Here is a 513951-nt window from a genome sequence, read left to right on the forward strand (position 1 = left end):
TTTTCACCATCAGGATAGCATTGTACAGGAATCTACACTGAGGAGAGAAGCCCTGCCCTTGTAGCAATCCCTGGAAGCCCAAGAGGAGGGTGCCATAGTCCCATTCTATAGGGCTGTGAAGAACAGCATCAAGAAGGCCCAAAAGCCACGTCCAAATGGTGAGCTCAGTGCACTCAAGAAATGAGTGAAGATAGGTACCAGGCTTGCATTTACACTTAATACAAAGATCGCTGTTCCACAACCCAATCTGTGCCCCTCTATACCTGGTGATTTAGGCTCTATGTAGTATTTTACACTGCATTTCCTGATAGCCTACTTGGACAAGAGATAAAGGGTCCGGAAGCAGTATAGAAACTGGGGATTGGCGATGCTCTGGCCCAAATCCCCCTCCCAACTCTCCCGCAATTTGCACATCCCAGGAACTCAGGAAGAGAGCCGCAGAACACCATACCAGTGGGACAGCCGATTGAGCACAAGATCTGGTCCAGGGGCCCAGTGTCCCAACCCCCTCCACATGCCTGCCGGGTAGATGTTCAGTAATGTCGAAGCTGAAGGAAGGAAAATAGATACTTATGAGAAATGGCCCACTTCGCTTGGACCTGCTGAAACAATGGGAAAGAATCCCCCGATAAGGCCATCAATTGTGCCATATATTGGTAGCCTCGATGTGCCCACTCCCAAAATACCAACTGCCCCCAACCGGGCAGAAACCCCGAGTTACCCTCAAACAATATAAAGGGAGAAACCACTGTAGAAGGCCCTGTCGGCAGCGCCACCACCACTGCCAAGCCTTCCGAAAGAGTATCAGAAACCACAAGCGGCTCCCCCGAGCAGACAACATATTCCGGTTGGGAGTGGAGTAAATTAAAGAACTGAAAAGGTTGACTCCAGCTCTTAGCCCACCTCTGGGGGAAGTAGCGCACATATCCCATATAACCCTCGTGGATCCATCGCAGGAGGGTGGCAACATTATACAAGAGTATGTCTGGTACATTCAACCCGCCAGCCCCCTTAGCCAAAGTCAGCTTAGCCATAGCTACTTAAGGGGCCTTAGACTGCCAAATAAACTAGGAGATTAGTGATTTAAAGCGATGTTCATCCTGGCGTCAAAGCCAGAGCGGTACCGTTTGAAGGGGATAGAGTAATGTAGGAAGCAGGACCATTTTTACCAAAGCCACTCGTCCCATTAGGCCCAAAGGAAGGTCCTGCCACACTTGGCACAACTTCCCAACGGCATCAAGATGGCAAAGGACATTCATGGAGTAAAACGTGGCAGAGTTGGTGCTCAAATATATACCCAGATAGCAGACTGGAGCAGCCAAGGGCAGAATAGGAAGCAAGGCATGCCACAGTTCCATAGGGCCTCCAGCCAATAGCAAGAGCTCATACTTGCTACAATTAAACTGCAGACCCAAAAGTGCCCCGAAGTCCCCAACAAGCGCCAGCGCTGCCGACAAATGGATAGGAGCCTGATCCAAACAAAGTAAAATATCATCCGCAAACAAACTGATTTTGCATTCCTGCTCCCCCCCCCAAAAAAAAAATTTCCCGAACACTAAGAGCCTAGCCAGAAGAAACAGATGCCGCAGAGGGAACTTTTCCAATGGGTGCAACTGGGCGGCTGTCGGGAACCTCTGATCAGGAACAGAGCAAGGTAACTGTATCATAGGGATAAGGAGGAGGGGGGGGGGAGAAAAAGGAAGGGACGCCTACTGCTGGACAGGGGGAGAAGGAAATAGGTGCTGATGGACAGGGGGTGGGTGAAGAAAAAGGAATGGAGGCCTAATGTTGGACAGGGGGAGAAGGAAATAGGTGCTGATGGACAGGGGGTGGGTGAACTTGGTGACAACAGGGATGGCTGTGTGACTGCTGAGTTCCTCCCTTGGGCACACTTACTGCTTATTATTTGATATTTGTCTCACAGCAGTGTGACAGTTTTTGCTGAGAAAATATGAGAGCTGACTGCTGGTTAATCCTCCCTGCCATTGAAAAGTAGGTCAGAAGTGCGATTTGACTGATTGCAAGTTATTGGCAGTTGAGTTTTGAATCGCTGACAGTGGCTGGTGAATTGGCTGTCAGCTGATGTTTGTTTTTGCCTGCCTAATACAGTTTTCTTGCACTCTGTAAACTTTATCTGACTGTTAATTGAAAATCAACACAAATACTAACCAGCAGAGGATTGAAGCAGTATCGATTGATGTTTGGTTTTTTCCAGCCTGGTACAGTTCTCTCCCACTCTAAAAACTTTATCTGACTGCTAGTTGAAAATCAGCACAGATACTGACGAGCAGAATAGTGAAGCTGAAGCCTGAACTAGATAGACGTCGGAACCGCACCAAAACCAAAGGCAGGCAGCAGAATCAGCGGCTGGGACTTGGAAGCACTGCTCTGCCCCTCCCCCGATCCAGCAGGGGATAGCGATGAGCACAAGGAGACGCCGGGACCGCACCGAAACCAGCGGCAGACAGCAGAAGCAGTGGCGGAATACTTGAGAGAACAGTTCCACCCCTCCCCCGATCCAGCAGGGGATAACGGTTTCTCTGCAAATTCTGAGCTTCCGCATGGAAGGCAAGAGAAGGAGTTGGCCGTTGTGGGAGACCAACTCCGCCCCCAACAGCCCTTGCTGAGCCGTTCTTCAAATCTGAAAAACTGCCATCTTTCCTGCTCAACCCTTCTTCGGCTCCAGCCACCGCAAGGGAAGGAGTTGGCCGGCGTGGGAGACCAACTCCGCCCCCAACAGCCCTTGCTGAGCCTTTCTTCAAATCTGAAAAACTGCCATCTTTCCTGCTCAGCCCTTCGGCTCCAGCCACCGCAAGGGAAGGAGTTGGCCGGCGTGGGAGACCAACTCTGCCCCCAACAGCCCTTGCTGAGCCGCTCTTCAAACCTGAAAAACTGCCATCTTTCCTGCTCAGCCCTTCTTCGGCTCCAGCCACCGCAAGGGAAAGAATTGGCCGACGTAGGAGACCAACTCCGCCCCCTACAGCTCCTGCTGAACAGTCCGCTGCCTCCACTCTGCCTGCCTGGCTTAAGTCTCCCATGTTCAAATTCCATCATGATCTGTACAGTTTACTTGATTGCATTATAAAGGCTCTTACCCAATTAGCCATCGCTAAGCCCCTCCGCTGGAATTTGTCCAGTTACTAGTCTCTGCCCATTGCTAAGGCCCTTTTCTGACCAAAAAAAAAAACCCAACATGAAGCCACCCCTTTGGGTCCTTATACTCCTGCTCTGCTCATCTCTCAGCACCTCCCTCTGCCTGAACCCTCCCTCTCCCAACCTGCTCGACTCCTCAAATAGTCACAATTCTGGCCCTGGCACCAGAATCCCCACCCTGACGCGCCCCAGGAATCACCTCACCAGAAAACCCCCCCGCAAAGTCAATCCCACCTCTCTAAAGCCTGTCCCCCATGCTAACCTCCCCTGCCATGCCTCTAACTCTCTCACCCCTGTCCCGACCCTTTACTGCAACGCCAGATCCGCATGCAATAAAATTCAAATTCTGAAGGACCTCCTTGAGGACCTTGATCCTGGATTCCTGTGCATCACAGAATCATGGATCTCAAAAGACGACCTCTTCACACAAAACGAACTCTGCACCCATGGCTACCATGGCCTCTTTTCACCCAGAATCAACCGCAAAGGAGGTGGCCTGACACTCCTCTACAAATCCTTCTTTGATGTCCAGCTCCTCGAGAGAGGCACCCACGCTTCATTAGAATATATGCTAGCCTCAATCAATGATGAGCTCCGTCCTCACCCACTGGGCATCCTGTTACTATACCGTCCACCTATCCCTTGGTCCAATTCCTCTAACCTTGTCTTCGAGACCATAACTAATGCCTTTCTCAAATTCCAAAGATTACTAATCATCGGAGACGTTAATCTCCACCTTGACGACTCCACCAGCAAGGACACGATAGAATTCAATGACTTCTTCATCTCCCTAGGTTTCTCCCCCACCACATCCGCTCCTACCCATGAAAAAGGGCACACCCTAGACTTCATCCAGTGCCTCGACCTCACCGCTTATAAAACGTCTGCCGAAGACACCCGTTGGGAACACATCCCGTGGTCAGACCATCTCCTAGGGGCCTTCTGCCTCCCCATCTTCATGTCTCATCTCGGATCCCCACCCCGATCCCCCAATTCTATTACCTTCCGGAAAAAAATTTCGAGCGATCTGTTCTGGACCAAATTCCTCAACCTCCTCCCCTCCATTCCCAAGCTTGCAGACTCTGAAAACAATTGGCACAACTGGATCGCCCTTTCCAAGTCCACCTACCACTCCCTCGCCCCCCAAACCACTAAATCCATCACCTATCCCCATAAAGCCCCTTGGTACCTTCCACTCCATAGAGACCTGAAACAAAAATGTCGAGCCTTAGAGCGAAAATGGAAAAAATCCAAATCCTCATCTGACAGACAGGCCTGGAGAGTCAATATCAAACTCTACAACTCAATATTAAAAAAAGCAAGGAAGAACTTCTATGGAGACAAGATCTCCAAATCCAAAAACCAGAATGGCACATTGTTCAACATTTGGCGCTCCCTAACCACTAAAAATTACTCCACCCTTCTTCCCTCATCTCTTTCAGCCGAGGTCCTAGCACAATTCTTCAATGATAAGATCTCTACTTTAAGGCGCTCCTTCCCGCCCGCAATCTCCTACAATTCTCTGGTGCCCCCCGAACCCAACCCCACCCTAGCTGCTCTCAACCCCATCCCTGCCGACAGATCCTGGACTGTCTTCGAGCTCATATCTGATTCTCTTAAACTCTGCCTCAAGTTAAAATCATGCAACTGCATCCTGGACCCATTTCCCTCCTACCTATTTGAGAAAATCCCTGCACAGGCCATCACATCTCTTACCAAACTCATAAATTCTGCCCTATTACCAGGCCTATTCTCCACTGAAATGGGACACATCGCATTGACCCCTTTACTGAAAAAAGCTGACCTAGACCCCTCCATACCATCCAACTACCGTCCAATAGCAAATATCCCTCTCCTCACCAAACTGCTCGAGTCTATCATATCTACCCAGCTCTCTTCCTACTTAGAAAGATTCTCCATCCTCTTACCTTACCAATATGGCTTCAGACCCAACTTCTGCACTGAATCCCTATTGGCCTCTCTAATCTCTAAGGTTCAGCAACTGCATTCTCGTAACAAGTTTGCTGTCCTTCTACATTTCGACCTCTCCGCAGCTTTTGACGTTGTCCACCACGACATTCTAATTTTCCAACTCTTCGAGATAGGCATTAGCTCCATAGTTCTTGATTGGTTCTCCAAATTCTTGCGCTCCCACTCTTACATGGTTAAAATGAGCGGCACCTCATCCTCCCCCTGGACCCCGACTTGTGGTATCCCACAAGGCTCACCCCTCTCCCCAATCCTCTTTAACATTTACATGTCCTCCCTGAAACTACTCCAACTATCCCCCCTTGAAACTCTTTACACTTACGCTGATGACATCCTCGTCCTCCTTGAGACCGACTCGAACCTCACTAACCTCTCCACGAACATATCCTCATGCATAAAGAACCTCCAATCCTGGGCATTCACAATGCATATGAAACTAAACGAGTCCAAAACAAAACTCCTTTGGCTCGGCCCAAAATTAGACTATCTACCTTCCTCCATCCCATTGTCCTCCGGCCCCCCATTACAGCTCGAGTTCTCAAGCAAAGTTCTGGGTGTCACCTTAGACTCTTCTCTATCCTTCAACGAACATCTCCAATCCCTGGTGAAGAAATGCTTCTTCAGCCTTCACATGCTAAGGAAAGTCAGACCCTATTTTCACCAAAAACACTTCGCAGTCCTAGTACAATCCATCATCCTCTCCAGATTGGATTATTGCAATTCTATCTACCTCAGCCTAACCAAGAAAAGCCTCCACAGACTTCAGCGGATTCAAAACGCCGCAGCTAAGCTTGTTTTCGCGAAAAGCAAATTTGATCACGTCTCACCACTCCTGTCTAAGCTCCATTGGCTCCCAGTAATCCCCAGGATCCACTTCAAATGTGCGTGTCTGGCCTACAAGATCCTACATGGCATCCTTCCTGCCGTTATCCCTCTATCCTGGAACTCCCCAACCCCTACTTCCTCCAGATCCTCCCAAATTTTTAAACTATCCTTCCCTTCCATAAAAGGTATAGAAACATAGAAACATAGAAGATGACGGCAGAAAAAGGCTACAGCCCATCAAGTCTGCCCACTCTGCTTACCCACCTCCTGTCTATGCTCTAATGACCCAATTTCCTTATCTTGACCCTCGTAGGGATCCCACATGGGTATCCCATTTATTCTTAAAGTCTAGCACGCTGTCTGCCTCGATCACCTGCACTGGAAGCTTGTTCCAATGATCAACCACTCTCTCTGTGAAGAAATACTTTCTGGTGTCGCCATGAAACTTTCCGCCCCTGAGTTTGAGCGGGTGCCCTCTTGTGGCCGAGGGTCCCTTAAGAAAAAAAATATCATCCTCCACTTCGACACGTCCCGTGAGGTACTTAAATGTCTCGATCATGTCCCCCCTCTCCCCACGTTCCTCGAGAGTGTAGAGCTGCAATTTGTTCAGTCTCTCCTCATACGAGAGACCCTTGAGCCCCGAGATCATCCTGGTTGCCATCCGCTGAACCGATTCAACTCTGCGCACATCTTTACTGCATTAACCAGTAATCTAAGGAAAGGAATTTGGCACAAATTATGTATTGCAGGTTGTACAAAATTCTCCTTTCATCTACAGTACTTGAAGATTGGGGGTGGCCAAAATAATGTTGATATTCATTCCTTTAAAAGGGGTGCCGGGGTGATTCAAGAAAGGATATGATGAAGACGGGCAAGCCTGACAGTGTAGGCAAAAAATGGTGAAAACTAACAAAGTCACTGTGGATTTGGCCAAGGGAAGTCTTGTCTCGCCAATTTGCATTACAGTACTGTGTTTTTGAAGATGTGGATAAAGATAAGCCACTTGATGGGTATATAGATTTTCAGAAACCTTATGAGTGACTCCTGAGAAAATAAAAAAAAACATGAAATAGGAGGCAATGTTCTGTTGAGGATTGGGAACTGGTTAAAAGATACCCCCCCCCCCCAAAAAAAAAAAAAAAAATCTAAACACCAAAACAGAGTAGGTTTAAATGACTTATTCTCTCAGCAAAGGAAGATGAATAATGTACTATAAGGATCTATAACTGGGATTGGGGCATCCACCTAAGGATAATCAAGGAACTGAAAGTGGTTATAGCTGAACTGCTTCAACTAATAAACCAATCTGTCGATCAAATCAGGAAAGATTCCAGAAGACTGGAAAGTGGCAAATGTTACGCCGATCTTCAAGAAGGAATTTTATTTGACACCTGGCAAGCTTTACAATATATCAACAATTTGACATCTATTCCAAAACATAAATCCACGTGTCAGTCCCTCTGGCTGAACTCCAAGATTCAAATTGGCGGGTTTAAGGTCATTTGGAAGCATTGGATGAAAGCAGGTATATGCACTTTGGATGATGTAATATCAGATGGTAAGCTGCTTGACTTTTAACGATTGCAACATATATTTGGTCTGGCTAAATTGCAAAATTACAGATGGTATTTCCCATGCAGGTATTTAATAAACTTGGAAACTTGGAACTTGGGTCATCCCTCCCCTTTAGAATCACTGAGATCTGGAATAACCTCCAAAACTGAACACAATATTCCAAGTGGGGCCTCACCAATGACCTGTACAGGGGCATCAACACCTTCTTCCTTCTACTGACTACGCCTCTCTTTATACAGCCCAGAATCCTTCTGGCAGCAGCCACTGCCTTGTCACACTGTTTTTTCGCCTTTAGATCTTCGGACACTATCACCCCAAGGTCCCTCTCCCCGTCCGTGCATATCAGGAGAGAAGCTGATATGCATGGACGGGGAGAGGGACCTTGGGGTGATAGTGTCCGAAGATCTAAAGGCGAAAAAACAGTGTGACAAGGCAGTGGCTGCTGCCAGAAGGATTCTGGGCTGTATAAAGAGAGGCGTAGTCAGTAGAAGGAAGAAGGTGTTGATGCCCCTGTACAGGTCATTGGTGAGGCCCCACTTGGAGTATTGTGTTCAGTTTTGGAGACCGTATCTGGCGAAAGACGTAAGAAGACTTGAGGCGGTCCAGAGGAGGGTGACGAAAATGATAGGAGGCTTGCGCCAGAAGACGTATGAGGAGAGACTGGAAGCCCTGAATATGTATACCCTAGAGGAAAGGAGAGACAGGGGAGATATGATTCAGACGTTCAAATACTTAAAGGGTATTAACGTAGAACAAAATCTTTTCCAGAGAAAGGAAAATGGTAAAACCAGAGGACATAATTTGAGGTTGAGGAGTGGTAGATTCAGGGGCAATGTTAGGAAATTCTACTTTACGGAGAGGGTGGTGGATGCCTGGAATGCGCTCCCAAGAGAAGTGGTGGAGAGTAAAACTGTGACTGAGTTCAAAGAAGCGTGGGATGAACACAGAAGATTTAGAATCAGAAAATAATATTAAAGATTGAACTAGGCCAGTTACTGGGCAGACTTGTACGGTCTGCGTCTGTGTATGGCCGTTTGGAGGAGGATGGGCAGGGGAGGGCTTCAATGGCTGGGAGGTTGTAGATGGGCTGGAGTAAGTCTTAACAGAGATTTCGGCAGTTGGAACCCAAGCACAGTACCGGGTAAAGCTTTGGATTCTCGCCCAGAAATAGCTAAAAAGAAAAAAAAAAAAAAAAAAAAATTTAAATTGAATCAGGTTGGGCAGACTGGATGGACCATTCGGGTCTTTATCTGCTGTCATCTACTATGTTACTATGTTACTCACCTCCCCACTCCGAACCTCAAGCTCCCTCCAACTCTTCCGCAAACACCTAAAAACCTGGCTATTCTCAAAACTGTAACACTTCCCCCCTCTTAGGCCTCTCACCTTCCCCCTTTACACCTAACTCTTTAATCTCTCCACTGTAGTTCCTCTCTCATCCTTCTTCCTGTAAACCGTGCTGAGCTCCGCATTCGTGGAGATGGTGCGGTATATAAACCCAAGGTTTAGTTTAGTTTAGTGAAGAAAAAGGAACGGAGGCCTAATGTTGGACAGGGGGAGAAGGAAGGTGTTGCTGGACAGGGGGGAGCTAAAACAAAGGGAGAAGGGCTGCTGCTGCATAAGGAGAGCTGTGAAGGGGTGGTGGTGGACACAGGGGAGGTAAAAGGAAGGGAGAATGGACAGGGGGAGCAGGCATGGGGTGGTGATGGACAGCCAAGGAAAAAGAAAGACAGAAAGAAATAAAGCGGCTAAGGAGAGAGAGAGAGAAAAAGAAATAAAGAGAGAGACACACACATATATTCTAGCACCCGTTAATGTAACGGGCTATAAGACTAGTCTGATAATATTCTGGACCCAAGCCGTATGGTCCCGATGCCTTGGCCAAAGTAAGGGAACCTATTGTGATGGACTTCTCGTCCGCTGTTATAGATGCATTCAAAGCTGCCGCCTGTGCCTCAGTCAAATGGGACATCCCAAAATTTGCAAAGAAGTTGGTCATGGCTTCCTTCACCAGATGTCAGCACCCATACAAAGACTGATAGTACTGGACAAATTGTGAAGCTATGTTACACTCCCCCTCATGACGGACACCCCCTGGAGTCCTTACTGCAGGTAATAATCTGTAATTTTTTGTGCGGGCGTATCAGGTTTGCCAGCAACTTCCCCGTTTTGCTACTCCAGCAATAAAGCTGATACCTCCGATAGTATAGGGAGTGTTCCGTGCATTTGGCAAGGAGCTCCTCAAGCTGACACCGAACCTCCTGCAGCTCCACATGATCCGCATAGGACAATGTATTAATATGGGACCGCTGAAGTTTGTGAAGCCTCCCAGACAGGTGCAAAAGCCCCCCCCTCCCTTTTCTTCCATTGGACAGCGATATGCCTACAAAGTACTGCTTTAGAGGCATACCAAAAAGGGACAGGACCCACATCAGGCATGTCATTCGTAAGGTGGTAGTCTACCCAGCACACTCTCAGGAAAGTACGGGATTCTGGGTCCTGATAAAATGAAGAGGCAATTTCCAAGAGAAGGTCCGACCCGTAGGGGCTATGCTTAACCAAAGTCCCACCAGACCAACCAGAGTCCCACCAGTGCATGATAAGAGATTGTGCTCTCGTAAATCTCAGAATGAGTGGCCATGGAGAAAAGTCACTTATTCAGGAGACTTAGTTTACTGTGATATTAAGGTCCCGCCCAAGACCAAATGATAGTCAGGGTGCTGAGAGATGTGGGCCAGAACAGAGGAAAAAAATTTATGACAGTAAACATTGGGAGCGTACAAGTTACTCAGCATCAGCTTAAGGCCCCAGAGCGCTCTCAGGACCATTACAAATCGGCCCACTTTATCTTGAATTCGTCGGAGATGAAAAGGGAGACTCTTGCGTAGAATGGCCACCCCCTTCTGTTGGCCCACAAAGGCCAAGGAGAACACACCTCCCCCACCCAGCTGCATTTAAGTTCGGCATGTTCCAACTGCGAGAGATGTGTTTCTTGTAGGTAGGCGATGTCAGTACCTACTTTGTGAAGACTGGACAGAACTCTAGATCTCTTAACTGGTGACTTAATACCATCCACATTAAATGTGGTCACCTTGAGTTCAGCCATAGTCACCCCTGAAAAGGAAGAAAAGATGGAAAAATACCAACACTAGCCACGCTGGGGCCTCCCAGCTGAACCCCGTGGCTTGTCATGAGAGGTGGACCAACTCTACGTACAGCTGAACCCCCCCCCATAACTGCACTCCAAGCAGCATTCCCACCACCAGCATACCTCCACATATACCCCCCTGGAACCCCACCTCCCCCAAGCCTTCCATGTGTCCCCCAAGCCCAGAGAACTCCCCCACCCCTCCCTCTCACCTCCCCGACAGCAAGACAATAAAGAAAACCAGCAAACAGCCCAACCACTAAACCCCTCAAGAGTGCAATAAAGCTGTAAACAGGCAAAAAACCCCAACCCAGTGAAACAGGACAAAGGCACAGAGAGAACTCCCCAGTTAGAAAGCATCCACTGGTGTAAGCAATCCCAAGAAGAGCCATGTTGTGGAAGTAGATAGTCCGTGAGGCAATCAGGGGGCAGAGTCAGGCAACCAGCCCCAAAGCCCACACAGAGGATCTTCAATGAACAGTGCAGGGCTCTGAGTCCCAGGGCCTTATGCCCAACTGGAGTAGAAGAGGCAAGGTCAGTCCTCTCAGCTGGATCAGCGATGATCCCAAGTTGACTGGAAAACCCACCAAAGCTGGGCAAAGCGGCGCAGAGCCATAGATTCTGTCCTGATGAAGCCAGCATACCAGAGGTTCCTCTTGGGAAATACCCAAATGTAGTGTAGATGTCAACATCCCGGGGCGACAAATCCGGGCACCTCGCAAAACTCGGAGCGCAGCCCCGGAGAAAATCGAGAGGATAATTAAAGGCTCCCCTAGGCTGGGCTGTAGAAAGAGCAGAAGCTGAAACAGTGCCCAAAGGCAACCCAGGGCAGGGACCACAAAGAGATATTCAAGCAGGCAATTTCTCCATAAAAGCCCATGCTTCCTCCACAGTGGTAAGGAGCATGGATTTCCCATTCTGCCATACCCGCAGCTTGGCTGGGAATGCCAAAGCAAATTGGATGCCTCTATTGTGGCGCTCAGTGCAGAATGGGGACATCAGCTTTCTCTGGGCTGCCACCCGCACCAAGAAATCATTAAACAGGAGCACCCTTGATCCCTCGTATTCCAGCGCTCGACTGTTGGAAAGCCTTAAGGATGGTCTCTTTATCCCGCCAGCTATTAAAGTGGGCAATCACGGTGCAGGGTCGGGTTCCAGCCTGCTCCTTGCTGCCAAGTCGGTAGGCCCACTTGCATTTGAATTGTGGTCCAGTACCAGCCAGGCCAAGCTTTTCAAGCAGCCAGGAGCTGAAAATAGAATACAGCTCCGAGTCCTTGACCACTTCGGGCAGACTATTTCTGCAGATTATTTCTCCGGCTTCTGTTTTCAAATTCTTTGAGGCGGTCCTGCATCTCTGCACTCTGTTTCTTCAGATCCCGCACCTGGATCTCCAAAGCAGCGCACATGTCTTCTTGGTTGGCAACGCATTGCTTGACCTCCGTGATCCTGTGGCTGTGGGAATCAAATTTTTCATTTACCTCCTCCACTGCCAATTGCAGTTTGTTGAGGCGATCAGCCAATGCAGCTGAGGAGTGGGTTATCTCCTGTATCCAGTCCCCCGCTGGGATAGTAAAAGAAGCAGGTTCCGCCGCCATCTTGGAGGAGGGGGACTGGAATTTCTCTCGGGCCGGTTTTGCAGCCTTAATGGGCATACCCACCACCGCTCAGTTGCCCGTTCGCCTCCAGGAAGAAGCAAAAAGCTTGCCGCTGCTCGGGAGGTAAGGAGGGAGGTCAAAAAAGTAAACCGTTCAAGAGAAAAAGCCTGTTAGGCAAGCTGCATCACGTGACCCCCCCTGGATCCTGCTTCTGACTGATAACCAGTATAAATCCTTGTATTTATTTTATACTTTGATTTATGACCTTTTTTGTGGTTAATAATTTATTTGATTCTTTATAAATTCTTCTTTTCCTGTAGCAAACACATACAGACGACATCTGTTATAAAGCACAAGGCATGGCAGACCACCTGCATTTTGCGGAAATGAAAGGACTTTTTGTTGTAATAGAGGGCTCTATGAATACAGGCAATAAACCCAAGCACAGAGGGGAAGGGTGTCAGCTCATAGAATTCTGTTAGTTTAATATGGCTGCTGCTTTTTTTTCAGGGAAGAAAATATATTGATTTTCTTTACAGAGAGGCCTGTAGAAATTAGCAGTGTAGGGCGAGATGACTAAAGTCCTCACGGGGTATCTGGAAGGATCCAGTGTCAAAAAAATGCTAGTGCTATGGTGACATCCAGGGCTTAGCCCTACCATGCACACGGTATTTGGATTTTAGCAAAGCCTTTGACACGGTTCTGCACTGATAGCAAACTTGAGTGCCCTTGTATGACTGACTAGGTTAGAAACTTAAGTGTAAAGCAACAGAAGATAATGATAAAGAGCTTGCACTAAGAAAAGGGATTTTACCAGTAGTGTAGCGCAAGGTTTGATTCATGGGCCAGTGCTTTTTAACATTTTTATAAGTGATATTGCTGAAGGACTGGCTGGTAAGGTTTGCCTTGTTCCAGACGATACCAATATCTGCAATCGGATAGGTACTTCTGATGATGTAGACAATATGAGGGACAGAGTGAAGCTTGGAGAATGATCCTGAATTTGACAGCTAAGATTGATGGCAGGGCCATTGGGCTGCAAAAAAATAAACAAACCCAAAAGAGCAGTAAAGTTTAGGAGGTATAAAAAAACACTCATCTATAAAAGAGAAGTAGGATTTAGGTGGCCAAACCGGTAGAAAAAGTGTGGCAATAGTTAAAAGGATTCTTGGGTGCATGAGAGGAATGATGCATAGGAAAAAGGAAGTGATGCCTCCATATTAGACTCCAGTGAGTCTTAGAATACTATGTATAATTCTGGAGACAACACCTTCAATAAGAGATACATGGAATGAAGTTGGTCCAGAAAGAAGCTAACTCAACTGGTCAGTGGTCTGTTATAAGGCATATGGGGACAGACTTAAAGATCTCAATATGTATACTTGAGAAGACAGGTGTGAGGGGAGATATGATAGATGATACCAACTTGAGCACTGCACTCATAACAGAGGAAAAAGATCTCAATGTCAAAACCCCAATGTCTGAAAATTGAACAAGACACAAACACTGGATTGGAGTTTGCAATCATTGGCCAAAAAACCTCTGTAATGACTTTAAATTATCCAGTATTCTTTGATAATACTTTTCATTAAAATGTAATTCTATCCCCCTTACTCTTCTCTTCTATATATAAGTTCATGTAAACCTTTTATTTCCCTTCCTATATTTTAAGTTCTTGTAAACCGTGCCGAGCTCCACATCCGTGGAGATGATACGGTATATAAACTTAAGGTTTGGTTTATATCTGGATATTTAATTTTCTTCTCAATAAATTTCTTACTTTGATTTATTATTTTCATTTTTCTCTCCAAACAACTTTGCTTATAAATTCAGGACCAACTAACATTTGGTGTGACTGAGTAGTACAGACTGAGCAGTCTTTTAATGTCAAACTTCAATTAGAAAACCCAAAATATTTTGAACTTAGCACTTATCTTTGCTCCCGCCAGAGGCCAGCCCATTTCACTGATCACTGGCTTCTTCAGGGGCAGTGCTACTGGATTCAACACTCATATAACTAAATTTTTGCCACCAAATCTATATGTAGTTAGAAGCAACATAAAACAGCAGAGTATAATTTCAACTGAGAATGCAAGCACTGTTAACAAAACACAATATCATCATTACTTTTGCTGCTAATTCAGCTCAGCTTTCCATTCAAAATATTTTCAAAATGGCTGGTGCTTTTAAATAAGATGTTGTGAACCACACAACCATTCCCTGAGAATATGCGTTCTTTCTATCTCAGTCCACTCAGACTCGACCCTAGCATCACCTGTCACTACTTAAGACTTGTTCATATCATTACCTTAATACAAGCGAGCTGGAACATGACATCAGTCTCAGCAAAAAAGTTTGTGTCAGTATGTTAGAGCGCTATCAATTGTGTCATTCATTTGAATGCCATTACTGACTGAGGGCTTATAGATGATCGGGTCCCTATGCAAAAGATGTTTAAAAAAACACATTCCATTCTATCTGGCTATTCAAACCAGTAGGTTCCATTATATGTATGTGGATCCAGCATTGTTCTCCGAGTCAAGAGTTTTACAGTCTGCCCCACGTCTATTTCTATGGACAACATCACTGATTAGACATTTCAACTGATCAAAACTGTAATGGAAATCTTTGCAGTGGATTACTAAGGGTGCCTCTAACTTCTCTTTTAATGTTGTATCTATACTCATTTCATCTTCTGAAACATCATGTGGTTTTTCCAATATATACTTTGTTGCAAGGGCAAATTATAGCATATACAGCAAATTTGGTGTTACAATTGCTAAAAATATGACACTGTTGGATTAACAAATGTATCTGTCTGAAGTGTGATGTTACAATTCTTACATTTGCCACATTTAAAATGTCCTTTCAAGCCTGGCAATGGCAACTCTTTTTTGGTTTTCAACATAGATGGACTTAACTCTTTCAAATTCTTTCCATGGGAAAATGCAGCTCTTAAATGTGTGTTCTGGAATACTTGTGTCTGTACTATATTCCAATGTTTCTTCATAAGGTTTTACATTTGTATATTTTGAACAAAAGTACATGCATTGTCATCCCCTGGGACTGAACTGCCTGTGGATCTCCAGCGCTGGAGGACTCAGACTGCCAAGGCTCCTGCCCTTTCCCCACATGCCCTGTGGCATTCAGATGTTCTTCAGCTGACCATCCAACACAAACAGGGATAGAAAAGCCTGAGGGGTCCATCCTATCTATTTTAAGCAAAATCTAGAGGTTTTCAGACAGATAGATGCTTTAGAACCCCCCCCAAAAAAAAAAAACAAAAACCCCCCATTTAAAATCCAAGATAGCTGTCGCCAGCGAATTTGGGCCCAGAGGGGTTCCCCTGGGAATTCAAAAATTACAAGGAAAGGAGTTGTGGAGGCAGGAGACCCTAGCTCTGGCCTCAGAAACCTTCACAAATCACTTTGAGATCCCCCTAATTTTCCCTATAGGCTACAATAGCTTTACTGTGGCATGTAGTGCCTGCCTGCCTCAGCTCAGAAGTGCCGCTGAAATAAAGAAACTGCCTCACAGGTTTGCTCTACGAGCTTGGTCTTTGGGCTGCCAATCAATCTGATGTTGGACTGAGCCTCAACCCCCAGAAGCTCTTGCTGCAATAGGGATGGTAGCCTGCACTTGTGCAGCTACTCAGGGGACGGCCCCTGAGCTCCAAAAATATTACTGCAGCTGGGCTAGACAGGTGTCCTTGACGGGTTGATCTACTAATAGCAGACTTCTGCTGCGGTAGTGTCTTCTCCCAGGCAGAGGGCCTAACAAGAGGAAACTTCTGCATACCAAGCCTCAAAACTTAAGACAGGAAAAAAACCCCAAATTAATAAAACTGCAGACCAGATCAGAAACACATTTAGGCCATGTACTTGCAGAAGAAAAACTAAGGGGGCATGCCTACTGGGAAGGAGGTGGAGTTGAGCGATATTCTGCAAGCAACTTTTGGGTTCAGATGTACAAGGGTGCAGGACTACTAGCCCCATTGCACTAGAATAAGTTATAGTAGGTATTTCTTCATCTCCAGAGAGCTTAATATTTAAGTTTGTACCTGAGGTGATAAGAGGGAGAAACAACATGTCCTAAGTCACAAGCTTTCTTCTCCAACCACTAGGCTACTACTCCAAGAAAAGAAAAATTTGAAAAAGAGGGAATAATGAAGAAAACACTGAGCTGGAAAAAGATATAAGAAGGCATAAAAGGACCCCCCCCCCCAACAACAAAAAAAGCCAGCTAGGTGGATAAGATAGATCTGAAGAGCATTCATATTTTTATAATAATTGTATATTGTTTTGTTAAATTAAACAAGCACAGTTTATATTTTGATCTTCTATTGGCATGCCTAATCAAGTTTCTGGCTGGCTCAGGGAAAGGAGTTCTTATGAATTAAAATGAATGGCAATGTTGATTACAAAACTGAGTACATTACATTATTATGACTAATTTTAGCCTGAGGCCATAAACACACCTACACTCGGAAAGGAAACCACCCCACATTACACCAAAGTCATAATTACAAAAGAAAGATTTTTAATCAAGCAGATATAATTTAATGGGGGGGGGGTCAATCATTGAATACACAAATATCCTCTGAAACTAGCTATTTTGTAAGATTTTATATAAGTGTTTTCATTTAAGTCAATCCCTAATGAGGACATCCAACGGTTTGCCGATTTATATACTTCAGGGCTTCATGACATCACATGCTCCAAAACTCCTTGTCTGATCAATTGTTCACATTTCCATCTGGGTAAGAAATGCTGAAAAACAAGGAAGAAGTGTTATAAATTTGTAAAATAAAAGAATATAGCATAAAGTAATATTATTGTAGTATATATATAAACAAATCAAGTTGATAAATTTTCTTGAAGATGGTGGCTTTTATTTTTATTTTTTTTACAAGTTTGGATTCTTATATTTAATCTTTAACTCCCAGGGCTAGAAGCTTAGTCCTTAATTCATTTTGATCTTGGATTCTGGAGATGGGCCGTAGCAGGAGGTCTCCAGGGCTGGACTGTAGGTATGATTGGTTGGGGATTTTTTTTTTTCTTTTCCTGTTGCCTTTGAGTGTTCATGTCTTAGACATACAGATATAGGAGGGTATAAGAAACCAAGTAAGTTTGCTATGTCTGTGAACTTGATTTGGGGGAGGGGAGGGACTATTGACCTTGGATGGTTGGTTGGTTGGTTTTTTTTGGAGGGGTGAGTGGAGAGTTCTTGGGGGTTGTTTTTTTTTGGAGAGGTTGTTTTTTTTTTAATTTATAAGATTATTCATTTATTACAACAAATAAAAACAATAAGCAATTACAAATCAATTCCAGGAAACAATAATATCATACACAAACTTATATTTCTAGTCCACATTATTAGGACTACTGTGGAGAGTTCTTGTTCAGGGGAACACATAGTACACTTAACAACCAAATGAACTATGGCTTGGTTTCTAGTTTCCTTTTTTTTTTTTAAATTGAAACAAAGAATATTTCACATAGAAGAAAGAAGCAAGGGCAATACAGTACAAGATGGAAAAGAGAAAGAAGTGATTAAGGGAAAGTGTTGAGAAAGATGAGGTTGTTTTTCAAATAACTTGAAAATGCATTTTTGTATGTTTTTGGTTTGAAAATGAATAAAGATAATAAAAAAAGAGAGAAAGAAGAGATGGAAAAGTGTGTGGTATGGATAGGGTAGGAAGGCAAGAGAGACTTTTAAGAACTTGGTGGGTCAGGCTGGACAGGGAGCAACATAGAAAGTGCAGTATAGATGGGGCGGGGGTGTTCTTGAAAGGAGGTTGGAGAAAGTTTAGCTCACAAGAAAATGGTACCCACAATCTAGCCGAAGAAAAAAAAAATTGATACCAGTCACGAGATTCCTGCACTGACACAGCGCCTACATCTGATTTTTTCTTGGTATGTACCATGATTCCAGGCCAGTCTTAACCTCTCTAAGATGGCCAAAATTGGCCAATCCTAGTGGAGACTTCCCAGTTGAATAAGGCAATTAATGGGGAAGTGCTAAGTACAGTACCATTAGCCCCCACACCCCAAGGATACTGTCACTAGTAGCACAGCATTACTCCAATAAGCCCACAAGTAGAGTCCAGTTATTCACATATCCTACTGTCAAATTGTGTCGTTTGAAGAGATTTCGAGAGAACTCTTTCCAGGCAGCCAAAATGAACACCTGCTTGGCAAAATCATGCCAGGAGTCTCATCTTATTGTTTTTTTAGAAACTATTAAAGACACAACTATTTGACAAATTTGTAACCCAAGCTTCCTAATGCTTTTAAAATACAACATGTATTGTGCACATTCTAGAAATTGATGTATCTTTTTGAACTGTATATTCACTGGATGTTCTGCCTTAACTGCTGTGAATTACCTAGAACCATTCATGGTCTGGCAATATATAATAATAAATTAATATTATTCTCTGGTGGAACTTATTACCAAAACCAAATTGGCCATAGACTTGCTACATTATTATGAATTTCTAGGTCAAGGGCCAGCTCAACCACTAGGCAAGCCTAGGTAGTTGCCTAGGGCAGCAGTTTCTGGCATTGCAGCAAAAAAAACAAACCAACAAAAAACCCAAAACAAAACAAAAAAACAAACCCAAAACAATAGATCCCAATAGTCATACAAATTCAAAGAATCAAATAATTTTACCTGCAGCAAGACATGACAATTTTAATAATCATTTACCTGGTTAAATGACTTTTGGAAATGTCCCTCATTTGTGCATATGCTATATGTAAGCATGATATTCTTGGGGGTGGGGAAGGGCACAGATTAGGGGTTTGAAAGTTAATTGGAGGTATAAGATTGAAGCTTCACCTGGGCACCCAATATGCTTCCATCAGCTGAGTAGGTCTACTTTAATTTTACATAAAGTAACTTGTACAAACCATCACAATTATATTTAAGGTTTATTCATATTAAAATACAGGCAATCCCCAAGTTACAGATATCTGACTTAAGTAAGACTCCTACTTAAGAACACGGTTGCGGCTTCATTTGATTTCACTGAGCAGTATTCCCAGTGGCTTAGACTCCTACACTTCTCCTGCAGCAGATTCAGGAATGATGCATGGGGACATTAAGAACAGTGTGTGGTTGTGCATGCTGTACCTTAGAGAGAACAATGGTAGGGACAGTTGGTCCATTTGTCAGCTGGGAGCAGAGGTAAGCAACAAGAATCTTAAAATCTACAAGTTCTGAGTTACATACAAATCAAACTTAAAAAAAGCTTTAAAAACGTAACTCGTTCTTAACCCAGGGTCTGCCTATAATAAAATATAGTATTGCCTGACATGATACTATGAAGAATGAAGTTGGGAATTACAAATATCAGTGGAAAGAGTAACTATTTCTTATGTGTTCCTTGCAAAACAACAACAAACAAACAAACAAAAAACCCCCAACAAAAAACAACGTTTCCTATATCAGCTGTAGTTACCTGACTGTTCTTCTTCAGGAGGACTGTAGTGCCATCATCAATCTCAAATTCACCATAGTCTTGTAAACACCGCACCTAAAATGGAGGGAGGGGGGAAACATCTGCAATTGAGCGTGTTTATAGGCAAGATACTGTTTGTTTTCTTCTACAAAGTACAATAATTGCAGCAGAACCAAGGTAAAGTGCAGCAGCTAATCTGTAATGGGAACTGTCCGTAGACAGAAAGATAAATCAAAAACACTAATGGTGATATTGCCTGAAAGCATAGACACAGACTAGCTCTTTTGCAGCCTAGAAAAAAAACAGAAAACTGGACCACAACCCACTGCCTCAAACTAAATAAGAACAAAACCAAATTCCTTTGGCTAGGACCCTTAACTGGCCCACACTACACTCCAAGGATTACAGTAGACGAGACAAGACTTTTCATTAGAAATGCAATCCTGAGGAAGGACCTCCGGTGAATTAGCGGAAACGAATGGTCGGGTAGCGTGTGACCTGGGATCAGCTCCATGCTGGATGATGTGTAATTAGCCTTCTACCCCATTGAATTTCAACCAAATTCGTTGAGAAGATTGCTGAGGAGAGAGAAGTGTCCTGCCGGAAAAGCCTTGCCTCTGCTCTGAGCTGTTAAATTTGGATTTTGCAACTATCCTCACCTGCCGATGCCACCGCCAACAACACGGAGGTGAATGGCAGAGCTTACCTGGTGGATGGGTCTTGCCCTTTGTTGAAAGGGTTGATTGTAACAGAGGAACATCCTATTTGAAAAAAAAAAAAAAAAACCCAAAACATTTTTTCTGCCCCAAGTGCTTAATTTTGGACTTAACGACTCTACTGGGACATAGATTACAGTGGCAGGCAGGGCTATTACTGGCAGTATGGTGGTGAAGAATGGAGTCTACATGTTGGTTAAGATTTTCCCATAGTTGAGAGGGTTACTAGTAAGAGTAGTACCTTGCTTGAAAAAATATTTTTTCCTGCCCTGAGTGGTTAAATTTGAATTATACAACTTGTCTCATTTTGGGAATTGATGGAGGCATGGCAAATAAAAAAGTAAAACCAGGTCTTAAAGAATTTGCTTTTTGTGCCGGAGATTTGGTAGAATCAATGACTTCAAAGACAACAATACTACAAGGAGACATTGATCAGAACAACCTTGGAAAAGAATTGATAGAATCCTTTAGAGGTATTCCCTGCAGAAATTTTATTAGCTAGTAAAAAAGATCTGCAGCAGTGGATGGGTGATAGCAAATTAGCCCTAATAGTCTTTACATTGGATATTAAAATTAATGTAAGATAAAATTTGTTTATAATATGTCTAAACTAACTGCTATGTGAAGAAACCAGATATCTACATTTCTTTTTTTTTTTTTTCAAGTAATAATAAACTTTTATTGATTATGACAGGAGTTGCTATACAACATATCACCAGTAATTGGAAAAATTACAATAGTCTTTTTTTTTTTAAACTTTTTATTTATAGAATTTTCATTCTTTCAATACATGAATCACATATTATAAAATGTATAATAAAATATATATGTATGTACAAATTCATATCATAGATATTCATCCCTTTCCCCTATTAATTGTTTTTCCATTTTTCTTTCATATTAATATCTATATTTCCCACCCTAACCCTATATTACTATTATCAATGTGTTAAGATATCTGATCTCTAGAATAATTAGTCAATGGATCCCATATTTTCTTAAAATTTTTAATATTTCCTTGTTGTAAAGCCAAAATTTTCTCCATTTTGTAAATGTGACATACCGAGTTCCACCAGAATGTATAATTTAGTTTGGTAAAATCTTTCCAATTTTGTGTGATTTGCTGCATGGCAACTCCTGTCAATATTAAAAGTAATTTATTATTATTTGCTGATATTGGACTCTGTGTTCTCATTGCAGTACCGAATAATATGGTATCATATGAGAGTCCTACGTGATTTTCTAGTAATATATTTATTTGGGGCCAAATTAAATTCCATAAAGCTTTTATACAGGGACAAAAAAAAATTAAATGATCCAATGTCCCTACTTCTATTTTACAATGCCAACATCTATTAGATCTAGTATTATCTATCTTTTGCAAGCGCGTCGGGGTCCATAACACTCTATGTAATAAAAATAACCATGTTTGACTCATAGATGCTGACTTTGTTAATCTTAATCTCCAGGACCAGAATTTTGGCCATTGAGATGCAGAAATTGTCTGTCCAATCTCAATGCTCCAAATATCCCTAAGTCCAGTTTTCTTTTTTTTATTTAGAAATCCATTTATTAATTTATACCATTTTGCGGCTTGGTGACCCAAGAAATCCGTCTGGAAACATAAAACTTGCAAACTATATTGAGTATTGAGAATTTTCCATTCAGGGAACCCTACCTGAATGGCTTGCTTCAATTGCATCCATTTAAAAAATTGTGTTTTATTTAGTCTAAATTTATTTTACAATTGTGAAAAACTAAGCAAGGAACCTTCTGATATGACATCATTTAATGTTCTTATTCCTGCAGTTATCCATTGTTTCCAGACGATTTTAAATCCGCCAATTCTGATCCTGGAGTTTACCCATATTGATTGATTTAGGGATTTAGCAATTGGTTCTGGTGTCAGATTATTTATGTATCTTAATGTTTTCCAAGTATCTAATAAGATTCTGTGTTCTTTGTATCTTATAGGCATTGATATAGAAATTAAGTGTTCTGGATTTAAAGGGAACAGGAGCCGCCATTCTAAATACAGCCAATCTGGTACATTTTCTAAGAGATCTGGGAGGATCCAATACATACCCTGTCTTAAAATATAGGCTTGATGATACCTATAAAAATTTGGAAAATTTACCCCCCCTTCCATAATTGGTCTTTGTAATGATACTAAAGCGATTCTTGGTCTTTTCCCCAAACCAAACAAATTTTGTAAGAATATTGTTAAGTTTTTTATAAAATGACCCCTGAAAAAATATTGGAATCGTACTCATTTGGTAACAAACCACAGGCAATATCATCATTTTAATTGTTTGAATTCTTCCCCACCAAGAAAGATGTAATGGATTCCATTGCTCACACATTTCTGTTATTTTTTTCAATAAAAGTTTTTCATTCTCTTTGACTGTGTCTTCAATTGTATTTTTGATCATAATTCCTAAGTATTTTATTCCATCCTCTTTCCAAATAAATGAATATGGATCAAATAATCCTTTGGTACAATGAACATTAATTGGGAGGATTTCAGATTTATTCCAATTAATTTTATATCCAGAAAATGTACCGTATTTTTCTATTAAATTAAGCATACATGGAATAGTAATTTCCGGTTCTCTTAAATATAATAATATATCATCTGCATATGCAGATAATTTAAATTCAAAACTGGTAAATGAGATTCCCTTTATTTCCCTAGTTTTTTTTATTGCAATTAATAAAGGTTCTAGGACAACATCAAAAAGTAATGGAGACAAAGGGCATCCTTGTCTAACTCCCCTATGCAAGTTGAATTTAGTTGATAAATTATTGTTAATATATAATCTTGCTCCAGGAGAGCTATACAATGTCTGAATCATTTTAATAAAACCGGATCCTATACCAAACCAATGTAAAGCTTGATATATAAAATTCCATTCCACTCTATCAAAAGCTTTTTCTGCATCTAAAGAAATTAAAAAAACTGGATCATTTATATTTTTTGCTAAATTTAATGAGTGGAATGCAAGTCTAGTATTGTCTGATGAATGTCTTTTAGCAATAAATCCTGTTTGATGTACATCAATAATGAAAGGAAGAGCTTTTGCCAATCTTAATGCTAATACTTTAGCCATTAATTTATTATCCACATTTAATAATGAAATAGGCCTGTAATTTGAAACCAGAGTAGGATCTTTGTTTGGTTTTGGTAAGACTATAATTATCGATTCTGCCATAGTACCAGATATATTTTCATTCTTTATTTGATATTGAAACAAATTTAACAGATATGGTAATATGATATTTTGGAATGATTTATAAAATTCAACAGTATAACCATCTCCACCTGGAGCGGATCCAACTCTAAGAGACTTCAATGCTGTTTCTATTTCTTTTAAAGATATAGGTTCTTCTAAACTTCCTTTTATATGATCCGGAATATTCGGTCCAATAAAAGAATTTAAGAAAGTTAATCCGTCTTGTTCTTTATTTTTATAAGAATTAGAAGTGTATAATTCCTTGTAAAAATCAAGAAATTGTGTTATAATATCTTTTGTGTTGGTATGTGTGTTACCTTGTATATCTTTAATTGCAATAATCTTAGATTTTCTTTTCTTTGCTTTAAGAAAATTTGCTAATAATTTTCCTGCTTTATTTGAATTGCCATAATATTGTACTTGTTTATTGAAAATATCTTTCCTCACAATTTGAGAAGAAATCTCATTATATTTAACTTTTACTTTTAACAACTCTTGTAATGTATTGTTTTCCCATTTTGTAATTAATTTATTTTCTAAAATTTTTATTTGTTTTTCCATATCTTCATATTGTTTTTTAAGTTGTTTTTTAATAAAAGCTGAATATGAAATTATATTTCCTCTCATTGTTGCTTTAAAAGCATCCCATAAAATTTCTATATTAATGTCATCAGAAGTATTAAATTGAAAGAATTCTTGCATTTTTGCTTTAAGATCTTCTAAGAATTTCGAGTCTGCTAATAAATCATTATTAAATCTCCATATTGTATTAAATTGATCATTATTGTAATTCTGAAGGTTAATCCACACACCAGCATGGTCTGAAATTATAATGGGATCAATTACTGCTTTTGATACATGCTGCGCTATGTTATTATTTACAAATATATAATCAATTCTTGAAAAAGATTTATGGACTTGAGAACAAAAAGAATATTCCCGATCATTAAAATGAAGGATACGCCATATATCTATTAAATTACAAGATTGTATTAAATTATCTAGTCCTAAAGATTTTATGATTTTACTTGGTTTTTTGTCTATAATTGGATCCATTACAGCATTGAAATCTCCAGCTACTACTAAGTTAGAAGTAGCCAGTGGTAGTAATATCTGTTGAATTTGATTGAAAAACTCCTTTTGATTTGAATTAGGAGCATAAAGATTAAATAAATCAAGGGTTGTACTTCCCAAATCCATTTTAATATGTACCCATCTTCCTGAAGGATCAAAATTTATTAATTTAAAGTTTGCAGTGCATTTCTTATTTATCAGGATCGCTACCCCAGCCTTTTTTCCTAAAGCAGGTGAATAGAAACATTTTGATATCCAACCCCCTGTTAACTTCCTAGATTCATTATCTGAGAGATGAGTCTCTTGTATAAAGTATATATCGGCGTTTTGCTTATGGAGAAATCCTAATAATTTGTTTCTTTTGATAGGATGATTTAAACCATTGACATTAATTGTATATATTTTAATATCCATTTAAAATTTTAGAACTATTTTGATTTAAATGTAATATAAGTTTTACAATCAGATATCCATACATTGTAACAATATAATTTCCCATTCCCATTTCCCCTCTCCTCCCATCCCACCCTCCCTCCCCCCTAATTAATAGCAGTGCACACTTGGCAACACACATATTAGATCGGTATCAAAAAACACTCCCTGAAAGTCCAAATCTGTTAAGATTCACAAATAAGTCATATATATTATAGTAGTTTTAAAGATAATTAATATTTTCCTTGACATTTCATATTTCTATAAATCCGGTTGAGATTTTATGTTAATATAGACTTTAAATTAATTTATTATTCTATTATTCAATACACTCTTATTTTAATCTAAATCTAATAAATCATATAATATAGATTATATTTTAAGTTCCCTTCTATGGTTCCTGTATATCAAATTATATGTTCCATTACTATTTTTGACCTTAATTTAAATCTTATGTAAATATATTTAATTTTATAAATTTAAAAATATCACATTGTATAATCATATTATACTTATATATATTAAAATGAAATAATCTTTCATTATATCAAACCCAATCATATACTGTTTTCTATAATATTAATCTTTAAAAACATGAAAAGATTAAAAGATATATAAGGTATCTACATTTCAAAAAATATGAACTTGGGAAGAATCTACTATGTTAGAAGAGAGTATAATTGTTTGAATTTATAATAGCTTAGTCACCTCCTGGCCTCTGGAGGGGGGGGGGGAGGGATAGGATTTAAAGATTAAGTTAGATTATTGTAAGGAAAGAATGTGATTTTGATTATCTGCCCCTTCTTATATTTAATTGTGATGTATGTTGGAATTATGATTGGAATGAAGGAAAGTATTATTAATAGTACTAGCTTTATAGCCCGTTACATTAACGGGTGCTAGAATATATGTGTGTTTGTCTTTATTTCTTTCTCTCTCTGTCTCCTTAGCCGCTTTTTCCTGTCCATTCTCCCTTATTTTTACCTCCCCTGTGTCCACCACCACCCCTTCACTGCTCCCCTTATCCAGCAGCAGCCCTTCTCCCTTTGTTTTACCTCCCCCCTGTCCATCAGCACCTCTTCCTGCTCCCCCTGTCCAGCAGTAAGCCTCCCTTCATTTTTCCCCCGTGTCCATCATCACCTCTTCCTGCTCCCCCTGTCCAACAATAGATCTCCATTCCTTCCCCCCCCGTCCATCATCACCTCTTCCTGCTCCCTTTGTCCAGCAATAGGCCTCCCTTCATTTCCCCCACCCCTGTCCATCAGCACCCCTTCCTGCTCCCCCTGTCCACGGGAGTTAGTACAGGGCCGGTGTCTGCCATTCTCCCCAGAGTCCTTGCGCCCCCCCTTCCCTTCCCACAGACCTGACTACCTATCCGGCGATTCAAGCAGCGTGTGCAACAGTCTTCACACGCTGCTTCGGGCCCTTCTACTGCCCTGATTTACTCTGGCACGTCCTTGATGACATCATCAGAGACGCGGCAGAGCAAATCAGGGAAGTAGAAGGGCCCGAAGCAGCATGTGAAAACTGGTGCACACGCTGCTTGAATCGCCAAGGTAGTCGGGTCCGCGGGAAGGGGGGGTGAGTGGAAAAGGACACGGACTCCTGTGGTCTGTTGCGGAGGGTGGCCAGGCTCCATTTCAGCCGCAGGGAAGGCTCACTGCCCCAGCTCCTTACCCGTCCGCAGCCTGGGCTAGGCCTCCCGCGCTTTCTCAGTGGCCCGGCTCACTCGGTTGGTTTTTTTTTTTACTCCGCTTCCTGCATTCGCTGCTCTCAGTGACGTAATAAGCGCGCATGCGCACTTGTCTTGCCACATCCCGACAGAAAAGGGATCAGGGAACACGCGAGGCAAGTGTGCATGCGCGGCTAGCATTTTATTATTTAAGATAACAGTGGATATGGTTGATAACTAGGATTTTAAAGCCTTTGTATTTTGAAAAACTTTAATAAAGAATATAAAAAAAAGAAAAGAAATGCAATCCTGAATCTTAGAAGCAGAAATTGATAACCAACTATCCATGAAGAGCCATGTACAATCAATAATAAAACAATCTTTCCTTGTGGCGAGAAAACTAAGCTCCATCAGAAAATACATCTAAACAGAGGTTTTCAGAGTTTTAATGCAATCCCTAATCCTATCTCTATTAGATTACTGTAACGTAACACTAGTTATTTGCTTTAAATCACTGCTACTGTGTCTACAACTAGTTCAAAATGCAGCAGCAAGACTCCTTTACGGACTATGGAAATCGGAACATCTACAGCCCTACTCTATGAAGCTACAATGACTGCCCATAACCACAAGAATCAAATTTAAATTAAGTATTACTGCCTTTAAGATACCAACAGGGAATGACCCCTCCCCTGCCAACTTACTTAACAGAGTTGGCCATCTTACTCCAGTATGCAACCAACAGATATCACCAGAAAATTTTTCCACTTAAAATTCCCAGCATACAACAAAGTCTACCAGGCAAATTATTTATCCATCCTATATCAATTAGCAAAATGTTGGAACCAACTACCTGTGACCACTATCTCAGGTTCAAAAAAAACCTTTAAAAGCATTTCTGTACTAAGACAGGGAGCCAGCCCAGAAGTAACTGAAATGGTAATTGTAAAAGCCTATTTCTAGACTAACCAGTGCAACTCCTGGGACATAACAATGAGGCAAAGATGTAATCATGTATTTGTAGCTATAACCTAAGTGTATTAATAACTGCACTGATCTACCTGTACTAACAACTCTATTAAATGTCCGTGTCAAACTAAACCGTCCATTGTAATTTCCTGGGTAACTGACCCAACCTTTTGTAATGTAATTTGACTTTGAACTGACTAGGTAGAGGCAGAATAGAAAACTTGATTAACATCTGCATTTATTATATTTTTAAGAAATGTAAGGTTCCCAAGTTTTGTAGAATAATTTTGTAAAATCACACTTACTTCAATATACAAGCTTTTGGGGGGTTTCATATCCTGCGTTATGTCCAGTCCCTCATCTCCTCCAAGCGATCTCATATAGGTAGCAAGAGACTTTTTATATTGATTGAACCACTCCATCTTTTGACATGTAAATGGAAAAACAGTGTTAAAAATGAAAGAAGGGAAGAATAGGTACTTACTTCAATCCTCTTTCTGGAAGAAGGATATACGAGTCTGACAATATGTAATCTCTACTTGCGAGTTGATTGCAGAGGGATGATGTTTACATTCTTCAGCGTTGCCTCCTTCAGTTTGTACCAAAACAATCTAATAACACTAAAACAGAGAAATAAGAAGGAAAGGGAACAGGGAGACTCCCCTCAATTATTTCTTACATCTTTTTAGATACTTGGAAAACATTGAGATACATAAGTAACCTATCACCAGAACCAATAGCTAAATCTCTAAATCAATCAATATGGGTAAACTCCAGGATCAGAATTGGCGGATTTAAAATCGTCTGGAAACAATGGATAAATGCAGGAATAAGAACATTGAATGATGTCATATCAGAAGGTTCCTTGCTTAGTTTTTCACAATTGCAAAATAAATTTGGACTAAATAAAACACAATATTTTAAATGGATGCAATTGAAGCAAGCCATTCAGGTAGGGTTCCCTGAATGGAAAGATCTTAATACCCAATATAGTTTGCAAGTTTTATGTTTCCAGGCGGATTTCTTGGGACACCAAGCCGCAAAATGGTATAAATTAATATATGGATTTCTAAATAAAAAAAAGAAAACTGGACTTAGGGATATTTGGAGCATTGAGATTGGACAGACAATTTCTGCATCTCAATGGCCAAGATTCTGGTCCTGGAGATTAAGATTAACAAAGTCAGCATCTATGAGTCAAACATGGATATTTTTATTACATAGAGTGTTATGGACCCCGACGCGCTTGCAAAAAATAGATAATACTAGATCTAATAGATGCTGGCATTGTAAAATAGAAGTAGGGACATTAGATCATTTAATTTTTTTTTGTCCTTGCATAAAAGCCTATTGGAATTTAATTTGGCCCCAAATTAACATATTACTAGAAAATCATATTGGTCTCTCATATGATACCATATTATTTGGTACTGCAATGAGAACACAAAGTCCAATATCAGCAAACAATAACAAATTGCTTTTAATATTGACAGGAGTTGCCATGCAGCAAATCACACAAAATTGGAAGGATTATACCAAGCTAAATTATACATTCTGGTGGAACTCGGTGTGTCACATATACAAAATGGAGAAAATATTAGCATTACAACAAGGAAATATAAAAAATTTTAAGAAAATATGGGATCCATTGACAAAATATTCTAAAGATCAGATATCTTAACACATTGATAATAATAATATAGGGTTAGGGAGGGAAATATAGAAATTAATATGAGGAAAAATGAAAAAACAAATAACAGGGGAAAGGGATTCAATATATATGATATGATATTGTACATACAAATATAATTATTATAAACTAAATATTATGCTATTTATTTATTGTAAGAATGAAAATTTTATAAATAAAAATTTAAAAAAAAAAATTATTTCTTACAGAGCAGAACAGAAATGTTTTACTATTACTACTACTTAATCATTTATATAGCGCTTAAAGGAATACACAGTGCTGTACATTTTGACCTATAAAAATGGTCCCTGCTTGGAAGAGCTTACAATCTAACCTGGACAGATAAGGTTGGGGATGCAGAACCCAAGGTGAGAGAAGTTAGGAGTCGAAAGCACTCTCAAAGAAGTGGGCTTTTAACTGGGCCTTGAACACCGCCAGAGATGGAGCCCACCATAGGGATTCAGGCAGCTTGTTCTAAACATATGGCGCAGCAAGGCAGAAGAGACGAAGTCTGGAGTTGGCAGTTGAAGAGAAGGGCAGCGATAGAAGGGACTTACCAGCTGAGCAGAGCTCATGAGAGGGGGGGGGGGGGGAAGGGAGGGAATCATAGGGGGAGATAAGTGAAGAGAGAAAGTGCATTTCTAGACCAGTAAGAGGAGCTTGAATTGTATTCAGAGATGGATGGGAAGCCAATGAAGTGACTTTAGGAGAGGGGTAACGTGAGTAAAGTGGCTTTTCCGGAACACGAGTCGTGCAGCCAAATTCTGGACAGATTGTAGGGGAGTGAGAGGCTAAGTGTAAGGTCTGAGAGTAGCAGGTTGCAGTATTGCAGTAGTCTAAGCGTGAGGTGATGAGGATAAAGTGTTTTGGTAGTGTGCTCAGGAGAGGAAGAATAGGATTTTGGTAATTATAGGAGAAAGAAGCGGCAGGTTTTAGTGATATGTTGTATCTGGATGGTGAAGGAGAGAACAGGAAGAATGAGAGTTGCCCACAGATGGAGAACAAGGGAAGCGGAGAGGTGGGTTTAGGAGGGTCTATTTTAGCCATATTCAATTTAAGATGGTGGCGAGACATCCAGCTGACAATGTTGGATAGGCAAGCCGAGACTGATCTAGGTCCATAGCTGTCCTCCAGAGTGGATGGGTTTTGGGGCGTGGACCTTTGCTTGGTAGAGTGCCATGTGTAAACTGTTTTGCTACTATGTGATGTGGTTTGAACTTCTATGAAGCCAATGAGACATAGGAGTAGGATTTCAGCAAGTGATGGTTTCATTGTGGCTGTTTGGTTTACGAGTTATTTGGGTTTGTGAGGCGAAGCAAAAGTATGTGGCAAAGTAGAGTAGGTTTTGAGTAGTTATCTCTTTGTGGTCATAATGCATCAGCGAGGCCTTCTTTACCTGCTATGGAAGGTCAGGGGTTTTTTTTTGGTAGAGTTCTTTGCTGGTTAACAAGGTTCAACAATGTAAACACAGGTGCAACAAACAGCAACCATCCATCAAAATGCAGCACTAACATAAGAATAGCCTTACTGGGTCAGACCAACAGATCATCAAGCCCAGTAGCCCATCCTCATGGTTGCCAATCCAAGTCACCAGTACCTGGCAAAAACCCAAAGAGTAGCGACATTCTATGCTACCGATCCAGGGCAAGCAGTGGCTTCCCCCATGTCTTTCTCAATAACAGACTAAGGATCTTTCCTCCAGGCAATTGTCCAAACCTTTCTTAAAACCAGCTACGTTACTTGCTCTTACCACAACCTCTGGCATTGCGTTCCAGAGCTTAACTATTCTCTTGAGTAAAAAAATATTTCCTCCTATTGGTTTTAAAAAATATTTCCCTGTAACTTCATTCAGTGTCCCCTGATCCTTGTCAAATTTTGATGGAGTGAAAAAAATCAATCCACTTGTACCTGTTCTACTCCACTCAGGATTTTGTAGACTTTAATCGTATGTCCCCTCAGCAGTCTTTTCCAAGCTGAAGAGCCCTAACCTTTCTAGTCTTTCCTCATATGAGAGGTCCTAGGTCTTGCAATAACTGGACCACTTGAGTCACTGCACTCTCTCCTTCCATTTTTGGACGGGGCTCTGATCAGCTAAGTAGAGATGCACTTGAATTCCCTACTTTTTGAGATGGGCACTGCCACCATTACCTTGGTGAAGGCACGCAATGCCATTGCCAGTTTGAATGGAAGGGCGGAGAACTGGAAATGTCTCTCCAGCACATGGAATCTCAAAATTCTCCCGAATTGGATAAATCAGAATATGGAGGTAGGTTTCCATTAAATCAAAGAATGCCAGAAATTCCCTTGGTGCAACTGCTGTAATGACTGACTGAACACTTTCAATGCAGAAGTGTCACACCTTAAAGGCCGCATTGACTAACTTCAGATCCAGGATCGATCTCTATTCTTCTCTTTTTTGGGGATGGGGGGGCGGGTGCGTGCGACACTATGTTGTAGTGCTGCCCAATTTCCGAATTGAATCGATTCACCGATTCAAACTGGGTGAATCAATTCGATTTGTATTTAGGGGGGGAGAAAAAAAAAAAAATCGGACTCGCCTATTCGGGACCCAACCCTCCTCCCTATGCTTTCAGTCTCCTACAGGAGCGGGAGCGCTGCCTCTTGCTGGCTGTCCACTGCTGCTGCCGCTCCTTCATTAGGGGGTGAGGGTCAGTCGAGAAATGCTGGTATTCTCCAGCTTCCTCCCTGGCCTCCCGCTCTTACCTTCACTGAATTACAGCACCGGAGCAGCCTGCACAGAGGATCGCCGGTGCTTTAGCAATCCTTGCTGTCGCCTTTAGGAGCACGTTCACTCTGCCACAATCCTGCCCATGACCTCAGAGGAGGGAAGGGACTGTGGCAGAGTGAACGTGCTCCTAAAGATGACGGCAGCCTGCAAGGATTGCTAAAGCACCAGCAATCCTCTGTGCAGGCTGCTCTGGTACTGTAATTCAGTGAAGGTAAGAGCAGGAGGCTGGGGGGGGGGAAATGTAGAAGTACACAGAGGGAAGGGGGTTCAATGAGACGTGCATATGCCGGACTGGGGTAAGAAATAATGGGTCTAAAAACAAAGGAAAGGGGGAGAGAGATGGTGGACAATGGGATTTAGGGAGGGAAGGAACAGAAAGGGAGAGAAGGGATGGTTTAGAGGTCGGGAGAGACAGTGAACTCAAGGTTGGTGGAGAAGGTGGGAGAGATGCTGGATGAAAGGGTAGTTAAGAAAATGAGAGATGGTGGATCTGGGGATGGTGGGGGGGTCCATTGCTGCAGCTGCGGGGATAGACAAAAAAAAAAAAGGAATTATGCCAGACCTCCAGGGGAGGGAAGGGAAACGGAAGGGGAGGACAGAGATGGAAGATGGATGGTTAACACCAAGAAAAAAGAAAAATGACAAATGGACAGGAAACCCTGGCAAGCAAGTTATCAGAAGACAACCAGAGCGTGAGACCAATATTATTTGAATAATGACCAGAGAACAAAAGGTAGAAAAAAATTAAAAAAAAAAAAAATTCTGTTTTGTGATTACAATATGTCAGATTTGAAATGTGTAGCCTGCCAGAGCTGGTGTTAGACTACAACCATGAGCTAGGATTTAACAGAGAGAGGAAAAGTATTTTATTTGTTTCCACCACAGTGCCAGTGTGGGTAGGAGAAGGCAGAGATGTTTGAAAACAAACAAACAAAAAAATGCCCCATTACTGCATTAAATTTTGTGTAAAGCTTGGCGATTCCCAAGTGGAAATGATCTGCAAAATTCAATAGGCCTTTGGGGACAAAGCAATGGGCACCACACAGATAAAGGAGCGCTACAACCACTTCAGAGATGGCCGCACATCAGTGGAGAGTGAAGCACGTTCTGGTAGGCCCTCAACATCCAGAATTGAGATCGTCATTGACCAAGTGGGGATGCTGGTGATGCAGGATCGTTGAATCACCAAGGGGTACTACCAAGAGGTGCTGCATTGCCTTTGCAATTCTGCGAGATGCAAACGGCCGGACCTGTGGGCAGGAGGAATTGGCAACTCCATCACAATAACGCATCTGACAATTCTTCACATTTGATACGGAGTTTCCTGGCCAAACACAACACACCTGCGATTCCTCAGGTTCCCTACTCTCCCGACATGGCTCCATGTAACTTCTGGCTTTTTCCTCCCCAAGTTGAAAATGCTTCTGAAAGGGACCAGATTTCAGTCAAGAGAAGACGTCATGCAGAATGCGGAACAGTTGTGAGCAATCTCAAAAAAGACGTTCCAGCGTTGCTTCTGACAATGGCAGAACCGTTGGAAAAGTGTGTGGCAGCCTAAGGGAACTACTTTGAAGGATATTAGTATAAGATTGTTATATTTGAATACTTTTTGAACAGTCCTCGTATTTTGATTTCTTTTCTGTCAACATTTCCATACAAAATTGCTTGCTCTGTGTGTTTTTAAAAGTGATATAAATGTGTAGCCCTGGTCCCGCTCCCAGGTCTTACAAAAATAATTTATTTAGATCAGTCTTAAAGTCTATGAGTTGGGCATAGGCCAGGGCTGGGCTCAGTGGCATACCAAGGGGGGGAGGGGGGGAGGTCTGTCCCAGGTGCATGCTCTAAGGTGGTACACAACCAGCATATACTGGATCCGGAACCTCCCCACCCTACTCTGCCACTGTTGCTTTCCTGCAACAGTAAACTTTAAATTCTGTCATTGCGGGACCTTCCTGCATTTCCCAATTGCTGCCGGTCCACCCCCTCTGACATCACTTCCTTGTTCGGGAGCAGAGCCGGCAGCTGTGGGGAGATGCAAGGTCCCGCAATGACTGCTTTTAAGTTTACAGCCACTGCTGCTGGTTCGAGAAGCATCCAGCAGCGGTGGGGAGATGAGGGGGCAAAATACTGGATGGCATTGAGGTGGAGGGAGAGAGAAGGGAGCAGGATACTGGTATGGAAGGGTGGTGGAGGGAGAGAAAGGGCAGACATTGGATGTTAATGGGGAGGGGAGAGGTGGAGCTTATGCTGGATGGAAGTGGGAATGGGAGGGAGGGAGAAGAGCGTAGAGGGGCTGGGGAGGGGCATATGGGGCCTCTTTCTTTGGGGATGCTCTGAGCCTGGGGAAGCTGAGAATTGGAGGGGGGGGGGGAGGGATGTTAATCCATGCTTCTAATTAATTTTAAAAGCTATATATTTTTTTTTTGTGAACACAGTACAAAATAAGCACTCAGCAGCACCAGAGAAACAAAGTAAAGAGCAGCAAGCCATACAAACAAGAGAAACATAAAGAAGTGCAATACAAACACCATTCTAGGTATAACCAGTTGCTCACAAAATGTTTTTCCCACATGAGCCCTCCATAGCCTCCCAAACCACCCCCCATCCCCGAGTGGATAGCGCTGAGAAAAAAAAAAAAAAGAGAGAAACAAGCTTACACCAAAAGACACAGGGTACGCAAGTGAGTGAGTGTACTACCCAAACCACAAGAGAGGAGACAAGAAAAGGAAAAAGAAAAAGAAAGAGACAGCCACATAGCAAGGATGGCGCAGCCAATCCAGAGATTCTACAAATACTGTGCCCTGAAAGCGAGCTTGAGATGGCAAATCCAAGCCATCATCAGCCAGGGGAAAACACTGAAAAAAGAGAAACCAGAAGTGAGAAAGAAGCCACGCTGCTACCCCCTCTGACTCCCATTCCCTGTGCCCGCCGAAGAAGCTAGGAAGCTTAGAATTTCATGAGGTCTAGTTCCAGGAGATCTCACTTACATAAAAAGAGCTGGAATGCCTGAGCCAAAATTCTCAATATCCATGATGTAGAAGATTTCACTATTACTAACATTTACACTTTCTAGAGCAGGGGTGCCCAACGCGTCGATCGCAATCGACAGGTCGTTCGCTCAGGCGACCCCAGTCGATCGCACAGCAGGTTCCCTTCTTCCCTTCTCTTTTTTTCCCCTCCTGACTGGCCCGCCTCTTAAAGAACGCTGGCCAATCAGAGTGCTGGAAGGGTGGTGTGAAGGTCGGTGGGGGACGGAGCTCAGCGCATCACAAGAAATAGAAGCGCCTGTAATGATTGAGGTAAGAGCGAGGCCTAATGCTGCCCGATATACAATTTAAAAACCCCCAAAAATCGGCCTCCCAATCAGTGGCGTACCGAGGTGGGGTGGTCCGCCCCCGCCCCGGGTGCACGGTTTGGAGGGATGCACAGCCGTCCGGGTCCTCCTGCCCTTCCTTTCCACCGGTCTGCGCACGGGGCTCGCACCCGCCGCCCAAATGGTGCTGTTGGTTATCGCGAGACTCGCAGGAGTTGACGGCACCATTCGAGCGTCGGTGCGGGACCAGGCAGGCGCAAGCCCCGAGCGCGGACCGGGGGAAAAGAAAGGCAGGATGACCCGGACCTGGCCGGCTGTGCACCCCTCCAAGCCGTGCACCCGGGCGGATCGTCCCCTTCTAAATCCATTGTACTTGTCTTTTATTCAGTTCCACTAATGAGCATTGTGACAGGCAGTTCTTATGGGGCAGTTCTTGGAAGTATTTCTTTGTTTTTCTGTGCCTAAGTATTCTATTACTTTAACTTCCTTATTCCTGTGGGGATCTCCAAAGGGGACGAATGGGAGACGGCCGGTGGCAGGTGGTACTTTAGCAATTCTTACAGGTTGCCATAGGCCTCAGGAGCTGTCTTCCCTCTGCCGTGGTCCTGCCCCTCCTCTAAGTCAGAGACAGGCTTGGGGCAGAGGGAAGACAGCATTTTTATTGTTGGTAGATCATTTTGACTTGGTCATTTTAAAAGTAGCTCGCAAGCCCAAAAAGTGTGGGCACCCCTGTTCTAGAGTGTACACAGCGCTGTACATTGTAACATACAATAAATGGGCCATGCTTATATTTTACGGAGAGAAAGTCTATCCAAACTCTTTTCCTGACTCATAAAATGATATGCCAACAGAAGAGGAAGATGAGGGTCCACCCACTGAAGTAGAACCACAACTTTAACCGCCAACTGAGTACATCTGCCTAGGCTGTAGAGAAATACCTCCATCATAATATTGACTGAAAAGATCTTCAGCATCATTATGGAAGAATGGTCTGAAGCTCCAGAAAGGTAGCCTGACCATGCTCCAGAGTAGAAGAATGAACAAGTACCGAGTCGCCTCTTAAGACCAGACTCCTGGAGCTGGAAGGCACCGAGCCCCCCAACCCAACAGCCCGAGACGTTTGGTGACCATGAGCTAGTCCAGCAAAGACTGAGGCATGCCTTTGAAAAGAAAAATCTTGCTGAGCCACCAAATCATAGAGAGCGATGCTTGAGGAGCCTACCAAATAATTGAAGCCCTGAGATACCAGGAACCACCGGAACAAAAGTGACTGCTGTAGCGTTATAATGGGAAAGAAAGCCGAAGTTCCCAGTGGAGTCAGCAACATGGATCCTAGAACCAGTACAGAATCCCATACTCTTGGTCATGTTGACTGAAGAAGAATGCAAACCTGAGACTGTGACCCATCGCCCTAGTCTCTGGGAAGAAACACATTTCTCTCCTATATGAATAAAAACATCTCCCCGAAATATCTATAAATAGTACAGGAGAAAAGAGCGCTGTGCAAATTCGATGATTCATGTCCAAAGAACTGAGGAAAAGAAACCACCCTTTTCGTGTCAGTCAAATGGCCCAACTGGAAGATGTCCGAATCAGTCAGTCAAGAAGAAAGTAGGTGAATCACCTGGTAGTGCCACAACGGTACCACTGCCCACATTTTCCAAAATGTTCGTAAAGCCTTGGGTAGGCGCAAGGGAATGTGCCAAAACCGAAAGCGCTGCTCCAAGGGAGGTAAGCAAACCTAGTGCCGATTCGGAGTCTATAGTGAAAATGTAAATATTCTCCCAGTTTTTCTGTAGAAATGTGTAACCCTGAGAAACTAATTCAGCAGAATGGGATCCAGCCTGCCCAATGCCCCCGTCTTGGACACCATGGAGTAAGTGGAACAACATCCCTTAGTTCCTGAAGAACTACAAGAACTGCCCTGAGGACCAGTAACACTAAAAAGGGAGACACAAAATAGACTCCAAGAACGAACCGGAAACCTGAGGAGGATGCAAAGTTGCAAGCATAAAAATGTTCACAGCCCCCTGACCTAATATTATAGCGTCTTCCCCCTCATGAGAAAGCCTGAAGAGTCATTGGAAGAAGTCAAAATAGTATCATATGTCAAGGCTACCAGATTTTCTAACATCCTATTTATTTGAGGCCAAATTGATTTCCAGAATGATAAGATAAATGGACAATAGATACTATTTTATTTATTGAGAGCAAGAAGTCAAATTTCGTCAAGTAACAACAAACTTCTGTTTATTTTAACTGGAATAGCAATACAACAAATAACATAATTGGAAAAAACATGACAGGTTAAATTACAATTTCTGGTGGAATTCTGTATGTCATATATACAAAATGGAACTCACCATTGCAACACAAATTTCAAAAAGTCTGGAGATCGTTAACTGATTTCTGTAATGAATGATTAACTTTTCCCATGATAAGATTTTTGATTAGAGGGGTATGGGGTGGGATTTTATCTCTGATTATTATCTACTATATCAATATTTGAATGTCTTTACAATAAAGTTGATTTTAAGTATTATTGAATTGGGAGGGAGGGAGGGGTGGGGGATTATTATATTCAATAAGAATGATATAAATTTAGATTTCTTGCATAATATTATAACTTTATATAATATTAATTTTCTAAAGAAATGTTAAATTTGATGTTAATATGTGAGTTAATCAAGTGTGTATATTCAAGTTTCTAATGAGTTTGATACACTTGTAACATAAGAAAATGAATAAAGATTTATAAAACTAGAAGTCAAGATCCCCTCAGAATGAAGTGAAGAAGGTCAGGGAACGGCAGGATGAGAACTGTAGGATCTGTAAGAAGAAAGAAATTCTCCTAGGAAAAATCAAGTTTCGCAATGTAAAGAGTATACTGGAACCATGATAACAGTACCAACTCCATGCAACATGAGCGAAATACATATGTCCTTTAAAGTGAATACGTACTAGACGCAATCAAGATGCTGCATCTACCGCCCTGTGGAAAACAGCATCCTAACAGGTATCAAAGCTCACATCACTAATGAGAGTCTCTGTTTTAAAGAGCTTACAATCTAGTTATTACAGACAAATAGAACGCAGAGGTAGGAAATTAAAGGGAGAGATGAGGAGAAAGGGTAGAGGAATATAGAGGGAATGATAGAGAATGGGTGCTTTACAAGTGGGCTGGGGTTAGGACTTAAAACGTAGCTTCAAAGAAGTGGGCTTTCAGCATAGATTTGAATACCACCAGAGATGAAGCCTGATGCACCAAGATAGCCTGGGCAGTTTGTTCCAGGCATACAGCACAGAAAAGTAGAAGGGACAGAGTTGGCAGTAGAGGAAAAGGGTACAGATAAGAGACTTATCCAATGAACGGGGTTCCCAGGGAAGAAGGAGTATAGGAAAACACAAGAGGAGAGATACTGAGAAGATGCAGAGAATATACTTGTAGGTCTATAAGAAGAGTTTGAACTGTAAGTGGAAACAGACAGGGAGTCAATGAGGGGTAACGCGAGTATAACGACACTAGTAAAATATGAAGCATGCTGCAGCATTCTGAACAGACTGAAGGGGGGATGAGATGGCTTAGCAAAAGACCTGTGAGAAGCAAATTGCAGTAATCCAGGCAAGAGATGACGTGTGTACGAAGGTCTTAGTGCTCAGAAGGGAAAGGCCGGATTTTAGAGATGCTGTTGTAGAGGAAGAAATGGCATGTTTTGGCAATCTATTGGAAATGCAAAGAGAGAAAGAGATCAAAGATGACTCTGAGGCTGCGAGCCAATGAGACAGAGGATGAGTGTGTTATTCACAGATATGGAGAATAGAGGCAGAGGAGAGGCAGGTTTAGGAGGAAATCTAAAGCGTTCAGTCTTGGCCATGTTTTAGATGGCAGCAAGATATCCAGGTAGCAATGTCAGATAGACAGGATGAGATTTGGGCCTGGATTTCTATAGAAATTTCATCATAGAGGTAGACCTATGAGTTATCAGCATAGAGGTGATACTGGAAGCCATGGGAGGAGAGTAGACTACCAAGGGAAGAGGTCCCAGGACAGAGACCCGAGGTACACCTTCTGATAGCGGAATGATAGTGGAGGATCCTCCAGCGTTTACGCTAAAAGTGTGATGGGAAAGATAAGAAGAAAACCATGAGATAACGAGAGCCCTGAAACCTAAGCAGTATATCAATGAGTAAGTGGTGATCTACAGTGTCAAGACCACAGATGATTAAGGAGGATGAGGATAGAGGAGAGGCCTTTGTATATTTACTTTATTGCCCCTTGAATATATGAATTACACAGTTCAATTATAAAATAAGACATCAAAAACCTCTTCTGCTGACATATGGAATCTGAGAGCATTTGGAAGCACACTGCCATATTCCCATCGTAGTGCTCGGATCCGAAGCAAACGATCATAGCTGTTAAACAAAGCAACAGACTGTTAACCATAGTTTAATTCTGAGAGATTCACAATTTCATTCCACCCATAGCTAATAGCAAATCCTGCATATACTGTATTTATCTACTCCATTTTGTGAATCAGGTTTCTCTAGCCACTTTACCACAAAAATATCTATTGTAAAGATATAAAAATTTCCCAGAAGTTTGGAAAAGGGAATAAATAGGGAAAACTATAAAGCCTATATTTTATGATCTTCCTATTTAATTGTATTTAGTGATTGGTCAAGCAAAATTGTTTAATGCACTCATGATAAAAATCTGATGCATATATCAATGTCAAAAGCAATTCTACAAAAATGAGGACCAGTATATTTTATGTAGGAGTCAGATTAAAACAATATTTTGGTCTGTTAATATAATGTTTGAAATAAACCATAGTTAAACTCTGCAAGGTACACACACATTTGTGCCTTAAGAAATTAAGATTACCGTATTTTCACTCATATACCGCGCACACGGGTATAGCGCGCGGGAAATTGTAATTTATGTAAATAAATTTTTATATACCGCGCACACCCGTATACCGTGCATGCCGCCCCGATTCTCCCGTCGCCGCCCGACTCCTTTCGCCCGCCCCGACTCTCCTCTCCTCTTTGAAGTCCTGTCCCCACCCTGAAAGCCTGATGCCCCCCCGACGTCCGATTCACCCCCCCGCAGGACCGCTTGCACTCCCACCCCGAAGGACCGCTAGCACCCCCACAGCCTCCCCTCCCCCATCATGGAGAAGCTGCCTACCGTTGTCCTGCTGCTTCCTCTTCCGGCGGTCCCGCCCTTTCTCGGGGGGGAGGGGGGGAGAACTATGTAAAAAAAAAAAGTGTACAACGCGCTCACGAATATAACGCGCATGGTTATACTCGGTTTGTAAAATCGTGTATAACGCACGCGTTATATGCGTGAAAATACGGTAACCGTTAACAAAATTTCAAAATGTCACCAAGCAAAGACAAAAAACCCAAAATGGTCATTATTTGTTTATTATGGAGCAATTACGAAGTTGCGGTAAAAAGTGGCTTTAGCATGCTCTTAGGCGTGCATCTTTCCCAAGCGCTAAGGCCATTTTTATCATAGTAGTAAGAACAGATGTGCGTAAACTAATTAATCAACTGGGTGCTAATAACTAATTATTGGTATTAACTGGAGTTAATTGGCACAAATTTGGATTTACATGCACATCTGTCTATGTGCTATAATTCTGTGCGCCCAAAGTGGTCTCATGCAAAACCCAAAAAGGAGACATGGCTATAGGAGGGGCATGGGCAGGTCAGGGGTATTCCAAATATTTAGGCACAATGCTATAGAACAGTGTTTTTCAACCTTTTTACACCTATGGACCGGCAGAAATAAGAATTATTCTGTGTACTGGCATCGGTCCGTGGACTGGCGGTTGAAGAACACTGGGCTAAGTTGTGGACCAGACCCTGCCCATCTCTATCCAATCTCCACCCCAGACCCCGCCCCCATAATAGTACTAATTGCACCTTGCACTTCCCATGCCTCATCTGGAAGCCTTCCCTCTGACATTGCAATGTCAGAGAGAAGGCTTCCGGTTCAGGCACAGGATGCCCGTAGGAGCCACTGCCCGTGGCTTTGTGCACTGAATCAGTTAGGAAGAGGGAGCTGGCTCGAAGATAACGCCGCATCGATCGCACCGTGGACCGGCGGTTGAAGAACACTGTTTTGGGCCTGATGCACGTGCTGGCTCTGTGGACCGGCAGGAAATTTCTGTGGACCGGCACTGGTCCATGGACCGGTGGTTAAAGAACAATGCTATAGAATACCAGGGCTATACATCCATATTGCGCACCAGGATTTATTTTATCTAAAAAAATTATATCCCACCTATTCTTAGGTGGGTTACAAAATAACCATACATAAAATTATTAACACATGGACATAAACCATCTCTCAAACATTCATATCTCCATTCTCCTTTTCCACGTAAAACACAATAGTCTAAAATATACAAACATTCCCATACAACCGAACTATTTAAAAATTTGTTCTATAACAAGTTTCATCAGGCATCAAGTCGTCACACCTAAAGTTGGGCATGAGAATCTGCTCTAAGCATTACACTATAAAGGATGTTCAACCCAGATTGACCTTTATAAAATAGCGCTTAATGTCTATTTTTTGCAGCACCTATATTCAAGCACCATTTACTGAATCTGGCCCTTTTTGTAGTAATGTCATACAATAAAGTTGCCACTATACAGAGGAAGGCTACTAAAATGGTGCATTGTCATCATAAGGCGTATGGGGACAACCTTAAAGATCTCAATCTGTATACTTTGGAGGATAAGCTCAGGAGGAATCATCTAAGGAAATTTTTCTGTAAAAAGAAGTGTGTAGTAGATGCGTGGAACAGTCACTCAGAGGAAGTGGTGGAGACAAGACTGTCTGAATTCAAGAAATAGGATAGGCATGTGGGATCTCTTAAAGAGGAAGAGATAATGGTTACTGCAGATGGGCAGACTGGATGGGCCATTTGGCCTTTATCTGCCATCATATTTCACTAGCGAGCACCATTTAAAAAAAAGTGTTACCATGTGAGCACTTACTGCTACACATTTTGTAGGCAGTAACGGTTCATGTTGTAAGTGTAGACTAACCAGTTGATATGCAGCGAGGTACCTGTGTCGATTAGCACAGGAATGCCCACACTTTACCTCTTGACACTCCTCAAAAAATTAAAATATATTTTCAGCTTGGTTAATATGACATTTGCCAGTTACAGTAGGACACCTGAGCAGGTGCCATGATACGCCATTTTAAGTAAACAAACTAAGTGGAACTGGTGATCTGGATGAAACCAATTTATTCAAAAAAAATAGTCACAAAAATGAATAGGACATTAGCGCATGACATTACTACAAAAAGGGCCATAAATGGCGCTTGAATATAGGTGACCAAGACCCTATGACAGGATCCAGTTCAAAGTGACCCAAGGCAATGTCATGCTTTCCTTGAGGGTCCTTCACTGTAGTACCAATATAGGATATTCATATGGAAAAGCTAATCCATGTGTTAACTGCCTTAATACGTTTTAGTAAAAGGACCCCTAAAAGAGGTAGAGACTATACAGGAAGACCACGAAAGCTAAGAGAAACCTAGATTTTTAGGAGGTCATAGAACTGGAACCATGTTGGCACCATCAGATCATATCACCCACTTGTATGGCTTCTTTATCCTGCTTGTGAATGGAGAATATTTTAACGTGCACAAGCATCAAAATTCTCATTTTGCTTACTCCCTCCCAAAACTGAGATTTTCTTCATTCCACTAAGTAATGGACTGTAGTAATAATGCAAGTTAAAGCAGCAACTTACAGATATGCAACAACACAACGTCGATTTCTCAACAGGCAACAGTGTCGAAACTTAATTGTTGGGATTAGATCATTTCGTCCTTCTGATTTGGCCTCATTGCTATATACAAAAATTAGAAAAATAAAAGCATCTTAATATAGTGTCAAATAGAAGGATAAATTTGGTCTTACCTGATAAATTCCTTTCCTGAAGGCCTACTACACTAGATGTATGGGTTATACCCCCTGACGGCAGCAACTGGTAGAGACAAAGAACACAGTACAAGCCTAGCATTTGCCATTAAAAAATAAATGAAAATGCAGAACAAGTTTAAGCGGGGGAGGGGGAGGTGAAACCCTTAGGTGCTCAATTCTTGTTCAATCTTTCTTCATCTGTCTCTTTGTAAGGGGAGTAAAATGTCTGCAAACTATGGACAAAAAGAGCTTCAGCACTGGTGAGACTACCTTTTAAGGGAGCGAAGCTGTCCCTTGGAGGGAAATGGGCTGTCTAGCACAAATCAAAGAAAGGAGTACATCAGGTATTATCCATGCCAGACCAATCCATACAAGCATGAGAGGCTGCCACTTGGACCCAGAGTGACACCACTGTGAAACCTTTGTTGAAACCTGCTTGAAGGAAAGCCAGCACCACTGAGATCGGAGCAATAAACAGCTCCATCTTTTCATTCACGCACCAGTGCTGAAGTATTTTCCATGTTTTGGCATAAATAGATTGTTGTAGACTTTTTGGTTCCGAGGAGTAAGAATAACTTCCTCTTGAGTATCTTTTGCTCTCTAATGCCGCGCACTCAAGAGCCATGCTATAAGACCAAAGTAATCCGGATCTATGACCACTGGATCCCGAGAGAGAAGATCAGGATGTACCTGTAGTCTGAGATCTTTGTACCTCTGCAGACATAACCAAGTCTGCATACCATGGAATGTGTTGCCAATCTAGTGTCAAAAGCACCACACTACCCAGGGTGGCTTGATATTCTGTGGAGTATTTGCCCCATCATGGGCCATGGAGGAAATATGTACAAGAGCTCGTTCTTTGGTTATGGCTGGACCAGGGTGTACAGCCCTGCACTTCCAGGCTTGATCTTGGACTGAAGAAACAGCCTGCTTTCTTGTTGTTCAACATAACCATCAGGTCCAAATTTGGGTGGCCAGAGCTCCGAACAATGGCTTGGAATGCTTTTGTAGATAAGGTCTACTGTCCTGGGTCTAATGTCTGCCTGCTGAGGAAATTGGCCTGGACATTGTCCACTTCTGCTACATGAGCTGTGAAAATTATTTTAAGATGGAGTTCTGTCTATCAGAACAAGTGGGGTTTTCAGACCCAGCTGAGCACTTTTGGTGATTGATAAAACATCACTGCTGTAGCATTGTCCGAGAAGACTTAGACAGCCTTGTCCCTCCAGACTTCTCCAGCAATGCCAATCGAATGGCCTAAGCTCCAGCCTTTCTCTGGGAGGCCAACCACTATCCCTGCACCAGGCACCAATTACAATGACTTCCCCAGCTGAACAGGCTGGCATCCGTTGTCAGAATAATCCACAGGACTATCTGGAGGGGCATGCTTTTCAATAATAACTGTGGATGGAGCCACCAAGACATGCTGCTGCAGGATTCCAGGGTCCACGGAAGCGTCATCTGAAGAAAGACAATAGAGACAACAGCATGCTCTGCAGGGGATGCAGGTGAGCCTTTGTCAAACGAACTACATCTATAGTGGCTGCCTTGGAGCATAGCACCTGGAAGTAGTGCCAAGCTGATGGGGCTGGCCTGGCCGTCAAATCTTCTGTCTGAGTGCCTGTGAAAGACAAATGCGGATTTCAGCTGTGCTGAAAAGAACTCCCAGGTATTCCAGGAATTGGGACAAAACCAGTTGGCTCTTGTGAAATTTACTATCCAGCCCAGGTTCTGCAAGACCTGGATCACTTGATTCACTGCTCATTCTCCTTCCGAGAACAGGGCTCTGAACAGCAAGTCATCCAGGTACAGATGCACTTGTAATCCTGCCCTAGAGATGCGCAGCAACCACCACCTTAGTGAACTTGTGGGGTGCTGTCGCAAGACCAAAGGGGAGTGCCGAGAACTGGAAATGTTTCTACAGGACATGGAATCTTAGGAACTTCCTGTTAATCGGAATTATGGGAATACACAAGGCTTCTGTCAAGTCTAGGGAAGCCAGAAATTCCCACAGTGCTACTGCTGCAATGACCAACTGCACTATTTCCATGTGAAAGCGTGTAACTTTCAGAGCCACACTGGTGTATGCGAGATCCAGTATGGGTTTTCATCTTTTGAGCCTTTCTTGGGCACTATAAAGTACTGTATATGGAGCCCGATCAGATTTTGGTATCATCCACAAAGAGGCAAATTTTACGCGACAGCCCTTCAGCAATATCATTTATAAAAATGTTAAAAAACAGGCCCAAGAACAGAACCTTGAGGCACACCACTGGTAACATCTCATTCCCCAGAGTGATCTCCATTGATCACTACCGTCTATTACCTTCCACTCAACCAGTTCTTGACCCAGCCCATCACATTGGGACCCATCCAGAGGGCACTCAAGTTTATTAGACATCTGTGTGGAACACTGTCAAAGGCTTTGCTAAAATCTAAATACACCACGTCTAGCACACTCCCTCTAACCAATTCTCAGGTCACCCAAAGAAATTGATCAGATTTGTCTGACAAGACCTACCTCTAGTGAATCCATGCTGTAAGATGCACTCTTAATCTGCTCAGGATAGAACACCAAGCATATGATGCCTGCTGAAGTCTAATTGCAACTATTGCAAAGAGTCAGTAATGAGTTCTCACAGCCCCAAAGACTTGAACAGCTGGTATACTGTGAGGTTTTCCCCTTGGTCAAGGGCCACCGTTGTTTCTTGTGTACTCACCCCAATTTGTGATCCTGCTATCTCCAAGCAGAGAAGACTCGTTCTGTGATAGCAAGGGCATAGTCTGACCCCTCATCTTCATCTTGGGATTGTGGCCAGACTCATGCATCCTGGGAGCTCATATCCCCCTGCGTGGCCCCTGGCTCACTGCCAGACCTCATATGAGGATCTTGACTCTCCAAATAAGCTCTACACATCAAATTCACAAATTCTGGAGAAAAGGCTTTACTAGGCAGTGCTGTCCCCTTTAGGTAACGCCACCTTATGTCTATCGGGCTCCACAGCTTCCACGCTCCTACACTTTGATAAGTCACTGTTCTGGGGCTCCAGAAGAAATTTTCTTCTGGCAAACAGGCTCACCAGTGTCTCCTCAGACTGAAGGGAAGCTAAGTACAAAGAAGCTTTCAACCCCTTTACACGCTGCGCAGCACCTGGCGCAAGGGCACTCTTCAGGCATCCATCCAGAGCAAATTTGGCATGAATTAGGGGTAAAAAGGAACTGTGCACAGGAAGGGGGAGGCAAAATTGTAGCTGGCATCCTGAAGAGCTTGCTGAGCCTTCTTTGGGCACCTGATAGAAGCTTAACTCGCCTTCTGAAATGCAGGGGCTTGAGCGCTGGCTAAGGGTACTGACCTCGAGCTCCAAAACATTTTCTGCAGGCTGCCCAAACAGGTCCCCAAGGGATTAAACTGCTGGCTGCAGACCAGAGTATGCTTCTTCCCCAGGCAGGCAGAACTTACCCCTGCACAGAGGAGCTCTGGTGTACCAAAACCTGCAAAAAATGCAATAAAGTACCGAAAATAAAGAAATATACAGAGGCGATCAGAAAGACACCTTCCAATTCGCATGCAAAAGGAAAAACTGAAGGGGACAGTAGAGCCCTCTGGAGGAGGAGTTGAAACATTGGAGTGGATTCCTTCTGCACTGCTCGCCAGTGTGGGGAGAATACCCTACTGTCCAGAATGATACATATTGTACTAGAAAATCTATTATAATTAATTTTCTTTATTAAATTCATCTACATGGTTTTACTGTTTAGCTCTTCTGCAAGCCTCCCAAATTTACCACTTCCCATTAGATTCCAGAAGATTCATTCACTTTCTATCTCTCTCTTCACAAAATTTAAGACAGGTGGTTGAAAAAACAGGGCACAGCTCTTTCTAACTGTGCCAGCTATTAAATTCCTGCATCACAGCAGTCCTTGGCACAACCTTCACTTGCTCAAAAGCAAAGAAGGCATTTTGCATAAGGCGTGCAAGTACCGTCACCTCTCACATAGCTTAAAAGGCAGACTCCTGGAATGGGAATCAAGCCAAGTTCTTTAGTTTGGCAGCATATACTACTAATCCATTTGAATTTGCTTATCCCAATAAAAAATGAGCTATTAGAAAAACATATTGGTCATGTCCATAAAAGCAAATGAAAACCTGCCTCCAATACCAGAAAACAAAATGATTTAAGCCCATCATGCTAAGTCATGAATGCATGTCATGTGGAAAAACATTTGATTATGAATCTCCATTTATCAGTTATTTATATAAAAGGATTGTTTTATCTGATGTGACAGTTACAATCAGTATATGGGGGAAGGAGGGTTGCAGGTTTCATATTTGGTGGCACTTCTATTTACACTACAGGTCTTAAAAACGACAAGACTTACACATCTGCCTGGTTCTGTTCATAAAGAGCTTTCATTTCCTCCAGAACTTGTCTGATTCCATCTTCCTACATGGATAGAAACAAATTAGGGCAAACATTCATTTTATTTCCTCCAAAATTAAAAATTTAGTATGTAAAATGTGCAGTTATTTACCTGTAACTGTGCGCTTTTACTCTGTTCAAATGACAACAGGTAGATTCTCACATGTGGGCAATGTCATCCACAGAGCGTGGACAGTATTAAAGTATACTGTCATTTTAAAAAATTTCAAAAGTCTCAAGACTGCCCATACCGCGCATGTGCTGGTGCCTTCCCACCCGACGTCGGTTCGCAGGACCATCACTTCAGTATAAAAGCTAAGAAGCCAACTAGGGAAGGTGGGAGGATTGTAAGAATATCTGCCTGCTGTTCTCAGATAACTTACCTGCAACAGGTGTTAACTGTGCTTTACCCCAGAACAAGTGGGCAGCATATTCTCACATGTGGGACTCCCTAGCTGCCAGGGTCATAGAGCATAGTTAAATAAAAAAAGGGTTGGAAGGAAGTTGGCATCTATGTGGAAAATAAATTTTGAAGAGTTACTTGGCTGAACTGACTTTCTGATCTGAAATGATTCGCCAAAACAGTAGTAGGATGTGAAGATATGAATTGGATGACCAAGTAGCTGCTTTACAAATGTCTTGAATGGGAGTGGCATGTAGATGGGCTACTGAAGTTGCCATTGCTCTTATTTTATATACAAGCCCAAAACGAAGCAGTTGGTGTTCGAGGCATCGACACTCTTTATGTTGATGTCAATGGTGATCGGTGAGCATCATTCATTGAATCAGCAGGCATGGTCAATGTTCCTGGTGTCCTGAAAAACTTTTCTTTTTGGGCTTTTCTGACTTTCAACGACTTTTCTGAAGTGTAGAGCAGAGGGTGCAGGAAATATTGCAGTGTTCTGGACCTAGGCACTGTACACACTTTTTGTGTGTGTCAGTTGACAAATAGTCCGATTACATCTGGGTAAACTGCTTAAAGCAGCTTGTAGCCTAGGACATGGAGAGGAACACTGCTGACATGAGGTTAAAAAAACACCACACCTCAATTGTCAGGGAGGTTCAAGTAAATGCTAAGTTGAAAAGGGATTAATGTTCCTGGCCCAAAAACAGGCTGAGTCCGAAAGCCCCAAACAAAAATAGTTGAAAACAAGAAATTTTAAAAATCAAAAATAAAGGAAGAAAAAACAGAATAGAAAAAAGGCAAAACAAGTAAAAACATTTGACTTGCTTGGAGAGACTCCAAGAAACACAGCTTCTTAAAGACTGATGGTCCCACAAACCGACACTGGGAGGGAAGGCACCTGCACGATATGGGCAGTCTCAAAGACCTAAAAAAAAATTTTCAAAGTGACAGTACATTTTAACACTGTCTGTACCAGGCTCTTTGGATGAAGTCACCCACATATGAGAATATGCATGCTTCAGGAATATGAGAGAGCTAATTTAGGTACATCAGAATATGGCTCAAGAATCATAAGAAAGAAGCTTATTAATATGCAAGATCTGTAACGGGGTGGGTAAGGGAGCTCTGCTTAGTCTCTACCCTAGATGCAAAGAGCAATTGAATTCAGCAATTACATGCTAATGCTAACCAGAATCTATAAAAGAAAGAAGAATTAATCAGTCAAACATTTTACTGAAAACACAATATTTTATATTTTGGTGTAGAAGCATATTTTCATGCTTTCTGAAAACAGCAGTTCACCATTAAACAAGTGTATCACATGCCTAACCATGGTGAAATGAATAAGAATCCAAAGGGGCAAAGTGAGCCTGGTCTTCAAGAAGAACCATACTTTAATAGCAACAAAAATAATACATAAAAACAGTCATTCAAACAAACATGGGACTCTACACGAATCATGTTTCAAGGTAGAGAATGACACGGTGGCGGTTTACCCACGGCCACCGCATTTTAGCCGCGGGTCACCCGCCGAAAACGGGGAAGAAAACTAGCAGTCGCTGCGGCGACGGGGACAAGGCCATTCACCGCCCGCGGGGCGGTGAATGGTCTTGTCCCCGCAGTGAGGCATGAAGGATCGCGCGGTCCCCGCAGCTCACACCCGCCTGCCCAATCGATTCTAGTGTTTAGCCAGCTCTCTCCCTTCTCCTCACCTTAGTTTGTAGATTTTCTTTTTCGGCGACCCGCACGCGCGGCTGCTCAGTGTTCAATCTTCTGCTCTGACGCAACTGGAAACAGGAAGTTGCAGCAGAGCAGAAGATTGAACACTGAGCAGCCGCGAGTGCGCGGCTCTCTGATAGCGTGCGGGTCGCCGAAAAAGAAAATCTACAAACTAAGGTGAGGAGAAGGGAGAGAGCTGGCTAAACACTAGAATCGATTGGGCAGGCGGGTGTGAGCTGCGGGGACCGTGCGATCGCTAGTGTTCCCGGCTCAAATTGGAAGGAGGGAGTGAAAGGGAAAGGGGATGAAGTTGGAAAGAAAAACCCACAGCAGGAAAGAAAGGGAAGGACTGGCAGGTGAGCCAGATGCTAGAAGCAGGGGGGGGGAAAGAAAGAGGGAAAAAAGCTAGATGGGGTTGAAAAGAAGAGACACACTGGTATGGAAGAGGAAGATAGGGAAAATCTGGACACAGGAAGGTAACAGAAAGAGGGGAAATTATGTGCATGGGGCATAGGGACAGAGACATAAAGGGGACATGCCATGGGGATGGTATATGGACACAGGGGGGGGGCAATGGCAGATACATATGGGAGATATTAGAAATGGGGAAAATAGGAGCACAGAAGCGAGATGGTTTGTGGGGATGGGACAGGGACCGAGCTCGCAGGCTCCAGTGGCTTGCACAAATTACATTGTAACGTGCCATGAAAATAAGAGGGAGGAAGGTAGATAGATAGGCCACGCGAGAGAAGCTGAAGGGTGGTAGAAAGGAACAGATGGTAAAGGAGGGAGGGAAGGGTGGTGGTGGAAAGGAATAGGACAGACATTGAAGGAGGGTGGAGAGGAACAGACCCCGAAGGGAAATGTGGAAGACAGAATGGGAAGACAGATGCCAGACTATGGGGGAACGGAGGGAAGAAGATGGGTGCTAGACCAATTGGGGGGGGGGGTTAAGGGAGAGGCACAGTAACAGCAAATGGAAGACGCAGAGAGAAGACACACAGTGGATGGAAGGAATTCAATGAGAAGATGTGGAAAGCAGAAACCAGACAACAAAGGTAGAAAAAAAAATTATATTTATTTATTTATTTTTTGCTTTAGGATAAAATAGTATATTAGTTGTGTTGATAAAAATTTATAAACAAAGCCCTGCCAGCTGAACATCTCTTTCTCTAGTTCAGCAGCAGGAACTTTGATTTATAAGAAAGGAATAAGCTAAATATTACAGTACTAAGGCTTATATGGATGCAGCGGGGACGGTGACGGGGCGGTGAATGGGATGGCAGTGGCGGTGACGGGGCGGTGAAAGGGATGGCGGTGACGGGGTGGTGAAGGGAACGGCGGTGACGGGGCGGTGCAGAGGATGGTGGGCCGGTGACGGGGACAGATTTTTTCCCCGTGTCATTCTCTATTTCAAGGCTCCAATTGCACAGTCCTCTCCATTCCCCTTCCTGTGTACTGCAATAGGAAGTCAAACAGTTAGTTATTTAATGTAGCTTGTGAAGACTGTAGGATACTGCAGTCCTCAGTTTGAGCACATAGTGGTAAGCCTACTAAGAGTCAGACCACACCAAGAATAAATATAAACACACTAGTCAATCAGGGTATAACACAGACGAATGTAGCTATATCAAAGTCATGAGGCTGACCTACTAGATGATATTTGCTTCACATATTGGCTGTAAAATACCCCTTGCCTCCATGAAAAATTTGGAAACGGGGTTGATAGATCAAAGGAAACAGCAAGTGTTGATATTAAGAGTACAAACATCTGTGAATTCCTTGTGGAACAGAGGACTTTAGTATTCTCAACAAACAATGGACCATGCTTATGAATGGAACACAGTTTCCATCTCATGTGTACTGTATAGTTCAGAAGTTTTGAAAAACCACCACTTGCAGGCTAGTAGCTTCTGGTTTCCGGGTGGCTAAGTGATGGTGTGTGTGCTCAATATAAAGTGGGCCTGCTACTAATAATTGAAGCTTGTGTTGTAACCAGGTCTCAAGAAATCCCAGTAGCTCAGTGTCAGCTATTAATGCTGCTAGACCTACTAAGTGCAGGTTACTGCACTGGGATCCATTTTTTAACTCCTCTATCTTATTTTCCAAATGTGGTCTGCATCACAGCTTGAGCATCAACCATATGACGGATGCAATCATCTAGAACAGAGATCTGCTGCTGAAAAGCCCCCAAGGCCAAATGGAAATCTTCTATGTATCCATCTAAGGCAGGGGTGCCCAACAGGTCGATCACGATCGAACGGTAGATCGCCAAGGCAAAGTGAGTCGATCGCGGAGCCCATCCCAGGCTCCGTGGTAGACTCACTTTGCCTTGGCGATCTACTGGGCCGATCAGAGCGACCTGAACAAACTGAGTGAGTGGGCAAAAAGATGGCAGATGAGCTTCAATGTGGAGAAATGTAAGGTCTTGCACATAGGGAAGGGGAACTCCATGTACAGCTATACGATGGGAGGGAGGGTACCGGGGGAAGGCAACCAAGAAAAAGATCTGGGGGTATTGGTGGATAACACAATGAAACCGACGGCGCAATGTGCAGCGGCCTCAAAGAAGGCAAACAGAATGTTGGGCATTATCAAAAAAGGTATCACTACCAGAACGAAGGAAGTTATCCTGCCACTGTATCAGGTAATTGTGCGCCCACATCTGGAATACTGCGTCCAATATGGTTTCCATACCTCAAGAAGGACATGGCAATACTCGGGAGGGACCAGAGAAGAGCAACGAGGATGATAAAGGGCATGGAGAACCTTTCATATGCCGAACGGTTGGACAAGCTAGGGCTCTTTACCCTGGAAAAGCAGAAACTGAGAGGGGACATGAGAGGCATAGAGAAGATGGAGTGGACAGATTCTTTAGACTAGCGGGGACAACAAAAACAAGAGGTCATTCAGAAAAACTAAGAGGAGACAGATTCATAACGAATGCAAGGAAGTTCTTCTTCACTCAACGGGTGGTAGACCTGGTCTGACCCAGCAGAGGCAATGCTTACGTTCTCTCCCCGATGTCAATTCTGCCGGGGAGGAAGTTCGGGCCAGCCAATTGCTGCCTAGCTGTGCCGGAACTTCCTTTCCGACGGCAGAATTGACGTCGGGGAGAGGAATGCTGGTCGGCCCGACACAGGGAAGCAGGGAGAGCTTGGGGCGGCGGTGGCTTTGGGGCCTGTTCCCCGATGGTGGTAGCAGTGGCTTGGTGGAAGGCAGGGAGAAAGAAAGAAAAGGGGCAGGCAGGGAGACAGAAGGAAAGAAGGGAAACAGAAAAAAAGAAAGGGGGCATGAAGAGAGAAAAAAAAGAAAGGGAGGCAGAGAGAAACAGAGGAAGAAAAAGTTGGGGGAGGGAATGAGGTCTGGAGGAGAGGAAGCATACAGGCTGAAAGAAGGGAAGAAAGATTGGATGCACAGTCAGGAGAAGAAAGTGCAACCAGAGACTCATGAAATCACCAGACAACAAAGGTAGGAAAAATGATTTTATTTTCAATTTAGTGATCAAAATGTGTCTGAATTTATATCTGCTGTCTATATTTTGCACTAGGGGCCCCCTTTCACTAAACCACAATAGCGTTTTTTAGCACAGAGAGCCTATGAGTGTCGAGAGCAGCCCTGGGCATTCAGCACAGCTCCCTGCGCTAAAAACTGCTATTCTGTTTTAGTAAAAAGGGAGGGGGGTATATTTGTCTATTTTTGTATGGTTGTTACTGAGGTGACAGTGCATAGAGTCATCTGCCTTGACCTCTTTGAAAAAACCTCGGAATAGGAATGATAATTAACATTTTCTCAGCATACAGTGTGCTTTGTGTTTTTTTTTAATTTTATTGTTGGTAGATCATTTTGACTTGGTCATTTTAAAAGTAGCTTGCAAGCCCAAAAAGTGTGAGCACCCCTGATCTAAGGTGTCAATCTTGTCCGATATGTTCAACTGGAGGAGTGTGGCATAGTGGTTAGAGAAACAAAAAGAAATCCAACCAAATCTGCAGAAAAACCAACAAAACAGGTGGTAAAAAGATTTTATATTACTGCATTTTAACCTTGATACAATAAACTTTTGCCTGCATCTTGTACATTATCTGCAGTTTTTGTTTGGTTTTCCTGTTATAGTGGTTAAAGCTACAGCCTCAGCACACTGAGGTTGCGAGTTCAAACCCCACGCTACTCCTTGTGATTCTGGGCAAGTTACTTAATCCTCCACTGCCCCAGGTACATTATTGAGCCCACCGGGACAGAAAGGGAAAATGCTTGAAATACCTGTAAATAAACCGCTTTGAGTGTTGTAATATGGCAGAATACAAGTCCCAATGCCCCCCCCCCCTGCTTTTCATTGTTGACTATTAGTAAAGTTAAGGTGGCAATATCTCAGTAATCCAGAAAGTACGCCTCCCAGATCAGCATCTACCATCTTGATCTCTGCCCTACAGCTTTTCTCTTTTTGCAGCAGCTTGACAAAATGTTGCGAGGAAAAACACTATGGAGGCAATGCAGCAGCATTAGTGGAGCTTCCCCAAAAGCGGGTCAACAAATCAGAGTGTTAAGCGAACCTGGGAGAGAAAAGGCAGACCGGGAGCCCTTTCTACCGACGCCAGCTACCTAGCTCGGCATCACATGACCTGCCAACCCTCAAACTATGCTTTTGAAAAGTGATCCAAGCCCATCATATCACCGATAAATTCAGGCAGGAGTGCGAGAATATATAGATGGGATTCCACAACACAGCTCTGCTAATCTCTTCAATGCTGCATGACTGATGCCGTCATTAGCCCTTTCATATGAGCTTTTGACATGAGAACAGAATGAGATACAGACTGCTATCCAATTAGAAATGGCACATCATGACACTCCCAGGTTTAGTGGGTTGAAATGAAATATGAAACGGTAAACAGATGCATAGGTGCCTATGGCAGCCTGTCACTAAGCTGCAGCAAAAAGTGACCTTGGCATGACCATGCACAGGTTTTTCTGTGCACTAAACTATTTTGCCACAGCTGTAAAAAAAAAATGGCCTTTTTCTATGGTGTCCATGCATTGTTGCCAAAGCACAATCATTTAAAATCAGTGCAAGTAAGTGCATGTACCACCATCCATTTTGTAGGTGGTAAAGGCTATTCCTACACTAACCAATTAGCACATCATGATGTAGTTGCAGTGACTGGTTAGCACAGAAAACACCCACTCTCTGCCCCTGGACACCACCCCCTTCCCCCATTAAAAAAAAAAAAAAAAAATTAAAATTTATTGCACACATTATTAGCAAGTGCACATTTGACACTTACTGAAGAAACCTGAGCTTGTCTGGCAGGATTCCAGTTTAAGCTGTATTAGACATGTGCTATATCTAATGCAGCTTAGTAAAAGGGTTCCTATGTGCGCGTCTTTATAAAACACTAGCACAAACCTTTTATGTCTTTCATTGGTTTTATTTGTTCTTGGGCTCCCCCTTAATTTAATTGTACATCACTTAGATTTTATTTATTTTTTTTTATATATGCATACATATATACATACACATAGGTGGTTTATCAAATGAAAATTGACCTTGACTTACAGAAAAAATAGCAACTAGATTGTAGCTGTAGATATTTACACCTGCTTGGCAGCAGACAAATGTTAGCACATAACTTGAGACTTATTTTATAAAATTAAGTGTGTATATTATGACTCCCTTATGTCGAACCTTCTACTCTAAAGTGATGTAAAAGTCCACACCTAATTACATTATACACAGTTTAACATGTGAGCAATGGCATAGCAAGGTGAAAGGTGACCCCCGCTCCTTCCTGCCGCAGCCCCCCACTGTTTCTCTGATCCCGCCTGATGTACGCGCACACACACCCTCGCCCCTCTAGTTGAAGTTGTTGCTTGTGGTGGTCAACGTGCTCCTCGCGACCCCGTCGACTCTCCCTCTGACACCACTTCCTATGCTTGGCACCCAGAAGTGACATCAGCGGGAGAGCCGATGGGGTTGCAAAGAGCATGTTGTTGACTGCAACTTCAGATAAGGCTCGAGGGAACATAAAATAATGAATAGCATCAAGACAGAAGTGCTGCAAGGTAGTTTGGATAAGCATAAAAAGCTGATAATCATTATTTATTTTGTTTCTGGCCCAGAAATATCTAAGAAAAAGGACCATTTAAATTAAATTATGAAGCATGTATGGTTGGGTAGAATGGATGGACCGTTCAGGTCTTTATCTGCTGTCATTTACTATGTTACATAGTCTCATAGGAGGTCCTACATCGGAGTATATTTAACATTTATGTTCTCTAGTTTTACCATCGACTTAGAAATCTAAACAAGCCAGACTTAGAGAAGTCTTTGTTAAAATGGCTTTACCAGTTGTCAGCCTATGCTTGCAGTTCCTAGGACTGTTTTTATTTTGTATAGACTTGTAAACCATTTTGAAAAAACACACACAAAAAAAAAACTGTATAGAAATTTTAAAAATAAATAATCTCTATGACTTTAGCTGAGGGCTAAATTAGATTGAGGGGAAAAAATAAAGATGAAGACACTCACTGAAGTAATTCCACAAAATAATAGTGCCAAACCATATCATAAACAAACAACAAAACACATCAGCAAAAAATACATATCAATAAAAATTATGTAATATAATGAATATGCTCAGTACCCCCACACACACACCGGTCAAAGGCTGAAAACCAATGGAACAGAGAACCATCATTGCATTATTCAGTTCTCCCTCTACCACATGTAACTAGTAAGTGTGTACTGTAGATGATCCCAGTGCAGTGCACTGGGATCATCTACACAGCTGAGCAGCTTTAGATAAGTAACCTTTTGCTATTCTTTTTGTGGTTACTTTGTTACCTCATTGCATTTTGATGGTTCTCTGTTCCATTGGTCTTCAGCCTTTATGACCGGTGTGTATGGGGGTACTAAGCACATTCATTATATTTCTCAATAATTTTTTATTGATATATATTTTTTTGCTGATGTATTTTGTTATTTATGTTTATGGTATTGTTTGGCACTATTATTTTGTGAATTTAGCTGAGGGCTCACATCACACAGCAAAACTATAGTTTTTGGTTTCAGCTTTGGCTAAAACCAGGTGACAAATTTCAGCTGTTTTGGTTTCTTCTAAAGTAGTTTTGGTTTCAACTGAAACAAAAACCAGTTTAAGTCAGCCTCTAAACTTATTTAAAAGTTGATTTATATGAAAATATAAACAAGAATGATTTAAGTACGAATGCCAACTGAAGTTCAAATTTACTTCACAGCATTTGTTGTGTTCTATAGCACAGTTCTTCAACCGCCGGTCCGCGGACCGGTGTCGGTCCGCAGAAAATTTCTGCCGGTCCGCGCAGGGCCGGCGAGATCAAATTGGCAGTTAAATTTCCTGCCGACTGCGGTTCCTCCTGACTGCGGTTCCTGCTGATTAATGTTCCTCCCAGCCTCAGGCGATCAAGATAGGCTGCCAACGTCGGGGCCTTCCCTCTATGAGTCTCGCCTGTTCGGAAACAGGAAGTTGAAACAAAATAGGCGGGACTCAGAGAGTGAAGGTCCCGACGTCGGCAGCGTGTCTTGATCACCACCCCTGCCGAGTTGCTGAAGAGGGCCGCGGGGAAGTTGCGATTAGACCGGAGAGAGCTGCAGATTGAGGTGCAGGTGGAGGGAGATGGTCAGCGTGTGCGAACAAGATCCTGGGGAGCCTTCACAGTGGCTGTCTCCCCTCCCACCAGCTCTCCTATTTGCCAGGGCAGTGATTTTCCGGCAACTTCCTGCAGGCAAGTACCGAGAGCTGCTGGAAGGGGAGGAAGCCACTGTAGGAGGCTGGGAAGGTGCTGGAAAAGGGAGAGCTGTTACTGGACTTGAAGGGAGTTAGAAGGAGAGATGCTGCTGGGAGGGGAGGAGGGAAAGGGATGGGAAGAGAGTTACTGTTGGATAGAGGGAGGAGGGAAGGGAGAAGAAGGAGATATGCTGCTGGGAGGGGAGGAGTGAAAGGGATGGGAATAGAGTTAATGTTGGATAGAGGGAGGAGGGAAGGGAGAAGAAGGAGAAATGCTGCTGGGAGGGGAGGAGGGAAAGGGATGGGAATAGAGTTAATGTTGGATAGAGGGAGGAGGGAAGGGAGAAGAAGGAGAAATGCTGCTGGGAGGGAGGAGGGAAAGGGATGGGAAGAGAGTTAATGTTGGATAAAGGGAGGAAGGAAGGGAGAAGGAAGAAAAGGAAGGAGGGTAGGGAGAAAGAAAAAAGGAAGGAAACAGCTGGCAGGGAGATTACAGGAGGGGGAAGGGGGTCAGGGTGGAATGGAGAGATCAGATGAGAGAAAGGGAAGAGAGAGGAATGAGAAAGTAGAGAGACATTGATGCTGGAAAGGGGGTCAGCAGAGAAATGAGAGAGGGATAAAGATGCTAGATCTGGTGTAGGAGAGATAAAATGAAGAAGGCAGTGAAGCTGGAATGAATGATGTAAAAAGGAGAGAGGAGGATGGACAAGGAAGAGGGGCATAGAAAGAAGTCAGATACATATGGAAGGGGGAGAGGGCAGACATTGGATGGAACGGGTAGATGGTGGAAGGAAAAGAGTGAAAAGAAGATGAAAGCAGGAACCAGAGACAACAAAAGGTAGAAAAAAATAATTTTATTTCTATTTTGTCATTAGAATATATCAGATTTGAATTATATATCCTGCTAGAGACATAACTGGGGACTGCAGTATTCTGTTAGCATGATATTTCTATGTAGCATTCTATAATAACTTGGCTTGTTCAGTTTTCTTGATAGTAGAGGGGATATATGTGAAGGGGAGGGGAGACAGGGGTTTTGTTGGTCCGTGCTCTGTATATTTGTATTTATAAAATCACAATTGCTCAGAATATTGTTTCTTTTTATACTTTAATAAAATACGTTCAATATAAAATCATAATTGCGGCTTGTGCAGATGGGATCAGATGGTTTGCGGGGACCGAGCTCGCGGAGATGGGGCGTAAACGGGGTTTTTACATTTTAGTCCTAGTAGTTTGCCGGACCACAAAATAATTATTTTATTTCTGCTGGTCCATGGGTGCAAAAAGGTTGAAGAATACTGTTCTATAGTGTTTCAACTGATGGTTTCTCCTATTTTTGTATATCAAGTGTTATAATGAAAACATTTTCTGTATTGCAATGATTACATTGCAATCTATTTGTGCAGTAAACAAACTCGCTAGATAATGATCCATAGTAAATGATAAAAAGAAATCCAACCAGATCTGCAGAATAAACAGCGAAGCAGGAGAACAAACAAAAACTGCAGACAATGTACACGATGCAGGCAAAAATTTATTATCCCAAAATAAATTACAGTAATATAAAAACCTTATTACCAACCAAGGGACCCAACATGGTCCGTGTTTCGGACAAACACCTTCATCAGGGGTCCATGGCAGCACTTTCGGCAGATTTAATATATAGGCAATTGTTGTTATCTTCATTTTTTGCGGTATACTTTATACCTTATTTACCATGGACCCCTGATGAAGGTGTTTGTCCGAAACACGGACCATGTTGGGTCCCTTGGTTGGTAATAAGGTTTTTATATTACTGTAATTTATTTTGGGATAATAAATTTTTGCCTGCATCGTGTACATTGTCTGCAGTTTTTGTTTGTTCTCCATAGTAAATGATAACAGATAAAGACTTGAACGGTCTACCCAGTCTGCCCATTTGTTATATCCATTAAAAATACAAGATTAACTTGTCTCTTCTTTGATATTTCTGGGTCATAGACTAAAGTCCACCTGGTATTGTCCTAGGTTCCAAATGCTGAAGTTGCCGCCCAAGCTCACTTCAGCCTATCCAACTATTCTGTTTGTGGGATATCTACCATAAAGTCTGACCAGTATCATCCTCATGTTCCAAGTTAGTGGAGTTCCCATCGATTCCCTCCCCAGCCCATCCTACATCAAATCACCACCTATGGTGACACAGACCATGCAAGCCTGTCCAGTATTGGCCTTAGCTCTTTCATTCATATTGTTTGTTTTCTAATTAGATATCCTCTATGTTTATTCCACGCTTTTTAAAATTCCATCATCATTTTCCTCTCCACCACTTCCCTCAGGAGGACATTCACCACCCTCTCCTTTAAAAAAGAATTTCTTAATACTACTCCCGAGTCTTCCTCCCTACAACCTCAAATTACGCCCTCTAGTTTTACCATGTTCTCTTCTCTGGAAAAGATTTGATTCTATATTAATACCTTTCAAGTATTTAAACATCTGTATCATATCTCCCCTTTCCCTCCTGTCCTCCTGTCTTCCAGTCTTCTCATACTTCTTTTTGTTCAAACCCTTTACTATTTTTGTCACCTTCCTCAGGACCACTTCAAGTCTTTTTATATCCTTCACTAGATACGGCCTTAAACCGAAAACAATACTTCTGGTGTGGCCTCACCTATGACCTATACAGGGGCATCAACACTTCCCTTCTTCTGCTGGTTATTCCTCTTTCTATACAGCCTAGCATCCTTCTGGCTACAGCCACCACCTTATCACACTGTTTAGATATCTTTAGATCCTCAGACACTATCACTCCAAGGTTCCTCTCTCCATCAGTGCTTATCAGACTCTCACCTCCCAGCACATACAGTTCCCTTGGATTTCTACCCCCCAAATGCATCACTCTGACCTTCTTCATATTGAATTTTAGTTGCCAAACATTAGACCATTCTTCTAACTTTTGCAGCTTCTTTTTCATGTTTTCCACTCCATCCAGGGTGTCCACTCTGTTACAAATCTTGGTATCATCCGCAAAAAGGCTAACTTTACCTTCTAACCCTTCAATAATGTTGCTCACAAACATATTAAACAGAATCGGTCTCAGCACTGATCCCTGAGGCACTCCACTAGTCACCTTTCCCTCCTCCAAGCAAATTCCATTAACCACCATCCTCTGGCGTATGTCCATCAACCAGCTTCTAATCCAGTTCATGACTTTGGGCCCCAACTTCCTCCAATGGAGTTTAAGAACCTCCTATGAGGAACCATGTCAAAAGCTTTGCTGAAATCTAAGTAAATTAAATCTAGTGCACTTCCTTGATCCATTTCTCTGGTCACTCAGTCAATGAATTCAATCAGAGTCGTTTGGCACAATTTGCCTTTAGTAAATCCATGTTGCCTCAGATCTTGTAATCCATTAGATTCTAAGAATTTCACTATCCTTTCCTTCAGCAACATTGCCATTATTTTTCCAATAACTGAAGTGAGGCATACCAGCCTGTAATGTCCTGTTTCATCTCTGCAACCACTTTTGTTAAGAGGGACCAGATTCACTCTTTTCCAGTCCTGAGGAACCTCTCCCATCTCTAAAGATTTATCAAACAAATCTTTAAGACTTTAAGAGGACCCGCTAGAACCTCTTAGAGCTCACTCAATATCCTGGAATGGATCCCGTCTGGTCCCATAGCTTTGTCTACCTACAGTTGGACAAAGCTTTGTTCATAAACACTTTCTTCCATGAATGGTGCAATATCCACACCATTCTCAGGTGTAACTTTGCTATCCAACTGCGGTCCTTCTCCATGTTTTTCTTCTGTGAATATTGAAAAGAAAGATTTGTTTAGCTTATTTGCTTTGTTCTCATCACTCTCCACATAGTGGTTCTTACCTTCTTTCAGTCTGGTAATTCCACTTTTTGTCTTTCTCCTCTCACTAATATACCTAAAAAAATTTGGTCTCCCTTTATTATATTTATAGTCATTGGGGGGGGGGGGGGTAAAAAGCTGACTGACCCAGGGAAGATCTTATAGGAGATTAAAGCCCAAAACCAATAAGGTTCTGAACCATCGCATCAGAAATGAGGTCTATGAGCTATATCCAAAATCCTAGATTACAGTACTGGGGTTATGAAATGGGCTACGGTGATGGATTTTTATGTTACGATACGTAGGTTTTTAGGATAACTCACTTTGATTGTATCATAGCTACAACAGAGGAGGATATTCGTCTTACTCAGGCTGCCACGAAGGACTGTGAGCGCTGTCCTATGGAGTTAAGAATAATGGAGCCTATCTTCTATCAATCACAGATTACAGACTATGATTCGTCAGATAAATGCTTCTAGGCCTATCTTTCAGACTCTGGCGACTGCTGCACAATTAGGCTGAGAGTGGAACAGATTCGAGATCTCATCTGAGCGTCCATATCGTTTATTAAAGCAGACTAAAAAAATCCAAACCAACCAACACAGCGTTATTACTGACACTCACATTAAAAGCCGGTAGTTGTCCGTCAGCCGCCCGATGCAACTCTCTTACCAGCTCCAGCGCCCTCTCACAAAACATCCCGACCCCACTGTTATAACAGCAGCAACAGCTACTCACGACCAACGACTGCCTCCAACATTTCGCGCCAAACCATTCTCGCCAATAGGAGCTCACACAGGTGCTAGCCCCACCTCCCAACCGCGCCTCGTACGGGAACTCGGAGAACTCATACTTAGCTCCTCGACTGCTTTGCCTTCTGAGTCCTGCTGTTGCTCCTGTATCTCTGGAATTAGGGCGCTTTAGTCAACTGTCTTCGCCGGGAAACAGCGTGAGTACCTACTGTTACTTCTCTTGGGGCAAAAGGGGGAACGAAATCGAAGAGCCTGGTGTTGACATTCGAGAGTTGTTCTTATAACGTGCTATCGTGGCTGGCTGACCCTCGCGACCTCACGTTCCCCCCCCACCCCACAGATGGGGTTTACATCCCGGAACCTAGGGGAGAAGTGTAGGGGTAGAGGAAGACTTTTGTTTGGGGGGAGGGGGTAGTATAGACAAACCAACGTCCAACTCTTCCTCTCGTGGTCTTTGTTTATTGCTACTGTGGGGTGAAATATCCGTGGGGCTATACCACCTGTGGTCCTCCACCCCATTGCACAACCTGTAGGGAAATGGGTGCAAAACGGGTGCCAGGTTTTGCACCGTCTTCGTCATGTCGTGCATAAGTAGAAATCTGTCTTTCGACTCGTGTGGTGATATGCTTCAGACGATGGATGCTTGGTAGCGAGACTAGCATACTTGTTCCTTATTTGGTTGGGATAAAGGGTTTTGCCATTTAAAAAAATGGGGAAATCTGGATTTTGGAAAATACTATTTAACCATTTATTCCTAGTACATTTTTTATGACATGGGCTTCCATGATTTGACGGCTGCGTGATTGAAAGCTGGGCATCAGGCACTCTCATATAACATGGGATGTAGGAAAGCTGCTGGTTTCCATGGTATGATTCAAAGCGCATCTAAATATGGCTTATTAGCTAACCTGAAAGTACAATATACTGTATAATAATTAACAGTGTAGTATAGTAGTGCATTTTCCCACTAAACTAAGGGAGCTCGGTAACAGCCCTGTTTGTAAAGGTTAAGTAGAATCTATGAGGGGCTAGGATGTGCTTTTTGACAAATGGCTCCCAGTAAAACTGGGCCAGAGAGCAATGGGGCAGCTGTTGTGGTGTGAGCAAGAACATCAAATCAGCCTGGTGAGACAGAGGAAACAGGCTCAAACCAGTAATAGCACATATCCTGAACTGGAGAAGGAATCGCATATCAAGGCAGTAAGTTCTTCATGTTTCAAGATTATTCTGCACAGTTCAGGTGTAGAGAAGGGCCATTGTGCCTGTGTTCAGAACTTTATAACAGATATGTGTAGTTTCTGCTGCTATTTTCAGCAAAGTTGTACTTCTAATTAAGGGAAAAATGTATTACAGAGAACATTTGATTTTCTACTAATTTCTTTATTAATCCACCGGTACATATTTGCCATACTGCCTCAGTGTAGGAATGAACAGTGCTCCTTGCAACATTTATGATGCTCGTTGAAGAAACCAGTTGGAGTAGAATTGATATGGCAGTTTGAAGTAGTCTTTGTAACATAGTAAATGATGGCAGATAAAGACCAATGTGGTCTATCCAGTCTGCCCAACAGTTTATTTTTATTTCTTTGATATTTCTGCTGTAGAAGTCTGCCTGGCACTGTCATTAGGTTCCCAACTACTGGAGTTGCTGCCAAGTTCATTCCAGCCTTTCTAAACCATCTCAAAGTATTGTAGTTCCCGTAGAAGCTCTTCCCAGCCCATACAACCATATAGTCTTATAAAGTACACTGATCATGCAACTCTGCTCAGTTCCAGCCCTAGTTCTTCAATTTATACCCTTCACTTTATGATTAGAGATTCTCTGCATTTGTCCCACACTTTTTTGAATTCTATCACCATTTTGCTCTTCACCACCTCCCTCCAGAGAGCATTCCAGGCATCCACCACCCTCTCCGTGAAAAAGAATTTCCTAACATTACTCTTAAGTCTACCACCCATTAGCCTCAATTTATGCTCTCTAGTTTTACCATATTCCTTTCTCTGGAAAAGATTTGGTTCTGTATTAATATTTTTAAAGTATTTAAATGTCAGTATCGTATCTCCCTTGACCCTCCTCTCCTCTAAAGTATACATATTCAGATCTTCAAGTCTCTCCTTATGTCTTTTGGCTTAAACCCCTTACCGTTTTTGTTGCCTTTCTCTGGACCGCTTCAAGTCTTCTTATATCCTTCACCATATATGGTCTCCAGAATTGAACACATGTGTGGCCTCACCAAAGACCTGTATAGGGGCATCAACACTACCTTTCTTCTGTTGGTTATGCCTTTCTCTGTACAGCCTAGCATCCTTCTGGCTACAGCCACTGCCTTGTTGCATTGTTTCTTTGCTTTCAGATCCTTGGATACTATCACCCCTAAGTCCTTCTCCCTATCTGTACATATTAGCCTCTCACCTCCCAGTACATAAGGCTTCCTCGGATTTCTACTTACCAAATGCATCACTCTGCATTTCTTTGCATTGAAGTTTAGTTGCCAGACATTAGACCATTCTTCTAACCTCTGCAGATCCTTTCATGTTATCCACTCCCTCTAGAGTGGCCATTCTGTTACAAATCTTAGTATCATCCACAAAGAGGCAAACCTTACCTTCTAAACCTTCAGCGATGTCACTCACAACCATATTGAACAGAATCGGCTCTACCACTTTGAGGCATTTGAGATGCTCTCCCCATTTGTTAGCACCAGATTCATTATTGCTTTTTCACTCGTGGGTTCCGTCACCATTTGTTTGAGCACAGCCCCTTGAAAGGCATTCACAATCTCGACTTCTTTCCAAATCTGCAGACTGAATTTCCAGTCCACATCTGGCAAGTTGAAATCACCAAACATTCACACCTCCCCTTTCTTTCCCAACTTTTGGATATCTGCAACCAGATCTTTATCAATTAGCTGCGATTGAGTCAGAGGTCTGTAGACAACATCCACATAGATAAAAGTTTGTTTATGTTTATTAAGAACTTTATATACCACATAAAAGTCTAAAAAGATCTAAGCGGTTTACAATACACAATTCATATTCATTAAGAAAAGAACTCCATTAAAAATAGAAAAGGAAAGATTAAGGGCTCCTTTTACAAAGCCGCGCTAAAATGCCGCGTGCACTAGTCGCTACTGCCTCTTTTTGAGCAGGCGGTAGATTTCTGGCTAGCGCGCGCTAATCCAGTGCGTGCAATAAAACCGCTAGTGCGGCTTTGTAAAAGGAGCCCTAAGTTTGTTTTTTGGGGTTTTTTTCCATAAAATATCATAGCAAATATCTCAACAGTAACAATTCTAATAGTAAAACAATAAAACACAGATCACAGTCCCAAACTCTGTTCTAAGTTGAGAAAGCCAATTGGAAAAAAATGTGCTTTTAAATGTCTTTTAAAATTTTTATATGATTCTTCTTTTTTCAAGTCTATGGGCAGATAACCGTGGAACTAAATAAAAAAATGCATAATCTCTAGTTGATGCAAGATGTGCCTTCGAAATATGAGAAACAACTACCCTATTCAGAGATCGTAATAAACGCCTTGGAGCATAGAATAGCACCAAATTAGAAAGATATGAAGGCTGTAACTGGAATAATGCTCTATGTGCTAACCAATGGAATTTTAAATACAAAGGTGTCACTTGATCGCGAATAAACACCCAACCTAGTAATCTAATTGCAGTATTCTGCACTTTTTGCAAACGCTTCAACTGTCCCAACCCAATGCCTGCATATACTAAATTACCATAATCTAACTTTGACAATACAAAGGCATGAATTAATGTATGCAATGATTTCTCATCCCAAAAATCTCGAATGGCTCTAAGCTGACTTAGTGCCCCAAAACCAAATATCTAAAACTATCTACTAGTTTTATACTGCAATTATTTAATGCAAAATCTAGTTGAGGTGTTGCTTTATCTCCAGAGATACAACCTGCTATGGTCTTAGACATACTTAAAACCAATTTATGATCACTCAACCATTCTTCTATTCTATTTAAGCTAGCCAAAAGAGGATCTAGATCTAACGTACCAGGTGATAAGTCTATAGACTAGTAGGATGTCATCTGCATAACTATATGTACTAATTCCTGGATTCATCTTGCCACAGGGCTCAGGAAAATATTAAATAAAAACTGGCGATAGGGCTGATTTTTTTTATTTTTATTTTTCTTTTCATAGCGATCCATATCGCTTCTTCCTTTCCCCAGGCCCTCTGCATTTCTATTGCTTGGATATTTGTTTTTACTCCTCCTCCTTTTTGACCATCTCTGTCCTTCCTAAAAAAGATTATAGCTTGGTATGTTTGCATTCCATCCATGGGAATCAGTGAACCATACTTCTGTGATAGTAACAATATCCAAGTCTGCCTCTAGCATCAGGGCTTGCAGATCATGAACTATATTGCTTAGACTACGCACATTTGTGGTCATTGCTTTCCAGTTATCTTTCTGTGGCAATGTCATTTTTTGGTTTAGTTTTTCTTCTGTTGCATTGATTGTTTTTTACATTGCTATTTGCTTTCTATGTTTACTATCGTCACTTCTTGTCTTTCGCTTAGGGTGGGCACCATAACGGTCCTGCTTGCATATGCCACCCCCACCTTCTAGTTTAAACTCCTAGAAACATATTGGATTAATTTCTCAGCAAGGATTCTTTCCTGCTATAGTAAGATGTAGACCATCATTACAATATAGTTTCTTGTCTTTCTATGTATTACCCCATCCTCCTCGAACCTAAAGCCTTCTTGACACCATACTTTGAGCCACCTATTGAATGTCTGTGTTTCGTATTTTTTCCTCTCCCTTTCCATAAGCAGGCAGAACTTCTGAAAAAGCAGCAGCCTTAACAAAGGGTTTTAAGCCCTCCCCCAGCTCCTGAAAAACTTTCTGTGCGGTAAGTGAGGAGTTGTTGGCCAGGTAATTTGTTCCTAGATAGATACCAACATCAATGTTAGAATTCTTAGTTAATTCCCTAGTTAGTATTTGCCTCTTCTGGTAGCTGAGGATCCTGGAAGGCATTGTACTATTTGGGGCTCCTTGGCCTTTGTTGTAAGGTCTGTACTGTATTCAATAAATATTAAATTTTTAAATGTTTGTGAGTGTCTTATCTTCTCATTTCTGCTGGAACGATTTGTGAGGATTTTCCTTATTGGAGAGACTTTTAACTGGGGTGTTTTTTTTAGATACAGATGTTTTTAAGAAAGATTGTTGACATGTTTTTCTAAAAATACCACTTTTTTGGGAAATTAAGCTTTTTGGGTTGGTGGTTTTCTATTTTTCAATTAACAGATTTTTTTTTTTTGTATACTTGGAGTAAGGGAAAATGCTCAATATTGCAATGGTGAGAGACAAGTGTTTGCACAATAGCTAGGATCTATAAGAGCAAGAGAAAACATGATAGCCAGTGAGGATGTACTGTATTTATAAAATGGCCTAGCAGAAGAATGGTATGATATGACAATCCCAATGTCTTACAACTGACCATGGGCAAGGACATTGATTGTGATAGGAGGTTATATGCCAAAAGAAAGTTTGCTCAGGTGGAGGACTTGATAGGGAATAACCCTGTAAAAACTAGCTTGTTTTTCCCCCTTGGTTGTTACCTTCAGTAGACTATAAGGATGAGAATTCCACTGCAAAGTAATGTGAACTGATCATATTGTTGAATCTGTTAGCAGATGGTGAAGGAGGGGAGAGATCCATCCATAGTGAATGGATGTCTAAAAGGTAAAGAGAAATGGACCTCAGTCCTTCTTTGAACCTATGCATCTCCTAAGAAGGTTAATGTTCTGAAGGTGATGAAAGGAAGGAGATGGTGGAGGAGGTTATAGTGAACGAGGTAGTCACCTTGGCAGAAGGTGGTAGGGGGTGGTGGTGAGGAGGACAGGATGAAAGGGAAGAGGGATTGGATGTAGAGCAAGCAAGTCAGAGGGAATGGAAAATTATTCAGTAATCTAGCTGGGTATCTCCTACCTGAGGATAAGATACATGGCTGGGAGATAGTCTCTCAGAGCAGAGGGTAGGAGGATAAAGAAAGGAGTAGGAGTGGATGTATGTAGGATTGGGAGTTAAAATGGGGAAGAATACTTAGAAATACAAAAAAGGAACCAAATAGGTATAAACAAACACTTAAATGAACATCATACTTTAAACAGGGCATAGAGTGGCTTTGTTGGGTAGACTGGATGAACCATACTGATCTTTATTTGCCATCATTTACTGTGTTAAATTTGTAATAAAAATTATTTTTAAACTAAGACACGACTTCCGGTGCTGTCTCGCAGATGAGCGGGAGAGGAGTTCCTTAGCTCCCAGGCCTGGATCACTGATTACCCTCTTCAAAATCCTCTACAACCTGAACTTTTAGTGAATCATTGTGGGAAAAGCATTAAGAACCATTTGGGAACGTGTGGTAATCTTGTAATTCATTTTTATATAGCATCCAAGCTTCCTTGACCTGACTGTGACAGGCCCCACATGGCGGACACAAAGATGGCAGAAGCGGCTTGCTCCCTGGAAACCTCCGTGAGTTCAGTATGGGCTAGGGAAGTGTCAATTGAGGTTGCAGTGCATCAACAACCAGACATATATACTAAAATTGTTTGTAGAGTGACCCAAAGCCTGACATTTTCAAGGTTTAGTTTGTTATACTGCTTATAAGTACAGTGGTGCCTCACACAACGAACTTAATCCGTTCCAGGAGCAAGTTTGTTATGTGAAACGTTCGTTGTGTGAAACGCGTTTTCCCATAAGAATACATTTAAAACACAATAATTCGTTCTGCAGCCCTGTTTTCCCATAAGAATACATTTAAAACACAATAATTCGTTCTGCAGCCCTACATTTCCCTCCCTCCACCTCACCTTGTATGCGGAGTCTGCCGGCCCTCTCCCTCACCCAGCCGCACGCTTCCAGAAAGCTGTGCACGCGCAGCTGCTGGAGTTGGTCAATGTTCTACTCTCCTGCAACTTCCGGTTTCCGGTTGCGTCAGAGGAGAAGATTGAGCAACAGAGCATGCGCTGTGTGCGCTGCTCCCTGAAAGCGTGCGGCCTGGCCGAGAAAGAGGGCCGGAGAACCTTGGCATTCCAGGGTAAGGTGGAGGGAGATGATGGAACAGTATTTCATGGTACAGTATTTACTATTTGTTAAAAAGGAAATAATCTTTTGATGTTTTCTGGATTTTTTTTCGTTAGCTTAAACATGGCTTAACTTGCTGTAAATGGGTCAGGTCTCGTAAGATAGGACCAGAGAATCGGGTCTGGGTAAAACCAGGATTTGCAGGATCTCCTGGATCCTCATGGACTTGTATTGAGATCCTGGTAATATTGCAGGATTTCACGAATTTTCCAGGACCCTGGTCCACCTTAACAGCAGACCTCCTCTTTTTTTGATTGCCACAGCTGCTGCTCTGCATTTACTGGAGTCCCCTACACGCCGTCTTCTCCTTCTCTGCATGGGTGCTGCTGTTCCCGGCTTCGGCGAGAGTAGTTCCGCCCCCCCCCCGGGCCCCTCGGGCGACTTCGTTGTGTGAAACGAAGTTCGTTGTGGGGAGCACGACAAAAAGTTCGTTGTGCGCAGCGTTCGCTGTGCGAGGCGTCCGTTATGCGAGGCACCACTGTATAAGCAGTTTACAATATCATGATAAAATTGGGTGACAATACAAAACCCATTGTATTACCAGTTTGTTTACTTTTTATGAGAATAGAACAGGAGTTAACCTTTTTTTGGTTCCTGCACCCCTTTAACTGACTGATAGCTATGTTTTCTAGTGCAGTAGGTGTATCATTCTGGGCAAGCGAGTAATCTCCCTACAGCCGTGAGCCTTTGCAAAAGGAATCCACTCTGGATTTTTTCTGTAACCTTCCTACTTCATAGAGAAGAGAGCTCTACTGCCACCTACAGTTTTTCCCTTCTGCACCATGAGCCAGAAGGAGTGTTTCTGTTCTGCACTGTCTTTTTCTTCTTTATTTTTAGTCGGTTCTTCATTTTTCCTTCGGGTTTCAGTGTTCAGAGCTTCCCATTTACAGGGTTAGGCTCTGCCTGCATGGAGAAGAAGCAAACTGTGGTTTGCAGCTGACAGGCAAATCCCTTGTGGTACCTGTTAGCCAGCCTGCAGAAGTTTTTTTGGAGCTCAAGGCCATCCCTGGTTAGCATTGCTCACCCACTGCTTTGCAGGGCTTAGGGCACAGGCTGCTAGGCATCCTTAAGAGGCTCGGCGGTGTCTTGCAGGGTACCAGCTGCATTTTTGCCTCCCCCAGTTCTGGTTTTACTTATCCGTTGGTCCGTGGGGGTTCAGTCAGACACCGTATCTTGCTGGCAGCTCGAAGATCAGCATTGGAGGAAACGTTCTTCATGAGGCAGTGATTTCCTTCTCCCTTCCAACTACTGTTGAGGCAGGATGCAGCACATTGCCAGCACAGTGAGTAAGGCTGTTGTAGCCTACGAGGTGACTTAGGGGGTTGGAATGTCTGAAAATCAAAGATTTATTAGCTTATGCTTGTTCCCCCCTCCCCCAAAATCCTATATTTGCCAGTTTTTACCTTTTTATTTTGCTGATTTTTAGTGTTTTTTTGGCGCCAAAATTCTGCCGGAGGCCATCTTGGATTTTAACTTTAATTTTTGCAGAAGTCTCCTGCAGCTTCAAATCTCTTTTTGCCTCAAAACTGGTGGGAATTGAGTCTTACCACTAATTTATTGCAAGGACTTCACAAATTATGTTGCTTTGGATCCTGTGATAGTCTTGGATCCTGGGGATGATCCTACGGTTCTGCGCTTATTCAAGCCCTTGGCTCTGCTGGATCTCATTTCTGAGTCCCTCCATAAATTTGGACTTCCAGCTGATCCCCTCTACTTCCTCCTTCCTTATGAGTGGTGTGAGGGTTCAGTCTTCTATGTTACCCTGGCATCCTAACATTAATATATTAGTCACGGAGCAGTGGGATTACTCAAGAGGGTCTCTCAAAGGTAGCAAGAGCCATGTCTCAGCTGTATCCTATAGAACAGGAGTGCCAGCAGCTGTTTACTCAGCCAAAGGTAGATTCCTTGGTTGCACAGGTTACTAAGTGCACCTCTTTTCTGAGTGAGGGCGATGTGGTGCTAAAAGATATGCAGAATCACTGAGTGTATGTAGTTCTCAAGATACTTTTTTAGGCATTGATTTTGGCAGTCAAAGCGGCCTCGGCACTATCCTTTGTTGCACATCCCTGTTTTTCCAGGCTACAAACTCTGGAGCGTGAGGGCGAAGAGCTTGTGCCTCAGCTCCTCTTGTCTGGAGTAGAATATGTGATGGATGTTTTCTGTGACATTATTCATGTTATGAGTAGGGTTTCAGCTTATTCATTTTCTGCCCACAGAATTCTCTGGATCAGACAATGGGCTGCGGATTCCACTTCCAAAGCTACTCTCAGCAGACTCCCTTTTAAGGGACCATTGTTGTTTAGAAAGGGTCTGGCTAATTTTACTGTTTTACTTTGGCAGATATTTACAGTACTTTGGCGACTTTCGGCGTGTCATCTAACGTTATTCTTCCAGCTTTCTTTTGTGACATTTTTTCTTTTTTCCTTTATCACCATGGACCCCTGATGAAGGTTGTCCGAAACACGGACCGTGTTGGGTCCCTCGCTTGGTTGAAAGGTTTTTTTAGATACGATTTATTTGTCACAATAAATTTGCCTGCATCGTGTACAAGCCTGCAGTTTTGGTTTGTTTGCTCTGGTCTGTTTTCTCAGTGCAGATGAAGTTGGACCCCTTGTTTTCTCTGGTTTTCTGGCTAATTTTATGACATATGTGGATGCTCTTATTTTTGTGGCTTCAGGCAGTCTTGCCAGCTCTACTTCCCAGAGGTTTTCTGGATCCAGAAGCAACTTGGACTGTTCCCTCTGCCAAGAAGTCGCAAGGATAGGGGGCAACTCTTAAACTTTTTACAGGCCTGGGTTCAGATTTTGTCTGACTGCTAGGTCTGGAAAACATTTGCCCAGCCTCTAACAGATTGTTTTGTGGACTCTCCCGTATGTGTGTGTGTTGGGGGGGGAGGGGGGGTTGTCTGGAGAAAGCGATCAGAGTGCAAGCCACTGTGAGAATGTCGCTAGACATTCAGGCCATAGAGCCTGTGCTGCCCGAAGACTTGGGCTCAGGCAGATACTCCATATACTTCATTGTGCCAAAAAAAGTTTCCAATGTTTGGAGACTCATTCTGGACCTTACTCATGTAAATGTAGTGTTCAGAGTCCCGTGTTTTAGCATGGAGACGGTTCGATCTGTCGTAGCGGCAGTGACTCCAGGAGAGTTCCTAACCTCTCTAGATCTGACTGAGACCTACTTACATATTCCCATTTTCCCAGACTACAGACAGTTCCTATGGTTTCATGTCCTGGAACAGCATTATCAGTCCTTGGCCCTGCCCTTTGGCCTAGCAATGGTTCCCCACATATTCACCAAAGTGTTGGTGGTGGTGGCAGCCCATCTGAGAAAGATGGGACTGCAGGTGCATCCCTACCTGGACAATTGACTGATTGAGGGTCGGCACACAGTGGGTCAGGTGATTCAAGTCCTGGAGGGTCTGGGGTGGATTGTGAATTACCAAAAGAGCCATTTGTTGCTGACACAATCCCTGGATTACATGGGTGTATTGTTTGACATGGCTGCCGGCCATGTCTATCTTCCAGAGGCATGTAGATAACGTGCTTCCTGACCAAGCCAGGTCCGTCAGCTTGGAACTATCTTCAAGTCCTAGGTTCTATGGTGGCCACGATAGACGTGGTTCCTTGGGCGAGGGCCCACATGCATCCTTTCCAGCACGTTAATTGTGCGTTGGTTTCCGCAGGCAGAATCTTTACAGAAGTCTCTGCCTTGGACACTGGAAGCTAGGGCCAGGATGGACTGGTGACTCTGCTTTCAGTCCCTATCCGTGGGCATGCCCCTCCACATAGCATCTAGGGTGGCCGTCATGATGGACATTGGTCTCCTTGGCTGGGGAGCTCATTGCAACCATTGGCTGATTCAATGAAGTTGGTCGCCCATCCAGAGGAAGTGGTCAATCAACCAGCTGGAACTTTGAGCCATTTGGCTGGTTTTGCTAAAGCTGCAGAAGACTCTGGAAGGCTAGGCGGTCCAGGTCTTCTTGGACAATGCTACAGCAGTGGCATATGTCGATCACCAGGGGGGCACCAAGAGTGCTCATCTGTGTCTGGAAGCCCATTCGCTTTTCAATTGGGTGAAACATCATCTGAAGGCACTCTCAGTGGCACACGTAGCAGGTGTGGACAATGTCCAAGCTGACTTCCTCAACAGACAGACCTTGGATCTGGGCGAGTGAATGCTGTCAGCAACTGCATTCCAAACCATTGTTTGTTGCTGGGGTTGGCCACAATTCGACCTCAAGGCTACAACGAACAATAAAAGGGCAAAGATAGGAGACTGGAAGCCCTGGTCTGGATGATCTGGTCCAGCCGTGGCTGCAGAGTGTACTATTATACGTTTTTCCTCTATGGCCAATGATAGGCCAATCCTTCAGTGGATCGCAAGTCATCAGGGGTGAGGTTATTCTGGTAGCTCCAGACGGACCATGCAGACTGTGGTATATGGATCTGGTGTGTCTTCAGATGGGTCCCGGTCTCAGGCTACAGGTGCATCTGGACCTTCTTTCCCAGGGTCCAATACTCATAGAGGATCCGGATTGCTTTGCTCTTAATGGCTTGACAAAGCGTTAGTACGTAAGGGGTACTCAGAAGTGGTCTTTACCACTCTGCAAGTCTAAGAAGCAGACAACAGTCTCAGCCCATACTAAGGTGTGCAGACTTTCCAGCAGTGGTGTGCTTAGGAAAAGGTGGAGCCATTTTCAGCTCCGGTTTCTGTGGTGTTGGTTTTCCTCCAAGCCGGCCTTGACAAGGGACTTAAGGTGGCTTCCCTTCAGGTCCAAGTTGCCAAGCTCTCTTGTTTCAGGGCCTGAGACTGAAGATCTATGCTGGCATCTCATCCAGACATAACCAGATTTTTAAAGGATGCACTACACAACAGACCTCCGCTTAAAGCCCTGTTCCCTTCATGGGATCTTAACATGGTTCTGTGGGGCCTCAGCTAAGCTCCTTTTGAGCCACTGAAGGAAGCGTTGCTGCTGGATTTGATGCTCAAGACAGTTTTTCTGCTGGCTGTGACCTCGGCAAGATGGGTCTCGGAACACCAGGCTCATTCTTATAGGGAGACTTTTTATGCATCGTTCCTTCCTTCTTGCCAAAAGTGGTTTCGCTGTTTCTTGTCAATCAGGAAGTTTGAATTCCAGCATTCCAAGAAAGAGGACCATATTTTAAAGAAGGTCACCAACAAGTTTAAGCTCTCAATTTCTAGGTGGATTTGAAAGGCCATTTCATCTGCATACATTGTTTGTGGGAAAGAATCCCCTGTTTCCTTGAAGGTGCATTTGATTAGAACTGTAGCTTCATCGTGGGCAGAAGCTAAGGCAGTCTCTCCAGTGGAGATTTGTATGGGGTGACTTTGTCCACTCTACATACATTTGCTAAGTTTTACAGAGTGGATGTAGAGGCAAGGGAGGACTCTGCCTTTGGGTCCTCAGTGCTACATGCTGGTGCAGTCATCCCACCCTAGATTTCTGGAACTGCTTTTGTATGTCCCGCTTGTTCAGAATGACACCTATTGTACTGGAAAAACAGATTAGGTTCTTATCTTACTAATATCTTTTCTAGTAGATAGGTGTATCATTCTGGATCCCTGTCCTGTCATTTCATGCCTGCACCTGCCTATTGTCTCATTAAGAATGTTCTTCTGTTCTTGGAGCCCTTTGGGCTATTACTTGTGCACTTTGGGGTACTATTTGAACTCCTTTGATGCTTCTGCTGACTTGTTTGTTGGTCTGTTTGGTTGTTCATAGTTCTTAGGTTACTTTGAGCAGAACAGACTCATTAGTTGGGGAAGTTTTCCCATATCCCTACTTTACCTAATTTTGGAAGAACTCTTGCTTGCTTGGGGACTAACTGTAGGTGGCAGTGGAGCTTGCTATGAAGTAGAAAGGTTACAGAAAAAATCCGGATTCCTTCTGCAAAGGCTTGCAGTCAGGGGGAGATTACCTGCTTGTTCAGAATGACACATTTATCTACTGGAAAAGATACCGTATTAGCAAGGTAAGAACCTAAGGGAAGATTCTCAAATGTTTACGGTAAAATCCGATAGGCTGCTGTCGCAACCGTTACTGTAATGATTTCAAAAAGGTGAGTCATTCTTTAAAAAACACACTTGCATATGATGTTTGTGTGGGATCACTAAATTTGCATGTGCCGATCGCTGGTGATAGTGATCGGCATATGCACAGAATAAACCTACAAAATAAAAATTAAAAAATACCCCAAATCGAAGATCAGCAGGAGGGATGCCAATCCCCCGTGCCTCTGATGCACCCTGCCTCCCCTTACCTTGTTTACGAAGGCTGGAGGGATGCCTACTCCCTCTGGCCAATAGGCCCACCTCTTCAAAATGGCAGGCCTTCCCCTCCCTGGTGCACTCTGGGATGCGAAGGGGTGGGGCCTAAGACTCCGATTGTCCTAGGTTGCTTAAGGCCCCACCTATGAGCATCCTTCTGGTCGGTCTTCGTAAACAAGGTACGGGGGGGTTGTCAGAGGTACGGGGGGGTTGTCAGAGGCACGGGGGGGTTGTCAGAGGCACAATGGCGGCGGCAACGGGAGGGAATGGGCTGCTGCGGGGGGGTTGCTTTACAGCAGCGGCGAGAGGAAGTGGGCATCCCTCCCGCTGCCAGGGGGGGGGGTTGGGGGGTTTCTTAATGGCAATGGTGGGAGGGAGTGGACATCCTTCCTGCTGCTGGGGCGGGAGGTTGCTTGACAGCAGCAAAATTTTCGGGCAGGACTTTGCTGTCAAGTCTTACTGTCCTGTCAATGCCTGAACTAATCAGCGCTCAGGCACTGAACAGAAAGTAAGGCTTGGACAGTTCAGACCTGCCGGAAAAGTTTGCTTGCAAATATAGGACAGCGAGGTTAGGGAATCACCTGGCGATAATAGAGAATTGCCCGGAGTGCTCATTTAAATATTAATGATCTCATTGTAATACATTTGCATGGCAGAGTTGGAGACTGCTAGGAAGCTCAGAAAAGACCACGATAAGCTGTTTTGATAATCCGCCGTTTAGGATTCACAAATTCGGTTATTTGCGAGGCTCTATACCACCCCGCCTCCCAGATCGCTCCACACCTTACTTTTAAAGCCTGGTGGTCTAGCAGTGAAGCAGGGCTGGAGCGAGACTGCAGTGGGAACTCAAGGCTGCCATTTTTGATTGCAGCTCTGCAAGGGGCAGGAGCATAGAAGATTGCTCCTGCCCCACTTCACCACTAGACCACCAGGCTTTAAAAGTTAAGGTGTGGAGAGATCTGGGAGGAGGGAGGGAAGTGGGGGTGGTTCAGAGTCTGCCCTAAAGTTATTTGCAAGGGGGCCGTGCCCCTAACCCCTGTGAGTATCGAGAGGGAGTGTATAGCATTTCTTTCTGTTTTGGGTTTGTTTGTTTTTTTTAAACTTTCAGCTGGTTTCTTAAAACAAACTATAACTCGTAAAAGAAAAAAAAAATCTCTAATATATGTAACCTGAACACAATTCTATCCAGCCAAAGATGTTGGTCCTTAAAGGTCTCTACCAATTGTGATACCTTAGAATTATAAAAAAACAACAACTACCCATCATTTAAACAACCCTGAAATAAACTAATCAATCACATTTAAAACAAAAAAGGTCATAACAGCCTTTGAGAGCACAAGATAACAGATTCAATGAGTAAAATTAACATGGTTATCAACACAAAAAATCTGTAACTGCCTATGTGTTCCTATGGCTATAAAGGAACCAGAATGAAAATGAAGGGCCATATACCACGTAATATAACGTCACTTAAATCCTCCGTGCCATGCGCCCACCTGGTCCTGGACCCCTGCGCCACCGACCCCACCCCCCCCCAATCATCCCCTACCCTCTCCCGTTCCTCTAGGGAAAAAAAAAGGCAGGAGGGATGCCCACTCCCTCCTGCCATTGGATGCTCCCCTTAACCCCACCCCCCATACCTTTGCTAGACGTTAGGAGCTGGAGGGAAGCAAGGTCCCTCCAGCTCCAAGGCCCACCCATGGAAAATGACAGGCCTTCCCCTCCCTGGTGTACCATGTGATGCATGGGGAGGAGCCCCCACATCACATTCTCTTCCAGTCCTCTCAGTGCTCACTTACTTTAATCCTCCAGCCCCTCCTGTCTCCCCCTCACAAATATCCCCTCCACTATTGTGACAACTGAACAAGCCATATTACTACAAAATACTGCATAGAAAATAGAATATCTCAGTCACACACACAGAACACAAATGCCAAATCCATAGTAGCTGACCAAAAATTTTAAACATAATTTAAACCAAAATCCCAAGAAACCACACCTTGTTTGTAGTACAACACCTATATAGCTTATATATTAATAAAGGAGTTGGAGTTGAAGTGGAGATACCATAAATAAAGGAGACATAGTTGAAGGTTTTATGTACCGACTCCACAGCCCTGGTTGTGGGAAGTAGTTTTGGGAATAGTAGGACAGCTTCAGGGTAATGAGGGAAGTGAATCATCAAGAACATCAGTGGAGAAGTTCCTTACCTGCTATGCTGAAGTCTCTGTACATAGAAATTTACATTCAGGGAAACTGCTTCTTTCATATATATACTGAAGCGCCTCCACCGACATGCCATGTTTCAAACTTTTCATCAGAGTCCAGGCTCCCAGCAACTCTCATGTCACGCTCCATTGAATTCCATTCAGAGTACTCTGGAGCCATATGGTTAGGGTTACCAGATGTTTGGATTTCCTCGGATATGTCCTCTTTTTAAGGATTCTATCAGGAGTCAGGGTGGCTTTTCAATTTAACAAATTTTGTCCAGGAAAACCGGACATCTAGTAACCATACAGCAATTCAAACTATCCAAAGTTCTCCTCCTCCTCCCCACGTGTACCCGTAGTATATTTTAAAATAAGTTCTTTATTTTTATATATATATAAACAATTTTTTGGAGAACAAATATTGATCATCACTGGAAGCAAGTAACTAGCGTCGTGCCTCAGGGCTCGGTTCTTGGGCCTCTCTTAATCAATATCTTCATAAGTGACCTGGATGAAGAAACAACCAGTCTCATCATCAAGTTTGCAGATGACACAAAGCTTTGCCAGGCAATCAGATCACAAAAAGACAACGAGGAACTCCAGAGAGATTTGAACCAACTTGAGAGATGGGCAGAAAATTGGCAGATGAGTTTTAATGTAGAAAAATGCAAAGTGATGCACCTGGGCAGGAAAAACAAGGAGCATGAGTATAAACTGCTAGGTATAACATTGGGGAAGAGCGAACAGGAAAAGGACCTGGGGGTACTGATAGACAGGAATCTGAAGCCATCGGCTCAGTGTGCGGCGGTGGCAAAGAAAGCTAACAGGATGTTGGGCATGATAAAGAAGGGAATCACGAGTAGATTGAAAGAGGTCATAATGCCGCTTTATAGAGGAATGGTCAGACCACACTTGGAATACTGTGTCCAACACTGGTCTCCGTACCTGAAGAAGGATATAACACTGCTGGAGAGGGTGCAGCAACAGTACTTCTTTTCCCCTCCTCCTTCCCCAATTGGGTGCTGCAGCAGCAGCACTTCTCTTCCCCTCCCCAATTGGGTACAGCAGTAGCTTTTCTCTTCCCCACCCCCAATTGGGTGTAGCAGCTTTTCTCTTCCCCCTCCCCCCAAAAAAATTGGGTGCAGCAGCAGCAACATTTCTCTTCCGTTCCTCCTCCTCCTCCCCCCCAAAAATGGGTGCAGCAGGAGAACATTTCTGTTCCCCCATCCCCTCCCCCATTCGATGCAGCAGCAGAATTTCTCTTCCCATCCCTCCCATCTCACACACCCATCAGCAGAGTCACTAGGCAAGTTGTAAGCTTCCCTCCATCGCTGACCTATCTTCCATAGGTCAGCAACGGAGGGAAGCTTACAACTTGCTGCTCTTCCTTGCTTCGGGCCTTCCTCGTTGCTGGGTCCTGCCTTCTCGGAAACAAAGTAGGCAGGACCTGGAAGCCAGAAAGGCCCGAAGCAAGGAAAAGCAGCAAGGCAAGTTTTAACTTCCCTCCGTCACTGATCTATCTCTCACATGCTCTGGGGCTCTAATGGTACCACTGTCCTTGCCGGCTTCCCTTCTGTACACCCCCCCCCCCCGGGACATAACTTCTGGTTGAGGAGGGAAGAGAAGGGAAGCTGGCATGGACAGTGGTACCATTAGAGCCCCAGAGCATGGGTTCAAGTCGCTTGCTGCCATTTGGTTTTTTTTTTTTTTTAAGTCAGGCGGGAACTTTTGGTGGCTGAATTTTCGGCGGCTCTTCAATGTTGAGCAGCGGCGACAGCAGGATTCGCAGCAGATGACAGCCGGGGGCTCGCATAAATTAGCTGGGCGCAGCGCCTGGCTAAAAGGCGCTAGGGAGAACAGTGGGAAATAATCCTACTGTCACCTATTGCACTGGAAATGTTGTTTATAGATAGATGGAAATAGGGGAGAAGAATGGATAGATGGGAAGTGAAGATATGGAAAAGTTTATAGATTTGAGGAGAAAGCAGAAAAATGGAAGAAAGTTGAATGTTAAAGTTAATGCCAAAGATGAATATTGGGCAGAGAATGAAGGAGAGAAAATCAGCAATTGGATAAGAAGGCCATGGAAACACAGTTAAGAGCACAGACAGAAGAAAGTGCAATTAGAAACTAGGAAAAGATGAATAGAAAAATAAAATCACCAGACAACAAAGGTAGGAAAAGTGATTTTATTTTCAATTTAGTGATTCAAATGTGTCATTTTTCAAAATGTACATCTGTCATCTATATTTTGCAGTTCGGGAAGAAATTTCTTTCTTTCTTTTTCTCTGGTGTTGTACTGCATGCAGAATCTGGCATCTTAGGGTTTTGTTTGTGTATATTAGGATTTTTAGTTTGTGGTCCTGTATTTGCATAGGGTTTATCTGTGTTCTACACCTGTGATCAAGGCCAGGTGTTCTGGTAGGAATGAATGTCATGAAGCGCTATTGGTGTCATGGCCCCAAGTAGGAAGATATTTGTTGGCAGTTTGTCCAGGTTTTGGAAGGCCCCGAGCTCAGAGCTGCTTTTAGGGGACTTCTGCACCACAGCATGATCAACTTTAAGCTCGACATTGGAAAGGGAAAGCGAACCAGGACCTAAACCACAACCTTTAACTTTAAGAAAGGAAGGTACGATAACATGAGAGCCATGGTGAAAAAACGGATCAAGAAAAAGATAGACAAAATCGAAATGGTGGAGCAAGCATGGGCCCTACTAAAAAATACCATCACTGAAGCACAGAATCTATACATTCCGCAGATAGCCTAAGGAAGGAAAAATAAAGACAAAAGGGAACCAGCTTGGCTAACCAAAGAGGTGAAGGATGCAGTGAGGGAAAAGAATGACTCATTTAAAAAATGGAAACGCGAGAAAACAACCGAGGCTTGGGACAGCCTCAAAGCCAACCAGAAGAAGTGCCACAGGGCAGTGAGAGAAGCCAAAAGGGTCTATGAGGAAAAGTTAGCACAAGAGACCAAAAACTTCAAACCCTTTTTTAGATACGTTAAGGGGATGAAACCGGCTAAGGAGACAGTGGGCCCTCTCGACGACAATGGAAGAAAAGGATACATCAAAGATAACAAACAGATTGCAGACAGATTAAATTCCTTCTTTGCAGCTATCCTTACCAAAGAAGACAACACATTGAAAGTATTCAAGGGAGAAATAGAGGAGAGCCTCACCACAGTGGAGGTGGATCTGGACCAGATATACTATCAGATTGACAAACTAAAAAGTGACAAATCCCCTGGCCCAGATGGAATTCATCTGAGAGTATTAAAGGAGCTAAAGGTAGAAATCGGAGAACTAATGCAATCCCTTGCTAACATGTCAATTAGGACCGGATGGATACCAGAAGACTGGAAGATAGCGAACGTCATCCCAGTCTTCAAAAAAGGATCAAGAGGAGAACCGGGAAACTATAGACCTGTGAGTCTCACATCGGTCCCTGGGAAAATGGTCAAGACTTTGATTAAAGATAGCATAGTCCAGCATCTGGATACCCATGACCTGTTGAGAGGTAGCCAGCACGGATTCAGGAAAGGGAAGTCATGCTTGATGAACCTACTTCAATTTTTTGAAACGGTGAACAAACATGTCGTTAGCGGAGAACCGGTGGACATAATATACTTGGACTTCCAGAAAGCGTTCGACAAAGTACCACACGAGAGACTTCTCAGAAAACTACAAAGGCATGGAATAGAAGAGGATATACTAAGATGGATAGGAAATTGGCTGGAATACAGAAAACAAAGAGTAGGCATAAATGGGGAGTACTCGGACTGGAAGCAAGTAACTAGCGGCGTGCCTCAGGGCTCGGTTCTTGGGCCTATCTTATTCAATATCTTCGTAAATGACCTGGATGAAGAAACGACCAGTCTCATCATCAAGTTTGCAGATGACACAAAGCTTTGCCGGGCAATCAGATCACAAAAAGACAACGAGGAACTCCAGAGAGATTTGAACCAACTTGAGAGATGGGCAGAAAATTGGCAGATGAGTTTTAATGTAGAAAAATGCAAAGTGATGCATCTGGGCAGGAAAAACAAGGAGCATGAGTATAAACTGCTAGGTATAACATTGGGGAAGAGCGAACAGGAAAAGGACCTGGGGGTACTGATAGACAGGAATCTGAAGCCGTCGGCTCAGTGTGCGGCAGCGGCAAAGAAAGCTAACAGGATGTTGGACATGATAAAGAAGGGAATCACGAGTAGATTGAAAGAGGTCATAATGCCGCTTTATAGAGCAATAGTCAGACCACACTTGGAATACTGTGTCCAACACTGGTCTCCGTACCTGAAGAAGGATATAACACTGCTGGAGAGGGTGCAGAGGTGAGCGACGAAGCTAGTATGGAGAACTTGAGCTACAAAGAACATCTCAGAAATCTGGGATTATTCATCCTTGAGAAGAGAAGACTGAGAGGGGATCTAATAGAGACTTTTAAAATATTAAAAGGAATCGACAAAATGGAACAAGGTCACTCACCGACAAGGGGAGATGGAGAGCAAGAAACTGCGTTATTCACTTTGTCAAATGTGACTCAGACAAGAGGTCATGGACTGAAGCTGAGAGGGGTCACGGCCATGACCAATGTCAGAAAGTTCTGCTTCGCACAGCGGGTGGTGAACGCCCGGAACGCTCTCCTAGAGGATGTGGTGGAGGAAACCACCATTTTAGGATTTAAGGTAAAATTGGACACACATCTTCTTGCGGGACACATTGAGGGATGCAAATGATTAAGGTATTCGCCCAGGTACGCCTGGCTGAGCCTCCGCGTGTGCGGACCACCGAACTGGATGGACCCCAGGTCTGATCCGGTGCAGGCATTTCTTATGTTCTTATGTGTGTGGATGTTGACATCACATACATGCATACATGAGCGTGATGTTATCACATCGATATCCATGCATGTGCAGAGGCCCTCAAGACATGGCCCAGAGCTCAGGGAAGGAAACATGAGGTTTATGTAGGGGTGGGTCGGGTGTCCTCTTTTTTTTTTTTTTTTTTTTTTTTTAAGAGGAAATATAGAAACCCTACATATGGTAACCCTGAAAAAGAGCTCAGAGAAAAAGGGAGTCTCCAGGCTGCTGGCAGGAGTGGGGCAGGGATATGATATGCATACATCTTGGGACCAGGAGCAAAGGGAGTGGGAGGGATGTTGGATGTGGGGTGGAGGAGAAAGTAAAAAACAAAACCTGTTTTTATATATCTGTGGGTAGGAGTGGGGGAGGGGGCAAGAGAGGTGCGAGTGGAAGGGCCCACCCAGGTTAACTCTTGACACATCCAAAATAGGTCTGCCTACCCACTGCCTCAGGTCAGAAACTGACCACGTCATTGCCTTCGATAGCTAGTTAAAAATGTACTAAATTAGTCCAATGCCTTTTTAAAAAATGGCCACTACCACGCTATTTTATCCTAAGAAGCCAATAATGAGCTGCATGTTCGCGGTTGTATTTCCTAGCGTTCTTAGGTTTGGTATATCAGTGTTTCCGTAGAGATCAACTCCTTTGCCACTAACAAAAATGGCTCTGTAACTGTGCGTCTCCTTTTCTCTTTATTGGTGGGTCTTGGTGAGGGTTCAAAGGGCAGAAGGCGGGCTCGTAAGCTGCTCTGCAGCTTCAGCCCTGCAAACAATTCGACTGGTTAACATCATCTGTGAAAAGGGAAATCAGCAGCAATCTTCGATTTCTGGGGTTTGATTAGCTTTTTAGGTTTCTTGGCGAAGTAAGCGCATAAAAAACGCATAGAAAGGATAAAGATACGTAGCGGAGACTGCTATTTCCTTGTTTATGTTCTTTTCATTTTAAAACAGTAATGAGAAAAAGAAACGATTCTTTCGCCGGGGAGAATGACAGCTTTGCAAGTCCGCTGGTCAAGGACTGCCGCCTGAAAGAGAACCTCAGACTGGGGGGAAAGGCGACAAAAGACCATTATCCTGAAGATTCGGATAAAGGGATGAAAAGACTTAGCAGGTAAGGAAGGAACCACTGGTACAGATAATAATGCTGTCGTATCTGATTCGAAAGATTATGGTTTTAACCTTGTCCTGATATTGCTGGGCAAAAAGCTTTTAACAATTTGTGGTTGATACTGGTAGCGGCAAATTAGATCAATTAAAGGAGGATTCATCCACAGTTAAAATATGAAATGCCTGAAGGACTACTCGTTTTAGTCGGAAACTGAAGATTCTTTTGTTAGGCTTAATACATATGTCTATTTTACACGGGTGTGTTTATGTAGAAAATGTATGGAACTAGTCTGTGCTGGAATAGTTACGTTTGAATACGTAGGATTCTGAGCTAGTTTCTGGGCAAGAAATAAGTCGAGTCTGGCCTATTAGAAATCATGTGACTGTCAAAATGTTGTGTATCAAAAGCTAAAAAAAATATATTAGTGTTGGAAACGAAGTAATTGGAATAAATGTTTACAGTATTTAATAAATTACTTATTGTTCACTAATATTGCAAAATAAATATGTGGGCAATTAATAACATTCTTTCCAGCAGTAATGAGAACTATTCTATTCTGAAACAAAAGTGCCCCTTAAAAAACAAGAAACAGCTTGAAGGGCTGATTTATCATTGTAAGATAGTACTGAAACTAGCAGGTGTATTTTACATGTTTGTAATTCATACAGTAGTTCTGTTACCTTGCTTACAAGCTCTGTTGTGGATGCAACTGTAAGTTTTATAAGGTCATGTAAATACAAAAAGAATATTTTGTGCATGGGATGCAAATTCAGTTGGATAAAGACACTTGAAATGATAAACTTAGGGTTTGAGTTTGCTGCACAGTCTAAAATTATCTGTAAATAGTATACTGATTGTAAGCAAAATAATCAAAACTCCTTATTTGAATTGGTATTGCTGACAGTTTGGGTCAGCTCAGAATATATTTTATGAATATTTTTCATTTGTACTTGAGGGGTCTGTTAATTTCAGAGGCATGAAGTTACAGTACTTGGGTTGTTAAAAGATATGCTCAGAGAACGGGCTAAAGCTATACTTTTTGGAAAATGCTGAGTAAAGCAAATATATATACAAGATAAGTATAGAACTACCTCGGCACTAAATGAAGTACATTAGTAATTTTTTTTTCTTTAGGGAAAAGTTACTTTCTCTGTATTAGCCACTGTGATCTCCATGCTGAAATTGTATTGTGTGCCAAGTAGGTTTAAAAGCTCTCGGTCCTGCTTTGAATTTTTTAAAGCTAAAGATGCCTTATGTTGGTAACTGTGTTGGTTATTAAACACATGTGCATGCTTGTGTGACTTGCTAATAGTTTACCTTCCATTCATGTGGTCTTTTACTAAGGTACACTAACCGATTTAGTGTGCGCTAAATGCCATTATATTCCCATAGCATTTAGCGTGTGCTATATTGGTTAGCGCACCTTAATAAAAGGACCCCTTTGTTCCATATGGATTTTTCTTTTTCTTGGGGATATATCCATGTTTTCAGCTGTTGGCTACCTTTTAGTAGTGGTGGCTCTTTTTTTTTTTTTTCTTGATAACGCTTTTCAGTGCTATTTTTTTAGCATATGCTAGTAGTAGGGCTGTATCTGTCTCAGATGTCAGTAATAGCTAGCTGAGCAGGCGGTAGTTTTTTGGCCAGCACAGGGTTAGCGTGTGCTGAAAAGTCACGCACGCTAAAGCCGCTAATGCGGCTTCGTAAAAGGAGCCCTTAGATCAGGGGTGTCCAACCTTTTGGCTTACCTAGGTCGCTTTGACCGAAAAAATTTTTTTCAGGGGCCGAGCAAATGCTGCAACAAGACAGAGGAGGAAGCCAGCAAGACGGTAAACACCCGGGGACAGAAGAGGAAAACACTGCATTGCCTTCGACCGGGGCCGCATAAAATACTTCACAAGGCCACATGTGGCCCTTGGGCCACAGGTTGGACACCCTGGCTTAGATGAAGCTCTCAGTTTTTCAGGCTTTTTCTTTTACAATATATCTATTTCATCTACTTCGTGAATCTCTCCAAGAGCTTAAAGGTGTTTCGTTTTGGTTTTTTAACAGGTGTAACTTGCAGCAAAAACAGGATATCCTACTGCTGCAGTTGTCCAGAAATAATATTTATTTAAAAAAAAAAAAGAGAGAAAGAAAACAGCAAAAAGAGAGCTGATCATTTTACTAGGCTAACATATTTTAAGACTTTTCCAATAAATTGTTCTCAACAATTTCTGTCTTTAAATATTTCATAGATTTAATGTAGCTGGTTAAAATGATTTCTGTTTATTTAGTTATTTATTTGGATTTATTAACCACCTTTATGAAGCGATTCATCCAGTGTGGTGATCCTCGACACATTTTCTGCTGTGACATATTCTGACAGACAATGTTGATACACTGTGATACACTGAATACCAACATTCAGTAAAGCAAAAAAACTCCTATGAGGGTAAATTAAAAAGTAAAGGCAAAATACATTTAACAGCTTTAACAGAAGTAACTGTAAGCAATTGAACCTATCCCTTTCCACATGCAAAACAACACATTTGTTGTATTGTTTAACTAGCTTCTGCATTCCTGCAGAGTAGTTTTTTGGCTGCTCCTGAAGCCAGGTAAGCATCACTTCCTTTTAGTTCATCATGGTTTTGTCTTTTGCTCGCCAGGTTACAGTGATGCACTCATGTCTCATCTCTCCAGAATCTTCTTCATACCATCTCAGGAACTAGGTCACAACCTCCACACGCTGTTGCTTGTACAGATCAGTAAGCTGTTTGGGAACCCATCTTGTGCAGACTTTCTTATATCCCAAGTTATCATGTGTTATGGCAAATGCAGATCCATAGCCGATATCCAAATTTGCTCGTTCTTCTCTAATGAAGGCATCCGCCCTGTCAATGTGCTCTTGTGTGCGCAATGTTGATGAGTGACCAGAATGACCCTTGTCGATTACGCCTGTTCGTCTCGCTTTAAACCTTTTTAACCACTCATAAACCTTTCGTTGATTCATGGTGCTATATCCAAACTGAGTCAAAATCCGATGGTGAATTTCTACAGGTTTCACTCCCTATGCCCAAAGAAAGCGCGCTACTGCATGTTGTTCTTCGATGGTACAGTCTTGTTTTGGACCTCGTGGCTGTCGTACGACTGAAGGCCAAGCACTGCTGTGTGCGTGGATAAGCTATCCAACAGGCAATATATGAGTCCATATGTTGCATTTCGCTAACTCTATTCCAGTTATCGTATAATTTTATAATTGCCTTTAATTTTTGATTTGCCCTTGTATTTCATTGTTGACAGTTTAATTTTGCCTGCAATTCCATCCCATATTTTTTAAAAATCAAAAAAATACCCGTGGAATATATCGGTTTCAGATTTCTCTCTTGTTATGCAAAACAAATAGGTATTTAAATTCTAGTGTCACCGCAATAACATCAAAACAAAATCTGTCCATTGTCAGATGCTGTGAAGCGAAGCAGAACAATACCCTGCAAGTATGCTACTCAGAAACTAACTAGCAAATGGAACTGATGGACAGTAGACTACAGCATTTTCAGTTGAGGCTGGTGGCAGCAATTATTATCATTGGGGGTAGTAGGAAAGCAGAAATAAGTATCAGTTATGAGGATTTTAAGAACCTGACTCAGGAACTCTTGTTCCCCAGCTTGCAGGTATAGATGGTTATTAAGGAAAGCAAAGACTATAAAATTTTTGTGACAAACCTCCCTCCCACCTCTTGGGAGCACACAGTATGTCCTGACACATTGGCTGAGAAATACACATCTAGGAGATTTCAGTTAATGAATTTTATATCCCCATTAAAGATTTGTTCTCTGTAGAATGTTTAGCTTTGAGAAGGGAAGGGAGATGGAGGTTCCTAGTGAAATTAAACTCTTTTCTGTTATGTAGCGAGATGGAGAGGAAGATTGGGCCTGAGGTGGCGGCTATGAACTTAGCTTGTTGGCCAAAGGGAGTGTGCCACGGGATAGTTGGTTTGATATTGACAGCCTTAAATGCATCCTAAACTACCTAGGTCAATGTTGATTTGGTACATCACCTGCAACTACTCCTTATGTACCTCTAATGTCATGACAATTCAGATGTAATCCTTAGCAACTTAAGAAAATGTACAAACGACTCCTTATACACTTCTAATGTCCTGACAATTCATTTGTAATCCACCTTGAACCGCAAGGTAATGGCGGAATGGAAATCACTAATGTAATGTACTTTCCTGCAAGAGCATGGGACCTAAGTGATTAGATGTTTGAGCAACAGCCTTGCTGGTGCTGGTAGCCATTTAGATAATTACATGTCTTGGTAAGAAGTAGAGGAGCTGCTCATTGCTTAGATTCTGTAAATGAGAAAGTGGTATGCATATATGTCCAGGATGATGGATAACCAAGAAGAAGAAAAGGAAAAAAAAAAGATTTTAGATAAGGAGTGATCAAGTTTCTACAGTTGGCAGCTGATCTCATCTGATTTTAGCAATGGAAGCTGGAATAACTGGGCAGACTAGATGTGATAATTGTTGTCACAGTTATTAAATACTTATTGCTTAGTTTTAAACTCCTTTTAATATATGTTTTGCCAAATGCAATTTTTTCCATGGGAACATGTCTTAAATGTAAGCTAAAAAAAACAAAAACACGGTTATTAGCAGTGGTTATTAGCAATGGTATGCAGTGACATTTATGGCTGGGGATTCAATACATAAGCTAAATCGGAGGTGAACAACAAAAGCTCACACCAAGTCAGATTTTCAGGATTTCCACAATGAATATGCATGAGATCTAAGTGCATATAATGGAGGCAGTGCACGTAAATAATCTCGTGCATATTTATTGGAGAAATCCTGAAAATCGGACATGCTTGAAGAAGGCATTTCTAGTACATGATGAAAATGCATTTGAAAATGCTTCTTCAGCATACACACAATAAAAGGTCTGAAGACAGGCTGGTGGAGCAGATGTCATTGGCGCATATTAGTGTCACAGCCTCGCATAGGAAGGTAGTTGGCAGCTCTCCTTCAACTGAGTTGAATCCAAATAGACTCCAGCTTAAAAATTAATGCAGTTTGATTGGTTGAGCAGGTAGCTTGTTCAACCAATAAAACTGCATCAAGCAAAAAATAAAATAAAAGCATAGTTGCTGGGCTGGTATTCACTGAAGGCCCTGACTGCACACCACTGATGCTTAGAACTGTGCAGTAGCATAGTTACCAATCTACCCCGTGATAGTCATTTTGGGCTCCTTTTACGAAGGTGCGCTAGCGGTTTTAGCGCACGCTAGATGCTAACGCCTCCATAGAGCTGGCATTAGTATTTTCTGTGTAGCGCAGGGTTAGTGCGCACGGCATTTTAGCGCATGTTAAAAAAGCTAGTGCACCTTCATAAAAGGAGCCCTTTGTGCTTTTTAGTTTTAAATTTTGACACCCCCACATATGACTGTGACATTGCATGCTCAGTATTGAAAATAATACTTTTATTGTCAGATTTCCAACCCTCCTAAAAGGAATGCTCTTTTACACAGCTGCTGGCATCACTGGGCAAATGTTTGCCATCTAATGTGCTGTCTGATGTGGCTTTTTTTTAATACACAGTATAAAGAGATTTTTTCTGTGTGTGTATTTCTTATTAGAATTGGTAATGACATATATAGTCTGAAAACATCAGCTCCTGCTCATGATTTAACTTCACCACCTCCCTCCTTTATTAAGTAGGTGAGGAAATTGTTACCCTGCAATGCTTCAAGAAGCACATTATAAAGGAACAGAGGTAATTGCTGAATATTTCCCCAGGTTGGTTGTACACACTGATTTCTCCTAAGAAAGTATATTTGTAAGATTTGGCTCTAACTAAGGAACTATTCTATACATTGCCGTACAGAGGACCCAGATTAGATTCCCAGTTCAGTTTTTCCATACTGTAGATGGGCTGGGAATACAACAGTGGCAGTCTTTGCTGACCCTGGGGCATAGCAGGGCAAAGAAAGGGAAGCTTTAAGGATCCAGAATTTCTGGGTTCCAGAAGGATCTCTATCGTATGGCCTTGTGACCAAAATCTGTCACTGCAACCAGGGCTGTGGTGTTGGCGCACCAAACCTTTGACCGACTCCTTTTTTTACCTGTCCATCTCTTGCTATGGCTCCAATTCCTGTTGATATTAGACTTTAAAAAAAATTTTGTACAGAACAAATTTAGATATATGGTAAATTTTATCATTTTATATTTCAAAATATAAAAACTTGCATTATAACAGGGGTCTCAAAGTCCCTCCTTGAGGGCCGCAACCCAGTCGGGTTTTCAGGATTTCCCCAATGAATATGCATGAGATCTATGTGTATGCACTGCTTTCAAAGCATATTCATTGGGGAAATCCTGAAAACCCGACTGGATTGCGGCCCTCAAGGAGGGACTTTGAGATCCCTGCATTATAATATACAGAAGCTGGAATTGGTACATTTCTTACTGACTCCAACGCTTAAGCCGTGGCTAAACCCACACTACGCGGCTAGAACTAATGCCAGCTCAATGCTGGCGTTAGTGTCTAGCGCGCGCAGTAATTTAGTGCGCACTATTCCACGCATTAATGCCCTAAACGTAGCTTAGTAAAAGGAGCCCTTAGTCCTGCTTATGATTGAACTGAAAACCCACAGATGGAGGAAATGAGGTCCAGAAGCATCATCTGTCTGTCCTCTGCATAATATATTTTAAAAATATATTTGTTTATTGTTTTACACATTATAGTTAAGCATTAAACTTGATTAAGCAACATGGTGTATAATAGCTAAGGAAAATCAAACATAAAGCTTTTTAAAACAGAAAATCAGGAAATAATCTGTTGTATCTTCCTTAGACCACAATATAGGAGAGAGATTTAATTTTAGGAGAACATTAAAAAACATTCAAATTCCGAAGAAAGGCTGTAAACTAAAAAATTCAACCTAATCAGTCTTATCAATCCTTAGATGGTTCATTAACTCTAGAGATCTTCTTCATATCCAAAAAGCTCTTCAGATGTTTTAGTTCAAGAAAAAAATATATTTCACCCCCAGAATTTTTACAATGTTAGTGCCTCCTTCCTTAAAGCTAGAAACATTTTCTTTTTAATTTGTGTAATTTTTATCACGTCAGGGTAGGTCCATCTCTTTTGACCACAGAACAATAAGTATGAATTACGAAAAAACTGTTTAAGGACCAAATTTCGGTCATTCTCAGAAACAAAAGAAGCTCTCCATAATTTTGATCTCATCTCTAACTATGCACTTTACTGCTCTGTACCCTCAGGATGATATAGTGCAGTGGTCCCCAACCTTTTTTGCACCAGGGACTGGTTTTATGCAAGGCAATTTTTCCATGGTCTGGGGGTGTGGGTGGGTGGGATTCAAGCGCTTAATCAATAAAGTGCATAATATATAATCTAATTATTAAAGAAATAGTCCTCAAAATAAAGTACTGTAGTTAGAAAGAGGTTTACATTTACTTTCATTCTTCACTGTACTGTACACACAGTATAATCTTACTAATACATTATGGTAACCACAAAATTAAACTACACAAAGCTTACTTTTTCCCCTTCCAGGGTGCATCTCTCCACACCTATACTGCTACATCTAACATTTCTCCCTCTCTCACCATCTGGACAATGCGAAGCATCTTTCAGCCCTGCCCACCAGCCTTATAGCCAACATTTCTCTTTGCATCACCTCTCTCCAACACCAAACACATCTCTCGCTCCATTGCCTCTTCCACTATATTCAACATTCCTCCCTCCCTCCTACGATTCTGCCTGCGGCTAACCTGGAAGCCTTCCCTCTAAACAGCTTTTTCTTTTTCTCCTCCCAAAGTCTGATCCTAGTATTCTTCCCACCTTCTTTACCTCCTTGAGGCCCCTTTTGCATCCCTTTCCATTCATCCCACTGTTTCCTCTCCACTACCACATCCAACATTTCTCCCTCTCATCTCTCTCTTCTCCATGCATCTATACCTCACTCTTCTCCCACCACCATGTCCAACAATTCTCCTCTTTCTTCATTTCCCCATGTGTACCATCTCTCCTTCCCTCTCACTCAGACACCCATGTCCAACCATTCTTCCTTTCTAGTCCCTCTCCCACTTCAGCATCTCTTTCCCTCACTCACTCCATTCTTCTATCCTATGCCCCAAGTTCATGGCCCCTCCTTTCTTCCTTCCATCCTTTGTCCGCTTTGTGTTTTCCCCCTTCCTTCTGTGTCCCGATGCATCTCCTCTCTCTCATGTTGCAACGCGCCCCTCTTCATCCTTCCCTCCCGCGGGTGTTTACCTGTTCTGGCCAGCTCCCTCCTCCCAGCCGCACTTGTCTTCATAAAGCCTCGGCCACGGTTCCTACACACGGCCAGCGGTTTACCCAGAAGTCTAGAGTGAAGACAGCTGCGGGCAGCATGTAAGAGTCGCTGCTTGTGGCTTTGTGAAGAGTATGGCTAGGAGGAGGAAACTGGCCAGAACCCAGGGACTACTGTGGCCTCTTTCGGCATAGCCCATGGCCCGGTACTGTTCCATGGCCTGGTAGTTGGGGACCCTTGATATAGTGGAATTAGAAAAGGTTCAAAGAAGAGCGATCAAAATTATAAAGGGAATGGAACTCCTCTCATATTAGGAAAGGCTAAAGAGGTTAGGGCTCTTCAGCTTGGAAGAGAGATGGCCGAAGGGGGATATAATTGAGGGCTACAAAATTTTGAGTGGTGTAGAAAACATACCATATATTTTGCTCAATAAGTGGGTAGAAATAAGGGTGCATCTTATGGAGCGAATAACACCCCCCCCCCCCGGTACCTTTTTTTAAAGTCCGTTGGAGCTTTCCGTGCTCCTGCCTGTCTCCCTCGCTGGAAGGCTGTTCTTCTGTTTAGGCAGAGTGGCGCAGAAGGCAGGCGCAAGCTGTTTGCGTTCCTGCATGATCCAACGCCGCTCCCTGAATGGCTGCTGTCAGTTCTTGCAGACCTGACGGCAGCCAATCGGGTAGCGGCGCCAGACCAGGCAGGAGCGCAAACAGCTCGCGCCTGCCTTCTGCGGTGCTCTGCCCAAACAGAAGAACAGCCATCCAGCGAGGGAGACAGGCAGGAGCACGGAAAGCTCCAACGGACTTAAAAAAAAAGGTAACAAGGGGGAGTGCCTGTGCTGCCTAGGGGGGGGGGTGCCTACACTGCCTATGAGTTTTTTGCTCTATAAGAACCTGTCCCGGCCTACCACTAGACCATCAGAGGGGGTACAGATCAGGGAGGTGGGAATTTTTTTTTTTCTTGGGTTTTCCTCTTTTACAGGTGGGTACATCTTATGGTTGAGTGCGTCTTATAAATAAAAAAAAATATGGTAAGTGAATTCTTTTTTTTTTTTTTTAACTTTCTCAAAAATTACAAAGACTAGAGAACACTCAAAGTTATATGGAAATACCTTTAAAACAAATAGGAGGAAATATTTTTTACACTCGGAAAATAGTTAAGCTCTGAAACTCGTTGTCAAAGGATGTGGGTGACAGAGATTAACATATCTTGGTTTAACAAAGGTTTGGACATGTTCCTGGAGTGAATAATAATAATAATATTTCTTTTATACCGCCAAAGCCATGGTAGTTCGAGGCGGTTTACAATAAGAGGAGCTGGACAGTCAGCGATATAGTTACAATATAGAATCAATGAATACAAGTACATTGAATGCAAGTACAAATAAGAAAAGCTGGACAGTCAGCGACATAGCAATAAATTCAGTATACAGAATATGAGAGATAATGAACAACAAATAGTTCAGTGTGCTTGTAGCAGAGTTTAGTATGGGTTTTCCTGGACCCTGTGCCCCACTCACACAAAAGCCTGGTAACTCTTGCAGATATAATAGGTTTTGGTTGGTTTTTTAAAAATTAAATATAGACCTGAGCCTGTTATCTCACAGGCTCTGGTAAGGCAAAACCCTTTCTCAGCTCAAGGATAAACACTTTTTCTTAAACAAGGTTCAAGGGCCAGTCCCAGCCAGATGTCTACAATTCTCAGTATAGCAAGTCCAGCCATGTGCCCAAAGTCTTGCACTGTCAGCTCTTTTAACAGTCCTTACCAGATTTCTTGACTTCCCAGGACGTTTCCTCAGCCCACGGCTAGGGAAGACTTCTCTTTCAGTCTCGTAAGAATTCATCTTCTTCCCAGGGTTCTCTAGTAGAAGTCTCTTCCTCAGGACCTCCTCTCTCAGGTATCTCTCCTGAATGATTCTACAGGTAGTCGTCAACTTACGACCTATCCAAGTTACAACTGTTCGACCTTACGACACGACTTTCGCTCTCTGAAGAAAGAAAATGTTAACAGATTGCTTTAAGATGATTAAAATATCATTACCCAGTCTAATATTATTGCCTTAATTTAGCATAGGCCGACTTACGTCCTGATCCACTTACAACCCAGCAGTCGGAATCAATTGCGGTCGTAAGTCGACAACTACCTGTATTCTGGGGCAGAAGTACTCCTCCCTGCCTGAGTCCAGCAGGGCTGTGTGTCCTTTCCCTAATGGATCTCAGCACCAAGCTGCAAAGCTCAGGTCATTCTGGGACAGGTAGTTTTCCCCAATTTGTTTGCTGTCCAATGGAATAACTGCTGTCTTGGTAAGGGAAAACCCCTTAATCCAGGGGTGCCCAATACGTCGAATGTGATCGACCAGTAGATCGCAAAGGCAAAGTGAGTCGATCGCGGAGCCCATCCCGGGCTCCGTGATAGACTCGCGTTGCCTTCACAATCTACTGGGCCAATCAGCCTTCCTCTCCCTGATGTCAATTCTTTCGTCGGAGAGGAAGTTCCAGGCCAGCCAATCACTGCCTGGCTGGCCCAGAACTTCCTCTCCGACGGTAGAATTGACGTCGGGGAGAGGAATACTGGTCGGCCTGATGCAGGGAATCAGGGAGAACTTGGGGTGGCGGTGGCTTTGGGGCCTGTTCCCCAATGGCGGCGGCAGTGGCTTGGGGGAGGGCAGGGAGAAAGAAAGATAGGGGCAGGCAGGGAGACAGAAGAAAAGAAGAGAAACAGAAAGAAAGAAAGGGGGCATGAAGAGAGAAAAAGAAAGGGAGGCAGGGAGAAAGAAAGGGCAGGGAGAGAGGAAGAAAAAGTTGGGGGAGGTAATGAGGTCTGGAGGAGAGGAAGCATACAGGCTGAAAGAAGGGAAGAAAGATTGGATGCACAGTCAGAAGAAGAAAGTGCAACCAGAGACTCATGAAATCACCAGACAAAAAAGGTAGGAAAAATGATTTTATTTTCAATTTAGTGATCAAAATGTGTCCGTTTTGAGAATTTATATTTGCTGTCTATATTTTGACTATGGCCCCCTTTTTACTAAACTGCAATAGTGTTTTTTTGTGCAGGGAGCCTATGAGCGTTGAAAGCAGCATGGGGCATTCAGCGCAGCTCCCTGCGCTAAAAACTGCTATCGCAGTTTAGTAAAAAGGGAGGGGGTATATTTGTCTATTTTTGTATGGTTGTTACTGAGGTGACATTGCATAGAGTTATCTGCCTTGACCTCTTTGAAAAAAATCCAGAATATGAATGATAATTAATATTTTCTCTGCGTACAGTGTGCTTTGTGTTTTTAAAAAATTTTATTGTTGGTAGATCATTTTGACTTGGTCATTTTAAAAGTAGCTCGCAAGCCCAAAAAGTGTGGGCACCCCTGCCGTAATCCCACTTTGTGCTAGTGAGATAGACATGGGGGAAGCAACTATTTGACCTGAGTATGGAATGTTGCTACTATTTATGTCTATGTTTATTAAAATTTGGTATACTACCAAATCTTACAATATTTTTTAGCAGTTTACATTGATAAAATGTCAAATTATTATAAAACTTGTGACTTGAGATTGGCCACTGCTAGGATACTGGGCTAGATAGACTATTGGTTTTCAGGATTTCCCCAATGTATATGCATGAGATCTATTAGCATATAATGAAAGCAATGCGTGCAAATAGATTGCATGCATATTCATTGGGGAAATCTTGAAAACCCGACTGGATTGCGGCCCTTGAGGACTGACATTTGACACCCCTGTTATAAAACCTTCCTACTCAGATGTTTGATTTGCTTAAGTTAAAATATCCTTATGTTTTAAAACCATGTTATAGAACATTTGTCCTTTTGTTTAATTGTTCATAGTTGTGTTCAGTGTTCCCTCTAAGCGGGCGGGTGTTGTGAGCAAACTTTTTTCACTGTGAGCTAAAAATATCGGGCGCCAGCAAGTTATGAGCCAAATAAATATGTTGCTTTCTACCACAGAACTTCCTTACGTTTGTATGGAATCTATCCCCTTTCAACTTTAGAGAGTGCCCTCTCGTTCTCCCTGCCTTAGCTACTAAGTCTATTCCCTTCAGTACCTTGAATGTTTCTATCATGTCCCCTCTCAATCTCCTCTGCTCAAGGGAGAAGAGGCCCAGTTTCTCTAATCTTTCGCTGTACGGCAACTCCTCCAGCCCCTTAACCATTTTAGTTGCTCTTCTCTGGATCCTTTCGAGTAGTACCGTGTCCTTCTTAAAGTACCAGTGCTGGACGCAGTACTCCAGGTGAGGGCGTACCATGGCCCGGTACAGCAGCATGATAACCTTCTCTGTCTCTTCAGTCCAGCATCTGCCCCTTCCATTCCCTGTCTGTCTTTCCCTGCCATCTCTCCTCCTGCCCCCCCCACCCCCCAATTTGGTCTAGCATCCATCATCTTCCTTCTGTTCCCCTCATGGTCTGGCATCTCTATCCTTCCCTCCCCCCTGTGGTTTTTAGCATATCTCTCTTCTCATTTCCTCCACTCAGATCTGATCATTCTCTGCTCTCTCTTCCCTTTTCTTCTCTGGTCTTCCTTCTCTATTTTCTGCCTCCATCTAAATTAAATTCTTTCTTACTATTTAGTCCCATTTCCCTCTTTTCACTGTGTCTACACACAGCTTGTCACCCCTTTCCCTCACCCCTCCATTATCTTACTATTTTCTTCCCCCTTTATTTATCTCCTCCTTCCATCCAGTATGTGTTCTTTCCCCACTTCCATTCAGCATCTGCTCTCCCTTCTCAACTGACATCCATCTGCCTTCTGCTCTCTCTCCCTTCTTCTCACTTCCATCATCTGTCCCCTTCTCTCTCTCTCTCATCTCCTCCATTCCATCATCTGCCCCTTCTCTCTCTCTCTCATCTCCTCCATTCCATCATCTGCCCCTTCTCTCTCTCTCTCTCTCTCCCCCCCCCCAACTTCCATCATCTGCCCCCCTTCCCCTCACCTTTGTGGGTCACTTTCTTTCCCCTGAGGGTGGCTCATGTCACAGGGGAAGCTTTGGCCGAGCAGAACCGCTTGATTGACAGTGGAACTTACTTGATTGATGTCGATGCTGGGGCCCGTTGCCGTTTGAAGGAAAAAAAAAAAGGTGGAAAAAAGGAACCTGTAAAGGCGAGAGGAAGGGAAACCTCCAGGACAGCTGCTTTTTGCCCTCCTTCAGCGGCCCAAGAGTTCAGACCAGCAGCGGCAGCTCTGTATGCTTTTAACTTCGGCACAGAGCTGCCCCTAATCAATAGTTTAGCGCGGTTTCATGAGGCAGCCTCGGGGCCTTTGATAGCCGGCCCGCTTCGATGATGCGATGTGGGCCGGCCTAGCAAAGGCCCCGAGGCTGCCTTATGAAACCGCGCTAAACTATTGATTAGGGGCAGCTCTGTGCCGAAGTTAAAAGCATACACAGCTGCCGCTACTGGTCTGGAGGTGCGGAGACAAGGCAGGAGGCAAACGCGGTGGAAGGCAGGAGTCCCGGCACAGCGACTGCAACAGGAAGTTGCAAGTCAGCTGACGCCGGTCTTTCGTTGCGGCGGGGACCGAATCCTTCGCGGACCGGCAAGATTTTGTTTGCGGACCGGCGGTTGAAGAACTGTGCTCTACACTGTGTGCGCTGTGACGAGAAACTTGTGCGCTGCGAGGTAATATTTTGTGCGTCAGCGCACCCCAGCGCAGCTTAGCGGGAACACTGGTTGTGTTACTGAATTTCATGTTTAGTTCTCCTTCAAACTTAACTAATTTATCCATAGCATAGCACTACAATCTTAATATGTCCTAAGTGTTTTTATAGCTTCCATTTGATTCTCTTAAGTGACACATGAGCAAGACTCTGTTGTATCAGCAACTTCTCTAGCTACAAATTAATTCTGTGGTCTTTCAAAAAAAAACAAACAAAAAAACTGTGTGGCAGGATTCACTATAAAATACAGTGAGATCAGACTTCTTACACTGTGGGTCTGGGACATTAACAAGCCCTGGCAGACTTAACTGATGGATCACCTTTTGCTACTCAAAGTGTAATAGCTAACTCTGGGAGAACAAGACAACAGCAGTTAAGAACGAGGCACCTGTTATGTTAGAATGGTATTTGAAGTTTCATCAATTGTGTACTATGGAACTTTCCATTGCTAAACGACATGGGCACTATTTTTCATCTATCCAAACTTGGACTGTTATTATGGATAAGATTGATACTTTGGTTTAAGTTTACTGGGGCTGGGGGGTTTGGGGGGATTGTTGATGTGGGGACAACTGCCTGAAGGAACAACAGGGAGGTGTCCACTTTGAATATTTCAGTTTCCTTGGGAGGGGTGGGGGGATTTGTGATTCATTGCAGGAATCTGTTTGGCAATGATGTTTTCTTCTTGCTGTATTGTGACTTCTGAGTCTGTTGTCTTCTGTTAACTACTATGGAGTGCTTGAGCCTTGATATCCATATTTTGCTTGTATAATACAAAACTTTTAATAAAGATTTTCAAGTCAAAAAAAAAAAAAAAAGAATTGCCATACTGGCACAGACCGAAGGTTCATCAAGCCCAGTATCCTGTTTCCAACAGTGGCCAACCCAGGTCCCAAGTACCTAGCTAGATCCCAAGCAGCAAAACAGATTCTGTGCTGCTTATCCTAGGAATAAGCAGTGGATTTTCCCAAGCCATCTCAATAATAGCCTATGGTCTTCTCTTTTAGGAAAGCAGCCAATCCTTTTAAAACTTTTTTAAGCTTAGACTTCCACATTTTAAAGTAATTTCACCATACAGTAGTTATAATTTTGATGAGACACAAAAGCAGACAGCAGAAATAGTTTGGGATACAGTATAAAGTTAATAGTGGTAAATAACAACAGATGTGCGCAGGAAAATGGCAGTGATAAGCATGCTAAAAATTTCCTGGCACATCAAGATGAAATAGATAGCAGTGTAAAAGATAGCTCATTTTCCCAAAAATGTATTATACATGAGAGAAGAATTTGAGAAGATAAAAGAATGGCTTATGTGACTTGATTCAGACTGGACTCTGATAGGTCACTTCATTTAGGTGCCCTTTTGCTCTTGTATGTGCCAACCGAATTAGCGCGCGCTAAATGCTGCACATCGTCTTTTGTACCTATGGGCCATCCAGCATTCAGTACATACTACACTTTTCCCTCCGCATCCACGGGGGTTAGGTGCAGAGCTGGACCGTGAATAACTTCTCAGCTGGCACTGACCCACCCCCGCCTCCCTCCCAGCATCCCGGACCTTACCTGGTGGTCTAGCGGGCTTTTGGGGCAGGAGCAATCTTCCTACGCTCCTTCCCTGTGCAGATCACTCATAGGAAATGGCTGCCATGAGCTCCCATAGTCTCTCGAGACTATGATGGGAACTCCCTGCAGCTATTTCCTATGAGTGATCTGCAAGGGGCAGGAGCGTAGGAAGATCGCTCCTGCCCCAAAAACCCTCTAGACCACCAGGTAAGGCTTAAAAATAGGCGAAAAAAATTAAAATTGCCCCCCCCCCCCAAAAAAAATCGTGAATAACCAAATCCGCGGATGTTGAAACCGCGGAGAGGAAGAAGTGTAATGTCTGTTAACATGCACTAACCCCCCTCTTCTACGAAACTGCGCTAGCGGTTATTAGCGCAGAGAGCCATGCTGAATGGCCTGTGCTGCTCCCGATGCTCATTGAGTTCCTATGAGCGTTGGGAGCAGGGAGGGCCATTCAGCGTGGCTCCCTTCACTAGAAAGGGGTAAGCTTTTTAGTAAAAGGGCCCCTTGGTGACTTCTAACCCTGAACAAAATTTACAGCAAATTTTCTAGATCTAATGATGATAGTTTCCTGATTTGCAGTTGGCGATTTTTCTTTTTAATTGTGCAAAAATATAATCATTGAGATCAATGTTTGTATTAGGACACTGGTGCTATGTAAATAATTAATAGTAGTGTGAAATCACTAGAAAAGGAAGTGCTACTTGGAATGGTCAGTGGTAAAAGGAAGCAGGGGAGACCAAAGGCCCATTGGCTGGATACCATCAAGAATTACACAGGGAATAAACATCAAGCAATTGAAAGAAGCCATAGAAAACAGGGAAGCATGGCAAGGACTGTCCTAGAGAGTATCCAAGGGCTGGACATGAATGAATGGATAGTAGTTGTAGTAAAGGAACAAAGACTGAAAAACACAAATGTGAATGATATGTCATCGAGAGGAAAGGTTAGTTCTCTGATGCTCCAGACTGCAGTTCGACACTGCAGAGACAGTTTGCTAGCCTTCCTTCCTCCTAGTGCAGGGGTAGGCAATTCCAGTCAAGAGCCAGGTCAGGTTTTCAGGATATCCACAATGAATATGCATGAGATATAGACTTGCATCTCAAGGAGGCAATGCATGCAAATCCATCTCATACATATTCATTGTGGATATCCTGTAAACCTGACCTGGCTGCGGCTCTCGAGGACTGGAATTGCCTACCCCTGTCCTAGTGCATTGATGATTATTATCGGCTTTGTTAGTCTTGTCGGTTGTCCTTGCTATATCAGAAATGGTTGCTGGCCATAAAAATATAAGGCCTTTAGTGACATATCAAATTTTAGTTTTTAACCTACTGTCTGTCAAAAGTACTGAGCACCTGTCCTTGACAGCTAGAAATGAATATTCAGTGTGAATTTCCTGAAAATCTTGTCCATTTGCTTTATATGTTTATATTTATCTTGTGAACCCATAGGCAGCAGAATAGGGTAGGCTAGGCAAAATGATCCCACCAATTTTTGCTCTACCCAGCAGCAATAACCAGGGAGATATGGGGGGGGAGTGAAGAACAGGGCAGAACTTGGTTTGTTTGACCCTTTCAATGAAAAAAATTCCATTGCCCTATGCAAAATACCAAAGCTTTTGCCAAAATCCTGATTTGTTAATGCAATTTATTTTTTTGTTAATTGTGTAGCTACAGGAAATAGAACAAGCAAATGCAGAAGTGGCATGTCTTTGGTGATTCTTCCATAGCTTGTAAGTCAGCACTCATGTACTCATTTCTAATGGGATGCACATAGCATTTTGAGTGTTTGGTGTGTTTGTAACCAGTCTTATGGTTTACCAGTCTTATAGTTTATATAGTAACTAGTGTTTAAGCCCGTTACATTAACGGGTGCTAGAATATATGTCTCTTTCTTTCTTTCTTTCTGCCCCTGTCTCTTTCTTCCTTTCTTCTGTCTTTCTCCCTCCCGCTGTCTTTCATTCTGATGCGCTGCCTGCCTGTCTTTCTGTCTCTCTCTGTGGCCCCCTGCCTGCTTTTCTTTGTCTTTCTCCGTGGTCCCATTATGTCTCCCCCCCAAAGCAAACCAAGATTGCCCCCTGCCCCTGCACACCCCTCCCCTCAAAGCAAAGCAAGTTTGTACCCTGGCCCTCTTTCCCTCTCCCCCACCCTAACTTCCCTGTGCAGCAGCAGCATTTCCCTCCTCCCCCCACTTTCCTGTGCAGCAACAGCAGCATTCCTATATTCCCTCCCCCTCCATTTCCTTGTGTAGCAGCAGCAGCATTTCCCTCCCCCCACCCCACTTCCCTGTGTTGCAGCAGCATTCCCTCCCCCTCCATTTCCCTGTGCAGCAGCAGCATTTCCCTCCCACCCTTCCCTGTGCAGCAGCAGCATTTCCCTCCTCCCCCCACTTCCCTATGCAGCAGCATTCCTACATTCCCTCCCCTTCAATTTCCCTGTGCAGCAGCAGCATTTCACTCCCCCCACCCCACTTGTCTGTGCAGCAGCAGCATTTCCCTCCCACCCTTCCCTGTGCAGCAGCAGCAGCATTTCCCTCCTCTCCCACTTCCCTATGCAGCAGCAGCAGCAGCATTCCTACATTCCCTCCCCCCCTCCATTTCCCTGTGCAGCAGCAGCAGCATTTCCTTCCCCTCCCCCCACCCCACTTGTCTGTGCAGCAGCATGTTTGTTTCTTGCCGGCTCCCTTACCCTTTCCAATCCCCGCCTGCATCGCACGACACCCTCCTTCGCCACCACCATTGACATGTCTGCATGCGCCAGAAGCCTGAAGACGTCGGAAGCCGGAGCGCGTGTGGCAAGTTTCACCCTGGCCAGTTTCACCCTGAGCGCAGCGGCAGCCACCACGGTCAGCAATCGGGGTGGCGAGGATGCGATTCAGGAGACTGGGAAGGTGTTGGCGGACGGCGGCCTTCTCCTGCAGGCGCTCGTGTCTCAGGGGTCCCAGCTCATCCCGGCAGGGAGAGAGCTTGCCTGCGCTTCCTCGTGCAGCAGCAGTTGGTGAGTGAGGGCGGGAGGATGGGAGTGGCCAGAGTGTTCCCTGCTGCCGGGTTCTAAAATAGAATCCGGCCACGGATCAGAAAACACGGTGGCAGGGAACACGAAACCCTAAGTGCGCATGCGCGCTTAGGGTTTTATTATATAGGACGGTATTGATTTTTGGGCTATTTATTCTACATCTTATTGTGTATCATGCTAAATAAATTCTACCCCTAACATACTTTTTTACTTTCTTGAAGAAAATGCTTTCCTGTTCATATGATTACTTATGACTTCCTTTATTTTATAATTCTCTTCCAAATCCACAGTACCATAAATAGTTTTAAACAGATCTTCAGAAGTGCCTCTCATGAGCCATTCTTTTATGCTTCATGAGAATCAGCACACTAAAATCGTCATGCAATCTGTTGTTCTTTTTTTGTTAATAATTACTTATAATTTCTATCTAATTCCAAGATCCTTACTTAACTTAATCCATATTTATTAGTTTGTCAATTTTTTCTTAGCTGCCAAATTTGAGATAATTCTTCAAGCTTTGCTAGGTCCTTCCTCATGTTATTCATTCTATCAGGGGTGTCTACTCTATTAGAGATTCTGGTATCATCTGCAAAAGGCAAATCCTTATCAGACAGCCCTAAAGCAATATTGCTTACAAAAATGTTAAAAAGAACAGGCCCAAGAGCTGAACCTTTTCTTCAGAGCGATCTCCATTGACCACTATTCTCTGTTGCCTTCCACTCAACAAGTTCCTGACCTGGTCTGTCGCTTTGGAACCCAACACAAGGGCACTCAGTTTATTTATTAGACTTCTTTGTGGAACACTGTCAAAGGCTTTGTTAAAATCTAAATACAGCACATCTAGCACATTCCCTCTATCCATGTTATAATTCTTAAGTCACCCAGTCAAAGAAATTGATCAGATTTGTGTGACAAGACCTGCCTCTAGTGAATCCATGGTGCTTCTGGTCCTTTAATCCACTGGATTCCAGAAACATTACTATTCTCTGTTTTAAAAGCATTTCCATTAATTTACTTTCCACAGAAGTCAGACTTACCGGCCTGTAGTTTCCGACTTCTTCCTTACTTCCACTTTTGTGGAGAGGGACCATATCTACCCTTCTCTAGTCCTCTGGTATCACTCCCAATTCTAGAGAAGCATTGAAAAGGTCAGTCAGCAGAGCTGCCAGAACTTCCCTAAGTTCCTTCGGTACCCTCAGATGTACACCATCCAGCCCCATTGCTTTTTTTCACCTTAGTTTAGCTAGCTCCTCACAAACACAATCATCTGAAAATCAACCATTGTCTACTACACCTCCATCCCTATTTGTGTTTGTCTTCTGTGGTCCCATTCCCAGTGCTTTAGCTATAAACGCAGAACAGAAATATTTGTTAAGCAATTCAGCCTTATCTTTAACAGCTTCTGCATATTTCTCTCCTTTGAGTCTCACAATGCCACTTTTGTATTTCTTCCTATCACTAATATATCTAAAAAGGACTCTTGTCCCCCCTGTTTTACTGTGTCGGCTATTTTTCTTCCATTTGCATCTTTGTTTTCCTTACTACTCGACCAGCCTCTCTTAACTTTTCCAGATATTTTTGTATTGTCTTCCTCTTTCTGCAATCTTTTGTAGTTTATGAAAGTTGACCTATTTTTCCTTATCTTTTCAGCCACTACTTTGAGAACCAAAGTGGCTTTCATTTCCTCTTACTTTTACTTACTTTTCTTACAAAATGGTTTTTTGCCCTTACAAAAGCTCCTTTCAGTTTTACCCACTGCTTTCCTGCTTCCTCCAAATGTTTCCATCCAGACAACAATTCCTTGATGTAATCCCCCATCTGAACAAAGTTAGTTTTTTAAAATTCTAGAACTTTTACTTTTGAATGAGCCCCCTCTACACCTGTCTTAATATTAAACCATACTATGCAGTGATCACGGGATGCCAGATGATTACCCACTGTAACATCAGAAACACTTTCCCCATTTATAAGTACTAACTGCAGCATGGCCCCATCCCACATGGGCTCCATTACCAACTGCTGGAACAGTTCTCCTTGTAGAGAATCCAGGATCTCCCTACTTCTAGAAGACCCTTCAATAGGGATACCCCAATCAACATCCGGCATGTTAAAATCACCTAATTAATGCCTCCCCCTTTTACAGCTATATTCTGAATGTTTACTATTAAATTTCTGTCCACTTCTTCTATCTGTGAAAGAGGCCTCATCACACCAATGTAAATAAATTTTCCATTCCCTCTTTCCAGATTGACCCACAGTGCCTCTTCTTTACCTTATAGATCCTGCAATTATGTGGCTTTAATGTGATCTTTTAATATACAGTATAATTCCATTTCCCCTCCTTTTCTTCCTACCCTGTCTTTCTTGAACAGATTATAGCCCAGTATAACTATATCCCAGTTGTATGATCCACACATCTGTGATTATCACTAAATCCAGCTCAGCCTTTTCCATCAATGCCTCTAGATCCAGAACCTTGTTTCCCATACTTCGAGCATTAGTGTATACTGCTTCCCAGACGTTGTCCCCTTTTCCTATTTGTGTAGAGATATTTAGTGATTCAGTTACCCGAGGGCTTATATTCACCTGGGGAATTTGATCACCCTGCCCCAACTAATCTAGTTTAAAGCCCTCTTCAGTAGGTTAGCCAGTCTGTTGCTGAATACACTTCTGCCCTTCTTTGATGGATGCACACCATCCCTGCTTAGAAGTCCTTGGAAAATCATCCCATGGTCTAGGAAGCTGAAATTCTTTTGACAACACCATCATTGCAGCCATGCATTTACCCTAGACAATGAGGATTGACAAGAATACCACCTGCACACCTGACTGCTTCACCTTCTCTTCCAGAGCCACAAAGCCACTTTTAATACATTTGGAGTGGTACCTAGCAGTATCATTAGTGCCAACATGCATGAACAGCATCAGATAATAGTCATTAGGCTTGACGCGTCTCAGCAAACTCTCTGTAACCTCTTGGATTTTGGCACAGGACACACAGCATACCTCCCAGGACATCATGTCTGGTCTGTATCCCTCAGAAGGGAATTGCCAACCACCACTACCTTATGCCTCCTAGTGTTCATGGTTCAAGCAACTTTGGGGATTTTGAGCTTTGGTCATTCCTCTCCCTTGGATGCACTCATCTCCTCCACTTCCAGGGCTGCATTCCGGTTCTTCAGTTTAAGGGCAGATAGAGTAACAGTATCAGTCTTGCAGAGTTCTATAATCTGAGTCCAGCTGCCCTCCCTCAGCATGACCTCTTCTTCCCCATTGCTGGAAATCTTTGATGCCTCATGAAGCCTTTTATTGATGTACCTCTCATTCTCATGAATGCTTCTCGGTCTAGTCACCTCTTCTCTCAGTTCCTTTTCTTCCTTCATGAGGGATTCAAGCTGAAGGCAACTTGCACATAGAACCACTCCCTCTACTTGGGTAACATTTTCTGTCTGCACAGAAACTGAAGCTGTAACCTGGGCAACAGCTTTTGTGACATGTTTCCTTGCCATACTATGGTTGCAGAAGTATTCACACTTGATTTAAAAAAAGAAGAAGAAGAAAAAGCAGAAAAAATCCCTCCAAAGTAATGCCTTGTTCCTTATTGGCTGAAGAGCCTATAAATAAAAAAAATCAACCGTGCGGTGAGTGGGAGTTGGAGAGGGTGTGAAGGAATTAAACACTATATAGATTTTCCTTAACCTGTGCCTTAATCTGATTTTATCTTATGCTTTGAAGTACAACCTAAACTACTAATCATAGCGCAGGTTTTAGCACTGGCAGTGGTGGTAACTGCTCCGACACTCATAGGAATGCTATGTTGCTGTTGCTAAAATCCGTGCTATGCGTTTGTAAAAGAGGGTGTGAGACTTTAAAGGTTACATTATCTCAAAAAAGATGTAGTGGAATTAGAAAAGATACAGAGAAGGGTAATGAAAATGATAAAATGGATGGGACGACTTCCCTTTGAGGAAAGGCTAAAGTGGCTAGGGCTTTTCAGCTTGGAGAAGAGATGGCTCAAGGGTGATATGATAGAGGTCTATAAAATACTGAGTGGAATGGAAAGGGTAGATGTGAATCGCTTGTTTACTCTTTCCAAAAATAGTAGAACTAGGGGACATGCAATGTAGCTACTAATTAGTACATTTAAAAACAGACCAGAGAAAATATTTCTTCACACAAAGTATAATTAAACTCTGGAATTTGTTGCCGGAGAATATGATGAAGTCTATTAGCTTAGCAGGGTTAACTTCTTATTGTAATGAGTAGATACCATTTTCTATTGGAATATACACCGTCTAATGTTAGGAAGGGGGAGGCTTTATATATTAGTATTCATATTGGGAAAATAATAGAGGGAATGATGAAGAAGAAAGATTGTCAAGTGATATGTTTAATTTTATTGTTTTGATGTTTGTACACTTGATGTAAGAGTGAAAATGAATAAAGATTTTAAAACAGCTTAGCAGGGTTTAAAAAAGGTTTGGATAATTTCCTAAAAGAGAAGTCCATATGTCATTATTGAGATGGCCTGGGAAATCCACTACTTATTCCTAGGATAAGCAGCATAAAATCTGTTTTACTACTTGGGATCTAGCTAAGTACTTGTTTCCTGGGTTGGCCACTGTCGGAAACAGGATGCTGGGCTTGATGGACCTTCGGTCTGTCTCAATATGGCAATTCTTATGTTCTTTCTATTGCCTAAACTGACTTTGCTGAAAAAGCAGGGTACTGAACTAAAAAAGTAAAAGAGAAGGACAATAAAATAACCTGTTGAAGCCCAAGTTTGTCTTTTCCCAAGTTTGAACACCAGCAGGTAAAATATTCCAATTGAGTTTTCTTCCCCTTAGCAGATCCTTAGAACTGCTGACTGAGTTACTTGGTATGTATTCACTAGTCTAGTGCAAATCTTTCTTATAAATATTCATTGTGGATATCCTGAAAATCTGATTGGCCAGGTTGCCTCCAGGCCCAGGTTTTGGAACGACTGCATTAGTCACTTGGCTCACAGGGGAACATGAGTCTCTAGTCTCAGTAGCTCAGGTGCTTGAGGTTATAGAGTGAACTTTTGAAAGTGGATGGGGGTTCTGAATTCAAATTCCCCCAGCTGAAAAAATATGGTTAGTTATGATTATGATTCATCTGCCCGCATCTAAATGTCAAGTGAGGCAGGTAATGTTGACATGGAAGCCATGTGGCCAGATAATTTACTGTCTTGTCAGCCTGTCCTTCTCACGTTCTCTTAATATGGTCTCCTCTCTTCCCCCTCCTTACTTTTTTACACCTTTATGAAATTCTTCCCTTCCTGCACAGGCATAGTTTGATTTTTTTTTATATTTGAGAGCAGGATTTAATAGCTCTCTGCTTTTTAGATCGCCTTAGCCTGTTTTGCTCCTCAGAACACTTGACTCAGCTTTCTGTTTCCCTCCACTCCCTTGCAGATTCCAGTGCACCACTCCCTTGCCAGGCTGCTTCTCTGCAGGTTTGGCTCACACATTCCTTCACTGTTCTCCCTTCTCATTCTCCCTTGCAGATGAGACTTTCATTGGCAAGCTTTACCTTTTTCTCTGTTTTAATTCTCGGGTCCTGTTGATGTTGTAGATTGTCTCTCTTCTGCTCTCCCTGACCTCATATGTAGCAGATCTCTCATATATTCTGAGGCTGAGGGTGATCTAGTGAAAGAAATTGATTAGATTTGTTTGACAGAATGTTGCAGCCTTGGTACTGTAGTACACTGGATTCTAGAATCACACTGTCCTCTGTTTAATCTGAAATTCCATTATTTTATTGACCACTGAGATCAGACTAACCAGTCTCTTCCTTACTACTATATGTTTGAAAAGGAATCACATGTGCCCACATCTAGTTGTCTGGAACAACTTCTGACACTAAAGAATCATCAGAAATGTTAAGACAGTAGAGCTGCCAGTACATTAATAAGTTCTTTTAATAACCATGGATGAATCCTCCTAGTTCCATTGCTTTTTCTAGGATAGTGGTATATGCAATATCACTAAAAACACTTCTGGTAAAGACTATAATTTCATTTGCAGGGCTGTGGTGTCGGTACACAAAACATTTGACGGATTCCTATTGATAATAAGCTTTTTAATTTTTTGTTCTGGATTTAAAGAATTGGTAAATATAATATTGAAAGCTTTTTATTTTGAAGCTGGAGTTGGTAAATTTGACCTAAAATTGCTTCTGATCCTCTAATTCAGACTCTACAGTTCATTTGGGTACTTTTGCAGCCAGTAATTCAAATTTAAACTTCTGCATTGAAATCTTTATTCTCAAAATTATTTCCTAGCTTAACTCTATCTTTGATCTCCTTGTACTGTGTCCTTCCCAAAAATAGGATTACCTTTTATAGTGGAAGTGTACACGGTTGTCCTTCCTGCCAGAGCATTTCATTTGGGGGGTATGTGCACGCCAGCTGTCAGTGAGCTCGCACTTTAGGGCTCTTTTACAAAACCGCAGTAGCGTTGCTGCCAGGGTAAATGCACCAAAGTTAAGTTTGGGCATCATTATTTTGAGCGCTGCACTGACACGCTCAGAAAAGTTAAAATATTTTAGTGAGAGCATTTTGGCTGGTATTTATCCAATATTTATGAAAGATCATCAGTTTTTGTGAACAATGATTTTCTCTGATCACCTGAGGAAGCTTATGGTGAAATGGGTCTCGTTGGGATCAGTTCCTTTCAAATTAAGTCAAATAAATGTTTTCAGTCAGTATGCATGTTACAAGATGTATTGATATATTGATTTCAATATTTTTGATATTGTTACCATTCCATTTTTGTTGTTCATTTATCAAGTAGGGGGTGTGGAGATTTTTTGTCAACATTTATAAAGCCGTGCATTCATTTCTAACGTGTAACCTTCTGGGTCTTAGCCTTTATTCTTTGCTGGGAGGTTTGCGGGTTCTATTGGTTTATTTATTTGGTTTTATATCCCATCCTCCCCAGAGAGCTCAGAACGGGTTTCAGTTTACAATCATAGTATTACAATATAAGTTGCATTCGTGGCGTTACAACCTCATCTTACAAAGTTATTTCCTACACATTGCATAGATTTAGAGGCATCTTGGAAAGGGTCACAAAGAGTCGGGAGCAGTAAGGGTAAGGTGGAAGAAGGGGATACAAGATGCCACCTAATAGCATAATTTCAGCAAATAGAAATGGCATCAAGCTTTTGTGGGTCATAAGATTTGAGCATTGTATTGATCAGTGCATGGGAATAGGTGATATACAAAAGATCAGTCACTTCGTAAGACTAATTATTTAGCCGCAGTCTATGCAAAATTATACTGAGGTAGGGGTGATAGAGTGGAACGGGAAAGGTTAGGCAAAGAGAGAGGTTTTTATAGCTTTTCTAAAGTTTAGGAGACCGGCCTTAAAGCTGTTCCAGAGATTTAGTAGGAAGTTGGAGTAGGATTGTTTCTGCGCTGTCAGGAGCTGGAGGTTGTGTCCTGAAGGTGAATGAAGGCATAATTCATCCTGGGAATGTAGCACTCTTTTTGGAATGTAGAGAAGAAGTTTGTCTGAAAAGTATCCAGGTACCATGTTGTGGAGGGATTTGTAAGCTAGCAGTAGGCCTTGGAAGAGGCAGCGTTTGGTTATGGGCAATCAGTGGGTCAGTGCCAGTGCTGGAGAGACTGGGTCATGGGCTTGTAGGTTTTTCAGAAGTCTGATAGCAGTGTTTTCAACTTGCTGTAATCGTTGAGTATTTTTTGCTGTTAGCCCATTAAATAATGTGTTGCAGTAGTCCAGGCGTATAAGGATGAAAGCATAGAGTAGTTGGCTGAAGTCTTGTTCTGTGAAGTAGTTTCTTATCTTCCGGAGTTGACGGAGGTAGTAGAAGGACGAGGCAACTACCTGTGAGATGTGTTTGAAGAGTGATAGGTTCGAGTCAAGTGCAATTCCTAAGCTCTGTACTTCGTCTTTTGCTGTTAAAATAGTTGATTCCCAGTTTAGGGAAGAGTATTTTTCTTTCCTGATTCATAGTAGTTCTGTCTTGGAGGCATTCAATTGAAGTTTGTTCGTGGTCATCCATTTCCGTAGGGTTTTAGTCTGGGCATCGCGATTCACTCTCAATGGTAGATTCTCTTCAGAAATAGCAGTGATAGCTTTGAGACTGTTTTCCAATCAGACTGCTATTGATACCTATTGAAAGAAATGAGACCTACTGAACGTCCCTACCTTTTTTCCCCAGCCCTCCTACAAGTAAAATCAGATGGCCTCTCTTCTGTGAAATCTAACACCTATGCACTCTGGTTCCCTGTTTTGCTTGCTCAAGTGTTATCATGAAGGCACATCTTATGAAATGTATTTATGTATCTGAGATATTTAGTTTAGTGTGATTCTCTTTATAGAATCTTGTTTGCCTAGGGTACAAAGTCAGGCCAACTAGACTTTATCTCAGAGATGTTTGAATTCTACCAAATACTCCACCTGACACTTCCTTCGGTGTTGTGTTATCACACATGACTATAATTGTTCTGATTTTTTACTTAGACATCCTTTCAGATCTCTTTCCTCTCTGTGAAGTTTAGTGCTGCCTGATTCAAGGAAAAAATTTTCAGTTTGATTTGGCCTATTAAATTGATCTTTAGATTTGATTCGCTTTAAATGATGCAGCTTTTTAAAGTTGAATCAATTTTTATTGTAAAATTAAACAAGCCAGATTAATACAGATCGATCCTGCACAGTCTGTGCTAACAGAAAATCATTTCCTTTTCATATACACAGAATACAGATATACCCTTGCCCAGTATGGAACAAGTAATCACAAACTAAAGATAGATATATGTAGACAAAAGTTAAACTAAACAGCTAAATGCATGCAACACCACAGAAACAGTAATGTGCGTCCCCCTAATACTGTCCCTCTAATACTGTGCAAAATATAAAGATAGCAGATGTAAATTTGAAAAAAAAAAGACAAATAACAATCACCACTTTACAAATTAAGAAATAGAAATAAAACAAAAATTTTTATTAAACTAATCCATTTTTAAATTAGCTTTCATAAGAACATAAGAATTGCCGCTGCTGGGTCAGACCAATGGTCCATCATGCCCATCAGTCTGCTCCTGCGGCGGCCCATAGGTCAAAGACCAGTGCCCTAATTGGGTCTAGCCTTACCTGTGTACGTTGTGGTTCAGCAGGAACTGGTCTAACTTTGTCTTGAATCCCTGGAGGGTGTTTTCCCCTATAACAGCCTCTGGAAGAGCGTTCCAGTTTTCCACCACTCTGTGGGTGAAGAAGAACTTCTTTACGTTTGTACAGACTCTATCCCCTTTTAACTTTAGAGAGTGCTCTTTCATTCTCTCTACCTTGACCTGGTAGTATTAAAATTAGTCTAATAAAAAGATTACATTATTTCCATTTTCTATTTAAAAACATTTATCAATACAGCTACAGCAACAAAATATATATAAATTTTTTTCCTACCTTTGTGTCGTTTCTACTTTAATCATCCTCTTCACTCTCTTTTTTCCATCCAGTGTCCTATCTCTCCTTCCATGCATCTGTCTGCTCTCTGCCTCTTCCAACCACTGTGTCCCCATCCCTCCCCCTGTGGTCCTGCCTCTATTTCTGTCCAGCTTTTTCCCCTCTGTTCCCTTTCTCCTTCTACACCCCTCATCCTAGGGCAAGCATCTCTCTCTCCATTTGTGGATTTAGCATCTTTTCCACGATTTTCAGTTTTTTTTCTCTCTCTCTCTCTCTCTATCTCTCTCATCTCTCTCTTTTCCTTCCTCCTTGACTTCAGCCTCTCCCACTCTTTCCCACTGCCTTATCCAATCTCTCTTGTCTCCAAGCCATCTCCTTCCTTGCCTGCCCTGTAGTAAGGCATCCCCCTCTGAGGTTTAATAACTTCCTCTATTCCCTTCTCCCCCCTCCCTTACTTACTTTCTCTCTTTTTTGCCACCCCTTCCCAACACACACACTGTCGTCAGCGCAGCCTTCACAACACGCTTCTTTTGCTGGTGTTGGGCTTTCCTCTCTGCCAGGTCCTGCCTGCTTCCGCAAAGGAAGGCCCAATGCTGGCAAGAGCAGTGTGTCGTGAAGGCTGCCGCTGTGGAGAAGTTCCGGACCATGATGATGCTGGGCACTGAATCAGTGAGGCAGATTTATTTCCTAGATTGAATCAATTCGAATTGATTTCAACCAAAGGGAATCATTGAATCATGCAGCTCTAGTGAAGTCAGCTCAGCACAAAACCTGTCACCTCCCTACTAACTCCCAACCACTCCCCCTGGAGCCCTGATTCTCATTTAAAAAGATTCTCCAAGATCTTCCCCTGGCTCTATGAAGTCTGCTCAAAACAAAATCTGTCATCTGCCCTCATTTAAAAAGGTACTTAAAAGTAGCTCACTTCCTTTCCTGTTTTTCTTTGCAAATTATTTTTTTACCCTTTTTAAATCCTGCTTTCTTACCCTCTATGCTCATATAACTATGCCTCTTTGTGCAAGGACTCTCCCTGGTAGAGAATGACATGGGGACAAATTTGTCTCCATCCCCGCAGGAACTCAATTTTCCCGTCCCCGTGAGTTTTGTCACTGTCCCTGTCCTTGTCCCATTTCTGTAAGCTCTGTCTTAACCACACAAGCCTTGAACACTTATGATTTTAAAGTGTTCGAGGCTTGTGCAGGTGACAGAGCTTGCAGGAATGGGGGGAAAGAAAATTAACAGGTAAGAACATAATTTTTCCTTCAGATATACCAGACAACTATTTTGGTCCCCAGAGCCACTTTTAGTTGTAGTTTTATTCGGCTATAACGGACATGCAGGCTCCGCCTACAAGGCATGTGGCATGCCGGTGATATAGTATCAAAATGCAACCCAGAAAAAAAATGACGAGATTATTTTTCTTTCCGGTACAGTGTTCTGGTTTGCAATCATTTTGTGTCATACCAATATTTTGCTGAGTTTTGTTCTTGATGTTGCTGATATGCTTGTGCAGTGACTGTTGTTCATCGATTTACATTGTTTCAAATTGCCGTAAATAAAGTTCTATAAAAATGCAACTCTGGATATAATGGACTCTGGATATAACGGACTGTTTTTCCAGGTCCCTTGAAGTCTGTTTTAACGGGATTATACTGTATGAGCAAGTGGTAGACGCCTACCCACTCAAGTATGGAATACAGTTTATGCTACAAACTGTTAGTAGGTGCGCTTTTGTTTTGAGTTATCTCCTAGCCATTGTGAAATCACCATAAGGGGGGTAAATTTTATAAAGCATCTCTCACATGTAAAGTCTGTCAGCAGGATATTAACACATGTGTAAAATACCTGCAGCATGTGTAAGCATTCTTGTGTGTATAGTTTGGACTGACCAGAAGTGGAGATGTAATCTACGTGCATCTGTAGAATAAGGATAAATTTGCATGCTGTTGGGCCTAGTTCTGTGCGCGTTTTACCACACAACCACCAATATTGCTTTTATGAAATAGGTGTTTCTGGACAAAAGCAACCCCTTCCCCAGGGAGCACTGTCATATCCTCCCAGTGACTGCAAGATGCCCGATTTACTATCGGAGATTAGCATTCCAACCTAGTTGGCTAAGGAGCAGTGGAAATAGTTTTTAGGGTAAAAGGTTAATGTGTGGTAAATACAAAAGAAGAGGGAAATATCCATTTATAAATTTTCTCCCATACCACAAGAATTCGCAAAAAAAATCCTATGCAAAATTTGAAGTGTAGTGTAGCACGTAACTAATTTGTTTATGCTTCCTTGTCTTGAGAATCAAGTTTGTTCACTTTCAAGTGCATGTGCCAGTCTAGTTTAGTTAAAAAAAATGTTTTAGTCTTTTCCACTTATGATGGAGTACAAAGCTTCAGTGGCGTACCTAGCATAAGTAACACCCAGGGCCCATCATTTTTTGGCACCCCTCCCCCCATCTGTATGAAAAACATGATTTTTAGTAACAAGCCACACGTTACACATGAGTACCTAGGAAAACTATCCAAAACACAGCACTAAGACTCATCTACTCATTAAAGAAACATGATCACATTACAGAAGCATATATCCAATCACACTGGCTTCCGATTAGAGAGTTGCGCGGGGACAGAAATCCCACCCGTCCCCACCAGTGTTCCCTCTAAGCGGGCGGGTGTTGTGAGCAAACTTTTTTCACCGTGAGCCAAAAATATCGGGCGCCAGCAAGTTATGAGCCAACTCGCCCGATTCTCCTCTCGCCGCCCTGCCATCTGCCGTACGCCTCTTCCGATTGTGCGCTGTGACGAGAAACGTGTGCGCTGCGATGTAATATTTTGTTATACGCATTGAAAATATTTGATATTGCGTTTAAATCAAAATCTCAATAAACTTGAAACGAGTGCCCGTGAGATTGTGGGAGGGTTAAATACTCAAAACTTAGAAGTTTTTGCTACGCCAGCTTTCTGGTATCTTTACATACAGTGGCGTACCTAGCATATGTAACATCCGGGGCCCATCATTTTTTGGCACCCCCCCCCATCTGTAAGAAAAACATGATTTTTAGTAACAAACCACACGTCACACATGAGTACCTAGGAAAAGGCAGCATCTTACATATTGCAGTGAGCAGTACATCAATACACCCATTGTAAAACTAAACAAGCCAGACCAGCACAGATCAATCCTACACCGTCAATCCTAACAGAAAACACACAGACCACAGAAAACACCTTCGCCTAGTAAGGAATATGTAATCACAAACTAACCCCTCCCTCTTTTACAAAACTGTAGTGTGGATTTTAGCTACGGAGGTAATAGCTCTGATGCTCATAAAATTCTGAGCATCAGAGCTGCTACCACCAAGGCTGGTGCTAAAAACGCTTCACAGTTTTGTAAAAGGGGGGATAAAATAAAAATACATAGACAAAGGTTAAATTGAACCAGCAAGAAGCTGGACTCTGCATACAATGCTTCACAGAAACAGTGACACATGTCTCCTAAAGCAATAAATAAATAGAAATTTTTTTCTACCTTTGTCTTCTGTGGTTTCTCCTTTCCTCATCTTCTTGTAACTCTCTTCCTTCCATCCACTGTCTGCCGTCTCTCTTCCCCTATATGGCATCTTCTCTCCTTATATGCCCCTTCCAGAAACTGTATGCCTCCCCCTTCCATCTCTCCTTTCACCCCATTGGTCTGGCATCTCTCTCCTCGCCTTCCCTCTCCCACACCTCTCCTCATAGTCTGGTATCTCCCCTTCCCTGATTCTCTGGCATCTCTCTCCTTTCCTTTTCTTCCATCTTTCGCTCCCCCTCCATGCTCTCACATCTCCCCCTTCCTTTTCCCTTAGACTGGCATACCTTCCTCCTACGCTCCAAGCCCTGGCATCTCCTTTAATTCCCTCCCTCATCTTCCTTCTCCCTCCAGCTGGGTACCGCAACACTCTTCCCTGCAGCTCTGCACTTCCCCACAATTGCCATGCTTCGGTTCCTCTTCTTCCTTCCTTCCTCCCCCCCCCCCCCCCGCGGGACCCTGCGGCACCATCAACTCTTACTCCCTCTAATGTCGGCCCTGCAGCTCCAGACTTCCTCGCACCTTCTCCCCTCCCCCTTTGGATCGCTATTATTTTAAATGTTATAGCCGCGGAGCTGTATCCATCAGTGGAGATGTCTAACCTCGGCCTGCCCCGGAACTCTTACTGCAACAGTGACTTCCTGTTCCTGCCTAGACGGGCGGCTGCTGCAGTAAGAGTTCCGGGGCAGGCCGAGGTTAGACATCTCCACTGATGGATACAGCTCCGCGGCTATAACATTTAAAATAATAGCGATCCAAAGGGGGAGGGGAGAAGGTGCGAGGAAGTCTGGAGCTGCAGGGCCGACATTAGAGGGAATAAGAGTTGATGGTGCCGCAGGGTCCCGCGGGGGGGGGGGGAGGAAGGAAGGAAGAAGAGGAACCGAAGCATGGCAATTGTGGGGAAGTGCAGAGCTGCAGGAGCTGTTATAGCCGCGGAGCTGTATCCATCAGTGGAGATGTCTAACCTCGGCCTGCCCCGGAACTCTTACTGCAGCAGCCGCCCGTCTAGGCAGGAACAGGAAGTCACTGTTGCAGTAAGAGTTCCGGGGCAGGCCGAGGTTAGACATCTCCACTGATGGATACAGCTCCGCGGCTATAACATTTAAAATAATAGCGATCCAAAGGGGGAGGGGAGAAGGTGCGAGGAAGTCTGGAGCTGCAGGGCCGACATTAGAGGGAGTAAGAGTTGATGGTGCCGCAGGGTCCCGCGGGGGGGGAGGAAGGAAGGAAGAAGAGGAACCGAAGCATGGCAATTGTGGGGAAGTGCAATCCCCCCAATGCGTCCCCTTACCTTACCTCCCCTTACCTTTGCGACGCGTGTGTGCGCTGTGAAGAGAAACTTGTGCGCTGCGATGTAATATTTTGTGCGCGAGCGCAGGCCAGCGCAGCTTAGCGGGAACACTGGTCCCCACCCGTCCCCGCCAAAGTCCCACCCGTCCCCGTGAGGACTCCCACCCATCCCCACCCGTCCCCGCGAGGAATCCCCTCCGTCCCCGCGAGGAATCCCCTCCGTCCCCACCCGTCCCCGTGAGGAATCCCCTCCGTCCCCACCCGTCCCCGCGAGGAATCCCCTACGTCCCCGCCTGTCCCTATAAACTACAGAAATAGTTATTTCATTTAATTATGCTACTGAATTAAAGGCTCTGGTAGAAACCCATTTAAAAATAAGCAAAAAGACTTTATTAATTTGGAAATATTAATTGGGAAGAATACATACTTTGTAAACGGGTTTCTACCAGAGCCTCTAATGTTTATAAATTTTTATCAACACAACTAATATACTACTTTATCCTTAAGCAAAAAAAAAAAAATAATAATAATTTTTTTCCTACCTTTATTGCCTGGTTTCTGCTTTCTTCATGTTCTCATTCAATTCCTTCCATCCACTGCCTCTCTTCTCTCTGTGTCTTCCATTTGCTCTGTTACTGTGCCTCTCCCTTTCTCCCCCCTCCCAAATTGGTCTGGCACCCATCTTTTTCCCTCCGCTCCCCCCATAGTCTGGCACCTCTGTCTTCTTCCCTGCCAGCGTCTTCTTCCCATTCCCTCTTCCCCATTTCCTTTCAGTGTCCTTCTCCCCATCATCTTTCCCATGTCCTGTCAGGCAGCATCCTTCTCCCCCCTCTGTCTTCCCCATGTCCTTTCAGTGGCATTCTCCACCCCTTTGTCTTCCCCAGTGCTTTCAGGGTCCTTCCCCCCCTTTCTCCCATTTACCCCATGTCCTTTCAGCGTTCTTTTCCACCCCTTTGTCTTCCCCAGTACTTTCAGCGGCCTTCTCCCCCCTTAAGCGTCTTTTCTTCTCCACTCCACCTTTCCTCCCTCCCTGCCTCCACCTTTGTGGCGCTTTTGCACCCGACCGACAACAGAACAGGCCCGGCCGACAAATCTCCCTGTCCTGTAGCCGCGAATCTAAATTACCTTCTTACAGCAGCTGGAGTAGTGAAGCTGCTGTAAGAGGTAATTTAGATTCGCGGCTACAGGGCAGGGAGATTTGTCGGCCGGGCCTGTTGTCGGTCGATCGGGGGATCTGACCGGCTGTGCACATTCTCCGGGGCGGTCCGCCCCCTCCCCCTTCTTTCGTACGCCATTGCCTTCTTCCTACCTGCCCTGCCGCACACAGCCGACCGGAAGTCTTCCTGATGTCAGCGCTGACGTCGGAGGAAGGGAGGGCTTTGCTTAAGCCCTCCCTCCGACGTCAGTGCTGACATCGGGAAGATTTCCGTTCGGATGTGTGCTGCGACAGGGCAGGTAAGGAGAAGGAGACTACCCTCGCGGCTCGACCAACCCCGTTGCGATCCAACCCCGCAGGAACCCCGCGACCCTCGGAGGCGTCCCCACGGGATCCCCGCGACCCTAGGGGGCGTCCCCACGGGATCCCCATGACCCAAAGGGGGAACCCGCGGGATCCCCGCGGGTCCCGCGGGATTCCCGTCATCCCCGTTCCCGTGCAGCTCTCTACTTCCGATCCCAGCAAGAATACAATTTAAATTCTATTGCCTACTATTTAAGATTTTATACGGAGACAGTCCAAACTACCTGAATAACCGCCTCATCCACAACACCGCAACCAGACATAGGAAAACTCACACCCCATTCTCATACCCCCCAATTAAGGAGGTCAAACGGAAAAAACTATATAATGGCCTCCTGGCCACTCAAAGCAGCCAAACTAGACAACCAAATCGCCAATCTACTGACGGCATCCCTCGACTACAAGACCTATAGAAAAGAAATAAAGACCATACTCTTCAAGAAAACTCTGAAAAAAGAAATAATACTGCAAGTCTCAAACTCCACCTCTTACTAAAGCCAACTACTCCAAACAAATAACCTTACCCATTTCTTACTCTTTTTGAAAATGACCAATTTTTTTTTTTTTTTTTTTTTTGTAAGTTCTTGTTGTAATACATCTTGGATAATTCTTTTGTAATCCACCTTGAACTGCAAGGTAATGGCGGAATAGAAATCCGTAATGTAATGTAATCTTACATATTGCATCAATACACCCATTGTAAAACTAAACAAGCCAGACCAGCACAGATCAATCCTAACAGAAAACCATGTCTTTCGAACACACAGAACACAGAAAACACCTTCGCCTAGTATGGAATATGTCATCACAAACTAACCCCTCCCCCTTTTACAAAACTATAGTGTGGATTTTAGTCACGGTGGTAGCAGCTCTGACGCTCATAGAATTCTGAGCATCAGAGCTGCTACCACCATGGCTGGCGCTAAAAAACACTCCACAGTTTTGTAAAAGGGGGGATAAAATAGAAATACACAGACAAAGGTTAAATTGAACCAGCAAGAAGCTGGACTCTGCATAAAATGCAACACCACAGAAACAGTGACATATGTCTCCTAAAGCAATAAATAAATAGAAACTTTTTGTTCTACCTTTCTTCTCTGTTTTCTGCTTTCCTCATCTTCTTGTTACTGTCTTCCTTCCATCCACTGTCTGCCATCTCTCTGCCCCTCCCTATATGGCATCTTCTCTCCTTCTATGCCCCTTCCAAAAACTGTATGCCTCCCCCTTCCACCTCTCCTCTAGACCCCCCCCCCTTTGGTCTGGCATCCATCATCTTCCCTCTGTTCCCTCATGGTCTGGCATCTTTCTCCTTTCATCTCTCTTTCCCTCCCCCCTGTGGTTTTTAGCATCTCTCTCTTCTCATTTCCTCCGCTCAGATCTGATATCTCTGTCTCCTTCCCCATTCTCTGGCATCTCTCTCTCCTCTCTCTCTTCCCTTTCCTTCTCTGGTCTTCCTTCTTTATTTTCTGCCTCCGTTTAAATTAAATTATTTCTTACTATGCAGTCCTCAGTTTACCTCTTTTCACTATGTCTACCCACAGCATGCCATCCCTTTCCTTCACCCCTCCACTATCTCACTCTCTATCTTCTTCCCCCATCCAGCATATGTCCTTTTTCTTTATCCCTCCTTCCATCCAGTATGTGTTCTCTTTCTCCACTTCCATTTAGCATTTACTCTCCCTTCTCCATCATCTGACCTCTTCTCTCTCCCCTTTCTACCCACTTCCATCATCTGCCCCCTTCTCTCAATCTCTCCATCCACCACAGGCCCATCTTTCTCCCTTCCTCACCTTTCTGATTTTGGCAACAAGATCTATAACCTCCCCCCCCCCTGGACAACAGGCCCGGTCCGACAAACCTCCCTGCCCTGTGCCCAGCGATGTCTAAACTGCCTTCTTACAGCAGCCAGAGCGTTGTAGTTGCATATGGCTGCCGTAAAGGTCATCTCTGATGCAACTTCCGGTTGTGTCAGAGATGACCTTCACGGCAGCCACATGCAGCTTCAACGCTCTAGCTCAGGGGTGCCCAAACTTTTTGGGCTTGCGAGCTACTTTAAAATGACCAAGTCAAAATGATCTACCAACAATAAAATTAAAAAACACAAAGCACACTATACGCATAGAAAATGTTAATTATCATTCCTATTCTGGGGTTTTTTCAGAGGTCAAGGCAGATGAATCTATGCATTGTCGCCTCAGTAACAACCATACAAAAATAGACAAATATACCCACCTTCCTTTTTATTAAACCGCAATAGCAGTTTTTAGCGCAGGGAATTGCGCTAAATGCCCAGCGCTGCTCACTCATAGGCTCCCTGCGCTAAAAACCACTATTGCGGTTTAGTAAAAGGGGGCCATAGTGCAAAATATAGACAGCAGATATAAATTCAGACACATTTTGATCACTAAATTTAAAATAAAATCATTTTTCCTACCCTGTCTGGTGATTTCATGAGTCTCTGGTTGCACTTTCATCTTCTGACTGTGCATCCAATCTTTCTTCCCTTCTTTCAGCCTGTATGCTTCCTCTTCTCCAGACCTCATTCCCTCCCCTAACTTTTTCTTCCTCTCTCCCTGCCCTTTCTTTCTTTTTTCTCTCTTGATGCCCCCTTTCTTTCTTTCTCCCTACCCTCCACAAAGCCACTGCTGCCACCATCGGGAGAAACAGGTCCCAAAGCCACCGCCCCGGCTGCCCCAAGTTCTCTCTGCTTCCCACTGTCGGGCCGACCAGCATTCCTCCCCCCCGACGTCAATTCTGCCGTCGGAGAGGAAGTTCTGCCCAGCCAGACAGCGATTGGCTGGCCCGAACTTCCTCTCCGACTGCAGCCTTAGAGGGGGTGCACAGCCGGCCAGGTCCGGAAAATGGTCGATCACCAAGGCAAAGTGAGTCTATCACAGAGCCTGGGATGGGCTCCTCGATCGACTCGCTTTGCCTTGGCGATCGATCATTTTCCGGACCTGGCCGGCTGTGCACCCCCCCCTAAGGCTGCACCCGGGGCCGATTTCCCCCCCCCCCTTGGTACGCCACTGCAAAGCTTTTAAGTATATTAAGATGAAACTTTGGAATAACAAAATATGAAATATTAATTAATAATCTATTTAATGGTACATATATCCCACTTGGTCAGATTTACTGGTGTTACAGGAAGGAATTTGAGGTTTTGTGTAGCTCACTTTACAGTCATAGATGAACCATTATTTTTACAACTGAGTTGAAACAATTGATTGACAATAAATACCATCTAGGGCAGTGTTCTTCAGTGCAGGGCCTGGGGCCAATGCTAGAGACTTCTGGGGCAACCCCTATTGTCTTTCTGTTTTTTTCTTATTTTGTTTGTTTTTTTGCTACCCTGCTTCTCTACCCAGGTTTGGAACAGAAAGGGGAAAGTAAATGGGGGAAGAGCCTTATGCTTGAAGGACAAGGCATTTCTCAACAGGCAAAAAAGAATGCATTTGGAAATTTTGAGGCGGGTAATCCCCAATGAAGTTTTTGAATGTGAGCTGGTGAGGCTGGGTGTCATTGACACATACTGGTCAGCAGTGTCATGGCACAGCATGGGAAGATATTTTGCAGCTCTCCTTCAGCTCATTAGAATCCAAAGTGGCCCCAGCTTAAAAATTAATGAAGATTGCTGACCTAGGAGGTAATAAAGTAATGTGTGACCTAGGGGGTAATAAAGTAGTGTGTGAAAAAATATATATGCATAAAATTAAGTTGGGTTTGAAAAGTATGCGTGTTGGTATAAATGTGTTGCTGGGGGCAAAATGGTGTGGTGTTGCAAAATGGGTATGTTGATAATGCTAATCTGTGTATATAATTTTATATCTATGTGCTAACACATTCAAGCAGGTTTGATGTAGATGGCTGTTTCTGCTGGATTTGAACTAATTTATAAAATTACATAGGCATCCCACCATAACATGCTTGCTGATGAAGCTGGTTACTAACTCTTTCTGAAGGTTTATTGCCTAAGATTTTTTTTCCATCTTGGAAGCATAATAAAAACCGGACCAATTACATTACATTACATTGATGTCTTCTATCCCGCCAATACCTTTCAGTTCTAGGCGGTTTACAACAAGAAATTAGCCTGGGCATTCCCAGGGAGATTACAAGGTTGATAGCTATAGTATGGTCGGGATCTGGGAATGGTTGATACGGTTTGGTTAGATCATTTGACAAATTTCTTGAATAGTATGGTTTTCTTTCCTGATTGTTTTGTAGTTGGGCGTCGTGGTCAGCAGATTGGGCGTCGTGGTGGTCTATTTTTGCTGCTCTGGTGTCTAGTAGACTGTCATTTTTTTGCTTTACATGCCTTTGATTGGGGGGTGGGTAAAGTGTGCTTGAGTTCTCTTTTGTCTGGATGTGTTGTTCCAGATTAGGCGGATGTTCAGATAGCTTGGTCCATTTCTATTTAGGGCTTTGAATAGGGTGCAGTAGAATTCGTGTTGTATGTGTGCTTGTACTGGGAGCCAGTGTGAGTCTTGGAAAGCTGAAGTAATTTGGTCGTATTTTTTCAGCGAGTGTATTAGTCTTAGGGCTGTATTTTGGACTGTTTGTAATTGTTTTAGCATGTTGGGGCATGACAGGTAAAGTATGTTACAGTAGGTCAAGAGTCCTAGAATTAGCTCTTGTACTATGAGTTTGAATTGTTCATCGTTGAAGTATTTTCGGACTTGTCTTAAGTTGCGCATGGTTGCGAATGCCTTCTGAACCGTTTTGCTGATTTGCAGGTCCATATGAGCCAACCTCTGGAGTCACTCCAGTGAGAAGAGATAAACTTGAAAGTTTCTATCGCAGTTCTTCATAGCAAAAAGAGGTAAACCAACTGCAAACAAATCCCACTAGTGCAAGAACATAGGAGTAGCCATTCTGGGATAGACCAAAGGTCAGTAAAGCCCAGTATTCTGTTTCTAACAGTGGCCAATCCAGGTCACAAGTACCTGGTAGCCGGGAATAAAACAGGTTTTACTTTTCATAAAAACAGACTCCACATAGGCAGTGTAATGAGGAAGGCCATAGGTGCTAAGGCCTCGTCAATATTTTACCCAAGAACATCAGAAATTACAGGGCTCGGAAACGAGGCAGGAGATTAACTGCACCAATTAAAAGGATGTTCCACTACCCCGAAACTTTAGTCTAAAATCCCTGCACATCTATGTTTTGTGTGGCAAGTATAGAACCGCAATGCAGGTAAACCAGAAGGACATTTTGAAGTGGATCTATTGCAGTAAGAGCTGCAGAGGGCCTGAACGTTTGCTCCCAGATTCATGTCTAGTGCAGGAAGGGGCTGTAGAAATCTATTTTAGCAGTGGTGCAAAAAGTAAGCGAGACTGCTGTGCAAGCATCTCAGCCAAGGTAATTTTCCCCTGCTCCTCCTCACCTTGAGTCGGATGGAACTTCATACTCTAATATGTGGGAGATTTCACACAATAATAAACTTCAGGCAATAGTTTGCAAAGGTTAATGATTGTTGTACATTTGACATAAGAGCGATAGGGTGATAGAATGCTCTACCCAAATAATGACAGGTTTTGTTTTCCTAACTATAATAAGGCCCTTTGAATAAAGTAGACACTGCTGATGTTTTGCATATCTCACTTTTCCATTTATGCAATATTGATTGATTAGTAACATGATGCGATGCATGAAAATGTGCCTTTGGACTGAGAGTAGCCACTGGTACTCCTTCAGAGTATGCCTTCTGACCTGCTTTTTATTTTCTGTTCACGTGCTAGGATATAACCTGCATGATTAAATAAAGGAAAACAGAATACTGATCCATGAGCATGCAATCTGGGTTCCTTGGCAAAATGCTCTGATATGCAGAAATAGCTGAGCTGAAGGATGCTATAAATAGATTTTCTAATTTGCCTGAAACTATCAAACTTGTGGTGTTTGCATTAAGTCGTGATGCTGTGCTTTAATAGGCTTAGCTGTCTGGAATCGGCACTGGTGTGCAGCCTCTGCACAGCACAGAGGAGGGTTCCCTGCTCTGTTTTCTTTAGGGAGTGCAGTGCCTCTCAGCTGCTTCATGCTTCTCAAATGGAAATGCCTTTATTAGCATGCTCCTGTGAAACCAAGCTGCAGAGGATGCTAACTAGTCAATGCAGATCTGTGCAGCCATTTTTTCTTTTTACAAAATAGGTTGAATAGGACTAGCCTGGATGAACTAGGCACCCCATGAGATGCCTTTGTGTACATTGTGCCCTCCAAGTACCTACAAATCCAAAATGTGGCCTTGCAAAGGGTTTGAGTTTGAGACCGCTGCTCTAGAGGGTCATGCCATGACTGTGTCAGTAGCCTACTTAAGATCAACCTCCATTGAGATTTGCAGAGCTGCAATGTGGTCTTTCTTCCACACATCCACATCTCACTACTGCCTTAAGTAAGATTCACGATGCAATTTGCTCAGTCTAGCGTCCAACTCCACCCTTCTAAGTCTGTTCTGTTCCAAGTTTTTCAAATTTCAAGTTTAATGGTTATTTGATATATCGCCTATCGTAATACTAAGTGATTACCGGTATACGAAATACTGTGAAACCTTGGATTGCAAGTAACTTGGTTTGCAAGTGTTTTGCAAGACAAGGAAAACATTTTGTTACATTTTCACTTGATATTCAAGCAATATCTTGCAATACAAGTACATACACTGCAAGAGTGTAGTGATTGTTCTGAACAAGCAAAGTCTTGATATACTAGTCTCGGGCTGGCACCTTAACCTGTTGCTGTACTGTGTAGGGGGAGGGGGCAGTAGTTGGGGGAGTTTGGGGCAGTGTTGCAGCTGCCAATGTTAAACATTCACTTTGCTTATTCTTCAAATAACTAATTAACAGTTTCCTATCACAACCTGTACTGCATGGGAAAAAAGTTAACTTCCATGGCAACAGTTTACAACCCTGAGGATTAATTTGGTGATCTCTAGCCGTAGCATAGTCCTTATATCTCACTCGCACAGATGTGAATAATTATGTAATAGGCTTGTGAGCCTATTTTTTAAATATTGGAGTCTTCCCCCCCCTCCTTTTTTTTTTTTTGGTACCTGATAGAAAAAAAAATTTGAAAGTAATGCTTGTTGCAGGTTTCCTGGTCTCGCTGCGTCTTGTCAGGTAGAAACCAATGTTTCAGCCATCATGCTGTGGCTTTCTTCAGGGTATGCTGTGAGGGTTGCAATTTGTCTTGTCTGACCTGATTGGTCATGAATTTGAATTTTGGTGAGAAAGTTCTTTGGTTCCCCAGTAATGTTGAAAGGTCACTTTGGGCAGCCAAAAAACCTAGAGACTTGAAGAAAGCACAGATGGTTTATTAGCATACGTATGCAACTCCCGAGCTCCAAGCTGGCTTCAGAAGTGCCGAAACCAGGACGTTACAGAGATATTTATACATTCTTCTGGCTATACAACTAAATTAAAAAAAAACTTTTCACGTGTTACTTTTCTTAACAATTATTGGTCCTCAGCTCACACTAGCAGGTCACTTATCTAGGCCCTGCAGTCTTTCTGTTACATGTCATTTATGCTGAGATAGCCATAAGAAGCTAGAAAGTCCAAGCTAACACCCAAGGCAGGCAGGCTAGAACATGAGAAAAGTTAGGTCTGCAGCTAAACATAATTCAGCGTTTTATTAAAGAGAAAACTTAGTTCAACACTTAGGAAAACCAGTCCCAGACTCCTTCAATGTCTGTAGCCAGCATTAGTGGTGATAGCCATGATGCACACTGAACACTAATGTTATCACTGTTGACAAGCAGTATGAATCTGCTACATAAGTGGGTGATATTTGGGATTTGGATTTAGAACTGGATGTAGTTCTTCTCTCTCAAGGTTTTTGACTCAGCTGCTGATGAAGACCTTTTTTTTTTTTTAAATACTCCTATGTTTTTTTAAAATCTGAGTTCCCTTTAGCTCCTAATCATTAAAAAGGGGGAGAGGGGGGAGAGGTCAAAAATTCTTAGAATTTGCTGGGACAGGAGGCAGGAGGGATCCCACCTGTCTTGGCCACTACTGGAACAACAAACGGAAGAAGAAATTCCTCGCCATGAAAAACAGACAGTACAAAGAAAGAGGTAAGGGAGGTGTCCTATCAGCCAAAAGAGAAGTCTTTATTCAAACAAATGGACCACCAGGTCTCACAGCAGGCCTGGCAGAGGCCTGAAATAGGTTGGGGGGGAGGGCAGGTCAGCGCTAACCCCTATTTGGGCCATCTCAGTTTTTATTTGATTATATATGGTATCTAGCTTAATAGGTTATTTAATGAAGGGTTGTGTTTTGCTATTTGGGAGGGACGACTTTGGATGGGGAAGCTTTGTTTATAGATTGATGATGCTCCTTACTGTATTTGTAGATATCTTTTCTTGATATTTATTTGTTGTCATCATCCATGCTGACTGTTTGGTGAGTATATAAGGGTAGGGCAAGAGAGGTACTATGGGAAACTGGTTGGCCGTCTTGTCTTACTGCATTCATCTTGTTGTACAGCTATCATGTTATCACTAAACAGTGTTGAACATCAGGGTGGGGGTGTAGGGAAGGGAAGGGTAGGAAGTTAGGTATTTATACTGTTGAAAATATTTGATGACTTGACCTTTCTTGTTTGTTGTCCTGATGATGCCTTTTTTGGCTGTCCTTCAACTTGTAAGTCGGAATTGCTGTTATGTGCTATTTGAGAAAATAATCATTACCGTAACAATTTAAATTTATTTAACCAAAACAATAACACTATAGCATATGTATTCTTGTATTTGATTAAACATGTATGTTAACTAATGTGGTTTAAACAAAATATCTTACTGTCAGCCAGGTCACACATGAAAATCTTAAAATATTGTCTTCTGTATCTCACTCATTATCTTCATCTACTTTGTTCATAATCTGGAAAAGAAAAACAAGCTTTCCTGCTTTATTGGGTCCTAAATGATTTCTCATTTTGGAATGAATGAGTCCAAAGGAAAATAATATTCTTTCTGTGTCAGCAGAAGAAGCTACTGCAGTTAAAAGTGAAATCATTACTTCTAGTGCTATAGGTGTGTCATTCTGGACAAACGGGTTATATCCCAGTGCTTGCGAGCCTTGCAGAAGGCATCCACTCCGGATTTTTTTCTAGGATGTACTGGGAAGAGGCCTAGGGCCGTGACTTGGCCCAGGCACCTAAAGGCCCCTCCCCATAGGAGGGGCCTTGGCACCTGGACCAACCGGAGTCTTAGGCCTCCTTCCCAGTTCATTTTAGGATACATTGGGAGTGGCCTAAGACTGATTGGCCAGATACCATGGGTGTAGCCTTTGGTATCTGGCCAGTTGGAGCCTTAGGACACTCCCAGTGCCTTAGGCCCTTCCCCGGTACATGGAAGGGGAAGGCCTGCCATTGTGAAAGAGGGCAGGCCTGGCAGCCGGAGGGAGAAGGTATCCCTCCAGCCCGCCATACTATTTATTTTATTTAAAAAAATTTGGATCCCATCTAATTTCTGAGTGTTTTCCAAGCAATAAACATTTCATAAAAATTAAATAACTTTCAAACCATCTAATCCACATACACCATGCATGATCTTTTGCATCCTATATACAAGCAATAACAAACAGTTTGCGTAATAAAGTTTTCTAGAACTGAAACCCATAACCCTTAATGCAACCTCTACATATAGGCATTGATGAACAACTAAGTTTTTAATAGTTTCTTAAACTTAGAGCAGTCTGTGCATAGCCTTAATTGTCCAACCAGAGCGTTCCGTAAATTTACTCCAGTTACCAAAAACATTTTAGATTTTGTGGCCACATAGCGTACTCCTCTTTCCATGGTAGTTTCATGGCTCTCATTGATCTCAAAGCTCTTCCAGGTTTGTAAACCTCCCACAGTGATAGAAAGCAGACAGGGTCAATCCCATATAACATCTGGTGCACTAATGATAACACCGTGTATTGCACTCATTTTTTTATGGGTAGCCAATATAGTTGTTAGAATTGGAGTAATGTGAGCCATTCTTGGGATGCCACTGAATTCATCAGCAGTTGGGATGACTTAATCTTCGAGATTGTCATGCCCAAATTGAGGGAATTATAGTAATCTAATTTGGACAAAATAAGACCCTGTAAAACCGCTTTACTACAAAAGGTATGGTGGGGGGGGGTGGAAGGTTCGTGTCTGGGGGGTGCCAGGGAGGGGAGGGTTTGAGACTGGGGGGGGTCATGGGATCAGAGGGGGTGGGCCTGCTGGCATGATGGGAGTGGGCATCCCTCCTGCCTGTCAAGGGTGGGGGGAGTTGTTTTGGGGTCCTAGCAGGAGGAATTGGGCATCCCTCATGCCAAGGACTCTCAGGTGTGTGTGTGTGTGGGGGTGTTTGCTGCCGCTGCCACTCAATTCATCGTGACAAGAAGATTCCCTTGCTGCAATCAGCTCAGCAGTAACGCGATTCTCTAACTGGTGCCTGTGCCAGTTAGAAAATCGGTGTGGTTAGGCGGGGTTAGGTGTCTATCCCTTAGGGCAGACACTATTCTGAATAGGACGCTGGTGTGCAATTCTCAGCTGCTTCTTAGGCGGCTGAAGAAACCGGCGTCCTATACAGAATTTCCGCCTATCTGTTCAAGAAATTCTATGAAGTCGTAGAATGATAACTTGTGGGATTTTATTATACAGTATATATTTGCAATGGTTATCCACTTTGAACCTATTATGATGGGCATTAGGTGGGCTAGAAGCACTGTAATATAGTATTATGAGAGAATAGCCGAGCCAACAGATAAAATTTGAAAGTGAGTGTGGAGTCAGCATTGCTGCTGCTACTGCTACTACTAATCATTTCTATAGCACTACTAGGCATAAGCAGCGCTACACACCTTATATGCAGGTATGATCTCTCTGTCCCTAGTGGTCTCGCAATCTATTTTTTTGTACCTGGGGCAATGGCGTGCCAATCGACTTGCCCAGGGCCACAAGGAGGTTGCAGTGGGTGCTTTAAGTTGAAGAGGTTATACGTTAAAAGCAAGCTTGAAAAGGTGGGGTTTTAGTCTGGATAGGGCTTGACGTACCGACTCGGGAAGTTTTGTTCCAGGTATATGGCGCAGAAAGAGAGAGAAAGGATGTAGTCTAGAGTAGAGAATGACATGGTGACAAAATTCATCACTGTTCCCGTCCCCGCGGATAACTGCGGGAAACCATCTTCATGTCATTCTTTAAGGAGAGAGGGAAGAATCGGTGTATAATTGGGCACAACCACTGACCCGCAAGCTTTGCTTTTAAGAATGCTGGTGTAGAAGGACTCGGAGGTATGAGATAGATACTAGAAAATGACATGGATATTATTTCCTACGGTTATCCGCGGGGACGGGAACGGATGATGAATTTTGTCCACCTGTGTCATTCTCTAGTATAGGAGTTAGCAGTGGAGGAGAAGAGCACATGAGAAAGACTTGCCCGATGAACAGAGTTCATTGTCAAAAGATGTGAATGCTTACTAGATTGTTTACCTCTATTTTTATATATATAGTACTATCAAAAGCAGAAAACAGCTCTATTTGACCACCATGTGCTAAGACAAAGCTATATATAGTCAACAATATAGAATGCCCTTAAAATACCTTTTCAGTCTTATGACCATTGTTTTATTTTGCTTTTTTTTTTTTTTTTTTTTTAAATTCCAGGAGGTATGGAGTCTCATTCCGATTACGAACGATGCTGATATGGATTTTGGGATTGTATATAGCCATTCCGTTCTTAGTAAAGTTGTGCCCTACCATTCAGGCCAAGCTGGTCTTTTTAAATTTTGGTAAGTACATAATTTAAAATTTTATTTTTTTCTAATGTAAAAAAAAGATTATTCCAGTGCAATAGGTGTGTCATTCTGGACAAGCGGATTATTTCCACATGCCTGCAAGCCTTATGCAGAAGGATTCCACTCCGGATTTTTTCTGTGATCCTCCTACTTCACTGGGAGCTCTGCTGCCACCTGCAGTTTTTCCCTTCTGCACATGAGCCGGAAGGAGTGTTTCTTTTCTACTCTCCCTTTTTCTTATTTTATTTGGTGTTTTTGACTTTTATTCGGTATTTTTAAGTGCTGGAGCTTTCACCTTAGTTTCAGCTCTGCCTGTGTAGAGAAGGAACAGACTGCAGTCTGCAGCTGACGGCCCAGTCCCTGGTGGTACCTGTTAGCCAGCCTGCACAAGTAGTTTTGGAGCTTGCTGTTATCCCCACTTTTAATATCTCACCTACTGCTAAGCAGGTGTTCGAGTATAGGCTGTTTGGCATTCTTAGGAGGCTCAGCAGTGTCTCGCAAGGTGCCGGCTGCATTTTTCGCCTCCCCCCTTCTATTAGCATGTCTGTTGGTCCATGAGGGTGGTGGTACGGTTAGACACTGTGTCTGACTGGCAGCATGAAGATCAGCATTGAAGAAGCATTTCCAGCATCAGTCAGTTATTTTTCTCCTTTCCAGCTACTGTAAAGATCTGAGGCAGGCTGCAGCACATTACCAGCACAGGTCACCGTGAATAAGGCTGTTAGAATATGTGAGGTGAATCGGGGGGTGAGGGGGTCTGTAAAACAGTTTTTTGAAGGTTTCTACATATTTCCCTGTGTTCTCTCCCACCTAAAAATCCTAAATTCACCATTTTTAATCTTTAGTAAACTTGTTTTTTTAGCAATTTTAGGTGCAAAAAGCTTGATGGCGGCCATCTTGCATTTTTAGCAATCTCTTGTTCAAAAGTTCTCTGCACTTCCAAAACTTCATTTTTTGCCTCAAAACTCATTGGATGGAGTCCTTAGCTCTTCTACCCCAAATTCATGCCAGGATTGCACAATATTGCGCCTTAGGAGCATCTTTGCACCATGTGCCGCGCAGCATGTACCGGAGAGACTTGAGTGACCAGCTTAACCTCTCCTTGCGTACCCAGGTGACAAAAGGGTGGCTAGCCCATTGAGGTGGCCTTTTTTGTTTTTGGGGTCTGGAAATAATGATCATTCCACGCATAAGGAGGTGGATGCCCCATCGCCCAAGAAATGCAAAGTAGAGTCATCACATGGTGACTCAGCATTCACTGGTCCAGATGCCTTCTCAGACTTTTTGAAATTTTTGTGGAAAGCTTTTTTCGAGAGCTGTGCTTCTCTTGCGCATTCCCGCTGCACATTGAACCCATCTCCTAACTGCAAAGCCTCTCATGGCACATCTTCTTCACAGTCTGCCACTGTTCAGGACTTGGAAGACCTCTCTCCAGGGGATATGGATGATAATGATCATTTTAATAATCCTTTGTTTTCTGTGAATGCTCCTACTATGGCAGGAGACCTGGGAATGTACACTGGCTCTTTGGATTCCACTTTGGCTTTAGAATCCAGGGATGATCTCTTTGTTCTGCATTTTAAGTGTGCTGCCTTGCTGGATCTTATTTCAGAGTCTCTGCAGAAGTTGAATTTAGTTATTCAGCCAGCTCCTTCTACTTATGTGTAGTCACTCAGCCAGTCCTCCCTTATGTGTGGAGTGAGAGCTCAATCCTTAGCATTTCCCTGGCATCCAGATATTAACATCTTGGTCTCAGAGCAGTGGGATTCTCCGGAGGGGGCTCTCAAAGTGGCGAGAGCCATGTCCTGGCTGTATCTAATGACACAGGAGTGTTAGCATCTTTTTAGTCAACCTAAAGTGAACTTGGTTGCCTAGGTCACTAAGTGCACCTCCCTTCTGAGTGAAGGCAGCGTGGTGCTCATAGACATGCAGGACTGCCGAGTGGATGTAGTTCTCAGGAGATTTTTCTAGGCAGTGGCTTTGGGAGTCAAAGCTGCCTTGGCAGAATCCTTTGTCACACATGCTTGTTTGTCCAGACTAGAGAATGACATGGAAAACAAAATGTCCCTGACCCCGCCAGCTCAGTCCTTGTCCCCGCCTCTGCGAGCTCGGTCCCCATCCCTGCAAGCCATCTGATCCCATCCACACAAGCCTCGAATAGTTATGATTTTATACTGAACTTATTTTATTAAAATATAAAAAGAAACAATATTCTGTACCATTGTCATTTTATAAACACAAATAATACAGAGCAAGGATCAACAATACCTCTGTCTCCCCTCCGCTTCACAAATATTCCCTTCACTATTGAGAAATTGAATAAGCCAAATTATTAGAGAATGCTACACAGAAAAATCATGCTAATAGAATACCGCAATCACACATGACAAGAATAGCGATAGGGGAGTGTAACTAGAGCAACTGCCCCCTGGTCATAGAGAGCCCTAAGGTATCTGGAAGCTAAAGAAGCACAGCCTGAACTTTCAGTCCCCAGTTATGTCTAATACCAGCTCTAGCAGGATACATATTTCAAATCTAATATATTCTAATCACAAAATAGAAAATAAAATTATTTCTTTTTCTACCTTTTGTTGTCTCATCATTTTTTATTCTTCAAATCATTTTGGTCTCGGGTGCTGATCTGTTTTCTTTTGTCTTTTCTTAACCCACTTGCCATGGTCTCCTGACCATTTGACATTTCTTCTTTCTCCATGCTCACCATCCATCTTCTATCTCTGTGTATGTATTGTTCCCCATGTTCAGCATCTTCCTTCTCTATGTCTGCTATATGTTCCTTTCTAGTATTTCCCCTGTGCCCATCATCTCACCATTCTATGATCCCCCTCATCCTGTGTACAGTATCACTCCTCTCTATCCCTATGCTCCACCTGTCTAGCATCTTCCTTCTGCGTTCTTATTCTCCCCCATATCTAGCCATCCTCTGTGTCCATATACCCTCCCATGTCTAGCATTATTTCTCTGTGTCCATATACCACCCCCATGCAGATGCAGCATTCCCCTTTTTGTCCCTCTTCCTATGCTTCCATCCATATCTACCATCTTCCCTCTTTTTGAATATCTCCCTGTGTCCAGCTTCTCTCCTCTGTTATTCCCTTACACCAATATGTTTCTTGCAAGCTCTCTCTTTTCTCCCTCCACTATGTTCAATATTTTACTCACTCTTCTTTCATCCCCTTGGTTCAGCTTTTCTCTTTCCCTTTCCTTCTCTCTCTTCCTCCCTGTAGGTCCTGCACCTCTCCCCCTTCCCTCCAGCCCCTTCCCATGGGTCCACCACATCTATCCCCTTCCTTCCAGCTCCACTCCATTTATTACATGGGCCCAGCACCTGTTTCCCTTCCTCCAGCTCCACTCCACCTACTACATGGGCCCAGCACCTGTTTCCCTTCCCTCCAGCTCCAGCCGGTCCACGTCCAGCAGCCCAAGCAATTCCCTCCCCCCTTCATGGGTGCAGCAGCACCCCCCTCGCAAGTCCAGCAGCCCCCTCCCTCCCTATCACTGGTCCAACAGCCCCCAACCCTCGCACCCTCGCTCCCAATGGTTGATGGGAAAAACCCCCAAAACCTGCAAGCCGGAAGTTGTGTTAGGAAGGAGGGATTTGGTAGCAAGAAGGTTTCTTGTCCGAGCAGCCATGTGTCATACGTATAGGAAGCTTCCATTCCAACAGGCTGGTATGCCTGCACTGGGAGGTGAGAAGGGGCCAAACCCAGGAGTCGCTTTTGCAGGTTTGGCTTTTTTTTTTCCTGTCCACCATCAGGAGGGATGGTGCAAGGGTTGGGGCTGTTGGACCGGTGATAGGGAGGGAGGGGGGCTGATGCTGGACGTACAATCGCGCTGAGGAGGGCATAGAGCCAACTCGCAGCAGATACTTCACTATCGGGAGAAGGCCATTTACCGCTCCCTGTACCCGTGGCAACCAGTCTTCTCCCTCCCCACGTTTCTGCGGGTTACCCATGGCTAGCTGTGGGTAACGGTCACTGTGTCATTTTCCACTTGGGGCAATAGAGAGTTAAGTGACTTATCCACTGTCACAAGGAACTGCAATAGGAATCAAACCCAGTTCCCTTGGTTCTTAGGCCACTGTACTATTAGGCGGCTACTCCACTCTATGAATATTTGTTTTTAAATACAGTGTGATTGTGCTTTCATCAGTGTACTATAGATGCAGCAGAACTTTCTGCCAACCATTGTGTGTCTAGGTTTTGCTTTGGTAGGTTCTTCATTCTGATCATAAACTATTTTTATATGTATGACTTTAGTAACACATGTACACATTGTCTTACTGGTAAAGTTTTCTAATTCCTAAACCAGGGCTGAGTTCAGTCTTGGTTATTTTTGCTTGTGTCAGGACAACATTGACCTGTCCCAGTTGCTCAACATCTCTTGGCTTTAAACCATCGGGATGCTTTTCAACTACATCTTGCTCTTTTCAGGGTTTTCCACAAAATTATTTTACATATGTTAATTTGTTATCGTTAACTTCATTCGAAATAGGTTTGCTTCTTGAGGATTATACCAAAATATGTAATAGGATAGACACCCCTGATGGTGCGGATAATGTCAGGAAGGACCTGGTGAAGCTCGAAGAATGGTCTGGAATTTGGCAGATAAAATTTAATGCTAAGAAATACAGGGTAATGTATTTGGGCTACTAAAACCACAGGGAACAGTTTATTTTACGGGGGTGAAGAACTTTGGTGCATAAAAGAGGAATGGGACTTGGGTGTGATTGTAAGTGATGATCTTTAAGGTGGCCACCCTGTTCATCCCAGCCCCACACATACCTCATCTCTTCTACTTCTCTGAGTCTGGGCCATGTCTCAAAGATGCTTTGATGCCCTGGTGCAGCCGTGGCCAATGGCAGAACTCCTATATGTGTTCCCTCCATGGCCCATGATAGGCAGTGTCCTAAGGAAAGTAATGTTGCACCCAAGACTGGTAATTCTAGTTACACCAGATTGGCCGAGACTCCATGGTATGCAGGTCTTGTCTGTCTTCAGAAGGACCAAGGCTTCAGACTTCTGAGTCTCTCAAGGTTGTTCACACATGGCCTGATCACCCTGGAGGATCTGGATCGCTTTGGTCTTATGGCATGGTTCTTGAGCACGCAGCCTTAACATGCAAATGCTATTCAGACGTTGTGATTGCCACCATTTTAAAATCCAAAAAACAGTTCACCATGGCCACCTATGCAAAGACCTGGAAGTGTTTCCAGGTCTGGTGCACACAGAGGAGTTCGGATCTGGTCACAGTCTCAATCTCCCTAGTGCTAGCATTCCTGCAAGAAGGGTTAGAAAAAGGCCTGGCATTTGGCTCCCTGAAAGTTCAGGTAGTGGGTATTTCTTGTTTCTGACCCAAGGTTAACAAAAAGGCCCTGGCTGCACATCCAGGCAAGATTCCTGAAAGGGGTGTTATACCTGCATCCACCAGTAAGACAGCCTTTTCCTATGTGGAGTCTTAATCTGGTCCTGTGGGAGCTCACCAGAGCTTTGTATGAGCCTCTAGAGCAGGCCTCATTGATGGATCTCGCAGTCAAAATGGTATTTTTAGTGGCGATCACTTTGGCTTGATGTGTGCCTGAACTGCAGGCATTATCATGCAGAGAACCCTTTCTCAGAATTTTGAAGTCAGGAATAGTACTGCGTACAGTACCTTCTTTCTTGCTTAAGCTAGTATCGTCCTTTCACATCAACCAGGAAGTCCAGTTGTCTGCCTTCACATCCTCTGGGTCCAAGAAGAATGACAAAGTCTTGAATGCTGAATGTTTGCAGCGTATTACTACGTTATCTGGAGATGACAAATGAATTTTGCCTGTCCAATCACCTCTTTGTGCTAGCAGATGTGGCCCTTAGGGGCCACCCAGCTTCAAAGGTGACCATTTCCAGATGGATCTGTATGGCCATTTCTTCAGCCTATATTAGAAACAGAAGCGTTCACCAATATCCTTGAAGACGTTTTCCACTAAGGGTATGACTTCCTCATGGGCAGAGTCTAGAGTGATATGTCCTGAAGAAATTTGTAGAGTGGTTACGTGGCCTTCCCCGCATATTTTCACAAAGTTTTACGGGGTAGATGGTAGCGGCCAGATTGGATTCTACATTCAGATCATCCGTATTTTCAGCAGGCTCATATGTCCCACCTAGATTCAGGGGACTGCTATGATATGTCCCAAAGGTTCAGGAGTAATGTGCCTGTTGCACTAGAAGGGAAGATTAGGTACTTACTAGTGCTGCTTGATTCAGAGAAAAAATTTTCGATTCGATTCAGCCTATTGAATCAATTTTTCAATTTGATTTGCTTTTCCTGCCCAATTGGGCATTTTTTTCAGATGTCCTAGCAGGTTTATTTTGTAGTCTTTCCACCCACCCTACCCCCCATTGTCCTCTTCAACCCCATACCAGCGCAATGGTAAAAACAAAAAATACTTTTCCTCTCTCTGTTAGATCCTAGCACATGCTCACTATATAACCCCAGCTCTGGCAGGGTACACATTTCTAATCTGACACATTATAATCACAAAATAGAAAATAAAATTATATTTTCTACCTTCCACTGCCATATTCAACATTTGTTTCTTTCCTACTATTTACCATATCTCTCTCTCCCTGCCTTGTGCACTGGGTCAAACCTCTCTATTCCCCTCCATGCAGCATCTCTCCTTTCCTCCCCTCCATTATGACGTGCATCAATTCTTTCTCTCTCCCTGCCCTCCACCCTATGCCCAACATTTCTCCTATGCCCTCCACCCTTTGCCCAACTGTTCTCCATGCATGTCTCCCTTCCCTCCACCATATAAAGGATTTCTCCCTTTCACCCCTTTCAACCTCTTCTCTCCCTTCTTCTCCTCCACCCCAATAATTTTCCTCTCTCCCCCCATGTGCAGCATCTTTCTTCTTCTCCCATCCCCCTGAACAGCATCTTTCCTCCCCTCCCTCCTATCAGCAGCACCCCACTGATCCCTCTTACTGTGAGACTTAACCTACCTCCGAGGCCTCCTAAAGCAGCAGCATTGCTTTCTTAAGGGCTGCTTCACAGCCTGCCCCACAAGGGCTTCACTCTGCTGCATCACTGATGATGTAATCAGTGACGCACTGCCACTGCTGCTGTTTTAGGTGGCCTCTGAGTTATGTCAGGTCTTACCAGAGTGGGAGTCACTGAATCGGTGAGTCCTTTTTTCTCGGACAATAAATCTATTTTGAATCTATTTACCGAAATTAATTGGTGAATTAGGCAGCACTAGTACTTACCTCGATAATCTGACAAGCCCATCATTCCTGATGCAACTAAAATGGTAAAGGGGCTGGAGGAGTTGCCGTACAGTGAGAGATTATAGAAACTGGGCCTCTTCTCCCTTGAAATGAGGAGACTGAGAGGGGACATGATAGAAACATTCAAGATACTGAAGGGAATAGACTTAGTAGATAAAGACAGGTTGTTCACCTTCTCCAAGGTAGGGAGAACGAGAGGGCACTCTCTAAAGTTAAAGGGGACAGATTCTGAACAAACGTAAGGAAGTTCTTCTTCACCCAGAGAGTGATGGAAAACTGGAATGCTCTTCCGGAGGCTGTTATAGGAGAAAACACCCTTCAGGGATTAATGACAAAGACAAATTCCTGCTGAACTGGAACGTATGCAGGTAGGGCTGGTCTCAGGGCACTGGTCTTTGATCTGGGGGCTGCCATGGGAGCAAACTGCTGGGCACGATGGACCACTGGTCTGACCCAGCAGCGGCAACTTCTTATGTTCTTATGAAACGTACTCTGTCAGATGTTCATTAGCCTGATTTCTGCCTCAGACAAGCCGGGATGACCAGATATCTTGTTTCTCCCCTTTATCCAGTAAGGACATGGATGGGTAATGACACTGCTATTGCAATGAATCCAAGGAGTGCTCCTTTTACTCCAAAACAGTTAGTGCAGGTTGCATTTAGGTAAGTGACTCGTCTGTTTTCACCTGGTTATATTTTATAATGGGACCATGTTTTTTCAGCTTCAATTATTATATATTTTGTGATATGAGCAGAACACACATATCTCTGGGGGAGTATCCCCATATCCTTCCCTCTTATGTTTCATCTCTACGTCTGACCATCTGCTTTGATGCGAACTGAGGAACTGGAGCACAGCCCAGAGAGATGGGAGGCAGATCAAAAAATTCTAATGAGGCTCTTTACACAAATTCTTGCAGGATTAGATTGACTATCTGAAGATTCAGGAATGACGTGTCTGTCTACTAGAAAAAAGATTGAGATAAGTACCTAATCTTCCCATATATACTGTACCTGAATATTCTTTCCACTAGAGTATTCCTAGAAACACCTAACCTAGCACCCTTAGTTTGTAATGTAGTGTGAAGGACTGCAAAATCTGATCCTTTCCAAGAAATTCTTTCTGCGCAGAATTGCTGCTGGAGACTGGTGTATTAGGTGTAAGTGGGATTCCCCCCCTCCCATCTATGCTTATCCTGGCTTTCTGATACTCAGAACATCTTAAATAATAAAATGCTAGCCGCGCATGTGCACTTGCCTCGCGTATTCCCTGATCCCTTTTCTGTCGGGATGTGGCAAGACAAGTGCGCATGCGCGCTTATTACGTCACTGACAGCAGCGAATGCAGGAAGCGGAGTAAAAAAAACAAACAACCGAGCGAGCCAGGCTGCTGAGAAAGCGCGGGAGGCCTGGCCCGGGCTGCGGACGGGTAAGGAGCTGGGGCAGTGAGCCTTCCCTGCTGCTGAAATGGAGCCTGGCCACCCTCCGCGACAGACCACAGGAGTCCGTGTCCTTTTCCGCTCACCCCCTTCCCGCGGACCCGACTACCTTGGCGATTCAAGCAGCGTGTGCACCAGTCTTCACACGCTGCTTCGGGCCCTTCTACTTCCCTGATTTGCTCTGCCGCGTCTCTGATGATGTCATCAGGGACGTGCCAGAGTAAATCAGGGCAGTAGAAGGACCCGAAGCAGCGTGTGAAGACTGCTGCACACGCTGCTTGAATCGCCGGGTAGGTAGTCAGGTCCGTGGGAAGGGAAGGGGGGGGTCCGCAAGGACTCTGGGGAGAATGGCAGACACCGGCCCTGTACTAACTCCCGTGGACAGGGGGAGCAGGAAGGGGTGCTGATGGACAGGGGGGGGAAATGAAGGAAGGCCTATTGCTGGACAGGGGGAACAGGAAGAGGTGCTGATGGACAGGGGGGGAAAAATGAAGGGAGGCCTACTGCTGGACAGGGGGAGCAGGAAGAGATGCTGATGGACAGGGAGGGAAATGAAGGGAGGCCTACTGCTGGACAGGGGGAGCAGGAAGAGGTGCTGATGGATGGGGGGGGGAAAGGAATGGAGGCCTCTTGTTGGACGGGGGAGCAGGAAGAGGTGCTGATGGACACGGGGGGGGGGAAATGAAGGGAGGCCTACTGCTGGACATGGGAAGCAGGAAGAGGTGCTGATGGACAGGGGGGGAAATGAAGGGAGGCCTACTGCTGGACAGAGGGAGCAGGAAGAGGTGATGATGGACGGGGGGAAGGAATGGAGGCCTATTGTTGGACAGGGGGAGCAGGAAGAGGTGCTGATGGACACGGGGGGGGGGAAATGAAGGAAGGCCTACTACTGGACATGGGGAGCAGGAAGAGGTGCTGATGGACATGGGGGAAATGAAGGGAGGCCTACTGCTGGACAGAGGGAGCAGGAAGAGGTGATGATGGACGGGGGGAAGGAATGGAGGCCTATTGTTGGACAGGGGGAGCAGGAAGAGGTGCTGATGGACACGGGGGGGGGAAATGAAGGAAGGCCTACTACTGGACATGGGGAGCAGGAAGAGGTGCTGATGGACATGGGGGAAATGAAGGGAGGCCTACTGCTGGACAGAGGGAGCAGGAAGAGGTGATGATGGACACAGGGGAAAAATGAAGGTAGGCTTACTGCTGGACAGGGGGAGCAGGAAGAGGTGCTGATGGACAGGAGGGAGGTAAAACAAAGGGAGAAGGGCTGCTGCTGGATAAGGGGAGCAGTGAAGGGGTGGTGGTGGACACAGGGGAGGTAAAAATAAGGGAGAATGGACAGGAAAAAGCGGCTAAGGAGACAGAGAAAGAAATAAAGACAGACACACATATATTCTAGCACCCGTTAATGTAACGGGCTATAAAGCTAGTACTGTATAATACCAGTGTTTGTGTTAGGTCACATTCTCTTTATGTGTATTTCAGAGCCAGTGTGTCAAGCACAGCACGACACTCCACTCCAAACTCCACAGAAGAAGAAGCAGTCCAAGGTGCCACATTACTATTTTCCTGAGTTTAAGGAAGCATGAGTCAGACAGTGTATGGGGGAGGAATGGGTTCAGTGTGGTTTCACAGTAAATGATGGCAGATAGACTAATATATCCCATTCAGTTTGTTCAGAAAGGTGACCAGGGCTGAACCTGCTGCTACTGCTATTTCTAAACGTTTCTATAGTGCTACTTGACATTCAAAGCACTATATACAAATAGACAAGACAGAACTTACAATTTATTCAAGACAAACAAACAGGACAAATAAGGGATTAAGGACTTATATTTCATATGGGAATGATTAAAACATGCAGATTACCTCCCCCTTTATTGCTAGGACTGTACTACCACTCCATATAGCTTACCAGGGCGAGGACAGATTGGGGGCAAGAGAGGGGAGCAGGGAGTCAGTGTGTAAGAGAATGGCACTTCATCATGTGAGCTGGCGAAGGGGGCCAAATGTGTGTGTCACATACCTAATACATATGACTCGGCATGTCTGCAATGCAAAATCTACTCTGCTCACTTAGAAACGGCAGTTTAGGGAATTGTTTTGTTTTTTGTTTCTTTAGCATTTAAAGTCTGTGTTAGAGTTCTATAGGCTAACATTTAAAGGGACTATTTTAAAGTTGCCATAGTATCAGTATAAAGCACAGTTAATAATCACAGGGACCCTCAGCCTAATTCCCTCCCTTCCATCCACCTACCATTGGCCTGATCTCAGATTAATAGACCCTTTGATTAGGGATTTCTATCAGCTAGTAATTAGTTCTTAAAATACAGTCTACTTAGGTCTATAGAGGAGAACCTACTAAATAACAATGTAATAATAATAACAACTAAATATTAGCATAGCCTATCATATAACTAGCAACTTTAGGAAACTTTAACTTAATTAAGAAATCCACAATGGTAAGATGAAGGCAGCAGTGAGGTGGGAGCTATCCAGTCTTTTGCACTGAGCCTCACACATATTTAACAAAACCAATAATATGGTACTTGCTGGAGTGGAAGATAGTAGGCCTAGTCCAAAGATGGCAGTCTTGGAAGCCAGTTGATGAGAAATGAGTGTGTGTGTACTCGGAGCAAAGATACTCAAAAGGGTTCAGAGGAGAACAACGCATCTGATAAAAGGTATGGAAAACCTTTTATACACTGAGAGATTGGAGAAACTGGGGCTTTTTTCCCTGGAGAAGAGGAGACTTAGAGAGGATATGATACAGACTTACAAGATCATGAAGGGCATAGAGAAAGTGGAGAGGGACAGATTCTTCAAACTTTCAACAAATAAAAGAACAAGAGGGCATTCGGAAAAGTTGAAAGGTGACAGATTCAAAACAAATGCTAGGAACACCTGGAATGCGCTTCCAGAGGGCGTGATAGGACAGAGTATGGTATTGGGGTTCAAGAAAGGATTGGACAATTTTCTGTTGGAAAAGGGGATAGAGGGGTATAGGTAGACGATTACTGCACAGGTCCTGGATCTGTTGGGCCGCCGCGTGAGGGGACTGCTGGGCACGGAGGCACTTCTTATGTTCTAGCAGTGTGGTGATGAGGTTTGGTCTCTGATGGTTAGAATAGCAGACTTGGAGGAGCTGAGGCAGTCAGAGATGTTTTGGAAGCATCTATATCACTACTAATGACCAGGGAGTCAATTCAGAGCAGTTTGCTTGAGCGTCAGTAATGGTTTCGGTACATGAGTTTCGGTAAAGCTGTTACATTATATGAGTTAAATATATGTATATCTTACCTATTTATACCGTCTATGTACATATACTATTATTATAGTTTTGTTTATCATATAAGGTAAAACCTTGGATTGCAAGTAACTTGGAATGCAAGTGTTGCAAGACAAGCAAATATTTTATTAAATTTTAACTTGATAAACAAGTGAGGTCTTGCAATACGAATACATACAGTGTACACGTGTCACATCTTCACAACTGAGCCGATGGTTCTTCTCTCTCTGGCGCTGCGGGAATGTAGTGACTGGTCTAAACAAATGAGGTCTTGCAATACGAGTACATGCAGTATTTTGTATTAAAGTTTTTGGGCTGTGGAACGATTCGTCTAAGTTTTCATTATTTCTTATGGGAAAATTTGCTTTGATGTACGAGTGTTTTGGATTACAAGCATGTTTTCAGAACGAATTATGCTTTTAAACCAAAGTTTTACTGTATTCATCTTTCTTTGTATTATTATTTGTGAGTTCACCCTTTCATGTTCCAAGTGGGTAGCCTTTTGTTTCTTCCATGTTGCTATTCCCCCTAATTGTTTCTTTATTTGCTAAAGTGTTCTGTGAAGAGTATCATCTTTATTCCTTTCTTGAACTTTTTGATGTCCTTTTCTAGTTTTAATTCCCTCAGAAGGGAGTTTTACCACATTGGTGTCATCAGCGAGAACATTCTTTTCCTGATGCTTTTGTATTCGATGTCTCTGAAGGAGGGGTATTTCCAATAGGTATTCTAAGCTTGAGCGTAGGGCGTGAGTCTATTCTGTTTTCTAGGTATTACAGTTCTGAAAGATGACTGATTTTATGTGTCAGCAACATGATCTTGAATTTCACTCTGCTTTTAATCAGGAGCCAGTATAACTCTTTCAGTAGCGGCATGGCAGAGTGAATTCTGTTTTGTGATTTTGATTTCATGAACTTGAACTGACTTGGTGTGAAGTGATAACACCCTTTGTTCATTTTGCTCATATATGCCTGGAATTGGGAATGAATAAAGAAGCTTTATTTTTGAACCCAAGTTTTGGTTTCATTTTTGAATTGTGCAATTATCATTTTGACCACTCCAGAGAACTGCTTGGCTTACTGTGAACCTCAACTCCCCACCACAATGGGCATTGATTGAGACAAACACAATATGGATTTAGTCAAGGGAAATCTTGTCTCACCATTCCTTTGAAGGGGCAAATAAACATGAGGATAAAGGTGTGTATCTGGATTTTCAAGGCATTTGACAAAGTACTTCATGAACAACTCCTGAAGAGATTGGAAAGTCATTGGGTAGGAGGTAGTGCTGCTCGATTGAATCGAGACTTGTGCAGATGAGGTCAGAGCTTGCAGGAATGAGGCAGGAACAAGAAAAGAACTCGCGGGGATATATATATATATCTTGTTATATATATATTTTTAAATAAGTTTTTAATAAATTTTATAACTTAGCTTGTATGCGGTTGTTCCCCTTGCCTTACACATTACTTTTTCAAGGACGGGGGAGACTGCAAAACAAACCAAAAATAGAAAATCAGTTCACATATTTACTTATTTTCTATATTTAAAAAGAAAAGAACCTCCACACAGGGCAGCCTTACCTTAAATAATGTTTTGCTATTTAACTTGCACTGCTGCTGGCATTCTAAAATGGTTGCAGCGTTTAACCTAACGCTCTGAAGAAGGAAGTCCCACTGACGTCAGCCCAACTAAGGGCAGTTCACCAATGAGTAACAAGAGAAATCCCAATCGTTATGACAGGAAAGAAGTCCATAAACTTTTTAATTTTGAAACGATTTTAAAATTTGATTTAGAATTAATTAAAATCTACCTGAGCCATCCAATCTGATGTTTCATTCAGCCCATGGAATTTAAATCAAACATCCATCTTAATTCTCTAGAAATTGTATTAGTGGCAGCTTGATCCCTTTATTCAACCTTCTGACAATCTTCTGTTTATATCTATTTCTGGACCAGTTTTCTGGTTTAATTGCATTTCCATTAAGATTCGTAGCATCTGGTTCATTGATTTTTGTTAGCTTCCTGAAACCCTCCCTATTTATGTAGGATCTCCTGCAGCTTGGGATTGATTTCAGTTTTTTAAAAGTTGTTCTTCTGTTTTGTTAGATACCCAATAAAAACACAAAACATCTCCTGAGCGCAGACTATTCTCTTTACAGAGCACTTGGTGGCCATCCCAGGAATTTACCCTGGGGAAAAGAATTTCAGGCAAGGCATCTCATATTCAGAAAAAAAAAAAAAAGTAATGTCTAGTCCTCCCAAGTATATATTGCAATTCCCTTTGAGAAAAGACAGCTAGATATTCTTCAGTGTCCTCTGATTCCAGGGTTCTTCTCTCTTTGTCCAGAGTTTCTTTAGTTCATTTATTGAGTTCTCATTTCTAGCCTAATTTATTTAAACACTCCCACTATTTCAACAGCAGTTTTTCATTTTGTCCCTTAAGAGTATTTCCATGCTATTTAATTATATACACCATTGCACTGTTGAGTGTAAATATCTAAGTATATGGAAGCTGTTATTTGCTTCAGATAGGCTTGTAGTATGCTGAAGAATGCTTTTTTAGGTACAATATATTAAAAGCAAGAAGCCAGGAAGAGATTCGGTTGGACCGCTAGATGTTCGAGGGATAAAAGAGGCTCTCAGGGAAGACAAGGACATAGCAGAGAGATTAAATGAATTCTTTGCCTCGGTATTCACTGAGGAAGATGTGGGGGAAATACTGGTGCCAGAAATTATATTCAATTCTGATGAATCGGAGAAACTTGTACAACTCTCTAAAAACACTGGATGAAGTAATGGGTTAATACGACAAATTGAACAGTAGCAGATCACCTGAACCGGATGGTATACATTCCAGAGTACTGACAGAATTGAAAAATGAACTTGCAGCGCTATTAGTAATCTGTAATTTTTCTTTAAAAATCAGCTTAGTACCAGAAGACTGGAGGGTGGCCAATGTGAAGCCGATTTTTAAAAATTGTTCCTGAGGTGATCTGGGAAATTATAGACCGGTGAGTCTGGCATCGGTGTCGGGCAAAATAGTAGAGACTGTTATAAAGAACAAAATGACAGAACATATATATAAGCATGGATTAATGAGAGAAAGCCAACATGGTATTAGTCAAGGAAATCTTGCCGCACCAATCTACTGCATTTTTCTTTGAAGGGGTGAATGAACATGTGGATAAAAGTGAACTGGTTTATGTTGTGTATTTGGATTTTCAAAAAGTATTTGACAGAGTACCTCATGAAATACTTCTGAGGAAATTAGAAAGTCATGGTATAGGAGGTAATGTCCTTTTAAGGATTGAGAACTGGATGAAAGACAGAAAAGAGAGTGGATTTAAACGTTCATAGTCTCCATGGAGAAGGGTAAATAGTGGGGTTCCTCAGTGATCTAGAGATGGGAATAACTAGTGAGATAATTAAATTTGCTGATGACACAAAGTTGTTTAAAGTTGTTAAAATCGCAAGAGGATTGTGAAAAATTGCAAGAGAACCTTTTGAGACTGGAAGACTGGGCGTCAAAATGGCAGATGACGTTTAATGTGAGCAAGTTCAATGTGATGCAGTGGGAAAGAGGAACCTGAACTATAGCTATTTGATGCTGGGTTCTGTGTTAGGAGTCACTGCTCAGGAAAAGGATCTAGGTGTCATTGTTGAGGATACTTTGAAACCCTCAGCTCAATGTGCGGCGGATGCTAAGAAAGCAAATAGAATGTTAGGAATTATCAAGAAAGGAATGGAAAATAAAGATGAAAATGTTATAATGCCCTTGTATCACTCTATTGTACAGCTGCACCTCAAATACTGTGTGCAGTTCTGGTCGCAAAAAAGATACAGAAGAATTAGAAAAGGTACAGAGAAGGGCGACAAAAATGATAAAAGGGATGGGACAACTTACCTATGAGAAGAGGTTAAAGTAGCTAGGGCTCTTCCGCTTGGAGAAGAGATGGCTCAGGGGTGATAAGATAAGAGGTCTATAATATAATGAGTAGAGTAGAAAGAGTAGATGTGAATTGCTTGTTCACTCATTCCAAAAAAATACTAGGACTGGGAGATATGCGATGAAGCTACTAAGTATGAGTAGATCTAAAACAAACTGGAGAAAATATTTCATAGCATAACATGTAATTACCGTATTTTTCACTCCATAAGATGCACCTGATCATAAGACACACCCTAGATTTAGAGGAGGAAAACAAGAAAAAAAATTCTGAACCAAATTCTCCCTGCCAGGCTCTGCACCCAACTCCACATTCCTTGCCAGGCACTGCACCCTGTCCCCCCTCTGGTGGTCTAGTGGTAGGCCGGGACAGAGCACAGAGCAGGCAAGCCTAGTGACAGGCAAGCAGGCCCTATACCCCCACGTACCCCCCCCCCCACAGTACCTTAAATCATCCCCCCACGTACTCCAGTACCTTTTTTAATCAACCCCATACCTTTAATCATACCCTCCTTGTACCTTTTTAACCATCCTCCCCTTGTACCCTTTTTTTTTTTTTTTTAAACCCCGTACCTTTTTTAATCCTTCCCTCCTTCGATGACTCCTTACTAATTCTGGGCAGCAGGTGCACGAGTCAGGAGTGCAGACGTCAGGTCCAAGCTTTACAAGCTCCCGCTTGGGCCTGCACCACTTTCCAAATAGCTGCGGGCAGTTTTCGCGAGTCCCATGAGAACTGCTGCCAGCCATTCGGATTGCGGTGCGGGCCCAAGCGGGAGCATGTAAAGCTTGGCCCTGACCGCCGCGCTCCTGACTCGTGCGCCTGCTGCCAGGAAATAATACAGAGCCGTATGCTGGACCACCAGGCTTGGAAAAAGTATGGCGATGACAACAGCAGCGGCAGGGGGGGTTGTTTTTAAAAAAGGTAGTACGGTGCGGGGGGTGTTTTGTAATTGTATGGGGGGGTGGCGAGCGGTGCTGAAAGGTGGGCGGGCCGGTGGGCAGTGTTTAACAAGGTGGTGTGGCTAGTGCACGGGGGGGGGGGGTTGCAGCTGTGTGGGGGATTCAAATTTTGCACCTTCGCTTCATAAGATGCACTGAGATTTCCACCCACTTTTGGGTGGAAAAAAAGTGTGTCTTATGGGGCAAAAATACGGTAAACTCTGGAATTTGTTGCCAGAGAATGTAGTGAAACCAGTTAGCTTAGTGGGGTTTTAAAAAGTTTGGATAATTTCCTAAAAGAGAAGTCCGTAGGCCATTATTGAGATGGTTTTGGGAAATCCTTTGCTTATTCCTAGGATAAGCAGCTTAGAATCTGTTTTGCTACTTGGGATCTTGCTAGATACTTAGGACCTGGGTTGGCCACTGTTGGAAACGGGATACTTCGCTTGACGGACCTTCGGTCTGTACCAGTATTGCAATTCTTATGATCTTATGTTCTAATTCAAATTGAATACTCTGTGATGGAATGATAGTTAATTTGCAAGTCTCTAGTCTATGGATGCCTAGCTAGGTTTTCAGTAGACTTTCCCAAGAATCTTAAAGACAGTCTCTTTACTAACCTGCATTAAAAACAGCAATGCAATATAAGTTATCTGCCAGTTAATATAATATGTGACATGACAGAGCAGTGACTACATTTGAGCAACATGAGTTTCCCTGTTCTAATTGGTCCTTCTTAGTGTTTGGAAACCTACATCCAGACACCCAGACAGGAAGTGGTAACACATAGTATTCCATCTATTTTGCTGTAGGCATGTGCAACTTGCTTTCAATGGCACCATTTTTTATCTGTTTTTATTGCCAAAATGGGGGAAACAGGCTTCCTTCTACTGGCAAATATTTGGTATGCATGTTCAAGAGTAAGGAGAACTCTAGGAATGGGAAAGGAATGGGTGCATCTTAAGCAGTTGGAGGATGGAGGCCCCAGAGATACATTTTGTATTCAAGAGTTAATTTGAGGGCAGGGGTGCATTTAGGAATGTATGGAGTTCCATTTTTCTGCTTGGGGGGGGGGGCAAGCCTGATTTTTGTTGGTGAATAAGCAAGGTGTGGTGAGGGTTGGACTTGAACAGCCTGCAGCTGTGAATAAGGAAGAGGACATGGAGGCCTGTCATCTTCATGGAGAATGAGATTTTCACTTTGGGAAGATTAGTACGAGCCTCAATGACATAATGTTTCACTATGGGGCTACTTGTGGTACTGAGCCCTAGGCAATAGTTTTGCTTGACACCTGCCCTTAAAGCTGCCCTGTCTATTACATTTTTATGTGCTCCGTATATTTCTGATATGTAGAACATGTTCAGTACAACTGAGTTTAAAAAAAAAAAAAACTACATGAGAACTTTCTTCTAAAAGGAGAAATACCGGTATTTTAAATATCGTTCTGAGAGTTCTCCGCCTCTGTTGAAAATGAAAACATGGAGTTGTTCCTTTCAGTTTTCTTTGTTCTGTTTGCATATTTTGAAAAATGATTTTAGCATAATTTGAGAATAGTTGAGTATGCTACATATCTGTTTGAAATTATCGTCTTTCTTAAAACTATTTCTCTACCGTGGTTTTCTTGAAAGATTGATTTATCTATTTCAATAAACTTGATGTGTAGTGATGCCTCTTTCTAAGTAGAGATGAATGGGTGCTTTTCCGAAAATGCCTGCAGATGCATCGATTTTCAAAGGGAAAAACTGTTCTAGAAAAAAATACCTACATATTTGGACTGCTGCCTCCTGTGAGTGTTCTTTCAATACAAAATACCTGAATATTAAAAAATTTTATATCTATCCGTCATTAGTCATGCTGCAAGTGACAACTCCTAGATAAAGGCCAAACATTTTTCAATTATCCTATTTATCCATGTACTGCTTCTGTGGTACAACCAAAGTGGTTTACATTTTATGTACAGGTACTTTCTCTGTCCCTGTTGGGCTTGTAATTCAAGTTTTTGTATCTGGAAAATGGAAAAAATGCCTTCTAGGAAATTACCCTCACATTTTATTCAAACTGAGGGCTGTCTTTAGTAAAGTGCATTGCTATGTTAGTGCACATTAATGGCATTAACTAATTTTATTGATGAGCAGGTCACGTTGCATAAAATGGGACCTGAGGTAAATAGCATGCATTAATGTGTGTGAGCACATGCTAGTGCCTTTTTAAAGTTGATCTACTACTGAGTGATATTGATTTAAGAATTTAACAAACACTGAATCTGTGAACAGTGCTATCACTATTCACAGTTACAGCACCGTAGAAACATAGAAACATGATGGCAAATAAAGGCCAAATGGCCCATCAAGTCTGCACCAAGTTATTTGGCTACATTCTTGCACTGCAGTAGTTCTGGTAGTACTGCTTGTTCAAGCAGATTATAATATCAAACCTGAAGGACGTGTTTTCAGTGTTCATTCTTTGTAATGGGAATTATGTTCTTCAAGGGTAAGTAGGATATTTATTATAATGCCCCCACACATGGGGACATCATCAAATGGATTCCCAGGTCGAAAACATTTTGACATATTTTGCTGAGCATGAGCCTTAGGCACTGCACTAGTCCTGTCTAACCAACGTAATGTTAGAGACAATACCATCATGCAACTAAACACCAAAACTTGAGTTGGCAGTTGTATGTAACTATTGTATGCAAAGCTCATGTTCTCAAAATAAAAGAAGCCCATATCAAAACTGCTTGTGCTCAAAAGGACATACAGAAAATAACTTACTTATACAACCAGCTTAAGAAACATACTCTGGTACTTAGATTAGTCGGTATTCACATCTTAGGCTACTCTGACTATTCACCAGAAATTTAAAACAAATAGGACCATAACTAGGACAAATTATTGGAACCTGTCCTGGGAAAATTGCTATGTTCCTCTGAGACATGTTAATGTTAGTAGTGTTGTCCTACACAAAAAAATACTGTGGAGCCTGATGAAACTGATGCAGACTTTATTATTTCTAGAAGATAATCCATGACTTTGAAACCGTGAAAATCATCCACAACTATGAAAAGAATGAAGAGGACCTTTTGCACAGGCTCTGCTTAGCACGGGCCATTTCTTTTACTTGTTTTATGCTATTTGCTTTTGTTCCCTGTGATTGCAACCCTACCTGGCATGGATGGGCCAGTTTCATTTATTATAATTGAATGTTGCACATCGCCTTGCTGCATTGATTTAAAGGCAGTCAATCCAAATGAATTAAACATTAAAGATAGAAATTTCATGAGGAAAAGTATAGCAGTATATTGCCATCCAGCTGGCCTAGATGAAGAAATAATGAAATGCTAACCAAAATTGTACTGCATTTCTAATTTTGGTAGCTTTTCTGATGAGAGATTTCAATACCACAGCATGAATTAGCCTGAGGACATACTAGAGTGGGGATTTTTCTAGATTCATAAATGACCTGATTAATGGATGTGAGATGGATAACCTGGACATATAGATGGATCAACTGGACATACTGGCCTCACTTGTGTAAGCTGGACACTACAGACATTTTTACTATATATTTTCCCATAGCCTGGCCCAGCCTGTACCTTGCTGTCTGTGAACACATGTATCCTTTGAAATGCTAACCCAGCTGGCCTTTGTGCTGCAAAGTTCCTGTCTCCATTCCCTGCTGGGAGGATACTTCTCCAAGGTTCTGCTGAACTGTTATCAGTGCTGTATGACTTCACATATGCCAAGCACCCTGGAAAGCCATAAAACATTTATAACGAGCAAGGATCCCTGAAGGACGATGTGGGCTTAGAGAGATGAGAGAACTTGATACCAAAACATTTGCTGCCTGTCTCTGAACTGAGCTCTGGGAACCAAGCACAACTGGGTTGTTGAAAGGTCACCCTTGCCAACTTTCAGCATACAAGGGCGCCATCCTGAAGATGTACAGCGGTGTAAAAACCACAAATTAGCATCTGCAAGGTGATAAGGATCTCAGAGCTGGAGGAAGAAAGTTCATGAAGAATTCTCTGTTTCTGCTCGGGCCCCCCTCCTGGGTGGGGGGGGGGAAGTGAGAGGCGTGGACTGGGGGGGAGGAATAGTTAGGTATACATTTTTGTACCAATAGGGAAGTACATGACCAAAGTTCGGGGATGTGCTTTTTGGAACAAAGGAAGAATTTCTCTGTATAAAAAAACACGTGCATCACAGGTAGAGCCAGAGAGATTCACTTACTTATGCTACGGGGAACTGCTAGCCCCCTGCTAAGCATATGGGTGCAAGTTCTTCTCTCCATTGCATATTCTGAACTGACAATATATTTTTCTGCTATGCCTTTGCTGCTGTAATTTTGTAAGTTATTATATTAACAATAAACAAATATTGTCTGTTTTTGGAACATACAATGCTGTCTCGTAGTCATTCCAATGAGGTAAACAAAGCAGCCTTTACTTCAGAGGGGCGGGCTAGTCCTATAATTGATGAATGGAATTACTTTAGATTATTCCACATGTAAGCGCAGGATGTGGTTCAAAGGGCAACAGGGATGCTTGACAGTAGTGACCATAACACAATCAAATTTGACTTAATCACTAAGGGACATTAAGTAAAATCATTATAGTTGTGCATTAGCATTTATGACTATGATAAAATGAGGAAGATGGGATGGGGAGGGGGAAATTTAAAAAGGAATGGTTGCAAAAGTTAATATTTTAGCATAAGATTGTGCACTACTTAAAAATATCATCTTGGAAGCCTAATGTATTTCAGGCATTAAAAAAGTTTGAAGGAAGACTAAGTGACCTGCCAACATGGTTAAATGGTGAAGTGTCCAAAGAAGAAAAACAGGAGTGAAACCTCTGCAGTATTAACAGAAGAAATACCAATAGCAAAAGTGGTCCAAAAAAGGAGGAACAACCAGTAATGCACAAAAACTTTATTGCAGAAGGACCCAACTTGACCAAGTTTGACAATTGGCTGCATCAGGGGCCATCAGATTCTTCAATTTAAAATTAAAGAATCACATCAGCAGATAGAAATTCTTCAGCCAGATGCAGAGTCAGTCCTAGAATTTGCAAGGCCCTATGCAGACTAGTTTGGTGGAGGCCCCCTTCCCCACCTAGCCCTACCCTCTGCTGACAAGATTTTAAATTAAAAAAAAAAAACCCAACATTTATGAAATTTCAAATAAAGACTAATCAAACAAAAGTTTTACCGAAAAACTGGTTCAAATAAGTACAATGCTATTGTAGGAAATCTAGTATTGAACTGAATAATTTTTGGTTATTTTAATTGCTTAAGTCCACTACAATTAGAAGTTCCAATTCTTATAGAGGAAAATAATGGAAAAATATTAATTAACTAAAAACCGATTCAGTTATGTAGGCAAGTATTTTCAACTTTCCCTATTACTGCAACCCACCAATCTAGAGAGGCAATATCATAGATATCCTCATAGGCTAAAAAGATGTCAAACGCATATTTTCCCAAATAAAATCAGGCGTGTGGGGGGGTCTAAGTATGTGAATAGGTACATGAGTGAGGATAAGTATGTTGGGAGAGTGTGTATATCTGGGAAGAGGTTTGGTGTAGAGGGGAGATGGATACGAAGGGGCTGTGCAATGGTGGGATTTAGGCTTCTTTCATGTGTCCTACACTCTTTCTGTTCCACCTATGCCACTCTCCCTACTTTATTTATTTAATTAATTAGTTTTCTATCCCGGCCTCCCCAAAGAGCCCAAGACGGGTTACAGGTCAATATACACAATATACAGTTAACAGGATACAATTTGCCATAGTTATAGTACGTTTTTTTTCAGATACAAGTTTTTATCCTAACTCAGTACATACTAGGAATCTAATACCAATAGTCATAATATACTGTTACAGGTTAAATTAGTCATAGTTACAGTGCAAGATTTTTCAATACAAGTTTTTATCCTAATACAACACAGATCAAAGATCTTGTATCAATATTCATTTCTTTGCAATCTATTGATATTAGGCGGGGGAGTTAGGTGAACAGATATGTTTTTATTGCTTTCCTAAAGGTGAGGAGAGCTTCAAGGGATCTAATCTGTGGGGGCAGTTGCTTCCAGTGGCTCAGTATGAAGTGGGAATAGGAACATCGTTTGACAGTTTGCAGTTGAAGGGCCTAGCCTGGAGGCGTTTTGAGGCATCTTTCACCCTGGGACCAAAGGGACCTGTTCGGCATGTATGGAGGAAGCTTGGTCATCATGTAGCTCGGTGCCATGTCTTGCAAGGATTTAAATGCTAGCATCAGGGCCTTGAAGACACAACGTTTGGCTATGGGCAGCCAGTGAGCTGATGACAGAGCCTAGGAGATAGGGTCACGGGGATGGAGGTTTCTTAGAAGTCTGCTGCATTTTGTACATGCTGGAGACGTATGTTCTTCACCATGAGAGCGTTGAATTGCACATTGCAGTAGTCCATATGGGAGAGGACTAAGGCATAGAGTAGATGGGTGAAATCGGATTCAGAAAAGTAGTTCCTTATTTTCCAGAGTTACATTACATTACATTAGGGATTTCTATTCCGCCATTACCTTGCGGTTCAAGGCGGTTTACAAAAGATTTATAAACGGGGGTTACAATGGGAGAACTATTGATTTGCTAGAGTGGAAAAGAGTAGGTCTTTTGATATTTCTCTGGTAGTTAAGAATAAGGCGGCTTACAAAGATTTATAAACTGGGGTTTCAATGGTAGCACATTTGTCCTTGCTATGATAGTAAAGAGTAGATCCTTTGTCAATTTTAGCGTTGTTAAGAGTACGTGAAGTTAGGGCTGTTTCAAGAATTTCTTGAAAAGTATAGTTTTTATTTCTTTTTTGAATGTCTTGTAGTCTGGGGTGGTCATCAGAAGGTTGGAGATCTGGTTGTCCAGTCTTGCTGCTTGAGTGGCCAGGAGGCCGTCGTGTAGTTTTGATCGTTTTACTTCTTTGATCGGGGGAGGGGGGGTATGAATGGGGAATGTGTTTTTCTGTGTCTGGTTGTGGATGCTGGGATGAGGCGGTTGTTCACGTAGGACGGGCTGTCTCTGTTTAGGGTTTTAAATAACATACAGTAGAATTTAAATTGTATTCTTTCTTGGATTGGTAGCCAATGTGAGTTGATGTAGGCTTCTGTGATATGGTCATGTTTTCTCAATGAGTAGATGAGTCTTAAAGCTGTATTTTGGATTGTTTGTAGTTGTTTGGTCATAGAAGCTAGGCATGGAAGGAAGAGGATGTTGCAGTAGTCCAGCAGTCCTAGGATTAGGGATTGTACTATAAGCTGGAATTGTGTTCTTTCAAAGAATTTCCGGATTAGTCTCAGATTTCTCATGATAGCGAAGGATTTCTGTATTGTTTTGTTTATTTGCGGTTGCATGGTACAACATCTATCTATAGTCATTCCTAGTAGTTTTATGGTGGTTTGGATGAGGTAATTGATTGAGTTGAGTTCTAGGTTGGCAATAGTTTGGACTTTGTCATTTTCGAAGAGAATGAATTTGGTTTTGTCCGGGTTAAGTTTAAGTTTGTGATCTTTCATCCAGGTCATAACCGTTTCTAGTGTTTGATGTAGTATATTTGTCATGGTGGACTTTGGCTGATCATAAGGTATGAGAATGGTAATGTCATCTGCGTAACTATAGGTGGTTATGCCTAGATTGTCTAGATGTGTTCCAAGAGAGGCAGTGTATAGGTTGAAGAAGGTAGGGGATAGTGGGGATCCCTGGTACTCCGCAGGGGTTTGACCAAGGTTCTGATTTTTCTTTGTTTGATTTTACACTGTAGTTTCTGGATTTTAGGAAACCTTCAAACCAGGAGTATACTTTATCTGAGATACCTATTGCGTCCAATATTTGCAGAAGGATATTATGGTTTACTAGATCGAATGCTGCAGTCAGGTCCAGTTGTATGAGAAGCATTTTTTTTCCTGTGCTGAGATGTTGTCTGATTGTGTCCATAAGGGAGCCTAGTAGTGTCCCTGTGCTGAAGTTGGTTCTGAAGCCAGATTGCATGGGGTGGAGTAGGTTATGGTCATCCAGATAGTTGGTGAGGAGTTTGGCTACTAGGCCTTCTGTAAGTTTGACGTATAGTGGTATTGAGGCAATAGGTCTGAAGTTGGATGGTTGGTCTGGTGGGTCTTTTTGTATTGGGGTGATGATGATTTCACTGATGACAGTGGGGAAAATGCCGTCTGTGAGCGTGGTTTGAATCAATTGTAGAAGTAGAGTACGGAATTTTACACTGGAGGTAGTAAGGAGATATGAAGGGCAGTGGTTGAGGTCACAGGAGGCGTGGCTGTATTTTTTGTAGAGTTTATTGAGTTCGGACCATTGTATATTGGGGAAATGAGACCATGTTCTGTCTGCTGCAATTGAATCTTTGTCTGTGGGGTGAGTTGTGATTACGTTTAGGTGGGATGGGGTAAAATTGAGGGTGGCTCTGGCGTTAGTGATTTTGTTCTTGAAGTGGTCTGCTATGAGGGTAGCTGAGGGGGGTGGGGTATTGTTAGTGATTGTGTATGGTTTGGTGTCTGTTAGATCTTTTAAGATTTGGAATAGTTTTTTGGAGTCTTGGGTTTCTGTGCCTATAAGATTTGTGTAATGAGCTTTCCTTTTGGTCTTTAGTAGAAGTTTGTTTTGTTTGTTAATTTTTTTCCAAGCGATTTTTGTTTGATCTAGGTTTGTTTTTCTCCATTTTCTTTCTAGTCTTCTACACTGTCTTTTGAGTTGGAGCAATTCATTGTCAAACCATTGGTCTGATCTCCTGCTGGTTCTGGTTTTGGTTTGTAGTGGGGCTAGTTCATCAAGGTGATGTAGGTAGTAAAATGAGGAAGATACCATCTGAGAGATGTGGTTGGAAAGTGATAGGTTGGAGTGTAGGAGTATTCCTAGGCTGCGTGCTTGGTCTTTTGCAGTTATGGTAGTCGAGTCCCAGCTTAGAGAAGGACAGATGTAGTTGCAGTGTTCTTTGTGGATCCAAAAGAGTTCCATTTTGGAAGCGTTTAGTTGTAATTTGTTGATAGACATCCAGTTTTTGATTTTCGAGAGGCAGTATAGGAGTTTCGTGTTCTGGGCATCAAGGGTTTCTCCTAGTGGTAGATATAGTTAGATGTCATTCGTGAAGGAGTGAATCTGTATTTGGTATCTGTGGGCAATGTCTAGGACGGGTCTAATATAGAAATTGAATAATAGAGGGATAGTAGAGCCCCACATGGAACACCGTATTTGATCAGTTTCAATAGTGCATTCTTGAACAGTATGCTTTGGGATTCAGGAAGGAGGTGAATCATCATAACGCGGCATCTCAGATACCAATTTCAGAGAGCCACGCAAGGAGGAGAGGATGGTCAATAGAGTCAAACACCACGCTGAGATTCAGCAGCACCAGAAGGATATTGTTACCCTTATCCATGAGTTTCCAGCAGTCATCGATGATGTCGAGGACAATGGTTTCAGCACTATAGAATTTTCTGAATCCTGATAAAAGAATGTAATTGGTTTAACACTGTTTTTTCAAGAATCTTGGAGATGAATGGTAGGTTGGAGACAGGTCTAAAGTTGCCGGGCACATTAGGGTTGAGCGTATGTTTTTTCAAGATCAGTCTGATAACCACTGACTTCCAGTTTGCGAGCACGTTGCCTGTTTGTAGAGAGGTGTTGATGAGAGGAAGGATGGAGTCTACAAAGGCATCCTTTATAGCCACTAGGAGGCATGGTGGACAGGGTCTAGGTTTGAGCCAGATGGGTGAATAGTGTCTAGTGTCTTGGTGATTTCATCATGGGAGATAGTTTTCTGCCACCTACCTCTCTTCCTGTCTCTTTCCTCCACTCTCCTTTCATTTTTAGTACTCTTTCCTGCAACTGAGGTAGGTATAATATGTTGCCATTGGGTATGTGACTGTGGGCATCCAAGTTTCTCCCAACCTTCACTCCTTGTCCCTTTCCATTCCCTTTGCTATTCCCCCTCCTGCCTGCTACTCACCCATTAATTTTCCTTCTCATTCCTCTTTTTCTGCCATCCAACCTTGCATTCTTTCCCTGCTACTCCTTCACATTCTTGTTCCTTCCCTATCCCTAAGCACTCTCCATTTACTCTTTTCTCTTTCCCTGAACTTCTCTTCCCTATGAATAATACATAAAATATGTAAGTAATTCATTTTATTTATTGATACAATAAACTAAAAATACTATCAGTTTAATCAACCTAACAAACCAGACATGGTGATGTGTTTATCCCATCCCTGTGAGCTCTGTTTCTGTGTTTGCCCCATCCCCATGAGCAATGTCCCTGTCGCCACTTCATCCTGGATCCCATCCTCATCTGCACAAACCTTGAACGGTTATGTAGTACAATACCAGAGATGTAGAAAAAAAAAAACCCTGCCCAAGAAATGTATATTGGTACCAGAACCAGTATGTGTCACGTAAGAAAAACTTGTATTGTAAAACTATGGCAAATCTAACCTGTAAATTGTGTGTCGAATTAGGCTAAAACTTGTACTGAAAACCTTGCATTGTAAGGATAACTATGGCAAATAGTAACCAGTAAACTGTATCTATAATAATAAAACGCTAAGCGCACATGCGCACTCTCGCTGCGTGTTCCCTGAGATCTGATCTGTCGGGATTTGGCCGTCAAGAGTGCACATGCGCGCTTACTATGTGACGCGCGGAGTGGCGGCTGCCGGGAGGAGGGCTGTCGGCGGAGGGCAGACGCCGAAAAGGGCTAATAAGAAGCAAGAGCGACGAAAGTGTACACGGCATCGGGCCCCCCTACTCTCCAACTCGCACCGCTCTCCCTCATAATCTGGCACTGGTAATGCCTCGATACAGACAAAGTTTATTTTTTAGTTCAAAGCCGCTGCTGCGGCTCCTCTCTCGATCCCCGACTGCATCGGAAGCCTTTTCCGATGCAGGTGCGGCTTGAGAGAGGAGCTGCACCGGCGGCTTTGAACTAAAAAATAAACTTTGTCCTTCAGCAAAAAACTTCCATGAGAGGTGCAAGCGCAGAGCGCACTTCACCCCGACATACGACCTCACCGGCTGTGAACTGTGCCTTTGCTGCTGTGCTTTCTAGTACACCTCCAAGCCGTGGCTCCTCCCCCCTGTTCCCGCCCCTCTCCTTCATGGCTGCGGAAGAGAATGGAGTGTGGGGCTTGGTGGAAGTGTTTGTGTCTGGGTTGCAGGATGGTAAAGCTGCGGAGCTGGCAACAGGTACATTTCTTTCCTCTCCCGGCCAAAACCCTGTTGATTAATGGTGGGCCTGATTATAGGGGGTCAGGGATGGACAGGGAAGAGGTGCTGATGGACAGGGGGGCAGAAAAAGGAAGGGAGGCATACTGCTGGACAGGGGGAGCAGGGATGGACAGGGGAAGCGGTGCTGATGGACAGGGGAGGCAATAAAAGGAAGGGAGGCGTACTGCTGGTTAGGGGGAGCAGGAAAGAGGTGATGATGGACAGGGGGAGGTAAAACAAAGGGAGAAGGGCTGCTGCTGGATAAGGGGAGCAGTGAACGGGGGGGGGGGGGGTGGACACAGGGGAGGTAAAAGGAAGGGAGAATGGACAGGGGGAGCAGGCAAGGGGTGGTGGTGGACAGCCAAGGAAAAAAAAAGACAGAAATACAGAAAGCGGCTAAGGAGAGAGAGAGAGAGAAAGAAAGAAAAAGAAATAAAGACAGACACACACACATATATTCTAGCACCCGTTAATGTAACGGGCTATAAGACTAGTATTATGTATATTAATATTAGACCCTAGTATGTATCAAGTTAGGATAAAAACTTGTATTGTAAACTTGTACTGAAATTATGTATGTTTAACCTGTAACCCGTTCTGAGTTCTTTGTGGACAATGGGATAGATAACGAACTTAATTAAACAAATAAATAAAATTACTCCTGTACTGTGCAAAATATAAAAATGGCACAAGCTGGGGATGGTATTAGGGAGTGTGACTAGGGCAGTTGTCTTTGGCCCCTTACCAGAGAGAGCCCCAAGCCTGCTGGAAACTGAAGAAAGTGCAGCTTGGTAGTGGGTTTTGGGGTCCCCTCCTAAATTTCTGCCCTGGGCTTCATCCCGTCCTAACACTAGCTCTGGCAGGATGTACATTTTAAATCTGGCATACTCTTCTGTTTTTTTGTTGTTATTTATTTTGTTTACACCATAGCGCCAATATGGGGTTAAGAGGGCATAAGGGGTGAGGGTGGATGAAGAGGCTACAAAATAAACCTGCCAGGAAATTTGAATCGATTCAATAGGCCAATCGAATCAAAAATTTTTCCCTGCATTGGGCAGCACTAGTTCAGAGCCAGGTGTACAGTATGTCTTTCACCATGTGTTGGAGACAGAACTCTGGTGAGCTAGGCTACATGGTACCCTTTATAAGGGCAGAGCATAGAAGATGTTCTGTTTCTGTCTACTGGTTGACAGACAACCCAGTGTTCTGGTTTGCTTTGGTGGACAACTGGGTCTCAGTTTATGGACATCCACAAACCCTATTTTCCTTAGTCCATAAATTGTTAGCCTTGTAGACTTTAGCAAGCCACTGCTTATCCCCTGAGGGTGAGAAACAATGAATAAAGCTACTCTTTAGGCTCCAGCTGGGTACTTATGTCATGGACAGGATGCTGAGCTCAATTAACCTTTTGATCTAAGTATGGCATACCTTATGTTCTTATGATCATGAACATAAACCATGATTTATAGAAAATTTTGAATTGTGATGGGTTGATTTTTCTTAGCACTGATCATAATGAGGCTTGCCTTTAATTTTTGCGTCATTCTCCTTCCATTGAATACAGTATGTATTTGATTTTATATCAAAGGATCTGTGTTGCCTCTTATCCTTAAATATTTCTAAAATGTTTCTATTGAGCAGGAGTTCCTCTACAACAGTAGTCTCAAACTCGTGGTCCAAGGGCCACATGCGGCCCACCAGGTACTATTTTGAGGCCCTCGGTGTGTTTTATCATAATTACAAAAGTAAAATAAGAGTTTCTTGATCATCATATGTCTCTTTAGCTATAAATTACAATATTATTTTAAGACTTAGCTGAAAGGAAAGATTTATAAACTATAAAGAGTTTTACCTAATGCAAAATTGTCATTTTTTTAATAAGACATTAACTATTTTTTCTGAGGCCCTCCAAGTACTGACAAATCCAAAATGTGGCCCTGCAAAGGGTTTGAGTTTGAGACCACTGCTCTACAACATATAATGGCATAAAGAGTTATCAAACAGCTGCAGGAGTTTTAGTTTTCAAGTTCACCTGAAGTTCTGTATATGTGTTTCTCCTTACAGTGAGGGTACCATATTTCATTGACTTGAAGAGACCAGAGGACCAAGGTTTAAATCACACCTGTAACTTTTACTTACAGCCAGAAGAAGATGTAACTATAGGAGTATGGTAAGTACATTTTATGCCAACATTACCATATAATTTATGACTCAAAGGGCTTGTGTCACATGCAAGGTTTATGCCTTACTCTTCCCAAGAAATCATGTTATGCGTTCCGCTTGTACCTATATCAGATTATTACAAATGCTACTTAGATATTGATCCCTAGTCCAGTATCAGCAACATGCGTCCAGACAAAGTTAAAGAACTAAGAGGTAAAATATCAAATACAAACATAAGTTCTTTTTCCATATACAGTGGAAACTTGGTTTACGAGCTTAATTCGTTCCAGAAGCATGCTGGTAAACCAAAGTGCTCATATATCAAAGCGAGCTTCCCCATAGGAAGTAAGGGAAACTTGCTTGATTCGTTTCCCCCCCCCCCCCCCCCCCCCCCCCGAGGCCCCCGGCGCTGCTCCACCTCAACCCCCCCCCCCCCCCCCCGAGGCCACCGGCGCTGCTCCACCTCAACCCTCCCCACCCCGAGGCCACCGGCGCTGCTTCACCTCACCCCCCGAGAACCGTCATCAATGCCCCCCTGCGAACTGGCGTGTCCCCCCCCCCCCAGCTCATGAGCGCCCTTCCCCCCGCGAACCGGCATCCCCCGCCCACCCAAACACAAACCCTTACCCCGATCTGGCACCGGCACGCAGCACCAACCCACAGGACGTGCCGGTGCCCAAAGATCCTGCCTGGGCTGGGCCTTGAGTATGCGCAGATGCTCAAGGCCCAGCCCAGGCAAGAGTCAGGATCAATAGAAGCTGTAAACAGGGTGGTGGTGTTAGGCCACCCCTGGAAATTCCAAGATTATGAGGAGTAGTAATAATAATAATTTTATTTTTATATACTGCCAAAGCCATAGTAGTTCAAGGCAGTTTACAACAAGAAGAGCTGGACAGTCAGCGAAAAGAAAATAACAATGAAGTCTTTGGTTACATAAAGTAACAATGTAGGGATATCGAGTACATGTGATAAGAGTACAAGGGAAGGTTTAAGAATTCTTGGTTACAAATCGGTTAAACATGTTGATTTTAACTAGTTTTCTGAAGTTAAGATAGGATGAGGAGTGCTTGATGATGTTGCCTAGCCAGCTGTTCAGTTGACTTGCATGGAAGGCTAGAGTTCTGTCAAGGAATCTTTTGTATTGGCAGGTTTTTATTGTAGGGTGGCTGAACATATGTATTCTGCATGTAGGCCTGGTGGAACAATCCAATTTAAAATGGGAGACCAGGTATAGGGGGGGCCATACCAAGAATAGATTTGAAACAAAGGCAGGCAAATTTGAACAGCACTCTTGCTTCTAGGGGCAGTCAATGGAGTTTTTGATAGTAGGGGGTTATGTGATCCCATATTTTTATGCCGAAAATCAGTCGCACTGCTGAATTTTGTATGATTCGGAGTCTTTGAATTGGTTACCATATAGCTTCAGAAAAAGGAAGATGGATTGGGACATCCAGGTTTTACTTCCATTGTTTTCAGCAAAGCCATATGGTAATCCTAGTGGTAGTAGGATGTGAACCTGGCTTCCTTGGTTCTTAGCCTGCTGCTCTAATCATTAGGACACTCCTGTATTCCTTATATCAACATGTGCTGTAAAAGGTAGGTTATACATGCCATTTTAAATTATATTAAAAATATAATCCTGACCACAGTTTGGGTGAAAAGTGGGTAGTAAAGAGAAAAAGCAACCATTCTGACTTTGTTGCATGTTAATCTGCTTGGAATTATTTTGAGACTAGAGACTGCACCAAAGCACATGGGCGTTCTACATTCTATATCCCTATTATTAGGGAGCCCATCTATTTTCAGCTGAGTACAAAAGCATCCATTTAGCCCAGATCTCATGCTTCTGTTTATTACTGTAATGCTGTTCACATGAACAAGTTGTTCAGCCTGTGAGAGAATAAAGCAAATTGTATGTGGCTAGAGATGTCTAAAACCAAATGTAGTATTTTAAAATTGCTTTATGTTATTGGGGGTTAAATTGTTAGGGTTATATAAAATAAATTACTCTGTATGAAAATGAATTAAAATACAATAGAACAGTGGAAATCTAGAATTTTTTCTGTAGTGGCAAGGCTTTTTTTTGTTCATTCTTTGAAAAATAAGTTTTGAATGTGAAACTTTGGAGGTTGATTTATTAGGTTGTATGCTACCAGTGATAAGACTCGGGGAGTACAATTTTTAGAAGATTTTACCTGGGTATTTAAAGTTACCCAAGTTGCCCACAGTTGTTTCCAGGACCATGAAGAGATTGGCTTTGAAAATAAGCTTGCATTTCCATTGGTAATCTGCCATGCTTTCCTGTATCAGGTGTTTGTCTCTTCTGTCAGTATATAAGTGTGGATTGGCTCTCACAGGAAAGGAAACGCAAAAAGAGACCATAAAAATGTCCTTGGTGGCCTAGTAAGCCCCTGACCCAACTTCCACTGAGATTATCTGGGCCAGGATATCTGGCACAGGGTTGGGAGGGGGCTATGACAAGGTGGAGGCAGTCTGCTAAACAAGTAAATTCTTTCTTTGTTTGGTAGACTGGCCCTCTAGTGATGTGCCTCAAGAAGTTAGGCATCGCCATCTTAGAAAATGATGGCATAAGGAGCAAAGGATAAAGCTGGATGCCTCCCTTGACCAGCTAATTATTCCTGGCCCATGAGGGAGTAGGATGCTACAGCACCAGAGGCCTCTCATTGAGAACCTCCACATAGAAATTTAACCATTTCTATCTTAACTCTCCTGCCTTTCCTCCAAAGATCTTTAAGTCTGTCCCCAAATGCCTTATGACGAAGACCACTGACCATTTTAGTTGCCTTCTTCTGGACAAACTCTATACTGTTTATATCTTTTTGAAGGTGCGGCCTCCAAAATTGTACACAATATTTTAAATGAGTTCTCATCAGTCTAATATAGGGGCATCAATATCTCCTTTTACCTACTGGCAATACCTCTCTTTATGCACCCTAGCATCCTTCTAGCTTTCACCGTTGCCTTTTCAACCTGTTTGGTCACCTTTAGATCATCACATACTATCACACCCAAGTTTTGCTCCTCTTTCGTGCACAAAAGTTCTTCACCCCTAAACTCTACTGTTCCCTTGGGTTTTTGCAGCCCAAATGCATGACCTTGCATTTCTTAGCTTTAAATCTTAGCTGCCAAATTTCAGACCATGTTAAGCTTGTTTCCACACTAAGGCTGGATTCATTAAACTGCATCCCGATTGTAGGCAGCTGAAGGCGTCCTACAGCTGTCTAACCAGCCAATCGGGATGCACATTAAAAAAAAATAAATAAATAAAATGCTTCCCAGGCAGGCCGCCTATATTGAAGATGCCTCCGGGAATCTAGGAAGGCCCACACACCGCCTAAGGCTAGGCGTAGCCTTAGGTGAAGCTAGACGGCCGTACGTGTCTCCCAAGGCCAGTGGGAGATGCGTACAATGTAATCTAATGTAATCCTTAGGTTTGTATACCGCATCATCTCCATGTTCGTAGAGCTCGACGCGGTTTACAGTAGGAGAAATAGGAAGGAACTACAACAGAGGGTTAGAGGTAGAAGTGTGAAGAAAATTTAGAGGACTTGGGATGCCAAGATATAAGAGTTTCCTTGATTCCTAAGTTGGAGGGAGACTTACATTTTTTGAGAAAAGCCAGGTTTTCAGATGTTTGCGGAAAACTCGGAGAGAGCTCAAGTTCCGAAGAGGGGAGGTAAGGTTGTTCCAGAGCTCAGTGATTCTGAAGTGAAGGAAGGTCCCTAGCTTTCCTGTGTGGGAAATGCCTTTTAGCGAGGGGAAAGATAGTTTTAATTTGTGGGAGGATCTGGTGGTATTAGGGTTTGAGGAATTCCAAGAAAGAGGGATAAAGGGAGGGAGGATACCATATAGGATTTTGAAAGTTAAACAGGCGCATTTATAGTGGACCCTGGCGATTATCGGAAGCCAGTGGAGCTTGGTCAGAAGCGGGGAGACATGGTCAAATTTACTTTTAGCGAAGATGAGCTTGGCCGCGGCATTCTGAATCTGTTGGAGTCTGTGGAGGTTTTTCTTAGTTAGGCTTAAGTAGATAGAGTTGCAATAGTCCAATCTGGAGAGGATGATGGATTGAACAAGGAGGGTAAAATGTTTTTGATGGAAGCAGGATCTAACTTTCCTCAGCATGTGAAGGCTGAAAAAGCATTTTTTTTTACCAAGGATTGGAGGTGGTCATTGAAGGACAATGTGGAATCAATGATGATGCCCAAGACCTTGCTCGAGAACTCAAGCTGCAGAGAGGAGCCAGAGGGTAGTGGGATGGAGGTGGGTAGTTGATCTAGTTTTGGACCGAGCCAAAGAAGTCTTGTTTTGGACTCATTAAATTTAATTTGCACAGTGTGGGCACAGGATTGTAGGTTCATTATACAAGAGGATATGTTCTTAGACAGGTCGGTGAGGTTCGAATCGGTCTCGAGGAGGACGAGGATGTCATCTGCATAAGTGTAAATTGTTTCAAGGGGGGATAGGTGGAGGAGTTTTAGGGAGGACATATAGATGTTGAAAAGGATAGGGGATAGTGGAGAGCCTTGCGGGACTCCACAATTCGGTTTCCAGGGGGAGGATGAGGTGCCATTCATGTTAACAATGTAAGAACGAGAGCGGAGGAATTTAGAGAACCAACCTAGGACTGTGGAGTTGATACCTATCTCAGAGAGTTGGTAAACAAGAATATCATGGTGAACAACGTCGAAAGCAGAGGAAAGGTCAAATTGTAGGAGGACGGTGAACTTGTTTCAAGAGTGAAGTTGTTGAACCCTTGAAATCAGGGAAGACAGTAGGGATTTGGTGCTGAAATTAGGACGAAAGCCAGTATGACCCTCTCTTACTCTATCCACTAACAAATTGTACCTAAACGCTTATAACTTTCCTTAAACTAAACTACTGTATTTCCCCCTTCTCTCTTTCTGCATACTCTCCCTGTATTTAATTCTCTCCAAAAACTATAAATCCAATCCCTAAACCTGTTGTACTACTTATATGTCTAGTTACTCCCCACTGTGTATGTTCATTTGTAAACCGTTCTGAGCTATTGGGAGGACGGGATAAAAATCTAAATAAATAAATAAATAAAAATATTGATAGGGTAAAAGAATAGAGAATCTCTCTAAGTATGATGAGAGTTGGGAAGAAATGATGGACTCTAGCATCTTGGTTAGGAGAGGGATATTTGCAATTGGGCGATAGCTGGATGGTATGGAAGGGTCAAGGTCAGATTTTTTCAGTAGTGGAGTCAAGGCGATATGACCCATTTCTGGGGAGAAATGGCCCGACTGAAGGGCGGAGTTTATGAGAATGGTGATAGAAGAAATAGCCTGAGCGGGAATGCTGGCCTACATTGTAGGTAGACATGGCTGCTACACTTATCGCGGCAAAGGATCTCCCTGCATTAGTGATCGCGGCAGGAGGGAGTCCAACCCCTCCTGCCCAAAGCCTGCCATTCCTGAACAATTGCGGCAGGAGGGAGCGTAACCCCTCCTGTCCGAAGACTGCACCCCCTCTAACGATCGCCGTAGGAGGGTGCACAATCCCTCCTGCCAGACCCCCAAACGACCCCCCCCCCTCCCTGGACCTTCCCCAATGAAGCCCACCCTCCCCAGAAACCCCCCCAGGCTCACCTTAAAAGGTGCTGGACGGACAGGTCTTCATGCCGTACAGCCCACTTCTGTCCAAATGAGACAAGCCTGCTCCTCTCCGGCCCATCCCACACGAGCCTAAGGCCTGATTGGCCCAGGCCACGATTGTTCGGGAGGTGGGGAGATACTGGCAGCCGCGGCCACTATGCATATCGTGGCAGAGAGATCCCTTGCCATGATAAGTATAGCGGGCGCGTCTACAGTAACCCGGTTCCGTAACTGGGGTCTGTAACATGGACGTCGGTTACAGAATCAGGTTTATTTTGGGTGAGTATTCTGTATAGGACGCCTATACAGAATCCGGGCCTAAATCTCCTATTATATCGACAGTGAAATTATCATAGCTCATTACATTGGCCCCTGAGGGTCAAACATTAATTCTAACTAGAATAATGATCAAATATAATATAAAATAGGTATACATGAGGGGTAATTTTATAAAAATACATCTATTTTCTGCCTTTTTAATAGACAACATAGGTGCCTATTTACCTTTTTATTAATATATATCTTTAATGCTCAATTTATACCTGCCTTATCACTCTTGCTGCCTACAACAACATCTATTACAGGTGAGCCACATCTGTCACTGTGCAGGATTGTCAGGCACAAATGAATTACCAACTTCTGAGCTTAGGGCTACTCCAGCATTGATTTGCCTTAGTCCTTGAAGTAGCCCATAAAATGAAAAGCAAGAGTGATTAGTTGACGATGACAGATTGGTCAAAGGGCGTTGGCCAATCGGATATTGCCTATGCTGAATCTTGCTCCAAACAGTAATGTGCAATGAAAGTATGACAAGAGGACCATGGGGTGGTGTCGAATGATATCATCCACTTTTGTGTCTAATTTGGTGGGAAAAAAGCATATTTTATACGAGATGTAATGCTTTATAAAAGTACCCTCTTCCAAGAAGTCCAAACATAGGAATGTAGAAAGCATATTATATTGCTCTTTTAATTTTTGTTGGTTGGTTGTCTAATGCCCCATTCTTTGTAACAAAGTATTCTGAAATCAAACACTTTTAACTATTAATATTATCCCTGACTTTAATTTTAGGTATACGCTCCCTGCTGTTTTATGGAAAGATGCTCGGGGAAAGGACCAAATATGGTATGAGGATGCACTGTCCTCAAACCACCCCATAATTCTCTATTTACATGGAAATGCAGGAACCAGGTAAGGATGGCATTCTTTTGCAAACAGTCTGTCCCAGGATGGATCCCAGAGATACTTCACTGCTCATTTTTCTTCTGAATGAATTCCATTTACCATTGCTGTCTGTTGCCTGTCGGTCAACTAATTTACCACCCTGTATCCCATCCTTAAGCTGCTTAATTTATTCATGAGCCTTCTATGAAGAACCGTTATCGAAGGATTTGATTAAATTTAAGAACACATTCAGTTCATGCCTTTGATCTAGTTCGTCACCCAGTCACAGAAATCAATCAGATTCATTTGGCATAATCTGCCTTTGGTAAAACCACATTGCCTTGAATATTGCAACCATTGCACTGTAGAAAGTTCATACTGCTTTCCTTCAGCAGCTTCTCCATTGCCTTACAGAGGTAAGGCTTATCTGCCTGTAGTTTTCCACCTCTTCTCTTTTACCATTTTTGTAAAAAGGGATATCGGCCTTGTTACAGTACTGTGGAATCTCCCCCATCTCTTAAGATCTATTAAATACACCCTTTGGAAAATCCACTAGACCTTCTCGTTCCTTCAGAATCCTGGAATGTTATCTTACCCAGTCCCTTAACTTTGCCCACTTTGTTTTCCAAGTTATTCATAAACAATCTCATCCATAAATGGTGTGACATGTATGCTATTCACATATGTATCTTTCACTTTATACACATTGGTCCTCAGCACCTTTGAGTCTTGTAATTCTACCTCTGGCTTTTCTCCTGTCCCACCTTGCATGATGTCTTTAACCAATTTTTCTTCTGCCCATGCTTTTCCTATTCTGATTTTCTTTCTTTGTTTTTGCAGCCATTTTTTGTTTAGGAGAACTATATTTGTTTCCTTTTCCTCTTACTTTTATTTACTTCCCTTACATAAAGGTCTGTTGCCCTCTTTGTAGTCCCTTTCAGTAGTACCTGAGCCATATAGCTTCCTTAATGTTTGCTATCTTTGGTGAGAACTAGTCACTCAACTATGTAGTTTGCTACTGGTTGTTAATGTTAGGGAAGCATGGCAGTACCTGCTGCCATGGGACAGTAGTATCCTATGGTTAAAATGAAAAATCCATCCTGTAAAGTGTGAATGAAAACTGAATGGTTAGATATATTATCACACTTATTAAAGCTCAAAACTGAAGCTATTAAGGTGGTTTGAGCAATTAAGTTAAGTGCCTAACTTTAAGTACCTCTTATAAAATCTGGCCTTTTGTGTTCAGTTTTGTCATTTGTTGGTTTCATATATTGACTTGTAAAATGCCAAGAATTCTAGTGGTATGAGGCCTATTGTTAAAATAAATAAGTAGAAAAAGCTGGAAATAATTTCCTTTCCTGCTCCATAGGACTGAGTAAGTATAGAAGTGTCTTCAGAAGCTTACAATATGCACTGGGGAGCAAGGCATCATTACACATATTCCATTCTTCTAATAATCAAACTAGTACAAAAGATAAAACAGCCACTATAGTTCCCATAGCCCCTCTTGGCCATGGCTATAATATCTACCAATTCACACTCTGTTTCATCTGTTGGAATCCTGTTTATTAATAACTCGATTGGGGTAAGATTCTCCATATGAATGTACACCTCGTAGTACTAATAAGGTGGCCAAACAGATTGAAAAGATGACGGCAAAAGCTGGAAGAATGCTAGGATGCATAGAGAGAGGTATGGCCAATAGGAAAAAGGAGGTATTGATGCCCCTGTATATTAGAGCTGCCTGATTTGAATCAATTCACCAGTTGACTTTGGTTGAATTAATTTGAATTGATTCAATCTGGGAAAAAATCGGCCTCATCAATTCAGTGCAAGGCCCAGTGTCATCATGGAACTTCTTCACAGTGGCAGCCTTCAGAACACGCTGCTCTTGCTGGCATTTGACCTTCCTCTCTGCTGGGTCCTGCTTTTGCAGAAACAGGTAGTAGGTGGGACCCTGCAGAGAAGAAGGCCAGAGAGCAGCTTGTTGTGAAGGCTGTGCTGCCAATGGCTTGTGAGTGGGTGTGTGACAAAGAGAGCAAGTGAGGGAAGGGAATAGAGGTAGATATATGTTTTTGAAGTTTATTAAGTAATTGCTATTTTAATGTATTTGTTATAAATTATGTATGTTTGTTGGAATCCACCTAGAAATATTGATAGTAGAATATAAATTTTTTAAATAAATAAACCTCGGGGGTGGGGGGTGGCATGGATGGAGGGTGCCAAATCTCGGGAAGAGGGGGAGGAAAAAAAGATGCCTTACTACAGGGCATTTCTTTTGTAATTTGTAATTGTGTCATAATGTCAAACAAACCTATATAGCTTAGTTCAGAAGACAGTCAATAATATCACATATCATCCCACTATAATACAGAGTCAAAAAAATAGCTTTTACTCCTATGGAATCTTCAGACCACCACCGAGTAATATAACTTCAAGTGGTATCAATCAGGCTATTAGTAAGCCACACTTTTTCTTCTTTTGTTTATATATTTGTACTTTTTAATTTAATTTAACTTATAAGTAATCTAATATAATAAAACGGTAAGCCGCGCATGCGCACTCCCACTGCATGCGTCCGTTTTCCGTGAGATGTAGGGCACCTCAGATAGGAGTGCGCATGTGCGCGAATCTCTCTGGCTGGTCGTTGGTGTCTTCTTCGCTCTTCTCCCCGGCACACCCGAACCCCCGTTCAGCCTCCCATCCACCCTCCCTTCGGCTCCCTTAGTCCCTTGCTGCCGCTCCTCTTCCCGCCCCGCGGTCTCGACAAACGTCCTTACTCCAGCAGGGGCCACAGCACTCTAAACACGCTGCTTCGCGGCCTGCTACTGCCCTGATTTGCTCTGCCCGACACGGCAGAGCAAATCAGGCCAGTAGAAGGCCGCGAAGCAGCGTGTTTAGAGTGCTGCGGCCCCTGCTGGAGTAAAGACATTTGTCGGGATCGCGGGAAGGGGGCGGCAAGGGACTAAGGGAGCGGCAAGGGACTAAGGGAGCAGAGGGTTGAAATATATTTCTTTCAGGTACCATTTGACGACAGGTAGTTCTGTAGAAAATGAACTGCCACTTACTGGAACAAGCCACTGATTTTCTTTAAATGGTGAGAACAGGACCCGATATGGGGGCAGCTTTGGGGGAGGGGTGTGCTGTGAGACAGACAGCTTTGCTTGGGGGGGAAGAAAGAAGGGGGGCCACAGACACAGTCAGGGACGAACTGGATAGGGAGAGGGAAAGGGGGCTGCTTTGGGGGAGGGGTGTCCTGGGAGGCAGACAGCTTTGCTTGGGGGGGGGAAGACAAAAGGGGGGCCACAGAGACACAGTCAGGGAGGAACTGGAGGGGGAGAGGGAAAGGGGGCTGTTTTGGGGAGGGGTGTGCTGGGAGACAGACAGCTTTGCTTGGGAGAGGGAAGACATAAGGGGGGCCACGGAGAGACAGTCAGGGAGGAAATGGAGGGGGAGAGGGAAAGGGGGCTGCTTTGGGGGAGGGGTGTTCTGGGAGACAGACCGCTTTGCTTGGGGAGGGAAGACAGAAGAGGGGCCATGGAGAAACAGTCAGGGAGGAACTGGAGGGGGAGAGGGAAAGAGGGCTGCTTTGGGGGAGGGGTGTGCTGGGAGGCAGACAGCTTTGCTTGGGGGGGGCAGGAAGACATAAGGGGAGCCAAGGAGAGACAGTCAGGGAGGAACTGGAGGGGGAGAGGGAAAGGGGGCTGCTTTGGGGGAGGGGTGTTCTGGGAGACAGACCGCTTTACTTGGGGGAAGACATAAGGGGGGCCACGGAGAGACAGTCAGGGAGGAACTGGAGGGGGAGAGGGAAAGGGGCCGCTTTGGAGGAGGGGTGTACTGGGAGGCAGACAGCTTTGCTTGGGGGGGAAGACAGAAGGGGGGTCACAGAGACACAGTCAGGGACGAACTGGAGAGGGAGATGGAAAGGGGACTGCTTTGGGGGAGGGGTATGCTGGGAGGTAGACAGCTTTGCTTGGGGGGGAAGACAGAAGGGGGGCCACGGAGAGACAGTCAGGGAGGAACTGGAAGGGGAGAGAGGGAAAGGGGGCTGCTTTCTAGCACCCGTTAATGTAACGGGCTTTAACACTAGTTAATAAATAAATTCATATCTCTTCATGGTTGCATTGTTACAACTTCCATTATCAAATGGTACTTAGCTTTTTAGAATGCTCATCCCCTTATCACCGACACTTTTCGCAAGCCTTTCTCAAGGTGGGGGAATGCTGCAAATATAAAGATCTAAAGTTAAAACACAACCACTGCATGTCTATTTTCCTCTTCATTGTTAAAAAAGGAAACTCTTACCATAACAGGTTGAAACTAAATGTACACTACTGCCGGTACAGAGCTAAGATAGCCACGGCGTTTTTTTACTGCATTTAAATAGAGGGAACCCCCATGGCGTCACTGTCCCCTTAGTAACAGAAAGATACACCCCCTGGCCGGCAACAGCCAGCCCAACAGAGCAGAAGGAAAAGCCCTGGTATTCAGCTAATGTCATCCAATCAGAAGTCAAATTCAGCCCTTCGGGTTGCATAGAATTTAACTCATACATCCATCGCAGTTCCTTGATGTTGAGGAGCTTTTCAGTATTGTCACCTTCCCACCCAATATTAATAGATTCAAGTATTCTCCATCTTAGATCACTTAAAGTATGATTTAATAACTTCCAGTGACGAACAAGAGGAGCACTCTCATTTTGAGTGTTCACTCAAGACTTGTGCTCCATCAACCTGGTTTTAATAGGTCGAGTAGTGCACCCTACATACAACTTTGGATATGGGCACTGAATCAGGTAAATTACATAAGCAGAATTACAATCAGTGTGACTTCTCAAATAATATAACTTGGCAGTACTTGGATGAGTCCAGGATTCTCCCACTACAGTAGATGAGCATCACTGGCATTGGCCACACTCCAAGTGATGTCCCCGAGTAATAGGGGTTATTTCTTTCATGATGCTATGATTAATATTTCCCCCTATGTTTTTTTTCCTTGTTTGAACGAAAAAATGGATTTATCCACCATGTTAAAAAGTAAAAATATATAAACAAAAAGAAAAAACGAAGAAAAAGTGTGGCTTACTAAAGCCTGAGTGATACCACTTGAAGTTATATTACTTGGTGGTAGTTTGAAGATTCCATAGGAGTAAAAGCCAATTTTTCACTGTATTTTAGTGGGATGATATGTGATATTATTTACTATAGGGCAGGCAGGGAAAGAGATGGCCTAGAGCAGGGGTAGGCAATTCTGGTCCTTGAGAGCCGGAGCCAGGTCAGGTTTTCAGGATGTCCACAATTAATATATATGAGATGGATTTGCATGCACTGCCTCCTTGAGGTGCAAATGTATCTCATGCATATTTAATGTGGATATCCTGAAAACCTGACCTGGCTCCGGCTCTCGAGGACCGGAATTGCCTACCCCTAGCCTAGAGAGAAGAGAGAGATAAGGCAGTGGGGAAGAGTGGGAGAGGCTGAAGTCAGGGAGGGAGGAAAAGAGAGAGAGATGCTAGGACAAGGGAGCTGGAAGAGCAGAGGAATGAGAAGAGCGGGAGGGATGCTAAATCCACAAATGGAGAGAAAAAAAAAGAGAGAGATGCTTGCCCTGGGATGAGGAGGTATAGGAGGAGAAAGGGAACAGAGGGGGAAAAGCTGGACAGGAGAGGCATGGCCACTGGGGGAGGTATGGAGACACAGTGCATGGAAGGGGCAGAGAGAGGGCAGATGCATGGAAGAGAGAGACAGACGCTGGATAGAAAGAATAGAGTGAAGAGGATGATTAAAGCAGAAATGACAAAAGGTAAAAAAAAAATTGTTGCTTTATTGTAGCTGTATTGATAAATGTTTTTAAATAGAAAATGGAAATAAAGAACTGTAATGTTTTTATTAGACTAATTTTAATAAATTTTTTAATAACCAAGTCAGGACAGGATACTGTAACAGCAGTGTACTGTACTGACTTAAAGAATGAGTTTTTGACCTCTGAAAGCTAATTTACAATTGGATTAGTCAAAAAAAAAAGGTATTTTCTTATTTTCCATTTTTGTTTTATTTCTGTTTGTTAATTTGTAAAGAGGTGGTTTGTTGTTTGTCAGTTTCTTCAAATTTACATCTGCTGTCTTTAATTTTGAACATTATTAGGGGACATATGTTTACTGTTTCTGTGGTGTTGCATTGTATGCAGCCTGGCTTCTTGGCTGTTTAGTTTAACTTTTGTCTATATATTTTTATGTTTTAGTTTGTGATTACTTATTCCATACTGGGCAAGGGTATATCTATGTTCTCTGTGTGTGAAAAGGGCATGGCTTTCTGTTAGCTTTGATTGTGCAAGATCGATCTGTATTAATCTGGCTTATTTAATTATACAATAAAAATTGATTCAACTTAAACTTTAAAAGCTGTGTCATTGAAATCAAATCGAAATATCGATTCAATAGGCCAAATCAAATTGAAATTTTTTTTTCTGAATCAGGCAGCTCTACTTTATATGATTCTGGTGAGACTTCATTAAGAATAATGTATACAGGGGTGTGGCTTGGTCATGCATGAAGTGGGTCGGATAGCGAGTGGGCTCCTTACGGATAGACCCTGAAAGAGATTAAAAGTCATATTAAAGATTTTTTGATTGCTCTAAAAGTAAGAGTAGAAGAAACAGGAAGGGCAATGGCGTCGGGAAAGCAAAATAAAAGCGATTCGGCATTTGCGGCATCGACTAGTGTAAAGAGAGCAAAGCCGGAACCAGAGACACCGTTAAAATCAACTGCTAAAGATGGCGACTTTGACATAAGGAAAGAGCTACAGGCTATTAAAGATATTGTCTTGGATACCGCCAAAAAAGTTACTACTCTTACGAAAGAAATGTCTTCTCTTACCAAAAGAATAGAACAAGTGGAAATCAAATCAAATACAATGGAAGTAAAGCTTGAGGCAGTTTAAGTGGTGGCAATCAGGAAAAATGGGGAAACAGAAACAAATTTAATTTCTCACCCGAGAGCTGGAAGACCTTTCTAACCGTGAGAGGAAGTGCAACTTGGGTCTTCCGGAGGGGGTGGAGAAAGGGAGCCCTATTTCCTTAGAAAATTTTCTGAGTAAAATACTGCCTGTAAAATCAAAGTTCCCGATTGAAATAGAGAGGGCACACCAAATTCCTGTCAAGAGGGATGACAATCAAAGGGGGTCCTCGTCCTTTAATTTTTAAGCTCCTGAGATATCAACATGTTTTAGAAATTTCTCAGCTGGCAAAACAAAATAGGAACTTGAAGTGCCAGGATGCACAGATACATATTGTTCCAGATTTTGCCAGGAGCACTGCAATCAGAAGGAAAGCTTTTTTGGAGCTAAGACCACAACTGAGAGCTATGGGGGCTAAGTATGGCTTATTTTACCCAGCGATAATGAAAGTTTCTTTTGAAAATAAAACTACAGCCTTTGATGATCCAGAAAAGCTGAATGATTACATTAATAAGCAGGAGCAGCCCATGACATCGTAAAATGACAAGTTGAATGAAGGAGAGGATTATAAAAGGAATGATATATAACTTTTGCCCTTGTGTTTTATTTTATGAGTTATGTTTATAATTGTATTTGCCGAATGGTAATCTCCTTAGAATTATCTTTAAACATTCTCTTTAGAGATATGGAAAGTCGTTAGAACATTTATGATTCAAACTCAAGGAGGCAAGTTAACGGGAAGAAAAGAAGTAATCAGTAATGGAATTCATTCATGTCGCTAAGTTAGATACTAGTTCTTAATTGGAATAATTCTAACTTTAAGAAACCAAGATATAAAAGTCTGTATTTATTTCTTCACGAAAGGAAAAAGGTTGTGTCCTGGATATGTTTGATGGAGGAAAGAACCTTTGGGGTTAAGTGTGATTTGGTCTCCTGCCTTTGTAGGCAGAACGTATATTGCTCATTGTTACTGAAGTATATTCCTGAGCACTATAATTTGGCAATTACTGTACGAGATGAATGAAAAGTTGCTAAATGGGTAACCTGATATTCGGATGACGTTTAACGGATTTATGACTTTTTAAGGGAAATTGCTAAATTTTAAAGAAACTGGAATACTGTGTACATTTCTGGAGGCCACATTACCGTAAAGATGTGCTCAGAGTCGAATTGGTTCAGCGGATGGCCACCAGGATGATCTCGGGGCTCAAGGGTTTCTCGTACGAAGAGAGACTAAACAAATTACAGCTCTACACTCTAGAGGAACGTAGGGAGAGGGGAGACATGATTGAGACATTTAAATACATCACAGGACGTATCGAGGTGAAAGATGATATCTTCTTTCTCAAAGGACTCTCGGCCACAAGAGGGCATCCGCTCAAACTCAGGGGCGGGAAATTTCATGGCGACATCAGGAAGTATTTCTTCACAGAAAGAGTGGTTGACCGTTGGAATAAGCTTCCGGTGCAGGTGATCGAGGCCAGCAGCGTGTTGGACTTTAAGAATAAATGGGATGCCTATGTGGGATCCCTACGAGGGTCGATCTGAAGAATTGGTCACTAGGTATAGACTTAAGAGGATGGGTCAGTAGAGTGGGCAGACTTGATGGGCTTTAGCCCTTTTCTGCCATCATCTTTCTATGTTTCTATGTTTATGTTAATTTCTGATAACAAGTCATGAGTGGAATGGAGAATTTATTAATAAGTCATTCTCCTTGTGGATGCCTGCTATATTTGGCTTGAAGTTGGAATGACAGGATTTTATCGTAGGAGGAGAATCTTCAGTATTAATGTTAAGAGCAAAGACGCCAGTGTGTGTGGTGCTAAATATTAACATTTCCAAATAGATATAGGATACATGTGATTCAATTTTACATGCACACTTAACTAATGGAAATTGGAGCATTTGCACTGAAATAATACAGAAACTTTTGACAGTGACAATATACAAAGGAACTGGAGAAAGAGGAAGACAGGATGAATGTAGCTGCGTCATGATGTGATGCGGAGATGGGAGTTGCTTCAATTAGCGCCAGAGTCTACAGAAATATCGGCGAGCAGCAAGAAAGAAGAAGAGTAGATTTGTGGACATTTCTTGTTCTTCATTTATAAAATGGTCCAGAGATAAGTTGAGAGTATGAAATGTTTGGGAATTCTATGGGTGTGTTAAAGGATATGCATAATTATAGGTTTTTAGCCATTGATATTTATAAATAAAAGTGCTTAAAGAAAATTTTTATGAAGTTTTGAGTATAGAAAATTTAGAAATTGAAATAAAATATTAATTCATTATTAATTTAATTTTTAAAGATAGAAAGGAATGATATTAATATTATAGAAATAAACTTAAAGGGGAAAGTAATATATAGATTAGGTTGTGGTTAGCAATTTTTAATCCCGTATAAGAAATAGTACCAGAAGATTTTACTTAAAAATAAAATAAATTTTAATCAATTAAGTTAATTGGATTTATTTTGGGGCAAAGTTATACTGTATCTCTAATTCTGTGATAGATGAATAAATCAAATTCAGTTTGTTTTATAGGTATATTTTCATAGATAATTAATTGATGAGTATTTTATGATGATTTGATTCCATTTTTAAAGATATGACTTTATTTTAAATGTTGATTTTAAGATGGTCTTCATGGGGTCTATTACTATCTGAGCTAAATGTGTGTCACCAAGTTTACACTGTTATTAAATATTTGGGGTGGGAGGGTTTGGGGGAGGGGAGGGGAGGGTTATGGGTAGGGGGGATTGATGGTTTTAGGAGTAATGAATTTTTTTTAATAGCTGAGGGGTTATACTTAATAGGTGTGGTGATGTTTGATCATTTCATTAATATTAAATTTACAGATTGGTTTTTAATTGAAATTTTAGATGGATTTTAAAGTTTTTTCTTTAAACGTCAATGGCCTAAATCATCCAGTCAAAAAAAAGAAAATGTTAGGTTTTTTGCAAAAGCAAAATGCGGATGTATATTTTCTTCAAGAGACACATCTGTCATTAGTAGAATCTAAGAAGCTGATAGGAGGCTGGGTCTCTAAGTGTTTGTTTGCCCCAGCAGTGGGGAAAAAGGCTGGGGTTGCTATTCTAGTAAGTAGGAAATGTTCGGCTGATTTTCAATTAGTTGCTTTGGACCCTTTAGGAAGGTGGGTACATGCTAAAATGATTATGGGAAATACTACCCTGGACTTATTCAATGTGTATGCTCTGAATTCGAATCAAATGGAGTTTTAAAAAAATATTCAGCAATTGTTACTACCACTGGCTGCTTCTAATTTAGTAGTGGCTGGAGATTTCAATGCTGTAATGGATCCAATTATTGATAAAAGACCAAGTAAAATTATAAAATCATTAGGACTAGATAACTTAGTACAATCTTGTGATTTAGTTGATATATGGCGTATTCTTCATTTTAATGATCGGGAATTTTCATTTTGCTCACAGGTCCATAAGTCTTTTACAAGAATTGATGCTATTTTTGTTTCTAATAGCATAGTTCAGCGTGTGAAGAAAGCAATTATAGATCCTATAGTTTTATCTGATCATGGTGGTGTGTGTATTGGGATGCAAACTGATGAACAAGTTTGTCCTAAACCAGTGTAGAGATTTGATAATGCTTTGCTTGCTGATTTAAACTTTCTTGAGGATTTTAAGTTGAAAATGAGGGAATTTTTCCAGATTAATACTTCTGATGATATAAGTATTGAAACATTATGGGATGCATTTAAAGTAACTATGAGAGGAAATATTATTTCTTATTCGGCACATATTAAATAACAACTTAAAAAACAATTCTTAGATTTAGAAAAAGAAATTCAAATGTTGGAAAATAAATTAATTAATAGATGGGAACAATATACTTTACAAAAATTATTAAAAGCAAAAGCCAAATATAATGAGAGGTTAAACAAGTTCTTCTCGTCAGTCTTCATGAGAGAGGACACATCCAACATCCCAGAACCCGAGGAGCACATAAACGGAAACCCTGATGAGAAGCTAGTCCAACTAGAGGTAAACAAAGAGGATGTTCTCAGAAAGATAGACAGACTGCAGAGCGACAAATCACCAGGTCCGGACGGCATCCACCCAAGGGTATTAAAAGAACTGAGAAACGAAATAGCAGATACACTAAGCCAAATTTGTAACCTATCCTTAAAAACTGGGGAGATCCCAGAAGACTGGAAAATAGCCAATGTCACGCCCATCTTTAAGAAGGGATCAAGGGGTGACCCGGGAAACTACAGGCCGGTGAGCTTGACCTCGGTTCCGGGAAAGATGATGGAAGCACTAATCAAGGACGCAATCTGCGAATACATAGAAGGCAATGGACAACTGAAGGCGAGCCAGCACGGCTTCTGCAAGGGAAGATCATGCCTCACGAACTTACTGTATTTCTTTGAGGGAATAAACAACCAGGTGGATAAAGGGGAATCCATAGACATCATTTACCTTGACTTCCAAAAAGCCTTCGATAAGGTACCTCATGAAAGACTACTTAAGAAGCTGTGGAGCCACGGGGTGCAGGGGGATATCCACCGATGGATCAAACACTGGCTGGCAGGCAGGAAGCAGAGGGTTGGAGTAAAGGGCCATTACTCAGACTGACAATGGGTCACGAGTGGAGTTCCACAGGGGTCGGTGCTGGGACCAATCCTGTTCAATATATTCATCAACGACCTGGAGACGGGGACGACATGTGAGGTTATCAAATTTGCTGATGACACCAAGCTTTACAGCAGGATTAGAAACGCGGAAGACTGTGAGGTCCTGCAAAGAGACCTAACAAGACTGGAAGAGTGGGCAAAAAAATGGCAAATGAGTTTTAATATAGAGAAATGTAAGGTCATGCATGTAGGGAAGAAGAACCCGATGTTCAGCTATAAAATGGGGGGATCACTGCTAGGGGTAAGCAACCTTGAAAGAGACCTGGGGGTGATGGTGGACACAACATCGAAAGCATCAACTCAGTGCGCAACGGCCTCAAAGAAAGCGAACAGAATGTTGGGTATCATTAAAAAGGGTATCTCGACCAGGACGAAGGAAGTCCTCATGCCGCTGTATCGTGCAATGGTGCACCCACATCTGGAGTACTGTGTCCAATACTGGTCGCCGTACCTCAAGAAGGACATGGCAGTACTCGAGGGGGTCCAGAGGAGAGCAACTAAATTGATAAAAGGTATGGAAAACTATTCGTATGCTGACAGGTTGAAGATGCTGGGGCTCTTCTCCCTGGAAAAGCGGAGACTTAGAGGAGACATGATAGAAACCTTCAAAATCCTGAGGGGCATAGAGAAAGTGGACAGGGACAGATTTTTCAGACTGTGGGGAACCACTAACACAAGGGGTCACTCGGAAAAATTGAGAGGGGACAGGTTTAGAACAAATGCTAGGAGGTTCTTTTTTACCCAGAGGGTGGTGGACACATGGAACGCGCTTCCGGAGGTTGTGATAGCCCAGAGCACATTGCAGGGTTTCAAGGAAGGTTTAGACAAGTTCCTAAAAGAAAAGGGGATTGAGGGTTACAGATAAAAAAGAAGAGGTAGGTTACAGAAACGGACAGGAACCACATTACAGGTCATAGACATGAGAGCGGACCGCTGGGCGCGATGGACCAATGGTCTGACCCAGTGGTGGCAACTTCTTATGTTCTTATGTTCTTACTTGTTTTCTCAGCAAGCTCATTATTATGGTAATTCAAATAAGGCAGGAAGATTATTAGCAAATTTTCTTAAAGCAAAAAAGAGGAAAATAAGATTATTGCAATTAAAGATATACAAGGAGGTACACGCACCACAATTGAACATATCTTGAAGCAATTTCTTACTTTTTATAAGGATTTGTATTCTTCCGAATCTTATGAAAATAAAGAACAAGATGGATTAGAATTTTTAAATTTACTTGTTGGGCCGAAAGTTCCTGATCATATAAAAAGGAGTTTAGAAGATCCTATATCTTTAAAAGAATTAGAAATAGCACTGAGGTCTCTTAGAGTTGGATCCGCTCCAGGTGGTGATGGATATACTGTTGAGTTTTATAAATCATTTCAAAGTACTCTTTTGCCATATCTGTTAAATTTATATCAATATCAACTGAATAAAGGTTGTATTAAAGGTACTATGGCTGATTCTTTAATTATTGTTTTGCCAAAACCAGAGATTCTACTTTGGTTTCAAACTACAGGCCTATCTTGTTAATAAATATAGATGTAAAACTTATTGCTAAAATACTGGCTTTATGTTTGGCTAAAGCTCTTCCTTTTGATACTCACCAAACAGGATTTGTTGCTAAAAGACATTCTTCAAATAATACTAGATTAGCTTTTCACTCTCTAAATTTAACAAAAAATATGAATGATCCGGCTTTTTTGGTATCTTTGGATGCAGAAAAAGCCTTTGATAGAGTGGAGTGGACTTTTATTTACCAGGCTTTAGAATGGTTTGGTATAGGTTCTGGTTTTATTCAAATGATTCAGAAGTTGTATAGCTCTCCTGGTGCAAAATTATATATTAATAATACTATGTCAGATAGATTTAACTTGCTAAGGGGGGTTAGACAAGGTTGTCCTTTATCTCCTTTGCTCTTTGATGTTGTTCTTGAACCCTTGTTAATAGCCGTCAATCAGGCAAAGGGGATACGAGGCATTCCTTATTCAAATTGGGAATTTAAACTCTCTGCTTTTGCGGATGATATTCTGCTTTATTTGAGAGAACCAGAAATTACCATTCCATGTTTATTTGAATGAATAGAGAAGTTTAGAAAATTATATAAGATCAATATAAGATATAAGATCAATATAAGATATAAGATCAATTGGAGTAAGTCTGAAGTTCTCCCGCTTAATGTTCATTGTACCAAAGGATTATTTGATTCATTCTCGTTTATATGGAAAGAAGATGGACTAAAATACTTAGGTATTATTATTAAAAACACATTTGAAGACACAGTGAAGGAGAATGAAAAACTTTTATTAAAGAAAATAACAGAGATGTGTGAGCAAAGGAATCCTTTACATCTTTCTTGGTGGGGAAGAGTTCAAACAATCAAAATGATGATATTGCCTGTGGTTTGTTATCAAATGAGTATGATACCAATTTTTTTCCAGGGGTCATTTTATAAAAAGTTAAATGGTATTCTTACTAAATTTGTTTGGTTGGGTAAAAGACCTAGAATTGCTTTAGTATCTTTACAAAAGACAATTGTGGAGGGAGGGGTAAATTTTCCAAATTTTTATAGGTATCATCAAGCCTATATTCTAATACAGGGTATGTATTGGATCCTCCCAGACCTTATGGAAAATGTTCCAGATTGGTTATATTTAGAATGGCGGCTCCTGTTTCCTTTACATTTGTCTCATCTTATTGGTATAAATTTGCCCAGGAAATATAAAGATAATAGAATTTTATTTGACACATGGAAGACCTTACGTTATGTTAGTAATTTATCACCAGATCCAATTTCTAAATCATTAAATCAATCCATTTGGGTAAACTCCAAGATCAAAATTGGCGGATTTAAAATCGTTTGGAAGCATTGGATTATTGCAGGTATACGGACTTTAAATGATGTTATTCTAAATGGGTCACTGCTTAGTTTTTCACAATTGCAACATAAATATGGTCTAAATAAATCACAAAATTTTAAGTGGTTGTAATTGAAGCAGGCTATTCAGGAGGGGTTCCCTGAATGGAAAGTTCTTAATTCTCAGTATAGTTTGGAATTCCTTTGCTTTCAGGTGGATTTCTTGGGTCACCAAGCCGCACAGTGGTATAAATTGTTATATGGGTATTTGAATAAAAAACAAAAAACTGTTCTTAGGGATATTTGGAGCATTGAGATTGGGCACTAAATTTCTGCCTCTCAATGGCCACGTTTTTGGTCTTGGAGAATAAAAACTACAAGGTCAGCATCTATGAGACAGACCTGGTTCTTTTTGTTGCATAGAGCTTTATGAACCCCAGTTCGATTACAGAAGTTGGATAGCTCTAGGTCCAATAGATGCTGGCATTGTGGTTTAGAAGCTGGGACATTAGAACATTTAATTTTTTTCTGTCCCTATATAAATGCCTTTTGGAAGTTAATTTGGTCCCAAATTAATTCATTGTTAGAAAATCATTTTGCCCTTTCATATGATACTATATTATTTGGTACATCTATGAGATTCAAAAGCCCAATTTCTGCACATAATAATAAACTTTTATTAATATTGACAGGGGTTGCCATTCAGCAGATTACTGGAAACTGGAAAGATTATACTAAACTTAATTACACCTTTTGGTGAAATTCAGTATGTCATATTTACAAAATGGAGAGGGTGCTTGCTATGCAACAAGGAAATTATCATAAGTTTAAAAAGATTTGGGGGCCATTGATTACTTATTCTAATGATCAGACATCTTAAACACCTTGGTATTAGATAAGGTATAGGGGGGGGATTGGGAAAGATAATAATTGTCAATTGTTCTAGTATTAATAAATGGGTGGGTGGAAAGGGTTTCTTTTATATTTATATATTTTAAGGATTATAAGTAAGATTGTCAAGTGATTTGTTTAAAAATTTTTCTGACTGAATATTATACACTTGTTGTAAGACTTGAAAATGAATAAAGATTAAAAAAAAAAAAAAAAAGAATAATGTATACAGTTCTGGAGACCGCACCTTCAAGAAGATATAAACAGGATGGAGCCAGTCCAGAGGAAGGTTACTAAAATAATCAGTGGTCTTCTTCATCATAAAGTGTATGGGGACAGACTTAAAATCTCAATATATATATACTTTGGAGGAAAGGTGGGAGAGGGGAGTTATTGGTAGAGACGTTTAAATACCTACATGGCATAAATGTGCATGAGGCGAGTCTTTTTCATTTGAAAGGAAGCTACAGAATGAGAGGGCATAGGATGAAGTTAAGAAATAATAGGCTCAAGAGTAATTTAAGGAAATACTTTTTTATGGAAAGGGTGGTAGATGCATAGAATAGTCTCCTAGTAGAAGTGGTGGAGACAGACTGTGTCTGAATTCAAGAAAGCATGGGACAGGCATGTGGGATCTCATAGGGAGAGGAGAAGATGATGGATGCTGCAAATAGGCATACTGGATGGGCCATTTTGCCTTTATCTGCCATCATGTTTCTATGTTACTAACTACTTCAACTCCTCAAACTCTGTAAAGTAACGGAAGACATCTTTTAGTATCAAGAAAACAGTCCAGTAAAAAAAAAAAAAATCATACAACTTCAGATGAAAAATTTTCACTGAGATATTTTTAGAAGTGTCTGCTCTCCTTTAATATTTTTACCAGATTTCATTTTCATCTTTGGGGTTAAGTAACTTTCTGGGACAGATAGGGAAAATGCTTGAAGTACCTTTATGTAAACCACTTTGAGTAGTATAGAGGTGGTTTTAGCCATTATTTACAGAAGCAAAATTACTCTGATTGACTCTACCACCCACTCCGACCTTGAATATGTAACTTACAAACTCAAAGACAAGCCTAATACCACCAAGATTGATATATCATCCTCCTGGCCCCCAATCAAGCAATAATACAAATTTGCAAGAAATTCTCATCTAGCCTGCCAGTATACCAGACTGCTTATTTTTGGAGACCTAAATCTTCCCCTTGTAGCCTCTGATAATAATGTCATTTGCTTCTTCAAAATGCTTCTAAACTAAACTAAACCAAACCAAACCTTAAGTTTATATACCGCATCATCTCCACAGATGTTGTGGAGCTCGGCACGGTTTACAAGAACTTAAAATATAGGAAGAGAAGGAAAAAAAAGGTTTACATGAACTTATATATAGAAGAGAAGAATAAGGGGGATAGAATTACATTTTAGTGAAAAGCCAGCTTTTCAGTTGCTTGCGGAATAATTGGAGGGAGCCCAAGTTCCGCAGCGGGGTAGTAAGGTCGTTCCAAAGACCTGTAATTCTGAAGAGAAGGGATTTTCCCAGTTTGCCTGCAGAGCGAATACCATGTACAGAGGAGAAGGATAATTTATACCTTTGGATGGGTCTGGTGAGAGTCAGGACTCGAGGAGTTATAAGATAGTGGGATTAAGGGAGGAAGGATGCCGTGAATGATTTTAAAAGCCAGGCAGGAGCATTTGAAATGGATTCTGGAAATCACTGGGAGCCAATGAAGTTTGGCTAGGAGTGGGGAGATATGGTCAGATTGCGTTTTGCAAAGATCAACTTGGCTGCAGTATTCTGGATTAGCTGGAGTGTTTGAAGACTTTTTTTTGATAGGCTTAAGTAGATGGCATTGCAGTAGTCTAATTTGGAGAGGATGATGGATTGGACAAGGACGGCGAAATGTTGTTGGCGAAAATAGGGTCTTACTTTCCTCAGCATGTGGAGGCTGAAAAAGCATGATTTAGCCAAGGAGTTGAGGTGGTCATTGAGGGAGAGAGAGAATCGATAATGATGCCAAGGACTTTGCTTGAGAACTCAAGCTGCAGTGCAGCGCCTGAGGGTAGTGTGAAGACTTCTTGAAGACTGCCAAATAGATCTCAAAATATCTGGCCAACACATGAAAAAGGCCATACCCTCAACCTCATTGTCACACACCCCTGTCTCATCACCAATACTAACTGGTCCCCTGGTCAGACCATTATCTCCTTTCATTCATTCTACATTTCCACTTGACAAACACAACCAGCAATTCCCCTTACTCTAATAAACTGGTAAGAGGCAAATTAAGCCCTACCCAATTCTGGAACAAAGTCGCTGTCTCACTAACTGTTACAACCGACTCGGCCAATGCAGTATTGTCAGATTGGAACAAATCACTCACAAAACCCTAGACTTTCTTGCCCCCGTACACCACTGCAGCGTAAAGGGCACTAAACCTTCCTGATGGTTCACAGAAACACTGAGAAAAGAAAAACAAACCTGAAGACTGGAAAGACAATGGCAGAAAAGTAAGATGTCTGATCACAAAATAATATGGAAGGCAGTGATGATAAATACAACTTTAATATTGCCGAGGCTAAGAAAAATTATTTTGACCAAAAAATAGAAAATAAAACACTTGACAAAAATAAATGATTTTTCTTTGTATGCAACCTTACAGCACCACTGGAAAAGGGCATTCATGAACATAATTCCCAACCAACAGCTCAAGACCTTGAAGACTTGTTCCTCAATAAGATCAGAACAGTACAAACAGATGTCGAAAAAACATACCTCACCACGGAACCTACACATGCCATTCTCAAAAACTCTGATGACCCTTGCACAGTGAACCAGATATGGAACACCTTCACTCTACTAACAACATGTGAAACAGCGAGTCTTCTAAAGAAACTATCCACCTGCAGCACCTCGCTCGACAACTGCCCCTTATATCTATTAGCTACCACACCTGAAGTAATCATCACCTGGATCATCAAATTCCTAAACAGTCTTCTAAATCAAAGCCAACTCCCAGCTGAAATTGGCAAAATAGCTCTCACACCCATACCAAAATTGCAAAATGCTGACCCTTCTGTCTCCTCATACTACAGACCCATAGCAGGTATCACCATACTTAATAAGCTCCTAGAAACTCATGTATGTAAACAACTCACATCCTACATGGAACAGTACTCCAGCCTACATCCCTCTCAGTTTGGATTCTAACCGCAGCACAGCACAGCACTGAACTCCTGTTACTAACCCTTGCCACAAAAATCAAACAGATACTAAGCACAGGTCAACAAACAGCTCTCCTTCAATTTGACATCTCCGCAGCCTTCAAGTAAACCACCACCTTCTCCTAATGAAACTTATTGAAATTGGAATCACAGGCACCACATTTAGTTGGTTTAACGACTTCCTAGTAAAGAGAGAATATCTTGTCCGGAAAGATTGAGCCTTCTTCAACAGCTGGAAAGCATTCTGTGGAGTACTCCAGGGTTTTTCCCTCTCCAATACTGTTCAACCTATTCATGAGCTTTCTCGGTATCATTATATTCATCAACAAAGAATGCCTGTTAACTTACACGGATGACATTCTCCTCATTTCTATTACAATCAACTAGATGCATTAAAAAAAAAAAATCACTGATAACATCGACAAAATACAATCAGAGGCCAAAATCAATAAACTCAAAACTGAGCGCAACCAAAATCCTCTGGTTCCACATACCCCTACAGACAGCTCCAAATAGCACTGTCCCGTCATCTGGAGCTAAAATAGACATAGAAGAATCCTTCAAAGTACTGGGGGTTATACTGGACTCCACACTATCCCTTGAACCATAAATCTCAAATTTCTGGAGGAAAGCCTTCTTTTCCAAGAGATAGTGGAGACTCATACTTCCACGAATGACACTTCGCCATACTTATACAAATACTAATTTTGTCGCAGCTTGATTATTACAACTCCCTCTATGCAGACGTGAGCAGAATACTAACGACTAACCCATAAACTACGTATAACTAATCTAAAACACAGCAATTAGACTTCTTTTCAAGCTATAAGGAATGACCCATTCTCCATCTATCTCACACAATTGCATTTGGCTACCCTTCACTACTCAAATAAACTTCAAAATTTTCTGTATATTCTTCCACATCCTACATGGAAACTCCACCATGCTACTCATAAATTTATTCAATTCCTTAAGGGTCCACTTCAACCAGAAGTCTTACTAAGCTTCTGATGAACTACCTCTCAACAAAAGGTCTCGGATACAAACGTATTTTCAACACTGTTCCATATATAGGCACAAAGATATATAACAAACAACCTCAATAAACAAAGAGATAGAAATAGAACCCTCCAAAAACAGCTACAACTACAACAAAATTTGGTTCTTCATACAGCAACTAGTAATTATGGGAGGAAAAGGATCTCAGAAACCAGCTCAGAACCCGACATAAAAGTAAACTTAGTCTGAGGTTCTGGATTTCTATCATTGATCCTTGAAAAACCACCCAACAATTTTAAATCATTTTTCAATTTTGTGAAACAGGCTGAACATGCAAGAAACTCCTCAAACATCGCACAGCTGAAAGAATTCTGCATTGAGGAGTGGGCCAAACTTTCCTCAGACCGATATCAGAGACTGGTAGATAGCTACAAGAAGCGTCTCACTACAGTTATTTCAGCCAAAGGGGGTAACACTAGCTATTTGGGTGTAGGGTGTCCTAATTTATTACTCAGTTAGATTATACATTTTTGTGGATATCTTTTGTTTCATGAGTAAATCAAGGAACATTTTTGTTGTTTACCTGCAGTTGCATCACTTTCTTTTCCAGAGATTAAAAAAAAAAAAAAAAAGATTTGACATCGATATGTGAACATTTCTTATGAAAGAACCGAATGTTCTAATTTTTGCTCATGACTGTATATGATGATTTGGTTTAGCATGAGCTAGGGAGGGCTCCAGTGACAAGATTGTTTGGATAGGCTGGAGTGAACTTCAATGGCAACTCAACTCCAGCAGTGGGAATCTAAAGACTGTACCGGGTGGACTCCTATGGTGTATTGCCCAAAAATATTAAAGAAAAGACAATTTAACCATGAATGTATGAGTGTGACTATTGGACAGACTGGATGGACCAACCGCTCAGATCTATTATCTGCTGTCATTTACTATGTAAAAACAATGCTGCAGGCCTGCATCAAAGGTAACCATCTCCAGATGGATTCGTATGACTATCTTATTGGCGTACATTGGCTGTGGAAAACAGCCACCATTTGCCTTGAGAGCATACTTTACTAGAAGTGTGGCATCTTAGTGGGCAGAGACCAGGGCAATTCCTCCTGAAGAAATTTGTAGAACAGCTACATGGTCTACTCTATACATTTACAAAGTTTTATAGGGTTAATGTGGCAGCGAGAGAGGATACCACTTTTGGGTCCTCAGTGTTAAAGGCAGGTTCATCTGTCCTGCCCTAGACTTAGGAGACTGCTTTGGTATGTCACCTATTGTTAAGACTCGTATGTCCTTTGCACCAGAAGGGAAGATTAGGTACTTATCTCATAAGAACATAAGAAGCGCCATCTCCGGAACAGACCCTAGGTCCATCAAGTCCGGCGATCCGCACACGCGGAGGCCCCGCCAGGTGTACCCTGGCATAGTTTTGGTCCCCATATTGCTCCAAGCTTCTTGTAAAGAGAAGTGCATCTAGCCTACCCCTACCCATGTCACTTCATGCCACTCATAAGGAGATGTACATCTAACTTACCCTTAAATCCTAGAATGGTGGATTCCGCAATTACCTCTTCTGGGAGAGCATTCCAGGTGTCCACCACTCGTTGCGTGAAGCAGAACTTCCTGATATTTGTCTTGAACTTGTCCCCCCTTAGCTTCAGCCCATGTCCTCTTGTCCGTGCCACATTGGACATTGTAAATAACGTTTTTTCCTGCTCTATTTTGTCGATTCCTTTCAGTATTTTGAATGTCTCGATCATATCCCCTCGTAGTCTCCTCTTCTCAAGGGAGAACAACCCCAGTCTCTTAAGTCTTTCCTCGTAATCCAGGTTCTCCATACCTTTCACCAGCTTTGTTGCTCGTCTCTGCACCCTCTCTAGCAGTATGATATCCTTCTTTAGGTATGGAGACCAATGCTGGACGCAGAATTCCAAGTGTGGTCTGACCATCGCTCTATAAAGCGGCATTATGACTTTCTCCGAACTACTCGTGATTCCCTTCTTTATCATGCATAGCATTCTATTCGCGTTCTTCGTTGCCGCCGCACATTGCACCGACGGCTTCAGTGTCCTATCGATTAATACTCCCAGGTTCTTTTCCTGTTCAGATTTTCTCAGAGTTAAACCTGACATACTATACTTGTGTTCCTTATTTTTTCTGCTTAAGTGCATCACTTTGCATTTTTCCACATTAAACTTCATCTGCCATTTATCTGCCCAATTCTCCAATCGGCTCAAGTCACTCTGGAGTTCTTCACTGTCCTTCTGCGATTGATGGCCCAGCATAGCTTTGTGTCATCTGCAAACTTGATGATCTCACTGGATGTTCCATCCTCTAGGTCATTGATGAAGATATTAAATAAGATGGGCCCAAGTACCGAGCCCTGGGGCACACCGCTAGTCACATTTTCCCAGTCTGAGAACTTCCCATTTATGCCCACTCTCTGCCTTCTGTTCTCCAGCCATTTGCCTATCCATCTTAGTATATCTCCTTCTATTCCATGGCCCTGTAAAAAGGACATACGAGTCCTGACACACTGACCTGTCAATTTTTAGTTCGTCTGCCTGCTGTTCAGACAAACACATGTATCCAGAGTTGAAGATATTCTCTTGTCAATCAAATTTTAAAAATGTAAGGTGGTAAGAGTGGCTTTACAAGTTCCATAAATTTAATACTGGGTGCATTTTGTTAGGTGGTTGCTGTTCGTTCCATTTAAGTTTGTTTAACTGTGTTGTTTAACCTTGTTCTTACAGAGCAGATCAGAAATGTTTTAGTTGGGAGATCCCTGTTCCCCCTCTTTCTTATTTCTCTGTTGTAGTGTTGTTTGATTGCTTTGGTACAAACTGAAAGTAGCTGTACAACACTGGAGAAGGAGGCAGAGCTGAAGAATATAAATTTCATCCTTCTGCAATCAACTTGTGAGTTTGGGAATATCTCCTATTGTCATGATTCATATGTCCTTTTTCCAGAAAGAAGATTATCTAGATAAGTACCTAATCTTCCCTTCTCCATCAGCAATAGGATAAATCAAACACAGAGATCCACACACCTTCTTGGCAAGCTGACACTTAAGTTCTGTAATAGATTGAGGAAACTTTTGAAATAGGAGCTGTGTAGGAAAAACCACTTATGTTTAGAAAAAAAAACCTTAATTCTGAGCTCTAAGAGAACTATCCTGTGTTTGTGCTGTAATTATAAGGTCACCCTCTTGCATATGCAATTCATTCTGCTATCTACAAAGAACCCATGTTATTACTGAGTAGCTTCACTTGAAAGAGGATAGATTCCGTACAAACAGAGAGTGGTAGAGAACTGGAACGCTCTTCCGGAGTCTGTCATAGGGGAAAACACACTCCAGGGATTCAAGACAAAGTTAGACAAGTTCCTGCTGAACCAGAACATACACAGGTAGGGCTACTCTCAGTTAGGGTGCTGGTCTTTGACCAGAGAGCCGCCGCGTGAGCGGACTGCTGGGCACGATGGACTACTGGTCTGACCCAGGAGCAGCAATTCTTATGTTCTTATGTTAGTTAAACATTAGCCTGTTAGGATATGCTGTAGTTTCTGAATTTCTCTTCCTGAGCCACTCAGCCTTTACAACCAAACTACTTGTGAAATTCACAAGTAATTTTCTCGTTATTATTTTCACAGAGCTTTGAACAAGTTTCAATTGGGAAGCAAATGTAGCTCTTGAAGATTTTTTCATGAACTGTCATCAGCAAGTGACACGAAAGCCTTGTCTAATGTTTCTTAAAAGAACTAGCTTTCTTTTTCTGTGCAGTTACTGAATTTATAAAATAGTGAGATAAGCAGAACCCCCTTCCCCCCTTAATGTAATATTTCATCAGAAGATCGTTGTTTAGACTCTGTTCACCAAAGTGAAGAATGTATTTTAGTTAATTATCCTAACAATTGTTTTCTATTCCTCATTTTTTTATTCCATAGGGGAGGTGATCATCGTGTACAGCTTTACAAGGTAACAGAATTCTGTCATCTTTTTATGTAAATAAATTGTTCATTATTTTTTGACATTTATCTCTCTTTTGTCATCTTCCTCCATTGTAGTCTAGTATTCTGTATAGAGATCCCTTTAGGTCACATCTAGCATACTTCCTGTCCTGTGTCTAACTACAAAGCCCTGCAACAATCTCATCAACACCAGTATGGCCAGTGCTGGAATGTCTAACTTCCTAGGTCATGTGGTCATTTCATATGACCCCCCTACCCCAGAGATGTATCTTGAGAGTTGTAGTTTTATTTATATAACCAGGTTTTTAACAATTGTCAGTAACAGTCATGTCACAGAGCTATCAGTGGGAGAAACCTTGGCTTCCAGTGATCACAACATGATGTGGTTCCACCTCAAGAAAGGAACCACTAGGTCAAATACATCGACTAAGGTCCTAAATTTTCAGGGCATGGGGGACTATGTTTACAAAGCGCTGCAAAACCAAAGCACGACGGACAGTGTATAGAGGTACTATGGTCTGCTCTGAAATCTACCCTGCAAGAAGCAACCAACATATACATAAAAATCATGAGCAAACTATGCAGGAAAAATAGACCACAGTGGTTCTCCACGGAGATCTCAGAACTAGTAAAGCAAAAGAAAAAGCTTTTGTAACCTACAAACAATCACAACGACTGGAAGCTAAAGAAGCCTATCTGATGAAATCTAGAAAAGTTAAAACGACAGTCAGAGAGACCAAACTCCGGATGGAAGAAAACATAGCTAGGCAGGTTAAGAAAGGGGAGAAATCCTTTTTTAAATACGTTAGCGACATAAAGAAGAACACAAGTGGTATTGGGCGCCTAAAGAAACCTGACGGTGACTTTACAGACTCGGATGCAGACAAAGCAGAACTGCTCAATAACTACTTCTGCTCAGTCTTCACTTGCGAAGCGCCAGGATCTGGACCTCAGCTGCAGACAAAGGGGAGCTCGGAGGACCCATTCCGGGATAAGGAATTTACCACGAGCAACGTCTACCACGAGCTATCAAAACTAAAAGTAAACAAAGCTATGGGCCCGGATAATCTACACCCTAGAGTACTTCGAGAATTGAGAGATGTCCTGCCAGAATCGTTAGCCGAGCTCTTCAATCTTTCCCTAAGCAAGGGAAAAGTTCCTTTGGACTGGAAAACTGCCAATGTTATCCCACTCCACAAAAAGGGATGCAGGTCAGAGGCTGAAAATTATAGACCAGTGAGTCTCACATCAATAGTGAGTAAACTCATGGAAACGTTGATTAAAAAGAGATTGGACACGATCCTGGATAATGAAAGAATAAGGTATCCCCACCAGCATGGCTTTACGAAGGGAAGGTCTTGTCAATCCAATCTGATAAGCTTCTTTGACTGGGTAACAACAAAACTTGATGGGGGAGAGTCCCTGGACATCGTGTATTTAGACTTCAGTAAGGCTTTTGATAGTGTCCCACACCGTAGGTTATTGAACAAGATGAACACGTTAGGACTAGGAGAAACACTGACTGCATGGGTAGAAGACTGGTTTAGCGGCAGACTTCAAAGGGTGATGGTAAACGGTATTCCCTCAAAAATGTTGAAAGTGACCAGTGGAGTGCTGCAGGGCTCGGTCATGGGCCCGATGCTATTTAATATCTTTGTAAGGGATCTGACTCAGGGACTTCGAGGCAAGATTACATTATTTGCCGATGACGCTAAACTATGCAACGTTGTGGGCAGGGCAACAGAACCTGACAGCACAACCAGGCCCAACACTATGGAGCAGGACCTACTTCTACTGGAACAATGGTCCAGTACTTGGCAGCTAAACTTTAATGCCAAAAATGTAAGGTAATGCATCTTGGAAGTGGAAATCCATGCAGAACATACACCTTGAATGGTGAAAACTTAACAAGAACTGTTGCAGAAAGGGACTTGGGAGTAATCATCCGGGATGATATGAAAGCTGCCAATCAGGTGGAGAAAGCTTCAGCAAAGGCTAGACAAATTCTGGGTTGCATCAGAAGGAGCTTTATCAGCCGAAAGCCTGAAGTCATACTGTCATTATACAAATCCACAGTGAGACCTCAACTGGAGTACTGTGTCCAGTTTTGGAGGCCACATTATCAAAAGGATGTGAAGAGAATGGAGTCGATTCAGAGAATGGCCACTATGATGGTCTCAGGACTTAAAGATCTCCCATATGAAAAACATCTGAGCAGACTGAGTGCAGAGAAAGGGGGGACATGATAGAAACATTCAAATACATCACGGGCTGCATTGAAGTGGAGGATGAAATCTTTTTTATAAAGGGTCCCAAGAGGACATCCGCTAAAACTTAAGGGGGTAATATTTCATGGTGACACCAGGAAATACTTCTTCACCGAAAGAGTGATTGATCAATGGAATGGTCTTCCATGCCAGGTGGTCGAGGCCAGTAGCGTGCTCGACTTCAAGAGACAATGGGACAAACAGGTGGGATTACTACAGTGTTATGCTTAAAGAGATGGATCCTCAAGGGAGGGAGGGTTCTTGAGTGGGCAGACTTGGTGGGCCGCCGGCCCTTTTCTGCCGTCATACTCCATGTTTCTATGTTTATATATCATTCCAGTTCATTGGTTGTTGATTCCACACAATCTAGATATAGGAACTCATTTTCAAAACAGATAGACGTCTAAAAGATGGTATAAACCAGCACTTGGACATCTTACTAATCAAAACATCCAAGTATTCATTTTTGAAACTGACTTTCTAGACATCTTTCTGTTTGTTTTGTCTCCAGTGCATCTAAATCTTAAGAGGTGTGTGTTTTGGATGGTATTTGGATGGGCTTAGCACGTGGACGTTTTACAGCACTAATCAAATATTTTATAAAACGTCCAGGGCATAATTTGGATGTTTTAGGCTAGACCTGTTTTTAAAACAAATAAGTGCCAAAAAGGTACCCAACCTGAACTGTTTTTTACTTTGGACGACTTACGACTTAGATGAAAACGGTCTTAGGCGTTCCTTTCGATTATACCCCTCAACTTGTGCAACATTTTCCATAAAATTGAGTATAAACCACTTAGCTCAACAGTGGGTTTTCAAATTTCATCTATACCACTTCTCCCGACATGCATGTTTCAAAAGAAACTTTCTTCAGGGTCAAGGGATCTGAAAAAACAAAACGTTACATCTCTTACTTCCACAGCTTCTAAAATAAATAATGAAAAAGATTGTGCCTCAGGAATATCTCAGAAAGTTCTTCATTGTAAACACAGTCTTTATAATAAACAAGTCTTCTAAGTTAAACAGCAAATAAATGAAACAGAGTTCTTACCAAATGAGGGAGCTTGTATCTGCGGCCATGTTTGACACTCAATTGGTAATAGCTCTGTTTCATTTGTTTGCTGTTTATCTTGGAAGACTGTTGTTTATTATAAAGACTGTGTTTAGAATGAAGAACTTTTTGAGATATTCTTGAGGCACAATCTTTTTCATTACTTTATTTTAGAAGCTGTGGAAGTAAGAGATGTAACGTTTTGTTTTTTCAGATCCCCTCGACCCTGAAGAAAGTTTCTTTTGAAACATGCATGTCGGGACAAGTGGTATAGATGAAATTTGAGAACCCACTGTTGAGCTAAGTGGTTTATACTCAATTTTTTGGAAAATGTTGCACACATATATATAAAATATGTTTCACAGAAAGCAAAAAAATATGAAAAAGTTTAAATTATTAAGAAATTAGAATAAATAAATGTTTTCAATAAAATTTGTACTGATGAAGATTTTAGTAGCTGGTAGGATGTATTACCCAGCTACACTCTGAAGGTCCATTCAATGATTTCTTACACATGTACCTGCTATATGCTAAGCTCTATAAAAAGTATGATAAGATTTCTGTATTCAAAGTAGGATATTGACAGGTGATTGAGGCCAGCAACGTGCCGGATTTTAAGAGGAAATGGGATACACATGTGGGATCTCTAGGTGGTTAAAATCAAGGGGGGGGGGTAGGTCATTGGAGTGGGCAGACTTGATGGGCTTTGGCCCTTTTCTGCCGTCATCTTCTATGTTTCTATTGAAAATGTTCATCATAGTATTTTAACTGTTGTGTGGCCTGCCAGATAAACCCCACAACAAAAATTTTAGATGTTTATGAATACATTTGCTACATACCACTTAACAGAAGTGTGTCATTAGATATTAAACTTTGTTTTCAGCCAGTTCATGCCTTCCTATTCCTTTGAGTCCATAAGTTAATTAACAGAAGAATTCTATATTTATATGTATGAGACAAAAGGAGCATGCTTCTGGGTATTTGCTGGTTTTGTGTGTGCTAAGTTATCTTTTTTTTTTTTCTTTCCCTTTTCCAGGTCCTGAGTTCCCTAGGTTACCATGTGGTAGCATTTGATTATCGAGGTGAGATTTGTTTTCAAGCAACTCTAACAGAATCTGGGCTTGGTTAATGATGGTTATTCCTCTGGGTACAGGATAGATGAGGAGTCTTTTTAAAATCAGACATGCTGTGCTTTTCAGCTTCCTCCTTGACTGACCACTGTTCCTTTTTAGTTTTATGCTTTTCAGCATTTTCATTTTATATCTCTGTGACAAGGTAATTTATTATTTGAATGCCTCACCTTGTCAAGTTACAAAACTAGTACACAAAGGATAGAAAACAAATCTTAAGTTTGTCTGAGAAGCTTAAGACTTATGTCTACCACTTTCACAAGTCCAAGTAATACTTTGCAAAATGTAATATCTTGGCTATCAGCATGGAGGCTATTGAATTTATTGCAGGTATGGTTTATATGTATCTGGCAGTTATCTACTTATCTTAAGCAGATAATATTTTTAGATCCATGATTGTCATTCAGTGGTAGACATAACTCTTAAACTCCTCAGACAAACTTGAACGATTTTTCTATCCTTTGTGTTTTAGTTTTGTAACTTGACAAGGTGAGGCATTCAAATCCAGGTTTCAGATTATGTACACCTGAATATGCATGAGAATTCATACAATAGAATAGGGGTTCCAGACACATGATGTGCATACCCCAGAGTGGAGTGTTGCAGGGATCTTTAACTTATTTATAAATCTTGAAATTGGAATGATGAGTGAGGTGATTAAATTTTCAGATGACACTAAACTGTTCAAAGTTGTTAAAAAGGCATGCGGACTGTGAAAAACTGCAGGAAGACCTTAGGAAATTGGAAGACTGAGCGTCCAAGTGGCAGATAAAATTTAAGTGATGCACATTGAGAAGAATAACCCAAATTGTAGTTACCGGATGCTAGGGTCCACCTTGGGGGTCATCGCTCAAGAAAAAAAATCTGGGTGTCATCGTGGACAATATGTTGAAACCTTCCGCTCAAAGTACAGTGGTGGCCAAGAAAGCAAACAAAATGCTAGGAATTATTAGAAAAGGAATGGTAAACAAGACTAAGAATGTTATAATGCCCCTATATCGCTCAATTGTGCAACCTTACCTGGAGTATTAACATTCATTTCTGGTTGTCTTATCTCAAGAAAGATATAGCGGAACTAGAAAAGGTTCAAAGAAGAGTGACCAAGATGATAAAAACGATGGAACGCCTCTCATATGAGGAAAGGCTAAAAAGGGCTCTTCAGCTTGTAAAAGAGATGACTGAGGGGAGATATGACTAGGGGACACTTGATGAAGTTACAGGGAAATACTTTTAAAACCAATAGGAGGAAATTTTTTCACGCAGAGAATAGTTAAGCTCTGTTGCCAGAGGTTGTGGTAAGAGCGATTAACGTAGCTGGTTTTAAGAAAGGTTTGGACAGTTTCCTGGAGGAAAAGTCAAAAGTCTATTATCGAGACAGTCATGGGGGAAGCCACTGCTTGCCCTGGATCATGTAGCATGGAATGTTGCTACTATTTGGGTTTTTGCCAGGTACTAGTGACCTGGATTGGCCACCGTGCAGATGGGCTACTGGGCTAGATGGATCATTGGTCTGACCCAATAAGGCTATTATGTTCTTATGGGAATATGCAAATAGGCTTCCATCAGATTCAGAGAGTCAAGTAGCTCTCCCAGAACCACCACAGCAATGACAGAACAAACATACAGAAACGCAGGAGTTTGAATGCTGCATTGATGTGAGTAAGGTCTAGAATGGGTCTCCAATCATCTGAGCCTTTCTTTGGCATGATGAAGTATGTGGAGTTTCTACCCAAGCCCAAGTCTTCAGGCAGTACATGCTCTATGGCCTGAATCTCCAGCAACCGTCTCACTGTGGCCTCCACTTTTACTGCTTTTTATCCCAGGACAAGCAGGCAGCATATTCTCTACATGTGGGTGATGTCATCCACGGAGCCCCGTCGCGGACAGCTTTTCAAACTTGATTGAAGATCTCAAAGTTTGCTAGTGCTGCACCACACATGCGTGTGCCTTTCCGCTCCACTAGAGGGCGCGTCTCCTCCTCGTGGTCTTCAGTTCTTAGTTTTCCGTGGAGCCAGAAAGCCTTGTCTCTCTTCTCTGCGTTTCTAAGTGCCTTTCTTGCACCGCGGCTTCTTTATTTTCACTTTGGGAGTCGCTGTGCAGTATTTTGTACTTTTTTTTCTCCACTCATGTGTTTTTTTATTTTCGTTTTTGGTGACTGGGGGATCTCGGTTTGCCTTGGCTGCCTGGCCTTGCGTGGCCGCGGCCTTTTCTTTTGCCTATGTCCCGGCCTCTTACCGAGTTTAAGAACTGCACGCAGTGCGGTCAGGTAATTTCCATCACAGACCCGCACCGCTGGTGTATCTTGTGCCTGGGTGCTAACCACTCGACGAACTCTTGCCCTCGTTGCGCTACCCTTCAGGCTCAACTTTTCTTGTCCTTTGATCCTAATCGGTTGGGGGGTCCTGTCTCCAAGCGCACCTTGTCAAACTAGTTGGCTGCTTGTATTTCCTTCTGCTACGCTCAGACTAGTCTCTCGCTGCACGGTCGGGTCATGGGGCATAAAGTCTGAGCGATGGCGGCGTCTGTCACTTTCCTCAGGTCCACGCCTATTGAGATCTGCAAGGCCGCCACTTGGTCTTCGGTTCATACCTTCACCTCTCACTACTGTCTGGATGTTTTTTCCAGGCGTGACGGCCAGTTTGGCCAGTCGGTTCTGTGTAATCTGTTCTCCTAAATTGCCAACTCTCCCACCGTCCCATCCTGCTTAGCTTGGAGGTAACCCACATGTAGAGAATATGCTGCTTGCTTGTCCTGGGATAAAGCACAGTTACTTACCGTAACAGGTGTTATCCAGGGACAGCAGGCAGATATTCTCGCAACCCTCCCACCTCCCCGGGTTGGCTTCTTTGCTAGCTATCTGAACTGAAGACCACGAGGAGGAGACGCGCCCTCTAGTGGAGCAGGAAGACACACGCATGTGTGGTGCAGCACTAGCAAACTTTGAGATCTTCAATCAAGTTTGCTTGAAAAGCTGTCCGTGACGGGGCTCCGTGGATGACATCATCCACATCAAGTTTCAAGTTTATTAGCATTTGATGAATCGCTTATAAAAAATATCTAAGCGATGTACAGTTTAAAAGCCACCAGGTAGTGGTTTCACGTACAATTTAGACGTATTAGACATAAGACAAACAATATAAAACAGTATAACAATTGGAAAAAAAAAAAACAAAACAAAAAAAACAAACACAGCCAATATAAATCCATTAACCTTAAAACAATTAAGATAGAGACTGACATGAATGGGCAGGAAAGGAGGGAAAAGTTACAATATCTGTATCTGTTGAAATTTACATAAAAGGGAAAACACGATAAGGAACAAAGGGAATTAATAAATTTGATGGTCATAATAAAACGTAAGAAATTTAAGTGTGTCATGTCACATATCAAATGCGTCTTGAAATAGAAAAGTTTTTAAAATTTTCTTAAACGATAATAGGTCTTTTTCATTTCTTATATAGTTTGGTAGGGAATTCCATAATGTAGGGGCCATAACGGAAAATATGTCATTTCTTCTAGTGCCGATAATTTTCAAGGAGGGAATAGATAGTAAATTTGAGGAGGAAGATCGTAGGGAACGTGTGGAGTTGTATGGAATAATCATTTTTGAGATAAATTGTGGTTCATTGAAGATCAATGTTTTATATACCAAAAGTATAATTTTGAAAGTAATTCGGTGGGAAATGGGTAGCCAGTGTGATTTAATAAATAATGGAGTGACGTGATCATATTTTTTCGCTTTATGGATTAATTTTATTGCAATATTTTGGATTATCTGAAGTCGTCTTTTTTCTTTCTGAGTTATGTTAATAAGGAGAGAATTACAATAGTCAATTTTAGATATGATAAGAGAATGGACCAGAATGTTGATTGATTTGGAGTCAAGGAAGGAGGAGATTGAATGAATAAGGCGTAGTCTTGACCGCCTATGCCTAATGATTGTATCCGATTTAATAAAAGTTCATGATCGATTGTATCGAATGCGGCTGATAAATCTAACGAGAAAAGGGCAACGGATTTGTGATGGTCAAGATAATAATGGATATTTGTTTCAAGACCGATCATCGAGAACTCTGTACTATGATGTTTTCGAAAACCTGTTTGGTTAGGGTGGAGGGCGTTCAAAGATTCGATAAAATCTGAGAGTTGTTCGAAGATTAGTTTTTCGGATAGTTTCATTAGAAAAGGTAAATTGGAGATAGGGCGGTAATTAGAAGTGTCGTCTTGACTAATTTTAAAATTTTTTATTATTGGTGTAACAATTGAAGTTTTCCAAAGGATAGGAACGGTTGCAGAAAGAAAACTGTTTTGGATAAGAGAGAGAATAAAAGGACCAAGATAATAAAAGAACTTCTTTAGATAAAATGGAGGAATAATTTCTAGTGGGGAACCTTTTAAATTAATTGTTTTGAGATGTCCATGTAGAAAATATCTGCCTGCTGTCCCTGGATAACACCTGTTACGGTAAGTAACTGTGCTTTCTGGTCGCCCTGCTTGAGAGTCCACAAACCAGTCCATTAAGGACTGGGCAAATTACAGCTTGTAACCTTTCTGAATGATGTCTAGAACCCAGCGGTCTCAGGATATCTGAGCCCAGACCTGTAGAAAATCCGAGAGCTGTCCCCCTATCTTGAGAGGGGCCATTCCGTACCTGGCATCATTGTGTCCTCTTAGAGGAAGAAGCAGCATGGGAATCGGAAGCTTTGTTGTACTTGGAACCAACAAACCTCTGTCTGTAATCCTGGAAGGATCTCTGGGACATGGCTCCTGAGTAGTACCTAGAGCCATGAAAATTAGAGTGCCCTGAGCCTCTAGGGTTTCTGGGTATGCTATCGGGCAAAGATTTCAGATGATGATCAACCACACTGGTCGTAAGATCATCCAGACCTTTCCCGAATAACAATTGCCCTTTGAAAGGGAGTCTGCTAAGAGTAGCTTTGGAGGTGAAATCTCCAGCCCATTGCCTGATCGAGAGCATTTTGAGGGCAGAGATCGAATAAGCCCGAAGCCTTGTTCATGTCCCCAACGATGTCTTATAAAGCATTGGACACATAATCAATTCCTGTCAGAAGGAGCTGGGGCACCAGGTCATCGCATTCACGCTTCAAAGGAGTCTGTAACCTAATACAGCAGGCATGGGCTACAAAGGATGCCACAGAGGCAGTCTTGATTTCCAAAGCTAAAGTCTTGAAAAGTCTCTTGAGAACCACATCCACTCAGCGATCCTGCATATCCTTTAAGACCACTCCACCTTCACTCGGAAGGGAGGTGTGTTTAGTAACCTGTGCTACTAAGGAATCCACCTTAGGTTGCACGCAAAATTGGTGACACTCCTGTTCTATAAGAACACCCTCCCCCCAAGTCACTTCATAGGCTGTAATAGTCTTACTCACTGTGACCTATGCTGGCAATGTGCTGCAGCCTGCCTTAGCTCCAAGGTAGCTGGATCAGGAAGAAGAGATCACTGCCTGAGAAAATGCCCTTCCAGTGCTGAATCTTCGGGCTGCTAGCCGGACCGGCATCTGACTGAGCCTCCATCCCCAAGGACCATGACATGCAGAAATCAAGGTGGGAAGGCAAAATGCAGCTGTACCCTGTGAGACACCACTGAGCCTCCTACGGATGCCTGACAGCTTGAGCTTGAACCTCTGCAAGCGGTAAGTGAGCAAGCTAAACAGGGACGGCCCTGAATTCCAAAAATGATTCTGCAGGCTGGCTAGCAGGCACCATAAGGGATTGGCCTGTTAACTGCATTCTATTTCTTCTCCATGCAGGCAGAGCTGAACCCTCGAACGGGAAGCTCTTAGCACAAAAAACTGAAGAAAATAGCCCAAAGAAACCCAACTAAGATAAAGAAAAAGGCAGAGCCGAGCAGAAACACTCCTTCAAGCTTGCATGCTGAAGGAAAAAAATGTAGGTGTCAGCAGAGCCCTCTGAAGTAGAAGGGATACAGGAAAAAAATCCGGAATGGATTCTTTCTACAAGGTTCACAGCTATGGGGAAAAACCTGCTTATCCAGAATGACTCACCTATTACATTAGAAATACATATTTGAAAGGTCAGTATATTAAATAGACAGTGTTTGTTAGTATGGAAAAAACCAAGAGAGCTTTTACTAAGCTGCAAAACAGAAAATGTAATTTGATTTTCAGGAATAAGCTGTGAAGGCCATCAGGCTATAGAATTTTCTGTCTAGTTAGGTTGGGCATATAGCCAAATTAGTCTTTTTAGGAGAAGAATGAATAATTTCATGAGTATAAGGATAATGGATATAAATAGCATCAAGTAGGCTAGATTTCTATGACTACCAGAAAAGGGCTGAACTCGGGGTTGATGAGATATTTTAATTTTAAAAATTATGTGTTGTACTCGTATACTCCTCACTTTCTCCTTTCTTGTTGTTCAAAGAAACGGGGAGGGGGGAGGCAAGTGAAACACAATTAAATTTCTGCTTACTTCTGTGCTGTCCTTTGACCTGAAGCAGATGTAGCTCATTTAGAGATCATAACAGTGATGTGGATGGTCTCTCCTTTACCCCAAAAGGCTTCAACCTCTCCTCCCTCCTCTATCCCATCCTTTTCTACCTTTTTGAGGTTGACTCCATTCAGTTGTTCACCATGATGTTGTTTGCATCTCTCTAGATAGCCATTATTTATGAGCCCCCAAGTAAGTCCACATCATCCTTCCTTACTGATTTTGACTCCAGGTTTCTTTCTCTTTTGCACTATCCTCCACCTTTCTCATCTTAGGGGACTTCTGTTTTTTCATTGATAATCTATCTGATCCTTTCCCTCTTCTCATACCTACTACTCAGACATATAAGCATAGCCACTTCTTCAATCAGGTCTTCTCCTCCAATGGTTTGCTGTGCTTTAATTTAATATAAAGGCCCCCATGCTGTGCATAACTTTCTCATCTGGCTTACTAGATTGTAAGCTTCAAGAAGCAATATCTATTACATAGGCCAGATTGACATTATATTGAACCCCAAGGAAACATACGTTTGTGAGCCTCTCTCCCATGGATCCCCCATTTACTTTTTTTCCTCATCACTGATCTCATCTTACGAGCACCTCCAGTGTTTTACATCTGCAAAAGTAGCAGGGAAAAGTACAATGCCAAGTTGTGGGCATGACAGCAATTTTGGTTTGTGAGTAAGCATGGGTACTAGGTAAGCAAATACTTTCAATGGAATGGCACAATGGTTAGAGCTGGAGAGCTACAAAGTTACCTAGTTCCAGCAGAGAGATTTAGGCTAGTCCTGGATTTTTGAAAATCCTATCCTGTTGCATTAAGAAACTGAAACACTGAAATCAATAAGTAGAATCAGGGACTACAGATCGCACACTGAACTGGCCAGAGAGTTTTCCTCCTGGAGTGGGTAACTTGGCAGATTAGCAAGTAATTTTCACCCTTTATTGCAGTGGTCTTTACTAATTTTTTAAGTGGATCCATATGAGCTGAAGGAAAGCTGACAAATATCTACCCATGTGAGGCTCGAACACTGCTGACCATTATATGTTAATGATATCTGCCCCATCAGCTTGCCTTCAAACTTTTAATTGAGGATATTCTCAAAGAGCTGGGCATTTCCAAATGCATTGTCTTTGGATGGGAGTAAAAGTCATATGCTTGAAGCAAATGACATTTCTTAGGAGATGCTTTTCCCTTTCATGTCATGAGCTTGGATGGTATAGCACAAAATAGCAGAAAAAAGCCAGAATGATGATGAGGGCTATTCCAGACGTCTCCAGGAGCTGACATTAGCCTCTGGTCCTTGCACTGAAGAACACTGCCATATTGCCTTTGTTATGAACCAGAGATACCAAGGGTGGACTGCCCCAAGGGTGAGATTTACAGATGTCTTGAGGTAAAAATTTACAAAGTTTTATGTGTGGAGAAAGAAAAAGCTTCACTAAAGCAATAAAAACATACCTCTTCACTTAACTCCCCTGCCCATGACCAATGGATTACAAAGAAACATATCTTGGAACTAGATCCCAGTATGTATCATGTTAGAAAAAAACTGGTATTGAAACATCTTCCATTGTAACTATGGCAAAATTAACCTGTAACTGTACATTATGTATATTGGTATTAGATCCCCAATGTGTGTCTAGTTAAGATAAAAACTTATATTGAAAAACTTACACTGTTAAGGATAACTGTGGCAAACTTTAACCTCTAACTCTATTTTATGTTTATTGGTATTAGACCCCTAGTATGTATAGAATTAGGTCACAACCTTGTATTGTAAAATTGTTCTGTAACTGTCATATTGTAAACTGTTAACTGTATTTTATGTATGTTTAACCTGAGCTCCCTGGGGAAAACAGGCTAGAAAACAAATTAAATAAATAATGACAGAATCAGAATATTTAGCTTTCTTTGGTGCTTCTGAAAGGATCCTAGATAAAATGGAAGTAGTATTGGGACAGTTTTCAAAGGCATTCGCTCAGGTAACTTAATAGATGAATAAATTCCCCAGGCTGAAAACTTCTCAATACTTAGTATGTACATTTGTACCAGTGTATATTTCAACTCCAGCCTAAATTTTCAAAGGGGATCTCTATTTTGATGACTGTCCTCAACAGAGAATGCAAACATATATACTCTACACACTCGCTCTTCAATAACGCACATGCACAAGTATGCACTCACTTTCTCTATCTCTAGTGCTATCTACTATTCATCTGCTCAGTCATTACCATCCCCACAAGGCCCACTAACATTTAAAATTCTTGCATTTGCTGTTATTTCTTTTCCTTAGCCTGCAGCAGACCACACACACTCTCCCCTTTCCTCTTAAACTACTACTCCTTCTCAACAGGCCCCCTCACAGGGCATTCAGTAGGTTTCATTGGCTTTCTCAAGGCCCCATGCAAAGCTCAGTCTCTGGCTCAGCCCCTCCTCCCTGTGACTAGAACATTAGCTCAGTGGCTCTCAACCAGGGTGTTGTTAGAAAACCCAGGAAATATATCACATGAAGCACATGAGGGCTTTTTTTATTTTCAGCCAGTATACAGTACTGGCACCTTTTTTTCTGGAAAAGCAAAAGTGAAAATAAAAAGCAATGCAAGACCTTGGAGCTTGTGCTCACCCTCAGCAGCTACCATGTCCAATCTAGACTTCCAGTGTTAGGGGTGGGGGGGAGAGACAGCCTTGCAGATGCAACAGTGAAGTTGAAGACAATTGAGGTGAGGGTAATGCTAGATCAAAGGACAAGGAAACAGAGGAAGAGATGATATATGGGAGGTTGGGGAGTAAGGAAGAGATGCTGGACAGGAAGGAGAAGAGAATAATGGATTTAAGGGAAAAGAAGAGACGGGGGAGATATTGTAAAATAACTGAGAGAAGGAGGTATGGACAATGGGGGGAAGGGGAAAGGAGGAGTTAAAACTGTTGAAAATGGGTGAGCTATGGAGCGAGGAGGAGATGGAAACTTGATAGGTGAAAAGAAAAAAAATGGAGAAATGATGGTAAGAGGAAGGGTGAAATTTGAGTGAATAGAAAGGCAGAAAAAGGAATGAAAGGGATTGAAGATGTCTGATATGAGGGAATGGAAGAAGACAGAGAGAAGAAAGGGCAAATGGAGAGCAACCACTGGAAAGAGCGTTAGCAGAAACAGACATGATGGATAAATAAAATGTCCAGACTACAAAGGTAGAAAAAAGTGTTTGTATTTTGAAGTTTTTAACTGAAATGTGTTAGCTTTGGGAAATGTGCATCACAGATATCTTTATTTTTTCTTTAATACAAGATGAATTGGTTTTATTTCTCCAATGTTGCGATATATACCGAGTTTAATTTCTTGAAGTTCCCAGCTAAATTTTTGTCTTCATATTTCTAATTTATGATCTCCTTAATTTGGTGAAGGTCTTTATGGGCATTCCAAAATGATTGGAGGTGCCAGAAACCATATAAATTTCCCCTCCCTGAGACACAATGAAGGAGCTTGCTTGATTATTGGGGATGTGTCAGTGTTTTGGCTGTGACCAAGGGTGCAGTGTTCTGTTTGCATGTACAGTGGAACCTTGGTTTACGAGCATAATTCGTTCCAGAAGCATGCTCGTAAGCCAAATTGCTCGTATATCAAAGCAAGTTTCCCCATAGGAAGTAAGGGGAACTCGCTTTGATTGGTTCCACCTCCTCCCCCCCCCCCCCGAGGCTACCGGCGCTGCTCCATTCCCCCCCCCCCACTGAGGCCACCAACGCTGCTCCATACCCCTCCCCGCAATCCGGCATCCCCCCCTGCGAATCGGCATCCTTCCTCCGCTCGCGTTGCCCCACCTCCACTGCGATCCTACATCCCCCCCCCAAGCACGGCAATGACATCCCTTACCCCGACTGGGCACCAGTGCCGGTGCCCAAAGATCCTCCCTCTTCTGGCGCGGCCTGGGCTGGGCGGTGCGTCGGAGATCCTCCCTCTTCTGGTCTGGGCTGGTCTGGACTGGCTTTGAGCATTTGCGCATGCTCAAAGCCTTCTGGTCTCGCTCTCTCCGAGATTCTGAATCTGAGAATCTCGGAGAGAGCGAGACCAGAAGGCTTTGAGCATGTGCAAATGCTCAAAGCCAGTCCAGCCCAGCCCAGCCCAGAAGAGGGAGGATCTCCGACGCACCGCCCAGCCCAGGCCGCACCAGAAGAGGGAGGATCTTTGGGCACCGGCACTGGTGTCCAGTTGGGTTAAAGGATGTCATTGCCATGCTCGGGGGGGATGTAGGATGGCGGGGAGGGGGGCAGACGCGAGCGGGGGTGATGCCGGATCGCTGGGGGGATACCGGATCGCGGGGGGGGGGGGGGGCACTCGTACAGCGAGGCAAGCTCGGTTTACGAGGCACCAAGTTTGCAAATGTTTTGCTTGTCTTGCAAAACACTCGCAAACCGGTGCACTCGTAAACCGAGGTACTACTGTAGTTTAGTGATCTATAGAAGTCCCACTTAGTGTTCTAGGGCCAAGTAAAGTATCTATAATGCTGCCTATTCATAGGTACTGTTCTTGCTGTAAGAATCATAACAATTAGTGCTATTGTAAGGCAGGTTTGCTACATAGTGTTGAATTAGAATTTTTTTCAGGTTTTCTCTTTCACAGTGTTCCTGGTAATGGAGAGAGTTATGTTTCTGCTGCTCAGATGATATGAACATAATGATGGTTTTTGTATGAGGACTGCCAGGGAGAAATGTCCTAATTCTGATATTTGCCTATTGAAAAAAGTTTGCGAACCACTGCTTTAGGCAAATGAGCAGACAAAGTGCAGATAAGATTTAATATGATTAAGTTTAGGTCAAAAGATATAGGTGGGTACAATCTTCTTGGGTTATAGTTGGTATAAAAAAAATTGTAAGAAGAATCATGAATATAAGTTTATCTTAAATGTGCTACCTACTGTAACGCAGATGCTGTATTATCAACCATGTTTAGGCCTGTAACGCAGATGAGTATTATCTGCTGTATTATTGGTGTCAGGTCAAAACCGCGGAAGACAAAGGCGCGCGCCGACAACTGAGCGTAGTGTGGAGGCGTGCGCTGAAGAAAATAACTGTTTTTAGGGGCTCCGACAGGAGGATGTGGGGGGGAAACCCCCCCACTTTACTTTATACAGATTGCGCTGCGTTGTGTGGGCGTTGTGGGTGGTTTGGGGGGTTGTAACCCCCCACATTTTACTGAAAACTTCACTTTTTCCCTAAAAACAGGGAAAAAGTTAAGTTTACAGTATAATGAGAGGAGTTACAACCCCCCAAACCACCCATAACACCGCCGCGATCTGTATTAAGTAAAGTGGGGGGGCTCCCCAACAAAACCCCCCGTCAGAGCTCCTAAAAACTGTCATTTTCTTCGGTGCGCGCCTCCGTCTTGTGCTCAGTTGTCGGCGCGCACCTTTGTCTTCCACGGTTTTGTCTATGAACCACATTATTAACTATAGAGTGGAATGTACAAGGCACAGGAATCTTTATTAAAAATCTATACAAAATTGTATTCCATAAAAATGGCTCTCGTATACATAGAGTACGGACTCAACATGGTCCGTGTTTCGGAGAAACATTCCTTCTTCAGTGGTCAGAATTTCTTGCTCCGATTCAAAAATTTTGATATTATATTACAATGTTGTTCTCCGCATGACTCTATATGTGATACATCAGATATCCCGGACATCATAGGGAAGGAGTGTTTCTCTGAAACATGGACCGTGTTGGGTCCATACTCCATGTATATGAGAGCCATTTTTATGGAATACAATTTTGTATAGATTTTTAATAAGATTCCTGCACATTGTACATTCCACTCTGCAGTCTTTTCCTTGGTTTTGGTGTTTGCCTTTCACTGCAGACCTGTTGGATTTTTCTTTGTTTTGCATTATCAACTATGCTATGTCCATCATGATTGTATTATCAGTTTTGTCATGTCATGACCTATATTGTGAATGTACTCTTGTAACCCATTCTGGGCTCCTTTTGTAAGACGGGCTAAATAAATAAAGAGCACTGTACATCACTCAAGTCTCTCTGCCACTCCACTCTTTCTTCCAGGAAGATCAGGGATCTTGCTCTTATCCCAGAAAGCAGAGAACACAAAATCCCAAACCTGCTTTTCCAGCCTCTTCTAGAACAGACCTAGGATTCCAATATCTGTGTTGTCTAGCCTTTAAGTGAATTGTTGGTCTTTCATATCCTCCAGCAATTGCCTTCAAAAGATAATTTGGCTCAAATGCAGGCTCCATTTTTTTTTCATTGTTTCACCAAATTGTTCACCAAGAATATATTGATCAGCTCTCAGTACCAGGGAATATTGGCCAAGACCAAGCAATAATTGGTTTACGCACAGACAGGATAGTTAATAAAAAAACAAATAAAGCCACCTGCACCCCAACCCAGCTTTCTGCACTGGCCCCTATAGTAGTTTAGCAGCCTCCTTCTCCCCAACCCAACTAGATCTTAACCCCCATCCCCTTGTTCCCCAAAATTAAAACATAAAAATACCTGGTTGTCCAGTAGCCCCGCCAACCCTAATCCAGCCCCGCCCCCAATAGCAATGCACACACATCTCTGGTGTGCTAATCGGTCCCTTCCTTTTCACCCACCTTGGTGCAGAAAACAATCCATGGCAGTGTGGTGGGATTGGAGTGAGAGAAGGGTTGCTGTTAGACACCTGCTCCTCATCCAGCCCTTCTATGCTGTCCCAGTTTTATGTTTTTCCCACCTTCCTGATTTTTCATGTTGTGGACAATGTATTCCAATCCTTGGTCCTTTATTGGTCTAATTAAGGTTTTTTCATCGTGGTTGATTTGAGTAGCAAGGAAAGTAGCTAAGGGAAATGCGGCCTTGAAAAAAACCGTTTGATGAAACATGTCAGCCAAGCTATCCCTGAAAGAACGATCACAGAAGATAAGTCACTAGTCACTTTAATATCATCTAAAGCTAAATTGCATATTTATTTAAGGATCAAATGAGTGAGCACTGCTTAGGTAGTATGCCCCGATGAGGAGACAGCACTTAAAGCCTAAGACAATAAATATTATGAGTCTCAGGTGGCATTTCTGAAAGTCATTAAGCAGTGCTAATATAACATAAAATGTATGAATGAGAACGGAAAGTGGGAACAAGGAAGAGTTCTCCCAATACTATATCTATATGAATGCTGCCATGAAGGAGATTGTGTTTCATTTCTACCTTTTTTCTTGAGACTGTATCAAATCCCTATTTGCGGAGGGGGAAAAGACTACCTAGATCAGGGGTCTGCAACCTTTAAGACATAAAGAGCCACTTGGACCCGTTTTCGAAAAGAAAAAAAAACTTGGAGCCGCAAAACCATTATAAAACAAATCTAACACTGCATATATTGTTTCTTATCTTAATGCTATATACAGGATCACTAAATTGAAAATAAAATCATTTTTCCTACCTTTGCTATTTGGTGATTTCATGAGTCTCTGGTTGCACTTTCTTCTTCTGACTGTGCATCCAATCTTTCTTCCTTTCTTTCAGCCTCCTGTATGTTTCCTCTCCTCCAGACCCCATTCTCTCCCCCAACTTTTTCTTTCTGTCTCCCTGTTCCCCCTTCTTTCTGTCTCCGTGCCCTCCCCCAAGCCACTCGGTTTGCTGCCACCGCAATCGGGGAACAGCCCCCAAGCCACCGCCGTCCCAAGCTTTCCCTGCATAAGTGTTGCGCTGACCAGCATTCCGCTCCCTGACGTCAATTCTGACGTAGGAGAGGAAGTTCCGGGCCAACAAGGCATTTCTCCTCATTCCATCCAGCCTGAGCCCCATCTCTCCTTGATCCAGCATTTCCCTTCTGTGTCTGTCAGAATTACCATTCCACCTATTTTCCAGCATCCCCCTTCTTTGTGTCCATCCTTGTATCCCTATCTCACCACTTTTTCAGAATCTTCATTTGTCTCTGTCCTTGTCTTTACCCCATGTTCACCATTTGCCCTTTCAATGTCTTTATCTCCCCCCCCACACACACACTTTTTCAGTATTACTTCTATGTCTCTATTTCACCTCCTCTTCATGTCCCCTCTGTATCTCTATCCTTATTCAGTAGGTCCTGCTTACCCTTTCTCTTCTTTGTGTCACTATCTCCATTTTCAGCTTTCCCCCCTTTCCCATTGTTAATGCACCCTGTAGCCAGAATCTTTCCACCCTCCCTCCACTCCGGCCCAGCCCAGTATGAAATATTTCCTTTTGTTTCCCTCCCCTCTCTCTTTCTCTCTCTCTTCTTCTCCCTCACCCACGAGTCCTGCATCTGGCCCTCTCCCTTCTACCTGCACCTGGCAACATCCCCCTGCTCCGCGGCTCTCTTCAGCAACTCGTCAGCAGCGGTGATCAAGACAAGCTGCCGACATCGAGGCCTTCCCTCTACGAGTCCTGCCTTTGTGGAAAAAGGAAGTTGAAACAAGCGGGACTCGCAGAGGGTAGGCCCCGACGCCAGAAGCTTGTGTCGATCGTTGCTGCTGAGTTGCCGAAGAGAGCCGCGGAGCAGGGGATGTGGCCGGAAGCAGGTAGAAGGGAGAGGGAGATAGGAAGGCTGTAGATCTCCGGAGCATGACACCGACCCCGGCCAGGATGATTTCTTTTTCAGGCACCTTACAAGTCCAGCGTCGCGGCGGGAAATAGCCACGCTGAGCAGTGAGCTCAGCACTACACAGATGAAAGCCTTGCTTGCTGATTGGTACGGCGGGGCGGGGCCGCCGGACCAATCAGCAAGCAAGGCTTTCATCTGTGTGTGCTGAGCTCACTGCTCAGCATGGCTATTTCCCGCCGCGACGCCGGACTTTTAAGCTGCATTCCTGCGTGACACACTACCGGAGCCGCAGCAGAGGTGGAAAAGAGCCGCATGCGGCTCTGGAGCCGCGGGTTGCCGACCCCCGACCTAGATGCTGCTTAGCATGGGTATCTATTGAGGGCTATATCTGGAGCCAGCACAGTAACCAGCTTAAGTTAAATCCTAGGGACTTTTTAACTTGAATCTGTATATTCAGTGTTGCTATCCAAAGCAACACAGAGTATACATATTGGCTGGTGACTATTGGGTACTTTTAGTGCAATGTGTCTAGTAGTCCTGAATGCTAGGGTTATGCATCGGAACCTGCTTGCAGAATGCTATCAATCATCTTTGAACTCCGCTTCCTTCCCAGGCAGCTGCTCCTGCCCCCTCAGTTTTTTTTTCTGTAAGCAAGTTGCTCAGAAGTGTTTCTGCTCTGCAGTTTCATTATTTTCAGATATATTTTCTTAGTGTTACATTGGAGGCTCGGTACCCAGAGGTTCCCACTTGTTGGGTCTTCTGCCTGGGAGAAGACGCAGACTTTTGTTGCGGAAGTCTGTTGCTAGCAGGATCAACTTTCAGTGACACCTAGCTAGCCAGCCTGATTTTGTATTTTTTTGGAACTCAGGGGCCATCGCCTGCATAGTTGCTCACATCCCTGATTTATCAGGAGCTGGAGCACAGGCTGTTTAGCTCCGTTCCGGCTTGGCTGGAATACCCTCCTTTCTCCATATTCACATGTTTAGGATTCACAAATTTAGTTATTCATTAGTCTCTAAACCACTCCGCCTTCCAGACCTCTCCAAGCCTTACTTTTAAAGCCTGGTGGTTTAACAATGAAATGGGGCAGGAGCGATCTTCCTACACTCAAAAATGGCTGCTTTGAGTTCCTGCTCTTCTTACTTCTTTCCTCATAGCCTTTAACTGTTCTGTGAACCATGGATTATTTTGCCATTTTAGTGTTCTTGTATTTATTCGTGTGATTCTATCTAGAATGGTATGTGCTAGATTTTTCCAAGATGTAATGCCGTTGTCTGTCTCTATTCATTGACTCTAGTTTTTCTATTAATTTCCATCCAGAATTCTTCTGTAGGTATTTTACTACCTAAGAACATAAGCAATGCCTCTGCTGGGTCAGACCTGAGGTTCATCGTGCCCAGCAGCCTGCTCATGCGGCGGCCCAACAGGTCCAGGACCTGTGTGCAGTAATCCTCTATCTATACCCCTCTATCCCCTTTTCCAGCAGGAAATTGTCCAGTCCTTTCTTAAACCCCAGTACCGTACTCTGCCCTATTACGTCCTCTGGAAGCGCATTCCAGGTATCCACCAAACGTTGGGTAAAAAAGAACTTCCTAGCATTCGTTTTGAATCTGTCCCCTTTCAACTTTTCCGAATGCCCTCTTGTTCTTTTATTCTTTGAAAGTTTGAAGAATCTTTCTCTCTCCACTCTCTCTATGCCCTTCATGATCTTGTAAGTCTCTAGCATATCCCCTCTAAGTCTCCTCTTCTCCAGGGAAAAGAGACCCAGTTTTTCCAATCTCTCAGCGTATGAAAGGTTTTCCATCCCTTTTATTGGACGTGTCGCTCTCCTCTGAACCTTCTCGAGTAACACCATATCCTTCTTAAGGTACGGCGACCAATATTGGACGCAGTAATCCAGATGCGGATATGTTTTGTTTCTTTTGTTGTTTGTATCATTATCTTGGGTATGTTTAGGAAAACGTTTAGGAGATGGTGATCTGACCATATAATTGGCTCCCATACTACAAGATCTATCAATTTATGATCTGCACTATTTGCTGAGTGTAAGTTGAAATCTAGACAGTGCCCACCTTTTGTGAGTAGGGACCTGTGGGGGAGTTCTAGCTGTTCTATTAAGTTTTGTGAGTTTCATACTTTTGGATCGTCCTTCACTTCTAGGTGTAGATTTAGGTCCTCTACGACCACCAGATTGGGGTAGTTATTGGCATAGTGAGAGATCAGGTTTGATTTTCTTGTACTGCGTTCCAGTTACATGGTGGTCTGTATATTAAGAGCAGTTTTATGGTTTTCATGCCTTCCTGATTTTTCATGTTGTGGACAATGTAGTCCAATCCTTGGTCCTTTGTTTTTGTAGAGTGAGGAATGATTTGTACATTAGGAGGAGGGCCCTACATCTTCTGTTTTTTCTTAGTGAATGGATCATTTTGTATCCGGATGAGCAAAGATCAGTTAGAACTGGGAGTCTTCATCCTGTATCCACCTTTCTACTATACATATTATCCCTGCTTGCCTATTTGTTGTTAAGGTCTTGTTGCAGACTGAGCGTGCATTTACGCACATGCACTCTGTTGGCATATACTCATCTCTTGGTGGTGATTCTGCAGCGTATATTATTTGTTTTAAAGTCTTATACTCTCTGCTTTTGTGTTATAGAGCATTTCCACCAGTAGTTTAGCTAAAAAGGCATGAGGAAGGAGGCAACAGTACCTCAGATGGTAAAGATCCCCAATCCCTGCCGGCTGAAGGAATGCAGAGCCTGTCTGCTGTCCTCTCAGAAATAGGTGGTAGTCAGCAGCAGCTTGACACTGGTACCACAGACATGCACAGTTCTCATTCATGAACTGTGCATGCTTAAGGTGCTGCATTTGAAGAATAGCACTATAACTTTATATTATAAACTTTTGTGCAAGTAAATTTGTACATATAGAAATATGAAACGGATGTTTCCTCCACACCCCCTTCAATAGACTCACACTTGTCAAAAGCTTCTTCAATGTTCACCGACCCTCAGAGGTGCCACCACGAAACTCAAAATGTTTCACTGTATCCGGCTTCATGCACCATATCTTCACCGGGTCATACTTTTCTAACCTTTTTAGTTAAATAATTCTTAAACATTTTATCGACAACTATTTTTAACCACGGTACTTATCTTTTTGCCTTTAGGTGGTCAGTTAGTAGGGACAACTATGCTTTTGACAAGTGTGAGTCTATTGAAGGGGGTGTGGAGGAGACATCCGTTTCATATTTCTATATGGTGCTGCATTGGCAGTCCAGGCTGGTGCCACTAACTGTGAAACAAGAGAGGTTTGGCAGTCCCAACCTATCGCCTGCCATTTGAGAGATGATGTAATGGAGCTGCCATTTTCTCTGGGAGTGAGAGGTGATATGTTGGGGCTGCTGAACCCCTCTTTTTGCTGATCGGGGGGTGTTATACATTGATATTTTGTTAACTGGTTCTGTTTCCAGTGTTGAGGACTTTTTTCATGGATGTACCATCGCTTTGGCTCATAGTGACAATGACTTTACATTGTCTACTGTCACTCCTGTTTGAGTATGACCTGAAGAAGGAATGGGCGACAAGGCAAAGCTTATTTTATTTTGTTGCATGAATGTATCTTGGAGGTCATGTGTCTGCTGTTCGTTCTTTTGCCTCTTGGTCTACAATAACTTGCTACTTCAGCCTGAAAATATCACAAAGTCTGTATTGCTCAAAGTAATTTTTTGATGGAATCTGCAGTTCTACACCACATTGTCACACCACATTATGTCAGTCTTTGTATAACTCTGAAGGATAGATTTTGGAAAGGTAGTGACACTGAAACTGTTTCTTCATATCAACACAGAAGTCAAAAGAAGAAGTAGCAAATGTTATAAATGACTCTTAGAAAGACACCAAAACGTGACATCGTTCAGCACAAACAGTGAGCACATTAACCCGATAAGGGCACATATTGCACTAATGTTTAGCATAGGAGAGTCCGTCTAGTTGGGTTTTCAGGAATTCTCCAATAAATATGCATGAGATTGCAAATACCACCTCCATTGTATGCAAATAGATCTCATGCATATTCATTGTGGAAATCCTGAAAACCTGACTCAGCCAGGGCCAAGGCTGGTAACCCCGGTTTAGCTCATTTACCGAATCCCCTGCTGTAAAGGTCACCGCACGCCACTGGTTGCCATACCACCTTTGTCTTGTTAATTGGTAACTGGCAGTCTGTCAGTATCTTATTTTCTTCTTTTCTGTAGTTCACAGTACATTTTTTTTTTCTTGTATCTGTTTAGCTCAGGGATCTCAAAGTCCCTCCTTGAGGGCCGCAATCCAGTCGGGTTTTCATGATTTCCCCAATGAATATGCATGAGATCTATGTGCATGCTCTGCTTTCAATGCATATTCATTGGGGGAAATCATGAAAACCCGACTGGATTGCGGCCCTCAAGGAGGGACTTTGAGATCCCTGGTTTAGTTTATGTTGTGTTTTCCCGATTTCAGTTCCTCTCTATGAAAATAAGGCAGTTTTTTCTGCAAAATGAGCTTGTGATTTAGTACGTTTTGTGCTGACTTCCTGCTGAATTGCTAAAATTGCACATTTGCTTGATCTGTTTGCCACAAAGGACCTGGGCAAAATAGTGAAAGATGTTTCATTACTGCAGCTTAAGAAAATAAGAATTTCATAGCTTTTGAAAAATTGCTATAATTCTGCTTGGGGGGGGGGACTAAACTATGGCACTTAAAAATCAGATATCCCTGCAGAACATTCAAAAAATGTCAGTATTTGTTAAGCTGCAGTGCTTCTTATCTGTTGTGAAAATTTTCTGTGAGTAAGAGGCAGAAAGGACACTTTAAAAGTAATGAGTACATAAGCATACCAGATCAGACCAAAGGTACATTTAGGGCTAGATTCACTAAGGCCATGGATCTGATCTGATCCGTGAGCGATCTGATCCATGGCCGGGGGGGCTGATTCATGAAGCGCCCTCATGCAAATGAGAGCGTTTGGAATCATGCCCCCAACCGACCACCCGGATTGCTCTCCAGCAATCCCGACGCATGCGCAATCTACTTTGCCTGTAGATGGTCTGCGCATGCTCACCGCGCTTGAAACGTTTTTTTGTGGGGGTTTTTTAGTTGGGAGGAACTTGCTTTACTTTACTTTTACTTTTTTTTTACTTTGCGAGCCCGTGGTTTTAACCCGTGGGTTAAAACCACGGCTTGCACTGCAGGGAAGAGCAGAAGAGTCAGGGCAAAGAAGCAGAGCAGAGAGCAGGGCAGCAGAAGGCAGAGCAATCGGAAAGGACCTGAGCGACTGGTCCTCAGCAGTCAGCCCAGTCGGTGTCCCTCTTTTTTTTTTTTTTAGTGAATCGCTGCCTACCTACATTTGAATGCCGTTCCCCCCTCATTTGCACGTGCGGATCGGAGGATGATCAGGACAGAGGTTAGTGAATCAGGTCAGAGAAAAATCGGGTCACAAAGGGATCGCTAAGTGGTTGGGACTTGATCGGTGGGCTTAGTGAATCTAGCCCTTAGTCCAGTATCTTGTTTCTAACAGTGGCCAATCCAGGTCAAAAATACCTTCACAGCATTTTAAAGATACTACTACTATCCATTCAGTCGAACCTGACCCTTGGATACTTGTAGGTCAGTCCTCAACATGCTTCCCTATTTTCCACAGCTTCTTTCAATTGCTTGATGTTCATTCCCGAGTCATTCTTGATAGTATCCAGCCAGTGGGCCTTTGGTCGCTCCTACTTCCTTTTTCCCACTAACCATTCTGAGTAGCACCTCCTTTTCTAGTGAATTCACCCTCATCCCATGTCCAAATAAGGTCAGTTTCTGTCTGGTAATCTTGCCTTCCAGGGACAACTCTGGGTTTATATGATCAAGAACATTTCAAAGGTAGCATGGTTTAATAGTTTTATAGTTTAAATGTTTTGATAAACACCCTTCAATGTCAGAGTGGGATACAATATCCAGTGGTATAGGGAGGTTGGCATCTGGGGCAGTGACGCCTGGCATCGCTGCACCATGTACTCCTCACTCTTCCCTACCGCTTGAGTGCCCCCCTCGTACCTCTTGAAATATTCACGGGTGCAAGTAGTATCTTCCACCCGCTGCTCACGCTGGCCTCTGCTCTCTTCACACTGAGCTGAGGGTTTCAATGTATCCTCAATGATGGCACTTAGATCCTTTTCCTGAGCAGTGACTCCTGACATGGAACCCTGCATTACATAACTATAATTCGGGTTCTTCGTTCCCACATGCATCACTTTACACTTGCTTACATTAAACATTATCTGCTATTTTGACGCCCAGTCTCACAAGGTCCTCTTGCGATTTAACAACTTTGTGTCATCGGCAAATTTAATTATCTCACTAGTTATTCCCATCTCTAGATCACTGTTAAATATGTTAAAAAGCAGAGGTCCCAGCACAGACCCTAGCATTAGCCATTTTTACAGCTCCTGATTGTAAAGTAATTGATTTATCATCCAGTACAGGATTTAAATTTCAATTATGAGAGGAATGCCTCTAAGGAGAGCATTTAGATAATGATTTCATTGACTCAGCTGAGAAGACTCGGTATGCAGGACTACTTCATTTGTTCATTTTTTCAACTGTATCAATGTTTTTCAGTAAATAAGGTTCTCAGGAGAACTTTGGCTTTTGCTCTTTCCAAAGACACTTCAATCTTATATACCAAGGCAGAAAACTTACCTTAAATATCCATACATAAATGGGAAGTTTGTTATTAGTATCAGACCATGCTGTGACGGCATCTCAAATATTGTGTGCAAAAATGATTTGGAGGGGCATTTTCGATAAAATGTCTGAGTTTGGACATCTTGGAAAGAAGTCCAAAAATCCAGTAGAGAAAATAGACATCCTGCAGTTTCAAAAATGGACATCTTTTCCTGAAAATTACCTATTTAGATGTGTTTGCCCTTAGTGCATCTATCTTTTTTGGTCATTTTCAGATAGGAAAAATCCCAAATGAAAAATGCAAACAAATAAGCTATTGGGATATACAAACAGCCAGCGTTCTTAGCAAACTGAGCACAGACATCTGAGTAGAGGGGCACTCTAAGGGGTATTGCACTTCATGGCACATTAAAAAGTCCTAGGCAGACATTTCATCATAAACTGCTTATATTGTATGATAAGCCCTCCAAAACTCACCCAAAACTTAACTGTACCCACCTGTACATCACAACAATAGCCCTTATACCTGCGGGTGTCATCTTTATGGAGGTACAGTAGATTTTAGGTGGGTTTGGAGGGCTCACCATACAACATAAGCAGGTTATGGTGAAACGTGTACTTGGACTTTATAATGTGATACTCACTGCAGTACTCCTTAAAGCAGTGTTTTTCAACCGCTGTTCCGCGGCACACTAGTGTGCCGCGAGATGTTGCCTGGTGTGCCGCAGGGCCGCCATCAGGGCAGTACTACCAGTCCTGCATTCAGGGGCCCGGAGCTGACAGGGTGCCCGAGGCAGGGGCGCCAGTAGCTCGCCAAGGCAAAGTGAGTCGATCACCCAGGACTCACTTTGTCTTGGCGATCTAATCTATCGAGCCGATAAGTCTTCTTCTCCCCGACGTCAATTCTGCAGTCAGAGAGGAAGTTCGGGCCAGCCAATCGCTGCCTGGCTGGGCGGAACTTCCTCTCCGATTGCAGAATTGACGTCAGGGAGAGCATGCGTCGGCTTTGGGGCCTGTTATCCATTGGTGGGTCCTGTTCCCCGATGGCAGCGGCAGTGGCAGTGGCTTGGGGAACGGCAGGGAGAAAGAAAGAAAGGGGGCAGGCAGGGAAACAGAAGGAAAGAAGAGAAACAGAAAAAAAGAAAGAAAGGTCAGGGAGAGAGGAAGAAAAAGTTGGGGGAGGGAATGAGGTGTGGAGGAGAGAAAGCATACAGGCTGATAGAAGGGAAGAAAGATTGGATGCACAGTCAGAAGAAGAAAGTGCAACCAGAAATCACCAGACAAGGTAGGAAAAATGATTTTATTTTAAATTTAGCAAAGTGGAGGCAGTATTACCACAGTTTTCAAAGGAATTTGCCCAAATAACTTAATAGTTAACTGGGTAAATTCCCAGAGATGAAAACTTCCCTTCACTTACTATGCACAGTTCTGAATTTATATCTGCTGTCTATATTTTACAATATGGTCACCTTTTACTAAACCGCAATAGTGGTTTTTAGTGCAGGGAGCCTATGAGCGTCAAGAGCAGCGCTGGGCATTCAGCGCAGCTCCCTGCGCTAAAAACTGCTATTGTGGTTTAATAAAAAGGATGGAGGGTATATTTGTCTATTTTTGTATGCTATAAAAACCAAATACAGAGAGAGACTGAGAGCTGTTGACGAAGAGCTACGTGTGTGTCTTTCTTCGATTCCAGCCAGAATATCAGCTTTGTGTTCAGCCAAACAGGCCCAGGTTTCGCACTGAATAAAGTATTTTATAATTTTTCACTATTCTGTTTACTTAATATTTCATAATAAAGTAATTATAAAATACTTTCTTTGTGTTTATTTGATTCCTATTCAAGAGAATTACTTTATATATAGTCAATATAGGCACAGAGTTAAATTTTTTAACATTTTCTAATGGTGGTGTGCCTCGTGATTTTTTTCATGAAACAAGTGTGCCTTTGCCCAAAAAAGGTTGAAAAGCACTGCCTTAAAGCACCCCCCCTGCTCTGCTGAGCTGTGTCTGTGTGGCCATCTGAAGCTGTAATAACAGGCTGGACTATACAGTACTGTTTTATTTCACATCTTTGGGTGGTGGGAGGGGGTCGGTGAACACTGGGGGAATAAGGGGGGAGGATCATGCCTTAATGCCAGCAGTGGTCATCTGGTCAGTTTGAACACCTTATTCATTTTTAAAACAGGTCTAACCCCAAATGTATAAATGTTGCCCTGGACGTTTTGTTAAATGTTCCATTATTACTGCAAAACACCCATGTCCTGAGCCCAGCCAAGACATGCCTTTTCATAAGAACATAAGAATAGCCTTACTGGTCAGACCAATGGTCTATCTAGCCAAGTATCCTGTCTTCATGGAGGCCTATCCAAGTCACAAGTACCTGACAAAAAACCAAATAGTAGCAGCATTCCATTCCACTGATCCAGGGCAGGCAGTGGCTTCCCTGTGTCTGTCTCAACAGCAGACTATGGACTTTTCCTCCAGGAACTTGTTCAAACCTGTTTTTAAAGCCAGCTACATTAACCGCTCTTACTACATCCTCTGGCAACGTGTTCCAGAGCTTAATTATTCTGAGCGAAAAAATATTTTCTCCTATTGAATTTCATCACAGTTCTGTTGAATTTAGACAAATAGGGGACACCCAGCCTGGAAAGACATCTAAAATACGAGTTGTGAAAATAATGACTTGGACGTTTCAGTAAGAAAAATGTCCAAATTCTACTTTATTGTTAGAATATACACTTTCACCAAAACAATATGATAAATGTCGCAAAAAAAGTGAACAGTACTGCTACAGTTTCAATAAAGGGAGTTTCAAATGAATGGAGGAAAAAGCCTCAGACTGGAACCCTTCCACCACCACAATGGTGGTCCAAGGTGGTTGGGTGAACACCTCACTGGCAAAAAACCTCCAATCTTGCTCCCACAATATGTAAACTTAAAGCAGGGCTGTTTCGTGCAAAAAGATAGAGGAAATGTCCACTTATCTTCTCAGTTGATCGGTACACCGACGGTGGCCAGCGTTTCACATATCTGCTGCCTCAGGGTGTAAAAACGATCCGATCGAACTTTAAACAGGACGCTAAACCGCATCTCATGATCCAACCACCTTGGACCACCATTGTGGTGGGGGAAGGGTTCCAGTCTGAGGCTTTTTCCTCCATTCATTTGAAACTCCCTTTATTGAAACTGTAGCAGTACTGTTCACTTTTTTTGCGACATTTATCATATTGTTTTGGTGAAAGTGTATATTCTAACATTATTGATTTTTACACATCTGAGTTGTTTTTGCTACAAATTCTACTTTATGCCATTTTTGGACTATTTTTCTCTTTTGAAAATGAGCCTCATTGTGGAATTATCAGGAAAGGAAAAGAACAACCTCCCTGACTCGGTGCGTCAGGCTTCATTTCTAACCGTATTCAAATCCAGGCTGAAGTCCCATTTTTTATTTTTTTTTAACTGCATTTAAGTCTTAACCCTACCAATTTGTAAAGTACCACATTTGCTTGTCATTTCCTCTGTAGCCCCCCCTACCCTCTCTACTTCTTCTCCCTTGCATTTCCCTACATGAGCAACATATAGTGACTCACCATTTTGGTCAGTGTGTCTTTTATAATTAGATTGTAAGCTCTTTTGAGCAGGGACCATCTTTTGTGTGTTTAATGTACAGCGCTGTGTGCATTTGGTAGCTCTATAGAAATAATAAATAGTAGTAGTAGTAGTTGTTGTAGTAGTAATTTTAAGTAATTTGCCTCACATCTAATTAAAATGGGCAAAGATTTCTACAAAGAAGGGATAGCTAAATTAAAAAGTTGGTTTTTAAAAGAGGATGTTCTAATTTAATAAAAAAGAAGTTAATTCTAATTTATTCAGGTGAATAGTTCAAGTAGAGATGCAATATGCTCGTAACATAATAAAATCAGAAATATAAGAACAACATTCTCCTTATAAAATTTTAAAAGCTAAACACAGGATCTTAAATTCAATTCTAGCAGCAGTCTTCACACCTATGGGACAAAGATGATTTTGCAATACCAAAATAAATAAATAAACATTTACCATCTAGTCTTGAATGAAAACATGTTGCAATGATCAAATCTGTTGTAATTGTACAACTACTGAACTCATCAGATGATTCACTTGTGAGCGCCCATCCAAAGAAGTCTAAACATAAAACCAGATTATGCACCATAGATTGTAAAGGAATTGATTTATCATTCAGTACAGGGTTTATAGTAGATATCAATGAATTGAGAAACCAATGCCTCTGAGAAGAGCATTTAGATAACTGTTTCCTTGACTCAGTTGAGGGGCTAATGATGTGACAAATCACAGTGAAGGATGTGTTACTGGCTGGTCTTAATGACCTTGACTGATCGTTGACCCGAGGCTAAGTGTTAATATAAGGGTAATTCTATAACTGGTCACCCGCTGTTATATTTATTTTTTATTTGTTTTTCCTTAGCTTTTGGGCTTGCAGGCAGCATATATTGAAGCAATATACATTCAGGTACAGCAAGTATTTTTCTGTTCCTGGAGGGTTCTCAATTTAGGTTTTTAACTGAGACAGTGGAAGGTTAAATGACTTTCCCAAGGACAACCACATTTCTTTCATACTCATATGTCATCAAGAAGTTTCATATACCTTTTAGTATGCATAACTTTAGAGAATACTGGCACTTAGGGTCTGAGTCTATAAACGGCACCTAAATTAGTAAGAACCTAGAAAAAATGGTGCCTTCTGCATGCCAATCAAATTTAGACTCCGTTGGTAGATTGGCCAAGGTGCCTTAAACTCGATTTAGGTACCAGTAGGCATCATAATGTTAGGTGCCAGTATATTAGGCCAGGGTTTTCTTGACCTAATTTACCAGCACCTAATATCGATGCCCAAACTCCGCCCTCTAACTATGCCCACTTTTTGGGTACATGGGTCCTATCTGAAAATTAATTTTAAAAAAAATTGTTTTGTAATCTGTTTTTAATGGTGCTTTCAATTACCATGCCAATTAAACCAGTCTAAAAGTTAGGTGGCTAACTTGGTAGGCACTCTGATCTAGGCACCTACTGGTAGGCCCCATTTATAGCATCAGTGCTTTAATGTGTAAATGTACACTTACCTGTAAACGTTCTTGCAGGGTGTCTAAGTGCTGTAAGAGTGCATATAAATGGCATGGGGCATACACATGGGTAGTATATGGACAGGGCTTCCACTTAAGTGCGTAAGCTACAGAATACTGTAAGATACACATGTCTCTGCCACCTCTACATGACTACAGTTACACAAGGTCTATAGTGGTGCAATGTGGTAGGTGTGTTGGTACTGGTTCATGCTTGTATTCCACAGTAGTATCTGGCTATATTGTAAACCAATATTTCCCAAGTCTGTCCTGGAGTACCCCCTTGCCAATCAGGTTTTCAGGATAGCCACAATGAATATGCACGAGATCAATTTGCATACACTGCTCCCATTGTATGTACATCTTTCATGAATATTCATTGAAAACCTGACTGGCAAGGAGGTACTCCAGTACTGACTTGGGAAACACTGCTGTAGACTATAACATATTTTGAATTATATTATCTGCTTTTTAGTAGCTGTGTTGGTAGCCTATTTTTGCCTTCAACACACTTCTGGAATGAGATTTCTAAAGCAGTTAGGCTGACACAAGGTTTTTAGATTTTTAGAAACCATTTTTATGACATGAAAATCTGTGTTAAGTTCTAGCTAGATTTTATATTTTCAAAAAAGATGGGAATTACATTTGTGTGAAATAAGTATATTTTACATGATTATTGTTAATATTTCTATATTTTGTTTCCAGAAATTATCAAAGTATTTGTTGTTCTAATGTTTACATGCTGGCATATACTGTTCTAATGTTTGGCATATACTGTAAACAACTATTGTACAGTGAAAAATCTCCACAGAAATACAATCAGTCCCCATTTTACGAACATCCAAATTACGTTGGACTCGTACTTATGAACGGGGTCCTGTTCTACCTTCAGTGTCTTAACGCACCCCTCTCCCTCCTTCCCAAGTTCCAATGTGTCCCTCTTCCTCCTGAGTCCCAACGCACCCCTCTCTCTCCCTCCCTCCATTCTGTTCCTCAAGTACGTGCCTTCCTCTGGTGGGTGTTTATCTTTTGGTCGGCTCCCTCCTTCCTGCCGCAGTCGTTTCTCTGCACAAAGCCGTAGGCAAAGGCTCCTACGCACATCCCATAGCTGAGCCAGAAGCCTTCCTTCTGATGTTGGAGGAAGCTTCTCCCCCCGTCAGAGGGAAAGCTTCCGGCTCAGCCACGGGACGCACATAGGAGCCTTTGCCTACGGCTTTGTGCAGAGAAACGATTGTGGCAAGAAGGAAGATGGAGCCGGCCAGAAGGTAAACACCTGCCAGAGGAAGGCAAGTACTTGAGGCACAGAATGGAGGGAGGGAGAGGGGCATGTTGGGACTCAGGAGGGAGGGAGCACAAACTTCAGATGAATGATGGAGGGAGGGGGCATGAACTTGGGACACATAATGGAGGGAGGGGAGCATGAACCATAGGATGGAAGAATGAAGGGAGTGAGGAAAAGAGATGCTGAGGTGAGGGAGGGAATAGAAAAGGAGAATTGGGTGTCTGAGAGAGGGAAAGAGAGATGGTGCACATGGGGAGATGAAGAAGGAGGAGAATTGTTGGGCATAGGGAGGGAGAGAGAATTTTTTTTGATATGGTGGTGGGAGAGGAATGAGGTAGAGATACATGGGGAAGAGAGAGATGAGAGGGAGTAATGTTGGATGTGGTAGTGGATAGAAAGGGATGCAAGAGAGGCCTCAAGAAGGTGGCAAAGGTGGGAAGAATACTAGGATCCGAGCTACATACAAATTCAACTTAAGAGCAGTTTAAAAAATGGAACCTGTTCTTAACCCGAAGGCCTCCTGTACTTGTGTGTTTTTTTGAGTGCCTTTCAGTTTTAGCAATAGTATTTTAAGAAAACACGTGGAATGGAGAAATGTGTTGATAAATGGCATAACTATAAAACTTGAACAAATTTTTTTTTTTGTATTACAGGCTGGGGAGATTCAATAGGAACTCCATCAGAAAGTGGCATGACATATGATGCCCTCCATGTCTTTGACTGGATAAAAGCACGGAGCGGTGATAATCCAGTTTATATTTGGGGTCACTCATTAGGCACTGGGTAAGATCTGATTGGATCCAAGATTAAATAAGACTTAACTGAGAAAATAATGTTTCAGATGTTTATTCATACTGTTGTAATCTTTTATAACAATATAATAATGCAGGTTATTAATCATGGAATGTAACACTGTCATTATATATATTCTTGAATATTACATTTGATACACTTACTGAAAAGCATTCTCTTTATACACTGCAATTTTCCTTTTGCTCTTTTATATTTCTAGTTCACTCAAAACCAGGGCTGGGATCTGGCACCCTGAACCTCCTTTCACAGCTTCCCCAGGATTTTACCCCAATTTTATATTTTCTCCATTACATTTGGTCTGGTCATTGCAACAACAGTCAGAGGCCATGAACTGGGACCCCTCCCAGAAGCTCCTAATCACAGGCCCTGAAGCTGGCCACTAGGTGTCACTCTTAAGCAATGATCTTTTGATGGAGGTATATATCTGAGGGACCCAGTCCTTATCAAGCTGCACCACAAGTCACTAGCTATATACATGTAGGCACCTTGGCTTCAGTGAAGAGTCTAGTAATGCAGAAGCATCTCAAGTCATAGGGAGCCCCCTTCAACCCAGCCTCCAACTTCCTGATATCACAAGGTTTGGAGGCAAAAAGCTTGTTATCGGGGAAAATCTTTCTCCAGATGTTCCAGAATTTCAGAAAAGTACTACTACAACATATCCAGTGGCTTTATCAGGCTTGTCTGGGGAATCTGCTCTATAACACAAACTGTCCTTAATCAGCAAGGTACACAAATTCTACAGCATAGCCACAGAAAGCTTGATCTTTGTGATCTTTCATGCTCTGTTAATTTGATGAAGGTCTTTGGGGGGGGGGGGAGAAATAGGCAAAACTGGGACATAGCCAATTAATGAACTTTCCATTTGCAAAACCACTGACCAAATTTTCCCCAAAGAAACGTTCATGGAGGGGCTTGGTTTAGGCTGGTGCCTGAAGCAGGGGAGAAGATGCAACCCTAGGGACAGCTATAAATTCGTCTTTAGGTGCCCTCTGAATTAACCCCTATTCCTAATTCACAACAAGCTTCTACTTAAGTAGCTTTCAGCTGCCCAGATTGCAAGGCTGACAAATATTCATGCCAATACCACAGAGAAATATTCTCCTGCTCTTCAATACAAAGCCATTACTGGAGATGCTCCAGAGCTGTCATTGCTGTGGGTAGGAGTAGCCATGTAAAAATCACTAGCCGCAGCTACTGAAAATAGCTTTTTGGACACTATCAACCATTTTGATTCCTCTCCATGGATATTTTCTCAACCTGCACTTTCTGGAAACTCTGAATTTAGGTTATGGTGAGATCTGTATCCCCAGAAATCGTAGGAGAAAAGAGGGGATAGCTCAAGGACCAGGAAGATGCCCAGAGCAAGTGGGAACCCAATTGGCAAGCAAGGGGGTTGCCCAAGTAGGAGCATGTTCGTAAGGACTTGTGCTGTGCTTGCTGAGATCCTCAGGCAGCCAAGGGCTTAAATCATTGAAGGGTGCTAGGAAGTAATGCTGGTGCATCATTACATGATAGTATCACTCAGTCTTCCAGGAGATGGAAATGATAGTAGCCTCTAGAAAAGAATCCACAAGGATATCCTCTTAACTTTAAATGATGTGGTTCACAGCATAGTACATTTAATGGAATCTTGACCCATTGTTTTACACCTTATTTATTTATTTCAATTTTTATCCCGTTTTCCCAGAAGCTCAGAATCACAATCAATTTAAGAACAGAATAGTCATGACAACAATTAGGTCACATTTAGACAATTACAGAACTATTCGAGAGTCCAGCCTAGTCATAGCAAAGAGTAATCGGAGAGTAAATTGAGGAAGCTGTTATAGAATCTAGTCTCCACTTGTTTTATTTATTTATTTAATTCTTTTTCTATCCCATTTTCCCCAAAGAGCTCAGAACAGGTTACAGGTTAAACATACATAATATAAAGTTAACAGATTACAGTTTAACATAATTAAAGTACAAGTTTACGATACAAGGTTGTGTATCCTAACTCGATACAAACTAGGGGTCTAATACCAACAAACAATATAGGGCTCCTTTTACTAAGCTGGGATAGCGGTTTTAGTGCGCACTTAGCGCACGCGCTAGACGCTAACGCCAGCATTGAGCTGGCATTAGTTCTAGCTGCGTAGCGCGGGTTTAGTGCGTGCTAAAATTCTGCGTGCGCTAAAAACGCTATCGCAGCTTAGTAAAAGGCGCCCATAGAGTTTACAGGTTACAATTTGCCATAGTTACAGTGCGAGATTTTTCAATACAAGTTTTTATCCTAACGTGACACATACCAGGATCTAGTATCAATATACATTTCTCTGTAATCCATGGATCATGAACAGAAAATGGCTGCTGCTTCTACTCCCTTTTTTGCATGTATGGGAGCATGCTAAGACTTGATAGCCTGAGGGAGATATCATACCTAGTATAACTCCTTCGTTCTCTTTTAGCCAGATTTCAGTAATCAGGAATATGTCCCAGTTTTTATCTGTGAGGAGGTCATTTAATATGATGTCTTTGTTATTCACTGATCTGGCATTTATGAGGGCGATAGATAGGATTTTTATTGTGGGGGCTATGTTAGGAGACTTTTTCTGAGGGGAGTTTCTTGACTCAGTATATCTGTCCTTGTTAATGATGGGGTAAGATTATTATAAGTTTAAGATATAGCATTTGAGCTGTGGAATTATATTTTTAATTTTGTTACCTTTGTTCTGTTTAGGTTGGATTTTGCTGGTCAACAGATGGAGGATGTTGTGGGTGATTGGTGGCTGGATCTATATATGTAATATGAGCCAAGGGATGTGTGGGATGAGGGTTAGGTGGGAGGTCCTAGGCCAGGTTCACAATGTGGCTTTGAAGACTATCTTGAGAGATCTAGAAGTTAGCCTATACTTTATCAAGGGGCATTGTTCAGAAGAAGTGTCCCTGGTAGAGAGTCAGAGGTAGCAAGAGATGCTTTCTAAGAGGAAGCAACTGGGTTTATATGAGAGCAGGATAGCTGTTTGGGACAGGAAACCTTTTTTCTAATGGGCACAGATGCTGTGTGTGTTACATATGCATGATATCTGCCACCATAAAAAATCCCCCCCTCCCACCGTTGACAGCCCTCCCCGATGAACCGGCACCGGGATCAACCCCCTACCCTGCGCCAGCGAAAATCAGCAGGAGGGATGCCCACTCCCTCCTGCTTTGCTGAATCTCCTTCCTCTCCACGTGATAAAAAATTGGCAGGAGGGCTGTCCACTCCCTCCTGCCAAAAGAGGCACCCCCTGCACCAGGTGCCACCCCCCCAAACCATCCAAAACCTTCCCCCCCCCCCAAAAAAAAAAGGCAGGAAGGATGCCCACTCCCTCCTGCCACTGGAGGGGTGGGCTTCCTGGCACAGGGAGGGCCTCCATTGGCAGGAGGTAGTGAGTATCCCTCCTGCCGTTTTCACTACCATAGGGGGCGGTGTCCTGGTGCCGGTTCATTGTGGGGGGACATCAGGGAGGGCTATCATTGGCAGGGGGGGTCTTTTTTTCTATGGGAAGATATTGTGTGTGTGTAACATGCACAGCATCTGTAAAATGTGCCCTTGAACCTATGCAGGTATTGCGCGACATACAAATGTTAGATTAGATTTTTTTTAAAAAGGGGCTGAACTATGGTTAGACAGGTAAGCAACTGGTCTTGGCCAGTCGCTTTCTTGGATCACTAAAACCCCTGAATTTTTTTTTTTTTTTCTTTTGTGCATAGCCAAGTGATGTTATTGCAGTGGTCTCAAACTCAAACCCTTTGCGGGGCCACATTTTGGATTTGTAGGTACTTGGAGGGCCGCAGAGAAAAATAGTTAATGTCTTATTAAAGAAATGACAATTTTGCATGAGGTTAAACTCTTTATAGTTTATAAAACTTTCCTTTAACAGTTTTACCTTATGCAAAATTGTCATTTCTTTAATAAGACATTAACTATTTTTTCTGCGGCCCTCCAAGTACTCTATTTTTTCTGCAGCACTCACATTTAAAGTTTAATATCTTTTCTTTCTCCAAACTGGCACATTTCTATTACTAAATTGAAAATAAAATCATTTTCCTACCTTTGTTTGGTAATTTCATTAGTCTCTGGTTGCACTTTATTCTTCTGACTGTGCATCCAATATTTCTTTTCTTCTTTCATCGGTGAGAAGGGAAGGGAAGCAGTTGGGCATCCCTGCTTTAGACGTGCCGCGAGCCGCACTCTAGGAAGAACAGTGGAGGGTGACCAGCTGTGCGGACCGTCCCCCCCCCTTGGTACGCCACTGGAGCAGCAGCGTGTCTGGCCGGCTCATTCCATTCAAAGCCGCGGGTGGCGGCTCCTTGCGAGATCTGCGCCTGCGTCTGAAGCCTCTCTGATGTTGTGATGTCAGAGAGGCTTCCGATGCAGGAATGACTAGCGCAAGGAGCCGCCAACCCGCGGCTTTGAACGGAAGGAACCGTCCAGACCCGCTGCTGCTCCAAAAGGAAGGGAATGATCCAGTCCAGACTGTGGGCCGCAAATAAAACTTGGAGAGCCACATGTGGCCCGCGGGCCACGTGTTTGAGACCGCTGTGTTATTGCATCAGTCGCTTGGCTAGTTTGTATGGGATTTTAGCTAATTTGCATGGCCAGATCAGAAAATGGGCAATCAAGGGGAAAAAACACGTGGTGAGCCATTTTGTGCTTCAGGTCGTCAAATGTGATCGACGCTAAAGCAATTACTGACTTTAGTGCACCTGGGCCAAGAAGAAACATACAAAGGTGTGGAGAAAAACAAAGATCCCTGGGGGCAGACTACTGGACACTAACTAGGTATGCAAAAAGGCAGGAAGTAAAATGGGGAATCATGGAAACTGAGAGAAGGAAGCAGATAGCTCAATAGGGTTGCACATTCAATTTGCTAGTGTACCTTAAATTTAGTGCATGTTAAACTGATTTAATGAGCACTAACCAATTTGGCATGCCTTAATTCTTCAGTTATTGCTTGTTAAATCAATTTAGGATTCACTAGAAAATGAATTAAAATGAATGTGTGAAACTAACAAAAAAACCACCCAAATGTTAAGAAATTAGTTATTTTTATTTTTGTGAACTGAAATTTTTTTACATAGTAATATAATATAGTAAATGATTACATAATATAGTAAATGATGGCAGATAAACACCAGAATGGTCCATCCAGTCTGCCCAGCAGTTACGCTCATTATAAATTCATGCTTAAAATGAATTGTCTTTTTTTCTTTGATACTACTGGGTGCTAGACTGTAGAAGTTACTGTTGACACTCGAAATCTTGGGTTCCAACTACTATAGTTGCCATCGAAGCTCCCTCCAGCCTGTCCAAACCATCACATCATTGTGGGATGCAGACTGTAAAAGTCCGCTCAGCACCTTCCTCGGGTTTTAAATTACTGGAATCCCATCGAAGCTCTCCCCAGCCCATCTTAAACCAAATTGCCACATATGAGGTACAGATCATGGAAGTCTGCCTAGCATCGGCCATTGTTCTTCAATTAATGCCATTCATGTCCTTGTCTGTCAACATTCCCTACTCACTGACCATTTGCCACAAAAATCTTCTAAAGTGTACATCTGATAGATTAGGGAGCCTAGATAGAATTGAGGCTGCTGAGGAGTTAGCTAGTTTCAAATGTCATTACAGAGAAACCCAGATCTGTGTTTTATACTCTGAACTGAAAGTAAGGCTGCTTATCCTTGGGGGTCTGGTTGGGACTGTTCACTCTAAGCTGAGCAGGTATCCTCCAACTGTATTGTTGCCAGTAGGGGGCGGGGTGCTGCATCAATATTGTTTCCAATCACTAGGGACAAGTCAGGTTCCCTGGAGTCCTGCAGTGCTTGCCTGTCCCATCACTATTGAAAATGTGATAGTAAAACAGCACCACCCATTGGCAGGACTGTAGATGAAAAACTCCCGCTCAGCTAGAGGAAACTGCTAGTTGGTGCAAGAGTAGTGTTTGCTTTTCTGAAGAAAGCTACCTGTGGATATGGGTAGCAGATGAGCCAAGATTTGTTTACAGAGACTGAGGACCAGACAAATGGATCAGCTTAACTCATGGCTCAGGAGCAGGAACAGATACTTGTTCCTGTTTGTGAATGCTTTGGGGGCTGCTATTTTGAACTGGAGGGGCATATGCATAGCATCAGGACTTTTAAGGACTGATTGCCACCCTATTGAGAATTCCTCAATCCCAGGACATCCCAGAACATTACTACAACGAGATGGGGATCAGTCTACCATATTTGGCTTAATACGCAGTATACCAGCAGACTTGAAGCTATAAATCCAGACATCCAGAGACTGATGTTAAAACAGTTTGTGGCTAGCTTTGGAGTTATTGCTTGAATCCTTTTCTCCCGTTTCATTTGGTGCCAGCAAAACCATTACCTTTGACCAGCCATCAGATATTTAGCCAAAAGTTATCTATTTAGGAGGCAGCACTCCAGGGTCACTTTTTTAAATAAGTGAGTTGGCCAGTTTTCAGCATCATAAATAGCTATTGTAATTTAAATGCATATTTTATCTGTTTATGTTTAGGCCGATATATTAATCTATATCATTTAAACAGATAATGTGACTGCTTAAGTTTTCCAAATAGCTGCAACTGCGTATTTCTCTTCCAGTGTCTAAGTGAAGTGGTACGTTGTTATGCAGGGCTGGTGCAAGCATATTAGGTTTCTTAGGCAAATCTTGAGTCTTGCACCCCCTCATTTAATTTGTAAGCATCTAGGTTCTTCTCCCCCCCCCATGATTCTGAAAATTAAACTCAACAGTTATGATAACCTTAACATTACCTCTCCCAACCTATAGGACAACCAAAGCAAGAAAAAAAATCATACTTTACAGATTAGAGATCTCCTGACAGCCCAAACACCTTTAACAACCAGCTAACCGTCAACTATGATAACCTAACCAAAGCCAAAAACCAAAATGAACCCACTAAAACCAGGAAATACTCAAACTTTCTACCTATCACTATCTCACTTCAGCCCACTGAGGAAAATTTAACCACTCCTGTCCATGCATATTTATCAATACAAGATCTGTAAATAACAAATTATTACTGCTAAATGAACTAATCTCCACCAGAGATGTAGGTCTTGCCTTCTTATCTGAAACATGGCTTAAAGGGACAAACAGCCCAGAACTATATCAACCAATTCTGAACCAAAATATCTGAACAATTAGGATGATCACTCACTGACGCCACAGGAAAACTAGAAGACTGGGATAGAACTATCCTACAATCACTAGACTCCATTGCCTGTACATGTCTTCGCAGTGTCCGAATATCCAAACCCTTGCCCTGCTACACTGAGAATATCTAAAGATGGAAAAACAATCATGTCAACGTTTAGAAAGACAAAGGCATTGACCACAAATTATTATGGAAATCAGCCATAAAAACATACAAGCACTACATAAGTGAAGCAGAAAAACACACTACACCTCAGAAATCAAAAACAAAACCTTCAGTATCAAAAACTATTCCAACTAATGTGCGCTCCACCACCACACCCTCTGCGTCACGCATTGCCGACATAAGTTCACAACCATATGCACAGGAATTGCCAACTTTTTTTAAGATTAAGGGAATACAAAGTGATATAAATAACATTCAAAATGCTACTATCCCAGTGTACCAACCAGATCCTAAAATCAGACTTTTGCACAGCTGAAGCGCTTTTGACCCTCTCACCCCAGATGACATATGTTCTCAACTGAAAAGATTATCCAACAAAAGCTGTATGTTGGATAAATGTCCTTCACGTCTCTTCTCATACATCCCAAAGACTATAACACTATGATTAGTCTTACTACACAACAACCTATTAGCAGCTGGTGAATTACCAGAATGTATGGGACACATCAAACTCGCACCGATTCCTAAAACCCAAGGAGCAGACCTTTCCACCCCATCAAATTTCAGATTAATTGTTGGTATTCCTCTATTTACTAAACTACTTGAAACACTAGTCTGCACTCAACTCACCACCTACATCAACAAATTCTCCTGCCTTCATCCCACTCAGTTTAGCTTTTTTACATATCACAGCACAGAACTCCAAACAGATGTTGAATATAGGACAACAATCAATCCTATTCCAATTTGACATATCAGCCGACTTTGACTCTGTAGACCATGACTTATTACTTACCAAACTAATTGAATTAGGTCTAACCAGGTCAGTTCTCAAATGGTTCAGAGACTTTCTAACAAACACTATGTCTGGAAAGATGGCATGGTCTTACAAACCTGGAAATCCTTCTGCAGTGTCCCTCAGGGTTCCCCTCTGTCACCCATATTATTCAACCTTTTCATCCTTTTACTTATTCCACTTGGAACTGATGAGTGAAACATCCATAGAAGTATCAGACAGCATAGAAAAAATTTGCCCTCCTAGGCATTAAGATAACAAACTTAAGCTAAACACACCAAAAACCAAATTACTATGGTACCACAACTCATCCCAGACAGTCCTCACATTCCTATCACTACCATCAGGATCTACTCTAAACATAGACAAAATTGCCAAGCTATGAAGAGAGGCTAGCCAGGGAAGCTCGAAATTTCAAACCATTCTTTAGCTATGTTAAAGGGAAGCAGCCGGCTAGGGAGGAGGTGGGACCGCTGGACGACGGAGACAGGAAGGGAGTGGTCAAGGAGGAGAAAGAAGTAGCAGAAAGACTTAACATGTTCTTTTCGTCTGTATTTACAAATGAAGACACATCCAACTTACCGGAACCCGAGTAAATCTTCAATGGAGATCAGGCAGAAAAATTAACATCCATGGAAGTGAGCCTTGAAGACATACGCAGGCAGCTAGAAAAACTAAAAACTAACAAATCCCTGGGTCCGGACAGAATCCATCCAAGGGTTCTGAAGGAACTAAAGGAGGAGATAGCGGAACTTCTGCAGCAAATTTGCAATTGATCCCGGAGGACTGGAAGATAGCCAACGTTACGCCCATCTTTAAAAAGGGATCAAGAGGTGACCCAGGAAACTACAGACTGGTGAGTCTGACCTCGGTTCTGGGGAAAATGGCGGAAGCACTGATAAAAGACAACATCGATGAACATTTTGAAAGAAACAAACTTCTGATAACCAACCAACATGGTTTCTGCAAGGGGAGATCGTGCCTAACGAACCTATTGCACTTCTTTGAAGAAATCAACAAACGGATGGACAGAGGAGACCCCATAGATATCATATATCTAGATTTCCAAAAAGCCTTTGACAAGGTACCCCATGAACGCCTGCTTCGGAAACTGAAGAACCATGGGGTAGAAGGAGACGTACACAGATGGATCAGAAACTGGTTGGTGGGTAGGAAACAGAGAGTAGGAGTGAAGAGCCACTACTCGGACTGGAGGAGGGTCACGAATGGTGTCCCGCAGGGCTCGGTGCTCGGGCCGCTACTATTTAATATATTTATAAATAATCTAGAAACAGGGATGAAGTGTGAAATAATAAAATTTGTGGACGACACCAAACTATTTAGTGGAGCTCTGAGTAAAGAGGACTGCGAAGAATTGCAAAGAGACTTGAACAAACAAGGGGAATGGGTGACGAGATGGCAGATGAAGTTCAACGTTGAGAAGTGTAAAGTACTACATGTGGGAAGCAGAAACCCGAGGTACAGCTATACGATGGGAGGGATGTTATTGAAGGAGAGTACCCAAGAAAGGGACTTGGGGGTAATGGTGGACATGACAATGAAACCGACGGCACAGTGCGCAGTGGCCGCTAGGAGAGCAAATAGAATGCTAGGTATAATCAAGAAGGGTATTACTACCAGAAAGAAGTTATCCTGCTGTTGTATCGGGCGATGGTGCATCCGCATCTGGAGTATTGGTCGCCGTACCTTAAGAAGGATATGGCGTTACTCGAGAAGGTTCAGAGGAGAGCGACACGTCTGATAAAAGGTATGGATAACCTCTCATAAGCTGAAAGATTGAAGAAACTGGGACTCTTCCCTGGAGAAGAGGAGACTTAGAGGGGATATGATAGAGACTTACAAGATCCTGAAAGGCATAGAGAGAGTGGAGAGGGACAGATTCTTCAAACTTTCGAAAAATAAAAGAACAAGAGGGCATTCGGAAAAGTTGAAAGGGGACAGATTCAAAACAAATGTTAGGAAGTTCTTCTTTACCCAACGTGTGGTGGATACCTGGAATGTGCTTCCAGAGGGCATAATAGAGCAGCGTACGGTATTTGGGTTCAAGAAAGGATTGGACAGTTTCCTGCTGGAAAAGGGGATAGAGGAGTATAGATAGAGGATTACTGCACAGGTCCTGGACCTATTGGGCCGCCGTGTGTGCGGACTGCTGGGCACGATGGACCTCAGGTCTGATCCAGCGGAGGCATTGCTTATGTTCTTATGTTCATACTCAATGAGAAAAGCCTTTTACAGACTGAAGCAACTAAAACTGATCCGTCCTTACTTCCATAATCACCACTTTGCCATCCTAGTCCAAATAGTGGTCTTGTCACAACTTGACTACTGCAACTTACTATATGCTGGCCTGAGTTCCTCTCTAAAACACAATCTACAACTGATTCAAAACACAGCATTAAGACTAAAAAAATACAACACTATATCAGTATGCTGCCACAACTTTACTAATTACCCGTACATGCAAGAATCACATTCAAGCTATCCTACATCATGTTCCATAACCTATACACTAGCACCTCAAAGCAAATAATCTAATCTAGTATTTCTGAGTCGCGTTATGCCTAAACAGATTCAAGGCGACTTACAATATAAAGAATTGTAGAATAAATATACTACATTACAGCAGTTTGAGGAGGGCCGAGTTATGAATGGAGGTTCTATGACGGTACTGGTATAGCATTTAAGTTGAGTTTGGGATTCAGTGACATTAGGTATTTCAAGTTAGTTGTCTACAGTGTGTATGCTTTCAAAGAAGCGTTTTTAATATTTTTTCGGAATCTTTAGTAGAATATTTCCATCCTGAAGTCAGTAGGAAGGTTGTTCCAGGTCTTGGTGCCAAGGTAAGTGAAGAGCAAGCCAAATGTGCATTTGTATTTAACCCCTTTGGGAGAGGGAATGGATAGTTGAAGTGATTCCAGTTTTCTGGATGACGTTGACCAGGAATTGTCGAATAAGTTTGCGTGGTACAGCAATTTCTTCTCCAAATCATACTTCTCATCATCCAGCATACACAGCACAAATCTACTAATGATTCCTTTATCCAAAGGAGTTAAATATAAGCAAATCTATAATTCCCTATTTACCTATACAACCATCAAAACATGGAACAGTCTCCCAACAACCATTAGGACTGAAATGAACTACCTTACCTTATGAAAAACAAACAAACCTCAAAACCTTCCTATATGACAGACCATGTCAACCTGTAACTTAAGCACTGCTGCCTTCTCAAGAAAACCATCAGTAGTGCTACAGCAATATATTATCTTGAATACAGTATATACACCGTGGAAAACTTCCAAAATTGCTATTTACATGTCAGACCTTCCCTATTCACCACTATGAAACTTCAAACAAATTGTAATCAAAATGTCACTGTCATTGTAATTCCCCATATTATACTGTATATGGGCCTCTTTACTTGTAAATCGCCTTGAATCTATTCTGGATAAGTGTGATACAGAAATTCAGATTAGATTAGATTAGAATGACTTTACAAAATGTGTGAAAGTGTAAGTATGCACTTATGACTCTTTGGATTATTTTATTTTGACTGCAGCTGTTCATTGCTGCCTTCCACCTCCAAGATGCTGCCCTAGGCACTCACCTAGTCTTCCTGATAGTTATGCTGAACTGTTGTAATGGAATCTTATATCCAAGTTGATCAAATATTTATAAGACTAGGGAATTTGTAGTTCCTTTTGCTGAGCCATTATTTAATTAGACCTGCTTCTCCCACAGCCCTGTCTAGTTGCTGAATTATTTATATTTATTTAGTTTTTTACACACTCAATCGCCTGATAGGCCTCAGAGTTAGGAACAGGAAAATATACAACAATAAAAATACACATCAAAATCTTGCATAAATACATTGTTCATTAATCAACAATAATTATACACAGCAAAATAAGAAAAGAGAACCATAGCTCAGTATAAAATTAGTGTCATCTTAAGAACTTTGGACACACCCCAGAGGGCAAGAGTTGTCTTAGAGCTGACCCTACACACTTATCTCAGTCATAAACAAATACCCAAAGATGCGCTTCCTTTATTCTCTGGGTTATCTTACAAGCTCATAGAAAGAAACATTGCATAAGAAGTAAGAATAAACAGGAGCATTATAGCCCAAATTCTTACATTATAGCCATTATAGCCCAAACTCTAACACACACGTCTATAAAGATACTAACAAAGAGAGAGGGAAAACATTTAGGAATCTGTCCTATTGGTTGGGTATTACACCCTCTGAAACCAGATTGGGACAGAGTCCATTCAGCTGAACTAGAGCCTAGTCTTTATAGACATTCTGTTACATGAGTTGAATAGGGAAATGCATATTCATTAGCACTGATGAACCAAAGGTCCAGCAATAAATCTTCTTTCAATTTTCTTCTCTCATATTTCTCTTTCTTTTCTCATCTGGATTGTGTCGTAGTCTTTGAGAATAACAAGATATAAATTAGCCCCTATGATTGGACATTAGTGAGTCATGTGGGCAGAGGGAATATGCAGTAAAACAAGGTGTTATTTTTCTTATATTGCCAGCAAGGCTTATATTTGGGCCTCTTATTTAGAAAAAAAGATGGATAGAGAGTAAGTAACCATTGTCCAGTTCCGACCCTTAATTATTCAGGTGGCCCTTACCCTGCACACAAATCCCATCATGTGATATGTGTTATCTAACAAGAAACAGCAAGTAAGCTTGAAAATCTCAGGAGTTAAGAAAAGGCCCCTTACTAACCCAGTAATAGTTTAATTATGTACCTTGTGTACAGAGAGACACAAGGACCATGGCACACACAGAGAAAGAAATTCTATGAAGTTAAGAGGTCAGAAAAAATGTCAGGCAGTTTATTTATTGCTTTGCAGGACAGAGAGTATAGATTTAATTTGGACTTCAAAGAAGAGAAAAGTATGAGTGCCTGTTTATTTTAGCATTCAGCAAGAGCCATCCTGATAAGCTCTGCTTTTTCTCACATCAATGTTTGTATCCTATATCCTGTATTGTATCCTGTATTGTCTCAGAGTAAGCATATCATTCATTCTTCATTCCTCTTAATTATCTCAAAAGGCCAATGTAATGTCCTTCTTGCTTTCCTGCTTCTGTGTGCATAGGAAGCAAAAGCAAAAAGTACGGTCCAGGGTAAAACATTAAAGTAGCCAAGCCATGATATTAATGTTAAATCTCCACTCGCCAACATTCCCTGTCTGTTTTAAAGCAGCATTTAAAATCTTATGAAACCTTAATAATTGTGGATATTTATCGATAATGGGAACTGGTTCCATAATTTTAAACTTGTAAACGTAAAAGCCCTCCCTTAAATGGCAGACAGGACTGCTTCAACCAAGGATATTGCTCAATAAAAACTTTGGTAAGACTTTAAAAACTAAACTAAAAGTTACATAGTAACATAGTAGATGACAGCAGATAAAGACCCGAATGATCCATCCAGTCTGCCCAACCTGATTCAATTTAAATTTTTAATTTTTTTTTTCTTAGCTATTTCTGGGCAAGAATCCAAAGCTCTACCCGGTACTGTGCTTAGGTTCCAACTGCTGAAATCTCCGTTAAAACCTACTCCAGCCCATCTACACCCTCCCAGCCACTGAAGCCCTCCACAGACCATCCCCCCCCAAACGGCCGTACATAGACACAGACCATGCAAGTCTGCCCAGTACTGGCCTTAGTTCAATATTTAATATTATTTTCTGATTCTAGATCCTCTGTGTTCATCCCACGCTTCTTTGAACTCAGTCACAATTTTACTCTCCACCACCTCTCTCGGGAGCGCATTCCAGGCATCCACCACCCTCTCCGTAAAGTAGAATTTCCTAACATTGCCTTTGAATCTACCTCCCCTCAACCTCAAATTATGTCCTCTCGTTTTACCATTTTCCTTTCTCTTGAAAAGATTTTGTTCTACGTTAATACCCTTCAAGTATTTGAACGTCTGAATCATATCTATACATCTATCTATACATCTATACATCATATCTATACATCTGCCATTGTATAGATCCATGGTGAGGCCCCACCTGGAATACTGTGTGCAATTCTGGAGGCCGCATTATCGCAAGGATGTGCTGAGACTGGAGTCGGTGCAAAGAATGGCCACCCGGATGGTCTCGGGACTCAAGGATCTACCATACGAAAAACGGCTTGACAAATTACAGCTATACTCGCTTGAGGAGCGCAGAGAGAGGGGGGACATGATCGAGACGTTCAAGTATCTTACGGGCCGCATCGAGGCGGAGGAAGATATCTTCTTTTTCAAGGGTCCCACGACAACAAGAGGGCATCCGTTGAAAATCAGGGGCGGGAAACTACGAGGTGACACCAGGAAATTCTTTTTCACTGAAAGAGTGGTTGATCGCTGGAATAGTCTTCCACTACAGGTGATTGAGGCCAGCAGCGTGCCTGATTTTAAGGCCAAATGGGATCGGCACATGGGATCTATTCACAGGGCAAAGGTAGGGGAGGGACATTAAGGTGGGCAGACTAGATGGGCCGTGGGCCCTTATCTGCCGTCTGTTTCTATGTTTCTATGTTTATCTCCCCTGTCCCTCCTTTCCTCTAGGGTATACATATTCAGGGCTTCCAGTCTCTCCTCATACGTCTTCTGGCGCAAGCCTCCTATCATTTTCATTGCCCTCCTCTGGACCGCTTCAAGTCTTCTTACGTCCTTCGCCAGATACGGTCTCCAAAACTGAACACAATACTCTTAGTGGGGCCTTACCAATAACCTGTACAGGGGCATCAACACCTTCTTCCTTCTACTGGCTACGCCTCTATTTATACAGCCCAGCATCCTTCTGGCAGCTGCCACTGCCTTGTCACACTGTTTTTTTGCCTTTAGATCTTCGGACACTATCACCCCAAGGTCCCTCTCCCCGTCCGTGCATATCAGCTTCTCTCCTCCCAGCATATACGGTTCCTTCCTATTATTAATCCCCAAATGCATTATTCTGCATTTCTTTGCATTGAATTTTAGTTGCCAGGCATTAGACCATTCCTCTAACTTTTGCAGATCCTTTTTCATATTTTCCACTCCCTCTTCGGTGTCTACTCTGTTACAAATCTTGGTATCATCTGCAAAAAGGCACACTTTTCCTTCTAACCATTCAGCAATGTCACTCACAAACATATTGAACAGGATCGGCCCCAGCACCGAACCCTGAGGGACTCCACTACTCACCTTTCCTTCCTCCGAGTGACTTCCATTAACCACCACCCTCTGGCATCTGACCAACAGCCAGTTTCTAACCCAGTTCACCACTTTGGGTCCTAACTTCAACCCTTCAAGTTTGTTCAAGAGCCTCCTATGAGGAACTGTATCAAAGGCTTTACTGAAATCTAAGTAAATTACATCTAGCATATGTCCTCGATCCAGCTCTCTGGTCACCCAATCAAAAAAATTCAATCAGGTTCGTTTGGCACGATTTACCTTTTGTAAAGCCATGTTGCCTCGGATCCTGTAACCCATTAGATTCAAGGAAGTACACTATCCTTTCTTTCAGCAACACTTCCATTATTTTTCCAACAACTGAAGTGAGGTTCACCGGCCTGTAGTTTCCTGCTTCATCCCTGTGACCACTTTTGTGAATAGGGACCACATCCGCTCTCCTCCAATCCCCAGGAACCACTCCTGTCTCCAGAGATTTGTTGAACAAGTCTTTAATAGGACTCGCCAGAACCTCTCTGAGCTCCCATAGTATCCTGGGATGGATCCCGTCTGGTCCCATTGCTTTGTCCACCTTAAGTTTTTCAAGTTGCTCATAAACACTCATAAATCTTTGTTAGGAAGAAGCATTTTGTCAATGATTCTTTACTTTGGATTTTTAATGATTGTTGACTCCCTCAGCCTGTGGCTTTCATCGGTTGTCTGTGCCTCGCTGTATACAGTGATTTTAATTCCCACAAGAGAAGCTTCAAAAGACATCTCTTTTTTCTTAGCCCTCCAGAAAGGGTGATAATTAAGAAATTTCCATACCTTTTTCCATATTTAAGATTGTATAAAAGAAAGCTAACACATAGAGAAGACCATGGATTTATGCTAATGTAGATTCAGCAAGATAGGCCCAGATTTCAGTAATCTCCTTTTGTTTTATTTAGCTGCTTTAAAATAAGAATAAAAAGAAAACCTAACCTATTAACGAGGGTAGGGATTTGGGAAGAAGAATTTTGGCTAAGGATGTGACCTAGTTAGCTAATTTCTCTACCCTTCAATCTTTTTTACCTCAGTGGTACTAGAAGCTGTTACTCATCTGTGTAATGGTGACCAGTTGTGGGTATTTTCAATTGGTGTTTGGATAGTGCATCTAGTTCCCATGCAGCCTCATTTCACATGAAGTTTTATAACTTTTGTATGTATTTTGTTTGTTTCATTTCATGTGTGAAGTAGGGAGAACTGGAACTTCTGGTGGGAGCTTCTTCTGTTCTCTTCCCCCCCCCCCCACCTTCTGCCAGATACTTCCACACAGACCCTGTTTTTGGAAATTTTTTCCGGTTTTATTTTCCAGAATTCCCAGCCTTTCTGCTTTCTCTGTGTAAGGCTCAGAGACTACCACAAATAAGAAATGTTATAAAAAAAAATTTTTTAAAAAGAATAATTAACAGTTTTGTCTTTATTTTTTCTGTTTTCTTCCAGAGTTGCAACAAACTTAGTGAGACGCCTATGTGAAAGAGGTATTTCATACTGAACGTACCATTTTTTTCTAAAGATCTGTACTAATATAGGAAATAAAATGTATTGTGTTTTTAAAACAATATTAGGAATAAAGCGAAGAAGAAGTTGTAAGTGCTGTAGATAAAGAATGCCTTTGAAATGTTTTTATTTTTTTTATTTTTACTTCCTGCAGTATACATTTTCAGTCTTGTTGATATAGGTGTAAGTGCTGTAGATAAAGAATGCCTTTAAAATGTTTTTATTTTTTTATTTTTACTTCCTGCAGTATACATTTTCAGTCTTGTTGATATAGGTGTACATACTGTATAATGATAATGAGAACAAAACTAAAGGCTCCTTTTACAAAGCCTTGGTAGTTAGGGTGGGTTGGGATGGGGTAGGGAACTTGGGGGTTTGACGGGGGGGTTGTTATCTGCTGTGGGTTTCTTGAAAATGTTTTGGGCTTGTTTTGCCTATTGTGTGTATTGTTCCATGTTTCATTTCTTTTGTTGAGCTCAATAAATATATTTGAACACAAAGCCTTGGTAGTGATACTGCAGTAAATTCACCGAAGCCTATAGCGATTGAATGGGTTTTGGTGCATTTACCATGGCAGCATTGCTACTGCCCCCAAAGATCGCCGGCAGGAGGGTGCCCAACTTCTCCTGTCGGACCCCCCAACTGCCCCCCCCCCGAAGATCACCAGCAGGAGGGTGCCCAATTCCTCCTGCCGACAAAATCCACAATCGCCGGCAGGAGGATGCCCAACCCCTCCTGCCGCCCCCCCCCAACGAAACCCCCAACTCGGGACCCCCCCTTGGGCTTACCTGCAAGTTGCCCGGATGGCTCCTCGCACCATCTGGCTAGCAGGCCCGCCTCCGTCCAAATGAGGTGGGCCTGCCCCTCCACTGCCCAACCCACAGGATCCCTAGGGCCTGATTGGTCCAGGTGCCTAAGGCCCCTCCTGTTTTTAAAACAGTCATGGCTTACACAGATTGATGCATTGAGTGGTCCTAATGAAAAATATGAACATCAAGCTGATTTTATTCTGGCTGTTTAACCTTCTGTGCCTTTGGAAAGCAGGTAGGATGCCAGTACCATATCAGTAATTAATATTCATGATTAATGCTGGGGGCTCAGTTATGATTATTTTGTCATAAATATCACCTTGTAGCAATTTCGCAATGAAGACCACAAAAAGCAGCTGATAGTTCAAGTAAGCCCAATACAAGCACATTAGACCAAGGAATGCATTGACACCGAGAGGACAATTGGTCACTCTTTAGTTCAAGCATTGATATAAGCCAGTGACAAAGACATCAAGAATTTGACTCTAGCTCCAGCATCAATGGATACAGATGCCATGAATTGATCTTAGGCAAGAAAACATTAACTTAGTTCTCATTGGAGTACAGTGCTGAGCAATCACCATCACTTTATCAAAGCATCACCATGCAAGGGGCCACTCATCCTACTCCATGCCACACAAGAGGTGTGTTGGCCTGCAACTGACTAAATTCATACCTCCAGTTCATTTCAAGGGACCCAGAAACACAACTTAACTCCAGCTGTAGCTTAGGCCTCGTTGTATCCCATTCTTGACTCATTCCTTGACTAGAGCCTTGGCATCTACTACACCAAGGCATTTAAGCACAACAGTGTTCATAGTGAGTAAATCACAGCAGGAAGCTGTGCTGAGGCATCAGTTGGCATCAAGGTCTAGATCTCGACAAGCAATGTCCTTGTAAAGATCTTGTCTGCTAGCAAGATTCGGACTTCCCCTGCAGAATATCAAAAAGCCTAAGAATATATGTATTTGAGGAGGGGTCAGTTCTTGCGGACTCGTAAAAGCTAAGTTTTCCTTCATATTTGATTTAGTGGAGGAAACTGCTATTATCAAGAACTGTTTGATTTGAACGTTTTTATTGATACACTGATTCCTTTGATTCTAAACTTGTACATGGCACTTTATTATTTATTTTTTCATATATAAAAAAGGCACTTTTGTGTGACCCAATTCAGTTACAATAATTTCTGATGGCTAGAGAAATGAAATAATTACTGTTTACCTATAACAGATATTAGAGGAATAAATGTAATTTTGCCCGTGATATGTTTGATTGAACCTAGGTTTAAGTCTTTAGACTCATATTTCATTCATCTGTTTACCTTTATTTTTTTCTGGATTTTCAATGTGGCACCTAAGTGTTGTGGGCTTGAAAGGAAATATTGAAATGATGTGTTTTCCTTTATGTAGTGTAATATCTTCCTTTTTTCCTTATTCATTATGTTTAGAAACATAGAAACATAGAAAGATGACGGCAGATAAGGGCTACAGCCCATCAAGTCTGCCCATACCATTGACCCCCTTTTAAGTCTACTGGCCCCCTTAACTCTACTGACCTGCTCTATTTATATATATAAAATCGGAGGTATGTATGTGTGTATGTGTGTGTGTATGTGCCGCGATCACGCAAAAACGGCTTGACCGATTTGAATGAAACTTGGTATGCAGATCCCTCACTACCTGGGGTGATATGTTCTGGGGGTCTCGCGTCCCACCTGCAAACGTGGGCGGAGCTACAAACAAAAAATCAGATTTCACCCATTCATGTCAATGGAAAAAATGTAAAAAGCTGCCATTCTCACAGTAATTCAAAAACGGCTTGACCGATTTGAACAAAACTTGGTATGCAGATCCCTCACTTCCGGGGGTGATATGTTCTGGGGGTCTCGCGGCCCACATGCACACGTGGGCGGAGCTACAAACAGAAAATCAGATTTCACCCATTCAAGTCAATGGAAAAAAATGTAAGAAGCTGTGGGACCGATTTGAACAAAATTTGGTATGCAGATCCCTCACTACCTGGGGTGATATGTTCTGGGGGTCTCGCGGCCCACCTGCACACGTGGGCGGAGCTACAAACAGAAAATCAGATTTCACCCATTCAAGTCAATGGAAAAATTGTAAAAAGCTGTGGGACCGCTTTGAACGTAAATTGGTATGCAGATCCCTCACTACCTGGGGTGATATGTTCTGGGGGTCTCGTGGCCCACCTGCACACGTGGGCGGAGCTACAAACAGAAAATCGGATTGCACCCATTCATGTCAATGGAAAAAAATGTAAAACGCTGTGGGACCCATTTTGAACGAAAATTGGTATGCAGATCCCTCACTACCGGGGGTGATATGTTCTGGGGGTCTCGCGGTCCACATGCACACATGGGCGGAGCTACAAACAGAAAATCAGATTTCACCCATTCAAGTCAATGGAAAAAATGTAAAAAGCTGTGGGACCGATTTGAACGAAAATTGGTATGCAGATCCCTCACTACCGGGGGTGATATGTTCTGGGGGTCTCGCGACCCACCTGCACACGTGGGCGGAGCTACAAACAGAAAATCAGATTTCACCCATTCAAATCATTGGAAAAAATGTACAAAGCTGTGGGACCGATTTGAACGAAACTTGGTATGCAGATCCCTCACTACCGGGGGTGATATGTTCTGGGGGTCTCGCGACCCACCTGCACACGTGGGCGGAGCTACAAACAGAAAATCAGATTTCACCCATTCAAGTCAATGGAAAAAATGTAAGAAGCTGTGGGACCGATTTGAACGAAATTTGGTATGCAGATCCCTCACTACCTGGGGTGATATGTTCTGGGGGTCTCGCGGCCCACCTGCACACGTGGGCGGAGCTACAAACAGAAAATCAGATTTCACCCATTCAAGTCAATGGAAAAATTGTAAAAAGCTGTGGGACCGCTTTGAACGTAAATTGGTATGCAGATCCCTCACTACCTGGGGTGATATGTTCTGGGGGTCTCGCGGCCCACCTGCACACGTGGGCGGAGCTACAAACAGAAAATCAGATTTCACCCATTCAAGTCATTGGAAAAAATGTACAAAGCTGTGGGACCGATTTGAACGAAACTTGGTATGCAGATCCCTCACTACCTGGGGTGATATGTTCTGGGGGTCTCGCGGCCCACCTTCACACGTGGGGAGGGTGGATTCATCCAAGAATGTATATGTTCTTGCTCCTGGAGGTGAAACTAAAAATGTTGTTTATAATCAATTTTTGTGTTAGTTGAATTGTATTCATTTTGTCAAATATTTCACATTATACTTTGAATATTTTACTTTTTATAAAGCTGTAACAAAATTATTTCATTCACCACTATAAAGTATCTTTATTTAAATCCATTTACAGTGTTATTGCTATAATTAAATACCCGTGCAACGCCGGGGCATCAGCTAGTTAAGTCTATATCCTAGCGACCCTATTCATTGGTATGACTCTCGCAGTGATCCCACATAGGTATCCCATTTATTCTTGAAGTCTGGGATACTGCGGGCCTCGATCACCTGTACTGGAAGCTTGTTCCAATGCTCTATCACTCGTTCCATGAAGAAGTACTTCCTGACGTCTCCACAAAACTTCCCTCCCCTGAGTTTGAGCGGATGTCCTCTTGTGTTCGAGGGTCCTTTGAGAAGAAAGATATCATCTTCCACCTCGACCCGTCCCGTGATGTACTTAAATGTCTCAATCATGTCTCCCCTCTCCCTACGCTCCTCGAGAGTATAGAGCTGCAATTTGTTCAGTCTCTCTTCGTACGAGAGACCCTTTAGCCCCGAGACCATCCTGGTGGCCATCCGCTGAACCGACTCAATTCTGAGCACATCTTTACGGTAATGTGGCCTCCAAAATTGCACACAGTATTCTAGATGAGGTCTCACCATGGCTCTGTATAATGGCATCATGACCTCAGGCTTCCTGTTGACGAAACTTCTCTTGATACAACCCATCATCTGCCGTGCCTTAGATGAAGCCTTCTCCACTTGAGTAGCAGTCTTCATGTCTGCACTGATGATCACTCCCAAGTCTCGTTCTGCTGTAGTCTTGGTCAAAGTTTCTCCATTCAAGGTGTAAGTTCTACATGGATTTCCATTTCCGAGATGCATGACCTTACATTTCTTGGCGTTGAAGCCCAGCTGCCAGACAGAGGACCAACTTTCTAAAGTACGGAGGTCCTGTTCCATAGTATTCTGCAGATTTTAGCGTTTATGATATTGCATAGTTTGGCATCATTAGCGAATAAGGTTACCTTACCTTGAAGCCCTTGAGTCAAATCCCTAATGAATATGTTGAAGAGGAGTGGACCCAGGACTGAGCCCTGCGGCACTCCGTTGGTCACTTCCGACGTTTTGGAGAGGGTACCGTTAACCATCACCCTCTGAAGTCTGCCACTTAGCCAATCTTTAACCCATGCAGTTAGTGTTACTCCTAACCCCATCGATTCCATCTTGTTCAGCAGTCTGCGGTGTGGGACGCTGTCAAAAGCCTTGCTGAAGTCAAGGTATACGATGTCTAAGGACTCTCCCGAGTCCAGCCTTCTTGTTACCCAGTCAAAGAAGCTGATAAGATTGGACTGGCAGGACCTACCCTTGGTGAATCCATGTTGACTGGGGTCCCGGAGATTCCCCTCATTCAAGACCGTATCTAATTTATGCTTAATTAGTGTTTCCATGAGTTTACACGCTTCCCTAGATCACAAACAAAAATGAAGGTACTCAATTTCCGGGGCACTGACTTCGCAAGCATGGGTGATTTCGTCCATCAGACGCTACAGGCTCAAGAAACAACGGATGATGTGGAAGCTATGTGGTTAACACTGAAAAGGACACTACACGAAGCAACTATCCGCTACATAAAATCGGTAAATAAACAACAAAGAAAGAAGAAACCCCGTTGGTTCACTGATGAGGTCTCACACCTAGTCAAGGACAAGAAAAGAGCATTTCTTTCATACAAACGCACCGGGGAGAAAGAAGCTAACATTGAATACAAGACAAGGTCTGCAGCGGTCAAAACAGCAGTCAGGAAGGCCAAACTTCAAGTGGAAGAAACTCTAGCAAAGAACATTAAGAAAGGGGACAAATCCTTCTTCAGGTATATTAGTGACAGGCAGAAGAACACAAACGGGATAGTACGCCTTAGAACACCAGATGGGATTTATGTGGAAACAGATTCCGAAAAAGCCAAACTACTGAACGATTACTTCTGCTCAGTCTTTACCTGCGAGGCACCTGGACACGGGCCACAGCTGGAAGCAAAGCCAAGCAAGGAAGACCCATTTCAGAATTTTGGGTTCTCACCAGCTGATGTTTACAGCGAACTGTCAAGACTCAAGGTGAGCAAAGCCATGGGACCAGACAAATTGCACCCACGAGTGCTCAGGGAGCTGTGCGATGTCCTGGCGGAACCGTTAACCATGCTCTTCAATCTCTCCCTAAGTACGGGGAGAGTCCCCCTGGACTGGAAAACAGCTAACGTCGTTCCTCTGCACAAAAAGGGTTGCAGAGCGGAGGCTGCAAATTACAGACCAGTGAGTCTCACATCAATAGTGTGTAAACTCATGGAAACACTACTTAAATGTAAATTAGACACGATTTTGGATGAGGGGAATCTAAGGGATCCTAGTCAACATGGATTCACTAGGGGTAGGTCATGCCAATCCAATCTTATCAGCTTCTTTGATTGGGTAACAGGAAAGCTGGACTCGGGAGAGTCTCTGGACATAGTGTACTTGGATTTCAGTAAGGCTTTCGACAGCGTCCCACACCGTAGACTATTAAACAAGATGAAATCGATGGGGTTAGGTGAGACACTAATTGCATGGGTCAATGATTGGCTGAGTGGAAGACGTCAGAGGGTGGTGGTCAACGGCACCCTCTCTGAGACATCGGAGGTGACCAGCGGAGTGCCACAGGGCTCGGTCCTGGGTCCACTCCTTTTTAACATATTCATAAGGGACTTGACCCAAGGGCTTCAGGGTAAAGTAACTCTATTCGCTGATGACGCCAAACTATGTAATATAGTAAGTGAAAGCAATCTGCAGGATAGTATGACGCAGGATCTGCTTACGTTGGAAAACTGGTCCTCGACATGGCAGCTGGGCTTCAACGCTAAGAAATGTAAGGTTATGCATCTCGGTAGCAGAAATCCATGCAAACCTTACACCTTAAATGGAGAAACACTAGCTAGGACTTCAGAAGAAAGAGACTTGGGAGTAATCATCAGTGCAGACATGAAGGCCGCCAAACAGGTAGAGAAGGCCTCATCCAAAGCAAGGCAACTTATGGGATGTATCAATAGAAGCTTCGTTAGCCGCAAATCTGAAGTCATAATTCCACTGTACAGAACCATGGTGAGACCTCATCTGGAGTACTGTGTGCAATTCTGGAGGCCACATTACCGTAAAGACGTGCTTAGAGTTGAGTCGGTTCAACGGAGGGCCACTAGGATGATCTCGGGGCTCAAGGGTCTCTCGTACGAAGAAAGACTAAACAAATTGCAGCTCTACACTCTAGAGGAGCGCAGGGAGAGGGGGGACATGATTGAGACATTTAAATACATCACGGGACGTGTCGAGGTGGAAGAAGACATCTTCTTTCTCAAGGGACCCTCGGTCACAAGGGGGCATCCGTTCAAACTCAGAGGAGGGAAATTCGATAGTGACATAAGGAAGTATTTCTTCACAGAAAGGGTTGTAGATCACTGGAACAAGCTTCCAGAGCAGGTGATCAAGGCCACCAGCGTTATTGACTTTAAGAATAAATGGGATGCCCTAGTAGGATCCTTACGAGGGTCGAGTTAAGGAACTAGGTCATTAGTACTCAGACTTAATGGGGTGGGTCAGTAGAGTGGGCAGACTTGATGGGCTATAGCCCTTTTCTGCCGTCATCTTTCTATGTTTCTATTGAAGTGAGACTCACCGGTCTATAGTTCGCAGCCTCAGCCTTGCAACCCTTTTTATGCAGAGGAATGACGTTGGCTGTTTTCCAGTCCAACGGAACTTTCCCCGTGCTTAGTGAGAGATTGAAGAGCACGGCCAACGGTTCCGCCAGAACATCTCTCAATTCTCTAAGCACTCTTGGGTGTAAATTGTCCGGTCCCATGGACTTGTTCTCCTTGAGCCTTGTCAGCTCGCTGTAGACGTCTTCAGGTGTGAACCCAAAATTCTGAAACGGGTCTTCCGCAATTTGTTTTGTCTTCAACTGTGGTCCGTGTCCCGGAGCCTCACAGGTGAAGACTGAGCAAAAATATTCATTTAGTATTTCGGCTTTTTCAGAATCCGCCACTGCGTAGTTTCCGTCCGGTCTTCTAAGGCGTACTATGCCGTCTGTGTTCCTTTTCCTATCACTAATATATCTGAAGAAAGATTTGTCCCCTTTTTTAATGTTTTTTGCCAAAGTTTCTTCCACTCGAAGTTTGGCCTCCCTAACTGCTGTTTTGACCGCTGCAGACCTGGTCTTATATTCTACTTTAGTTTCCCTTCTCTGCGTACGTTTGTAGGAAAGAAATGCTGTTTTCTTTTCCTTAATGAGGTGCGAGATCTCCTCAGTGAACCATTGGGGTTTATTGTTTCTTTGTCGTTTGTCTACCAATTTTATGTAGCGATTAGTAGCTTCGTGTATGGATGATTTCAGGTACGACCACATAGCTTCCACATTGGTCCTGCAGCGTCTGATGGACAAAATCTCCCATGCGTGTGAAGTCGGTGCCCCGGAAATTAAGTACCTTTGTTTTTGTGATTGATTTAGGGAATCCTTTCCTAAGGTTGAACCATACCATGTTATGGTCGCTGGAGGCTAGCGTATCTCCTACCAAGACCTCTGAGACACTTTCCCCGTTGGTGAGTACCAGGTCAAAGATAGCCTGGGTCCTAGTGGGCTCCGTTACCATCTGTTTTAGTTGTGCACCATTTATGGAGGCCAAAAGCCTCTTGCTGCTACTGGTGGTTGCTGAAAATGTGTTCCAGTCTGCATCAGGCATGTTGAAGTCCCCAAGCAGTACAGTGTCGCCCCGTAGAGTGATATTCTCTATGTCCTCAATTAATTCCGTGTCCATGTCTTCCATTTGTCTTGGGGGTCTGTATACCACACCAAGATACAGGCATTTATTGCCACCTCTTGCCAGGTTAACCCAGAGGGACTCCCCAGTGTATTTGACATCTGTGATCCTGGTGGTTTTGATGTCTTCTTTAATGTATAGTGCTACCCCACCACCTAACCTGCCCTCTCTGTCACGACGAAGTAGATTGTACCCCGGTATAGTCATATCCCACCCATGTGAGTCCGTAAACCATGTTTCAGTTATTGCCACCACGTCTAGGTTGGCATCCCTTATTTCAGTTTCCAGCTCTAGAATTTTATTGCCTAAACTGTGAGCATTAATATACATGGCACTCCACACATTGTGTTTGCTAGGTCGCTGTAAGGCTTTTTCCACCTGAGTCTGTGTGGCTCCTAGAGAACTGTTTGCTATGTGTGCCCTTACCTTGGAAGCAGAGTGTCGACTCATCCCATCAGGATAGTTCCTTTCCGCACCAGTACATGAGTAGGTACCCTCCCCCAACTTACCTAGTTTAAAGCCCTACGAAGTAGGCGGGCAAGTCGGTGTCCAAAGATGTTCTTACCTCTGCTGGTCAAGTGGAGTCCATCTGGTCCCAGAAGTCCTTGTAACGCCTCTCCATGATTCAGGAATCCAAAGTTCATATCCCGACACCATCCTTGTAGCCATTCGTTGGTTCTTAGGATACATTCATCTCTGGCTCTTCCCTTGCCTCTGACTGGGAGGATTGAAGAGAAGACCACCTGCGCACCCGTCTGTTTCAGCCTCACACCCAAGGCTCCGAAGTCTCTGGCGATGGTCTCCTGGGTGTTCCTTGCAGTGTCGTTCGTACCTATGTGGATAAGAAGCATAGGAAAATGGTCATGAGGTGTGAGTAGTTTACCCAGGTTGGTGGTGACGTCCCGTATCTTGGCTCCAGGTAGACAGCAAACCTCTCTCGAGAGTGTATCCGGTCTACAGATTGGTCCCTGAGTGCCCCTCAGCATGGAGTCCCCAATGACTATTACTCTGCGCTTCTTTCGTTGGGGGGGGGGGGGGGGAGTCGGTCATCAGATGGAGCTGCTTGTTGGGTCTGCTCCTGTTCTTCGTGTTGGGTCTGTTCTTGTTTGTCGTCGGCAGCTTCTTCTTGGAGAATCTGGAATCTGTTCCTCAGGACGAGGAACAGGGTTGGCCTGTTGGGGAGAAAAAGAAGAGGATGAAGAGATTGAAAAAGGGGGGGGGATCTCCTTGGTTTGCCTTTGCTTGTGGAAGAGGTCACCAGCTGCCAGGTGTCATTGTCGCTGGCCATTGCCTGTATCCCAAATGTCGGTTTCAAAGCTGATGATTTGGGCGTCTCGAGAATGGACTTGTTGTGGGCATGTTTGTGACTTGAGACAACTCCTGAACGACTCCATCGATGTAGACTTCATCCTCGCGGATGCTCCTCAGGCGTTCCACCTCCTCCCTGAGGCTCCACAGTTCCTGCATGAGGGCCCCATCCAGCTGAGCGGCCTCCTCCGTCTGCGTGGAGACTGTGGTGTAATGCCGAGGGATGGACTCGGTCTGCACGGAGACCTCTGTCCATCGTCCTGGATCCTCCTCCCTCTGCACGCCGTCCGTGATCTCCTCCTGGATTCCCATGGTGGCTGGAATGCTGGAATTGATTGTAGTTTGTAATGTAATGATTGAAAAATTTATTTAAAAAAAAAGAGGCACTTTTGCACTTAAAAGGTTCACGGGGTGACAGAAGGTGATTTTTGTGGGTAAAACCTTGTAGGGTGCTTTCTGCACTCATGTGCTGAGGATATACCCAGGTGAACTCCTTATATAAAAAAAATTTTTAGGAAGTTCCCATGAACTGATTAGTTTCAAGTTTATTTAATAATTTTATAAACTGCCCAATCGGTTTTCTAGGTGGTGAACATTACGTTAAAAACATGTATGGGGTAACTATACATCCGTTAAATATCATTTTTAAAAACATTTAAAAACAATGCATAACAAACAGGAACCAAAAAAAGGGAAAGAAGGGTAGAACTACAATTTATCAAGTAAAAGAGAGAACATATAGGGAAAGAACAATAAGGGAGGGAATAAAACTATGTAGCTCTAAAAAGGGCATTTAGGTCTCAAATGCATCAAGAAAAAGAAATGTTTTAAAATTTGTCTTAAAATGGTGAAGAGTTGATTCTTCACGTAAGTGGACTGGAATATTATTCCAAAGAGATGGAGCGCTGACGGAGAAAATAGTGGACCTCATTGTGTTGATAATCTTCAAAGATGGAACAAATAACAGATTTTTAGAAGAAGATCTGAGAATCTTAGAGGAACTATAGGGAATAAGAAGGTTATTAATGAATTCTGGTTGACTGTGTAAACCATATTAAATCTAACTTAATACAATTTCTTCCTTTTTGAATGGTAGGTGTGCATGTGCAAAGATAGAATACAAAGGACTAGGAGCAGGTCTTTGGGATTGATTTGTCAATGCAGACAAGCTCCATTCTTATTTATTTTGTCTGTTCTTGATTTTTGGAAGGCTGGATGGTATACTGTAAACTAATGGCCTCTTTTACAAAGCCGTACTAGCGACTGCGCTGCGCTAACGGCCCCGAAGCCCATAGAGATTTGCAGGGCTTTGGGGCTGTTGCTGCGCAGCTTTGTAAAAGAGGCCATAAGTTATATGCAAATTGCTTGCTTTCTTTTTTTTGATAATTTAGGCTACCTCTCACTTATGTGATACTTAGTCTGAGGCCATAGTGTCAACCAAATATTCTTTATTTTTCTATTTCCAGAAACTCCTCCAGATGCTTTAATACTGGAATCACCCTTTACCAATATACGTGAAGAGGCAAAAAGTCATCCGTTTTCTGTGGTAAATACTTAAAACATATAGTGAGCACTGAAAACGCTTACCGGCATTACCTGCAGCTTAATTGCAACCAGCCAAAGGAAATCCATCATGGCTTCTATCCAAATGAAACCAATACAGAATTCCTGTGGCTAAATTAACAATCTATGGCAGTTGTTTTCAGGTTTTCAAGGGATTATATAGTAAATGCTATATTCTGTTTTTACATCTCTTGCAAAATATAAAAATTGTTGATAGTTCTTCTATGTCATTGCAAAAGACAAAAAAAACAGGAGCTTCTGGTAAAACAGAACACTGGTTCTACAGAGTCTGGGCAACTTGTCAGTTTAGTTGAAATGAGTGTTGTGTTAATTTTGAGCATGCTGTGTGATGAATCCATTTTTGGAGGTGGCAAACTTCTAATATATTGCCCTTCACCCTCCCTGGGAACTCTGTTCATCAGGTAATTCATTGGGAACTCTACCTTTCTTCTCCACCAACTCTAGACTCTTACGCTCCATCTCTGGCCCTATTCAGATTTAAGCTTCTTAACTCTTAACTTCTTATTCACCTGTTCAGTACCTATGTTTTATCATTCCCATAATAAATGTAACTCACTAATCTGTCATGTTTGTCCTGTCAAACAGGAGCTGTGTCTTATTTAATTACAGTTCTGCTTATTTCTAGTAAAGTAAAAGTAGGAAATGCCAGAGTCTCCAAGGGAGATAGCAAATGCTCTTAAGGATTATCTTCAAGAATTTGATACATCCAGGGAGTGATAAGTGGGTGTGGATGTCATTTGTTTAATAAAGATAAGATTACGAAAGCTGTTGAAAGAGAGGACGGATGTACACTTCTCCCTCCGTATTCCGTGGGGGTTAGGGACAGAGCCGGCCCACGAATATTAAAAAACCGCGAATAATATTCGGACCGGTTCTGCCCCTAAACCCCGCTTCCCCCGGCTATCTTAAGCCCTGAAAGCCCCCCCTTAAGCCTTACCTGGTGGTCTAGCTGGTTTTCAGGCAGGAATGATCTTCCCATGCTCCTGCCCCGTGCAGATCGCTCACAGGAAATGGCTGCCTTGAACTCCAGTAGTCTCTCGAGCCATTTCCTGTGAGCGATCTGCATGGGGCAGGAGCATGGGAAGATCACTCCTGCCCCAAAAACCTGCTAGACCACCAGGTAAGGCTTACAAGGTTTAAATTCCTGAAAAATGAAATTTTTTTTTGTTTGTTTTAAAACCACAAATAAGCAAATCCGTAGATACAGAATTCGCGATTATGGAGGGGGAAGTGTATTAAAACTGGGAAGATTGGAAATTCTAAAGTGATTCAACAGTTGAAGGCAGTAGAAGGGTTTGCATTGGATGAGTTTGGGATTGAATCTTATAAGGCATAAGAGGCTCTGGCTCCAGTGTTTGTGTTTCCAAGTGGTGCTAGGGGAATCAAAACTCAGGGGATTTTTTTTTTTGGGGGGGGGGAGGTTTAATGAGTCTTATATATTGGTTATTCATAAAGAAGGCAAACCCACTGAGGCCCAGATGCACTAAAGCCAGCGATCGTCACTAAACCTGTTTTAACAGCTTTAGTGATAATTGCTTTTACTGAACTGATGCTGAAAACAGCTCACCACATGGTTTTATGCATGATTGCTCATTGCCCGATCTGCCAATGCAAATAAGCTCATTAATATTGAAATGCCATGTAAACTATTAGAGCGATTGATGCTCTAACATGGCTTCCCAATGCACTAAAAAAAGTGATTTCACAATATCTGCCCCATTAGAAAAAAAGAAACCCCCCCCCCCACCGATGATAGCCCTCCACTACTAACCAGCACCTTGCCCCCTCTTCCCCGTGGCAAGGTGCTGGTTAGTAGTGCAAGAGGAATGCCCACTTCTTTCTGCCTTGCCAACCTTAACCCTCTGCGAAAAAAATTAGGGGCTAAACTGGAGAAGGAAAGGCTGGACAACAGGAGGGAGGAAGAGAGGGAGCATTTTTGGATGGGGGTCAGGGGGAGAGAGAGCTGTTGCACTGAGAGACAACAGATGAGAGAGATTATGCATGAGAATGTAATGTAATGCATTGTGCCGATTTAAGAGTTCCTATAAATGTCCTATTAATGAATTCCATCTGCCCTGATATCATGTCTCCATTGTAGCAAAGTCCTGGTGAAACTTTTCCCCGTGCTCATTACTAACAGTACCAAGATTATCAGGGGAAAAATCCAGATGTGAGTGGAGAAATGAATTTTTAGTGACATGTTGCATTTGAGATCACAGAATGCTTTAAGCATCGTCTCCACCATTTGGACATAGTCTTATACCTTCCTTTTTTTTTTTTTTTTTAAAGTTCAATCTGTTTATTGACTATTTCAAATATTACAAAGAACAGTAAACAGTCTGGTGCCTTCCTATTTCCTAAAAAATTCTCGATTACATTCTTCAATGCTATCCATGCACTTTTCTCACGTCCTTGCAAGAATTCATCAAAGTGCCTGTCTCTCAACAATTCTCTTATTTGTGGCCATACAAAAATGCCTTCCAAGAGAGGAGCACGAGCCAATCAGGGCACTAGACCCCTCCTTGTGTATCACATGATGCATCGGGGAGGGGCCTAAGGTCCAGGGGGATAGCAGAGCAGGAGGTGTTTGTAGTTCCTCTTGCTCCCAATGCAAGGTATGGACACCAGAGAGGGGAGAGGCGTGGGCATTGCGGTGGCAGGAGGGACTGGGCATCCCTCCTGCCATTTTGGTGCGGGGGTGGGGTGACAGCAGGAGTGAGTGGGCATCCCTCCTGCTGGTTTTTTTGGGAAATCGGGTGGGCCGGCAGTAGTCGTGGCAAGAGGGAGTGGGAATCCCTCTCTACTCGGGGGGGAGGGGGGTTGGCGATTGTCAGCTTTTTTTAATGGGACAGATGGTGCACGTTTAAGTCGCGCAGAACATCTGTCCCATAAAAAAAAAAGCAGAAGCCCTGGCTGCTTCTCCTGTCACTGCTGTAACTGAGCGATTGAGTCAGTGAGTTTGCATGCAAATGATTTGTACCTCCGTGCAAATCATTTGCATTCAAACTTGATAGTGAATCAATCGCTGTTTAAAAATCGACCAGAGAATCAGCCAACAGGGTATTGAGTCGCTATCTTTAGTGAATCTGGGCCTTGGTCCCTTTCAGGCCTACTAGTTCATGCTCAAAAGGTTTTCTAAGCAATCTCTGATCCCTTACAAAGATGCATTCCCTATCCCGCAGGCTGTAATGCTTCAAATGTCTCTCCTCTTATCAATCCCTATCACAGCTATTACTGGCAGGGTCCCTATCACTGACAGAGTCTTTGATTTTTTTATTTTTCTTCACCTACTCCAGGTCTCCTTGATTTTCCCTTACTGTCTTTTCAGGTCAGGGCCATGCCCTCCTGCTAGGGCTCAAAAATTTAAGTCTTATTAAGGTGGTGCAGGAAAGCACCACCTCCACATCATTGGGCTCATAAAGTGCATAGCTTAATCGTGAGCTAATAATCATTGCTATAAACGTTTGTTGAAGGTGCAAATCAGTAGTTTAGTTGTTTGCCCATGGAGGAGAGGAAGGGAGGGTGGAAGAGTTTGAAGGAGGATGTCAATTTGAAAGAAATGGAAAATACATTGACTTTATGGATTTTCACTTTTTTAATCTGTTATCCAGTATGGCCGAAGTAAACATTTGTTTGCTGTTTTTTTTGCTCTATTTATCTAGGAAGAGATTTTGGGGAGGGGGCAGGGGGGGAGAGAAAGAATTGTCATCACTATAACCTTATAAAAATTGTTGGTGAGGGTTTTTTTTTTGTAGTGGTTTGACTTTGTCATCTTAATGCTCCTCGTGATTTTTTTTTTTTTTCCTTTTCCTGCTAATACTTCTCTAAGATCTTGGACATGAGCTCTGCATACATTTTAAGCTGCCCTTTTGTGTTTCCCTTTCCCACTATCCTATACTGGAATTATAGTTCTACGCCCCCCCTTTACCCCTTGCTATCATGTCTGTCAATCCCCAATTTCTCATCGCATCTCTCCCCTTACTCCATAATTAGATTGTAAGCCGCTCAAAAGGCAAGCCCAATGGGCAGGATGAGCTAAAGGCCTAATATACGTGAAACATATAAGTCATAGTTGAAGGTTTGTTTATTTTTTTAATGAGTTCTGTACTGTACTTGCTTAAGATACTTATTTTTCTATACATGCATTGTTCAATAAGTTTAAGAAGGAATGATTCTGAGAAGGTTTTGGTACCTGGATGGAGAAAAAAATGGTAGCACTGGGCATTGTAGCCATGAGTAGCATATGGTTAAACTTAAAAGAAATGAACTTCCTTGAAGCAAGTTGGATATTAAAAAATGAATCTGGTCTTTCTGAACCTTCTACCAAAGTAGGTAATTGAATACTTGAGGCAAGGCAGGGTGGTGGTGGTGGTGGTGGTATAGACGGTATACAGTGCAATGTTTCATTTCCTGGCTTAATTTACCTCAGGCTCTAGTAATTTATATTAAGTAGCTTATTTGGCTGATTGGTGCATTATTTTCACATTTTTTTAGGTAATTCATTTCCTATCTATTTTCAGATTTATAGGTATTTCCCTGGCTTTGACTGGTTCTTTCTGGACCCGATCTCTGCAAATGGAATCAACTTTGCAAGTGATGATAAGTAAGTCATTTCTGTGTTGCTTTCATCTTGAACTGCACTGCTGTGTACCGTAACACGGCTTTAGTAGCAAACTTACTTTTACAAGGCTGTGCCTCCATTTCTTCTGTTAATAGCTAACAGCACGTTTCTATGGTACACCGATGTTTGAACGCAATACCAAAGCGCTTTGACAAAGCCGCACTGACAATTGCGTGCAGGGACAAATGCACACCGCCGCCTGAAGCCATTATTACCATTCGCATTAGCACTGTGAGGGGGGGTTCACTGAGAAATACTCGTGCTCAAGTTGAGGGGGGTTCCTCCCCACACCACCCGTCAGAGCAGAAGAGCTGGTGTTCAGGAGAAGAGTGGGACTTTTTTGGTATATTGGGGGGTGTTCCCCACACACACACCCTCAATGTGAGTGCGAGTATTTGTCAGTGTAATGGGGGTTTCCCCCCTCAGCGCTAACAGGAATGGTAATAATGGCGTCAGGCAGCGGCGCACATTTGTCCCTGTGCCAGTATCAGTCGCGCTTTTGACGGGTCATCTGTTTCTACAATATGTCTTTTGTTTTTGTTGTGCTCTGTGATTTGATGGAGAAATAGGCCTGAGGATTGTAAAGCATTTCTGTTTTTTAGCAAATGCTATAATCCTCATAATTACACGAGTTTGGTCTTACTACTTTTATGATGTGAATGAAAATAAAATTAAGCTGAATAATTGTACTGAGATAGTGGGCCCTTGCTTATCATCCTTTGACATCATCAGTGACACAACAGAGGGAAGGCCTCGGCGGGGAAGGCCGCAAAGCAGCCTGTTCAGTGCGTTGCCACCACCGCTGTTTTGGAGGCTTCAGAGTGGAGGTGTGTCAGGTTCACGGTGGGATGGTCGGTGGAGTTCAGCTACACAGAGGGATGGGATGGAGGGCTATAAAGACGTTGCAGAGGGAAGGCTGTGAAGCAGCCTGTTCAGAGCGCTGCCGCTGTTTTTGGAGGCCTCAGAGCTGCTGCACAAGGGAATGGGTGAGGCGAGGACAGATGCTGCACATGGGTGGGGGGAGAGAAAGGAAAAAAGAAGAATTGGGGTGGAGGGGAGGAAGGGAGAGATGATTAGCGAATCGGGCAGCACTAGTGTCAGGGAAGGAGTCGGGGAGTGTCGGGCTGTTTTTGGGGGACCAATATTAACTAGGGCTTATTTTTGTGGTAGGGTTTATATTATTTGGGATCAATTCCTTTTGTTTTTTGTTTAGGGCTTATATTAGGAGCATCTTTAAAAATCATTCTAGGGCTTATTTTCGGGGTAGATCTGATTTTCAGAGAAACACAATAGAAATTTATTTATTTATTCATTTTTATAGCCCGTCCTCCCCAGAAGCCCAGAACGGGTTACAATAAAATAAAATTAGGTACTTAGAACTTCCCTATCTGTCCCAAAGGCTCATAATCTAGTAAACAATTAATAAAAAATTAAAGATATAACAAATTTCCAAAAATGGTGAGGAAAGGGTATAATTCAAATTTAAAAAAGAAAAGAAAAAAGAAGATGTAAAAAGAATAAAATTAAAGTAAATCAAAAAGACTCAAAGTCCTAAAGCAGTCCAAAGCAAGACAGATGAGGTCTTTAACTACAGGGTAGCAGTACATCACACCCAACACTGGCAAGAAGGGCCCCGGACCGAGGCAACCGATGGCAGCAGATGACCAGGAAGACAACTACAACCCTAGAGTCAATCTTTGCCTGGCATCAAACATCAGCCAACAGCATCTCCTTTCCACCAATTTGCAGCTCCAGTCCATCCCAGCTCAGCATCCTCCACCCCGATGAGCAGACATCACCACTGGGCCATTCCCCACCAATTGCCGACAGCTGCCAAATCGTTGCCAGAGGAGGAACAGCAGCAGGGCCGATGCGTCGGGATCTGTGGCCGTGCGATGTCACCGATCACTGCAGGGCCCTCTAACTTCCCGCCAGCCAACTTCAAGGGCTGTCCTCCAGAAGCGCAGTCTTCAAGCTCCCTCTGATGCGCCATCCTCCCAGCAAACTGATCACAGGGAGCAACGCCCCCCTCCACCACACCTCACTGCAGCCCACGATCTTCCCTGCAGCCAAAGGTAAGGGCCCATTGCCATTAAGACCGTTAGAACCGACAGTTGGCACCGATCAAATGAAATAAAATTACAAATTCCCATCCAGCCTTGACAGATCAGAATCTGAGAAATGGGCATAGGATTTGATAAACTACCTCTGTGTTTATGATCAAAGCCATTTATACATTATATACAAAGATACTTATTTTGTACTTGGGGCGATGGAGAGTTAACTGGCTTGCCTAGAGTCACAAGGAGCTGCAGTTGAGCTGGGAGTTGAACCTCAGGTTATCAGGCTACTCCTCCATTCCAAGTTCAACAGCTTAGCTATGCACATTGCAACTGGAAGGGCCTTACACCTTGAAGTATCATTTCTATTTTTTAAATAATTTCTTGGGCCATCTCCCTTTCAAAATCTCGATTGCTTGGAGCTTGGGGATGCTCAGTTGTTCGACTTAAGAGGTACTTAGCGTGAAGAAGTTGGAAAACACTGCCATAGATACTTGCATCTTTTAACTGTTAGTACCTGCTTGCCTTGAAATGAATGGATATTTTAAACATTTATGTAACCTGAGCCAGAGAGAACAGAACAGTAATATGTGCAGCATCATTCCTCCCCTCTCACCCATCCCCTTGTGCAGCAGAACCCCACCGATCCTCCCACCTTGAGACTGACATACCTCTGCTCCAAGGCCTCCTAAAGCAGAAGAGGTGGGGGTTGCTGAATCGACGAGTCCGATTTTTTTCAGCAAATCAGGCAGCACTAGTGTCAGGGATGGAGTCAGGGAGTGTCGGGGACATTCGGTGGGGAGGGGGCTTGGGGGGTCGATGTTAACTAGGGCTTATTTTGGGGGTAGGGCTTATATTAAGAGCATCTTTAAAAATCACACTAGGACTTATTTTAGGGATGGGTCTTATTTTCGGAGAAACAGGGTATCTGTTTTGGGCAAGGTTGGATTTTTTAGTGCTGGACATAGAATAGCCATTTTCTAGTTGTTTGGGACTAATCCAATTGACGAGGATGGCGCTCTTTAAATCCAAAATATAAGGAAGATTAAATTTGGATAAAGTGCTAACTGGAATGGTTGTGTATTGAGAGTTTAATTGCTAGAATTGAGTTGAATGAGCAAGTAGCAATGTAGATTTTAGTGTGGTAATTTCATTATGGAAAAAGATGTCTTGAGCTGTGGACATAACTGCTGTTGCTATCTTTAGTAAATGAGAGTTTGAGTATTTTTAGCGTTTTATATAAGATCGCACATCTAGCTCACAGGTGAAGGAATGACCAACTTTAGTGAATAAGAGTCTGAATGAAAGTTCATGGAAGCCAAAATATTAGTATAAAGCAGCATTGTTAACTTCTGGCTTCTCAAGTACACTGGTACGAAGAGTTCTTCCTTTACCATAGGACTCTAGCTCTTCGGGATGGTGTTTTATAATCTTGGTTGTCCCCTTCCCCCAGCTTGCACCACATTACAAACTTTTGTGAAGTTTTTGGTTTGGTTTTGTATTTTGGCCTTCCAACTCTTCCTCTACCATTTCCCTTGAGCAGCACTCAGGGACCATTGCCATCTCCCAAGTCCCCTAGTTGGTAAACCGCTGTCCTCTATTACCCTCTAGCACAATGTATCTCAAACTGTGTGCCTCCTGGGATTCCAAGTGTGCCACGGCACACTGAGGAGGAAGTGAGGCGCCTGCCAGCTGACTTCCCTATGCGGTACAATGCCGGCGTTTCCCAATTCGCCAAAGGCCTGCATGTTTCCCCCTTCTCTTTAGCGTCCTCCAGCTTCCCTCCTGACCTCCCAGTCTCACCTTTTAAAGCTAATTACAGCAGCCTCCAGGGGATTGCCGGTAGGTAAAATGATTTTATTTTCAATTTAGTGATTGAAATGTCAGTTTTGAGAATTCATATCTGCTGTGTAATATTGTATGTATATGAAAAATGAATGAAAAAAATTGTATTCCAATTAGTAAAGGGGATGGGATCTGGGGCAGAGCTTGTGTGGGCCTAGGGAGGTCTGTGGTTGGGGTACTCAGTTGATATTTGTTAGACTTAGGGGGTACTTAGCTTGAAGTAGATGAGAAACACTGCTGTAGGCAATCAGCTGGCACTAGTGCCTCTCCTTGTCTCCGGCCTTCTTCCCTGCTGGCACCCCCTACTGGCGTCTCAAGGCCCATCTGGAGGGCCTCTGCACATGCGCGGATGTCGACGTGATTTATTTATTTATTTAGTCATTTGTTTAGCCCATCCTCCCAAAGGAGCCCAGAATGGGTTACAGGAGTACATTCATAGTATGGGTAGGACAAATGTTCACAGCATTTACAAACTTTACAGCATTTACAGTATAAACATAACATGCAGACTTATAGATACAGACTTAGTGGACATAGGGTGGTTTGGATTGCAGTATTTTCAGTGTAGATATACTAGGAAGTAGAATAGCTTTCCTTTGCAGGTGGGTGCATTTTTGTTGTCAGAAAAAGTGGGAATAGTTCAAGTTATATTTGCGGTGGCATGCGAGTTTTAGAGTTTTAGCCAGTGCCTCTCCTTCTCTCTGGCCCTCTTCCCTGCTGGCACCCTCTACTGGCATCTCAGAGCCCATCCAGAGGGCCTCTGCACATGCGTGGATGATGTCACACATATGCATGATGTCATCATGGTGATGTCCGCGCACTTCTGGGTGCCTCAAGCCATGGCTACTACCTTTAGAGTTTGAGACACACTGCCCTAGCACATGACTAGAAGAAGAGAGTGGTGTAAAAAAAAAAAAAAAAGCTTCAGGTGGAGGGAGGGGTTAGCTGAATGGAGACATCTAGTCACTGGATCTTCAGAAGTAGATTTTAAAGAAGCTGCTTCTTGCATTTTCAGTCTTTAATATTGAATAGTATTTGGCCTTTACATATGTGGCAGTGTGACAGAAAAATAATAGGAAATTATATAACTGGCATGTAATGGCATGAATGGTACAGATTATGGCAATACTATATGGGGCAAGATGTAAAGAAGGATAATTAAAATGTTAATACACAGTGGTTCTTTAATACACAGTGGAAATTCTACTTTACAGAGAGGGTGGTGGATGCCTGGAATGCGCTCCCGAGAGAGGTGGTGGAGAGTATAACTGTGACTGAGTTCAAAGAAGCGTGGGATGAACACAGAGGATCTAGAATCAGAAAATAATATTAAAAATTGAACTAAGGCCAGTACTGGGCGGTTCATAGACAACGGTGCGAAAGACAAAAGCGTGCACCGCGTGCCGCCACGCCACTCTAAATTACAGTTTTTAGGTGCTCCGACGGGGGGTTTTGTTGGGGAACCCCCCCAGTTTACTTAATAGACATCGCGCCGGCGTTATGGTGGGTTTGGGGGGTTGTAACACTCCACATTTTACTGTAAACTGAACTTTTTCCCTAAAAACAGGGAAAAAGTGAAGTTTTCAGTAAAATGTTGGGGGTTACAACCCCCCACACCCCCCACAACGCCCCCACAACGCGGCGCGATGTCTATTAAGTAAAGTGGGGGGTTCCCCCCCACACCCCCCCCCCCCGTCAGAGTGCTAAAAACAGTAATTTAGAGCGGTGCGGCGGCGCGCGCTGCACTCCATTGTCTGGGCGCGCCTTTGTCCCGGCGCGCTTTTGACCTGACACCGTCCTGGGCCGACTTGCATGGTCTGTGTCTGTATATGGCCATTTGGTGGAGAATGGGCTGGGGAGGGCTTCAATGGCTGGGAGGGTGTAGATGGGCTGGAGTAGGTTTTAACAGAGATTTCAGCAGTAGGAACCCAAGCACAATACCGGGTAGAGCTTTGGATTCTTGCCCGGAAATAGCTAAGAAAAAAAAATTAAAATTTTTTAAATTGAATCAGGTTGGGCAGGCTGGATGGACCATTTGGGTCTTTATCTGCCGTCATCTACTATGTTACTTTGTGATAGCGAAAACCCTTAATGGCCTAGGATAAGCTAGAATGTTGCCCAGTAAAACAATTCGTAACCACCATTTATTTAGTTCAAATTCTGTAATGGTAAACAATCTATCAACTTCTAGAGTGAAGGTGGTATTTCCAAAGCTATACTACCTATATCTATCAGCAATCTAGTAGAAATAATGCTAGGCTATCTGTATAGCTGTAGGTCCTAACTTCATCTTTTTATAGTTGCTTAAATTTAGCTAATTCTGTTTAAAAATTTCTTCCAATAAAGCTTGGGAGTTCTGTGTAACCTGCAGTGTCTGCTCTTGCTTTTGACCAGTGTGAAATACATTTCCTGCCCATTGCTTATTCTTCATGCTGAAGATGATCCAGTTGTCCCGTTTCATCTTGGAAGAAAGGTAACATGTCTTTAATGATTTCCCTGGGTTTGGTTTGGATTTTGTTTTGTTTTGGGAGTTGGTATTTTTGACAGCTGTTTAAAATTTTTGTTGTAAGAGAATATGATTCAACAGCCTCTCTCTCCCACTAAAACTGTCTAATTGGAACCAGTTTTTATCTGCACTTGTATAATTGTAATTATCATTTATAGGACTGACTTTGTTCCATCATTATTATTAATATACCTTATGGAGATTTGCAAATTGATTCAAATTCTTATGTAGTCCCATGTTATCACATACACTTCTCCCTCTGTATTCGCTGTAATAGGGGATTAACAGAACCGTGAATACAGAAAAACCGCGAATAACTTTTTCATATATTATTCGCTGTTTTCTATTAAAAACCATCGTGAATATAGTGAAACCACGAATAACATGGTGGGAGACCTGGTCTGTTCTTGAAGGAGAGGCAAAACACAGTGAAGAAAGTGCTGGGAATCAGCGATTTTCTCTGTAAACGCTTGGAATCAGAAATTTCTTTATGCAAACATAGAAACATAGAAATAGACGGCAGATAAGGGCCATGGCCCATCCAGTCTGCCCACCCCAATGACCCTCCCTATCTATCTCTGCGAATAGATCCCACATGTCTATCCCATTTGGCCTTAAAATCTGGCACGCTGCTGGCCTCAATGACCTGAAGTGGAAGACTGTTCCAGCGATCAACCACCCTTTCAGTGAAGAAGAACTTCCTAGTGTCACCGTGCAGTTTCCCGCCCCTGATTTTCCACGGATGCCCCCTTGTTGCCACGGGACCCTTGAAAAAGAAGATATCTTCTTCTACCTCGATGCGGCCCATGAGATACTTGAATGTCTCAATCATATCTCCCCTCTCTCTACGTTCCTCGAGTGAGTAGAGCTGTAACTTCCCTAACCGCTCCTCGTATGGGAGATCCTTGAGTCCCGAGACCATCCGGGTGGCCATTCTCTGGACTGATTCCAATCTCAGCACATCCTTAGGTAATGCGGCCTCCAGAATTGCACACAGTACTCCAGGTGTGGTCTCACCATGGATCTATACAATGGCATAATGACTTCAGGTTTACGGCTGATGAAACTCCTGCATATGCAACCTATGATTTGCCTTGCTTTGGATGAAGCTTGCTCCACTTGATTTGCAGTCTTCATGTTTTCACTGACAATCATCCCTAAGTCTCTTTCTGCTTCAGTTCTTGTCAGGATCTCGCCATTTAGAGTGTAAGTCTTGCATGGATTTTGGCTTCCCAGGTGCATGACTTTGCATTTTTTGGCATTGAAACTGAGTTGCCAGGACCTAGACCAGTGCTCCAGTAGAAGTAAGTCATGCATCATGTCGTCTGCCATTGAATTTTTGTCTATTGTGCTTTTGCTCACTACATTGCTTAGTTTGGCATCATCGGCGAATAATGTTATTTTACCTCGGAGCCCTTCTGCCAAGTCTCTTATATAGATGTTGAACAGGATCGGGCCCAGGACGGAGCCCTGTGGCACTCCACTTATCACCTCTGACATTTTGGAGGGGGTGCCGTTCACCACTACCCTCTGAAGGCTACCTCCAAGCCAGTTCCCAATCCATTTGGTCAATGTGTCGCCCAATCCTAAAGAACTCATCTTGCTCAGCAACCTGCGGTGTGGTACGCTATCAAATGCTTTGCTGAAGTCCAGGTAAACGATGTCCAGGGACTCCCTAACATCCAGCTTCCTCGTCACCCAGTCAAAGAAGCTGATCAGGTTGGATTGGCAGGATCTCCCCTTAGTAAATCCATGTTGGCGGGGATCCTATAGATTCTCCTCGTTCATGATCCTATCCAATTGGCATTTGATTAGAGTTTCCATTAGTTTGCTCACTATTGATGTGAGACTCACTGGTCTGTCTGTAATGCAAGCTGATGTAATTTGGGAGGGAGGAGCCAGCAAGCTAAAAACCATGAATAATCGAAACCGCGAATGCTGAAACCGCGAATACGGAGGGAGAAGTGTAGATTGAATTTTTACATACTGAAAAAGCCTGAGTTAATTGATGCTTCCCGATGTATATATCCTTGTCTTATTGGGTACATTGAGAATTTAGATCTAGTGCTTGATTGTCATTTGAAGGTAACTTGAGTTTTGCTTTAAAAAAAAATTGTAGCATGAGTACCACTTGAAGCAAAAACTCTCATGAATATTGTTTTCCAAACTTATCTGCTCATCAAGGCCCACTACCTGTTCTCGCAACCATATTCCTTCATCCTGGTTGAAGACTCCCTCTCCCAATCTGCTTCCCCTATCTTTATCAATGATCTGCAACAGCTTAGAAACAGAGAAACATGACGGCAGATAAAGGCCAAATGGTCCATCCAGTTTGACAATCTTGCAGCATTTACTATCTTCTCCTCTCCCTAAGAGATCCTACATTCCTATCCTATACTTTCTTGAATTCAGACACAGTCTTTTTCTTCACCATCTCTACCCTGAGACTATTCCACGCATCTACTTCCCTTTGTATAAAAATGTATTTCCTTAAATTACTCCTGAGTTTATCACCTCTTAACTTCATCCCTTTCGCTCTCACTCTGGAGTTTCCTTTCAATTGAAAGAGGCTCGCCTCATGCATATTTATGCTATGTAGGTATTTGAACATTGCTATCATCTCCCCTCTACCGCCTTTCCTTCAAAGTATACTTATTGAGATCTTTAAGTCTGTCCCCATACACCTTATGACAAAAATCATGCACCATTTTAGTAGCCTTCCTCTGGACCGACTCCATCCTTTTTTATATCTTTTTGAAGGTACAGTCTCCAGAATTTTACGCAATATTCTAAATGAGGTCTCACCAGAGTCTTATACAGGGGCATCAATACCTCCTTTTTCCTACTGGCCATACCTCTTCCTATGCACCTCTTCTGGCTTGAATATCTGAATAAATTCATGTAAACCATTCTGAGCGCCCCTGGGAGAATGGCATAGAAAACTAAATGAATAAACGGAACGATTTTAGTTCCTAAACCCACTGTAATTACACTTAACACTCTCTCGGATGCATTGGCACGTATGAAGATGCCCTTGTGTCAGAAATTGGAGTCCTTGTCGGGACAAATAATTAGTCATTCAGAAATTATATTTTTGGGAAATAAACTTGAGATAGCTGTAAAGGATGTTACAAAAGTAATGGCTGATCAAGCATCTTTATCTAAAAATTATGTGTATTTAAATAGGAAAATTTGAGAATTTAGAAACTACTTTAGGGGAAAGATTCTGTCTTATCATTTTTCCAAAAGTACCTTCGGTTACTCCTCTGCTTACTTTTAAACATTATCTTTCTGAAGTTGTGGAAGTTCCTGAGCAATTCTACCCACTGATTTATTTCATTCCATCTTATGTTAAAAAAAAGACTGCTCAAGTAGTTGCACCTGATTTACTGCTACTACTTATTTCTATAGCACTATCAAGCTTACGCAGCATTGTACACCAAAACATGGAAGAGACAATTCCTGTTTGCATGAGCTTATGATCTAGTTGAGACAGACAAATTGGACAAAAAGGTGCATCTATACGCAATGCATGGCATGAATTACAGAGGGAATGATAATACAGTTATGGGAGCTTAGCAGGTGAGTTTGAATTTGGAATTAAAAGCAGCTTCAAAGAAGTGGGCTTTGAGTCTGGATTTGAGTACCACCAGGCAGGGCAGGATTAATTCTTCGAGGGCCCCTAGGCACACAAGTACAAGTGACGTTAGAGGAAACGCTTCCGATGCAGCCGCGGATCGCAAGAGGAGCTAACGCTCACGGCTTTGAACAGGCAGCAAGGGAGCCGGCCAGAAACAAAGCACACGCCGGAGGGAGGCACAGAAGAAAGGACGGGAGAAGGCCGTGTTGGGACTCGTGAGGGAGCACAAGCTGGGCTGTGGGTTGGACACTTGATTTAAAGGTTTGCTGCTGCTGGATAAGAAAAGCAGCAGCGGCAGAATAGGGAGGGTGGTTCTGACGGCAGGCCCTCCTGACCATTTCGGACTCTAGGCCCATGCCTACTGCGCCTACCCTTTAATCCGGCCCTGCCACCAGGGACAAGCTAGACTAGATGGACCTTTATCTGACATCATGTTTCTAGGAGTCGGGCAGTTTGTTCCAGGTATACAGCGCCGCAAAGTAGAAGGGATGGAGTCTGGATTGGCCATAGAAGAGAAGGGTACAGATAAGAAAGACTTACCCGATGAGTGGCATTCCGTGGGTGGAGTATGAGGAGAGATACTGAGGAGTTGCAGAGTGAATACACTTGTAGGTCAGTAAGAGGAGTTTGAATTGTATGCAGAAATGGATAGGAGCCAATGAAGTGACTTGAGATGGGTAGTGTGGGCATAGTGACATTTGCAGAATATGAGTCATGCAAAAGAGTTGCAGAGAAGCAAGTTGCAGTAGTCTAGGTGAGAGGTGATCAGGGTCTTAGCAGTGTACTCTGAGAGGAAGGGTCGGATTTTGGCGATGTAGAGAAAAAAATGACAGGTTTTTGCAGTCTATTGGATTTGTGAAGAGAAGGAGAGAGATGAGTCAAAAGATTATCCCAAGGATATGAACTGACTAGACAGGGATGATGAGGGCGGAAATGGGGGAAGAGGGAGAGGCAAGTTTAGGAGGAAAAATAAGGAGCTCCCAACATGTAATTAAACTCCGGAATCTGTTGCTGGAGAATGTGGATAAATCAAGTTAGCTTAGCGGGGTTTAAAAAAAGTTTGGATAATTTCCTAAAAGAGAAGTCCATAGGCCATTATTGAGATGGCTTGGGGAAATCCTCTGCTTATTCCTAGGAAATATGATTGACAGTTTTTTGCAAGCAACTTTCTAGTTCAGATACAAGTCCCTAGCATTCAGGACCACTAGACACATCTACAAGAAAGAAGATTACCGAGGTAAGAACCTAATCTTTCTTTTCTGTTGTCTGCTTTGGTCTTAGAATTCAAACAGATCTAGATTTTTGTTTTTGAACTATGCACTAGTTTGTTCCATTAAAATGTGAGTACAAATTAAGCATGAGTCATTTTGCTAGTTTTAATTCTGCATTGCTGATCTATTGGTTTTATCCTTGTGTTTTTCTGCAGCTTTATAACATTGCTGCACCATCTCGGAGCTTGCGTGACTTTAAAGTGCAATTTGTCCCTTTTCAAAAGGATCTAGGATACAGGCACAAGTATATCTATAAGAGTCCAGAGCTACCTCAAATTTTGAAGTAAGTGGAACTCAAGTGCAAGTTATCTTGCCACAACAGTACCATAAAGCAGAAAAATTAAGCTCCCTTTCTAGGATATAAAATTGTCTTGTGTCAGTTTCCATCTGATTTTCTATTCTGTTTTAGGGCCATAGTTGGTTTGATGTGGCTCCTCTAATCCATGCTTCTTCCACAGCATTCTGACAAGAAGTTCTTGTTCCATTACAAGTCTTCCTCTAACAGAGTTCAAAGAACAGGGCCAATGGAATTTCATCAGCATGTTTATAAAAAGTGTAAAGGTGGTGGTGGTGGGGAGAGCTAATTTGTTGTATTCAGAGTTCAGAATCTAATTTGTAAATGTATACAAGTCAGAAAGATGCATACTAAGAAAGTGTCCACAAAAATGTGCTCAGATTTCTTTCTGTAAAGCTCCCTTTCCCATGGCATTTTCTGTAGTCAGTCGGGAGATGCACCAGAGTACTGCAGTTCAAGATTCATCCTATAGGGAGCAACATTTCTTGTAAGGTTCTCTGGACAGACCACTTTATCTCTAGAATTTAAGAAAAACACCTTCCTAAGTGCTGTTAACAGGTGAGCTCGTCCTGGAATTCTTCTAACCAGTTGAGAAAGCAATTCCATTCTGTCAGCGAAAGAGAAAAGCTGAGTGCTTTGTTCTGTTCCTGGGACAAAGAAAGTTATAGCACCTTTTTTGTTTTGGCCTTTCCTTTGGCTTCCCTGATCACCAAAGTTCTCTAGGAATTCACGGAGTTAGCCCTCTAGAATCTGTCCTTACTGTATGATGGTGGCCAATTGAGCCTTACAATTCTCTAGATCTAAGAAAAGAAAGGTTTGTGAACCATCAGGTAAGGATTTTTTTTTCTGTAACTCTAATACAGAACAAGGTAAAATAACACAAATAAAACAAAATGGAAAAGTGATTGAAATGAACATCAATGATACATTGAGTAGCACCCACTCATTATCTCTGTGACCACCACAGGACTATCACCTGGAAAGAAAATGCAGTATACCACCATATTCTAAAAAATAATTAATGGAAACACTTTTAAAACAAAGAGTGGTGAAGTTTTTGGAATCCGATGGATTACAGGACTGGAGGCAACATGGATTCACTAGAGGTAGGTCTTGTCAGACAAATCTGATCAATTTCTTTGACTGGGTGACCAGAGAATTGGATAGAAGGAGAGTGCTAGATGTGGTATATTTAGATTTTAGCAAAGCCTTTGATAGTGTTCCACACAGATGTCTAATAAATAAACTGAGTGCCCTCGGGATGGGCCCCAAAGTGACAGGTTGGGTCAGGAACTGGTTGAGTGGAAGGTGGCAGAGGGTAGGAAAGGGATATTACCATTGGTGTGCCTCAAGGTTCTGCTCTTGGGCATGTTCTTGTTAACATTTTTATAAACAATATTGCTGAAGAACTCTCAGGTAATATTTGCCTCTTTGTAGATGATAACCAAAATCTGCTATAGAGTAGACACCCCGGAAGTTTGAAGAATGGTCTGAAATTTGGCAGCTAAAATTTAATGCTAGGTCATGCATTTGGGCTGCAAAAACTCAAGGGAACGGTACAGTTTAGGGGATGAAGAATTTGTGTGTACAACAGAAGAGCGGGACTTGGGTGTGATTGTATGTGATGATATTAAGGTGGCCAAACAGGTTGAAAAGGTGACTGCAAAAGCTAGAAGGATGCTAGGGTGCATAGGGAGAGGTATGGCCAGTAGGAAAAAGGAGATATTGATGCCCCTGTATAAGATTCTGGTGAGACCTCATTTAGAATATTGTGTACAATTCAGAAGACTACACCTTCAAAAAGATATAGAAGGATGGCGTCGGTCCAGAGCAGTGGTTCTTATCCCAATCCTCCGGGCATACCCTACCAGTCAGGTTTTCAGGATATCCACAATGAATATGCATAAGAATTGCCGCTGCTGGGTCAGACCGGTGGTCCATCGTGCTCAGCAATCCGCTCACACGGCGACCCTCTGGTCATGAGATAGATTTGCATGCACTGCCTCCTTTTAATGCAAATCTATCTACTACATATTCAATGTGGATATCCTGAAAACCTGACTGCCTGGGGGTGCTTTGAGAACTGGGTTGAGAACCAGGCTACTAAAATGGTGCGTGGGTTTCGTCATAAGGTGTATGGGACAGACTTAAAGATCTCAATATGTATATTTTGGAGGACATGCAGGAGAGGGGAAATATGTTAGAGATGTTTAAATAACTACATGGCGTAAATGCACATGAGTCAAGTCTCTTTCACTTGAAAAGAAGCTCTAAAATGAGAGGGCATAGGATGAAGTTAAGAGGTGATATACTCAGGAGTAATCTAAGGAAATACTTTTTTTACAGAAAGGGTGATAGATGCAGGGAACAGACTCCTGGAAGAGGTGGTGAAGACAGAGACTGTGTCTGAATTAAAGAAAACGTGGGCTAGGTACATGGGATCTCTTAGCAAGAGGAAAAGATAATGGTTACTGCAGATGGGCAGACTAGATGGGCCATTTGGCCTTTATCTGCCATCATGTTTCTATGATATGGTAATATTATACATTCATCTGATATGGTAATATTATACATTCATCGGTGATGCATGTATCAACATCAGTCAATATTGGCTAGCAATCTGTAGACTCTCCAGACCTAGATTTTGTCAATTTTTTTTAGGACAGTGCCAAATAGATGAAGATCCCCAATGCTCTTCTGCATGATGGGAGAGATACAGAGCCTCTTATGAATTCTTAGGCTATGAGATCACTGGATTTGAACCTGTCATTCAGCACCTTGGTATATAAATCATAGTCATCTTAATACTTAATGTACACACACAAACAATCATTGATAAAACAATCTTTCCTTGTGATGAGAAAATTACAATCCATCAGAAAATACTTTGAAACAGAAACTTTACAAATTTTAGTGCAAACCCTAATCATATCTCGACTAGACTACTCTAATGTAACACTAGTTCTTTGCTCTAAAATGTTGCTATCGTGTCGACAACTAGTTCAAAATGCAGCGGTAAGACTCGTATATGGACTATGGAAATTGTAACACATTGACTGCCCATAACCACATGGATCAAGTTTAAATTAATGCAATACAAACAAAAAAGGAAGAACCAACAGACTCTGCAGACAAAACAAGGAAAACTGCAGTAACACGTACAATGATACAAGCAAAGTTTATTAAATTGATTGTGGTTAAAAACAACACCTTAAAATTAAACCACGGGACCCATCACGGTCCGTGTTTCGGTACACGGACCATGTTGGGTCCCGTGGTTTAGTTTTAAGGTGTTGTTTTTAACCGCAATCAATTTAATAGACTTTGCCTGTATCATTGTACGTGTTCCTGCAGTTTTCCTTGTTTTGTCTTCAAGTTTAAATTAGACATCACTGCCTTTAAAATCCTGAGAGAATGCCCCCGACTACCTAACAGAGTTGGCCATCCAATGTGCCTTCAACAGAAATTCCTCCAGAAATCTTTTCCACTTAAAACGTTTTCCCAGTATGTAGCAATATAGAGTCTACCAGGCAAATTACCTTATCTATCTGATATCAATTAGCAAAATGCTGGAACCAACTACCACTTACACTGTGATCTTGTGACCACTATCTCTGGTTCAGAAAACTATTAAAAGCATTTCTGTACCTCAACAGAGAGCCAACCCTGAAATGGTAATTGTAAAAGCCCATTTCTAAACTGTCTAATGCAACTCCTGGGGCATAACGATGAGCTAAAGATGACCTACTTGAACTTGTTACTTATATATTTATAACTATGACCTAATTGTACTGATCTACCTGTTCTAGCAATTCTAATGAATGTCTAAGTCAAACTGTCCATTGCAACTTCTTGGGTAACTGGCCTAAACTCTTGTAATGTAATCTGACCTTTGAGCAGGGTAACTTGCCAAACCCTGCCCTTAGTTGCCCGGGAATAATGACAATTGTACAAATATTTTCCAATCGGTTATTTTTTATTAGCGTTATCAAGATCATCTTTCATTAGGCATTTGTACAAGAAGATATAAAGCCAAGCATGTCAATGCACATCTCTCCTGACAAATATGATCTCAAAGAAGTCTATACTGGCGCACTCCTTTATACCTTCACACTGATCAGTATGACATCACACCTGTCAACCAATCAGCCATCATAGGCTGTCCTTACGTTTTTTGAACAAAGAAAATTCCTCTTACATAGTTACAAGCTCAAGGAAAAGTTTTAAAAATCATATTTTTGTTTACATCAATTTCTGAATGCACAACACATTATAACATACCCAATGAACACTTTGTCATTCTCAAAAAGTTTAAATCAAAACAGTCTTCTGACCAAAACTCAGTAATGCTGACAGCTTCAAATTTCACTAACACACACAAGAACTGAAAGACCTAGACCCCCCCTTACTGAGAATTTCCTAATATGGGCTTAAAGGAGTCTCCTCGAATGTCACAGTATCGAGAGAATTGCCTAGCTTAAAGGTGAGAGAGGTCAAACTACAGATGTGGTACTTTTCAGGACTTTTTCTTAAAGTTTCTTGAATCTTATATATGTAAAACATTTGAAATTAAATACAAATCATTCTGTCACACATCCTACATGCCATACATCACACATTCGGGGCCCCAAACATTCATAGGTCCATACGACATATTTCATTCATATTTAATACAAGGAAGCTTTTCTTCTATACCCAGCATTGGAATGCCAGGCACATCTGTTTTCACTCAGACCATGAGGATTCATGACAATCCAGACAAAGAACACTAGCAACCCAGGCCTTTTCTAAGCGGGAAAATTTCAGTATTTTTTACACCAAGAAGAAGAGAGACAAAGAAAGACAGAAGCCAACATGGAGGAAGATTAATACAGAATGGAGTCATTAATACTTCTATGTATTATTATTTATACATATCCTGATTTCCATATGATCCTGCCCCACCTAACACCTCACACAAATAGTGAATTCCCTTTTACCTATGCTATATATTAGTTTCCTGGTCTTTTGTTTATTATCCTGACTTTTCAAAGTTTTAAATGTGTTTGCATGTATATAAGACCCTCTGGTCAGGACTGAAAGATCTCTGTCATGCCCTGCTATTGTTTCTTTTGCACAATTTACGCCATCCAGGCCTTCTACACCTTGAAACTGAATAAGTATAAATGTGCAATAGAAAGCCTGATTAACATAACATATATTTATTGTGGATATCCTGAAAATTGATGGCTGTGGTGGAGGGCAGACGCGAACGGAGGTAAGAGGTGCTGCTGGACAGGGGGAGCAGAAAAAGGAAGGGAGGCCTACTGCTGGACAGGGGGAGCAGGAAATAGGTGCTGATGGACAGGGGGGTCAGAAAAAGGAAGGGAGGCGTACTGCTGGACAGGGGGAGCAGGAAAGAGGTGCTGATGGACGGGGGGGAGAAAAAGGAAAGGAGGCCTACTGCTGGACAGGGAGAGCAGGAAAGAGGTGCTGCTGGACAGGGGAAGAGGTGCTGATGGACGGGGAGGGGGAGAAAAAGGAAGGGAGGCCTACTGCTGGACAGTGGGAGCAGGAAAGAGGTGCTGATGGGACAGGGGGAAAGAAAAAGGAAGGGAGGCCTACTGCTGGACAGGGGGAGCAGGAACAAAGAGAGAAGGGCTGCTGCTGGATAAGGGGAGCAGTGAAGGGGTGGTGGTGGACACAGAGGAGGTAAAAGGAAGGGAGAATGGACAGGGGGAGCAGGCAAGGGGTGGTGGTGGACAACCGAGGAAAAAGAAAGACAGACATACAGAAAGCGGCTAAGGAGAGAGAGATAAAGAAATAAAGACAGACACACACACATATATTCTAGCACCCGTTAATGTAACGGGCTATAAGACTAGTATTTGCTATATAGTTTATTGAGAGGTTTATTCAGGATCAATGATAGAAATTTACCTGTAAGTCTCGTATTATGTTATTTTATCTAAGCAGGTTTCTAAGATCCTTTTCCTCTCTTATAAATAATAGCTTTGATATGGTCAGTAATTTACTGTGTAGTTTCCTGACATCCATTTAAGGTTTGGTATTTTTCAGGATTTCCCCAATGAATATGCATGAGATCTATTTGAATGCATTGCCTCCATTGTATGCAGATAGCTCTCATGCATATTCATTGGGGATATCCTGAAAACCCAACCTGGCAAAGGCCCTGTCTCGCCAGTGGACCACCGGGGACCTACCGGTAGACCTGCAAGGACACCAGTAGGGAAGGGGAGGGGCAGGCTAGTTGTACAAAGTTACTAGGAAGGCGGGATTGATGGCAACTCCAGCTCGTCGCACTACTAGATCACCAGGGCACTACTGGAGGTCCGCGGTTGGTGTGAGTTGAGGTTAGCTTAAATATAAACTGAGATCCCCCCATTTTTGGGCCACTTTTTTGCCCAGAAATCTCGGTTTATATTTGAGTATATACGGTAGTTATTTTTATGTAAGAAAGAGTTATTTAAAAATGAAAAAAAAAACAATGAGTTTCACCAGATGCAATCTTCTCTTTGTAGGGAATTCCTGGGAAGTTCAGATCAGCAATGAAAGCAAAAAGTATTCCGACTGAAAACCCAGCTGCTTTAGAGCATGAAAAACTTTATTGTTGATCAGTTGCACTTTATCCTTTGGACATCAGAGTGGCCGGGCTACATCTTAAGATGCTACGCTGCATTGGGAAATCCACTAAGCTCTTGGTGTTGGAGTGTTAAATACGACAAGAAAAAGGAACACAATTTGCTAACCTTTTTGTTTTTGTTTTGACGCCAGTGAGGAAAAATGCATGAGTTTGAAGGATTAATAAAACTTGAGCACAACATGAACTTTTAAATGAATAAGACAAATAGTAGTTTTTGTCGCAATATGAACATTCTTAGGAAAATAAGACAACAAAACAATGCAAAAAGATAATGTCTTTTCTTTGCTTGTTAAAAATTTTTCAAACACTCCGAAGGAAAAAAAATGTTTGATTTTGTTAGAACCCTCACTCAAGTGGCAAGAGCTGCACATTCCCATGTGGCAGGCCCCTGGTTAATTCCTTAGTTGGGTCTTTCATATTTTAGGTTGGCTGGGGTTGGGGATGCTGTGGAGATGGCATTCATAGCCCCTGGGATAGAAGTTGTCAACCTCAATAAATGACCACACCTAGTGTCTGAATTCAGAGCCAATGGTGCAGGTTTCTAAAAGAAACCAGGTACAGGATCCTGACACAAGGCTATCATTGCAATATGTTGGATATAAAATAGGGGATACTTCCCAGTTTGGAGAAGCTTTGTAAACATTGAATTAAATGTAAAACTACCTAACAGATTTATTATAATTGTGATTTCAGCCATTCCTGTGTAACATAGAAGTAGAAATCGTGAACATTCCGAATGATGAAGTTCGTGAAGCATGACATGTTTAAAGAAACGAATGCCCTATGTTTCAAACAATCAGATAGCATGGAGTCCAGCTGAATATACAGCCTCTCATATAAGCAAGCATTAAGGCACAACTGGGTTTTATATAGTGGATGAATATTGGTATACCTCAGGTGCATCAGTTGACAAATGGAGATAGTCCATTATCACATAGACCCTGGAATAACTTATTGTAAACTATAAATTAAAAAAAAAAATTGTTCTATAATGTTTCCGTCTAACCCACATTGTTGTACTGAGATTGATATTGAATGGAAACAAAAGCCAGCCAACAATTAGGTTTTTTTCTGACAATTTTTAAATGACTATTACAGAATTGCTTTTAAATATCCTCCTTGATTGGTTTGCACAAGATCACTATTCTGACGTTTTCTTCATATGCTGAGCCTTCTTTTGTATAGTGGCATTGCTTTTCCTCCTGCTATACTGCACACCTGAGGAATGACACAGTAGCTAATGATGTACCCAGTTTGTTGTTCATATTGCAACTGCTTTAGGGAACTCGTCTGTAAAAGCTTCAATAAATCTAGACTAACCCTTCACATGAAAGAGAAAAAAGTTCATTATTGATTCACTGGTAGCTATTGGCTTAAACTTCTGACTGATTTCCTGCTGTCACACCTGAAATCCTGTTGAAACTGAGCCAGAGAGCATTTAAGAGGCATTCCAAATAAATTATTTTCATCAAACCACAGTTATTTAAAGGCCACAAATATAGCAGACTTGTTTGTATTGATGAAATTGCTCCATATTTTCAGAACAAAAAATATTTACCTGTCAATATTCAACTGGTGATGGTCAAGGTTTTCTTAAGTGCTAGTTGCCATTGTTTGAATTAGTCCTAGATATTTGGTGCCAGCAGTGTTTGGCAGTGTCTGGAGGATATCCAGGTACAGCCGGTATTCATTGTTTAACACAGATAGTTATCAGAGCATAGTTAAAACTATATTATATGCAGTCCAACATATCAGATTAGCTGTCTTAAGGTACTAGCAATGAATATCTGCTGTGCCTCATATATCTTTGGGTCTATCCCAACTCTGCCCATGGGCTGCCCTGGCACTAATTGGTACTGTCTGGTTAAAGCAGTTTCACCAGACAGGAACCTGTCTTCAAGTTTCAAGTTTATTTAAAATTTGATAAAAACGTTTATAAAAAGAATTTCTAAATGAAGTACATAGAAATGGGGAATGCCAAACAATTAAAGTTAAAACAGACTTAGCGAATAATGGACGATTTACAATCAAAAACATGACGGGAAAAGAAGGGTAGAACTATAATGTTTATAGGAGAGATAACAATAATGGAAAAAGTATAGGGTTTGGGGACACGATCAAAATCTTGTAGTGGAGGTAGTGGAGGGCAAAAGAATAAGGATTGGATTTATGTTCTTGCCTGTTTAAATCATTTTGCCAATCAACCCTTTGGAATTTACAGTTAGAAAAATTTAATTTACTTTTACTTTGAAAATGTTGCAGAAAATGTATTTGCGAAAATTTGCTTTGAGTCCATGTGAGGTGAGGAGTGGCTTAGAGGCAGAGCTGCTGCCTCTTCACCCAGAGATTGTGGGATCGAATCCTAGGGCTGCTCCTTGTGACCCTGGGTAAGTCACTTAATCCTCCATTGCCCCAAGTGCAAAATAAGTACCTGTATATATGGAAACCATTTTGAATGTGGTTGTGTAACTACAAAAAGGTGGTATACAAGTCCCAATCCACCCCCCCATGTGTTACTTAAAAATGAATAATTTAAAATGTGCATTTTTACGTGAGGTTCTGCTGTTGTAAGGTCATTGTGCGTTAACCTTGTGAGATATCATATAGTCTACACAACAAATCTCTGAAGCTTGTGCTCTCTGGATTTAAAATGTTTTACATATATCTTGAATAATCTAGGTCTACATCACAAAATAGACAGGAGAGGTCATATAATGTGAGGTCCATATTCATCAGGAGGGCAACAGCATAATATCCTGTTTCCTATATACTGGATTGTCAGTCAGTAGATCCATTTAAGGGGTAATTGAAGAGGTAAATTCCAAAACTTAAGTACGAAAAGCTGTTTTCTGGATAAATACAAGTTGGTGGGGTTTTTTTGGGTTTTTTTTTAAGAATTCTATCCAACATCATATACTTGCATAAGGGAGGAGTTTTAAGAAAAATCCTCATAACATCCACTTTTATGCAATGTGGAGGGAGAGATCATTTTTTAACAAAGCCCCTATGTGAAGTGTTCAGAAAGCATCTATTTTGTACAGGAAACCTAGGCATCTATTTGTCTTTTATAAAATATTTTCTCAGAACTATTTGTAACAATGTGCAAATTCTCTTGCACAAATTCATATTTGCTCCAGAAAAGATGTAAGGAGAAATTAGATCTCACCTGTTAATTTTCTTTACTTTATTCTCCCCAGACTCTTCCGATGCTTGGGCTATGCACTCCTACTGCAGGTTGAAACTGAGAACTACTGACTTAAGAGTGAGTTTTTAATACCCTGTGCAGTCCTCGATCAGACAGTATTTTTCTTTCACGCCGCATACTATAAGTCCGAAATCAACAGAACAAAAAAAGAATATTATTCTAAACAAATTAACAAAATCTCCAACCTATTGATATCAACCCCTGACTACAAGAGGTTCAGAAAGGAAATAAAAACCATACTCTTCAAGAAATCCCTGAGTAAAGCCTAATACCACGAATACCTCCCTCCTACCTATCCCTGATCCTACCTCTCCCTCTCTCAGAAACAATCTCTGATCTAACTTTGTAACCCTTCCCTCCACAACTCTTATTGTAATCCGCTTCGAACCGAAAGGTAATAGCAGAGTAGAAATCTGTAATGTAATGTAATGTAACAAGGCCAAAAGTACCTCTGCTTTATATGCAATAGTCAAGTCTCTTACGACAAAGAAAAAAGAAACAAATAGGATCAACCAAACACCATCGGCCCAGACTCTTGCCACCCATTTCATTGATAAAGTCTCAAAAATTAGAGATTCTTTCTTGCAGATAGGCCACATCAATTATAATCTTACTTCTCTCACTCCTAAAAATTTCACTGATACAAATGCTTCAACAAATCTCTCATTCTCTAAATGCTCTCGGTTCACTCTCCCGACTTTGCAGGATATCCAAAGATGCTTTAATTCACTAAATATATAGGGGACCAACACAGAAGTTAATCCACCTTTTTTCATGAAACTATTCTTTTCTAGTTTCGGTCCATACATCACAGACTTGGTTAGATCTAGTTTAAACTCAGGATCCCTACCCAAAATCTGGAAATAAGTGATCATTTATCCAATCATCAAGGACCATAAAACTAGTATCCAATAAATTTCAAACTACCAGTTTATAGCTAATATACCTTTTCTGGCTAAGCTCACTGAAAAAATTGTTTTCTACCAAATCTCTGATTTCATTGAAAAAACAAAGGCTTTACATCCCAATCAAACTGGCTTCTGCCAACACCACTCTACTGAACTTTCACTCATAGGCCTAACTACAAAAATACTCTACCATCTCAACCACCATCAGTCAGTCCTTCTTATCTCTTTAGATCTTCTGCATTTTATACCATTGACCATAACCTGCTATGAAATTGGTATAACGGATCAGGTTATGGACTGGTTCATTTCTTTTTTTTCCAGAAAGATCGTCAAAGGTAATCTTTAACAGAACATCATCTGAGTCACACATAAGACCGTATCCTGCAAGGCTCCATGCTAATGCTGTTGCTCTTTAATATATTCATGGCCCCTCTTCTAACTCTGGGTTAGTCTACTGGCGTCACAACGTTTGCCTACGCAGACGATGTGCAGCTAATCTGCTCAATCGATCTTAATGACCCAGAGGAAGTAGCATCCATAAATCAGAAATTGGAAAAAATTAAAATATGGTTAGACACAAATAGACTGTCCCTCAATATCAATAAATCAGAATTAATGATCTTTCCCTTCAAAGATGGATTAGCCTTACAGGCACCCTTAAATCTTAGTCCCTACCAATCAAAATTGTACCCACTTTGAAGTTGCTAGGAGTCACCTTTGACAGTAAATTTACATACCACAATCATATTAGTACAATTATTCAGAAATGCTTTCATCAACTTAGAATGATTTGCTCTCTTTCAAAACTACTTGAACCTGCTTCCTTGAATACTTTGATCACTCTCTTGTGATTTCCTGCATAGACTACTGTAATGCCCTTTACAAGGGCATAACAAAAAAGGAAATAAGATGCCTTCAGATTGTGCAGAATAGTCATCAAAATCATCTTTAATGCAAAAAAGTATGATCACGTTTCACCTCTTTTATTCAAAGCACACAGTCTACCCATTGAACATAGAATCAGCTACAAAATCCTACTTTTAACCTTTAAAATCCGTTCAAGTAACCAGCCAGAATTCATTGATAGACTTCTAATCCCTTATAGTCCATCTAAATCACTCCATTCCATGTCACAGAATCTCCTTACCATACCATCCTTAAAGTTAATTAACATGTTGAGATCTAATAATTTTGTTGTCACCGCACCTTCCCTCTGGAACTCCCTACCCAATTACTTATACATAGAGTCCGCACTAAACCAATTTAATTCCAAGCTAAAAACCTTCTTGTTCCAGGATGCGTTTGGACAATTAACTGTCCTTTTAAGACCTAAAACAATGCTTTTCTGTTTTTATCCCTACCTATTGTTTTTTCCCTTCTCTGTGTTCTTTTCTCCAAAGATTGTAGTTCTTGCCCATTTTCCATTTGTTTGAAGTAAGTCTGTATGTCATGTCATTTGTTGTACTAATATATCCTGGTATTGTTTAGCATTACTAATTTTTAATTTGATTTTATGGTATTTCTACTGTACACCGCCTAGAAGTTTGATTAAGCGGTATAAGAAATTTTAATTAAATTTAGAACTTGATGATCATCAAGTGTTTACTTTCTCTCCCCCACCCACTTAATCTCTGACTGACATTATGTGGACTAAAGGCATGTGACATCACTCTCAAATTACATTTTTTTTTAAACTGGACACAAATGGCAGCAACAAAAAATATGTACTTTCTTGCCTCTAAAACACCCTCAAAATTTTCAATAAAGATGATTGAACTAAAATAAAAAACACCCTAATTCTGTGTTCTCAACTTCACTTGGCCAATCTCAGGTAGAGATTTGCTTCATAAAGAGGTCAGGTTCTGAATTGGTTTGGAGGCACTAAAGAGATTAAATTAGCAGGCAAGATCTAATTTTTCCTACCTTAACATCTTTCCAGACCAGCCCAAATACTTGGGAAATACCAAAGCAGTGAACTTTATGAGTAGGATTTCTTCAGCCCTGTTAGCAAAATCCCCACACTAAAAGGCAGTGTCTCGCTTGGCCTAAACATCTACCCTACAGCTTCCCAAGCTCTGGGTCCGAACCTCAAATGGGGGCTACAAAACCTGAATTTGGGTTCACAAAATAGATGAGCTCTCCATAGGTACAATATTCTGCATATCCAGGGGATCACCCAATTTTATTTGCCCCCAATCCTGGGGTCATAGACACAAAAAGATTAGGAAGCACTGATCTATGTAATATTTGACTAAAGGATGTAAGGATGACCAAAGTGTTGCCCTACAAATATTCTGTGGCGGGATAAGACTTATTTTCTGCCCAAGAGGCTGCCAGTCCCCTGGTTGAGTATGCTTTCAGGGCAACCGGTATTAGCCGCCTTTTGAGAATATATATTGATGCATATATATTGATGCAATAGCTTTGTTAAGTCATCTGGCTATGGTAGCTTTAGACTTCTGTTCCTTGTGTCAGACCTGTGAACACAACAAACAAATGATCTGAGCAGCAAAATTTACCTGACCTGCCTACGTACTTATACAATACTCTTTTTTAGCATCCAAACCATATAACATCCTTTGCTTCCCATTACCTCTTGGCTCTCCCAAGGCTGGCAACACAATATTTTAGTTCCTATGAAAAGCAGAAACTACTACATTGGGGAAAAAGGAAGAAGTAGATGAAGAACAACCTTCTCTGGCATGAAGAGTCACCAGGACTCAAAGCAGCACTTTTGATGTCCTGGATGGAAAGTCATCTCTTGGATCTGTCCATGACTTGTGTGGCTGGCATAGACAACACAGGCAGATTTTCAAAGCAGAAATTTCCTGAACCCTGGAGAATAAAATGTTGGGGAGCAAATGTTCATACTCGTAGTCCAAACCTAGAGTCATCAGTAATGGACTTGATGGCATTGGCATCAAATTAGCACATGTCCAGATTCCCTTGCTCACTGCACTTGTAGACCCTGAGATTAGGGCCTGCTGCTTCTAAATATGGTGGTTTTTCTCCACAGTGGCACCTGGCTGTAAGATGTTGGCAGTTCCAAAGTCTGAGCTACCACCATGCTAGAAACCTGCCTAACAGCATTTTCAGATTCCTTGTGGCCTCTCCACAGTGCTGCTGAATCTCATTGCAGCTCCAGATCCCCACACCCCCCTCCCCTCCCCCAAGGCAAGCTGCAAATCTGACATTGAGCTCTTGGTCCCTTTAATTCATGGTTTCCATTTGTGCAACAGTAATAGGACCTGTCAGAGCTCATACTGGGCCACCACATGGGAGGACTGCAAAGATACTAACACTCTCTCTCTCCTGCCTCTTTACCACCCACAGACTACAATAATAGAGGAAATCAGACTATCTCAGCACTCGCCAAAACAGCTGGTATCTAACAAACTCTGAAAAGAAAATTTTTATTTTCCTTTTTATATTAACCACTGTCTGTCCTCAGTGATTTTCAAGGTTTCCCTTCCTGCAGTGAAGGAAGGGAAGCCAAGACACACTACAGTCCTCATAGCTCCAAAATCCCCAGATAAGGGAAAATAAGTAAATTTGAGGAGGGAAAGGCGAGAGACCTGACACAATGTAACACCTCTAGTGCTAATGAGACTCCATAGACATCAGTCTCCAATTGCCAAGCAATCCTGCAAAAATAGACCACAAGAATATGATGACTTTTTGTTGTAAACAATGGTCCCTGTGGGGACATTCAGCCCCTTTCACCCAGGGGGGCCTACCAGGCTAATGTGACTGCTGGAGACTGAGAAATACTGGCTGAGGCCTGTACAGGATATTATGAGCTCACTCTGAAGACAGTAGTTCTTGGCCTCCATCTGCTGGCAGGAGTGCATAACCTAAGCATCTGTACTAGTTTGAAGGGATGCAATGCACTCTAGATGCTATGCATACTCTATATACTCTATGAATTTTATAAAATATTTGCAGGAACAAACAAACCAAAACTGCAGATGTGTACAACGATGTAGGCAAATTTTAATGTGACAATCAAAACTATATATTAAAACCTTTTTACCAAACAGGGGACCCAACACGGTCCGTGTTGGTTTTTTCACTGCAGACAAGGTTGGACCCCCCTTCTTTTAGCTCTGATAAAATATTTGCATACATTGTAACTGTACCCAAACTATACTGTCCAGGAAATGCATATATGTGGTTCTTAAATAAATATGCATGAAAGTGTACATGCCTATAAGTTTATATTTAACCATACAGTTTTATAGGAAATGTCCCTTGTGTTCTTTATATGGGACTAGAGATCTCTTTTACAAAGCCATGGTGGCAATGCTACCATGGTAAATGCACCAAAGCTCATTCAATTCCTGTGGGCTTTGGTGTATTTACAGCGCCTGCCCATGCTATTTGGCTTTATAAGAGGCCCTATGGCTTTTATAAAATTGTATAGGCTTTTATAAAATGTGTTATATGCAGGACTTTTATAAAATTTCATTGCCACATGAGTAAGAACATGGCAGTCTTAGGGGTAGAGTAGTGATGTATGTATGTATGGGTTCATTTACACATATTTTTCAGAGTAGTTATAAATTTGAGGACTAGTTCCGAGATTCTCTTTTATAAAGGCACATAGGCACCTATATTACCTTTATAAAATAGGTGCCTTTTTAGTTGTCACAAATAGGATGCTAGGAATTATTAAAAAAGGGATGGTTAACAAGACTAAAAATGTTATAATGCCCTTGTATCACTCCATGGTGTGACCTCACCTGGAGTATTACATTCAGTTCTGGTCTCCTTATCTCAAGAAAGATATAGTAGCACTAGAAAAGGTTCAAAGAAGAGCAACCAAAATGATAAAGGGGATGGAACTCCTCTCGTATGAGGAAAGACTATAAAGGTTAGGGATCTTCAGCTTGGAAAAGAGACGGTTGAGGGGAGATATGATTGAAGTCTACAAAATCCTGAGTGAAGTAGAATGGGTACAAGTGGATTGATTTCTCACTCCGTCAAAATTTACAAAGACTAGGGGGCACTCAATGAAGTTACGGGGAAATACTTTTGAAACCAACAGGAAGAGATATTTTTTCACTCTGTTTTTCGTAAAATTTGCTCTTTTTGCTTAATGGAACAAATTTCTTGGTATTATAGCTATAACTTCTATATTTTCACTCGACAATGATACACTGATGAAAAAAAATGCAAAATATATAGCAGTATTTTTAATTAAATGATCCTTCAATATCTACACTTTATTGTGGAAAATAACAGAAATTTAACATACTTTGCTAATAGCTAAACATGCACGCTTTGGTTTAGTCATCTACCAATGGCATTCCAAACACTCAAGCATTCAATGCCTTCTTGAGATTGGCTAAACCTGCAGTGCTGTTTAACTCCTTGCAACAAGGCCTCATGTCCTAGTGCAGTGTGCTGCAAACTTTTTAAAGCCGCGGCACACTAAGCACGGGGGCATGGCTGGAGGGTATCTGGAAGTGCGTGGACGTCAACATGATGACATCACGCACAAGTGTGACATCATCATGTAGATGTCTGTGCATGTGCGGAAGTGCTCCAGTCACGGCCCTGGGACTCCTATTGCCACTGGTGATGGAGTTCTGGAGAGGGAGAGGTGCGGATAGCAGGAGAGGAACCAGCCCTTGCTGACTGCCTATAGGACGTGCCTCTCGCTGCAAGAGGCACGTCCTGTAAGAAGCTGGCGCCTCTAAGGCATCTTGTGGCATATCTGGAATCTCCAAAACACAAAAATTCCCAGTGATGTGAACATGCATTCATATATTCATACTGATTACAGGGGTATCAGAGAGACCACATGAGGTGAAAACACCGCTAAGGTCTTGTCTATCTTCATTTATCCCCTATAGTGTAATCATAGTTATATTTGTTGTTATTGACGTTATATATATGAATAATAACTTAGCTTTTTATCAGCGTTTTGTTCTTTTTTTCTTATTTTCTTTTTTTCTTATTTCTTAGTTTTCTTAGTTTTTCAAGTAATTGCTTCTGCTTTCTCCAGCGTTCTGAATAAATCGTTCCCCTGCCAACGCTGGAGAAAGCAGAAGCAATTACTTGAAAAACTAAGAAAACTAAGAAATAAGAAAAAAAGAAAATAAGAAAAAAAGAACAAAACGCTGATAAAAAGCTAAGTTATTATTCATATATATAACGTCAATAACAACAAATATAACTATGATTACACTATAGGGGATAAATGAAGATAGACAAGACCTTAGCGGTGTTTTCACCTCATGTGGTCTCTCTGATACCCCTGTAATCAGTATGAATATATGAATGCATGTTCACATCACTGGGAATTTTTGTGTTTTGGTGACTTTGTACTCTTTTGTTTCACATTTTCAATCCGTAAGAATATCTGGAATCTGCCATGGCACACAGTTTGCAATACACTGACCTAGTGCAACGTGAGGCTTTGTTGCAAGGAGCTGAACAGCACTGTAGGCTTTATCCTGACTATCTTAAGAAGACAATGAATGCTTGGAATGCAATTGGGACATGACTACAACAAAGTGTATGTGTTTAGCTATTAGTGAAGTATGTTAAATTTCTGTTATTTTCCACAATAAAGTACAGATATTAGATTTTCATTTAATTTTAACAAAATATGTAATGTAATGTAATGTAATGTAATTTATTTCTTATATACCGCTACATCCGTTAGGTTCTAAGCGGTTTACAGAAAATATACATTAAGATTAGAAATAAGAAAGGTACTTGGAAAATTCCCTTACTGTCCCGAAGGCTCACAATCTAACTAAAGTACTTGGAGGGTAATAGTGAAGTGAAAAGTAGAGTTAGAGGAAAAATAAAAATAAAATAAACATTTTAAAAAGACAGCATTGATCTATCTAAATACTTTGGAAGGTAGAAGAGAGGAGAGAAAGGAATAGAAGATACTGCTAGATATTTGCATAAAATGTCTTTTTATCACTATCTGATGATAAGAGAATGTTTTTCTATTCTTTTGTGGTTGTAACACTGTATTAGTGTTGTTATAAGGAATCTGACCCCACTTGTTATATATAATAAGCATAGTGGAGACTCTGTAGTGTATTTCTGTACTGATGTATTGTTCTTTTCAATAAAACAGACTTGACATAAAGGCCCTGATTCTCCAAAGTGCGTCCTGATTTTAGGCAGCTGTAGGCGTCCTACAGCTGTCTAATCAGCTAATCGGGATGCACGTTTTTTAAAAAAATGCTCCCCAGGCAGGCCGCCTATATTGAAGGCGAGGCCCGACCATCCCCCCCCCCCCCCCCGACATTACCGATCGCTGGCAGGAGGGTGCCCAATCCCTCCTGCCAGAAGATGCCCCCCTGACACTACCGACCGCCCCCCCCCGATACTACCGATCGCTGGCAGGAGGGTGCCCAATCCCTCCTGCCGGAAGACGCACCCCCCCGTGCTAACAGCCCTCAAACCTCCCCCCAACCAAACTAACCTTTCCTTGTTGGCCAGACGGGACTTGCCCATCCAGCCGGCAGGCCCGTCTCGTCGAAATGAGGTGGGCCCGCCCCTTCCCGGCCCATCCTTCCGAAGCCTAAGGCTCTAGAAGCCTGGACCAATCAGGCCTTAGGCATAGCGGGTCCACCCATCCCCACTAAGTCTAAGGCCTGATTGGCCCAGGCACCTAGAGCCTGGGCCAATCAGACCTTAGATTAATAGATCTTAGATTAATAGATGTTTATCTAGAGGTGTATGTTACAGGGGGATGCACTAAAGTTAGTGATCATCACTAAACCTGTTTTCACACTATAGTGCTGATTGTTGTTACCAACCTGATACACAACACAGCCCACCGTGTGTTTTTCCACTTGATCGCCTATTTTCCCATCCAACAATGCAAATTAGCTAAAATCTCATGCAAAATAGCCAAGCGATTGATGCACTAATATTGCTTGGCTATTTTGCAGGGGGTTTTAGCGATAGTAAAAACCGGCCTTAGGCATCTGAACCAATCGGGGCCTTTGGTCCCTTTCCAGGAATCGCATGATGCACTGGGGAGGGGAAGGCCTGTCATTTAGACAGGCTGGGCCAGAAGCAGGAGCTTAAGAGGTGGGGGGGGGTGGGCATCCTTCCTGCCATTTTCTGTTGGTTTGGGGGGGTACGGTGGCTGGGGGATGCCTGGCACGGAGGGGGTGTTCTTTTTTTTTAATGGGGCAGATTGTATGTGTGTAACAACATCTGTGCCATTAAAAAAAAAAAAACAAGCCCTAACAGTAGTGACAAGAGGCTGCTTCCCCTGTCACTGCTGTTAGGGCTCTGTACATGTGTCAGTCGCTCACTGAGTGATTGATCAGTCGCATTTGCATGCAAATTTGATAGTGCATTGATTGCTACTGGAGAATTGGCCAACAGTGACCAATCTTTAGTGCATCTGATTCTAGCTCATACTGAGGAAAATGTTCTCCAATATCTCGTGAATGTGTCAGAGAAGGTATGGTGCTCTAGAAACTTTTATGTGTATTTGGTGGGAATGCCCTTGGGTGTGGAAACATTGTAAAGACATTTGGAGGGCAATTAATGGCTTGTGTCTAGTTCCCTTGTCTTTCTGCTCTTAAGATTTTTCTGCTAGGATGGAGAGGGGCAAGATAATGAAATAACTAACTAAAATATGCATATTGGCTGCACGGTGTGTGCTTGCAGCATATTAGCCAAAGGACGCAATTACATTCTCTATGTGGTGAATGAAACTCCATCAGAGAGGAACTATGGAGAAACTGATAGACCCTAGATTGGAGAAATGAGACAAGTATGAGGAAAGCCAGAAATGTTTCTTAATGCCCTTGAAGAAGTAGCAAGAAATTGAAGTGTAAAGGAAGGATGATCTGGAGAGAAGGGAAGAAGTTAGAATACTTCTGTGATTATATATATCAGGTTGAAACTGGCATGTAAAAGGAACCATCATATGCAGGTGGGGTGTTTGTTATTTGAGTAATAAAACACTTGTTCATTTCTCATACTGTTTCATGGATAGACAAATACAATGAGGAAAAACATAGATATGATGCTAACACTATGCATTTAAGACACTGAAACATCTTAATTGGTAGTAGAATAACACGGGGACAGAATTTGGCCCCATCCTCATCCCCGCAATTATCTGTGGGAAACCATCCCCGTGTCATTCTTTGAAGAGAGAGGGAAGAATCAGAGTATGAATAAGCACAGTGACAGTCCTTCTACACCAGCATTCTTCAATGCAAGGCTTGAGGGTCAGAGATCGAGATAGACACTAAAGAATGACAGTTTCTGGTATCCAGAGCAGATATGATGATGTCATAATGCCTCATTCCACCAATGCCTAAGAGCCAATCACATCAGTGATGTCACAATGGCTTCATTATCCTATACTTTGCTCACAAAAGAATCAGAGTATGAATGGGCACAGCCACTGACCCTCAAGCCTTGCACTGAAGAATGCTGGTGTAGAAGGATTGAGGTTGAGATAGGCACTAAAAAATGACATGGGATGGTTTCCCGCAGTTCTCCATGGGGATGGGGGATAAATTATGTCCCTGTGTAATTCTCACAAGGCGATATTCTGGATGGGCAATAATGCTGACCAATGTCTTCCCAAATGCAGTTTCTTTGGAAAAAATGTTTGAAAGAGAAGTGAGATGTAAGGTGTCCTTGAGAAAGAAACCCTGCATTACTCCATATAGGCTCTTCATTTGTTACTTACTCCCCCTTTTACTAAACCGCGATAGCAGTTATTAGCGCAGGGAGCCACGCTGAATGCTCTGCACTGCTCCTAATGCTCATAGCATTCAGCGCGGCTCCCTGCGCTAATAATCGCTATCGCAGTTTAGTAAAAAGGGGGGGGTTAGTAAAATAAGGTTCACAGCTTTGAGAAATGTGCCTAAGTTGCACAGTTCTTAATTTATAGTTGGCACACCTTGATATCAGACTGTTAATTTTGGGTTTCATCTCCTCCATTAAGTGCCATATGGATTAGATAACAATTGCTTTTAAGAAAATGAATCTATTGTACAATGTAAAGTAAGTTTTGTAATGTGCTTTTATTATGTGTTTTTTAGAGCATTAATTGTGACTCTTATTTGTGCTTTGGATGCCCACAAAATGAAGCCGACTCACCACTGGTGCTGTTTTAAATTTTATTAAGTTTCTCAAGTGCAAGGGAATGCCATTCTACATAAAAAGCGTAATGCCTATTATTTTTGTGATGGTTAATTTTGCTTTTACAATGAGTGCAAGATAAAACACAGAACAGATTAAGCAACTGTGAACCACATAGAAAACAAATGCATTTGTTCATCCATTCTTGTGTTCACTCAGTACATAATTGTTGGCTCTCAAACAGGGTCAGACTGAAATGGTTAAGGACACACCACACTTTTTCCAAGCTCCCCTGAGAACTCCAAGGTTTGGGACATTACCCCGTCTTCTTCTGCCTACTTAACCAACTTTTCCCCTGTGCACAGCTCTGGTCTTTAGGATAATCTAGAACAATGTTTCTCAACTCGGTCCTGGAGTACCCCCTTACCAGTCAGGTTTTCAGGATCTCCATAATGAATATCTATGAAAGAAATTTTCATACAACAGAGGCAGTGTATGCAAATCAAGTTTATGCATAGTCATTATGGAGATCCTGAAAACCTGATCTAGAACACAGGTTACTAAACTTTCAGTAGTATTTCAAGTTTCTCTTAGTCAGCATGAAATGACAGTAGAATTTCAGAACAATGATTACCAGGGGAACTACGAGAACAGGCACAGATGCATGCACACTCAACACAGGTCATTCATAATATTCATGGATCTTGTATCACATAACCAATACATGACAATTAAGTGAACAGTGACTGACAAGTCTCTTACAGTATTGTTCCTAATGTTTTATTAAATGTCTCCTTTCTTTCCAAGGATAAAAGTCTTTGAAACTTAAAAACTAGAGTAATTGGCGAACATTATGAGCCTGAATCTGTTAACAAGTCTCAGACGCTCACTCCCTTGACGGTCCCTGCCTTCAATTATAATTACCACTGGCCTGTGCTAGGGAATTTGGTGCAAGGGTCCACCCTGTGCAAGAGCGTGGATGGAGAGACTAGGTCTGGGCAGGGTCAAGTAAGGCAGAAACCAGGAAGGATCAGAAACAAACATGGAACAGGAACCAAAGGTAGTGCTGAACCAAACATGGAGTGAGTAAAAAGAACTTGCACTGAAGAAGCGCAAGGAGCTGGGATGGCAGTAAACGCAGGATAAGCCCCTTGAAATAATGCTGAATTATCAAGGGTGTATCTGGCCAGCCTTCCCTTATACATTATTGATAACCTCTTGCTGGATCAATGGACTTCTATAAGGAGTTGGCTTCTCCTGCCATTTATGGTCACATATCCTGGAACTTAAGTTGCAGTTAAACAACCTCTGTGACTCTACCGCAACTATCTAGGCATTGGCCAGTGAGGCTGCAGGTTTGATTTCTGGCAAACCCTTATACTTGTGGAAGAAAAAGCCCTGGAGTACTGATCTGAGCCTGAAAAAGACATGTTCAGGCCTAAAGTGATATATTTGGTATTTTACACAGAGAAATATGCTTTTGGTATTGAACGTGTTAAACTCCAAGTGGTTTCACGCTGATGCCTCTCTAGGATAACCAAAGAAAATTATTTCAGTGACTGACAAAAGACAGGAGAAACACTGAAACTGAACTTGTGCATGTCATTTAAAAGGAAAAAAAGACTACAATAAATCATACATTCACCCCTGTGAACACTGGTCCTTCTGAACCCATAATTCAACAGATGGAGTAACCTAACTCCATATCCTATCTGATAAAAGGACATTCAATAAGTTAAAGAAAATATCTTTTCCCATCAAGCAACAGCCTGGGAAACTGTACAATTTCTTATTAAAAACTATAAACAAACAAATGAACAGGCTAGACAAACGGTTCATAGACAAAACCGCCGAAGACAAAGGTGCGCGCCGACAACTGAGCGCAAGACAGAAGCGCGTGCTGAAGAAAAAGTGTTTTTAGGGGCTCCGACAGGGGGTTTTGTTGGGGAACCCCCCCACTTTACTTAATACAGATCGCGGCGGCATTGTGAGGGGTTGTAACCGCCCTCATTATACTGGAAACTTAACTGTTTCCCTGTTTTTTAGGGAAAAAGTGAAGTTTTCAGTAAAATGTGGGGGGTTACGACCCCCCCAAACCCCCCACAATGCGGCGCGATCTGTATAAAGTAATGTGGGGGGGTTCCCCCACACACACACACCGTCGGAGCCCTTTAAAACAGTCATTTTCTTCGGCGTGCGCCTCCACATTGCGCTCAGTTGTCTGCGCGCACCTTTGTACCGGCGCACTTTTGACCTGACACCTAGACAAACAAATAGTGAAACAGTCTTGTTATAACATTCATCAGTAATTCTGTTTTTGGCCAGTGTTCTTGGCTTTTGTTAGATTTAAGTCAAGTACATCAAGCAGATAGCCTGAGCCCAGAAGAGACAGCCTTTAATTTCTCTCTTGTTGGATATAGAATAAATTTAAATGGCTGAAGTATGACAGCTTACCCTCTATATCCACCTGCTGCTCTCTTCCTCCCAATTTGACTCTATTGAAATAACCTCAGTACAAAAAATTCTGCAAGTACAGTATCTTAAAAATACTCTTACTCTACAATATCTCTTAAAATGTTTCTTTTTTTAATTGTAAGCCTTCCTAAGTTTTAGGAGACATTTTTAAACTAATTCTACCTAAATTATATTTGATACATCTTTCACTACAAATGATGTAAGATTAGTAGACTATATAAGGGATCTTTCGAGAATGATGTGCTCCTTAGTACACCTGTCACTATCAATGACAAAGATCTTGGATCTGCAACATACCAGAAGCTGGAGAATGGCCAAAGAGTGGATGGAGATCTACCTTTTTATGTAAAAAGGATAGAGCGGCAGAAGAGCCAAAGGTTTTAGGGAGAAGGACAAAGCAAAAGAGGGAAAAGGGACAGGAGGATTAAGAGAGTGAATAAAAGGATTGGTGTAACTAAAAAGATGAAAAAATGAAAGAAAACGCCAGACAGATGCTCCAGTGGGATATCAGGATATTTCAGAAAACGAATGTAGTAATCTTTGTTTACCTTGCATTATCTGATTCAAAGTGAACGAAAAGCTAAGAAAATAAAGTGTATAACAAGATCATCAGTAATGGTAAATTACAAATGTAACACAAAACCTAAAAGCAGAATTATCCTGAACCATCCAGGCCACAGTCGACGAGCACAAGAATGCAGGCCTATGTGGGTGCTTAATCCCTGGGTATGTTGGGAGGTGGGATCTTCACCGCTGAGGGCTCCACGCCCCAGATTTCTCTAGCATATTCTGTAATTGTCCTGTCGCTGGAAAACTTGCCAGAGCAAGCAATGTTCTTGATAACTTTTTGGGTCCATTCTTTTGGGTTCTGGAAACAGAAGGGAAAGGGTGAGAAGCTGTAGAACTCTATGCTCTCATAATTCTTCCCTGATATCCTATTAGCTCTCTTGTGTCATCAGGGGCTGATATTCAGCACTATTTAGCCAGGCAAGAACAGCTTCCAGTCACTAAAAAGCACCTAGCTGGCTATCTGGCAATATTCAGTGGAAGATAGCCGGCTGTCTCTCACTGAATATCCAGCTTAGTGGATTGGCCAATGACTGGCTAAGTCATGTGACATAGTCAGTTACTGCCAATATTCAGCAGCTAGCTGGCTAAGTTTAGTAGCCAAATAAAGCTACCCAAAAGGATGGTCTATCATATTAACTGCAATAACAACCAGGATGTCACCTCTGTCGGACAACAGTTTGGAAAAACTGACCACCACCAATGATTTTATGGTGAGAATGCTAAAAGGGAAGTTTAAGACAATCCAAGAATGTAAAACCTTTGAAATTAAAATAATAAAGTATTTTGACACATACCAGACAGAGATCTAGGCTTTCTTTCCCATTTAAAACTGCACTGCCACCTTTCTGTCTCCTGCCCATCCACCCACCCCTTCCTATCCCTGAAAAGCTTTCATGTTTTCCTTATATATACTGTTATTTGTCAACATTTGCTTATTTCTGATCTGAAGAAGAAGGGTTACCTTCGAAAGCTAGATGACCAAGATTTTTTGTCCTTACAGGAGACCTCTCCAGTACTCCGGACCCCCAACTACAAGGTACCGATTCGGAGCACCTTCCAGATCTCGTTTTGGAGGTCAGGCGCAACATCAGTTTTCCAACTGCCCATCCCATGAGGGAGTTCTAATGCCAGGGCTCTGGCTCCTCTTCCTTGGATTGAGGGATGCCTCTCGGCCTACCTGACAGAGTGGCAGAGGATGATTTCGGACCTGTGGGTCCTTGAAGTGCTCAGACTGGGTCTCCACTTTAAATTTTTGTCAGACCTCCGTCAGATTTCTCCCTGTTCTCGCCACAGGAAATCCAGATCACGCCTAGTGCGTGCGGGCCACGGTTCAAAGATTGCTGGATTTGGCAGCAATGGAACCGGATCCACATGAATACTTGGGCTCAGGGAGATACTTTATATTCTTCATTATTCCAAAGAAAGGCTCCGAAGATTGGAGGCCTGTTCTGGACCTCGAGTCCGTGAATACCTCTGCACATAGCCCGTTTCCGGATGGCAAAGGTGCGTTCAGTTTTGGTGGCAGTAGCGCCTGGGGAATTACAGTATCCCAAAATAGTATGGAATACGAAGCTAGAATTAAGATTGTTGTCTAACTATTCCTCTATCATTGCTTTTTAACCTTTCAGCACACTCCCATCCTTAAGTAGACTGTTGTTGGAAGTCCACCTTGTTGCTCTTTCCTCCATCTGTAGACCAACCAGCTCTACTCAACAGGGTTGCATGATCAGAAAAAGTAATATTACCAATGTCACTGGTAACTACATTCCCTACCAGAGAGTTGTCTAAGAAAATATAATTAATTTGAGTATAAGAAACATGGTTAGGTGAATAAAATTAATAATTCCTGTCCCGTTTGGGCCACATCCCTCCAAACATTGATAAACCCCATGTCTTTCAATGTGTTTAGTATCAACAGGTTTTTTTTCTTTTTCTTTTTTCATTTTCAAACTTACAATAAGTGTGATAATATGTCCAAACAGATTAATAAATATATCACTTAATAATCATCAATGATACAAATGATATGCTCTTATCTCCCACCCTTTCCTATCGTATAATCAATTCTTTATACAATATGTAACAATAAAATTACCCCCTCCCCCCCTCACAATTGAACTTGTAAATTTAAGGGAAAAAAATGTCATCTAATCAGTACAATACTTTGTTAATGGCTCCCACACATCTTGAAATTTCCAGAAGCAGCCTTGCTGTATTGCAATAAATCTCTCCATTTTATAAACATGACATAAAGAATTCCACCAGAAATTATAATTTAATCTACTCCAATTTTTCCAATTATACGTAATTTGTTGAATGGCAACCCCAGTCATTATAAGTAATAATTTGTTGTTATTTGTAGAAATCTGACTTTTTGCTCTCATTGCCATACCAAACAGCACAGTATCATATGATAATGCCACTGGGTTGTCTTATAAACAATTAATATGGTCCCAAATTGATTTCCAAAAATTCATAATAAATAGACAATAAAATAATAAATGATCTAAAGTCCCTGCTTCGAGATGACAGGTTTTTTTTCAAGATGGTGCCAGGGTAGGTTGTGTGTTGTGGTGCCTCCCACCATCTTTTTGCCGCCTTTGTTTAATTTTGTTCTTTTTACTTACTTTTAAATAAATTACTGTTATTTTGGTTTATTTTGTCCATTTTCTTAATCTGGTCTGCATTGGATGAAGGCTTTAAGTAGTACTTTTTATTTACTCATCCTTCCTGTTTGACCGTTAATGGTGGAAAACCTCCAACTGCCTACCTGTTGTTGTCGGTATCCAGTGGAGCTTAGCGTCCATCGCTCTTCTGCAGTGTGTGAGATATATTCGCCTGCTTCCCTGCTGTTAATATCGGATGTGTTGTACGGCATCGCTCAGAGATGGAGTTTGTTTTCAGCAACGGCCCATATTGGGGGATCCGGTGCTGCTGTGGAGGTTGACTGGTGTTTGATGCGGCAGAGGGAGTGGCCTCCTGCATTGGCTTGAGTGAGGATTGAGATGTGTGCTGAAGTAGGTGTGTTCCTGCTGCGTCATGTTTTCTGGAGGATAGCGACTACCTCTGCTGGGTCAATTGGGAGCAGTTTGACCATTGAGGTCTGAATGGCATCAAGCGGACAATACTATATATCCTGAGAATGCTAGAAGATGCCCAAAAACTAAGTAGTGATGAGGAAGACATTGATCAGGTTCGCACCACACCTAATGGCTGCGCCATTGGCTCCTTCCCTCAGTCTCGGCTCTCCCTACAGTAATCCCTCTTTGATCTACCGGCCTTCCATACATAGTGAAGTTTAGGCGGATATGATGCTCTATTGGACTGGACTGATGATTGGACTTGAGCCAGACTATTTTATTTTTAGCTTATAACTTATTTGTTTTTTTGTTGGGTTTGTTTTAATGTTTCTGTTTTAGTTTTTATTTTCATTCTTCTGTTTTTTTCCTTCATTTTGTATTTTATATATTTAATTTATTAGAGTTACTATTCTAATTTTTGAAATGTAACCTTTATTTTATTCTTCCTGGTTACTTTGGGTTCAGTTTTGCTATTGGTTTACTAATATTATGATGCTTTCTCTGGGGGTTCTTCTTTCTTTTCTCCTTTCAATTTTATCTTTTATATAAGTGATATTCTTCTCTTAGGCACTTTGGTTTCGACTGTGAGCCCAGTTGGGACAGATAGGATAGTTCAATGTGCTTATACTATTTAGTTCTGTAAACTGCTTAATACTCGTGTACAAATGGTATATCAAATACAATACAATACAAACGGGTACACAGTTTGTTGAGGAATCCAGAGCAGGGACCACACACCTACTAAAGTCACCTCGCAGGATTAAACTCTCTACAATCAAAGCAGCAAGAGAACTCCTTAATCCAAGAAAAAAAGTCTGATTGATCAACTTTAGAGCATAAATATTTGTCAGTTACTTCTGCTTGATCCAAGAGCACTTGGGCAAATACGTACCATCTCTTGAGCTTTTGCACGTGTACACCAAGGTCCTTGTAAATTGGATGCCCACGCCTTTAATTTTAGTATCTGCACTGTCACAAACTAACAGCCTCAAAGGGTAGTCTTGATGAGAGAGCAAATTCTTATGCTTGGTACACAGATGCGTCTCCTGCAAACAATACTACCTGTGCTCTAATAGAAACATAGAATCATGATGGTAGATAAAGGCCAAATGGTTCATCCAGTTTGCCCATCTGCAGCATCCACTATCTCCTCCTCTCCCTAAGAGATCCCACGTTCCTATACCATATTTTCTTGAATTCAGACATGGTCTTTATCTCCATCACCTCTACTAGGAGACTATTCCACGCATAAGGGAGATAGTATTTCCTAAGGGAGTTCAAATCTTTAATATTCAATGTCAAAACCTACAAGAAATCTACCATAGTAGTACTTTGTAGGAAGGGAAATATTGAGCTACTACCGTTCTCAAAAGACATCTCTACATAAATAGTAAACCAAAGCAAGATTGGGTGCTTAAGTCCAGCTTTACATCACCCCCCAATAATGAAATTTTTTTTAAAAAGTCCCAGAAATTAGCCAACTACCCCACCTCACTACCTGACCCAAAAGTCCCCTTCTTTACCCAAAAGAAACCCCCCTGTAATGCAAAAAACCTTGGTCAATAATATCCACCACTGCAGAGTAGGGAGTCCAGAAGAACTGACCCAAACCCCAAAAGACCACCAACACCCCTCCCCCCAGCCTGTTCAAATAAAATAGTAAAAATGCATCCTTCTTAAGCAATATCTCTCAATGGTGAGTAAAGCTGATCCACCCAGGTCTACTTATTATGTTATAGCGAAATGAAGCTAAAACAAGTAGTTTCAAAGGACCAGCATAAGAAAATGCACAGCTTCTTGCTGAAGCCTCAATATTAATTTAATGTATGTTAACCTATAAATTATTGTGCAAATAATCAATTTATAAACATGAATAATTTCTAATTTATATTAAACAATTTCTATTAAATCAACTGTACAAAATAACATTTTTAAAAAAAACCCCAAACAACCAAATCTACTTTTCTCTGAAAACAAAACATTTTGGCCACACACATCCTTACATTTGAATCTATCCTTTGAAACACTGAAATATATTGTTAAATAATGCATTATCTGGTATCCAACAGCCTGCCCCAGAGACCAATGACTTGATCTTACCCTATACAGCTTGTTGACTTGTTCCTGACATTTAATATAAGCTTCGTAGTCGGCAAACACTTTAAACCTGAGGATGTGGAAAAAAATGTATAAACCGTAAATAAAAGAGAGGCTAATTTTAAAACACATAAAAAGCCACATATATCTTACAAAAGTTGAAACTGTGAAGCTTACACTAACAATACTGTTTTGTACTGTAGAGGCAGAAGATTTGATGTCACAGATTAGAAAAACACAATATTGCTTTCCGATTGCTGCAGTATCATCAATCATGCTTTCCTCCCAGGGGGGTCAATATTTTCAATTACTGACCTCCTTGGCAGTTTAGATATTTACTGACTCAGTGCACTTCCTCCTACCTGTCATGGTTCATCAGCATATTGACCACATCCTTGAAGAGGTCTGGCTCTTTAGGAGAAAAGAACCCGCCACTAATTTGATCAATCACTTGCTTCAGTTCTGGAATACGCTCATAGTATTCTTTAGCATTGTACCTAAACATGACATCAAAATGACCTTCAGTAGGACATTGAGCAAGCAAACAATTACAACATTTGTTCTTGAGAATAAAATATCATTACAAAATATTTATTGAACACCCAAAAAATCCCATTTTTTTTATAGGGGGCCTAGGCTGGAAAAGGGCTGTCCATGTTGGCACGTTCACAATTTCTAAAGTATTTTACAGAAGGCTCACTAAACATGTTGCCTTTTATAAAATACATATAAGGCTGTGGAAAAATACAGGTTTAAACAGATGTAGTTAATTCAGAATACAGCTACAGTATAGGATCGTTTAATAACAGTAAATCTTTTGAACATGTTACTGTGCTCTTGAGAGATCATTATTGGTTACCAGTCACTGCTTAACTGAAGTACAAGATTCTGATCATGGCCCATGGCTATTATTCTGATATCTCAGTTTACCTTCATTCATTACTTCTTTCATTCCAACCAACTCATTAATGAATCAATTAGTGATCCCCACTCATAAGACTCATTGATAATAATAATAATAATATTTTTGTATACCGCCATACCCAGGGAGTTCTAGGCGGTTCACATTTGTTAGTCAAGTTACAAGTGGTTCATGACAATTGAACAGAGTTGCAAGCAACGAAGTAGTTGAGGTTGGATAGAGAGGGAAGGAATAGGTCAAGGAGGGGGAATAAGGGGAATGTAGGTTGGGTGAGTACAGAAGAGGGGGAGTTGTAGGTTTCGGTTCGTTGAGGGGGCGATTAAGGGTCATGTCCATTGAATAGATGAGTTTTAAGTAATTTTCTAAATCCGAGGTAGGTGGGGGCCTCGAGGACCATTTGGGCTAGCCATGTGTTCAGTTTGGCAGCCTGGAAGGCGAAGGTTTTGTCAAGGAATCTTTTGGAGTGACATAGTTTTAGTGAGGGGAAGGAGAACAGATGGATTCTGCGGGAGTGCTTGTTGTTATGGTTCAGATAGAAGTGAGGGTTGATGTAGTTAGGGGATAAGCCAAATACTGTTTTGTAACAGAAGCAGGCAAATTTGAATAGGACTCTGGATTCTAATGGTAACCAATGGAGTTTGTGGTAAAAAGGGGTGACGTGTTCCCTTTTATTCAGGCCGAATATGAGGCGGACAGCGGTGTTCTGGATCATTTTAAGTCTCCTGCCGTTAGTTGTGTAGCTCCAACTTATTGGAATTCTCTTCTAATTATTCTTAGATTAGAATCTTATCAGAAATTCAAGAAAGGACTAAAAACAGTAATTTCAGCAATTTTTGTTATGTTTAAAGGATGATTATTTTTGTTTATTCCTTGTGTGTTCTAATTAAACAATGTCTAAAGAAATAATTGTGGAATTCACCTCCTTCCTCTTCTTTTTTTCTGTTTTTAGTTGTTTCTTAAATGTTGGATTTGTTCTTGATGTTCTGGACATTTATTAATTTATTGTAAACCGCTTTGGTATTCATTTGAAAGACAGTAGAACAAATACGCAAAAAAATAAAAATACATAGAAAAATTAAGACAAAGACTATATGGCCCATCTAGTCTGCCTATCCATGCCATCTACTAGCTCTTCCTCTCCCTTAAAGATCCAATGTACTTATCCCAAGATTTCTTGATTTCAGATACATTTTTCGTCTCCACTACCTCCACCAGAAGGCCATTCCAAGCTTTCACCACCCTTTCCGTGAAATTGTATTTTCTGAGGTTACTTCTTAGTCTATCCCCTTTCACCTTTATGCTATACCCCTTCATTTCAGAGCTTCCTTTCAATTGAGACTCACCTCATGCACATTTATGCCATATAGATATTTAAATATCTCTATCATGTTGCCCCTATCCTGCCTTTCCTTCAAACTATACATATTGAGATCTTCAAATCTATCCTCATACATTTTATGATGAAGACCACTGACCATTTTAGTAGTCTTCCTCTATACTGACTCCATCCTGTTTATATCTCTTTGAAGGTGCGGTCTCCATAATTGTATACAATATTCTAAATGTAGTCTCACCAGAGTCTTATATAGGGGCATTATTACTTCTTTTTTCCTAATGGCCATTCTTCTCACTAAACACCCAAGCATCCGTCTAGCTTTTGCTGTCACCTTTTCTACCTGTTTGGCCACTTCAAGATCATCACGTACAATCCCATCCAAGTCCTGCTCCTCTTTTGTGCACAAAAGTTGTTCACCCACTAAACTATATCATTCCCTTCGGGTTTTGCAGCCCAAATGCAGTATCCTGTATTTCCTAGCATTAAATTTTAGCTGCCAAATTCCGGACCATTTCTTCAAGCTTCGCAAGGTTCTTCCTCATGTTATCCACATCATCAGGTGTGTCTAGTCTTGCAAATTTTGGTATCATCTGCAATGATACCAAAGTTACCAGACAGCCCTTCAGCAATATCACTTACAAAAATAGTAAAAAGAACAGGACCAAGAAGCGAACCTTGGGGCACACCACTGGTAACATCCCTTTCCTCAGATTGAGCCTTATTTATCTATTTAAAACTATTTTTATCCTGCATATCCAAAAATCTTTAAAAGCGTTTCCATTAATTTACTTACCACAGAAGTCAGACTTACTGGCCTTGTTTACCACTACACTCTGTTGCCTTTCACTTAACCAGTTCCTAACCTAGTCTGTCACTTTGTGGTCCATACCAAGGACACTCAGTTTATTTATTAGATACCTATCTGGAAAAGTGTCAAAGACTTTGCTAAAATTTAAACACACCACATCTAACGCTTTCTCTCTATCCATCTCTTTGCTCAGTCAAAGAAATTGATCATATTTGTCTGATAAGACCTGCCTCTAATGAATCTTTATTACCTCAGATCCTGTATGGATCCCAGAAACTTCACTAAATATTCTCCTTTTTAAAAGTGTTTCCATTAATTTACTTACCACAGAAGTCAGACTTACTAGCCCAAGGGTCTCAAAGTCCCTCCTTGAGGGCCGCAATCCAGTCGGATTTTCAGGATTTCCCCAATGAATATACATGAGATCCATGTGCATGCACTGCTTTCAATGAATATTCATTGGGGAAATCCTAAAAACCTGACTGGATTGCGGCCCTCAAGGAGGGACTTTGAGATCCCTGTACTAGCCTGTAGTTCCCTACCTCTTCCTTACTTCCACTTTTGTGGAGAGGGATCACATCCGCCCTTCTCCAGTCCCCCAGTACCACTCCCAACTCTAGAGAAGCATTGAAATAGTCAGCCAGTGGAACTGGCAGAACTTCCTTAAGTTCCCTCAATACCCTCGGATTTATGCCATCTGGCCCCATTGCTTTGTCCACCTTTAGTTTAGCTAGCTCCTCATGAACACAATCCTCATGGTTACAATCCTCTGAAAATCATTCAGGATTTTCCATAACTCCATCTATATTTGTTCTTGTCTTCTGCAGTCTTGCTCCCAGTCCTTCAGCTATAAACACAGAACAGAAATATCAGCCTTATCTTTCTCACTTTCTATATATTCCTCCTCTTAACCTTTGAGTCTCACAACTCCACTTCTGTACTTCCTCCTATCACTAACATATCTAAAAATGTCTTGTCTCTCCATTTTACTGTCTGCTATTTCTTCTTAGATTAACGGAATAGCATTTGCTGACTATCCCTTCTCTAAAAATAATAGGTACCAGAAGATCTATAATTTTTTCAGTCATAGCACCCCAGCTTTGGAACAACTTACCAATCTATCTACATGGAGAAACCTCATTAGAAAAATTTAAAAGCATATTAAAATGCCACCTGTACAAAGACGCATTTGAGTCATAGATAGGATTATTCATCTATCATTAATCCCAGGCTCAAATACCAAATTTTAACCAGACCTTATGTATAGGTCACAATCTCCCCTATCCTCTTTTTTAGGCTTAGCCATATTTTTAAAACATTCTTCATCACCCTCCTGATGTTGTTTTTTCCCTAAAATGTACTCTTACTTTCTTCAAAGATTGTAGTTCACCCCTCTTCCCTTTTGTATCGCTAATTACTTGTGTACATACATTGTATGTTTATTTGTATAAATTGTTTTATTTTTGTCTCCTAATTTCAAATTGTCATACACATTGAAGTATTTGATATTGCATGTACAACAAACTTTTAATAAACTTGAAACTTCCAGTTGAATCTTTGCTTTCCTGACTACTCTACCAGCTTATCTTAACTTTTCCAGATATTTCAATTTCCATCACAGCTCTATACCTTGGGGTTCTACTACTACTGCTACTATATTATCTCTATAGTCTGGCTCTGCTTATAAATCCATGCAGTCCATCTCTTCCATTTCCAATCCTGGTTCAGCAGCTTGGTCTCCTATTTCCATAGTGTGGGATTCTCCAGCCTCTCAACACTAGGCAGCAACTCCACCTTTCTGGTCACACTGGGAGCCATTATATACTGAATATGTACCTAGGAAGGCTCAGTTTCCACATGGCTCCTCCCACCATAGTTCTTCCTATGGGTCAGGTGCCTAGGAAATTAAGTCCTATACTCCTTTGCAGTTTTGTTCCAGTCTAGGATTTTCTATACTTTTTGAGTTCCTTGTTCTATAGGAAACGTTACCTTACTCCAGGAATAATTTCTAAGATAGGAATAAGATTATGGGCTTAGGCACTCTCCTGATTATGACATTCTGCATCCAAACAATGAACTCCAGTCTCTCATAGAAACATAGAAATAGCTTGTAAAGATGGGGCTTCCATTTGCTTCCAGTGTTTTGCTATACTACTTTTTGCTGCCATGATACTCCACTTTACCAGGCATTTCTGGCTTTTATTTAGTCTGCATGGTAACAAACCCAGATTTTTGCTTATTAGTGTATTTTATAAACATAACTGCACCTGCATTCCACCCAAACTCCTCCCCACACACATACCTACACTCAAATCACATAAAAGTAGGTGCAAACCTTTTCCATACCTACATTGCATGCGTGTAACATCTGTGGTAATTTTGTAAAAATTATTTTCAAGTCATGTGGCAAATCTTAAAGCAAAAGTGTAGGCATACTTTCAGAGCTCGTGGGAAAAAAGTGTGCGCAATCTTTGTCCCAGTTTGAAGTGTATCTCTAATATGGACTTGTCAGGGGTTCTCAGCCCAGTCCCTTGGAACACACCCAGCCTGTCAGATTCAGCATAGCTATGATCTATCTCATGCAAATTCATTGTGGAAATCCTACAACTGGCTGATGTGTCCCAAGCACAGGTGCCAGCACTGTGGGTGCCTGAGCACCCCAAGGGTTACAAGATGTCCAGATTTACCCAGACATGTCCTCTTTTTAGAGGACTGTCAGGGTGTCCGGATGGATTTTGAGAAACTGGCAGTTTGTCTGGGTTTTGGAAGGCCTTAGCTCTGACAGAGCTCAGGGCCATGTCTAGAGGCCTCCAACCATATGCAGATGTGATGCAAAGACATCACAAGAATGCATGATGCATGCATGTGATGCAATAGCGCTGCATCCACACATGCTCAGAGGCCCTCCAGACGCAGCACTGAGCTCAGGGAAGGAAAGCACAGTTACTTACCGTAACAGGTGTTATCCGGGGACAGCAGGCAGATATTCTCACATGTGGGTGATGTCATCCATAGACCCACCCCGGTATGGACATCGTGTTATGTCCGCACATGCATGGATGCCGTCTAGGGCGGGGCTGGGGGCGGAATGGGGTATCACACCGGTAGAATGAGGTGGAACTAAGCGGGTCTGGGGGCATGACCATGGGTCTGGATTTTCCTTTGGGAAAATCCTCCATTTACTGTCTTTACAGACTTCATTAGAAAGTTGGTGAAAAGAAGACATGATCCCAGTTCCCAGGATGAAATACCTGATTAGGGGAAGACAGGCTACTTCCAGAATAAGAAGCCAGTCAAGAGGCATGACAACTCTGCTAGAAAGTCTGTAGTTGTGCACAAAACAGATGTGCTACCCACAGCAACTTAACCAATAGACCATTCTACTCTGAGGGGCATTTTCAAAACATACTTCTAAGTCTGATTTGGACGTATGGCGCTAGATGTCCTAAGTCGGCAGTAAGAATATGTATATTTTCAAAAGGCAAACCACCACATGTCTAGAAATAATGTTTGTTTTTTTAATCCTCTATCTAGATGTCCAGGCTATTGGGACATCCAGACAGCCAGGACGTCTATCTCTATATCACATTTTTGACAAATATTTTGTTCAAGTCCCAAACACCCAGAACAAGACCATTTGGAATGGGAGGGGCCAGTCCTGTAATGGACTGGCCATCCAGACATGGCAACAGAATAGTGGGGCACCTTAGAGGGCACTGCTGTGAACTTCACATAAAGGGTGCCAGATAAACATCTCACCAGAACCACCATATAGGTTACGGTGAGCCCCTCAAAACCCACTATACCCACCTTTCTACAACCTGAATAGCCCTTATGGCTGCAGGTGGCACCTATATGGCAGTAGAGTAGGGTTTTGGGGAGGGGAGGTTGGTGGGGGTCACATTTTCCACCATGAATGTAGTGGTTAGAGTGGCTTATGGGACTTGCTACTCCTCTCTATGGTTCACTAGCTCACCCACCAGGCTACTTAAATCACCTGTGTGCAGCTCTACTAGGCTTTCCTATACCAGGTGCTGATGTTCTGGAGACACGTATGTATGTTTGTATTCTGATCTTTTTGGATATGAGAGAGTCCTTGAGCACTGAGGGAGTGTAGGGGTATCTTACCTTGATGCATGCAGTAGTCATCCGGTCAGTTTGGGCACCTTTGTGACACTTAGGCCCTTCTAAAACAGGTCTAGTTCCAAACGTATAAGTTCATAGAAACATAGAAAAAGATGGCAGATAAGGGCCGCGGCCCATCTAGTCTGCCCACCCTAATGACCCTCCCCTATTTAGCTCCATCCAGGATGTCTTGCAAAATGTTTGATTACTGTTGCTGCAAGACGTCCATGTCTAACCCGCCCTTGAGACTGCTCAAAGTCTGCCCATAACACACCCATCTCGTGCTCTGAGTGTACAGAGGCTGGAACACCTTGTTAGATGTACAGAAAGACTGTTTTGATTATCGGCACTTGGATGTCCTGGCGATTAAGATGCCCAAGTGCCAATTTAGGCAAGTTTTTGGACGTCAGAATGTTTTGATTGTGCCCCTCATAATATGGAAGAGAAGAAGAGCAGGCAGAGGGGACACAAGATGCAAACAGAAAGAGGTAGAGAGTAGCTGTGTGAGACAGGGAAAAAAGGACCTGAGGGGAAGAGGGGAGGGGGTCATGGTGGAGAGAACAGACATGAAAGTGAGATGAGAAAAGCTATAGAGAGAAACCACGGAAAGACAAATATACATGGAGAAAAAGAAATGATGAAGGAAGACTGGAAGGAGAATTCTCAAAAGAAGGAACTTGAGGACAGAGAGAAATCCAAGGTCAAGTAGAGACAGAAGCTAAACTACAAACACAAAGGTTGGAAAATTGTTTAAGATTTTAGTAAAGATTTCTGTATCAGCTGGGCTGGATAAAGGGTAGGCAATAGTTATATTTTGCCTTTCTCCTGTAGTCACCATAATTAATATGTATTTTACTGGAAAGGCATGGAAGAGGAGAAAGGGATTATGCCAGTATTTGATGCCCTCGTTTTAAAAATATATTTAAAATTGCTTCTTTTTGGCAGTTCTGAAATACAGAGACCTATGATTGAGTTTCAAATTTAAAGAGGAATAGTGAGTAACACCAGCAAATTTTTTCACTAAAGTAAATCACTCATTCCCTTGTTATATCTTATGGGAGATAGTAGTGTGAGACTAAGTGGGCACATTATGCTGTATACTAGTCTCAAAAGAATAGCATGGCAGTAGCTAGAAGAAGTTACAGGACAGATGGGTGAATTTGGAAGGGGGTAAGACGTTCTTGGTTTGGTTTTCCTCTTGGCTCAATTCCTAAGCCATGGCTTTCCATTCTCATTGTCAGCACAGCTCTGCTACCGGCTAGGTTTTGGGGTCAATGACCTTTGTGGCTGTGCAGGGCTTCATGAATAGGGGGGGGTATGCCACCCCATATCCTTCTACATAATGTGGGCCAGGAAGAGGAAGTAGGGGTATAATGGTGCTGGTCAGAGAATGGAGAAAGAAGGAGGTGTTTGGTAAAAGGAGAGAGTAAGAGGGATGGTGTGCTGGAATCACCATTAATAAAGGAGAGGACATTATGCCAAAGTTGTTACCACCAAATGAGGTGCCAATTTCTATTTTTGCAGAAGGCACTAGTCAGTGCTAACTCAGTTTCTCACCAAGCAAGCACTTACTCTGTAACCCCTAGAGCAGGTGGGCTGGCACATAGGGTTGTTATGAATGCAAACCTTTAGGTTCTCTGATTTCCTTCTCAGCATGTGATCTTTGGGATTTTCAGTCTGAGAGCAAGAAGCACCACATGCAAATAAGCTTTCTGGGTCTGTGCATTCAGGTGGTGGAGCATTATACCATGGGGCCTTTCTTGGATGTATTTGGAAGCTATTGTATTTCAGTCTGTGAGTTCTAGATATGAATGGTGTCTGGGACTTTGGGAAGGGGGAGTAGGAATATGATCCTTGCCAGGAAGGGTGGGGAGAAAAGTTTTAAAATGTACAATTAATTTTGCTTAGGAAGTATGAGGGATGGATGTTCCTAGCCTGCAGGGGAGGGCACCGACCAAGGTAGAATGAGAGGGAACCCAATGGGGAAAGAAATTAGTAAGGGGCAAGGCAGGTCAAGTCATGAGGAAGTAGAAAGCAGAGAAGTATAGAATGGGGGGGGGGTTAAAGGAGGCATGGGGGTGATATTAAGCATCATACCCCAAAACAAAAGTCAAACTGCACTAAAGTGAGGGAAAACAGAATAAAGATAAGAGTAGGAAGAAAACATTAAGGTAAGAAGGGACTGAGAAAAATGTAGAGATGGTCTAAGAGAAAACAAAGTATATGATGTGTACAGGTTTGTTAGGGAAGAGAGATTATTGAGAACTAACTGGGAGAGGGAGAGTATGGGTTGTACAGATGGATCAAGGTGGACTGGATGGCATAGCATGAATATGGTGTAGATGGTCTGCCAGTAGGATAGTAAACTGTGGTAATGAATTTGGGGTCGGGGAAGATGAGAGACTGGTGGGACTTACAGTGCTACCCTTAGCATTTCTTTTACCCACGTCCTTCCTGTGTGGCACCATCTGCTGTGTTCACCAACCAATCATGCTTTTATTTCCTTTACATGGACTTGGTACATTGTGGTGAGTCGATCACCTCCAATCATTTTGAAAAGTTGGCTCCTTTGGTCCCAAGGATTGGGTTAAGAACCACTGGCTTAAATGGAATGTATCATGTTACACTCTCCACCCCATTCAGGTTTTTAATTCTCTATTCTTGGGCTTTTTGTGTCAGTTTCTCAGAACAGCACTATTTTAGCTAAGTTAATTTTGCAGTGCATTAATAGCACTTTAAAACACACCAAGGGAGAATTTAGATGTGTAAAAAAGTGATTTGCATGTGCACATTACCATGTCATGATTTTAGAAGAGGCTGTATTTATATGTGTATGCAAGTGGAACACAGATTCCAAGAAGGCATGATTTGAGCATAAGAACATAAGAAACGCCCTCACCGGATCAGACCTAGGTCCATCTAGTCCAGCGATCTGTACACGCGGAGGCCCAGTTAAAAGTATATGGCTACTCCCTATTCTGCAAGGGCTATACAATTGTACTTCAAAAAATTCCCCTTACATTTGCACATTTCCGAGTCATGCATAATCATCAGCTATTTGGACTGGATGTTTAGAGGCGTGATTGAGAGAGGAATTATGCATATCACACTGATGTTCAAAACCACCTCAGAAAGCTAAAAATTAGTGTTGTGGAGCTCGGCTACTTATTTAGCTCTCCTTTGATGTGCAGTTTTGCAAAATCTGCAGTGTACATGTGTTTGCACCAGCATTTCTGCATAAAGCCCCAATGATAAAAACTCCAAGAGACTTCTGACAATCCCACCCTATGAGATAGTTTAACTCTAGCAAATACTTACAATCCCTCACACACTTGGCTGTCAGTACTGGAAGAAACAGCAGGCAAATTTCCTTAAGGATCCTAGGCTCCCAAGGAGTCAGTCTTGCCTATGCTGGTACTAATTTCAAAATGGCTGCTCCTGGAGTATGTGACAACCATTTTGACAGTGAAGATGGCATGGGCAGGAGTGATTAGGGATTATTCCTGCTCCAACTATAAACTAGGCCACCAGGGACTCTAAAGTTAGCCCAGAGAGCCTATGGGTGGGGCTGGGATCGGAGAGGGAGAGAGAGTGGAGGCTATATCTGGGGGTGATAGAAAGAAATGGTGAAGACTGTTAACGTTCACGGGGAAAGAAGGAGGATGGAGTGGAGATTGTTACAGTTTGAAGTGGGCAGAAATTGAGAGGAAGATTTTGTTTCATCCGAAACTTTAAAAAAACTGTTTTGTTCACCCTTTAGCAAAGGTGCAGGTTATGGCGCCCATAACCCATTTAAAGCCTATTCTATAAAGAAAAGTAGGCACTTATTTTCACTTATAAAATATTATCCTATATGCAGTAGCTGAACATGCATGTACTTTTAAGGCACCAATATATAAAGCCAGCCTTATAGCTGTAAATTCCTGTTTCTACCTGCATGCTAGAATGTTTACACCCATGAAGATGCCTACCAGCAAAGTATGTGCTATCAAATTAATGCATGTAATTTTCTGTTAATCTGCCATTAATGCAACTTCTTGCCATGCACAACTAGTTACCTTCTTATAGAATTCCCAATATATGAGCATAAAGCACTTTTTACCCAGGTTGAAAATAATTCTCTCTTTCTTTAAACTTGCTCCAGCATAACAAAATATCCTTACCCTAACCCACAGTATACAAGCAGCTTTGTGGTACCTAAGATTTCTGTGCTAAAAACTGAGAAACATCCCTTTGGATTCAAGTTGACTTACACAGAACTCAAACACCAATGTAATCAAGGTTGGCATTAGGAGGATACAATCAGGGCCGTTGCCCTGGGCAGTCATGCCACAGTGGGCCTCAAGCTTACCCATAGCTGAAGGAAGCACAACTTGCTGATGGGCTTTGACGACCTCTCCCAAATTTTTGCACTGAGCCCTAGTATGCTTAACAGTGGCCCAGAATGCAATTGCTTTCTTATTACTGAATGTGAGGAAGTAGATGGTAGAATGGTGAGTACTTCTTCACCGAGGGCGCAGTTTAGCTGCCTGATAGCAGGTGGCACTAAATGACCAGAACATGTCCTGCATCAAAATGGCAGGGAAGAGTTTAAATAACCTGATGTTGAGTAGGTCAGAGACGTCCTGAAGTAAGAGGCTTCAAGGAGGGATATCCTGAGGTTAGAGGACTCCAGCTGAAGTTGAGCCAGGAGAGGATCAGAGAAGTAGTGTGGCTCCAGTATCTTTATGTGGGAAGAAGGTCAAGTCAAGGAAGGAATCTGAAATTGTTTGCAGAAGGTACTTGTGAGGACACAAGAAGGTGATACTAGTCATTGTATTGGGCAAGGCTGGGAGCCAATACTGGGAAGAGTGTATTAAGAGTGATACGTGTATCCTGAATGAAGCCAAATGGAGCTACATCCAAATGCGCTTCAGAAAACTCCTCAAAACGCATCTCTTCTCTAAAACCAACGGCCCATCTTAAATCCCCAGAAAAACTCTGCCAACTCCATTGATCCGACCCCCACGTTGCTACTCTCAGACTTACTTATTTATTAACCTCACTTCTTGGTTAGGTCCTCTTAATTCCTTCTCTGTGATCCTCCAGTCTCTCAGTTCTCTTCTCCTTTAATGTAGCTCGCTGACTCTTCTCATTCATTTTTATGTAAACCGCCTTGAACCGAAAGGTACTCGCGGTATATAAATAAAGATTTATGTTATGTTATATAAACTCAGAACACTAATATTTTCCTTTTGTTTGAAAATACTGCATATACGGCTGTGTTTTCTGACAGACCCAAACCACACCTCTATCACACAACCACACTGCACATGAAAAGCTAAAGATTTCTGTGTTGCTTCTATACATACCCTTTCTTGTCAAGAGCCTCCACATCTTTCACTCTCATGCCAAAAATGAAAAAGTTATCTTCCCCTGCCTCCTCTGCCATTTCCACGTTGGCACCATCCATGGTGCCAATGGTGAGGGCTCCGTTCAGCATGAACTTCATGTTTCCTGTTCCAGAGGCCTCTGTTCCCGCCGTGGAGATCTGCTGAGAGAGATCTGCAGCGGGGACCACTGAGAAGAGGCAAATATGAAAAAATATTAATTCTTTTAATTTTTGCTATTATTGAGCATCTCTGACACACACACAAAAAAATACTTCACCATTTCCACTAGGGATCTGCTGGTCTTATTAATGATCAACCATATTAATCAGCATTGTCAATGTTCTCTGGCCTTGACTTCATTATCATGGTACGTCGCAACCCCAAATGTGTTTTTTGCAACTCCATTTGGAGCCACATTTTTCAGTTCTGAAGTCATGCTGCAAACAAGTACTTATTTTTTTATTTAATACATTTATGCTGACATAGCCTTTTCCTAGTCATAGACTTCAAATGGGTGAACATAATGACCAAATCAAATCCAAATCTCACATTGAAAAATTAGGTTCTTACCTTGATAATCTTCTTTCTAGTAGACAAACATTCTATTCCTGAACCAGTGAGTAAACAATCCCTTCTCGTGAGAAATCCTGTAGAGAGCATCATTAGTATTCTCTTGCTCTGCCTCCCATCCCTCTGGGCTGCCCTCCAATTCCTCAGTTCGTACTAAAGCAGATGGTCAGTCCTGGAGAGAAAACAGAATAGGGAGGGGTATGGGGACTCTCCCCAAGAAACATGTCAGCTCTGCTCATACCAGTAACATATAACAGATAAAACAAAACTTAACCATTTGCAATGCATAATAAAGTGAAAACAAGTCACCAACCTGAACGCAACCCTAAGAGTGTGGGAGATTCTACAGATACCCCTTAGATTCATCAATGTGGCAGTCACATCATCTATCCTTATTAAAGCTGGTTAAAGGAAAGAAACAAATGTCCAGATGCTCCAGCACACTGGAGGGAGTAAGCAGGCAAATGAACATCTAACAGGGCAGGCTTCAGGAATAGAGTGTCTGGCCACTATTGGAAATAGGATATTGGGCTTGAAGGACCTTTGACCTGTCCAAGTATGGAAACTTTTATGTTCTTATACTTTAATGGGACTGTGTGTCTAGATATCTGAGTTGTGGCTGTGTGGATTAAGAAGCTGTGCTAGTTATTTCCTTGTTTCAATGGGGATATAGGTGTAGGCAGGGTTACCAGATGTCCAGGTTTCCTCGGACATGTCCTCTTTTTGAGGACTGTGGTGGGAGTCCAGGCGGTTTTTTATTTTTATAACTTTTGCCCGGGAAAATCAGACATCTAGTACCCAAGCAGCTCACGCGCCTATCCGGAGTCCTCCTTCCTTCCCTCCTGCACCTATCCGGATTTCTCCCCCCGCCCCTTTGCAGAATCGGGTACTTGCTCACCCAGTGCTGTTGTAACTTTTTGGGCAGTCGGCAGCATCACTGAAGTATACATGCTGCTTTCGGCGACCCAGAAACTCCTCCTCTGCTACTGCTTCCTGTCCCCACGTAGGCAGAAAGCAGTAGCAGAAAAAAAGCTTCTGGGTCACCGAAGGTAGAGTGTTTTGTTCAGTCACGCTGGTGAAGGCCTGAAGAAGTTACAGCAGCATCAGGTGAGCAAGCAACGGATCCCAGGGGAAGGTAAGAGAGATGCTGGACCGCACAGATGGGGAGAAAAGGGAAGGAAAGATGCCATACCTCCAGGGGAGGGAATGGAAGGGGCAGATAAAGATGCCAGATCACTGGAGGGGGAAAGGGAAGGAGAAAGATGTCAGACTAGGGAAAGGACAGAGGGGGAGGGGAGGGGAAGGAAAAGACAGAGAGATGCCAGACCACAAAGGGAGGAGGAAGGAGGGAGAGAGATGCCAGACTGTAGGAAGGAGAGGATAAAGATCCCAGACCATAGGAGGGGGAAGGGGGAAGACAGATTTCAGACCATAGAAGAGGAAAAAAGAAGAAGGAGATGGTACATAGGGATGGAGGGCATGGTGCACAGGGATGGGAGGGATGGGGAAGGGAACAGAGATGGAAGAAATGCTGTTTATAGATAGATGGGAATAGGGGAGAAGAAAGAGGGAGGAGATGGCACACATGGATGGTGGGAAAGGGCAGAGAGAGGGAGATGATAGTGCGAATGGATAGATGGGAAGGGAAAATATGGAAAAAGTAGATAGATCTGAGGAAGAAGCAGAAAAATAGAAGAAAGTTGAATATTAAAAATTAATGGCAAAAAATGGATGTAGGGCAGAAAATGAAGGAGAGCAAACAGCAAATGGATGGAAACAAAGATAAGAGCACAGACAGAAGGAAGTACAACCAGAGACTGGGAAAAGATAAATAGAAAAATAAAACCACCAAACAAAGGTAGGAAAAATGATTTTATTTTCAATTTAATGATTGAAATTTATCTGTTTTCAGAATTTACATCTGCTGTCTAAATTTTGCACTGTTTAGGAAGAAATGTATTTTTGTTTCTCTGTTGTACTGCATGCAGAGTCTGGCATTTTAGGGTTTCATTTGTGTATATTAGGATTTTTAGTTTAAGGTCTTATATTTGCATAAAATTCTGGCCTAAAAGATATAGTCTCTATTCTAATCTGTATAATTTTATTAATATTTAATTAACCGAGTCTTTGGGATGAATTGGTATTAAAAAAAAGAGATTAGATTAAATTAGATTATCTGTGTTCTGCACGTGTGACCAAGGCCAAGTGTTCTGGTAGGAATGAATATCGTGAAGCGTTACTGATGTCATGGCCCAGAGTAGGAAAATGTTTGTTGGAAGTCTGTCTGGGTTTTGGAAGGCCCCGAGCTTGGGGCCACGTCTGGAGGGCCTCTGCACATGTGCAGATGTTGACATGATGACATCACACATGTGTGCATGAGTGTGATGCCATTGCATCGACGTCCATGCTTACGCAGAGGCATTCTAGACACGGGCCGGAACTCAGGGAAGGATACATGAGATTCTTTTGGGGGTGGAGCTGGGAGCAGGTCAAGGCAGGGCCAGGGGCGGAATGGGGCAGGGCCAAGTGTCCTCTTTAAGACGAAACCCTAGGTGTAGGTTCAAGTGGATATGACAAGAGTAAGGGTGTAGGAATATGGGGAGTGCAGGATGGGATATAGGGGGTTGCAGATGTGGGTGTTTGTATGTTTTGCGTATTGGGGGCGTGTATGGATGTGTGTAGGTAAGCGGGGGAGGTGTTTGTGTGTCTGTGAGTAGAGGAGAGTATGGGAAGTATATCTAGATGTGTTTGGGTGTGTATATAGGTGTGATAGACCAGTGGTTCCCAACCCTGTCCTGGAGGACCACCAGGCCAATCGGGTTTTCGGGACAGCCCTAATGAATATGCATGAAGCACATTTGCATGCCTGTCACTTCCATTATATGCAAATCTCTCTCATGCATATTCATTAGCGCTAGCCTGAAAACCCGATTGGCCTGGTGGTCCTCCAGGACAGGGTTGGGAACCACTGTGATAGACAGTGAGATTACATAGACCAGGGGTGTCCAATGTCGGTCCTCGAGGGCCGCAGTCCAGTCGGGTTTTCAAGATTTCCCCAATGAATATGCATGAGATCTCTCTGCATGCACTGCTTTCAATGCTTATTCATTGGGGAAATCCTGAAAACCCGACTGGATTCCAGTCCTCGAGGACCGGAGTTGCCCACCCCTGCCCTATACACTATGGGCCCGATATTCAAAACAATTTAACCAGGCAGAAGAGGCTCTTGCCCAGTTAAATTGTGCTGATCAGGTCGGGAAAGCATATTCAGTGGTGCTTAACTGGATAGTTCTGTTGAATATCCATTCTGACTGCTGCAACACTTGCTGTTTAGTGAAGGTGGTCCAGAAGTAGAATCTGGGTGGAGAAGGAGTGGCCTGAGGTTGTGAGTTCAATTCCCATTGTAGCTTCTTGTGACTCTGGGCAAGTCACTCAACACTTCATTGCCCTATGTCAGGGGTAGGCAATTCCGGTTCTCGAGAGCCGGAGCCAGGCCAGGTTTTCAGGATATCCACAATGAATATGTATGAGATGGATTTGCATGCACTGCCTCCTTGAGATGCAAATCTATCTCATGCATATTTATTGTGGATATCCTGAAAACCTGACCTTGCTCCGGCTCTCGAGGACCGGAATTGCCTACCCCTGCCCTATGTAAACCACCAGGCAGAAAAAGCAGTATATCAGGTCCCTCATGTGGACACTGGCGATATTCAGTGCTGGTGGCTGCACAGCTAATCAGGCAAGTAGGGCTGCCTAAACGGCAGACCTATCTTTGCTTAGGTAGCTATGTGGGCATGCCACCCATGTAACTTCTGGGTACTGCCACTGACTGGATATTTAGTGCCTGGACACAATCTGGTACTGAATATCTGGGTCTAAATTAGCTGTTGGCAGTCAGCTTTTACAAAAACACCAATCATTGTCTGCTCAATATTGGCCCGTACGTTTCCTTCTAGGTTCTTTCATCCTACCTTTTTCAGCCAGGGACACACGGTAATTCTCCAGGTAGATGACTTTGAGCCTGTCTCCTATGATTGGATCATTATTAACAAACTCGCCTACTGAGGTAATTAGCTTGATAATCATTTTGGCCATGTGGTAACCAGGAGCTGCCTAAAGAGGAACAGAGTGATGTGAGAAGTTAAGCAAGGTAAAAAAATGAGATAATCATCATATATCTCAGGATGGTTACAAGCCCATGTGCACTTTGCATCTGTGGACTTGCACGCTTATTTTTAAAGTGATACTCCCTGCAGAGGTTTCCCTTTAAAAATCTGGGGCCAAAGTGTGTACTTGGACTTTGCAGCTACATGGGAGGACTTGGCAAGCATGTGTGTTGATTTCAAAGTGAAAATTACTCATCTATCTTCACCTCTTTTTTTCCTTTTCCTTAAGTAAGAACATGCACATTACAGAATATAAACATAAGGTAAGCCAACAAGAAAATTAACAAGGAAAACATAATGTAACTAACTAGCCCACATTATGGGGAGGAAAGAATCCATATACATAAGAACATAAGAATAGCCTTACTGGGTCAGACCAATGGTCCATCAAGTCCAGTAACTAAACTAAACTAAACCTTAAGTTTATATACCGCATCATCTCCACGGGAATGGAGCTCGACACGGTTTACAAAGCTAAAAATATAGGAAGAGAGAGGGGAAAGATTTTCAAGGGGATATATAAAGAGGGGGTGAAACAGAGGAAGAGATGTTATATGTTAGAGAAAAGCCAGGTTTTCAGTTGTTTTCGGAATAGTTGGAGGGAGCCCAGGTTCCGCAGCGGGATAGTGAGATCGTTCCAAAGGCCCGTGATTTTGGAGAGGAGGGATCTTCCCAGTTTTCCTGCGTGGAGGATGCCGTGTAGAGAGGGGAAGGATTGTTTATGTCTGTGGGCTGATCTGGTGGTAGCAGGCGTCAGGGCAAGGAAGGATAGGGGGATTAGAGGCGGAAGGATGCCGTGAATGATCTTGAATGCCAGGCAGGAGCATTTGAAATGAATTCTGGAGAGTACTGGGAGCCAGTGAAGATTGGTAAGTAGTGGGGAGACGTGATCAAATTTGTGTTTAGCAAAAATCAGTTTGGCTGCAGTATTCTGGATAAGCTGGAGTCTGCGAAGACTTTTTTTTGTTAGGCATAAATAAATGGCATTACAGTAATCGAGTTTGGATAACCCCGTTCTCACGGTGGCCAATTCAGGTCACTAGTACCTGGCCAAAACCCAAGGTGTAGCAATATTCCATGCTACCAATATAGGGCAAGCAGTGGCTTCTCCCATGTCTTTCTCAATAACAGACTATGGACTTTTCCTCCAGGAACTTGTCCAAACCTTTCTTAAAACCAGCTACGCTATCTGCTCCTACTACATCCTCTGCCAATGTGTTCCAGAGCTTAATTATTCTCTGAGTGAAAAAAAGTTTCCTCCTATTGGTTTTAAGAGCACTTCCCTGTAACTTCATCGAGTGTCCCCCTAGTCTTTATAATTTTTGACAGACTGAAAAATCACAGGTTTTCTGCTTCTGATGTACCTAAAAAAATTGCTATGAGTTTTTGCCTCTTTTGCAAGTTTCTCTTCATATTCTTTCTTAGCTGTCTTTATCAATGCTTTGCATCTAACTTGCCAGTGCTTGTGTTTCTTCTTATTTTCTTCATTCAGATCCTTTTTCCATTCTTTAAAGGATGTTTTTTTGGCTCTAATAGCCTCTTTCACTTCACCTTTTAACCACGCTCGTTCTCATTTCCTCTTCTTTCCACCTTTGCTGATACATAGAATATGTCTGGTCTGGGCTTCCATGACGGTATTTTTAAATAACATCCACGCCTGGTTTACAGTCCTAACCTTTGCAACCGATCCTTTTAGCTTCTTTTTAATCATTTTCCTCATTTTATCATAGTCGCCCTTTCAAAAATTAAATGCCCATACAGTAGATTTCTTTTGCGACGTTACTCCCGTTAACAGCTCAAATTCGATCACGTTATGATCACTGTTTCCCAGCGGACCCAACACAATATTTAAACAAGTTCGTTGGGCAAGTTCTTCCTAACCGTACCTTTCTCCACCACTGCCAACTCATCTCTGTCCCTTATATCTTACTCAGCGTAAAATCACCTAAGTCCTTTCTATCATTCTTTCTGCAAGGAACTCCCCTACCCTATATGTCCTTTCTATCATTCTTTCTGCAAGGAACTCCCCTACCCTATATGTCCTGTCTGTTTTTCCAAACTAGATTGTAAGCTCCTCCGAGCAGGGACTGTCTATTACATGTCAAATGTGCAGCGCCGTGTATGCCTTTCAGCGCTTTAGAAATATTCTCATAATAGTGAAAGGTCACTTGGACACACAAAGTCAGAGGAGTGAAGAAAGTACAAGAGATTTATTACAGAATGCATGCTGGACCCCTGAGCTCCAAGCTGGCTCAGAAGTGCCGAAACCAGGAAGTTACAGAGATATTTATTCATTTTTCTGGCTATACAACTGAATTCTAGAAAAAGCTTTTCATGTGTTACTTTTCTTAACACTCATTGGTTCTAAGCTCACACTAGCAGGTCACTAGCAGGACACTTATCTAACTCTTACAGTTCTAAATGTTAAATGTACAGTACATCATGGCTCAAACTCTTATCTATTTAGCTTACAATGTGGTAAGGTAGGGACATACATTTTAGGCAGATGAGGTCAATAGATTGTACACTGTTTTCAGCTATGTAGGCCAGAGCAATATTTTAAACTACAGTTAACCATTTCATGACCTACAATAGTAGTAGTGGGTCTAGAAGAGGTGCTGTGAGAGGACTTCCAGAGGCAGAGAGATCTTCACTGGTAAGAATTTGCTGGGAAGTTGCTTGTAAACTTGGGGAAGGTTGACTTAAATAGGTAAGCTCAGGGACTTTATTTTAAGCACTCTGCTCACTTAGAAATGAGTTTAAGGGATAGTCTATTTTTTCTTGGTATAGAATGTCTCTGTTATAGTTCATAGGCTAGCATTTAAGGGGACTATTTTTAAATTGGTTAATTATCAGTATAAAGCACAGCTAACAGGCACAGGAAGCCTTAGTTTAAACTTTACTTTTAACTTAGCTATTTCAAAGGACAGCTCTATGTATCAATACAAAGAGAAAGCAAGCTAAGGTCATGTCTTGTGTATCTAATTAAAATTATTCAGGAAAAAGTAACCTTTACATAGAACCTTTAGCAAGAGAGGAGTGGAACAGGTAGATGTGAATCGCTTGTTTACACTTTCCAAAAAATACTAGGACTAAGGGGCATGCAATGAAGCTACTAAGTGGTAGATTTAATATAAATTGGAGAAAATATTTCTTTGCTCTACGTGTAATAAAACCCTGGAATTTGTTGTCAGAGAATGTAGTAAAAGCAGTTAGCTTAGCAGGGTTTTTAAAAGGTTTGGATAACTTCCTAGAAGAAAAAGGTCCATAAGCCATTATTAAGCCTACCAAGGTATGAGCGACCTAGAAATAGAAGATTAGATTAGATTAAGATGGATTTGTGGAAATCCAATGCTTATTGCTATAAGGATAAGTAGCATAAAATCTGTTTTACTCTAGGATCTTGCTGAGGAGTTGTGACCTGGGTTGGCCACTGTAGGAAACAGGATACCGGGCTTGATGGACCTTTGGTCTGTTCCAGTAAGGTAACGCTTCTGTTCAGTATTTAGAGAATCTCTGGGGAGGTGACCAAAAACCAAAATCACCTGGGAGCCCATTTATATCAAACCCACACACTCATTCCAGAGACCTAATAAAGATAAATTAAGTTATAGAATTCCCAGGAAAAAAAATTTATATTTGACCATGTAGTTACAAGGGATTAAAAAAAAAAAAGAAGCACCTAATAAAAGAAATGAGGCTGTAGCTATAAGAATGCTTCCTGTGTAAATTAGTAGGTCTGTGCATATATAAGAAAATGTTAATCTTCTGGCCACAAAAGTCTATCTGTCTCTTACAAGATCATGAAGGGCATAGAGAGAGTAGAGAGGGACAGATTCTTCAAACTTTCAAAAAATACAAGAACAAGAGGGCATTCATAAAAGTTGAAAGGGGACAGATTCGAAACGAATGTAGGAAGTTCTTCTTTACCCAACGTATGGTGGACACCTGGAATGCGCTTCCAGAGGACGTAATAGGGCAGAGTACGGTACTGGGGGTTTAAGAAAGGATTGGACAATTTCCTGCTGGAAAAGGGGATAGAGGGGTATAGATAGAGGATTACTGCACAGGTCCTGGACCTGTTGGGCCGCCGCGTGAGCGGACTGCTGGGCACGATGGACCTCGGGTCTGACCCAGCGGAGGCATTGCTTATGTTCTTATGTAAAACCAATATAGTCTTCATCTTAGAACTGGATGTAACTAGCGTGGTACGATAGACTGACATGTTGTTTGAGAAGGACTAAAAAAAGGCTAAGTCCAAACTATTCCCTGACACAATATGATGCAAACCTCCTTCCTTGTCAAGTCTAACTCTGATACCACTGAGGAGTTAATACAGATTGGAAAGAAATGAAGAATAAACTTGTGGATATCTCTGGGGAACAAATAATAAGCCTGAGGAAAGTTCAACCACCTCAAAACCTTAGCTTTAAGCACATTCTCTATCAGCTAGTGTTCACATTAATGGCATTCTCCATTTGCATTGATGACACAAGCCCTACCTTTTCACGTCATGCTTCTATTTGTGTCAAACTTCCTTCCTGGGAAAAATGAATGATGCCCTTTCTACTGAGCTTAGAAGAAACAACTTGAAAAGTACTCCCCCTCAAGGACAAATTAGAAGCAATAGATTGAACCTCACTTAAGAAGAACAATTCCACCCTCGGGCTGAGGGGTGGGGTTCTCCCACCCAAACTCACAGCGCCTTCTATAGTAGGGAAAGTACTCAGAATGGAGGGGTAATTTTGGAATTCCCCAACAGTCTAAAATGTTGATGCATTGGACCTTGCACTGTACCATCTCCTATAAGACCAACACCATTGCCCTTCCTTTTCCTCTTCCCCATATCCAATTTACAAGAAATCTTCTGCTCCTTGCACCTCTGGTGTTCTGAAGGGGCTACAAAGAGGCATACTCCTTTGGCTATGCCCCAGAGCTTTAGAGGGCTAGTTGATGATGTCAACAAGAAGAATGCATTCACACTAAATATGAGACATACAGCCACTTGCTTCCTCCAATAGATGCTGCAATTGGACCAGAGCTTCTCTCTGTACTAGGTCAGTCCTCCATAACCAATTATCAACGCTTGATTGAGATAGACAGCTCAACTAGGAGAATACAGGGCAATTAATATAGAATGTTTTTGATGAATACTCTACCTTTCCTCCAATCATGATAGTTCTTGGTACAAAGGATTTGGATGGCTCTTTCCTGATCCCTGGGAGATTTAAAGAGAGAAAGCTGTGATGTAAAGAATTTTCATGGGTTTTGGCTGCTTCATACTGGTATGCCATCCTCTATTGTACCTTAGTACAGCCCATGTCCTGTAATCTGTGTTAGGAAAGACAGATTATTCAAGAGGACACACTTTGCCCTTTAGAGCTGGTGAAAAATGCATGGATAAAAGTACATATGGACTTTGTGTCTGTCCATAAAGGGGATAATTCTATAAAGTAAGTGTAAATAAATACTACCATTTACATAGGTATGGTAAAAATAAATAAATAAATCTGCCTAAGTGCTATTCTGTAAATATGCATATATCTTACATGGTGTTTATTTTACAGTGGACATGGGCAGAGATGGGCAGGAATCACATATAGGGTAACCATTTGGGTTTTACCTCCAATGCAGGCTCCTGCCTGGTGCCAGCCTACAGTTCAAAATGGCTGCTGTGACCACTAGCAGCAGCCTTGTGGCACTTCAAGTACTGCAGATATTTCAGGTACTGTTGTACTTGAAGTATCGTGATGGTGCTGCTAGAGGCTTTGGCAATCATTTTGAACTGCTGGCCAGCGCCAAGCAGGAGTGAGTGGTAACTGCTTGTGCCCAGGTTCCGGCTAGACCATCAGGAACTTCTCCAGGTAGGTCTGGGAGGGCCAACAGAGGTGAGTAGGGGCTGGAGCAACCCTGGGAGCAGTGGGAGGGGAAAGAAATGAAAGATGATCAGAGGAGGGCCACATGAAAGGGAAGGAAAAGCAGAGGGAGAGAGGGGAGAAGCAGAGGGAGAGAAACACAGGGGAATGAGGAGTTTCACAGGTAAGAAATGAGAGTGAGGATGACAAATGGAGCAGAAAAGGACTTGGACATGGAAAAAAAGAGCATGGGGAAGGGAAGTGATAGAGCCATAGGGGAGTGGGAGAGGCAGTGAGATAAAAAGACAGGGAAAGTATAGAGGAATAAGGGGAGACAACTGGTTGGGGACTAGGGTAAGCATCAGATAGTTAAGGGAGAGTGAGATATAAAAAAATAGAAAATTGTCATTGCTTAATGGAAGAATATGATGAAGATCATAGATAAGAGGTTAAAAAATAAATGAGATGTCAATGAATGAGAGATATGAGCTGTTGACCAGGGAACAAGGGAACATATATTGAATTCACCAGCCTATGTGCCTTCGATTAATCTTAGCTGGAAGAAATAACTTGTGCTCCTTTTTTCATAGTTTTCTGTGAGGTTTATTGTTTCGTCTGCCTGCATCACTGTCAATTCAAGAGCGTTAGAGAGTAGAGGCTTACGGTTATAGAGTGTGATGATATGTAAACAGTTCAGCAGCTGCCTCTTGTACTCATGAATTCTTTTCACTTGCACATCAAACATGGAAGACGGATTTATTTTCACTTTATACTCATTCTCTAAATAAGCAGAAAACTTCATCTTATTTTCCTGGAAAAAAAACAGAAAAGGATGAAACAAAGAAGCAACTTTTTATCCTTCCTTTCTAACCAGCTGATTTTTTTAATAGGAAGCTTAACTTTAGGGTCTGCTGAAAACTGGCCATCAACTGAGAACTAGGCAAGTACATTTATCTAGAAAACATAGGAATTGTCAACCAAATATCCTAGATCATTTCATATCATTTTGAAAATGATGACAACACCCCTCCCCCCCAAGTTTTGGGTGATTTTTGTCATCAATTATTTAGTGAACGTTATATAAGAATATTTAATGGAAAGAAAAACACTATCCCCCTCTTTTACAAAGGTGCGCTATGCTTTTTAGCGTGCGATAAATATCGCGCGCTAAACGCTAACACGTGCATGTTATCCTATGGATGTGTTAGCAGCGCACTTTTTGATTTAGCGCCCGCTAAAACACTTAGCGCGCCTTTGTAAAAGAGGGCCTAAATGAAATATTTAGTAAAAGATATCCTTTTTCTTCACATCTGGTGTTTTACCACCACATCATTAAACCTATGCTATTGCAGCTTCACTAATTTTTTTTAAGACCCAAGTATTTCACCAGATAGCACCATTTTTCTTTTTTTATAATTCTTTATTCATTTTTATAACTTATATCAAGTGTATAATTAATAAAACATTTAAGATTAAATACATCACTTGAATTTTCTTAGTATATTCAGATACATAAGTTTATTCCCTTTCCACTCACCCATTCCATTCATATTTAATCAAAAATATACAAATATATTTCTAACAGTCCTTCATAGCGAGACCTTTAATATTAATACCTTCTCACATTCCTAGGACCCCTGAGGAAGGCTTGTGTAAGCTGAAACACAGACTGTGTTGGGTCTATTACTTTCGATTGTGTCAGCTGCTTCCCACAGTGGATGTACTTACCTTGATTTTATCTTTTTAATAGACATTTCACAACATTGTATTCCAGTTTCTGCCCCTTTGGTTTTGCTAAAACTAAGTAAAATATTAATGGTATGTTTGGAAAACAATGGGTCAATTGTTCTAAAGGAAACATTACATTACATTACATTAGAGACTTCTATTCCGCCTGTACCTTGCAGTTCTAAGTGGATTACAATTGAAGATGGCTGGACATTTCCAGACATGTTGGCTATTTCAGTTCATATTGCTGTCCATCTGCAAAAGGTAATGGTGGAACCATAGTTTCATGGCTCATCTCTGGTGCTTTACATTGAGATAAGTCCTTTCCTTGAATTTGGTAGGGCTGTGCAGTAATTGTTTTTCAAACTTGGATCGCACATTTTTTCACTTGATGTTATTTATGTGTGTTTTGCACTATTCACATTATATGCACAATAGAAGACTTTATGATGGTGTAGTGTTTGGGCTTTGACCTACACCAGGGGTAGGCAATTCCAGTCCTCGAGAGCTGGAGCCAGGTCAGGTTTTCAGGATATCCACAATAAATATGCATGAGATAGATTTGCATCTCAAGGAGGCAGTGCATGCAAATCCATCTCATACATATTCATTGTGGATATCTTGAAAACCTGACCTGGCGCCGGCTCTCAAGGACCGGAATTGCCTACCCCTGACCTACACACAGGTTGAAGTATTAAACGTTTTACGTTTGCCTGGCTTTTCAATCTACACTGAGGTCTTCTCACTAAATTTATAGAAATTTATTTATATCAGTTTGATATTTTGGTGAGTGGTCGATGCGCGACCCAATTTGTCAAACATTAATTACTCTTGAAACTATTTTCCAATTTTCCACTTATTCAGCACTACAGCCTATCTGGATAGTGGTGTTATATATATTTTTAATGCCGTTGCTGGCATTTAAAATAGAATACAGGCCACTGGGTGACTTTATTGAACCAGTATAGTTACTACAGTACAGTGGTTTCCATTCACAAGAATTGCTGAAAATATTGAGGTATTTTTCCTTAGTGATGCCTCACCAATCAGACTGTTATGGATTACTTTACTTGCCATGGTGGGATTCATCCTCAAAGCCATTTAGAAGCTAAATTAAACTCTCTGATGCATTGACCATGGTCAGCACTTGGCTTCCAGATTCCTGTCATTCTTTATGTTACAATATATGATGACATCCAAGAAAATCCTAATCAGAGGTTACAGAGCATACTGGAATAAACAAAGAACGTCCTACCACAGCTTATTTCGTATAAACGTTACCTGCTTGACTTTAGCTACATCCCGAATGAAGGCCTCATCTTGAACAAAATCCAGCAATTTCTTCAGTTTACTTAGATCTGTCACAAATTCTTCTCCAATTCTCTATGGAAGCAGAGCAGAACTCTTAATTATGCCTATGTTTGACAGCACAGTTTTACCTTCACAGATAGGATTAATTTGTTGTTATCCAAAAATCACCAAAATAAATGTGTGTTTTTTTACTAGGCATCAATTCTTGAGAAGAATAAGAAATGCTGGTGTTTGGATGCCCGTTATCATTTAGATTCCAACTGAATAGGACAGGGTTGGATTAGACCAGGGGTAGGCAATTCCGGTCCTCAAGAGCCAGAGCCAGCATTGACCTGTAGGCACACAGCTAAATGAAGATTTTCAAAATATCAACTGAAAATATATTGAATATGCGATGATTGGGTGGTGAGGTGATAGTTCAGGGGATTGCCCCTTGTTTTCACCTCCATGTCTCTGAGCACGGTTTCACTATAAGTTGATATCATTTTTATGAACTACTATTGATTATCTTGGAGTGATTCTGCACCAGATTTGCTATAGTCTCTTTAATCACTCATTATACAGTAATCACTGAATTTGTGGCCCCCGATCTATTGATTTGACTAAATGAGCTGCTGGCAGGTGTCCAACTGCCTTGATGTGATGGTCTCTTCTGTTTTTTTGTTTTGCTATGTCATAGTCTTTCTCTTGTATGAAAGATTGTCTTCTTTCCTATTTAAAGTGGAGCTCTTTTCTAACTGTTTTATAAGTCTATTGATTTTTTAAATATTATAAACTGCTTTGGTCATTATTTTGTATTTGCAGTATATTAAACTTTTTAATACAGTGGTGCCTCACACAACGAACTTAATCCGTTCCAGGAGCAAGTTTGTTATGTGAAACGTTCGTTGTGTGAAACGCGTTTTCCCATAAGAATACATTTAAAACACAATAATTCGTTCTGCAGCCCTGTTTTCCCATAAGAATACATTTAAAACACAATAATTCGTTCTGCAGCCCTACATTTCCCTCCCTCCACCTCACCTTGTATGCGGAGTCTGCCGGCCCTCTCCCTCACCCAGCCGCACGCTTCCAGAAAGCTGTGCACGCGCAGCTGCTGGAGTTGGTCAATGTTCTACTCTCCTGCAACTTCCGGTTTCCGGTTGCGTCAGAGGAGAAGATTGAGCAACAGAGCATGCGCGCGTGCGCTGCTCCCTGAAAGCGTGCGGCTGGCCGAGAAAGAGGGCCGGAGAACTCGGCATCCAGGGTAAGGTGGAGGGAGATGATGGAACAGTATTTCATGGTACAGTATTACTATTTGTTAAAAAGGAAATAATCTTTTGATGTTTTCTGGATTTTTTTTCGTTAGCTTAAACATGGCTTAACTTGCTGTAAATGGGTCAGGTCTCGTAAGATAGGACCAGAGAATCGGGTCTGGGTAAAACCAGGATTTGCAGGATCTCCAGGATCCTCATGGACTTGTATTGAGATCCTGGTAATATTGCAGGATTTCACGAATTTTCCAGGACCCTGGTCCACCTTAACAGCAGACCTCCTCTTTTTTTGATTGCCACAGCTGCTGCTCTGCATTTACTGGAGTCCCCTACACGCCGTCTTCTCCTTCTCTGCATGGGTGCTGCTGTTCCCGGCTTCGGCGAGAGTAGTTCCGCCCCCCCCCCCGGGCCCCTCGGGCGACTTCGTTGTGTGAAACGAAGTTCGTTGTGGGGAGCACGACAAAAAGTTCGTTGTGCGCAGCGTTCGCTGTGCGAGGCGTCCGTTATGCGAGGCACCACTGTATATATAACCACTAAGGCCCTGATTCTATAAAAGATACCTAAAATTACCATATTTTTTGCTCCATAAGATGCACTTTTTCTACCCCCAAAAAGGGGATGGAAATGTGGGTGCATCTTATGGAGCAAATACACCTCCCCCCGCCCCCGGTACCTTTTTTTAACAGGCGGTGGTCCTGCGTATTCTCCTATTGAACGGCAGCCTTTCTCGCTGCAGAGCGGCGCATAAGGCAGGAGCGTGACTGTTGGCAGCCAATCATGGAGCAGCGTGGGACCAGGCAGGAAGCACAAAGGTTGCACTCCTGCCTTATGTGCCGCTCTACAGTGAGAAAAGTTGCCATCCAGCAGGAGACCATATGGACCACCGCCTGTTAAAAAAAGATACCGGGGGGCTGCAGGCTTCCCAGCACCAGATGCACCAGACACACCTACATGCAGAGGAGGAAAGCCAAGAAAAAAAACTCTGAACCAAATTTTTTTTCTTGGTTTTTCCTCCTCCTACACGTAGGTGCGTTTTATGGTCAGGTGCGTCTTATAGACTGAAAAATACAGTAAGTGCCTAGATCAGCATGCATAGCCGATTGAGACACCTAACTTACCCCCTCTTTTACTAACGCATAGCTGGGTTTTGGCGCCTGCAGCGGCGGTAACTGTTCCGACGCTTATAGGAATTCTATGAGCATCAAAGCAGTTACCGCTGATGCCGGCACTAAAACCCACGCTATGCATTAGTAAAAGCGGGAGTTAATTATTCATTTAGGCTTAATTGGTGCCATTAATTGAAAATTGCAATTAAATAAGATGGTAGGTGTCTAGACTTAGGCGTCTACGAGAGAACAGGCATGGTTATGTGTGGATCGTGGACATGGTTAGGTGTGGATCGTGCACAGGTCTTGGGCATGTTTTGCGTGTAGATGCCTAAATTGGACTTAGGCAGCTGTATTTAGGGCAAGAAAACATTGGTGTAAACAGGGGGCGTCTATGATTTTGATGCCTATCGCTGCCTAAGTTCAAATTAGGTACTGCTAGACACAATTCTGTAAATGGTGCCTAACTCAAGACTGACAGCAACTATGTGCTGCGTTGCTCGGCACCTATATTTTAGGTGCTGTTTACAGAATCAGGGCCTAAGGCATCCGCATTATTTTCAATTCAGTTATGTGAGCAGTGGCGTAGAGAGGGTGGGAGGTGCCCGGGGCTGCCCGCCTTCTTCTCTGCCCCCCTACGCTTCTTCCCCAGCATGCGCGCATGCGCCCCTTCCCCTGTACCTAACTTCCCCAGCATGAGCAACATCTCCAACTTGCTGCCCCCACCGGTGTCGGCTCTCCCTCTGACATCACTTCCTAGCCACGGGATCCAGAAGTGGCATCAGAGGGAAAGCCAAGGCTGGCGCGAGCAACAGGTTAGAGCGCATGTGAGCGAAGAGATAGCGGTACAGTGGAGGGGAAGTAATGGTGCATGTGTGGCAGAAGACTAGGAAGGAGTGGGTGGGTGAGAGGAGGACTAGAGTTGCCAGTGCCCCCATCAAGATGGCACGATCGCCCATCCCCCCCTGTCACTACGCTACTGTATGTGTGGTCAATATTTTTTCTTTGCAGTAACTGTACAGAAAGAGGCCAGGCGTGCCACAGAGACTTTGCTGTTACTGCATGTTAAATTCTGCAAATAATGTACAGCTGCAAAAACTTGTACATCTTTTAGTAAAAAGGGCCCTTGAAATGAAAGGAATAAAGTTATGAAGTGCTTTCTGATGTATAATTTAATGTAATAATCCCAAAAAAGGGATCTAACAGTTTCAAATCAAGCCTCTAATGTAGGCCGATGTCATGTTATGGGAGGCTTGTGTGCTGTGTAGCGCTGTTTGTTTGTAGCCTATTAACTACTTGGATTTTTTGTGACTTTTATGTTTTTATTATGAAGACAACCAAGGATCATATGAAAATACGGCCCTTGTTGGGTTATTTGTATTTTACATATTATTTGGTTTTATTTTAGGGTCACGTGTGACTATATACACCCTTGGTGAATTATTTTTAAGGTTATTGGTTTTAAGTTATTTGGATATGTATAATTTAAGCATCACAGTGGTCACTGAAAACCAATGCTGATCACAATGTTTAAATAATGCCTTGGACATTTTTATGTATTTCAGCTTGGCACCCTGCTTGTAGCCAATTCTTAAATCTGGTCCTGTATGTGGGAAATAAAAACCAACAAGTCAGTATAAAAAAGCGCTTTTGTAATCAGCATCCGTGCTTTGCTTTTAAAATTGGCCACTGGTGAATGGATAAATTTTGTCCATATAAACTAATAAAAAGAATTAAAAAGGGGTCGCGGGTACAAACATTCAACCAATAGCCAGAAAATGTTATCCATATAAGTGAACTGTATAAATAGCATTCCTAAAGGATAAGCGGTCCAGCTTATATAGCTAGGGTGACTACAAATCTATAGTGACCTTCCTGCTAAATATTGACTCTAAGATTTCATTAGAAATACAGCGTTATGTGCCTTTTACAATGGAACAAAAATATTTGCACTGTGCATAAATTCTGTAACGCTGTCTGGCTCAAGTACCTCAGCTATTGTTTCTGCCAGCCCAGGGTTGCAGAGCAGGAGCCAACGTCTTGGAGTGATACCATTTGTCTTGTTCTGGAACTTCTCTGGTTCTATTTCATAGAAATCCTTAAAGCTGAAATAGAAAGAAAGCGGGAGTTCCATTAGAACAAAGCTGGGTAGAATTGAACATGCAACGCCTTACCTTTTCTCCCACTGGAAGCGGGGGTTATTTTTAAATTTGGTTGCTTTTGCTACAAAGTGTTGTATGGTTTGCTACCGAATTATCTAACAGCCCGAGCCCTAGCTATTTCCCCCTCCCAGCTATTTGCCCCCCATGCCCCACTCCACTAACTAAGCTACACGCCCACCCCCGCACTCGTATAATCCCAGTTTGTATAATCCCCACAACTTGTACAACCCCACGCCAATTCCAATGCGTAACCTCTGCTTGCATGTTCCTACTCTACTCTAATGATGCAATCAAAGGCACCGCTTTTTATCCATTGCTGTTTCTCTCTTAATTTTTTAAAATAAATCTTTATTAATTTTCCATTCGAAAACAGTGCACTAAAATATACATACAATTGACTTCGAGACAGCACTTACAAATAATCAAAGAAATACTATAAAACATTTCCCTCCCACACCCTAATTCAAGAACAAAACAAAGTGCATTACTACATACATACAATTAAAATCAGAAACAGCATTTTCCTTTGGTCAATTAATACAACAAAAGGTTTTGCATAATAAAAATAAAGTGTTATTAGAAACATCCCCACCATTGCAACTGCTTTAGGCAGCTGGAACTTCAGGTGCCATCTCGTCATATATTAAGAGTGTCAGTGCCCGCAAAACAGACAATAATATGAATTAAGTAGTAGCTGTGACTTCAGGGATGCTGCAAGGACAGTAATAACTAGTCTTGGTGAACTCATGTAACGAGGTTTTTCAGGCAGGATGTGCAGGCAGACTGGCCAAACCGTTAGGCAAGAATAGGAAGTCACCTAGAGCAGCGGTTTCTAGGGAGCAGCAAAGAGAGAAGCTGCAGTCAAAGCAGAACAATAAATCCCGACAGCAGCACAAACTCAAAGAACCCTCAATGCATACTTTTGCCTGCAAGAAGAGTGGGAAATTTTCAAACATTCCCTTTACCTGGGTAAATGACTTTGGGAAATTGTCCTCATACACACAGCTCGAAATTTAATATTTTATAATAAAAGTATGATGTCTTGCAGGGGGCCAGATTAGGGGCCTCACAGTTAATTGTCGATGGAAGCAAGGGTTATTTTCAAGTTTGCCTGCCTCTGCTTCAAAACCATAACTGGTTCATCCCCAATCTACCTGTCGCACCATTTTGAATTTCCAGGCACCACTTGCACACATAGTGCCTATCTGTTTGCTTTTCCATCCTTGAAGGGCTGTATCTACAAGAGATTCCTTGAGAGATCACTATTATTCCAAGCAGGCAAATGGAATAAATTTCTAACCACCTTCATTTCAAATGCACCCTCCTACCAAACCTTCAGGAAATCAATCAAAACCTATCTCTTTGATAAATTTCTCTGACTCCTTTCCTGCCTTGCTGTATCTTTGAAATGCTTCTGGATAAATCTTAACTACTCTTGGCATGCTAATATAATTTGAAAGTCCTTTTCTGTAACATCGCTGTCTGTATACCGTCTCTTCATCTGTAAACCGCTCTGAACTGCTTGTGGTATTGCGGTATACAAAAATAAAGTTATTATTACTATTATTAATTGGGGGTGGTGATAAAGCTGAAAGTTAGGGCACACAGTATTTTTGCATCGGCCCTGTGTGCAGGAGACTTTAAAGAGCATAAATATGGAAGATGACAAAAACTATCCTGGATACGTAGAAATGTCTTACAAGGGGTTATGACAAGGGGTTATGCTCTAAGGCTGATAGACAAGATATATCTTTGGCAGTATAGATAGAACTAACTGGACAAGCCAGATTGGCTGATTGGTCTTTCCTGAATTGGCCACTGTGGAAACAGGATGCTGGGCTAGATGGACCATTGGTCTGACCCAATATAAGGCCAGTACCGGGCAGACTTGCACGGTCTATGTCGGTACATGGCCGTTTGGTTGAGGATGGGCTGGGGAGGGCTTCAATGGCTGGGAGGGTGTAGATGGGTTGAAGTGAGCTTTGACGGAGACTTCAGTAGTTGGAACTTAAGCACAGTACTGGGCAGAGCTTTGGATTCTTGCCCAGAAATAGCTAAGAAGAAGAAAAAAAAATCAGGTTGGGCAGACTGGATGGACCATCATCTACTATGTTAGGGCTATTCTTATGTTATTTACCAAGCTACTATGTAACACCATCAGCTTTACGGACTGTAGTGAAGTTTTTGTCATTGACATAGCCCCTATGTTCCTGTAGTAGATCATTTTGAATATTAAATAATATGCATTAATATTTGCATAATAAAGTAGTTTTATTAATTTCAGTCTTTTGTTCTTTTGGGAGTTTTAAGGATGAGGGACCTTAAGCATGTGTGTAACAGAGGAAAGAAAGCAGAAATCAAAGATGGAGATAGGGGAGTGAGAGGATCAAGGATGAGGAAGAAAGAGGAAGCCATAGATGATTATTTATTTAATTATTTATAGGCCTAACTTATAGCCCATGTGGTTTACATTCAGATACTCAAGTATTTCTCCTGACTAATGCCCCTGAGGCAATGGAATGTTAAGCAAGTTGCCTAGGGTTACAAGGAACAGTGTTGGACTTGAATTTGCAAGCTCAGGGTGCAGACTAAGATTAGGGCATGGGGGAAGAAATACAGAAACAAGGATAGGGAGAAGGGAAGAGTTTTGGAGAAAGGTTCTGGGATGATGGGCAGTTTGAGGATTCTAGAGAAGAAAGAGGGATGTATTAATCTTCAAACTTCAGTCCTGTTTACCTTCACATCCCTACTCTGGTACTCTCTTTTTCCTTTAACCTGTTCACCTCCAATTCTTTCTCTTCATTCTAGGTACCCTACTACTGATTATGACCCCAGACTACAAAACATTCAGAAAAGAAATAAAGACTCTATTTTTCAAGAAATTCCTGCAAACGACTTAATACCTCTAGCTCCTTCCCACTTCCCAATACCTTCCCGATTCCCCAAAGCAACCTTATCTACTCTTTATCTCTTCTAGAAATTACCAGATTTCTTCTTCTTGTAATATGTTTTTTGTAATTCTTTTGTAATCCACCTTGAACCGCAAGGCAATGGTGGAATAGAAATCTCTAATGTAATGTAATGTACCCCCTCTCACCCCTGCACTCTACTAATGTACACAAGTATGCATTCTTTCTCCCCTAGCCTCCCTTTCAGACATGCTTGACTCACTCAGTCCTTTACATACAACTCTGATCCACTCTTTCAATTACTGCCTCTTCCCCCATCCCTTCACCTCCTCTTCTGCACAAATATCCCTTCCAATCCCCTGACCTACTTTCAGAATCTCCCAATACAATTCCCAAACCCCTGGTCCCAGTTCCTCTCTCAGAAATTCTACTGCAAATCCCCAGCAATTCTTTCTCACCCTGTCCCCTGATAAAATTCTACCCTCAAGAGCCCCTCTTTCAGTATGGTCAGGGCCTTCAGGGGATTCACTCCACCCCCTAAAGGACCTGAGGGCACAGCTCTGAATTTTATTGGTTGAGCAGTCAACAAGCAGATGCTGCTCAGTCAATCAAATTCAGATCAGTATAGTCAGGGCCTTCAGGGGGGTTTGGATAATCCCCAGCCCATGAGCCCTGCTTTTTTTTTTTATTTTTGGTTTACTTTTTGTTTGATGCAGTTGGACTGGTTGAGCAGGCTGCCTAATCAACAAATCAAGCTGTATCAAGCAAAAAGTAAACAAAAAATAAAAAAGCAGGGCAGTAGAGCTGGGGATTCACTGAATCCCCTGAAAGTCCTCACTGCACACCACTGCCCTCTTTCCTCCTCTAGCAATCCTATCTCCTCATCCCTTCGCTCTCCCATACAGCTACATGCTTGAAACAGTACAGTAATACCCAGAAAGCACAGAGGGATGAGGCAACCCTGCTCCCTTCACCTATGACGTGACTGGCTCATGGATGTGGCAGCACACTGCATTTGCCACTACTGATAATCTCTGCTTTCCTTAGCTAACTAGGGACTCTAGTTCAATGTTCTTCAACCACCGGTCCATGGACCAGTGCCAGTCCATAGAAATTTCCTGCCGGTCCACAGGGCCAGTACGTGCATCAGGCCCAAAACAGTGTTCTTCAACTGCCGGTCCACGGTGCGATCGATGCGGCGTTATCTTCGAGCCAGCTCCCTCTTCTTAACTGATCCAGTGCACAAAGCCATGGGCAGTGGCTCCTACAGGCATCCTGTGCCTGAACCGGAAGCCTTCTCTCTGACGTTGCAACGTCAGAGGGAAGGCTTCCAGATGAGGCATGGGACGTGCAAGGTGCAATTAGTACTATTATGGGGGCAGGGTCTGGGGTGGAGATTGGGTAGAGATGGGCGGGGTCTGGCCCACGACTTAGACCCGTGTTCTTCAACCGCCAGTCCACGGACCGATGCCGGTCCACAGAATAATTCTTTTATTTCTGCTGGTCCATAAGTGTAAAAAGGTTGAAAAACACTGCTCTAGTTCCCATAGTTATTCTGTAGAAAAACAGCCAATTCTATTGCACTCTGGAAATGGTAGAGGAGAAAGTTAGGGGTTGTTTCTACAAACAGTGCTTCAAGTTTGGTGGTGGTAGGCGCTGCACTGCCACTTAACTTAAGTGACCAAACCTACCTTAAAAGCCCCAAATACAAAAAAAATTGTGACGCCTACCGGCCCCTCTCAAACCAGCGCCCTAATTACAGCAACAGAGGCGCCTAAGATTAAAGAAGGTGTGGCTAATGCCAGAAATGACCTTAGGCATACTTGGGCGCCTCCGTAGCCGCAATTCATAGGTGCCGGAAATAGAGGTCTTCAGAACCCTGGCCTACATTTCTAGCGCCTAGGTTTGACAGGGCTGTGATTCTGCAACCGGCGCCAATGCATGATTGACACGCAACCGGTGCCAGTTTTGGAGGTGCTGGCTGATACAGGCATTGGTCGCAGAATCCAGCCTTTAAATGTCTATATTGAGAATTATTGGAAGAGAGACATCACTGGAGAAGGACATAATGTTTGGGAAGATCGAAGGAACCAGGCGAAGAGGGTGACCTGCAATCAAATGGCTGGACACATTGAAAATAACCATGGGGATAACGCTAGAGGACCTTACTGGACTAACACAAAACTGATTTCTTTTTAGATCTGTAATTTATCCAGTCACTAGGACTCAAACATGAGTCAATGGCATGTAACACACACACAGTATTACTGTTTTCCTTCCTTTGGAAAAGATATGTTTCAGTATTAATACCTTTCAATATTTCAACGTCTGTTGGACAGAACTTCTGAACTTACCCAACCAATCAAATTAAAACAAGACAAAAAAAAAAAAAGCCTTCAGAAGGATTCACTAAAGGAACTGAATCCACTGATGGCAACGCACTCAGGAGGACGAGCTACGCGGGAGGAACCGGGAGCAAGTCTTGCCTGTATTTGGCTTCCAGCGTGCTCCTGGGGCTGATTCTGGGCTTCGTGCTGGCTTCCTGACTCATCATGCCCCAGGCCTCCGAGCTGCAGCATCGCTGCCTAGGATTGAGAGGGCCATGGGGCAGCTGAACCGGATTTGCGAGAAGTTGAAAAATTTATGTGGTGATTTTTGCTGGGCTGGTACGGGCAGCGTGAGCATTTGGGCTGCTGGGAGTGCCAAAGGGGGGGGGGCATTGGGCTTCCACCAGGCCCGCTCTTTGCCACTTTTGTTGTGCAAGTTTTCAAGTTCCCAAGTTGATTTCAGGTTGATATCCCCGTCTATCATAAAAAGTCTAAGTGGCTTACATTTACAATAAAGAAAATATAATAAATAGTGTTAAGACATTACATGGCAGTGGAGGAAAGAAAGGGATGAACTACAATTCAAATAGGAAAGGGGGGAGGAGTACAAAAGGTTCAGACTTACAACTTAATCCGAAATGCTCAGCCAGTGATTTGGATGAATTTATGTAAAAACATCTTTAAAAACGTGTTTTAAGATCTTTCTTATATTGCGGTAAAGATTTTTGGAGTCTTAAATGAGTTGGTAATAAATTCAAGTTTCAAGATTTATTAAAATTGATTATCTCACTTATCACACTTCTAAGCGGCGCACAGTTCTAAAATTTTTATAAAATAGGGGATATACATTTAAATTCAAAGACAATAAACGATGACATTGGTACATTGTACTTATGAGGTTAAACATAAAGTTATTGGGGAGAAATACAATAGTGTATAGGAAAGGGAGACGAGGAGGAGAAGTACAATAGGAGAGGGAGTCCTGGTTGCGCTGGTCCAATTTGCGAAGGGAAAAAAAGTTATAATTCAGGGCCTATTACAGAAAAAATAGCGCAATGACAGGTATTGGATACTATTTGATGAAAAGAAGGAACAATAAGATGATTTTCATTAATAGGAGTTAGAAACCAGCTTAAATATAAAGGGGTATCTGCAACTCAAATGTTGAATACCAGTACCGTATTTCCCCATGTATAGGCTGCAGGAAATGCCGATTTAGGTTTTAAAACTCTTAGATAAGCCGCCCCATGTTACTAGTACCGCTTATCTAAGCGTTTTAAAACCTAAAATGGCTTATACAATGGAGTGGCTGGGGCAGCCTATACATCCCTCCCCCCCCCAGTAAATACATTCACCGGCTGCCTCCTGCCTCATCCCAGCCAGCAGTGCAGGACAGGAGCGATCTTTTCAGCATCTAGTTCTACTGGCGCAGGCATTGAGGAAGCAGCGCGGGGCCGGCTGGATGCTGAAAAGATCACTCCTGCCCTGCACCGCTGGCCGCGACGAGGCAGGAGGCAGCCAGCAGCCGTCCAGGAGGAAGCTGAAGGTACGAGGGACTCCGTAGCTGATCTTCCAATGGGGCGGCTTATCTACGATGTCTTTAGATTGACCGCCTCATATAAGGAAGCCGCACCCACTGCAGGGGATTGTAAAACCCATGTATAGGCCGCAGCTTATACATGGGGAAATATGGTAATAATATTTTATAAATTATTCTATGGGAAACAGGTAGCCAATGAGCATCTTTTAGCAGAGGAGTAACATGATCAAATTTACAATGATCAGTAATAAATTTAATTGCGTTTGCAATCTTTAATCCTAATGCCTTTATAAAGGGAATTATAGTAGTCCAAATGAATGAATTAGTACATTGAGTGCAGAGGGATGTATTAAATTTTGAATGGAGCGGATGAGTCAAAATTTATAAAATGTACTCTGTATCACAGTAGAAATTTGAGTTGTAATTGTAAGGCTATTATCAAGAGTAACTCGTAATACTTTAGTAGAGGTTACCTGAGGAATAGGTATTCCTTCAAGTAAAATTGGAGTAGATAGTACTAAATTTTTGGCCTTGCTAAATAGAAGAGATTTACATTTCTCTGGATTTAGAATACACTTCTCCCTCCGTATTCGCGGTTTCAGCAATCGCGGTTTCAATTATTTGCGTGTTTTAGCTTGCTGGCTCCCCCCCCCAAATTACATCAGCTTGCATAGAGAAATCGCTGATTCTAAACGTTTACCAAGAAAATCACTGATTCCCAGCACTTTCTTCACCGTGTTTTGCCTCTCCTTCAAAAACAGGCCAGGTCTCCCACCATGTTATTCGCGGTTTCTCCATATCCACGATGTTTTTTAATAGAAAACAGCGAATAGCATATGAAAAAGTTTTTCTGTATTCACGGGTCTGTTAATCCTCTATCACAGCAAATACGGAGGGAGAAGTGTAAGCCTATTGTCTGTTAGCCAAGTAGTCAGATTTTTAAGATTCTTATTTATAATTGTAATACATGTTGGATTAAAAGAATCCAAAAATAGAACCCAAAAATGTATAGGGAGGAAAAATATATAACTGCTGCAAAACCTCCCCTCAGGGGAGGTTTTGCAGCAGGATTAAAAGAATCAACAGTACAGAAAATGTGAATATCATCAGCACAGACAAAAGCTGTTAAGGCCAATGATTGCAGGAATATAAGAAGAGATAAATATATTGAAGAGTGGGAGACAGAATAGAACCTTGTGGTGCTCCTGAAGTTGAAGTAAAGTAGGTAGAAGTCTCTGATCTGAAATGCACTGAATATGTACTATCAGTAAAATAAGAATTGAACTATTGAAGAATAGTATTATTTAATCCAATTTCTTTAAGATGCAGAAGTAAGATTGTATGATCACCGAGATCCAAGTAAGAGGGGGTACGTGAAAAACCGCATCACTCGGGAACCAAAGGCACTCGAGGCCCTGGCCAGAGGAATAAGGTGGCTGGTCTCTCGCTCAGCCGCCTCCAGTTCTGCAGTGAAAACATAGCAGAGACTGAACAGCTTTCTCTATTATAGTATTAGGGCCTAACTTTTCATGATTTTTAATCAAGAGAATGTATGGGTTGGATGTCTGAAATTTCTCAATGGAAAAGAGGGGCTGGGGAGCACTGTGCAATATCTAATGTGAGACTGTCGTTAAGAGGCAGGCTAAGCCACTGTACCCTGCATTTTTAGGACAAACTGGAACCACAACTCCAAGAATGCAATGGGGTGAAGGCGGGATCACTTCAGCTTTTCGTTTATGACATTGAGCTATTTGATCTCCTTATGTGACCAGAGATTTACAGAATATTTATCTGCATGTGAAAGGAATGAGGAGGCAGAAGGAAATGTTTGTTTATGAAATAAATATGTTCTCACTGGAAGAAAGGTTTTTAAGCATATGGCGCTAGCCTGTGGTGCTCTTCATAAAACAGCTCAGCTAAGCAGTTTTATGAAAAAGACATTCGTATGTGCCAAAATGCACAGGTGTAATAGCAATAAGACAGCCACCTACACATACAACCAGATGGGTGATGTATAAAAATTATATACAGGGGTTTTATTTTAAAGTCATGTTCCAACACAGTTTAATGCCACTCATGTGCTCAGTTTCAATCAGATTGATTGATTTATTTATTTACAGGAATGTGCTATATAATATATACAGAAGACAAGTGGGTAAAGCATAAAGGAGGAGGGGTAACAGAGAATGTAAGAGGAAAGGAAATGGGTGGGGGGGCAAAAAGAGAATTCAGAAGGAGAAAGGCAAAGAGATGTAGCTCAAAAGGCATCCCAGGAAACAGTGGCAAGCAGTCAGGGCCATCTAATCTAATCTTTTATTTCTGCATCGCGCATACCTATGCAGGCTCAAGGTGACTTACAAAGAGAAGTGAGAGGAAGAGGAAAGAGGCAGGGAAGAGAGAGAGGAGGAGAAAGAAGAGGGGATACATTGGGCTAGTCTCAGTTAAGGCGCTGGTTTTTCACCAGAGGGCCACTGTGTGAGCAGATTGCTGGGCACAATGGACAACTGGTCTGACCCAGCAGCGGCAATTCTTATGTTCAAAGAAGTAGGTTTTCAGTTGTTTCCAGAATGTGGTGTAGCAAGGGGGGAGCGGGGTGTGTGGATCGCCATGGGTGCCGTCTTGTTGGAGTCGCTGGCACCTCTCTACCCTGCTCCGCCACACCACACTCATGCCATCCCTCCAGCCCACTCCATTCTTCTGTAGATCTTCACTGGCGCAAGCAACTTCTCCTGCCTATTGGCCTGTTTTGCCTCTGAATCACTTCCAGGTCACGGGGCAAGGAAGTGACATCAGAAGGAAACCCGATGCTGCTATGAATGGCATGCTGGAAAAGCCACTCGTGCAGGCGAAGATGTACAGAGGTATTTGGGGAGGGGAAAGGGAGAGCACGAGTGTGGAGTTGGGTGTGTGGAAGGAGCAGTGTGGGGTGAGGAGGGCAAAGGGGGCTGCCACCTACCCTCGTTACGCCACTGCTTCAAGGGATTCAATAAAACCCCAGTCTGCAATTGTCTTTTTTTTTTTCTTGTTTCTCTAAAGTTTGCAGTGTTTTCAACTTTCTTTCCTTCTTCTCTTCTTCCGCAGCAGAGAAGGAATGGGGACAAAGTGGGCACAGAGGGGAGGGGTTGAGAATATAGGTGGGAGAGTTTAGGTGGAAAGATGGGAAGAGAAATGAGTTAGGGCTGGGGCAGGATGAAAAGAAAGAAGAATGATAGAGTAAAATGGAGGGTGGGTATGGGTAGAATAAGGGAAGCTTAGGGAACAAAGAGGGGACAATGAAGGGATAAGGACAGAGCAGAATGTGGGGTAAGGTTATTTATTTAATGTATTTATTTTAAAAAATGTATATCCTGCTACATCCACAGTTCTGAGCAGGTTACATAAAAACATACATAATGAAATAGTGACAAACAACAGGATAGGAAGAGGACGATATGGCAACAGGAGGGGAAGAGATGGTAGAGGGAATGAGAGGGTGTGGGAAGAGATAAACAGCAGGATAAGGGACAGGGGAGTATGGGTGAAGGGATGGGAAACAAGAGTGAGGGGAAGTGCAAGGGATAAAAAGAGATGGAGAGGACGAATTTACATCAGAAAAGAGACTTGGGAAGTGATTCAGGTGGTGTTTTGTTGGGGTCACTGAGTCGCAATATCTCCGCTGGAAGCGGGAACTGTTATGTTGGAGCCACCAAGTCAAACTGGAAGTAGGTGGTAAGAAGTACTACGTAAGGGCTGCTGAGCCCCTGTTCTTGTTTTTTTTTTATGAGGATGGGAAGTACTGTGTAGGGGCTGCCAAGACATTCTTGTTGTTTGGCTCATTTACTGAATCCCCTGTTGTAAATGGTAGTTTTCAGTTACAGATTTTTTTTTTTGGTTAGTTGTTGGATGTGATGTGACTGTTTTATGTTAGTTATGTTTTAATGTATATTTTTATTATAAGCCGCTTAGTGCTATACGAGGTCTAGATTTATAAATGAAAGAAAGAAAAAAAGGTTCAAATAAAAAAGAGGTGGTAAAAGTGAAGATAAGAGAGAAAGAAACTGACTTTGGTATGTTAAACTTGTACATTACTCACACGTCATGCTTGACTATTTCAGAATGGATCCTGGCTACTCCATTGACAGCATGAGTTCCAATAACGCAGAGGTGGGCCATGTTTATCCTCTTACAATCTCCTTCTTCAATCACGGACATTCTTCTTAAACGGTCAAAATCTCCTGGGTACAGGGCAGCTACTTTCTAGAATGGAAGAAAAAATTATTATTGTAGGAACAATTCAGGCACAGCTACTTGCTACAGAACAGACAGTATTCATGAGGGCTTTAGGCTCCTCCCACTGCATCCCAAGATGCACTGGGAGGGGGAAGGCCCATCATTCTGAGCACACAGCCCTATAGGCAGGAGGGTTTCCCCTCCTGCCGATTTGTCATCTGAAGGTACAGGGGTTTCGGGGGGGGGGGGGGGATGTCCAGGAATGCTGGAGGATATGGGGGGAATGTTTGGGGAAGGTCCGGTGATGTAAAGGGGAGGGGGGTTCCAGGAATACTGGGGGATGTGGGGAAGATTTCAGGGGGTCTGGGGATGTTGGAGGGGGGGTGTCCAGGGATGTTGTGGGATGTCAGGGAGATGTTGGGGAGAGGGGTATAGGGCTTGGCGGCTCTTTTTTTTATTTGGTTAGTTTGGAGGTGTACTGGAGGGGATCAGTGCCTGGGAGAGAGGGATCTCCTTGCCAGTTCAGGTGATCCTGACAGGGGGCATCTCCATCAACTGAGATTTGTTTTCAGTCTTTTACCTGGTAGTTTTATAGAACATCTCCTAGGCTTAGCACTAACACAAGGTGACATCTGCTAGTGAGTCAGTTTAGGAGCAGCTCCTTGGAGTTCACCTGCAAAGGGACTACACCTAACTCAAGACTACTTCTACTTCAAGAAGCAGGTGATATCCTGGCTCTTCTCCCAATCCTTCAATGCCTGTAGCAACTGACCAGCTAGTCATTCATACCCCATTTGGACTGGTTTGCTGAGACAAGTTGTGTATATCTTATTCAACTGTATATATCATTTATCCTCAATCTAGTCACCCACTTTTATTTACCTCAATGTTCTTGTTTTACACATCTTCTCTGTCTATATTTCCCAACTGCACATGTTCCAGCAGCAACTATTTAGATGTTTCATTGTATTGTGCTGACATTGTAAGATATTTCTGTATTTCTGTGTTCTACTGCATTGTTTTAATATATATGCGATTGACTCTATGTACATCATAGTATTGCTATTTCTATAATTTAATTTAATTTAATTTAATTTCTAAGTTCACCTCACTGTACTAATTGTGTATTATGCTGACATTTGGTCATTTTACACAGTTATGTTCTTATTACAATGTAAGTTGTTTATGTCAAGCTATACACCAGTAGACTGACCAGATGACCACCAGAGAGATTAAGGCATGACCGCCCTATACACCAAAGATGTGAAAAAAACAGTACATGCTATCCTTTATGACAGCTGCAGATGTTATGGCCAGTCCTATTAGAGCAGCATGTAGGTCTCTGGAGTAGCCTAGTGGTCAGTGCAGTGGACTGCAGAGAAGGGGACCCAGGCTCACATCACACATGTGGTAGAAAGAGTGAGCCTACATATAGGTGACTTCTGCACCTATTGTTATGGTGTACAGGTGGGTTCAGTAGGTTTTTGGTGGGTTTGGGAGGGCTTCCCATACAATGTATGGCGGTAACAATGAGTCCTTTTCTGTGAAGTCCACTGCATTGCTCTCCAGGTGCCCCACTGATGTGATGACTGTGTGGCCTGTCTAATAATAATGCTCCCCCCCAAAAAAAAATACATCCCACAAGTTTCCTCTTTCTCCTTGGAGCTTCAGCTCAGCCAGGTACAACCTGAATTCACAACTTTCTGGATTTATTTGCCCTCATTTTATATCCCCCCTCCCATCTTAACCCAGTCACTGAAGCAACAGTCTTTGGTCAGGGTCTACAACCTGTGGTTCCCTTAAGGCCATGGATAATTTAGACCCTGACAATCAAAGGTAGAGAAATATCCAACACACAAACCATAGACACAATGTAGAGTTGGATATCTAATCTAATCTTTCTTCTTATATACTGCATCATCTCCATTAACCATGGAGCTCGACATGGTTTACAATAAGGTTTAGATCAGCTATTTAGAACTAATCTGATTATACATCAAACAGAAAGGTCTTTAACTGCTTTTAAAACATTAAATAAGAATTACAATTTCTTAAGAATAACAGTAAGCCATTCCATAGAGCAGAAAAAAGAAATGGAATAGAGCGAGAAAAACCCCATTTGATGAATACCTTTAACCGATGGGAAGACTAATGAATATAAAGAAACAGATCTGGCTTCTTTGTCTTGATGCATAAAATGTCAGAGGAGCAATTTGATTACTAATCTGACTGTACATTATTTTATAAACTAAGAATGCACATTTAAACTTCACTCTAGATTCTATTGGTAGCCATTGCAAAGTTTTTATCAGTGGAGTTAACATGCTCAAATCTATTTTTATTAAATATCAGTCTAATAGCAGTATTTTGTAACAACTATAATCATTTTAAATTTGCTTTACTAACAGTGTGATAGACTGAATTGCAATAATCTAATTGAGCACGCATAATTGAGTGAACAAGAGTAGCAAAATGACTTCGAGCGAACAATGGACGGACAGATTTTAGTCAACGTAAACTACAAAAACTTTTCCTGCTCAGATTACTAATCTGTGGTTGAAAACATAACCTCAAATCCAAAATAATACCTAGTATTCTAGACAATTTCTCAATAAACAAATTTACCAGACTCCATATACAGTAGTATGGTAACAATCTCTTTATTTGAATTAAAATTTTCACTTGATATAAAAGGAGCAGGAGGCAGCCACGTTAATATCCAAAGGCCAGAGAAAAAAAGAGAAGTAATGCACTTCTCGCATTCAGTTATGGAATATGTATTATCCCTTCAAAGACAACTTGTGTAGTCATGTCGCACTCTCTCCAGTACTGGCTTGAAAGATAAGCTGCCTTGAGACAGTGCTGGAGAAATCATGGAATAATTATACAAATTGCTTTCTCCTCATCCCAAGGATTACAATATCTTTTCCAATTGTATATGGAAGAGGGGACTCTCGCCTCCTTTCGCTCCTTCCAACACACCTTTGGACTTCCAGAGGGGGACATGTTTGCTTATTGGCAAATCCGCCATTATGTACAATCATTGCTGGCATGCCACTTAACAGAGGAGTGCCGGGAAGTACTATCTGAGAAGTTCAGTTTTTCTGCTCAGCAACTGATTCCCTTACGATTTCACCATGTGGGACTCCGTGACATGCAACCGGGCATTAATTTGGAGATATTAGCAGCCACCTGGTCAGAAGACTTGCAGTGTGCGCTTACGGCATTATAGGTGCAACAGGTCTTGAAGAATTTGCGGAAGTTGTCTTCTAATATACTCCATTGGAAACTTCAGTTTAAGTTCCTTCTCCTGCTGTATATTCCACCTATGAGAGCATACCGGATGGGAATTACTCCAGTGCATAACTGCCCCAAATGTGCGGGGGCACAGGCCACACTGGGCCATGTTTTGGACTTGCCCGCGTATTATGCAATTTTGGGCTTTTTTGGGACAATACACAACCTCATTATGGGGCAGACGATGGTTGCCTACACCCAGAGCAATTTTTGGATTTTACCAGATAATGTCTCCTAAACCCAAAGGATTGTTGGGTTTTGTAGCTAGCCATTTTGACTAATTGGCTGTCTCCTGACCCACCGACATATACTCATTGGAGATCACTGATGATCATTCAAGCCTCTTTGGAATGTAGACACTTTGCAGCTCTTGATGGGGGTCCGAGCCGTCGCTGTCAGACAATTTGGGAACACTTTTGGATGAATCTTACTCCTCACGCCTGGAGTAGACTTTTGAATGTTTGACTTGGAGTTATTACTGTTTTCATTGCTCACGAATTGGGATTGTATGGTGGGATGGGAGGAGGGGGGGCGTTGGTGGGGATTATAATATGCGGATTCACAAGAAAATTGTTTTATTCTGTCACCTTTGTATGTGTGCACTTTGAGATTTAATAAATATATTTCAACATACAAACTGCTTTCTCCTTTCACATCCCGCGAATACACTCCACTCATTTAAAGAGATCATTACCACACTGCAGTTTCTTTGATTGATATCCAACTCTATGTGCTGTCTGTAAATATGGACCTTGAATCTGGCCACTACATATAATGTTTTTAAGCAATGGCTTAGATTCCCCCTTACTAGCTAAGGGGCCCTTTTTCTAAGTTGCATTAAGCCCTAACCAGCTTAAAATGGCATACTGCAAGATGAACTTAGGCATCTTGCAGTAATTGCCAAATCAGTGCGTGCTAAAACTATATATTTGGAAGGGGCATGACTTGGGGAGGGGGTGGAGAGTAGGCATTCCTGCACTAACCAGTTATCATAGCTACATTCCTGCATTCTAAGTGGTTATGCAGGAATTCCGTTTGAGCTCTTATCACCTACAAAATGGGTGGCAGTAATTGCTCACGCAATAATTTTAAAAAATGGCTGTGCGTTAACAGTAACATTAGCGTAAAGTAGGGAACAAATCCAAAAAGAGTCCAAGCAGAGGACAAACTCACAAATTCAGCAAGACAAACAAGCAAAGAGTGGGATGGACTTTCCTCAATGAAAAGGAGCCAAAGGGAATTGTATAAAATAGAAGTTTATTATGTCCAGCCTACTGTGAATGGACATAATAGCTTTAACAGGATTTTTTTTTAGAGAACATACTTGTTGCTGAGACAGTAGGTTTATCTCATTGTGTGTTTTATCTTATGTTATTTGAAACTAACAATGTGGATATTATTTTATGTTATTTAATGTCAATTATGTATGTTCAGTTGTAATCTGTATAGCTATAGGTAGAATATAAATAAATATATTAACATCAGCTTCTCTCCACAAAGATCTACACTGAAAATGTGAGCCAGTGCATTTTAGCTCCAACCAATCTGCCACATTTAGTTCCTTACATCCAAATGCTTTTGGTTGATTGCGTAGATGATTTCCAAGTGACGTGGCAGCAGCTTCTCAAACATATGGACTGGCCAGCGCTCCAGGGCTTCAGGAAGCACAGTGTGGTTGGTATAAGCGCATGTACGCGTTGTTACCTCCCAAGCCTACGTACAAGCAAAACATAAGTTTAGTACGAGTAACAATTCTCTCAACAGATTATGATGCTCTGATTGGAACAGCATTTTCTTAGCATAAGAACATAATACTAGCTTTACTGGATTAAACCAATGGTCCATCTTGCCCAGTAGCCCATTCATGTCACTAGTATCTGGCAAAAACCCAAAGAGTAGCAACATTCCATGCTATCCATCCAGGGCAAGAAGTGGTTTCCTACATGTCTGTCTCAATAACAGAGATGGACTTTTCCTCCAGGAAATTGTCCAAACCTTTCTTAAAACTAGCTATGCTACCTGCTCTTAACACAACCTCTGGCAACGTGTTCCAGAGCTTAATATTCTCTGAGTGAAAAAAATATTTCCTGTTATTGGTACTAAAAGTATTTCCCTGTAACGTTATCGAGTGTCCCCCAGTCTTTGCAATTTTTTGACGGAGTAAAAAAAAAAAAATCAATCCACTTGTACCCATTCTACACCACTCAGGATTTTGAAGATTTCAATCATATCTCCCCTCAGCCGTCTCTTTTCCAAGCTGAAGAGCCCTAACCTTTTTAGTTTTTCCTCATATGACAGGAATTCCAACCCCTTTATCATCTTGGTCACTCTTTATCTTGTTTTCATAGGATGCATCACACCCATCAAGCCCCAGCATCCAGTTTCTGAGAGTACCTAATCTGGGCCCCTAAGAAGTACCGAACAGATCCCAAGGAGTAGATCCCTATTCCTTGCAGCTCCCTCACACAGATAAGTGAAAGCTTTTCCAAATCTACCTAACTAATCATTTTTATGACTTTTCTTCTAGGAACATGTATAGAGGTCCTTAAAGCCCAGCTATGTTACAGTCTTGACTAGGTCCTTTGCTTGTTTAAAGCATGAAAAAGTAATTTCTACAATATGTTTTTTTAGGGTTTATAAATTCTTTATTCATTTTAAATCATAAACAAGTGTGCAATAATATATCCATTAGATTTCAATGTAACACTTGAAAATCTTAATCATATCATCAAGAACAAAATAATATATCCCCACCCCCCACCCTACTGAAATTAAAATTCATGAATCATTTTCAAACAGACAATAAGTGTACAGAAATACAATCATTATACTTTCAGTACAACACTTTACAATATGTTTTAACAGTTGTTATCTGTTAGTTTCATAGAGTCTTCATTGGTTTTAGTCCTATAAGGAATAAATAAGTGCTCCCTATCAACTTGTTCCATGGCAAAGTTATAAACTTCTGTCACATTTATTTATTTAGATGCATAAAAAAAGGAAGGAAAAACCCTACGTAACAAAACCAAAGAACACACAAAAGTAGGGGTGGACCAAGAACTTTCCTGCACATATGTGTAGACTATAAAGCACTCCTTTATTAGCAAAGGACCACCAGATAAAGAGACCTGTGCTTTTGCAGCACTGATAATAAGACCAATTTTATTCTCTTTTTCTTTAGCCCACTGTGGGTACTATCAGATGCAGACTCTGCTCTTTGTCACCTTTTGACACAATAATACATCAGACAGAGTACTGGTGACCCCTGAAGCAGGTGGGTATCTGCCAAAACACGTCCTCGTGTTGGGTCCTATCTGACTAAAAGAGCACTTTACTGTACTGTATATTCTATACTCATGTGCAGGAAAGTTCTTGGTTCACTCCTACCTCTGGGTGTTCTACCGTAACAGGTGTTATCCTGGGACAGCAGGCAGATATTCTCACATGTGGGTGACGTCATCCACGGAGCTTGGTACGGACAGTGAAAAATACACTGTCACTTTAACCTTTGGAAAGCTTTGAGACTGCCTGCACCACACACACGCGAGTACCTTCCTGTAGAAGCATTTAATTTTTGAAAGGGCGACTATGATAAAATAAAGGGTGACTGATAAAGTGAGGAAAATGGTTAAAAAGAAGCTAAAAGGATCAGTTGCAAAAGTTAGGACTGTAAACCAGGCATGGATGTTATTTAAAAATACCATCGTGGAAGCCCAGACCAGATGTATTCCACATATCAACAAAGGCGGAAAGAAGAGGAAATGAGAGCAAGCATAGTTAAAGGGTGAAGTGAAAGAGGTTATTAGAGCCAAAAAAAACAACCTTTAATGAATGGAAAAAGGATCTGAATGAAGAAAATAAGAAGAGACAAAGCACTGGCAAATTAGATGCAAAGCATTGATAATTCAAGCTAAGAAAGAATATTAAGAAAAACTTGCAAAAGAGGCAAAAACTCATAACAATTTTTTAGGAACCTCAGAAGCAGAAAAACTGTGAGAGAATCCATGGGACAATTGGATGATCATGGAGCAAAAGGGGCACTCAGGGAGGATAAGGCCATAGCTTAGAGACTGAATTAATTCTTTGCTTTGGTCTTTACAGAAGAAGATGCAAGAGATCTACCTGAAGTGGAAATGGTGTGGAGGAACTGAAAGAAATCTTAGTGAATCTGAAAGATGTACTAAACCAAATCAAAAAGTTACAACGTGATAAATCACCTGGATCGGATGGTATATATCCCAGGGTACTTAAAGAACTCATACATGAAATTGCTGACTTGCTGTTTGTGATCTGTAACCTGTCGCTAAAATTGTCTATAGCACTGTTCTTCAACCACTGGTCTGTGGACCGGTGCCGGTCTGCAGGAAATTTCTGCTGGTCCGCGCAGGGCCGGCGAGATTGATTAACTTCAATTTCCTGCCGGTCCGCGCAGGGCTGGTGATATCAACGAGATATTTCCAGCTGGTCCGCGCTGGGCCAGAGAGATCATGGGGAGCCTCCGACAATGGCTTTCTCCCCTCTCTGCAGCTCTCCTTACTTACCAGCGCAGCGATTCACGAAGGCAGCCTTGGGGCTTTTTCTGTGTTGTGGTCGTCTCTGATGATGCAACTTCCTCTTTCCTCAGAGGCGGTGCGACCCAACAAAGGATCTCAGGCTGCCTTCCTGAATCGCTGCGCTGGCAAGTAAGGACAGCTACTGGGAGGGGAAAAAGCCACTGTTGGAGGCTGGGGAGCTGCTGGGCAAGGGAAAAAAAGGGACAGCTGCTACTGGACCTGGAGAGGGAGAAGGAGAGATGCTTCTGGGAGGGGAGGAGGGAAAGGAGTCTGGGAAGCTTCTGGACAAGGGAAAAAAAGGGACAGCTGTTACTGGACCTGGATGGAAGGAGAAGGAGAGATGCTGCTGGGAGGGGAGGAAGGGAAGAGAGTTACTGCTGGACAGGAGGAGGAGAGAAGGAAGAAGGAAAAAAGGAAGGAAACAGCTGGCAGGGAGATTAGAGGAGGGGAAGGGGAGAGACAGGCATGGGAAAGTAGAGAGAGAGATGATGGGAAGGGGTTGGCAGAGAAATAAGCAGAGAGGGACAACGATACTAGATCTGGTGTAGGAGAGATAAAAATAAAGAGAGCAGTGAAGCTGGAATGAATCATGTAAAAAAGAGAGAGGGGGCACAGGCTGGATGGAAAGGGGAGAGGAGCAAAGAAAGAAAACAGATACCATATGGAAGGGGGAGAGGGCAGACAGTGGATGGAAGGGGCAGATGCTGGATTGAAGAGACAGAGAGGGAAGATGCTGGAAGGAAGAGAGTGAAAAGAAGATGAAAGCAGAAACCAGAGACGATAAAAGGTTGAAAAATAATTTTATTTCTATTTTGTGATTAGAATATATCAGATTTGAAATATATATCCTGCTAGAGCTAGTGTTAGACATAACTGGGGACTGCAAAGCCCAGCAGTGCTTCTTTAGCTTCCAGCTGGCTTAGGGCGCTCTTTGACCAGGGGGCAGTTGCCCTAATTGCACTCCCCTAACACTGTTCCTGTCATGTGTGACTGCAGTATTCTGTTAGCATGATATTTCTGTGTAGCATTCTGTAATAATTTGGCTTGTTCAGTTTTCTTGATAGTAGAGGGGATATATTGCAAGTTATTGGCAGTTGAGTTTTGAATCGCTGACAGTGGCTGGTGAACTGGCTTTCGGCTGATGTTTATTTTTGCCTGCCTGATACAGTTCTCTTGTACTTTGAAAACTTGATCTGACTGCTAATTGTAAATCAACACAAATACTAATTGGCAGTTGTATTTTGATTCGCTGACAGTTGCTGGTGAACTGGCTGTCAGCTGATGTTTGTTTTTGCCTGCCTAATACAGTTTTCTTGCACTCTGTAAACTTTATCTGACTGTTAATTGAAAATCAACACAAATACTAACCAGCAGAGGATTGAAGCAGTATCGATTGATGTTTGTTTTTTTCCAGCCTGGTACAGTTCTCTCCCACTCTAAAAACTTTATCTGACTGCTAGTTGAAAATCAGCACAGATACTGACGAGCAGAATAGTGAAGCTGAAGCCTGAACTAGATAGACACCGGAGCCGCACCAAAACCAAAGGCAGGCAGCAGAATCAGCGGCTGGGACTTAGAAGCACTGCTCTGCCCCTCCCCCGATCCAGCAGGGGATAGCGGTGAGCACAAGGAGACGCCGGGACCGCACCGAAACCAGCGGCAGACAGCAGAAGCAGTGGCAGAATACTTGAGAGCACAGCTCTGCCCCTCCCCCAATCCAGCAGGGGATAACGGTTTCTCTGCAAATTCTGAGCTTCCGCATGGAAGGCAAGAGAAGGAGTTGGCCGTCGTGGGAGACCAACTCCGCCCCCAACAGCCCTTGCTGAGCCGTTCTTCAAATCTGAAAAACTGCCATCTTTCCTGCTCAGCCCTTCTTCGGCTCCAGCCACCGCAAGGGAAGGAGTTGGCCGGCGTGGGAGACCAAATCCGCCCCCAACAGCCCTTGCTGAGCCTTTCTTCAAATCTGAAAAACTGCCATCTTTCCTGCTCAGCCCTTCTTCGACTCCAGCCACCGCAAGGGAAGGAGTTGGCCGTCGTAGGAGACCAACTCCGCCCCCAACAGCCCTTGCTGAGCCGTTCTTCAAATCTGAAAAACTGCCATCTTTCCTGCTCAGCCATTCTTCGGCTCCAGCCACCGCAAGGGAAGGAGTTGGCCGGCATGGGAGACCAACTCCGCCCCCAACAACCCTTGCTGAGCCGTTTCTTCAAATCTGAAAAACTACCATCTTTCCTGCTCAGCCCTTCTTCGGCTCCAGCCACCGCAAGGGAAAGAATTGGCCGACGTAGGAGACCAACTCCGCCCCCAACAGCCCTTGCTGAGCCATTCTTCAAATCTGAAAAACTACCATCTTTCCTGCTCAGCCCTTCTTCGGCTCCAGCCACCACAAGGGAAAGAGTTGGCCATCGTGGGAGACCAACTCCGCCCCCAACAGCCCTTGCTGAGCCGTTCTTCAAACCTGTAAAACTGCTATCTTTCCTGCTCAACCCTTCTTCGGCTCCAGCCACCGCAAGGGAAAGAATTGGCCGACGTAGGAGACCAACTCAGCCCCCTACAGCCCCTGCTGAACAGTCCGCTGCCTCCATTCTGCCTGCCTGGCTTAAGTCTCCCATGTTCAAATTCCATCGTGATCTGTACAGTTTACTTGATTGCATTATAAAGGCTCTTATCCAATTAGCCATCGCTAAGCCCCTCCGCTGGAATTTGTCCAGTTACTAGTCTCTGCCCATTGCTAAGGCCCTTTTCTGACCAAAAAAAAAAAAAAACCACCATGAAGCCACCCCTTTGGGTCCTTATACTCCTTCTCTGCTCATCTCTCAACACCTCCCTCTGCCTGAACCCTCCCTCTCCCAACCTGCTCGACTCCTCAAATAGTCACAATTCTGGCCCTGGCACCAGAATCCCCACCCTGACGCGCCCCAGGAATCACCCCACCAGAAAACCCCCCCGCAAAGTCAATCCCACCTCTCTAAAGCCTGTCCCCCATGCTAACCTCCCCTGCCATGTCTCTAACTCTCTCACCCCTGTCCCGACCCTTTACTGCAACGCCAGATCCGCATGCAATAAAATTCAAATTCTGAAGGACCTCCTTGAGGACCTTGATCCTGGATTCCTGTGTATCACAGAATCATGGATCTCAAAAGACGACCTCTTCACACAAAACGAACTCTGCACCCATGGCTACCAAGGCCTCTTTTCACCCAGAATCAACCGCAAAGGAGGTGGCCTGGCACTCCTCTACAAATCCTTCTTTGATGTCCAGCTCCTCGAGAGAGGCACCCACGCTTCATTAGAATGTATGCTAGCCTCAATCAATGATGAGCTCCGTCCTCACCCACTGGGCATCCTGTTACTATACCGTCCACCTATCCCTTGGTCCAATTCCTCTAACCTTGTCTTCGAGACCATAACTAATGCCTTTCTCAAATTCCAAAGATTACTAATCATCGGAGACATTAATCTCCATCTTGACGACTCCACCAGCAAGGACACAATAGAATTCAATGACTTCCTCATCTCCCTAGGTTTCTCCCCCCCCACATCCGCTCCTACCCATGAAAAAGGGCACACCCTAGACCTCATCCAGTTCCTCGACCTCACCGCTTATAAAACGTCTGCCGAAGACACCCGTTGGGAACACATCCCATGGTCAGACCATCTCCTAGGGGCCTTCTGCCTCCCCATCTTCATGTCTCATCTCGGATCCCCACCCCGATCCCCCAATTCTATTACCTTCCGGAAAAAAATTTCGAGTGATCTGTTCTGGACCAAATTCCTCAACCTCCTCCCCTCCATTCCCAAGCTTGCAGACTCTGAAAACAATTGGCACAACTGGATCACCCTTTCCAAGTCCACCTACCACTCCCTCGCCCCCCAAACCACTAAATCCATCACCTATCCCCATAAAGCCCCTTGGTACCTTCCACTCCATAGAGACCTGAAACAAAAATGTCGAGCCTTAGAGCGAAAATGGAAAAAATCCAAATCCTCATCTGACAGCCTGGAGAGTCAATATCAAACTCTACAACTCAATATTAAAAAAAGCAAGGAAGAACTTCTATGGAGACAAGATCTCCAAATCCAAAAACCAGAATGGCACATTGTTCAACATTTAGCGCTCCCTAACCACTAAAAATGACTCCACCCTTCTTCCCTCATCTCCTTCAGCCGAGGTCCTAGCAAAATTCTTCAATGATAAGATCTCTACCTTAAGGCGCTCCTTCCCGCCCGCAATCTCCTACAATTCTCTGGTGCCCCCCGAACCCAACCCCACCCTAGCTGTTCTCAACCCCATCCCTGCCGACAGATCCTGGACTGTCTTCGAGCTCATATCTGATTCTCAGACCCTTAAACTCTGCCTCAAGTTAAAATCATGCAACTGCATCCTGGACCCATTTCCCTCCTACCTATTTGAGAAAATCCCTGCACAGGCCATCACATCTCTTACCAAACTCATAAATTCTGCCCTATTATCAGGCCTATTCTCCACTGAAATGGGACACATCGCATTGACCCCTTTACTGAAAAAAGCTGACCTAGACCCCTCCATACCATCCAACTACCGTCCAATAGCAAATATCCCTCTCCTCACCAAACTGCTCGAGTCTATCATATCTACCCAGCTCTCTTCCTACTTAGAAAGATTCTCCATCCTCTTATCTTACCAATATGGCTTCAGACCCAACTTCTGCACTGAATCCCTTTTGGCCTCTCTAATCTCTTAGGTTCAGCAACTGCATTCTCATAACAAGTTTGCTGTCCTTCTACAATTCAACCTCTCCGCAGCTTTTGACGTTGTCCACCACGACATTCTAATTTTCCAACTCTCCGAGATAGGCATTAGATCCATAGTTCTTGATTGGTTCTCCAAATTCTTGCGCTCCCGTTCTTACATGGTTAACATGAGCGGCACCTCATCCTCCCCCTGGACCCCGACTTGTGGTGTCCCACAAGGCTCACCCCTCTCCCCAATCCTCTTTAACATTTACATGTCCTCCCTGAAACTACTCCAACTATCCCCCCTTGAAACTCTTTACACTTACGCTGATGACATCCTCGTCCTCCTTGAGACCGACTCGAACCTCACTAACCTCTCCACGAACATATCCTCATGCATAAAGAACCTCCAATCCTGGGCATTCACAATGCATATGAAACTAAACGAGTCCAAAACAAAACTCCTTTGGCTCGGCCCAAAATTAGACCATCTACCTTCCTCCATCCCATTGTCCTCCGGCCCCCCATTACAGCTCGAGTTCTCAAGCAAAGTTCTGGGTGTCACCTTAGACTCTTCTCTATCCTTCAACGAACATCTCCAATCCCTGGTGAAGAAATGCTTCTTCAGCCTTCACATGCTAAGGAAAGTCAGACCCTATTTTCACCAAAAACACTTCGCAGTCCTAGTACAATCCATCATCCTCTCCAGATTGGATTATTGCAATTCTATCTACCTCAGCCTAACCAAGAAAAGCCTCCACAGACTTCAGCGGATTCAGAACGCCGCAGCTAAGCTTGTTTTCGCGAAAAACAAATTTGATCACGTCTCACCACTCCTGTCTAAGCTCCATTGGCTCCCAGTAATCCCCAGGATCCACTTCAAATGTGCATGTCTGGCCTACAAGATCCTACATGGCATCCTTCCTGCCGTTATCCCTCTATCCTGGAACTCCCCAACCCCTACTTCCTCCAGATCCTCCCAAATTTTTAAACTATCCTTCCCTTCCATAAAAGGTATTTCCCATGCAGGCAAACTTGGGTCATCCCTCCCCTTTAGAATCACTGAGATCTGGAATAACCTCACCTCCCCACTCCGAACCTCAAGCTCCCTCCAACTCTTCCGCAAACACCTAAAAACCTGGCTATTCTCAAAACTGTAACACTTCCCCCCTCTTAGGCCTCTCACCTTCCCCCTTTACACCTAACTCTTTAATCTCTCCACTGTAGTTCCTCTCTCATCCTTCTTCCTGTAAACCGTGCCGAGCTCCGCATTCGTGGAGATGGTGTGGTATATAAACCCAAGGTTTAGTTTTAGTTTAGTTTAGTTTATATGTGAAGGGGAACGGGACAGGGGTTTTGTTGATCCTTGCTCTGTATTATTTGTATTTATAAAATGACAATTGTACAGAATATTGCTTCTTTTTATACTTTAATAAAATATATTCAATATAAAATCATAACTGAGGCTTGTGCGGAAGGGATCAGATGATTTGCAGGGACCGAGCTCACAGAGATGGGGCGGGAACGGGGTTTTTAAATTTTAGTCCTAATAGTTTGCCAATCCACAAAATAATTATTTTATTTCTGCCGGTCCACGGGTGTAAAAAGGTTGAAAAACACTGGTCTATAGTACCTGAAGATTGGAGGGTGGCCAATGTTACGCCTACTTTTTCAAAGGGTTACAGACCAGTAAGCCTGACTTCAGTGCCAGGCAAAGTGGTGGAAACAATTATAAAAAATAAAATTGTGGAACATGTAGACAAACGTGATTTAAGGAGACATAGTCAGGATGGGTTCAGCCGAGGGAGATTTTGCCTCACCAATTTGCTTCACTTCTTTGAAGGTGTGAATAAACATGTAGATAAAGGCGAGTCAGTTGTGTATCTAGATCTTCAGAAAGCTTTTGACAAAGTTCCTCATGAGAGGCTCATAAGAAAATTAAAGAGTCATGGGAATAGGTGGCAAAGTTCAGTTGTGGATTAGGAATTGGTTATCCAATAGAAAACAGAGGGTAGGGTTAAATGGTCATTTTTCTCAATGGAGGAGAGTAAACAGTGGAGTGCCATAGGGATCTGTACTAGGACCAGTGCTATTTAACTTTTTTTATAAATGATCTGGAAATTAGAACAATGAGTGAGGTGATTAAATTTGCAGATGACACTAAACTGTTCAAAGTTGTTTTAACACATGCGGATTGTGAATAATTGCAGGCAGACCTTAGGAAATTGGAAGACTGCGCGTCCAAGTGGCAATGTGAACAAATGTTTTTTGGTTGTATGTGGAAGTATATGCTCACAAAATGCCATTTATAAAGTTACCTCCTGCATAAAAGTACACATGATGGCAGGAATGTACATACTTATAGGTGACTCTGATATACTGTATGTGCTGTCAGGTGTATAATCTGGGCAAAGAACAAGAGGAGTTGTGATTTATGATGGTCTCTAAAAGATATGCTTGTTTGCAGGTATTGTATGCTCATACATTTATAGCAGGTCCTGAGCTGGTGTAAATTTGTATTTCTTTAAGTTATTTATATACCACCTTTCAATGGAGGCGGTCTAAGCAGTTTACGTTCAGGTACTAAAGCATTTTACCCTATCTGTCCCAGTGGACTCACAATCTATCATCATAGCCATTATTTCTGCAGCTTTTCTGGGGCTATTTTATAAAAACATATAGACACCAATATGTCTTTATAAATTAGGCTAAAAATAGGTGCCTGCTTGATCCCCCCATCCTCCCACCTAAGTGACCTGTTATAAAATTGTCCTCCACAGCTGATTCACTTTTATTCACATACTAATTCATACTTTCAAAGAGGTATAGTATGACCTTTCTTTTTTAAATCCATGTTGGCTCTTTCACATTGAGAGGAGAATTCATCAATGGGCGCTAAGTGATTTAGTACGCACTAACCGTGTTAGCATATGTTAATGATTAGCGTGCGCTAAACACTAACCCCCTCTTCTATAAAGCCATGCTAGTGGCTGCCGTGCGGTAATGGCCACGAAGCCCTTTAAATCTCTTTGGGATTCAGGGCTGTTACTGCGCGGCAGCCACTAGCATGGCTTTGTAGAAGAGGGGGTAAGACACCCATAAGAATATAATGGATGTCTTAGCGTTTTTAGCACACACGCTAAATCGCTTAGTGCCCATTGATGAATTCCTCCTAAGCTGTGCTCATACTAGGGGCAGGCTGACAGTGATCTGGGCCCTCAAGCAAAAAAGATCATGGGCCCCTAACCACTTAACAAAAATGGTTAAATTAGATGTTCTCACCTTATCCCATTCGACTTTCTCCATATCCACCAAGATCCTCATGAGCTCTGGAATGGCAAGTGCTGGATGAGTATCATTCAGTTGAATGGCTACCTGTGAAATTCAACATTCATAATCAGAAGCACTGACTTACATATCTTCCTGCTTGCTACAATAAGATTCATTGGGTCCATGTCCTTCAGTTCTTGATTTTTTTTAATGATTTTTTATTGAGATTTTAGGAGTTAGAGTATAACAAATACAATTTAGAAAAAAGTGTACAGGAACTTTTGATAATAACTTGAAATAACTATAAATAAGAACAAAACATATTAGCAAATAGATTGATTTGATTGATTGATTATATTGTGAGTTCATTCAAGCAGGGACTGTCTCCTTTGTGACTATGTACTTTGCTGCATACGTCTAGAAATATTTATTTATTCAATTTTTTAGCCCGTCCTCCCAAAGGAGCCCAGAACAGGTTACAAAGTACATCCATAATAATCGAGACAGGATAGAGATGACATAATTTACATAAATTATAATATAGACATGACAATAAAACATATGCACTAAGTAGCATCTGGTGAGATTAGGTGGCGTAGGTGCGTTGACTGAGTGGCATTTCTGGGTGCATGACTTTAAGGCGCTGGGTTTGTAAGGAGGAAGGTTTTCACGGCCTTCCTGAAGCTCCAAAGTCCATCTAGTGATCTAACAGATGGGGGGATGGGGTGCCAAAGTCTGGGTATGAAATGTGAGTAGGAGCGTTTGTGGGCTGTTTCAGTTTTGAGGGAGCAGCCAGGAGGTATGGTCAGTCATTTTTCTTCCTTGGGACCTCAGTGGTCACTTTGGGAAGTAGATTTGTAGTTTAGTTTTCATGTAGTACCGAATCATTTCATGGAAGGTTTTGAAAAAGAGGCACGGTGTTTTTGAATGGGCAGCAAGTGCATGGAAGCTAATGCAGGGGTAGCAGATGCCTAGGTTTTTCAGAAGGCGGATTGCAGCATTTGCACCCTTTGGAGGCGGGAGCGAGTTTTGGTAGGCAGGCCCACTAGTAGAGTGTTACAATAGTCTACACAGGATAGTACAAAAACGTAGAGTAGTTGGGCAAATTCGGGTTCTGAGAAGTATGCACGTATGGTTTTTAGCTGGCGGAGGTAGTAGATGGAGGATGATATTAGTTTGGATACGTGATCTGTCATTGATAAGTTAGTCAAGAGTTACTCCTAGGCTACAGATGTTGTCTTTGGGTTTAAGGATATTTGTGCCCCAGGAAAAGGACGGACGGGGGTATATGCATAGATCTTTGTGGATCCAGAGAAGTTCTGTCTTGGATTCATTTAACTGTAACTTGTTCCCAGTCATCCAGGTCTTTATTTCAGTTATACAAGATTGGAGGTTATAGATTTGTGTGTCTCGGTGTCAGCCTAGGGGAAGGTAGAGTTGTAGGTCGTCAGTGAAGGAGTGGATTCTGATTTGGTGTTTTCCCGCTATGTTCAGTACTGGTTTGACATAGAGGTTGAAGAGGAGAGGTGATAGTAAGGCTCCCTGAGGCACTCCATAGTGGAGTGGTTTGGGTTCAGATTAGAGAGTTGCGCGGGGACAGAAATCCCACCCATCCCCGCCCGTCCCCACCAGGATCCTCTCCGTCCCCACCCGTCCCTGCCAGGATCCTCTCCATCCCCACCCGTCCCCGTCAGGCTCCTCTCCGTCCTTACCCATCCCCGCAAGGAATTACCTCCATTCCCACCCGTCCCCATAAAAAGCAGCAATTACTTCTGACAGGATCATCAATTCCACAGTTTCTTTTGTGTTTGTGCTGCTGTTTTCCTTGTGGAATCTCTTTGGTGGAACCCTTTTTTTGTTTTCTGTTCAGGTAATTAACTTATAAACCCCCTCTTTTACTAAGGCTGACGTGTCCATTATATTATATGGACGAACCATGCTTTCAAAGCCTTCCATCCCCGTGGGAGTCCCGTTGGCTAGAGGGGGGTCCCCGTGGGAGTCCCGTGGGCCAGAGGGGGGTCCCCGTGGGAGTCCCGTGTGTTGAGGGGATTCCCGCGGGACCCCCGCGATCCCCGTTCCCGTGCAGACCTCTAGTTCAGATAAGGATTTTCCTAGTAGAACTCTCTGTAGTATTAGTAGTAGCAGCAGTGATAAAAAATTAAATTAAATATCAATCAAAAATATTCAAGTTTATGCCATTTGGAAGAGCCTCTACAATTAGGAGATAGTTATTAACAAAAAAGCTTTCATATTACCTATACAACAATAACAAGTTTCAATACTGTAAATGGATAAACTAGAGTTCTTTTTCCAGTGCTAGATCACCAATTTTGGTGCAACTGATAACATGAAATTGAATAATGAATAATCTTCTGAGACTGTTCTAAAAAAATAGCTTTCCAAATGATATGTCTGAAGGATAGAGACTCTTTAATTTTAGAATGACAAGAATTTAGCCCAAATAAACCAGAAAGATTTATTGGCTCATTTTCAAAACATAGGAGTTCTGAGAAGGGCTTCTGTTCCTCCCCACCATTATTACCCTAATTCCTGATTGTCCAATGGGCACCTGGCAAATTCTCTCTAACCTCTAAGCAACCAATAAATTTACTTAAATGTATCATTGGCAGCCACTCCTATTTGTAAACCCAGGCATCTTCCGGTAAAGGTATGGGTGGTGTCGGGGGGGGGGGGGGGTGTTGTCATTTAGGCAGGAGGGGTATCCCTCTTGCTGATTTCGGGTATAGAGGGGTTTTAGGGGCTCATTCAGGCAGGAGGGAGACCGGCAATAGTGCTGGAGGAACAGAAGCCCTCCTCAGAACTCCTTTGTTGATGACATGAGCTTGGGCATAGTCATAGGATGACGGGGGCTACTTAGAAAGTTTGAGGCATTTTGATGAAAAGATGCCAGGGTTTGAAAAGTATTGTGCCTTGGCTTTCCATAAGTGGTAGTTGTAGTCTCTTAATTTAAGCTTATAACATTGGGGATCAGACTCAGATTTTATCTTTCTCCAGATGCCTTCCCATTTTTGTAATTGGTTCTTCAGAAGACCTAATCTACTATTATACCATTATACCATGACCCGCCGGAATTAAAAAAAAAAGGGTTGGGTTACTGTCTGTCTGCTTGCCACTAGACCTACCCTGTCCCGGCCTAACACTAGAGCACCAGAAGGGGGACAGGGTACACACCTTGTGCATTTTGGGGCATCTTTTACAATTTTTTTCCTACAAAGCCCTTTTAGGAAAAATTCAGCATTTTAGTATATCAGTGTGTAGGTTCTGATGCCACTGAGCAGAAGATTCCTAGCAAAGTCATTGTCACAGAAATAAAAGAATCTGTTTAAACCTGTCTAGACAGGCAATGCTACAAGAATATATATTAAATTATCCACATATGCACATACATTATATTATCCATATTTCCCACACAAAGAAAGGCATATAAGAAACCCACCTTGTCAGGGAAGGTTTCAAAGCTTGTTCTAACGGGATCTCGGCAGCCAAATTTGGAAGACTTGAAACGCCGGATAATATCCTGGAGTGTAGCAGCTACTACAAAATATTCTTGTTTCAGTCGCAGCTCTTTTCCTTCAAAAAACTACAAGAAATAACAGACATGCAACTTATCATTAGTTAATCATCTGATTGAACTAGAAAAGATTCCTATTTACTGCTGCCTATCAACTGCTACTGAAAATGAGCATGGGGTTATCCTCCAGAGAGTAACTTTCACTGGTGCTTTTCATGGCATTTAGACAGTCCTGCAACAGCTGTAGATGTAACAGGAAAATATTTCAGCATGTACAACATCGTGCGTGACTGCACATGGCACGCGCATTGTCGGGGCAGCGGCCGGCTTGGCTTGGGAGCTGAGAGGTCGTGTGCATGCTTGTACAGGATAGCGGCCAGCTTGAATTGGGAGCCGGGAGGCACTGGCAGACTGCAGAGGCATCAGCTGAAGCAGGAGGGCAGCCGCACGGGGACCCCGAGGGAAGGAAGCCACCCCACTGAAGGGGCTGCAGCACCCACATGCAGGTACCCACTCCTGGGCCACCATATCTGAGAGTTTGGTTTGCGAGTCAACACTCGTTTTGCAAGTCACGATTCGCGGGAGTGTTTTGCTTGTCTTGCAAAACACTCGTAAACCGAGGTTTGACTGTACAGATAATTAGAATTATCAGGATGTATGTAAATCTAAGATGAACATAGAATACTATACAGGTATTATGTGTGCAAATAAGTAGGATTTAGTATGAACATAGTACACAATACTATGTGGCTCGTAATAATAATTTTAAAAAGTCCAAAAACCAGCCTAAGTCGGTATTTGGACGATCAAAAAGGTTGTCCAAGTACCTATAATCAAAACTGGTTTTAGATGTAGCTAAAGCCAGCTTAGGCTGCTGTACGACCAGGTTGGAAAGGTGCGTTTTTGGAGGAGTGGATGAAGCAAGAGGGGGGCCGACCTAGACTTAGTTGTCCGGCAACCATAATCAAAAAAGTTTGACAGGTTGCCAGACGGAACTTATACGTTTTGGCTTAGACGAAGTCAAAACAGATATAAGTTCCGAATCAGGCCCCAACCCCCTACTGGAACGCCAAGCCCACCCCTTGGACCCCCCTCTTAGAAATAGCACCAGTTAAAAGTTAATAATTAGAAAAGCATATACTCCTGGATTCTACATAAGTTACCAAAATTTGGGCATTGAAACTAACTACTCAATTAGGTCAGTGTATCGCAAACTGTGTGCCTGAAAGATATTCCGGGTGTGTCAAGAATACATGACATATACACAAGTCTGTCACTGCTGGCACTGGTGTCTCTCCTCCTCTCTGCCTCCGGCATACCTCTGTAAATGTTTGCTAGTATAACATAACATAACAATCAGCTTATATATCGCAGGACCGTGAAGCTTTATGCGGTTCACAAAAAGATGAATATACAATTGAATGAAGCACATGAGAGTTCAGGGCTATGTCTGGAGGGCCTCTGAGCACGCACGGATGTCGATGTGACGACATCACACACATGCGTGCAAAATCATCACAATGACGTCCACGCATGATCGGAGGCCCACTAGACGTGGCCCTAAGCTCAGGGAAGACGAGACGAGGTTCGTGGGGGGGGGGGGGCTGGGATGGAGCGGGGCGGGGTTGCAGGCAGAACGGGGCAGGGCCGCATGTCCTCTTTTTTTGTGTGCCATGAAAAACATTTGCTCCGTTAGTGTGCTGAAACTAAAGAAAAGTTTGCGAGACACTGAATTAGGTGCTAACAATCAATTATCGCGGTTAAGTGGCACTAATTAGAACTCATGTGTGGATCTGCCCTATGCGCTGTTCTATAACACTGTGCGCCTACATTCCATAGTGTGCAACTCAAACTGGGGTGTGGCCATGAGAGGGGCATGGGCAGGGCAGAAGCATTCCCAGAAATTAGGCGCATTCTTGAGGCCACTACATACGCTGACTTTAGAAAATACCTGATAAGACTCGATTGTTTGACAAATTCTAAATTCCCAATCCACCTCATCCGCTCTAGCGGCCCTCATCATAATCTCGCTACCGTCCCAACTCAAGCTTTTAGACTAACTTATATTCTCTTTCAACCGTAATTGAATTCCAGATCGAATGTTTTTTTTTTCACCCTCGCATCTCAAGCACAAACTGTATGTTCTTTACCTTGTCTCTCAAGCACGGACTATATGTTCTTTACCTTGTATCCTAAGCACTGACTGTATGTTTCTGGCATCTTGTATCTCAAGCACTGACCGCATGTCTCTATCACCTTGTATCTCATGTACTGACTAAATGTATCTTTATTGTAAACCGCTTTGAACTTCATGGTATAGCGGTATATAAGAAACTAGTCTTATAGCCCGTTACATTAACGGGTGCTAGAATATATGTGTGTGTGTCTGTCTTTATTTCTTTCTCTCTCTCTCCTTAGCCTGTTTCTGTATTTCTGTCTTTCTTTTTCCTCGGCTGTCCACCACCACCCCTTGCCTGCTCCCCACGTAGCCATAGGGAAACAGTGATTTAATTCCCAAAAAGTCACCAAAAGATATCCACCTAAATTTCTGCACACTCCCCCACCTACTAAAACAAAATGGGACCACAATCCATTCATCTTGAGTCAGTTTCAAAATTAGAATGCTGCCTGCACTGAACTGTGAGCAAAAAAAAAAAATTAATGAATCAGGCAATGTGAAATGAGCAGCAAAATATGTTTTTGCTGAGTGAGTTATTCACTATTAATGGCAAAATTCACTGCAGATCTTTGCACAACAACAAAAATAAATTCCAAAAGACAATGGTGGAAAAAGTGTTCAATAGTAACTGATTTGGTAATAAATTCTAAGATAGTTTCTTATCAAACTTTCGGTAGCCGTTATAACCAGAAGCTTACTTTTCATCCAAGCTATGCTTTTGGCCTTTTTACGGTTTCAAGACTGCCACTGCCACCCCCCCTTCCTGAGGTCCCGTCTACGAACCTGGTGATTCCAGCAGCGTGTGCAGCAGTCTTCACACGCTGTTTCGGGTCCTTCTACTGCCCTGATTTACACTGGCATGTCCCTGATGACATCATCAGAGATGCGGCAGAGTAAATCAGGGCAGTAGAAGGGCCCGAAGCAGCGTGTGAAGACTGCTGCACACGCTGCTGGAATCACCAGGTTCGTAGTCGGGACCGCGGGAAGGGAAGGGGGGGGGGGGCGGCACACAGCCACAGCGGCCTACATCACCTCAGGGGGATTCTCGTGCATGCGCACTCCTACCTGCGGTGCCCTACAGCGCACAGAAAACGGGCGCACGCAGGTGGGAGTGCGCATGCGCGCTTAGGGCTTTATTATATTAGATAAATTATTATTATTATATAATACTTGGATTCCCTTGCCCAACTGCCATCAGGATTTTTACCATCGGGATTTTTACCATCTTTTGGCAGGTGCAAGCTCTCACACCCAAAGTTGGGTTAAACCCTTAGGACTGGGTTCTGTAAATGGCGCCTTAATCAGCAGCCACCTATAAAAAAGGCACCGGCTGCATGTCAATCGTGCTTAGGCGCCATTTAAAGAATCACGTTTAACATCGCCTATCCCAAAACTTAGATGCTGGTAATGTAGGCCAGGGTTTTTACTTGCCTACATTGCAGGCTCCTAAGACCTTTTGAGAATCACGCCTAAGGGCATCTAAGGTCATCTCCATCCCTAACCATGCCTACTTTGACCTTAGGCGCCGCTGGGCACCTTGCTGTAGATGCGATTCTGACGCCTACTTTTTAAAAGAGTTTTTAATTTGTTTTCAACAGTGCGATCAATTACAGCACCAATTAAAGCAATTAAGTTACGCCGCCTAACTTATGGTGCCATTTACAGAATAAGGCCCTTAAGGCCCAAATTCTATATAAGGCACCAAAAAAATCAGCGTTGATCAGCATAGCGCTTAGCATGATTCTGTAAAAGGCTCCCGCTATAGATAAAATTGTGCTTAGCGGCTGTGTGCAGCATAACATTTAGGGACACCCATTTAGGTCAAGGAAAACAAGGCCTATATCACTGTGCCTAAGTTGTGTGTGGATTGGACATATTCTATAACAGTGCATCTAACTTTTAGGAATGCCCATGATCCACACATGCCCTTCCCAGTCCACGCCTCTTTTCAGATTTGCGCACTAGAACTAGCATGCAACACTTTACAGAATGCACCTACCAAATTATGCACGTTACTTCTAATTATTGACAATTAGCACCAATTAAACAAGTTGAACACACAAATTGGCTGTGCACACTGATTTGCACATGCAACTTATAGTACCATATACAGAATTTGGGGGGTCATTCTAATTATTGATGCTTAGATGCTGGGGGGGGGGTTTGTGTGTAAATGTTTTTATTGGTTTCCATAAAACACAAATAGCAAACCATCATTACAGAATCCCAAATAACCAATCACCAATAATACAAAATCCTCCAACCTTCCATCCCCCCCAACAATCCATGTGATAATCCTGTAAAAGAAAAAAGATTAGCCTGGCCTCACTGTTACATATTCAATATTCTGCTGTGTGCCTGCGGCGTGAGATCAGTCCACAATGTCCATAATGGTTTCCACAGCGCACAAAAACGGCGTCCTGATGGAGTCAAGTTAGATGCTGTTTAAATATGCGCTAATTATGAGAACTATTTACTGAATTTAGCCTATAGTTCTTCACAAGGTATTAAGACTTAGGCAATTACTTCAGGAAACACTCACATTGTCATTGGGGTACAAAACTCTGGAGATGTTTTCTGCCAGGTTTCTATCCAGCACCGCCTCGATGTAATCCCCAACATTGACTAAAACACAAAATACAGCAGTAAAGGAAAACAGACTGCTTAGTAACTGATCATAGATGCATACACAAAACATGGAGAGAACATTTATCAGAGGCCAGCCAAAACTTTCACAAGCTCCACTTCTTATCGGAGTCATCGCCTACAAGTGCTGCCTCTTGATTCTTCTGCCTATTTGTACATCAGGGTCTCCTGATAGTGGTCCCTAGGTGGGTCCCTGCCTGCACTCTGAGGGTGAGAGGGGGGAGGGGGGTGGGCTTCGTAGGGGAGGACTGCATGGGTTGGTGGCTGAGTTGGTTGTAGAGTGTTTGTTGTGTGTCTGTTGTGTGGAGTGGTGTGTCTGGTTTCCTGATTGTTTGCTTGCTTGCAGGACCCTGGACCTTTCTTATGTGAAAATTTATGGTCGATGGTCCCGGCAGGCACTGCACCTGATGGGGGCTTTGGGGGTTGGGGAGGGCCTGCAGTTTCTCTTTTGTTGCACACTGTCCTGCATCTCAGTGGGCTCCCTTGCCCTGGGGTGGCCTGTATCTGCTTGCTATTACTGATATTTTTCTTGTTCCTCCTGTATTGCCTTTGTTATTTTGCTGCTGTATTTGCTTGTTTGGGCTGTTTGCCATTGTCAATAAAGATATTTAAAAAAAAAAAAAAAAAGAATTACAGTAATCAGTGACATTGATCTGAGAGTGAAAATTTGCTCTAGTGACTAACTACAGTAATTGGCTAGGTCTCAGAGACCACTGAAATGGCCTTCTTTTGAGGGAACAGAATACATAGCTTAGGATAATCTTTTCAAGAAGGACATCATCATGGGTATGGCATTCTCAAACAACCATTCCTGAGCCCGAAAGCATTTTTACAGTGCTATACATAGCCAGCAGAATGCTTTTTTGTTTGGAGGGGCCCAAAAGCTTCACCCTAGAACTCGCCCCCGTAAATGCCATTTCTTCCGTTCATTTTTCATATGTTCACAATATAATTTTATTAATACATAATGGTAACCACCAAATTAAGTTACACAAAGCACACACTTTTTCCCCTCCCCACCACTGCACAACATTTCTTCCTCTCTCCTCCAACCCCATGTATACCATCTCTCTTTCATTCACTCCCTTACTGCAAAGGGAGTGGGGAAAGAGAGAGAGAGGGATCCAGGGTGCATCTCTTCCACTCCCTCTACTGCCACATCCAACAATTCTCCCTCTCATCCACCGGACTGTGTACAGCATCTTTCGCCCTGTCCACCAGCCCCCCATGCCTGACATTTCTCATAGAAATATAAAAACATGATGGAAGATAAAGGCCAAATGGCCCATCCAGTCTGCCCATCCGCAGTAACCATTATCTCTTCCTCTCTCTAAGAGATCCCACATGCCTATCCGAAGCCTTCTTGAATTCAGACACAGTCTCTGTCTCCACCACCTCTTCCAGGAGACTGTTCCATGCTTCTACCACCCTTTCTGCAAAAAAGTATTACTTTAGATTACTCCTGAGCCTATCACCTCTTCACTTCATCCTATGCCCTCTCAATCCAGAGCTTCCTTTCAAATGAAAGAGACTCAACTTATGCACATTTACATCAGGTAAGTATTTCAACATCTCTATCATATCTCCCCTCTCCCGTCTTTCCTCCAAAGTATACAGGTTGAGATCTTTAAGTCTGTCCCCATATGCCTTATGATGCAGACTATGCACCATTTTAGTAACATAGAAACACAGAAACATGATGGCAGATGGCCAAATGGCTCATCTAGTCTGCCCATCCGCAGTAACCATTATCTCTTTCTCTCTCTGAAAGATCCCACATGCCTCTCCGAGGCCCTTTTGAATTCAGACACAGTCTCTGTCTCCATCACCTCTTCCGAGAGACTGTTCCACGCATCTACCACCCTTTCTGTTAAAAAAAAAATATTTCCTTAGATTAGGCTAGAGCCTATCACCTCTTAACTTCATCCTTTGCTCTCTCATTGCAGAGTTTCCTTTCAAATGAAAGAGACTCGATTCATGCACATTTACATTATATAGGTATATAGATTGAGATCTTTAAGTCTGTCCCCATATGCCTTATGATGAAGACCACTTACCATTTTAGTAGCCTTCCTCTGGATCGACTCCATCCTTTTTATATCTTTTTGAAGGTGCAGCCTCCAGAATTGTACACAATATTCTAAATGAGGTCTCACCAAAATTTTATATAGGGGGCATCAATACCTCCTTTTTCCTACTGGCCATACCTCTCCCTATGCAACCTAGCATCCTTCTAGCTTTCGCTGTCACCTTTTCAACCTTTACAATTTGGCAGCTACATTGTTTAGGATGGTGTTGCAGTCGATGGTTCTGTCCATTTCGACTATTGCAGTCTGGTGTTCTTGGGAGTACCAGAATCAATTTTGGGTGCACTTCAGGTGGCCCAGAATTCAGTGGTACACTCTTTATTTAAATTGGACAGACGTGAGCATGTGACAGAATATTTTATAAGGTTGTATTGGCTGAAAGTAAGGGATAAGATACGTTACAAGCTATTGGTAAATGATTTCATGTGCTTACACAAGTTAGAAACATAATGGCAGATAAAGATCAAATGGCCCATCTAGTCTGCCCATCCACAGTAACCATTATCTCTTTCTCTCTCTGAGAGATCCCACTTGCCTATCCCAGGCCCTCTTGAATTCAGACAGTATTTCCACAGTATGGTTTTTTATTTCAAAACTAGCTCAGAGAGAACGTTTTGGTTTTTCTTATTTTTGTTTTACTGGGGTTTTGGCATTGAGGTACGTTTGAACAGAAGTAGCTAATTAGCAGCAGTAAAGTGCAACAGCTGTGCCTAGAAGCTGTTCTGAATTCTGAGCCAGCCTGTGTAAGAACTGTCCTTTTTATGACTGCTAGTTTGTGGACTGCAAAGGAGGTAAAGCTTATATTTGACTCTTTTGCTTCACTTATAACCAGAGAAAGTTATTTAAGAACTCTTTGGGCCAAAAGCTGTCTGAATGTAAAGAACGTGCTCAGACTGTATAAAGGGGCAAGATACCTTTAAACATTAAGCTTTGCTACTAGCTACCTTAAGAACCTGCCTGAAAGTATTGTTATACTGTACCTCTCTGTATCCAGTGTCTTTACCTAGAATAGTGCGGGCAAAGAAGTTAAGATCTTTGGAAGTTTACCTAATTGCAACAGCTGAGGTAGCTGTTGGCCAGTTGCTGGAGGAAAAGCTGTATTTTTGTGTTTACTGCTGAAATTCTTTGCTTTTGTTACTTTTGAAACAGTTGAATTGTTCTGTGAGAAACAGGGTGCTTTAAACCCAAACACAGAATCTGGCCAATGGCCAAGAATAGTAAATCTTTTTAAGAACTTGAACCTTTGGTGAAGTTTCCTTCTGTTTGCTGGAAAGGGAAATCCTTACCCAAAATACTGCGGTTTAACCACAGCATAGCTGTTGCCAGGCCTGAAGGGTAACCCAAGCTAAAGGGGCCACGCGGGGCCAGTGTTTTGTCGCAGCCCAGGGTGGTCTGCTGCACTCATCAGAGACCCCGGGTTGTGACACTCTAGTGAATCCATGTTGCCTCTGGTCCTGTAATCCACAGGATTCCAGAAGCTTGACCACTTTATGTTTTAAAAGTGTTTCCATTAATTTGCTTACCACAGAAGTCAGACTGTAATTCCCTACTTCCACTTTTGTGGAAAGGGACTACATCCGCCCTTCTCCAGTCCTCAAGTACCACTCCCACTCTAGAGACTCATTGAAAAAGTAAGTCAGAGGAGCCACCTGAACTTCCCTAAGTTCCTTCAGCACCCTTGGATATACATCATCCAGTCCCATCACTTTAACTACCTTTATTTTAGCTAGCTCCTCACGAACACAACCCTCTGAAAATTGATAAGGGTCTACCACTCTATCCATATTTATGTTTGTCTTCTGTGATTCCGCTCCCAGTGCTTCAGCCGTGAACACAGAACAGAAATATCTGTTAAGCAATTTAGCCTTTTCTTTATCAGCTTTTACATATTTCTCCCCTTCACCTTTCAGTCTCACAATGCCACTTTTGCACTTCTTCCTATCACTAATATATCTAAAAAATGTTCATGTAGTACCAAAGCTTTTTTTGTTTTTCCACCAGTTAAGGACTGCAGGTATAAAAGATACCATGATAGAACTCTCTCTTTCCAGCTTGCAGTCTATCTCTTATCTTCATTATAGAAAACTTTTTTTTTTCAAAGTTCTTTAGCTCTTAAAAACTAACTCATTTGTCATTTTGAACTACGTATTATAACTAATCTTTTGTAAACCGCAATGAACTCTCTGGTAATTGCGATCTAGAAATAAATTGTTATGTTTTTATGTCTTATCTCCCCGTTTTACCATGTCAGCTATTTTTTCTTCCATTTGCATCTTTGCTTTCCTGACTACATGATCAGCCTCTCTTAACTTTTCCAGATATTTTTGCATGTCTCCCTCTTTGTGTGATCCTTTGTAGTTTATGAAAACTAACTTCTTATTCCTTACCTTCTCAGCTACTGCTTTTGAGAATCAAAGTTCATGCCCCCTCCCAAGAGTGTGTACCGGTGTTCTGGCTGACTCTATAACATCCAAGTAGGCCTCCTCCTCCTTTCTTCCAGCTGCACTTCTTTCTTCACAAAGCCACAGGAAGCAGCAGCAGAGTATGGCCAGGGTGTGAGCAAATTCAAATTTGACAAATAAACTTTCTGAGTCAGTGTGCCATGGCCCTTGGGCCTTCTTTCACAAAATTCAAATCCAAGTTAAAAGCCCGCTTACAGCTTTCTTATTTCAGCCTTTCTTTAATATCTCTTGTGTCCTGTAATTCTCTCTTGATTAGATTGATTAGACTATAAGCTCTACAGAGGAAGGACTTTCTCATCAATAACTGTAAAGTATTACATATACTAGTAATAAATAGTAGGGGTAGTAGAAGCTAGAGATATTACTTACACTCTTGAAGGTTAAAATCATTAGGTGCCTTGGCAGACCACAGCCTCATAGTGTTAACAGTGTTGTTTTTGTACCCTGGCACTGGGGTATCATAAGGCATGGCAAGGACAACCTGTAAAAAAATAAATTACAGGTGCTTAAGCCCAAGGAACACTGTACAAGAAAAAAAAAAAAAACATCACCTGCAAAATCTCATTATGATAAACATTTCCTTTAATCTGTAGAAGTTTGATTTAAAAATGTAAAAGTCTCTACTATTGCCCAGGTGATTGAAAATTCCTTGGTAGTTCATATATTACATTACATTACATTACTGACTTCTATTCCGCCTGTACCTTGCAGTTCTAAGCGGATTACATCAGAAGATAGCTGGATATTTCCAGGAACAAAAGTTACAATTAAGAGAACTGGACATTTCCAGGAAAAAGTTACAATGGAAAGTAGTGTCCAGTGGCGTACCTAGCATATGTGACACCCGGGGCCCATCATTTTTTGGCACACACCCCCCATCTGTACGAAAAACATGATTTTTAGTAACAATCCACACGTCACACATGAGTACCTAGGAAAAGGCAGCATCTTACATATGCAGTGAGCAGTACAACATCAATACACCCATTGTAAAACTAAACAAGCCAGACTAGTACAGATCAATCCTACACCGTCAATCCTAACAGAAAACCATGTCTTTCGAACACACAGAACACAGAAAACACCTTTGCCTAGTATGGAATATGTCATCACAAACTAACCCCTCCCCCTTTTGCAAAACTTTAGTGTGGATTTTAGCCACAGTGGTAACAGCTCTGACGCTCATAGAATTCTGGGCATCAGAGCTGCTACCACCATGGCTGGCGCTAAAAAATGCTCCACAGTTTTGTAAAAGGGGGGATAAAATAGAAATACATAGACAAAGATTAAATTGAACCAGCAAGAAGCTGGACTCTGCATACAATGCAACACCACAGAAACAGTGACACATGTCTCCTAAAGCAATAAATAAATAGAAAATTTTTTTTCTACCTTTGTCTTCTCTGGTTTCTGCTTTCCTCATCTTCTTGTTACTCTCTTCCTTCCATCCACTGTCTGCCATCTCTCTGCCCCTATATGGCATCTTCTCTCTTTCGATGCCCCTTCCAGAAACTGTATGCCTCCCCCTTCCATCTCTCCTTTCACCCCCATTGGTCTGGCATCTCTCTCCTCTCCTTCCCTCTCCCACACCTCTCTTCTGCAATCCCTTTCTTCCCTCATTTTCCTTTTCAATTTATTTTCTGCATCCATCTAGATTATGTTCTTACTACCCTCTCATCAATTTCCTTTTTTACTGTCTACCTACAGCTTGCCACCTCTTTCCCTCACCCCTCCAGTATTTCCCTAACTCAATCCTTTTCCCTCATCATGTGCCCTCCTTTTATTTATCCCCTCCTTCCATCATCTGCCTTCTTCTCTCTCCCCCCCACTTCCATCATCTGCCCTCTTCTCTCTTCTTCTCTCCACTTCCATCATCTGCCCCTTCTCTCTCTTCCCCCTCCTTCCATCATCTGCCCCTTCTCTCTCTTTCCCCCCTCCTTCCATCATCTGCCCTCTTCTCTCTCCCCACTTCCATCATCTGCCCCTTCTCTCTCTTTCCCCACTTCCATCAGCATCTGCCCCCTTTTGCTCCCTACAACCCAATTCCATGCAGTATCGTTCCCCCTTATGTCTCTTTCCCTGCAATTTCATCAGCATCTGCCCCTTTCTCTCCCTCCACCACACATCCATACCACCCTGACCCCCTTTCTCACCCTTCACCATGATTCCATACTACCCTGACCCCCCTTTGTCACCCTTCAGCGTGATTCCATATCACCCTGACCCCCCCTTTGTCACCCTTCAGCGTAATTCCATACCACTCTGACCTCCTTTCTTTCTCCGTCCCAAAGGTTCCACGATGACTGCTTCTGCTCGGATGGAAGAGGTAAGTGACATCGGAGGGGGCTGGGCCGGCAGACGCAGTTAGTTGCGGCAAGATCCCGAGATGACTGCAGCTGCCGGTTCCCCCCCCCCCCCCCCCGACGTCACTTGCCTCTTCCCAGTCATCGCGGGACCTTCTTCACTTCAGCGCGGCTGCCAACTCTGCTCTAAGTACGGCAGCCGCGCTGAAGTGCCGTTTGAAGCAGCGTGGGAGGTTCCGGATCCGGCCGGCTGTGCACCCCCTTAGAGCATGCACCCGAGGCGGACTGCCCCCCCAACACCCTTCCCCCACTCCTTGGTACGCCACTGGTAGTGTCATTCTTAGTGGAGATGGTTTATCTGATTTTTGACAGGTATAGTGATCTTCGCCAACTTTTTTTCAGCTTACCCTTCTTCCTTCTTTTAAAGCTGTTGCATATCAGTATTTATTTGAAAGAAAGTGGTAATAGTAATTTCACTGAAGTACTGTAAACAGGGCTCTGGTTTCCCATCACTACACTGACACAAAAAGGAGGCAAAATTCACCTAGTCCCTCCACCATTTGGGGGAGGGAAGGTAGTATGAGAAAGAGGAACTAGGGACAGATGTGTAAAAATGGAAGAAGGGCTGGATATCCTGTGATAAAAGGGGGACTGGTATGAGGGCTTATGCTACATGAAATGGAGGTGTAGTGTCTGCAAGTGTATGAAAGGATCTTGGGAATGGGAGTGTGCAAAACAGGGGTGAAAGACCTAGGTGTGTGAAAGAACAACTAGGATTATCTGTCTGTGTACTTATTCAGATTGGCACCTGGGATTGGAAAAGAAAGGGAAAAATAATGACCAGGATGGGGAGGAAAAGAAAAAGTGGGGCAGGTCTTGGGCTGGTGATTTGACAGGAAGTGGATGCTAGAGTCAGGAGCACCTCATTCTCCTTCTCCTATATTTCTTCTTAATCCCTGACCTACTTTCTTCTCTTTCTAGATCCCCCTTCAGGACCCAGAATCTACCATTCCAGTTTTCACTTATCTGTAAGTTCCTCCCCAGCCTCTTCTTCCCCATCTCAATCTTCTCTCGCTTCTTTTCCTTCCATCCTTGATCCTCTTTTTCTTCCCCCATTCTCAAGATCTCCCCTTCTCCTCCACTATTTTGATACCTGAGATTCCCCTTCTATAAAACTCCCTAAGCATCAAAATAAATTCTTACACAAAGATAGTTTTTAACTACTTTATTTTTATTACTGTTCTTCAGCAAATTTTTAGAAAAAAAGGAGGTGGAACTGTGAAGCTGGAGGGGCAGGCCAGGGACTGGTGTAATGTGAGAAGGACTGAATAAGGCTGTCTGGACGGGAGGATCTGGAACACAACATCTTGTGTTTTTCTAGTCTGAAAAGAAGTGGTGAAACTGTGTTCCAGGTTGTTTCCCCCCCCCAAAAAAAAATAAGCCCTCATGTCCTTCATGAAGGCATGGGAAAAGGCCAGATCTATGAGGGAGAAGGGATCATAGAATTCAGTGGTTGGTGTGAATGCTCTTTTTCTGTTGTCATACAGTAGCGTAGTAAGGGGGAGGGTGGGGGGTTGACTGCCCTGGATGCCATCTTAGAGGGGGCACCAGCAACTCTCTTCCCCCCCATTCCATGCTCACACCACCCCTTCCCTCCCTTCCCTCTTTAAATATTCACAAGCGCGAGCAACTTCTCTGGCCAGCTGCTCGCGCCAGCCTAGCTCCCCTCTAAAATCACTTTCTGGTCATGGGGCCAGGAAGTGACATCAGAGGGAAATCCAACGCCAGCGCAACTAGCAGGCCAGAGAAGCTGCTCATGCTGGTGAAAATTTAAAGAAGTATGGGGAGGAGGGAGGGCACAAGTGTGGCATGGAGGTGGGGAAGGAGCATGGGAGCACCATTGCTCCATGCTATGCTGCTGCTGTCATACTGTTTCTTAATTTCTGAGGCAAATTTTTTTAAATTCAGCGGAAATTATGTTTCATATTTGCATAAATTTGAATTTGTTTCCATAGTCTAACTCTTGCAGCAGAATCTATTCACAGGACACTAATGTCTGTTCCTTTCACAGTGTTGCAAATATTACTAGAACTACTTTCATACGCAAAGCAAAATGCATTTCAAATACTAAACTTCACATTGCATTTTTTTTTTTAAACTTTTTTCTTTCATCGGTTATGTCCTAGCTATATTTTAAAAATATTTTGTAGAGGGATGCCTCATGGGTGAAGAGTGGGAGTTCCTGTGTTATCTGATTAGTGTGTTATGATTAGAACAGGCTAATATTCAGACTGCGGTGATATCAGAAATTCAATGTTGGTGCCATATGCAACCACCGGCTTTGAATTTCTTTTCTATTTTTGACCACATGGGACATAGCCATCTATGCCAATATTCAGTGGCTAGCCAGCTAAGTCTCAATGGCCAAAGATAAACCACCTCGTCAGGCAATTGTTTTTGGCTGCTGAACTCAGAAGTTTTCCTTAAATTTGCCCACTTGTCTTATGGAGGCTCCAGTTGAATATCAGGCTGGGGACTGCATAAGTATTTTTTCCTTTTTTTTTTTACCCTCCCCGACAATGCCTCCTTCTCAAGTTCTCAGATCCTACTTTCTCGCATTTCTTCTCAGGACTTCAAGCTACCTGCTTTTCCTTGTAGGGTTCAGGTTCTAGTTGTGCTTTGTAAAAAGCTTCAGCTACTTCCAAAGCACTCTAGCGTCAATTTAGGGTGCTGTCTAACCCACTGTTTCATAGACATGGGTAGTCCTACAAGGAATTGTTCAAGGAAGATGACTTTCACTATATCCAGGCCCATCTTGCCTTCCGGTTGGAGCCATCTCCAGTAAACTTCCTGAGTCTGTAGAAGAAACCCCAGGGATTCTCCTTGACTTGGAGAGGACCCTTCCAGAATCATTGCCAGTAGAATTCTGTAGTGAAGTCTGTTCTCTCCAGAATACAAGATTCCAAGCAGTTGCAGTTCACACATAGGTGGTGGAGGCAAGAGGCAAATGGCAAATGCAGTTGGATATCTCTGCTTCTCTTTGGTTTCCTTAACCTAGTTATGCTTTGGGCTTTTATACTTCCTGATCATGCCCTTCTGGCTCCTCCCCTTGGGTGGGACTATGGGTTTTAAGATGACTCTGACAATATGAGGAAATATCCTTAAGGTAGGAGTGTGTGGCGCAGGGGTTGGAGCTATAGCCTCAGCACCCTGGGGCTCAAACCCTGCGTTACTCCTTGTGATTCTGGGCAAGTCACTCAGTCCTCTATAGACCCAGGTACATTAGATAGATTGTGAGCCCAGTAGGAAAGATAGGGAAAATACTTGAGTACTTGATTGTAAAAACCGCTTAGATAACCTTGATAGGAGGTATATAAACACCTAATAAACTTGGAAAGTAGCAGTGTCCTATAGACCCCCTCAAAGATCCCTTAATCTAGTAAATATACAATAGACTCTCATGAGGATTGGTAGATGCCAAATAAATGTAGTTTCTGGTTGCTTGAGAGTTTTTATTAAAAACAGGCTTAACTAATACTATACCCCATACTTTACCATACCATAAACTCAAGCACTTCCATTTTCAGTGTTTGAAGAGCATGATGCTTCTCTACACTCTTATCGTTCTCCAGCTAAACATAAAAGACATACATCGTTGACAAACCGACATTAAATTCCTCCATGAGCATTGCATGACTCTCACCTTTCTCAAGCTTCTTGCATTTTTCCATCTTCTACTTAAGGATAAGCACTATGAGGTACATAATCGAAATACTGGTACGTCTAAAAACCCGTCTAAATCGGCACTTGGATGATCAAAAAGACAGGTTGTCTAAGTGCCGATAATCTAAATGGGTTTTAGATGTATCTAAAAACAGCTTAGGCTTTTTCAGTGCTATTGTACACCCAGAGTAAAAAAGGGTGTTATTGAAGGAGTGGTGAGGAAGGAAGGTAGGTGGGATATGGGCCAACCTAGACTTAGTCGTCTTGCAGCAATAATCAAAAGTTCAACGAGACTCCTAGACGGAACTTATACGTTGTGACTTAGGTGATCTAAAAACAGGTATAAGTGCCTATCCAAAGTGACCAGATAACCACTGTAGACACAAAGTACAGACCCCCACATACTCCCCTAGTGATCACTGACCCACCCACAGTGCCATAAAAATCGGAATAAAAACGTACATACCTGCCTCCAGAACATCAGCACCTAGCATAGGAAAGCCTAGTAGAGCTGCACAGAGGTGTCTTATGTAGTCTGGGGGGGGGTGCGCTAGGGAACCATAGAGAGGAGGACCCAAGCTCATAAGCCATTCTAACCAATGCATTCATGGAGAAACATGTGCATCTACCAAAACCCTACTGTACTGCCATATAGGTGCCACCTGCAGCCCTAAGGGCTATTGGGGTGGTAGACAGGTGGGTATAGTAGGTTTTGGGGGGGGGCTCACTATGACTTATAAGGGAGTTGTGGTGAGATGTTTATGTGGCACCTTTTTTGTGAAATTCACAGTAGTGCCCTTTAAGGTGCCCCACTACTGTGTTGCCATGTCTGGGTGTCCAGTCCATCACTTTGCTGGTACCTCCCACATCCAAAAGGTATTGTTCTAGCCATTTTTAACTTGGACAATTTTTTGGATGAGAATGGGGTATAAAGATATCCGACTTAGCGGTCTGGATGATCAAACGGCTGGCCATAGAAGTAGACGATTCTTGGAAAAAAATATATTTTGGATGTATTTTTCGAGAATGGACTTTGGACATTTCCGACTTTGGCTCAAAACGGACTTAGACTTTATTTTTATTATGCCGCTTCACGCATTTATGCTTTCTTGGGACCTGTTTCAGCATACTTGTGGGTTGGGTGAGAACTCAACATTTGAATAACAATAGATCTCAACCTACCGGTATGTTTGTACACGATGAATTGGCAGAAATGGGAGACAAATATGTGGTACGTGACGTGTGGACTTATTCAAGGTGCAGTGTGCCAAGTTTAAACTTACATTTCCGCTTGAAATTAATTTTATTACATTTTTATTTAAAGTATTATTTCTTCAATTTTTTTTTTTTTTTGCTGATTGCTTGAGTTCCAGTTAACAGAGAATCTACTGAACTTACCCCCTCCTTTACTAACGCGTAACGTGGGTTTTAGTGCCAGCAGCAGTGGTAACTGCTTCAACGCTCATAGGAATTCTATGAACGTCAGAGCAGTTAATGCTGCTGCCGACGCTAAAACCCGCGCTACACATTAGTAAAGGAGGGAGTTAGTTTCTCAAGGTCCTCTGATTCAGTGTTGAGTTACAATCTATCAAATCTTAGATCCACTCTGCATAGAAATCAAGGATCACAATTAAAAAACTTGGCTACAGTAATGCAAAGTTTGTTCAGGATATCCTGTAACGGTTACATCTAAACTATATTTGTTAAAATTATAAATACATACTGTAAAATTATAATATGCAGTGCAGAAGTTCCATTTATGCTTCACATTGGCACTGTAAATCAAAATCATTTTATAATTTGAAAACTTCTTTTAGGCAACAAGCCCAGTGATTTTCTTTGGAATAAGTTCAAAGTTCTCTGCACTGAATGCACTTAGAGCATTTGCCAATGCAAGAAATTAGTTTCATGAGGCAGCTTATTTTTCCTTCCTTTTTTATTAACTTCAGGTGCATCATGGGTATTTTTTAGCAGAAGGCAATTATAAAGGGCACGGTTGATTAAGCAAGGAGTCTATTGTCCTTGGCCTTTCCCTTATAAGTCTGGGTCACTAGAAACAGTTATACACAGACATAGGAGCCAACTTTTCAAAATGAATGGGGGTGCTAAACCCAATGAAAGTTATCCCATCCCTGGATACAGTCATGGAGTTTGCTCAATATTGGTGGTGCTCAAGCACCCACAGCACCCACAGAGCTGGCTCTCATGTACACAGATCTTACCAACTTAGGCCCATATGCTCTAAATTCACCATGCTTTTAATGATCGATGCTACTGATTTAGCGTCAAAGTATTTTTACCTACCGATACACATAATGGCTCACCAGTTTTTTCCATGCTTCGTAGCAGCCTCTGACTCTGCTATGTAAATGTAGTAAAATAAGGTCATTAATATTAAAACTAACATTCCCAATGATGCTCTGACATCACCTGTTGATGCACAAAATGAAGCCCTGATTTTAACGCTTCAAAATTACCAGCTTGTTCAGGGGTGCCAATAGTGTTAAAAACGTGGCTCAGGCAGGTGTGTTGTAGGTGCATCTGAGCCACATGTGTCAAAGCTTAGGTTGCCCATTGCATGCAAGTTAGAAGTTCATACTTGGAGGGGGCAGCAGATTGCATGAGGAGAGCACTTGTCCCACTGAAGCAGTATAAAAAAAAATGTTTTCACATTTCGCTACTCCCCTTCCCTCCCCTTATGACGTGCACATATGATACGCTCCTATAAGGCACACCTATAATTGACGCTCTTGCCTCTTTCCGTGGACTATTCTGTGCATGTGTCAGTCACTTTCTCCAACAACTGATTGGATGGGATTTCCACAGTCCTTCGTGAACTTCATTTGTACATGAAGTTGTTTGAACATCGATCGTTGCTTTCAAATCGGACAATTTACCGACACCACTGTGACCCATCAAATTTTAATGGTGATTTTAGAGCATCTGGGTCTGACATTTTTGCACAGTTTTGTAGGAATAGTGACTAAGGGCTAGCGGTTTTATCGCACACACCGGATTAGCGTGCGCTAGCCGGAAATCTACTGCCTGCTCAAAAGGAGGCGGTAGCGGCTAGCACGTGCGGCAAGTTAGCGTGCGCTATTCTGCACGTTAAGGCCGTAGCGCAGCTTTGTAAAAGGAGCCCTAAATGCAGATTTGTGCTTTCTAATCACAAAGTACCTCAGTAAAGATGCAAGATCCTGCCAGATCAGACTGGAATACACAAAACAGATCATTCCAAAATCTATCCAACCCACTGTATCATAACTCGATAGAAAAAGGGGGTCCTTATAGAATATAGAATATCAATTATTTAAAAAAAAAAAAAAAATTCCCACAAACTAATATGATGAAATTCATAGAAATATCAATAAAGCATAAATGATATCCTAATCATGTTATTCAAACAACAACCCAGATCTTAAAGGCTTTCCCAAATAACATGTTTAACTAGGAGGTTGAAGTATCATAAAGAGGCAGCAATTCAGTACATAGAATCTCTTCTAACATGTATGTTATTTCAAGTCCTTATCCTGGATTTTTAAAGTGCCATATAATCATCTACGTCAGACCTCCTTCCCACCCTTAATTATAAACTTCCTTGGTGTCTAGCTCAAGTTATATATTTGTATTTTGTGCAAAACATAACACCTAAATTTCTAAAAAAGAAGAAACAGCAACACTTTAGCTTAGATGGCCATTTGCCAACTCCAACATTGGTAAGTAATTGACTGGACACCCGACGCTCTCCTTTACCAAGAGCGTTTCAGTCTAAACAAGCCTTCCTCGGGGGATGATGAAATGTTGCTGAACTCAGTAGTTTTATCGTGCTCCTGCTGCAGGCTTCCTCTCAGATCAAGAGGAAGCCTGCAGCAGGAGGGCCATAAAACTACTGAGTTGAGCAACATTTCAGATTGGATCAGAGATCAGATTGGAAAGCAGGGTCAGGAATCAGGGATCAAGAAAGCAGGGAATCACTTTTGACATATTCCCTGCTTTCCTGATTCACTTTTGACATATTTAATAAGTTAATACACCTTTGATAAGGATCTACCCATCCATCTGCATATACATTTTCAGAACAGGAGCACAGTTACGAGGTAGTGGAGAGACCAGAAGAAATATCTTCAAATAATAATAAACTTCTATTCATTATGACAGGGATTGCCATACAACTTATTATGAAGAATTGGAAAAATTGGGACCGGTTGAATTATACATTCTGGTGGAACTCTTTATGCCATATTTTTAAAATGGAGCATGTGATAGCCATTCAGCAGGGGCATTATAAGAAATTTAAGGATATTTGGGAGCCGTTAACAAAATTTTGTAAAGAATGATTATTATTTTTCCCCTTTTAATATACACGTCCAGGGTGGGTGGGGTGGGTAGACTTTAAATTATTTATGGTGGAGGGAAATTGTTGAGGGGGGGGGTGTTTCGATATATATAATTGATATGAAAAATAATGTGATTGAATATTAAGTGCTGTTAAGGTATAAAATGTTTCTATATTATGTTGTACTTATTGTTAGTTTTAAACTGAATAAAGAATTTAAAAAAAAAAAGAAATAGTGGGAGTCTCCATCTGCTGCCACTCTGCTACTAGTTGGCAAGGACTTGAGGATGACCAGTCACTGTCAGTAAAGACATGATTTAGCTAGGATTGATGTAGCTGGATACACTGGGGGTAATTCCTCAAAGAGTGTGTGTAAATGATCAAAATGCTGGCATAAAAACATATTAATGCCAATACAGTAATAATAATAATAATAATAATCAGTTTATATATCGCAAGGCCGTAAAGTTCTATGCAGTTTACAATAGTTTAAAAAAACAAACAAATAATAAAAGAAGTTGAAAATAGAACTAAAAAAGTTAAAAGCCAATAGAGATACTAAAATGATCAAAATAGTGCATAATAAAATTTTTACAGATTAGCTGCCAAAATTCTTGGGGGTTCCGTTCTAGGAACCTCCGTGAATTTTGAAAAACCGTGAATGCAGTTTTGAGTATGTCAAGAGGCAGGAGAGGGCAGCTGGGGTGCCGGCAGTATGGTAAATCATACCCAGTATGTTCCGACCGCCTCTTCCTGTTATTAAAGTCAGGCTGCACCAATCAGGAGCTGCTTTGACACGCAGCTCCTGATTGGTGTAGCCTGACTTTAATACAGGTCAGAGCATTCCACGAATTTCTGAGTCCGCGATTCTTGAACTGCAAATTCACGGGGGGGGGGGGATGCACACTGTATTCCACGACATACTATTCTATAAAATGGTGCCTCAATGCGCTGGCGTGTAGTGTGCAGGTGGACATACAAATGGGCTCATCCTCCCCCCTCCCCGATATCCAGCTGCCGGCAGGCAATGTTGTTAATGTTCCCCACCAGTGCTGAACACAGATATTCAATGACAGGCCATATCCATCACTGGCCTGAATATCTGTGGGTTTTTTAAAGCTGGCTAGCGCATGCCCAGTTAACTCAATATTCAGCACTAACCCTCCGTATGTTAGTGCTTAAACATAGGACTGCTATTTATGCAGTCTTATTTATGCACTAACACTGACCAGTTAGCTCTGAATATCGGGAGTTAACTGGACTCCATCCCCGAAAAGCCCCCAGAATATCCTTGATTCAGCCAGCTTGCACTTCAACGCTAACCGATCATGATCAGCTAAGAGCCACTGAAAATGACCAGATAGTTGCTGATCAGCAGTTGGCAGCTGTTCCCAGCCAGTTAACTTGTTCTTAGTATCAGCCAGAGTCTGTTTTTTCAGCTGATTTAAGTGGTTGTGGCTAAATTAAATGTATGTATTTGCACTGCTATGCTAATATTATATAAACAAGATAATTAGGCACCTATTTTCTTTTATAGAAAAAGGCTTTCTTGGTGCCTAAAAGTAGGTACCTCTTTATAGAATTGGCTTTTCTGAGCATGGTGCTGCTCTTCAGGACATAGTGAGGAAGAGAGCATGAATGAGGAAGGGATGGCGGGAAGAAAGGAGAAAGCAAGAGGTAGGGAAAAGAAGATGGAAAGTCTGTGCTCTCTAATAATGACATGCAGTGGCATAGTAAAAGGGGGTGAGAAGAGGGCGGTCTACAATGGGTGTGGTCTAGAGAGCTGCACGGGAACGGGGATGACGGGAATCCTTCGGGACTCGCGGGCATCCCGCGGGTTCCCCCTTCGGGTCACGGGGATCCCGTGGGGACGCCCCCTAGGGTTGCGGGAATCCCGTGGGGACGCCCCCTAGGGTCGCGGGGATCCCATGGGGACGCCTCCGAGGGTCGCGGGGTTCCTGCGGGTCTGGATGTATTCAGTTGCGCGGCTCTTCTCCCTACCTGCTCTGCTTGCAGCACAGAGCCGAACGGAAGTCTTCCCGACGTCAGCGCTGACGTCGGGAAGACTTCCGTTCGGCTCTGTGCTGCAGGCAGGGCAGGTAAGGAGAAGGAGAGTAGCCTCGCGGCTCGATTGGCTACCAAGGGAGGGGGGTAGTCCACCCCGGATGTAGCACAGCCGGCCAGGTCCCCTTACTTTTGTGACGCTTCCCCGACCGACCGACCGACAACAGCCCCGGTCTGACAAACCTCCCTGTCCTTAACCGCGAATCTAAATTACCTTCGCGGTTAAGGGCAGGGAGGTTTGTCAGACCGGGGCTGTTGTCGGTCGGTCGGTCGGGGAAGCGCCACAAAAGTAAGGTGACCTGGCCGGCTGTGCTGCACCCGGGGCGGGAGAGAAGGAGGGGGGAGAAGGACGCTGAAAGCACTGGAGAAGACAAAGGGGTGGAGAAGGACGCTGAAAGGCCATGGGAAGGGCGGGGGGGAAGGACTCTGAAAGCACTTGTGGAAGACAGAGGGGGGGAAGGATGCTGAAAGCACATGGGGAAGACAAAGGGGTGGAGAAGGACGCTGAAAGGCCATGGGGAAGACAGAGGGGGGAGAAAGACACTGAAAGCACATGTGGAAGACAGAGGGGGGAGAAGGACGCTGACAGGACATGGGGAAGATGGGGGGGAGAAGGACGCTGAAAGGAAATGGGGAAGAGAGAGTAGGGAGAAGACGCTGGCAGGGAAGAAGACAGATGCCAGACTATGGGGGGAGTGGAGGGAAGAAGATGGGTGCCAGACCAATTTGGAAGGGGGAAGAAAGGGAGAGGCACAGTAACAGAGCAAATGGAAGATGCAGAAGGAAGAGAGACAGTGGATGGAAGGAATTGAATGAGAACATGAGGAAAGCAGAAACCAGGCAACAAAGGTAGGAAAAGAATTCTATTTCTTTTTTTTCTTTTTTTTTTTGCTTCAGGATAAAGTAGTATATTAGTTGTGTTGATAAAAATTTATAAACATTAGAGGCTCTGGTAGAAACCCGTTTACAAAGTATGTATTCTTCCCAATTAATATTTCCAAATTAATAAAGTCTTTTTGATGATTTGTAAATGGGTTTCTACCAGAGCCTTTAATTCAGTAGCATAATTAAATGAAATAACTATTTCTGAAGTTTATAGGGATGGGCGGGGATGGAGGGGATTCCTTGCGGGGACGGGTGGGGACAGAGGGATTCCTCACAGGGACGGGTGGGGACGGGTGGGATTCCTCACGGGGACGGTTGGGGACGGGTGGGACTTTGGCGGGGACGGGTGGGATTTCTGTCCCCGCGCAACTCTCTAGTGTGGTCTTCCTCAGGGTGCTGGCACCCCTCCTCCTCTCTGCCCCCCTTCCCACTCCTCTCCCTGCCACACGTGTGCGCCCGCACCCCTTCCCCGTACCTTTTTACCTTCGTCACGAGTTGCGAAAAACTTGCTGCCCGTGTCCAGGAGGAAGTGATGTCAGAGAGAGCTCCGAAGCCGACTTGAGCGGCAAGTTTGTCGCTGCTCACGCCGAAGTTAAAAAGGTACGGGGAAGGGGAAGGGGTGCAGGCGGGCGGGGGGAAGGAGAGGGGCACCACCGCCCCAGGCGCCAGTCACCCTCACTATGCTACCGATGATACGGGAACAAATTTGTTATCTCAATATCCTAGTCCCATCCCCACAAGTTCTGTCCTTGTCCCATGCCTGCAAGCTCTGCCTTAATCAGTGGTCTCAAACTCGCAGCCCGGGGACCACATGCAGCCCGCCAAGTACTATTTTGAGGCCCTCGATATGCTTATTATAATCACAAAAGTAAAATAAAACAGTTTCTTGATCATATGTCTCTTTAGCTATAAATTACAATATTATTAAGACTTAGCCAAAAGGAAAGATTTATAAACTATATAGAGTTTTACCTCATGCAAAATTGTCATTTCTTTAATAAGACATTAACAATTTTTTTCTGAGACCCTCCATGTACCTACAAATCCAAAATGTGGCCCTGCAAAGGGTTTGAGTTTGAGACCGCTGGCCTTAATCGTACAAGCCTCAAACACTTAAGATTTTAAAGTGTTCGAGGTTTGGATGAGGACAGAGCTTGCAGGAATGGGACAGAGACAGGGACAGAGCTTGTGGGGATGGGACAGGGATAGAGAGATCCCATGGGGACATGGAAAATTTGTCCTAGTTCACCATACCCTCCAAGTGTACACATACCACCAAATCCAACATACCCCTCCCTACTGCATTATTTATAAAGACAGGCCTGAGTCTGCTAGTGATGAAAGGAAAAACATGCCACTGTGTCACATAATGGGTTAGATATGCTATCACATCAGCATGCCCTAACACCCTTAACATGTATTATTAGTGCATAATATGGGATCTGCTGTAAATAATGCCTGTTAGGGCTAGGTTTACTAAAAAAAAAAAAAAAAAAAGCACTAGGAGCGTACACTTTTCACCCTCTTCCTTTTGCTCCTACTGCTTTCATTACTTTATAAGGCATGTAGTCAGAGCACTGGGAGAGAGTTCCTCCAAGGATTTAGCAGGGCAGTTTTCATGATGGTTCCTAGTGGCAAAATATGTGGGTGCTTTTGTATCTCTGTTTGTTTTATCAAATTTGCTCAAAGGTTGCATTGCATGGGTATCTGTACTTTTAGTTACATGCATGTACACCATAGACCCGTTATAATGTGGCTTGATATAACATGGAATTGGTTATAACGCAGTTAGAGCTTGGACCCCAATATTAATGTTAAACTTGTTACAGTTCTTTTAAATGGCACAAGGCAGTACCGGTGAAGTTATTGCTGGTCTAGGGTGTACTAACATGAAATTTTCTAAGAGAAAAAGAAAAAAAAAAGGCATGACCAGTACAAGAAAAGCTACAAGTTTTAGATCTTTTAAAATCAGGAGAAATACAAGCAGAGATATGCAGACCCATGGGCGTTCATGAGTCCACTCTATCAGGGAGGATGAATGACGAATCAAATGGAAGAAATGAAAGGCTACAAAACTAAAATTATGTTAATTTTAGCCTGTATGTTCTTATGTTGGGACCAAATTCACTTTTCATTAGTGGATGCAACGTTTAATAAAATCTGAGTGATTTATCATTGAGATATGCAGTGTTTTATTAAACTACTAGAGTGTGTGACTTTGCCAGCAAAGGTATGTTTTTATGAGGAGGGGTGCAGCTACTATAGACCCGATATAACACACAGTACAAAAGTTTGGACCCCGCCCATCTTCCACATTATATCGGGTCTACGGTGTATGCACATCTGAAACTTTAATATGTTCACCCCTGACCAAACCACGCCTCCTGGATCACCTCTTGGAAATATAGCCATTCTGCCATTCTGATCTGGCTCCCTAATTTCCACAAATTCAACAGCTAGATCATTTAAAAGACTACCCTTTGATGTTATGATCAATGAAAGGAGTCGTGAGTCACAATCGCACCATACTGGAACACTACCGACTCCTCTCTCTTTTCATCCACTTCTTTCTCATCTCTCCAAGATCACTAGTATATCTGTACCTGAGTATCAATCCATTTGGCCCCTTCTGGAGAGTGTTCCACTCGCCCGTAAAAGTGCACAGGAAGCATGAACTCCGGGCGAGCTTTCTCCCAGGGATTTCCATAGCGTAGCCAATCGTCAGCTTCTTCTACCTGGAAAGAAAAAGAGTATCAAATAAAGAAGACTTTCAATATATTAGAGAGGAATCTACGTATTTCATCAATAAAGGAAAGGGTACATCTATCATGGATAATTGTTAAGATCTGTTGTACGTAAAGGAAAATATTAGAATTGGAGAATCATCATGGCTTCTGTGAAAGGCATTACAACAAACATGAAATCGCTCATGGGTATGTAAGAAAGTCAATTTGAGTGTCCAGGAATGAGACAAAACTCTTAAGAGCATGTGGCCTGATTAGAACATAAAAGCATAAGAAAAGCTAAGCTGAGCCACACAAGGATCATTGAGGTCAACATCCCGTCTCTAACAGAAACCGTATCGCAAAAGGTACATCCTATTTCTCATAGCTCATTTCCAGAGATGGGCATTGATGTTCCAAAGACTACTTTGCTAGTATTGTTTTATGGATCTTTTCTCCAGGAACTTGTCCAAACCTCTTTTGAATCCCCATTATGTTAGTTGCCTTGACTATATCCACTGGCAAAAAATTTCAGAACACATTTATGTACTGTACGAAAAAAATCTCTTTCAGCAATTCATAGCCCATAATTCATGAGCCATTGTGCTGCTTAGATACCTATATAAATCAAGTTTATGTAACCTGACTCTGAGCATTCAGATCACATTAAAAAAAGAGAAATATTACTACTACTACTATTTAACACTTCTACAGCGCTGAAGGGCATACACAGCACTGTGCATTTTGACATTAAATAGACAGTCCCCGCTAAAAAGAGCTTACAATCTAATTTGTACAGACATGACATAGAGGGTTGGGGATGCAGAACCCAAGGAAGAGAGTTAGGAGGAGTTGAAAGCAGTCTCAAAGTGGTGAGCTTTTAACTTGGACTAGAACACTGTCAGAGACAAAGCATGCTACAGGGATTCAGGCAGTTTGTTCCAGGCATATGGAACAGCAAGACAGAAAGGACAAAGTCTGGAGTTGGCAGAGGAAGAGAAGGGCACAGACAGTAGGGACTTATCAGTTGAACGGATCTTGCGGGGACAAAGGGGGAGAGAAGTGAAGCGAGATAACAAGGGACAGCTGAGTGAATGCATTTGTAGGACAGTAAAATGAGTTGAATTGTAATACTAATTAGTGATTCTAATATGCCAGATGTTAAGTGGGGTATCCCTATCGTAGGGTCTTGTAGAAGTAGGAAGATCTACATTCTCTACAGGGACAAATGTTCCAGCAGTTGGTAATGGAACTTACTTAGGATGGGGCTATATCAAATTTAGTGCCTACGAATGGGGAGAGTGTTTCTGATGTTAGGTTAGGTGATAATCTGGCATGTGGTAATCACCAGATGGTGTGGTTTAATACTAATGCAAATGGAGGATTACCTCAAGCAGTTGTTACCAGCAAGGGAGCATACGGAAAAAGTAGGAGAGAGCAAAACAGAAAGGAGCTATTATAAGGGAATAAACCTTTATGTATGTAAGTAAATAAAAGAAAGGAAAATAAGTTCTCTTTGGTTCTTAAAAGTAGTAGCTAAAAAAGTAAGGAAAAAGAGGTTAGTCTTCAAAAACTACAAGAGATCACAAAAAGAGGAAGACAGGCAAAAATATCTGGCAAGGGAAACTGGTAGAGTAGGCAGGAAAACAAAGATGCAAATGGAAGAAAACAAAACCAATATGGTAAAATGGAAGGACAAGAAATTTTTTTAGACAGTTAGTGATGGGAGGAAGTGCAAAAGTGGCATCGTGAGACTCAAAGATAAAGGGAAAGAATATGTAGAAGCTGATAAAGGTAAAGTGGAATTGCTTAACAAATATTTATGTTCTGTGTTCACAGCTGAAGGGTCAAGAGTATGTCTACAGAAGACAAACCCAAATAGGAATGGAGGTGTGGTAGACTCTGAACGAATTTCAGAAGACTGAGCTAGCTAACCTTAGGTGGACAAAGTGATGGGTCTGGATGGCATATATCTGAAATTACTGAAGAAACTTAGGGAAGTTCTGGCAGTTCTACTGGCTGACCTTTTCAATGCTTCTCTAAAGTTAAGAGAGGTCCCAGAGGACTGGAGAAAGATGATTGATCACTCTCTACAAAAGCAGAAGTACAGAAGAGGTTGGAAACTATGTCAGTAAGTCTGATTCCTGTGGTAAGAAAATTAATGGAAATAGAAAATAGTGAAGTTTTTGGAGTCCTATGGATTGCAGGTTCCAAGGCATCATTGTTTCACTAGAGGCAGACAAATCTGATTAATTTCTTTGACTAGGTGACTAGAGAGCTGGATCAAAGGCGAGTGCAAGATTTGGTGCATTTAGATTTTAGCAAAGCATATAGATGACTAATAAATAAACTGAGTGCCCTCAGTATGAGTCCTAAAGTGATTGACTTGGTTTGAACTAGTTGAGTTGGAGGTGACAGACAGCAGTAGTAAATGGAGTTCACTCTGAGGAAAGGGATGTTGCAATGGTGTGCTACATGGTTTGGTGCTTGGGCCTGTTCTTTTTAGCATTTTTGTAGGTGATATTTCTGAAGGGTTGTTTGGCAAGGTTTGCCTCTTTGCAGTTGATATCAAAATATGCAAAAAGTTAGATATCCCTGATGGTGTATATGGAAGGATCATAATAAGGAAGGATCTAGCAAAGCTTGAAAAATGGTCCAGAATTGGACAGCTAAGATTTAAGGGTAAAAAATGCAGGGTCATGTATTTGGGCTGCAAAAAACAAAGAGAACAGTACAGTTTAGGGTTTAAGAACTTTTGTGCACAAAAGAGGAATGGGACTTAAGTGTGATCATATGTGATAATCTTAATATGTAGAAAAGGCAATAGTAAAAGCTAGAAGGTTGCTTGGGTGCATATGGAGAGGAATGACCAGTAGGAAAAAGGAGGTGATGATGCCTCTGTATAAGACTCTGATGAGATCTCATTTAGAATATTGTGCATAATTTCTGGAGACCGCACCTTCAAAAAGATATAAGCAGAATGGATTCAGTCCAGAGCTGCTGTTACTAAAATGGTCAGTGGTCTTCATCATAAAGTGTATGGGGACAACTTTAAAGATCTCAATATGTATACTTTTCAGGAAAGGCAGGAGAGGGGAGATAGGATAGAAATGTCTAAATACCTCCATGGCATAAGTGCACAGGAAGTGAATCTCTTTCAATTGAAAGATAACTTTGGAATGAGGGGGCATAAAATGAAGGTGAAAGAGGACAGACACATAAGTATCAAGATGAAATTCATGGAACTGTTTCCCAGTGAAGGTGGTGGAAACAAAAATTGTATCTGAATTAAAAAAAAAGCTTGAGATGAGTACATGGGATCTCTAAGGGAGAGGAAGTGATTATATAGATGATAACGATGGGCAGTTATAGTAAACCCAGTAAAAATATTCAAATTTTGCTTATTTCTAGAGGGCACTTTGAATCAATATGGACCATACCAATGCAAATGTCTCAATGTGCCTAGTCAGTAATGAGGAAGATTTCTAGGACTTTTAATGGTTATAATTTGCTTTACAATGAGATAGCAGGGAAAGGGCAAGTGCCACTGAAATTTGCGGAGATGAATGATTTGGTTAGAAGAATAGGGGAGAATATTCAAATGCACATATCAGGGCAAGAGTGGCTCTCACCTGGATAGGCAACAGCAAGAGGGATAGTCAGCAGCATTGATCAGATGGAACTGAAGAATATTTCCTATGACCAAGACAGCATTATGTAGGCAGAGCCTGGGTAGAGCCAGAGGTTATCCGGTTAGTGATGATATTTAGACCTTTAACTGGATAACTATTGAGATAAAGGGCTCCTTTTACAAAGTCACTTTAGGCTTTTTATCACCGACCACAGCGGTATTGGCTCCTATGAGTGTCAGAGCTGATACCATCATGGCTGGCGATATAAAAGCCTAACATGGCTTCATAAAAAGGAGGAAGGGGGGGGGGGAGAATTAGGACAGCAAAAAGGACGTTCTAATGTTAGCTGGTTGGTGATATTAATATCACCACTAACCAAATAATACAACTAGTCAGCGAAGAGTCTGAACATTCAGTAGCAGTCACTATCCTGATACTGCAGCTAAATAAATTTATTTTTTTAACTTATGGTAAAAAATGATGATTGTTATGGGTTCAATATTGGGAGGGAGAGGGGTGTGGATTAAAGACCATTTTCTCAGAAAGGTGTCACTCTCATTGTAAATTCTTTATAGACTGAGATGTTCATTGTTGGGCAGACAAGAACTATCATAACATGGGGCACCATATAAATTTTCATTACTGCACGTCCCCTCTTCAGGTCTAATCTTTTCTCCAGTATCAAAATGGCTATGTGATGGACTGAATAGGAAGTTGCCAGTTCCTATTAGCATTCCCTCACTGCGTCACCTTAAAAGGCTGGGCCCTAAAATGCATAGCAGACTTAAGACAGTTAAAGCCATAAAAAGGAATCGAAACCAGATAGCCAAGAGAAGGAAAGAACTGAACTCTAGTGTATGCAGCCACCACATACATGTAAGATACCAGAAGATTCTCTAAGATAGGAAAACAGTCTTGTCTGAACAGTGGAAAATTAACCTTTGTGGCTTGGCAGGAGTACTGCCTTTTCTTGTTTGATTACTGCTGAGTTTAAGCTGTTTCCCTGTGCACACTGGGAAGTTCCTGTGACCAGTTAGGAATCAGACCTTTGCTTTTATTTATTGGATAACTATTGAGTTAACAGCCTGTGAAGAAACTGGTTACTGGCTGTTTCCTTGTTTTGACTGTGCAATAAAATAAACTTGTGAGCTTTTTAACCCACAGTTTGTCTGCATTTTGTGAAGGCCTATGCATGCTGCCTCAGTCATGCTATTACATATTGTGGCAATGATGGAATCTGAATTTCTAAGCTTAAAAGAAGGCAAATCTATTAATCTCTTGGGCTCTGGGTCTTGCTACAGCACTAAGGCCCCCTTTTATTAAGCCATGTTTAGGGGTTTTTATCGACGGCCGCTGCGATAAAAGCTCCAACACTCATAGGAATTCTATGAACGTTGAAGCTTTTACCGCAGCGGCTGGCAATAAAAAAACCAAATACGACTTGATAAAAGAGGGCCTAAATTAGCTACTTAGGTTAAAGGGGTTAACCCTACACCTGTAACCCATTCTGAGCTCTTTGGGGACAACGGGATAGAAAATGAATTAAATAAATAGCACAGTCAAAGCCAAACAGGCATATTTCTTTTTTTCCTGAAGGTCTGACTGGAATGGTTATGCCAGGCTCTATTGTAGGGGTAAAAGCAGCGAAAATGAATTGTGCAGGCCTTCCTGGCCTATCCCTCCTCCACAGTCTGGTATCTTTCTCCCTCTCTTCTCCTCTTACAATCCATTCTCTCTCTCTCCCTCTCCTCCCCCTCCCCCCCCCCCCCCAGTTTCAGCATCTCTCCCTCCCCTCTCTTTTCCCTTCCTCCTCCCTCTCTACAAAGGCCTTCATATTTCTTTTCCATCACTGGGCAGTAGTAGCATTTAAGTTACTTCGGATGCAAATTCCTGTTTTTGCATTGGTGGGACACACCAGAGGAAGGGCCCCAATACCAGCAGAAGACAGCCTATCTTACTCACTCTTACTACCCACCATGGAAAAGTACAGAGGACTGCAGGGAGAAGGCAAGGAAGGGAGAGGGACAGGGAGAAATGTAGGACTCATGCAGTTGGGGAAGGAGAGGGATAGCAGACTTGGTGCTAAATTTGCCTCTGTGTCTCAGGACTTGAACTGTTGATACTTTGGGACTTTAATTTGATTTACTTTTTTGATTTCTTATTCTTTTACTTTATTTTGTATTGCATTGTCTTCTTTTTGGAATGACCAATAAAGGTACTTTTGATGCCCCAGTGTCCTCTTTGAGAGCTTTCAAGTGTGTTATTCACTTCAGCTTAGGCCCTGAGGTTTTTGCCTTTCACCATTCCACCTGAACTCTTTAAAATTGTTTTAAAATATCAGTGTACTTTTCTTTTATATAGTACCTCCAGGACGACCTTGCCCCCATCTAGTGAGAAGCCTGCTACACCAGGATTAATATTTAGGTGCATACTATCTGAGCTACTTACCACATCATGGGCACTGTTCCCTCAAAATAGAGCGGGAGTCCTCCACTTAAGTCCTGACAGTGGGTGGCGCTGTTTCACTATCACATTTCAACAGTGAGGGACAGGCAAACTCTGCAGGACTCCAGGAAACCTGCCTGTCTCTAGACAATGGAAACACAGTATTGAAACAGTAGCCCCCACTGGTAGCAATGCAGTTGGAGGACTTCTATTGAGCTTAGAGGGAACAGTGAGAGGTAAAGACAAATTTAATGATTGAGATGAGGATGTATATAATCATTTGTAAAATGACTCTCAGAGTGTTAGTTTGGTTGTTTGAGGTTGTGGTTGGAATCTGTAATTTTCTACTCCTGCTTTTCTTAATTAGGGGATATGGTGACACCTATGAAGAGTGGGACTTCTGCGTGGTTGATCGCCTTTTTGAGGGTTTGTACGCATAAGATTTTGGCTAGGTTATACTATGGTTCTCTGGTCTCTTTGGCCTTTTTGGTATAATAGTAGGGTTCTTTTCGACCCAAGGTGTATGTACTTTTTGGGCATGGGGGAGGGGTGGGAGGATGACAGGTCAATATGACGCTGTATAGGCTGCTTTATTTGTTGATTTTGTAATCTGGAAGAATGTTCTGCATTTTGAAAAATTCAATAAACAGATTTTTCTACAAAATGACTCTCAGAGCTCTGGATCCTTTCTTTTTAATCAGATAATGAGCATCCACAGGAGGAGAAACCATATGAACAGGCAGCAAGCTGAGAGATTTGGTTTAGAAACAGGCTTGTCCTAAGATGACTCAGCATTTAGCTTCAATTCAAAAACTAATCAATCACCAGATGCACTGGCTATGTGTCATGTCATCATCATCATTTGTTACATGATCAATAACAGTTATGATAGGATTTTGAGGATTGCCAAACTTCCTTTACTGACAGTTTCAAAATTTCCAACTCATAACTGGTTTCAGAGCTAGAGAAGCCCTTCTCCTTGTATGGTATGATAGAAAAGACATTTACCGTACTACAGCTTCAGAAGCACAGTTTAGAACTCTAGTACAATGGCTCTGTTTTGTGAAGCAAATAATCCCAGTTGCTTAGTAGCTTTCACTTGCTTTAAACAATGAACGCATTCATGCCCAACAATGCTACCCGGCTTCACTTGATGAAACACAAGGTAAGAACATTCCAAACTGCTTATACGTATGTGACAGGAGGCTCTAGTTTGCCTGCTACCTTTTAGGAGGGAGATCCCAGGATCATTATAGCTACTGCTGTACACTGTCCGAATATGCAGCAACTTACAAACGCTAATAGAATGCAAACAAAATAGAACATATCCCTGCATGACCAAACAAATCCATGGTGTGCTTATATTTTGAATGTTCTGTGTAGTTAAAGTTAACAACAAAGACAATTAAGGGTATGAAACAACTTGATTACTGTCATGGAGAGGTTAAGGCCCAGATGCACTAAAAATGGTCGTTATGAATGTGTGGGTCGCTGTGGGCTGATTTTTTGTCCGATTTTAAAATGGTGATTGATATTCCAACAAATTTGCATGCAAATGAGTTTTGCAGAGGTTTGCCATAATCCCATCTGATCGGTTGCTGAGAAAGCAACTTTCACACATACAAAGAGCCAGCAAGGTAAGCCCTGAAGTAGCCTCCTGCCACTCAGCTGTTCGGGGCAGGAAGACATTTTTTTTTAATGGCACAGATGTGCATGTGAGCCAATCGCGGCCCTAGGCCTACTGCCTGGTGCATCCTGGGATACACTGGGAGAAGCCTGATTGGATCCGATGCTTAAGGACCCTCCCCTGGGTGGGGTCTTAGATGTTTGAGTCTATCGGAGCCTTAGGCCCCTCCTGCTGCACCCCAGGATGCACTGGGAAGGGGAAGGCCTGCCATTTTGGAGGCGGGCCTGCAAGGCAGGAGGGACTGGGCATCCCTCCTGCTGTCTTCTTCGTATAAGGTACGGGGTGGGGCGGTTGGCATGGGGGGAACCAGAAGGGCCAGGTGGCCGAGGCATGAGGAAGTGGGCATCCCTCCTGCCCCCCCTTTTTTTTAAGTATGGAGGTCAGGGATTTGGAAGGGGGGGTCCTGGCATGGGGGGATCGCAGCATGGGGCAGCTTGTGGCATTGGTGGGGGTTGCGACTTCAGGGGTTGGTTTGGCAGGGTGCCACCCGGTGGCAGGAGGAAGTGGGCATCTCTCCTGATGACGATCTTCACGGACAGGGGTTTGGGAGCTTGGGGAGGGGAGGGAGGTGGCCACAATCTTTGCAAGGGGTCAGGAGTGGGCATCTCTCATGCCTCTCTTTTTTTTCTGGCCGGCAATATGGCAAACCTGTTGTTTTTTGGGGTCATTTAAACTACCGTATTTTTCATTCTATAAGACGCACATGTCCATAAGACGCATCCCCCTGTAGAGGAGGAAAAACCAAGGAAAAAAAATGTCCTCCTCTATAGGGGGGTGAGTCTGGTGATCTGATGCTACACAGCCCGAAGCATCCTGCCCGTATCCCACAGCCTGGAGCCGCTAGCAGCCAATCACTGAGCGGCACAGGACCAGGCAGGAAGCGCAAAGGTCATGCTCCTGCTTCGTGCTGCTCTGCTACCAAAGCCAGCTGTCCATCAGGAGAGCGCGCTGGTCCACCGCAACTTTAAAAAGGTACCGGGGGGAGGGAAGGTGTATTTGCTCCATAAGATGCACCCACTTTTCCACCCCTTTTTGGGGGTGGAAAAGGTGCATCTTATGGAGTGAAAAATAAGGTATTTGCTATTTTTTGTGCATAGCAAAGTGATGTTAGGGCATCGATTGGTGGGCTGGTTTTAATATCAATAACCTTATTCTAATACTAATGAGGTAATTTGCATAGTAGATTTGGAGGCTGCAAGGGATTCACGGGGAAGCACCAGTTTAGCGACAATCATTAGATGCTCGGTGCCTTTAGTGCATCCAGGCTGGAGTTAGGCTCTGGGTCAGGGAGATTAATACCTGATGATGTTAAGGATCAGTAGTTATAGCCTGCCAAATAAGGTTTGCATATCAAGAAACTGATTAATGAGGAAATTGAAAAAATTAAGCAGTCACATACAAAAAGGAACATGAAATCAAAACAACTATCACAAGATTCATAGCAAAAATTTAGAAAATGAAAAATGTTTCAGTAACTTGAGAAACAGAATATAATTTAAACACATCCAAATATTCACAGCAATGTATTCCAATTCTTTTTTGTAATTTCAACTTTATTTATTGAAAATTTTGTTTTATAAAACAATATAACATGGTACAAAGAGTGTAATACAAACCATAGTGAACAGTAATATGGAGAGATACATATAGATGTATATATCTTTATGTTGTTATGATGTAAAAAAATAAAAAAGGAAAGGTTAAATTAAACATATATGCTGACTTTTACAAAGCTGTGGTAGAGGCAAATATGCTCACAGAATTCCTATGAGCTTCAAAGCATTTACCTCGCTGGCCCGTAGCAGAGATTTTGTAAAAGGAGCCCATAATTTAATGTAGCATAATGAGAAGGAACATTATTATTGATATGAAGATTGTGTGATAGCAAATCAGATTTTATCACTTAACATTTGTCTATTTGAGAACTCAACAGCCTTACATTCATATTTATGAATCACTGAGATGGTGGAATGGCAAAAAGCAATGTTGAGAAATTGCGCTGATTTTCAGTTTGAAAGTATCACTTGAAGAGTTAAAGCAATCAAAATATCAAGTTGTTGTTTTTTATTGCCATTTAGAGCAATGCAAGGCCCAGGGGCCAAAAGCAGCCCCCAGAGACCTCTTTGGCGGCCCTTATTGTCTTTCTAGGCGGCAGTTCCCCCTGTTTCTCTACCTCTCAACCCAAGCTCAGGACAAAAAGGGAAAAGAAGATGGACAAGGCATTTCGCGATAGACAAAAAAGAAGGATGGAAATGCTCACAACCATTGAGGGCAATACCCCAATGAAGTTTCCAGATGGGCTGTGGGGATGGATATCATTGACATACACTGGTCAGAGGTGTCATAGCGCCACATTGGAAGATATTTGGCAGCTCTCCTTCAGCTCATTAGAAGCCAACATGGTCCTAGCTTATAAATTAATGAAGACCACTGATCTAGAGCACAGTTCTTCAACCGCCGGTCCGCGGACCGTTGCCGGTTCGCAAAAAAATGTTGCCGGTCCGCAAAGGATTCGGGTCCCCAGCCACAGCAAAAAGTGCCGGCGTCAGCTGACGTGCAACTTCCTGTTGCCGTCGCTATGCCGACACTCCTGCCTTCCACCTCCTACTCCTGCCGCGTATGTCTCCGCACCCTCAGACAAGCAGGGGCAGCTTTGTGTGCTTTTAACTTCGGCACACAGCTGCCCCTAAGCAGTATTTTAGCCGCGGTTTCATGAGGCAGTCTCGGGGCCTTTGATAGGCCGGCCCACATCGCATCATCAAAGTGGGCCGGCCTACCAAAGGCCCCGAGGCTGCCTCATGAAACCGCGGCTAAAATACTGCTTAGGAGCAGCTGTGTGCCGAAGTTAAAAGCACACAGAGCTGCCCCTAGCCTACATAGAGGAAACATTTGCTGGAGAGGGAAGGAGGGAAGGGAGTAGGGGTGCTCCTAGACAAGGGAGGGGAAAGGGCTACTGCTGACAGGGGAGAAGGGAAAGGGAAGGGACGAGAGCTACTGTTGGATAAGAGGAGGAGGAAAGGGAGAAGGGGTACTCCTGGACAAGGGAGGGGAAAGGGCTACTGCTGACAGGGGAGAAGGGGAAAGGGTGAAAATTACTGTTGGATAAGAGGAGGAGGAAAGGGAGAAGGGGTACTCCTGGACAAGGGAGGGGAAGGGGCTACTGCTGACAGGGGAGAAGGGGAAGGGATGAGAATTACTGTTGGATAAGAGGAGGAGAAAAGGGAGAAGGGGTACTCCTGGACAAGGGAGGGGAAGGGGCTACTGCTGACAGGGGATAAGGGGAAGGGATGAGAATTACTGTTGGATAAGGGGAGGAAGAAAGGGAGAAGGTACTGCTGGACAGGGGAGGAGGAACATTGGAAGGAAACAGCTGGCAGGGAGATTAGAGGAGGGGAAGGAGTCAGGATGGAATGGAGAGATCAGATAAGGGAAAGGGGAGAGACAGAGGAATGACAAAGTAGAAAGAGATTGATGCTGGGTAGGGGGATCAGATGAAAAATAAGGAAAGAGGGACAAAGATGCTTGATCTGGTGTAGGAGAGAGGGGCATAGAAAGAACGCAGATACCATATGGAAGGGGGAGGGGTAGAGGGCAGACAGTGGATGGAAGAGGCAGATGCTGGATTGAAGAGACAGAGGGCAGATGCTGGATGGAAGAGAGTGAAAAGAAGATGAAAGCAGAAACCAGAGACGACAAAAGGTAGAAAAAAATAATTTTATTTCTATCTTGTGATTAGAATATATCAGATTTAAAATATGTATCCTGCTAGAGCTGATGTTAGACATAACTGTGGAGTGCAAAGCCCAGGCAGTGCATCTTTAGCTTCCAGCTGGCTTAGGGCTCTCTCTGACCAGGAGGCAGTTGCCCTAGTTCCACTCCCCTAACACCATTCCTGCCATGTGTGACTGTGGTATTCTGTTAGCATGATATTTGTGTAGCATTCTGTAATAATTTGGCTTATTCAGTTTTCTTGATAGTAGAGGGGATATATGTGAAGGGGAGGGGAGACGGGGGTTTTGTTGATCCTTGCCCTGTATTATTTATATTTATAAAATGACAATTGTACAGAATATTGTTTCTTTTTATACTTTAATACAATATGTTCAATATAAAATCATAACTATTTGAGGCTTGTGCGGATGGGATCAGATGGTTAATGGGACCGAGCTCGTGAGGATGGGGCGGCAATGGGGTTTTTAAAAATTTCAGTCTTATTAGTTTGCCAGTCCACGAAATAATTATTTTATTTCCACCGGTCCATAGGTATAAAAAGGTTGAAGAACACTGATGTAGACCATTTAAATGGGGATATGCCTAAATCTGACTGGGTAGTAATGTCATTAAGGGGCATTGCTTCTGATTTGTCCCAATTTATACAAAATCTTGGAAATGTAGAAAATTTAGAGAGTATATATAACAAAGCAGGTATAGGGCAGATTAGTTAGATAAGAAAATTAAAAAGTCATCTGCATATGCTAGAATTTTTGTATTGATAATTTCTACAGCTTATACCTTGAATACTATCCAAATTTCTGATGACGATTAATAGAGGTCCTAGAGCCATATTAAATAATAGAGAGGAGAGAGGACAACCCTGTCTTGTCCCTCTTGTTAATTTAATTATATTGGAAAGGTAGTCATTAATTTCAAGTTTAGAAATAGGGGCTGTGTGTAACATTTTGACCCAATGTGTGAATGCTTCCCCCACATCCAGCCCAAGAGAGAGTATGAAATAGATGTTGCCACTCTACCATATCAAAAGCTTTTTCAACATCCAGTTGATTATATAAATGAGAAATTTCAATAAGACCATGAAAAGTGTGAACATTGTCTCCTATAATTCTACCTTTCAAGAAATCCACTTGATCTGGATAATTTATGAAGATACAATTGAAGTCTTGAAGCAAGTATTTTAGTAAGAATTTAACAATCAATATTCAACAAAAATATGGATCTATAATTGGCAACCTTGGTTGGATCTCTCCAAGGTTTTAGGAGGACTACAATCTGTACTTCAGCAAAATTACCTTGATCAGATGGATTGGACCAAAGGTATGAGTATAAGTCTTTAAGTTTTGCAGATAGTTTTTTGATAAATATTTTGTAGAATTCTGCTGGATAGACAGGGCCTGGGGCTTCATGTGATAATAATGATTTGATCACTTTACCAATTTCATCTTCTGTGATTGATGCTCTGAGAATTTTTGGTTGATGTTCTTAGTAGTAGATAAGGACAGGTTGTTCACCCTCTCCAAGGTAGGGAGAACAAGAGGGCACTCTCTAAAATTTAAAGGAGATAGATTCCTTACGAACATAAGGAAGTTCTTCTTCACCCAGAGAATGGTAGAAAACTGGAACGCTCTTCTGGAGTCTATCATAGGGGAAAACACCCTCCAGGATTCAAGACAAAGTTAGACAAGTTCCTGCTGAACCAAAATGTACACAGGTAGGGCTAGTCTCAGTTAGGGCGCTGGTCTTTGATCAGTGGGTCTCCGTGTGAGCGGACTGTTGGGCATGATGGACCACTGGTCTGACCTAGCAGCGGCAATTCTTATATTCTGTTAGAGATGGGTGTTGAAGATTTTCCATAAAGGATAACAAAATTGTCAGTGTTATTTGTTTTGGAGAAAAAAAAAATGAGTGTAGAAGTTCTCAAATTCTTAAGCTATTGAGATGTCATCTGGAAATAATTGATGCAATTCTGGATCTTTTCATACTGTTGGCTAAATATTTGATGAGAGAACAACCAGCTTTATTAGATAATGTTTTTTGATGAATTATATCCGATCTAGCTTTGTTGCTGCAGTTTGTTGTATGCATATTTAAGTTTTATGAGTACTGATAGTATTTTTTGTCACCAGGCTGAATATAAAGAAGTTCCTTTTGAGCTATTTCGAATTCCAAATTATTCATATGAGATTGATCAATTTTTTTGCATTAGGTGACAAAGCTGAGTATTTTGCCTCATAAGCAAACTTTGAAGGATTTCCATAATATATTAAAGGAATTTACAAAATCTTGGTCAGCTAGGTATGATTTATTTATTCTCCAGCAATGATATTGTTTTGGAAGTAAAAGATTTATTTTTAAAGATATAATTTTATGATCAGATATTAATATGGAATGTATTTGTGTAGAAAGGGTTGTGGAAAGAAGAAATTTGGAAATGAGAAAGTAGGCAGTTCTGGACTATGAATTACCGGTATGTAGAGCTGAGTAGAATGAAAATTCTTTGTCTGTAGGGATGAAGAGTTTTCCATAGGTCTGAAAGTCCAAAATCATTAATAATACAATGGACATCATGTCACATTTTTGAAGGATGGAAATTACATAGCAAATGGTGATCCATAATGACATCTTAAGGCATGTTGAAATCTGTGTGTGAAGGAATAGGGGGTTCTCACTCATTGAGGCTGCAGTTAGGCCCCTGGACAGCAGGGGGTACTAGCCCCATAGTAAGCCACCATAGTAGAGGTAGGGAAATTTTGCTGAGTTACAGGAGAAGGCCTCGGGCAGAAAGGGGTATAAATGCCCAGAGTGCAGTGAGTCAGGGAGGACTCCAAGGTCCCCAGGATTGAGTGAGATATTCTAGACTTCCCTAGCTGTAAGCTGAGGAAGAAATGGAGTTGTGAGTGTGACTTCCCTAGCTGTGGACTGAAGTAGAGACCTGGGAAGCCAGACTTCCCTAGGTATGAGCTGAAGCAGAGCCCTGGCAAGCCAGACTTCACTGGCTGTGGCTGGGGCAAAGCCCTGGGAAGACTGTACAGTTAAAAGAATTGTTCTTTGCTTTGTTGAGGTAAGCCACTGATATATTGAAGTTGGGGACTTTTATTCCAGGTCTTGTGCTAGATGGATTGTGCTAACTTGTGCTTTGAGGTGGCTGTGAACCAAGAAAGACAAGAGTGGTAACACAGAAGTTACTTTATTTCTGTTCCTTGAAAAGTACAACTTACTTCCTGAACCTGTGATATAATAGGATCAGGCTAGAGTGGAAAATACAACTTCTTTTGTTCATATGCACAGTGTGTAATGGCTATGTCTCCTTGAAGTTCTACTCAGCCCTGTTACACTCCGCCTATAATCGATGGAGATGGTTAAATTCCATAAGTACATCTCTAATTCTTGTTATGAAATTATTAGAAACAATATTTGGAGCATAAATACTCATGAGAGATAATTTGAAGACTTGTAGTTGTATTCCAACTTTTGACCGGCTGATATTTAAGAGACTTTTCATAAAAGGACAACTTATTTTCCCTCTTAAGAACAAGATATTGCAAAACAGATTAACTGCAAGCACATTTATGAGTTCCTAATAATTGAACATTACAAATCAGATCAGCTGGGCCAATACACTTCTGACTCGGACAGGTAAGGGGCAGGTTGCAGCCGCTTTTTAAAATTGTTTGTGTGTTGCTATGGCAGGGAGTTCATGAAGTTTCAGGTTGTGGTAAACCATTACAAAACTTCTTGCACTGTATTGCTGATGGGCATTGATGAGTGAATAATTCATTAGCCTCTATAGTTAAAAGTCACTGAAAATGGTCATTATCCTGCCATGGTTATGCCCCTAACATAACTGTTAAATTAGATGCTAACTGGCTTTAAGTACCAAAAATGACCCTTAATTTACATTAATTGGCCCAGATTCGCATTTATATGTGTAACTGTAATTAGGCATTATTCTATAAACACTGTGGCTAATATTCAGTGATTTATGCAGGTTGGAGAGGGTCTGACCTACTTAAATTGCCTGAGGCTGGCCAACTGCAATATTTAGCGGTATTTATCTGGGCAGTGCCACTGATATTGGTGGAGCGGTAGAGGAAACGGCATTGGGGAGCAGACGGTAGTTATTGCTGTATTAGTGCCGGGACCCTCGTAGCTCAAAAGCTGTCCTAAATAGGCTGGGTTAGCCATGCGGTCCTGGCACTTAATATCAGCTAGGTTCCCCAAAACTTTGTTATTTAAATTCTGTGATCCCCCTCCTGGACCTGATGCAGCCCCCTCCCCCCAGGTCATAACAGGTCCACCCAAAATGTCAGGTCTGGCTACACCACGGATATGTACCACTCATGCTGCATAGCTCCAGTTGGGTTCCTTTCCTCCTAGATTCACAGTCATTCCATCTCCTGATACTTGCAGATCTCTCAGCTTCCCAATTCATTTCCCTCAACCTTGCTCCTCACAGGTAACACTACTCTATCTTGGGTGGTCATCTTCTCCTGTTGATTCAGTTCTCTGAGGTGCATATCCTTCCTTTTTCTTTAGGGATACCACTCTCTCATTTCTTTGGGTATACCTCCTTTTCATGTATCATATTCGCTTTGCCTGACACCAGCTGGCTGCTGCTCCCTTTGCTTCTAGGTAGCAGAAAAGAAGCAAAAAGTCTTTGTTCCCTTTACAAATGATATGAACTTTGGGACCTCCCAGCTCCTTTCTTGGTTTCTTTTTGGGGGATCAACCTAAAAACTACTTGGACATATCCATTAACATTGCTCCCAGGCAAAATAACTCCTGTTGCTAGGCCAGCTAGTAATATCTGGATCAGAACAGAAAAGCAGAGCCCTGGATAAAGAGTAAAACATTGTCTGAAATTACATTTTCATGTGTCTAGCTCAAGCAATCTATTCTTACACAAAGATCAAATTATGCAACCTTGCAAATTATGCACTGGGGATATACACTGTAACCAGAACTTAATTTCTGGGGGAATGGGGCTGGAATGCAGTTCCGCTACATCTTTTCAGACTTCATGCAGCAGGAGTGATCTGCTCGGGGCTTCCCTTCCAGGTCGCCTGCAGGGAAGGGTAGAGTTAGCCTGGAGCAGAGCAGAGTCTCTCTACTTCCTAATTCTACTTCTTGTCTCCTTTTGTTCCTGCCCATTCACTCCTTCTCCTCTATCCAAGATCCACCTCCTTTTTGACTATAAATTAAGCCCCAAGTATAGCAATATAGTGCAGTATACCTTTACATAGAGCTGATCGCTTCTAAAAAAAACCCCAAAAACAACCCAACAACCCCCAAACACTTCTGGATTCCCCATTCAGATGGGTTTGGAAATACTATGGATATGATAAAATCAGGCCTGGGGAGGGATGGAAATAGGTCACCACTTTAGGAGGGCTTATTAGTGACAGTGAAGATGTTCCTTGAATAAGTGATTTTCTAGCTAGGCATGAAAGTCTGGAGAGCTGGCGATAGCAGTGATTGAAAAACATGATTTAAGACAGTTGTGCTGCCACAGGCACTGGCAGCAGCAGAAAAATTTTGCTGTCCACAGTCAGAACCTTGGTCAGGTGCAATGCACTGCCAGATAATAATCTCTGACCATTATCAGTGGGCATCAATAATTAACAAATGCTTCTCTTTAATTTAGCTACACTGACAAAAAAATTTAATTCAGTACCATGAAACAGAACGGTAACATTTAGGGCTCCTTTTACTAAGCTGCAATAGCGTTTTTAGCGCACGCAGGATTTTAGCGCGCGCTACGCAGCTAGAACTAACACCAGCTCAATGCTGGCATTAAGGTCTTGCGGGCGCAGAAATTCAGCGCATGCTAAGCACGCACTAAAACCACTATTGCAGCTTAGTAAAAGGAGCCCTTAGTTTGTAGCAAAATTACACTCCAGGTCTTTACACTAGTCACATATGAGGGGAGTTCGATATCTACCTCAGTAGGAAAGAAAAGAGTTTTCAAAAAATTTGTTTTATTTTTCAATATAGTCCCCTGATAGCTCCATACACTCCATCCATTTTTCCTGCAATGACTTTAACCCTTTTGAAAATAATTATTCTGTTTGACCTTAAAACCAGGATGTCGCAGCTTCCTTGACATCTTCATCACTTGAAAACTGCTGTCCATGGAGAGATTTCTTTAAAACTCCCAATAGGAAATAATCCAAGGGAACCAGGACAGGACTGTAGGGTGGATGGTTCAGCTGCTGATACCCACATTTTCAGATAGACGCATGTAATTGTCGTGACATGTGCAACGGTGCATTGTCGTGAAGAAGCAGCACACCCGCTGTGAGTTTTCCTCATCTTTTCTCCTTGATTGACTCCCACAAAGCAATCATTATGTTGGTGTAACTCTCCCCAGTTATGGTTGTCTTCTGTGGCATGAACTCCAGAATCAAAAGTTCTTCATCCCAGAAGACAGTTGCCATGACTTTGCCTGCAGATTGTTCTGTCTGGGGAAGGGGATGATTTGTGCTTCCACTGCATTGACTCCATTTTGGACTCAGGATCTCTGTGATAGACCCAAGTTTCATCTCCAGTCACCAAACAATAAAAAAAAATTAACTTGGTTTTCAAGGAGCATCTCCAAGTTCTCCTGACAGTATTGGAGCCTCGTGGCCTTCAGACATGGCATCAGCATTCTTGGAACCCATCTTGCACTAACCTTCTACACAGGGCAGGATTAATTCTTCGAGGGCCCCTAGGCACACAAGTACACTGGGCCCCTCCCTGCTCTGCCCCCTGCCCCATCCCCATTTATTTACCTATTTTCTTATTTACTTCTTTATTTCCACTTGATTTCTTTATTTATTTTATTTTAAAATTCAAAATAAACAGCAAAGATTACCATACTAGTGCCAATACAGCTTTTCTTCTATAGAACCCCCAAACATCTCTGAACAAATCCCCTCCCTTTCCTTCTAGAGGAAGCTCTTCAGCTGGCAGGGATTTGGAAAGACCACCAATTTATATTTTGCATTTGGGTAGGAGGAATGGGGCATGGCATGAAGAAAATTTAGTGCCTGCCATTTTATTGGACTAACACATTTCTCAGTTAGCTTTCAGAGGTTAAAACCTCTTTCTTCAGGTCAACAAACCATACTGCTGTTACAGTATCCCTGTCCTGACCTGAGGAAGGGAGTTTTGGTCTCTGAATTAGTAAAAAAAATGTATTAAAATTAGTCCAATTAAAAGGATCATAAGAACATAAGAATTGCCATCTCCGGATCAGACCCTGGGTCCATCAAGTCCGGTGATCACCTTATTTCAGTTTTCTATTTATAAATGTTTATCAACACAGCTACAATAATACTTTATCCTAAAGTAAAAAGAAATAAATAAAAATAATTTTTTTTTCTACCTTTTGTTGGTTTCTGCTTTCCTCATCTTATCATTCTCTTCCTTCCATCCACTGTTTGCCCTCTCTCTGCCTCTTCCATATGGCATCTGCTCTCTTTATATGGCTCTTTCAGAAACTGTCTGCCTCTCCCTTCCATCTTTCCCTCCTCCCCATTGGTCTAGCATCCATCTACTTCCTCCGCTCCCCCCCCATGGTGTGCATCTGTCTTCTTCCCTTCCATATCTCCCTCCCTTCCAGCAGATTTTAGCATCTCTCTCTCCTTTTTTCCTCCCTCCAGATTTGGCATCCCTCCCATGCTCTGGCATCTCTCTTCTCTCCCTTCCTCCTTTTATTCCTCGGTCTTCCTTCTCAATTTATTTTCTGCCTCTGTCTAAATTCTTTCTTACTATTCAGTCCTCAATTTCCCTCTTTCATTGTGTCTACCTACAGCTTGCCACCTCTTTCTCTCACCCCTTCCAGTATCTAACTCTATCTTCTTCCCCCAATCCAGCAAGTGCCCTTTTTCTCTCCTCCCCACTTCCTTCCAGCATCTGTCCCCCTCTCTCATCCCCCCACTTCCATTCAGCATCTGACCCCCTCTCTCACCCTCCCCCACTTCCATTCAGCATCTGTCCCCCTCTTTCTCCACACAATAAACTTAAAGCGCCACTCAACATCTTCCCCTTATTGGGCCATCTCTCTCCCTTCCCCTCACCTTCGCGGACACTTTTCAAAATCAAAATTCTCTCTCTCTCTCAGACGGGCCCTGAAGGGGAAGCTGTTCTCACTAGTTGCACGCGGCTGCCCCAAAGCTTCTCCTCTGATGCAACTTCCAGTTTCTGCCGATCGCGTCAGAGGACAAGCTTCTGAGCAGCCACGCACGTGCAACTAGTGAGAATGGCTGTACATCAGGGCCCCTCAGAGAGAAAACTGGTTTGGAAAAGTGCCGTGAAGGTGAGGGGAAGGAAGGGAGATGGCCCGATAAGGGGAAGAGATGCCTGGTCCGTGGGGCCCAGGGTAGCTGCCCTGTTTGCCCTTCCCTAACGCTGGCCCTGGCCATAGCACCATACTGGCAGGGCACCCCCCCTGATGTTTTTGAGCCCGAGGCACATGCCTACTGAGCCTACCATTTAATCCAACCCTGCTTGTACATGCCCAACTTTTCATGAATTATTTTTCAAGCTGTATCTGCCAAGGTTCCCATTTCTTCAGCTATTCAGGGAACCTTAATTCGTCTGTCTGGCAAAATTAAATCCTCCAACATACACACAGGGAAACTACAGACTATGATGACATGTTGACATTATAATTTCAGACAAACATCCAATATGAATTGACAGATAATGTGATTCAAAAAACTGCTTACAAAAATATTTTATATGATCTCAATGCTTATTATGTGCTCATAGATCAACACATTTGCAGGAGAACAACCATGAAACCTTAAGAGACTAGTGGTTCTCTTTTATGTTCTCATCACAGCACAAATTATTCCCATATAATCCAAAGTGTTATATATAAAGAATTTTTCAAAGTGCACTTATCTTGTGACAAAAAATGATCCTCGACCTCGAGACATGCCGTGTTTCACAAGGTTGCCTCAGTTAGCCGAGACGAAATATTTTTATAAACTCTAAGCATTTTTGATGAATGGCTGACAGCTATTTTTTGTAGGCTAACCATTTTTGAAATGGCATAATCATTGTATTCTTAAGAACAATTTCATCTCAGCTTCCTGAGGCAGCCTTGTGAAACACAGCCTGTGTCGAGGTCAAGGATCATTTTTGAGGATCTATCTTTTTAGTGAATATGTATTAAAAGGTAACTAATTAGCTTTTGTATTTCTCATAATTTTTTATTATGTAATTCTAGACTATGTCTCCATTCTTGTTATTTTGTAAACCGCTATGAACTTGTATAGGTATTTGCAGTATACAAATAATAAATTGTACTGTACTGTGTAATATCTGCTTGCTCAGAATAGTGCAGCTAGATAACAAGGAAGTTCTGTTGAGCAGGGATTGTCTCTTGTAAGATACTTCTTTGAGTCCAGGGGTAGGCAATTCCGGTCCTTGAGAGCCACGGGCAGGCAGGTTTTCAGGATATCCACAATGAATATGCATGAGATGGATCTGCATGCACTGCCTCCTTGAGATGCAAATCTATCTCATGCCCAACCCTTGCATCTGTCTCAATGTCTGACACCCCTTTGCCCTCTGAGAACTCTTTGCTCCTCCCAAGATCTCCTGCAGGTACCCTCTCTTCACAATGTTCATAGGAATAGGATATTTAGTATGATGGCTCTGGAATCCTGCCCTATTGATGCTGTGTTCGGAAACTTTGCTGCCAATTTTTAAAGTTCAGCTTAAGGCCTGCCTATTTACCATGGCCTTCAGCCCTTGCCAGACCAGCAGTGCAACAAGACAGCATCGTCCCCTTCTTCTAGTATGGCCGGTTATACTTCTTTTGTTGCCCCTCCTAGTTTCCATCAATCTAAATAATTGATTTGTTCTGTAAACCTCTGATAGGTCTCCTTTTTAGCGGTATATCAAGATTCCGAATGAACTTGAACTATAGAAATTATAAGAAGTAATAGAAGCTAAACAGTGGGGGTATTTCTATTTGTGTGCAGTAGGCCCTGTATAAGTTGGGGGTTTTCTATAAGCTCTAGAGGTGTCTTCCCTAGAATTCTGGAGCAGGTATGCAGAAGAAAGCAAAGCAGTAACAAATGCTCCATAGGGATTACAGAGGAAAGTGGGGTCAGATGCACAAACTCATTGCAGGTCTCATTTGCATGTCAGTAGAGGCTGACAAGCAGAGCAGAAAAATTAAGGTCATGTGCAAAAAAAAAAAAAGGTCACTCAGTGGGAGGGCCACTCCATAGAAAAGGAAAGAACATTTCTGCCTTCCAGGCTGCTCCTGGCACAACTCCTGAGGGGATTAGACAGGGCATTCATTTCACCTTAGCTCATGATTCAGCAAGCCTAATAGTAAGAAAGGGGGTGCCTTTGGTTGTTATATTTTTCCTCTTCTCAGTTGGATCCGTGTACTTCAGTATTACATTTCTAACTTTTGCTGCATTGTAATAAATTCTGAAGCACATAACGTACCTGCCAACCATTAAGGATCTTTTGGTTGAAAATGCCAAATTCATATCGGATTCCGTAGCCATACGATGCCAAACCCAGAGTTGCCATGGAATCAAGGAAGCAAGCTGAAACACAAGACAACAGTGTATCTGGTAAACAACACAGCTTCTCAGCTGTGGACTTTCAAGGCTGTAAAACAGGTTTGGTTTTCAGGATATCCAAAATGAATACTCAGCAGAAATATTCAATTTGTTTCCTGATTGGTGCTTTGTATTGCTTTTTTGGTATATATGATTGTTAAGGGAATAAAGCTAATTTAATTTTTTTTTAAAAATCTGCTTGCAGCCTCTCACAAAAAAACACAAACAAGCCTCAGAGCAATACCGGCAGCAGGCAGAACAGAAAACTCAAGGTGTGATTGCTCCCAACTAGAGAATGACACGGTGACAAAATTCATCACCGTCCCCGTCCCCGCGGATAACCGTGGGAAATAAGCCCATGTCATTTTTTAGTGTCCATTTCAGCCTCAGTCCTTCTACACCAGCATTCATCAAAGCAAAGCTTGAGGGTCAGTGGTTGTGGCCATTCATACTCTGATTCTTCCCTCTCTCCTTAAAGAATGACATGAAGATTGTTTACCGTGGTTATCCGCAGGGACGGTAACGGTGATGAATTTTGTCACCGTGTCATTCTCTACTCCCAACCTCCTCTGCTATCACTGTGGATTACATTGGATCACCCAAAGACCTGCATTGGTGATTCTACACCAGAGATCAGTGCAGGGACCTACCAGCTTCGAGCATGCTAACTGCTCTGTAGCGTCCCTCTTACAGAACACAACTTCCTAATTCTGTGGGGGCAAGATGCTGTAGAATCATCAGTGTGCAGGCAGCTGGGAAATCCCACACTGTCTTCTGGTCTTGAATCACTGCTGCAGGTCTTTGGGTGGCCTGGTAGCAGCTGCAGATGAGGGGCTGGCTGGGCAACAGGGAAAGGAGTCGCTGTTGGGGACATAGATATTTGGAAAGAGTTGGGGGGGGGGGGGGAACTAAGGACCCAGTAAAAAGATGCACCAAGGGAGGTGAGGGAAATAAAGAGAAATGCTGGGTGGGGGAGCTGAAGAAATGGATTATAGAGAAGGCATGCTAGACATGAGGGAAGGAATGGGGGAGATATACTGGACCCAGGGTAAGGGAAGGATAGGGACAGAGAGGGAAGATGTATGGTGGACAAGGAGAGAAAAGAAATGTCAAATGGACAGAAGATCCTGGGAAAAAGTTAGAAGACAGAGGAAAACAGAAACCAGAAAGTGAGGGAGTGTGGTGCAGTGGTTAGAGCTATAGCCTTGGCACCCTGAGGTTGTGGGTTCGAATCCCACACTGCTCCTTGTGACCCTGGGCAAGTCACTTAATTCCCATTGTCCCAGGTACATTAGATGGAGTGGGAGCCCACCAGGACAGTTAGGGAAACTGCTTGAGTACCTGAATAATTTGTAATCTGCATAGAATTGTAGGATATGCAACTGCACCTCGAATACTGTGTTCAGTTCTGGTCACCCTATCTCAATAATGATATAGCAGAATTAGAACAGGTACAGAGAAGAGCGACAAAAATGATAAAGGGGATGGGACGACTTCCCCATGAAGAAAGGCTAAAGTGGTTAGGATACTTCAGCTTGGAGAAGAGATGGCTGAGGAGAGATATGATAGAAGTCTATAAAACACTGAGTGGAATGGGTAGACATGAATCATATGTTTATATACTCTTTCTAAAAATACTAGGATTGAGGCATGCAATGAGGCTAATAAGTAGTAAATTTAAAACAAACCAGAGAAACTATTTTTTTTCACTCATTGTGTACTTAAACTCTAGAATTCATTGCCAGAGAATGAAGTAAAAGCAGTTAGCTTAGCAGGGTTTTAAAAAAGATTGGATAACTTCCTAAAAGAAAAGTCTATAAGACCATTATTAAGATGGATTTGGGAAATTCCACTGTTTAGGATAAGCAGCACAATGTCTGATTTACTCTTTTGGGTTCTTGCCAGGTACTTGTGACTTGGATTTAGCCACTGTTGGAAACAGGATACTAGACTTGATGGACCTTCAAACTGTCCCAGTATGACAATGCTTATATTCTTATAACTGGGTAAACATGATTAGAAAAAGGAGTGGAGGAGTAGCCCAATGGTTAGTGCAGCAGACTGAGATCCTAGGGATCTGGGTTCAATTCCCACCACAGGTCCCTGCAACCCTTGACAAATCACCTAACCCTCCATTGCCCCAGGTACAAACAAAATTTAGATTCTGAGCCCACTAGGGACAGAAAATTACCTGCATAAAATGTGTATAGCATTACATACATCTAGTAGCACCATATAAATGACTAGTAGCAATAGACCAGATAACAAAGGTAAAAAGAAGATTGTTATTTTCTATTTAGTGACCGGAATATGTTTTTGGAATGGAGAGCTGGTGTTAGACGTGACCAGGGAACCAGGGCAGAAATTTGGGAGGAGACCCCCAAAGCCCATAAATAAGTCCATTAATAGGCATTTTTCAGATACAAGCAGACTAGGAGCCCTCTCTGCGCAGGGCACAGAACAATTGCCTTGGTTGCAACACCTCCCCCCTCCCTCTACTATACACCGGTGCTGTACTACATGCAACGGTATGGTTTCTTGAGGTTTCAGCTGAATTTTTGTCTATGTATTTCTACTTAGTTTATGGGTCACTTACCCCCCCCCCCCTTTTACTAAACCACAATAATGGTTATTAGCGCAGTGAGCCACGCTGAATGCTCCGTGCTGCTCCCAACGCTCATAGGAACTCTATGAGCTTCGGAAGCAGCGCAGAGCAGTCAGCGCGGCTCCCTGCGCTAATAACCGCTATCACGGATTAGTAATAGGGGGGGTTAGTTCGTATTTGGTGAGGGTCTATGTGTGTTCCATGTGAATGACTGAGACCAGATATTTTGTTTACTTCAGATTCTTAGTTAGAAACTTAATGCAATACTGATGTTCTAGGGCCCATTGCTTATGTACAGTGCTGCCTTTTCCTAGATAGGGTCCTTGTTATGTGAATTTTAGAAGTTATTCTGGAATGGTAGATTTGCTTTAGGTCCTGAGTGAATTTTTGTATAGTTTTGTATTTCACAATATGCCTCATATTAGAGAGTTAAATAAAAAATATGTTTTAAGTCAAGTTTTATTGGGCAATATCCTAGCTCTGTTCTATCCAGTTGTTGGGGGAGGGACCAAGTGATTCTGTGGATGCAGAATATATGTTTGATTTTACTATTGTTTGGAAGAAGCAAATGTATGATGAGGTACTGTGAATCCCCCGCTCCCATCAAAATCCTTCGGTGTGCAGGCACTGAATCCTGCATTGCTGCCCTCATTGCAATTATTTAATTGGAGCAGGCAGGGTAGGATAATGGCAGGTGTCTGGTTTTTAACTTTCAAAAAGTGCATCATTCATGTAACCAGCAAGGACCTAGGGTTACCAGACATCCGGGAAAACACAGCATGTCCTCTTTTTAAGAATGGACTTTTCAAATCCCGGAGTTTGTCCAGGTTTTGGAAAGTCCTGATGAGTTCCAGCCATATCTGGAGGGCTTCTGAGCATGCGCAGATAACAAGACACACATCTGCACATGCTCCAGGCCCTCCAGTTGTGACTGGAGCTCGTTGGGGCATAGCTGTAGGCAGTACAAGGCGAGGTGGAATGGGGCAGGGCCAGAGGCGAAACAGGGTGGGGTCGAGGCGGAATGGGGTGAGGTGGGGTAGTATCTGGGGTTTTGTGGTAACCCTATCCAAGTCTCGCTAGCTGAAGACATCCATAGCTTACCTAACCCCAATTATAAAGCCATGGCAGTCAGCAGTAGCACTCTGAGCATGAGAACTGAGCATGCATGGGGTGCCAGTTGTGGTGGCCTAGAGCAGTGGATCCCAACCCTGTCCTGGAGAACTACCAGGCCAGTCGGGTTTAAGGGATAGCCCTAATGAATATGCAAGAAGCAGATATGCATGCCTGTCACCTCCATTATAAGCAAATCTCTCTTAAGCATATTCATTAGGGCTATCCCAAAAACCCGACTGGTCTAGTCGTCCTCCAGGACAGGTTTGGGAACCACTGGCCTAGAGTGCTGCCACTGACTACCATGGTTTTCTAAACATGGGTTGGCAGGTTGAACATGATTTCAGCTTTCAAAGCATGTTGATTTAAGCTAGCTAAAGTAATTTCTAAATTCCATAGTGGAGCGAGGGGTAGAGGAAGAGAAGAAGAAATGCATGCCCACCAGACTTAACTGTTAGCTCACCCAAAAATTCCCTTCTGGCTATGCCACTGCACTGCTGTTTGCTAGTGCAAGCAAAAGTAGGAAAATCAACAGAAACTGGTGGGATAAAACTTGGAAAGATATGTAACCCTTGAATACAGATCATACCAGCGAGACGTCCCAGTCCTCCATTACCAAGACCAGCATCCTCTTCAATCTCTTCCAGTTCCTCCAAGTCAAGTCCCAGCTGTCAAGAGTGAAGCAAACAGAACATGGTTTATACAGGCTCACCCAAGCAGCCCTGGGAGAAACACTCTACTGTATATCGGCTTCTTCTAAAACAAAAGTTGAAGAAAAAGAAAACATTCTGGCAGCCATATAATTTATGTTGTAAAAGCTCTAACCTGCCTTTAAAAATGGTATCTGTCATGCAACAATTGAAAGGTTTCTTTACATTAAAAAAGTTCAGTCACGGTTTTGGCTATCCTTAAAAATTATGAAAACCAAAAAAGAAAACCTGCAGTTTTTGCTTTTTTTTTTTAACTACATGGTGCTCTTTGACTTTGGCTACCGAGGGGAGTGGTCTACCCCAGGTGCAGACCATGAGGGGGTGCTCCCGGCCTTGGAGTCATGGTCTACAAACTTTCCCTTCTGGCAGTGCCAATGTTGGGCCTTCCTTTCTGCTGGCTGGGTTGACAGAACTGACATACCTCTCCGTGATAGCTGCCTCCTAATCCAGCAGCAGTGATTGGGCTGTAGCCTGCACTGCTGGGGCCTTCCCTCTGCCGCATCACTGATGATGCGGCAGAGACCTGCCCTGGCAGAGTAGGCCACAAATAGTCTGTTCACAGCATAAGAACATAAGTACTGCCTCTGCTGGGTCGGACCAGAGGTCCATCATGCCCAGCAATCCGCTCACGCGGCGGCCCATCAGTTCCAGGACCTGTATAGTAATCCTCTATCTATACCCTTCTATCCCCTTTTCCTTCAGGAAATCATCCAATCCCTTCTTGAACCTCAAAACCATACTCTGTCCTGTCACGCCCTCTGGAAGCGCATTCCAGGTGTGAAGAAGAACTTCTTAGCATTGGTTCTGAATCTGTCCCCTTTTAATTTTTCCGAATGCCCTCTCGTTCTTGTAGTTTTCGAAAGTTTGATGAATCTGTCCCTCTCCACTTTCTCTATGCCCTTCATGATCTTGTTAATCTCTATTATGTCCCCTCTAAGTCTCCGCTTCTCCAGGGAAAAGAGCCCCAGTTTCTCCAATCTTCCAGCGTATGAAAGGTTTTCTATACCTTTTATCAAGCGTGTCGCTCTCTTCTGAACCTTCTCAAGTATCGCCATGTCCTTCTTTAGGTACGGCGACCAATATTGGACGCAGTACTTCAGATGCGGGCGCACCATCGCCCGATATAACGGCAGGATAACTTCTTTCGTTCTGGTTGTTATACCCTTCTTGATTATACCTAGCATTCTATTCGCTTTCTTAGCGGCCGCTGCGCACTGTGCCGACAGCTTCATTGTCTTGTCCACTATTACCCCCAAGTTCCTTTCTTGGATACTCTCACTCAGTAACAGCCCTCCCATCGTGTAGCTGTACCTCGGGTTTCTGTTTCCTATGTGCAAGACTTTACATTTCTCTACATTAAACTTCATCATAGAAACATAGAAACATAGAAAGATGACGGCAGATAAGGGCCATATAGCCCATCAAGTCTGCCCACACTATTTACCCACCCCCTTAAGTCTTCTGACCCCTTAAGTATAATTGTAATTATACTGTCACTCTACTGACCCGCTCATTCAAGTCCTAGTGACCCTATCCCTTGGCATGACCCCGTAGGGATCCCACATGGGTATCCCACTTGTTCTTGAAGTCTGGGATGCTGCGTGCCTCGACCACCTGCACTGGAAGCTTGTTCCAATGCTCGATCACTCTCTCCGTGAAGAAGTACTTCCTTGCATCTCCACGAAACTTCCCTCCCCTGAGTTTGAGCGGATGTCCTCTTGTGGTCGAGGGTCCCCTGAGAAGGAAGATATCCTCTTCCACCTCGACCCGTCCCGTGATGTACTTAAATGTCTCAATCATGTCTCCCCTCTCTCTGCGCTCTTCAAGAGTGTAGAGCTGCAATTTGCTCAGTCTTTCCTCGTACGGGAGACCCTTTAGCCCCGAGACCATCCTGGTGGCCATCCGCTGAACCGATTCAATTCTGAGCACATCCTTACGGTAATGTGGCCTCCAGAATTGCACACAGTACTCCAGATGAGGTCTCACCATGGCTCTGTACAATGGCATCATGATTTCAGGTTTCCTGTTGACGAAGCTTCTCTTGATACAACCTATCATCTGCCGTGCTTTAGATGAAGCCTTCTCCACTTGAGTGGCTGCCTTCATGTCAGCACTGATGATTACTCCTAAGTCTCGTTCTGCCGTAGTCCTGGTTAAAGTTTCTCCATTCAGGGTGTAAGTTCTGCAAGGATTTCCGTTACCGAGATGCATGACCTTACATTTCTTGGCGTTAAAGCCCAGCTGCCACATCAAGGACCAACTTTCTAAAGTACGCAGGTCTTGCTCCATAGCATCTTGTAGATTATGGCCGTTTACTATATTGCATAGTTTGGCGTCATCAGCGAATAAGGTTACTTTGCCTTGAAGCCCTTGAGTCAGATCCCCAATGAATATGTTGAAGAGGAGTGGGCCCAGGACCGAACCCTGTGGCACTCCGCTAGTCACCTCCGACATTTTAGAGCGGGTACCGTTAACTACCACCCTCTGAAGTCTGCCATGAAGCCAATCTTTAACCCATGCAGTTAGAGTCTCTCCTAATCCCATCGATTTCATCTTGTTCAGCAGCCTGCGGTGTGGGACGCTGTCGAACGCTTCATCTGCCATCTCATCGCCCACTCCCCTAGCTTGTTCAGGTCCCTTTGTAAATCTTCGCAGTCCTTTTTAGTCCTCGCCCCATTAAATAGATTGATGTCGTCTGTGAATTTTATTACTTCACACTTCATCCCTGTTTCCAGATCATTTATAAATACATTGAACAGCAGCGGTCCAAGCACCAACCCCTGCGGAACACCACTCGTGACCCTCCTCCAGTCCAAGTAGTGGCCCTTCACTCCTACCCTCTGCTTCCTACCTGCCAACCAATTCTTGATCCATCTGTGTACGTCTCCTTCCACCCCATGGTTTTTCAGTTTCCAATGTAGGCCTTCATGGGGTACCTTGTCAAAGGCTTTTTGGTAGTCTAAGTATACGATGTCTATTGGGTCCCCTTTGTCCATCCGCTTCTAATGGCCTGGCTACCACTGCTGCTGGTTCAGGAGGGGGGTGTTGGTCAGGAGCTGCTGTGCACATTGGGAGGGAGCAGGACCTGCGTTAGGGGTGGGCAAACAATGTAGCTGCCCTAGGCCCTAAGGCTCTGGAGGGCTCCTGTGGCCCAGCATGTCTTCTCCCTTTTCTCCACACCAGTCCGATGTCACTCTCACATTCTGTCTGCTAAAAAATCCACCGGCCTCGACAGTGATTCTGAAACACTGCCCGCGGCTCCCCTTCCTGCTTTCCATCTGCCATGGTCTGGCTCCAATGATGCAACTTCCTGTTTCTGCCCGGGTGGACTGCAACAGACGGAAAGCAGGGAGGAGAACCGTGGGCAACATTTCTGAATCGTTGCAGAGGTCGGCTGATTTTTCAGCAAGACAGAAGGTGAGGGCGACATTGGATCTACAAGGAGAGAAGGGGGAGAACATGCTGGGCCATGGAATTCTCCTGGACTAACTGGGGGTTTTTTTGGGTTTTTTTTTAAGGATGAAGGTGAAAGGTATTAAAAGACGTGCCAGATTATCATCATTATTATTATTATTAGATTGGGCGTGGGGGAGAGCTTATGGGGCTGGAAACAGAGGACAGAGAGAGAGATGGTGGGCAATGGTCTGAAGGGAAAGAAGTTGGATCTGAGGTGGGGTAGAGGAAAAGGGAAATAGATATTTGAAGGGAGAACTGTTGGGAAGAGATGGGGGAGGAAAGGAGGGAGGGAGGCAGGCAAGATATGGGATGGGGGCAGTTGGGATAAGAAAGGGAAAGAAGTTGGGCCTGGGGATGGAAGGGAGGGAGGGAGAAATGTTAGGCCTGGGGGTGGAAGGGAGAGAGATATGCAGCATCTCTTTTTTTTTCTCCTCGGTCTCATTGTTCAGCATCATGAGAGGAGGGAAAAACAACAGAAAAGAGAAGGAGTGAAATGTTGGACCATGGGGAGAGAGGAGGAGAGATGGATCCATGGGGGGAGCAGAAGGGAAGGGAGCTGGGATAAGAAGATGCTAGAAAATGGAGAGAAAGGGACAGGGAAATATAGCCTGGACAGTGGAGAGAGAGAGGGGGATTCTAAAAGTGGTGAGCCTTGTGGATGAGATCAAAAGGGAAATGACAAGATAAGTGAGAGAACAGTGAGTACAGTGGTAGAAATGTAGTAATGGGGAGCAGATAGAAGGAAATAGGAGGCTGGGAAAGGAGTGAGATGGTAAATGGGAGAGCTAGGGATTGAGAGGAGATGGAGAATTGAGAGATAGCTGAAAATTTAAAAAGAAGGGTGAGAAAAGGGGCAAGATTTGAGTGGACAGAGGCAAGAAAGAAAAGAAAAAGTTAAGAAGGCGATCAGCTTTAGGATCCTGTGGCAAAAATAGGTGACTGAAATGTAGGCCAAGGTTTTCTGGGCCTACATTTCTTGGCGTGAATCATGACTATGTAGCTGCTTTAGCCTGCCAACGCCACTTCCAGCATTGGCCAAGCCTACTTTGGCGTTCCGTGGCCTAAAGCAGCTATCTAGTCATGATTCCGGTGCTTTTTAATTAGGCATCGGTAAGGTGTTTCAACCTTGACATTTTTTGCCGTTTCTAATAGGGTTTTTCAATTAACTTAGATGCCAGCAGGCCACCTACCGCCGCCTAAGTTTAGGCACCGATTTTAGAATTTCCCCCTAAATGCTCCAACGCTCATGGGAATTCTATAAGTGTCAGAGCTCTCAGGACCAGGGTAGAAACTTCTACTGCAGCTTAGTAAAAGGGGTGAGGGGTTAATAAGTTTTTCATAGCTTCCTTGACTAAAATTGGAGAAGACAACTGAATTTAAATTGATTTGAATACCTTCTATTGCCTATTAAAATTTTAGTAGTACTCTTGACAGAACATGGCATCTCAAGTAAATTTTGTGGTCAAGAAAGGTTTTACTGTGCTATAGAAACTTAAATAAATCAGGTTGTATTTTGACGATTTTCCTTTTCAATTATTAGTGCAATCTCTTGTACTTAGCATTTTAGATTATTGCAATATTATATACTTAGCAGGTTCTCCAAAAAGTTTTCAAAGACTTTGAATTATACAAAATTCAGCAGTTAGGTTGATTTTTAAATTGTTAAAATACAAACATATAACACCTTATTACGAGTACTTTTTAAATATGGCTGTATTTGTTATAAAGTTTTAAATGGCTTACTGCCAAAATATTTAGTTGATGCATTTTTGTTTGCATTTTCGGAACATATATCATGAAGTCCTTCTTTCTTTGCTTTTGCTTCGATGAAAGGTTGCTCACACAAAAGATATGTTGGCAGGGAACTTGCTTACCGAGCAGCTCTTTGAAACCCTGAATTTCACCCACTACTTGTTAATACTATTTTTTATATGCACTTTGAAGGTTATTAAAAACTGAATTGTTAAATATGTTAATGATTGAGTTGTTTTTATGTTAAATATGTTTTATGATTGAGTTGAATATTATGTAATTTCGCTGATAACAGCCAATTTTTTTATTTTTGTACATCACTTTGAACTAAAACAATTCACAAATAGTTTTATGTTATGTTATTCATTATCAGGAGCAATAGTAAGATCCATATTTTTCACTTTAAGCTCTGAGTCAGCAAAATTGAAATACCCTGAAATACTTCCTGAACTACTATTACTGTATAAGGGCTTCTGTGCCAGCAGTGAGTCATGCTTTGACCGAATCTCTGCATTATCTCTATTAGATGCACCAGCTGGGTTGGTCTGAAATGAAAGGATGTCTTAATATGAGTAATTGGCTAACTGGAACTTTTCCCCAAAACAAAACTGAGCACTCAGCAAGAAATCAAATAGGAAATTTGGCAAGGTTTTTCTATAAAGCCATAAATAAAAGGCAAACAAGAAAAAAAGAAATTGCAGGAACACACCAGCAGCTGACCCTCTTGTAAGCACATGCTAATTCTATGTGGGTGATAATCCAAGCAATATTTTATTAAAATAAAAAACTGGGACACATCAGATATTGGCTTTTTAATGACCCAACTGGAAAAGGCGTATTACTTCCCTTATTCACTCTTTCTTTATTGCACTCACCCAGAAATCTACTACCATATAAGTTGAGTAGCAGTGTACTTTTTTCACCTATTAGTAAATTGGGGGGAACCCTTCAATAACTGACCAATTGTCAATTAGAGAGGGAACATAATGTTTGTGCCAGGAATAATTTTATCCCCATTAGTAAAGACAGTGGGGAGGGAACTGTACACATCAACCAGAGATAAAGTGTTTGAGATTTATAAAACAAATTAAACGTTAAAACCAAACTATATTGCAGACCCGACACGTCCTTATTTCAGCTCAAAAGCCTGCCTCAGGGGTTACAATTGACATCAAGTGGATGGTACTCTTCTAACATCAGAGACGTATAATGGCGAAATTTGCGTCTCTCTTGCAGATTGTAGAATTCAAGATACCTGATACTAAAGAGTTATAGCACGCCAACCTCTGTCACAGAGGTTGGCGTGCTATAACTCCTTCGTATTGGATATTTTGCATTATACAATCTGCGGAAGAGACGCAAATTCTGTCATCATATATGTAGCCTCTGGCCTCCTGTAGTACTTTATGGCTGGTTACATGCACAGGAGGCAAGCCAGAAGGACACTATCAGGTAAAAGGAGAGTAAAGAGGGCAAACAGAAATTCCCCTTTCACCAGTATTTTCAGGGTTCCGGGATGCTGATCCCCTGAGCTATATGCAAAGAAGTAGCCAGCTGCCTAGAGAAATTTTCTGCCAGCTCCTACAAAACTATTAACCAGAGAGAGCCAAACTGTTTCTCCCTACTCCCAACTGCTTGCTTTCCCTTCTCACACCAACTGCCTTCTGTGCTCTCTTTGTAAACCAGGGGTGTCCAACCTTTTGGCTTCACTGGGCCGCATTGGCAAAAAAAAATGTTTCTGGGGCCGCACAAACGTACAAACACTGCAGCAAGACAGAGGAGGGAGCTGGCAAGACAGTAAACACCCGGGGGCAGCAGAGGAAAACACTGCATCGCCCTCGACCGGGGCCACACAAAATACTTCATGGGGCCGCAGGTTGGACACTCCTACTGTACACTGTTTATGAAGCTGAAAAATATCAAAAGAGCCAATAGGAGTTCTCGGCTCTTGGCAGTGGGAGGAGTCCACAAAGTGTGCATGTTAGCTTCACTGTTGCCATGACATCTGAGGCCTGCCTGCTGAATCTCTACACTTAGGTTAAATGTACACAGAGACAGATTTAGGAAACACAGGAATCCCCCTCCTCACAGTACTTTGAAAGATGCAATGAACATGGGAATCCCCCTCCTCACATACGTCTCTGATGCTACAAGAGTACCATCCACTGGATGTCAATTGAAACCCCTGAGGCAGGCTTTTGAGCCGAAACACGGACCGGGTCAGGTCTGCAACATAGTTTGGTTTTAACATTTAATTTGTTTTATAAATCTCAAACACTTTATCTCTGGTTGATGTGTACAGTTCCTTCCCCACTCCCTTTACTATTGTTAGTTTCTCGTGGGATCTGCTTCCTTGTTTTTGGTTTGCATAATTGTATCCCCACCATGTATTAAGTGTCAGAGGAAGAAAAATAATTTGTTTCACTCTCTGTGGACTTGCCAGCAGATCAAGCATTTTTGGCATTTTAGAACCCATGTTATATGTCATCTATTCTAGGATGTATTATAACAGGAACTCCAAAATAACTCATACAGATATACCAAAGGCATGTAGTGGGAATGCTGAAGGTAATATTTTGTTGATCTGTAAGATGTGCTTAATAGCACAGAAATGTATTTGCAATCTTGGGTAGCTGTGCAGTGGAGGAATCAAGTTCATCAACTTATGGTTTGGGAGGCACAGGAGGCAAAAGGATCACTTAAGTGCAAACATTTTTTTAAGACATTGGACAGCTATATTCAATAAATGACTCCAATAGGACACAGCCTTATTTTGAACTCTTTATAATTAATTTACAAGAGCTCATGGGAGTCATCCTAGAGTTGTCCAGAAAAAACTAAATTTGGAAAAACTGTGAATTGAAGTTTTTCCCATGAATTGGATTGTGCTTCATCAGAAAATAATTTTTAAATTTGTTTAAAGCCCATCCTTGGATCGCTCAAAGCCACTGATTACATAAAGCTCCATTTTTCTTACCCCCCCCCCCACCTTTTCCTAAGCCACGGTAGAGGTTTCCACTGCAGCCTGGAGCACTAAAGAGCAAATTCTATAAGAAGCGCCCAAAAGTTAGGCGCTGAAGTAGGCACTGTTCAGCGCCATTCAAGTAAAATTGGGTGCTGTTTAATGAATCACGCAGAATGGCACCTATTTTGGAGGCGCCCAATAAATAGGCCAGCTCTAGACACAACTAAAACTTAGGCGCCTATATGAGCACCTAAGCACGCTTACGAGCAGCGATTCTGCAACAAGGCGCCTAACACATAGCCACGCCCGTGCCTAACGCGCATAGCGCCTATTTTTTTGAAGGCCGCCTAAATTTTTAGAGGCGCCTAAGTTTCAATTATTGCTGATTAAAAAGCTTAATTGAGCTTGTTAATCAATTTAGATAGGCGTCTATCTAGATGGGCGCCTCTCAAATAGGTGCCTAACATTAGACGCCGGTTAAGAATTTGGCCGTAAATGCTCCAACACTGCTCTGATGCTCATAGAATTCCTGAGTATCAGAGCAGCTTCGGAGCACTTAGCGCCCCGGACCACGGTAGAAACCTCTACTGCGGCTTAGTAAAAGAGGGCCATCATTTAGAAACTACCCCACTATTATTAATAAAGGGTTGCATTAAGATATGTTATTTTTTTTGTTAATCCCAGGTATGAATATTAGTAATAAGGGGGTTGATAAATTGATAGAACCAGCCAGAAATGGCTCCTGGCTAGTCACTGTAAATCGCCTGTTTGGGGATAATTGGTCATATTCAGTGGTACTTAACTGGTTAGTCAATGGCTACATTAGTCAATACCCTCACCACAGTAAAAAAAAATGTGTCCGTATCATTGAAAAAAAATCTAGCAGTATTTTATTAAGCATACTTTCCATATTTGCACTTTATTGTGGAAAATAACAGAAATTTAACATACTTTGCTTATAGCTAAATACGTACACTAAGGTATAGTCATCCAAACATTCAAGCATTACTTCTTGAGATAGTCAGGATAAAGCCTATGATGCTGTTCAACTCCTGCAATTAGGCAAAGTCAGTTATCAATTTAATACCTCGCTTGGCTGTGTCGTTAACCACCTTCACTGTGTTGACAAACTTTTCAGCGGTACGGAAGTTTGGATCTTCAGACCACCTGTCCACTGGCTTTGGCAACCATTCATTGGTAATACCAAGAGCGTGAAACAGGAAATGTGGTCCAACCAAGTCTCCCAATGATGTGCTTCGGTTTGCTTGCTTGAAAACCGACTTGCCCCAATGAAACTGTTTGCCTAAGTGTACCTGTTTAGCTGTTAGCAAAGTGTGTTAGATTTCTGTTATTTTCCACAATAAAGTACAGATATTGAAGGTTCTTTTACCTCCCTTTTACTAAGCCACGGTAGAGGTTTCTACCGCGGCCTGGAGCGCTAAATGCTCCGATGCTGCTCTGACACTCATAGAATTCCTACAAGCGTTGGAGAATTTAGCACCTTGGGCCACGGTAGATACCTCTACCATGACTTAGTAAAACAGGACCTTAATAAATGCTGCTAGGTTTTTTGGATTTCTAATGGGGTACCATGGCAATAGGAACCTGATGTCTAATGATACTGGACATGTGAAATTTCTAGATATGAGGTCACTGCAGGAACTTCATATAAGCAGTAACATTACAAGCCAATTAAAAAACATAAAATATAACATTAGAGATCAGCAACAGGGCATCATACCTGATAAATGGCTTCATCACAGGCATTCTGGAGACCCAGATTGACCATAGTGTTCTGCAGGGTGCGGCCCATGTAGAATTCCAGGGACAGGTAATAAATGCGCTATAAAACAAAGTAAAAAAATTTTAAACGGCAAAAAAACCCTAAACCACAAGTTATTGCACTGCAGGGCTTTCTAAATCTGTTCTGGGAATCTCACGGTCAGTCAGTTTTTAGAATATCCACAATGAATATGTATGATATAAATTTACATACACATTAAAATTTTTCTTATGTATATTCATTGTGGATATTTTGAAAACCAGGATGTGGAATCCTCAGTCTAGATCTTGGAAGCCCTGATCTACAATACAGGGGGACTGACCCCTCTTTCACAGGATAGAATTCAGATAGAAAGGCCAGAGATTGGGTCAGATGTATTATTGATCACTTTAGAAAAAACCAGAATATGAAATACAAAAAGACATTGGAAATGAAACTTGACTAACATACATTTGTAATCTCACTTGTTTCCCCCTTTTTTGTGATTTCTTTCAACAGCATTTGGCACTATGAGCCCTCATCTGTCAAACGGTTTTCTGCTGTTTTACTCCGATGCTGAACGCAATTACAGAATATGGAATACATTTTTGACAGGAATCTGCATCTCAGACATAATATTAGAAATATTGTTGTAGGAAGTTAAGGTGCTATTTTAGAAACCCTATTTGTAACTTATGTGTGTAAATTACTGGTATTTCCAAGTATATCCAAGATATGTGTGGAAAACCCAATTTTAGAAAGTTGATATTTACACATGTTCAACTGTACTACTTGCAGATGTCAAGGGGGTGCGGCTTTTGTGACAATTGTGTAGGATCAAAATCTACATGTGTATTCACCATCTCAAAAATGGAATGAATTTGGATGCCTTAATTTATGAAAAAAACAAAAACCCTACAAGATATAGCCAATAAACTATTAATCAAAATGTTCCTAAAATTGGCTAAATCCCCCCTGTGCCTGAGCCAGAAGTCTGCAGCATTGCTGAGTATAAGAGCAATAATGAAGTTAAGGTCAAAGATATCAGTATGAGCCCACCCTAAATCGTGGAAACTTTTTGGCTCAGGCTAAATCTCATAGGTGACAAGCACCAGACATGCGTCTAAATGAGAATAGCCTCATACATCATCAAATCTAAGACCATTTTTTCTGTAAACAAAATTATTGGTGACAATTTAAAAAGATGCAGGCTTATGGTTCAGGAACACGGGGAATATAAGGACATAACAAACAAATACCCCATCACAGACTAAACCAACATCATAAATATAAACAATTCTAAAAACTAGAGGAAAATGTGTGAATAGTGATTGATATATTGCACAAGCTGAATTTTAATCCTGAAATTTAATAAATACTAAAACTTTTAGTTCATGAGATAATATATCACACCTAAAAATTAATCTCAAAGGTTAATCCATTGGAAGGATTGTAATGTGCAAAATTATGCTAAATGTGCAAAACTGCCCAAACCCTAAGGAACAAATAACTACAATATATTAAAAAGAAATACACTATGCTCATAAAAATTACAAAATTATGTGTTCCTGAAATGTGCAAAATTGTATGCCTATGAAAAGTGCCGGTGCCAGCACCAATACAGAAATTCCTATCTAAAATAGCAGCAAAGTCTTACTCATTGAAATAAAGTGCAATAACTTGAATACCAATAGAATTTCCAACATTCCAATGCAATTGAAAACAATATATAAATGACACTCATGTAACCCAACTCTAGTGACTAATAAAACATCATTCCTGTGTCAATTTGCTGCACATATAACCAGGGGTTCAGACTGTTTATCAACCCCACACATTTACACTCACAATATCACTCACACCACCATATCAACATTCAGCGTGGTTTGATCTGTACACGCTAGCTCCGAGTAAAATTCTCTCGAATTCTGAAACTTTGGACCGTCCTACTGTTATTTTCAGTTGTCGGTTTCTCTACCTGATCATTAGATTATATGATTTGGCATCCTGCTCCTGATGAAGATACGAAACGGAGCTCTGTCGAGTGGTGATGAATGATTATAAATGAATGTTGATATGGTGGTGTGAGTGATATTGTGAGTGTAAATGTGTAAATGTGTGGGGTTGATAAACAGTCTGAACCCCTGGTTATATGTGCAGCAAATTGACACAGGAATGATGTTTTATTAGTCACTAGAGTTGGGTTACATGAGTGTCATTTATATATTGTTTTCAATTGCATTGGAATGTTGGAAATTCTATTGGTATTCAAGTTATTGCACTTTATTTCAATGAGTAAGACTTTGCTGCTATTTTAGATAGGAATTTCTGTATTGGTGCTGGCACCGGCACTTTTCATAGGCATACAATTTTGCACATTTCAAGAACACATAATTTTGTAATTTTTATGAGCATAGTGTATTTCTTTTTAATATATTGTAGTTATTTGTTCCTTAGGGTTTGGGCAGTTTTGCACATTTAGCATAATTTTGCACATTACAATCCTTCCAATGGATTAACCTTTGAGATTAATTTTTAGGTGTGATATATTATCTCATGAACTAAAAGTTTTAGTATTTATTAAATTTCAGGATTAAAATTCAGCTTGTGCAATATATCAATCACTATTCACACATTTTCCTCTAGTTTTTAGAATTGTTTATATTTATGATGTTGGTTTAGTCTGTGATGGGGTATTTGTTTGTTATGTCCTTATATTCCCCGTGTTCCTGAACCATAAGCCTGCATCTTTTTAAATTGTCACCAATAATTTTGTTTACAGAAAAAATGGTCTTAGATTTGATGATGTATGAGGCTATTCTCATTTAGACGCATGTCTGGTGCTTGTCACCTATGAGATTTAGCCTGAGCCAAAAAGTTTCCACGATTTAGGGTGGGCTCATACTGATATCTTTGACCTTAACTTCATTATTGCTCTTATACTCAGCAATGCTGCAGACTTCTGGCTCAGGCACAGGGGGGATTTAGCCAATTTTAGGAACATTTTGATTAATTTATGAAAAACATCTAAGGTTGGTGCACAAAAAAGTATTCTTTCACCAGGACAATGCACCATCATACACATCAACCATTGAAATGACAAAACTGCACAAATTGGGCTTCAAATTGATTCCTTATCATCCCTATTCCCCAGACGTGGCCCAGTCCGACTTTTTCCTGTTCCCAAACTTAAAAATTTGGCTCAATGGAAAGAAATTTTTGTCAAATGAGGATTACCATCAACGAATATTTTGCAGAGTTTGACAAAATCTATTTTTTGAAGGGATGAAAAATTTAGAAACTCGCTGGGACTTAATGTGTAGCCCTCGATGGAGACTACATTGAGAAATAAAACAGATTTTTTTTTTTTTCAAAAAATGTGTTTAGCTTGCTTTTTTACCAAACTTTTCAAACAACCCTTGTATACTGTAGATTTTCTAAAAATGCTCACAGGTTTGATCTTCAAAAGTGTTTAACCAGGCTTTGAATATCTGGAGTTAGTCCAGCCTATGGCTGGAAGTGGCTGTACCACTGTAGGCTAAATATTGACCCTTTCATTATTTTAGGTTAGGTGCCATCAACTCGTGCTCGAGTCCTAGTGATTTGATAATATCAAGTTTTCGTGGCAGAATACAGAAGTAAATTGACGGGCCTTTCTTCTGCACAGTATAAATTCGATGTTGTCGCCGATGTCACATCAAATGTGATCCTCCCCCTCCAACACTGCCCATCTGCTGCCCAGATGGGTGGTACATCATTAGTCTGACATCTCCAGTGAAACCTGGCCACCTTTGGAGGCCCTGCTGGTCATGGAACAACAGACAGCATAGCTTTCAGCTTCATAGATGCATGCAAGCCCCAGTGGCATGACAAGCCCACGTACCATGACTAGAGTTTATTATTTTGTCTCTCTCAAAATTGAAAATACAGAAAGAAAATAAGAATATAAGTGTTGTCATACGGGGTCAGACCAATGGTCCATGTAGCCCAGTATCCTGTTTCCAACAGTGACCAACCCAGGTTACAAGTACCTGGCAAGATCCCAAAAGATAAAACAAATTTTATACTGCTCATCATAGAAATAAGCAGTGGATTTTCCCTAGTCTATCTTAATAATGGTTTTAGGAAAATATCCAATCCTTTTTTAAACACTGCTAACTGCTTTTACCATTCTCTGGCAATGAATTCCAGAGTTTAATTATACATTGAGGTCCTGATTCTACAGATAGTGCCCAAAAAATTGGCGCCAACTAGAACGGCGTTTAGCACAATTCTACAAGGTGCATGTACCTTTTTTAAAATCGCACTGAGTATCAATGCACATCATAACTTTTAGGCGCATGCATTTAGGCCAAGGAAAACCAGTCCCAAATACCTGTGCCTCACTTGTGCACTCTTAGGCCCGGATTCTATAAACGGTATCACGGGCGAGCATTGTCATGAAGAATGACTGGCTCAGCCAAGAGCAACTGAGGTCGGGTTTTGTGCATTTTTTGCAAAAAATCATGATAATATACTGTTGTGACACTTCTTCCACATGGAACTTTGTCTGCGATGATGAGGCCTTCATGATCATAAGCAAAAATCATCATTTGTTTGACTTTTGATTGAGCTCGTTGAAATTTTTTTGGCTGTGGGGAAGATGGAGCTCTCCACTCGTCATTGAAAAACTACACAAATACGGCTGGGAGGCATTACCTCATGCTCCCTACAGTCCAGACATGAGTCCACCAGACTTCAACCTTTTTCCAAAGTTGAAATAACCTATGCGTGGATATCGTTTTGCATCTCTGGAAGAGCCATTCAGCAACTGAACTAAAATGGTGTCTTGGATGGAATAAAGAAGCTTCCCGGACGTTGGGACTCAGTCATTGCAAAGCAGGGAGACTATATTGAAGGACTGCAAAAAAATACTTGAAAAAAAAAAATTAAACATGCAAATAAAAAAAAAAAAATTGTGTGCATTATTTATGAAATAACCCTAGTAGAAGTCATGAATTTAGTTTACAGGTAGGTAGACTTAGGAGAAACATCAGGAAATACTTTTCTACAGTGACAGAAACAGATGCCTGGAATACCCTCCCTTTGGAGGAAGTGGGGTAAAAAGTATTGAAATTGTGATGGACTTAAAAAACTTGTAGGATAAACACTGAGAATCCCTACACAGGAAAAGGAGGAAATCAAAAGCATAACTCAAATGACTTTTATGGTTTGAACAAGGCATAGAGGGGTATAAGAAGTGATAGCTATAACCCTAAACTAATGCTTAGAGGGGTGCAACTTGCATGGAGTGGCAGGTACAACTCTGAATACCTTCTTGGGCAGACTAGATGAACCATACAGGATTATATCTGCCATCATTTACGTGGCCTGTTGTGCTACTGTCAAAATTATGGTCACTGCTTTAGCTCAAAGACACTTAGCTTTATAATAATAATAATAGCTTTATTTATATCCCATCATACCTTTCAGTTCAAGACAGTTTACAACAAGAGAGAGTGCATGAATACAGCTGAGTTACATCATGAGCATGAAGTAGGAGGAAACAGACAGGCGTGTACCATAGTTATATCTGGTTTTGTCTTGTATATCTGTATTAACTAGCCTGTAGCATTAAAAAAAGTAGGAACAGTGTTATGTGTCTTTGTATAGTGCTGTGTACATTGAGGCCCTGATTCTGCAAAGCGCATCTAAAGTTAGGCGCAGTTTGGACACCCAAGATAAGCGTCTTTTATAGAATCGTGCTCAGCACTGTTTAGACGTCTATCTTTTTAGGTGTCCTTTAGAGAAACAGGTTTTAGGTGAGAGTTAGACGTCCAAACAATGTCCTTAATGTTATAATATTTTATTATTATGACGTTATTAGAATGCCGATTTTATGGTGTTTTTCATTATAATTGTGATACTGGGAGTTGGATCTGTTTAATGCTTTTATTTATTTCTCTTCCATCAGAGAAGAGACTGGGATTCAAACCAGCAACATTAGGGTAGAAGGCTGTAGGTTTAACCAGTGTGCTACAAAGTGAGGTAGCAAGTTGCATAGCAATTGTAAAACTAGGTACTATAGGCATTGTATAGGTCTACTTTTGAGCATAGTTTGGGCTTCAGATAGGCCTGAGTTTATGGACGGAACTTAGGCACAGTTTGGACGTCCTTAACGCGATCTGCTAAACAGTTCTCTGGATTTTTATTTTTGCTTTATTAAACTCAAAATACATTTAATAAGGCACCACATAAACAGGGCACATCAAAACAGATATATTGCATGCAAAACCCTGTTCCCATCTTCCAGAGGTATTAGGTTCAAATACCAGCACATATTTTAATTGTGGCATTCTACCTTGCAGGTGCACCTTGATGATCTCACAATGAGGTTAGCATTGTGCAGCTGCACACCTCCATTTGCAACGAAGTCGAAGCCGTGCTAAGGTCTGTATCTGGTTTTTCTGTTTTTAAGCTTTTGCAAATGAAAATATGTATGCAACCTATATATATTTTCATGTGCTTTCTTTGCATTCAAGAATGAGCTGATTGGACCACTGTTTAGTTAGAAAAAAGAGTAGTTTTTTAGTAAGAAACCTAAAGCTATGTTTTTAATGTGCTGTGCTTCAGTTAATGGATCTTTTCCTCTAATTTGCAAATAGCATTACTGTTTGTCCACAAAAATCGAAGTTTTTGCATGCAATATATCTATTTTGATGTGCCCTGTTTATGTGGTGCCTTATTAAATGTATTTTGAGCATAATAAAGCATAAATAAAAACCCAGACTGCTATTTAGCAGATCGCATTAAGGACGTCCAAACTGTGCCTATGTTCCGTCCATAGAACTCAGATCTATTTGAAACCCAAACTAAGCTCAAAAGTAGACCGGGTTTTCATTCACCTACAATGTAGGCATGAGATGGATGCCCTAAGTTGCTCAGGGTTATGCAAAAGAATTAAAGGATGCCCATATTGAAGCCTCACCCAAACCACACCCATTCCCCGCCCACACCTATTCTGTTAGACATGAGTTTTCCCAATGGGCGTCCATGAAATTGTGGAGGTGTCTACAAAGTGATGTCCACATCCTTTGGACATCCATGTGCCAACTATCGCTTGTTAAGACCCTTAAATGGCTCATTAACCCCTTAGTTTGGACACCTAGGTACCACTCAGCGTTAGACAGGACTTAGGTACCCTTTATAGAATCAGGGCCTGAGTATGTACTATGCAAATCAGAATAATAAAACTGTAAAATGAAATAGACACAATTCAAAACTAATTTATTTTTAAATTATTCTTAACCTGTTGGGATGTACACAGGGAAACGTGTTGGTCTCAGCTTTTCTCCCAAGTTTTATGTCTTTTTCTTTTTCAGTTTATTTCACGTAAGTTTTGATCACAACTTAATTTGTTATACCTTAATTTACTTAACATGCATTCATTTGTAGGTTACTATGTGTTAAATTCACTTACCCCCAGATTTTATAAAGGTTGCCCACATTTGACATTCAAATTTGAGCACTACAAATTGAGCACTGATCCCAGATCTACATGCAAAATAATCAGTTGATGGGCTCCAACGATTTACTTAATAGAGTTACAAGCACTTAAATGGCACTTATTAAGTTCGGATGCAGATCAGCCTACACACTATTCAGTAACAATGAGTGCCTAAATTGGACTTCATACAACTCAAAAGGGGGTACAGGCAGATCAAGGGCGTTCACAAAAGATGTGTGTAGTGTTACAGAATACCTAACTTGAGCTCCAGGATTTATACCATAAACTTGGGTGCAGAATTTAGCACTCAACACTGTACTATAAAGAGCACCCTTTATAGAATAGCATTGAGCACTGATTTTTTTATTTGCACCTAAATTTCGCTACCATTATAGACTTCCCCCCCTCCTCCCGATTAAACTTTTTTAAGGACTCCTAATGAACCAAGCATGAACTAATAAATTCACTTTCCTATTTACTAATATCTTTTAGGGAGGAACTGCACTACTCAAGTATAATTCTGCCCAGGTAAACAGTATAATGTCACTTATTATTCTGTCTGCCTCCAAAATGATTCACTGTAGAGCACACAACTGCATAACTAAGAACCCGAACAGGCTGCTGAAACTTACAGATCAAGTCACTAGAACAACCAAGTCAAGGGACAACCGGCTATGTCTAGATTTAGCAATAAAAGGATTAGCAAGGCAATTAGCAACAGAATATATTATTATCCAAGGTCCAAACAACCACATCTTCCCTTACTCAGTGATTCTACCAGAAAAAAAAAAAGATAATAAATGCTGGTAATAGTGGTTAAAAATGACTGGATTGTGGTTATAACTTTACTTTTATATCAATTTCAACACAATGACTTCATGAAAACCTGGGGAGTTTCTCCGAGTACTGCACCGGACAACCTGTATTCATGTATAAGATGTTGATAACAAAAATCTTATACATGAATACAGGATGTCCGGTATAGTACTCAGAGAGACCCCCCAGGAAAGAGACTTGGGAGTACTGGTCAACAAGTCGATGAAGCAGTCCTTGCAAAGCACGGCGGTGTAGAAAAGGGCAAACAGAATGCTAGGAATGATTAAGAAGGGGATCACGAACAGATCAGAGAAGGTTATCATGCCGCTGTACCGGGCCATGGTACGCCCCCTCTGGAATACTGCGGCCAGCACTGGTTGCCGTACTTGAAAAAGAACACAGTACTATTCAAAAGGGTTCAGAGAAGAGCGACTAAAATGGTTAAGGGGCTGGAGGAGTGAGAGTGAGAGATTACAGAAACTGGGTCTCTTCTCCCTTGAAAAGAGGAGACTGAGTGGGAACATGAGCGAAATGTTCAAGATAATGAAGGGAATAGACTTAGTAGATAAAGACAGGTTGTTCACCCTCTCCAAGGTAGGGAGAATGAAAGGGCACTCTCTAAAGTTAAAAGGGGATAGATTCCATATAAACGTAAGGAAGTTCTTCTTCACCCAGAGAGTGGTAGAAAACTGAAACGCTCTTCTGGAGGCTGTTATAGGGGAAAACACCCTCCAGGGATTCAAGGCAAAGTTAGACAAGTTCCTGCTGAACCAGAACGTACGCTGTTAAGGCTAGACTCAGTTAGGGAACTGGTCTTTGACCTAAGGGCCGCCACGGGAGCGGACTGCTGGACACGATGGACCACTGGTCTGGCCAGCAGCAGCAATTCTTATGTTCTTAAAAATTAAAAAATATAAACCAACATTTCACAGATAGGAGGCATAAATTTACAATATGAGGAGGTGAAAAGAAAAGGAAAACAATTATCAAAGAAGAAAAACTCAAAAGGAGACTGCAGAATATACCACTAGGTTGGCTGTATCAGTACATATTGGAACATACGCCTGGACTGTAACCTATTAAATCACGAAATTTTATCACTCAGAAATATAAATAATTGAGATAGTCCAAAAAAACACACCGAAAGTTTCCTGATATCGCACCATACATTTACAATGAAATGTCAAAAAGAACAAGGCCCTCAACTGTAAAACCCTTGACCTCACTAGCAGAAACTACTTATGTTTTTCCTATGTGGCTTTGACCGCATCAGGAACAACACAAATTTTCATTACAAGAAATAAAACTTCACAATTCCTAAACAAAAATAATAATTTCACTAATTGATCCCAATTGGGATTTAAAGCACAACTCAAAGGTATTTATTTTGTACCTGGGACAATGGAGGATTAAGTTACTTGCCTAAAGTCACAAGGAGCAGTCTTGGGATTTGAACCTACAACCTCAGGAGGCAGAGGCAGCAGCTGTACCACTAGGCCACTCTTCAACCAGCCAAACTCATGCTGTTTCTTTCTTTTTAAATGGTGGCAGACAGAGCCAGCAGGAACCTTAACAATGTCAACAGCATATCCCTTATAGATTTCCAACAGAGAAATCCCTTGGACTCATTTAAATTTAAAACTTTGTCCTTGTAGACTGTTCTGAACAACAGTTTTCTTTAATTTTAGGTCCAGTTCTACCACGCTTCCATACTGTTCATCTGATCTTTAACTACACCCAATTCATTTTCTAAAAATATATTCTTACTGTTAGGGAAAACACATGTAATGCTGTCCACTCAGATTCCATTCATTCTTACTATAATCTTAAATTTTCCTCTCTTTACTGCATCTACATATAGCTTTCCATCTCTTTCTCCTATCTTGGTCCTCTCATTCCCTCTCTGCTTAATCCCGCCTTTCTCTGTACCTTTCCACACAGCATCTACCCTCTCTCTCTCCCCCACTTCCATTCAGCATCTACCGGTACTTGCTTTCTCTCTAAACTTTTCATCCTGCATCACAAATCTCTCTCCCCCCCTTCCATGCAAAATCTCATCTTTAACTCCCCTTTCATCCAATGTATTTTCTCCTTCCCCATGTTCAGCGTCACCTCTCTATCTCCCTAACATTCTCTGTATCAAGCATTTTTCCTACCACTTTAGTCACACCCCTTGTCCAGCATCTTTCATCACCTTATTCAAAGCCCCACCACAACCAGCATCCCCTCTCTGTAAAACTACTCTGCCACCTGTACATTCCCACTCTGAGCCACCATACCCTTTTTCTTTTCCCCAGTGCAACATCTGACCTCCTCCATCAAGCATCTTCTGTTTTTCCTGTCTTCTGTTCTTCCCCTCAACCCAGCATCTTTATTTTCTCAATCCTTTACCCCAATCCTGCATCCTGTTTATCCCCCCACCCTCCCAGCACTCTGCACACCACCACCACTCCTGCTCCGGCACCAGCAAGACAAAAAAAAAAAAAGAGATCCAAGTCTCCTATCTAGATGTGCTGCTTCTGGATCTGCCGGCCTGTCCCACTGAAATAGATAGTCTACATTGGAGGGAGCAGAGTCAGAATTGGTGTGTACAAAGAAAGTGTCACCATGCCTCTTTTTTGTGTGTGTGTCATAGCTGCTACTGCTGGTCCTGAGAAGCAGAAGAATTTGTGGCAAAAGTGGCAGTAGGAGTGAGGTGAGGCCACTGTTCCCTCTAAGTTGAGTGGGAGTTCTCCAACTGCATTGTTGCCAGTGGGAACTGGTATTTCAATATTGTGTTTTCAATGGCTAGAGATAGGCAACTTCCCTGGAGTCCTGCAGAGCTTGCCTGTCCCTGAAAATGCAATAGTGAAACTGCACTGTAAATAGAGGACTCCCACTTAACTTAGAGAACAGTATGTAGTTGGGGATGAGGAAGCTTAGCTTCACTAACCCTTTTATGCTACAGGGGAAAGCAAAGGCTCATCTAAGACCCAATCATTATTATTTATTAGCCCCTCCTCCCAAAGGAGTTCAGAACAGGTTACAAATCAGGTATTCAAGAATGTTCCCTATCTATCCTAGGCTCATAGTCTATCTAATATACCTGAGGCAGTAGAGGATTAAGTGACTTGCCCAGGGTCACAAGAAGCAGTGTGGGGTTTAAACCCACCACCTCAGGGAGCTGAGGCTATAGCTCTAACCACTATGCCACTCTCTCCATTAGGCAAGGCTAGGTGGTCACCTAAGGTAGCAATTTTTGGAGGTGACAAATAGCTGAGGCAGTCAAGGCAAAACAACAGGTCCTGACAACCAAACAAAACTAAAAGAACCATCAGGTCATACTTAACTTGCATTTTTTATGGGAAATTTGTATGAGGATCATGATTGTTGAGTTTAATTATCAAAATGTTGGGGTGGGGGGGTGTCATGAAAAGGTCTGAAAGTTAATTAGGGGAGGGAAGTTGAGGCTGAAGTTTCACTAGGGTGCCCACTATCCTTGCACTGCTTGAGAGGCACTGGTTTAACAGATCATATTCTCCTATACAAAGCACACTTTAAGAGCAGTCCATTGGTAACACTGTCAGCTGTTACCTGGGAACATTTTCCAGGGTAACAGGACAAAACAAAGCCCAGAATAAGTTCCCTAATTTACAGCCATAGCTATAAGTGAACACAGTTAATAATGTGCATTATTTTACTGAAGGTTCCAGTTTATGCAATGGGATCTGGTTATTAGTTAGGAGTTAATGCAGTTAAACATCTTAATGACTCCAGCAGTAAAGCAGAGGAATTGCTTCTCTGCCCAGCCCTGTACATTTCTTACAAAATAAACTACAGCAAAATAATATACAAATAAGAACATAAGAATTGCCGCTGCTGGGTCAGACCAGTGGTTCATCTTGCCCAGCAGTCCGCTCACACGGCGGCCCTTAGGTCAAAGACCAGTGCTCTAAATGAGTCCAGCCTCACCTGCGTATGTTCCAGTTTAGCAGGAACTTGTCTAACTTTGTCTTGAATCCCTGGAGGGTATTTTCCCCTATAACAGCCTCTGGAAGAGCGTTCCAGCTTTCTACCACTCTCTGGGTGAAGAAAAACTTCCTTACGTTTGTACGGAATCTATCCCCTTTCAGCTTTAGGGAGTGCCCTCTCGTTCTCACTACCTTGGAGATGGTGAACAATCTGTCTTTATCTACTAAGTCTATTCCCTTCAGTATCTTGAATGTTTCGATTATGTCCCTTCTGATTATTTGAATTGGACAGCATTTAAAAAAAAAAAAAATCTTAAAATCTGACCAATTTCTGCTAGATGAGGCTACAGGTTTTGTTCAAAGTCAAGAAGATGTCAACATAACCCTGACTTATTTTGACACCAATTTTTAGCCTCAGGTGTTGAAGTACCCCGGCATCTAATCTAGAATGACAAAACTGAAGAAGGGAACCCTAAAGATCAATCAGGTGAAAAGTATATGAAATATTGGCATAGCACCATCTTTAAACTCAACTCTGTACATAATTCACACACTGAAAATGTCCCAGAAAAAAAAAAAAAGATGCAGGAAAAAGAATTATGTGGAATTAGACCTCATCTGCTATATGCTACTCTCTGAACCATAGCTTGACTGTAGGACTGGCACTGATTCTGCTTCTGGGTTAAAACGGCAAATCTATAAACTGGCTGCTAACATTTATATGTCCCAGTGGTGGAGAGCATTTTGCTGACCACCACTGGCATTGTTCCTTGATATTCAATGCTGGCCATGTCCAGGCATCTGGAGCTTCTGGATTCTGCAGAGCTGGCTAATGCATAACCAGTTAAGTCAATATTCAGCATTTAAGTAGCTATGGGTGACAGCATAAAGATAGGACTGACTTTTATGTGGTCCTATTTATACAGTTAACTTGGCCAGTTACATATTGAACTTTTAATTTTCAGTGGTGACAACCAATTATGTGCCACTGAAACTTAGCAGATAGCCCTGAACAAGCAACTTATCTGCTCTGAATCGTTTGAATATCAACCCGATAAGTGATAGCAGGGTGCCTAATCCCTCTTTTGTAAATATCCATAGCACATACTTGTGAGAGAGGACACATGGGTGTGGAGAATGTGGTGCAGTGGTTATAGCCACAGCCTCAGCACTCTGATATTGTGGGATCAAATCTACACTGCTCCTTGAGATCCTGGGAAAGACAGGGAAATGCTCGAGTACCTGAATAAATTAATGTGGACCATTCTGAGCTCCCCTGGGAGAATGGTATAGGTCGGAAATTGAATGAATGAGTACAGGCAGAATAAGGGGCTGCGAAAATGTTCTCAGCCCAACCAACAACGTTGAAGCAGTCTCCCTTGAGGCCTATACACTTAGTCCAGCAATTTTCCACTTTTTTCATTCTGTATTTTTCCAACACAATGAAAAAGTGGAAAAATCACTGGGCAAAGTGTTATAGCCTTTGATGGAGACTGCCCCAACTTTGTTGGTTTTGCTGAGACTTTTAAGCTGCCTCTCGTACATCTGTAACTTACAGAATGTTGTAAATTATGCTACATCCCTGCTGTATTTAGGTGCCATCATGTATATCAATTGCTGGAAAAAGGGATAGAAGGGTATAGATAGAGGGCTACTGCACAGGTCCTGGACCTGTTGGGCTGCCGCGTGAGCGGACTGCTGGGCACAATGGACCTCGGGTCTGATCCAGTGGAGGCATTGCTTATGTTCTTATGTTAGGGCTAGTATAACTGCAGGCACCTAAGTGCTAGTGAACTGATACCAGGTTACACAACAGAACCCAGGCTTCTACCTCACAGCTTTGGCATACCTAAATAGAAGAGGCCAGTTATAGAGCTTCCCCCTAAAGGCTTGATTCTATACGAAGCGCCCAAAAAAATCTGTGCCAACTAGAACAGTGCTTAACACAATTCTACAAAGTGCATGTACCTTTTATAGAATTACACTAAGCACCTGTACATCACATAACTTTTAAGTGGACCCTTTTAGGCTAGCTGAAATCAGGCCTAAATGCCGCCACCTATGTAAGTTGTGCCTGGATCAGGCATATTCTATAACAAGTGTAGAACAAAGAGCAGACCAGATAAATATATGGAGCAAAAAGATGTTTAATGTCACATATGCTTGATGTGGGCACGTTTCACCCGAGGGCTGCGTCGGAGGCAAAACTAGAGAGGAAATCCAGACAGGAAGCTTCTCTCTAGTATAACAGCTTACCAAACAATCCAGAATATTCAAACATAAAAAATACACTTCATACTGATACAGAAATTCAGCAAGAGTAGTCCTGAGGGAAGTAGTTGAAGAAGTATTGTAGCAAGACTACTGCTGCTGAATTTCTGTACCAGTGTGAAGTGTATTTTTTGTTATATTTGAATATTCTGGATTGTTTGGTAAGCTGTTATACAAGAGAGAAGCTGGTTTTCCTCTCTAGTTTTGCCTCTGACGCAGCCCTCGGGCGAAACGTGGCCATGTCAGGCACATGTGACATTAAGGGCTCCTTTTACAAAGATATGCTAGCATTTTTAGCACACACACTAGCTTTAGTGCTCAAGAGAAGGCGGTAGCGGCTAGCGCATGCGGCATTTTAGCGTGCACTATTCCGCGCGTTAAGGCCCTAATGCACCTTTGTAAAAGGAGCCCTAAATTTCTTTTTGCTCCATATACTCGTTTGGTCTGAATCATCGCAGATCATCAGCACACAACTTTTAAGAATGCCCACGATCTGCCCCTCTCCAGACCATGCTCCCTTTTCAAATTCACACACTAGAAATGGCGCATACTTTTTATAGAATCATGCATTCTAAGCTGTGTGCAAAATTAGTACCAATTAGCTTCAATTATGAAGTGTTAATTGACAATTATTGATACCAATTAGGCCAATTAATCAAGTCACGTTGCACAATTTGCGCACACAACTTAAGGCGCCATTTACAGAATTTGGGGATAAATGTTTAATAAATTAGGTTCACACCACTAGACAGTAAATAAAGTCTACCAGGGCCCCAGATTCCAGCAGAATAGGACAGACCACATGTACCTGTAACCTGTTCAGTGTGTGCTTTCGTTGCCACCTTAACTTTTTCATATTGTATAGTATGGCGCAGAGGTTAAAGCTATAGCCTCAGCACCCTGAGGTTGTGGGTTCAAACCCATGTTGCTCCTTGTGACCCTGGGCAAGTCACTTAATCCCACCACCCCCTCCCCCATTGCCACAGGTACATTACATAGATTGTGAGACCACTGCATCAGAGAGGGAAAATTGATTGAATACATGAATAAATTCATGTAAACCGTTCTGAACTCCCTTGGGAGAATAGTATAGGAAATTGACTAAATAAATAAATTTGCAACTAGTGTTGTTAATAGATTACATGATATCACATCTAACAAAAGCTCTTTGTAAATCACAAAGGCACAAATATTATTGCATAGACTTTCTGCGCTCATGGCAAAAAGAGCTGGCATTATGTTTTGAGTAGCAGCCATATTATCTCTCCATCAATATAAGACCTGCAATTAATGGTGTTTTCAAACTGACCCTCAGGCTGAGGGCTCAGTCTAATGGCTTATAGCTAGTCCATTATCTTATTGAACAGGCAGACTTGATCAGTAATTGGAAGCTAGCCTATTAATTCTCTGGGCCACTCAAGAACTGAGGAAGCAAAACAGACAACAGGTGATTTTAATATGCAAGATGTTGACTGAGGCATCCTTTTTGTGGGGTCATTCAGAAGTGGGGAGATCCTGGATTCTCTACAGGGAGAACTGTTTCAGCAGTTAGTAATGAAACCTACAGGAGATGAGGCCATATTAGACTTAGTACTTATAAATGGGCCTACAGTCTGGATGCCCTGAGTAGGCCCACTCTTGCTATTAGAAGCAGGGTTAACTGTATCCAGGACATCCTGTTTGTCTGTCTTGCCTGTTTAGATTGTAAGCTCTTTCGAGCAGGGACTGATTTCTTATTCTTTGTAACTCTGTGCAGCACTGCGTGCGTCTGGTAGCACTATAGAAATAATTAATAGTAGTAGTAGTAGGTCAGGCCTGGCTAGTACCTGGATGGGGTCCAGAAAAAGGAGGACTGATTGAGACATCTGGGTTTTACTTCCATTGATTTCAATGGAAATAAAGCCTAGATGTCTCTATCTGTCCTCCTTACTTCCATTGCTTTCAGTAGAAGTAAAACCCGGATGTCTCAATCCTTCCTTCTTTTCCTGGAACTATATGGTAACCCTTTGGGGGACCACTGAGTAATACCTGGCACTGTAGGTGGCAGGGCCCCACGCTGGGCAGCAGCAACATAGTAGAGCCACTGCACAGAAGGCAACGGCAAACCACTCCTGTAACCTGCCATGAAACATCACAGGGTGGATTCCTCACTGTGCATGCAGCCTTGGGTCAGTGGTTAATTCAAAGGCGTACACACACTTCCAAATGGGGAAGGTGTTTCTGGTGTTATAGAGGATGATAATCTGGCATCCATTTGTTCAGTACTGTATTAAGAAAAGTGTGGAGAGAGCTCAATCAAAAGTGAAGGTTGTGGACTTAAAAAAAAATTGGTGAAATGGCAAAATACCTTAAGGCAGGGATCTCAAAGTCCCTCCTTGAGGGCCGCAATCCAGTCGGGTTTTCAGGATTTCCCCAATGAATATGCATTGAAAGCAGTGCGTGCGCATAGATCTCTTCATTGGGGAAATCCTGAAAACCCGACTGGATTGCGGCCCTCAAGGAGGGACTTTGAGACCCCTGCCTTAAGGAATTGATAGCTGGATGGGAACATTTGGGAGAAACAAAAAACAAAACAGTGTGCAAAACTGAAAGGAGGTATTTTAAGGGCAACATACATACCTTTTCATAAGGAAAGTAAATAAAAGAAAAGGAAGGCCTTTTTGGTTCTCAAAATACAGTTCTCCCTCCATATTCACAGGGGTTAGGGGCAGAGCCAGCCCACAAATGCAAAAAAAAAAAAAAAATCGCAAATAGCTTTTTGCCCGACCACACTGAAGCAAGGCACTGAACTTTTCTCTCTGCACCCCAGCAAAACATTCACACACTTCTCTGATGCTGGTGTACATCCAACAAGGCTGAAAAAAAGCGCTGAACTTTTCTCCCGGCACCCCAGCATGATGTCATTCGGGGGCAAAGTCAGCAAGATGAAAACCACAAATCATCAAAGTTGTGAGTGATGAACCCTCAAATATGGAGGGAGACCTGTAGTAGCTAAGGACCTGCTATTCATCTGGTGGTAATCAGAAATTCATACAGGGCCATGTTCAGGCACTGGCACTGAATTTCCAGGTTTTGAGAGCCAGCAAATGCATAGCCGGTTAACGCCCCCTTTTACAAAATCACAAAAGTGGTTTTTAGCGCAGGCCTATGAGCGTTGGGAGCAGAACATTCAGTGCACCGGCCTGCGCTAAAAGCCACTTCCATAGTTTTGTAAAAGGGGGAGGGGTAAGTGCAATATTCAGCTATGGTTTACCACATAAACATAAGACTGACTTTTAGGTGGTCCCATTTAAACAGTTAACTTTGCTGTACAAGTGCCAACTCCATCCCTGGAATTCCCCCAATAGCTGTTTTTTTAGGTCAGCAGTAACTGATGTTTTCAGTGGTACTAACTGGTCTGTCCCCTCTGGTTTATTTACCAGGTGAAATGGACAGCTAGGGCTTTCTCATGTCAGCTGTTAAAGTTTGGAACCAACTGCCAGATGTATTGCACTAGGTATTTTGAAAGTGACTTCAAATTTATTTTTCTCAAGTAAGTTGTATGGACAATGCCCATATTTTAATATTAGAGACTTTAAGCCCCTTTTATGAAATTGAGTTAGGCTTTTTTATTGCCCGCAGTGCCGGTAAGAGCTCCAACGCTCATAGAATTCCTATGAGTGTTGGAGCTAATACCGCTGCGGCCGGCGATAAAAAAGCCTAACGCTGCTTTATAAAAGGGGGCCTTAATTTGTTGCCCGAGTCTGTTGCAGTCTTGTAGGGTGTAATTGGGTGAATCTCTTCATAAAGACAGTTAATAAATCCCAATAAATAAATATTTCTAAGTTTTTGTATATGCTAAGAATTTGTTGTCAGTAGATAGATTTCTTTTTAAATATTACTGTAAACTGCTTTAATTGACTTTTTAAACCATATTGGTGGTCTACAGATTTCAGTAAATGAAATGACATAAAATGAAAATAAGTTAATGATCTTTATCATAAGGAATATGGGGACAAAATTAGAGGACCTTTTATTGAAATGCATTAAAATCGGAGCTTAATGTGTTTTAATCTGGGCGTTTCCTGTGTGCTAAGCCCAGATTTAATGTTTATGTTTATTAAAACTTAATGTACCGCTTCAACTGAAGACAGACCCAAGCGTTTACAATAGATGAAACACATAAAACAAAAAGGAACTCCAATGTTAATAGGAAAGACCTAACATCATGTGCACTAAAAGATCATACATACAAGTACTCACAAGATAAAAAAGAAGACAATACTCCAAATTATGACAGCAGTTGTATTTAGGGATTTTAATTTTTTGCAGGACCTCCACTAATTTTTCCAGGAGTGTGTGGGCTTTGCAAAAATTTAACATGCAAGCACTTACGGCCTCCTACTTACAAGGGGCCACTGAAAAGTTCTCATCCCAACCAACAAAGTTGGGGCAGTCTCCATCAAGGGCTATACACATGATCAATATCTGAGTTAATTTGTATAAATAAGAATTTAAGAAAGCATGGGACCAGCCCAGAGGTATTTTGAGTGATAGGGATTGAGGTAGTTGAGTAGTTGATGTGGATAAATAGACTGGATAAACTATGTGGCCTTTTTTTCAGCTGTAAAGTTCTTGGCTTCTATGTTTCTAAATAACGCATAAATCCATGGACATAAGGACTTCACACAAGTCAGTATGTGGATGAGGAACTTATACTTGTAGCTCAAATCCTTAATCTGTGACCGCCATCTCACCAACCAATCAAAAGGCTGACTTACCTGTGCCCCACTGTATGAGGCACGTCATGATCAACAGCCCAGATTGCAACTCTAAATTCCATAAAGAATGCATTTGGTCCTCTACATGCACCCCAAATGGAGCACACCACCACACCAGTCTTGTTAAGCATTCAGAGCTGGAAGTTTTAACAAGGGGGGCATTGTACACTCCTAGAATTCCAAACCTGCCTTCCACTGCACTGTGATATCTATGACCTTGTTTCATCCACTTGAAAACTGCACTATAAATATCAAATGTATCCCTGGGTAGCATCAAAAAGTCAGAAACCCTCCAGAAAACCTGCAGCCTATGTTCAAGAGACTCACATAACTTGGTAAATTCTAGAGATACATACATAAGAACATAAGCACTGCCTCTGCTGGGTCAGACCAGGGGTCCAACGTGCACAGCAGTCCGCTCATTCAGTGGCCCATCAGGTCCAGGACCTGTTAGTAACCCTCTATCTATACCCTTCTATCCCCTTTTCCTTCAGGAAATTGTCCAATCCCTTCTTGAACTCCAATACCGTACCTTGTCCTATCACACTATCTGGAAGCACATTCCAGGTGTCCACCACACGTTGGGTGAAGAAGAACTTCCTAGCATTGGTTCTGAATCTGTCCCCTTTAAATTTTTCCGAATGCCCTCTCGTTCTTGTAGTTTTCGAAAGCTTGAAGAATCTGTCCCTATGCCCTTCATGATTTTGTAAGTCTCTATCATATCCCCTCTAAGTCTCCGCTTCTCCAGGGAAAAGAGCCCCAGTTTCTCCAATCTTCCAGCGTATGAAAGGTTTTCCATACCTTTTATCAAATGTGTTGCTCTCTTCTGAACCCTCTCGAGTATCGCCATATTCTTCTTTGGGTATGGCAACCAATATTGGACGCAATACTCCAGATGTGGGCGCACCATCGCCCAATACAGCAGCAAGATAACTTCTTTCGTTCTTGTTGTAATACCTTTCTTGATTATACCTAGCATTCTATTCGCTTTCTTAGCAGCCACTGAGCACTGTGCCGACGGCTTCATTGTCTTGTCCACTATTACCCCCAAGTCCCTTTCTTGGATACTCTCACTCAGTAACAGCCCTCCCCTCGGGTTTCTGTTTCCTACGTGCAAGACTTTACATTTCTCTACATTAAACTTCATCTGCCATCTCATCGCCCACTCCCCTAGCTTGTTCAGGTCCCTTTGTAAATCTTCGCAGTCCTCTTTAGTCCTAGCCCCATTAAATAGTTTGGTGTCATCTGTGAATTTTATTACTTCGCACTTCATCCCTGTTTCTAGATCATTTATAAATACATTGAACAGCAGCGGTCCAAGCACCGACCCCTGCGGAACACCACTCGTAACCCTCCTCTAGTCTGAGTAGTGGCCCTTCACTCCTACCCTCTGCTTCCTACCCGCCAACCAATTTCTGATCCATCTGTGTACGTCTTCTTCCACCCCATGGTACATCAATTTCCGAAGTAGGCATTCATGGGGTACTTTGTCAAAGGTTTTTTGGAAGTCTAAATAAACGATGCTTTTGGGGTCCCCTTTGTCCATCCCTTTGTTAATTTCTTTGAAGTGCAATAAGTTCATCAGGCACGATCTTCCCTTGCAGAAACCATGTTGGCTTGTTACCATAAGTTTATTCCTTTCTAGATGCTCCTCGATGCTTTCTTTTATCAGCGCTTCTGCCATTTTCCCCAGAACTGAGGTCATACATACCGGTCTGTAGTTCCCCGGGTCACCTTTTTAAAGATGGGCGTAACATTGGCTATCTTCCAATCCTCCGGGATTACGCCTGTGTAGATAGTGTTGGCTTAACTGTTTCAGTTTAATGGAACAAGGGATAATATTCCAAAAGCTGCTGAGAAGAGATGGCACTCACCTAGGGCCAAATTTCAAATTAATGCAATTCTGTTGTTCAGTGTGAAATAATTTAAAAAAAAAAAATGGCAACAAAATGCACAGTACTGAATCTGTTTTGAACTGGATCTCTGGCAGGATGGTTCTATTTATTTAAAAATTTTCTATCCTACTCTCACAAACGTTTTGTTTACCTCATTGAATTTCTTTTCAAACCAGTCCCATAAGTGCTAGCTCTCCATTATTTTATCTTCTGCTGGAACCAGTCACAACTCAGAGGGCCATACCATTCTCGTTTTATCACGGTATATTGTGCACATGCTATTAAATCAGTGTATGCTAAATGAATCAACTTTACATACAGCGGTCTTGTTTGAACTGCCATTTCTTGCATGAAGCAAAGAATTCCCTTGGAGGCTGTACCAGCATTGCTTGTTGATAACGTTCTAGCATTACCATAACCCTCATGTTTATCTTGCACAGTGTCACTGCCGTGTGGAAGTAGAAAATATTCATAGCAACTAGCTGTTCATTTTCTGTGATTTCAAATTTCTTCAAGGCTATTTTCCCCTAAATGTCAACAAATGACTTAATGCACTGCATATAGGGATAAAATCCATTTCCCAACATCCTATGCAGTCCCATCAATGTATTAAACAGTCCCATGAAAACAAACCGCGCAATTCAGCAGCAGAATTTATCGCAGCGCCCCTTTTTTGCAAGCCGTATTTGGCTAGCAGGCTCTAGAGCCGTGACCGCAGAGGAGAGATTGAACTTGCATGATGACGTCATGGTCCAGCTGTTTACCATTTCACCTGTAAGCCACCTTCCTGTAATACAGGCTAGTGTTACATAACTATAGCAAGAGTTAAGGTTCTCCAGGGCCATCGCCATGGATATCATTTCAAATACGTCTCCTTATTGTTCAGCGCGCCTAGCTATGGTAATGCTTGCCAACGGCACTAGCCTTACTGCAAAGGAAACAAGCCTAATATGGTGTCACGGTTCGCAGAAGCCCAGGGCAAGATAAGGACCACCCTCCTCCCATCCCTTAGCAATTATGGCTATAAACTCTGCAAATTTCCAACACACACAGTAAACGCTCAGAGAATTATTTTTGCGCAGCATAATTTTGCCGCCCCGCTGAGCAACCGGTTTGGCAGATATGCGGTTGTTTTTTGTCGTCGGAGTCCCAACTCATTTCTTTTTTAACGAGACGCAAAACAGAAGTTTCCGAACTCATCCTTGTGGTTCAAACTCAACAAAACACTGCCTATGATAATAGATTTCAGATGGTGATTTCAGCCCCGAAAAGGAAGATAATTTTTTTTTTTTTTTTTTTGGAACTCTCAGAAAATAGGCTACAAATAATAACCCTTGTAAATAGTAAGCAGCTTGTAGGTAGTTTCTGGCACTGACAGACCTCGGTGACAATTTAGTGCTGACGGATCCGTCTCAGCATAGGGAAGGAAAAGTATTAGGATCCATCAGCGCTAAAATGTCAACGCGGACCTCAGATTTTTAAGGAAGTGCGGGTTTAGATCCGCGAGGTCCGCGTTTTACCCCCTTCCCGTAAATGTGTTCGTGGCCCTTCTGAAATCAAGCAACTAAGCAGCAAGATATATTTGCAAAAAGAAAAAAAAAATGGAAAAAGCGCGTGCGCATCAGATACAGTAAGGAAACGAATTATTGGATTAAGTCAACATTTATAGCTGAGAGTGTCATCTTATTTCTAAGGGTTCCTCCTCCCCCCCGGGAAAGAAAAAAAAAAAACACCTAAAGGCGGATTTTCCGCGTTTACCTTTGGATCTTTTTCATAGTAATATTGCTGCGTCCTGATCCATCTTCCTACCAGGTGGTCCCTGACGGTGTGAGCCAACGCGAAATAGTAGTCGCGGGGCGTCGACACGTTTCTGTCCTTGACCAGGGTGAAGTGGAGGTGCCTGTTAAAGTTCTTCCTGATCTCGGCCACATCCCCGAGCCCCGCGATCCCCCTCACGCTGATCTGCTTCCTCTTCTCGCTGTCTGTCAGAGGGGTGGCCATGGCGGCAAGTGCGGACGCGATGCGCCGTGCACCTTCGGCTCTGCTGCAGGCGTTTCTTTGCGCCGCCTATACGAGCGCCGCTGTTTGCGCGAGGGCAGCTTTTCGCGAGGTCTCCCGCTCCCCCTCGCGGCCCCCCCCCCTTCTTCTTTTCTGCGGCTCTACGAGGTCCTGCCTCCCTTAAAGTTGCAGAGCCGACAGAAGCTGGCAAAGAGGCGCCTGCGCTCTCGGCACCGGGGCACCGCAGCGGCGAAGGACTGAAGTCAGCAAAGGCTGCGTGCGAGCTGAGATATTCTGGACGACAACAGCTATGACACGCAGCGACTGCGAGCAATTCGCGCATGATTTCTGCGCTGCTGAAGTTGCCGGTTTGAGGAATAATTATTTTCTTTTGGTTAAAATGTAGAGATGCCGTGCTGTTAGCCCTTTAAAAAAATAAAATAATTTTCTGTGTGTAACAGTGTTAAGGTCAAGATGCTGTTGTAAGAGGACTAATCCATCTCAGGTAAACTCCTTCAGAAAGAGAGAGGGTTTATAGTGCATAAAGTGTTAATCATATTACCAAATGCTCATGTATCAATACTGTGTACTTATTATACCTATATAACTTGTCATACCTATGTTAAAGTTGTTCTATAACTTTTCTTATTGTTTTATAATATAAAATAATAAAAATATTGAACCAAAAAAAAAAAAAGAGAGCGAGAGGGCGAGGCTGCCTTACAAAGTTGACACACCTTGTACACTTTTTTATGTTTTACTGTCCAAACAATACAGCTTGGTGTTTGCTTTACTGATCTACACAACATAGACCATACTTTTAATTAAAATATTGAGAAAGTAATTAAGAAAAAGAAAAGAAAAAAAAAAGGCCACACTTGTTGGAGGCCCATTTTACAGCAAAAATTGTGATGTGCCATTTAGGATAAGTGTCTACCAATTTTGCATATCAGGAGGGGGTAGTGTTTGCATATTCTTCTTTTTTTTTCAAGTTTGTTGAATATTATTTACAGGGCCGCTGTTAAATATGCTGGAGCTCAGGCAGGGCAGCTATTAGACATTTTGGAGCTCAGGGCAGAAATTAAGTATGGGACCCCTAGTCTCCCCACCCATTATTAATACCTCAGATAAAACAGTTTTAAATGAGTTCTTTGCAGAAAAATCTGTCAGAACTTCACCAAATACAGAAAAAATTAGAAATAGAAATAAGACCAAAATTGAACTGGAAATCACAAGAAATTAAACTAGGCAAGACTCTCCGAAGCATAACCGGCATGATCGCATTTATACCTTCAGTGATGCGTTCCTGCAGATCATCCATAGTTGCGGGCAGTGGGGGTATGCACACTCTGTCTTTCAAGTACCCCCAAGGAAAAAGTCACAAACAGTAGTGTCTAGTGATCTCGGGGGCCACTTGAGGAACACCTGGTCATTTTATCACGTGCATTGTCTGAAGGTTGTAACTTCTGCAGCAATTGCAGCTTATAAGGGTGAAAGTGCAAGCGATTGTATAAGATCTTGCTAACCATGCTTTTTGGGACTTGCATTTGCTGTCATCTTATTTATAAACATATTCCAATAAGTTTTGATTTTGTAACCATTTAAAATCAAGGAGTGTTTTTGTGGGCACCCTGTACAAACTCCAGCCCACCCCTAGTCTGATCTCTGATTTATAGGCCCTTGAACAAATTATAAGGTTACAAAAGTAATTAGCTCTTAGAAATATAGTCTATTAGATCCTTAGAGGGCAGTGGTGTAGTAAGGGGGGGGAGGGGACGCCATCTTTGTGAGGACACCGACACCTCTCCTCCTCTCCAGCCCCCTGTGTACCTCTTTAAATGATCACCAGCAAGAGCAGCATCTTCCACCTGCTGCTCATGTCAGCCTTGGCTCCCTTTTGACATCACTTCCTGGTTGCATCACCAGGATGTGATCTCTGAAGCCTTGGCATACCTAGCATATGTGACACCCGGGGCCCATCATTTTTTCACACCCCTCCCATCTATATGAAAAATATGATTTTTAGTAACAATCCACATATCGCACAACAAGAGTGTATCTAGGAAAAGATGGCATCTTAAACACTGCAGTGAGCACTAGAACACCAACACATACATTGTAAAACTAAACAAGCCAGATCCTGTACAGTCAATTGATCCTGTACGGTCGATGCTATCAGAAAGCCATGTCCCTTTCATACACACAGACAGATACACCCTCTCCCAATATGGAATAATCACAAACTAAAAATAGAAATATGTAGACAAAAGTTAAACTGAACCGCCAAGAAACCAGACTTTGCATACAATGCAACACCACAACACCACAAAAACAGTAATACATGTCCTCTAATACTGTGCATAATATAAAGACAGTAGATGTAAATTTGAAAAAACTGATCCATAACAATCGCCACTTTACAAATTAACAAATAAAAATAAAACAAATAATGAGAAATAAGAAAATACCATTTTATTGGAATAATCCCCGTAAACTTGGTCCCCATCCCTGCAAACCACCTGATTCCATCCACACAAGCCTTGAATTGTTTTATATTGAACTTATTATATTAAAGTATAAAAAGAAACAATATTCTGTACAATTGTCAATTTATAAATCAGTGTCTACTCCCCACTCTCTCTTCCCCATTTCCCTTCAGCGTCCTCAGCCCACTCTCTCCCCACTTTCCTTCAGCGCATGCACATAAAAACAAGCAAGTAATTTTATATCATTTTCATTCTATGCATTCATAGAAATTAAAGTCTAAATAATGCCAGTCACATAACAAAACATAATTTTACAAAAATAATTCCCTGCACAGTCAAGCCTGCAAGGATTACTAGATGACTTTCAGCAGCTCTCCTCCCCTTACCTTCGTGGCCAAGTCAAAATGATCTACCAACAATAAAATTTTAAAAACACAAAGCACACTGTACGCAGAGAAAATGTTAATTTTCATTTATATTCCGCGGGTTTTCAAAGAGGTCAAGGCAGATGACTTTATGCAATGTCACCTCAGTAACAACTATGCAAAAATACATAAATATACCCCCTCCCCTTGTACTAAACCGTGATAGAGGTTTTTAGTGCAGGAAGCTGCACTGAATGCCCTGCTATGCTCATAGGCTCCCTGCGCTAAAAAACACTATTGCGGTTTAGTAAAAGGGGGCCATAGTGCAAAATATAGACAGCATATATATATTCTCAAAACGGACACATTTTGATCGCTAAATTGAAAATAAAATCATTTTTCCTACCTTTGTTTGGTAATTTCATCAGTCTCTGGTTGCACTTTATTTTTCTGACTGTGCATCCAATGTTTCTTCCCTTCTTTCAGCCTCCTGTATGCTTCCTCTCCTCCAGACCTCATTCCCTCCCCCAACTTTTTCTTTGTTTCATCCTGCCCCCTTCTTTTTTCTCTCTCCATGCCCCCTTTCTTTCTGTATGTCTGTCTCTCTCTCTCCGTGCCCCATTTCTTTCTTTCTTTTACCCTGCCCCCTTCTTTCTTTCTCTCTTCATGCCCCCTTTCTTTCTCTCTGTCTGTCTTTCTCTCTCTCTCTCCGTGCCCCCTTTTTTTCTTTGTTTCACCCTGCCCCCTTTTTTTCTGGCTCCCTGTCCGTCCGTCCCCCGTTTTTTTCTCCCTCCCCTCCCTTCCCCCATGCCACCGCCATTGGGAAAATGTTGCCACCGCCGCTGGGGAATAGGCTTCCACTGCCACCATCAGGAACAGGCCGCTCCCCCTGCTTCTCTTCCCCACAGGGCCGACCAATTCTTGCAGCCCGACATCAATTCTAACGTCGGAGAGGACTTTCCGGACCAGCCAGGCAGCGATTGGCTGGCCCAGAACGTCCTCTCCGACGTCAGAATTGACGCCGGGTAGCGAGAGTTGGTCAGCCCTGCAAGGAAGAAAAGAAGGGAGAACTCGACCGGCTTGTTCCCGATGACAGCAGTGGAAGCCTTTCCCCGGCGGCAGCCTATTCCCCGGTGGGAGACCAGCTGTGCACCCCCTTGGGGCGTGCATCCGGGGCAGACCACCTTCCCTCCTGCACCCCCCCTTAGTATGCCACTGCTCTGAAGGGAGTAGAGGCCGGTGCAAGCAGCAGGTGGAAGATGCTGATCATGACAGCAAACATTTCAAGAGGTACACAGGAGCAGTAAACAGGCACTCAAACGACAAGGGGTGGGGGGAGCACAGCATGGTGATGCTTGGCGCCATTGCCATGGGTGCCAACCTCTCTAGATATGCCACTGCAAAATAAAAATAAAAACTAAATATTAGTATAGTCTAACATATAACTAGCAATTTTAGAGGACTTAAGAACATAAGACTAGTCTTACTGGGTCAGACCAATGGTCCATCAAGCCCAGTAGTCTGTCCTCATAGTGACCAATCCAGGTCCCTAGTACCTGGTGTGACAAACCCAAGCCCGTTTTGGGTCCTTTCTATGACAAACCCAAGTCCTGTCTGGGTTTTGCCACAGGGATTAGGAAGAAATACAATATTCTCCTTTGTAAAAGAGCCGATCAGGTAGTGTCCCCGACTTTGAACTTAGCTGACTACTGCTCAGACCTGGAAGTAGAATCAGATGAGGCAGAGCAGGAAAGGTTGAAGCAGAAAACCGGCACAGGGTTTAAACCTGGCCCCGAGCCTGCTAGAGGATTACTTCCTTTCCAGCAGCCTGTCCAGGCAAGGGTTAAGGCTAGGAAAGAACCTGCACTTAGGCAGATGGAACAAGCTTGTGTGTGGAAGGCCCCTCCCCCACCTAGGCTGAGGGGGAGTATCCTTCCACAGCTTAAAACGACACAGTTTGGAACACTAAGGGGGAAAGCAGCCTGGGAGGCAAACAGGAGAGAACCATTTACTCTCTCTTCACCCCGAGGAGGCAGGTTGTGCAGACTTACAGATGTTGGACACAGAGGAGCTTACTGCTGACCCTAAGAGTGAGGAAGGAACCCCAGGGGAACCCATGGAGACACAAGAGAGTCTGGTAGGACCGGAGGTTGTGCCCATGGACATTGACATGCAGTAAGGAATATGTATATTGACTGTGTCCACAGTAGTGAAGCCATCAGTGATACCAATGTTTGTTTGAAGGGGTTTTGTATGTCTCTCCCTTCAGATAGTGAACTTTGAGCCATTGCTAGAAAGCTTTATTTATGAGGCTAGCAAACGTTTTTCCTTTCTAGCTGCTAAGCTGAGCCTGAGGTTCTTTCACCCAGCTGTGCATAATTGATTAACTGAACGGCACAGCAGGGAGCTGTGCTGAGCCCTGCACGTTCCTGAGCTAGGGCTAAGCAGAAAGCCTGAGATGTGCTGAGTGTGCCTTTTGGAAACCTGTACAAATGAAGAATCCGTCTTGCAGAGCAACAGTGGGTGAGAGGAAACGTTAAGCTAGGGAAACCATGTGACATGCTGGCCAGGTTTCTCGTTGCTCAGTTTTGTTGTTAAAGTTTGTTTTCTTTTATGGGATTTACCTACCTTTGAACTGATACAGCTGCTGGAGCTGAAGCAGCTCAGTTAATGTTTCTAAAACCAAACTGCCCTGGTGAAAAGGACTGTATAAAGTTTTGCTAAGAAAGTCCAGAGGCAGGAGACTGTATGCTAAGGTGGGACACACCCAAAAACCTGGACACTGGATTTTGAAGCTTTTGCCTTGTTTGAGCAGCTTGTGTTTGCCTCATAATATTGAGTGCTTGTTTGGAAATCTGCTGAGCTGAAGCCTATTTCTTTTGTTGAATGAAACCAGTGATCATAATAAAACCTTTTGATTTGCTGCATCCTGTCTGAGTCTCTTGCCTTGCATGCCCTTATTAGGCTGACAGGCAGCTAAGCCAAGTCCTGAAGGGTCCCTTGGTAGTAGGGGTCACGCCAGGCTAGAGTATTGTGTCACGATCCCGGGCTCGCAACAGCGCCAGAGCGCGGGTGTGACACTGGCCAAAACCCAAGGAGTAGCAACATTCCATCCTACTGATCCAGGGCAAGCAGTGGCTTCCCCCAAGTCTTTCTCATTAACAGACTATGGACTTTTCCTCCAGGAAATTGTCCAAACCTTTCTTAAAACCAGCCTCGCTATCTGCCCTTACCACAACCTCTGGCAATGCGTTCCAGAGCTTAACTATTCTCTTGAGTGAAAAAATATTTCCACTTATTGGTTTTAAAAGTATTTCCCTGTAACCTCGAGTGTCCCCTAGTCTTTCCAATTTTTCACGGAGTAAAAAAAATCGATCCACTTGTATTTAGTATACATATTACATAAGAATAGCCTTACTAGGTCAGACCAATGATCCATCAAGACCAGTAGCACCTTCTCATGGTGGCCAATCCAGGTCACTAGTGCCTGGCCAAAATCCAAGGAGTAGCAATATTTCATGTTACAGCTTTCCCTGTGTCTTTCTCAATAACAGACTATGGACTTTTCCTCTAGGAAACTGTCCAAACCTTTCTTAAAACCAGCTACGCCATCCACTCTTACCACAACCTCTGGCAATGCATAACTTAACAAAGAAATCACCAATATTAACAGACGTCACCAATATTAACAGACAACAGTCCAGCAGCAAGATGGGGGTTTTCCAATCTTTTGCACTGTCACATGTTTGACTATCTCTCCGTTGGTGAGACATTCTATGTGTGTACTTGATGCAAAGAGCTCCTAGCACTCGGAGAACGGGTCCAATCTCCTGAGGCTAGAATAGCAGACTTGAAGGAGCTAAGGGAGACAGAGAGGTCATAGAGGAGACCTACAGGGACGTTGTAGGGAAGTCCCACCTCCAGTCTGGCAGCCCCTGTGCCACCTTGGAGGAGGGAGGTCTTCTTATAGGAAAGCATCACCTTGGTGAAGTAGGAAATGAACCTGTAGCAAGAACCTGCCCATCAGGGTATGCAATATCTTCTTGTACTGAGGATGTGTCTCCAGGGGCTTCTGCACAAGAAGAGTTAAGATGGCCATTGAAGTGAGATTTGATCATTAGGTATGTAGATAGCTGAGTGGTGGATGTGAGGATTGCTTGGTCACTTGCCTGCCTGGTATGTAAGCGGACATCATGCATCACCTAGATAAGATTTTAGACAGTGCTGGGGATGAGCCTGTCGTTATGGTTCATGGGGGTACCAATGGCACAAAGAAATGTGGTAGATTGGTTCTGGAAGCCAAATTTAGGCACTTAGGTAGGAAGCTACAATCCAAAACCTCCAGGGTAGTATTTTCAGATATGCTCCCCATTCTATGTGCAGAATCCAAGAGATAGGCAGAGCTCCAGAGCCTCAATGCATGGATGAGGTGATGATGCAAGGAGGAGGGCTTTAGATTTGTCAGGAACTGGGTGATATTCTTGGGAAAGGGGAGCCTCTTCCATAAGGATGGGCTCCACTTTAACCAGGGTGGAACCAGGTTGCTGGCATTGACATTTTAAAAGGAGATAGAGCAACTTTTAAACTAGAGACTGCCACTCAAAAATGCATGGTTCAGAACAAGATATCTTTAAAAGATATCACCAAAACAGGGAAGATAGGTCATCTCATTAGTGAGGTTACAATAGCTGACTAGGTGTCCTTAAATACATAGCAGATAGATTTGAAGTGTGAGATAATAAAATTTGCGGACGACACCAAACTATTTAGTGGAGCTCGGACTAAAGAGGACTGTTAAGAATTGCAAAGGGACTTGAACAAACTAGGGGAATGGGCAACGAGATGGCAGATGAAGTTCAACGTTGAGAAATGTAAAGTATTGCTTGTGGGAAGCAGAAACCCGAGGTACAACTATACAATGGGAGGGATGTTATTGAATGAGAGTACCTAAGAAAGGGACTTGGGGGTAATGGTGGACATTACAATGAAGCCGATGGCACAGTGCGCAGCAGCTGCTAAGAAAGCAAATAGAATGCTAGGTATAATCAAGAAGGGTATTACAACCAGAACGAAAGAAGTTATCCTGCCATGCATCTGGAATACTGTGTCCAATATTGGTCACCGTACCTTAAGAAGGATATGGCGTTACTCGAGAGGGTTCAGAGGAGAGCGACACGTCTGATAAAAGGGATGGAAAACCTTTCATACGCTGAGAGATTGGAGAAACTGGGTCTCTTTTCCCCAGAGAAGAGGAGACTTAGAGGGGATATGATAGAGACTTACAAGATCATAAAGGGCATAGAGAGAGTAGAGAGGGACAGATTCTTCAAACTTTCAAAAAATAAAAGAACAAGAGGGCATTTGGAAAAGTTGAAAGGGGACAGATTCAAAACAAATGCTAGGAGGTTCTTCTTTACCCAACGTGTGGTGGACACCTGGAATGCGCTTCCAGAGGACGTAATAGGGCAGAGTATGGTACTGGGGTTTAAGAAAGGATTGGACAATTTCCTGCTGGAAAAGGGGATAAAAGGGTACAAATAGAGGATTACTGCACAGGTCCTGGACCTGTTGGGCCACCGCGTGAGCGGACTGCTGGGCATGATGGACCTCAGGTCTGACCCAGTGAAGGCATTGCTTATGTTCTTATGTAAATTATCCATGTAAACTACTGAGCAAGTTGTAAATAGGAATGATATACATTGTTTGAAATGTCTGTATGCAAAAGCCAGAAGCCTAAGAAAAAACTATACGCTATACTCACTCGAGGAGCGTAGAGAGAAGGGAGACATGATTGAGACGTTCAAATATGTCACGGGCCGTATTGAGGTAGAAGAGGATATCTTTTTTCTTAAAGAACCTAAGGCGATAAGAGGACATCCGTTGAAACTCAGGGGTGGGAGATTTCATAGTGACACCAGGAAGTATTTCTTCACCGAAAGGGCGGTTGATCATTGGAATAGTATTCCACTGCAGGTAATTCAGGCCATCAGCACGCTGGACTTTAAGAGAAAATGGGATAAGCATGTGGGATCACTTCAGGGAAGAATTTAAGGGGTGGGTCATTAGAGTGGGCAGACTTGTTTGGTCGTGGCCTTTTTCAGCCGTCATCTTCTATGTTTCTAACTCAGGAGAGTTAGAATATATTGCTCTAAGTGAAAGGATAGATATAATAGGCATCTCTGAGATTTGGTGGAAGGAATATAACCAATGAGACACTGTTACCAGGGCACAAATTATGTCACAATTATAGATTTATTTAATTTTCTATACCGTTCTCCCAGGAGAGCTCAGAATGATTTACATGAATTTATTCAGGTACTCAAGCATTTTTCCTTGTCTGTCCCAGCAGGCTTGTCTGTACCTGGGGCAATGGGAGGGATTAAGTGACTTGCTCAGGGTCACAAGGAGCAGCGTGGGTTTGAACCCCCAACCCCAAGGTGCTGAGGCGGTAGCTTTAACCACTGCACCACACCTCCCACACAATTGAATGGGGGAGGGGGGTTGCGCTATTATGTTAAGGAAATCGAATCAAACATGTTGCATAACATAGCAGCAAGGTATCCATATGGATAAGGGAAGAACGGGCTATACGACCATCCCCCGGGACAGAATGAGCAGATAGATGAAGAAATGTGTACAAAGATTAGGGAAGCTGGTAATTTGGGCAACAGTATCATAATGAGCGATTTTAATTACTGACAAATTGTCACAAGGGCTAGAATAGGAACAAATATCAACAAAAGACCAAAAAAGAGATTATGTACTTACCCTGGTAAGCTCTTTTCCAGTAGATAGGTGAGACATTCTAGACAGTAGGGTTATTTCCCCATAGACATATGTTGCTGCACAAGGAATCCGCTCCAAATTTTTCACTCTGCCTCTGTTGTATTTCACTGGGCTCTCTAGATCCCCCTTCAGTTAGTACCCAAGCACATAGAGCCACCCGATACATGTATAGAAGCACCTGTAGCAACAGGCTTAAACAAATCGTTCTTCTCAAAAGTAACTAAACAGTACCATTAACCGCCAACACTGGCTTCAAAGGAGATTAGAAACTACTCTCCAATAAATTGAAATATATATACAAATTCTTCCCTGCCCACAAGGGCTGACAAGCATAAAACAGATTGAAACAATAAACAAACGAAGGAAGGACTGGGCGGGCGTCTAGAATGTCTCACCTATCTACTGGAAAAGAGCTTACCAGGGTAAGTACATAATCTCTTTTTCCAGTGCAATAGGTGAGACATTCTAGACAGTAGGAACGTACAAAAGCAGTCCACCAAAAAGCTAGGGTGGACGTGCTATGCCAACCCTTAAGAGCAGGACCCCAAAGCGGAGTCCTGTATTGCCGCCATGTCCACTCTTTAAAACTTGGCAAACATGTGAAGAGAAGACCACGTTGCTGCTCTACAAATCACCTCGGGAGAGACAGATCTAGCTTCAACCCACGAAGAAGCCACACTCCTGGTAGAAAGTGCCTTGATGAAAACAGGAAACCGTTTCCCTGAATGAATGTAGGCTAACAAAATGGCTCTACGGATCCATCGGGAAATTGTGGCCTTGGAAGTGGGAGTGCCCCGCTTAACTAAATGAGTCAGCACAAACAAATGGTCTGAGTTGAAACTCATTGGTGACCTCCTGATAACGCAGAACTCTGCATACCTCCAGTTTCTTCAACAGGCGATCCTGTGTCCTGGAACCTACAGACTGAAAGGCAGGCAAATACACTTCCTTAATAACAGAGAAATCTGAAATCACCTTCGGCAGGAAGGAAGAAACTGTCTGAAGGAAAACCCCAGCCTCTGAAATACGGAGGAAATGGGCTTAGCAAGACAAAGCCTGTAATTCCGACACACGTTGCATTGAAGGAATGGCAACCAGAAAATGGTCTTGAGTGTCAAGTCCAAGAGGGAAGCATCTCAAAAGAGCTCAAAATGAGCCTTGGTAAGGCTGGAAGGTACCAGGTTAAAGCCCCATGAAAGGAAAGAGCCCCCTTCAGAAAACTAGCAACATTAGGATGAGATGTCCACAAAGACCAACACTCCCGGGATCTAAAAACAAGAGAGAGCCCGGTCACTTGGATCCAAACAGAAGCCAAAGAGAAGCCTTTATCCAGACCAGCCTGAAGGCAGGTGAGAATCAGTGAGGTTGGAGTACCACCTGGTCCTGGATGCACCAACATTGGAAGGTCTTCCACGCCTTAGTGCAAGCTGAAAACATGGATTTTTTAGACTTGAAAAGAGCAGCTAAAACCATAGAAAATATCCCCTGTGCTATAAGGTTGTGCACTCAAGAGCCATGCCATAAGAGCAAAGGGACCAGGAACCTCCAAGGACACTGAACTTTGCAGGAGGAGGTCCAGATAGTTGCTCAGATGTAGGCTGCAACTCATACGCAGATGCATCAGATCTGTGTACCAAGGGTCGCAAGAACATACTGGAGACACCAGAACAACACAGCCCGGATGGGCCATGAACCATTGATTGATTGATCGATCTGGTCAAACACTGGCCAAGGAGGAAAGACATACAGGAGAATTTCCAGAGTCCACAACTGCTTCAGAGCTTCGAGCCCCTGTTTTCAGAGCTCGGATCTGCGACTGAAGTAGTGATCCGCTGTCTTGAATCTTGCCGAGCCAGGAGGTGGAAGTGGGTCCAACCGCAGTGCATCACAAGTGCTTAGCACACTGCTGTGGACACGGCCCATTCGCCCAGATCCAGAATCTGTCTGCTGAAGAAGTCTGCTCAAGCACTGTCTATTCCCGCCACATACACTGCCATCAGTGCTAGGAGGCTATGTTCCACCTAAAGAACAAGAAGGCGGACTTCCTGAGCCAGAGGAGTGTTCTTGGTCCCTCCCTGGTGATTGATGTAGGCTACTGCCATTGCATTGCCAGAGAAGACGCTGACCACTTGGTCCTCCAGAGTCTTCTGCAATCTCATCAGAGCTAGCTGAATGGCTCTGAGCTCCAACTGGTTGAGTGACCACTCTTGTGTATAATGTATTTTTAACAAACTGTACATTATAATTCACTGTATTTAAAGAACCTGCATATTGTAATTGCTGATTGTCTGCATATTGTAACTCGCTGATTGTCCAGCTCTCTTCAGTGTGAACCACTTAGAAGTCACACGATTATGGCAGTATAGAAAAATAAAGTTATTATTATTATTTTCGCTGAGAAGGCTTCCAACTCCTCTGAACAAGAGAACACTTGTAAAAGGCTCCCCAACCCTGAAGGCTGGCATCAGATACCACCATGATCCAGAAGGCAATGTGTAGCAAAATGCTCCTGCAGAGCAATTATGGAAGAAGTCACCGATCCACGCTTGCTTGTGCTTCCAGAGTCCAAGAAAGATAGGCCTGCAAGGCATCCCTATGCACAGCCCAGCGAGAGAGCAAAGCATGCAGAAGAGTATGCCTATGCGCCCTTGCCCAAGGAACCACATCCAGTGTGGCAACCAGGTATCCCAGAAATTGAAGATAATCCCATGCCAACAGAGCTGGCCCCTGAAGAAGGGGAGAAAGCTAGGCACACAAGTTTCACAGCAGGCATCTGGCAGACAGATGTGGCATGCAACCGAGTTGAAAAGAACTCCCAGGTATCCCAGCGATAGCTCTTCCTGAAGTTAACATTCCAGCCCAGGTCCTCCAGCTCCTTAAGTAAGGACAATCCTTACTTGACCCTTTTTTTCATGTAAATTGTCTTGACAATCATCACCAGTGTTCTCCCTAGCGCGTTTTAGTTGGGCGTTCCACCCGACTAATTTAGGTGAACATCCGGCTGTCATCTCGGTATTGTATCTCTGCCCAGACTGATTGCAGCGAAATAGACCCTTGCACTTGTCAATGTGAGCCTCACTGCTTTATCCTGAGCAGAGAGTAAATGCAGCTGTACTGGGAAGTATGGAAGGGAAGAGGACGGGGTACTTCAACTACTTCCAACTTTGAGGGATTTCTGCAAACCTTTTCAGTGCACTTCTCTACTTCCAACTCATCGTTGAGATTGCCTGCAACATGCCCCACTGCTTTTCTTGTCTGGTGACCTTCCCTCCTTTGACACTAGTTCCTGTTTCTGGCAAGGCGGGACTCCTCAGTGGGAGAGAAATTGTGGCATGGGTGAAGGGCTGCTAGAGAAGGATAGTTGCAGGATTGGTGTTAAATAACCTCAAGTATGAGTTTGATGGAGGAGGGAAGGTTTGAGGGAAAGGTGTTAGATCGAGGAAAGGGGGAGACATGCTAGTAGCTAGAAGAGACAAGAAGAGATGGCAGGGTTCCCAGGCAGGAGAGTCCAGTCCCCGAATGAGTATGACTTGGTACCTTTGATAAAATATCTTGTTAATCTGAATGTTCTCATTTGAAACAGAGAATATGAAGACCTATTTATTCAGTTTATTTCTTGATACCGTCCACACCCTCCATGCATCTATATTGAGGTAAGAGGGAGGGGGCGTCGGAGGTGAGGAAGGGGACGTCAGAGGCAGGTACACCCAGACTCTTTCCTGGAACTTGAGCCATCTGGATACCAAACCCCCAGGGGAACTAGAGGTGCCTAAGTCCGAGGCTGGTGCCCCCGCTCACATACTACATGGCATGTGAGACATGGATGGTCCTCAGTTTGCCATTCAGTGCAAATCTGGCATGAATTCGATGCATCCTGGTCTGAGGAGTCCATACCACCTGATTTTAAGCAAAATTGAGGTGTTCCGAGGTAGATAGAGGCTTTTATTTTCAAAATCGTGACATCCAAGATGGCCTTGGCGGCAGCGATTTTAGTGCCAAAAATGGCCCGTGGAAGCTACACTAAGGGTCCAAAATGAGCAATTTTGGAATTTTAGAGGTACAGAACCCTAGCTTTAATCCCAGAACAAAAAAAATCACTTTCCAGGATCCCCCTGAATTTCTGCCCCAGGTTATCAGCTTTGTACTCACTGTGCCATGCTTGTGCTGGGAGCTGCCTAGGCTGAAACTGCAGCCAGAGAGAAGGGAGAACTTCTGCCTCAACAAGCCTGGAAATGGAATGCTTGTGTTGAACCAGACTCGCAGATACTTTCGTGATCTGCATCAGCTCAGGTGACATTTCCGAAAGTTGACCACCCAGCTCAGCCTCTGCAGTAGCTGAATTTGCACAGTCATTCTGCCTTCAGGTTTGGACTGGTGTCCTATCAGCCAATCATCCAGATATGAATGTACCTGTATACCTGCTCTGCTTAGGTATGTTGGAACTACCACTATCACCTTGGTGAATGTGTATGGCGCCATGGTCAGCCTGAGGGGTAGGCTGTGAACTGGAAGTGTTGCTCCAGCACATGGAATCACAAGAACTCCCTGTGCTCCAGAAAAATGGAAATGTGCAGATGGGCCTCCATTAAATTAAATGAGGTGAAAAAGTCCCCAGGCACTACCAAAGCAATTACCTACCTCACCATCTCCATCCAGAAATGTTGTATCTTGAGGACCACATTGACTGCCTTGAAGTCTAGAATCAGCCTCCAGTCTTTTGAGCCTCTTTTGGGTACTATGAAGTATATCAAGTATCTGCCAGAGCCTGAGTCTTCTTCTGGTATGGGCTCTATGGCGTACTGATCTAGCAGCCTTTGTACCATGGCTTTTTTTGGCTTCCCAGCCGGAGAGTCCAGAAAGAGGTCTGGGAGGGGATGAAAAAACTTGAGCTTATACCCTTTCGTATAACATCCAGCAACCAGCGGTATGTAGTGATCTCCGCCCACACTTCCTAACAGGCCTATAATTTCTCCCCAAAGCGTGGCGGTCCAGCTAATGGCTTAGCATCAAAACTGCTTCTTGAGAGCAGCTATGGAGAGACACTCTGAAGATTGGGGGTGGGCACCCGGCCCTCCGAATCTTTGCCTTGAGTGCCCTCCTGAGAACTGGCGATATCATCTTGAAACCCCAAAATTATTGCGCCCTGATCTCCTAGGGGTTTGAGGTCTGCTAACTGGTAAAGTCTTCAGCTTGCGATCCTGCACACTGGCCATAAGGTCATCCAGGCCTTTCCAAGAGTAATTGTCATTTAAAGGGTAATTTATTCATGGTCGCCTTGGAGGAGGAGGAGTCCCCCACCCAGTGTCTGATCCACAGCATCCTGTGGGTGGAAATGGAATAAGCAAATATTTTGCTCATGACTCCGAAAAGAGCATTCAGAGCATCAGCTACATAATCCACTTCAGGCATCAGAAACTGGTGATCCCTCCCGGCCATTGCCTCCAGATCATGTTGCAACTTGGAGTGGCAAGCATGGGCGACAAAAGACACCGCTGCTGCAGCTTTTAAACCTGAGGCTGTGGCTTCTAATAACTTCTTAAGAACAAAATCTAGTATGTGGTCCTGGACATACTTTAATACCACATCGCCGACGCCTTCACTAGGAAGGGAGGTACACTTGGTAACCTGCACTACTAGGGAATCCTTTTTTTGGTGAAACAAAGAGCTGCTTAAATTCAATATCCATCGGACAGAGCTTTACCATGGCTTTGGCCACCAGGACCTCCCAATGGTCTGTTAGCATTTTTGTAGTCTTGATGAGAGGAGAAACACATGGTCTGCACTTTTGTGCTACTCTTAAGCGAGCACTGTGTGGCTGAGGACTGCGGAGTTGCTACTTTTAATTCCTGGAGGGATTCCATGATTACCTCCAAAAGCACTGAGGGCTTAAACAGCCTGTGCACAGTTGGGTCCCCTCCAAGATCAAGGGCCTCCACGAGATCCAGCCCCCCTAGAGATGAAGCTTCGCCTATTACTGAAGACCCAGACTGGGATAGTAAAGACATTGATATAGAGCCCTCATCGTCTCAGTCCTTCTCAGACTGGACCGCCCCTTATTGTGCATGACACTGTTGCTGGGGAAATGTACTCTTAGGGGGAACCCCTGGCGCCAGCATGGCCATGATCCCTGAGGGTTCAATGCGGCCCTTGTTAATCATGTAAACTTCAAACATCATATTGATGAATTAAGGGGGAAACCCCTGCCCAGGATGTCCAGACGGCTCCTGCAGACGCTTACAAGCTCCTTTTTCTGGGTTTTGCAGCTGTGGAACGGCTGTGCTTTGCCAGGGACGCACTTTTGTTGCTCCCCAACTCAAAACTGGACTTTTTGCCTATTTTTCACACTATCTGGGCACTAACACCCCCCAAGGAACTAGAGGAGGCTAAGCCAATAGCTCCTCCCCCCCCCACATGCCGCATGGCACATGGATGATGCTCAAATAGCTATCCAGCGAAAATCTGGTCTGAATCCAAGACATTGTGGACCAAGGAATCCATCACACCTGTTTTTGATCAAAACTGAGGTGTTTTGAAGCAGATAGAGGCTTTTGTTTTCAAATCGGGAAATCCAAGATGGCCACAGAGACAGCAATTTTAGTAACAAAACCGGCCTGTTGGAGGTATACTGGGGTCCAAAAACTAGTGATTTGGGGATTTTAGAGATGGGGGACCCTGACTCTAACCTCAGAACACAAAAAATTCCACTATTAAAGATCCCCCCCCCATTTCGTATTAAAAGACTGTCAGCCTGTTACTCATTGTGCCATGCTGTATGCTGAAGGCTGCTTGTGGTGAAGCTGCAGACAGTTTACAGAGAGAACCTCTGCCTCAAACAAGCCTGGAATCTGGACTGCTTTTGTTTCTTCAGCCAGCCTCTCGAGCCAAACGACCAGCTGGAGACCTCAACCCCCCTCTTTTCCCGGAATTCCAAGGAAAGGGAGGAAAGCAGTCAGCCCTGATCATGGAAAAACCACCTAGAAGCCACTCAGCCTGTGCTCAAGCCCACTGCAGACAGTGCAGGCTGTCCAAGTGGGTGCACTGCAAGGCAGTCTGCCCCTTGGGTGCAGACTTCCAACCTTAGAGTCTGCGCTTTCCTGCAGCCAAAGATGTCCCCCGATTGGGATTCTTTGCAACACTGAAAAGCCTCACAAAAAAATAAACATGAGCAGAAAAGACATGCTCCTACCATTTCGCTTGTAGAGAGACAACTAGGGAGTTGGAGGACAGCCCAGAGATGGGAAGTGGAGCAAAAGAATGCTAATGAGGCTTTCTACAAGAATTCTTGCAGGAACAGATTGACTACCCGAAGGTTCAGGAATAAGCCCCTTATTTTACAAAGCCTCACGGCAAAAGAACTGAAGCCCTTTAAATCCTAATGGGCTTTGGGACAGTTACCGCAGCGGGCAGCTGCTAGAGCATCTTTGTAAAAGTAGGGGAATGTGTCTGTCACACTAGAATTATGAGTGTCGAGAGCAGTGCACTGCAGAGCATTCAGAATGCCAGCCGGTGCTAAAAACCGTTTTTAGATCATCTTTTATTCTATTGTCCATTTATTTTATCATTCTGGAAATCAATTTGGCCTCAAATTAATAGGATGTTAGAAAATCCGGTAGCCTTGACATATGATACTATTTTATTTGGAACAACTATGAGAGCAAGGAGTCAAATCTCGTCAAATAACAACAAACTTTTATTTATTTTAACTGGAGTAGCAATACAACAAATAACATACAATTGGAAAAAGTATGACAGGTTAAATTACAATTTCTGGTGGAATTCTGTATGTTATATATACAAAATGGAACTCACAATAGCAACGCAAAAAGGTTATATTAGTAAATTTCAGAAAGTCTGGGGACCATTAACAGATTTTTGTAATGAATGATTAACTTTTCCCATGATAAGATATTTGATTAGGGGGGAAAAGGGGTGGGTTTTACTTGTTGTTATTATATAATACATGAGTATTTGAATAGTTTTCACAGTAAGGATGATTTTATGTATTATTGAATAGGGAGGGAGGGGTGGGGGATTATTATATTCAATTATAATGATTTAAATTTTAGATTTCTCACATAATATTTAAAATATTATAGAATATTAATTTGTATTGAAATGTTAAACTTTATGCTTATATGAGAGTTAATCAAGTGTGTATCTTTAAGTTCATATGAGTTTAATGAATAAAGAATTAAAACAAAACAAAAAAAACAAACGCTTTTGCGGTTTTGTAAAAGGGGGGGAGGGGGGTGATAAACCGCTTGGGTAATGTAATGGAATAGAAGTTCTCTATTGTATTGTACATCTCCTTGGATGACTCTCTTATAATAATAATAATAATTTATTTCTTGTATACCGCTATACCAAAAGTTCGAATAGGCAGTTAATCTCAATAAATATTTTGTGGAGTTTCACACAGGTTTAGGGACTCTTACAGCATGGGGGCTTACGCAATTGCCTTGTTTGCACCCAGCATGTGATTTAGATTGGTGACTGTCAAAGTCAGAAAAAACCCACACTATATAACCTGGGTCTTTGAGTACAAATACATTGATCATACTCTTTGTTCATTCATGTCATTGTGCCACCCTAAAGGGTTAATTTTTTTACTAGACAGCATAGGAGCTAGCTCTCTGGGTGCTTTAGCATCCCCCAATATTGAACAAACTCCTTGAGTGTGCGAAGGGTAGGGGGATAATTTCCTTTAGGTTTTAATTTAGCACCTCTATAATCATTTTGAAAAGTTAATTCTCTGTTAGCCAGCCATAATTTTCTCAGACTTCAAACGACAAATCCAGAGATGCTCCCAGGCCAAGAGTGCCTGATATGAGCTAATGATGTCTATGATTTCTTATTTATTTATTTATTTATTTTTTTTTGGGGGGGGGGGGTGGTGGATTTTATTTCTATTGATGTAACAATTGCAATACGTATCAAGTCCGCTCTCGTTTAAAAAAATGCAGTAAATAAGTACAGTATTAGCAGGAAATGTTGAGAATTTCCATAAACAGCCTTAACTCCCACACTTCCACCTTTTATTCTTAATTTTTGGTCCCGGTCCTCACAGCAGTCCACACACAAGCAGACTAATGATTGGCCCTGGGGCCACAGTCACGTGGCTGACCCCCCCGCTTTTTTAAATTTGAGATCACAATGTGGCGGCAGATGTCCGCGCGCACCGTGTTTGTGTGGTGGTGGTGGCGTGGGTGATCGGGAGCGTGCAGGTTAGCCTCGAGATCCTCGGTGGTTTCAGCGCGCGCCACAGTTGCAGGTGCACAAGGTGGGAGCCCTGCGGCTGCTTATTATTGCCACGTGAGTCTGCTGCAGCCCCCTGGCCGAGCTGTTTCGTACTCACGTGCGCTGCCAGCGGGGTTTGCAGGATTTTAAAAAATGTTCTTCTCTGCCTTACTTTTTATGGTTACTAAGATGTTGGTTCCTATTTAACGTTTTGATGGGATTTTTTTTTTTTTTTTGGGGAGGGAGAGAAATTGATAGCAACTTACATGTTACTTCCATAGGTACATTAACTAGGCTTGAGAGAGCATAATGTGGTGAATCGTTAGATTCTATGCATAAATTCTGAGTTACAAGCAATTGGAACCTAATTAAACGGCTGACAAAAATCCGGCTGGTGGCAAATAGAGTTTGTGTGCCGCTTGACGAAATGCATTGACGTTGTAACGTTAGGGACAGAACCGCTACAGCTTTTCTCGTGTTATGTAAGAGGAAAACTCTTAAGTAAGTCCTAAGAGCTGTTAGGAAAAAGGCTCGGTGGGCTTCGGGACGGTGGATCCCCATTCCCCTAAATACTGTTGTCTTGTAAAATAGCGATAGGCCAAAGGGAAAAAAATAAATGAACGGCGTGGTTGTGAGAGGGCCTGGAGAAGCGTTAATGGCCTGTTACATGTGTAAGTCGAACTGTCGCCATACTTTTGCAAAGGTGGTGGTGGGCGATAGTCTAGCTAGCTCCAGGAATAATTGCAGCTCCCTCTATTGGTGTTCTTGCGGGCTCTGATCTGAGGGGAAAGGGGCTCTACTACACCTCAATCATCCTTTTAACACAGGTGTGAGCAACTCCGGTCCTTGAGGGCCTGAATCCAGTCGGGTTTTCAGGATTGCCCCAATGAATATGAATTGAAAGCAGTGCATGTAAATAGATCTCATGCATATTCATTGGGGAAATCCTGAAAACCCGACTGGATTCAGGCCCTCAAGGACCGGAGTTTCCCACCCCTGTTTTAACAGTTTCTTGTCTCGTGGGAAGATCTGTGATCGACACTCGATCAAACAAGCATTGGGAAGGAGTAACAATTTTTTTTTAGGGGTGTACGGAAATCTATTTCCCTTTGTAAGTTATAAAAAGGGAGAAAAGTTGAAAGCAATTTATATATGATAACTTCTCCCTTTCAGGAAAACTTTAGGTTTCTAGCTTTCATATATATAGATATATGTTTGAATTGATGTTTCGAGTGTATACAGACAGAACCAAAACCGATTTTAGAAGTGTTAAGATAGTGAAAAGGTGGAGAGAAAAGAAGATATGTATAGGAACAAAAAGAAACTAAAAATGAAGCTTTAGTGTGGAAGAAAATAAATGACCCTGATTTAAAGCTAAAACCAAAGTGTTGTGACTTTTAGTATTAAGTGTTTTTGGTTTGTAGCATCTGGTTACATGGTATGGTATGTCTTGAATTGATTTAGCTTGGCTTCTTTAGAACTCTGTCCAAGAGATATTTGTAATTCTGAACTCCAAAATTGATATGTTTTGTCCTTTTTAACTTCTAAAATAGCAATCCCTGGTGTAAAGGTTTTACTGTCTTCTTATTACTGTTTTATTATATTCATAGATATGCTTCTCATGGCTTAAATTTTTATTCCAAAAATATCATTTAACATGGATAATTTTGTGTCCATTTTAAGTCTTTGCTATATTCATACTGTGATTAACTTGTATTGGTAAACCTTGCTTGATCAAAAGAAGCCGAGTGACCATTTCCAGGATATCTCTTTGATTATTCTTACTTTTCCTAGTATAATGTGAAATTTGATGCTAAAGATCATTTACATTAGATGTCAAAATTATTTTTTTTTAAATTCTTTATTCATTTTATATTTGCATCAAGTGTACAGAAAGAATAACAGATTAACTTAATACATCACTTGAGATATCACAAAATTTCCCCAAATAAAATTTATCCCCTTCCCACCCACCCTACTATCAATTAATATATACAATATAATAAAATCATTCATTCTCTTCATAATTAATAATAAAAAATCAAGATCCCACCCCATCCCAATGTTATAATTATATACATTTAGGGAAAAATAATAACTAGTCATTACAATAATTTATCAATGGCTCCCACACATCCTTAAACTTATTAAAATATCCTTTTTGAACCACTAACGTTATTTCCATTTTATATATGTAACATACTGAACTTCACCAAAAACTATAATTCAGCCTTTTCCTTTTCCAATCTTTCCAATTATATGTTATTTGTTGAATGGCAACTCCTGTCAGAATCAGTAAAAGTTTATTATTTTTAGAAGATATTTGGCTCTTAGATCTCATAGACATGCCAAACAAAACTGTCATACGATAATGCCACATGGTTCTCTAACAAGAAATTTATTTGGCCCCAAATTGAATTCCAAAATGCTGAAATGAATGGACAATAAAACAATAAATGATCTAAAGTCCCATGGATAATTTTGTGCCCATTTTAAGTTTTTGCTATATTCATACTGTGATTAACTTGTATTGGTAAACCGTGCTTGATCAAAAGAAGCCGAGTGACCATTTCCAGGATATCTCTTTGATTATTCTTACTTTTCCTAGTATACAGTGAAATTTGATTCTAAAGATCATATACATTAGATGTCAAAATTCATCAGAAGGTGGTTATTGAAAAAAGAGGTCTTGTCTCAGTTATCTTTTATGGGTCGCATGATAACTGGTGCTGTTGCAAGATTATTGACAAGCTGCCTAGAGTTTGCAGTCAGGAAAACAAATGTCTGCTAGATATACCACCTGGTGAGATTATGGTATGTGAAATTCTTGTTTATTTTTTGCTGCGGCATTTGCACTATATGGAACATGCTACTTTTAACTATGTCAACTGATACAATTTTCAGAAAACATCTGAGATTACAGTACTCCCTTGGTGTTTGCGGGGGATAGAGGCAAAGCCGGCCCGCAAATACTCCAAAAAACGTGAATAACTTTTTTTTTTCTATTCTATTTTGTGGTTTTTTGGTTAAATTCCTCGTGAATACTGTGAAATTGAGAATAAAACTTATTGTTTATATTCACAATTGTTTTAAAAAATACCAGTTGTACTGTTCCTGAAGGAGAGGCAATACTGTACCAGATATGGGTAGTGTATATCTCTGCTGAACTTTTCTCTGCACACATGCCGAAGCACTGAACTTTTCTCTCTGCACGTTCCATGCTGGGAAAAAAAGCTCCAAACTTTTTCACAGCACTCCAGGATGACATCATTTGTGTGTGTGTGTGTGTGCGTGCCAGCAACATAAAAATCGCAAATAATCAAGGTCGCAAGTGCTTAACCCGCGAATACAGAGGGGGACCTGTACACTACCATTTTTTCCCAAATGCACATGGGGTGAGTCTTTCAATTGGAAAGAGACTCTGGAATGAGGCAGCATAGGATGAAGATGAACAGGGATAGGCTCAAAAGTAACTTAAGAAAATACTTTTTCACAGAAAGGGTTTTGAATGCATGGAACGGCCTCCCAGTAGAGGTCGTGGGGATGAAAAATGTATTTGAATTTAAGTGGGACAAGTACTTTGGATCTCTAAGGGAGAGGAGGGGATAGTATGTGGTATGGCTAGGGAGACTAGATAGGTCATATGGTCTTTATCTATCTTAATTTTTCTCTGTTTCTATGTTTAATTGATCACCATGGCACAGGGTTTTGCTGAATGATGAGACATTTAATTGCTGTTTTTGTTAAACATAAAATATGTATTTATATACTGCAAAACTAAAGTTCTATGCGGTTAACAAAGCAAGAAAAATGGAACAATCTCGGCAAAATTCAGAGCATTAAATTCTAAGAATTTGGTAAATAAGTAAGTCTTTTTCTAAAATGCTGATAAGAATAAATTATAAAATAACTAAAATCTTTATCCCATGTTGCAGCCTGAAATGACAATAGCCATTGGAAATGTCTTTTATGTGAGCGACCTTTGACAGATGAAAAAACAAAGAAAGTAGGTTTGCACTTTGAATATCTTGGGTTAACAAATATAAAGTGGTCCGCATTTCATAAAGAGTAAAACTCATCCTCCTTTGTGGTAGCACGGAGATACTTCTGGACATTCACTTTTAGGCAATTGGATATGGTAAAATTAGACCAATATTAAACCCCTTTTTTAAGATGGTTTATTGGTAGTGCTTCTGAATGAGCACAAGAGGATTTTGAACATCACTGCAGTTCAGGTCACAAAGGGCAGTGTTTCTCAAGCCATTCATGGCGTAGCCAAGGGGTGCCCAAATGGTCGATCGCGATCGGCCAGTAGATCGCAAAGGCAACGCGAGTCAATCGCGTTGCCTTTGCGATCTTTTACTTCCTGCTGCTTCCCCAAGCCAGGCCTGGCGCGTACAAGTGCCGGACTTAAAAAACATCACCTCCGACGTCAATTCTGAGCCAGCCAATCGCTGTTTGGCTGGCCTGGAACTTCCTCCCCGACATTAGAATTGACGTCGGAAGTGAAGTCTTGTGGGCCCTGTACGCGCCAGGCTTGGCTCAGGGAAGCAGCAGGGAGAAATCGCGTTGGTGGCTTGGGAGTGGGGGTAGGGAAAGAATCGGGGAAGTGGAGAAATCAGCACGATGGTTTGGGGGGGCAGGGGGGGAGAGAAAGAAAGGCAGAAAGAAAGAGGGGGGCCGGGGAATAGAGAAAGAAAGGGGGGCAGGGGGAGAGCGAAAGAAAGGCAGAAAGAAATATTGGCTTTACAGAAGAAGGAAGTGCAACCAGAGACTCGTGAAATCACCAGACAAAAAGGTAGGAGAAATGATTTTTTTCAATTTAGTGATCAAAATGTGTCTGTTTTGAGAATTTTATAACTGCTGTCTATATTTTGCACTATGGCCCCCTTTTACTAAACCACAATAGCGGTTTTTAGCGCAGGGAAGCCTATGAGCATTGAGGGCAGCGCAGGGCATTCAGCACAGCTTCCTGCGCTAAAAACCGCTATCGTGGTTTAGTAAAAAGGGAGGGTGTATATTTGTCTATTTTTGTATAGTTGTTACTGAGGTGACATTGCATATTTTAGTCATCTGCCTTGACCTCTGATAAAAACCCCAAATACAAATGATAATTAACATTATCCCAGGACAAGCAGGCATGATATTCTCACTATGTGGGTGACGTCATCTACGGAGCCCCAGCGCGGACAGCTTTTCAAGCAAACTTGATTGAAGTTTCAAGTTTGCACACTGCACCACGCATGTGCTAGCCTTCCTGCCCACTAGAGGGCGCATCCCCACCTCGTGGTCCTCAGTTCAATTTCATCCGCGGAGCCAGAAGCCCTGTGGAAAATTGTGCTCTTCAATTTGCCTTCTGTCGCCGCGGCTGTGTACTGTTTTCGACGCGGTCGCTGCGTTTTTTTGTGTTCTTTTGTTGTTTGTTTTCCATTTTCGTCAAAAAAAAAAAAAAAAAAAGTTTTATTTTTCTTCCGTCGCTCCGGGGGCTCCCGGTAGCCGCGGCCGTGGGACCTCGTCTGTTCCTGGCCGCTTTTTGGGCCCATGTCCCGTCCTGTGACGGGCTTTAAAAAGTGTAGTCGGTGCGACCGACTCTTGTCCATCACAGACCCTCACCGGTCTTGTTTGCGGTGCTTGGGCCCTCAGCACCCGACTGACTCTTGTTCCCGGTGTGCCACTTTTCAGAAAAGGGCTCTCAAGCGCCGCCGGGCACGCATGGCGGAACTTTTCGCCATTGATTCCCCGGCTGGGAAGGCCTCGAGTTCGGCCTCGGCTTCGGCCCCGGCCTTGACCTCGGCCTCGGGCCCCTCGACTTCGCCTCGACCTTCGGTCCCATCGAAGCCTGTTGCCTCGTCTAAGCCGGCCTCGGGTAAGTCTCCGCTTCCCTCCTCAGCTCCGGGATCGACCAAGAAGCCATCCTCTGGCTCCTCGACGGCGGGAGGGTCTGCCTCCGCCCAGCCCAAGGTGTCCAAATCGATTGCCCCGAGGGAATACTCGAGACCGAGGTCGCCCTCTGAGGAGCATCGATCGGCCTCGGTGATACCGCCGGGGATGTCGATCCCTGCTTTCCAGGACCTGCTCCGGGCTTTGATCGCCTCGGAGCTGTCCGGGGCCATTGAGCACCTGCAGCAGGCTTCGGCCTCGATTGCTTCGGTCTCGGCTGCCCCGCAGTTGGCGACCTCGGCCTCGTGTACTGGGGCTTCGGCTCCCGAGGTTCGTACTGCCTCGACCTCGGCTTTGCCCTCGGACCCGGCATCGGTGGACCAACCAGAGCGTAGCGTGCGGCCCCATGACAAGATGCGCCAGGTGTGGAGGCTCTCGTCCACTTCTTCCTCAAGGCCCTTGCGAGGCTCCTCGCCCTCGGGCAGGCCTCGGGCGAGGCGCCGTCCGAGGAAGGCCAAGCGATCTCGGGCCTCGCCTCGGAGGCGCGGTCGCTCGTCGCCGCTCGGGGGCGAGACCTTACAGGTCTCGGAGCTCCGCCTGGATAACCCCAGTCTTTTTCGCTCCCCTGTAGGAGAGAGTTCCTGTGCCTCCTCGCCGGGGCGGAAGGGACGGGCTTCGATACCTCGTACCCCGGGGGGTTCCCCCAAGGGTTTCTTCAGGCATGTTCGGTCCCCGACCCCCTCGAGGTCCCGGGAGCGTGCCTCGTGGGGATCGGGGTCGGGTAGAGAGCCGAGGTATTCCCGCGAGGCCTCTCCCTTCGGCTCGGCGGGGAAATCTCGGTCTCCTTCTCCGCCTGCCAGACCTTCGTCATTCTCCAGGTTTGTGCAGGATATGGCGGGGGCTTTGGGCGTGGACTTGTTGGCAGGTTCCCATTACACCAAGGAGTTTTTGGAGGAGCAGGATCTTCCTGCTCCCCCACGGGAATCCCCTCGCCTTCCGCTGAATAAGGTCCTTCATCAGATCTTCCTCAGAAATTTGGAGACCCCTCTTACGGTCACGGTGGTGCCGTCCAAGATGGAGTCGAAATACTGGACCCTCCCTCCTAAAGGGTTCGAGAAGGCGCAACTCTCCCACCAATCGCTCCTGGTGGAGTCGGCGCTTAAGAGGACGCAACCTTCCAGGGTGTCGGCAGCGGTCCCGCCGGGGAGGGAAGGACGGACCCTCGACAAGTTTGGTCGTCGCCTCTACACTAACTCTCTTATGGCGACGAGGGTCTTGAATTACGCATTTTCATATTCATCCTACTTGCGTACCATGGTGAAGGACCTCCCAAGTTTTTGGGAGGTCATTCCTGATTCCCATAGGGAGCAGTTCGCCACCTTTATGTCAAATCTTTCTCAACTACGCTTATACCTATTCCATGCTGTGTACGACACCTTTGAACTCGCCTCGAGGGTATCAGCCTGTGCGGTGGCTATGCGCCGGCTGGCGTGGCTCCGTACCCTCGAGATGGACCCCAACCTGCAGGAGCGTTTGGCGAACTTGCCCTGCGTGGGGGTCTGAGTTGTTTGACGACTCCTTGGAGGCGGCGACCAAACGTCTGTCGGAGCAGGAGCGCTCTCTTGCCTCCCTGGTCCGCCCTAAACCTAAGGCCCCGCCGCAAAAACCTTTTCGGCAGCCCCCGAGAAGATACCCGCAGAAATCTGCGCCGGCCTTCTCGAGACCTCCGCCCCGACGTCCACCCCAACAGGGTAGGGGAGGTCAGTCAAAACCCCCAGCGCAGGGGGCGTCCAAGCCTGCGCCGTCTTTTTGACGGGTTCTGCGGTTGGGGGCGGGCCCCCTCCACGGTATCGCCGGACCCCCTCCCCATCGGGGGTCGCCTCAGGTCCTTTTACGGGGCTTGGACCGAGATTACATCCGACGCTCAGCTTCTTAGCGCAACCTCCAGACATGCCTCCCAGCGCTTGCCCGTCCAATCGGAGCCAGTTGGCCCTTCTCCTGGTCGAGGCCAGGGCCTTGTTGAGCCTACGGGCGGTGGAGCTTGTCCCTCTCGACCAGCGGGGTCAGGGGTTTTACTCCCGTTACTTTTTGGTCCCGAAAAAGACCGGGGATTTGCGCCCCATTTTAGACCTCCGGAAGCTCAACAAGTTCCTGGTCCGGGAGAAGTTCCGTATGTTATCGCTTCCGGTTTTGTACCCCCTGTTGGAGGAAGGGGATTGGATGTGCTCCCTGGACTTGAAGGAAGCCTATACCCATGTTCCGGTGCATCCCGCTTTCCGCAAGTTCTTACGGTTCCAAGTGGGAGATTTACACCTTCAGTATCGGGTCCTTCCCTTTGGTCAGGCGTCGTCCCCTCGGGTATTCACAAAGTGTATGGTGGTGGTCGCGGCGGCCCTGCGCTCTCGGGGGCTACAGGTCTTTCCCTACCTGGACGATTGGCTGATCAAGGCCCCGACCAAGGAGGGAGTTATCTTAGCGACCCAACAGACTATCATCTTACTTCAACGTCTAGGGTTCGAAGTGAACTTTCCCAAGTCTCAGACGGTCTGCGCACACAGGGTCTATGGTCGGCCGAGGACCGTCTTTGTCACATCAATGTGTTGGAGCTTCGTGCCATTTTTCTGGCTGCTCGAGCTTTCTGCCACCTACTGCACGATCAAGTAGTGCTCGTACGGACGGACAACCAGGTGGCAATGTATTATGTAAACAAGCAAGGGGGGACGGGCTCTTGGCTTCTGTGCCAGGAAGCCCTGCGACTTTGGGAATGGGCAGTCTCCCAGAACATATTCCTGCGTGCGGTTTACATTCAGGGAGAGCGGAACTGTCTGGCAGACAAACTCAGTCGTCTTCTCCAGCCGCACGAGTGGTCGCTGAACTCCCGGGTTCTGCGCGAGGTCTTCGACCGCTGGGGGACTCCTCAGGTGGATCTGTTTGCCTCCCCGGAGACTCACAAACTGCCCCTCTACTGTTCTCAGATGTACTCTCGGGACCGTCTCGAGGCCGATGCCTTCCTTCTCGACTGGGGGGGGGGAGGTTCCTTTATGCGTTCCCTCCTTTTCCTCTGATCTTGAGAACGCTGGTACATCTCAAATCGACCAGAGCCACTATGATTCTCATTGCGCCTCGTTGGCCCAGACAGCACTGGTTCTCCCTGCTTCTTCAGCTCAGTGTCAGGGAACCTCTGCTTCTGCCTGTCTTTCCCTCTCTGCTATCTCAGAGTCGGGGTTCGCTGTTACATCCCAATCTTCAGTTCAAGTTCAAGTTCAATTTTATTTGATGAATCGCCTATAACACTTTCTAAGCGATGTACAATTTACATCTGACCGCTTGGTTCCTTTCCCCTTGACTTCGGTTCCTGTTTCTCAGTCGGTGAGGGAGATTTTGGAAGCCTCGCACAAGGCCTCGACTCGGCTTTGTTATTCCCAGAAGTGGACAAGATTTTCGTCCTGGTGTTCCTCGAACCATCTGGACCCGAGTTCAGTTCCCGTGTCTTTGGTGCTGGACTATTTGTTGCATCTGTCTGAGTCTGGACTGAAGACGACTTCCATTCAGGTGCATCTCAGTGCCATTGCGGCGTTCCATCGGCATCTCGAGGGTCGATCTCTCTCTCTTCATCCTCTGGTTACTCGTTTCATGAGGGGTCTCGTGAATGTCCATCCTCCTCTGAAACCTCCTCCTGTAGTTTGGGATCTTAATGTGGTCTTAGCTCAACTGATGAAGCCTCCTTTTGAGCCTATCGACAAATCTCATCTTAAGTTTCTCACTTGGAAAGTGGTCTTTTTGATTGCACTCACATCCGCTCGTCGGATTAGCGAGTTGCAGGCTTTGGTTGCGGATCCTCCTTTTACTGTGTTTCATCATGACAAGGTGGTTCTTCGCACCCATCCTAAATTTTTGCCTAAAGTTGTGTCTGATTTCCACCTCAATCAGTCCATTGTTCTTCCGGTGTTCTTCCCGAAGCCCCACTCTCATCCTGGTGAGGTGGCGCTTCACACACTTGACTGTAAGAGGGGGTTGGCCTTTTATCTCCAACGTACCAAGTCTCATCGGAAGGTTCCTCAATTATTTTTGTCCTTTGATCCTAATCGGTTGGGACATCTTGTTTCCAAGCGCACCTTGTCCAACTGGTTGGCTGCTTGTATTTCTTTTTGCTACGCTCAGGCTGGTCTCCCGCTCTCGGGTCGAGTCACGGGGCATAAGGTCCGAGCGATGGCAGCTTCGGTTGCTTTCCTCCGATCCACTCCTATGGAGGACATATGTAAAGCTGCCACTTGGTCTTCGGTTCATACGTTCACCTCCCACTACTGTCTGGACACTTTGTCCAGAAGCGACGGCCGGTTTGGCCAGTCGGTGTTACGTAACCTGTTTTCCTGAATTGCCATCCTCCCACCTGCCCTTTTTTGGTTGGCTTGGAGGTCACCCACATGTGAGAATATCATGCCTGCTTGTCCTGGGATAAAGCACAGTTACTTACCGTAACAGGTGTTATCCAGGGACAGCAGGCATATATTCTCACAGCCCGCCCACCTCCCCGGGGATGGCTTCTTTGCTTGATATGGAACTGAGGACCACGAGGTGGGGATGCGCCCTCTAGTGGGCAGGAAGGCTAGCACATGCGTGGTGCAGTGTGCAAACTTGAAACTTCAATCAAGTTTGCTTGAAAAGCTGTCCGCGCTGGGGCTCCGTAGATGACGTCACCCACATGTGAGAATATATGCCTGCTGTCCCTGGATAACACCTGTTACGGTAAGTAACTGTGCTTTCTCTGCGTACAGTGTGCTTTGTATTTTTAAAAAAATTTTATTGTTGGTAGGTCATCTTGACTTGGCCATTTTAAAAGTAGCTCGCAAGCCAAAAAAGAGTGGGCACCCCTGGCGTAGCCCATTGCCTGTTTGGTTTTCTGAATCTGCTTGAGAGAGAAAATTGCATTGAGTGGAGAAACACCGATGTAGGGCATGATCTCAGCTTTATTGTTGGTGTTCTTTGTATTGTGCCCTAATTTAGTCGTTGGTTATTACATATCGCAGTCTAAGAAAAGGTCTTAGTGCACGCTTACTTGAGAAATGAGGCAACAATGTCAGTTGGGTTCTATGTATTACTAAAAACTTTTGTTAATTGAAATGATATATCTCTGGCAAATGAAATGATAGAAGACATGGTTTTGTTTTATTTGAATCAACATCCTCTCGATTACTTAGCCTGCTGAATAACTCAATTTCTAAAAACTTGGTCCCTTTTCTTGGATTATGACACATTTAGTTTCATTAGTGTTGACTATTTACAGCCATCTAAGTCAACCACAGTGACTTAAATGTACATGGATATTGTTGACTATCAAAATATCTCATAAAGGCAAGCTGTGAGCTGGAAACCAGAAAGGAAAAAAGTTCCAGCAAGCTCAAGACCAAAAGTGGCATCAGACAGTTGAAAAGAACCTCGCTGAGCTGGATATCATGGTTGGAAGCAAATGCATCTTCCACACTTGTTGGTCTTTTGTGCTTCATCTGCTGTATTTGCTGAGTGGCTCAGGAAGACATAATAATCTGCTTAGAACTTTAGATGGGCAGAATAAAAAATGATTTTAAATAACAGCTTCTTTCTAGAGCTCATAGGATATAAATAAAAAGTACCTGCATATAATGTGTACAGCACTGTGTACATCTAGTAGTGCTATAGAAATGATTAGTAGAAGTAGTAATAGTTAAATTGCACTGAGGTGTCCATCCAGCAATATTAAGCACTGAACTGAGTGTTGTTGCTGAATATTGCCTGTGACCATCTAGGCCAGAGGTGTCGAACTCAATCACATAAGGGGCCGAAACCTAAAACACAGGCTTAAGTCGCGGGCCAAATTTCTTATTAAGATACTTAGTCTTAGTAGAAGTATAGATCCTTCCACACCCTCAGACACCTGTGGCGCGGTCAGGCACTTGTGTGGCGTGCCCTGCTCCAACCTAGCTTTTATACTAGGACTGGGTCCTTCTGCCTGCAAATGGGTACTGAGGCAGTGTGGTGAGGAGCTTGGAGCGTCGCTGGGAGTGGAGCAGTGCATTCAGGCGCTTGGAGTGCCAGTGGGACTGGGGTTGCATGGTCAGGTGCTTAGATGTGGTACAGTCACCGTGGGCCACATGAAACGGCTAGGCGGGCCGGATTTGGCCCCTGAGCCTTATGTTTGACATGTGTGATCTAGGCATTGTCCAATTAGTGCCGAGGCGGAGCTAGTGCTTACTGGTTAGCAGTGATATTCGGTCTGCTACCTGGTTAAGTAAGTGGATAAAGTTAGGACAATCTTTGAAGTCCTAACTTATATCTGCAGAGCTAACTGGGCACCAGTCTGTATATCAGCTGATGCCTAATAACTTTGAAGTGACTGTACATAACCTGGAATTCAATGCAGAGGCCCAACATTGAATATCTAGTCTTAATTCAGCCCTTGGTGGCTTAAAAACCGCTGAGAGCTATGGGCTGGCCCTTTAATGTAGATTTTCAGCAAACTTATGTTGGACCCCATGATTGGAGTAGCCAGTGATATGGCTCACACTTCATGTATGCGGTATATAACTTTTTTAAATAAATAAATGTGCCCTCGACATTTTAATTGCTGTTTATATTTACTTAGGTTTATTTTTACTTAGGTTCTTTAGACTTCGGTTTGTTCAATGTTACAACGATCTCATATTATGTATGTAAATTTGTAAGCCGTTTTGGGCTGTTCTGGGAGGATGGGCTAAAAAGCTGAACAAATAAATAAATCTGCTTTGCCTGTTACAACACTGTTGAAAGTTAATGGTTTTGTTGGTGGTTGACACATTTTAATGAATAAATTGTTTGCTGTAAATGGTGCTGATGCTGAACTGGAATCCATGTCCTACATCTAATATGATCTGTCCTTTTTATTGGCTTCCCTCCTCCCAACTATAAGCAGAGAAACTGTACAGATATAGAAAATATATCTATTATAATTTATTCAAGAAGAAAGCAGATGACTTTAGATGCTCCTTGATTCCATGCCATAATCAGTTAAAAGACGGGAACACCACAGATGTACAGTAATGTTCTAAATGGAGAAAGAACTGTAAACTGAGATAAACACAGCGTCCTGTAAGCTGACTGATCAAAAAAGTGGATGGCATTTAACTTGAGGATGGATGTGAAACTTGTTTTTCTCACTTTTAGCTGAAGTTTCTTATTTGATATACCCCTATTACAAGAACACAATCTCCATTGGTTTACATTACAATATAATCAAATCAAAGGAGAGAACTGGTGCTGCAAGAACAGTGGAGCCAGTGGAGCCAAACAGCTGCTCAAACGACAACAGTGAGGGAGCCATGTAGCAGTTGTTGTTATATCTAATGGCAGCCCCTGTCCAGAACAACTAAAAGGTAGCTCTGCTCGCAGCGTATGAATGCAGGTTGTGGCCAAGGGGGCATGCCCAAAGGCTCCTTGGAAGCCCCTTGGAGCATTGAGCAGCATGAAGGAACTTTGAAGGGCTTTCTACTTGGTCTTATTCTGCTGGAAATATTGACTGCTCTCTTTTAACAGTGTGTTATATTGCTACTTTGTGATTATTGTGAGTAAAAGAAAAGCAATGTCCAAGGCAACGGTCCCCTCCAGCACTCTCTCCAAGCCCTTTATTTATTAGCAGGTGGAGCTCCGCTAAGAAATGTAGATATAGCTTCTTACCAATACTTAGCATCTATTAGCTCCATCCTCTTATGCTTAGCAGAGATCAGTCATCATGGGAGGGTGATGGAGAACAATTCCGGTTACTGTGGGGGGTAGATGAGAGAAATTTACCAATGATGCCTAATGGCTAATTTTGGGGTGGGTGATTTATTTGGGGAAACTAGATTTTTTTAAAGGGGGCTCATAATCGAAACAGAAATATGTCTAAACTCCTGCCCAAATTGGCACTTGGAGGATGACCTTAAAGACAGGTCATACAAGTGCCGATAATCGAAACGGGTTTTAGATGTATCTAAAAATAGCTTAGGCCTTTTCAGTGCTGCTATATGCCCAGAGCTGAAAGAGCATTTTAGGAGGAGCAGTGAGAGCAGGATTTGGACAGGACGTGGGCTGACCTAGACATAGTCATATTGCAAGTATAACCAAAACTTTAATGAGACTGCCTAGATGGACTTTTACATATTGACTTTGTCGATCTAAAAACAGGTCTAAGTCCCAGAAGTTATTCGAAGTGACCAGATAACTACTGCAGACACAAAGTACAGACCCATACACTCCCCCAGTGATTACTGACCCCCCTCCCCCGCCATTAAAATCAGAATAATACATACCTACATACATACATACCTGCCTCCAGGATATGAGCACCTGGCATAGGAAAGCCTAGTAGAGCTTAAGTAGTCTGGGGGGTGGGCTAGTGAATCAGAGAGAGGAGGACCCAGGCCCATAAGCCATTAATCACTGCATTCATGATGAAACATGTGCACACATCAACCCCCCCCCCTCCAAACCTTATTGTACTGCCATATAGGTGGCACCTGAAGCCATAAATGCTATTGGGGTGGTAGCCAGGTGGGTATAGTAGGTTTTTGGGGGCTCACCATGACCTATATGGGAGTTGTGGTGAAATGTTTGTGGCACCCTTTTTGTGAAGTTCACAGCAGTGCCCTGTAAGGCGCTCCACTACTGTGTTGCGATGTCTGGGTGTCCAGTCCATCACTTTGCTGGTCCCTCCCACATCCAAAAGGTCTTGTTCTAGGCGTTTTTGACTTGGACAAATTTATGGACAAGAATGGGGTATAAATATCGATGACTTAGCGGTCTGGATGATCAAACGGCTGGATGTACAAATAGATAATTCTTGAAAAATATTTTGGATGTATTTTTCAAGAATGGACTTTGGACATGTCCGATGTTGGGCAACTAGCAACTTAGGCCCAAAACGGACTTAGATGTATTTTTTAATTATGCCCCTTCACATGTATTGCTGCTTTTTTTTTTTTGGTCCAGAAGTGCTGGTGGTGTGGTTAGAAAGAATATGGTATGTTAAAGAGAATTGGGGCCAGAAATAAAATTCAGTCTTGACTTTAGAAAGAAACTGGACTGGCATGCTCTTGCATGTGCTCCAAGGAAAATTTGCAGTGGGCTGCTGACTTAGAATTATAACTTTTTTTTCCCCTACATTAGTATTCATTCAAACAACTGATCTATCCCTAAATCTCCTAGTGAAAAATTGTGGGGCATTTTGATTTCCTAGTCTTTAATTTCTGGAGTATAACCAAGGATCAGAGGTTGAATGTGAGTTAAAGGTACATTTTGTGCTTAAATTTCAGAGGAGATGAGGTGCAGAATACTCTTTACTCCCCAGCCTGAATTCAAGTAGAGAATGGAACAGTATGGGTCTCATCCGAGGGATAATTATAATGTACAGAAATTCAATCTGAGGCTTTTTCTAGCTGCAGTTATATTGACTTCAGTGCTTGGTTTCAGTTTAGTTTTATTTTTCCAGAATGAAATGCATGATTTTATAGCTGTATGTGGAGAGAAATTTGTCAAGTATATTTTTCATCAACCAGCAGGATTGATAAGGCACACAAGTGTGTAATGTCATCTCGTGCTGTCCCAAAACTTTAATGTGATGTTCTATGCATGTGTGTCTCTCCTGTGCACTGTGGTCATCTCAGCTACTCATTTATCATCCAGTCAGCTGAATAGATATGTGACAGACCTCTCCCAACAGAATTAATCTTTTAGATTTTATTAATTTTCTTCAGCATGCTGTCTCTTCTTCATTTGTCTTTCCATTGGGTCTGTAAATTACTTTTATTTCCTTCCTCTCCCCACAATGAATTGTCAACTTTGATTTGTGCTCTCTGCAGGAAACTTCCACTTAAAGGACTCACAAGGGCTTTACTTCAGCTTCAGGACCCAGTCAAGACCTGGAAAACTGCATGCTCTGTATGATATATCAATTGTCCATTGAATTAACAGGCATGAGCACCTCTGTTATCAGGACTATTTTAGTGACTTTGCAGTCTCAGTGTACCACACCTTCTGTGTTGTGATGTGTTCACCTCCATCTCTCACTTGGCAAGCACTGCCTCGGATGAATACCTCCCACCTGCCTGAGAACTTGATGTACAAGAAGCAGTACATGGAGTCAGTTGGAGGTTCTCAGCTTGTTGACAGCTTCCCTTGCTCAAGCTGACACAGGACTACAACAGGTGACTCCTGCACAATTAGCTTCTCCATGCTTTACCTGCTGTTGACACGGTGACTATGTGTATAGACAGCCTTCCATCTCTTCAATACCATACTGCAGGCTCACAACCTGGCTCTTGTCAGGATTGTACATCAGCAGTCCATCATGCTGAGGTCTAACCCTGTGCTGAGTTTTTGCAATCTTCCATTGCTCAGCCATCGGACAACTCATAAATGCTATGAAATTAAATGATTTCTATAATCTCCTTCGTAAAGATCCCAATCCTTTATGTCACTTATTTTTTTAAAAATTACTCACAAAGCAAATCTGTTCCTTCTGTACAAACAGTAAATGTTCTTACACTGGTATTTCAACAAAAGATCTTAGATAGTCCTTGATAGCACTACCATCCTTTTACATTGTTTATCCCTACTGCTTGAAGAATTCATCATTCTTTTGGTTCTCTCTAAATTTCAGTTGCTATCTCATACTGAAATTTCTAGGTTTTTTTTTTTTTTTTTTAGCAGATTAGTGACTTGTACATCTTTTTTTTTTTTGTCTTCATAGTATGATTATGGCAAGTCTTCAATCTGGTGTTTTCTCTGTGAAATGGAAACCTGGCTATAATTTATCCACATCTGAAGAATCCACAAGCTGAAACATCTAATCTATTAAGCTATCATCCAACCTCTCGGCTCTCTTCATATCTAAACTCGCTTATCTTTTCTGGAAAAATTGAATATATTGCTTTGCTGTTAGATGGGTTTACGACAGCATTTCTCTACAGAATATGCTATGGTTGCCCTTACTGACTATATCCATACCACTCTAGAAAGAGAGAGATCTTCCTTATATCACCTGATCTTAGCATTGCATTTGATCTGGTTGATCATACTATCATTATTGGGTGTTTGGAACATCGTTATCCTGGTTATCCTCCTACTTACAAAATCTTTTAAAATGTTCTTGGTCCAAATCATCTGAAGAGCATGAGATGAAATGTAGAGTACCCAGGGTTCAGAGCTTGGGCCTGTTCTTCAATGTTTTCTTGTCTCCATTAACCCTTGTAATGCAAGTCTTGGACATTTATATTTTTTGACTATGCAAATGACATCCAGTTATTTCCCTTTGAGGATCATTATGATCAGATTGATGGGATTACATCTGAACTCTCCAAAATTACTGATTGAATTGCCCCAGTAAGCCACATTACATTTTCTGTCTCTCTGTAGTGCACGTGGCTGGAGTCAAAACCGTACAGCCAGACTTTCCTAAGTCAACAACTCCTGGACCTGGGAGAATAGTCCCTTTCGTGAAAAGCATTTGAGCTTATTGTGCAGTGCTGCAGCCCGCCACAGCTGGACTTGATGGCTTCAGTCAGGACCTCATAGCTCAGGCACATCTTCAGTCACAAAACAAAGCACAGAAGTTTAGGTCCAGATGCCTTGGTTCTGCTCTGGCTGGCTCATTACCTTTTGTGTTCCCTCTATGGCCTCTGCTCGATACATCCGCTGGATAGCATTGCATCCTGGCTCCGGATTAGCCTCGTCTTCTGTGGTATATGGATCTCGTATGTCTTCTGTGGGACTGGAAGTGAAAGCGCCTTCTTCTTCGTAACCTTCTCAGTCAGGTCCAGTGCCCATGGATACTCCACGGTAGTGCTGCCCGATTCACGATTCAAATCAATTCACTGATTCATTTCAGGTGAATTGATTCGAATCTATTCAGAAACAAAAAAAATTGGCCTCCCGATTCATTGTCTGACTCTCCTCCCTCGCCCCCTAAAGCAGTATCAGCAGCGCTGCCTCTTGCTGGCCGGTCACTCCTCCTTTTGAGGGCGACTGGGGAGGGTCAGTTGTGAAGTGCTGCAGTGTCCGGCTTCCCCCTAGCCTCCCGCACCTCCATTTACCCAATTCCAGCAGGTAGCAGCCTGCAGAGAGCATTGCCGGTACTTCAGCGATCATTGCAGGTTGCCATAGGCCTTTGGAGCTGTCTTCCCTTTGCCGCGATCCTGCCTCTGATGTCAGAGGAGGGGCGTGACCGCGGCAGTGGTATGACAGCTTCAAATACCTATGGCAACATGCAATGATCGCTAAAGTACCGGTAGTGGCGTACCAAGGGAGGGGGGGGGGGGGCGGTCCGCCCCGGGTGCAGCCTCGGGGGGGGGGGGGGTGCACAGCCGGCCAGGTCCGGAAAATTCTACTGGGCCGATCAGCCTGCCTCTCCCCGATGTCAATTCTGTCGTCGGAGAGGAAGTTCGGGCCAGCCAATCGCTGCTTAGCTGGGCGGAACTTCCTCTCCGACGTCAGAATTGACGTAGGAGAGAGGAATGCTGGTCGGCCCGATGCAGGGAAGACGAGCTTGGGGTGGCAGTGGCTTTGGGCCATATTACCCGATGGCGGTGACTTGGGGGGCTGTTCCCCGATGGCGGCGGCAATGACTTGGGGGAGGGTATGGAGAAAGAAAGAAAGGGGGCAGGCAGGGAGACAGAAGGAAAGAAGGGAAACAGAGAAAAAGAAAGGGGGCAGGGAGAGAGGAAGAAAAAGTTGGGGGAGGGAATGAGGTCTGGAGGAGAGGAAGCATACAGACTGAAAGAAGGGAAGAAAGATTTGATGCACAGTCAGAAGAAGAAAGTGCAACCAGAGACTCGTGAAATCACCAGACAACAAGGTAGAAAAAATGATTTTATTTTAAATTTAGTGATCAAAATGTGTCTGAATTTATTTCTACTGTCTATATTTTGCACTATGGCCCACCTTTTACTAAACTACAATAGCAGTTTTTAGCGCAGGGAGCCTATAAGCGTCGAGAGCAGCCCTGGGCATTCAGCGCAGCTCCCTAAGCTAAAAACTGCTATTGTGCTTTAGTAAAAAGGGAGGGGGGTATTTGTCTATTTTTGTATGGTTGTTACTGAGGTGACAGTGCATAGAGTCATCTGCCTTGACCTCTTGAAAAAATCCCAGAATAGTAATGATAATTAACATTTTCTCAGCGTACAGTGTGCTTTGTGGGTTGTTTTTGGTTTTGGTTTTTTTTTTAATTTTATTGTTGATAGATCATTTTGACTTGGTCATTTAAAAAGTAGCTCGCAAGCCCAAAAAGTGTGGGCACCCCTGAGCTAGAGCGTTGAAGCTGCATGTTTCTGCTGTATAGGTCATCTCTGACGCAACCGGAAGTTGCATCAGAGACAAACTTTACGGCAGCCATATGCAACTACAACGCTCCGGCTGCTGTAAGAAGTCAGTTTAGACATCGCCGGCCACAGGGCAGGGAGGTTTGTCGGACCGGGCCTGTTGTCTGGGGGGGGGGAGAAAGCGCCACGAAGGTAAGGGGCAGGGAGGGAGAAAGGGAGAAAAGGTGGGGTGGAGAGGAAAACAGGGTAAAACAGAGGAGGGAGAAGAACGCTGAAAGCACATGGGGAAGACAGAGTGGGAAGAAGATGCTGAATGGAATGGGGAAGACAGAGTGGGGAGAAGATGCAGGAAAATGGGGAAGAGAGAGTGGGGAGAAGATGCTGCAGGAAAATGGGGAAGAGAGAGTGGGGAGAAGACGCTGACAGGGAAGAAGACAGAGATGCCAGACTATGGGAGGAGCGGAGAGAAGAAGATGGACCAATTTGGAAGGAGGGAGAAAGGGAGAGGCACAGTAACAGAGCAAATGGAAGATGCAGAGAGAAGAGAGACAGTGGATGGAAGGAAGAGAGTAACAAGAAGATGAGGAAAGCAGAAACCAGAGAAGACAAAGGTAGAACAAATATTTTCTATTTTTTATTGCTTTAGGAGACATGTGTCACTGTTTCTGTGGTGTTGCATTGTATGCAGAGTCCAGCTTCTTGCTGATTCAATTTAACCTTTGTTTATGTATTTCTATTTTATCCCTCCTTTTACAAAACTGTGGAGCATTTTTTAACACCAGCCGTGGTGGAAGCAGCTCTGATGCTCAGAATTCTATGAGCGTCAGAGCTGTTACCACCGTGGCTAAAATCCACACTACAGTTTTGTAAAAGGGGGAGGGGTTAGTTTGTGATGACATATTCCATACTAGGCGAAGGTGTTTTCTGTGTTCTGTGTGTTCGAAAGACATGGTTTTCTGTTAGGATTGACGGTGTAGGATTGATCTGTACTAGTCTGGCTTGTTTAGTTTTACAATGCTCACTGCAGTATGTAAGATGCTGCCTTTTCCTAGGTACTCATATGTGACATGTGGCTTGTTACTAAAAATCATGTTTTTCGTACAGATGGGGGGGTGGGGGTGGTGGTGCCAAAAAATGATGGGCCCCGGGAGTCACAATTGCTAGGTACGCCACTGAGTACCGGCAATCCTCTTTGCAGACTGCTTCCTGCTGAAATCAGGTAAATGGAGGCGGGCGGGGAGGTGCAGTCCTTCGGGGGGATAGGCAGGCCTTCAAGGGGGGTGCAGGCCTTATCCCAGGACAAGCAGGTGACGGCACCGACGGAGCCCCGGTACGGACAATTTTAGAGTGATTGCACTCTAAGAACTTGGAAAGTTCTAGCAGGCCGCACCGCGCACGCATGAGTGCCTTCCCGCCCAACGGAGGCGCGCGGTCCCCAGTTAGGATAAGCCAGCTAAGAAGCCAACCCGGGGAGGTGGGTGGGACGCAAGAATATCTGCCTGCTGTCCCTGGATAACACCTGTTACGGTAAGTAACTGTGCTTTATCCCAGGACAAGCAGGCAGCATATTCTTGACTGATGGGTGACCTCCAAGCTAACAAAAAAGAGGGATGGAGGGAAAGTTGGCCATTAGGAAAACAAATTTTGCAAAACAGATTGGCTGAAGTGTCCATCCCGTCTGGAAAAAGCATCCAGACAATAATGAGATGTAAAAGTATGAACTGAGGACCAAGTAGCAGCCTTGCAGATTTCCTCAATAGGAGTTGAACGGAGGAAAGCTACAGATGCTGCCATAGCTCGAACTCTATGGGCCGTGACAGAACCTTCCAGTGTCAGTCCGGACTGAGCATAACAGAATGAAATGCACGCTGCAAGCCAATTGGACAACGTACGTTTAGAAACGGGGCGTCCCAATTTATTTGGATCAAAGGACAGAAAGAGTTGGGGAGTTGATCTGTGGGGCTTAGTACGCTCTAAATAGTAAGCTAAAGCCCGCTTACAGTCCAAAGTATGTAAAGCCTGTTCTCCAGGATGAGAATGAGGTTTCAGGAAGAATACAGGCAGGACAATCGATTGGTTGAGATGAAATTCCGAGACAACCTTAGGGAGAAACGTTGGATGTGTACGCAGAACCACCTTGTCATGATGAAAAACTGTAAAAGGTGGATCAGCAACTAGTGCATGCAACTCACTGACCCTCCTAGCAGAGGTGAGAGCAATAAGGAAGACCACTTTCCAAGTGAGAAACTTGAAAGGAGCTGTAGCCAAAGGTTCAAATGGAGGCTTCATTAAGGCGGAAAGAACCACATTGAGATCCCAGACTACAGGAGAGGGCTTAAGAGTCGGTTTTACATTGAAAAGACCCCGCATGAATCTGGAAACCAAAGGATGAGCTGAGAAGTTTTCCATGAACTGGTTCATGAAAAGCAGCAATAGCACTGAGATGGACTCTGATGGAAGTAGACTTGAGGCCAGAGTCGGACAAAGAAAGAAGATAATCCAACAAGGTCTCCACTGCAAGGGAAGTGGGATTATGATGATGAAGAAAACACCAAGAAGAAAACCGTGTCCACTTCTGATGGTAACATTGAAGAGTGGCCGGTTTCCTGGAAGCATCCAGAATAGAACGAATGGGCTGAGACAGAAGAGAATCAGTTGAGGTCAGCCCGAGAGATACCAAGTTGTCAGGTGCAGAGACTGGAGGTTGGGATGCAGAAGGGTCGCCTGATGCTGTGTAAGCAGATAAGGTAATAGTGGAAGAAGAATGGGCTCCCTGGAACTGAGTTGAAGTAGAAGGGAGAACCAATGCTGTCTGGGCCATCGTGGAGCGATGAGAATCATGGTGGCATGTTCCCTCTTGAGCTTGAACAAGGTCCGTAACATGAGCGGCAGAGGAGAGAAAGCATACAGGAACAGATTGGACCAATCCAGGAGAAACGCATCCGCTGCCAGACGGTGAGGAGAGTAGAGTCTGGAGCAGAAGAGGGGCAGCTGATGATTGTGAGGAGCTGCAAAGAGGTCTATCTGAGGAGTGCCCCATTGAATGAAAATGGACTGGAGAGTCAAAGGATCGAGAGTCCATTCGTGGGGTTGGAGAATTTTGCTGAGATTGTCCGCTAAGGAATTCTGCTCTCCCTGAATGTAGTTAGCCTTCAGGAAGATCTGTCGCCCAAGACCAAATCTTTTGGGCCTCCTGACACAAGAGGCGAGAGCCTGTCCCACCCTGTTTGTTAATGTAGTACATTGCAACTTGATTGTCTGTGCAAAGTAGCAGAACCTGAGGAAAGAGAAGATGTTGAAAAGCCTTGAGGGCATAAAACATCGCCCGGAGTTCCAGGCAATTGATGTGATGCTTCTTTTCATGAGCTGTCCAAAGGCCCTGAGTTTGAAACTCGTTCAAGTGAGCTCCCCAGGCATAAGGGGAGGCGTCGGTGGAGATGACTAGTTGATGAGGAGGTAGATGGAACAGAAGACCTCTGGAGAGATTGGAAGATATCAACCACCATTGCCGACTGACGAAGAGATGATGTCACAAATATGTGTCGTGAGCAAGGATCCGTCGCTTGGGACCACTGGGTAGCTAGGGTCCACTGATGAGTGCGCAGGTGAAGACATGCGAAGGGGTGATATGAACTGTCGAGGCCATGTGACCCAAGAGTATCATCATTTGCTTGGCAGAGATGGAGCGTTGTGGAAGCACCTGCTGGCATAGAGATTGAAGAGTCTGAAGACAGTTGGACAGCAGGAATGCTCTCATGAGGATTGTGTCCAAGACTGCTCCTATGAATTGAAGTCTCTGAGTAGGGATGAGATGAGATTTGGGTAGATTGATCTCGAACCCCAGAAGTCGTAAAAAAAGGATGGTCTGGTTGGTGGCAAGGAGCACCGCCTGAGAGGAAGTGGCCTTGATTGACCAGTCGTCCAGGTAAGGGAAGACCTGAAGATGATGAGAGCGTAGAAAAACAGCCACCACAATTAGGCATTTGGTGAACACTCTGGGAGAGGAGGCAAGACCGAAGGGTAACACCTTGTACTGGTAATGACAGTGATTGATCATGAAGCGGAGGTATTGTCTGGAGGCCAGATTGACCGGAATGTGAGTTTATGCCTCTTTGAGATCGAGGGAGCATAGCCAGTCGCCTTGATTGAGAAGAGGGTAAAGAGTGGCCAGAGAAAGCATTCTGAATTTTTCCTTGACGAAGCATTTGTTGAGATCGCGAAGATCTAAAATGGGTCTGAGATCTCCTGTTTTTTTGGGGACCAGAAAGTAACGAGAGTAGAATCTCTGCCCCTTCTGATCTAGAGGAACTTCCTCTATGGCGTTCAGAAGAAGGAGGGATTGAACTTCTTGTAGAAGAAGGAAGGACTGAGGAGTGTTCAAAGCAGACTCTCTTGGCAGACTTTGGGTAGGAAGAGTCTGAAAGTTGAGAGAGTAGCCCTGGCGGATGATGTTGAGGACCCACTGGTCCGAGGTGATGGTCTCTCAACGGCTGAGGTACAGAGAAAGACGTCCTCCTATGAGTTGAGGAAGATGGGCAGATGGTAAAACACTGGCTATGCCCTGGAGAACGAAGTCAAAAGAGTTGCGTGGACATCTGTGTTGGAGGAGGTTTCACCTGTTGCTGCTGTTGCGTCCGAGGGGGTTGCCTTTGTTGTTGACGTGGACGCCTAGGCTGCTGAGGAGCTTGTGGTAAGGGTCTAGCCACATAACGACGCTGATAGGCCGATTGCTGACGAAAAGGGCGGACAGGTGGAGTCTTCTTTTTGGTTTTAAGAAGAGTGTCCCATCGAGTCTCATGTGCAGACAACTTTTGTGTGGTGGAATCCATGGAATCACCAAAAAGTTCATCCCCTAGGCATGGAGCGATCTTGATGGTTGACGTCAAGCTCCGATACCCTGAGCCAGGCTAGACAACGCATGGCAACAGACATGGCCGTGGCTCTAGAGGTGAGTTCGAAGGTGTCATAGATAGAACGGACCATGAACTTTCGAAGCTGGAGAAGAGGAAGAACATTGGCGAAAAGCAGATCTCTTGCGGTCAGGGAGGTATTTCTCAAAGGAAGTCAGATTCTGAATGAGATGCTTCAGATAAAAGGAGAAATGAAAAGCATAATTCCCTGACCAGTTAGCCAACATAGCATTTTGGTATAACCGCTTACCAAATTTGTCCATGGCTTTCCCTTCTCTGCCAGGAGGGACTGAAGTGTACACACTAGCTCCCGCAGACTTTTTCAGAGTAGATTCCATCAATAGAGATTCGTGTGGAAGCTGCGGTTTATCAAAGCCAGGTATGGGGATGACTTTATATAAGGAGTCCAATTTACGAGGAGCTCCTGGGATAGTCAAAGGAGTCTCAAGATTTTTATAAAAGGTTTCCCTCAAAATATCATGGAGGGGTAATTTGAGAAATTCCCTTGGAGGCTGGTCAAAGTCCAGTGCATCAAGGAACGCTTTGGATTTCTTGGACTCAGCCTCCAAAGGAATAGAAAGAGACTCGCACATCTCTTTCAAGAAAGAGGTGAAAGAGGCAGTATCTGGTTTAGAGGATGGATCTTGAACAGAAGGATCCTCTTCACCAGATGAACATTCACCCTCAGAGAGAAGAGGCTCTTTGGAATCACCCCACAGATCAGGATCCCTAACTTGGAAACTGCGATCCCGAGACTCCGGTGTCGAGGGTTCAAGGTGTCGGGTTTTACGTACCGACTTACCCGACCTCAAAGAAGCGGTACCGGGAGAAGTTAAACTTTGTATCGGTGCCGTTTGAACAGCCTGATGCAGTGCTCTCGGTCCCGGTGCCAGAACCGGCATGGAGACCGAGGAAGCCGAATGGATCGGTACCGATAGAGTGGAGGCGGACAATAGAGGCTGCCCCACTGTCGGTACCGGTGGTTCAGGCCGGACTGGGACTGGAAGGTTCGGTGCCAATAGAGCAGGAAGGAGCTGCTGCAACTGGTCTTTAAGTTGCACCTGAAGGACGGCTGCAATTTGCTCGTCCAGCGAAGGCACCGGTACCGCTTTCTTTTTCTGAGGTACCTGTGGTGCCGCTCGACGCCCAGAGGATGAGGAGCCCGAAGACGAGGGACTCACCTCTATGGGGGCGGAGCGTTTGTGCGGGCGCCTCATGGTCGGCAGGACTGGACTCGCTGCCACAGAGACCGGAGGGCGCTCCAGCGGGGAAGGCTTCTTAGCTGGCTTACCTGACTGGTGCGACGCCGGCGCGGTGTTGTGCGGCGTCGAAGATGTGGGTGCTGATTGCGAAGGAGCCGATGCCGGTGTTGATGCCGCAGAGTCAGCCATCTCGGCACCGAAAAGTAATTTCTGTTGAATTTGACGCTTTTTCAACGTTCTCTTTTTCAAAGTGGCACAACGGGTGCAGGTGGAAGCCCTATGATCCGGACCCTGGCACTGTAAACACCAGTTGTGCGGGTCGGTTAGAGAAATGGGCCGTGCACACCGCTGGCACTTCTTGAACCCTGGCTGAGGGGGCATGAAAGTAAAAAACGGCTTCTGCCAAATCGAAGGCCGAGGCCTCGATGATGGCAATAGGCCCTGCCGGGGCAAACCCGAGAGAAAAAAAGAAAGGGGTTTTTTTTTTTTTTTGAAAGAAAAAAAACAATGAAACGATAATAAAAGAAGGAAGATTTACTTCCTCATAAGATTTTCGCGAGCGGGAAGGCGAAAAAAGGACTTTTCAACGGCCGTTGAAAAGAGCGCGTCTTCTTAGCTCCACGGAAACTAAGAAACTGGGGACCGCGCGCCTCCGTCGGGCGGGAAGGCACTCGCGCGTGCACGGTGCGGCCTGCTAGAACTTTCCAAGTTCTTAGAGTACAGTCACTCTAAAATTGTCCGTACCGGGGCTCCGTCGGTGCCGTCACCCATCAGTCAAGAATATGCTGCCTGCTTGTCCAGGGATAACAGGTGTTATCCAGGGACAGCAGGCAGATATTCTTGCGTCCCACCCACCTCCCCGGGTTGGCTTCTTAGCTGGCTTATCCTAACTGGGGACCGCGCACCTCTGTCGGGCGTGAAGGCACTCGCGCGTGCGCGGTGCTGCCTGCTAGAACTTTCCAAGTTCTTAGAGTACAGTCACTCTAAAATTGTCCGTACCGGGGCTCCATCGGTGCCGTCACCCATCAGTCAAGAATATCTGCCTGCTGTCCCTGGATAACACCTGTTACTGTAAGTAACTGTGCTTTCGGGGGGGGGGGGGGGAAAGACCTTCAGGGGAGGGGGCCCTGGTGTAGAAGTACACAAAGGGAAGGAGGGGGTTCAAAGAGACTTGCATATGCTAGACTTTGGGGGGAAGAAATAATGGGTCTAAAAACAGAGGAAAGGAAGAGAGATGGTGGACAATGGGATTTAGGGATGAAAGGAACAGAAAGGGAGAGATGGTGGACCCTTTAGTGGTGGGAAAGGAGTGAGAGATGCTGGATGAAAGGGTAGTTGAGAAACGGTGGGTCTGTGGATGGAGATGAAAAAAAGAAAGATGCCAGACCTCTAGGGGAGGGAAGGAGAGGACAGCGATAGAAGATGGATGGTTAGCACGAAGAAAGGAGACCCTAGCAAGCAAGTTATCAGAAGAAACTAGAGCCTAGGACTAACAAAATTTGAATACCGTATTTTCACGCATATAACGCGCGCGTTATACGCGTTTTTACCTACCGCGCATACCCCTCGCGCGTTATATGCGTGAGAAAGTTTTTAAACATAGTTCCCACCCCGCCCGATGCCCGATTCACCCCCCCAGCAGGACCGCTCGCACGCGCTCCCACCCGCACCCGCATCCACGATCGGAGCAAGAGGGAGCCCAAGCCCTCTTGCCCGGCCGACTCCCCAATGTCCGATACATCCCCCCCCCGGCAGGACCACTCGCACCCCCACCCCGAAGGACCGCTGACTTCTCGAGAATATCGGGCCAGAAGGGAACCCAAACCCTCCTGGCCACGGCGACCCCCTAACCCCACCCCGCACTACATTACGGGCAGGAGAGATCCCAGGCCCTCCTGCCCTCGACGCAAACACCCCTCCCCCCAACGACCGCCCCCCCCAAGAACCTCCGACCGCCCCCCCAGCCGACCCGCGACCCCCCTGGCGACCCCCACGACCCCCCACCCCCCTTCCCCGTACCTACCTTTGGTAGTTGGCCGGACAGACGGGAGCCAAACCCGCCTGTCCGGCAGGCAGCCAACGAAGGAATGAGGCCGGATTGGCCCATCCGTCCTAAAGCTCCGCCTACTGGTGGGGCCTAAGGCGCGTGGGCCAATCAGAATAGGCCCTGGAGCCTTAGGTCCCACCTGGGGGCGTGGCCTGAGGCACATGAGCCCAACCCGACCATGTGCCTCAGGCCGCGCCCCCAGGTGGGACCTAAGGCTCCAGGGCCTATTCTGATTGGCCCACGCGCCTTAGGCCCCACCAGTAGGCGGAGCTTTAGGACGGATGGGCCAATCCGGCCTCATTCCTTCGTTGGCTGCCTGCCAGACAGGCGGGTTTGGCTCCCGTCTGTCCGGCCCACTACCAAAGGTACGGGGAAGGGGGGGGGGGGGGTCGTGGGGGTCGGCCAGGGGGGTCGCGGGTCGGCTGGGGGGGCGGTCGGAGGTTCTTGGGGGTGGCGGTCATTGGGGGGGGAGGGGGGTTTGCGTTGAGGGCAGGAGGGCCTGGGATCCCTCCTGCCCGTAATGTAGTGCGGGGTGGGGTTAGGGGGTCGCCGTGGCCAGGAGGGTTTGGGCTCCCTTCTGGCCCAACTACACAAAGGTACGGGGAAGGCGGGTGGGGGTGTCGTGGGGGTCGGCCAGGGGGGTCGCGGGTCGGCTGGGGGGGGGGGCGGTCGTTGGGGGGGGGGGGTTTGCGTCGAGGGCAGGAGGGCCTGGGATCCCTCCTGCCCGTAATGTAGTGCGGGGTGGGGTTAGGGGGTCGCCGTGGCCAGGAGGGTTTGGGCTCCCTCCTGGCCCGATATTGTTGGGGAGTCGGCGGTCCTTCGGGGTGGGGGTGCGAGTGGTCCTGCCGGGGGGGGGATGTATCGGACGTCGGGGGGGGGCATCAGGCTTTCAGGATGGGGACAGACCTTCAAGGGGGGACAGGACTTCAAGGGGGGACAGTGCACGGAAAGTCAGGGGGGGTGAACGGAGAGTCGGGACAGCGCACGGAAAGTCAGGGCAGTGCACGGAAGTCAGGGGGGGTGAACGGAGAGTCGGGACAGCGCACGGAAAGTCAGGGCAGTGCACGGAAGTCAGGGGGGGTGAACGGAGAGTCGGGACAGCGCACGGAAAGTCAGGGCGGGCGAAAGGAGCGTCGGGCATCATGCGCGGTATACCCGTGAGCGCGGTATACAAAAGTTTTTGTACATATCATCGTGATTTCTGCTATACCCGTGTGCGCGTTTTACACGGGTGCGCGTTATTTGCGTGAAAATACGGTAATGACCAACAGCTAAAGGTAGAAAAAAATCATTTTATTTTCTGTTTTGTGATTACAATACATCAGATTTGAAATGTGTATCCTGCTAGAGCTGGTGTTAGACTGCAAACATGAGCTAGGATTTAACAGAGAGAGGAAAAGTCTTTTTTGTTTGTTTATTTTGTTTACACCATGGCGCCATGTGTGGTTAGGAGAAATCAAAGGGGGTGACGAGGCTATAAAATAAACCCAATATAATACAACTGGGTAATTGAATAAATTGAATATTATTCCAAAGGAAATGTAGCACAAACAGCAAAAAAGGAACAATAATAGTTATTAATACAGTTTCAAAAATGGCGTTTAGAATCCAAAAGTAGAGTAAAATAACTCAGCATAGGGAAAAACCCTTTTATAAATTTTCATAGAATCAATCATTGCACCATCTTGTTAGAATAAATGATTTTTAAATAACTTCATAGATTCATAAGTAATTCTTAAATTTCTATAATGTGAAAATAAAGTCCAAAGTTTTGTGAAAAGCTCATATAAGTAAACAGATTTAGTTTCAATGTCTCTGCAGCGGTGACCCAGCGGGGTTCTGACGCATTTCGCCGTCCTGGCTTCCTCAGAGAACCCGCTAATGCTGTGTGTGACCTTAAAAAAATAAATCCTCCTTTAATAAGAAACAACAAGAAAGATACATAGTAACATTTTACAAAGAGAACTTTTAACAAAGAAAACTTTTAACCAAACACTCACAGACTTGTCAGTTGGGTACCTAATTCAAAAGGGAAAAGAAACTTCCTCGTGTTCTATGACATGAATGCTCTGCTGAGCACCCTGTACTTATGAAGTGTGAGGCTGTCTATCATCTGTGAAGAAACGCCCACCATTCTACTTCACGGTTTAACCCAGCAGGGGTGACTGTCTTCCAATGGTAAATCCATCTCTGCTCTCTTTTCCACAACCAAGCTTGGACATTTCCTCCTCTCTTTAGCTGAGCCACTTTTAGTACTATGAACTGAAGATCAGAAAGCTGATGTGAAGCAGTGTGCCAATGCTGCACTAATGGAGCCTTTAAATCGTTCCTCCTAATTTTGCTCAAGTGTTCCGTAATCCGAACTTTGATACTTCTAGTGGTGTGGCCAATGTAAAGTAAATTACATGGGCATATAATCATATACACCAGTTTCTGTGTATTGCAGTTTGTATGTTGTTGGAGGATATGCTTTTTAGGCAAAATAGGGTGATTGATGCATGTTGTAACTAACGCATGGGAGCAAATAGTGCAGTCTCCACACATAAAATGGCCTTTAAGATGTTGGGGAGTGCTAGTGTGGTGACTAATATATTGGGAAGTGGTGAGATGGTCACGTAGATTTCTGCCTCTAGAAAAAGCAAACATAGGGGGTTGGGCGAGACTTTTATGAACCTGGAGGATATGCCAATGAGATTTGATGATTTTTTTAATCCTAAACGCTTTGTATGAGTGAGGAAGTGTGCACACCATGCGGGCTTCTGCAGGAGATTGAGCTTGCTGAAGGAGGTAAGTTCTGTGTGCATATAGAGCTCTTTTATAGGCTTTCTTGATGGTACCATAAGGGTACCCCCTATTAGAAAAACGTTGCCACATGTCCATAGAGCGCGTCTTATACTCATCTTTATTGCTACACAAGCATCTAAGTCTTAAAAACTGTCCTACAGGTAAGTTGTCTCTTAAATGGCGTGGGTGGTAACTGGCATAGTGTAACAAATTATTTCGATCAGTAGCTTTTCGGAAAATAGTAGTTTCAAAATGATCATGACATAAACTGATTTGAATATCAAGAAATGCAATCTGTGTGTACAAGTAAGAGGCTGTAAATTGTAAATGTACATTGCAAGCATTAAGCCATTGCAAAAAAGAATGAAAAGTCTCAAGAGTATTTGTCCATACTAAAAAAATGTCGTCAATGTAACGCTTCCAAACATAAATATCAGTATAGTAACTGGAGGTGTAAATATGTGTTTCTTCAAAGTCAGTTACATACAAACAAGCTAGAGAGGGGGCCATAGTTGCACCCATTGCAGTGCCCTTGATCTGTAAGAAAAATTCCGTGTCAAACATAAAATAATTTTTCTGTAAGGCTATACTTGCAATAGTGACCAAAAACTCAACTCTAGCTGCTGACAAATTAGAGGTACTAAGATGTCTTCGGACGACCTCAATAGCACTAATCTGGGGAATATTGGTGTACAGAGATGTGTTGTCTAAGGTTACTAAAAGAGCCCCCTGTGGAACCGACTGGGATTCATGAAGCCAATTAAGCATGTAGGTAGTATCCCTAATATATGATTTAGCTAATAAAACCTGCTCTTTAAGATGAAAGTCAACAAAATCAGACAGGGATTCCAGCACGGAACCAATCCCTGATACTATAGGGCGCCCAGGAGGGGCAGTAAGGCTTTTGTGAATTTTAGGGACGAAGTAAATGACTGGAATAACTGGATAATTTTGATGGAGGAAACGATACTCTCCATCACTGATAATTCCACTTTCCAAAGCCTGCAATAAAACATGTTGGATAAGGTCCGATAACTCAGTTGTAGGGTCCATAGATAAAGGTTTGTAATAGTGGGAGTCACTTAATTGTCTACGAGCTTCCCTAACATAAGCCGTGGTGTCCTGCAGTACAATGCCTCCACCTTTATCCGCAGCTCGGATGGTAATACTAGTATCATGAGCAAGAGCTTGAACAGATTGCATAAGCTCTCTAAAGACATTGCGGGTTATGTGGGAAGATTGTTCTTCCAAACATGCTAGCTCTTTTTCCACTAAATTGTGAAAAACCTGTAAATGTGAGTCCAAATTGCCAGGAGGGTTCCATGTGGATGGTCTATAGAGACCAATACTATTCTGAATAGTGGATTTGTCTTGAAAGAAAAGGGACAGATTGCATTTCCTGATGAGTTTATATAAACTAATTCTGGTGTCTAATGGGTTGTAGTTGGTAAAAGGAACAAAAGATAACCCCAGAGAAAGGACAGTAAGTTCATTGGGAGATAGACTTCTGCTAGATAGGTTGAACACATTGCTATTGGTTAGGGTTTCGGGGGACGTTTCCCTCTGGTGGTTAGAGTGCCTCCGCCTTTGTGGGAGGCTGGCCCGTGAAAATTTACATTAGAAGATCTTGTTTGTATAGGGTCCGAACTAACAGAGCTATTAGAATCTGAACTTGGGTCCTCACCTCCGGATCCACTGGATGATTGCGCATACGAAATTTTCTTGGGGTGTCTAAGGCGTTTATTTCGGTCCATCCAAGGGTACACGAATCCCCGGATATAATCTCCTTCATCGCGTTTAAATTTGCCTATTTTAGTCTTTCTGATGTCAGTTCTAAATTCCTCCATTTGTTTTTTCAGGGAATCTATCTTGGTGGTAAAATCATCTGGTGGTTCTACACTTTGAATAGCTACAACTTTGTTTTGATATTCAGTGTGATAAGTATTTAATTTAAGAATTACTTATGAATCTATGAAGTTATTTAAAAATCATTTATTCTAACAAGATGGTGCAATGATTGATTCTATGAAAATTTATAAAAGGGTTTTTCCCTATGCTGAGTTATTTTACTCTACTTTTGGATTCTAAACGCCATTTTTGAAACTGTATTAATAACTATTATTGTTCCTTTTTTGCTGTTTGTGTATAAAATAAACCCACCAGGATGTTTGAAAAAAACACCCAATTGGCAGGAAAATTGTATCGAAAAATCAATTTTTAATAAGCTGAATCGAATCAAAAAAAAAATTTTTTCCCCCCTGAATTGGGCAGCACTACTCCACAGCGCTTTCAGCATGGCTCTTGAGCACTCACCCTTTATGGAGCGAGGTTCTTCTGATGTGGTCATTTCGACATTTTTGAAGTTTAAGAAAATCTCTACTTTGGCTTCTTATGCCATAGCCTGGAAGACTTTCCAACAGTGATGTGCCAAGAACCCGGTAGAGCCTGAGCGGGCTCCCTTTCCAGTAGTTCTGTCTTTTCTTACAGCAGGCTTGGATATGGGTTTAGCTGTGGCCTCCCTTAAGGTTTAGGTAGCAGGCTTTTTTCGTGTTTCCTAGCACATAGGGGTTCCAATTTGCTTACTGCTCATCCCAGTGTTCCCAGGTTTCTGAGAGGGGTGCTTTTCTGCGACCTCCCTTACATCTGTTTTTCTCTACATTGGATCTTGGCATCGTTCTGCAGGGCCTTTTGGAAGCCTCATTTGAGCCACTGAAGGATGCTTCTCTTCTGGATCTGAAGATCAAGTCTGTCTTTCTGGTCACTGTTGTCTCTGCACGGTGCGTTTCAGAGCTTCATAGTGTTTTGGGCAGTGATCTCTTTCTACAGATCACAGAAGCAGGGATGATTCTCTGTACAGTATCTTCTTCTCTATCAAAGTTGATTTCCATGTCACCCAGGAGGTTCATTTATTTGCGTTTCACTTCATGGGATTGGTGTGAAAGAATCAGATCTTCCGCAAATTGGACGTCAGGAGAGTCTTATGTTTTATTATTAAAATTTTGTTATACCGCCTGTTCGTACGACAGGTCCAAATGATTACAATATAAATACAATAAGAGCATGGAACTCCAAATATAACAGGACAGCGCTAAGAAGCACACTACACACTCTCCCTCATTCACACCTACAATGTACTACATGTAAATAGAAAGATCCTTGTATCAATTCTGTATCACAGAGATCCAATTAAAGAGACCCATTTCAGCTAATATATATGCATTAATCTGGAGACCTTGAAAATTCTCCAAAAGCTTCATGGAAATAAAGTTTTCAACATTGTTTTAAAATGCTTTAACATTCGCCTTCAATCTCAATTCTCACGAAAGATGATTCCACAGTTGAGGGGCTATAAAACAAAAAGCTTTAGTTCTAGTTGATTCCCATCTAGCCCTATTTGGTAAAGGGAGAACTGATCTATTGTCCTGTATGGATCTCAAAGTTCTTGCAGGCATATATAGGATTGTCAAATTGTACAAATAGTCAGGTTGATGAGAAAAGAAAGCCTTATGTGTAAGAGTCAAAACCTTGAATTGGATCCTGTAAAAAAAACTGGCAGCCAATGATATAATACAAATAAATTTTATCAAATTTTATCAAATTTCTTCTTATATCCCAATACTTTAATGGCTGTATTTTGGACCATTTGTAATCTTTTCAAATTATTTTTTGAAAGACCTGAATAAAACTATGTTACAGTAATCCAGTTTTGATATTACCAAGGCATGTAGTAAGGTATGTAAATTCTTCTCCTGAAAAAACCCTCTGACCCGAATTATTATTAAAAAATAAAAACTAGTTTTTTATTAAGGCTGAGACTTAGGGCTCCTTTTACTAAGATGCACTAGGGCTTTAACGCATGGAATAGCGTGCGCTAGACCTTAACGCCAGCATGTTGAGCCCTGCAACAATGACAAAACAACTACAAACAATTCAAAACACAGTCCTGAGACTCGTCTACTCATTGAAGAAACATGACCACATTACAGAGGCATGAAAGGGGACAGGTTTAGAACAAATGCTAGGAAGTTTTTTTTTACCCAGAGGGTGGTGGACACATGGAACGCGCTTCTGGAGGATGTGATAGGCCAGAACTCGGTACAGGGGTTCAAGGAAGGTTTGGATAGGTTCCTGGAGGATAAGGGGATAGAGGGGTACAGATAGAACTTGAGATAGGTTATAGAAGTGGGCCACCGCGGGAGCGGACCGCTGGGCGAGATGGACCTCTGGTCTGACCCAGTGGAGGCAACTTCTTATGTTCTTATACCTCAACTCACACTGGCTTCCAATTTCAGAAAGAAACTATTTAATGTCTACTGTATACTATTCAAAACTATAAATGGAGACAGCCCAACCTACCCGAACAACCGCCTCATCCAAACTACCTCAACCAGGCATAGAAAAACTCACACCCCACTCACACACCCTCCAATCAAAGAAGTTAAATGGAAAAAAACTATATGACGGCCTCCTAGCCACTCAAGCATCAAATCTCCAATCTACTGATAACAACCCCAGACTACAAGACGTTCAGAAAAGAAATAAAGATTATACTCAAGAAATCCCTGAAAAAGTCTTAACACTACAAGTACCTTCCTTCCTCCCATCTTCTTCCTGACCCTCCAAATCAACCTGATCTACTCTTTACTCGCTCTTGAAATGACCAGAGATCTCCTTTTGTAACCCATCTTCTATAACTCTTTTGTAATCCGCCTTGAACCGCAAAGTAATGGTGGAATAGAAATCTCTAATGTAATGTAATAAGCTCTTTAGTGTTTTCTGTGGAGCCTATAAAGGAAGAGCACATCAGAATTGACAGTTACTTGGTGGGTTAAAGAGGCTATTGCTTATATTCTCCAAGGTCATCCAGTTCCAGATGTTTTGAAAGTTCTTTCTACAAGGAGTCAGTCTGGTTCAGGGACTCTATTTCCTCCTCATGAAATTTGTAAAGCGGCAAGTTAGAAATCTATTCACTGCTTGTCTATTACCTACAGATTGGCTGTTCAAGTTCAAAGGTCCTTGGGGCCTAAGTGTTGGCAGCAGAGATTTCAGTGTCCTATCAGTAAATTCCATTTTGATATATCCCAAGCATCTGGACTGGTGGGACAATAAGGAATGGTAAATTTAGTTCTTGCCTGCTAATTTTCTTTCCTTGAGTCTCCAGATCATCCAGTCTTGCCCCTCCACCACTGTGGTTCTTAGCATCAGTTTTCTGTTATTGACTTGGCTAGTTTGTTAATTCCTGTTGGATCTTTTTATCTGGAGGGTTTTGTCCTTCAGTGGTTCTCTATACGATTCATTGGTTCCTAGGGGAGGCCTTTTTTTCTCCTTTTTAATTGCCTTTGCTCTTCTGCTTTTGTCGGTCTGGCAGGACAGCATAAACTCGAGCATCTGGATTGATCTAGGGCAGGGGTAGGCTTTTGTCGGTCTGGCAGGACAGCACAAACTCGAGCATCTGGATTGATCTAGGGCGGGGGTAGGCAATTCCGGTACTCGAGAGCTGGAGCCAGGTCAAGTTTTCAGGATACCCACAGTGAATATGTACGAGATGGATTTGCATGCACTGCCTCCTTGAGATGCAAATCAATCTCATGCATATTTATTGTGGATATCCTGAAAACGTGACCTGGCTCCGGTTCTCAAGGACCAGAATTACCTACCCCTGATCTAGGGGAACTCCATGAAAAACAAAACTGGCAGGTAAGAACTAATTTACTTTGTTTTTGTAAATATGTGAATTGGACCAGTTTCATTGGGCTGCAGCTGTGTAAAATACAGAACTGGCTCTACATAGAAAACTCAGCTTTTTCTGTGTTTACTGACTTGCACAAATACTTGCGCAAATGAGACCTCTGGTATATGGCTTTGCATCCGCTAGAGATGTGAATAAAAAAACACAGCTCATTGGAGGGCTGTCATTTAGACAGGATATTTAGGTCTTGCTTTGCTAGTATTGTGTCTAGGTGTTGGGAACATTTATTATACACCACTATCATCTCTTTCAGCAACGGCAATTAATCAAGCATCTTAAAACAGCCAAACAGTAATTTTACAGATTTAGGAAAGACAATAGAATGTTGTATAACATTTTAAAACAATATATTTCAAAAGTATTTATTATAAGCATACCTAATTTAAGATATTTTTTTAATTTCTCACCTTCTTTAAATATGAAGTTTCTTATGTTTTAGCTGGAGTGGGAGAGAGCATGGAACAAAACAAATGTGGTGCTTGTGCCAAATCACAGTATTTGGTCTCATCCTCTTGTTCTGCCATTCCAGGGAAAATGTCGAACACCTCCCAAAAACACCGAGACTTTGTGTGTGAGCCTATGGGCGATAAGCCGGTTACCACGCTAGCAGGTATTGGAGAAGTGCTTGGAGCAAAATTAGAAGAACTAGGCTTTGACAAGGTAATTAATCTATTGGGCATGATCTGCCATTCGTTTTCTTGATTTCAAACAAAACTAAGCATGCTTCTGCCTCGCTGCTTTGAAATTTATACGAACAAATTCTAATAGCAAAACCTCCCTGCCACCACAATAAAATGTATATAAAGGTTGTGCTGTCTCGAGTGGGGTAGGGTTGGGTAGGAAAGAGAGCATAAGTTCTGAGGCTTTGCTGCTGCCTTTTTTATGTTGCATCTATTTCCTGATCTGAGATTTTAAACTGAAAAAGCATACAGTGACAGATGAGGACCACTCCACTCTGTGTGATGTCTGATTAACTAGATTCTATGCCTTTCCTCTTACAAATAAGGGTCTTTTAGCTTTTAATTCTATTTACATTTTTTCTCTCTCTAAGCACCCCTCACCATTTTTATGAGGCAACATTTTTGTAATCTTCCTGAATTTATCCTCTTGGCAGTAATATTTTTGCTCTGTGCAGATCTATGAGCGCTGTACAATGCAAGAAGATCATCTTCTAGAGGCTGACCCAAATTTCACATTGGCATTTTTGTTTGGAACCAAACCTTTATGCTAGGTACTCCTCCCTAAACTGGCCCAGAGTCCATCCCCTAGTGCAGGGGTGTCCAACCTGCAGCCCTGTGAAGTATTATGTGCGACCCCGGTCAAGGGCAATGCAGTGTTTTCCTCTGCTGCCCCCTCTGTTTACCGTCTTGCCGGCTCCCTCCTCTGTCTTGCTGCAGCATTTGCACATATGTGCAGCTCCAGAAACATTTTTTTCAGCCAATGCAGCCCAAGGAAGCCAAAAGGTTGGACACCCCTGCCCTAGTGGTCTAGTGCAGCGGTCTCAAACATGCGGCCCCCCCAGGGACTATTTTGCGGCCCGCGATCTGTCCTTGCCTAAAGCAGGGGTCCCAAATCTGCTTCCCTTCCCACTGCTCTCCCCCAAGCCACCACAATCGGGGAACAGGCCAGCGCCAAGGTCTTAACTCTCCCTGCTTATCTTCCCCAGCTCGGAGCCAACCAATTCTCGCCACCCAACATCAATTCTAACATCGGGGAGGAAGTTCCGGGCCAGCCAATCGCTGCCTGGCTGGCCCGGAAGTTCCTCCCCGATGTTAGAATTGATGTCGGGTGGCGTGAATTGGTCGGCCCCGTGCTGGGGAAGATAAGCAGGGAGCGTTAAGACCTCGGCTGCAGTCTGTTCCCTGATTGCGGCGGTGGTGGCCTGTTCCCGAATGGTGGTGGCTTGGGGGAGGGCAGGGAGAAGTAAAGAAAGAAAGGGGGGACTGGGAGACAGAAAGAAAGAAGGGAAACGGGACACAGACAGAAACGGGCATGGAGAGAGAAAGACAGAAAGAAAAGTATTGCAAGGACTACAGGGACCAGACGGGTTACACCTGACCAGAAGAGGGAAGAACGTCCTTGGACACCGTCTAGCCCGCCTACTACACAGGGCTTTAAACTAGGTAAGTTGGGGGAGGGTACGGCACAAACAACCTACCTGGCGAGCTAAGCTGCCAATACTTTTTTGAGACTAAGGTAAGTAAACACCAATCTGGGTCAGGGGAGAGTATACACACTTTCGAGTCTGGGGTTGGCTCACATAATTCTGGGTCACATTGTAATTCTGGGTCTAAGGGGAGTACACATTGTAATTATGGGTCTAGGGGGAGTACACATTGTAATTATGGGTCTAGGGGGAGTACACATTGTAATTCTGGGTCCAGCGAGAGAACACACATTGCAAATTGTACTAAAGGAGTTCAAGTAGCCCAAGCGGGAATACCCCCACAGGGTACACACATTTCCGATAGGAACACACTGTAGTTCTGGGTCTGGGGAGTCAGGGATAGGTGCACGTTGTAACTCTGGGTCTAGGGAAAGTACAAAACATGCAAATAATGCTAAAGGTGTCCAAGTAGCTCAAGCGGGAACATCCCCACTGAGACGTAACAAACATACAACATGGAGGGCTATATACGTAAACACCCACAGTCTGGGAAACAAGATCCTGGAATTAGAAACGGAAATGAGGAATGCCGACCTGGATGTGGTGGTGATATCTGAGACCTGGCTCACGTATTCCCACTGGTGGGACATGGTCATACCGGGTTACAACTTGCTTCGCCGGGACAGGGAGGGCAAAATGGGAGGAGGTGTAGCATTATATACTAAAGATGACATTAAGGTCACCAGAATCACAGATGTCCACTACACTGGGGAATCCCTTTGGGTAAATTTGGCCAGAGGGAAGGACAAATGCCTGTATCTTGGCATAATATACAGACCCCCAAGACAACAGGATGACCTAGATATGGAATTAATCGGAGATATAGAGAATATCACCTTGCGTGGGGACACAGTATTGTTAGGTGACTTCAACATGCCTGATGTGGATTGGGACACGCTTTCCTCTGCTTCTGGCAGCAGCAGGAAGCTATTAAACTCTATGAAGGGAGCAAGACTCGGGCAACTGGTGTTGGAACCAACAAGGGATCAGGCAATACTGGACCTGATACTTACCAATGGAGAAAGTGTCACAGAGGTCTCGGTGGGCGACACATTGGCCTCCAGTGACCACAACATGGTATGGTTCAATCTCAGGAAAGGTTTCACTAAATCTACCACACTGACCAAGGTCCTCAAATTCAAGGACACAAACTTCAAAGAAATGGGAGACTTTGTTCACCAGGCGCTACAAAGCCAAGCAGAAACCGATAACGTGGAAGAAGTGTGGTCGACTTTGAAAGCCACCATACAAGAAGCAACAAACCGCTATGTTAAATCAGTAAGTAAATGGTGAAGGAACAATAAGCCACAGTGGTTCTCTGCGGAGATTTCGGACCTCATCAAGGAGAAGAAAAAAGCATTCATCTCTTACAAACAATCAGGGAAACAGGACTCTAGGGAAGTCTTATCTTGCCAAATCAAAAGCTGTCAAAACAGCAGTTAGGGAGGCCAAATTCCGCAGGGAAGAGTCTTCTAGCGAAGAACATCCAGAAAGGAGATAAATCCTTCTTCAGGTATATCAGTGACAGAAATAAGAACCCAGGCAGGATAGTATGTCTTAGGAAACCAGATGGAGACTATGTAGAAGCGGACTCGGAAAAAGCCCAAGGCGCCAGGACTTGGCCCTCAGCTACAGACAAGGGTTGACGCAGATGACCCGTTTAGTAATTTGGAGTTTACACCCAGCAGTGTCTACTGCGAGTTGTCAAAGCTTAAGGTTAACAAGGCAATGGGGCCTGACAACCTACACCCCAGGGTGCTCAGGGAGTTGTGTGATGTCTTGGCGGAACCGCTATCCGCACTCTTCAATCTCTCCCTTAGTACGGGTAACGTCCCGTTGGACTGAAAGACGGCTAACGTCATTCCACTCCACAAGAAAGGCTCCAAGATGGAGACAGCAAATTACAGACTGGTGAGTCTCGCAACAATAGTGTGCAAACTAATGGAAACTCTAATCAAACACCAATTGGATACGATCCTGAACGAGGAGAATCTACGGGATCCCCGTCAACATGGATTTCCAACCTGATCAGCTTCTTGGACTGGGTGATGTTGGGGAGTCCCTGGACATCGTATACCTGGACTTCAGTAAAGCATTCGATAGCGTATCACACCGCAGGTTGCTGAGCAAGATGAGTTCTATAGGATTGGGCGACACATTGACGAAATGGGTTGGGAACTGGCTTGGAGGTAGGCTTCAGAGGGTAGTGGTGAACGGCACCCCCTCCAAAATGACGGAGGTAATCAGTGGAGTGCCGCAGGGCTCGGTCCTGGGCCCGATCCTATTCAACATCTTTATAAGAGACTTGGCAGAAGGGCTGCGAGGTAAAATAACATTATTCGCCAATGACGCCAAACTAAGCAATGTAGTGGACAAAAGCACAATAGACATAAATTCAATGTCCGACAACATGATGCACGACCTACTCCTACTGGAGCGCTGGTCTAGGTCCTGGCAACTCGGCTTCAATGCCAAAAAATGCAAAGTCATGCACCTGGGCAGCCAAAATCCATGCAAGACTTACACCCTTAATGGCGAGATCCTAACAAGAACTGAAGCAGAACGAGACTTAGGGGTGATCGTCAGTGAGAACATGAAGACTGCCAATCAAGTGGAGCAAGCTTCATCCAAGGCAAGGCAAATCATAGGTTGCATATGCAGGAGTTTCGTCAGCCGTAAGCCTGAAGTCGTTATGCCATTGTATAGATCCATGGTGAGGCCCCACCTGGAATACTGTGTGCAATTCTGGAGGCCGCATTACCGTAAGGATGTGCTGAGACTGGAGTCGGTCCAGAGAATGGCCACCTGGATGGTCTCGGGACTCAAGGATCTCCTGTTTGAGGAACGGCTGGATAAGTTGCAGCTGTACTCACTCGAGGAACGCAGAGAGAGGGGTGACATGATCGAGACATTCAAGTATCTCATGGGCCGCATCGAGGTGGAAGAAGATATCATCTTTTTCAAGGGTCCCGCGGCAACAAGGGGGCATCCGTGGAAAATCAGGGGCGGGAAACTGCACGGGGACACCAGGAAATTCTTTCTCACTGAAAGGGTGGTTGATCGCTAGAATAGTCTTCCACTTCAGGTTATTAAGGCCAGCAGCGTGCCTGATTTTAAGGCCAAATGGGATAGACACGTGGGATCTATTCACAGAGATAGGTAGGGGAGGGTCATTGGGGTGGGCAGACTAGATGGGCCGTGGCCCTTATCTGCCGTCTATTTCTATGTTTCTTTGTTTAGGGCATGGAGAAAGAAAGAAAGGGGGCACGGAGAGAGAGAGAAAGACAGACATAGAAATAATGGGGGTATGGATAGAGAGAGAAAGAAAGAAGGGGGCAGGGTGAAAGAAATAAAAAGTTGGGGGAGGGAAGGAGATAGATGCCAGACCAGGGGTAAGGAAGGAAGGAGGGAGGGAGGGAGAGAAAGGAAAGAAAGAGATGTCAGACCATGGAAATAGGGACAGAAGAAGAGAGATTGAAGGGAAGGTAAGACATGGAAACGTAGATTTTGAAAAGAATGCAGAAAAATTGAATATTAATGCCAAGATGGATGCAAGGCAGAAAGTGAAGACGGAGAGAAAACCAGTCAAAGGACAAGAAGACCCTGGAAACATAGTTAAATGCACAGAAAAATAAAGTCACCAGACAACAAAGGTAGGGAAAATGATTTTATTTTCAATATAGTGATTGAAATGTGTCAGTTTTGAGAAAGGAAAGATATTAAACTTTAAATGTGAAGGCTGCAGAAAAAATAGGATACTTGGAGGGCCGCAGAAAAAATAGTTAATGACAATTTTGCATAAGGTAAAACTCTTTATAGTTTATAAATCTTTCCTTTAACTGTTAAAGGAAAGATTTATAAACTATAAAGAGTTTTACCTCATGCAAAGTTGTCATTTCTTTAATAAGACATTAACTATTTTTTCTGCGGCCTTCCAAGTACCTACAAATCCAAAATGTGGCCCCACTAAGGGTTTGAGTTTGAGACCACTGGTCTAGTGGGTAGTCAGGGCAGGTGTGATACCCAGTCAATCTTGCTCTTGTCCTCTGCTGCCAAAATGGCTGTGGTGATCTCTACTGGTAGTCACGCAAGACTGGGGGTCACTCCTGTCCCAGCTAGGAGAGGAGGGATGTTTGCTCTAGGCATGGATGGCATGGCTGCTTGTTCTGTGTGGAGGCCAGGCCCTAGCTGATGGTTTCAGCTTCAGATGAAAACAAGTAACAAATTCTGGCAGAAACTGGTTTGGGTTGCCCTCTACTTCCTTGTTCACCTTTTAACTTTGTCCAGGGTGGGTATGAATTTGTACTACTGTTCTATAAGGAGGGGCAAGGCATCTTCTCCTTCCCCCCCACCCCCCCATGTTCAATGTTGTTGGTAAACCCTTCCTCCTTAATTGCTTTTATCATGTCACAATAGTAAACCCTTCCTCCTTAATTGCTTTTATCATGTAACAAGGGCCCTAAATTCTCTTCCTTGTTCTATTTACTGCATCCATATATTCTTTTTCATTTTTTCCTTACATCTTTTAGCTTCGTCTACCATACCATTTTTTGTCTCTTGTCCCCTTCATCTCCATACAACCTTCATCCATACAATTCCACAAACCTTTATTTCTTTCTTCTACAGCATCCCCTCCTCAGTTTCTTTCTTGAAATCAGCTCCCCTTATTTCAGTTGAGTGGTGAATGGACATCCATATTTCGTGTGAGAGAGCATTGTGAGTTACAAAACTTGTGTGATGGCACTTCTGGCCGTATGAAATACTGCATGTGCTGGTCAGTGTGATGTCTAAGATAAATGCTAAATACAGTACTGGATTACAGCAAGAACTGCTTAATAGAATTTCTAACTTAGAGTAAAAAGCTTGTGCTTTGTACACTCTTGTCTTTAACATGCAGACATCTAGCTTTGATGCTTAGTAGTAGCAGCTCTCAGTAGAAAATCCCAGCTTTACTAAATTTAAATTATTAAAATTGACTAGGACAGCTCCTGCCTTACAGCTACAGGGCTTATGTCTGATGTCTGACTTGAAGAATAGTTAACAAATAGCTAAGAGAGGCTAAGATCTGCAGTGGCCAAAGTGATAGAAACAGGAGCAGATCACCAACAGACAAGTTTAAAACATTTATTCCATATTGTTCCACCATACCAGTTTGAGATGCTTGGGTTTGTGCCATCCTACTAGCAGGTGGAGACTGAGAAACTAATGGGAATTTGATCTCCTTGCTTAAAGAAACCTGTACAGCAGCTTGGCCAGCCAGTATTTCTCAAACTCCAGCAGGTGGTAGGTCTGGCAGTTCTGTGCAGTGGTTAAGTAGGAAGGCATATACTGTAATTGTTTTTTAACCTCATCATTTCAAGAAGGAACACCCCCCCCACTTTCTTTTCCCCTTAGGACTCCTTTTACGAAGCTGTGTTAGCGGTTTAACATGCGTAATAACGTGTGCTAATTTGCTAGCCGCTACCGCTTCCTCTTGAGCAGGCAGTAGTTTTTCAGCTAGCGCAGGGGTTAGCGTGTGCTAAAAAGTTGCATGCGATAAAGCTGCTAACGCGGCTTTGTAAAAGGAGCCCTTAGTCTCTTGTTTGGAATCCTTTGCCCATCTTTCTCTTTCTTTTGAGATTTAGGTAATTTGTGCCTCAAGACAATTTTTTTTTTTCCTCTGTTGAGCAGGGTGTTTATTAGCATTGGCTGCAGCTAGAGAGAAGGAAGTTAGCCTTGTGTGGAAATACTGTTCCTTTTGAACACTTGTGAATTTTTTTATCTGCTGGAGTTTTATTAATCTTAAGCATTGATAGTGGCCCTGTCTGAAAATGGAAAGACGTGCTGTATATGTGGAAGCAAAAAAATGTACTCTGTGCAATTGATGCTGCACCTTCAGTTTTGGGGAGAAACTGGTTTCTGTGCAGCACCACTCTCCCTCTGCCAGTTGCAGCTGGTTTATCCTGAGGCACGTGAGCTCTTTCAGTGGCACCTTTCTCAAGCTCTTTGCAGTCAGCCTTGAGGTCAAGTAGAATTGCTTCATTTCAGCTGTCCCTTGCTTAATTGGATTTTTCAGCCAGGTATGTCTTCTGTTTTAGACATTTGTTCAGTCTCTCTCTCCAGTGTTCATTATTATTTTACATAAATTTTTCAGTGTGGAGAAGGGATACTTAATATAGCACTAGAACATTCTATGATGGATTCTGTAAATTGTCTTTATTTGGATTTGAAAAACAAAACAAATAAGCAGTAATTCCACACCCAAATATCAAATACACAAAAAAAGTGAAATGAAACAGAAATTAACTTTGTCAATTCAATTGCACTTATAGATCATAAATGGAAGAAGGCAAAACCTTAGACCGTATTGCTACGTCTCATAACAGCCAAAGGCTATTGATAAATGCAATATTATGGTTTCAATCATTGGTCTGCCTCCATCTTTTTCATGTGAATGCAATAATTCATTAAGTGCTATAATTGATATTTAAAAACATTTTTTTCAATATATTTTATAATTTTGTATAAATTTATTGTGATTGTCAAAGTTAATAATAAAGTTGTATGAGGTCATATAAAAAATTCTGTGCAAAATGGCAATTCTGTGCAAGAATAGCAGTTTTATCATAAATAGATAAAGATTTCAAAGTTTATCATTTGAAACTGACTGTTTGTAATATCAAAAAATTCATAAAAACCACTTATCTTAGTGGCACCAATAACAGACTTGTCAAAACCATTTTAATCCCACATATACTAACTACTGTTAACACATCTAGCAATGACTTCCAGAGTTTAGCTATCCACTGAATGAAACAATATTTCCATGAGTCCCCTAGTTTTTATAATTTTTGAACAGAGTAAAAAAAAATTGATTCAGTTTTACCCATTCTATACCGCTCAGGATTTTGTAGATCTAAATCTTATCCCTACCTCCCCTCAGCTATCTCTTTTTCAAGCTGAAGAGCCCTAACCTCTTTAGCTTTTCCTCAGCTAGCTGTGGATAACCTGCTGGAATGGGGGTAAAAAATCAATTGGGTATGGGGACAAGGTCATTCACCCCCCCCCCCCGTGGAGCCTTATCCTCGCAGTAAAGGATCTGCTGTGAGTTGCCTCCCTTCCTACCCCTCTGGGTCATCAGCCCCCCACCCGCAATCACGGGTGCAGCTGCAGCCCCCCTCCCTATCATGGGTTGAAGCCCCCCACCCTTGAATCCAATGCGTTTGCTGACGGGGATTCCATTTATAAATGGCCACCGAAGCCAACCCGGAAGGCTTCCCTCCGATCTCAGAGCTGACGTTGGAGGAAAGCCTTCCGGGTCAGCCGGAGATCCCAGTAACTTCAACAGTTCTCCTTCTAGCTGGGCTGCTCCTTTCTGCCTTCAGCGGCACATGTTTGCAGGGACGCATGCAGTGGCTCTTGCATGCTGCATGTGGCTTACCCAGAAGTCAACTTTCTGATGGAGAGATGGCTTCCGGTCAGTTCATGTGCAGCGTGCAAGAGCCGCTGCATGCGTCCCTGCAAGCAAGTAAGGCTGAAGGCAGGAAGGAGCAGTCCACCTGGAAAAAGAACTGTTGAGGTTACTGGGATCTCCCAGCTGACCTGGAAGGCTTCCCTCCGACGTCAGCTCTGACATAAGAGGGAAGCTTTCCGAGTTGGCTTCGGCGGGCATGCCCAGCTGGACGAGAGGGAATAACGTGGGAGAGGGGAAGGAGTGCATTGAGACGCTTAGAACCTAACGGATGTAGCGGTATATAAGAAATAAATTACATTACATTACATTACATTACATTACATGGGAGGGGCATGAATTTGGGATAAAGGCTGGAAGACAGGAAGGGGGACACGAACTCAGGACATAGAAGAAAAGGAGGGGGCATGAACTTGGGGACACGAAGGAGTGAATAGAAAGGGAGAATTTTTGGGCATGAGTGTGAGAGAGAGGGGAAGAGATGGTTCACATGGGGAAAGGAAGAGGAAAATTGTGCATAGAGAGAGGAGTGAGGTAGAGATACATGGTGAAGAGAAGGATGAGAGGGAGAAATGTTGAATAGGGTGGTGGAGAGGGGTGATAGGAAGAGAAATGTTGAGCTTGGGGCTGATGGGCAATGGTGAAAATGGTGCACATGGGAGAGGGGATCATAGAATGGTGAAATGATAAAGGCAGGTAGATGGGCACAGGGGACATACTAAAAAGGGACATATAGGAGACATAGAGAAGAGAGATGCTGAACATGGGGAACAATACATACACAGATAGAAGAGAAGAAATGTCAAATGGTCAGGAGACCCTGGCAAGTGAGTTAAGAGAAGACAAAAGAAAACAGAGACCAGCGCCTGAGACTTTGATTTAAAGAATAAAATGACAAGACAATAAAAGGTAGAAAAAAGTAATTAATTTTCCTATTTTGTGATTAGAATATATTAGATGTGGAAATATGTATCTTGCTAGAGCTGATGTTAGATATAACTGGAGACCGCAATGCCCAGGCTGTTCTTCTTTAGCTTCCAACTGGCTTAGGGCTCTCTCTGACCAGGGGGTAGTTGCCCTAGTTTCATTCCCCTAACACTATTCGTGTCATGTGTGACTGCGGTATTCTGTTAGCATGATTTTTCTGTGTAGCATTCTGTAATAATTTAGCTTATTCAGTTTTCTCGATAGGGGAGGGGATCCTTGCTGTGCATTATTTGTGTTTCTAAAAAGACAATTATACAGAATATTGTTTCTTTTTATACTTTTAATAAAATAAGTTCAGTATAAAATCATAACTATTCGAGGCTTGTGGGGATGGGCCGAGCTGGTGGGGACAGGAACAAATTTTCCCCCCACGCCATTCTCTAATATGAGAGGAGTTCCATCCCCCTTATCATTTTGCTCACTATTCTTTGAACCTTTTCTTATTTCAGTATCTATCTATCTATCTATCTATCTCATTCAATTCTGGTTGCCATATCTTAAAAAAATAAATATATTTATCCCAGGACAAGCAGGCAGGTATTCTCACTAGTGGGTGATGTCATCCGACAGAGCCCCGATACGGACGTCTCACAAGCATGTCTTGCTTGAAGAAACTCAGAAGTTTCGAGATGCCCGCACCGCGCATGCGCAGTGCCTTCCTGCCCAATGGTCCGGGCGTGTCTCCTCAGTTCTTTTTCTTCCGCGGAGCTGAGAAGTTCACTTCAATTCTGCGCCCATTGAATCTGTTTTTTTGCCTTCTTATTGCCGCGGGTTGGGTTCTTTTGGCTCTCCCGTGCGTTTATTTTCTTTCTTTGATTTCTTTTTTTTAAAAAAAATTTTTTTTTACTTCCGATACCGGGTCGGCCGCGTGGCTGGGGCCCCGTGCCTTCGACCTTGCGGCGGAACTTTTCCAGCCTATGTCCCGGCTGATCACCGGTTTTAAAAAGTGCAGCAAGTGCCAGTGCGCGATTTCGCTCACGGACCCTCATCGACGCTGCTTACAGTGTCTGGGCCCGGACCAATTTCCGAAATCGTGCCGGCCTTGCTCCACTCTGACGGCGCGAGCGTTTAAGCGCCGCTGCCTGCTGTGGGAGTCCATGTTCAAGATGGAAGCTTCGTTGGATCCTTTGGCTTCGACATCGACTGGTGCCTCGACTCCTTCGGCGAAGCCCTCTGCCTCCCCGGCCGCTTCGGGCCTTCTGAAACCAGCCTCGTTCACGCCGGTTTCGGCCTCAACCTCGGCGCCGGTGCCTTCCTCCGTCTCCTCGGAACAGGTATCGACCCCTATAGTTCCACCGGTGGTGCTTAAAGTGCCGAAGCCTGGCAAGCAAAAGCACGCAGCACCGAAAGAGCGCGGAGACCGTGCGGAAGGGCCCCCTTTTGGTGCGGATCCCTCCATATCGGCTTCGCTGAGGTCCATTCTGGAGGCTCAGTTCGTGGAACTCATGACCACCATGGGTCCCCGGCAGATTGCCTCGATCCAGGGTGACCTGCCAGTTCCGGCTCCAAGGGGCGGCCCGCCCCCCCCCCTCCTCCACCGCACTGCTCGACCTCGTTGCTTAGCGAGGAAGAGCGGCGGGCGGTGTCCAGTTCGTCGAGGCGGTCCTCGGGTAGTGCCATGCCTCCCTTGGAACCGATTCCCTCGAGAAAGGCTTCCCTTAGTGATATGCCTCCTTTGGAGCCTATCCCCTCGAGGAAAGCTTCGTTTAGCGACTTGCCCCCCTTAGAACCTGTTACCCCGCCCCATGACACAGTGTGGCGTCCACCTTCGAGGCCTCCCAGTCCTGGGCATAGCAGGAAGCAGGACAAGTTCTTCCGAACCCCCTATCAAGCCTGGGCGGTTTCTGGGGAGGCGCAGACTCTTCCGCCTCTCCGATCGACGGCCTCGAGTCCTATCTGCTCCTTGGAGGCTTCTGGGGACCAGTATTCTCACAGAAGGGCTCGATCCCCTTCCAGGCATTGAGAGGGGCATCGATCCAGACACTCTTCGAGGCATTCCTCTCGGCACTCGACCGTCTCACCTCAGAAGAAATTGCCTCGGATGGGGTATTCTGCTTCGGCTGGGTCTCCTCCTCCGGGCCCGGAGTTCGAGGACCCCGAGGTGTTTTATTTGCCCTGTTGCTCACAGGCCTCTATGGAGCCCGAAGCCTCGACTTCGTCTAGTCCTTCTCGAAGACCGGCGCTGGCGGACCAACTGTCCTTTTCCTCGTTTCTCAGACAGATGGCGGATGACATGGACATTACCCTCGAGGCTGGGTCTCGATACTCCAAGGAGTACCTCGATACCATGCACTTGCCTCGTCATCCGGCCAAGTCCTTACGCCTACCTCTGCACAAACTCCTCGACCAGACCTTTATGAGGTGCTTTGAGTCTCCTTACTCTATTCCTGCGGTCCCTGGAAAATTGGATGCTCGGTACCGCACGGTGCATCATAAGGGCTTTCTCAACTTTCTCATCAGTCCCTTCTGGTCGAATCCTCGCTCAAGCGGTCTCATCCTGGCCAGGTGTATGCTTTGGTGCCTCCGGGCCGCGAGGGCAGGACAATGGATAAGTTTGGACGACACATCTATCAGAATTCTATGATGGCGTCTCGAGTCCTGAATTATAATTTCCACTTTGCCACCTACTTGGAATTTTTTCTACCTGTGCTTTGGAAATTTACGCCCTACATCGAGTCCCAGGCTCGGTTTGAGTTCGAGGAGGTGGTTGCCTCGCTGTCCCAGCTTCGTCTTCAATTGATGCAATCTGCCTATGATGCTTTCGAGCTCTTGGCCCGAGCGGCAGCCTGCTCTGTGGCGATGCGCCGTTTGGCCTGGTTACGAACCATTGACATGGACCCGAATCTTCAGGACCGGCTGGCAAACGTCCCGTGTGCGGGAGCTGATCTTTTCGACGAATCCATCGAGACAGTCACTAAGAAGCTGTCTGATCATGAAAAGTCCTTCCAGTCCATTTTTAGGCCGAAGCCTAAGCCTCAGCAGTCTCAGCCCTCTCGACCGCCATTGATCTATCAGCGGCGTTATCAGCCGAGGCAAGCTCCTCCTGCGAGGCAACCGGCGAAGCGGCAGCCCCCTCAGAAGGCTCAGCAAAAGTCTCAACCGTCTGCTGTCCCTAAGGCTCCTCAGCCTTTTTGACTGTCTCGTAGAGGGCATAACCAGTCTCGTTCCGCCTTCCACTGTTTTTCCCATCGGAGGGCGCCTCCATCATTTTTATCATCGCTGGGAGGCTGTAACCACCGACCTCTGGGTCCTTACTATCATCAGGGAGGGATACTCTCTTCATTTCCATCGGGTCCCTCCGGACCACCCGCCAAGAGAGTATCCTTCCAACTTGACACAGACCGCCCTTCTTCTTCAGGAAGCCCAGGCCTTGCTCCGGCTCCGGGCCGTCGAGCCGGTCCCTGTGGACCAGCACAACCAGGGGTTTTACTCCCGGTACTTTCTTGTTCCGAAGAAGACGGGCGACCTGCGCCCCATTTTGGACCTCAGGGTCCTCAACAAATTCCTAGTCAAAGAGAAGTTCCGCATGCTGACCCTTTCTTCTCTCTACCCCCTCCTCGAGCAGAACGACTGGTTATGCTCTCTGGATCTCAAGGAGGCCTACACTCACATTCCCATTCATCCGGCATCTCGCAAGTTCCTCAGATTTCGGGTGGGACATCTGCATCTGCAGTATCGAGTGCTTCCCTTTGGCCTGTCATCATCTCCCAGAGTCTTCACGAAGTGTCTGGTAGTAGTGGCCGTGGCACTCCGGAACCGGGGTCTTCAGGTTTTCCCCTACCTCGACGACTGGCTCATCAAGGCGCCCTCGGCCTCGGAAGTCATCTCGGTGACCCTGTCCACGGTTCTGTTCCTGCAGAGTTTGGGATTCGAGATCAACATTCCCAAATCTCATCTACAACCTTCACAGTCGCTCCCCTTCATCGGGGCAGTCCTGGATACCATCCACCTCAGAGCATTCCTTCCTCCTCAGCGCCTGGAAGCTCTTCTTTGGCTCTGCCAGTCTGTGTCTTCTCGCCAATCCATCTCAGCGAGACACATGATGGTCCTCCTGGGCCACATGGCCTCTACAGTTCATGTGACGCCGTTTGCCAGACTCCATCTCAGAATTCCTCAGTGGACCCTGGCGTCTCAATGGACTCAGGTGTCGGAGCCGTTGACTCGACACATCATCGTCACTCCTGCTCTTCGGCAGTCTCTACTTTGGTGGATGACCTCTTCGAATCTATCCAGAGGTTTGCTGTTTCACACTTCTCCCCACCAGAAGGTTCTCACAAC

The 513951-nt window shown here is 42.8% G+C and overlaps 4 protein-coding genes across 23 annotated transcripts in view; 2 read left to right on the forward strand and 2 right to left on the reverse strand.

Annotated features, from left to right (window-relative positions):
* Positions 1-16141: 16141 nt before the first annotated feature.
* Positions 16142-62480, reverse strand: GINS1 (GINS complex subunit 1). The gene is made up of 7 exons (XM_033936460.1): positions 62329-62480; positions 47940-48004; positions 43387-43485; positions 39924-40014; positions 28152-28268; positions 19751-19825; positions 16142-17054 (listed from the first exon to the last, which is right to left on the reverse strand). The coding sequence occupies exons 1-7, from the start codon at positions 62401-62403 to the stop codon at positions 16986-16988; spliced, it is 591 nt and encodes a 196-aa protein (XP_033792351.1). The 5' UTR covers positions 62404-62480; the 3' UTR covers positions 16142-16985.
* Positions 62481-62490: 10 nt separating this feature from the next.
* Positions 62491-277130, forward strand: ABHD12 (abhydrolase domain containing 12, lysophospholipase). 6 transcript variants are annotated; one of them, XM_033936454.1, is made up of 15 exons: positions 62494-62653; positions 68891-68976; positions 83905-84064; positions 130056-130180; positions 160387-160492; positions 167199-167318; positions 190838-190868; positions 195216-195261; positions 224093-224222; positions 241094-241131; positions 252806-252885; positions 257444-257526; positions 263844-263922; positions 269022-269149; positions 275683-277130. In XM_033936454.1, exons 3-15 carry the CDS (start codon positions 83907-83909, stop codon positions 275711-275713), a joined length of 1155 nt encoding a protein of 384 aa, XP_033792345.1. In that variant the 5' UTR covers positions 62494-62653; positions 68891-68976; positions 83905-83906; the 3' UTR covers positions 275714-277130. The 6 variants fall into 6 exon arrangements, with proteins under 6 accessions (XP_033792348.1, XP_033792345.1, XP_033792346.1 ...); XM_033936455.1 differs by lacking the exon at positions 62494-62653 and adding an exon at positions 63083-63656; XM_033936457.1 differs by lacking the exon at positions 68891-68976 and having other exon boundaries at positions 62491-62653.
* A 15032-nt stretch (positions 277131-292162) lies between these two features.
* PYGB (glycogen phosphorylase B) lies at positions 292163-444473 on the reverse strand. Its single transcript, XM_033938126.1, has 20 exons — positions 444080-444473; positions 421123-421224; positions 411088-411166; positions 406665-406768; positions 384588-384719; positions 369043-369154; positions 364021-364103; positions 359225-359368; positions 355780-355872; positions 344797-344943; positions 339797-339960; positions 328777-328891; positions 324398-324499; positions 322052-322199; positions 320693-320751; positions 315339-315480; positions 310774-310981; positions 298594-298728; positions 298235-298301; positions 292163-293352 (listed from the first exon to the last, which is right to left on the reverse strand). The coding sequence occupies exons 1-20, from the start codon at positions 444320-444322 to the stop codon at positions 293200-293202; spliced, it is 2532 nt and encodes an 843-aa protein (XP_033794017.1). The 5' UTR covers positions 444323-444473; the 3' UTR covers positions 292163-293199.
* Positions 444474-463078: 18605 nt separating this feature from the next.
* The window catches only part of LOC117356591 (barrier-to-autointegration factor-like protein), a 65493-nt gene continuing 14620 nt past the window's right edge, over positions 463079-513951 (forward strand). Inside the window, exons 1-4 of one of the 15 annotated variants that reach the window (XM_033936010.1) lie at positions 463083-463268; positions 467129-467199; positions 478922-479266; positions 499599-499729. In XM_033936010.1, coding sequence (XP_033791901.1) covers positions 499604-499729 — 126 coding nt within the window. In that variant the 5' untranslated portion in view covers positions 463083-463268; positions 467129-467199; positions 478922-479266; positions 499599-499603. Of the gene's footprint in view, positions 463269-463454; positions 463695-463737; positions 463865-467128; positions 467200-478921; positions 479267-499598; positions 499730-513951 lie in introns of those variants that run through there. The other 14 variants (XM_033936006.1, XM_033936015.1, XM_033936014.1 and 11 more) reach the window with 14 other exon arrangements.

The sequence above is a fragment of the Geotrypetes seraphini genome, chromosome 3 (assembly GCF_902459505.1).
Source record: "Geotrypetes seraphini chromosome 3, aGeoSer1.1, whole genome shotgun sequence".
Taxonomy (NCBI): Eukaryota; Metazoa; Chordata; class Amphibia; order Gymnophiona; family Dermophiidae; genus Geotrypetes; species Geotrypetes seraphini.

Bases quoted from the DNA above. Each gene is read 5' to 3' on its own strand.
- ABHD12 (XM_033936457.1), top strand. From the start codon at position 83,907: ATGAGAAAAAGAAACGATTCTTTCGCCGGGGAGAATGACAGCTTTGCA. The intron at 84,065-130,055 runs GTAAGGAAGGAA...TTTAAATTCCAG, and splicing joins GGGATGAAAAGACTTAGCAG to GAGGTATGGAGTCTCATTCC. The intron at 252,886-257,443 runs GTAAATACTTAA...ATCTATTTTCAG, and splicing joins AAAGTCATCCGTTTTCTGTG to ATTTATAGGTATTTCCCTGG.
- GINS1 (XM_033936460.1), bottom strand. From the start codon at position 62,403: ATGTTTTGTGAGAGGGCGCTGGAGCTGGTAAGAGAGTTGCATCGGGCG. The intron at 43,486-47,939 runs GTAAGTCTTGTC...TTTTGTATATAG, and splicing joins GAACAGAACCAGGCAGATGT to CAATGAGGCCAAATCAGAAG. The intron at 28,269-39,923 runs GTTTTTGATGTC...ACATGTCAAAAG, and splicing joins TCCATATGTCAGCAGAAGAG to ATGGAGTGGTTCAATCAATA.
- PYGB (XM_033938126.1), bottom strand. From the start codon at position 444,322: ATGGCCACCCCTCTGACAGACAGCGAGAAGAGGAAGCAGATCAGCGTG. The intron at 384,720-406,664 runs GTACGTTATGTG...TTTTCTTTCCAG, and splicing joins AGATCCTTAATGGTTGGCAG to GTAGAAGAAGCTGACGATTG. The intron at 369,155-384,587 runs GTACAGATATAC...ATTTTTTTACAG, and splicing joins CCAAATGGATTGATACTCAG to GTTGTCCTTGCCATGCCTTA.